The sequence below is a fragment of the Tachyglossus aculeatus genome, chromosome 16, assembly GCF_015852505.1.
Source record: "Tachyglossus aculeatus isolate mTacAcu1 chromosome 16, mTacAcu1.pri, whole genome shotgun sequence".
Taxonomy (NCBI): Eukaryota; Metazoa; Chordata; class Mammalia; order Monotremata; family Tachyglossidae; genus Tachyglossus; species Tachyglossus aculeatus.
The window spans coordinates 42,019,026-42,592,176 of record NC_052081.1 but is presented as its reverse complement, the minus strand read 5'-3'; the positions used below and the strand labels follow the sequence as shown (position 1 = coordinate 42,592,176).

The 573,151-nt window shown below is 49.6% G+C and overlaps 13 protein-coding genes, 1 long non-coding RNA gene and 2 other non-coding genes across 25 annotated transcripts; 4 read left to right on the top strand and 12 right to left on the bottom strand.

The window, feature by feature from the left end:
- Positions 1-23,994: 23,994 nt before the first annotated feature.
- Positions 23,995-29,136, bottom strand: SMIM12 (small integral membrane protein 12). The gene is made up of 2 exons (XM_038758115.1): positions 29,098-29,136; positions 23,995-25,548 (listed from the first exon to the last, which is right to left on the bottom strand). The coding sequence occupies exon 2, from the start codon at positions 25,541-25,543 to the stop codon at positions 25,265-25,267; it is 279 nt and encodes a 92-aa protein (XP_038614043.1). The 5' UTR covers positions 25,544-25,548; positions 29,098-29,136; the 3' UTR covers positions 23,995-25,264.
- A 6,191-nt stretch (positions 29,137-35,327) lies between these two features.
- DLGAP3 (DLG associated protein 3) lies at positions 35,328-90,264 on the bottom strand. The gene is made up of 13 exons (XM_038758482.1): positions 90,214-90,264; positions 60,825-60,914; positions 51,493-52,043; positions 50,810-51,458; positions 46,380-46,585; positions 45,367-45,430; positions 44,760-44,973; positions 43,800-44,149; positions 43,264-43,349; positions 40,579-41,072; positions 38,937-39,028; positions 38,326-38,469; positions 35,328-36,580 (listed from the first exon to the last, which is right to left on the bottom strand). Exons 2-13 carry the CDS (start codon positions 60,825-60,827, stop codon positions 36,359-36,361), a joined length of 3,075 nt encoding a protein of 1,024 aa, XP_038614410.1. The 5' UTR covers positions 60,828-60,914; positions 90,214-90,264; the 3' UTR covers positions 35,328-36,358.
- A 2,344-nt stretch (positions 90,265-92,608) lies between these two features.
- On the bottom strand, positions 92,609-98,683 carry LOC119938731 (platelet-activating factor receptor-like). Its single transcript, XM_038758635.1, has 3 exons — positions 98,456-98,683; positions 95,381-96,359; positions 92,609-92,763 (listed from the first exon to the last, which is right to left on the bottom strand). The coding sequence occupies exons 1-3, from the start codon at positions 98,681-98,683 to the stop codon at positions 92,609-92,611; spliced, it is 1,362 nt and encodes a 453-aa protein (XP_038614563.1).
- Positions 98,684-99,182: 499 nt separating this feature from the next.
- On the bottom strand, positions 99,183-111,649 carry TMEM35B (transmembrane protein 35B). The gene is made up of 3 exons (XM_038758193.1): positions 111,534-111,649; positions 104,321-104,501; positions 99,183-99,868 (listed from the first exon to the last, which is right to left on the bottom strand). The coding sequence occupies exons 1-3, from the start codon at positions 111,639-111,641 to the stop codon at positions 99,735-99,737; spliced, it is 423 nt and encodes a 140-aa protein (XP_038614121.1). The 5' UTR covers positions 111,642-111,649; the 3' UTR covers positions 99,183-99,734.
- Positions 111,650-122,349: 10,700 nt separating this feature from the next.
- Positions 122,350-127,581, bottom strand: LOC119938154. The gene is made up of 3 exons (XR_005454356.1): positions 123,149-127,581; positions 122,770-122,839; positions 122,350-122,452 (listed from the first exon to the last, which is right to left on the bottom strand). It is a non-coding gene; the product is annotated as an uncharacterized LOC119938154 (long non-coding RNA).
- A 1,693-nt stretch (positions 127,582-129,274) lies between these two features.
- SFPQ (splicing factor proline and glutamine rich) lies at positions 129,275-142,428 on the bottom strand. The gene is given in 11 exon segments (XM_038757858.1): positions 129,275-129,751; positions 132,160-132,278; positions 132,366-132,414; positions 132,953-133,070; positions 133,244-133,328; positions 133,792-133,988; positions 134,176-134,271; positions 134,404-134,705; positions 135,122-135,310; positions 141,585-141,902; positions 141,904-142,428. Coding segments are annotated over 11 exon segments (2,028 nt in total). The 5' UTR covers positions 142,321-142,428; the 3' UTR covers positions 129,275-129,613.
- Positions 142,429-161,367: 18,939 nt separating this feature from the next.
- On the top strand, positions 161,368-225,155 carry LOC119938376 (zinc finger MYM-type protein 4). Of its 7 annotated transcripts, none has more exons than XM_038758185.1 (32): positions 161,368-161,413; positions 163,199-163,279; positions 166,460-166,580; positions 175,881-175,973; positions 179,705-179,750; positions 185,496-186,020; positions 187,939-188,003; positions 189,686-189,856; positions 190,340-190,424; positions 190,691-190,943; positions 194,890-195,064; positions 195,174-195,410; positions 197,417-197,567; positions 197,994-198,109; positions 198,583-198,858; positions 199,191-199,341; positions 200,014-200,186; positions 202,143-202,296; positions 203,747-203,890; positions 204,089-204,126; positions 205,653-205,797; positions 206,257-206,375; positions 207,204-207,375; positions 209,759-209,812; positions 209,927-210,106; positions 212,666-212,760; positions 213,234-213,405; positions 214,190-214,341; positions 216,517-216,628; positions 217,437-217,685; positions 221,202-221,331; positions 223,164-225,155. In XM_038758185.1, exons 4-32 carry the CDS (start codon positions 175,965-175,967, stop codon positions 223,369-223,371), a joined length of 4,557 nt encoding a protein of 1,518 aa, XP_038614113.1. In that variant the 5' UTR covers positions 161,368-161,413; positions 163,199-163,279; positions 166,460-166,580; positions 175,881-175,964; the 3' UTR covers positions 223,372-225,155. The 7 variants fall into 7 exon arrangements, with proteins under 7 accessions (XP_038614113.1, XP_038614117.1, XP_038614116.1 ...); XM_038758189.1 differs by having other exon boundaries at positions 195,174-195,386; positions 206,260-206,375; positions 223,164-223,371; XM_038758188.1 differs by having other exon boundaries at positions 195,174-195,386; positions 223,164-223,371.
- An 11,896-nt stretch (positions 225,156-237,051) lies between these two features.
- LOC119938411 (interferon alpha-inducible protein 27-like protein 2) lies at positions 237,052-238,446 on the bottom strand. Its single transcript, XM_038758237.1, has 4 exons — positions 238,394-238,446; positions 238,134-238,163; positions 237,722-237,883; positions 237,052-237,250 (listed from the first exon to the last, which is right to left on the bottom strand). The coding sequence occupies exons 1-4, from the start codon at positions 238,398-238,400 to the stop codon at positions 237,135-237,137; spliced, it is 315 nt and encodes a 104-aa protein (XP_038614165.1). The 5' UTR covers positions 238,401-238,446; the 3' UTR covers positions 237,052-237,134.
- A 23,053-nt stretch (positions 238,447-261,499) lies between these two features.
- Positions 261,500-315,808, bottom strand: KIAA0319L (KIAA0319 like). Of its 3 annotated transcripts, none has more exons than XM_038757977.1 (21): positions 315,766-315,808; positions 307,852-308,023; positions 292,084-292,724; positions 285,756-286,050; positions 284,659-284,760; positions 282,651-282,748; positions 281,035-281,122; positions 279,301-279,393; positions 277,952-278,084; positions 276,320-276,548; positions 275,061-275,184; positions 274,648-274,780; positions 272,184-272,332; positions 269,021-269,172; positions 268,716-268,854; positions 267,356-267,515; positions 265,868-266,010; positions 265,067-265,189; positions 264,325-264,415; positions 263,798-263,904; positions 261,500-263,204 (listed from the first exon to the last, which is right to left on the bottom strand). In XM_038757977.1, exons 2-21 carry the CDS (start codon positions 307,988-307,990, stop codon positions 263,029-263,031), a joined length of 3,315 nt encoding a protein of 1,104 aa, XP_038613905.1. In that variant the 5' UTR covers positions 307,991-308,023; positions 315,766-315,808; the 3' UTR covers positions 261,500-263,028. The 3 variants fall into 3 exon arrangements, with proteins under 3 accessions (XP_038613905.1, XP_038613906.1, XP_038613907.1); XM_038757978.1 differs by having other exon boundaries at positions 263,798-263,889; XM_038757979.1 differs by lacking the exons at positions 261,500-263,204; positions 263,798-263,904; positions 264,325-264,415 and having other exon boundaries at positions 265,089-265,189; positions 265,868-265,985.
- Positions 315,809-316,350: 542 nt separating this feature from the next.
- On the top strand, positions 316,351-327,414 carry NCDN (neurochondrin). 2 transcript variants are annotated; one of them, XM_038758349.1, is made up of 7 exons: positions 316,351-316,416; positions 318,694-318,834; positions 320,068-321,039; positions 321,617-321,858; positions 323,204-323,428; positions 324,144-324,286; positions 326,287-327,414. In XM_038758349.1, the coding sequence occupies exons 2-7, from the start codon at positions 318,712-318,714 to the stop codon at positions 326,712-326,714; spliced, it is 2,133 nt and encodes a 710-aa protein (XP_038614277.1). In that variant the 5' UTR covers positions 316,351-316,416; positions 318,694-318,711; the 3' UTR covers positions 326,715-327,414. The 2 variants fall into 2 exon arrangements, with proteins under 2 accessions (XP_038614277.1, XP_038614276.1); XM_038758348.1 differs by lacking the exon at positions 316,351-316,416 and adding an exon at positions 316,610-316,689.
- Positions 327,415-339,923: 12,509 nt separating this feature from the next.
- TFAP2E (transcription factor AP-2 epsilon) lies at positions 339,924-379,374 on the top strand. The gene is given in 9 exon segments (XM_038758432.1): positions 339,924-339,950; positions 342,929-343,258; positions 343,260-343,319; positions 343,321-343,446; positions 346,600-346,651; positions 375,872-376,100; positions 377,895-378,013; positions 378,133-378,274; positions 379,086-379,374. Coding segments are annotated over 9 exon segments (1,374 nt in total).
- Positions 372,596-372,733, top strand: LOC119938931. Its single transcript, XR_005454617.1, has one exon. It is a non-coding gene; the product is annotated as a small nucleolar RNA SNORA7 (small nucleolar RNA).
- A 9,153-nt stretch (positions 379,375-388,527) lies between the features above and the next one.
- On the bottom strand, positions 388,528-420,312 carry PSMB2 (proteasome 20S subunit beta 2). The gene is made up of 6 exons (XM_038757866.1): positions 420,162-420,312; positions 410,489-410,611; positions 409,647-409,717; positions 393,760-393,922; positions 391,526-391,575; positions 388,528-388,781 (listed from the first exon to the last, which is right to left on the bottom strand). The coding sequence occupies exons 1-6, from the start codon at positions 420,250-420,252 to the stop codon at positions 388,674-388,676; spliced, it is 606 nt and encodes a 201-aa protein (XP_038613794.1). The 5' UTR covers positions 420,253-420,312; the 3' UTR covers positions 388,528-388,673.
- A 54,327-nt stretch (positions 420,313-474,639) lies between these two features.
- Positions 474,640-474,712, bottom strand: TRNAK-CUU. The gene has a single exon. It is a non-coding gene; the product is annotated as a tRNA-Lys (tRNA).
- Positions 474,713-496,500: 21,788 nt separating this feature from the next.
- C16H1orf216 (chromosome 16 C1orf216 homolog) lies at positions 496,501-504,776 on the bottom strand. The gene is made up of 2 exons (XM_038758238.1): positions 504,703-504,776; positions 496,501-498,449 (listed from the first exon to the last, which is right to left on the bottom strand). Exon 2 carries the CDS (start codon positions 498,442-498,444, stop codon positions 497,701-497,703), a length of 744 nt encoding a protein of 247 aa, XP_038614166.1. The 5' UTR covers positions 498,445-498,449; positions 504,703-504,776; the 3' UTR covers positions 496,501-497,700.
- Positions 504,777-535,903: 31,127 nt separating this feature from the next.
- CLSPN (claspin) lies at positions 535,904-570,996 on the bottom strand. The gene is made up of 25 exons (XM_038758514.1): positions 570,923-570,996; positions 563,255-563,390; positions 561,957-562,438; positions 560,775-560,936; positions 559,315-559,392; positions 559,029-559,101; positions 557,693-557,801; positions 556,214-556,758; positions 554,550-554,741; positions 552,555-552,775; positions 550,710-550,897; positions 550,553-550,614; positions 549,416-549,612; positions 548,742-548,902; positions 546,722-546,945; positions 546,256-546,370; positions 545,713-545,782; positions 545,298-545,401; positions 544,012-544,176; positions 543,762-543,883; positions 542,282-542,415; positions 539,671-539,776; positions 538,923-539,008; positions 537,219-537,380; positions 535,904-536,993 (listed from the first exon to the last, which is right to left on the bottom strand). Exons 1-25 carry the CDS (start codon positions 570,944-570,946, stop codon positions 536,877-536,879), a joined length of 4,035 nt encoding a protein of 1,344 aa, XP_038614442.1. The 5' UTR covers positions 570,947-570,996; the 3' UTR covers positions 535,904-536,876.
- Positions 570,997-573,151: the final 2,155 nt, after the last annotated feature.

Genomic DNA, 573,151 nt, shown 5'->3' with positions numbered 1-573,151 from the left:
CAAGGCAAGCGAGGGGGCAGCATGGCCTAGTGGAAAGAGCACAGGTCTGGGAGTCAGAAGACCTGGGTTCTAATTGCAGCTCCGCCACTTGTCTGCTGACAGCAGTACCATCCTTCCCGTCTCAGAAGCCCGCAACCTTGGTGTCATCCTCGACTCCGCTCTCTCGTTCACCCCTCACATCCAAGCCGTCACCAAAACCTGCCGGTCTCAGCTCCGCACCATTGCCAAGATCTGCTTTTTCCTCTCCATCCAAACCGCTACCCTGCTCATTCAAGCTCTCATCCTATCCCGTCTGGACTACTGTATCAGCCTCCTCTCCAATCTCCCATCCTCGTGTCTCTCCCCAATTCAATCCATACTTCACGCCGCTGCCCAGATTGTCTTTGTCCAGAAACGCTCTGGGCATGTTACTCCCCTCCTCAAAAATCTCCAGTGGCTACCAATCAATCTGCGCATCAGGCAGAAACTCCTCACCCTCGGCTTCAAGGCTGTCCATCTCCTCGCCTCCTCCTACCTCACCTCCCTTCTCTCCTTCTACAGCCCAGCCTGCACCCTCCGCTCCTCTGCCGCTAATCTCCTCATCGTGCCTCATTCTCGCCTGTCCCGCCGTCGACCCCCGGCCCACGTCATCCCCCTGGTCTGGAATGCCCTCCCTCCCAACATCCGCCAAGCTAGCTCTCTTCCTCCCTTCAAGGCCCTTCTGAGAGCTCACCTCCTCCAGGAGGCCTTCCCAGACTGAGCCCCCTCCTTCCTCTCACCCTCACCCCTCTCTCCATCCCCCCATCTTACCTCGTTCCCTTCCCCACAGCACCTGTATATATGTATATATGTTTGTACATATTTTTTACTCTATTTATTTTACTTGTACATATCTATTCTATTTAGTTTGTTAATATGTTTGGTTTTGTTCTCTGTCTCCCCCTTCTAGACTGTGAGCCCACTGTTGGGTAGGGACCATCCCTATATGTTGCCAACTTGTACTTCCCAAGCGCTTAGTACAGTGCTCTGCACACAGTAAGCGCTCAATAAATACGATTGATTGATTGCTTGATTGACCGACCTTGGATAAGACACTTAACTTCTCTATGCCTCCGTTACCTCATCTGTAAAATGGGGATTAAGACCGCGAGCCCTACATAGGACAGGGACTGTATCCAACCTGATTATCTTGTACCTACCCAAGAGCTGCTTAGTACAGTGCCCGACAGAAAGTAAACATTTAACAAATGTCATTTAAAAAAGAAAGAAAGAAAAAGGCCTGGGTTCTAATCCCAGCTCTACCAATTACCTGCTGTGTGATCTTTGGTAATCCATTTAACTGTTCTGTGCCTCAGTTTCCTAATCTGTAAAATTGAGATTCATTACCTGTCCTCCCTCCCGCTTAGACTGTGGGTCCCATGTAGGACAGGGACTAAGTCTGATCTGATTGCATTGCATCTATCCCAGAGCTAAGCACGTTGCCCCACCCCTGCCCATGAACTGGGACAATCAGGAGATGCTCAAAGGAAGCCAATGAAGGACCTGCCTGCTGTCTAATCTCCACAAGCCCAACCTGGTGTTCTCATCTGGGACAAATTGGCATTTTAAAACACCCACTCTCAATGCCCTCTATGTAGAAACCTAATCAATCAATGGTGTTTATTTATTGTAAAGTACTTAAATATTTCATTTACTAATATTATTATTATAATTTTAAGAGTAACTTAGAGACAGAAAAAGAGAGAAGGAGTGATAGTATTTACTAAGCACTTACTGTGTGCAGAGAGCACTGTATTAAAAGAGAGGAGCAGAGATAGAGAGATGTAGAAACACAAAGGAGGAGGGAGGGAGGGGATAAGCCTCTCTCCCTGTCTCCTCCCCAAAGCTCGGGACAGAAAATAACCCGTTGGCGCTGATAGCTGTTCTCAGCGTTTCCGGGCCAGCCCTGGGGACTGAGCCTGCACTTTCTCAGAGAGGGATCAAGAGTCACAGCAAATCTCCCTGCTGCCACTGCCTCCACCTCTCTCCTCTCCCACTGCCCCTGCTCGCCTCCCCTCTCCGTCTGTCTCTCCCCTGCCTCGCATCAGCCCAGAGGAGTGGGCACCCATGCAGAGTTGAAACCGGAAAGTTAAGCTGGGTTCCTGAACAACAGTTTCAGCGGTCATCTACACCAGGAAGTGTTCTTTCCAATGGAATTTTCCAGCGGAGGCGTCCATGCCATCCCTGCCTGGTGCTCACTGTTGGGCAACTTCACGTCCTCTGGCTCCTTCGGCACTGGAACCCCTGCCACTGACTGGACTAAGAACAACTCCATTCTCACCCCTTGCACCACTGCCCATCCCCTGTTACAGGGAAAATCTGCCCTCACCCCTGCCCGTGAGCTGGGATAATCAGGAGACGCTCAAAGGAAGCCAATGAGGGACCTGCCTGCTGTCTTATCTCCACAAGCCCAACCTAGTGTGCTCATCTGGGCCAAATTGGCATTTTAAAACACCCATTCTCAATGCCCTCTACATAGAAACTTTATCAATGATGTTTATTTAATGCTTACTGTACATAGAACCCTGGACTAGGCCCTTGGGAGAGTACAGTAAAATAAAACATATTAAAAAAAATTTAAGTGCATACTATGTGTCAAGCACTGTTCTAAGCACCAGGGTAGATACAAGCAATCAGGTTGGGCACAGTCCCTGTCCCACATGGGGCTCACAGTCTAAATCCCTATTTTATAAATGAGGGAACTGAGGCACAGAAAAGTGAAGCGACTTGCAGGCAAGTGGCAGAGGTGGGATTAGAACGCAAATCCTCCTGACTCCTGGGCCCAAGCTATTTCCATTAGGCTATGCTATTCCCTGCCCACAAGGAGTTTACAGTCTAGAGGGAGTAAGAAGTGCAAAACGGAAGGCAGGGTCCATCCAGAACCTTCTTAGTTGTCTAGCAGCCCAGTGGGGGCCTACAGTGACAGGTGGATAGAGCAGAGACATCCAAGCTGCTCTTCATCCATTAGAGAAACCCAGGTGCTCTGGGCCCCACTTAGTGACCCTACAAATGACACCTCTCCATTACTTCTCCCACCAACCAGAGACTCACTATCCATCAGTCGGTTGTATCTCCCCCTCGAGCCTGTAAGCTCACTGTGGTCAGGGAATGCGTCTGTTATACTGTACTCTCCCAAGCGCTTTGCATACAGTAAGTTCTCAATAAATACAACTATTTACTGAACACCTACAGTGGGCAGAGCCCTGTACTAATGCTAGGGAAAGTATAGTAGAGCAAGAAGAGGCGACCCCTGCTCTCTCAGAGTTTACAATCTAGCAAGGTGATAGTGGCACAAAAATCAATCCATCATTTAATAGTACTTAATATATTATACATATAATATAAAATAATAGTACTATCACTTAGTAGTATTTAATTATATTATGTGTGTCTCCACTAGACTGGAAGCTCCTGTGGGCAGGGAACATGTCTACCAACATGTCTATATTGTATTGTGCTCTACCAAGTGCTTAGTACTATCTGTGCACAGTACTCTGTACTGTACTGAGTACTACTCTGTGCACAGTAAGTGCTCAAAAAATACCACTGATTGACTGAACACCTCCTCTGTGCAGAGCACTTCGCTAAGCACTCAGGAGAGAGAGTCCAATAGAGTTGGTAGACGTGCTCCCCGCCTCCAAGGTGCTTACAGTCTAGCAAGGGAAACTGGCACTACATCATTCAGTAGTATTCAGCAAACATTTCCTCTGGGCAAAGCATTGTACTAAGCATTTGGGGGAGAGTACAGAAGAGTATGCAGACACAATCACTGCCCTCAAGGAGCTTCCAGTCCAGTGGGGAATTCAGGCATTAATCTGACATTAATCTCACAACCTATGTGAGGGGCTGAAGAACAGTGTGAGCATCTGTCTGCCGGACACTATGTTCCCCGTCTCAGCTGGATTCGGGGACTCCAGGGAGGGAGAGAACAGGGTCAGACTGAAGGCCCCTCAATCAGCAGTTTAAGACGTGCATTTCAGGAAGATCTCATTTCCCGGGGAATTTTGCCAGTGCCTCTGGGTGCTTTCAATGATTCACTATTCCCAAACTGCAGGAGGCCAGGCAGGGTCTCCATCCTTGAAGCCATGTGCCCCTCTCAGCCCTCTTCCAGAATTAGCAAGCACCCCTCAGCAGCCCTGCTCAGCCCCCTCTAACACTGCCTCCTCTCCTTGCCCCCCATCTTCAACCTAGAAATCCAGCAAGAGACCCAGTCCAGCTGCCTGACCCGACCTTCTGTCCACTCCCCGGCCCGCCGGGACCTCCCTCGTGACTCTTCTTCCAGCCAGCAAGGAACAGCGGCCCAGGGGACCAAGTGGCCTGGGCGGTGGACGTTAACCCTGTTCTGGTCCTCTCTTAATCTAAATGGGTCTCCAGTCTTCCTTGGACATTCCCTCACCCTTTTTCCCTTCTTCGCAACCCCCCTGCTCATCTCTGCCCCTCCACTGGCAGGTCTCAACTTGAAAATCTTCCCAATTCTGAGTATGACCCACTCCCTTCTCAAATCCCTCCACCCCCGCTCATCGGAGAGCAAGCAGGACCACAGGAAGAGGAAGTGACCCGGGGGCCTGGCCTGGACCTTTGCTGGTCCCTGAACAATGCCCCACGTGGAGGCCTACCCTGCAGGCACTTGTGGGCTGGCCTCAACCCAAATCTGCCTTGGGGACCTGGAAGTGGCCAGCTGAGGGAGGGACAGTGGCCTCAGGGTGAGGGGGTCTGAGCCACTCCTTGGTCCTCTGGGATATCAGCCCCCACCAGGAACAGAGGGAGGACCCTAGGCACCAGCTTCCCAAGAGGAAGTTAGGGAATGGCCTGTCTTTCGGAATGGGCAGAGGGAGGGACAATAGGGGTGAAACAGCCTCAGGGAGCCGAGGCCTGCTGAGAATGGCCTACCCGCTCACCCGCTGGGTGTTCATGGCGGGCAGGCCGGGCACTCGGGCTACCTGGGTGATCCGACGTACGTCACTCTGCCACTCTGCACCTCAGTTTCTCCACCTGCAAAGCAGGAGTGTCAAACCCTGCCCCTCCTGTCCCCCAAGTTGCTGAGACCAAAGAGCTGAAAGCATTTCGAGCTCAGAGGAAGAAAGAGTCCAGGGATCATTTACTGTTCTAAAAGTAATTGACACTGTCCCCAGAGGTTGGGACCTCTCACAGCAGACCAGGGAGTTGAAGAAAGGATTTTGGAAGGTCACCGATCCAGCTTCTTCTCCAGACAGCACAGACTAGATGGGAGAGCCCAGGGCTGGGAGTCAGCAGATCTGAGTTCTAGTATCGCTTTGACCCGGCCTTTTGTGTGACCTTGGAGAGGACATTTAACTTCTCTTTGGCTCAGTTTCCTTATCTGAAAAGTAGGGATATGATACCTGTTCACCCTCCTTCTTAGACTATGAGCCTCATGAGGGTCAGGGACTGGGACCAACCTGATTAGCTTGTACCTATCTCAGCACTTAGCACAAAGTAAGCACCTGATATCTCTATTATGGTTACTGTTATTAAATGCCTAAGCCATCCAGAAAAAATGTGTCTATTCCTATCCTACCTCAAAAGAGCTTCAGAGATTAAAACTCCACAACCTCCTTTGTGGAGTTCTAGTTTTACCCAGCGCTTAGAACAGTGCTTGGCACATAGTAAGCGCTTAACAAATACCATTATTATTATTATTATTTTACTACCTTGGCAATCAGAAAGTTCTTCCTTATGTCTAACTCTAGTCTTATGTTCTATTCCTGGTTCCACTACTGGTCTGCTGTGTGACCTTGGGTAAGTCACTTAATTTCTCTATGCCTCAGTTTCCTCATCTCTAAAAGAGAGGATAAGGTATTGTTGCCCCCAAACCTTAGACTGTGAGCCCTAGGCAGGGACAGGGATTGTGTCCAACCTGATTCTATCCCAGTGCTTAGCACAGTGGTTGGTATATAGCATGCACTTAACAAGTAACACAGTTACTATTATTAACTGCACTTTCTCTTGCTGCATTTGTAGCCCATTTCTTATTAAGGGGAGAAATTCAGATCTGTGGCAGCACTGCCTTCTTTTCCTACAGACCCTTAAAAGGCACAGAGTTCTTTCCTGCCCAGGGTGGGTTGGGAACTGATTCGTCCAGGAGCAAGGGGATGGACAGGATGACCTCTGAAGGGCCTAGATGCCTTAGCACTCCATGCTAAAGAAACCAGCCCTTCTCATTTAGAATTGCTCCTTTCCCACCCCTCATCCCTCTGCCAAACCTCCGGATCCCTAGGGAACAGGGCCCCCCTTCCCCGCCTCCCATTGTGTGAGCCACGAAAACAAAACGCCCGGCAGCCCAGCCGCCCAGCCTCCCGTTCCGCCTGCAGGGTGCTGCCAACCCGGCACAATGAGGCATTCTGTGCCTAACAATCATAAGTCACCCACAGCCCCTGTCCTCCTGCCCCCCAGATCCTCTCTCCTTCCCTCCCACAGCCCACCAGTCTGAGACCGACAGCAGCGACCCTCCCTGGCCCCTCAGACAATGGCATAGCCCAACACTGCCCCCCGATAGCCTCTGAAAAATGTGTGTGAACATCCAGCTCACAGGAAGTCGCCCTCAATAGCCCCGATAACTTCCTGTATCCTGACATTGTCAAGTCACCTCACCACACATTTCCTCTGGAGAGTCTCTTAAAATATAGATTTCGGGGGGGAGGTCGAGTTTAGGGCAGAGGAGAAACTATCACCTGCCCACAACACTACTGAGCCCCAAAGAGACCTCAGCCCCACTGTCCCCCAACTCCCTTCTCTAAAGTTCAGGTGTTGGCTGGGGGCGCCAACAAAATGGCACCAACACCAGGACTACTGTCCCAGGAAGTAAAAAGATATAGACCTCATCATTATCAATGTACATATTAGGTCATACTATTCATCTCCCAGCCTCCAGGTGCCACACCCTGCCCCCCACCTCAAAACCAAGGCTTTCTCCTACATTTAAATGATCTCATTGTGGGACATAGCATGGCCTAGTGGAATGAGCACTAGCTTGAGAGTCAGGAGACCTAGGTTCTGCCATTTGCCTGCTGTGTGACCTTGGGCAAATAACTTCCTGTCTCTCCAACTCAGTTTCCTCATCTGTAAAAATGGGAAGAAGACAGTGAGCCCCATGTGGGACAGAGGCTGTGCCCAATCTGCTTGTATGAGATCTACCCTAATGCTTAGTACAGGGCTTTGCACATAGTAAGCGATTAACAACTACCACAGTTACTATTATTATTATCCACTCCTTCAGACACTCGCTCCAAGATCTGACCACCTTCACTGTCAGACTTGTCTAACTTAAATCCTTCCTATTGTAATAAGCCCATTTCTTTGCCACAGAAGAACTTAAGGGCAGGGATCATGTCAATCAACTCTACTGTACTGTACTCTTCCAAGTGTTTAGTACAGTGCTCTGAACATGGTAAAGCTCTCAGAGAATTCCACTGATTGATTAAAAAGAAAGCTATTCAAAGCATAAGCCTTTGCAGAGAATTATCAAGTTCCCTCCCAGCCACCCCCATCCTTCATTATGGGCAGGGAACTTTTCTGTTAATTCTGTTTTATTTTACTCTCCCGAGCATTTAGTACAGTGCTCCGCACATAATAAGCACTCAATAAATGCCAATGGTGGATGGATTCTCCACCAAATCATTTAATTTCCTGTTGGCCTGCCTCAATTTTCTGTCTGGCTAGTCACCCAAGGTGAATGAGAATTGCTGCCAGATGAGGGGAAGAGAAACCTCATATCACTTATTTTCTTACCTGGGGCCTGGGGGGCATAGCTGAAGTCTATGTCAATCCGAACTGATTGATTATCTTATATCTAGTCTAGCACTTAGCACAGTGTTTGGCACATAGTAAGTGCCTAATGAATACCATCTCTCTTGTTATTATCTGTTATTATCTGACTCCAGCTTCTCCTTCGCTAAGGAAATCTGAGCACGTCACAAAACTCATTCTTCTGGGATGGGGGAGAGGGAGCGTAGCAGAGTGGATAGAGCAGGGGCCTGGGAGTCAGAAGGACCTGGGTTCTAATCCCAGCTCTGCCACTTGTCTGCTGGGTGACCTTGGGCAAGTCACTCAACTTCTCTGTGTCTCAGTTACCTCATCTGTAAAATGGGGATTAAGACTATGAGAACCATGTGGGACATGGACTGTGTCCAACCTGATTAGCTTCTATCTACCCCAGGGCTTAGTACAGTGCCTGGCATATAGTAAGTGCTTACCAAATACCATGAAAAAAAATGATGCCCCAAGCTTCATGTTATATGAGATTGCCAGACCCAAGAGAAATCCCAGCCCATCATTTAGCCTTCCGTGGTGGAAAGTGGATATAAAACCAAAGCAGCCTTTGGGCCAGGTGAGGGGTCACTGCCGATCTTGGAGCTGAATGGGTTGAAGGACTTTATGACTCCTGCCCTTTTGACCAGGTGGCCATTTTTCCGATTTTGTACGAGACCGTCTGGGTTTCCAGCTGGTCTGCCTCCTGCCCAGTCCAGATGATGCCAGACACCTTTATATTAGATATAGATATTGTAAGTGTCCAGCATCTCTCTGGCTCAACTTCTGCCACTGAGTGCCATGGCTCGGACATAGTGCCTGTGAGACTAGGGACCTGGGAGTAAAACTTGGAGGTGCTGGAGCAGGTGGGGACTCCCCATTCTAAGAAACACTCTTGGTGCAGGCAGAATCGGGTAGACATCCACAAAACATCCTGTGTGACATCGTTGCATGATTTTGCATGCCCGGTATAACACGTGACAGGTTCCCTATGTGTCTGTCTCCCACTAGCCACCTGCCTTTCAACCCTACCCCCCACTGCACAGTGGGGGATTGGGAAGACCTGTGGGAAGGAAGCCCAGGGTGGGGAAGCCCTCAACGGATTGGGCTCCTTAGCAGAAACACCCTCCAGATCCCAGGCACACACCGACCTTGACTCTTCCCCCTCCCTTCTCCCTCCATTCATTCTTACCCCCTTCCCAGCTTCCTGACCCTGGGAGAAGCTGCATCCCAGAAGAATTTGGTGGCGACAGGAGGACCCCTGGGCCCCCTGTCCCCGCCAGGTATTGTTCTCTGCTTTCTATGTTCTCTCAGTGAATCACCGGCAGTCCATTGTGCCTAGCTCGGGAAGAGGAACCTCTAGTGCAGGCCTGGGGCTCCTTCCCAGGCAAACTAGGGCAGGGGGCTGGGAAACCCGCATTTTCCATCCTCAGCAGAAAGTGGGAAGCTGGGGAAACTCGGGGGGAGGGGTGGGTGGGGGAAGAGGAGGAGACTGAGAACCAAGGAAAGGGGAAAAGAGCAGGAGCTCAGAAATCTCCCCCAGTATGGTGCCAGTACATAGGAGAGGAGCATGGAGGGAAGTGCCAGTGCAGACAGACAAGTAAGCAGCCCCTGAGGCCTCCAGACCTGCTCAGGTCATTCTCTTCCCCTCCAGTCCACTCCACCTGCTTAGATTTGCTGCTTAAAAACTAATGCTCCTCCTTTCCTTCCCACACCCCCCTCAACTCCTAACCACTCCCCACTCCCTTCACTTTCTGTTTCCACTGGGCCACTTCCCTCGTCCCTAGGCCTACCAGAGTAGGACTCTGCAAAACTCTCCCCAAAACTGAAGAAGCCAAATAAGGTGGAAGATGGGGGCTAGGAAAGAGGAGAAGTTCAGGGAGTGGAGCACGCTGGATAAGAGCTGGTGCTGATACAGACAGAGGGACAAACAGACAGAGGGATGGACAGACAGAGGGACAGACAGAGAATACACCTGTCCAGAGCAGGCAGGCAGGCCTCCTGGATCGCTGTTGAGAAGGAGGAGGAGGATGATTACGGTATTTGCTAAGCACCTATTATGTATCCAGCACTCTCCTAAGTGCTGGGGTAGATACAAGTTTATCAGGTCAGGCGCAGTCCCTGTCTCAGTATGGAGCTCACAGTGTAAGTAGGGGAGAGGAATAGGTATTGACTCCCCATTTTAGAGGGAAGGAGGGATCTGGGGAGGGCCAGGCTCTCTCTGCTTGCCCACAGTGAGCTGACAGTCTCATGGAGGAATGGAGGCAGACACAGACTCATCAGAACAAACATCAAACCCAAGTCACAGAAGCAGAAAATGTGAAAGAGACTAGAACACTTGTGACCAAAGCACACATGGCACAGAGAGCGACGGGTTGGGTGGGGGCACACGGGTGCGGAAGCCACAGGGAACGTTCTCAGTGGCTTTCACTGGCCAGCACAATGGAAATGGAACCACTGAATTTCCTTTTTCTTTGCTCGCTCCACCCCCACCCTCCCCAGTCCTTCCATCACACTCTGGTTCTGTTCTCCATTACCCATTCTTTTAGTCCAGACCCATCCTGCTGGCCTTTCCTGAGTCTAGTGCTCAGGAAATAATTGTGTTATTTGTTAACCACTTATTATGTGCCAAACTCTATACAAAGCACTGGGATAGATACAAGTTAACCAAATCAGACATGGTCCTTGTCCAACATGAGGGTCACAGTCAAAGTAGGAGGGAAAACAGTTATTTAAACTCCATTTTATAGATGAGGGAACTGAGGCCCAGATAAATTAAGTGACTTGCCTAAATTTATTCAGTAGGCAAGTGGATTAAGACTGTGAGCCCCATGTACGACAGAGACTGTGTCCAACCCAATTATCTTGTGTCTACCCCAGGGCATAGTATAGTGGCTGGCACATAATAAACACTTAAACACTTGAGAAGTAGTGTGGCTTGGTGGAAATAGCCCAAACTTTGGAGTAAGAGGTCATGGGTTCAAATTCCGGCTCCACCACTTGTCAGCTGTGTGACTTTGGGCAAGTCACTTAACTTCTCTGTGCCTCAGTTCCCCCATCTGTAAAATGGGGATGAAGACTGTGAGCCCCCCGGGGGACAACCTGATCACCTTGTAACCTCCCCAGCACTTTTAGAACAGTGCTTTGCACATAGTAAGTGCTTAATAAATGCCATTATTATTATCATTATTATTAAATACCATAAAAAAGTGGCAGAGCTGATATTAGAACCCAGGTCGTCAGACTCACTTACTACCCTATTCCAACTCCCCAACCCCAGTTACCATCTCCACAACTTTGGGGGTCCCAGGCAGTACATTGGAATGGGGAAGGGCAGGGGGAGTAAATCAAGTGAGTTTTATAAAGGCACAAGTGATTTGGAGGGATTCAGGTTTCAGGTGGCAAGTAGACATGAAGGGGAAATTTAAAAGAGGGTAGGCCAAGCAAACTCTTGGAAGAGGGAAAGTGGGTCTACTAGTTCTAACATACTCTCATAAAGACATAGAATAGTGCACTGTCCACAGTAAGTATTCAGTAACGACAATTGATTGATGAAGGAATAAATAAAATGATTTACCTGATGGCAGTTGGCAGCAACAGGAGCAATTTCCATTCCACCTCCACATCAAGCAGAGCCTCCTGTCAGCTTTAAATAATAATAATGATGATGGTATTTGTGAAGTGCTTACTATGTGCCAAGCATTGTTCTAAGCGCTGGGGTAGATACAAGGTAATCAGATTGCCCCACATGGGGCTCACAGTCTTAATCCCCATTTTACAGATGAGGTAACTGAGGCAAAGAGAAGTTAATTGACTTGCCCAAAGTCACACAGCTAACAAGTAGCGGAGCCGGGATTAGAACCTACACCCTCTGACTCCCAAGCCTGTGCTCTTTCCACTAAGCGATGCTGCTTCTCTTAAGCATTTGATCAACACACACCTTCTTACCTACCCTTAGTGACCCACACTTCACTTCTCCAACACCATCCAACACTGTTCCTTGATCTCGCCTATCTCACCAACCCCTTGCTCACATCCTCTCTGGCCTGTGGACAGGACAGGCCTGGAATTCTCTTCCTCTTCATATGAGACAGACCACCACTCTCCCCACCTTCAAAGCCTTATGAAAACCACATCTCCTCCAAGAAGCCTTCCCTAACAAAGCACTTTTTTCCCCTACTGCTTCCCCCTTCCTGTATCACCTATGCAATTGAATCTGTACCCTTTAAGCAGGTGATATTCACCCTACGGCATTTATGTCTATATGTATAACTTTGCTTAATTCCTGACTCCCCCCGAGACTGTAAGCTCCCTGTGAGCACAGAACATATTTACCAATGCTATTATAATCTCTAAACCACTTAATGTAGTGCTTTGCACACAGTTAGTGCTCAATAAATATCATAAATTGATTGATTGATTGCCTGCCAGGAACAGCTAGTGAATGTTTTCAGCTGAAGACTTTTGTCTGACTGGAGCTATATGGCTTGCGTCTGTGCTTGATGGCCTATATATAGGATGCTTAAAATAATAATAATTGTGTTTTAAGTCAGCTCTGAAATTATGTATTGTGCTGCGTCCAAGTACTTTGAAAAGAAATCCCTGAGCATATGCTTTTATTGGATTTTCTTTAGCTCATTTTTTTCTAAGCACCCCAGCTTAATAATAATGGCATTTAATAATGGCATTTATTAAGTGCTTACTATGTGCAAAGTACTGTTCTAAGTGCTGCAGAGGTTACAAGGTTATCAGGTTGTCCCACGGGGGGCTCACAGTCAATCCCCATTTTACAGATGAGGTAACTGAGGCACAGAGAAGTTAAGTGACATGCCCAAAGTCACACAGCTGACAATTGGCAGACCTGGTATTTGAACCCATGACCTCTGACTCCAAAGCCCAGGCTCTTTCCACTTAGCCACACTGCTTCTCTCATGACCTCTTTCAGGTTAGATCCCCAGGCAACAATTTAGTCAGGGAAGGCTTCCTGGAGGAGGTGAGTTTGGGTGTGGTTTTTAAGTGCTTTAGAGGAGGGAGGAGTGACTTATTTATATTAATGTCTCTTTTCCCCTGTAGACTGTAAGTTCACTGTGAGCAGGGAACATGTCCACCAACTGTTAAATTATTACCTCCCAAGCATTAAATAAAGTGCTCTGCACACTGTAAGTGCTCAATAAATTTGATTGATTGAGTAGAGAGAACATTCTAGGTCAGGGGAAGTAAGAAGCAAGTCATTCTTACCCAGCACCTGCCAAGAATCACAGATGATGCTCTTTATTTAGGTCCTGGTTACCTCATAGGGTGAGGGTGGGCTGGTGAAACAAGGGCCGGAAACGTTTTAACACCAAATAAAGTAGCCAAAGAGCTACTAGCAGTTGCGCTGGTCCAGAATGTCTCTGAATTCCCTTAGAGCCCACGTGCTCTTCCTGGGAGATGGTAGGCCCAGCATCCCTCCTGGGCAGGGCAGAGCAGGGCAGTACAATACAACAATATTGTTGCATTGTCCTCTCCCAAGGGCTTCTTACAGTGCTCTGCACACAGTTAGCCCTCAATAAATACGATTATTTACTAGATGGATGGATGGCTTCATTCAGTCGTATTTACTGAGCGCTTACTGTGTGCAGAGCACTGTACTAAGCGCTCGGGAAGTACAAGTCGGCAACATATAGAGACGGTCACTACCCAACAATGGGCTCACTGTCTAGAAGGGGGAGACAGACAACAAAAGAAAACATGTAGACAGGTGTCAAAACCGTCAGAATAAATAGAATGTTATGCACTCACTATGTGCCAGGGACACTATACTAAGCACTGGGGTAGATGCAAAATAATCAGATTGGACACAGTCCATGTTCCATGTGGAGCTCACTGTCATAAAAACTGGATGGATGAACTGTGAGCCCGTTGTTGGGTAGGCACCATCTCTATATGTTGCCAACGGGGGAAGCAGCGTGGCTCAGTGGAAAGAGCCCGAGCTTGGGAGTCAGAGGTCATGGGTTCTAATCCCAGCTCCGCCACTTGTCGGCTGTGTGACTTTGGGCAGGTCACTTAACTTCTCTGGGCCTCAGTTCCCTCATCTGTAAAACGGGGATTAAGATGGGGTGCCCCACATGGGACAACCTGATCACCTTGTATCCCCCGCAGCGCTTAGAACGGTGCTTTGCACATAGTAAGCGCTTAACAAATATCATCATTATTATTTGTATTTCCCAATTGCTTAGTACAGTGCTTTGCACACAGTAAGCGCTCAATAAATACGATTGAATGAATGAATATGAATGAATGAAGGAATGGATGGATGGATGGATGAATGAATGAATGAGCGGCAGGGGGATCTGAGAGAGGAGGGAGCCTCGGCCCGGCGCGCCCCCTAGCGGTGAGAGCGGGCACGGCGGCTGCTCTGCGGGACGGGACCCTCTAATAATAATAATAATAATAATAATAATAATGGTATTTGTTAAGCGCTTACTATGTGCAAAGCACTGTTCTAAGCGCTGGGGGGATACAAGGTAATCAGGTTGTCCCACGGGGGGCTCACAGTCTTCATCCCCATTTTACAGATGAGGGAACTGTGGCCCAGAGAAGTGAAGTGACTTGCCCAAAGTCACCCAGCTGACAAGTGGCAGAACCGGAATTTGAACCCACGACCTCTGACTCCAAAGTCCGGGCTCTTTCCACTGAGCCACGCTGCTTCTCTGGTCGGGGGCAGGGATGGGGGTCGGAGGCGGTGGCTGTTCTGCTCGCTCCCCTCCTCCCTTCTGCTCCCGGGGATCGCGGACAAGGGACAGGAGGTCAGGAGGTCAGCCAGCCTCCGGCCGCCCCCACCTACGGCCCCTGGACACAATGGAGTGATTCCGGGCAGCTCTGATAAAGGCTGGGAGGAGCCCCACTTCCCTGCCCTCCGGGCCCGATAAGACCCCGCAGCTCCCGGAGGCAGGACCTGGACCAGGACCGGCCTCCCTTCCTCCCTTCCTCTCCCTTCCCCCCAGCGGACCGATCGGCGCTCGAGGCTACCCAAGAGGTCCCTGGCAACTTGCTCCTTTAAGAGAAGTGCACCTGGTATATGCCAATAATAATAATGACATTTATTAGGCGCTTACCATGTGCAAAGCACTGTTCTAATTGTTGGGGAGGTTACAGGTGATCAGGTTCCCCCACATGCGGCTCACAGTCTTAATCCCCATTTTACAGATGAGGTAACTGAGGCACAGAGAAGTTAAGCGACTTGCCCAAGGTCACACAGCTGACAGTTGGCGGAGCTGGATTTATTATTTATTTATTTATTTATTTTACTTGTACAGACCTATCCTATTTATTTTATTTTGTTAGTATGTTTGGTTTTGTTCTCTGTCTCCCCCTTTTAGACTGTGAGCCCACTGTTGGGTAGGGACTGTCTCTATATGTTGCCAATTTGTACTTCCCAAGCGCTTAGTACAGTGCTCTGCACATAGTAAGCACTCAATACGATTGATGATGATGATGAAGTGACTTGCCCAGTCACACAGCCGACAAGTGGAGGAGCTGGGATTTGAACCCAGGACCTCTGACTCCAAAGCCCAGGCTCTTTCCACTGAGCCACGCTGCTTCGCCAAAGAGGAGGGAGCCCAGCTCTAGGACCCATCCATCAACCAAGAGGGAGCATGGCCTAATGGAAAGAGCGTGGGCCTGGGAGTCCAAGGACCTGGGTTTGCCTCGTGCCTGCCGGGAGTCTCTGGGCAAGATACTTAACTTCTCCGTGCCTCAGTAACCTCATCTGTAAAATGGAGGTTAAGACCGTGAGCTCCATGTGGGACAACCTGATTAGCTTGTAACTACTCCAGCTGTTAGTACAGTATCAAGCGTATAGTAAGAGCTCCACAAATACCATAAAAAAATCAATCGATGGCATTTAGCTAGCTCTTGTATAATGCTGAACTTAGTCCTTGGAAGAATACAGTGCAATAGAAGTGGTAGACATGAACCCTGCTATATGGAGTTTAATGAGAGCTCACCTCCTCCAGGAGGCCTTCCCAGACTGAGCCCCTTCTTTCCTCTCCCCCTTGTCCCCCTCTCCATACCCGTCTTACCTCCTTCCCTTCCCCACAGCACCTGTATATATGTATATATGGTTGTACATATTTATTACTCTGTTTATTTATTTATTTATTTATTTTACTTGTACATTTCTATCCTACTTATTTTATTCTGTTGGTATGTTTGGTTCTGTTCTCTCTCTCCCCCTTTTAGACTGTGAGCCCACTGTTGGGTAGGGACTGTCTCTATGTGATGCCAATTTGTACTTCCCAAGCGCTTAGTACAGTGCTCTGCACATAGTAAGCGCTCAATAAATACGATTGATTGATTGATTGATTGATAATCTTGCGGATCCGATGAGCCCTCTGCTCCTCCGCACCACCCAACGGCTAAACACCACATCATTATTTTCCTGGTCACATCATCTCCCACTCCCGGCCTGGTTTCCCTTCTGTGTCCCAGGAGTGACCTCAGCAGCCTCTCCTCATCGCCCACCACCCCAACACCCGTGGCACCCCTAGGCGGAGGATGTGATGGGAGATCAACCCTCTGCCCCATCTCCTCCACCTGCAAATTCTGCCTTTGGTTTTCCCCCTAACCTGAAGAGGGCCACCGTGCCTTTTGAGAGAAAACCTTCCCAACCTGAGGACTGATAAACCTGTCAGCGAGGGATTAGCCGCCGAAGGGGGAGCAAGGGGGGACGTTTGAGCCATCCATCTTCCTGTCATCCCACTAAATTACAAACACACACGCATCACGTCTGTGGGAAACAGGGTGACCTCCCGGCCCCCTGTGCTCGAGGAAACCAGGCTGGACCAATACAACTTGCTGAGCTGGCAGCTCACTCTCGCCCTGCTCCTGGCCAAAACAATGCAGTTGGGGGTTATCACCTTGGTGGTAATAGGGAGGGGTCTAGTGTTAGTGGGAGACCCAGCCTCTGGTTTCTCCCAAGGGCTTGGGGGCAGGGGCAGAAAAGAGCAAAAACACTTGGGGAGTTGGGTTGAGTGTCCGGTGGCCTTCAAGCTGAGCTGGGCTAAGGGTGGGCAGCAAAAGGGGGCTTTCTCCCTGTTCCTTATTCATCCATCGAAGACAGCTGGATGCCAACTAGTGGAGGGGGAATTGGCCTGCCAGCCCAGGGACACCCTGGTCCTCTAGTCCTGACTCTGGCTCTACCCTGTGACCTTAGTTACCTTGATGATGATGGTGGTGGCATTTCATTCACTCATTCATTCAATCATATTTATTGTGCGCTTACTGTGTGCAGAGCACTGTACTAAGCACATGGGAAGTACAAATCGGCAACATATAGAGATTGTCCCTACCCAACAACGGGCTCACAGTCTAGAAGGGGGAAAGGCAATTGAAGATGGCAGTTACAGTGGAAAGAAGGGGAAGGGGTATTTGTTAAGTGCTGACTCCCATGCTCTTTCCACTAGGCTATGCTGTTTGTTGTTTTTTTATGACATCTGTTAAGCACTTACTGTGTGCCAGGCACTGTTCTAAGTACTGGGGTAGATATAAGTTAATTAGGTTGGGTACAGTCCCTGACCCATTTTGGGGCTCACACTCTTAATCCCCATTTTACAGATGAGGAAACTGAGGCCCAGAGAAGTGAAGTGAGTTGCCCAAGGTCCCACAGCAAACAAGTGGCAGAGCCAGGATTAGAACCCAGGTTCTTCTGACTTCCAGACTCAGGCTTTATCCACTAGGCCATGCTGCTGCAGTATTTGTTAAGCATTTACTATGTGCCAAGCACTACATTAGCATCTGGAGTAGACACAAGATAATCAGGTTGAACTCAGCCCCTGCCCACATGGGGTTCGCAGTCCAAGGGAGAGAGAAAATAGGTATCAAATTTCCAATTTAGAGAGAAGGAAACTGAAGCACTAAGAAGTTAAGTGACGTGCCCAAGGTCACTGGCAGGCAAGCGGCAGGGCTGGGATTAGACCCCACATCCTCCTACTCCCAGGCCTGTGCTCTTTCCACTAGGCCACACTGCTTCTCAGCACTTGTACTAAGCACTTTAGAAGCCAAACACCCACAAAACACCCATCTTCCTGGAGTTTTCAGCCTAATCTGTAAAAACAGGGACGACACCTCTTCCTCCTTCAGGGAGCGGGGTGAAACATCTTAAGGGACTTTGGGCTCTTGGCAGGTTAAGGTATTCAAAATTCATGTCACAGGAAGGTAGAGAGAGAGGTAGGAAGAAATGGAAAGCTTCTGGCTTTCCAACCACCCACCCCAACCATCACCATTTGCTGTCCAGTCGCACCTCAAGAGCTCAAAAATCAACTGCCCAGTTCTTCGGTGCTGGGCCCCGCGAGTCAGCGGAAGCTCTCAGCGTTGGGTAGGGCTGCCCCCAGCTCCGTCTGCTAATGGCATTAAGGGCCTCCTCCTTCAGTCGGGCCAGCTCCTTGCTGGATTCCTGGTGCTTCCCTGAGCTTTGATCACCACTGCATGAAGAGTTTCCTGAATGCTTTCCTGAGAACATTGTTTCCCTCTCCAGAGTCATCAAGGTCAAATTCATCACTGGTCACCACAGTCCTGGCTTGTCTGGGGCCCCCCTGTCATCCCACCTCACCCCCTGCCACTTCCAACCATCGCCTAATGACAGAGTCTCATGGCCCCCTGCCCGCTAGCCCACGGCTAGCACCGGACTGAGTGTGTGATTGGGCCAGGGGCTGAAGGGAGTGAATGGCCAAAGCTCTCTGGGCCTATTACCCAGAAGTCAATGACTACAGCATCTTCCTCTTGGATATTTTATTCTCCTATAATAATAATTATGGTACTTACTAAACGCTTACTATGTGTCAAGCACTGTTCTAAGCGCTGGGGTAGAAACAAGTTAATCAGGTTGAACGCATGTCCTTGTCCCACATGTGGCTCACAGTCGTATTCCCCAGTTTACAGATACAATAACTGAGGCTCAGAGAAGTTATCCAACTTGTCCAAGGTCACACAGCAGATATGTGGCAGAGCCGGGATTAGACCAGAAAAATAATAATAATAATGGGAGCTGTGGTAATTGAAGTGTGAAGGTGGGTCAGGAGGGCTGAAGTAGCAGTTGGAGGTTTCAAGGTTTGGAAAGTAGAGATTATTCCGGGAAGGCCTCCTAGAGGAACTGTGTGATCTCAGAAAAGCTTAGAAGATGGGGAGCTTTCTCTTCATGGGGAAAGCTGTTCTTGATGGAATTGCACATAAGTGTTCAATAAAAACCATTAATTGATTGACTGATTGGATGGGGAAGGGAAGGAGGACAGGGGGTTTGAGGAGGGGTATGGGAGTCAATAAGGATGGAGAAGGATTGTTGTTGGATGGAGGAGAGGCAGAATTAAAGCAGGTGAGGTTGAATTTCAGATGGATGAGGTCATCCTGAAGTCTGGATTTTCATCAGCAGCACTCCGCAGTTCACACATGGAGGTGGAGGACTTGTACTGTGGAGGTAATCCAGGGTTGCAGGTATGATAGCAGCAGAGGGACAGGGGAATGAGGGAGTCAAGTTCAGTGGAGAAGGAGGTGACAAAGGGCACTGATTTATGCTTTAAGAGAAGGTAGTTTGGATATGGAGACCTATTAGGGCATGACTACTATAGAAAATTGGAGGGGATCTAAAGATAGGAGGTCTCTGTGGGGAAATAGGACAGATTTGTGAGAGTGGGTGTGTGGCAGAGAAGGCAGCTGAGGAGGGTATGGCTGGATAGAGGAATTTCAGAATTGATGAGGGTAGAGATGATCATGATGATGATGATTATTACGGTGACCAGAGGGTGCAGACAGGTCTTTAAGATTATTCATATTATATAATAAAATAATAATAACAATAACCATTGACAGCAGGGGCCTGTTCGACTGGCAGAAAACGCTGCCTGGTTTTTTCCAACCGAAATCTTCACCCTCATTGGCCTAGCCCAAACGAGCGCTTCCCTGGTGTGCCCCGCTTAAAGTGTTGCCCTTGCCCTTGCCAAAGCTGGGGGGCAGGATAGGGGCAGGCTGCGGTTTGCAACCCAGAGTGGGGTCGCTTGTCTGTGCTGCGGAGGCCCCCTGTTTCTCTCCTGTTGCTTTGACTGGGATGGGATTTTCCACGCCCTATAATGCTCTAGTGCTTTTCCAGCCGCAGTAGCTGGGCGACTTGTAGCCCTGCCTGGTTCGGCTGAAGGAGAGAGCCTTATCCAAATAACCCCATCCTCCTTCCTCCAGCACCCCCCAAGCTGAGGACCCCCGGGCTATGAATAGTCTCTCAGTCCATTGTCTGGGCTTTCCCTTGGATTCCCTCTCCGAGGCTCTTAGGATGGCTGGCTCCAGAGGCCGATTAAGCCCCCCTGGGGCTGCACTGAAGGTTAATCCCGGCAGGTGTGTGGCTCAGGGCCTCTAACTCTTCCCTCCAGCCCTGGCCCTTCGCTTGTTCAGAAGAAGCACCCTAGCCTAGTGGAGAGAGAGCACGGGCCCGGGAGTCAGAAGGACCAGGGCTCTCATCCCAGCTCTGCCAATTGCTTGCTGGATGACCTTGGACAAGTCACTTCACTTCTCTGTGCCTTCATTTCCTCAACTGTAAAATGGGGTACCTGTTCTTCTCTCCTACTTAGACCGTGAGCCCCATGAGGGATAGGGACTGTGTCCGACCTAATTAACTTGTAATAACAACAATAATAATTATGGCATTTGTTAAGCGCTATGTGCCAGGCATTGTACTAAGCACTGGGGTGTATACAAGCAAATCGGGTTGCACACAGTCCCTTGTCCCACATGGGGCTCACAGTCTCAGTCCCCATTTTACAGATAAGGTAACTGAGGCACAGAGAAGTGAAGTGACTTGCCCACGGTCACACAGCAAACAAGTGATGGAACAGGGATTAGAACCCATGAGCTTCTGGCTTCCAGGCCCGTGCTCTATTCACTACACCAAGCTGCTTCCTTTCCCAGCAATTAGAACAGTGTTTAATCACATCATCATCATTATCATGGTATTTGTTAAGTGCTTACTATGTGCCAAGCACTGTTCTAAGCGCTGGAGTGGATACAAGGTAATCAGGTAGGACACAGTCTCTGTCCCACATAAGGCTCACATTCTTACCCCCCCATTTTGCAGATGAGGTAATTTAGGTACAGGGAAGTTAAGTAACTTGCCCAAGGTCACCCAGCAGAGGAGTGGGAAGCTAGCTCTCTTCCTCCCTTCAAAGCCCTACTGAGAGCTCACCTCTTCCAGGAGGCCTTCCCAGACTGAGCCCCCTCCTCCCTCTCCCCTTCCCCATCCCCCCGCCTTACCTCCTTCCCCTCCCCACAGCACCTGTATATATGTTTGTACGTATTTATTACTCCATTTATTTATTTAATTTGTACATATTTATTCTATTTATTTTATTTTGTTAATACGTTTTGTTTTGTTCTGTCTCCCCCTTCTAGACTGTGAGCCCACTGTTGGGTAGGGACCGTCTCTCTATGTTGCCAACTTGTACTTCCCATGCGCTTAATACAGTGTTCTGCACACAGAAAGCACTCAATAAATACGACTGAATGAATGAATGAGTGAGTGGCGGAGCCGGGATTAGAACCCATCTCTTTCTCACTCCCAGGCCTGTGCTCTATCCACTATGCCATGCTGCTTCTCACTATATGCTATACGATGTGCTTCTCACATAGTAAGTGCTTAACAAATACCATAATCAATCAATCCAGCTAGTGGCCACCTGTCCTCCACCAGGTCAGCCCTGAGTGGGGGGGGGGGGGGGGGGGGAGGCAGAGAGACCACCTCTTCCCGCAGAAGGGGCGGCCCCACGGTCACAGAGAAGAGGCAAAGCACCTTGTCTCTCCCCTGACTTCCACAAAGCCAGCTGCCTGGACCTCAGCCATCCCCTGCCTTATTTTCTGGCAGTCCCAGGTCACTAATCGCTGCCACAGATGACACAAACCACACCACCGAAGGGTCTCTGAGCCGGTGGGGGGAGAGGGAGGGGAGGGAATGTGTTGGCAACTGCCCAGGTCGCTCTGGCTGGGGCTAACGTTGGCACAGCGGCGAGTGCCGGACAAAGGCCAGAAGCACGGTGGAAATGGACGGGGGCCTGAGCTGCTGAGTGAGGAAGAGAGGAGCCTGCCTTGCCCAGACAGGATGACCCCTGCCGCCGCCCCCGGCAAAGCCAGGGCCTGATGTTTTTGCAGTAACCCGTGACAAACCTGTAGGTGGGCGAGGGTCAGTGCGCTTCCGACCCCGTCCAGAGAGGTAGAAAACACGCTGATATTCTGACTCCTGCGTGGTTCCTTCCCTATCTGGCTCCAGCCCTGCCAGTCTCCCGTGGGACTGGATAAAACTCTACAGGATTTCAGAGAAGTAGGATGGTCCGGTCTGGAAACCAGAGAACTTGGATTCTAAACCACTTGCCACCACTTGCCTTTTGTGTGACCTTGGGCAATTCAATTAACCTTTCTGGGACTTGGTTTCCTCATCTTTAAAATGCTGTAAAACGCAGGGACGGTGTCTGACTTGATTGTTTTGAATTTACACCAGTGCTAAGTATAATGCTTGGCACATAGCAAGCACTTAACAAATGAGAAGTGGATAGCAAGGGCCTGGAAATCAGAAGGACCTGGGTTCTAATCCTCCACTTGTCTGCTATGTGACCTTGGGCAAATTCCTTCTCTGTGCCTCTGTTACCTCATCTGTAAAATGGGGATTAGGTCTATGAACCCTATATGGGACAAGAACTTTGTCCAACCTGATTATCTTGTTTCTATCCCAGTGCTTAGTACAGTGCCTGGCACATAGTAAGCACTTAAATACCATTGGGGAAAAAAAGCATTGTTACCTACTCTATTGTCCTTCCTACTTAGTAGTGTTTTGCACAGGGTAAACACTCAATAAATGCTGATTGATTATTAAATGAGAGTTTTATTATTAAAGGGGTTCAATAAAAAGGTGTTTTCCTCTATAAAGCTGGTTGGTCACAGTGGGCAGTAGCACCACCTGGCAGAGGTGAAATAAAATTATGAAGGATCAAAGGGTAAACGGAAATAACATTTTTTCCTATAACTCCTTTACTTTCTAAGGGCGATTTCACATCAGTTATCTCACTTGCTCTCTCGATATCCCGAGATGAAAAGGCAGGATTTAGTTTTGCAAATGAGAAAACTGGGGCTCAGAGAATTTAAGTGACTTGCCTAGGGACCCACAGCACAATCTGTGCCAGGACCCCAGTCCAATCCCCTGACCCCAAGCCCTGCATGCCTGCCAATTTCAGGGTCCCACGTCGACCCTGACTAAATGGGAGAAGTGATGCGGGCCCGGTGCCATTTGTTGGGTGACTGTCTTGGTAAAGGGCCCCTTGAGCCAATGGTGACAGGGTGTGGGGCTCCCTGTGACCGCACTCACCTCTAACCCTACTGGGACGCCGGAGTTGTCCCATTGGACTTGTTAGAAGGACACACGCTCCCCACCAGACAAAGGAGGGCAGTCCCCCATCGGTCTTGAAGGGACACAAGCCCATGGCTCGAGTTGGGCCAGGTTCCCTGCCATCTCCCATTGGGCTTCATTAGAGGGAGGGGCCACAGCTCTGCCTCCTTAGGCACAGAGGCATCTGGGAGATTCCTGATGAGCATCAGTTAACCACCTGACAACTCTCACAACAGAGACACCCCCAACCACACTCTAACAAGTCTTGTGCTCCATCTCCAGCCTTTCCCACTTTGAGCATTTTCCTCACCCTCAGGGCCTCCATCTCCACCCTACTACTGCCTTCCCTCAAAGCCCCCAAATCCCTCAGGCGCCTCTTGCTCCCCACAGCGATGGCACGCCCCAAGTTCTCCTCACCCACTGCTCCACCTGGGTGGGGCAGATTCCTGTTTCTCCTTACCAGGCTCTCTTCCCTCCTTCCCAGATCCCTGAAAATGTCTTTCCAGATGTACTCAAGGTGGTGGAGTTTGGGAAAATCCCCACCCTGATCCCTGGCCACTTCAGTGTGGCCCTCAAACTGGGGCTACAACCTCACCCAGGGACCAGATTGTACTTTCCTGTGCTTAGCACAGTGCCCTGCACATAGAAAGCACTCAATATTCATTCATTCAGTCGTATTTATTGAGCGCTTACTGTGTGCAGAGCACTGTACTAAGCGCTTGGGAAGTACAAGTCAGCAACATATAGAGACGGTCCCTACCCAATAACGGGCTCTCAAAATCAATGATTAAGCTCCTTACGGGCAGAGAATGTGTCTGCTACTTCTGCTGTATTGTGCTCTCCCAAGTGCTTAGTACAGTGCTCTGCACAGAATAAGAGCTCAGTAAATACCATGGTCTGACTGACCACAGAGACAGGCTGTATGCTGGCAGGGCCTCCATACCATTGCTTCTCCCTAGCAGTTATTCATTTTAACAACTGTTTCCTGGGCTAGATTGTAAACTCCAAGAGAGTGAGGGGGTCTCCCTTCCCCTTAGACCGTGATTCCCATATGGGACAGGGCCTGTGCCCAACTTGATGATCTTGTATCTACCCCCGTGCCTAGTAATGTGCCTGGTATACAGAAAACACTTGATGACTACTGCAATTATTATCATTATTAGGAGGGGGCCACAGCCCAATAACCATAAATTCTCAAGGGGTTTCACATGGCCAGTGCTCGGGAGAAAGCAAGAATATACCAGGGGGAGAAGGGTTTTGGGTGCCATTCTCAAATTCCAGTTTAATCAGGTTTTGTGCTACAGGATGACAGGGACGCTTCTCGCCATTCACCTGAAGGATGGTGGATAGGGAGCATGCCTCCATCCCGCAGCCACGCCTGGGACAACTTTCCTCTTTCTAGGATGGTTCTCCCCCAGGGCGATGGTGGGGAGTTAGCCAGGGGATGGAGCTGTGGGGAATGAGGGGCAGAAGGGTTTGGGCCAACATCCTACTCATCCCTGGCCCTAACCAAGAATCGCAAGAAGACTTCAAATCCCAGATGATTTAGCAGGGCCAAAATAGGACGCATTTAGGGTCCACCTTGAGGACCAACATGGGCTCCGGTTCCGATCAGCATGGGGAATAACCACAGGGACAATCCCGGAGCCTCCTGCGAAGACTTGGGGAGATGAAGGTTCTCCAGAGACACAAGCCTCTCTCGGCAGCAGGACCACATGAACTGGGAGCCCGATCAGAGATTCCCAACATGCCACCGAGAACAAGGAGCCCAAGCCTCAGGACCACCCAGTCTGCAGGCAGACACCCTTCCCGGTCTCCTCTCTGGTGCCATAGAGAGTGGGATGGGGGCTTAGCTGAGGGACTTGGGCAGTGAGGGACCCGTGGGCACAAATCCAAACTGGAGGACGAGAAACCAGAACGAGAAAACGGAGAACTAAACCAAACCGAACCAGAAGCAGGCTCTGGGCCCGGGTGGCCCTTAGAATGTGAGCCCAGGGAGGCTGGCAGAACACAGCAGCAGCAATGGCAGGCCATGCCCAGAGCTGGGACAGGCAGTCTCCCAGGGGGACCCATGGAGCCCGGCAGCCTCCATTAACTCTTCTCTGGGCGGTTTCTGTTCAGGACGGCTTTGGGAGCGAATTCCAGCTTCTCCTTGAGGCTCACCACTTGGGTGAGGTCCTTGCCTAGGAGTTCCTCCAGCTTGCGGTCTTCCCTGCGCTCCGAGATGCTCTTCTCCTCCTCCACGGGCTGGGGCTCCTTGCCCCGGATGAACCACTCCAGGTGGTAGCCCACAGCTCCCACCACAAAGGCCACGGGAAAGGTGATGTACGGGGCGTAAGTCCGCACTGCCGTCCATAACACAGGCCACATGGTGGCTGGAGGTGAGGTCGAGGGAAAAAGAGAGAGCACAGAGTCACTGAGGAGGCAGCTAAGGGGCTGACATTACCACTGTCCCAGGACCTCAGCCAAATTACGGACAACCTCCTTACATCCAATCACGGGCAACCCCTGCCTCCAGTTACCATCAAACCATCCAGGGAGTGATTAACTTCCAATGTGATCCTCTTACCACCCCACACACGGGACACCATAGACCTGCACTTTTCAATCAATCAACAGTACTTACTGAGTGCTTACTGTGTGCAAGGCACTATAGCCCTTGGGAGAGTACAATATAAGAGTTGAAAGACACATTCCCTGCCTACAAGGAGCCATTTAGGACGGTGCCACTTTCTCAGAGGGTGGTCAGAATGAGCACCGCCCACACCTATCTTGCCAGCTCCCAGGGATTTTTCCTTTCCTAGTCCCAAAGGGACAAACGGGCTAATAATACAAGAGAGAGTTAAACATGCGTTTTTAAATCTTTCTCTCTCCTTCTTCTCCACTGCTCTTACCTCTGAAAAACAGCTGGGAAGCTTCTCACCTGGGACAGAGAGAATACATGGATGTGCTCCAGCTTCCAGAGAAGCCGACTTATCCCTATCCCCAGGCTCAGAGGGGGCAAATATGAAGCCCCAGAAATTCTGAGGTCCAACCTTCTCCCCCTCCCCTCAATTCCCAGGCCTCTTGACTGATTTGTGACTTTGGATGCTCCTTCACCTTAGGGTCAAAGGTGATTACTGGAGCCTGCAGACAGGAGCCCAATGCTAAATTCACTGTTTGTGGCAGGATACCCCAGGTCCCTCAACTAGGTTCCCTCTCACCCCCTCCTCAGCCTGTCCCCCGGATTTTCAGGACCGAGCTCCTGTCCCCCAGAACAAGAGCAGGGAACCCAGGTGTCCTGACCTCCCCGGGGATCATTCAGGACCGCTCCCACGGTAGGGTTTCCACAGGAACCAGGAGGGAGGGAGGAGAGGGCTGCCATAGTAGAGAAGCAGCATGGCTCAGTGGAAAGAGCACGGGCTTCGGAGTCAGAGGTCATAGGTTTGAATCCCGGCTCCGCCAAATGTCAGCTGTGTGACTTTGGGCAAGACATTTAACTTCTCTGTGCCTCAGTGACCTCATCTGTAAAATGGGCATTAAGACCGTGAGCCCCCCATGGGACAACCTGATCACCTTATAATAATAATAATGATAGCATTTATTAAGCACTTACTATGTGCAAAGCACTGTTCTAAGCGCTGGGGAGGTTACAAGGTGATCAGGTTGTCCCACGGGGGGCTCACAGTCTTAATTCACATTTTACAGATGAGGTCACTGAGACGCAGAGAAGTGAAGTGACTTGCCCAAAGTCAAACAGCTGACAGTTGGCGGAGCCGGGATTTGAACCCATGACCTCTGACTCCAATGCCCGGGCTCTTTCCACTGAGCCACGCTGCTTCTCATGCAGCGATGAAGACTGTGAGCCCCCCGTGGCACAACCTCATCACCCTGTAATCTCCCAGCACTGAGAACAGTGCTTTGCACGTAGTAAGCGCTTAATAAATGGGGAAGCAGCGTGGCTCAGTGGAAAGAGCACGGGCTTTGGAGTCAGAGGTCATGGGTTCAAATCCCAGCTCTGCCAATTGTCAGCTGTGTGACTTTGGGCAAATCACTTCACTTCTCTTTGCCTCATCTGTAAAGTGGGGATGAAGACTGTGAGCCCCACGTGGGACAACCTGACCACCTTGTATCACCTTCCGGTGCTTAGAACAGTGCTTTGCACATAGTAAGCACTTAATAAATGCCATAAAAATAATAATAATAATCCCCTCCCCTGGGTCAGGGCATAAGTGTGTTGCGCGCTGCTCTTTCCATTGAGCCACACTGCTTCTCATGTGCATCTCACTGCTTCTTGTAATTCTTATTTATTTTACTTGTACATACCTATTCTATTTATTTTATTAATATGTTGTGTTCTCTGTCTCCCCCTTCTAGACTGTGAGCCTGCTGTTGGGTAGGGAACCACCTCTAGAGAAGCAGCGTGGCTCAGTCGAAAAGAGTGTGGGCTTTGGAGTCAGAGGTCATGGGTTCAAATCCCGGCTCCGCCAATTGTCAGCTGTGTGACTTTGGGCAAGTCACTTAACTTCTCTGTGCCTCAGTCACCTCATCTGTAAAATGGGGATGAAGACTGTGAACCCCACATGGGACCACCTGATCACCTTGTAACCTCCCCAGCGCTTAGAAGAGTGCTTTGCACATAGTAAGCGCTTAATAAAAGCCATCATTATTATTACTATTATTATATGTTGCCAACTTGGACTTCCCAAGCGCTTAGTACAGTGCTCTGCACACAGTAAGTGCTCAATAAATACGATTGATTGAGTGATTGTAACCTCCCCGGTGCTTAGAACAGTGCTTTGCACATAGTAAGCGCTTAATAAATGCCATTATTATTATTATTATTGCCCAACGGGGGGAAAGGTCACGGGGTCGGAGGTCAGGGTCCCGATTTTGAGGGAAAAGGCCAGGCCGCCGCCATCGTCGTGGCTTCACCCTGGGCTTCAAGGGTGTCCATCACCTCGCCTCCTCCTACCTCACCTCCCTTCCCTCCTTCTACTGCCCAGCCCGCAACCTCCACTCCTCCACCGCTAATCTCCTCACTGTACCTCGTTCTCGCCTGTCCCGCCGTCGACCCCCGGCCCACATCATCCCCCGGGCCTGGAATGCCCTCCCTCTGCCCCTCCGCCAAGCTAGCTCTCTTCCTCCCTTCAAGGCCCTGCTGAGAGCTCACCTCCTCCAGGAGGCCTTCCCAGACTGAGCCCCTTCCTTCCTCTCCCCCTCGTCCCCCTCTCCATCCCCCCATCTTACCTCCTTCCCTTCCCCACAGCACCTGTATATATGTATATATGGTTGTACATATTTATTACTCATTTATTTATTTATTTATTTATTCTACTTGTACATTTCTATCCTATTTATTTTATTTTGTTGGTATGTTTGGTTCTGTTCTCTGTCTCCCCCTTTTAGACTGTGAGCCCACTGTTGGGTAGGGACTGTCTCTATGTGTTGCCAATTTGTACTTCCCAAGCGCTTAGTACAGTGCTCTGCAAATAGTAAGCGCTCAATAAATACGATTGATTGATTCCTCCCTTCAAGGCCCTGCTGAGAGCTCACCTCCTCCAGGAGGCCTTCCCACACTGAGCCCCTTCCTTCCTCTCCCCCTCGTCCCCCCCCTCCATCCCCCCATCTTACCTCCTTCCCTTCCCCACAGCACCTGTATATATGTTTGTACGTATTTATTACTCTATTTATTTTACTTGCACATATCTATTCTATTTATTTTGTCAGGATGTTTGGTTTTGTTCTCTGTCTCCCCCTTTTAGACTGTGAGCCCACTGTTGGGTAGGGGCTGCCTCTATAGGTTGCCAACTTGTACTTCCCAAGCGCTTAGTACAGTGCTCTGCACACAGTAAGCGCTCAATAAATACGATTGATTGATTGATTCTGCGGGGTGATCGGGGTCTGTCCATGGACCCCCACTGACGCCATCGCCTCACGCTCACCTGCTCCGCCAAGGCCCGACGCCTTCTGTCAGGCCTCGCCGCCAGGCCGCGCGACCCCCTTCCCATCAGCCCCTTCGGCCACACCGCCCCCCCCGCACGCTCATTGGCTGCCGCCTCCCCAACGCCGGGATTGGTCGGTTTTATTCCGCCTCGCCCTCCCCGCCTCCTCCCCCGCCCCCGGCCGCGCGCCGCGGAGCTGAGCAACGCAGTGCGCCTGCGCCCGGCTGCACCCCGCTCCGCGGGAACGCAGCGCCACCTGTCGGGGAGTTAGCGGTTATTCAATCAATCAATTGTATGTATTATCATCATCATCATCAATCGTATTTATTGAGCGCTCACTGTGTGCAGAACACTGTACTAAGTGCTTGGGAAGTACAATTTGGCAACATATAGAGACAGTCCCTACCCAGCAGTGGGCTCACAGTCTAAAAGAGGGAGACAGAGAACAAAACCAAACATACCAACAAAATAAAATAAATAGAACAGATAGGGACAAGTAAAATAAATAGATAAATAAATAGAGTAATAAATATGTACAAACATATAGACATATATACAGGTGCTGTGGGGAAGGGAAATATGTACAAACATATAGACATATATACAGGTGCTGTGGGGAAGGGAAGGATGTGTGCAGAGCACTGTACTAAGCGCTTGGGAAGTACAAGCTGGCAACGTATAGAGACAGTCCCTACCCAACAGTGGGCTCACAGTCTAGAAGGGGGAGACAGAGAACAAAACCAAACATACTAACAAAATAAAATAAATAGAATAGATAGGTACAAGTAAAATAAATAAATAAATAGAGTAATAAATTTTATTTTATTCATTTTTATTTTATTTTATTCAATTTTATTCATTTTAACATCTCATTCATTCATTCAATCGTATTGATTGAGCGCTTACTGTGTGCTCAGCACTGTACTAAGCGCTTGGGAAGTAGTAATAATAATGATGGCATTTATTTCCCCGCTCCACGGGAACGCAGCGCCACCTGTCGGGGAGTTAGCGGTTATTCATTTTAACATCTCATTCATTCATGCATTCAACCGTATTTATTGGGCGCTTACTGTGTGCAGAGCACTGTACTAAGCGCTTGGGAAGTAATAATAATAATAATGGCATTTATTAAGCGCTTACTATGTGCAAAGCACCGTTCTAAGTGCTGGGGAGGTTACAACGTGATCATGTTGTCCTACGGGGGCTCACGTCTTAATCCCCATTTTACAGATGAGGGAACTGAGGCACAGAGAAATTAAGTGACTTGCCCAAAGTCACACAGCTGACAATTGGCGGAGCTGGGATTTGAACCCCTGAACTCTGACTCCAAAGCCCATGCTCTTTCCACTGAGCCACACTGCGCAACATTTAGAGACAGTCCCTACCCAACAGTGGGCAACAGTCTAGAAGGGGGAGACAGAGAACAAAACAAAACATATTAACAAAATAGAATAAATATGTACAAATAAAATAAATAAATAAATAGAGTAATAAATACATACAAACATACATACATATATACAGGTGCTGTGGGGAGGGGAAGGAGGTAAGGTGGGAGGATGGAGAGGGGGAGGAGGGGGAGAGGAAGGAGGGGGCTCAGTCTGGGAAGGCCTCCTGGAGGAGGTGAGCTCTCAGTAGGGCCTTGAAGGGAGGAAGAGAGGAAGAACATCTGTTTCCTGGGCTAATAAGAATAATGGCATTTGTTAAGCGCTTACTATGTGCCAAGCACTGTTCTAAGCGCTGTGGTGATACAAGGTAATCAGGTTGTCCCACATGGGGTTCACAGCCTTCATCCCCATTTTACAGATGAGGTCGCTGAGGCCCAGAGAATAATAATAATAATAATAACGGCATTTATTAAGCGCTTACTATGTACAAAGCACTGTTCCAAGCGCTGGGGAGGTCATAAGGTCATCAGGTTGTCCCACGCGGGGGGGGGTCACAGTCTTCATCCCCATTTTACAGATAAGGGAACTGAGACACAGAGAGGATTGCAGATTGAAGGCTAGATTGTAAACTCCAAGAGAGTGAGGGGGGTCTCCCTTCCCCTTAGACTGTGTTTCATTTTAACATCTATTTCCTGGGCTAGATTGTAAGCTCCAAGAGAGTGAGGGGGTCTCCCTTCCCCTTAGACTGTGATTCCCATTTGGGACAGGGCCTGTGCCCAACTTAATGATCTTTTATCTACCCCCATGCCTAGTAATGTGCCTGGTATAGAGAAAACACAATAACTACTGCAATTATTATCATTATTAGGAGGGGGTACATTCATTCATTCATAATTGTGGTACCTGTTAAGCCCTCACTGTGTGCCAGGCACTTTACTAAGCGCTGGGATGGACACAAACAAATCGGGTTGGACATTGCCCCTGTCCCACATGGGGCTCCCAGTTTCAGTCCCCATTTTACAGATGAAGTAACTGAGGTCCAGAGTAGTGAAGTGACTTACCCAAGGTCATACAGCAGCCAAGTGGAGGAACCGGAGTTGAAACGCACGACCTTCTGACTCCCAGGCAACTAACCACTACGCCATGCTGCTTCTCACTACGACACACTGCAATAGTAGTGGAGGTGTTCCTAATCACATGAGCTGGAAGATGAATCAATCAATCAATCAACCGTATTTATTGAGTGCTTACTGTGTGCAGAGCACTGTACTAAGCGCTTGGGAAGTACAAGTTGGCAACATATAGAGACAGTCCCTACCGAACAGTGGGATCACAGTCTAGGAGGGGGGGCCAATAAGCAAGGTCATTGGCTCATCTCCTTCCCTGTAGAATCACAGATCCAGTGTGTACTGCTTCCCCTTACCTTCTGTTGCTTTCCCTATCTGGAATTAATTTGAATGTTTGCCTCCTCCACTAGACTGTAAATTCCTTAAGGGTAGGAATTGTGCCTACAATTCTATTGCATTGCACTGTCCCAAGCGCACAGTACAGTGTTTTGCACACAGTAAGCATTTAATAAATATAATTGATTACTTGATTGATTGATTGATTGATTGTGAGGTCCAAAGGACCTTGATTCTAATCTTCGCTCCATCACTTGTCTGCTGTATGACCTTGGGGAAGTCACTTCAATTCTCTGTTCCTCAGTTACCTGAACTGTAAAATGGGAATTAAGACTGTGAGTCCCATGAGGGACATGGACTGTGTCCAACCTGGTTAGCTTGTATCTACCCCAGCGTTTTAGTAGTGCCCAGCACATAGTAAGCACTTAACAAATACTATAAAAAAGGGTCTGGCTTGCTCGAAGGCAGAGGAATAGATATGATGACTAAACTGTAAACTCGTTTCTAGATTATAAGCTCCTTGTAGGCAAGGAATGTGTCTACCAACTATGTTGCATTGTACTCTCAAGCGCATGGTACAGTGTTCTGCATATAGTAAGCGCTCAATAAATGTTACTGATGATGATGATAATGATAATAATTATGGTGTTTGTTAAGCTGTACGTGCCAAGCACTATTCTAAGCAGTGGGGTAGATACAAGGTGATCAGGTTGTCCCACGTGGGGCTCACAGTCTCAATCCCCATTTTATAGATGATGTAACTGAAGCACAGAGAAGCTAAGTGACTTGCCCAAGGTCACAAAGCAGACATGTGACATAGGCGGGATTAGAACCCACGACCTCTGACTCCCAAGCCTGTATTCTTGCCACTAGGACATGCTGCTTCTCTACCATAATGATGACCTGAGGGGAAGGAGGAGAAGGATTATAACAATAATAATAAGTATTATTACTATTGTTATTATTATTATTATTATTATTATTATTACAGTATTTGTTAAGCCAAGCATGCTTACTATGTGCCAAGCACTGTTCTAAGCACTGGGATTCAAGGTAATCAGGTTGGACACCATCCCTGTCCCACAGGGGGCTTCCAGTCTCAATCTCCATTTTACAGATGAGGTAACTGAGTCACAGAGAAGTTAGGTGACTTGCCCAAGGTCACCCAGCAGACAAATGGCAGAGGCAGGATTAGAATTCAAGCCCGTGCTCCTGCCATTAGGCCATGCTGCATCTCTACAAAGCAATATACTACAGTTTCCTAATGCCTGAGCCATTCCTTTACCCAGTCCCCCTCTGCTCCTCTCCCTGACCTCTTCCCTCCCTCTTTCTTTTCTACGTAGGGGGCTGACCAGGCCACTCAGGGCAGGGGTGGGGAGGGGAAGGCATCGGAAATTTTATCTCTTGGTGGGCACCAGAGGAGGGCAGCACCGGCCCGAGCCTGGCCTGCCGAAGCAAGCGGGACACGTAACCCGGACAGTAGGGCTGGAAAAGGGAAAGAAAATGGGTCGAGGCGGGCCAAATAGGGGGACATCTGGCTGACCCGGGAAGCGAGATGGCCCCAAGGACCAGGGGGCCCTAGAGGGAGGGAGAAAAAGAGATGACCCCTTCCCCAGTCAGAGGGTATGTTGAAGACGGGCCTCCCGCTGACCAAATAATAATAATGGTATTTGTTAAGCGCTCACTATGTGCCAAGCACTGTTCTAAGAGCTAGGGTAGATACAAGATTATCAGGTTGTCCCCTGTGGGGTTTACAGTCTTAATCCCCATTTTACAGATGAGGTAACTGAGGCCCAGAGAAGTGAAGCGACTTGCCCAAAGTCACCCAGCTGACAAGTGGCGGAGTCGGTATTAGAACCCATGACCTCTGCCTTCCAAGCCCGGATGCTTGCCACTAAGCCACGCTGCTTCTCTCAGGACAAGCTAAACCGCAGGGGGAAGGAAGAGGAGTTAGCAGAGAGAGAGGGAAACATGTTGGGGTCAAAACACACACACACACACACTCTCTGCTACAGCAACAGCCAAGCCCATCCTTCCTGTCCGACAGAAGATCACTCTTCCCTCTGACCCAGCACCAAAGCCTCATTGAAAGCACATCTCCTCCAGGAGGCCTTCCCTGACTAAGCCTTCATTTCCTCTTCTCCCACTCCCTTCTGCATCACCTTCACACTTGGATTTGCACCCTTTAGTCACCCCTCCCTCAGCCCCACAGTGCTTATGTACATAGTTGTAATTTACTTATTTATATTAATATCTGTATACTCCTCTAGACTGTGAGCAGAGAACATGCCTACCAATTATTGTAGTATACTCTCCCAAGTGCTTGGTACAGTGTACTGCATACAGTAAGTGCTCAATAAAAAGGATTGATTGATTGATTTTGAGTTTGCCCCACGTGACCTATTAAATTCCTTTCCGTTCTGGGATACTATCGAATAATTAGTCCATAACTTTGTTTCAATATTCTGTGCTTTTCTTAAATGGGGAGGAGGGGTAAATTCAAACAAGGTGGCCTAGTGGAAAGAACAGAACTTTAGGAGTCAGAAGACCTGGGTTCTATTAATTAATAATGTCCTGCTTCCCTCTTAGACTGTCTACCCTGCGTGGGATGGAGACTTTTCATAGTGATTATCTTGTATCTTTCCCAGCGCTGAGTAGGGTACTTAACACATACTAGGTCTTAACAAATATTATGATTTTTATGTGTCGCTTGCTGGTGGCCAGGGAGAGGGTCAGTTTTCAAAAACCTTAAAAAAGATTGCAGAATAGGCCTAAATATTGTGCAGAAGCTGGGAGAGGGAGTTAGGGCCATGGCCAATTGGACATTTGTTTGCGGTTAATGCATTTCTTAATGATTGGATTTCCTGTGAGCCATCTCCCCTTCAGACTGTCAGCCCCTCCAGGGCAGAGACAGTGTATCCCCTTTTGGGTCTGGCTGCTGAACCAGACAGAGGGTCAGGGACCCCAGTCTTAGACTCACCCTCTTCCTCTGGACTGTAAACTCATTGTAGGCAAGGAATGTCTGTTTATTGTTATGTTATACTCTCCCAGGCGCTTCGTACAGAGCTCTGCACACTGTAAGCGCTCAATAAATACGACTGAATGAATTGTGCATATGCAGTGGTACCCCCGGGCTGCCGTTCCCACTTGCAGAACCCCGGGCCCAGCTGTACCTGTGTGTGGGTCAGGCGGCTGAGCTATACGCAAAGTTCACCCCGCACATGCTCAGGTCCCAGAAGCTCCTCCCTCAGAAGTCGTGTTGAGCCCAACTGATAGAAAAATGGGGCGGCCCACCACAGAGCTAAGCTTCTGACGTCCCACTGTGTTTCAGCCCGGGCAGTGACCTTTACAGGGCACCAAAATGGACAGTCAACAAACTCTGAGTGACGTGGGGGGGGGGGGGAAAGAAAGTGGAGGAGCGGAGCATGCAGTGGTCGTGTGCAGTTCTGCTGCTTTATTTCTCCTGATCATCTCAGGGGTGCCAACGGGGGGGTGGGGTCCGAGGGGCAGGAGGGGCGCGGGCGTGGGACCCCGTCCCCATTCTTGCCCCCCGCGAGGAGGTGTGACAGCCCAGACTGGTACGGTCCCGCCAGCCCCCGGGGGACGGGCAGAGGGGCCAAGGGGAGGCGGGGCCCCCTGGCACATTGGAGTGGATGGATGTCCGGGGGTGGGGGTCCCCCGGCCCCTCTCCCCGGCCCCGGGACAGGCAGCCGACGCCTGGGTTTCTTCATAAAAAGGGGAAGTTAAAAGCGTCAGAGCCCGGTCACCACAAAGCCCAACCGGGGGCGCGGGGCAGGGAGGGAGGGTCCAGGGAGGGGGTCCCGGCCCAGCGGGGGGAGGGACATGAGAGAAGGGCAGGCAGACGGGGGCAGGGCCCCAGTGGGGGTGAGGAGGAGGAGGAGAGGGGAGGGGGGTCTCAGCCTTGTGTGCAGAAGAAAGCAGTGGGGGGCGGAGGAGGGCGGAGGGGGCAGGGGGCGAAGGGGAACCGTTTGCTCTGGGAAGTCTCTTCCTGGAAAGTGAAAAACCGGGACAACCGTTGGGGGGGGGGGGGGGAATGCAAGATTGGGGTCGGGGCCTGCAGCGCCCCCTGAGAGACCTGAAGGGGCGGGGCCCCGGGCCCCCCCGGGGGGCACACGGAGGGGCGGCGGCTCCGGGGGAGCGGTGGGAGGGCTCCCCGCCCGGGGATCACAGTGACCTCTGCGCGCTGCGTGGACAGCACCGATAGAAAACCGAGGGGCCGCGGGGCGGAGCGGGGCCGGGGCTCGAGGGGCAGCGGGGCGAGGGGGCGGAGCCATGGACCGAGGGGGGGAGCCGGGGCCTCTTGGCTCGGGGGGCGGGATCTCAAGGGTTGGGGGCGCGGCCTCGGTCCTCCTCGGGGGGAGCGGCCTCGGGTCTCATCGGGGTGTGGCCTCGGGTCTCGGGGGTCTCGGGGGTCTCGGGGGTCTCGGGCCCCGGGCCCCGGGGGCGGGGTCACAGTCTGGTCTGGGCCTCGGGGATGTAGATCTCGATGCTGTCGGCGCTCTCGGTGGCCGAGCTCTGGCGGAAGGAGGCGGCCCGCTTGGCCGCCAGGAGCCTCTTGCGGGCCTCCTGCCGCTGCCGGTCCACCGAGTCCAGGGAGCGCTCCTTCACCGGGGCCACGCGCCCCCGCGGGGGCGGCTTCTTTGGTATCGGCGGAGGCGCCTTCCCCTCCTCCTGGGGTCCCCGGGAGGACGAGACCGGCGGGGGCCCGGACATGGAAGGGTCCGGAGGCGGGGACGGGGGGAGACCCAGAAGTGGAGACAGAGAGAGAAGGAGAGACCCGGAGACCAGATGAGAAGAGACACGGGGTAGGGACACAGAGAAGAGATAAGGAGAGACACACGGAGGCAGAGACGAGGAGAGACAACAGAGAGGAGATACGGAGAGACACAGGGAGGCGGGGGCAGGGAGAAACATGGGGACGTAGAGACGAGGAGAGATACGGAGAAGAGATGAGGAGAGACACGGGGAGGCAGAGACAGGGAGAAACATGGGGAGATAGAGACGAGGAGAGACAACAGAGAGGAGATAAGGAGAGACGCAGGGAGGAACGTGGGGAGATAGAGACGAGGAGAGATACAGAGAAGAGATAAGGAGAGACACAGGGAGGCAGAAGCAGGGAGAAACATGGGGAGGTAGAGACAGGAAGAAACATTGGGGAGATAGAGACGAGGAGAGACACAGAGAAGAGATACGCAGAGACACCAGGAGGCAGAGATAGGGAGAAACATGGGGAGATAAGAGACGAGGAGAGACACAGAGAAGATATAAGGAGAGACACGGGGAGGCAGACACAGGAAGAAACATTGGGGAGATAGAGACGAGGAGAGGCACAGAAGAGATAAGCAGAGACACAGGGAGGCAGAGGCAGGGAGAAACATAGGGAGATAGAGACGAGGAGAGATACGGAGAGGAGATACGGAGAGACACAGGGAGGCAGAGACAGGGAGAAACAAGGGGAGACAGATGAGGACAGACAGAGGAGATAAGGAGAGACACAGGGAGGCAGGGAGATAGAGACGAGGAGAGACACAGAAGAAATAAGGAGAGACACAAGGAGACAGAGACAGGGTGAACCAATTGGAGATAGAGACAAGGGGAAACAGAGAGAAGATGAGAAGAGACACATGGAGACAGGGAGAAACTCGGGGGGGTAGAAACGTAGAGACACAGGAGATAAGGAGAGGCACAGGAAGACAGACAAGAAGAAGCACCACGAGATAAGGAGAAACCCGGACAAGGAGAGACAGAGAGAGACAGAAGCAAGGAGAAACTCAGAGATGGCGATACGGGAACCCAGAGACAATGAGAGATGCAGAGATGGGGACAGAGACACCCAGGGAGATACCCAGAGATGGAGATACGAGGAGGCAGAAACAAAGAGAGACGCAGAGATGGGGACAGAGGTACAGAAGGGCCCAGGGAGGAAGAGACACGGAGACATGCAGAGATGGAGGTACGGGGAGGCAAAGACAAGGAGAGACACAGAAATGAAGACAGAGGCAGAAGCACAGGACAAGACAAAGAAGTTGAATGAGAATGAAGGCAATGGGAAGAAAAAAGAAGAAAAGAGGGAAGAAAAAACACATTAGAAACGTGCTTCAGAAATCTTCAGGGACAAGGGCAGCGAGGTTGGGGGCGGCAGGGTTGGATGCGCGAGAATGGGGGGGCACAGATTTATGCTGGTCTAGGGACAGGGGGAGACCCACCTGTTCTGTTGGGACCACCACCAAAGGAAGAACTCAGCCCCTGCCCCAGACCCCCACTGCCCTCTCTGCCTGCCGTTCCAGGCCTTCTCTCCCTCTTTTTCGCACTCCCACCCGGGCTCCAGGGTGAGAAGAGGGTTCGGAGAGGGAACCTGTCCCAGGGGGCTGCAAATCCCAGGGGTCCCTGGGGAGGGAGGGTGGGGGCGGGCCCACCTTGGGCTCCAGGAGCTTCCAGCTGTTGGCCTTAAGCTGCTGCAGCTCCATGAACTTGAGGCTGACGTCCTGGACAGACAGCTGCAGCAGGTCCCAGAAGCCGGCCAGATCCTGGAACGTGGGCGTGGGGAACGAGCTGGGGTCCTGCAGGAGGGGGCGGAGGCAGAAGGGAGGGGTCGGTGCCTTGGGCCTCTCTTCGCCCCAACCCCTGGGAGAGGGGAGGTTTAGGGCAGAGACAGCAGGAGGGGGTGAGGAGGGATCACTTTCCTTCTCATTAGATGGGTGAAGGCCAAATAACTGTGAATCAAGGCCCGAGGCTGCTCCATCGCACTGTGGGCAGGGAATGTGTCTGTTTATTTTTATATTGTACTTTCCCAAGTGTTTAGTATAGTGCTCTGTGCACAGTAAGTGATCCATAGATACCACTGAATGAATCCTGACTCATCAGGGTCCAGGTGCACTGTGGGAGAGGAGTAGGGATGGGAGAGAGGGAAGGTAAGGACGTGGGGGGGAGGCAAGATGAAAGGATTGGGGGGGTGGACAGAGAGGACGAGGAGGAGGAAGAAGGGAGCTAGAGAGGAGAAATGGAAAGGAAGGGGGCGAGTACTGACCATGTTTTGCTGGCACAGGCGGAAGAACTGCTGCATCTTCTGAGACATGAGGAGTTGTGCGCTACCCACGGCGCTACGGATCTTCTCCAGGACTGAGTGGACAGAGAGACAAACAGGGACAGCTGCCATTTCCCCATTGGTGACCTTGCTCGGCCTCCGCCCCCACCCACTTCCAGGATCAAGCCGGCAAACAGGATTCTCCCCACCACCATCGGCCCCCTCGTCCACCATCCCCTCACAATAAACACACCCAAAGTCCTGCCCAAGGGGCCCAACTAGAGCCAATGGAACCGTTGGCTGCCCTATCCACTTAGACTGTAAAATCCTTGAGGGCAGAGTCCCTGACCCTTACTAACGATAACGATGATATTTATTAAACACTGTACTAAGTGCTGGGGTGGATATGCTTAGAACAGTGCTTGGCACATTGTAAGCACTTAACAAATACCATCATCATTATTATTATTACTACAAGCTAATCAGGTTGGACACAGTCCCTGTCCCACATGGGGCTCGCAGTCTTATTCCTCGTTTTACAGATGAGGTAACTGAGGCACAGAGAAGTGAGGTGACTTGCCCAAGGTCACACAGCAGACACGTGGTGGAGGAGGGATTCGAACCCAGGTCCTTCTGCTCTATCCAGTAAGCCACGCTTCCAGGTGCTTAGTACAGTGTTCCGCCCCCAGCAGGTGGGAGAGTAAACGTTCAATAAACACTATTGATTGGATTGATAGGTTGCTTGATCGATAGCTGCTCTTTGCCTCTTCGTAATAATAATAATTATGGTATTTGTGCCGAGCACTGTTCTAAACGCTGGAGTAAATAGAGGGTAATCCGGATGTACCACGTGGGGCTCACAGTCTTAATCCTCCACCTTCTAGACTGTGAGCCCATTGTTAGGTAGGGACCGTCTCTATACGTTGCCGACTTGCACTTCCCAAGCGCTTAGTACAGTGCTCTGCACACAGTAAATGCTCAATAAATACGATTGAATGAATGAATGAGTGAATCCCCATTTTACAGTTGTGGCAACTGAAACACAGATGAGGTAACCGAGGCCCGAGAAGTGAAGTGGTTTGCCCAAGGTCACGCAGCAGACAAGTGGAGGGGCGGGATTAGAACCCACGTCCTCCGACTCCGAAGCCCGGGCTCTTTCCACTAAGTCCCGCTGCAGGCCTCCTAGACCCCCGCCCCCTCCCCCACCACCCAGGTCAATCAATCGTATTTATTGAGCTCTTACTATGTGCAGAGCACTGTACTAAGCGCTTGGGAAGTACAAGTCGGCAACATATAGAGACAGTCCCTACCTAACAATGGGCTCACAGTCTAGAAGTGGGAGGATTAAGACTGTGAGCCCCACGTGGTACAACCGGGTTACCCTCTATCTACTCCAGCGCTTAGAACAGTGCTCGGCACAAATACCATAGCAGAGTTGCGGGGAGAATCAATCAATCAATCAATCGTGTTTATTGAGCGCTTACTGTGTGCAGAGCACCGTACTAGGCGCTTGGGAAGTACAAGTCGGCAACGTATAGGGACAGTCCCTACCCAACAGTGGGCTCACAGTCTAGAAGGTCAAGCTCGGAGCCTCTAGAAGGAGGGGAAGGTGCGGAAGGAGAGGAGGCAGGGGCGGGCCACTCACTCTCCTCGGGCAGGTCGTAGTCCTCGGCCTCCCGCTCCATCTGTTGGCACCAGCTCTCCATCTTGTCCACCTCGGCCTGCAGGAGCTTGACGAACCACTCGCCGTCGCGGGGGCAGGGGGAGGCCCGGCCCGAATCCGGGAGGCTCCGGGACCCCCGCTCCATCCAGGAGTCCCGGCGCGGCGGCGGCGGGGCCAGCGGGGCCAGCGGGGTCAGCGGGGTCAGCGGGGTCATAGGGGCCGCCCCGCCGGGCTGCTCGTAGCCCAGCTGGTAGCCCTCCCGGTAGGCCCACTGGCCCTGCGTGTGGACGGTCTTGTAGACGGAGTGGGGGCGGGCGGGCTGGGGCTCGGAGGCGTGCCGCTGGAAAGGGCGGCCGAACTGCAGCGCCTTGTCGGCCGTGGCCACGGACAGCCCGGGCAGCCCCGCCGGCCCTTCCAGCTCCAGGTCCGCCTGCACCCCCGCCGTCACGCTGTTGGAGCGCTTAAACCGCGCCCGCCTGCCGGGCACGGGGGAGACGGGCCGCTCAGGGCCGGCACCGAGAGGGCGCGGCGCGGGGGCAGGGGAGGAGGCTGGGGGCACGGGGCGGGGGACAGGGGCGGAGGCTGCCATCGCCTGGGGAGGGGGGCAGAGGTTGGGGGGCGCTGGGGGTGAGGGGCGGAGGCCGGGGCCACCTGGGGAGAGGGGCAGAGGCTGGCACCACCTGGGGAGGGGGGCAGAAGTGGGGGTCACTGGGGCAGAGGGGTGGAGGCTGAGGGACCTGGCGCAGAGGGGCAGAGGCTGGGAGCTCTGAGGGAGAGGGGTATCAGCTGGAAGCACCGGGGGAGAGAAGCAGAAGCTGGGGACACTGGAGCAGAGGCTGGAAGCGCTGTGGGGGTGAGGAGCAGAAGCTGGGGGCACCGGGGGAGAGAGGCAGAAGCTGGGAGCACCTGGGGAGAGGGGCGGAGGCTGACCACCTGGGGAAGGAGGCAGAAGTTGGGGGCATTGAGGGAGAGGGCCAGAGCCTGGGAGAGCTGAGGGAGAGGGGCAGAAGCTGGGGACACTGGGGGTGAGGGGCAGAAGCTGGGGGCACTGGGGGAGAGGAGCAGAGGCTGGAAGCACTGGGGGTGAGGGGCAGAAGCTGGGGGCATTGGGGGAGAGGAGCAGAAGCTGGGGGCATTGAGGGAGAGGGGCTGAAGCTGGGGACACTGGGGGAGAGGAGCAGAGGCTGGAAGCACTGGGGTGAGGGGCAGAAGCTGGGGGCCCTGGGGAAGAGGAGCAGAAGCTGGGGGCCCTGGGGAAGAGGAGCAGAAGCTGGGGGCACTGAGGGAGAGGGGCAGAGCCTGGGAGAGCTGAGGGAGAGGGGCAGAAGCTGGGGACACTGGGGGAGAGGAGCAGAGGCTGGAAGCACTGGGGGTGAGGGGCAGAAGCTGGGGGCATTGGAGGAGAGGAGCAGAAGTTGGGGGCATTGAGGATGAGGGGAAGAAGCTGGGGGCATTGAGGGAGGGGGCAGAAGCTGGGGGCATTGAGGGAGAGGGGCAGAGGCTGGAGGCATTGAGGGAGAGGAGCAGAAGCTGGGGGCATTGAGGGAGAGGGGCACAGCCTGGAAGAGCTGAGAGAGAGGGGCAGAAGCTGGGGACGCCGGGGGAGAGGAGCAGAGGCTGGAAGCACTGGGGGTGAGGGGCAGAAGCTGAGGGCACTGAGGGAGAGGGGCAGAAGCTGGGGGCACTGAGGGAGCAGGGAGGGGCTGGGAGCAGGCTGGGGAAAGGGGTGAAGTAGAGGCTGGAAGCACTGGGGAAGAGAAGCAGGAACTGCAGGCATTGCAGGGGAAGGGAACAGAGTGGGGGATATGTCTGTGCATTTTGATGTGAAATGAGTGGCATTCAGATGAGGTGCAAAATAAAATTTAAATTGGCATGACTTTATTTTTTAAGGCAAGAGCTCAGGCACTTTTTATAGGGGGGCCGCCCTGTGGAGAAGTGTGAGGCGTTGGCGATGCTGAGGGGGAGCCAGAACTAGAGGTAGATGGGGGCGGAAGGGAGGACGGGTTGGGGGGGGGGGGGGCGCAGAAGGGACTGGAGGGGTTGGGGTGAATGGGGGGTTGGAGATGGTGGGAGGAGGGAAGAGGGCTGAGCCTGAGAAGTCCAAGGATGGGTAGGGCAAAGCTTGAGGGGTGTTGGAAGTGCCTCAGTTTCCCTTCCCAAAGGTATCTGAGCCTCATGGTCTGACTTGGGCCCCCACACTGCTTGCGGCACCTTTGAGCAGATAGCAGCGGGGGTGTGATGGGTGAGGGGGAGGGATGCTGAGCCTGGAGGCTTCAGGGAAGACCCCACCCCCTCCTGCTCCACCAGCCACATGCTTTTCCCCTCCCTCCCTGCTCACTGCCTGCGTGAGCCTGTTTCTAGGGCAACCGGCCCCGGTTGGATGCTGAAGGACCAGGGAAGGAAGCAGGGATACTTCTCCATTCCCCACCTTCTCCCCGCACCAACCCTCCAGGAGTTGAAAAGGCAGGGCTAGTAAGGGATGAGAAGGGAGAGGGGTATCAACGGAGCCGCCTCAGTTTCCCCTACGGGGGCGGGGGGAAACAGGAGGGTGGCGGGTGGAATTAGAATGCTGCCTGATCTTCCAGCCCTGACCTTGATCTGGGGTGGTGGGGTGGCGAGAGACAACTACGGGAAAGAGGGACACCCCACTTGTCCAATTGCTCCTACCTCTTATCATCTTCCACCTGCACCCCGATAGAGTGGAACTCTCTCCGGCTCCTGCTTTCCGTATCCGAATCTGAGATCGTCTCCACCTGTGCAAGAGAAGCCCAGGGTCCGGGGGAGGGACCGGGTTCAAAAACAAGGGAGCAGATGGGGGAGACTAGGCCAACCCGCCCCACGCAGCGCTAAGTACAGTGCTGTGCACAGAGTAAGTGCCCAATCAATACATAGGATAGACCGACTGACTGACTCTGCTCCCCAGCCTGGGGCTAAAGGGAGACTGGGCAGGACCCCAGGTAATAATAATCGTGGTATTTGTTATGCGTTTACTATGTGCCAGACACTGCACTAAGCGCTGGGGTGGATACAAGCAAATCGAGTTGAACACAAGCCTTGTCCCTCATGAGGCTCACAGTCTTAATCCCCATTTTACAGGTGAGGTAACTGAGGCACAGAGAATTGACTTGCCCAGATCTGGCCCCACGAGGGAGCCTGATCTTCCGACTTCCCTCTCCTCCCTCCACTCCCCACCATGCACCTACCTGGACACCTATGGACGGCCGCCATTTCCTCTGCCTTGCCAGACTCCGGAGTTCCTCCCGCCCGGGGATGGTCTTGATGATGAGGGTGGGGGGCTTTGGGGAAGCCCGGGACTGGACGGCCCCAAGGTCCAGGGTCACAGCCGAGCCCTTGGCATTGTCCAGGTTGTCGGCGGAGCTGCAGCGGCCAGCGGGGGGCTCCTGGGGCCAGGTGGGGCCCAGGCCGGGGCCTTCTGGGGGCGGGTAGCTCTCGGGCGTGGAGTCGGTGCTGCTCTGGGCAGTGATGGAGATGCGAGGCGTGGGCTGGGGGCCCACCGGGACCGGGGGAGGTGGGGCTTTGCGGTACCGGAAGGCTGCAATGAGAGAAGCAGAGGTTGGACCGGGGTCATCTGCTAGAGGGGGTCAAAAGGGAGGGAAACTGAGTCTTCCCATAGCCTCCGGCCCCACCCCAGAAGAGCTGAGAGGCGGTAAACATCACCGCAGAAAGCCAATGGCAGTTTGGGGGTGGAAGGTGATGGGGAAGCGGGAGAGAGAGCAGGGAGGTGGGTGTGCTCTTCCCCTGGAGACTGTTAGGCTACTAGGACTCCCCTTCCCTTGCCCCATCCCCACCAGAGGCGTGCCTCGGTCTGTACCCCTACTCTTCTTAAAGTAGGAGAAGATTATCAAGAATAATATTGATACTAACTGTGGTACTTGCTAAGTGCGTGTTATGTGTCAAGCAGTGTGCTAAGCGCTGGGGAGGACACAAAGCAGTCAGATCAGGCCCAGGCCCTGACCCTCATGAGGCTCCCAGTAAAAGGGGGAGGGAGGTCGAGCCCCTGGGTCTGAGAGGCACTGGATAAAGGGCTGCCCAGGGTCATGGAAGGGGAGGGGGAAGAGAAGCCCAGGATGGGGGGAGAGAGCTAGGGGCAAGGGTCCCATCCTGGCTGGGGGTGGGGGCGGGGGGAGGTGAGTGGGGCTCACAGGTGCTGGGCTTGAGTGTGGTGCTGGGCCCCGCGGCGAAGAGGGGGAGGCAGTCGTCGTCCTGCGAGCAGCCGGCCTGGATGGCGCGGAGGTAGCTGTGACTGCGCATGCGGAAGCAGCCGGGCAGGTCCAGGGCGTCCACCGCCTGCGACTCCATCTCCCCGAACACGGACTCGCACACCGCCTCGAACTGCTGGCTCAGCTCCTCGCTGATCTGGGGGGCGACGGGGAGCGGGGGGTGATCAGAGGGCTCCCCCCGGGGCCCGCCCCACCGCCCACCTCATCTCTCGCCTTTGCACTTCAAGGGCCTCGAGCTCCCCAGACATCCCCGCCCTGTGACACCCTGGCACCTCCAACTGTTTGCAACGGGTCCAAACAGATTCCTCCCTCCCCACTCTTCTCCCTTCTCCCCCCTCCCCCTTCCTCCACGGTCTTCCCCTCTTCTCCCCACTCCAGTCCCCCCTCTCTCTACTCTTCCCTTCCTTCTCCCCATTTCCCCCTCCTCCCCACTCTTCCCTCCCTCGGTCCCCCGACCTCCTCCACCAGGCTTCCCTGGTCACCTTCCTGATCCACGTGGAACCCACGCATCCCCAGGTCCGGCACCTACCTGGCCTGTGGTGAGCGAACGCCCGTAGCCGGGGGCTCGGGCGTGGATCCTGGGAGGTACGAGGCTGTTCAGACAGATACGGACACACCTGAGTCAGTAAAGGCCTGGCTGAACAGGGGCCCTGGGGGAGACAGGCCAGGTAGGAGTGGCAGCGAAAGGCCAGGGAGCTAGAGGAGGCGACAGATGATCACTCTCTCCACATTCAAAGCTTTATTAAAGACACATCTCCTCCAAGCGGCCTTCCCTAACTAAGCCCTCATTTCCTCTTCTCCCACTCCCTTCTGTCACCCTTGAATTTGGATTTGCTCCCTTTACTCACCCCTCCCTCAGTCCTACAGAACAGAGAAGCAGCATAGTTTAGCAGATAGAGCACAGGCCTGGGAGTCAGAAGGACGTGGGTTCTAATCCTGGCTCTGCCACTTGTCTTCTGTGTGACCTTGGGCAAGTCACTTCACTTTTCTGGGCCTGTTACCTCATCCCATTCCCAGGGTCCCCAGCCCCCAGCCACGAGAGCCCCCAGGGCCCCTGCACTCATCTCCCACCCGGAAAGGGCCGTTGGACGGCTGAGAGGTTCAGAGAGGCACAGGACCGATTTGTGCTTGGAACCCTGCCTGTTACCTGGGTGGCTCACCGGATCAATTTGCATCTGCTTTGGACCCTTTTACAGTATCTGCAACCCTCTGACCTCTCCACGCCCAGCTGCTTCTGCCCTCCTGTGTCCCCCACCCCCAAGGAAAGATCCTTGGGCAGAGGAGAGAACCCAGTTGGTAGGTCCCTAGCGGCAGACAGACCCTTCAGAGGGACTTCAGATTCCAGAGAGGCAACACACCACACCAGCCTGAGACCCTCATGAGAAAGACCCCCACATCCACAAAGGTCCCAGGCTACAGAGGCCCCAGACGGAGAGGCTGGACACAAATTCCCCCTGCCTCCCCCCGCCACACACACATTGCCCTCTCTCCGACACACCCTTTGGCTCCCCCCCAGCTCCAAGCCCGCCCAGCCCCTCTCACTTGATGCGAGCCTGGTCCACACTGGAGGAGCGGCGGTAGGCATGACGACGGGAGACCCCCTTGGGGGACATCCTGAGGGTGCCGTCCGAGTCCCCGCTGTCCTCGTCCCCCATGGCCTTGATGTAGCTGCCGCTCCGCATCCTGCGGCACGGAATCTCCCCATCCCTGCCCCCAGCCGGGTACCCGCTCCAGTCGTCTTGCGGCACCTGTGGGCGAGGGGTGGGGAGGGGTCACGGTCCATCACAGGGGCATAGGAGTCCGCGGGGACCCCCTTGGCCTGCCTTCCCCCTGCTCCCCACCAGTCGGGCCTCCGCCTCCCCTCCACACGCCCCCCACCCTGAACCAGTCCGGAATGCCATCTCTATCCAGGGACAGGGCAGAGCAGTACCTGGCCCAGAGCTGGACTGGGCAAAGAGTCCAATTCCCTTCCTTCAGCTCCCAGGGGATGGGATTGGTCTGCCTCTACCCTGACCCTTCCCCACCTACTCTCAGCCCAGGAATCCAATGTTCTTCGGGGGTCGCCGGGGGAGAGCTGAGCACCAGGACTGAGTCAGGAGGAGGCACCTCAGGGAGGAATGGTTGGGAGTGGGGAGGCAGGGAAGAAATGCACAGAAAAGGGGTCCAGGCTGGAGGCCCGTCCACCCTAGTAAACCAAGTACAGGTGGCAGGTCAGCTGAGAGGGAATCTCATTAGAATTTGGGAGGCGATCAGTCAATCAATCTGTGGTATTTGATTGAGCTGAGAATCCCCTCAGAGACCACGGTGGCCCAAGAGAGCAGGTGAGTAGGGAAGGCAGGGATGATGGGGGCATGTGTAGTAGTGACCCCTGGGTGGACAAGTCTGTGGTGCTGCCTGCTCCATCCTTGGGGGCAGTTTGACCCCTGGCCCCACATAGTGTCAAGTCCTGGCTTTTAGTCCAAGCCCTGTCTGTCTCTAGCCCTCTCACTGGGGCCAAAATCTACCAGCCAGTGATGATTCAGAGTATGGTTGATTTGTTTTTTCCAGGCTGAAGAGCTCTCCCAGAGCAGAGGGGAGCAAAACACTCACCTGAATGCTGTCCCCTTCCTCTTCCCCCTCCTGCTCTCCAGATTCCCCACCACCACCACTAACTAAGCCAAGATAGACCCTCCCTACACATCCCCTTGGAAGGAAAGCAAGACAAGCGACAACTAAAATTAAAAAAAAAACTTGGGACTCCATCTCACCTCCCACCCAGCCCAGTAAAGCTGAGTCCAGGAACCTGGCACAGAACAAGAGAAAATGCCCCCCCAGGTGCAGCGAGATTGTAGTGAGACATAAGAAAGAACTTCCCTGTCTAGGAGATCCCTCTGTCAGGCCAGGCAGGAGACATGGGGATATTCACATTCATTCATGTGTGTCTCTTTCTTTAATATAAACTGTTCCCCTGCCTAGAATTTTGTCATGGACAAAGAAACCAGGACTGGTACCCCTGAGAACTCCCTAAGAACTCCCAGCAGGAGGTGGTCCAGGCGATGTTGGGGAGCAGAATGTCAGGATTACTAAATAGGTCCATCTTTTGCCAGCTTTCCCTTTACATCTGACAGACTACCACTCTCCCCACTTTCCAAACCTTCCTAAAATCCTATCTCCCCCAAGAAGCCTTCCCTAAATCCTCATTTCCTCTAACTACCCTCCCCTCTGTATAGACTATGCTCTTAGCTGTGCTCCCTCTAAGCACTTTGATACTCACCACAGCCCCACAGCTCTTATATAAATATCCTAATATTTACTCTACTACTTTCCCTTATCCGTAATTGGTTTTAATGTTTGTCTCCCCAGGTAGACTTTAAGTTCCTCGTGGTCAGGAATCACATCTACCAACTGTTATATTGTACTTTCCCAAGCGCTTAGTAATGAGCTCCACCCACAGTAAGCACAATAAATATCATTGATTGATTAGTTGACTTGGGATAACTGGTGTGACACATACAGCAGAGCACCAGGGGCGTAGGACATCAGTCCACGGTCTCCTCCCTACCTGGTGCCCCCCTCACTGAGCTGGGCCAGGTTCTGTGTCCCCCCAGGTATCTTCATCCCTGACTCAGGGGCAGAGCAGAGCAGAGTCATGGCATAGGGCCCAGCACTGTCCATTGGAGTCTCAGATAGGCCATGGAAAACATAACGGCAGGGAAACTAAGTAATAGTAATAACAAAATTATGGTATTTGTCAGGTGCTTACTCTGGGCCAGGCACTATACTAAGCGCTGGGGTAGATACAAGAGAATTAATTTGGACACAGGCTCTGTCCTACACAGGACTTACAGTCCTAAGTGGGAGGGAGAACTAGTATTGAATACCTTTTTTATAGATGTAAGGGAATGTGTCTAGAGCAGTGCTTGGCATATAGTAAGCGCTTAACAAATGCCATTATTATTATTATTATTATTATTACTGTTATGGTCAACTCACCTAAGCACTTAGTACAGTGCTCTGCACACAGTAAGCACTAAATAAATATGATAGATTGATTATAGATGAAGACACCGAGGAACAGCAGAGTTAGTTGGCTTGCCCAAAATCACATAGCAGACAAGTGGCAGAACTGGGATTAGCGCCCAGGTCTTCTGACTCCCAGGCCAGAAAAGTCTTTCCTCTAGGCCTCCCCGCACCTGCCATGTCCTCTCTTTCTCCCTCTCCCCCCGACACCTCTCTCTCTTCCTACTCCCCCCATCCCCCATGCACCAGGAGAAGACCAGAAAGGGATCTCCTATTTGAGCTGGACCTCAGTAGAAGAAGGCTGAGTGGTTCGGCCATTTCTCCCTCCAGTTCTAACCCAACTGCCTCTGGCCTGGCTCCCAGCCCCTCCAGGTTGGGGTTCGGGGCAGGCTCCAGGTGCAAGACACCTCAAAATACCTGGACTCCAGCTCGCCTCCCTAGGCACCCAAGCCCCCCAGCTGACCTGGCTTACCCCCCTGGAGTGAGGGAAAGCTGCGGGCCAGAGCCAGACCAGGCAGGAGGAGGGGCAGACAGAGCCCAGCTGGTTCCCCTTTCCCCCCTGCCTCGCTTGGCTGCAATCCCCCTTCCGAGGCGGGAGAAGTGGAGTGGGGTGGCCCACTCTCCTATGGGTTTAGGGACAGGAAATTGGTGGAGCAGAAACCAGCTGGGAACCGGGAACTCCCTGCCAGAACCCTAGCCCCGCCCCTCCCTCCTCCTGCCCGGGGCCCCCTGACAAGAGGATGGTAATAAGGCAGCTCCCAGGCCTCAGACTTCCACCAGGGGTTGGGTAGGAGGAGTTTGGATGGTGGAAAGCAAACCTCCTCCACCTCCCCTTCCCAGGGGGAACACCCAGCACTCCAGGAAGCAGGGGGTAGGCCTGCCAAGGGTGAAACTGAAACACCAGGTAGAGAAGCAGCAGAAAGAAACCCCAGGGGATCTGAGTCCCAGACTGAAACTACTCCTCTTAGTCCTCAGAGGCTCCAAGAACAGTGGTTTGGAGATGCCTCAGGCTCTATTCCAGCTTCACCCCAGCCCCTCTGCCCCGGCCCTGCCCAGGCTGCGCCCCAGCCCTGCTTCCAGCACGTCAGCAGCTGGATTCGGAGGAGCATCGAGCTGGCGGAAGGATCAACCCGAAGTTGAGCAGTTAAAGGGACCCGATATCCCCCGAAAACCACCGGAGGGGACGAACGTGGAGGCCCCCCAGAAATCTGGCAGGTCGAATCTGGGGGTCCAACAGAGGAGAGCCGCCAAACTGATGGGAGGGAGGTCAGGGGGTCAGGGCAGAGGGGAATAAAAAGAGCAAGAAAGGAGCACGGGACAGGGGAGCAGGCTGCGTGGGGGACGGTGGTGGGGTCATTTTGGGGGTTGTCCGTGCAGAGCCCAGCCTCGAGCGGGGGAGTCGAGGCGGGCACCCTTCTCGGTGCTGGAAAGAGAGTGAGGTGCCGGGGGGAGGAAACGGGGAGAATAAGAAAGAGATCGGGGAGAGGCCTGGCTTGGATCCCTCCGGGAGGGTCCAGCCCCTGGCTCTGTGGGTAGCCACATCTGGAAGCATCTTGGCTTTCTCCCTCTCTTCCCGGGATCCCCGTCAGGAGCCTCCTCAGCCGGGGCCAAAGGAACCGTCCACGACCCCCAGCCCTGCCCACCGACGGCCCCGGCCCCGGCCCAGCCTCACGGGAGCCAGGACTGCCCCCTCCTCCCAGAGCGGTGGGGGGTGGCCGGGAGCTTGACCGTTCGACAAGCCGAGGCCCTGAGATCAGAGCACGGGGGTCTCGGGTGGCGGAGGAAGGGAAGCAGTCCCAAGCCGCTGGGAGGTCGGGGGAGTTCTCAGTGGTCGGGGGGCTCGGGAGGAAGGGAAGAGTTCTCGGCGTCCAGAGCTGCAGGCTTGACTGGTCCCCTCCCCCGGGGTGGTCCCTGAGCCTTCTCCGGCTCCCCTCTATCGGGGCCAGCCGGGCTCCCCCGCCCCCGCCCCTCACCTGAAGGTAGTGATAAGCCCCGTCCTTGGTCTTGGTGTCCGGCAGGCCGAGGGGCTTGTCCGGCTCGGCCCCGGCCCCGGGGTAGGCCTCCCGGGCCTGGCTGACGGTCAGGGAGTGCCAGGAGCTCCGTTTGACGGTCTGGCCGTCCAGGGACAGGGACATCCCGGCGCAAGCCAGGCAGCGGCCCTCGCCGCCCCCGCCCTTGAGACTCTTCAGGGTCAGGTCTCGGAAGGCACTGTCGGGCGGGTCCAGGCAGAAGGGCGGGCCCCCGGGCTCGGCCCCGGGCCGCCCGGCCAGCAGGTAGCCGCTGTCGCTGTCCAGGTTGTCGTCGGAGCTCCACCAGCCCATCATCTTGGGCCGGTGCCGGCCCTCCGGCTTGCGGTCTTTGCTCTTGCTGCGTTTGCCGTGGCGGGACTGGTGGTGGTGGTGATGGTGATGGTGGTGGTGGTGGTGGTGGTAGCCGTCGGCGGCCCCGGCCCCGGCCCCGGCCCCGGCCCGGCCCTCCGCCTTGGTCCCGTTGAACTCCCGCTTGGCGGGGGCCTCCAGCGAGTGCGACTTGGCGAACAGCCTCTGGACCGAGTGGACCAGGTGCCGGATCCGGCTGGGGCTCTCGCTCCGGGCCTCGGGGGCGCCGCCGCCGCCGCCGCCGCCGCCCCCGCCCCCGCCCCCGCCGGGGCCCCCCCGCGCCGGGCCCCCCGCCCCCCCCGGGGCCCCCGGCCCGCTGGTACTGGAGGGTGTGGAAGCCGTCGGGCTGCAGGGGCAGCTGCTTCTCGAACTGGTCCAGCAGGGTCGGGGGGAGGCGGGCGATCTTGCCCGGCTGGTGGGCCGCGGCCAGGGCCATGCAGTCGTCGCAGGCGTCGTAGGGGCCCGGGCCGTGCTGCGTCCTGGGGAAGGTGCTGCTGGCCGGCCCCCCGCCGCCGCCGCCGCCGCCGCCGCCCCCCGCCGCCTCGCTCGGCTCGGAGATGCTCGGGCCGCCCCCGGGGGCTAGGCGGACCCCGGCCCGGGAGGAATAGTAGAGGTGGTCCAGGGAGCAGGGCTCGGAGGAGCCAAGGCGGTACAGGGGGCGGGGGGCCGGCCCGACGGGCCCGAAGTCCAGGAGCCGGCTGCGGTCCTCCGGGAGGCAGTGGTAGGGGGCTTGGCTGGTGAGGTTGCCATGGTAACCCTTCATGGCGTCGGGGCGGGGGCCGGCCCCGTGGGCTCCTCCTGAGGTCGCGGACCGGGCCTGGGGGCCCACCTGTACGAGTGAAGAGGTCAGATAGTAAGAACAACAGTAACAATAATGCGGGGGCTTGTTAAGCGCTTACCATGTGCCAAGCACTGCTCTAAGCGCTGGGGTAGATAAAAGGTTCTCCCACGTGGGGCTCTCAGCCTTCATCCCCGTTTGACAGATGAGGGGACTGAGGCACAGAGAAGTTAAGTGACTTGCCCAAAAGCCACACAGCTGATTAGAACCCACGACCTCTGACTCCCAAGCCCGTGCTCTTGCCACTAAGCCACGCTGCTTCTCTAGAGCATCTCTCTAGATCTAGAGGGATGCTAAAAATGATGATGATAATCGTATTTTTAAAAAACACCTCCTCCCGGGAAGCTTTCCCAGACTAGCCCACCCGCTTCTCCTCCCTCCGTTCTGGTCCGACTACACCGAAGAGCCTGCTCAAGCCTCTGTCCCTCTGCTACCGGGAAGGTTTTTGTGGCCGAGAAACGGAGCGAACTGAGCTTCATTTCGGGAGTGGGTTTTGGATTCCCTCCGTCAGTGTGGCTTCCAGGACCCTAGCCCAGTGCCCTACAACGCAGGAAGTACTCCGTAAAGACGACGGCTGGTTATGATGGAGATCGCGATGACGAATTATTCCCGGGGATGCCTGGACCACTTGAGGACATCCTCAACCACTAGCCGCGCCTCAGCTCACCTCCGCGCTGACTGACATCCAACCATTGTTCTGAAGTTGTCCGGGGAAATCCGGACAAAAACGATTACGGAAGAGATCGAGTCAGGTGAACGAAAAACACTTGTCTTTCGGATTCGAAGTAGACACCGCTGGGGGTGAAATTCACCCGTGACTGCGAGTGGGGCTGAACAGGCCAATGTGAGATTCGCAGTCCCAGCCACACTTTGGGCACACGGAAAGTCTGCCCCTCGTCCGCGGTACCTTTAATGTCGCGTCTCAGGCTTCTGCTGAACTTTCTCAAGCGCTTAATACAGTGCACCGCTCCCCTTGGGCGCTCACTACTCTAGAGTCACCCCCCAGCTACACAACGCAATTGATGCATCTCCGCCCTAGAATGTGCCTGTATGTAGCTTCCATTCTTGTGTTTGTGTTTCTTTGTATGTTTGTGTGTCTGTGTCTCTGCTGCCTCCCTCATTAGTCTGTCAGCTCCAGAGGCACAGGACGTCTGGTTGTCTTCTTGCTCGGCAATCGCCTCCCTGCACACACACACACACACACACACTATGGTCTGGTAGAGGACAATACGTACGGTTGACACTCAGGTACAGGCTGCTGACCCATTAACTGGCCACTCTACCCACTATCCTGACCCCTTTTCCTTTAAAGGCTGCAGGTACTTGACTTGTCTTTTTCTACTTTTTGCTTTTGTATAAGGTCGATGCATGCATCTGTATGTCCCCATTTTACAGAGGTGGGAGAACTGAGGCCCACTGAGAACAAGCCACTGGCCTTAGACTACCCAGCAAGTCAGCATGGTGCCCAGGAGGACTCAGGAACCCTGGCTCCCAGTTCAGCACTCTTTCTACTTGACTGTGCATTTAGGCAAGGGGAGGAAAGTAGAACAGAGTCTGGCCCACCCTCCCTTGCCCCCACCCGCCCAGAAATCCTTCGGCAACATCCTCCTCATTCCCAGGGAGCCGGAAGACAGACTAAAGAGGTGGAAGGAAATGGCTGCCAAGAGCCAACCTCTCCCTCCCTCCGGCCCTCCATCCACTCCTCCCTCTGGTTTTCCATCCAGTGCTCCCTGTGGCCCTCTGTCCAGTCCTCCCTCTGGCCTTCCATCCACTCCTCCATCTGATTCTCTGGTCAGCCATCCATCCAGTGTTCCCTCGGGCCCTCCGTCCAGTCTTCTCTCTAGCGTTCAGTTCAGTCCTCCCCCTTCTCCCACCCAGCCCCGGGCCGTCCAGAGAGGAGGCTGGGCCGAGTTGGGTTTCCAGTACGTTTCCCCCTCGTTAGGATCTGTCAAAGGATTGGCTCCGTGATGCCTGTCAATGAGCAAATTACTTATTCTCCAGCACAGCTTGGCTAATTAGCAGTCATCGTTAGCGAGCTTGTTAGCATATCCGACAAGGCCGAGTCCATCCTGGGCGGCTGGAAGCTGCCGGCGAGGGGGAAGCAGAGGTGGCCGGGGTTGGGGGTGGGTGGGGGGAGGCCCGTCGGAGCTTCCCCCGAGACCCTCCCCGGGGCTATCGATGTGGTGGTCGTGGAAAGAGAATGATTCATCAGCCCCCACTGCTCCAAGATGGGCAAAGGTGACCTTTTTTTCTGTGAAGGAGGTGGAGGAGATTTGGCCTCTGGGCCTCTGTCCAGCCTTCCCCACACCCTTAATTCTCCCACTTTCTCTCCTACCCCCAACCCCAGAGAAACAGTGTGGCATAGTGGATAGAGCACGGTCCTGGGAATCAGAAGGTCATGGGTTCTAATCCCGGCTCTGCCACTTATCTGCTGTGTGGCCTTAGGCAAGTCACTTCACTTCTCTGTGCCTCAGTTACCTCATCCGTAAAATGGGGATTGAGACTGTGAGCCCCAAGTGGGACACGGGGACTGTGTCCAACCTGATTACCTTGTATCTACCCCAGAGCTTAGAACAGTGCTTGGCACATAGTAAGCGCTTACCAAATACTAGCATCATCATCATCATCAATTTGCAGAGGACAAACCGTCTTCAAACCAAGCATGGCAACAGACGACATGTAGCATAATGCAATGGCATCACACGCGCCATTTGGCAGGAGTCTCTCCGAAGTCAACGGAACCTAGAGCCTTTCTTCAGTGGCAGCCAACCCCCTAGGCCCCAAATCCGAGGTGTCCCTCCTCCCCAGGCCCCAGAAACTTGGGCACCACTTCCAAGCTGTGGAGCTCAGCGGCAGGAGCAGAGGCAGCTGATGGCCACATATCCCTTTCCCCTAGTGACCTGACCACATATTTTGTTGAGAAAATTGAAAAATCTCCCCCGCTCCTCTCCAGCCCCTCCCTCCTCATCTACCCTCTTCTACTCTCTCAGTTTTCTCAGCAGGGTTTCAAGAAGTGATCTCTCCCCTCCTTTCAAAATCTACCTCCTCCACTTTCACCTTTGACCCCAACTCTTCATACCTTATCCAAACACTTGCCCCCTCCCTTCATCTCTCCCTGACCGCCATCTTCAACTGTTCACTCTCAATGGCTTCTTCCCCACTGCTTTAAAACAGGAGCATGTCTCCCTTATCCTAAAAAACCCTCCCTGGACCCCATGGCTCCCCCCAGTTATCGACCCATCTCCCTCCTACCATTCTTCTCCAAACTCCTTGAGTGAATTGTCTACACCCGCTGTCTCGGCACTTACTGTGTGCAGAATACTGTACTAAGCACCTGGGACTTAGCACTTTGCTAAGCACTGGGAATAGACACAAGGCAATCAGATCAGGTTAGTCAAAGTTCCTGGGTTCTTTTTCAACTCTGCAACTTGGAGTTGGGAGAGAACAGTCATTAAAGTACAACCTTCCAGAGCCATCTGACAGTCCCCTCTAGACTGTGAGCTCATTGTGGGCAGGAATGTGTCAGTTATTATATTATACTCTCCCAAGCGCTTAGTACAGTGCTTTGCAAACAGTAAGCACTCAATAAATATTATTGAATGAATGAATGAACCTGCTTCCAGCCCCAGGGAAATGGAATCCTAAGCTCGTTTTAGGCAGGGAATGTGTCTGATTATTATTACAGTGCACTCTCCCAAGCGCTTAGTACAGTACTCTTCGCACAGTAAATGCTCAATAAATATGACTGAATGAATGAATCCAAAGTCAAGAAGCAGCGTGGCCTAGTAGATGAAGCATGAGTTTGGAGTCAGAAGAACCTGGGTTCTAATGCTGTTCCTCTATCTGTCTGCTGTGTGACCTTGGGCAAGTCACTTCACTTCTCTGTGCCTCAGTTACCTCATCTGTAAAATGGATATTAAAACTGTGAGCCCCATGTAGGACATGGACTGCATCCAACCTGATTAGCTTGTATCTACCTCAGTGCATAGTACAGTGCTTTGTAAGTGGTTAACAAACACAAACAAAAAAACCCCAGAATTTTCTGGATCCAGTGTATCCCGACCCTAAGTGAAGTCTTCCCTCAATCCTTCCCGCTGCACTCGAAGCCAGGGAACCTTCTGGGAGCCAAGAAGTGAAGTTGTTTCGCCCCCAAATCCCCATGTTCTAGGGCTCCACTCTGTTGTGCGCTCTCTCTCTTCCTGGTCTAAGTTCCTTGGTTAATCAAGCCCCTAATTGACTCACTGCCATAAAGATGGCCATTTCTTGTCCCACACACCCTTCTGATGGTTTCATTCCCCGTCCCCTCTCCGCTAATGAGCTGGTGTTTTCTTTGGCATCTGTATCTCTAAACGGATCTGGCAGTTTGTGCCAGGCAGGAGTGATCAGCCTCTACCAGAAAACCGGAGCCTCAGATCCCATTATCCCATTACTCCAGCTCCTCCTGCCCCATTGATCTGTTCATTCATTCATTCAATCGTATTTATTGAGCGCTTACTGTGTGCAGAGCGCTGTACTAAGTGCTTGGGAAGTACAAGTCGGCAACATATAGAGACAGTCCCTACCCAACAATGGGTTCACAGTCTAGAAGAGGGGAGACAGACAATAAAACAAAACAAGTAGACAGGTGTCAATACCATCAGAATAGATAAAATTATAGCTATAAACACATCATTAATAAAATAAAGTAAATACGTAGAAATAAAATAGAGTAATAAATATGTACAAATACATACAAGTGCCGTGGGGAGGGGAAGGGGGTAGGGCAGAGGGAGGGAGGGGGGTGATGGGGAGGGGAGGAGGAGGAGCACGATCTCTATTCTGGTACGACCCCCACTCCCCAGGCCCTCATTCATTCAATCGTATTTATTGAGCGCTTACTGTGCGCAGAGCACTGTACTAAGGCCTCATCAAATCTCCTCTCCCCTGTCTCTGCTCCCCCAGCCTCCAGGTTCTCCCTTCTCCCTGCTCCCCCAGCCCCCGGGCTTTCCCCTCTTCCTGCTTCCCGAGCCTCCGGGCTTTCCCCTCTCCCTGCTCCCACAGCCTCCAGGTTCTCTCCTCTCCCTGCTCCCCCAGCTTCCAGCTCTCCCCTCTCACATAGGGACAAGCACGCAAAGTAAGCGCTTAACAAATGCCATCATCATCATCATCATCATCATCATCACACATGCAGTCAAGCAATCAATCATATTTATCGAGTGCTTACCGTGTGCAGAGCACCGTACTAAGCGCTTGGGAGAGTACAATATAGCAGAACGGGTAGACACATTTCTTGCCCATAACGAGCACAGAGACGCACAAACACACACCCATACTCATACACTTACATGGGGACAAACATGCAAAGACACACGCATGCACTTGTACACTCACATAGGGATGCGTGCGCACACCCACACATTTATACAATTCATATAGAGATGAACCCACTCATACACTTGCATAAGACACAGGCACGCTCACGATATGGACATACATGCACACACACACACAAACACACACACACACACACTCACTTCATTGATGCTCTCCTCACGGAGAACAGAAGCCTCCTGGAAACGGCCCCCAGGGGAGGCAGCTGCTGACAGCTGCTCTCTGTCTTTCCTTCAAGGACAAGCCAGATGCTGGCAAGCCAGCCACTCCTCTCACACACACCGTGTCCCCCCTCATATTTCCCCATCCCCCCTACCTCCATCATGGAGGTCAAGAGCCTGCGAGATTTGCGGCGCACCTGGGAAGAGGTCCGTCTGCTCTGCCTGATGAATGTTTGTCCCCCCTACCCCCCAGTGACATTCCCAATTGCCCTACTGGTCACCCCAAGCCAGGGCCAGCCAGGGAGAATGTCCGTCGGTTCTCAGGGGCGGGAGCCGGGGGATGAGATGAACATGCCCACGCATGCTCATGCCCCTTCTCTGCGCGGTGCCTGCAGCAGGAGGGATGACTGTCAGACTTCAGGAAGAACTTCCCAACAGTCGGGAGCCCGAGATCAGCAGACAGTGGGCGCGGATGATGGGATTTCCTTTGGGGGTTATCCCAGCCTGGGGAAAGGGCTGGACCCTTAGCCAAAGCTCTGCTGCCCCAACTAGTAAAAAATTCAAGACGAGGGAGAGAGAGAGAGAAAGAGAGATGGAGTCCAAGCCAGACTGAGAGAAAGGGAGGACGGGATTCGGTGGTGGGGGAAGGGAGGAAGGAAATGGAGAATTAAAGAGCCGATAGCTCCCAATGTTAAAGGAAGCCAAATTGATTTAAATATTGAAAACACTTGAGTGTAAGTGAGTCAAAATAAGCGAGCAACACATCATTATGTGCCAGGCCCGCCTTTGTGCTGTGGAATTAGACGAATTAAACAAAGCCGAGCCGGCTGATTCGGGCCTGTAATTTGCTCATAAAGGCGCCTGCATGTAGCTGTCAGAGGCAGGCGGGAGCCGGGCGGTGCAGGGGAATAACCTCCGTGGGAATTGGGGGGAAGGAGAGGGGAGCCCGCAGGGAATAGAGAGGTGGAAGCCAGGATCTAGTGTTTAATAGCCATAGAATGGTCGCTCCTCTATGCAGGTCATTTTATCTCTCCCCCCTCCACCGCCTCCCAGGCAGTACTCTCCACTCATCCCATCCCCATTCCAGTCATTTCTAGCCCTCAGAAATAAATCTCCATGGCTCTTCTGCTCTGTGTATCTTCTTCCCACCCTGCTACCCACCCAGAACCCCAAGGAGTTTCCGCCCTGGTAGACCATAGGACTCAGGGAGAAGCGAAGTGATTTAGTGGATAGAGCACAGGCCTGGAAGCCAGAAGGAGCTGGGTTCTAATTCCAGCTCTGCCACTTGTCTGCTGTGTGACCTTGGGCAAGTCCCTTCACTTCTCTGGACCCCAGTTCCCTCATCTGTGAAATGGGGATTAAGAGTGTGAGCCCCATGTGGGACAGAGACTGTGCCCAACCTGATTCACCTGTACCTACCCCAGCTCTTAGAACAGTGCTTGGCACATAGTAAGCGCTTAACAAGTATCCTAATTATTATTATTATCAGGGGTCGAGGGGACGTGTCCCCAGGCCGGGGTTCAGGCATCCGGCAGTCCTGAGCAAGGGAAAAATGTGTCACCCCTTCCATTCTGGAGGACGTCATGTGCAACAGTGGGCAGACGTCTATCCGAAAAACTTTTGCTACCGCCTACTGCAGTCGCACCTGCAGTTGCAATTCGACAGAACTCCCCGGATGGCTTTTGTCGATTATCGTTCTAATGGATCACTTTTGTCTGGCTATCATCTTAGTGAAAGACCATTTCGTCCCCATCTTTGAGAAGATGGGGTCACCCGACCACCATCTTTATGAGGGGCTGTGCTACCACCATATTTAAGAAGGGCATGCAGTCACCATCTTAGTGAGTGGCTGTGCAGTCTCTACCTATGAGGAGGGCTGCAGACCTGTCATCTTTGTGAGGGGGAGGTCGGCTGCAATCTTTAAAAATGGTCACCCCGACCGTCATATTTTTAAAATGGCCACCATCTTTGTGAGTGGCTGTGCAGCCTCCACCTATGACAAGGGCTGCAGAGTTGCCACCTTTGTGAGGGGCAGGACATCTGCCACTTTTTAAAATGGTCACCCAGCTGCCATCTTTGTGAAGTGCCATTCTGTCGCCCCCTCCATGCCCTGAACCCTTAACCAAAGCTCTGCTGCCCCAACTAGTAAAGAATTCAAGATGAGGGAGGGAGGGAAAGAGAGACAGAGAGAGTCCAAGCAAGGCTGAGAGAAAGGGAGGTCGGGATTCGGGGGGCGGGGGGGGACGGTGGAATGAAGAAACGGAGGAGAAAGGCAAGAGGGTCACTGTGGGGAGGTAAGAGGGCCCGGGGCCCCCCCACCCCCATCCCCTCAGCCATTCTTCCTGGGAAGTCCAGTACAAAGAGAGAATCTGGTCTGTCAAACACAAGGAGGAGAACGTCCTAAGTCTCCTGGACCCCACCCTGAGGCTTTGAGTTCACTGCCCACACACCCCATCCAGCACCATAGGCCAGCAGAGTGAGGAGCCTGCAGGAGAAGAAGCAAAATGCGTCTGGAGAAGGAATTGGGAATCCAGATGGGGAGAAGAACCACGGGAGATCCATCGTCCCCACCACCCCATGGACCCTGGATGGAGAGACAATTCAATAACTATCCCTGCCCAGCCCTCAAAAACACTTTGTCCAAGGCTACAGAGAGAAGAAGAGGGGGATGGAGAGAGAAGGAAAGTGGGGAGGGGCGACAGAGAAGAAGTGAATGATTGAGAGTGACAGGTACTTCCTGTCAGGGAGAGAGCAATCAGAGGAGTAGGTTGAGCGGGCCGGACAGAGAAGCCTAGAGGAAGTTGGGTGGGAGGAGAGAAGTGGAGAAGGGTGAGGAGTGGGGCTGGAATGTAGAACAGGCTGGGTGTTCTAAAGAGATACCAATAGGCAGTTTTCTTGGCTGGGCCGGACAAGCCCAAAGCTCTGAAGGGAAAGAAAGAAGGGAAAGAACACATTTTTCCCTTGCTCAGGATGGCCGGATATCTGAAGCCCAGCCTGGGGACAGCCCTTTGACCCCTGATAACAATAATTATTACTATGGTACTTGGTAAGTGCTTACTATGTGCTAAGCACTGTTCTAACTGTTTCCTGGGCCCTCGGGTGACTGGGGCAGGAACTAAGGGTGTAGGGAGGACAAGGACAGGCAGGGATTGGTGGAAGAGCACTGAGCAGAGACAATATCTACACCTTGCACTCCCTCCTCCCTCACGCCTCATCCCTCCTCCCCACCTCACCCACTTACCATCTAGGACCTTCCATTGTCCCAGTCATCAGCTTCCCTGCTTCAGCCCGGCCAGGAGCTCCCCTCCAGCAGCGCTGGGAACCCCCAATCCTGAAATGGAGGAGAGCAGAGAGAAGAGGGAGGGGTAAGAGAGAGGTGAGAAGAGGCAGTTCCCGGGCCCACCTCACAGAGAGACTATAATATTCATTCATTCATTCATTCATTCAATCATATTTATTGAGGGCTTACTGTGTTCAGAGCGCTTGCAAATGTACAATACAGTAATAATAATAATAGTAATAGCATTTGTTAAGCACTTACTATATGCCAAGCACTGTACTAAGTGCTGGAGTAGATACAAGATAACCAGGTCCCACATGGGACTCACAGTCTAAGTAAAGAGGAAGAACAGGTATTGAATCCCCATTTTGCAGATGAGGAAACTGGGCACAGAGAATTGAGAGAAGCAGCGTGGCTTAGTGGATAAAGCCTAGACCTAGAAATTCCTTTCTCTTCCACTTGTCTGCTGTGTGACCTTGGGCAAGTCACTTATCTTCTCTGTGCTTCAGTTACCACATCTGTAAAATGGGGATTAAGACTGTGAGTCCCATGTGGGCTGTGTCCAATCTGATTAGCTTGTATCTTCCCCAGCGCTTAGTACAATGCCTGGCACATAGTAAGTACTTAACAAATATCATAAAAAAACACAGGCACAGTAGGGAAGTGACCTCTCGACTCACAGGCCCGTGCTCTTTCCACTAGACCATTGTCTGAACAGCCTCAGCTGTGCCTGAGTGAGGGGGAGGGGGGAAGGGAGGATGGAGTGGTCGTGGGTTCTAATCCCAGCTCTGCCACTTGTCAGCTGTGTGGTTTTGACCAAGTCGCTTAACTTCTCTGTGCCTCAGTTACCTCATCTGTAAAATGGGAATTAAAACTGTGAGCCCCACGTGGGACAACTTGACTATCTTGTACCTACCCCCAGTGCTTAGAACAGTGCTTGGCACATAGTAAACGCTTAACAAATGCTATTGTTATTATTATTATTATTATTATTATTATTAGAGCTGGGTCCCTCCTCCCCACCAGCCTCCAGGCCGGGGACAACATCTTCAGATCAAAAGCTGTCCTCTCCTCCCTCCCGCCCACCCCACCGTCTCCTTTCAGGGGCGGCACTGGGGCAGAGGGACACGGACTGAGCCCCGCTACCGACCCGGAATGGGGAAGATGAGGAAGAAAACAGTGAAACGTAGTCATATTAATGTCCGTCTCCCCCTCTAGACTGTAAATGAATTATGGGAAGGGAATGTGCGTGCTAATTCTGATGTATTGTACTCTCCCAAAAGCCTAGTACAGTGGTCTGCACATAATAAGCGCTCAATAAATACCAGTGATTAATACTGAACATTCAAATGAGGCGGAAGGGCGGGGCTCCAGGAACTGTGTTCTAGGAGGCGTGAGGGGCGTTATCCGAGGTCCTGAAACGCACGCCCGAGGATTGCAACGGGAGGGATTTGGTCTGGACGATCCAGAGAATTTCCTTTGGGCAGGGAGGAAACGGATCACCCAATCAATTGATTGAGCTCCTACTGAGTGCTAACCACTCTGCTAAGTGCTTGGTAGCAAGACACAGGAATTTACAATCCAGCGGGAGAGTCAAACGAAAATTGTCGAGGGGGTCGAAGTGGGCAAGAGCAGTTAGAAACCATCTCTCCCTAGGTGAAAATCGACGTCTTGGCAGACACGGGGAAGGACAAAAGGTCATTGACCGGGCCCTCTGAAGGTCATCTTGACCATTTCCCTACCTCAGGGAAGGACCGAAGGTAGGCATTCTCCCCGTTGTGGAAAATCAACCATTTGATTGTAATTTCCCTGAAGGTAGGGAGTGTGTCTACCAGCACTATTGTACTGTCCTCTTTCATACGTTTAGTGCAGTGATTGATTGGTTGATTGACTGATGGGGGGTTCTAGGGAGGTTCTCCAGGGGGCCACCAAGAGGCCACACACCAGTGACTAATGACCCTGGAGATGATTGGCTTTTTCCACCCCCCTCCCCAATTATGGAAAAGGAGCCCAAGGAGCTCAGGGCATAAGGCTCTTCCATCCCCCTTCTACTGTCTCCGGACTTCAGGAAACAGGTCTGAGTCTTGCAGGCCCAGAACAACAACAATAATTGTTGTTTTGTTGTTGTTGTTGTTGTTGTTCTTGTTGAGAAACAGCATGGCCTAGTGGGAAAAGCATGGGCCTGGGGGTCAGAAGGACCTGGAATCTACTCTTGGCTCCACCACTTCTCTGCTGTATGACCTTGGGCAGTCACTTAACTTCTCTGTGTCTCAGTTACCCCATCTATAAAATGAGGATTATATCCTACCCCTTCCCACCTGATATGACAGGGACAGGGGCTATGCCCAACATGATTGGCTTGTATCTACCCCAGTGCTAAGAACAGTGCTTGACACATAATAAGCTAAACATATATCATTAAAAATAACAAAAAAAAAAACTCAATTTGCCCGAGGTCACAGAGCAGGCCAGTGGCCATGGCAGCCTCTTGCTCTTTCCGCTAGGCTTCTTTACCTCCCTAAAACCATAAGAAGCTGAAGCAGGCACCAACCAACTTATCCATCCCCCTGCCTCTGAGTAAAACCCGGCTGTAACAGACAAGATCCTCATTTCCAGAAGAAGAGATTCCACACCCTGCCTTGACCTAAAATGGCTTCTCTTCATGTCTAACCTCAATCCCACTCACTTCAGTTTCAGCTTCCCTTTTCCTCATTCTAGCCCTAGTGGAGATGGAGCACCACAGACCCTCATAACCCTTCTTGAATTGAAGCCTAAGTTATCTCCCCTAGGCCTTCTTGCCTCCCAGCAAAGAGCCATTCTTCCCTTTCCTCCCAGTACAATTTTGCAGCTCACATCTTACCAGCGGCACTGTTCTTCCCTAAAACCACTTTTTAGCTGATACTCTCTAAATTGGATACCGCACTGAATCTCCAGCTCTACCCAGGTCACTTCCACGATATCTGCAACAGACAAAAACACCTTATCTTTGGTTTTAAGGCACTCAATCAGTTCCATCCCACCTACTTTACCTCGCTGATCTTCTACTGTAACCCAGCCCACACACTTTGCTTCTCTAATGTCAATCTATTCACTCCTCCCCAATCTCACCACCGACCCTTTGTCCACGTCCTCTCTCTTGCCAAGAACTTCCTTCCCCTTCATATCCTACAGATGGCCACTCTCCCCATCCTCAAAGTCCTCCTAAAATCACATCTCTTCCAAGAGACCTTTCTGATTAACCCCTCATTCCTCACTCTATTCGCCCTCCCCTCTGTGTTACCTAGATACTGGAATGTTCACCCCTTTAAGCACTTTGATACTCACCCTACTCCCAGCCCCACAGCACTTACATACATCTCCTATACTCTGTTGTTTTCCTTATCTGTAATGTCTATCTTCCCCTCTAGATCCTAAACGCTTTGTAAGCAGGGATCGTCGTTGCCAGCTGTACTGTACTGTCCTTTCCCAAGTGCTTAGTAAAGTATTTTGCACACTGTAAGCCCTCAATAAATACTATTGATTGATTGATTGACTCAGCATTGCCAGGAACTGGGGGTGGGGGGAGGATGATGAATTCCAGGAGTCTTTACCTAATTACCAGTTATTTTATTATGATTAATTAATCAAATCTAATCGGGAACTTAAAAAAGAGCTTACTCAGGAATTACCCAATTTAGCACATATGGCACGATCCAGTAATTATTTTCTTAAAACTTAGGTTTGCTGAAAGCATTGCCTGCTGCCTTTATTACTAATTTCTCCAGGAAAATGACTGGATAATTAGCACGGAATGTGTCATTGCCCAAAGCTCTTCCAAGTGAGGTCAAATGAAGGTTTGGGGAAAACGGAAATGATTTGGGATTTTTTTTTTCAAAATAAATCATCTCCTTCCCCCAGGTCTGAGTGCTTCAAGACAGAAACCAGAGGAGAACCTTATAAGAAGCCAGTAATAAGGTAACTGGTTCCATCCACGTAACAGGGAAAGAGATCGCATCCCATCAGAGTCCTGAGAGCCTTGGAAAACCAATCACCCGGGCCCAAGCAGGAAACAACGAGAGGGGGAGGCAGGAGGAAGAGAGGGGGGAAGGGAGAAGGAGATGGAGAAAAGAAGAAGAAGATGAGGAGGCAGAAGAGGAGAGGGAGGAATCAGAGGATGGGGAGGAAGATAAGGCAGAAAAAGAAAAGGAGAAAGAGGAGGGGGAGTAGGGAAAAGGGAAAGACAAAAAAAGGAAGTTGAGGAGGAAGAAAAGTAGAAAGGGAAGAACAGAAGGGAGAAAAATAACAGGAGACAGTAGAGTAGGAGAAGGAAAAAGAGAAGGTTAAGACGAAAAAAGATAGTGGAGGAAGAGAGGGGGAAAATAAGAAAGCAGAAAAGAAAGAGGAAACAGAAGGAATAAAAGACAAAGGTGGAGAATGAAGTGGAGGGTAGAATAAGAGGAAGGGAAGGAAGAAGAGGTGAAGGAAGGGAGGATAACAATAATAATAGTGGTATCTGTGAATCACTTATTATGTGACAGGCACTCCATTAAGCACTGAGGTGGATACATGCAAATCGGGTTGGACACAGTCCCTGTCCTACATAGGGTACATTTTACAGATGAGTTAGCTGAGGCATAGAGAGGTTCATTCATTCATTCAATCATATTTATTGAGCGTTTACTCTGTGCAAAGTACTGTACTCAGCGCTTGGGAGAGGACAATACAACAACAAACAAACAGACACATTCCCTGCCCACAACAAGCTCTGAAGGTCACAGAGCAGGCAGGTGGTAGAGCCAGGATTAAAACCCAGGTTCTTCTGACTCTCAGGAAGGCCATGTTGGGAATAGAATCCCGTCGGGCTTGGATCCCAGATCTGGGAGAGCTAATGGGCACCTAAACCAACTTGGGTCCAACAGGGTGGGCGGGTCCCTGAGGAGGGGGCGGGGGGGGGAGCAGGGACTGATGAGAGTGGGAAGGGGACCCAGGGGAGAGGTGTGACCGAGGATGAACCAGCACTATGAGAAGGGGCTCACAGAGGCAGAAGTTACTTCGGAATGTGGTCTTGGGGCAGAGGCTTGTTTGTGTTACACTTTTGTATTTTTCCAAAGCCTCTTTACGTCAATGATCTCATTTTATCCTCCATATATCACTGTGAGACAAGGAGCACAGGGATCTTATCCCATTTTACAGGTGAGGAAACGGAGTTACATTGAGGTGAAAAAGTGACCTGCCCAAGGTTCATGCAGCAGGAAAGTGACAGATCTGGAACTAGAACCCCAGTGTCCTGAGTCTCAGGCATGTGCTCTTGCCATTAAGGTGGGATTTGCGGGTGGTGGTGGGCAAAGGAGTGGTGGGAGGGAGCAGTGGCCAGACACAGTAGATCACGGGTCTGGGACTCAGGAAGACCCGGGTTCTAATCCCTGTTCCACCACTTGTCTGCTGGGTAACCTTGGGCAAAACACTTCACTTCTTTGTGCCTCAGTTCCCTCAACTGTAAAATGGGGATGATGACTGTGAGCCCCATGTGGGACAGGAACTGTGTCCAACCTGATTATCTTGAATCAACCCCAGTGCTTAGAACGGTGCCTGGCATGTAGAAAGCCCTTAATACCATTTAAAAAAATGGCCCGGCCCTGTCCCCGGGTTGGGCGGGGGGAGGAGAGACAGGATTGGGGGAAGGGCAGAGGAAGGGGATCTCTGAGAACAAGTTGGGTTGAAATCTTCAAGAGACTCCCCTCCTCCCATTTCATTTTCAGAAATAGGGTCTCTCTCTCTCTCTCTCTCTCTCTCTCTCTCTCTCTCTCTCTCACACACACACACACACACACGCACGCACGCACGCACACACACACACACACACACACACACTGCTCTAATCCCTCCCCATCCCTGTCTTCCTCACTGGCCTTCCCTCCCTCCAGTTTCGCTCCGATCTGAACTCAGTGGAAGAGCAAATCGGCTGAATCAGCAGTTCCCAGCTGCAGGCTTGTTCACCTCCCCTTGGGCTGAGCTCTAGGGTAGGGAGACGGGCTATAGAGGATGGGAAAGGACTCCAGCTGCAGGGAATCTGTTCCCTCTCCAGACCCCACAACACCATCCCCCACCACACCATCCCCATTCACCATTCCCTCCCTCCACTTCCAGGTTCTAGAAGCCCCCTTCCTATTATCCCCTTCTCCATGGCCTTCTCCTGAAGGTTTAGGGCAGAGCTGATGTTTAGTGACCATTTCTTCATCCCCAGAAAGACCCATAACCCAACCCTGGGACTACTGGGGGTGAAAGACCCACACATCCGGGAAGGACAGCAGAATGGAAAGGGTCAGATCAACCCAAACTCTGCAAGAGGGTGCTTGCCCTTCCAGCCCTCTGAGCAGCCGACTTTGATTATCTATTTCCCGGGCCGCCGAGGGCCCTGGAGGCCAGAGTGGGGGAAGGTCGCAGCCCTGGTCAGCAACAGGGGGGGAAAGAGAGAGTCCGTCCCGCAATGCAGCATGCTTCTTAACGAGCCATTTGACTCCGGACTCATTAACATTCCGAGGGAGAGAGGAGGAGAGAGGCGGCCAGAGAGGAGGGGTCAGCTCTCCCCTCCCCCTGTCCCACCCTCCACTCATACTGCAGGAAGAGCCGGCCGGGAGGACGTGAGGATCGGGCCGTGAGGATGGAGGCAACTGGAATCACTTCTGCGAGGGCCCCGCCCCCCTCTAGGCCCCCAAGAGGGGAACCCTCAACCCAGTCTCTCCTGGAGTCAGTGTCCCAGCAGGGGTGAAGACAGGGCTGTTCCCAGAGACTTTGCCCCCAGGTCCAAGTTCAACTCCACAGAAGGAGCCCAGGAGGCCCAATGGCAGAGAGGAGACCCAGCTCTACTCATCATTCATTCATTCAATCGTATTTATTGAACGCTTACTGTGTGCAGAGTACTGTACTAAGCCCTTGGGAAGTACAAGTTGGCAACATATAGAGACGATCCCTACCCAACAGTGGGCTCACAGTCTAGAAGGGGGAGACAGAGAACAAAGCAAAACATATTAACAGAATAAAATAAATAAAATAAATATGTACAGGTAAAATTAATAGAGTAATAAATACGTAAAAACATATATACATATATACAGGTGCTGTGGGGAAGGGAAGGAGGTAAGGCAGGGAGGATGGGGGGAGGGGGAGAGGAAGGAGGGGGTTCAGACTGCCTGCCCTATGGCAGAGTTCTCTGGGGTTCTTTTTTTAATAGTATTTGTTAAGCGTTCACTCTATGCTAGGTACTGTACTAAGCACTGGAGTAGATACAAGATAATCAGGTTGGACACAGTCCCTGTTCCTGTCTTAATCCCCATTTTTACAGATGAAGTAACTGAGACACAGAGAAGTAAAGTGACTTGTCCAAGGTCATACAGCAGACAAGTGGTGGAGCTGGGATTAGAGCCCAGGTCCTCTGACTCCCAGGTCTGTGCCATTTCCACTAGGCCATGTCACTCTTCTCGATTGGTTCCAAGCACCGTGACATTCCAGGCCCCTGGAGGGGCAGGAGGAGCCGGAGCTGGGGGCAGGTGGGACGTTTCTGCACTAAATAAGATGCAGACGCAATACAACACAAACAAATAAATCTCAGATATGTCTTTTTTCTGGTCAACCTTTCAGTCACTTTTTGCAACCGGGTTGGAGTGAGTGGAATCTTTCTTTGGCAATGTCTACCTTGGGATTCTGTCCTCAGGGCCCCCTCTTTTCTCCCAGAAGCCCCCCCGCCCCCAACAATGGATCCTCCAGCAGGTCTTGGAGAGAGGTGACTACCCCCGCCCCTCACCCCATCTCAGTTCCAAAATTCCAAGGCAAATTCCGAGCTCCAATCTCCTTCCACCTCATGCCTTGCTCAAGCCCAGAGATGTTTCCAAGTCTGCTCTCTGCTTTCAGAAATCAGCAGAAAGAGCAACGTGGAGGGAGAGCTGGATGGGAACGGGCCTGGTGCGGGAGAGGGAAGAGGAAAGAGGAAAGGGAGGGAGCGCTTCAGGGAAAGGCTTAGAAGAGAGGAGGGAGGCCGCATCCTCTCAGCGGGCCGGCACGGAAGACATGGGCTGACAGCTCTGATCAGAGAACCTGCTCTGAGGGAGGAGGAAGAGCGACAAGAACAGACTGAGAGGGAGAGAGGGGGAAATGGAGGTTGGGAGTGTGTGGGGAGGGGTGTGGGTGGAACGCACAGAGGAACAGAGACAGCGGGGGACAGAGACAGAGAGATGACAGAGATGATGCTATTAATTACCCAGATATTTGAGGAATCCTCCTTGAGGTGGTGTAGATCAATGGGAAAAGCCTGGAACTCTCTCCCCCCTCCCTCCCTCTGCCCTATCCCCTTCCCTTCCCCACAGCACTTGTTTGTATTTGTGCATATTTATTACTCTATTTTATTAATGATGTGTATATAGCTATATTTCTATTTATTCTGATGGTATTGATACCTGTCTACTTGTTTTGTTTTGTTGTCTGTCTCCCCCTTCTAGACTGTGAGCCCGTTGTTGGGTAGGGACCGTCTCTATATGTTGCCGATTTGTACTTTCCCAAGCACCTAGTACACTGCTCTGCATACAGTAAGCGCTCAATAAATACAATTGAATAAATGAATGAATGAATGGAACTGGGAGTCAGAAGACCAGCGTTCTAGTTTTGGCTAGAAGTCACAATTTCTCTGGGCATTAGTCCCCTCATGCGTAAAATGGGGTGAAAATCCCTTTCAGACTGCAATCCCTGTGTAGGATAGGGGCTGTTTCTGATCTGAATATCTTGTCTGCACCACCACATCTGGCTCATAGTGAGCAGCTAATAAATACAATCACTAACTGGATTTTGAAAGCAAATAGAAACCCTTCCACTGGTCATTTGGAGTTGAATTTGGTAGGCTAAAGTATCTGGATAATTTGTATTCATGGGCAAAACCAATAAAGCAAACAGAACGAAGATATGCAGAGAGACAGAGAAGCAGCACGGCCTAATGGAAAGAGCACAGATCTGGGAGTCTGAGGACCTGGGTTCTTATCCCAGCTCTGCCACTTGTCTGCTGGGTGACCTTGGGCAATTCACTTAACTTCTTTGGGCCTCATTTACCACATCAAAATGGGGATTAAGACTGTCAGCCCCATATGGGACATGGACTGTATTCAACCTGATTATCTTGTATCTACGCCAGTCCTTAGTGCAGTTCCTGGAATAATAATAATAATAATGATGGTATTTGTTAAGCACTTACTATGTGCCAAGCACTGTCCTAAGTGCTGGGGGAGATACAAGGTTATCAGGTTGTCCCACGTGGTGCTCACAGTCTTCATCCCCATTTTACAGACGAGGGAACTGAGGCCCAGAGAAGTGAAGTGACTTGCTCAAGGTCACACAGCTGACAAGTGGTGGAGCCGGGATTAGAACTCACAAACTCTGACTCCCAAGCCTGTGCTCTTTCCACATGGCAACCGTTTGACGAACACCATAAAAAAAAACAAAGACACCCACAAAGACAGAGATATAGCCGCAGAGGCTGAAAGGAATTTGCCCAGCAAACAGGGTAGTGGAAGAAAAAATCTCTTTTCTGGATTCCTCCCCTTCTTCCCTGTCCTCTCCTACTCTTTCTTCCCCAACCCTCCTCTCCCTGCCGAGAGACTTGGGCCTAGGAACCAGGCCCTAGAAGTGAGCAGAAAAGCCAAATCTTTGCCAATAAATCCATTCCCCCTTCAGCTGGGCCAGTGAGGGTGGAGAGATGGCATTGCAGAGAGCAGTGACTAATTAATTCCAGCGACTAGAAATCCATAGTGGAGCTCCATGCCCCTCCTGCCGCACCACGCCGGGGGAGCTGATGGGAAATCAAAAAGTCCTCGTTAAAGGGAGAGCTGTGCCGGGAGACAGCGGGCAGGCGGGAGGGAGAGCGAGGAGGGGGCTGGAGAGGGGGGAGGGGACAGAGCCCGAGCTAAGCACTCTGCCCCTGCCCCTCACCTCCAGCCCTCACCAGGTGTGAAGACATCAAAGCCAATCAGGCATTTTTCCAGACTGGGCCGGCTGGCAACGACAGCCAGGAGTGAAAGATCCTGGCCTGAGGCCTTCATCGGGAAGTGAACAGAGTGCCGATGCTGTCCGCAACACTTGCTACTTCTTAGAGTCTATGGACTCTGGGTCTGGTCCTCTTGGAGCACATGGGCACCCCAAAAGCAGCAAGTTTCATCTGTAAAAGTCTCCATGGCTACCCAGGATGTAAAGATAGCTGGAAGTCTCACAAGGAATGATCTTACCTCCTCCCACCTCTTTCTTTCTAGCTCTCTCTCTCTCTCTCTCTCTCTCTCTCTCTCTCTCTCTCTCTCTCTCTCTCCTTGGTAAGCACAGTTTCCCAGCCCATCCACAGTCGTGGAAGGATGGGGAGGACTTGAGATTTGGGCATGGGAGTTGAACTCAGCGGAAGATTGGGGGTTACTGCACCCATGAAGTCACCCAGTGGTTCCACATGATCGACAGACAGGGTCTCCATTCAGAGTGGGGGGTGGTGGGTAGGAAATGAGGGGATTTCTGGTCCTCCAGCCCACTCTCCCTCACTTTCTGACTGGACTTTCTGGGAAAGAATTTTGGATTCAATGTAGGCCTGGACATGGTTGAAGGTTGGAGATGCTAAGCTTCCACTTCCTTCTCACCCACCCCCGTATTGGGCACAGAGCACTGTCCCAATGCCCTCTGAGAAAACCCTGGACTTCACTGATTTTCCCTGGAAAAGGAGAAATCTGGGGGACAGAGCACCCAGACTGAACCCTTCCCTTTCTCCTTGCCATATGGGGGTTTTCCTTCTCCTTTGCCGAGATTAAATCTCTCTTTTTCCCAGTATAGATCCTAGTCTTTCCCACTCCTGCCCCAGAACTGTCTTTCCATCATTTTCCCCAACTACCAGTCCAGTTGTTGCCTATCCCAGGCCTTCTCCAAAGGAATCCTCACAATCCAGCTGAGTGGGCCTTTCCAGAGGTCACCCTTTCCATTCCCCAGGCTCCATTCCACCCCATCCACTCCTGCACCCCACCCCAACCCAGATAAAGAGGGTTTCTGCTGCTCAGAAAGATCCTCAGGGAAGGGCACCCCACAACCTTCTCTCCCCTACGCACACATACATGCATTTGCGCACACTCCCACACCCACCTAAACACACACACACACACACACACACACACACACACACACACACACACACACACACACACACACACACACACACTCTCACTCCCACACCAAGCCCACAGCACCTAAATCTCTGTCATAGAGAGCCCTCTCATTGCCTTTTCCTTCCGGGGGAGAGAATTATGGCTCTCGGCTTCAACCCCAGCTCTGCTTCCCCATCCAGCCCACTTGGAAACTTGGCTCACAGCTTCATTAGGCCCATAAGTCACCCCGGGAGGAGATGGCCTCCTTCTCACAATCCCCTCCGCCCCACACAATCCTCCCAGAGAGCAGGCTCTTCATCAAAGGGAGCAGCTTGTCTAGTCACCTAGGGAGCCTCAGCTGGGCTCCTCTCTCCCCGCTCTTCCTCCCACCCTGCCTGAGTGCTACATTCTGACCAGCTTGAACCCCAGATGTCTGGGGCTCCAGCTCAGTGTCCTTTGCTCTTTTAGTTCTCCATATAAAATAAAATAAAACTCAAAAATAAGCTCGCCTTCTCTGGCCCAGAGCCCCTGCTTTAGGCCAGGAACAGCCTTCCTGTTTCTGTACCCCACATTCCCTCCCTCTCCTCCTTTACATCCAACCCAAGCCCTCTTCCCCCAGGAAGTTTCCCTGGGTTAAGCTCCACCTCAGAACTGACTGTCCAACCCACCTGCCAATTCATGACCCACTATTACTCTCCCAAAAGTCCTACTGCTACCTAGATGCATGATACAAGAGAAGCAGCATGGCCTTATGGAAAGAGCACAGGCGTGGGAGCCAGAAGACCTGGGTTCTAATCCAGGCTCTGCCAATTGCTTGCTGTGTGACCTTGGGCAAGTCACTTAACTTCTCTGTGCCTCAGTTACTTCATCTGTAAAATGAGAAATAAGATTGTGAGCTCTGTATGGGACAGGGACTGTGTCCAGCCTGATAAACTGCACTATCCCAGTGCTTTAGAGCTGTGCTTGACATGCAATAAATGCTTAGCAAATACCATTAAAAAAAGGCATTTCCTGCCCTGAGCCAAAGAGTCAACCTGCCAGTCAATCAATCAATCCATCAGTGGTATTTATTGAGCACTTACTGTATACTAGGTGCTATTATACTATTATACCAAGCACTTGGGAGAGTAACTTACAATAGCGTTGGTAGAGAGCAATTCATGTCCTCAAGGAGCCTACAATCTTGCTTACATTTGAGCATGGTGAGGAGTGGAAAGGGGCTAGGAATATTAATGGGAACTGGAAAGGGGCAGACTTTTAAGAGCTCATAGTTCAAAGAACACCTCAAAGGCTGAAACAGTGCTTTGACTCCTGGGAACTCAGTAACCAATCAAAGGTATTTATAAATAATAATAATAATAATAATGGTATTTGTTAAAAGCTATGTGCCAAGCACTGTACTGAGCACTTACTGTGTGCCGAGCGCTGTACTAAGTGCTGGAGAGAGTACAGTACAACAGAGTTGGTAGAGACGTTCTCTGTCCACAAGGACCTGTTGGAAGAACCACAACAGACATAGTCTTCTCCCAGTCTCCTATGGAATCTCATCAGAGAGTTTTCTCTCCATTTTACAGATGGAGAAACTGAAGCCCAACGACTCAGTGACTTGCCCTGTGGCACACTAGAACCAAAGTGGACAGGAGAGGAAAGAGGAAGAGGTGAGGGAGAGAGGCTGGTGGGGTCTGGTGCACTCCAAAGTAGCCTTACTGGTACTGAGGATGGGGAGGCCATGATAAGAAAAGGGCAACTGAAGGAGGCTATAGGAGAAAAAAAGAGAGGCGCCCCTGGCTAAACAGATATATTAGGGTGTGGGCAATCTGTCCTCAAGGCAGGGGCATGGATGGCATGACCCTAAGAGCCTCTAGTGCTATAAAAGAGGTCAAAGGGTAACTCTTTGGGAAATGACAGGCTTCCAGGAAGAACCCCAAGACACTTCTTGCTCACAGGGTTGCCAGAAACACCAGGATAGGGCTTGGTGGGGTGGGGAGCACCAGGGGTGCATGTACCCCAGAACAAGCTTGAAGAGGAGGCCCCAGCCTGGTTGTGATGGATGGAATTAATCTGCAGAGTCAGTGAGGAGCTAAATAATTAAATCCATAATCACCCGCCCACGACCATCCGGCCCAGTCTCAATCGGGGTGAGCAGAGAAAGGAGGGGCCCCAGAGAAGAGTCGGGGTGCAGGACTTGAGGGGAAGAAGGGAAGTGGAGAGAGACAGTGCTGCCAGCTGCTCCTTTCCTTGTGTCTCCCCATGGCCTTAACTCACCTCAGCTTCTCCTCAGCCCAAGGAAATTTCTGGGGAGGTTTGGGGTGGGAGGAGAAGGAAGAGAGGAAAAGAGAGTTGTCCCAGAGAGATGTGCACATGGAAAAAGTGTGCACATGCATGCACACAAAACACATGCATGCACACAAAACATACTTAAGGTACACACACCTGGAGAGTCACAAAACATGAACACATTAACACCCACATCTAGCATACATAAGATACACATCTTTGTGCATAGCCACAACATATGTACACATTCACTCACACATACGCACAACACACACAAGGTTCTTCTACTTGGAGGTGCACTTAAACTAACGTACACATTCACAAACTCACAAACACACTGTGTATACAAGATTCCAGCACTTGTACATAAAGACAAACCTAAGTACACATTCACACCGAGTACACAAGCTTCCAACTCTTGGAGTTACACCAAAACCTGTGCTTTCATCACTCATGCACGAAGCATACACAAGATGCCATTGCTTGGAAATTCAAACAAACATGTGTACGCATTCACCCTCTCACACACACACACAGCATACACAAGATACCTACACTTGGAGATACACATAACCCAATTCACCCGTCTTATTCACACACACACACACACACACCTAGAGCACACAAGCCACACATTTGGAGGTACACATAATGCTCCTGAGCCTGGAGTCCTGCAGAGGTGGGTGACAGAATTTGGTCCTGCCTGCATTTGTGGCCTGGGTGTGTTGTTGGGGACCAGGGAGGATTCTGAGAGGTAGTAAAGGAACTTTGTTTCTGTTCTGGGAGTATGGCCTAGTGGGCTATGAGGAAAGAAGTCCACCCTGGCCTGAAAGCATGAGGCATAGTGGATACAGTATGGCCCTGAGAGTCAGAGGGTCATGGTTTCTAATACCTGCTCTGCCACTTGTCTGCTGTGTGGTCTTGGGCAAATCACTTCACGTCTGTATGTCTCAGTCACCGTATCTGTAAATGGTGATTGAGACTGTGAGCCCCACATGGGACTGGGACTGTGTCCAACCCGATTTGCTTGTATCCACCTCAGCGCTTAGTACAGCACCTGGCTGTATTTAAGTGCTTAACAAGAACAGCAATTCTTATTATTATTAGTTTGGCTGCCAGCTCTTTTCCTCTTCTTCCTCCTCCTCATCTTCCCCATTCTTCTCCTCCCCACCTCCCAGCCCCACAGCACTTATGTGCATATCTGTAATGTCTTTATTTATATTAATGTCTGCCTCCCCATCTGGACTGTAAGCTTGTTGTTGGCAGGGAATGTGTCTCTGTATCATTATATTGTACTCTCCCAAGTGCCGCACATAGTAATAATGGCTCAATAAAAACGATTGACTGGCTGACTCCTTGTCCTTATTCTCCTCCTCCTTCTCTTTCCAAATACCCCTAGAGGTGTCCATGGTAGCTAGGAAGGGCAACCCCAGCTGGATATCGGTAGCCTTCCGGGCACAAGAGCCACCAGAGGGTGGGCTCTGTGGGACTGGGTGGGTCCGGAAAATGAGCAGATGTGACTTCAGGAGAAGAAAACCGAGAGTGGGAAAGGAGGGAGGAGGTGAAACGTCAGGAATCAATAGGACTGACCATGAGGCAAGCTGATTGGTTGGAAAATGGGTCGTCTAGCTTTTGGGTAAAAGAAAAGGGAGAAGAGAAATAGGTCGGGACCCAGCCCCCTTGGTCCCGGGCCTGATAGCCCACCACGGGTCCTCCCCCATTAACCCCTGACCTGCTGGTACCTGAGGGGAGCGGGATGGTTCCGCCAGCCACCCCGCTCCCCTCCAGCCCTTTCCCCTCGGGAGGTAAAGTGATCAGGCCAGCGGGTCCAAGGCCATCTTGGAGGTAGTTGGGGGCAGTGTGGACTACTGGAGGGAGGGGGCCAGGGCAGAGGGAGGCACTTATTCTCTTGGACCCCGAACCAAGGGCAACCAGGGCTCAGAGTGTATCAGAGCCCCCCCCTCAGTGTCCACAGACTGGAGCCCACAGTCTCCCCCCTGGGCATCCCAGCCAGCCAGGACATGGAGCCAGGAAGGGGTGAGCAGTGCCCAGCCTCACGGCAACGTGGCTCCCAGCTGGCCCAGCCCCGGCCCTCCCCTCCCCTCCCACCCACCATTCCCTGCCTCAACTCGGCAGCTGCAGTTGTGTTGCCATGACACCTTCCCAGCAGCTCCTGCGGCCGCTGCTCTCCCCGAGCTCTGTAGGAAAGCCAGAGCCCCAAACAGCCAGAGAGCAGAAGAGGGGAGGAAACAGCATGGCCTAGTGGATAGAGGATGAGCCTGGGAGTCAGAAGGCCGTGGGTTCTAATCCCGACCCTGCCACTTGTCTGCTGTGTGACCTTGGGCAAGTCACTTCACTTCTCTGGGCCTCAGTTCTCTCATCTGTAAAATGGGGATTAAGACTCTGAGCCCTATGTGGGACAGGGACTGTGTCCAACTCGACTATCTTGTATTTTCCCCAGCGCTCAGAACAGTGCCTGGCATGTAGTAAGTGATTAACAAATACCACAAAAATAAAATAAAAAATAGGTAGAGACGGAATACCATACTACCAAACCCTCTCAGGCGATTAGTTCAGTGCTGTGCATAGTACAAGCACTCAATAAACACTGTTGATGGACCTATTAAAACATTAATCAAGCCCACTTCCAAACAGCCTCCTCCTTGAGTGATTTCTGTTCATTAGCAGGAAGATAGGGGAACCGGCCCTGTAGAGAGGTGTCCATGGGCAGGGGACATGTCTGCTAACTCTTTTGTATCATACTCTTCCAAGCACTTAGTACAGTGCTCTGCATTTAGTAAGCGCTCAATAAATGACTGATTGATTGATTGTCTCAGCTGCCTCAACTCCTCTGGGGTCGGGCAGGGCAGAGGAGGGGGCAGTGATAGTTATTAGGGCTGGATAAACAGAGGGCTCACCTGCCGGGGATGGAGAAGCCGGGGTCTTCAGGTCCCTGGTTGGGCTAGGGATAATGACCAGGCCCGGGGGCGGAGGAGGAAGGGACAGTCTCCTGGGACAACACGCACCAGGCATGTCCACGCAGCTCCGGGTCCGTGAGGGAGAACTGGGCTGGAGACCGGAGAGCACGGGTAGGGGATAACCCTGAGGATTTCATGCTGAGATGGACATGTAGGACACGGAGACGTCTTTCCGTACTGGCGGAGCCTGCCTGCACAACGTCAAGTTAAGGGTCTTCCCCCCAACCCCCACTCCCAACCTCCTTTGGCAGGCAACACAAGCCAACGCTGCCTCTTCGCTGCCAGGGCTTTTATTTTGCAAGGGGGCCCGGTAGGATGGATGGAGGTGCACGGAGAGGTGGGGGGGAGGGGGGGGGGGTCCGGGAAAGATGGATGTGGTGAGCAGGTGCACCCGCCGCGAGGGGGTGTGGGGAGGAGGAGGAGGGAGCGAGCAGCCGGCGTGTGGAGGAGGGAGCGTGTGCAGGCATCCACGTGTTCAGGGGAGAACCCGAGTGGATGTTTGCATCAGTCGGTACGCGTGTGGGTGCGTGTGGGAGTAATACATGTTTGCGCGTGTCTGCCTTGGGAGGGATAGGGGAGGAGGGGCACGTTTGCCCAAATCTACAGGTGCAGGCAGCTGCATAATAATAATGGCATTTATTAAGCGCTTACTATGTGCAAAGCACTGTTCTAAGCGCTGGGGAGGTTGCAAGGTGATCAGGTTGTCCCACAGGGGGCTCACAGTCTTGATCCCCATTTTACAGATGAGGGAACTGAGGCCCAGAGAAGTTATGCGACTGGCCCGAAGTCACACTGCTGACAATTGGCAGAGCTGGGATATGCACGCAGTTTTGCACGTGTCTGCGTGTTTCCGTATATCCGGGTGTGCACGGATGTCCGTGAGCGTCTGCATATGTGAGCAGGTGTTCCTGTTTCTGCAGGAAACTGCCTGTTTGTAGGTGTCCGGGGTTGGGGGGTGGGGGGCTCATCTGCATGATGCGATGTGCATGTGTGTTTGCAAAAACAAATATGTTTGGGTGGGAGTGCAAGAGAAATTGTTGTTGTCATCACGTGCCTGGGCATGTGTGCTCACCTGTAAGTTCCATTTCGTTAGGTCGGGGGTGGTGAATAAACACAGCACCTTAAGCGTTCGCTGCGTCCTAAACCCGAGCCCAGGTTCTAGGTAGGCCCTGTTCTCTGCAGTTTGGGGAAGGGTAGGCGGAGACAGGGTCTCTGTCTCAAGCTCCCCCCACCTCCAAGGCCTGGAGAGTTCCTTCTCCTCAAACTCTAGGGAAACCCTCAAGTTCCGCTTCCCAACCAGCTAATCTAAAGAAACCAGGACTTGGCCCTCCGTCTCCATGGCAACCTTAAAGACGCAGCTCTCTCCGTACCTCCATCCGTTCCCCCTCACCCATTCCCGGCCCCTTGGGCTGGGGTGGCCCAAGTTTGAAAAGAGAGGAGATGGAGAACTTGGGGATTAAGGCAACAACTCAGGGCTGGGAGGTGAGATCGGGTTGCCCCTCTCCTTCTTTCCCCCTCATCTCACCTCCCAACTGCCCCCCCCCCCTACTTCCTACCAGCCCCTCCAAATCTAAGAACTTTACCGTCAGAAGGGGAACGGAGTGGGGCCTGGGGAGTCAGGACCCGGCTTCATGTAGAGTGATGGGTTAAACTCGGATACAGGTGGAACACGAACCATCAAGCTGCGATGGCTCTGACTGAGAACAACAGGGTATCCACAGACACACCTTCTCACCAACTCGTTCACATACCAGGGCAATGCACGCAGAAACATTAGGTCAAACCACTGGACCATCCAGCCCAGAATCCCTTCTTTGGATGGTTGCCCACAGGATGCTCAGAGGGACGAATGGGGAGAGGTTGCTGGAGGAGGAGAACAGGGCACAGTAGAAGTGATGAAATGCCATCTACTGTGGGTGCCAACTCGATGATAACGTGCCAACCCCTTAATAATACCAATTGGAGTTTTTGTGTGAGCTTTTGTCTTCCCTTGGGCCAAGCTCTGTGCTAAGAGCTGGGATAAGTTCAAGACAGGACATGTGGGAGGCAATGGGGCCTGTTGTGGGTTTCCAGCTGTGAGGTTGAAATCATTGTTTTCGCTCCAGTTCTCTCCAGCAAGCCCTGGAGAGTCTGAGCTGGGTTTCAAGGATCTGAGAGGAGAGACCCACGTTCCAGACCTTCAGACCCTCTGGCTCTTTGAAGGCCACCTCGCCACTCTCAAGCTCCAACCCGCTTGCCCCCCTCCCCCGCCCTCCGCGCCTCTCATTATGGCACCTCTCTGCCTCTCAGCCCAGAGGCTGCCTGACAAAGCAGTTCTGACTCTGGTCCATCTGTATTTCTCCTTACCTCCTTTCCATTCCCCGGCCCCAGCCCCTAGCCCCCGGCCTGTTCTGCTACCAGCAGTCGCTAACCAGTGCCCTGCCCGACCACTTCCGGGCTTTGACCAGGGGAGGGGAAGGGGAAATTAGAGGCGCATGGGCCTGGGGGAGCCAGCGTTGCCCCTCAACTACGTAGTGTCAGCAGGGAGGCCGGAGCCTTGGATCTGTTACATAGGCATCAGCAGCGTCTGTGAGATTAAAAATAAACACACACACACACACACACACACACACACACACACACACAAAGAAGCGCTGCGGGTGAAAGGAGACAGCGATGAAAGGGAGAGTGGGCGGCGAGGGTGGAGCGGGGGTGGGGTGTCAGAGCAAAGAAAGCAGGGAGGGGGGAGGGAGAAGAGGCTCTTCTGGTGTTGGTAATTGGTTAAAAACTGCCGAGCCTAAAAAGAGAGGGAGAGGGCGAGAGAGAGAGACGCAAAGAGGAAAATTCCGCTCTTGACCTTCAAGAGGGAAGGCAGAGCGGGGCGGCACCTTTCTCCCCCACGCCCTCCTCATGTCCAGTTAACGCGGGGGAGAGGGCCGGACAGAGAGCGATGATTCGGAAGCCCGGGAGAAGGTTAAGGGTCAAGGGGAGCCCCAGACACGGGGCTTTTTTGACGCCTTATGTGACGAAGCGTAGAGAAAGCCTGGTGTGGGCCGGGCCCTCTGCTCTCCAAGACCCTTAACCCGGCCCCACGAGCCTCCACCTCTCCTGGGGGAGGAGGGGTGGTCGGGGGTCACCCCGCTTGGTACAGTGCTCTGCACACAGTAAGCGCTCAATAAATACGATTGTCTGAATGAATGAATGAATGAATGGGAGGTCTCCGTTTGAGGTGGGTGGGTGGGGGTGAAGAAGTCCTGGCTTCCCCTGCCGGACAGAAGTTTGGAACTCATTCAATCGTATTTATTGAGCGCTTACTGTATGCAGAACCCTGCATTAAACGCTTGAATTGTCTGGATTTGCGTGGGGGCCGCGGAAGAGAGAGAATAAGGGGGGGAAGAAAGGAGAGAAGGAGAGAAGGGGAGAAGGGGAGGGGGGAAGAGAGAGGAGGGGGAAGGAATGGGGTAAAAATGGGGAAAAGGAATGGGGGAAAGAGTGGGGGAAAGAATGGGGGAGGGATGGGAGAAAGATGGAGAGGGATGAGGAGGAATGGGGGAAGGGGAGGAAAAGATAGAGGAAAGGGAGAAGGGATGGGGAGGGGTGGGGGAAGAATGGGGAGAGGGATGAGGGAGGAATTGGGGGGAAGGAATGAGGGGGAGGGAAACGGAGAGGAGAGGAGGAGGGTTTTCGACGACCCCCTTCCTCGCTCCATCAGGTGGGCGTCGGGGGATCCCTCCCTAGATTCGGAGTCACTCGGATGTGGAGGCCCCCGGGCCCGCTTTTCACCTGCCTATTAATAGCCGGAGAGAGAGCCCCATTTGAATACTTGATTGCACACTTGGGGCTGGGGAGTGGAGGGGAGGCGGGAGGGGGAAAGGGGGCTCGAGGCCGCAATCAGACGATTGATCCAGCAGTCCAGCTGTTTCCCCACAGCCTCATTTACATGTCCTGACATTTCGCTCCGTTCACCCGAGAAAAGAAAGCAAGAGGTGGAAGCGCCGGTTCCCTTTTCCGGAGGCTTCTTCCCAACCAGGCGCTGATGGCCAGGAGCTTATGACCAGGAGATAAGGGGCCGAACTGACCCTCTCCGAGGTCCCAGCCCATCTCCCCCTTAGGGTCAGGGCTCTGTCCGTGGAGGAGGGGGACTGCAGAACTCCCCTTCAGCTCCACGGAGCAGATCTCAGCCTCCTCCGTCCCCCACTCAAATATCCCCGGTTTTCCTGACCAAGTCCCCTGCCTGGTTCCCGGATCTGAGCTGTACGAGTCGCCCCAACGGTCCCTGGAGGCCGGAGGTGGGAAGGGGGCGAGGAGACGGGTCTGGGCCGGGAACCGTACCCAGGGGGCTCCGCTGAGCCTAGCAGAAAGGCGAGCGGTCTGGAGCCATGTGCAGGTTGGGCTGGGAAATCCTCGGGATCCGAGGAGTTGGGAAAGAGGGAGAGGGAGAGGGGGGGAGGGAGGGAGAGACAGAGAGAGGGAGAAGAGGGAGAAAAGAGAGAGGGAAGGGGAGGCTGTGAGAGAGGGAGAAAAAGAGAGCGAGAGAAAGATGAGACAGTAGGAGAGAGGGAGAAAAAGAAAGCGAGAGAAAGATAAGGAGATAGAGTGGGAGAGAGAGAGAGAAGCGAGAGGGAGAAAGAGAGGGACGGTGAAGGTGGGAGAGAGGGAGAAAAAGAGAGCAAGAGAAAGGGAGGGAGACAGAGCGAGAGAGGGAAAGAGAAGCGAGGGGGAGGGACAGAGAGAGAGGGAGAAGCGGGAGAAAAGAGAGGGGGGAGAGGAGAGAAGGAGAAAGGGAGAAAAAGAGAGCGTGAGAGAAAGGGAAGGAAACAGAATGAGAGAGGGAGATAGAGCGAGAGAGAGGAGAGATGGGGGCGGGCGGGAGCGGGAAGGCGGAGCTCTAGCCCCGGCCTCTACGTTCCTCTGGGCCCGCAGCGCATTGGAGGGGCAGAACCCAAGCGTCCGGCCTCCCAGCGCCGGGCTCCCCGCCCCGGGCCTTTCGGGGCAGGGGCCGGTGTCAGGGAGCCCGGACTTCCCCCGGACCCCCTCCCCGGCTCCCGGAGGAGCCCCGGTGATCCAGCGGCGTCCTCCTCAGCACCGCGGACAGCGCCGGCCCAGCCTCCTCGCCTCGGCCCGAGGGGCTCCGGCGCCGCTCGGCCCCGATTCTGCAAGAGCAGCCCCCTCCTCCGCTCCCCGGGCATCCCCACTCACCTAGCCAGCCCCTCCCAGGGCGAGGGGGTCTAGAGGGAGAGAGAGAGAGAGAGAGAGAGAGAGAGAGAGAGAGAGCGAGAGAGAGAGAGAGAGAGACTCACACGCAGGTCTCCCCGAGTCCTGGGGGTCCGGTTCATCTGAGGGGCGAGAGGGTGCGCGGGGGGCGGGGACACGAGGGGTTTGGGGAGGGAGTCAAAGGAGGGGCTGAAAACGAGCAGCCACCCCCGCTCCAACTCTCATCTTATCTGGGCCTGGGGGGCGGGGAGGCGACATGTGGCTGTGGCAGCTCCGAGCAAGGCAGGGGGCAGGGGGGCGGGGGGAGTGCGAGGGAATCCTTTTTAATTTAATTCTCTTCCCATGTCTACATCAGCCCCGCAGCCTCGGCGTGCAGAGCAGGTCCTTTAAATATTTTAACATAGGAAGAGGGGAAGCGAGAGCGGGGAGCCGAGATCCCCTCCTTGGGGGTCCGGTTGAGCCCCCTCCTTCGGCCCAGACACGGTCAGGTGCTGCACTGAAGCCCCCGGCCTAGATTGGGCCGGGTCTCCTCTCCCCGGGTGCGGGCCGGCTTGCTGTAGGCTGGGGGCGAGGCCGGAAGGGTTCCCAGCTCGCCACATACACAGCAAAGGGGGTGGGGGTTGGGGGGGAGGAACGCTGCCTCGCCTTTCTCCGCCTCAGTTTCTCCACCTAGGAAATGGGGGTCCCGGGGGACCAGCAAGGGCCGGTCCGGGGATCACCGCCAGGACCAAAGAATAGTGGGCGAGCAGGCCCCGGGAGTTCGTGGACAAGAACAATGAGAAAACCCCGTCCCCACCCCCGTCTCAGATTTATAAGCCGCAGAAGAGGCTCCCAGGGACACTTCGCAGGTTCAACCGGCAGCCTCCCCTCCCCCTCCCACCTCCCCAAGCCCAAATCTAGGGGGCCCAGTCAGTAGCGGAGCAGAGGAGCTGAACGACTTCAAAGCAGAAGAAACAAGCAGGGGACCCTCCCACACAGGCGTGCGCGCACCTACTCCGTCGAGAATATGGAAAATGGATTCCATTGCAGCAGGAGGGACTAAGGACAGACACCAGTAAGAACTTCCCAGCCTCCCGGACTCTGAAGAACTCTAAAGGAAATAACAGAGCGATCCGTATCCTGACAGGTCCATCTCCCAAGATTATACTGGCCTCACCACTGGCCCCAGTTGCCCCTGTAGGGCAGATGGCCAAACCAAGTGTGAGAGACGGTGGGTCAGAAACGCCGAGGGAGACTGGCCTTCAGCCTCAGAGAAGCAGGGAGCGTTGGGTGAAGGGACAGCCCGCCTGCACTCTAGTTCCACCTCTGTCCCTAATTTGATGTGCGTTTTTGGGCAAATCACTTCACCTCTCTGAGCATGATTTTCACCAAAATTTCCTCCTTGTCCCTATCACTTGGGGCTTTTTAATGCTGTTTGTTAAGTGCTTAATATGTGCCAGACACAGTACTAAGCGCTGGAGTCGATACAAAGTTGTCAGGTCGGACACAGTCCCTGTCCCGCATGGGGCTCAAGGTTAATCTCCGATTTACAAATGAGGTAACAGAAGCATAGAAAAGTAAAGTGACTTGCCCAAGGTCACACAGCAGACACGAGGAGGAGCCAGGGTTAGAACCCAGGTCCTTTTGACTCACAGACCCGTGATCTATCCACTAGGCCACGCTGCTTCTCTTGGTGGGGGGGCGGAGGCTGTCGATATCATAAAGGTGAAAAAAGAGGCCATTGAAAATACAAAGAATCCATAATATTATTACCATGATTATTACTACTATTAATAATAATAACAGCAAAGATTTACTCCCTCTGAGCACCCCCTCAAAAAAAATCAAACAGAAAAGTCCTCCCCACCCCATCCCTGGCACAGACGGAACAGTCACCCTCTCCAGCGAGAACCTAATAAAACAATAAGCTTCCAGCACCGCGTGGGGAAAATCCAATAGAAACCGGATTTAATGGAGGAAAGGGAAGAGGTCCCTCAGTATAATTTCCCATTCTTCTGCCTCCAGAGCCTCGGCCGTCTGCTGAGCTCCCCCACCCCACCCGCCCCTGCCACACACACCTCATATACTCCATCACACCCCTATACTGAACCCCTGGGGAGGAATCCCTAGAGCAGAGAAGAGGTTCAGAAGTGTCAGAGAGGGTGGAGGTCGCAGAGGGCAGAAGCCAAGGGTCAGCCCGGTTCAGCCTCACATTCAGCTTCCTCTGAGGGCAGAGAGAGGCCTCCACTGGGGGACAATGACCTGCAGAACCATAATCGGGCCTAGCCATAAAGAACTTCTTGCAGAGTAATAAACACTGGAACCGGCAGCAGAGGGAAGCTGTAGAATCTCTGCCTCCGAAGAGCTTTAAAAAAATAATAAAGACCTTTCCGTGTGGGATGATTTAGGCTATCACTTGCCTGGAGAAGATGGGAAGACCCCTTGAGCTCTTTTTCAGCTTAAGGATTCTAGAATTCTACGATTGTCCCCCAACCCACACACAATCCTTTCAAAGTGTCTGGGGTTGGGGGTGGGGGGGTGTTCTATATTCTAAACAACCCTAAGGAGAGGATCTCCCCAGATACGGCCCAAGTGTCACCGCCGCCACCTTCCTTCCTTCCTCCTCAAGCGCCATCAGTAGGTTTCTCGTCAACAAACCCAACGTCTTGATCTGCCCAAGCGAGTCATCTGAACTTCAGACAGCCAGCTCTAGATGCTCAAACAGAGAGGGAAGAGAAGCAGTTGTTGACTGCCGGGTGGTAACCCTGTCTAATATTAAATTCGTTGGGTTTAATTAAACAGGCCACTCCTCCGTTAATGGAATGTATATTTAAGACTTAGTCCAGGGCCCGGGATGGGGTGGGGCAGTGCCCACTGCCAAGATGGCACCTCGGGGCATTAGCTAGCTAGGGTGATGGGCCCCGGGTGAGCCGGGGAGGTGGGGAGGAGGAGGGCTGCATTTCCCTGGACCAGAATATGAATCCTGGGATATTTGTGGAGAAGAGAGGCAGGTCCCGGGGTGGGGAGTGGGAGCGTCCAGCTCAAGATGATGGAGGGAGGGAGAGTGTTCTGTCATCCCAAAATAATAACATTGCTGCGGGGGAACAGGCATGGGACTGAAAAGCAACTGGGACCCTTCCATACATGTGTTGGGGGTGGGTCGGGGGAGGGTGCTAGTGCAGAGGAGAGAAAAACGCATTTCTGTACAAGAAGAATGAGATGTAAATTGTGTTTGTGTATGTGATTGTGCACCTGGGTGCTTATTTGTGCATGCAAAAGCGCGTGGGTGTATATGTGTGTAAGTCTCTGCATGAATCAGGGGGTGCATTTGTAAGCCTGCAGGAGGATGTCTGCCCTTATGTGTGTCCGTGTGTGAGAGAACTGAGGTATAAAGTGGGGGTTTGTGTCTACCTGTGTTTGTCTGAGCCTTTATGTGCATGTGTGTGTATGTGTGTGTGAGTGTTCCTGTGCTTGCAAACGTACATGTCTCCCTCAATGAGCACCTCCGAATCTCCGTGCAAGGGAGTGTTACTGTGTGTGTGTGTGTGTGTGTGTGTGTGTGTGTGTGTGTGTGTGTGTGTATCTTCATGGGTGTATGAGAATCGCTATTGGTGAATAGGTGTCTCTCTGGGGGCAGCAATGCCCCCCCGAAAGCCCGCATGGGAGTGCATCTGTCTGTAAATTTGGGTCTGTGCCTGTCTTTCTGCGTGGGGGCCTTGCGTCCTTGCCTCTCCCTCTGCGCAATTCTCCACCTGCCTGGGCTTCTGTTCACTTTGGAAACACCTGCCGGGGCCCACCTCACCAGTTCTTTTCATAAACCCTAAATAACTCGCTCGTCCATGTGACCACCACCCAGGTTCTTGCTCCCCCGGGAACCTGACACTCCGCATGGTCTTTTTTTCTCTTGCTCCCTCTCTCTCTCTCAGGCTTTCCTTCCATCTCTTTCCAGTGGCCCAGGGTTGGATCAGGGGTGACCCCTCCACCCACTAGATCACGGGGCCGCCCAGCTCCCGTCGGCCACCGCCTGGCAGGGGCACGACCCCTTTAAACAATCAGATTGTGCACTTGCTTTTCCTGCCTTTATTCCCACTTCCTTCTGCTAAATCAGGAGCCAGGAGATGGGGTCGAGTCAGTATGGAAGGCGGCCCATACTGGGACTCTCCTCCCCCCTCCCATCTCTGCCCCCGGCTATAAACTTGGCTGAGTTGGGCAAAGCAGAGCTGGGGTGGGAAACTGAGACCCCAGAGAGTAGGGGGAGGGGGTAATTCCTCCGCATTCACAGTTCCTCCTTCAAGTCCCCTGTTTTCCCAGCTCTACTGGATGAAGACGGGGGCCAGTGGGGTCGTTTCTCGATGGGGTAGTCTAGATCACTTCGAGACTAGAAGTCAGGGGTCCATGTGTCTGTAAACCCCTCAACCTCCATACCCCCACCCAACACTCACAGCCCCAAAGTCTGCCCCCAGCTCTCCTAATTAAACAGTTCCCCTGGAGATTCATTCCTCTTCCTCCCACAAAGCCTTCACCAGCCCAGAGATGCGATCTCCTATCCCCCCTATAACACACACACACACACACACACACACACAGAGAGAGAGAGAGAGAGAGAGAGAGAGAGAGAGAGAGAGAGAGAGAGTAGTGGTTTGGGGAGAAAGGTTCCCAGGGAAAGAAAAACGCAAAAACAGATCCCTCGCCCCTCGCAGGGAGAGGTGGGGTTTGGGGTAGGAGTGCTGGCCGACTGGAGCTGTTTAGATGTCGGTCTTCTCAATGAGTTTGGGTCTGACACTCGCACCCTTTTAAACCCTGCTGGCTGGAACACCCTGAGGCAGAGAGGGGCCCAATACTGTTCTGAATTGCAACTCCTCTCCCCGTTGGGACCCTAGTCCCGGGCATTAGAGTCTCCGTCTTGGCTGGGGTCTGCTGGCATCTCTTCTTTCAGAGGCCTTCACTGGCAAGTCCAGGGCCAGCGGGTTTCCTCTCCGGGGTGGAGCAAGGAGGGGCCAGGCTGATGTGGGAGGGGAAAGCAGGTAAGGTTCATGTCCCTTTATCCCTCAAGCAGCTGTCAGGAGGTTGAGATAGGGCAGCCTCACCACCCACTCACTGAGACAGGACTTTTGGCTCCTCTATACCTTCCCCTGGCCTTCCCAGTCCTCTCAGCCCTGTTGTCTCCCAGGCCCTGCTGCTTTGAGCAGAGGAGAAAACTCTCCATCATGGATGGTTTGGGTGGACACCCACCCAGAGACTGGTCCCTGCCAGGGGGACTCACCAGCTCTGAGGATTCGGGGGTGGCTCCCTCCAGCCCCTCTCCTGGACCCAAAGGAGAACTCTTCAGAGTTGGCTTTGGACCCCAGAATCTCCCAGATCAGATTCCACAAGGCCAGAGCCCTGTAATGTAGGACCATGGGGGTGAAGGGAAAAATCTTGGGGCCGCCTAATAATAATTGTGAAGCACTTACAAGGTGCCAAGCACTGTATTAAGCACTAGGGTAGACAGAAGGTAATTGGGGTGACACAGGGTTCACAGTCTAAGACTCATCCCTGACCAATGAGCATACTGGGACTGCTCTGAAGGACAGAGTGACCTGCCATCCTCATCCTTGTCTGGGCCTTTGGCCCACCCTGCCGTAGACACCCAACATCAGCCACCCACTGGCTCCCAGGATCCGAATCCCCCAAAAAGCCCTCCAAAGGCAAAGCAGAAAAGCTGTCCAGGGCTTTTCGAGAGCTCAGATTCTCCATGAAAGACGGGGTACCCTGGGCACCTCTCCCCTGTCCATCCCTGTCTCTCATTCCACTCTCAATCTCAAGAAGACCAGCAAAATTACAATCACAGGATCTGGCAGCTGAGCTCTGCAGCAGGAGGGCCTCAGTTTAGACACTGAGGAGGACATTCCTCCCATCTGGTGGGGGAGGCCCTGAAATGTGAGGAGAGGGGGACACTGGGTCATCTACCCCCTGGAAGATTTCATAGGGGCAGATGAAAGGAGGAAAGCTGCTGAGCTCGGAGACAGAAGAATGGCCAACATGACCTCTGGAGGGTTCCTAGAGAAGCAGCATGGCTCAGTGGAAAGAACATGGGCTTTGGAGTCAGAGATCATGGGTTCAAAACCCAGCTCCTCCAATTGTCAGCTGTGTGACTTTGGGCAAGTCACTTAACTTCTCTGTGCCTCGGTTCCCTCATCTGTAAAATGGGGATGAAGACTGTGAGCCCCCTGTGGGACAACCTGATCACCTTGTAACCTCGCCGGCGCTTAGAACAGTGCTTTGCACATAGTAAGCGCTTAATAAGTGCCATTATTATTATTATTAGACTGAGTTAAGTAAAAGCCCCGAGGCAAAATCCAAGTCTCGACCTATTCAGAGAACTCTGGGCCTGAAAGCCAACGTGAGCATGCACGCATACACACACACACACACACACACACACACACACACACACACAAACACACACACACACAAACATATATACACCCTGCATCAGCAAACTTCCTTCTTTCATTCCTTGCCCCTTCCACCTATGGCACATGCCCAATCAGGCAGTTCTGTGACTTCCCCCACCACTTCCAGGCTGCCCCTCACCCATTCCCCTTTCCCCATCCACCCGCCCCCCGAGAACGCCGGGACCCCCCCCCCCCAGGACTCACCCCCAAACCAATACTCCGTCCAAACATCCAGCTGGGGGTGCGCAGGTGCGCGAGGTGGGTGGGTGGGGGGAGAGGCAGAGAAGGGGAAGGCAGAAGGCTGGGGGCTGAATCTCCAATGGAAACCAGGTCTCTGTCATGTCTCCAACGTCACATCATTCCCACCCCACCCCCACCCCGGGCCCCCTCTCTCTGACCAACTTTCTCCCCCTCCTCACCATCCCACCCCCATTTCCCTTCACACCTCCCGGCCTGCTGGCCAGAGCGCAGGGGGCCTGGGGCGGGCGAGAAGGAAAGGCCGCGTCCAGAGAGGGGCACGAGGAAGGGGGGTTGGGGAGAGCACGAGGAAGCAGAGGTGTTCCCCCTCCCCTCCCGCCCCCGGACAATCCCCCTCCCCAGTCTCCCGGGAGTAGGAACGGGGCATCCGGCCGGAGATGGGGAGAGGGGTCTCCAGCCAGGTTTGGGGAGAGGGATCGCCAGCCGGGTTTGGGGAGAGGGGTTTCCAGCTGGGTTTGGGGAGAGGGGTCTCCAGCTGGGTTTGGGGAGAGGGGTCTCCAGCCGGGTTTGGGGAGGGGGTCTCCAGCCGGGTTTGGGGAGAGGGGTCTCCAGCCGGGTTTGGGGAGGGGGTCTCCAGCCGGGTTTGGGGAGAGGGGTCTCCAGCCGGGTTTGGGGAGAAGGGTCTCCAGCCGGGTTTGGGGAGAAGGGTCTCCAGCCGGGTTTGGGGAGAGGGGTCTCCAGCCGGGTTTGGGGAGAAGGGTCTCCAGCCGGGTTTGGGGAGAGGGGTCTCCAGCCGGGTTTGGGGAGAGGGGTCTCCAGCCGGGTTTGGGGAGAAGGGTCTCCAGCCGGGTTTGGGGAGAAGGGTCTCCAGCCGGGTTTGGGGAGAAGGGTCACCAGCCGGGTTTGGGGAGGAGGGTCTCCAGCCGGGTTTGGGGAGAGGGGAGAAGGGCCTGAAGACATGGAATGCTGGCGGCGGGGAAGGCGGGGGGCGAGAGCGTTAACCGAGGAGGCTGCTGCAGTAGCGCTCGCCTCCGGCCTCCTGGAGCTGGGGGCTAGCGGGGGCGGGGGAGGGGGCTGCCTAGCGCCACACAGTTCTCACCCCCCCACCTCGCTCCTCGCCCCCACCTCCCAGCCCACCACCACCACCACCCCTTCCTACCTGGCCGGGGCTGGCGGGCTCCGTCCGAGGTTACATCCTGGCCGGCTCCCCGGCGGCGGGGGGCGGGGGGCGGGGGCTGCGGCTGCGGGCGGCTGCGGGCGGCTGCGGGGCCCGCCTGGGGAGGGGGCTGCCCGGGCAGGGGCCGAGCCGGCCGCGGCTGCGGAGCCCGGGAGCGGAGGGCCGGCGGCGGGCGAGCTGCGGCGGCTGGATCTGCTGGGATCCGGGAAGAGGGGGCTCGGGGATCCCGCCGGCTCCGCTCCGCCCCCGCGCAGGGCGCACCGGGGAGGGGGAGACACCGAGCTTCCCCCGCCCCCCACCCATCGCCGCCCCTTCTCTTCCCTCCCGCCCCCTCCCCGACTCCGCCCCCGGCCCGGTGAGGAGGGGGCGCCGAGGGGAAGGGGAAGGGGTCCCGGGGGGTGCGGGGAAGAACCGGGACGGCCTCGGGACCAGCTCCCGGGGGGCGGGAGGGGGGGAGAAGGGGACGGAGGGGAGGGGGAAAGGAGGGGGCGCGGCGCTGGGGGCGGGGCCGGGGACCCGGGCTCCCCCCCATTGCCCCGCTCTGGGCCTCAGCTGCCTCCCTTCACGACCCAGACCAGCCCGGGAGCACCCACTGACATCACAACATACACACACACACACGCACACGGACACGGTGTGACCATTCGGACCCAGTCACATCCCTGCGAAAACACACTCCGGCCACATGGGCAGTCCCACGGACGTATATGAAATCCCAGACACATACCCAGAGATCTGCGATTGTCATGGGGACACACACACACTCCCTCCTAGGAACCCACACCCATTCCATCACAGGGACACACACGCAGCCCACGAAAGGGACACGAAAGGCTCACTGATTCTCAAAGTAATATTCATACTGTATATACACTCACACATACACACATACATACAGACATACAGCGACAAACATACAGGTGACAAACATTACAGTCATATAATCCCACATGGATAGACACACACACAAGCATAAACATTTGTGGCCATACTGTCACGATCCCACATGGATACACATACACACACACATACACACACACAGAAGCAAAAACATATGTGGCCAGAGTGCCACAATCCCACGTGGATAAACACGGAGACATTCAAACATGCAAAGCCACCGTCAATTCCCTAATCCCACATGAATACATACACATGGACACGGACACACAGTGACAGAAATACAGGGCCATAGGCAGTTACCTAATCCCACTTCGATGCAAGTCCATGCACATACACACCCAAAAACAAAACGTTTGTGGCCATAGTTCCACAATCCCAACATGGATAAACATACTATAAACAGACATACAAACATGCAAGGCCACCGACAGTCCCCTAATTCCACATGGGTACACATCAGACACACACACACACACAGAGTCACACCCTGACTCGGTTGCCCCAAGACCCCCGCAAAGAATAGGCACAGCTGACCCACCTTGGCCCAGGCAGAGCACTGACATCTACCCTGTCCTTCATCCCGGTTGTCTAACAATCACAACACATACGGAATCCCCCGACCCTCCAATCAGAACCCTCCCCGTGCCCTCGGTGCACCTGAGCTCCCTTAGCTTCCCCCCCTTTGTCCCCCCTCCTCTCCACCAGGACTCGGGCCCCGTCTCCATCCCTCCAGCCCCTTTTATGTCTGCGGAAGAGGAGGCAGCTTGATGTAGGCCCGGCTTGTTGCTCGGCTCTGACATCTCCCGGCCACTCCTGCTCCCGCCGCCGCTGTCACCTCACACTCCTCACTCCTCACCCCTGCTGCTCTCTGGCAGCACGAGGGATCTGAGAGGGAAGGACCTGAATGCTGTCAGCAAACCCTTTGCAGCCACTTGTCTGCTTTGTGACCTTGGGCAAGTCGCTAAACTTCTCTGGGCCTCATTTCCCTCATCTATAAAATGGGGAGCCCCACGTGGGACAAGCTGATTACCTTGTACGTACCCCAGCTCTTAGAATAGTGCTTGGCACGTGGTAAGCACTTAACAAATACCATTATTATTTCCGCTGCTCCCCCCGGCCCTGCCTTGCTGGGATCTGGATGTTCTCAGCAGCTGGACCTCTCCTGCCCCACCTCACCCCCCCCCACCTCCTGCCCCCCAATCCTGGCCTCCAGGGAGTGGCAACCCAGTTGCCCATCAGCTGGTGGCTTCAGGGCTGCCCCCTCTGTAAGGTGGCCTGGAAGGCCTGCTCGGTTCTGTCAGCAGGAACTCTGGACTGGGAGGAGTGGGCATGGGCTGTGATTCCAGGATTGCTCGGAACCCCCAGCCCAAATTGCCTTAAGGCTGTCCGGGCCGCTCATCATCTTGGGGTGTGCTTCGGGGAGGGGGGACTGCTGGGTTGTGGCCGGGTCACCCCAAGGGTGAGGGGCCCATCCCGGCTAGCCCCGGGCCCCAGCACTGCAGAGGCCTCTCGTGGCCGCGCTAGAGGCAGGAGAGGGAGCGAGCTGCAGTCTCTGGAACGGGTCCGTCTTGGCTCCCACCGCGATGCCGTAATGGAGGAGGGCGGGGAGGGGGTTGGGGGGTGGCATGGAGGCTGAAGATGGAGCAGGGGAGGCCGAGAGCAGGACAGAGGCTTTATCCGGGGACACAGGGATGGTCCACCCCCATCCCCCTCCCCCCTGCAATAAACCCCCTCCCCACACCAGCGTGATTCAACCCCGAAGCTAGGGCTCCCACCCACCCCCAGACACAGGGGGAACCCTTCCCCTTAATAATAATAATGATGGCACTTGTTAAGCGCTTACTATGTGCAGAGCACTGTTCTAAGCGCTGGGGGGATACAAGGTGATCAGGTTGCCCCACGTGGGGCTCACAGTCTTAATCCCCATTTTACAGATGAGGCCACTGAGGCTCAGAGAAGTGAAGTGACTTGCCCAAGGTCACACAGCAGACATGTGGCAGAGCAGGATTCGAACCCATGACCTCTGACTCCAAAGCCCGTGCTCTTTCCACCGAGCCACGCTGCTTCTCCTCCTCCTGCTCCTGCTTCTCCTTCTCCTCGGGCCTGGAAACTGGCCCAGACCAAAAGATCTAAGAGATTTGGGGGGGGGGGGGGGGGCAAAACTGAGGATGCCTCAGGAATAGGATGAAAAAAAACCTTCAGCGGGGACAGGTAGTGAGACCCTAGCTCAGACAAAGGGGCGCCAAACTGCTGGGACAGAGCAGCTGGACAATGTCACTACCCACTTCCCCGCCGTGGAAAACCCCAGCTCCCTTTCTCCCTAGGAGCAAAAAGATCAAAAGTCCAAGTGCGACTCAGTCCTTTGTCTCCCGTTGGTTTGCAGGGGCTGATCCTCCCCACGCCGCTCCCCCGGCCCCAAGTGGGCCCTGAGGGCACCCCGGCGAAGTGGACAAGGGATGGGAAAGGTGTCCCTGGGCATGCAAAGATTTGGGTGCAGGGTGGAAATGACACGGGCTGGAAATCAGGAGACTGGTGTCCTCTGTTCCACTTCAGGAAGGCCCCACAACCTTTCTGGGCCTCGGTTTTTCCATCTGTAATAATGGGGACAGTCATCCCTCCCTCCCTTCCAGATGGGGATGGGGAGGCCAATGAGTTCAGAGATGGGTATGGGCTGGGGAATTCTTGGCCGCCCCTCACCCCACCCATGCCAGCCAATTTTCCTGGTTTGGGGCAGACCTGGGGATGTTTCTTCCAGGGATTTTGCAGGAGAGGTCAGAAAAATAGATAATTCCATCCCTCTTAGAAGGAACCAATCGCAGATTCACTTGGCCCAGGTCCCTTCCAGGGGTCAATTCATCCATACCCCTGCCTCCAGCACAGATGAAATCTCTACTATCCCTACCTTGAATCAGACAGGTAATAAGTCCTCACTCCCCTGTTCTCACATCTCTGACTAACCTGACATCCAAATAAGGTGGGAGGGGGTTCCCACTCACTCTTGCCCCCACAAGGCCCAACGCCCAAGCCCCCCTCCCTTATTCCACAACCCGAGGGAGGAAGTAGAAGCACAAGACTCTCCTTTGGGGCTTTTAATAGTCAGAATGTCAGAGTCCAGAGCAGGGATGGCACTGGCCCAGAGCAAGGATCCTGGAGCAGGGGACACCCCCCCTCCAAACACACACACACACACACACAGACCCAAGAATGGGTTTTGCGGACCCAGCATCCAGTCGGAGTGAGGTGGTTATCACGTTTGCCTTGCATGCCAAAGGTCCCCCCTAAGGAAGCCATGTGAAAGCACCTCGATTTTTAAAGTGCTTAGTTCGGCGTTCAGCGAACTCACTAAGCATTCAGTAAATACCATTGATTGATTGGAGACAGCTCTCCCCACTCCTGTCATCTGGAACAGCCCCCGCCCTGGGAGGAGCAGGTACGAGGCCCTCCACTGCCTCCAGAGCCGTGTACTGGACAAGACCACCCCTGCCTCCAGAGTCGTGTGCTGGACACCTCCCACTTCCCCCGCACCCAGCCAACCGATCTGGGAGACGAGTTCCTTAATCGAGAAGCAGAGTGGCTTGGTGGCAAGAGGTGGTGGGTTCTAATCCCGGCTCTGCCGCTTGTCAGCTGTGTGACTTTGGGCAAGTCACTTAACTTCTCTGTGCCTCAGTTACCTCATCTGTAAAATGGCGATGAAGACTGTGAGCCCCACGTGGGACCTGATTACGTTGTATCTACCCCAGTGCTTAGAACAGTGCTTGGCACACAGTAAGTGCTTAACAAGTACCATTATTAGTAGTAGTATCGAAAATCCCTCATTTTAGCTGGGGGAAGTGAGAGAATCGACCTCTCCCCCCTCCCACTAAATTCCGATCAGGGGACACCCCCTGCAGGGACTGGCTAATAGTAATTATCATTATGGTATTTGTTAAGTGCTTGCTATGTACCAGGCACTGCACTAAATGCTGGGGTGGGTATGAGCAAATCGGGTTGGCCCCAGTCCCTGTCCCACGTGGGGCTCCCAGTCTCCTTCCCCATTTGACAGATGAGGGGACTGAGGCCCAGAGAAGCAAAGTGACCCATCCGCGGCACACGGCAGACAAGCGGCGGAGCCGGGATGAGACCCCGTGACCTTCTGACTCCCAGGGCCGGGCTCTGTCCACTAGGCCACGGTGCTTCACACAGGGTCAGAGGTGGGGTGGGGGCTGTCAGGAGGAAGCCCTGATGGCACGGTCCCCGGTGCGGCCCTTACCCGGCCGGCCTCGACAGCCCAACCGCCAGCAGGCCTTGCGGAAGCGGCGCACGGAGAAGCAGTAGACGATGGGGTCCAGGCAGCTGTTGAGGCTCAGCAGGGCCAGGCTCAGGGTGTGCAGGATGTCGAGTGTCGACGGTGGGCGGCAGCCATCTCCGGCCCCCTCCCCTCCCCCCTCCTCCTCCTCCTCCTGCCCCGCCACCCAGGGGCCCAGGATGGCGTGATAGGGGGCCAGGCAGATGGAGAAAACCACCAGCAGCCCCAGAACCATGGCCCGGGCCAACCTCCGGTGGGGGCCGGCGGGGACCCCTTGGCCGGCCGGCGGGGAGGCCAGGGCCCGCGCCAGGGAAACGTAGGCCGCGAGGACCAGCAGGAAGGAGGCCGCGAAGAAGCCCACGCTGGCGTAGGCGAAGCCGCGGCGGGCCCAGCCGTGCTCAAAGCAGCGGGTGGAGCCCCCGGGCCCCGGCTGGACGGCGCGGGCCGAGGCCAGGGATGGGCTGGCACAGCCCAGGCAGAGGAGCCAGGCGAAGGCGCAAGCGGCCCGGGCACCCCGGGCCCTGTTGAGGGGCAGGCGGGGCCCGGCGCCCCGCACGGTGCAGTAGCGGTTGAGGCCTATGAGGGTCATGAAGCAGAGGGCGGCGTAGGTGGCCAAGTAGTAGACGGCACCCGCCAGGCGGCAGGAGGGTTCGGGGAAGGGCCAGTGGGCACGGCCCAGGTAGTAGGTGAGCCAGAAGGGCAGGGTCAGCGTGAAGAGGACGTCGGCCAGGGCCAGGTTCAGCAGGTAGATGCGCAGGGCCCGGGCTGGGCACTCCCCGCGGCCGAACACGGCCAAGGCGGCCAGGTTGGCGGGCAGCCCCAGGCCCAGGGCTGCAGCATAGGCGGCCGGCACCAGGACAAAGCGGGCGGGGTCCTCCCAGGGGCCGCAGCCGCCCACCGCCAGGCTGTCGTTCATGGCGCCGTCCTCCAGCTCGGCTCTGTGCTGGGGCGGAGCGGAAGAGAGGGGTTGGGGGGTGGGGGGAAGGGACCCCCTTCTGGGAGACCCCTCCCCACAGTCGGGCCTGTTCCAACCCTCCCCTTCTTCCCCACCCCAGAGCCCATTCCTCAAAATCCCTCTCTTTCATAATAATGGTATTCATTCATTCAATCGTATTTATTGAGCACTTACTGTGTGCAGAGCACTGTACTAAGCGCTTAGGAAGTACAATTCGGCAACACAAAGAGACGGTCCCTACCCAACAATGGGCTCACAGTCTAGAAACAGGCCTCTCCTCCCTCCCTGCCCCAGAGACCATGCCTCAAAATCCCTCTCTTTCATAATAATAATAATGGCATTTGTTACACTTCCACTATGTGCCAGGCACTGTACTGAGCGCTGGGGTGGAGACGGGCAAATCGGGTTGGACAATGATGGCATTGCTGGACAAGTGGGGCTGTCCCATGTGGGGCTCACAGTTTCCATCCCCATTCGACAGATGAGGGAACCGAGGCACAGAGAAGCGAAGTGACTTGCCCAGAGTCACACAGCAGACAAGCGGTGGAGGTGGGATTAGAACCCATCACCTTCTGAATCCCAGGCCCGTGCTCTAGCCACTACGCCATGCTGCTTCTCTAATGAGGAGTAGCCTTCCATTCCAAGAGAAATGGAGCTTCAATTTGAGGGGGTGGGGGAGGGGGCGGCCTAAGCAGCTGTCTTCTGGCCTCTCTGTGGCTGAGACCCTGAGGGTATTGGAGGGGGCGACCGCCGGTGGTGGGGGTGGGGGGAGACCAAGGAGCAGAAAAGATGGGGCTGAGGCTCCGGCTCCAGCCCTTGGAGAAGACCCCACCAGATTCCCCCCTTCCCCTTCAGGATGGTCCTCTCCTGAGTCAGCCAGAGGGGACGAGGGATGGAGGGCCAGAAACCAGGCCTTGAGGTGGGAGAGGGGGATACTGTTGGGGGTGGGGTTACTGTTTGAGGAGCCCTGCTGTCCGGTCCAGGGTGGACGACTGACCCACACCCTTCCTTCCCTCTCTCCTGCCCTCTGGCCTTCTCCAGGGCCCCTGCAGTCCCTTTCTCTTTCTTGTGGCCCCACTGTGCTCTCGTGACCATTCGTCCCCCCGCGGTGGGGAGGGGGTTCGGGTCCGACTTGCACACACACATAGACACACACACACTGTCACACTTACTGTATTAGTACACGCACAAGGTCACACAGCCAAGTTACACTTGCAGAGGGGCGTATTTCGCGCGCTTGACTCCACCCACGGTCACCCATCTATTGCGGGCCACACGGGGCTTCGTAGATACAATGTGCCCTGCCGTCCCGCCTGCATTCATAATTGCCATCACACGGAGAACACCTCCCCGCCCCAGCCCTTCTTCGGGATCGGGATTCTGAAGACCCTCAGCAGAGTGCAGAGCGTTGAGTACAGGCCTCCCAGCTCAGCCTCAGACAGTCGACCCACAGCTGCTGAGACTTAGAGTTTGGGGCCCGGGAGACAGGATCATCGTCTCTAACCCCTAGTCCACCCCCCAAAAAGGGCAGCGAGCCCCCCACCCCTACCTCCAGGGGAAAGAGGGCAGTGTCTGCTTTCTTCTCCCTCTGTAAGCCTCCCCTACCTTTCTTCCCTATTCCCCACCGACCCGATAGGGTCTCCACTCTCATCGCTTCTATTGTCCACTTGGTCTTGCCCTGCCCGATCGGTGAAATGGCCAAAGTCGAAGCATCACAGAGCCCCAAGGCTCCCTCCGCCTCCCCCACAGCCCAGCCAACCGCCCCAACCCATCCTTACCCCTTAATGTCTCCTCCACTGGGCTTTCTGGGGGCGGGGGGTGGGATGGGAGGCTTTAAGGAGCAGGGGGGTGGGGGCGTGGCCTCTCCCCCTCCCCCCCCCATTCACACACCCTCCAGGAGCCCTGGCGGCAAGACGGGGCAGAGGTTAATCCCCCGGCAGCAGCCCTGGAGAAATGGAGGCAGCAGCTGAAGGAAGTGGGGAAGGGGGAGGAGGGGGCACCTGTGAATGTGTGAAATGGGCCTGGTGGACAGAGGGACTCTCAGGCCCCGGGAAACAGGGGCCTGGGGCGGGGGCCTCCCTCACCACCACCACCCCCGGGCCTCCTTGCCCCAGCAGCTGGCAATCTGCCGCCCCCTCTCCTCCTTGGCAGCTGCCCTCCACCCGACGACGGCCCCCTCCCCATGGAGCCGCCCCCACCCCCGCGCTGGGGCCACCCAGGGGAGCGGCAGCAGCTGGCGAGCTCAGGGCTGGGAAGAGATGAAAGCCCGACTGGACGGGGAGGGTGGCAGACGAAGCCGCTCCTCCCTCCATCCCTCCCTCCCTTACACACACACACACACACACACACACACACACACACACACACACACACACACACACACACACACACACACACACACACACACACACACACACACACACACACACACACACACACACGGCCCCAGTGCGAGACTGGGCCCCGACTTTCCTCCTCCCCTCGACCCTTAATCCCTCCAGCGACCCTGGTTGCGGTTTGGAGCCTGACGCATTTCATTTTTAACGCCTCCCGCCTCCGAGGAGGCAGAATCCGCCCTGGATCCATGTCAGCGTCAGCTTCTGTTCTGTTAGGCCTGTCTCTTCCCCGACCCCTGCATCAGTTTCCCCCCAACAGCCTCTGCGAGATAGCCAGGGGTAGTTGAGCAGTTGGGAGAGAGGGGCTCCTATTGAGCGGGCATTTACACACACACACGCACATGCATACTTCTCTCCCTCGGAAGTTCACCCTACATTTCCCATCTTCCAGGACCAAATTTAGCTGCAGCCAACCAAAGGTTAAAAATATATATATTTGACTCAACCCATTTTAGCAGAGGTCAGTGGGGGTTAACCGCCCATGTGCCCCCACCCACGGTCTCAGAAGGCCGGGAGCTGGGGTAGAATCCAGACAGCCCTCCCTTATTGCAAGCAACGACCCCCTTCCCGGGGGTCTACAGGACAGAGCTCCATGGCCAGAGAGGCGAGCAGAAGGCCTATGGAGAAGGGAAGGACAAAGGCAGGAGACTGGGGGGAGGGGACGGGGAGGGAAATAAAGGGGAGAAAGGCAGTATGGGCCTTGAGGGAAGAGTCACCCCCCTCTTCCGCAGAACTATGGGAGTGGGGGGCGGGGGGAAGGCCACAGGGATTGCATATTCCGAGCCCGGCCGTGAGGGTGGAAAGAATTGTCGAGGGCGGAGGGATGCCCCCTCAAAAAAGGCCCAATTGTCCCAGCACCCAGCTCTGCTCCAGTTCCTAGCCCCGGTGTAAAGGCTGGGTGTGTGTATTTGGGGGAAGGGGTGGGGGTGTCTCCTTCCTCCTCCCGGTCAGGTTCGGGGGTCTCTGGTCACTGGTACTTGTCCTTGTGGGGGCGGGTCTCGCGGCTCCGGATGTTGAGCAGCAGCAGGAGGCCGAGGCAGAGCGCGGCCGGGGCACAAGTGGCCACCGGCTCCTTCAGCACCAGGAGGGTGTAGATGGCGCCTGCGGAAGGGAGAGACACAGAGACAGAGACAGCGAGTATAGGGCAGAAAGGCCGCTGAGACGAGGGTGGCGGCGGGAGGTGCCCGGGGGGACGGGGATGAGGTGAGAACAGATGGAAGGGACTCTTGAGGAGGGTCTAGCCGAGCGGTCAGTTTATCTCACCCAAAGTAACCCAGAAAGAGCCAGGTCCAGGAGGCCAGGCTCCCAGTTTAACTTGTATCGATGTCTGCCCCCTCCTTTAATAATAATAATAATAATGATAATGATGATATTTGTTAAGCGCTTTCTATGTGCCAAGCACCGTTCTAAGTGCTGGAGGAGATACAAGGTCATCAGGTTGTCCCACTTGGAGCTCACAGCCTTAATCCCCATTTTATAGGTGAGGCAACTGAGGCACAGAGAAGTGAAGTGACTCACCCAAAGTCACATAGTAGACAAGTAGCAGAGCAAGGATTAGAACCCACGGCCTGTGACTCCCAAGCCCAGGGTCTTTCCACTGAGCCACGCTGCTTCTCTCTTCTCTGCTTTAGACTGTGAGCCTGTTGTGGGTAGGAATTGCCTCTGTTTATTGCTGTTTTGTATTTTCCAAGCACTTAGTACAGTGATCCGCACACAGTAAGGGCTCAATAAATACGACTGAATGAATGAATGGAGACCCCCCTCCCTATTAAACCCCCCCACTCCTTGCACCTGAGGTACCACAGGATCTAGAGGCTGCCGACCTGATCATCTCGCATCCACCCAGCACTAAGCACAACGATTGGCGCCGTTAGCTTTTTATAAATACCTTCCTTCTTATGAGGACCGGCAGGGAGGTCTCCTTGGGTGAGCTGGAAAGAGATAAAGCCTTCCTTCCTCACGCAATATTTCATCCCACAGACTGCTCTCCACGGCCTCCCCCTCCTCCACTCCCGACTCGGAAACGGTTGGCTTTAAACCGAGGGAGCCTGTGGGGCCGGGGAGGAGGAAGGGAGCGGTAGAAGGGGGGAGCGGAGGGGCAGGCTTCGTGATCTGGCCGGGCTGAACGCAATCAGTGAAGCCCCAGGCCGCAAGGAAATGTTGGAGACAGAAATAGGCCCGCCTCCCCCAGGGGGTGGGATGTGGAGGTTTGGGGGGGCTGCTGTGCCTTGAGCAGCAGACAGCGCTGACAAGATCCTGGCGATGAGGAAACTGGGAGCCCCTTCTAGAGCCGCCCACTCGCAAACGTGAGCTGGAGGGCGTGCGTGCCCAGAGAGAGGCCGGGGGGAATCGACACGCAGCGCCACGGGTTTAAGTGGGTCACCCGGGACCGTCCCCATCTCCTGGGCCTGTCCCCGCCGGAGCCCCTCTGCTCGATGCTTGGGTGGTCTGTCCCTCCTGGCTGAGACTGGCACATTCACAGCTGTCCCCTCCTCCTCTCCCGCTGGTGACAGCAACGAGGGCATTTGCAAACTCTGGTGGGCAAAGTGCCCCGGGGGGACGGACTCTGTGGGGACAGTGGATATTCGCCCCAACCCCACAGCACTTATGCTGGGAAGCAGCATGGCGTAATAATAATAATGGCATTTGTTAAGCACTTACTATGTGCCAGGCACCGTACTAAGTGCTGGAGTAGATACAAGCAAATCGGGTCGGACCCATTCCCTGTCCCATTTCCAGATGAGGTCACTGAGGCCGAGAAGTGAAGTGACCTGCCCAAGGTCAAACAGTTGAGAAGTGGTGGATCCAGGCGTCGAACCCTTGACCTTCTGAATCCCAGGCCCGTGCTCCATCCACTACGCCAGGATGCTTCTCATAGAGCATTGGCCTGGAAGTCAGAAAGTCAGGGGTTCTAATCCCAGCTCCGCCACTTGTCCGCTGTGTGACCTTCAGCAAGTCACTAGACTTCTCTGTGCCTCAGTTACCTCATCTGTAAAATGGGGCTTGAGACTGTGAGCCCCAAGTGGGGCAGGGACTGTGTCCAACCCGATTTGCTTGTATCCACCCCAGCACTTAGTACAGTGCCTGGAACAAAATAAGTGCTTAACAAATACTACAATTATTATTATTACATATTTTAAATTATACATTAAAAATTATTTAATTATTCATATGAATGTCTGTCTCCCCCTCTAGACTGTAAAATCATTATGGGTGGGGAATGTGTTTGCTAATCCTGATGCACTGTACTTTGTCAGCTGTGTGACTCTGGGCAAGTCACTTAACTTCTCTGGGCCTCAGTTACCTCATCTGTAAAATGGGGATGAAGACTGTGAGCACCCCATGGGACAACTTGATCACCTTGTAACCTCCCCAGTGCTTAGAACAGTGCTTTGCACATAGTAAGCGCTTAATAAATGCCATAATTATTATTATTACTCTCCCAAGCGCTTAGTACAGTGCTCTGCACACAGTAAGCGCTCAATAAATACAATTGATTGATCCAGGCCGGGACAGGCTGAAGACTGAGTTAGTGGGGGAGCAGAAAGAGGAAGGTGGAGGGAGTCCAGATGGGGTAAACGCCGAGAGCGGAAAGGAGGGATGCCAGCCATGAGAGTTTATGCAACCCCCACATTTTCGTGGTTCTCTGATCTGTTGCTGTTCCTGGGGCTACTAGAGGGTCACGACCCTGCAGCCTAAGGGCTCAGTGGCCCAGATTTGTCCCTAGAAAACAGGAGTTTAGGAAGGGGTGTAGAGAGGGGAGAACGGGAGGTGAGTACCCTACCTTTTATGGTATTTGTTAAGTACTTACTGCACGTCAGGAACTGTACAAAGCACTAGAGTAGATACAAGCTAATCAGGTTGGACACAATCCTTGTTCTACATGGGGCTCACAGTCTTAATCCCCATTTTACAGATGAGGTAACTGGGGCACCGAGAAGTTAAGCGACTTGCCCAAGGTCACACAGCAAACAGCAAAACTGTGACTAGAACCCGGGTCCTTCTGATTCTCAGGCCCGGGCTCTGTCACTAGGCCACGCTGTTTCTGCCTACCTCCCCGCCTCTGGACACCCTAACGGGGGTACAGCCACACTTGAACCTTAATTTCAGAGGAGAATTCGTGCTACTGGGCGGCCCTCCGGTCCCGCGAATAGGTCGGGTCTGCGCATGCAGTACCGTTGGTCCAACAGTGCCCCCTGGTGGGCAATCACTGCCTTGGCTCCCAAGAATGCCTTCTGGGGGAAGAGGACTTTGCTAGGACTGTCCAATCAATCAATCAATCGTATTTATTGAACGCTTACTGTGTGCACAGCACTGTACTAAGCGCTTGGGAAGTACAAGTTGGCAACATATAGAGTCAGTCCCTACCCAACAGTGGGCCCACGGACAGCTGGCCAGTGTTTAACGTAAAAGGCAGAGGAGAAATGGAGAGGGAGGGTGGGGAATGAGGAGCTGCACTGATAGGCAGGGAAAATGTCAGCGTTCCTCAGTGGCAAGAGCCCGGGCTTGGGAATCACAGGTCGTGGGTTCCAATCCCGACTCCGCCACTTGTCAGCTGAGTGACTTTGGGCAAGTCACTTCACTTCTCTGTGACAGTTCCTTCATCTGTAAAATGGGGACTAAGACTGTGGAGCCCCACGTGGGACAACCTTGATTACCTTGCATCCCCTTGTATCCCTCCTTCCTCTCCCCCTCCATCCCCCCAGCCTTAGCTCCTTCCCTTCCCCACAGCACCTGCATACATGTATATATGTTTGTATGTATTTATTACTCTATTTTACTTGTACATATTTATCTACTTATTTTATTTTGTTAATATGTTTTATTTTGTTCTCTGTCTCCCCCTTCTAGACTGTGAGCCCGCTGTTGGGTAGGGACCGTCTCTATATGTTGCCAACTTGTACTTCCCAAGCGCTTAGTACAGTGCTCTGCACACAGTAAGCACTCAATAAATACAACTGAATGAATGAATCCTCCCCCAGTGCTTAGAACAGTGCTTGGCACATAGTAAGTGCTTAACAAATACCAACATTATTATTATTATTATTACTTCTGTTGTACTGCACTCTCAAGGGCTTGGCTTGTTTGTTTTGTTTGTTAATGATCTTTGTTAAGTGCATACTATAAGTCAGGAGCTGTTCTAAGCATTAGGGTAGATACAAGGAAATCGGGTTGGACATGGTACCTGTCCCACAAGGGACTCACAATTTTAATCTCCCTTTTACAGATGAGGTGACAGAGGCACAGAGAAGTGAAGTGACTTACCCAAGTTCACGCAATAGACAAGTGGCAGATAAGGGATTAGAACCCAGGTCCTTCTGACTCGGAGGCCCATGCTCTATCCACTAGGCCTTGCTGTTTAGTACAGTGCTCTGCACATAGCGCTCAATAAATATGACTGATTTTTTTGACGGGCAGAGGAGGAAGCTTCTGTACCTCTTTGGGGTGACCCCTCCAGACCTCTTTCATCCACTGCAACCCACCATACCTATTTACACAATTTACCTCCCTCGCTTCCCTTCCCCCATCAGAACTATTGCTCCCTGACCTTACCTATCATCACCAGGGTGAGGACAAAGTTGCTGATCTCTCGGAGCAGCTGGGGTCCGAAAGCCAACAGGAAGCCAGCTACCAACTCGATCCAGCCCACCGCCTGCAGGTACTGGCCTGGGTCCGGCTGGTAGCCCAAGTCCTTGAGAGGAAAGACGTCGGCGAACTGCACGAACTGGGCTTTCTGCAATTGTAGGAAGTGCAATGTTGGCTGGGCTCTCAGGGCCTCCCAGGGAGGAGGAGAGGAGCCCAAGCAGGGCTCCACTTGTCTGCTAATGTGACCCTGGACAAGTCATTTCATGTCTCTGTGCCTCAGTTACCTCATCTATAAAATGAGGATTAAGACTGAGGGCCCCAAGTGGGAAATGGACTGTGCCCAAGCTATCCTGTATCTGCTCCATCACTTGGTACAGTGCCTGGCATGTAATAAACACTTAACAAATGCCATTAAAAAAAAAGCAGAGAACAGATTGGAGCCTGGGGATCTCCTGACAGAATTGGGTCTGTGGCAAAGCTGCCCATCAATCTGATGGACAGCCTTGCAGACAGAATCGTGCAGGCCTACAGGCCTCAGCTCAGGCTCTTGCAGGCAAGAAGTAGTTGGTGGTTATAAACACAGGTAGTCTGAAATTGTGCCTACACATTTCAGTGATCATACCGGCAGTGTGACTGGGTGAGATTGTGACTGTCTCCCCACAAACCACCACCACTACTGCAAAAACAATTCAAGGGCATGCCCTGGTGGCAGCAGGACACCCCTCTCCCCTTTTAACCCTTGGTGACTGAGCAACACTCTCAAATGGCCAGGGATTTGGAAAGGTGTGCCAGTGCATCAATTGTATTTATTGAGTACTATGTGCAGAATACTGTACTAAGCACTTGGGAAAGTACAATATAACAGAGTTGCTAGACACGATGCCTGCCCACGGCGAGCTTAGTCTTGTTGTTCTCTTTGTCTTTTTTTTTATTGTTACTTGTTAACCACTATGTGCCAGGCCTGTATTAAGCGCTAAAAAAGACACAAATTAATCAAGTTGGACACAATCCATGTCCCACAGGGGGCTCAGGCTCAGTTCCCATTTTACAGATGAGGCACCAGAGACAGAGAAGTGAATTGCCCAACATCACACAGCAAATGGCAGAGCCAGGATTTAGACTCAAGTCCTTCTGACACCAATGTCCATGCTTTATCCACTAGGCCATGCTGCTTTTGTTCTCCAAACATCTTTGGGATGGGTTTATTCATTCATTCATTCAATCGTATTTATTGAGTGCTTACTGTGTGCAGAGCACTGTACTAAGCGCTTGGGAAGTACAAGTTGGGCAGCATATAGAGATGGTCCCTACCCAACCCCTATTGCCCAGATGAAAAAATTGAGACCCAAGGTGGGTAAATGAAATAATAATAATAATAATAATAATAACAGTAATTGTGGCATTTGTTAAGCACTTACTTTGTGCTGGGTGGATACAAGCAAATCGGGTTGGACACAGTCCCTGTCCCACGTGGAACTCACAGTCTTAATCCCCATTTTACAGATGAGGTAATGAGGCACAGAGAAGCCTAGTGACTTGCCCAAGGTCACACAGCAGGTAAGTAATAGAGCGGGGATTAGAACCCAGGTCCTTCTAACTTGCCTTAAAAACCACTGCAAGTTAGAAGCAGAGCAAAGAGTGGACCCACTGCCTTGCTGATACTCAGTGAGCCCCCTCCCCACTAGAACATGTTGCCCTATTTTCTTCTCTCTTGCGGTGGAAACTATATTGCCTCAGAGAATTGCTCAACCAGAGAAAGGGCCCGGATGGGGCATCTCCCTGGGCCTGATGCCCCAGGCCCCTTGCCCAGCTTTTGCTGCGGTTTTTTGGAACATGTTTTTCCACCTCCAAACCGCGGCACTGGTGAGCCCCTCTGCCAACCGCTTCACCAAACAAGCTTCAGGCAGGGAACCCTCCCTCCCCGGGGCCACAAACCCCTCAATCTGGTCCCCGTCCAGCGCAGCTCTGCTCCAGCCCTGCCACCCACCTCCCCTCCCCTGCTCTCTCCCGTCCCATACTTTCCTTCCCTTTCCCCTCCTTTCCTGCTCCCCTGCTTCCCCTCCTTTCCCCCTCCCATACTTTCTCTCCCTTTCCCCTCCTTTCCTGCTCCCCTGCTTCCCCTCCTTTCCCCCTCCCATACTTTCCCTCCCTTTCCCCTCTTTTCCTGCTCCCCTGCTTCCCCTCCTTTCCCCCTCCCTTGCTCCCCCCTTTCCCTCTCCCGATTCCCTTCCTTTCCCCCTCTCCTCTGCTTCCCTTCCTTTCCCCCCTCCTCTGTTTTCCCTCCTGTTCCTCTCCCCTGCTTCCCCTCCTTTCCCCCTCCCCTGCTCCCCCTTTCCCTCTCCCCTACTTCCCTTCCTTTCCCCCTCTCCTCTGTTTTCCCTCCTGTTCCTCTCCCCTGCTTCCCTTCCTTTCCCCCTCCTCTGCTTCCCTTCCTTTCCCCCTCTCCTCTGTTTTCCCTCCTTTCCCTCTCCCCTGCTTCCCTTCCTTTCCCCCCTCCTCTGCTTTCCCTCCTGTTCCTCTCCCCTGCTTCCCTTCCTTTCCTCCTTTCCCCCTCCCCTGCTTTCCCTTCCCTCCCATACTTTCCCTCCTTCCCCCTCCTTCCTCTCCCTTCCCCTTCTTCCCCCCTCCCTTGTTTTCCCCTCCTTGCCCCTCTCGGCTGCTTCCCCTTCTCCTCCTCCCGGTCTGTGCTTCCCACCTCAGACCCCAGGCCTCATTTCCTCCAGCAGACAAAGTGAGGAAGTGGAAGCGGGTGGAGCGGGGGTGGAGAGCGGGGCGAGGACGGCTCCGCGGCCGATCCGGGGGTCATTTCCTCGGACTCTCCGGTCTGGCCTGGAGAAATCTGGATAAGGAGAGACCCTCCCTCCATTGGAGTCTGGGTTTTGCCTGTCCGGGTCGGGCGCCGGGTGATGGCCGGGATGACCTAAACTAAACCCCAGACTAAGACTTGTTTTGTTTTGTTGTCTGTCTCCCCCTTCTAGACTGTGAGCCCGTTGTTGGGTAGGGACCGTCTCTATATGTTGCCGATTTGTACTTCCCAAGCGCTTAATACAGTGCTCTGCACACAGTAAGCATTCAATAAATACGACTGAATAAATGAAGCCCCACTTTTCCTCATCTCCCACTCCCTTCCGTGTCACCCTGACTCATTCCCTTTCTCCTCCCACCTCTCCCCACCCCACAGCCTTTATGTATCTGTCATTTTATTTATTTATATCAATGCCTGTTTACTCGTACTGATGTCCGTCTCCCTTCCTCTAGACTGTGAGCTCATTGTGGGCAGGGATTGTCTCTCTTTATTGCTGTATTGTATTTTCCCAAGCGCTTAGTACAGCAGTAAGCAATCAATAAAAACGATTGAAGGAATAAATGAACTCGACACCTGAACAGGCCTGACATTACGGGTCACCTGTCCGGCCGTGGGGCTGCTCCAGGGGCAAAGGGGAAGGAACCCACGGACTGCCTGGAGCCCAAGGGACAGTGCGGGATTGGGAGACCGGGGGGGGGGGGGACCCCGGTTTAGGAATAGTGGGGCAAATGGGACCCTGCATACTGAGCTCCCGGCCCTCGAAAAGGAGCAAGGGGAAAGATTATCGCTACTCTGCGAGCGACACAGATAAGTATAGAATTATACTATTTATTTATATTAATGATGTGCATATATCTATAACTCTTTTTATATTGATGCTACTGATGTCTGTTTACTTGTTTTTATAATAATAATGGTACTTGTCAAGCACTTACTATTTGCCAAGCACTGTTCTAAGCACCGAGGGGGGGAATACAAGATGATCAGGTTGTCCCACGTGGGGCTCACAGTCTTAATCCCCATTTTCCAGATGAGGTAATTGAAACCCAGAAGAGTTAACTGACTTGCCCGAAGGCACACAGTTGATAATGTATTGATAACAGTTTATTTTATTTTGTTAGTATGTTTGGTTTTGTTCTCTGTCTCCCCCTTTTAGACTGTGAGCCCACTGTTGGGTAGGGACTGTCTCTATATGTTGCCAATTTGTACTCCCAAGCGCTTAGTACAGTGCTCTGCACATAGTAAGCGCTCAATAAATACGATTGATGATGATGATAAGCAGCAGAGTCAGGATTAGAACCCACGATCTCTGACTCCCAAGCCCGGCCCCTTTCCAGTGAGCCACGCTGCTTCCTGATGCCTGTCTTCCCCCTTCTAGACTGTTAGCAGGGATGGTCTCTGTTGCTGAATTGTACTTTCCAAGCACTGGTACAGCGTTCTGCCCACAGTGAGCGCTCAATAAATACGATTGAATGAATGAATGAATGAATAAGCGGCTCCCACCTTCCGGAAGAGAAGCATAGTGGCTTAGTGGAAAGAGCCTGGGTTTGCGAGTCAGAGGTCGTGGGTTCTAATCCCGACTCTGCCGCTTATTAACTGTGTGACTTTGGGCAAGTCACTTAACTCTTCTGGGTTTCAATTACCTCATCTGGAAAATGGGGATTAAGACTGTGAGCCCCAAGTGGGACAACCTGATTACCCTGTATAATAATAATAATAATAATAATAATAATAATGATGGCATTTGTTAAGGCCTTACTATGTGCCAAGCACTGTTCTAAGCACTGGAGGGGATACAAGGTGATCAGGTTGTCCCACATGGGACCACAGTCTTAATCCCCATTTTACAGATGAGGTAACTGAGGCACGGAGAAGTTAAGTGATTTGCCCAAAATCACACAGCTGACAAGTGGCAGAGCCGGAATTAGAACCCATGACCTCTGACTCCCAAGCCCGGGCTCTTTCTGTTGGGCCATGCTGCTTCTGTGCCCCAGGGTTTAGAACAGTGCTTAGCACATAGTAAGTGCTTAATAGTAATAATGGCATGTGTTAATCGCTTACTATGTACCAAGCACTGTTCTAAGCGCTGGTAGGGGGGATACAAGGTGATCAGGTTGTCCCACACGGGGCTCACGATCTTCATCCCCATTTTACAGATGAGGGAAGTGTGGCCCAGAGAAGTTAAGTGATTTGCCCACAATCACACAGCTGACAAGTGGCAGGGCCGGAATTAGAACCCATGACCTCTGACTCCCAAGCCCGGGCTCTTTCCATGGAGCCACACTGCTTCTGTACCCCAGGGCTTAGAACAGTGCTTGGCACATAGTAAGTGCTTAACAATAATAATGGCATGTGTTAATCGCTTACTATGAGCCAAGCACTGTTCTAAGCGCTGGGGGGGCTAAAAGGTGATCAGGTTGTCCCACACGGGGTTCACAATCTTCATCCCCATTTTACAGATGAGGGAACTGTGGCCCAGAGAAGTGAAGTGACCTGCCCAAAATCACCCAGCTGACAGTTGGCGGAGCCGGGATTTGAACCCATGACCTCTGACTCCCAAGCCCGGGCTCTTTCCGTTGAGCCACGCTGCTTCTGTACCCCAGGGCTTAGAACGGTGCTTGGCACATAGTAACCACTTAATAATAACAATGGCATGTGTTAATCGCTAACTATGAGCCAAGCACTGTTCTAACCGCTGTGGGGGCTAAAAGGTGATCAGGTTGTCCCACACGGGGCTCACGATCTTCATCCCCATTTTACAGATGAGGGAAGTGTGGCCCAGAGAAGTGAAGTGACCTGCCCAAAATCACCCAGCTGACAACTGTCTGAGCTGGGATTTGAACCCATGACCTCAGACTCCCAACCCCGGGCTCTTTCCACGGAGCCACGCTGCTTCTCCACCAAATGCCATCATCCTGTGTTTCTTTATTATTCGGGGAGGGCGGCCTGGGGGCGGGGCGGGGCGGGGCGGGGCGGGGCGCTTCCCGCCAATTCTGCCCCGCAAAGCGAACCCCGAGGGCGCCGTGGCCCCCCTCCACCCGGGTCCGCAGTCGGGGACGCACGCGCAATGCTCGTGCGCGCGCGCTCGTGCGCGCGCCCGGGAGAGGGCGCGCGCGCCGCCGCCTAACGAACACTCATCAGGCAGAAACTCCTCCCCCTGGGCTTCCAGGCTGTCCATCCATCCATCCCCTCGCCCCCTCCTACCTCACCTCCCTTCTGTCCTTCTCCAGCCCAGCCCGCACCCTCCGCTCCTCCGCCGCTAATCTCCTCACCGGGCCTCGCCAAGCTCGCTCTCTTCCTCCCTTCAAGGCCCTGCTGAGAGCTCACCTCCTCCAGGAGGCCTTCCCACACTGAGCCCCTTCCTTCCTCTCCCCCTCGTCCCCCTCTCCATCCCCCCCATCTTACCTCCTTCCCTTCCCCACAGCACCTGTATATATGTATAGATGTTTGTTCATATTTATTACTCTATTTATTTTACTTGTACATATCTATTCTATTTATTTTATTTTGTTAGTATGTTTGGTTTTGTTCTCCGTCTCCCCCTTTTAGACTGTGAGCCCACTGTTGGGTAGGGACTGTCTCTATATGTTGCCAATTTGTACTTCCCAAGCGCTTAGTACAGTGCTCTGCACATAGTAAGAACTCAATAAATACGATTGATGATGATGATGAGGCCTTCCCACACTGAGCCCCTTCCTTCCTCTCCCCCTCGTCCCTCTCTCCATCCCCCCATCTTACCTCCTTCCCTTCCCCACAGCACCTGTATATACGTATATATGTTTGTACAGATTTATTACTCTATTTACTTTACTTGTACATATCTATTCTATTTATTTTATTTTGTTAGTATGTTTGGTTTTGTTCTCTGTCTCCCCCTTTTAGACCGTGAGCCCACTGTTGGGTAGGGACTGTCTCTAGATGTTGCCAATTTGTACTTCCCAAGCGCTTAGTACAGTGCTCTGCACATAGTAAGCGCTCAATAAATATGATTGATGATGATGATGAGGCCTTCCCACACTGAGCCCCTTCCTTCCTCTCCCCCTTGTCCCTCTCTCCATCCCCCCATCTTACCTCCTTCCCTTCCCCACAGCACCTGTATATATGTACATATGTTTGTACATATTTATTAATTTATTTTTCTTGTACATAGCTATTCTATTTATTTTATTTTGTTAGTATGTTTGGTTCTGTTCTCCGTCTCCCCCTTTTAGACTGTGAGCCCACTGTTGGGTAGGGACTGTCTCTAGATGTTGCCGATTTGTACTTCCCAAGCGCTTAGTCCAGTGCTCTGCACATAGTAAGCGCTCAATAAATACGATTGATGATGATGATGAGCACTCCCTCCCCCCCCCGCGCGCGCCCCCCGCCGCTCACCATCTGCGCGTACACGTGGGCCGAGAGGTGCTCCGTGAGTTTGGCCGCCCCCGTGAGCGCGAAGAAGAGGCCCAGCAAGACGCGCAGCACCGCGAGCGCGAGCGCCATGGCCGCGTGCGGAGGCCTCCCCCGCCCCCCCCAACGCGCGCCGCCGATCGCGCGCGCCCGCCGGAGGCGCGCCCGGGGACGGCCCACTCAGACCACGCCCCCAGGGTACCGCCCACTCTGTCCTGCCCAATCAGACCGCGCCCCCGAGCCCCGCCCACCCGGCCCCGCCCAATCAGACCGCGCCCCCAAGGCCCGCCCACTCAGACCACGCCCTCGTGCCCCGCCCAATCAGACCGCGCCCCCAAGGCCCGCCCACTCGGCGCTGCCCAATCAGATCCCGCCCCTCGATCGCCCCCCCGCGGGCACTTTGGAGCTGTGCCCGTCCTCAAAACCCTAGGGGTGGTGGCTTAGACGTTCGTGGGCTGTTCCTTTCATTCATTTACTCATTCAATTAATTAATAATAATAATGAGAAGAAGAAGAACAATAATATTTGTTAAGCTCTTACTATCAATCAATCGTATTTATTGAGCGCTTACTGTGTGCAGAGCACTGTACTAAGCGCTTGGGAAGTACAAGTTGGCAACAGATAGAGACAGTCCCGACCCAACAGTGGGCTCACAGTCTAGAAGGGGGAGACAACCAATCAATCAATCAAGCAATCGTATTTATTGAGCGCTTACTGTGTGCAGAGCACTGTACTAAGCGCTTGGGAGTACAAGTTGGCAACAGATAGAGACAGTCCCGACCCAACAGTGGGCTCACAGTCTAGAAGGGGGAGACAACCAATCAATCAAGCAATCGTATTTATTGAGCGCTTACTGTGTGCAGAGCACTGTACTAAGCGCTTGGGAAGTACAAGTTGGCAACAGATAGAGACAGTCCCTACCCAACAGTGGGCTCACAGTCTAGAAGGGGGAATCAATCAATCAATCAATCAATCGTATTTATTGAGTGCTTACTGTGTGCAGAGCACTGTACTAAGCGCTTGGGAAGTACAAGTCGGCAGCATATAGAGACAGTCCCTACCCAACAGTGGGCTCACAGTCTAGAAGGGGAGACAACCAATCAATCAAGCAAGCAATCGTATTTATTGAGAGCTTACTGTGTGCAGAGCACTGTACTAAGCGCTTGGGAAGTACAAGTCGGCAACATATAGAGACAGTCCCTACCCAACAGTGGACTCACAGTCTAGAAGGGGAGACAACCAATCAATCAATCAAGCAATCGTATTTATTGAGCGCTTACTGTGTGCAGAGCACTGTACTAAGCGCTTGGGAAGTACAAGTCGGCAGCATATAGTGACAGTCCCTACCCAACAGTGGGCTCACAGTCTAGAAGGGGGAGACAACCAATCAATCAAGCAATCGTATTTATTGAGCGCTTACTGTGTGCAGAGCACTGTACTAAGCGCTTGGGAAGTACAAGTTGGCAACAGATAGAGACAGTCCCTACCCAACAGTGGGCTCACAGTCTAGAAGGGGGAATCAATCAATCAATCAATCAATCGTATTTATTGAGCGCTTACTGTGTGCAGAGCACTGTACTAAGCGCTTGGGAAGTACAAGTCGGCAGCATATAGAGACAGTCCCTACCCAACAGTGGGCTCACAGTCTAGAAGGGGAGACAACCAATCAATCAAGCAAGCAATCGTATTTATTGAGAGCTTACTGTGTGCAGAGCACTGTACTAAGCGCTTGGGAAGTACAAGTCGGCAACATATAGAGACAGTCCCTACCCAACAGTGGACTCACAGTCTAGAAGGGGAGACAACCAATCAATCAATCAAGCAATCGTATTTATTGAGCGCTTACTGTGTGCAGAGCACTGTACTAAGCGCTTGGGAAGTACAAGTCGGCAACATATAGGGACAGTCCCTACCCAACAGTGGGCTCACAGTCTAGAAGAGGGAGACAGAGAACAAAACCAAACATATTAACAAAATAGAATAGATATGTACAAGTAAAATAAATAGAGTAATAAATATGTACAGACATATATACATATATACAGGTGCTGTGGGGAAGGGAAGGAGGTAAGATGGGGGGATGGAGAGGGGGGCAAGAGGGAGAGGAAGGAAGGGGTTCAATTCATTCATAATAATAATAATGATGGTATTTGCTAAGCGCTTACTATGTGCAAAGCACTGTTCTAAGCGCTGGGGGGACACAAGGTGATCAGGTTGTCCCTCGGGGGGCTCACAGTCTTCATCCCCATTTCACAGATGAGGGAACTGAGGCACAGAGAAGTGAAGTGACTTGCCCAAAGTCACACAGCAGACAGGTGGTGGAGCTGGGATACGAACCCATGATCTCTGACTCAATCAATCATATTTATTGAGTGCTTACTGTGTGCAGAGCACTGTACTAAGCACTTGGTAAGTACAAGTTGGCAACAGAGACAGTCCCTACCCAACAGTGGGTTCACAGTCTAAAAGAAGCCATGACATCTGGCTCCCAAGCCTGGGCTCTTTCCACAGAGCCACGCTGCTTCTCATTCATTCATTCAGTCGTATTTATTGAGCGCTGACTGTGTACTAAGCGCTTATGATGATGGCTCGGTGGAAAGAGCATGGGCTTTGGAGTCAGATGTCATGGGTTCAAATCCCATGAGTTCACAGGAGTTTAATGTCCTGTTCCTCCTTTGGCTTTTTTCCTTGGGGTCTTTAAGTACCTGGTTTGAAATGATTAAAAACTCCTTCCGAGAGGTTGTTGGATTTTTCTCGATTTATGCTCAGAGGGCATCTTTGTACATATTTACTATTCTATTTATTTTATTTTGTTAATATGTTTTGTTTTGTTGTCTGTCTCCCCCTTCTAGACTGTGAGCCCGCTGTTGGGTAGGGACCGTCTCTATATTCATTCAATCGTATTTATTGAGCGCTTACTGTGTGCAGAGCACTGTACTAAGCGCTTGGGAAGTCCAAGTTGGCAACATATAGACAACCTCTATATGTCTGTCTAATGTCTGTCTCCCCTTCTAGACTGTAAGTTCGTACTGGACAGGCAGTGTATCTGTTTATTGTTGTATTGTACTCTCCCAAGTGCTTAATAAGTACAATTGAATGAATGAAAGAAAAATATAATTGAATTAATAAATACGATTGAATGAATGAGTACGAACCAAGGGGCCCTAGTCCAGATGTTCACAATAACTGTCAAAGGCAAATAGGATCAAGATCCAGGTATTCATGCACCTCTTTTTTTTATGGTATTTGTCAAATGCTTACTATTTGTCAGGCACTGTATTAAGCTCTGGGGTAGATACAAGCTTATCAGGTTGGACACAGTTCATGTCCAACATGGGGCTCATAGTCTTACAGATGAAATACCTTAGGCACCAAGAAGGGAAGTGATTTGCCCAAGTTCACACAGCAGGCAAGTTGCAGAGCAGGGATTAAGAACCCAGGTTCTTCTGACTCCTAGTCCTTTGCTCTATCCACTAAATCACTTCTCTTCAACCCCCATCTCGATTTAAGGCAAAAAGTGCATCTAATTTAGACTAAGTTTACAATAACAGATTAACTCTAATTCAAACCAGTCAACAGCCATTCTCACCTGAAATATCTGGATAATTGGGGCTATCACATTTTTATGGCCTGAATCAACAGCGTGATTTACCCAGATAAACCCCTACATTAAGCTAAATTCAGAATGAATAGAAAACTCAGATCTTTGTCTCACTTCAACTGGGTGGGGGTAGGAAGAATTCTCCCTTCCCACTATCCAATATCAACCCCAAACCAAAATATCCCAATTCTCAATTCTTAGAAACATCCCCATCTGGCTTTGTCATTGTTTAAAAGGTGGCAGCGGAGGCCTGCTCCCAGCCTTTCCTCACCTGGGGACTCCAAAATATTCCTCTCCTTCCCTTACAGAAAGCCCCTGCCTCCACCTTCGTATTTCCCCTTCGAGACTCCAGCCTGAGCACTTTTTTATAGTATTCATTAAGCATTTACTGTGTATCAAACACCATTCTACTTGCTGAGGTAGGTACAAATTAATTTGGTCAGACGTGGTTCCTGTCACACATGGGGCTCACATACTATGAGGGAGAACAGGTAGCCCCATTTTACAGTTGAGGAAATTGAGGTACAGAGAAGTTAAGTGATTTGTCCAAAGTTACACGACAAGCAATTGGCAGAGTTGGGGTTAGAACCCAGGTCCTCCTGACTCCCAAGCCAGTACTCTTCTCCACTAGGCCACACTACTGCTTCTTCACTTTAGGACATCCGTTCTCCACCCTGGGATCAGTGGCTGTGTCTATATCTTCAAATAATCCTGATCACTCAGACCCCAAAGCCACCTTGTAACTTTCACCATGGGGCTATTTCTGACACAGGGTGTCCTTCCCCTCTTCAAATATCCGGATAGTTGAGATGGAGAAATATCCTTGATTTTCAACTATCTGGATATTTGCACACTGAACCCAGGCTGTGTCTGTTGGGTGTCTACAGAGTAGCAGATTGTAAGATCCTTGAAGGCAGGGATGGTGTCTACTAATGCTATTTTTCTCTCCCAAGTCTCTAGAACAATGCTCTGCTCAGAATAAGTACTCAGTAAATACAATTATTGATCAGTTGAAATACAAATCCAGTCTGCAGGCACCACAGCCAAGATGGGGGAGTTAGAGACTATGAGGAAATTACTTCCTTGTAGTTAAAGACCCAAACCACTCCTACACTCTTCCTCTTTTTATATTTTTATCAGTGTTTGCCCATACTTACTGAGCCTCACACCCTTGTTGTTCCAAAGTTCTGTAAACCTTTGCCTCTTAAATCCAACAAATGGGAAGAGGACACCCATTCATTTCCACTGAAACCCTGCTTCTTTTCAACCCTTTCTCCCACCTCAGTACACTGAACAACGCACTGTGAAACAGGTCAGCTGAAAGCCATTTGGAAGTGTACTTGGGGTTATTACAGCTGCTGACTACCAAATAGAAATATGAATGAAAATGGAACAATTCAACCCCCTTGGCTTTCTCTTATTTTCTTCTGAAACCAAGAAATAAAACATTTGGAATGCAGGCTCAATTCCTCTTGGGTTTCAAAGCGAAGATTACAGCCTCTGGAGGAAGAAACACACAGCAGGTGATTTATTATGATGGGGCATTTCCAGAGCACTCTCCACTTGCTGTTGTGCCAAATTAGTGATTCCAGATGGAATGCAGAGATCCTGGCTATGCAGGTGACAAAGTTCTCAGCATTATCTGAGGTGAAAACAGTGACCATTCTAAGTTTGTCTAGGCTAGATTGTCCCTGTTGCTGTGTTTCACCACATCCTGTTTCTGTAGGGAATACAGCCAACTCTCAATTATCCAGGCCCTCTTTCTCAATTCCACTGACCTGACAAACTCCAGACTCCTGCCCAATCGGAATCCAATGTCTGGGGAAACCTCTACTCAGCCTAACACTCATTCTTCAATCAATTTACTGAGCACTTATTGTCTAGAGCACTGTGCACTGGAGGGTCTTGTTTGACCAGGAGAAAAGGGAGAGCTGTATTATGCTCGAAGCTCTGGATATGAAGTCATCCCTGTGAAATGGGAGACTCCCTCCTTGAACTTGTACGGTGTTATTATTTTTCTGTAGCATAATCACATCAGTGACCTCATTTCAATTAATCACTATCTTTCTAGTGCTACGTGCAGAACAGTATACTAAGCACTTTAGATGAGTACTGTACAGCAGAGTTGACAAACATGTTCCCTGCCCAAAACGTTCATGCGACAACACATGTTGGGTACATGCAGGAATCATCCCCATTTTGCAACCCAAAAAACGGAGGCATAGAGGGTAGAGTAGTAATAGTATTTATTAAATGCTTACTGTGCGCAGAGAATTGTACTAAGAGCTGGGAAGGAGTTTACAGGTGGGAACTGGACCTTGTCCTTTATGGTTGTACATATTTATTATGGTTGTACATATTTATTACTCTATTTATTTTACTTGTACATATCTATCCTATTTATTTTATTTTGTTGGTATGTTTGGTTTTGTTCTCTGTCTCCCCCTTTTAGACTGTGAGCCCACTGTTGGGTAGGGACTGTCTCTATGTGTTGCCAATATGAACTTCCCAAGCGCTTAGTACAGTGCTCCACACATAGTAAGCGCTCAATAAATACGATTGATGATGATGATGAGAGGATCACAATCTAGAGAGCTTAAATAACTTGCCCATGTTCACTCAGCAGGCCAGGGACAGAAATGTTGTCATTATTATTCTTGATAACAATAACTTTGATGATTATTATAGTAGGGAGGCAGCATGGCATAGTGGATAAAGCATGGGCCTGGGAGTCAGAAGGTCATGGGTTCTAATCCTGGCTCCGCCACTTGTCTGGTGTGTGAACTTGGGCAAGTTACTTCACTTCTCTGGGCCTCAGTCACCTCGTCTGGAAAATGGGGATTGAGACTGTGAGCCCCATGTGGGACAGGGACTGTGTCCAACCTATTTAACTTGGATCTACCCCAGCCCTTAGAACAGTGCTTGGCACATAGTAAGCACATAAGTATCAGAATTATTATTATTATATTTAAGTGCTTACTTTGTGCCAAGCATTGTACTAAGCACTGAGGTAGACAAGGTAAGCAGGGCCCACATGGGGCTCACAGTCCAAGGGGGAAGGAGAACAGGTGTTGAATCCCCATTTTGCACACAAGGGAACAAAGGCCCAGAGAAGTTAAGTGACTTGCCTAAGATCACACAGCAGGTAAGTGGCAGAGCTGGGATTAGAAACCCAGGTCCTCTGGCTCCCGGGTCCAATCTCTTTCCATTAGGTCACGCCGCTTCTCAGAGTGGTGACCACTTAGACTGTGAGCCCACTATTGGGTAGGGACTGTCTCTATATGTTGCCAACTTGTACTTCCCAAGCGCTTAGTACAGTGCTCTGCACACAGTAAGCGCTCAATAAATACGATTGATGATGACGACCAGGACCCAGGGTTCCTCACTCCCAAGCCTATGCTCATTCTGATGACATCTCTTAGGCCTAGCTGTGGTCCTAGCAGACTGATGTGGGTTTCTGCCCAGAAGCAAAAACCCCCAGCTACAGTGGTACTAATCATCTGTTGGAGGAGAAGGAAGAACAGAGGGAAACATGGAAGCAGCTTGGCTTAGTGGAAAGAACATGGGCCTGGGGAGTAATTCTATTCACTAGCTCAATCGCAAAAAGGTTCAATAGTATTATCAGCAGACAGCAAGTTGCTCTCTGGTTGTCTTGTTAACTCTACAACATTGAGCAGCTTGGGCACGATAAAGTCTCTTTAACATCGGTGGTATTTACTGAGCACTTACTGTGCTCAGTGCATCACACTAAGTGCTTGGGAAAGGACACTATAACATAGTTGGTAGACATTCCAGAACATGGGGGTCAAGTATCTACTACATACTATGGACCCTTAGATTCAACACACTAGGCAGACTTTTGTTGCGACCTATCCCAAATCACATTTCCCATAGCCTTATCTACGACAGGCTCCCAACCTTGAGGAACAGCTCTTAAGTATTCTTGGCAAGCTCGGCTCTTCGCCATCTTCCATGAAGTCTTCACCGACCGACTCCGAATCTGGACTGCCGACTGTAGGGACATAGACATGAAGCTCATTCTTAGTCTTCCTGTTCTGGCAGGAGACTCCAAGGATCAAGAGGCCGGATCCTGACTCCAGCCCTGAGCTCCTAGGGATTCTTGCCCCTTCTCCTAGATTCCTGCAGTCAGATCTTGGCTTTTGGCAGGAAGGTCTAGCTCCCGGTTGGATAGGCCAGGCAAAATGTAAGTAGAGGTGGCTTTTGGGAATGCCACTGGGAATGCTGTGGGCCTGGCTGGGCCTTGGAGGACATTGGACAATGGGGGATTCTCCATTCTTTGAGAGGTTCCAGAGCAGACGGTGTTTGTCCTTCTTCAAGGGAGCTGGGCATCTGCTGAAGTCAACAAACTAGGGTCAGTCAACCAGTTCCCAAAACATCTGACACTGTACTACCCACTTGAGGTATGTATTACAGAACATAGAGCAACTCTGCCCAGAGACCTCAAGATCTGAGGGGAGATCACAAAATCAGTCAACATGAAACAGGACTATGTAGCCACAAGACAACTGAAGAGGGATGATAGAAATACATTGTGCCAGCAAATAAACATCAGTGAGGTTAGGGGCAGTTTCCTGGAGGAGGTATATGTGTGTGGGGATGGGGTTGGGGGGAATGATGCATAAGGTGACTAAAAAAATAAGAGCTGGTATGGAAGAAAAGCAGCCCAAGCAGCATCCTTTGCAAAGCTCAAGACTGACAGCCACAGCCAACTCAGCTAGGTTTAAGGGGACTAACATCCCATTGGAAAATAATCTAGGTCCCTTGTTTTTTTTTCCTTCTGGACGAGCCCCACTTGATAGTTCCCTCCAGAGTAAGTAGAAAAAAAAATACCTCTGAAAACTCACCCCCTTGCTGCTTAGAAGTGAGTTAAACACCTGGGTAAGGGAGGGAAATTGCTGAAGAGCTCATTTGGAAAAGGAAGTCACATAGATAAGGCCTCAGTACATCACTAGTTTTGGGGGTTTTATTTCCTTTCCCAGCTTTGGGCCACACCTCGATCACACCACCGATATCCCACCTAAGGTCAATTGGCCAGCGGGAAGAACATTATCAGGTGAAAGTAACACTGGACTCAATAGCCCTCTGATCTCACACTACCAATAGCAGGAAAAGTCTTTAGCTGCTAAAGGAAAATCAAATAGGTTGAGGGAGTATGGATCTTGACCTCATCCTGAGAGTGTAAAATCCTAATGTGTATTTTTCGAATTTGTTGGGTACCACTTGCCCACTCATTCATTCAATTGTATTTATTGAGCATTTACTCAATACAGTGCAAAGCACTGTACTATGTGCTTGGGAAGTACAAGTTGGCAACATATAGAAACGGTCCCTACCCAACAATGGGCCCACTCATTTATGGTGCTCACTCCCCAGTGGACAAACCACTGGCAGGGAGGAGCATTGTAAACAGCACTTTCCAAGGCACTAGCCCTATGATCAAATCTTTTGCACAAGCCTCTGAAACCAGACACTTTACAGTGAGATTCCAACATTGTATCCTCAGCAACCTCCCCACTATCTGCCTCCGTTGGTCTGCAACTCTTTTATATATTGTTGGGAAGACTCCAAAATCTGTGATCACACGGTACTTTTTCCAGTCAGTTTGACTCAGAAACCAATCTGCTGGAGAGCTCAATTACCAGTATTTATTGAGCACTTACTATGTATACAACACTATACTTAGCACTTAGCTCTGTACTAAGGAGATGGTCAGTGCTAGAAAGGGCCCTGCCACTCAACGAATCCCAGTAAGTACAGAAACAAACTCCAGTGCATTTGAAAGGTGGAGGCTTACATTAGAGGCATCAAGGGGTGATTGCCTCTAAGTTTTCAGAACTGAACTCCTGGACTTGTGGATCCCAGGTCTCTGAAAAGCAATATAGCCTAGTGGATAGAACACTAGCCTGGTGACCTTGGGCTAGTTACCTCATTTTTCTATGGCTCTAAAATGGAGATTAAGACTTTGATCCCCAAGTGCAATGAGAAATATGTCCAACCTGATTACCTTGTATCTACCCAGCACTTAGTACACTGCCTGGCACAGTGAGCACTAGGTACTAAATATTAATAAAGACCTTAGTTTCTAATCAGTGTTAAAAAACTGTAAGCAGAGGCTATTTTCTCATTCAAGCCTATAGTTTTCCAGTCCTCGTCCCTCTTAAAATCACCTCCATGCTCAAAATGAAAAGGGTTTCATCAACTTTAAATCAAATTCCCCAAGAACAAGTATCAACAAATGCTGGTACATGAATATAAGTGGGGGAAAACTATGCGGAGAAAGGGGCTAAAGGTCAAAGGATAGGCTCACCTGGTCATCAAGGACTTGTTCTCAGAATGCAGCTTCACTCAGTGTGGCTGGCCAACCCAGGAAATTCTGATTATCCGGGGGAAATCTGTCTCAGCCACTGTCCTAATGCAAGTGGAATTCTTGGAGAAGTAGCCTGTTAAACTCTGAGTGGCCACTGGCTTTACTCCCAATTCTAACAGGGTGGGTTTCTTCAAAATGCATTTGTGGGGACCAGAGCCTGAGGCTAGATGAGGTATCTCACTCTTTGGAATGGCCATCTCAATCCCAAGTAAACTGCTGTCTCTCCTGGACATGGGTATGCTTCAGTTCCTAGGCCTTCTTCAGTATTACATAAGGGATGTGCAAAACGGAGTCCAGTTACCATGCTAAGTCCACATGCTAAAACATGTAATATGAGAATTGGAGAGTTTCAAACACAACATTAGACAACTCTTAATAAGAGGAGCCCCAGCGTCAATTCCCCAGGAGTAAAGCAGATCTTTGCCTCAATTGACTACTTACTGAGCACTTACTGTGTGTGTACAGCACTTAACTAAGCACTTGGGAGAGTACAATACAGGAATTCGCAGACCTGTTCCCAGCTTACAAGTAGCTTAGTCTAGGAGACAAAGCATTAAGGTAATAATCTATAAATATGTACACAAATACCATGGGGGCTGAGGGTAGGAGGAATAGCAAATGCTTAAAAGGCACAAAAATCCAAATGCCAGGGTGGCCACAAAAGGGAGATGGAGTAAGGAAAGTGAGGGATGAGATGCGATTATTAAAAATCACATTTCTAGGTTTTGAAGGTGGGGAGAATGATGGTCTGTTGTATACGGCGGACTGTAAGAAGTAATCCCTATGGTTGCTTCAATAAAGGGCACCATTAATAGATTCAGAAATTTATCTTTTATTAAAAATAAGCTGGATGCTCATCACTTCTGGTTCATCCCGACTGGTTCCGTGGACCTCCAAAACACTGTTCACTTGATTCTGTGGAATTTAAAGAGATCCTATTATGGCAAGTACTAAACATTACCTCCATTGAAAGGACTGGACCTCATGGGTCAATTTACTAAGCCCTCACTACCTGGGCTGGCCTTGGACCAGATAAAGATGTTCAAGTAATATTGGCATTCTACCAGATAGTAGTACATGTGTTGGAAAGCTCCTATTAGGCAGAAATCAGTAGAGTAGATGTCAATCTTAAGACAGATGGACTGCTTTAAGGATTTTTATGAAACCCTGATGCTTTCAAAATCTGCAAGTTACAGTAATGGAATATAAAGCAAAAAATAACATTTACTTACCTACTTGCTTTGTAGGCTGGGCCACCACATGTTCACATCCTGGGTGTGCTCATGCCGAAGGGCTACATAACTGGGGGTAAGGAGAAAAAGAGGAACGAACAGATGCATTATTTTTGGATACTTACAAAATGCTGCAATATCCCAACCCTAGGTGCAGCCTCCCCAGATCCTGAGAACATAAAAGCTTCCATCCTAACTTTAAACTTCCTTTTAGGTCAAAGGATCTTGTTAATCCGCTACAAATGCAGGGGTGAGAACTGAGTTTTGCTGAGGCTTACTCGGTTTGGCCACGGGCCAAGAATCAAAAAGATCAAATAGCCACTGGCTGACTAAAAGACATAAGGAGCTCTGCAGGTTCACATAAGCCAAATAAATTTACCTCAAATGGATGAGCACTTTGACTTCAGCCAACACCAATCATCCTTACCTAAAGGATAACAAGGGAAAGTTATTATAAAAGACATGGGTGCAACAGAGTTCTGAAAAAGCGCTAATCACTTTATGTTTAAAGGGTAAAATTCAAAAAACACACATTAATAAATCAGGGGAGAATTACAGCATAGGGAAATAGGAGGAAGAAACTTACGGGGGTGGGGGGCAGAAGGAATCTAGTTTAAATAAATTCCTATGAAAGACATGAAAGTAGTCAGGTGATTTAAATTGGAAGACCTGCACCTACGTTTTAAATACCAAAGCCTTAGCTGCGAGCTTCACCAGTCTGAGCACATTGAAGTTTGATTGCAGCCCAGATTATACTATCCCTTATGTGAGGGTAGGTGACAACATTTACCCTACCACAAAAGCTTGGCTTTGGCAACTCTTGGCTTCTGCTTTCCAACCAAAGCATCTTCCCACCTCCCAATCCCAGATGGTCTTCTTCCAAGGCCAAGCCCCAACAGGTCTACTGCCCAGAGCCTCACCCCCATTCTAAAGAAGTCCACAGCACAGCAGCTGTTGCCTCTTCCTCCTGCACAGTCATGCCTACTCTCCCTTCCTTGTCCTCATTAGAATTTTATACTGGAAGGGTAAATAAACCATGCCAGAATAGCAGCTACTTGCAGACCCGACTTTCTTGTCAGGAAGGTATCCCCTCTCCACAACACTACTGGTAGGCCCGGGGTGCACAAGCCCAAGTTCAGCCTTAAACCCAGCTCCTCCAGATCTGCCTCAACTCCCAGTTGCTGTACAACCATAAAATGTTCCCTGTTGCACACGTACCATCTATAAGGGATACTATATCTTCGTGCAGCCTTCCCCTCTCCAGATTGTCCTCAGTCCTTTCACCTCCAAACAGGTCAGCACTGGTGTTCAAAGTGATGGTTTATACATAAGGATGTGTGTTTTTTTTTGGGGGGGGAGGGTTAGGGGAAGGGAGGGACGTTCACAGTCAGGTCTTTAAATTGCCAATCATTACCTAGCAGCAATGACATAAATGAGTAGCCAATCTGCCCATTTGTCACTAGAAGGGCACTGCTGAGAAAGGCACTAGCTGATGGAACAAACCCACCAGTTGAGACCCAGACAAAAGATGCCCAGAGAACACCATCATGTGTCACAAGCAGGCTCTCAGTCTTTTGGGTGGCATTTAGGGAAAAGTAACCAACAGGTCTTGAAAAACCCATGTCACTGCAGCTAGCAATGATTAACAAACAGGAGACATGCAAACCTCTGTCAAGGCTGAAGTCCAGAAGAACCCAAAACAAACTAGTCGCATCTTTTTAACTGTTGAGGGACTGCAACCATGAGGCATACTTCGTTGGTTTGGAGTACAAGTAATGGCACAGTTACAGTTCATCTTTTCAGACAGCACCAGTATCTGATCTGAGGGCCTAAGTACGCGAATGCATTCTGGCATCACACCTCTGAGTTTCTGATACTTTAAATTTTAAAAAGCATGATTTCAACGTTAAAAATAAACCAAGATTATGAAACACAATGCAAGCACTTCAGTAATCCGTTACTGAAACCCATTCATTTCCAACATGTGAAGAGCAGACCTCCTTTGCTTTCAAAAAATAACTACTGTACTAAGACTCACGATTCGCAGCTGCAGGCAAGTGAAAGCTAGTTTACAAGACCCCCAAGTTGCTTGTTCTGAAATAAACCTGATCAGCTTGTACACAGAACAAAGCCAAGTGACCATACATGCCCCTCCAAGGTGCTCCTTAAATTTGTCTTTTGGGGTCAGATGTATGCTCTTTGAGCATACCTGACCCCCTCCCCCCAAAAAGAAAAAAAAAACAATCCAAAAACAAGACCAAAATCAAAAACAAAAAAACCCTGAGCTCACACTTCTAAAAGTCCAAGTGCTGAAATACGGTAGCAGACATCTGGCCACCGATTTAATTAACTTTATTCACAGGATGACTCTGGTCAGTGGTTCAGAGTCAGATTTTTAGTGACATCACTGTCACTTATTGAGCAGAGAGTACAAGCTACATTATGTCATTTACTCAAGTGAACTAAGCCATTCATTAAAGGTACCAGAAGTGCAGAAATTACTTTACTGGAAGAACTAGACAGAACATCAGTCTGCCCCGGCTTGAAAACTGTTCGCCTGGGAGCAGGCCATTATCCTAGACAATACAGTGGAAGAGTCAACCAAATGTTCACCAGTAAGCGAGCAAAGTCGGCATGACTTTGCCGCTGCAAAGCAGGAAACCTTACTTACACATGAAACCTGTTTCTTATGCATTAGTCGGGAGACTGAAGTCACGACTTCAGACAGTGGAGTTCTGGAGCAACAGAACACAGCTGATACAAAAGCTTTTTGAGTCCAAACTTCCTAAACAATAGGCTATGTAAGGTATGCTTCCAGTCATATAAGAGTTTAGAACCATCACGTTCCTGCCACTACATGAACCGAATTCCAAGTGCCACTCTGAAGAATATTCGCATTCACTCTACAGAGTGCGCCGAGGTTTTACAAGCTAGGAAGCCACGCTTCCCGGCATGTATGCAATTGAGCAGGCCACACCATCACCTCCCCCGCCCTCAACCCCATAGGGTAGAGAGACACATTTGGGTAATTCACAAAACCTGAATGCTCTTCAAGTTAGCAGATTCTCATTTGAGCACAAGTCATGACGGAAGAGTGCTATGCCCATGGAGCCCACTGTAAACAAACAAATAAAAAAACCGCACATTACAGTGAACTATACAGCTTCATTTCGCTCATCCTAGAGAAACCATCACACCAAGGTGGTCCACCGAAATTTCTACCCGGAGCTGATCAGTGGGTGGATCAGCTCACTGCTTCCTAAAGCTAGCCCGAACTGAAAATTAGCATCCGGGTGCAGTGAGCACCTGATGCTGGTAATGAATCTCTCAAATTACGCTCCCTCTTCCCCACAAAAACTGAAGTTGTTCAGTTTTCTCTTCAGAGTTGCGATGCAACTAAAGGAAGTCACAAAGACTGAAGTCAGACGTACAAGGGAATCAGGTTGGCAGTTGGTCTGAGAATTGCAAGTTACAAGCTCTAACCCAGAACCCACGCAGGCTTGAGAGGCAAGCTAAGCTTCACCGCACCAGTTTCGGAGTGCTGCACTGTAATTTCAACGTCAGAAGTGTGATGTCAGAATGCCCAAAGGATAAAAGTACATAGCAAGTCACCAATTGAGAGTAGATCGCTTGTTACCTACCTGGATGCAGTCGGCAATGAGAATCTTGGAGCAAGCAGGAATATTACATCCGGGTCCTAACGTCCATTGCCATTTGCGGTACTACGTTCCTCACAGTTACGCACTGCAGAAAGGCTGGCTAAATGCAGTTATGGAGCGGGCCACTACTTTTCAAGTGCATAATCGCAGGCTCACGAACACCAGAAAAAATATTCTACCACGATCGGGTGGTTGCCAAGGAAAAGCCAAGATCTAAATAGCCTCTTGAAAATCTCACAGACGAAACTTTTTACAGTTTTCTTTCTCCTTTTTTTTGGTAAATTGTCATCAGTTTGTGTTTGGTAGCATCATGCACCTACACAACTGTGGATTCTCTGTTCCTTTTGGGAGAAGTTTTAAAAAGGATGCTTCCCCATCTGAGCAAAGATGATTACGGTTTCGGTGGACGGTGTATAAAAACAGTTTAAGCTTGCTTAGGATCTCTTGGAGGGGGTCTGGTAAAATGGGATTAGGGAATTCAATTGCACTGAATGAAGTACCACTGGTGTTCCTCTCAAAAACCCAATCCAAAACAATGTCCCCCCTGGTCTAACCACTTTGGGAAATGAGGCCAGGAAAAATAAAATTATTTTTCCTTCCAAGTGTTAAATGGGGGAGATCGGGGCAAGGGGAAAAGGTAATTGAGAAAAGTTCTGGAAAAAATGCACATTAACAGATTTGAGTCTCCTCCCCCACGCCCGGTCAGTGGACTAGAACCTCTCTCTCCCTTTCCCTCTCCCACCCCTGTAAATTTCAGATCACCCCCTTTCAGGAAGCTACACCAGTTTAAAGTATTTATACTCAAAATTAGCTAAGAGCTATCGTTTAGCACAAGCATCTCAAAAGACAGACTTTTTTGAAAGTCAATTTGAGGAGCTCACAAACACTTGAAACACTGCTGTTTGATAGAAGAGAGTCAGTTGTGGAAGCCTAAACAACATTACTCGCTAAACAATGTTTAGCAATTTTACTAGTAAGCACTGCCCACAGTAAGGGTACCAAAAGTCACAACTTTCGGAAGGTTATCCATTAGCATCCTCCACCACTCTTCAAAGGTACAGTACTACAAAGCTTATTTTAGGAGCTGTGCCAGCATCTCTTTAATAAAGAAAGGCATGTAATCTGAAAAATAAACTGAAACATTAATTTTATAGGCAGATTTCCCCCACTCCCCCACCAGCCCCCACCCACACAGACAAATTCAACCCCAGTAGGTGTCCCAGGAACACCCTTTTAAAAGTTCTCTGGCATTATTTGGGTCCCTACTGCACAATTCAACCAAGTGGTAGTGGGAATCTTCCAAGCAGAGAACCACATCTCCATACTCCATACAGAGAGGCACCCCAATTCATCTCTATTTTGAAGATGGACAGAAGGCCAAACTTCCTACATATGAATGTATTATGATGGGGTTGGGGGAGGGGAGCATTGGGTCACCGTCTTTCAGACGTCAGCTGGGGGCAAATGCAAATATGATTAGCCAAATCAATTGAGATGACCTTCCACAATTAGTACATTTCCCTTTATAAAAGGAACCACCTGATGATCTGTACTTTATACTCTCCAGTACTTAGGCAAATTGCAAGACTAAAGCTCCAGCCTACTGTTAAAGAGGGCTGTGAGTTGCACTTTTTCCAATTAGCACCAGGACAGGGGACGGGGAGGGCAACAGAAATAGCTGGAGCAGGGTTTCCAGTTTGTACAGTCACATACAACTGAAAACAGAGCCCAACTGTGCACAATGACCTTACCTACCGGGAGCCGGGCAGGTCACTCACACCTTTGCATGCGACACTGGGAAATCCAGTTCCCAGCATGTTCCTCAACAAGCAATGCAGGGGATGACCTACTATATCATAGCAAGTCTGAGGAGTTCAGTGAAGTTGAAAATTATGACAACACCTCCAAAATACTCTTCTTCAAAAGCCACGGGGGAAGAGTTATTTGTACTCTGTAGCATGAGCTACTGTTCTCCTGATGGAAAATGTCACCTCCTGCTAAAATCCCAAATGGCAGCTAAAAAAACATGAGCAATCTATGGTCCAGTAAGTTTGAGTATGTACACCCCTGAATAATCACTCATAATAGTCTCAAGGCTCAGAAGAGGGCTTAATCTCTGCTAGACTTGAAGGTTCAACTAGGTTGACTATTCCTACCCCATAAGTAGTACAGAAGTACTCCACAGAAGTAGCACAAGGAGTTGAAAGGTAGAGTACATATTTAGAAAGGCACTCCCCTGTGTTTCAGCTCTAGGACCTTCCCTTTATTCTCAGTTGGTTAATTAACCCAAGCTAGATTGTTTTTGTACCCATCTAGAAGTAATGCATAAAAAGTTTTCAATTTTAACAGTCCTTTAATTTGGGAAGTAGGAGTCAATACAAGCCATTCTGAAGGATTTGAAGACTTGGGGGGAAAAAGACGACCTTTCCACTTTTCCGCTTTAGCTTTTAAAGCTTTCAAGCACAGCGAAAGCCAGGTGGCTTTGTAAAAAAACAAAAACAACCAAAAACAGTCATCACCCCTCCCAACCCACCCACTCACTGATAGCTATAACCTCCATAATCATGGAATCACTGCGGGAAAATGTACAATTTGGCTCACTTTACATCACTCAACAAGATTCTACTTGCTTCTCACTGCTGTATATTTTTAGTGCTCAGCAAGTCAGTTGCCACTGCAATTATTTCTTCAAGCTAGGAGCATTTGGAGAAGGAATTGCCTTGCCTTAATGCTGCCCCCTCCTCCCCGCAACTTGTCAATAGGCTTTCAGAGGCTCAGATTCTTGTCTGCTTTTTAAAGGTGTGATAGATATCAAGCCTATTGTACACATGAATGGCAAAGGTGGATTAAAAAAACGGCAGCTACTTTTTCTATTTATTTGAAGCACAGTAAAAAAAAAATTGGTACACTTTGGGAATTCAGTGGCACATGGTACACTGCCATAACGTTGGGGACGTTACACATCAAAAGAAGAGCTAGGATTCCTTTTCTTTTTTTTTTTTGAAACACTGCATTACATAATTAACTGTACTTGCCCAAACAGACCGTTTACAAATATTAGGTCAAAGAAGTTTCTAACATCCATAAAAATGTAGCTTTCTTACTAAAATGCAAGAATTAAAAAGGTTGGTGTCTAAACAAGAAGAGACAAAAACAAACTGGAATGGAAGCCTAGAGAGCGAATCTTAAAATCGGGGCTTTTTGCTTGGGCCTTCATATTCTTCTCTGCCTCTACCATATCCTGCTGGAGTTCCAGGCCCCATTCCTCTAGGGCCCTGGCCACCCACGGGTCCCGCACCTCCCTGCCCAAAGCGCTCAGTACGCTATTGGCACAGTATCAACAGTTCATTATAAGTAGTTGAGGTCCATGTGTGTTAAGTAAATATTTTTAGGAGGTTCCGTAGTCAACGTTCGTCGATACAATCACCATTGAGTCGATCCACAGGTACCGGGAACATAGAAAGGAAAAAAGGGTAATTGGAAGATTAGTTTACGGTCATACATGCCTTGAGGTATGTTCCCACTTGATCCACTCTCATACACCTGTTTCAAAGAACAGATCTTCCCTGTAATGCTGAAAAATGTAGGCATTAGTGCAGCAGATGTGAACACCCGTTCCACGGTTGAGTCTTTGGCAATTTTGACACTGAGTGAACCCAGTGCAAGACTTTGCCAACTCTTACTTGAGATTTTAAAATTCCCAGTAAGGCTAAGCGGAAGGAGTCAATTCACTCAGATACAACTTGATATGAAAAAACTACTCACCAGTTAGTGGCATGTGCTGTATTAGAGGCCTGGTGTTTTTCAAGATGGGCTTTAAGACAGATCATCTGCTGACTAGGAGGCAGATGTCTTAAAAGGCTGAAAAGTTATGATATAATGCTACTGGACTACAAAAAAGAAAAAGCAAAAGAAACTGATGGGTTTAAAATACTTTAACCTGACCAGAGTAACTTGAGAAAAAGCTTTATGCCAAATAATCTCACTTGCACTGACTTCAGAGCTACCACTAAGTACGAGAAGCAAAACTGTTTCACAATACTGTTTTGCAGTATTTGAAATTAACTGAACCCACAAGGAGTAATGGTGCACCCCATAAACACCCCACCTTCTCCCCCAGTTTTTAGCAAGTCCATTCTAAGACTTTTGCTGTGATTACGAGACTTATGGGAGGTCCCCCCTACAGCACAACAAACTTGAACTGCAATAAAGCAGCAATTTCACTACAGGTACTTCTAGACTCTAAAATGCAACGGTAAATGTACCCAACTGTAGCTTTCTACAGTTATGTGAGCACAGGAACCTATATTACCTTTAGAACTCCATTTCAAATGCTACCCCACACAAAGGAGAAAGAGTAGAACATGGTGGTTTTTGACCTCACACAACAGCCAAAGATACTGGAGAATTACTTAGCTAGCTACGATGTTCCAAACTAATTCAGGTGTACAAGCCAGTCAAGGTTTTCTGGCTTTTCACGCTTAACCTGAATTTAAACTTCAAGTGTCTGCAGAAGCTTAATCCCAGGAAGTGTAGGTCAGGGACACAATGGGTGCTAAATGGATCTACGTGGGGAACCAGATCTAGTCCCTGGGACTTTAGGCAATTGGCTGTAGCATGAAGCTTTTCAAGTGGTACATTTGACTTCAGATCTCACATGTACCAGCTCAGATTTTAACTAAAGCAACTAAGATATGTAGAACTAGGCTCGGATGACCTGAGGGTTCAGCTGAAGTAGGAGGAGTCTCACGCTCAAATTATCTCATCAACAGTGACTGTGAATAAGAAGGCTTTAAACTAAACTGACATGAGGACCAGTATTGTTTCTCAATAAAAACCGATGCCAGTGAGCTACGGCAGCTCACCATATTAAGCCAAAGGCCTTTAAACAGTAATCTGAGAGCCACTCATCGGGTTAGAAAAATCAACCTATGCCCCACTGCCCCCCTCCAATTATTTCCTGAATAAGAATGGTAAAGGTCTTATGCAATCACTCAAACCAGCTCACTTGTTCTTCCCAAGGATTCTTAGGCTATCAGTACCACAAAAGCATGACAGCATCAAAAGGGATCCAATCCAGTGCATACGATTAGTATGCCAAGTGTGCTGTAGTCTTTTTATTTATTCAACCCCCAAACCAGAGAGCTGAGCTACGAGGCTGCTGCTGTCCCTACAGGCAGCGCCCAACAAGTGAGGAACGACGACTCGGAACAAAGTAGCAGAATTCCCTAGTCGGAGGATAGAAGCCACAGTGAATCTAGGTAAGAGTCCTGGAATACTTAAAACATGCCTAGTGCTACACACTGGATAATAGGTTCGTACTTATGGCAAACAGCAGCGTAAGGAATGCTATAGTTTGCCATTTGATTACTCCCAAGTGGAGAGAGAGTAATCTGGTGCCCTGGCTAACATTCCAGTTGGTATTTCTGCTCAAAAGTGCTTTCTTTCTCTGGCAGCATGATGCAGCGCTCCAAACCCACTTAGTGCCGGAAGTACCCTAATATTCGTGACAGCATGATTCTGTATTCCTTATTGGCAGCCATATCACCAGCTGTCTAGATTACCGTTCTGACCAAGCTAAGGCTAAGTCGCCACACTTGTCTTCAGTAGCACTGTTTATACACAACAGGGGGAAAGCAAGACTCCATGGCAAAGCGCCAACTACTTCTTTTAAATGGTAAAAATGAGAATTTCCATTGTACTACGTCAAGTCACCCACAGGATACATTACCATGTCACTTCCCATCATGGAACCAGTCATGGCTGTTGGTGGAACTCCAGGGTTGGCTTCATAGCCTATGCCACCACCTCCCAAAGGTGGGAATTTCTGGCCTCCTGAACCATAGGGATCTATCAAACAAACACAGACAAATTTTACTTGGACCAACAGCCAGTTAACTTAAAAACCATAAATACTAGAATTTCCTTTGTCTTTACCTCCCATGTTCATCGCTCCTCCGCCACCCATTCTCATGTCTCTTTCTCTCTGTAAAATAACAGAACATACTTATATACTACCTGCTACAGCAAAGGCACAAATAGTTCAACTAAACACAAAGCACCCTTAATGTAGTACACTGGTCTGATATAAAAATGTCCTCAACACTTACAACAGCATTTGATGTACGTACTTAAATATCATAAGCACAGTGACTACAAAGATGCTGAACTACACCCACTGCTATTTCACAAAACCAATCTATCCAAGGAAATAAAGTCAACACATTCATTGAGAGCACTCATTTTGATCATCCGAGACTCCTTTCAGTCTCCTGCCTAACTGCCTTTCCATTACCACCTCTCCAAGGAGCATACTGGTTCAAAGCAAGTGAAGGCAGTTTCCAAGTCGTCAACTTTTGTTATGAGATGTAAGAAGCTAAAGGCTAGTTTGACAGGTCTAGAGTCACCAGTGGATTTCAGTTATTACTATACACCCAGCATCCAGATATAGAGGTAACTCTGAATTACTAGAAAGCTTTTACTAACTAGGCCCCCAGAGCGAAATTATCCATCTCAAAACTTACTGGATCCATATAGCCCATCCGACTGTAACTTTCTTCTCTTTGGCGCCTCATCTGTTCTTCCATTTCACGTTGGCGTATCATCATCTCCTCTTCCCTTCTACGTCGCTCCTCCTCTTGTCTGAGAGGAATTTAAACAGATCAGTTGTAAAGGTCTTTCGATTGAAAAAGCTTAACAGACAGATCATTTGGGTGGGGGAAAGGGATTTTTTTTTTTTGATGGCAAATGGGACATTCAGAACATGAGGAAAAATGAACATGATGAGAACACTCAGCTGCAACCTCTAATCCTACCTCAGCTGCATTTCTTTGCGTTTCTGCATTTCTTGATTATGAAGTTCCTCCATTCGTCTGAGTTCTTCCTGGCGCCTCATAAGATCTGTACATTTGAAAGGGATATTTTACATCAGCATTTCTGGGTGTTTACTATTTCTCAAAAATCTACCAATGGAATTTATGAAGTGTTTGTGTGCTCAACACTGAACTAGCACTCAGGGTGGGAGGGCACAATAGACTTAGTACACCTAATGCCTTGATTTTTATGTAGCACTTATTTTTCACAATACTCCCTTCATTTTTTCCCCTCACATTACCCCTGCAACGTAGGGGAAGGCAGATACTATTGTCCCCATTTACAGAAAAAGAAACAACCACAGAGCAGATTTTCCCAACCAAGGTCACAGGACAGTAGCAGAGTTGGGAACAGAAGAAGCTGAGTTGTTGCTCTTTCCATGAAATCCCCCAAGATCATGATTGCTGCCCTTAAGGGATTCATAACTTAGCAGCACTATCTGTAGTAAGACCAGAAGTGGGCTAAGGAAAACAAAGCTACGTGGACTGACCTTGGCGCAGAAGATTTGCTTGATGCTCATGATAAGCATCTTCCATTTCACTTTCGAGTTTGTCCTTGGCATCTTTCATGTTTTTCTCCACCTGATCCCTTTGCTGCTTTTCCATTTCATCTAATGACTTCCATCTCTGGGAATATTCAAACTCAAAGGTGCCATGCTGAGCAAAGCGCGGAGGGTTCTCCCGCTCCCTGAAAAGATTACAATTGGTTCACTTGCAGACTGAAAAGTACATTTCCTTCATGTGGCACTTCAAGAATTGAAACAGTCAAAAGATACAGAGGAGTTTCCAAGGGCAGGCAGTCCAGAAGATAGCTCCCATTATAAATATACCCACCACTTAAAAAAATAGGAATATCAAGAGATAGGTGTTCTTACTTTTGATACATAGGATTCTTCTGGGCAAGTTTTTCAGGAAGACCATCTTCATCGTCTAATTGTTCAAGGGGTTCTACAATAACTGGACGAGGGGTTCTGAGGAGGAAAAATAGTGTGTTAACTGCTTCGGTGATTCCAGTTCCCCCTAGAGTTCATTTCCTAGATTAATTATCACCAGTCACTTGTTACACTTAGCACGCTGAACATTTTTTAGAAAGGAAGACTTACGTCGTCAACAAGAAAACTCCTTCACTACACCGTTCAAATGCTTTTCTCGCAGCTGGCTTTGAAGCAAATTCAACGATGCCTCTTCCCGTTGATCTGCCACGATCATCCACGATTACAACAGCTCTTTCGATTGGCCCAAACTGGCTAAAAGCTTCCTCCAATAATTCATTGGATACGTAGGGCGAGAGGTTGCGCACAGATAAGGCAGCTGCGTGTGTGGCAAACCGAACACGAAGCTGCCGCCCTCTCATTGGAGTATCATCGAGCTCTGCCTTCGCAATTTCAGCTAATGCTCTAGATTCCTGAAAGTTGCATAAGAAGTCTAATTAAACACAAAGCTGTGACCCAATCACCATTTTCAACCCATAGTGCAGCCTTTTAGAAAAGTACTACCTTCTACCACTGGATCCTTTCATTTGCTTAAACAAACAAAACAAGTTGGTATACTAGTGGCCCACTCACGTGAGGGTCAAGTCAATTTATAAACTGAAGCAACGCTCACAACTTCAGTGCCAGTTTTTAGGCTACCGATGCCCTCACATGTGGCATCTACTGAGCTGATAAACATAAAAGTCTCTGAAAATTTTGAGGTCCAGTTAATGTTTACTCCTGCAAAGCTTGGTTTACAGCCAACATTCAACGAACACCACTCTGGGCAGTGGTGGTACAAAAGTTATGGATTTCTTGCACTTCCACATACTCCGAGAAGCACACCCACCAGTTTAATGAAGCCAAATCCTTTGCCCTTATTAATGAAGACTTCTCCAGGCTCTCCATATTTTGCAAACAATCTTTTGAAGTCTTCATCGGTAATGTCGGCGGGAAGGTTCCCAACAAAGAGCCGGCATCGCTGGGTGTAAGTTTTTTCACCAGGCCGCCTCAAGAGAGACAAGTTGGCTTTAAAGCCCTGTAGAAAAATGAGGAAAAGCAAGGCAAGTAAACCTCATGCTCAGGATCGCTGGACACCAGTCCTCCAACACAGTACACATGCTAACACTTATGCCTGCTGCAAGAGAGTTCCCTCAGACTGAGATACATATGCCTTAAGTACTTGATATGCTTCCCATAGCACTTAAGTACATCCTTACATTCTGTCATTTCTCCTGTGTAATTTATTCTAATGCCTTCCCTGACCCTAGACTGCAAGAACCTTGTGGACAGAGATCATGTGTACTATCTCAATGGATTAATCAATCTTATTTACAGAGTGCTTACTGTGTGCAGTGCACTGTACCAAGCCCTTGGGATAGTGCTATACAAATGAGCTGGAAAACACATTCCATGCCCACAGTGAGTGTATTTAGAGTACATTTCATCTTTCCAAGTGCTCCACAAAGCACAGGCTTGAAACCTACTGAATCCTGCATCACCCCTCCCACCCCAAAAGTAAGCTTTGACTGAACGTATCTACCAAGTGTGTTGTACAGTACTCTCCCAGGTGCTTTATTTCAGGGCTCTGCAACCCAGAAGCACTCAATAAAAAAAAACAACACTGACATTGATCCACATCTCTGCAGTTTCCAAAGGTTTATTGCCATGCTTTCTCCGGGTATAGTGTCCATTAACTCCAGTCCTCTACCAAGCACTTCAAACAGTGCTCTGCACGCAGTAAGGGCTCAGTGCAACTGATTGACCTACATCACTGATGTTACTCCAAGGGTTTAACTCCACACTTTCTCCAGGGATAATGTCCACTAACTCTAGTCTTCTCCCAAGTGCTTAACACAGTGCTCTGCATACAGAAAGAGCTGAATACGACTGATGACCTCGCAACACTGACATTTCTCCAAGACTACTTCCACGGTCTCTCCCGGGACAGTGTCCACTAACTCTAATCTTCTCCCAAACGCTTACCCCAGTACTCTGTACACAGTAAGCGTTCAATACAATCAACTGACCCACATCACTTAAGTTTCTCCAAGGGTTTACCTTCACGGTCTCTCCAAGGACAGTGTCCACTAACTCTGGTCTTCTCCCAAGTGCTCAGCACAGTACTCCACACACAGTAAGAACTCAATACAACGTGCTGACCCTTATCACTGAGATCTCTCCAAGAATGATCTCTCTGGTGATATTGCCCACTAACTCGTCTTCACCCAAGCACTTACCACAGTGTTCTGCACATGGTAAGCGCTCAATAAATACGACCGACTTGCACCACCGAGGTTTCTCCAAGAGTTTCTCTCCACGCTCTCCCCGGGGATAGGGTCCACTAACTCCAGTCTTCTCCCAAGCACTTAGACCAGTGCTCTGCACATGGTGGGCGCTTTTAAAAACCCACGGCAGACGGCTTCCTCCCACACGGCAGCGGGGATCCTCTAAAGAGGCTTTCCCCTCAGCCCTCCCCGTGGCTCAGTGGCAAGAGCCCGGGCTTGGGAGCCAAAGGTCATGGATTCTAACCCCAGCTCTGCCATTGGCCCGCTGTGTGACTCTGGGCAAGTCACTTCATTGGGTCTCAGTTCCCTCATCTGTAAAATGGGGATGAAGACTGAGAAGCAGCGTGGCTCATCGGAAAGAACACGGGCTTTGGAATCAGAGGTCAGGGATTCAAATCCCGACTCTGCCAATTGTCAGCTGTGTGACTTTGGGCAAGTCACTTCACTGGGCCTCAGTTCCCTCATTTGTAAAATGGCAGTTAACGACGGTATTTATTAAGCACTTACTATGTGTAAAGCACCGTTCTGAGTGCTGCGGGGGACACAAGGTGATCACGTTGTCCCACGTGGGGCTCACAGTCTTAATCCCCATTTTACAAATGAGGTAACTGAGGCTCAGGGAAAGTGAAGTGACTTTCCCAAGGTCACACAGCAGACATGTGAGGGAGCCGGGATTAGAACCCATGACCTCTGACTCCCAAGCCCGGGCTCTTTCCACTGAGCCACAATATGCTTCTCTAAGCAGGTTAGGACAGCCCCCCGTGGGACAACCTGATCACCTTGCATTCATTCAATCGTATTTAATGAGCGCTTACTGCGTGCAGAGCACTGTATTAAGCGCTTGGGAAGTGCATATGCACACGTTTGTGCATATTTATTACTCTATGTACTTGTATATATTTATTCCATTTACTTCATTTTGTTAATGTTATGTTGTCTGTCTCCCCCTTCTAGACTGTGAGCCTGCTGTTGGTTAGGGACCGTCTTTTTATGTTGCCCACCTGTACTTCCCAAGAGCTTAGTACAGTGCTCCGAACACAGTAAACGCTCAAGAAATACGACTGATTGATCGTCTCTATGTTGCCAACCTGTACTTCCCAAGCTCTTAGTACAGTGCTCCGCACACAGTAAGCACTCAATACGATTGATCGTCTCTACATGTTGCCAACCTGTACTTCCCAAGCGCTTAGTACAGTGCTCCGCACGCAGTAAGCGCTCAATAAATACGACTGAATGAATAAAAGTTGGCAATACAGAGACGCTCCCTACCAAACATCTAGAAACCTAGAAGTCTTATATCCCCCCAGCGTTTAGAACAGTAAGTGCTCAATACGATTGATTGACCGTCTCTATATATTGCCAACCTGTCCTTCCCAAGCGCTTACTACAGTGCTCCGCACACAGTAAGCGCTCAATAAATACGATTGAATGAATGAAAGTTGGCAAGATACAGAGACGGTCCCTACCCAACATCTAGAAACCTAGAAGTCTTATATCCCCCCCAGCGTTTAGAACAGTAAGCGCTCAATAAATACGATTGATTGATTGACCGTCTCAACATGTTGCCAACCTGTACTTCCCAAGCACCTAGGACAGTGGTCCGCACACAGTAAGCGTTCAATAAATACGACTGAATGAATGAAAGTTGGCAAGATACAGAGACGGTCCCTACCCAACATCTAGAAGCCTAGAAGTCTTATATCCCCCCCACCCCCCGGCGTTTAGAACAGTAAGCGCTCAATAAATACGATTGATCGATTGACCGTCTCTATATGTTGCCAACCTGTACTTCCCAAGCGTTTAGTAGTGTTCCGCACACAGTAAGCGCTCAATACGACTGAATGAATGAAAGTTGGCAAGATACAGAGACGCTCCCTACCCAACATCTAGAAACCTAGAAATCTTATATCCCCCCCAGCATTTATAACAGTAAGCCCTCAATACAATTGATTGACCGTCTCTATACGTTGCCAACCTGTACTTCCCAAGTGCTTAGTACAGTGGTCCGCACACAGTAAGCGCTCAATAAATACGACTGAATGAATGAAAGTTGGCAAGATACAGAGACGGTCCCTACCCAACATCTAGAAGCCTAGAAGTCTTATATCCCCCTCAGCGTTTAAAACAGTAAGCGCTCAATAAATACGATTGATTGATCGATTGACCGTCTCCATATGTTGCCAACCTGTACTTCCCAAGCGCTTAGTAGTGCTCTGCACACAGTAAGCGCTCAATACGGTTGAATCAATGAAAGTTGGCAAGATACAGAGACGGTCCCTACCCAACATCTAGAAGCCTATAAGTCTTATATCCCCCCCCAGCGTTTAGAACAGTAAGCGCTCAATAAATACAATTGATTGATCGATTGACCGTCTCTATATGTTGCCAACCTGTACTTCCCAAGCGCTTAGTACAGTGGTCCGCACACAGTAAGTGCTCAATACGATTGATTGACCGTTATCTATATGTTGCCAACCTGTACTTCCCAGGCGCTTAGTACAGTGCTCCGCACACAGCAAGCGCTCAATAAATACGATTGAATGAATGAAAGTTGGCAAGATACAGAGACGGTCCCTACCCAACATCTAGAAGTCTTATATCCCCCCAGCGTTTAGAACAGTAAGCGCTCAATACGATTGATTGATTGACCGTCTCTATGTTGGCAACTTGTACTTCCCAAGCGCTTAGTACAGTGCTCCGCACACAGTAAGCGCTCAATAAATACGATTGAATGAATGATAGTTGGCAAGATAGAGACGCTCCCTACCCAACATGTAGAAACCTAGAAGTCTTATATCCCCCAGCGTTTAGAACAGTAAGCGCTCAACAAATACGATTGATTGACCGTCTCTATATGTTGCCAACCTGTACTTTCCCAAGCGCTCCGCACACAGTAAGCGCTCAATACGACTGATTGATCGTCTACATGTTGCCAACCTGTACTTCCCAAGCGCTTAGTACAGTGCTCTGCACAGTAACCGCTCAATACGATTGATTGACCGTCTCTATATGTTGCCAACCTGTACTTCCCAAGCTCTTAGTACTGTGCTCCGCACGCAGTAAGCGCTCAATAAATACGACTGACCGTCTCTATGTTGCCAACCTGTACTTCCCAAGCGCTTAGTACAGTGCTCTGCACACAGTAAGCGCTCAATAAATACGATTGATTGACCGTCTCTATATGTTGCCAACCTGTCCTTCCCAGGCTTAGTACAGTGCTCCGCACGCAGTAAGCGCTCAATAAATACGATTGACCGTCACTATGTTGCCAACCTGTAGTTCCCAAGCGCTTAGTACAGCGCTCCGCACACAGTAAGCGCACAATACGATTGATTGACTTACGGTCTCTATGTTGCCAACCTGTACTTCCCAAGCGCTTAAGTACAGTGCTCCGCACACAGTAAGCGCTCAATAAATACGATTGACTGACCGTCTCTATATGTTGCCAACCTGTAGTTCCCAAGCGCTTAATACAGCGCTCCGCACGCAGTAAGCGCTCAATAAATACGATTGACCGTCTCTATGTTGCCAACCTGTACTTCCCAAGCGCTTAGTACAGCGCTCCGCACACAGTAAGCGCTCAATAAATACGATTGATTGACCGTCTCCATATGTTGCCAACGTGTACTTCCCAAGCGCTTAGTACAGTGGTCCGCACACAATAAGCGCTCAATATGATTGATTGACCGTCTCTATATATTGCCAACCTGTACTTCCCAAGCGCTTAGTACAGCGCTCCGCACACAGTAAGCGCTCAATCAATACGACTGATTGACTGACCGCCTCTATACGTTGCCAACCTGTACTTCCCAAGCGCTTAGCACAGCGCTCCGCACACAGTGAGCGCTCAATCAATACGACTGAATGAATGAAAGCTGACAAGATACAGAGACGCTCCCTACCCAACATGTCGAAACCTAGAAGTCTTAAATCCCCCCCCCAGCGTTTAGAACAGTAAGCGCTCAATAAATACGATTGATTGACCGTCTCTATATGTTGCCAACCTGTACTTCCCAAGCGCTTGGGACAGCGCTCCGCACACAGTAAGCGCTCAGTAAATAGGATTGATTGATCGATTGACCGTCTCCATATGTTGACAACCTGTACTTCCCAAGCGCTTAGTAGTGCTCCGCTTGATTGAGTGAATTGAATGAATATATACTACATATATGTTTGTACTTATCTTTTTTACTCTATTTATTTATTTAATTTACTTGTACATATCTGTTCTATTTATTTTATTTTGTTAGCATGTTTGGTTTTGTTCTGTCTCTCCCTTTTAGACTGTGAGCCCACTGTTGGGTAGGGACTGTCTCTAGATGTTGCCAATTTGTACTTCCCAAGCGCTTAGTACAGTGCTCCGCACATAGTAAGCGCTCAATACGATTGATGATGGTGATGATGATGAATGAAAGTTGGCTCCCTACCCAACATCTAGAAACCTATAAGCCTTATATCCCCCCGGCGTTTAGAGCAGTGCTTTGCACATAGTAAGCGCTTAATAAATGCCATCACCACCATTAGGTGTGGGGCCACCGGATGACCCTGTATCCCCCTCCCCGGCGCCTAGAACGGTGCTGGGCACATAGTAAGGGCTTAAAGGCCATTATCGTTATTATTATTATTATAATTCAACCCGGTCTCTTGGCACATAATAAGGGCGTAAATGCCATTATCATTATTATTATTATAATTCAACTCGGTCTCTCGGCACATAGTAAGGGCGTAAATGCCATTATCGTTATTATTAATATAATTTAACTGGGCCTCTCCACACACCGCCATCTTCCGAACGCGCACGCGCGCGCGCGCCCCCCCCCGCCCCCCCCCCGTCGCAGTGCCGCAGGGAGAGAAAATGGCGGCGGGTCCTGAGGCGCCCCCCGCCCCACCATCGGCGGCGCCGACCAAAGCGCGGGCGGCGGGAGGCGGCCCGTCCGCGCATGCGCCTCCCCGACCCAGGCAAAATGGAGTCCGCGTGGACCTGCCCAGGGAGGGCGGCTGCCGCCATTTTAAGAGCCGACCTACCTCGGAGTCGGAGAGTTTTTCGTCGCCGCGGCCCCCCAGGCCGCCGGGGGCCGGGCCCTGGTGGTGCTGCGGGTGGTAGGGCGGGTGGTGCTGCCGGCCCCCGCCGCCGCCGCCCCGGTGCTGGGGCTTCGGGGGGCCGCCCGGAGACGTGAGGCCCGGACCGCCGGGCTTCGGCCCGCCAGGCATCTTCCCCGCCTTGGGCCCGCCGGGGCTCGGGCCGGGCTTCGGGACCCCGGGGGGCGGAGGGGGGGGGGCCGCCGGGCGGGGCGACGGGGGCGGCGGCTGCAGCAGCGGCAGCGGCGGCGGCGGCGACGACGGCCGGGGGCGGCGGAGGCCCCCCTGTCGGGGCGGCGGCGGCGGTAGCGCTGGGGCCCTGCGCGGCCGCGGGACCCCCGGCCGCCGCGGAGGCCGCGGGCGGCACCGGTCCCGCGGCGGGCGGCGCCGTCCCGGCCGCCGGGGAGGGACCGGCTCCCGGAGGGACCGCGGGCTTCGCCGGCTCGGGCGACTGCAGCTGCGGCTGAGGCTGCGGCGTGGGCGGCGTGGGCGGGATGGGCGGCTTGGGCCCGGCCTGGCCCGACACCGGCCCCAGGGGGCCCCGGTTCTGGTTGAGGCCCATGCCGGGCGGCGGGGAGCGGAAATCGTGGCTCAGGCCCCCGCCCCGGCCGCCGCCGCCCCCTCCTCGTCGGTGGAACCCGCCGCCGCCGCCGCCGCGGCTCCGGAACCGGTCCCGAGACATGTCCGCGATCAACGGGCGGGCGAGGCAGAGGCGCAGGAGCCGCTCGGGGAACGTGGAGGCCACCTTGCTGCCTTCAAAATGGCGGACGGCAGAGGGGGCGCGCCGCCTTTGTCCTCGCCTTATATACCCCGCCGCCTCGCCGCCAGGCCACGCCCCTCGTCGGGGCCTTGACGGACGGGCGCGGCGGCCAATCAGCGGCCCGCCCCGCCGGGGCCGCCGTTCCCGTCCTCCTTTGGGCGCAACTGGCTCGCCGAGGCCGGGGGCGGGGCGGGACGCCGGCCGTTGCTGGGTTTCCGAAGCGGCCAATGGGTGCGTAGGTGGACGGCCGTGATTGGCCAATGGGATTTGAATGCATCAATGGAAGGGAGGGGGCGCTGCTGCGTCGGGCTCTTCGCGGCTGACGACGGGTTCGGAGGCCCGCTGGTCGCTACCGAGCCCGCAGATCAATCAATCAATCAATCGTATTGATTGAGCGCTTACTGTGTGCAGAGCACTGGACTAAGCGCTTGGGAAGTACAAGGTGGCAACATCATCATCATCAGTCGTATTTATTGAGCGCTTACTGTGTGCAGAGCACTGGACTAAGCGCTTGGGAAGTACAAGGTGGCAACATCATCATCATCAATCGTATTGATTGAGCGCCTACTGTGTGCAGAGCACTGGACTAAGCGCTTGGGAAGTACAGGTTGGCAACATATAGAGACTGTCCCTACCCAACAGTGGGCTCACAGTCTGAAAGGGGGAGACGGAGAACAAAACCAAACAAAATAAATAGAATAGATATGTACAAGTAAAATAAATAGAGTAATAAATATGTACAAACATATATACATATATACAGGTGCTGTGGGGAAGGGAAGGAGGTAAGACGGGGGGATGGAGAGGGGGACGAGGGGGAGAGGAAGGAAGGGGCTCAGTCTGGGAAGGCCTCCTGGAGGAGGTGAGCTCTCAGTAGGGCCTTGAAGGGAGGAAGAGAGCTAGCTGGGCGGATGGGCAGAGGGAGGGCATTCCAGGCAGACGGTCCCTACCCAACAGTGGGCTCACAATCTAGAAGGGGGAAAGCGACACCTTTCGCAGGCTTCATCGTTTCCCAGGACGGAGAGCACCCAGATGTGGATTTATGCTCAGGCCCTTTCTTCTGTAGCCTCCCTCGGAAGAAAAGCTCGCTCTCTTACTCCCTTCAAGGCCCTACTGAGAGCTCACCTCCTCCAGGAGGCCTTCCCAGACTGAGCCCCCTCCTTCCTCTCCCCCTCGTCCCCCCCCCCCCCGTCTTCCCTGCTTCCCTTCCCCACAGCACCTGTATATATGTATATATGTCTGTACATATTTATTACTCTATTTATTTATTTTCCTTGTACATATCTATTCTATTTATTTTGTTAATGTGTTTGGTTTTGTTCTCTGTCTCCCCCTTCTAGACTGTGAGCCCACTGTTGGGTAGGGACTGTCTCTATATGTTTCCAACTTGTACTTCCCAAGAGCTTAGTACAGTGCTCTGCATACAGTAAGCGCTCAATAAATCATCATCATCAATTGTATTTATTGAGCGCTTACTATGTGCACAGCACTGTACTAAGCGCTTGGGAAGTGCAAATTGGCAACATATAGAGACAGTCCCTACCCAACAGTGGGCTCACAGTCTAAAAGGGGGAGACAGAGAACAAAACCAGACATACTAACAAAATAAAATAAATAGAATAGATATGTACAAGTAAAATAAATAAATAGAGTAATAAATATGTACAAACATATATACATATATACAGGTGCTGTGGGGAAGGGAAGGAGGTAAGATGGGGGGGATGGAGAGGGGGACGAGGGGGAGAGGAAGGAAGGGGCTCAGTCTCGGGGCGGTTCGCGGAGGACGGGGGGGGGGGGGCGGGCGGAGAGGGGCGGAATTCCCCCGGAATTCCCTCCCCCCCCCCCCCCCCCCCCCGCCTTGACCGAAATAAATAAATACGACTGATTGATTGAAAAGCATTGTGGCTCAGTGGAAAGAGCCCGGGCTTTGGAGTCAGAGGTCATGGGTTCAAATCCCGGCTCTGCCACTTGTCAGCTGGGTGACTTTGGGCGAGTCACTTCACTTCTCTGTGCCACAGTTCCCTCATCTGTAAAATGGGAATTAAGACTGTGAGCCCCCCGTGGGATATCCTGATCACCTTGTAACCTCCCCAGGGCTTAGAACAGTGCTTTGCACTTAATAGATGCCATCATTAAAAGCAAGCGATTAGTCCAAGCCCTACAGGTGGAGGTTCCAGAGGAAAACCTTTCTGCCCTCCCCTCATCTCTTTGGCCTTCACAATGCTCAAAGGTGAAGCAGAGCAGCCTAATGGACAGAGAAGCATAGACAGAAATGGATAATGACCTCTGGAGTCAGAGGTCATGTTTTCAAATCCCGGCTCCGCCAATTGCCAACTGTGTGACTTTGGGCTAGTCTCTTAGCTTCTCTGGGCCTCAGTTCCCTCATCTGTAAAATGGGGTTTAAGATTGTGAGCCCCCCGTGGGACAACCTGATCACCTTGTAACCTCCCCAGCGCTTAGAACAGTGCTTTGCACATTGTAAGCCATCATTAATAAATGCCATCATTATAAATGGATAGAACATTCATTCATTCAATCGTATTTATTGAGCGCTTACTGTGTACAGAGCACTGTACTAAGCGCTTGGGAAGTACAAGTTGGCTTGTACTTCCAGCCCTTCTAGACTCCTCTTCTAGACTGAGCCCACTATTGGGTAGGGACCGTCTCTATATGTTGCCAACTTGTACTTCCCAAGCGCTTAGTACAGTGCTCTGCACACAGTAAGCACTCAATAAATACGATTGAATGAATGAATGAAGTTGGCAACATATAGAGACGGTCCCTACCCAACAGTGGGCTCACAGTCTAGAACACCGGCCTGGGAGCCTGAGAAACCTGGGTTCTAATTAATCATAATAATAATAATGACATTTGTTAAGCACTTACTATGTACAAAGCACTGTCCTAAGCCCTAGGGGGGATTCAAGGTGATCAGGCTGTCCCCACCGGGGGCTCACAGTCTTCATCCCCATTTGACAGATGAGGGAACTGAGGCCCAGAGAAGTGAAGTGACTCGCCCAAGGTCACGCAGCAGACATGTGGCAGAGCCAGGGTTCGAACCCATGACCTCTGACTCCAAAGCCCGTGCTCTTTCCACTGAGCCACGCTGCTTCTGGCTCCTGTCTGCTGTGTGACCTTGGGGAAGTCACTTCACTATGCCTCAGTTACCTTATCTGTAAAATGGGGATTAAGACTGAGGCCCAGCGGGTACGTGGACTGAGGTCAACGTGATTAGCTGAGCCAGTCAGCGCTTAGTACAGGGCCTATCACATAGCAAGCACTTAACAAGTACCATTAAAAAAGTGTCATTAGTGAAGGTGAGATTACATGTATGTACTCTCTCGCATGCTGTACCCATCAAAATAGAATAGGGCACTTCTGCTAGTGGGAGTAAGTATACCAACTCAATTATGTTGCCGACTTGTACTTCCCAAGCGCTTAGTACAGTGCTCTGCACACCGTAAGCGCTCAATAAATACGATTGAATGAATGAATGAATTGTGCAACTCTGTCGTACTTGTCCAGGTCCTTAGTAGAGTGCTCTGCGCACAATAAGTGCTAAGTATCATTGATTGCATCCCCAAATAAGACTCCTCGGCTACTCAGTGTTCTGTCAAATGACATTATTCTCTCTCAGCATGAGACTAGAAGCCATGTGACTTATTTGAAAGAGCATGGGCCTGGGGGGAGTTAGAAAACCTGAGTTCTAACGCCAGCTCTCTCACTTATCTGCTGTATGACCTTGGTCAAGTCATTTAATTTATCGGTGCCTCAGTTCCCTCGACTGCAAAATGAAGGTTCAATTCTTGTTCTTCCTCCTTAGACTGTGAGTACCGTGTGGGACCTGATTTTCTTGTATCTACCCCAAGGGTTTGCTTAGCATATATTAAGTGCTTAAAAGTACTACAATTAATCAATCGTATTTATTGAGTGCTTACTGTGTGCAGAGCACTGTACTAAGTCCTTGAATTAGTTAAATTAAAGGAAGGAAATGAGAGGGTCCTTGATGCTAAGGACACCCCTCACACACACACGGTTCACAATTATTACAATTATTATGAAAGAGTGTTGTGTGAAGTCAAGGAATGGTCTTAATGAGACCTCAGCACTAATTTTGATGATGATAATAATAATAATGGTATTTGTCAAGCACTTACTATGTGCTAGGCACTGTACCAAGCGCTGGGTGGGGTGGGGGTGGTACAAGTAAATGGGGCTTGACTCAGCCCCTGTCCCACTTCGGACTCACAGCCTTACTCCCCATTTTACAGATGAGGTAGCCTCATAGCCTTAATCCCCATTTTACAGATGAGGTAACTGAGGCACAGAGAAGTGAAGTGATTTGCCCAAGGACACACGTAATCATTGACTACTATGGTACCCAATTTGTGCCATACTGACTGGCATAAGAGTTGTAGGAGTGACCAATACTTTCCTTCAAAAACACTGGGAAATTCAAACTAAAAAACAACAATCAGAAAGAAAATAAGACTCGGTTTCAGATAAGGACCTCTTGAACTCTGAACGTTATCCTCTGGCTGTCTTGTTGTCAAAGAAATATGTGTGTGAAATTGTCCTTTTGTATTTGAAAATCGAATTACTGATGATGATATTCACCAATGGGATCAGTCAATCAATCAATATGACTGACTGATCAGTTAAAATGGGGATTAAGACTGTGAATCCCATGTGAGACATGGGCTTGTGTCCAACCTGATTATCTTTTAATCTACCCCAGCACTTAATACATTGCCTGATAAATAGTAAATGCTTAACAAATATATATTTTTTAAAGTAAGCAACGTAACATAGTAGATAAAGCACAGGCCTGGAAGACACCCTCCGCAACATCGCCAAGATCCGCCCTTTCCTCTCCATCCAAATCGCTACCCTGCTGGTTCAATCTCTCATCCTATCCTGACTGGCTTACTGCATCAGCCTCCTCTCTGATCTCCCATCCTCCTGTCTCTCCCCACTTCAATCCATACTTCACGCTGCTGCCCGGATCATCTTTGTGCAGAAACGCTCTGGGCATGTTACTCCCCTCCTCAAAAATCTCCAGTGACTACCAATCAACTTACGCATCAGGCAAAAAATCCTCACTCTTGGCTTCAAGGCTCTCCATCACCTCGCCCCCTCCTACCTCACCTCCCTTCTTTCCTTCTACAGCCCAGCCCACACCCTCCGCTCCACTGCCACTAACCTCCTCACTGGGCCTCTTCTCGCCTGTTCTGCCGTCAGCCCCCGGCCCACTACTCTACTTTACTTGTACATATTTAATATTCTATTTATTTTATTTTGTTAATCTGTTTTGTTTTGTTGTCTGTCTTCCCCTTCTAGACTGTGAGCCCGCTGTTGGGTAGGGACCGTCTGTATATGTTGCCAACTTGTACTTCCCAAGCGCTTAGTACAGTGCTCTGCACACAGTAAGTGCTCAATAAATACGATCGAATGAGTGATTGAATGAATGAATGAAAGACAGAAGGACCTGGATTCTAATTCTGCCTCTGCCACTTGTCTGCTGTGTGACCATGGGCAAATCACAACTTCTCTAAGCCTCAGTTCCTTCAGCTGTAAAATGGGGATTAAGACTGCGAGATCCACGTGGGAGAGGGACTGTGTCCAAAGTTATTAGTTTGTCTCTACCCCAGTGCTTAGGAAATTGCCTGGCACATAGTAAACATTTAATAAATACCATAAAAAAATCAATGCCATTAATTGATTGATTGAAAAACATGTAGGTGGTTAAAGATAGATGGGGTGAGAATCTGGTCACTCCCAACTGCCCCCCCCATCACACACACACTCCTGAGAAGCAGCGTGGCTCAATGGAAAGTGCATGGGCTGTGGAATCAATCAATCAATCAATCAATCGTATTTATTGAGCGCTTACTGTGTGCATAGCACTGTACTAAGCCCTTGGGAAGAACAAGCTGGCAACATATATAGTCCCTACCCAACAGCGGGCTCACAGTCAAGAAGGGGGAGACCAAGAACAAAACCAAACGTACTAACAAAATAAAATAAATAGAATAGATAGGTACAAGTAAAATAAATAAATAAATAAATAATAGAGTAATAAATATGTACAAACATATATACATATATACAGGTGCTGTGGGGAAGGGAAGGAGGTAAGATGTGGGGGATGGAGGGGGGACGAGTGGGAGAGGAAGGAAGGGGCTCAGTCTGGGAAGGCCTCCTGGAGGAGATGAGCTCTCAGTAGGGCCTTGAAGGGAGGAAGAGAGCTAGCTTGGCGGATGGGCAGAGGGAGGGCATTCTAGGCCCGGGGAGGACGTGGGCCGGGGGTCGATGGCTGGACAGGAGGGCTGAGTAGGTGCGAATGAGGTTGTCAGTTAATGTAACTTGGTGATAACAAGGACCTTTTCTCCCTGGGGTTGAGGGTGGGGGAGAGTCATTCAGGACCGGGCCGGGAAGGGGGGTTGGGGGGCACTATAAGGAAGGTTGCTTAAGAGGTGGGGGGGGGGGGTGGAAGCAGGGGGCATCTATGGCGGCGCTCGGAGGAGAGGAGCCTTCCGGGAGCAGCAGGGGCCACGCGGTGTGATGGCAGGCGGGCGGGCGGGCCTCTCGGGAACGGGGTCCCGGGCGTCTATGGCAGGCCTCTCTGGCGGTACTCTGAGGACAGGATCCTTCCGGGAGCAGCGGAGTCCATGCGGTGTGATGGGAGGAGGGCGGGCGGGCCTCTCGGGAACGGAGTCCCAGGCGTCTGTGGCTGCGCGCTCTGAGGAGAGGAACCTTCTGGGAGCAGCGGGGGCCACGCGGTGTGATGGCGGGGCAGGCGGGCCTCTCGGGAACGGAGTCCCGGGCGTCTTTGGCGGCGCGCTCTGAGGAGAGGAGCCTTCCGGGAGCAGCAAGGCCGCGCGGTGTGAAGGCGGGCAGGCCTCTCGGGAACGGAGTCCCAGGCGTCTATGGCGGCGCTCTGAGGAGAGGATCCTTCCGGGAGCAGCAAGGCCGCGCGGTGTGAAGGCGGGCTGGTCTCTCGGGAACGGAGTCCCAGGCGTCTGTGGCGGCGCTCTGAGGAGAGTATCCTTCCGGGAGCAGCGGGGGCCATGCAGGGTGATGGCGGGCGGGCGGGCCTCTCAGGAACGGAGTCCCGGGCGTCTATGGAGGCGCATTCTGAGGAGAGGATCCTAACAGGAGCAGCAAGGCCACACGGTGTGATGGCGGGCGGGCGGGCCTATTGGGAACGGAATCCCGGGCGTCTATCAGAATCAGAGGTCAAGGGTTCAAATCCTGGCTCTGCCTATTGTCAGCTGTATGACTTTGGTCAAGTCACTTCACTTCTCTCTGCCTCTCTTACCTCATGTGTAAAATGGGGATTAAGACTGTGAGCCCCTCGGGGGACAACCTGATCACCTTGTAACCTCCCCAGCACTTAGAACAGTGCTTTGCACATAGTAAGCGCTTAATAAATGCCATTATTATTATTAAGGAACTTGTTTGGAAGCCCAATACCTAAACCAATTCTCTTACTGCCACAAATGTACTCCTCTCTCTTCCCTGCCAAATATTTATCTGGCCGACCTACGAACAACCAGCCACAGGCATCGTTCCTACTCAGCAGGCGTGCTGTCCAAATTAGACAAAGTCAGGAAGCAAAATGCTTCAAGGGAGGAGATTCAGTTGTCCCCGTGGGGAAACACTACTGCCATCCAATCCATTTGGCTCCTAGCGACCAGAAGTCAGACCTCAAACATCCACCTGTCTGGATAAATAAGGGCTTTTAGATTTTTTTAAAAAGTGCATTTGGTAAGCACTTACTATGTGCCAAGCACCTTAGTAAGCACTGAGGTAGATACAAACGAATCAGGTTGGAGACAGTGCATGTCCCACATTATCATAGGGCTCACAGTCTTAACCCCCATTTTATGGATGAGGGAACTGAGGCACGGAAAAGCCAAGTGGCTTGTCCAAGGTCACACAGCAGACAAGCAGCAAACCGGGATTAGAACCCAGGTCCTTCTAACTCCCAGGCCCCTGTTCTATCCATTAGGACACACTACTTCCTGTGCAAGATTCCTGTTCAAAATTCATCTCTTTTAGACCGTAAGCTTGTTATGGGCAGGGAACATGTCCACTAATTCTGTTGCATCATACATTCCCAAGCACTTAGCACAGTGCTCTGCATAGAGTTATCGCTCAATAAATAGCACTAAGTGATTGATTGATTCTCCATCCTATTGTTCAGGCAAGATAAAGAGGGGAGTTATTCTTGCCCAGATTTGAAGTTACAGTTCCATGGAGTCCTGGATGGATTTACACAATGCTTAGCCAACTAAAACATACATTTGGAGGACAGTATTTTTCATTTTCATATAGAATCACTAAAGAATGCTCCAATCGCCGTCCAACATTAAATGCATCTCCTTATTGCAAATGTTTGGGAAATTACCTTGCTCACTGACACATGGAACAATTTGCCTGAACGTGGGAGGAATTTCAATCACAGATTATAATTAGAATTAATATGATGTATAATTATTGTACCGTGTGTGTTCAAATGACTCCCTGAAGGGCAGGGGGTCTGGGTAATGTGCAAGACCAACCACATTGTTGGCATTTAATAAATATTAAATAATAGCAGGGACATGTATCTCCAACATGGCTTGATAAAACACGCTTGGCTGCATTTGTGAACTCAGCACTCTCAGTCAATTCGCCCTTCGGAGATTGCGGTGGTTTCCACCTTTTCCGCAGATTTCTCCATAGCTTTCCACATAATCAATTATTATTATTATTATCATCAATTATAATCATAATTGATTACCTCTAGAATACCCTCAGCAGGAAGGCTGCAGGGCCAAAGAAAAGAAAGCAAAAACGCAAAAATCAAAAAACCCAACCCCCACCCACCCCTGAAAACCACACAGTCTTAAAATGGAGTTGACTTTCCGTTGACATCCTTCATCTTGTACAGTATTTTGAAGACTTGGTAAATATCCTTACCACTAGATGTCTCAGTGGTGTTAGCACAGCTAGGAATGAGCCAATTTAGTCCTCCGCTCTCTCATTTGGTGTCTTCTTCCCCTCCAGATCATGTGCATTGAATTCCAGGGGAGTAACAAAATCTTCAGTGCACCTTATTCACTCATTCAATTGATCGATCGATCAATGCCCTCCCTCTGCCCATCCGCCAAGCTAGCTCTCTTCCTCCCTTCAAGGCCCTGCTGAGAGCTCACCTCCCACAGGAGGCCTTCCCAGACTGAGCCCCTTCCTTCCTCTCCCCCTCGTCCCCCTCTCCCTCCCCCCATCTTACCTCCCTCCCTTCCCCACAGCACCTGTATATATGTATATATGTTTGTACATATTTTTTGACTCTATTTATTTATTTATTTATTTAATTTATTTGTACATATCTATTCTATTTATTTTATTTTGTTAGTATGTTTGGTCTCTGTCTCCCCCTTTTAGACTGTGAGCCCACTATTGGGTAGGGACTGTCTCTATATGTTGCCAATTTGTACTTCCCAAGCGCTTAGTACAGTGCTCTGCACATAGTAAGCGCTCAATAAATACGATTGATGATGATGATCGATCGATCAAGAGAAGCAGAGTGGCCCAGTGAAAAGTCCTCGGGCCTGGGAGTCTGAAGGACCTGGGTTCTAATTTCAGCCCTGCCACTCGTCTGCTGCGTGACCTTGAGAGAGTCATTTCATTTCTCTGGGCCTCAGGTCCCTCATCTGTAAAGTCATCATCAATCGTATTTATTGAGCGCTTACTATGTGCAGAGCACTGTACTAAGCGCTTGGGAAGTACAAATTGGCAACATATAGAGACAGTTCCTACCCAACAGTGGGCTCACAGTCTAAAAGGGGGAGACAGAGAACAAAACCAAACATACTAACAAAATAAAATAAATATATCTATTTATTTATTTATTTATTCATTCATTCATTCATTCATTTATTTAAATATATTTGTTTAAATTTGTTTATTTATTTATTTAAATTTATTTATTTATATTTATTTGAATATATTTATTTCTTTATTTGAATATATTTATTTGAACATATTTATTTGAATATATTTATTTAAATTTATTTATTTATTTATTTATATTTAAATATATTTATTTCTTTATTTGAATATATTTATTTAAATATATTTATTTATTTATTTATGTGAATAAATATATTTATTTAAATATATTTAATGTAATGTAAAATGGGGATTAAGACCGTGAGACCCCTGTAGGACAGGGGCTGTGTCCGACCCGATTATCCCCAGCTCTTAGTAGAGGGTCTGGAACATGGTGCTTAACAATTATTATTATCCTCTCTGCCTCAGTTCTCTCACTTGCAAAGTGGGAATTCAGTGCCCGTTCTTCCCTTTCAGACTGTAAACCCCATGTGGGACCAGATTATCTTATATTCATTCATTCATTCAACCATATTTATTGAGCACTTACTGTGTGCAGAGCACTGTACTAAGCGCTTGGAAAGTATAATTTGGCAACAGATAGAAACAGTCCCTACCCAGCAACGGGCTCACAATCTAGAAGGGGGAGACAGACAACAAAACAAAACATGTAGACAGGTGTCAAAACCGTCAGAATAAATAGAATTATAGCTACATGCACATAAAATAAATAGAGTAGTAAATATGTACAAGAGTAGTAAATATGACATAAGGGCTTAACAAAAAACATAATTATTATTGTTATTATTGTGATTGCTCAATAAATGCATTTCTCCTCTTCCTACTACAAAGGCCAGTATTGGAGGAGAGCAGCAGCAATTGCACAAAGATCTGTGACCTTCAGACATTTGATATTTGCCCCACCCTCAACCCCACAGCATTTATGGACATACCTTTAAATTATGTATTCTAAATTGTTTATTTATACTAAGGTCTGTCTCCCCCTCTAGTCTGTAAGCTCATTATGTGCAAGGAATGTGTCTACTAATTTTATTGTATTGTACTCTCCTAAGAGGTTAGTACATTGCTCTGAATATAGTAAGTGCTCAATAAATACCATTGATTATTAATTGATTGACTGTCTCCCATTGAGGATGATGATGGTGATTGAGAATGGCAAATGAGCCTCGGACCTGAGACTTCTGGGCTTATTGATCATCATTAACTATCAGCAAAGAGTGGAATAATAATACTAATTATGGTATTTACTAAACACCTACTATGAGCCAAGCATTATATTAAGCACTGAGGTAAATACGATTGATTAAATGAATGAATGAATGAATGAATGAATGAAAGGTAATGACAAGGTAATCAGGTTGCACACAGTTCCTGTCCCACATGGGTTCAGAGTCTAAGAGGGTGGGAGAACAGGCATTTAGGAAACTGAGGCACAAATAACTTTTTTATGGTATTTGTTGAGCTCTTATTATATGCCAGGCACTGTTCTAAGTGCGGGGGTAGAGGCAAGATAATCAGTTGGGACACAGTCCTTGCCCCGCAAGAGGCTTACAGTCTTAATCCCCATTTTACTGATGAGATAACTGAGGCACAGAAAAGTGAAGTGACTTGCCCAACGTCACACAGCAGACAGGTGGCAGTGCCAGGATTAGAACCCAGGTCCTTCTAACTCCCAGGCCCATGCTCTATCTACTAGGCCACGCTGTGGCTTGCCCAAGGTCATCATCAATCAATCAATGGTAATTATTGAGAGCTTACTATGCGCAGAGCACCGTTACACAGCAGAACCCTTCCAAATGGGGGGAAAAAATAAATGAAATAATGTCCCAGAGGCTTTGAGATCTTTTGAAGGAGAGATGCTCTATAAAAAGGAGGCTTTATTATTTCAGTACTATACTATTATATGTAAAAGCCTTATCCCTATCTAAGTAAACGAAATCGGTTGCAAAACTCCCATCATTTGTGCTAAGACAGTACTTACGCTGAATCACTCTCAGAGTTTGGTTTGTGAGGCTGTGTGTTAGGCTGGATTCCATTTCTGCCAACCACCAGCCTTAGACGAGGAGACTTTTTTTCCCTCCCTGCTTTTCTGAGCATCGCTGCTCTGCTGCCCGAGTGCACAGTGGGGTTTTGGTGCCTCTATCTGAATCATCCGAAGTAGGCCATGACTGGAAACAGGACACTGAATTAGCTCATCCAAGCAAGAGCCTTCTAACCAGACAGCCAAGCTGTGCGGGGTTTTAATTGAATTCAAATGAGGAATCATCTGACTGGACAAATAGAAGAAAGCTGTATGATAGATAACACATTGGGCCTGAGACATACTCTCCTGTAAATCATTCCTCAGAATGTAATTCTGACTATGTGCCGTACACCGTTCAAAGCACTGGGGTGGATACAAGCATATCGGGTTGGGCACAGCTCCTGTCCCACAGTGGGCTCACAATCTTTATCCCCATTTTACAGCTGAGGTAACTGAGGCACAGAGATGTTAAGTGACTTGTCCAAGGTCACACAGTAGACAAGTGGCAGAGCCAGGATTAGAACCCAAGTCCTTCTGACTCCCAGGCGCTTGCTCTATCCACTAGGCCACGCTTGAAGCTTCCACTCTATTTCAGTTCCAGATGTTATCTTTCACATCCCGTCTCATCAAACTTTGCCTACAGCTTTACACTGAATTTTTTTTTTTTTAGATTGGCCTAGTGGTTGTTTCTGCTGGTCTACCCATGAAGGATAATTTCAGAAGCTGAAAGCTGGGTATCTGTTGTTACAGAGAGCCCGTCATGGTGCTGCAATCAAGAACCAAGCGCTTAGTACAGTGCTCTGCACACAGTTAGTGCTCAATAAATAACGATTGAATGAAGGAAGGAAGGAAGGAAGGAGTGTCTCTGTTGAAGCATCAACTCTGTTAGGATCACGCAACGTGGAGGCGAAGGTGAAAGCATTAAGAACTGCAAACAACATACATGATGATGTAACAAAGATCAGCTTTTGGGCATGCACAATTAGGTTAGAAGAGCATTAAGAACAGCAAGAGACAGACATGACAACATAACAAGGATCAGCTTTTGTAGGTGCACAATGAGGTCAGAGCACCATTAAGAAGTACAAGGAACAAACAGGATAACATAACAAGGGTCAGTTTTTGTGTGTACACAATGAGGTCAGAACTGTAGGTCCCACAGTGGTCTTTTCAGTCAGACACATACGGGTGTGAGCATTTGTGAGTGTGTAAGTGTGCATGAGTGAGTAAGTGTGTGTGTGCGTATGGCAGCATGGTGGAAATTATATTGAGTTTGGAGCACATAGGCACCAGAAAAACTTCAGAATACAACTGTTGGAATTTTATAAGTACAATTCCTCCTCAGGATACTAAGAATTATCCTTGGAAAGACACCTCACTCTCTGACCTTAAACGAGCCTCAAACTCACGAACAAATATCATGAACACTTGCCGACTTGTACTTCCCAAGTGCTTAGTACAGTGCTCTGCACACAGTAAGCACTCAATAAATACGATTGAATGAATGAATGAATGAAGCAAGTATAAATAAGTATAATGAAATGTATGATTAATTTAAAATCCTACATCTGGCCACTAATTTAAAAATCTCTTTTCCCTACTAAATCTTTTACTGAACTCAAAAGAGTGCAGTTTCACCTCCTCGCTCTTCCTGTCATATACGACATTCATTCATTCAGTCATATTTATTGAGAGCTTACAGTGTACAGAGCACTGTTCTAAGCACTTGGGTAGTACAGTATAACCATAATCAGGCACATTCCCTGCCCACAACAAGCTTACAGTCTAAAGGGGGAGACAGACATTAATATAAATAAATAAATTACTGATATGGACATAATGCTGTGGGGCTAGGAGGGGGGATGAATAAAGGGAGCAAGTCAGGGTGATTCAGAAGGGAGTGGGAGAAGAGGAAAGGAGGGCTTAGTCGGGAAACGACTCTTAGAGGAGGTATACTCTCAGTAAGGCTTTGAAGTGGGAGAGAGTAGTTGTCTGTTGGATTTGAGGAGGCAGTTCCAGGCCAGACGTGGGCAAGGGGTTGGTGGCAAGATAGATGAGATGGAAGTACAGTGAGGTTTCCATTAGAGGAGCAAAGTGTGAGAGCTGAGCTGTAGTTGGAGAGTAGCGAGGTGATTATAATTGATTACAGATAATCCCTGGAATTGTTTAGTGCATTTATAGAACAGTGTCAGCACTTAGAACAGTGCTTGGCACATAGTAAGCGCTTAACAAATACCACCATCGTTATTATTATTATTACCTGACACATTTTTACATCCTTATTCTTTCTCCTGATCCTACTGTTTCATTGTCAATGGTATTCATTACTTACTGTGTACAAAGCACTGTGCTTGGTAGAATAATAATAATAATAAAATGACCTCAGAACATTTAGAATGTGAAAACAACAGGTCAGTACTTAATGATTCGAATTGCCCCTACAAGCCACTGTTCCCAGATGTAGTAGAAGCATTGACTCAATCACATTACTCCCCCTCTGGAAGCCTTACACCTCGGTGTCTTTGTATTGTTGCTTGAATCAAATGATTTCTTGCCTCTTGGCTTCAAGATTCTCCTCTAGCTGCCTCTGCCATATCTAGTTGTCTTCCCTCTTAGCAGTGGGAGCAATGCAACCTAGTTTTTGTGCCTCAAAAGCCTTATTGAAGACATATCTCCTCCAAGAGGCCTTCCCTAAGCCCTCATTTCCTATTCTCCCCATCCCTTCTGCATCACCCTGATTTGCTTCCTTTATTCACCCCTGACCCCAGCCTTAGAGCACTTATGTACATATCCATAATTTATTTATTTATATTAATGTCTGCCTCCCCTTCTAGACTGTAAGCTTATCACAGGGACAAAGATCTGGGAATGTGTCTACCAACTCAGTTATATTGTTATATTGAGCTTTACCAAGCCTTCGTGTAGTACTCTGCACACAGTAAGTGTTCAATAAAAATGATTGATTGATTGATTGGAAAGAGCATGGATCTGTAAGTCAGAGGACCTGGGTTCTAATTCCTGCCTTCTTTGAGACCTTGGGCATGTCACTTAACTACTCTGTGTTTTATCTTCCTCATCTCATGGGGAATTCAATGCCTGTTCTCCCCACTACTTAGACTTGTGAGCCCCATTTAGGACAGAGGTTGTTTCTGACCTGATTAACTTGTAACTACCTCTGCACTTAGAACAGGGCTTGACACATAGTAAGCACTTAACAAACACCTTAGTAAGAATAACAATTAGCTCCAAGAATCCTTCTGGCCATTCCCCACACATTACATTCCTGCCTTTAAGTCAACACACATACCATGCACCTTACCTCAAATGTCCTCTCCATTTTGTTTCCCAAGTCTCTGTGTCTCGTCTCTGCCTCAATTCTCTCGTAATAATTCATTTCCTGCAAGAAGCTTCTTCAGATTTAACCACCCGGTTTCCTGGTCACATCATACACTCATTGTATCTACCCTAGGGCTTTACCTCTGTAAGATTATGTGATGGTTATTGTGTTTTAATTTAATTGTTTAATTATACCTTTGGATTGATTGCCTTGCCTGTTATCTGGTTAGCTCCTCCTGGACAGAGACATTATTTTGTATTCCCCTCAGTGCTTTACACAAAGCAGGCACACAATAAATATTGTTGATATTAAATATATAATATTTATATATTAATTTTTCTCAGAAAGCTCTCCAGGCGCTTAGCTTATTTATTGGATGTTTTACCACACTCCAAATGTCATTAGGGTTCAGAGAACAATAATAAAGCTAAGGAGTACACAACAAAATGATAGCATGTTCACTCATGAAGCAGTCATATTGTCAAGCACCTGTAGAAACACTTGAGTTTAGAGAGTCTGTTGAAGGTGAATTTGGGGAACTGGCTTGGCCTTCCTCTCCTTTTTGTTTTGTTTGAGCATGGGGTGGGGGTAGGTTGGGAAAGAATCTGTGAGGAAATGGGAGAGGTATGGCTTCTGCCTTCAGATTGATTGAGTAGATTTCCCTCTTTCCCCTTCCCCGTTACCTCCAGACCTTGCCTTCAGTAGTGATCAAGTGTCAAGGTTTTAGGTTGATGTAAGGAGTCTGATTTCCTACTTCAGGCTCTTGTTAGTCTAAGGCACAGAAATTATTATACTTTGGGTCACATTCTCACGCTTGTTCTGGTAGGCAAGAGGAGCCAAGACATTCCTAAATCATCACATATCCACCCACGATAAAATAATTCTAGTGAGAGCTCCACCCCACCCTGAAATATATGGCTAATTTGAGAGAAAAGACAGGTTTCCATTTGGAGAACAAGGTTAGCTGGATAGCTGAAAGATAATGGTGGATCCCAAGGTTGGCCTTCCCTTTCTGGAAAAGTAGCCCTCCCTGCAAACTTTCCCAAAGAATTCCCTCCAGCTTGACTTCATTTCCCCCTCCCTTCAAGGCTAGATTGAAGTTTGAACAACTGTCCCAACCTATCAAGGCATGAGGCCTAAAGCCACAACAAAATCTCTGAAAGATTTTGTTTCATCGAGTGTCACTTTACAGAGGATCCTGGTTCTTCTCTGCCCTTGGTCCCCAAGGGCCAAAATCGAGCCTTTTAAGGCTTCTGATAATAACTCAATCAATAGTATATATTGAGTGCTTACTCTGTGCAGACCTCTACTCGAAGTACCTGAGCGTACAATAGAATTTAATAGTCCTAATCCCCACCTTCACAGATTTTACAGTCTAATGGGGAAGACAGGACACTAAAATAATTACAATCAATAAATGGCATTTATTGAGCACTTACTGTATGCACAGTACTATACTAAGCACTCGGGAGAGTACTATACAACTGAATTGGTATACGTGATGCCTGCCCACAAGGAACTTACAGTCTACAGTGGGGGGAAGCAATAAAGTATAAAAATAATGTAAATTAAATGCAACAGGGTGTGAATACCAACGTGCGTAGGTGATGCAGAAGTGCCAAAGCGGCAATAGGGAAAGGAAATAGTGGTGAGATGAGAGATTAATAAGGGAAGGCCTCCTGGAAGAGATGGAATTTCAGAAGGGCCTCGAAGATGAGAAGGGCAGTGATCTGCCAGATGTAAAGGGGGCAAGAGCAGTCATTCATTCATTCATTCAATTGTATTTATTGAGCACTTACTGTGTGCAGAGCACTGTACTAAGCCCTTGGGAAGTACAAGTTGGCAACATATGGAAACGGTCCCTACCCAACTATGGGCTCACAGTCTAGTATATATATATATATATGTATATATGTTTGTACATATTTATTACTCTATTTATTTTACTTGTACATATCTATTCTATTTATTTTATTTTGTTAATATGTTTTGTTTTGTTGTCTGTCTCCCCCTTCTAGACTGTGAGCCCGCTGTTGGGTAGGGACCGTCTCTAGATGTTGCCAACTTGTACTTCCCAAGCGCTCAGTATAGTGCTCTGCACACAGTAAGCGCTCAATAAATATGATTGAATGAATGAATTGAATGAATGAATGAATGAATAGTGGACTAGAGAGGTCACTCAGGCCTCTCTCCAGTGAAGAAAGTTTCTCCTTCCAGAGCAATAATTTGAGGTCACTGGTGTGCCAACAACATCCTAGGTATTAGGGGGTCCATGACAGACCCCTCGGCTCATCGTTTAAGGACCTCCATGGCAGGGGGAAGGGCCCAGGGCTAAATTAGCACTCCTGTTGGGCCTAGTGACCCATGTGTTAAGAAGGTTTGCCCACCCTCTCATCTCCCAACTGGGTCAAGGACCCTATATATGTATATATGTTCATACATATTTATTACTCTATTTATTTATTTATTTATCTATCTTACTTGTACATATCTATTCTATTTATTTTATTTTGTTAGTAAGTTTGGTTTTGTTCTCTGTCTCCCCCTTCTAGACTGTGAGCCCGCTGTTGGGTAGGGACTGTCTCTATGTGTTGCCGACTTGTACTTCCCAAGCGCTTAGTACAGTGCTGTGCACACAGTAAGCGCTCAATAAATACGATTGATTGATTGATTGATTGATTGATTGGAGAAGCAGCGTGCCTCAGTGGAAAGAGCACGGGCTTTGGAGTCAGAGGTCATGGGTTCAAATCCCGGCTCTGCCAAGTGTCAGCTGTGTGACTTCGGGCAAGTCACTTCACTTCTCTGTGCCTCAGTTACCTCATCTGTAAAATGGGGATCATCATCCTCAATCGTATTTATTGAGCGCTTACTGTGTGCAGAGCACTGGACTAAGCGCTTGGGAAGTCCAAGTCGGCAACATACAGAGACAGTCCCTAACCCAACAGTGGGCTCACAGTCTAAAAGGGGGAGACGGAGAACAAAACCAAACATACTAACAAAATAAAATAAATAGAATAGGTAGGTACAAGTAAAATAAATAAATAAATAGAGTAATAAATATGTACAAACACATATACAGGTGCTGTGGGGAAGGGAAGGAGGTACTGGGAGCCCCCCGTGGGACAATCTGATCACCTTGTCAGCGCTTAGAGCAGTGCTTTGCACATAGTAAGTGCTTAATAAATGCCACTATTATTATTATTTATTATTATTTATTATTATTATTTAATTAGGCAGCCATGGCTGAGGGGAGGAGTAGCAGCTGGGGGCCAAGGGGAGCTGCAGGACTAGGCCTGGTTCAGTCCCCTCAGTGCGCATGCTCGGGCTGAGGAGAGTGGTGGCAAAGGGAGGGAGGCCGGCGGGGCGCAGGCGCGGAACGCAGGCGCACTAGAGGCCCGCGCACGAGCCTCGATTTGGACTGTTTTAAGAAGCCGCCGGCGGAGGAATTTCTTCGAGAGAAAGTAGTCCTCCTCACGGGCCCTTTAGGGACCATTAGCCCCCCCCCCCCGCCCCCCGCCCCTCGAGTCCCGGGCTCCCCCAGGGCCCGCGGAGGAGGCAGACGCCCCTTCACCTCCCCTCACCGCGAGGGACCCGCCCCCTTCCCACCTCAGGGAGGCCCGGCGGGGGGCGGGGGGTGGCAGCGAGGTGGGCTGAGGAGGAGGGGGCCGCCGCCGCCGCCGCAGCGCCCAGCGCCACCGCCGGGGCCCAACATGGCGGAGCGTGAGGCGGGGGAGCCCGGCCCCCAAAAACGGGTAGGTGAGGGGAGGCCTCGAGGGAGGCCTGCTCACAGGGGCAAGGCCAACTGAGGGGAGGCGGGGGGGGAGGGACTCTGAGCCCTCAGGGAGGAGGAGGAGGAGGAGGAGGAGGGATGGGGGCCATCGACGGGAAGGGCTGCAGGGGGTCATGGAGGCCATCCGGGGGCTTCCTGAAGAGAAGGGACTGGGGCCTGAGGAGCCTGTCCCATGGCAACGTAGGAAGAAGATGGATAAGAGGAGGAAGAGGGCAAGGCCCCCAGAGGCAGGTGGGACAAAGATTTTCTGAGGAGGGAGGGGACTTCTGCTGCTCCCTTAATCAGTCAAGCGTATTTATTGAGCGCCTACTGTGGGCACAGCACTGTACTAAGCGCTTGGGAAGTCCAAGTTGGCAACCTATAGAGACAGGCCCTACCCAGCAGTGGGCTCGCAGTCTAAAAGGGGGAGACAGAGAGCAAACATATGAACAAAATCAAATTAATAGAATAGATATGTACAAGTAAAATAGAGTAATCAATATGTACAAACATATATACACGTGCTGTGGGGAAGGGAAGGAGGTAAGATGGGGGGATGGAGGGGGGGTGTTGAAGGGTGGTGGACAGATGCACATTGTAGGGGCATTTCTATTCAAAAAAGACCCCCCTTTGGCGAATTGAGCTCTTAAAAGGCAGGGGGCATGGGTGTCTGGGCGGAAGAAATGGGAAGGCCCACTTGCAACAAAAACATCCCTTCATTATATGAGCCCACTGTTGGGTAGGGACTGTCTCTATACGTTGCCAATTTGTACTTCCCAAGCGCTTAGTACAGTGCTCTGCACATAGTAAGCGCTCAATAAATACGATTGATGATGATTATATTACTTAAAGGGACAGCGGGTCTTCCCCTTGGAGAGGTGAGGGAGGTGGTGAAGGGGGCTTGGAAATAGGTGGGGGGGGTTGGGTGTCTGGTTCCAACAATTGGGAGAGAGGGTGGTCTACACTTAGACCGTATGCCCACTCCCTTCATCCCCAGTGAGTAACCTTGAGTGAGGCATGAGCCGCCTCCCAGTCTAGAAAGAGCTTGGCATAGATTGCCATGGCTCTGTCCACGTTAGTGGTAGGCCGACTTGGTCTGGGAGTGGATGGCTTCCTTCTAAAGTTTCTTCTGAAAGTTGTGGTATTTTTATTCAGAACGGTCCCTTTTGATACAGAACTGCCGTTCTGTGCGATCAAATCAGCAGTATATTTGGAAGTTTTTGTATTGTTTTCCTGTCAGTCCTACCTGGAAGAGAGTTCAGCACCTTTAGAAGTGCACATGATCTGAAAAGGTATGAAGTAATAATTGAATCTTTAAAGGATTGGTGGATTAGGACACCCCTTTGAACATACATTTATATACTTGCTTATCACATTACATAGTATAACATTTTTTATGTTCTGTGTTATTGTGACACTCTTTGGTTTCAAACTATTGTTCCTAGTGGTTTTTTTTGAAGTCAGTTATTCATTTCAAAAATACTATTGCATTTTACTTTGGGACGAGATCTTTACTTCCCATATTGACAGTAATGTCAGGTTCTTAGAACTGCCTCAGCCTCATGCTAACAGGCAGTCGTACACATGAAAATGTGTGGTTTCCAATGGCCCGTCTTAAAAATAATTCGAACTTGTGACATTCGTTCTTGTTAATTGAGACGATGAATCAATTAGTTAATTTAGTTTGTAAAGTGTTTAATATGAATGTACTTTTAGACTTGCCTAATTTTGAATGATGGGATTTAAACATGTATCTTCCCTTTACCAGGTCTGGTGATATGAGATAGCTGGAAAAATAAGTCTTTTTCAAGAAGTTCTCAAAATACACTTTCAGCAAGTCAGAAAAAAGGTAAAGCACAGCTTTAGATGTATATCTCTTCTACTAATGGCAGTTAGATGCACCCCACGCACCACCTATTTACCTGTACTTTCTAATCCATTGTGTTTCTGGAAAGAGTTGTTGCATTTGGGCTTGTCTCAAGGTCTGCCATGGTTTAGGCTACACTTGTTGATCTTTGTCTTCGTTTTAGTTTTCATAAAAGGAGCTTGACTGGCAGTTTTTTCTTCACAACATGTACGGGGCAGTAACTTCAGCATTTTCCCCCTCTTGCTGCTAAGTGGCAGCCTAATTTTGGACATGAGAAGGTAGTTTAGGACCTACGACCCTTCAACCTTTGGATCTTGATTAGACTGGCTAGTAGGAAGGACAGTTATTGCTACAATAATTATGTCCCTATTTTGCAGGAATGAAACTTTTTGGGAGTTGCTTGTTCCTACAGCAAGCATTAGAAAATTGGGCACTCTGTCGATGGTGTATGTGTAGGTGATGATGATTGGTTATTTTAATTTTTTTAAATAATAAGAATAGCTACCTTTAGGCACCTAGACTCTGTAATGGTGACTGGATAATGACATTTGATCTCTAGGAAATCTAAGCCTGAGTTTAAAATGGTGATTTGGTGCGAAGGAATTAGCTGTTTAGGTGTTGCTGGGCTGTTATTCTTGTACAAAATCATTAGTTATGCAACTGGGAAACTGGTGGTTGGGAAAAGTCTCTTAGCCTACTCCCTTGGGGAAGCAGCTCGGTCCCTATATTGAGTGGAAGTTGGATTTTGCCACCTTGGTTTAAGATTGCAGGATCGCAAAGGGATGGGTGGGGGTAGGGAAAGATATACCTCTTCAGCCTCCTGTAGTTCAGAATTTGTGGTCTGTTACCTGAACAGTTGGAGAGACAAAAGGGCCTCTCAACCCTATTTCGGGGAGGGCTTTGCACCCTGTTTTCAAGTCTTTGAACTATCATTATTCCTTTTTATTTGTTGAGGGCAGGGAGTTTATCTACCAACTCTGTTGTATTGTACTCTCCCAAGTGCTTAGTACTGTGCTTTGCACACACTAATTGCTCAATAAATGCAATTGATTAATTAATGTCCATTGTAAGTCCCTTTCAAAACCCAGATAGAGGGGATGGAATTATGTACATTCTTGGAGGACTGGAAGCATTTTGGGTCTTCTAACCTCTGTCTCGTGATCATATTCTGGTCTGTCAGTGAATTGATTGGTGAAGCTATATTCTTCTGTAAACTTAACCTTTGGGGAAGAGAAGTTAATGTTGAATGTTGCCAATTCTTCAACTGTGGCATTGAAGTGGTAATGGTACAGATAGTGATTATGGAGAAGTTTGAGTAGATTTATTCTGCTGCCGCTGCTACCATTTGATTTTCTTTCAAGTTAGAATTTATACTATTATTTCTGTGGGCCTGATTTTTTAGGTATCTTAGAGGAACTGTCGCAAGTCAAGTGATTCATTAAATTTCAGATATCCTCAAATACTTTGCATGTAAAGTTTGAGGTCTATGTGGTCAGGAAAACAAGAGAGGGAAAAACTCCAATTTCTGTCTTATGGATTCCATGAATTCGTTATTCTCTCATAGTTTGATAATTATATTTTGGAAATCATTATGTTCTGTAGGATTGATTTATTTCACTGAGTTAATCTTTGAAAATGCTATTACTCTCTACTCTTGACTCATTAGATAGTTCAGCTAAATATATCGATCAGACCTTAGAGCGTCTTATGTAATTCATATGAGCACCTGAAAATGAACAGGGGCCCCTCACTTGAACATTCGTTATTGTGAAGCAAAATGGAAAAACTCTTATTCTGAAGGTTGATATTCTTATGGGTTTAAATAAATCCCTGAGAACCCTGCTTTAATATAGTCTACAGTCTTCATTACATGGCCGTCCGGTAATGATGACGATGAAGCCGCCTGTCAAATAATGGACGAGCTTCTCCACAGTCACTATGACTTTGGAACCAAGTACCTGCAAGAAAACATTGATTAAGTGTAGTAGTTTGCACTACACCATTTGCATGTTCGCTCTCGACCTGCCATGATCCCGTTAGGGCCGCAAGCAAGTGCATGGAGGGGTGTAGCAGGTTGTGAAGTGCTCACAAGAATGTTGTGCACAAAACCATTTGAGGTCTTTGTAACTAGCACAGTGCCAATGGTTTATGCTAGCACCATAGACAAGTTGGTAATTGGTTGGCTGATGGGGTCATAATAGTTTCGCCATCCACGTTAGTGCAGTACCTTTTTCAGGATTTCTGCTGATTCGTCTACCTCATTCTGCACTCCAACTGATGGTGCGGCCATGCAGACAGTGCCCTGTATCAAACATTTAGTATGGCGCTCTGCACGCAGTTACTGCTCAGTAAATGCCATTAATTAATTCTGGCTAATTCACACACATGTCCATCACATGAACATACGTTGAGGATCCTTATGATGAAAGGTAAGTTTAAATTTTGGAGGTTGAGGATGGATTCATGTAATCTCAAGTTCCTTTTATGTAATGAGTTCTCAGTTCGCTTTTTTGGCCTAAAGAATTCAAAGTACTCAGTTTTTTCCTGTGAGCCATATCAGAACAAGTGTTTATTATTGCCATTTTGTGCCTGAGGAAACAGTGATTTCAGAGAAACTATGGTAAATGGCATTCAGAATCTTGCAGCCAGTTCATCAGAGAGTTGACACTAGAACCCAGATCTTTTACTGTCAGGCCATCATTTTGTCTGCTACCATGAGTTTCTGAATTTTTCCTGATCTACATTTTTTACTTTATATTTAAAGTATGGAGAAAACATTGAGAAGATTAAAATTTGTGCTCTTTGCTAAACCTCTTTAGTGAATATGTCATGGGATATTGGTGACACTGAATTTAATTTGAAGGAAATGTGCTGGATTTGCAATGGTCCGTGTCTGTTCTTGATGGGGTGAATAGTTCTGAGTTCAGCAAGTAATTCCTTCAGCCCATTTCTCATCCAAAACATTGTTGCCATTCACCATCCATATTTCCCTAGTCAGTAGGAAAACTAGATTTCTTGAAGATGTCAATGTGTTCCTAGTTCAAATTCCTCTTTGCCTTAAACATTTTCCATTTTGCTGAAACCAAATGGCATGAAGGGATTCCCTGCAAGAAACTACTGGCCTTCCATTCAAATGACTTCTTTTGTCCATTTTGTACCTAGGTTGTACCTATGTGGAAACATACTCTCAAGTAGCTGTGTTTTTTTAAACTGCATGCGCCCTCCAAATTTTAGCTCACAGATTATTTCTGTTTGAGGTCTTCTCATCAGTGCCTATAGGAAGGTAGGTAATTTATTCAATATATTTTTTGCTTGGCTTTCTGACCATTCCAGTGAATAAAGGAAATAGGTGTGTTAGAAAAGCACCCAAGGTAGTTTATGCTATTTGTTTCTTCAGGATCATTTGTTTGCAGAAGACAGTGGAAGGAGATTAGTGTTGTCTGGAGCATTTTCTTCCTTATTGTTTGGTTTGAGGAAACTGGTTGAAGCCTAGCAGTGCTTCACCTATTTTCAGGTTCTGTGAAATCTATGCCTTACTTTGTTGACATTTGCAGCCATTTCAATTTTGTTTAAAAAAAAACAAACTATCTCCAGTGAATCGTGGAAACAAGATTTTTTTTTTCCCCCACTAGTCTAGTTAAATCCAGATTAAAATAATCTAAAATTTAACACTAACTTTCGTCTCAAGTACAGGCTTCAGAAATACATGTGTTAGAGCAACAGTGTCAACTCAAAATTTAATTGGAAGTGGATTTATTCTCAACTTCTAGATCTGGTGTTTCGACAATAAGTTGTCTAAGAAATTCAAGAAGTTCATGATCACTGATGTTACTACAGAACAACTTTTTAGTTGTTCATTTGCGATTTTTTTCGAAGTACATTTATATACCCTCTATCAAAAGGAATTGGTTAAATCTTTAAAGAATGCACAAGCATAACTGTAAGTATTTTTAGGCGATGTAGTCACTTGCTTTCTGCTTATAAAATTTGGGCAGGTTTTGTTTGTTGTTTGTTTTTAACTAAATCTGAAACACTGAAATCCTGGAAATAGCTCTGGGAGAAATGTTAAATAAAGTATTCCTAAGGATAAAAATTGAAGGGAAAATTAGGATTCACAGTGTCATGCCCTCATCTATATTTAAAATTTTATCTATAATTATCATGTTTTAGGAGTGAAAGTAGGGAGTAGAACAACTCAAAGCTCTCTGAAACTGCCAAGTCAAAGTCCCAACTTTATAAAATCCCCTCAAATCCTAACAAATATAAAACCAACCCCAAACATCCATCATAAATTGAAATTACTCTATTATGTAGATGTTTGTGTCTTTCAGAAGGATAGTCAAATTGAAAGACAAGGATGATGTACAATCAATCACTCTTTCTCCTCCAGTGCTTACTACTAGTTGTGGCTTGCAATGCTCCCTGAATAAAAGGAATAAAAATACCAATGTCTAATTTCCAATTTTATATTCTAGCTGTAGTCACTGTTATTACATTTTTCATTTAGTTATTTCATTCTGGAAAATGCTCAATCTTTTATGCACATCTAATACCTTATCTGATGGTACTGTTAAAATTAAAGCTAACTAAAAATCTACTTTGTTAATAGTGAAGTGTGCTGTGGAAAATCTCTGTCTTGTTTCTTGGAACTCTTTTGGCAGTCTTCTCTTGCAGGTGAATTTTCACGAAAAATAACATTTGATGGAATAGAAAGAATGGTAGATATTTTTTCTAACCAAGAACATTAAAATAGAAATTAATTGGGCAAAAAAAGATTTTCAGTCAAATTGTGGAAGAAGGTAACCCAGGGTTATCTATTTAACTTAATTTGAGCTAGGAGGAAATTCATTCTGTAAATTTTGTATTTGTGCCTCTGTGGGAAAAAAAATGAACAAAATGAGCAGCGTGTTGTGATGCTGTATCTTCAGGTAGTAGTAGTGATTAATAGTAATCGTGTTTACTGATTGCCTTCCGAATGCTATGCTCCGTACTAAGCTCTTGGAGAGTAAAGCAGAAGCACAAGACACTTTTCTGCCCATAAGAAGCTTACACTCTAATGGAGAAGATGAACAGAGAAGTATTCACAAGCAGTGGAATTAGGATGAATAATATTAAATGTTCAATCAAAAATCAGTCAATAACTATACTAAATGCTTGGGAGAATATAATGGGGAGTAACATAATGATTGCTGCCCTCAAGGAAGTTGCAATCTAGCAAGGGTAACATACACTAGAATAAATTACAGGTAGGCAGAAGCAGTTGAGTAAAAAGTTATGTGTTAAGTGCAACAGGAATTTGTGAATACTTGGTGTTGCGGGGGATCTGGCAATTGGGGGGAGAAATAGGGTGAGGAGGTCAGGGAAGGCCTCCTGTAGGAGGTGTGATTTCAGAAGGGCCTTGAAAATGGGGAGAGGGTTGGTCTTGTCAGAAATGGAGGAGGAGGAAGTTCCAGGAAGAAGGGGTGGGTGTGAGCGGCGAGAAAGGCGAGAACGAGCCACCATGAGTAGGTTGACTTGGGAGAAAACGAAGTGCTTGAGTTGGGGCGAAGTGGAAGAGGAGCAAGGATAAATAGGAGGGAAGGAGCCGAATGAGTTTCTTCAGGTCAGTGGGCAAGCACAAAGGCTGAATGCAGGTATAAATAAATGGGTGCAAGAGAAGGCTTGAACTTCAAAAGCAAGGCTTTATTTACTGTAATTTATTTTTCCTGTTTCAATTTGCAACATCTTTAGAATTGAATAAATTGCAGATCTACCCAAAATGGTGTTCGAATCTGAATTCTTCGTAGTGATGCAAGAACCTGTTTTGTTAGAAGATGCGTTAGTCTCTTGTCTTGACCCAGCATTTGGAACGAAGCTTCTCTTCGGGTGAAGGGTCTCTCATTGAGCCTAAGCCTATTTTTATTTGCACCGTACTCAGGACAGAATTCTCTAGGATTAGTATTAATCTTGAGATTAGTCACTCTCTGAATTCAAAGGGAGTCTTGTGTGTGCAGGTGGAAATGGGTTGAGTTTAGTACCTCTTTGGAACCTGTGATTCTACAAACCCCACCCCCAGTGAATGTATGTTGTAGCTTTCAAGATTTACAGTGAATAAGCTTTCCATAACTGAATCAATTTTGAGGCTGGTAGTAGGGATGAATTTTTTTCAGAGTGGGGGAAAAAATGATGTTCAAACTCTAAGTCCAATAGGCATATTTGGTTGGTGAAGGGAATAGAAAACGATAATAATGATAAAGGGGATAGAAAATGATCTTAGGCTTGAGTCCAAGCCCTGGTGCTGATCATTCTTGCTGCCTAAGATCAGAATAATTTATATATTATTATAAAATTATTATATATTATATATAATATACATAATAAAATAATAATAATATAATTGTTATATATATATTTACATATTTTGTTGTTGTACAGGCAGCACTTAACTCATCATTTGGTACCTAGTATTACTGAACACTGATGTGTAGGGTGTAGGTTTATTAAGTAGAGAGAGAAATGCTATTTCCTTCAAATTTACTGGAAAAGCATTCTTAAATGAAAGGGAAGGGAGAAGGGGAGGAAGACATTTACTTGCTTAGAAAGTATTTTAGCAGGGTAATTGTCTTTATATCTGTGTTCTTGTGCATAGTGGATGCAAATTCCAGGAGAGTTCCTGCATGAGGACTAGCCAATTTTACGTGGTTCCATAGTTCTTCTAACTTCCAAAGGGCTATGTTCCAATCGTTTTAACAGCTTCTTGATAATAAGCCCAAAACATGGCATTCCCCAATTTTTCTTTTCTTATATAATTTGTCCCCTTTCTCCCAAAAATTTGGAATCTTATTCCAATGTGTCCTCTTTTATTCATCCTTAAAATGACCAAATATGTCATATATCATTCTAGCCTTTAATTCTTATACTTAGACTGGAAGCCCCATATGGGGTGGGGACAATGTCTGATCGGATTATCTTGTACCTACCCCAGCACTTTGTACAATGCTTGATACATTGATACATTGTAAATTCCTAACAAATAGCATTACTTATTAGTGTTATTATATGAAATGTTTTCTGTTGGCTGAAACACTACAGTATGTATTTCTTTACATTGATTTATTTTCTTGACTAGTTTAAAATCCTTTAAAGGGTTAAAAGATTTGCTTCTACTGAAAATATTATTGCTTAAATTGGTCAGCTTCTAGTGAATGATAACTGGGCACCTTTTTAAAATGAGAAAACTTATTCATTCATTCATTCAATGGTATTTTTATGAATTTTCATTCAGCCGTATTTATTGAGCACTTACTGAGTGCAGAGCACTGTACTAGTCACTTGGGGAAGTACAAATCGGCGACATAGGCCTCAATATAATGTAATATAGCACCTCTTTACCACTCTACTAAAACATGTAACAATTAAAAAGAAACTCATAAGTTTAATTTTTTAAACCCTAGAAATGTATGATTGTTTCTTGTAATTCATGAATTATTGTAAAAAAAGAATGCAATTCTTGACAGTTAACTCCATCTCATTAACTTAAGTTCATTGTAGTCAGCCTATTTCATTGAAGTGACTAAAAATTTAATTTTTCTAGAAACTTAAATGCAATATTTTCCTTTGTATTTATTTTTATAAGGAATACAAATAAGAGTTAAATTTGTAAATATTTGAAAGTGAATTTTCTTGATTGGCCATTTTGTCAGAATGTTTTACTGTGCTGAACAATTTAGTCAAAAATGAAATGTCATATGTAGCGGTAGCTGAGACTTGAGAATTCCTCAAATTTTTATAACATAAAAATTCACACTTTAAACTACGGTTTGCACCATTTAGCACACAATTGTGAAGCAGTTATTTTGTCACCTCAAAACTATAGAAGTTATTTTATCACCAGTAAGCATGTTACTGTATGATAGCTATATACTTCCCAGCTCACAATATGTCCTGTTTTGTGTTTTGAACAAACGGTATTTATCCTGTTTTTAAAATAGAAAAAGTTTGGGAATTGTTAAAGGAATGAATATTTACAGTTGAAGGCCAAGTGCCCTGGCTTGCCTTTAATTTAAACCCCTTAGGAATCCATCCATTTAATTCATTAAATGAATTTTTTCCCCTCAGATATATTAAAACATTTTAATCCTATTTTCATGAATAAAATAGAGGTGCAACAACCTAAGGCCTCTTATCAGCAGGATTTCTGGTCTTTTTGAGGGGGGAAAAAATAAGGAGTCTGCCATTGCAGACTCATTAGAACTCCCTATTGCTATATTTCTTGCAAGTTGTAGTTTGACTGACCAAATTGGTCACATGATTTGGAAAGTGTTTTTATTTTAATAGCAGTCAGTATTCGAGGAGCAACTCTGGGCCAACCTTTCCCTGAACATGTGGCTTGAAGTAACACATAATGTGATTACCCCAGTCACTTAGTGGAACCGAGTGGCCGAAATAAAAGGCAGCTTACACTGTTAAAGCTGCTAGGGGGCTCTGTCGGAAAAAGACAAATAGCTAGCTTCTGTGTGGAACTCTATGGCTTTTAGTTGCAGAACTGAAGCTCTTTTAGTTGTAATACTCTATGGCTCTCTTGACCTCTGGGGGTTCTCTTCCTGTTGCAAAGCTCCTTTTCCTGTTGCAGGTATTTTTCAGCCTGGATGGCATTGTTGTGCTCTTCACTTCTTATGTGCTTTAAAGGTAGGCATCAGAAGAACCCCATTTGCTCTGGCAAAACAGACTCAGGAGAGAGCTGCAAATTCATTTTAACTCTTTGGGCTGCATAAGATTCAAATTGGGGAGGGACCTGATGATTGGCTGGGTGCCTGTTGTCCCTCCCAGTGATGTCACATGCCAACAGCTAAGGAGCCCTTGGGGAGGCAGAAGCAGCCCAAGGATAGTCTTTTTTTTCTTAAAGGAACTGAAAAACCTCACTCCATTCTTGGCAAGTGATCTGCTTTGCAAATTAGCAAAGGGGCTTGGTGAAGGAAGTCCATGGATTAGATCCTAAACACTTTTGATTTTTCCAGCACCCTTTCAATAACTAACTGATGCACTGCATGAGGGAGGAGGAAGAATTAGTAAGAAGGAAAAACTTCAGCTGGAGGTTGTAAAGGAGCTTGGGGACAATTAAGGTAAATTATTTGACTAATGCACTGAAGGATAAATATATTGTGGTGTGGTTAGAGAGGTGATGGCTCCCACTGTAATTAATTTGGTAGAATTTTTCAGTGGAAGAACTGTTGAACTCTGGTGTGCAACTTTGGGTTTATTGATATTTTTCCCTGTGGTTAAAGCAATCCTAGTTTGAGAAAATATAATAACCATTGGTCTTTGTTTTGTCTGTACCTTTACAATACCTCCTTAGCCCCTCCCCATCGCCCCCACTTCCTCCCTCTGCCCTACCCTCTTCCCCTCCCCACAGCACTTGTGTATTTTTGTACATATCTATTAATCTATTTTATTAATGATGTGTATATACCTATAATTCCATTTATTTTGATGGTATTGAGACCTGTCTATTTGTTCTGTTTTACTGTCTTTCTCCCCTTTCTAGACTGTGAGCTTATTGTTGGGTAGAGACTGTCTCTATGTTGCTGAATTGTACTTTCCAAGCTCTTAGTACAGTGTTCTGCACACAGTAAATGCTCAATAAATACGAATGAGTGAATGAATACCACCAAATCCTGTACAAACAATATTGCTTCCATAAGATTTAAGTAAAATGTTATTTTTCAACAGAACTGTTTTTGAAGGTCCCTTACTTGATTTAAGTAAATTGTCCCCCCCGCCTTCAAATTATACATATATGTAAATGTACTTGTAAATATGTATCTATATATTACATAAAAAGATCTGCTGAATGTCTTGTTACCCAGTTTTCCAAAAAATATTCTTAGTTTAAAAAGTTTATATCTGGGTATTCCTTTAAAGAGCCACTATGGAGTGTGAGGAGCAAATCCTTTGGGCACCTTAGATACGTAGACTATTGAATTTTTTGGTTCACTGGAGAAATTTTAAATACCCAAATAATTCATTTAAAAAAAAACCTTGAGCATATTCATAAATGCTGTAATTAATAAAGGTTTGTGAAGAAAATTTATCCACTTTTATTCTGCAGCCGAACAAGTTTGCAATTTAAAATAATCCCTTTGGGTTGCAGTGCTGCCATAAATATGATACTAGTGTTGTTCGTGGTGCTTGACATTACTTTTAGGAATATGCGTGGGATTCTGTTCCAGAGAGATGTCTATCTTGTAAGGTGAAGTTGGTCTTATTTAGTACTCACAGGGAGTGCTCAATAAATATAATTGAATGAATGAGTGAATGAATAAGGAATTAAACAGGAAGGGACCTGTTCTACTCTCCCATCCTTCCCAGCAGTATCCTCAGATGAGATCTCCTCCCTCCTCTCAAGTGCTACTCCGGCCATCTGTGCTTCTGACCCCCTTCCCTCTCATCTTATGAAATCTCTCGCTCTGTCCCTTCTCCCCTCCTTAACTTCCATCTTCAATCGCTCACTCTCCACTGGTTCCTTCTCCTCTGCCTTCAAACATGCCCACGTCTCTCCCATCCTAAAAAAAAACCCTCTCTTGACCCCACCTCACCTTCTGGTTATCGCCCTATCTCCCTCCTACCATTCCTTTCCAAACTCTTTGAACGAGTTGTCTACACGCGCTGCCTCGAATTCCTCAACTCTCTCCTCGACCCCCTCCAGTCTGGCTTCCGTCCCTTACATTCCATGAAAACTTCCCTCTCAGAGGTCACCAATGACCTCCTGCTTGCCAAATCCAATGGCTCCTACTCTATCCTAATTCTCCTTGACCTCTCGGCTGCCTTCGACACTGTGGACCACCCCCTTCTCCTCAACACGCTATCCAACCTTGTCTTCACAGACTCTGTCCTCTCCTGGTTCTCCTCTTATCTCCCCAGCCGTTCATTCTCAGTCTCTTTTGAGTCTCCCCCTCCCATCCCCTTACTGTAGGCGTTCCTCAAGGGTCAGTTCTTGGTCCCCTTCTGTTCTCTATCTACACTCACTCCCTTGGTGAACTCATTTGCTTCCACGGCTTCAACTATCATCTCTACGCTGATGACACCCAAACCTACATCTCTGCCCCTGCTCTCTCTCCCTCCCTCCAGGCTCGTATCTCCTCCTACCTTCAGGACATCTCCATCTGGATGTCTGCCCGCCATCTAAAATACAACATGTCCAAGACTGAACTCCTTACCTTCCCTCCCAAACCCTGCCCTCTCCTTGACTTTCCCATCACTGTTGACGGCACTACCATCCTTCCTGTCTCACAAGCCCGCAACCTTGGTGTCATCCTCGACTCTGCTCTCTCGTTCACCTCTCACATCCAATCTGTCACCAAAACCTGCTGGTCTCACCTCCGCAACATCGCCAAGATCCACCCTTTCCTCTCCATCCAAACAGCTACACTGCTCGTTCAATCTCTCAACCTATCCCGACTGGATTACTGCATCAGCCTCCTCTCCGATCTCCCATCCTCCTGTCTCTCCCCACTTCAGTCCATACTTCACGCCGCTGCCCGGATCATCTTTGTGCAGAAACGCTCTGGGCACGTTACTCCCCTCCTCAAAAATCTCCAGTGGCTACCAATCAATCTACGCATCAGGCAAAAACTCTTCACTCTTGGCTTCAAGGCTCTCCATCACCTCGCCCTGTCCTACCTCACCTCCCTTCTTTCCTTCTACAGCCCAGCCCGTACCCATCACTCCTCTGCCGCTAGTCTCCTCACTGTGCCTCATTCTCCCCTGTCCCGCCGTCGACCCCTGGCCCAAGCCATCCCCCTGGCCTGGAATACCCTCTCTCCACACATCCGCCAAGCTAGCTCTCTTCCTGCCTTCAAAGCTCTACTGAGAGCTCACCTCCTCCAGGAGGCCTTCCCAGACTGAGCCGCCTCCTTCCTCTTCCCCTACTCTGTCTCCCCGTCCCCCCCGCCTTAGCGCCTTCCCCCCCCACAGCACCTGTCTATATGTATATATGTTTGTATGTATTTATTACTCTATTTTACTTGTACATATTTACTATTCTATTTATTTTATTTTGTTAATATGTTTTGTTATCTGTCTCCCCCTTTTAGACTGTGAGCCCACTGTTGGGTAGGGACTGTCTCTATATGTTGCCAACTTGTACTTCCCAAGCGCATAGTACAGTGCTCTGCACACAGTACGCGCTCAATAAATACGATTGATGATGATGATGATGAATAAATTGATTGAATGAATGAATTTTCTGCATAGCCAAACAGTATTAGATGACAGCACTATGTGCTCTTAGTAAGGAAAAGAGATATTGTATCTCTGAGGTAGTATCTTTTTTCCTAAAATTATAAATGAGCACAAATTAAGGAAAAGATAAAATGAAGTGAGGAGCATGATGGGGTACTTTCATAAGGTGGTACAATTGGTTATGGTATTTTATTCCTGCCCACATAAGTATAAATACATTTATTAAGTACAGCCCTAGTATTATGGCAGCAGTTTTATTAAAATTTGAATAGAATTGTAGCAAAAACACTAATAGAGACTAATAGTAATTTGGGCAACTGAATAAATTGCATCTATTAATTGTGATTTTTGTTTTGTTTTAAAGCACAAAAGAAACAAATGAAAGCCGAACACAAAAACTGCATTTATTATGCCTGATTTGCAACCATTTTCCTAAAAAAAATTATTCATGAAAACTGTAAGTGTGAACACTACTTAGAGAAAATATTACTTTTCCTTATCTGCTGGTTTCTTGTTAATCAGGGATTTTGATATGTAGTTAAATCCAGTTTATGTGGAATGTTACTATTGGCTTTGATGTGAATTGCTGGCTTAACAAATGTGCTAAAATAGTATTTTTAAAATGCCATTTGATGGTGACTAGTTATTGTGTCAGTTTATTCTAGTCTCCTATATTTGTTATCTATGGATCCTAAGCACTATGGAAATTGATGCCTTCTTGCTCTGTACTGTGTGTACTATTTGAAAAATACATAAGCTGCTCACTGGTAGGAATTTATATTTTTATCACCACCAGCAATATAAGATTATAGCAGAATATCCTATTTCCTTAATTATATTTGCTGACATTTGAATATATTTGTGAGTCTCAAATATTGTGGATTCAGGAATTGCTCAAAGACAAACTTGAAATGTTCTGAAATCTTGTATTTCAGGCTGAAAGTCAGTAGCAAAGTTCTTTGTAATTTGTTGTGGCTTTTTTTTTTGTATTTGCATATACAATGATGGACCAAACCCTGGCATTTTACCCCAGTTTTTGTTTTCATTACTGACAGACTTGGTTCATTGCCTGCAATCTGAAACGAGGCCACTTAAAGGTTTATTGGGAAATGAAAGTTGGAAAACCGTTTAATTACTTGCCCAGTAAGCCAGTAACTTCAATTTAGAGACTCAAACATCAAAGTATGGTGATTATTTTATACAAGCTCTTTCTGAAACGTATCCATAGGGTAGGGTTCTAATTTGTGTACTTCTTTTCAGTCTTGAAGAATTCCAGAGAACATAGTTTTTTGAACTATATAATTATTCCATTTTCCCTGAAATTCAGCCCTTCCATGGACAGAACTTAAAAAGAATAATGCACAACGTAATAATAATAATAATTGTGGTATTTGTTAGGGACTGTATAGGACCATACTGTCAGATGAACATTGCCTAATCCTGCCATCTCATTTCAGCCAAAACACGTGATAAAAGCACACATTCTGACAAAACCGTGACCTACATCCCAGAAACACTAATGTAAAATTAAAATAGGGAGAATGATACCAAAGTTGCTCTTAACCCTTCCTTGGTAAATACAGCCTGTCTCTCTGCCCCTGCTCTAGTTGGGATCCTTTTGGGTTGAATGAATAAGGCAGTTCTTTGTCCATCCCTGTGCAACATTCCATGTGCTTAAGCTCCTTGTGGGCAGGGAACATGTTTACCAACTCTGTTGTATTGTACTCTACCAAACATTTAGTACAGTGCTCTGCACCATTGACTGATTGATCATATCTTCTCAGGGCCACCTCAGGAAAGGAAATAGGCCTTAGGTCCCTTGCTGTCAAGAGGATTCTGGCTAAGATCTGCAGGTGATGGAAAGCAGTGAGATGCCCTGGTAGTTTCCATAGTCAGCTCCCTCTTTCTTCTTGAAGATGAGGATTATGGTGGCGTTTTGAAGTTTTGAGGTATTTCGTCCATGTTCCATATGTTCAAGAAAAGCCCATGCAGACATCTGAGGATTAGGTCTTCTCTAGACCGTAAGCCCACTTTGGGCTGGGAATGTGTTTTACCAGCTCTGTCGTACTCTCCCAAGCACTTAGTACAGTGCTCTGCACACAGTAAACACTCAAGAAATACCACTGATTTCCTGAGAAATTTGAACAGAATACCATTGGGTGTGCACGTTTTTCCATTTCTACATGGCTTTGCAGAGGCTACTTCCTCAAAAGTTGGAACGAAGGTCATGCCTTCTTATTTTGGCCCATTTTTTAGAGCCTTAAAGGGGCTTCCACCTCCAAGGCAGAAGATTTCTGTGAGATTCCCTCTTTATGTACGATGAGTGGTTCCATCCGCACGCACTCTTCCCGAGCCAGAGTTGTAATACATATGGGGGGGTCATAGAGCTTCTGTAAGCGAAGACTAGAAGTCCTCAGTTTGGTGGTAGTCAACATGTGCCTGAATCTCTTCAGCTTTGATGTCCCACCCCTGGTTGGTAGCACGTGTCTACCAACTCTGTTGTATGGTACGTCCCCCAAGTGCTTAGTAGAAAACTTTGCACCCACTGAGCCTTAAATAAAGACCATTGCTTGAAGTACACAAGAAGCAGTGTGGCCTAGTGGATAAAGCATGTGCCTGGGGGTCAGAAGGACCTGTGTTCTAATCCTGACTCCACCACTTGTCTGCTGTGTGATCTTGGGCAAGTCATTTCACTTCTCTGAATCTCATGTGGGACAAGGCCCATGTCCAACGTCATTAGCTCGTATCTGCCCCAGTGCCTGGTACTGTGCCTGACACATAGTGAGCACTTAACAAATACAGTATTAAAAAAATACCATTGATTGATTTCTTAACTTCATCTGTGTCATCATGAGAAATTGCAAGGCAGTGTGGATGCAGCCTGGCTCAGTGGAAAGAGCACGGGCTTTGGAGTCAGAGGTCATGGGTTTGAATCCCGGCTCTGCCAATTGTCAGCTGTGTGACTTGGGGCAAGTCACTTAACTTCTCTGTGCCTCAGTTACCTCATCTGTAAAATGGGGATTAAGACTGTGAGCCCCCTGTGGGACAACTTGATCACCTTGTAACCTGAACAGTGCTTTGCACGTAGTAAGTGCTTAATAGATGCCATTATTATCAGCGCTTAGAACAGTGCTTTGCACAGAGTAAGTGCTTAACAAATGCCATCATTATTATTATTTCTTCCCCTGCTGGATATCCTTTCTTTAAGAGCAGATAGGTGGCAACTCCCTAAAAAAACATATATTTGCTAGGGCCAATTGCGGCAGAAGCAAATTTTGTCAGCTGTATCTTTTATTAACTATTCTTAAGAAAAGCATATATCCCTCAACTCAGTGTAAGGAGGTATAATTACTGCTGTGTTTGTGTAGCTATAGAGTTAAAGATCGGTTGTTTGAAATTGCTTATTTTGAAATAGTGTTTCTGGAATATTTTTATTACTTTAGCGGTGTTTTAGTGTTCAGTGAGTTCTGCTGTAATGTCTGGTTTTGGCTAGAAGTTGACAACAGAACTAGGGAACATTGTTTCCTCTATTCATCTGTTCAATAGAGTGCCATATTTTGTTGCAGGTAGCAGTTGTGCTCCTGACTGTAGTGCTGCATAGGGTGAGCACTAAAATGGAAGTTTTCCTTAAGACAAGGTTCTACAAAAATGTAGCCGCAGCATTCTAGGAAAATTGACACACACACACACCCCCGTGTGTGTGTGTGTGTGTGTGTGTGTGTGTGAGAGAGAGAGAGAGAGAGAGAGAGAGAGAGAGAGAGAATATGAGATTTGTGTCATGTACAGGGTGGTGGATTTTGCTTTCATGAACGGATGGGAGAATACAAGTGAAGCGTAATTTTCTTGGTTTCTCATACCCAGTCATCTCATGACACTCTTGTACATACATTTAGCAGAGCGGAGAAGAAACTTCAGAAGAGTTTCTTTATCATCAACCCTTAGAGATAATCTTTCACCATGTCTGAAGCAAAGACTAATAATCATGTACATGTATGTGGTATTTTTTATACCAGTCTTTAAATGGTAGTAAAAGATGTATCCTTTCAATTTGGTCCCCAGCTCTTATTTGTGGAAATTTTTCATTGTGTGTATACTTTTGTTTTAAAAATTACAACTCTGTGGTGAATTGCATACAAGTGTATTTGGTGGATGACCAGGATAATCATGTTACATTTTCCTTTTTTACAGTTTGAACAGAAGGCTGGTACAGTTTTTGATGAAATCACAGAGAAATGTAGGTGCTTCTTTTGTATACATTTACATATATGCCTTAGTTTAGTTTACCAAATTCTTGGTCAATATGAAGAATATAATTCTGTGATGTTTAGTTACTGTAATCAGAAACTTAAATATTTTTGTAACCAACATCACTTGAAGTTGTTAGGGCTAGTGTAGATGCCAGGAAGGTTTGCTTTAGGGCACTTCAAAACTGATCATACCTGCTGTGCTTGAGGCCTTGCAACCTATTGGAGCAGAAGATTGTGTAATGATCCCATTTATTTGTTCCAAAAGGCAGCTCAGTCAACTATTTCAAGCCAGAAAATCCACTTTGTACCTGAATTATAAATTACCTTGACCATTTATGTTCAGCACATAAATGGAAATAATTGCTCAATTCTTCATTTCATTTACACTTTATGAATCCAACCTTTGCATATACAATAAGTTCTATTATAAGTTGGGAGTTGCATTGTTTGAAGACTCTCACATGAAGGAGAAATTGTGTTCTAGTACATCTGCCATGACGGCAGCACTCAGGTGCACAGTCATTCCTTCCAACATTTCATCATCATGGTCTGTCCAGACAGGTGCACATTGTGGGGAAAATTGTTCCCTGATTCTTCAACAGCATTCCATCCAAATCCAAAAGACGCACATTTTGCCAGAACTGACTGTAGTAGACATATGCTAGGGTTTGCCCCTTTCATCCTAATTTGCTGCCACATCTTGGGAGAGCAGTTCTATTCATGTAGCATTAAACAGATCCCTTAGTAAATCATTCAGCTAGAATACTGGGTGATTTTAATTCAGTATGAAGAAAAAATTCCCAATAGTTGTCAACAGAATTTCCTATTGGAACCAAACCTTGCCCTGGCTAAGGTGCCTATTCATCTCCACGTGGGGCTCACAGTTTAGGAGGGAATAGGATTTAATCCCTATTTTACAGATGAGGAAACTGGAGGCCCAGAGAAGTTAAATGATGTGCCCAAGACCACACAGCAGACAGGAGTCCTCTTACTCCTAGGCCCAGATTCTTTGAAGTCGTTTTCAATAATTTAGAGTATTATTATTATCAAATACTGTCAAGTCATTTCCAATTCATAGTGACTCTATGGATATATTTTCTCCAGAACGTCCTTTCTTCTGCCATAATCTGTAACCTTTCTAATGGTTCTTCCATTATCTTTGTATGGTCTCTATCAGTCTAGCTGCTGGTCTGCCTCTTCTACATTTTCCCTGGACTTTTCCTAGCATTAGTGTCTTGTCCAGAGAATTAGTCCTCCTGATTATGTGTTTAAAATATGCTAATCTAAATAGTCATTTGGCCTTCGAAAGATCACTTTGGCTTAATTTGCTCCCATTTGTTTGTTTTTTGGGCAGTCCATGGTATTCGCAAAAGCCTTCTCCAACACCACATTTCAATAGAATCAGTGCTTTTTCTATCCTGTTTTTTCATTGTCCCGCTTTCGGATCCATACATAACTTAGAGTAAAGGAACAAAAATAGCTAAAACTGCATGTACTGAAATTACTTTATAAAGGCATGGAGAAAAGTAGGTTGGGTCAATGCACCTCCATGCAGTTTGCTTAACAGTGAGTGACAGGAAAGTGAATTGCAACCCACTGTATAACTATATTGAAGTGAATTGCCTGGGATTGATATTCACTCTGGCTCTTCGGCTGTTTATTTATGTGTGATGAGTGAGTAGCAGAATTTAGATGTCCCTGATCTCTGTGGTCACCAATAATGGTAATAATAATTGTGGTATTTGTTAGGTGCTTACTATGTGCCAGTCACTGTACTAAACTCTCAGGTTGGACACTCAGGTTGGACACAGTCCCTAGCTCACATGGGGTTCACAGTCTTAATCCCCATTTTACAGATGAGGGTATTTAGGCACAGAGAAGTGAAGTGACATGCCAAAGATCACAAAGCAGACAAGTGGCAGAGCTGGGATTAGAACCCATGACCTTCTGACTCCTAGATCCGTGCTCCACTTGATCCTGTAAATACCAGCAAACATTGGGAAAATAAAATGACAATTTTTATTGCCTCCCCTTTAACTATTTTCATTGCTGAGAACAAATACCTAGCAGTTTTACAAGATTTTTTCATAAAATAATTACAAACATTATTGGCTATTAAAAGGGAACCAAAATGAATTTGATAAATAGTTGCAACAATTAGTGTTTTGCTTGCTATGAACTATTTTAGAGTACTTCATGCCAAGATGTCTCTTCTGAACATTCCAGAAATTTACCTTTTTTTTTTTTTTGGCCCAGTTTTTGTATTTGCAGTTTAAGGTGAAAGAACCTCTTATCAAAAACTGGCTTACCCACCAGATGGGATTTTCTGTCAATCTAAACTCAGTGAATAGCAAACTCCAGATGTTAATTCAGTTTCTGTTGTCACGTTTCAATATTTGATCTTGATATTTCCCTTTTGAAATTCAGGATTCAGTTATCAGTATGTTTCTTTATGTAACAGTTATAAAATTATTGGGATTTATTACAGTTTTCATTTAATTATATTAATTCATCTTCTGTCCTTAATTACAATGATTAGAAATGTACTTTAAAAGAAAAAAAAGTTTCTTTGGGATTTCTTACGTAACACCTTAATACTAATTGTCACAATAGAATCTTTAATTCTTTTATTTGTAATTTTGTGATAAAAGTTATTTCTGCTCCAGTCATAAATAGCAACTTCAGAAAACAAGCAAATTTCGGAGGGAGTTGAAATTAGGGTTCCGTTACATAGAGATATGTGGTGATGGTGATGGTTAGTTCTAAAAACTAAGTATTGAGAAAGTTTGTAAGAAACAGTGGATGGGAAAAATGTCATAATCAATAAGAATTTTGAGCAGTGATTGACATTAACATGAGGCATACCTGACTGTACATTTGTGTGATAAGTGCTTTGGGAAGTTCTAAAGATCAAGATATCGAAGACTAAATGACCCCTTAATTACCTTACAAATGCAGTAATGCTAGTAGAAGGCCTTTAAACAGCAATAAAATATAGTTTATTGAGGAAATGAGAAACAAATCTATTGAATATGATGTTGTTAAACTTGATTAAATTTAATAATAAAATTTCAGAATAAGTTATTGTTACAGTTTGGGAATAATATCCAGGCTAGACTATTTTAACACTGATTAATTTTTTTTACATGACTTCCTCAGCTCTCATGGGAAAATAATTTTCATTATCCTATCCAGTTTTGGGGTGAAATGTTATTGATTACCTTCCATCAATTATGTAACAAAATCATCCTTAAGAGTGTTTTGAAGAAATAACTTTTATTTAAAACTAAATTATTGGAGCTAGCTCAAGGCAAAATAGCTGTAGAATTTGAAATTAGGCCAAGAAACCAGTGTTAGTATAATTGCTTTTGTAAAAGCCATGAAGGGTTGATCTCAACATAGGTCTTTTTCCCATTCACCCCCCATGGAAAGACCTCGTAGCCATTGCAGTCAGTCTCTAGCTGGGCACAGAGAAAACCAGCTAGAGGCGATATTACTCATGACATTTGCATGTATTTGCAGTTTATCCTTGCTGTTACCAGAATATCTTGATAATGGGCCATTTTGGCATGGATTATTTTCAAAGTGAAAGGAAGTTTCTCTCTAAAACACTCATTGATTTGTGTTCTTTGCAAATTAATTTTGGAGAGGTTTTCCTTTGGAAAAGTGACCCTTTTTAGACTGGTATATCCAGAGCAAAACAAACTTCTGCCCTCAAATAAATTCTGCCAGGGTCAGGAGGAGGGGATTAAAATCCATGTCATAGAAATTCTGCCCCACGCCCACATCTCACCTCCCACGTCTCACCTGAGAGCCTACTCTGGAGGAGACGGTAGTGGCAGCATGCATGCCTGATTAACAGGTGTCAGTTTAGGTTTTTCCACATGCCTTTCATAATATCCTTAATTTACTGCTATTCTAGGAAGTTTTAAGAAAATGAAGCTGTTAACCTTGAGAAAATGTAGCAGAGCTGCAGGGAGAACTGTTTTGGTTACAGCTTTATTTTAAAGCAAGGGCTTCAGTTGTTGCCCTGCAGAAAAATACAATTTGTACCCCAGAGAGAGAACTATTTTCCATACTGTAGGTTGTTGGCTGATAAGAGCAAAATAGCCATAGGAAAAGTTAGCACCACAGCAGATCATAAATAAGGTCCAGATAAGGGAAAAATTAACAACTAGCATTCCCTTTTCTCTCTCCCTGGAGTATTAATGCAAATAGACAGACTTTCTGGCTTGTCAGGCTTTCAGCCAAAGTAAGTACATGATGATGAAAATAAGCCTACTGTAAAACTTCACTAATTCATACCTCATCGGTTTGGAATTTGAGATTATTCAGGTGGGGTTTAATCCCATTTCCTCACTTTACCTTCTTTACTGGTATCAGAGAAGGTTGTTTTTAAAGTAAAAAGGAAGGATGGGATTGATCAGTGAAGCTGCAAGGAGGAGATAAGCAGAAGCAGTGGGCTGGGGGTGGGGGTGGGGAGGGGTCAGGGAAAGAGATGTTTCCTGAGTCTTCAGTGGCCATGATCAGATTCAGAAATAGACTACTGTAGATCCTTAGATGCTAACCCTAAGCTTAACACAGATGCACCAATAGCCACATCCATAATACTGTACTAAAATAGTATTTAAGATAAACACTTCAATAATTCAGACTCCCACTAATTCAGCTGGGGAGTGGTTACCACTGTCCAAATTATTGAGATTATATTATACACTGCATGTTTTCACTTGGCATTTTGGATAGAATGCTGCTAGGGAATTTGGGAATAGTTCATCAACAACACACAGTGTTTTGGATAGAATGTGATGGGGATGTTGGAAGAAATGGTTGCCATCAGTTAGGGTTTGCTTACTACAATGTTAACTTTTCTTATTGTAGTTTTCTTCAAGAACAAAATACCCACGCTATAGGAAAAATGAGCGTAATTATAAATTCCTCTTTCTTTTGTTGGAAACTGGGCTGCTTCTGTCTGGGCTGTTAAACATGTAGAATTGGGATTTTTAAAAAAGTTGGTTTATAAAAACAAGGAAACTTCTGAAAGCTAGCATTACTCCTTTTTTTGATTAGGAGGTGTGACTTTCAAATGTGTCTGGTGCCTCAGTCTGAAGCCACTAATTTTGAGGAAGCAGAGCAATTTTATTTTCAATGGAAATTAAGATTATCATTGCCCATTAAGATCTGTAACGTATTAAAGTGCAATTCATTTTGTACTTCCATTTCAATACATTCCCATAATATGAAACGTAGTACTCAGAGAGTACAATTGTGTGTATTTATATAACTGTTTTGTAAATGAAAATAGAGTTGTATTTACATAGCCAATTAATTCATACAAATGTATAGGTGAAAATACAATGATTAGGCAAATGAAAGCAAATTCAGGTAACAAAAATGTTTTTTGCTGAAATGTTGATACTCATAAAGGTAATTTTTGTGTATGTCAAGTTGGTACAGTTTTTAAAAATGTAAATGTCTCTTGCCTTTTATGATTATGGTTATTGTTATCAGTTAACGTAGAACATTTGGCAACCATACAAAATGCATTTTTCTGCCTGTTGTGATGCAAGTCTTTCATTCTTAAACTGGCCTTTTGAATTGTCACTTGTAAAAGATTTTGACCAAAAACATTGGTTGAAGTGCTCCTGTCTGTTATTGGTTGTTACCATATATTTTATGCTTGTAAAACCTGCTATTTCAAAACTAACCTAAACCACATTTTACTATTTTAGGTGGTGAGATCATGGATATGGAAATGTCTGAAGATACAGACCACAATTTAACCCCTGGTCTTGACAGTATGTCTTATGCAATGCAGAATCAAACGGGATCTGAAAATTCACTTTTGGATGAAGATGATTATTTTCTGAACTCTGGGGATCTTGCCGGGATTCCAGTTGTTGGGAGTGACAATGAGGATGAACACAATTTTAGCACAAAGGACAATCTCCCTTCCACAATTCATGCTGATGACAGTTTGGGAGCAGAGAGAAGAGGCACAGAACCTGAGTCAGACAGTGAAAAAGAAATACAGATACAAAATAAAGTAAAAAAGGACCTTCCTAAACAGTTTGATCAGGGCTCTGTATTTAAATCAATTCGTAAAGATTTTAGTTTAGCAAGAGAGAACAGTAAAGAGACATTTTCAGGAAAGGAGAAAAATAGAGAAATTCCTTTTCAAGAACGTGAAAAACGGTTGGATAAGCCCCACAAGGAGTTGGATTCAAGGTTGAAAAGCAGTTACTTTGATAAAGCAGGTAATTAAAAAACCCATTGGAATAAATCATAGAATCGAGCGTTGGGGGAAAACTAGAGAACATCAGTTCTTAGAATTATTAATCAGAGTCTTGGGTTTGATTAACTGGAATGGGAAACATAATGAAGGCATTTTAGTTGGGGGTGGGGGTGGGAGCTAATTGGTGGAGAGCCTTGAAGCCTAGAATTAAAGATTTTGATTTGATCTGCTAGGTTACTGGGAGCCTCTACGATTCTGAACAGGGTAGAACAATGCTCGAAGAAGATGATTGTTGTTGCTATGGTAGAACAGATGAGTGAACAGAATCTGGGAGACCAGCAAGGATGCTGCTGGAGTAATATAAGTGCGAGGTAGTTGTACCACATATTCCTGTTCAGACCTTAATAGAGTTATGTAAAAAGAGTTTTAACGTTATAAAATAAGAATATTATGAAAATTCTCCTTTTAAGATTATTGCTCTTGCCTCCTTGTCTCAAAAGTAAATAATAAAGGGGGCTAGAAAAAAGGAAAATGGGGAGTAGCAGAAGCTATGCATATGCCATGGATGGATAGTCGTAATATTCTGTTGTAGATACGCTGAGATATGTGAGGAAGAATTTGCTTCATGAAATGGGTTTTCATTTAACCCAGTAGCTGAAAAGTCTGACAATTTTGTGCCATTTATATAGTAATGAGATTACAGTCATTGACAATTGTGTGTGTAGAAGTACTGTGATATTTCATCTTTTCCCCCTCCACCCTAAACCTCTGGCCATGCTTCTGCAATCTCTGACAGAATCTGAGTTACTTCTCATTCCATTCTCAGGAGACCCAGCACCTCAAGGTTTAGCAGCCAGTCTCTCTAGAAAAATGTTGTGCAAACAACTGTGAGTGAACGTGGGCGAGATCTGGTCTTGGTCCTCCAGAAGATATATTTTTAGAAACAGACGAGGTCTAGAAATGCAATGTGCCTAATGTAGGAATAGAGAAATCTCTTAAAGCTTGTTGTGGGCAAGGAATGTGTCTACCAACCCTGCAGTATTTGTACTCTGCCAAGTACGTAGAGTAGTGCCCTGCACACATAAGCACTCACCAAACACCATTGATTTTTAAAGTTCCTCGTTCCTTTTCACGAAGCTGCAGTACACTTTCCCTCTTAAAATGAGGTTATTCCTAGCTCTTGACAAAAAAACAACCACAACCCTTCACTCTGACCTCGGGCCAATGATAAATTTTCATGCAGCAACATGTTCCTTGACAACCTTAGATAATGGCCAACAGAGTGATGGGAAGATACGACTTTCAGGCAATCAGTGGTATTTATTAGGTGCTTACTGTGTGCAGAGCACTCTTAAGAGTTTGGGAGAGTACACTACAATAGATTGTAGGGCAGGATCCCTGCATGTCCCCCAGGATGGCAGTTATAAAGAAAAGCACACACGAAAGAAGCTACCCTTCTCTTATCCTGAGTACATGGTGGAAGGTGGCAGTCATCAGATAACTGGTTATCAGGGGTCTGTGACAATTGGATCAGAATGATGCTTTTTATGCTGTTGGGGTTTTTTTAAATGGTATTTGTAAAGTTCTTACTGACAATGTACTAAATGGTGGGGTATATACAAGTTAATCAGGTTGGACACAGTCCCAATCCCACATGGGGCTCACAGTCTTAATCCACAGTTAACAGATGAGAAACTGAGGCGCAGAGAAATTAAGTGATTTGCCCAAGGTCACACAGCAGACAAGTGGCAGAGCTGGAATTAGAACCCAGCTAATACTTGAATCTTCACTACAAGTTGGTAGAAAAGGAGTATTAGAGGTAATTAATGAGAAGGATGTTTAGGGATCAGGTTGGCAATCTTGCTGATAAGAGATGCTGAATAAATGATCTCCCCATGAAAAGTTGTATCTGTACATATATACTTTTTTTTTAAAAACAGTAACTAGTCAAGTGGAAGAAACGATACGAACCCAGTTACCACAAACCCCAGAAACAAACTTCAGGGTGAGTGTTCAATAGTTTGTTGTGTTTTAGACATCCGAAAATTCATTCTAATTAATTTTCAAGTGATATGGCCTAGCCTTTTCAACAAATGGTTGGGATAGATCTTCCCAAATATTTGGTCTAAGTGTTTGGTAAAGTTCTAATTTGTTTTACTTGTTTAATCATCTGGTTGGTTAAAGCCTTCTTTGGGAAGAGCCAAGTAAAGACATGTCATTGTGAACCACTTGACCAGTGGTTGCTTTATTTTTATTTCATCTGTAGTATTTAAATCATTCATTAATCATCAGGTATCCTCTTCTTTTTCTTCTGTGTGTGTGTATCTCTTTCTCTCTTTTTTTAATGGTATTTTTTAAGTGATTACTATGTGGCAGGCAAGTGCCATGCATGGCTGCCCCATCCCTTAAGACTGTAAACTCCTTGAGGGCAGAGTCCATGACTCTTACTAATGATAATGATGGTATTTAAGAGCGTACCATGTGTCAGGCGCTACAGTAAGCACTGGGCTAGATACTAGCTAATCAGGTTGGTCGTCACAGTCCAGGTCCCACATGGGGCTCAAAGTCTTAGTCCCCATTTTACAGATGAGAGAACTGAGGTACAGAGAAGTGGAGTGACTTGCCCAAGACCACACAGCAGTCACGTTTCTTCAGAGGAAACCAATACAAAGGACACACAAATGTGTATTTGCTTGTTGCTGTTCCTTTAGCCAAGAACAAGCCACATTAAGTTGAACATGTGCCTGTCACCCATTTAAGGGGGCTGTGTATTTTTAAATCTTTTGGGTTGAGTCTTAGAAATCCAGCCCATACGGAACTCTGCTCCCTTAGTTTCTCTCCACAGGGCACCCAATTTTTCTCAGGTGCCGCAAGACTTTCTCTCCATTCTAACTCCTTTACTCCTTCCTTGATACTACCTCCTAGGTTAACACTGGAAACCTGGGAATGGCCTGCTCTGGTTTTGAGAGGGGAGTTTTCCATTTTAATTTAGGTAATCTGGGGAAGGAGTCTGGAAATCACATCAGCCAGATCACCCGGAATCTTGAATATGTATGTGTATTCATTGTCATATTTATTGAGCGTTTACTGTGTGCAGAGCATACCATGTGGGGTTCTGTACTGTGAGGGGTGTGTTGTGGAAAATTACTGTATAGTACCCATTGATTCAGTGGGAATTAATGGGTTGGGGGGTAGATAGGTTGAAGATACCATCATGACTGATGCTTTTCCAATATAAATTTCTTTATTATGTCCACCATTAGCAGATTGCTGTATAACGTTGATCTGCTGCTGAGTTCAGAGCTGTAAAGTTCCAAAACACAAAGTTCAGTACAGTAAGGCTAAGGCATAGGCTGGGAAGTTTAGCTGTATTACACCTTGACCAATGTCCTGCACATGTGTTCATCTGTTTCTTCCAAAAACTCAGTTTCCTTCCACTACCTTGTGAATTGGGTTATACTTACACAGACTCATGTTGAGGGAAAAATATTGTCTAATTTTTCCATCATGTTAGAGTGATTCATGTACTGAAAATATGGATAATAGCAAGGCTGGGTATATACTATATATTCTTATCTCTTACATTTAGCTCTACTCTAGTTGGAGAGTTGAGTTCTGTGAAATAGTGAGAAACCTGAAGTTTTTTGAGTATTCAATAATACCTTTAGTAATCATATTGTATTTTAGGAGTCTAGCTATCCATTTACTGGTAAGGAGTCCATTGGTCAGGAACTGGGCAATTCCTTTGCATCAAATATTAGAATTAAAGAAGAACCTTTGGATGATGAATATGATAAAGCAATGGCACCACAACAGGGGCTGCTAGACAAAATTAAAGATGAACCTGACAATGCTCAGGTAAGTTTTTTTTTCCATATTATTTTACTGTGGCTGCTTCACAAAATGAATTATGTATTTGAGTTTGGCTATTGTGCTTTGTTGGTTGGAGATATAGTATTTCCACCTCATTGGGTTAGAGCCAGTATTCAGATAGCTGTGGGGTCTGTTGAAAAACATATATAGGACGACCCACTTTGCTTTCTGTTTTTATGTGGAGAAACTAGAGGCTTCCCTCCCCACCACCTTTCAAGTTAAGATTAGACTTGAAAAAAGATCAAGATCCCTTAGCAATTAAAAATATTATGAAAAACAAGTTGTTTTTCTTAAGGATGATGATATGAGGGGGCTAAAAGAGTAGTGTTTCTTTTTTAAAAAAATAATTTGGGAGAGGCCTTTGGGATTTAAAATGTGCTGTTTTTAATAATACACTTTCACTTTTCTATTGCCTAATTGTTAAGTCTTTTTGAAGGCAGTATTTCATTATTATTCTTTTCATTTCAGGAGTATGGTCATGGTCAGCAGTCAAAAACTCAAGACGGGGAACTGAAAATTAGTGCTGTTTTTTCTGTCAGTGGTAGTCCTCTTGGTAAGAAAAAAATATTCCTAATTAATTCTGATTATTCTGTCACGTATTAGTAGAAGAAAGTGGTTTTATGCTTTCATCCACTTTTACATTTGGGATCTTCTTAGCATTATGAGCAAAAGAGACAGGTTAGCTGTTCCTGCTAGATTTTGACTGCTGGTTGGATTTAAAGACCGAGAGAGGTCTGAAAGAAAAAAAATCTGTATACTTAAATGTTCATAGTAAATACTAATGAAGTTTTTTTTTCCCTATTTCTTTTGCTTTTCTAGCTCCCCAGTTGACAACAGGTTTTCAGCCTTCGCTAGCATCTTCTGGCATGAATAAAATGCTTCCTTCAGTTCCAACAACAGCTGTTCGAGTTTCCTGTTCTGGCTGTAAAAAAATTCTTCAAAAGGGACAAACCGCATATCAGAGGAAGGGGTCTACTCAGCTATTCTGCTCAACACTGTGCCTCACTGGATACACAGTTCCACCTGCCCGTCCAACACTTTCTTCCAAGAAAATCTGCTCAAGCTGCTCAAAGTATATCAATATTTTCTATATGTGCCCTCATTTGTTCAGTTTCTTCATCCTTCGCTTGCAGTTAGACATTTATGGTTCAGTAAGTTTTTTTTTTTCTGAAGAAATGTTGCTTCTGTCAGTATAAGCATGGAACCTGTTGATTGTTCCTCATAGACTGATTTAGAAATTGCTCTAGAGGCTTGCAGACTTCAGAAGTTTTCAGAAGGAGGGGCCCCCAGGGGGCCCCCGGAGTCTGACACTCAGCATGGGTCTTGTTCTTCGCAAAACTCCGTAGGGCAATCACTGGGGCTTAGGGCAGACATCTCCCCTCCCAGTGCAGTCGTCCAGGGCTGGGGGCTTTGGGGCTTCCAGAGCCACTGCACTTTTGCAAGCCCCATCCCTGGATTCTGAGTCAGCGTTGTAGTCTTTTTCATTGAAATTCTCTTCACTAGAAAAAGACAAAGTAAATGTTTCTTGATCTTCTACTGGGATTTTTAGTACTGAAAGATACTGCCCTTAAGCCATAGAATAAGCATGTAGCACTTCCTTTCCCCACCCCCAGCACAGATCTTGGAGATGAGTCCCCAATAACTGCTTAGCCCGTAGCACCCAGCCCTCTCAAATTCTTGATTGGCAGGCCAGCTTTACCAAGTGGGGGCGGTGGGAAGCTAGCTACTTCTTACCTTAGACTTACTCCTAAAAGTGCGTATTCTTCTGCCAATGATGTTTCATTTGGATTATTGGCCCACTCTCTCCCATCAGTCCTAGGCTGTTAGGATCATTGAATCATTCAGTGACCATCACAAAGTGGCTTTGATTCAAGTCCATTTGTAGCCAGTCTTCTTTTTCTAACAGAGGGAAGGTCCCCTGTGGTCATTTGGTTCTTAAAGGGTAAATTTAAGCTCCACCCTTTGATCCAACTCCCCCTCCCCCTCGCCTTGGGACATCAAGGTCCTGAATTCATCCAGGTGATCAAACCCCCTTTCAAGCTGCAATTTCAAATGCCTCACCTGGAAGATTCTGTTCCTGTGCTTCAGTTTGGAAGCACCTATAGTCTGTAGTGACCGACTTTCCTTTCATCTGAATCTTCAAAGACAAGATCCTACACTGCACTCATTTGGGTTACCGCCTCAGGGAAGCCCCCAATTACCTCATCAACCTAGAGATCGATCTTCCTTTCCTCTTCTTCGCCAACACCCCCAGGTCCAGGGGAGCCACCCTTCGTACTTTGTACATCAGACGGGCAGTTCTGAACGACTGGGAATGCTCTAAAAGCTTCGAAATTTAACAAGCTAATGTTCATCAGAAAAAAGGGAAATCGTTTCTTGGAATTCTGCCTTCCAGGGACAAGCCGTCTAGAAATGCATGTTGGTGAAATGGTTGGTCAAATGCCTCCTGTTCTATAATAGGGAACAGGACTAGCCCTCCAAGGACCTGCCACAGCCCATTCCACTTAGTAGTCTAGACAAAAGTCCACATAGAAGCACGTCATCCAGGCATGTTCATTGGCTACCTCTCTCTGGATGCAGCTTGTTTTGGTAGTCCTCTCTGAAGTCACTTGCACCTCCCTCTGAGGCTAGCTATGAAATTTATTAGAGAGATCATCTGGTGGGTCGCTTTCCCATCTTGGAATCAGTAAAGGTTTTCTTACCTTAACTTGCGTTTTCTGAAGGTGTATAGGTGTGCCAGATGAGCATGCCAGCCCTACCACCCCTCGCAGGAGGATAGTGATTTTCTACTCCCTATATTCTCTTTGACAGAATATTTATTGAAAAATTGGAGGGCAAAAGGGCTGACCTTCTTAGGATTATGGGGAGGGGTGGACCCTCATGTCTACCTGATCAGGCTGCCTCTCCCTTGGGAAGTATCCAGTTTCAGACCAACTGGTGGGCCTACATACCTTCAGAGAACTCAGGTATTGGCAACTATGTTTTGAACTCTACCTCCTCCATCTCCCACTTTCTGACTTGATCCTTTTCCTTAGGTATTTCCACTGAATTTTTCAAAGTAGAATTGTATGATAATTGGAATTCTAAGAATACAGGACACTCCCAAAATAGTGGAAGTGGATAAAGGTTTAGCTGAGAAAAAGAAATGATAAACGCCTCCTCTAAATAACTAAATTGGTTTTCTTGAAATGGAGATTAAAATTCAGTGATCATTTCTCATAAATTCATCAGATAGCCGTTTTCAAAATGGATTCTCTTTTCCCCTCAGTTTGGAAAGATAACAAAAATCTCCCTCTACTGGTGTATTTGGAGAAAACACTACTAGATAAGGAAGTTTAGTAATAATTTCTGTATGTTTTTAAAAAATGGCTTCTGGAATCTGTGATCATAGTTTAAATTGTAGAATTGATTGATTTTGAAATTGTAATAAGTTAGCACCTCTTGTGGTATTCTGTCCAAACTAAGCAGCGTAGCCTAGTGGGGAGAATGCAAGCCTGGGAGTCAGAAGGACCTGGGTTCTAATTTCAGCTCTGCCAATTGCATGCTTTGTGACCTCGGGCAAGTGACTTAACTTCTCTGTTTCTTCAACTGTAAAATGTGGATACATGTTCTCTCTCCTACTTAGACTGTGCACCCCATGTGGGACAGGGACTGTGTCTGACCTAATTAATCTGTACCTACTCCAGCACTTAGAGCAGTGTTTGACACATAGCAAGCACTTAACAAATACCATAAAAAACAAAAAAAGACAAACCATATTTTGGTTTCAGCTGCCCCAGATGAGCTCCTCAGATATGCCATAACACTGTTTCTTTTGCACCGTAGTGGTAGAAGATGTGATTTATAAAACGTAGTAGTATTCATTTGTTGTCCTTTGAAGCTCAAGGCACTTTTACAAAATTAAGGGTTTTAAAACATTAGAAATGCCATTTTTGGATCTGATCAGTGGTCTCTCCAGCCTGTGGTCTGTCTTTTGCATTGGCAACAGGGTGCTTAGAAGAATGGAGCACTAGTTGCTCAACATAACATTCATCCTAATGGTTAGGAATGTACTCTCCCACATAATCTGTCCTTTCTATATTCTTAACTCTCTTCATAGTTTCCATACTGCAAGAGACTTGCGTGCAGGCTTTCAAGATTAGCTCAGTTTAAAAAATGAATATTTCACATTTCTTGTCTTATGCTATGCCATGAAAGAATCCCAGTTTACAGTAATTAGCTGATTTACTCTGAATTTGCTTGTCCAGCACATTGCTGCAGCAGTTCTAACTCTTTTCAAATAAGAACTGGCATTTCCATTACCTTAATCCTGTTGAATGTCTAGCCCTTAAAAACACTTGTTATTGGTTCCTAATCCTACAATTGTTTGATCTCTAAATCATTCTTGCACATTTCAAGATGCTAATAAAATAAGAGTGGGAAGAGAGAAAAGAGGAAATGTATTTGCTTCTTTTGTCAAATTCCCTTTGCTAAACAAAGAGCTATTCATTTGGTCATCCGCGATACAGAGGAGGAAAAATAGAGTAGTGGATGGATTACAGCAGTGGTGATGTTGTTTAAACCTGAAAAAGGCACTAGCTCACCAGTGGCATAATTTAGTTTGCTATAGTTTTCTGTACCTTACCAGAAATACTTTGGTTAATTTTTATTGTCTTTACGTGCTGTACCAAAAAAACATTTCTTAACAGACATGTATTGTGCAGACAGGTAGCCTTCATTCTTAGGCTGTGGAACCTTTGTTTTGATTTCAGGAGATTTTAAACTTTTAGAAAGAAATTACTTCCTTGAGATTAAGATATTGAAGCAGTAATACAACCTGTGCGGGTGTCATGGGCTAAGAGATCCATGTTTCCTTTTCACATCTAAACCATCCAGACATGCAGCAGTTCTAGGAGTTCTCATCAAACTTAATATTACTTCACTGAACGCAATGCTTATAATGTGTTCCAAGGTGGAAAAAACAGCATTTGTGGAGAAGCTGCCATTCATAATGCTTATTCTGATTTATCATCTTTCAGAGACATATTAAATCCAAAGGATGTGATCACTGCTCAGTTTGACAACACGAGCTCTAGCAAAGATTTTTGCAGCCAATCATGTTTGTCTATGTATGAGCTGAAAAGAAAGCCCGTTGTCACCATCCATACTAATAGCATCTCAACGAAGTGCAGTATGTGCCAGAAGAATGCAGTTGTGAGTTGTACTTTCAGCTTCTTGAGGTTCTGTTTGACTTGCTCGAAGATCAGAATTTTGCGCCAATCCCAATGTTACGTGTCGTGTTTTGTTTTGTTTTTCCTTTCAGATTCGGCATGAAGTTAATTACCAGAACGTGGTACATAAACTCTGCAGCGATGCCTGCTTCTCCAAGTTCCGCTCTGCTAACAACCTCACTATGAACTGTTGTGAGAACTGTGGGGGTTACTGTTACAGTGGCTCTGGCCAGTGTCACATGCTTCAAATAGAGGGACAATCTAAGAAGTTTTGTAGTTCATCATGTGTCACGGCATACAAGCAGGTACATACCCAAACTTGCACCAAGGTAACTACAGCTAAAATACATCATACAAAACTATAATTCACGATTATTGACTGATCACTATTTGGAGGGGGTGGGCCAGTATTCTTTCAGTTGAATTGAATGCATTTTACTGAAGGAGGAACTTGTTTTTCGTTTGTGCTAGTGAAAGTTTTCAACTTCAGAAGGGGGGGTGAGGGGAGAGAGGAATGTGGCCCCGAGATGAAAAGGAAGCTGGGGACACTCAGTAAATGCTGCTACTGCTACGACTACCATAGTGGTGGATGATTGAAGATAAATTAGATGACCTCTGGAGGTCCTTGTAGTTCAGAAATTTTCTAAGGTCATTTCTCAGTCTTGTGATTAAAAGTCCATTTGATCCGTCAATTTGTGTGGTATCTGGGAAGCACCTGCTGTACAGAACACTAAACTAAAACATTTGGGAGAAGACAACAGAATTACCTCACTTTTGTCTTTCTTACTACTGACTTTGCTCACGCCTTCCCTTTTGCCTGAAATGCTCTCCCCCTTTACATCGGACAGGCCACTGTTCTCCCCATCTTCAAGACCCTTCTGAAATCATATTTCCTCCAGGAGGCCTTCCATGAGTAATCCGTCATCGCCACACCCTACTTCATCCTTTGTGTCACCTCTAAGCACTTGTTACTTATACCCCAGACCCTCACACTTACGTATGAATCTTTAAACTCTGTTACTTCCCCTACCTGTAATTTATTCTAGTTTCTACTTCTCCCTCCCCTCCCCCATCCCTCCCCGCCAATAAATTGGCAGGGATCATGCCTACTATGATCCGAATCCAACAATCCAGCCCACACACTTGGTTCCTCTAACCAACCTACTCACTATACCTCAGTCCTGTCTATCTTGCCACCTGTCCCTTGCCCAAATCTTTCCTCTTGCCAGGAACTCCCTCCCATTTCATGTAAGACAGGCCACCACTCTCCCTACCTTCAGAACCTTATTAAAATCACATTTCTCCCAAAAGGACTTCCCAAAGTAAGCCCTCATTTCCTTTTCTCCGTCTCCCTTCTCTGTCATTTATGCATTTGGATCTGTACCCTTCAAGCATTTGTCATCCTACCTTCAGCCCCACAGCTCTTATGTGCGTATACATAATTTATTTTAATATCTCCCCCTCTGTGGGCAGGGAACATGCCTACCAACTCTGTTATCTCTGTTAACTCTGTTATCTTGTACTCTCCCAAGCTCTTAGTACACTGCTCTGCACGCAGTAAGTGCTCAATAAATACCATTAATTGATTGATAGTATACTCTCCCAAGCCCTTCGTCATCTGCACAGAGTAAACTCTCTATTGATCACTACTGATTACTGAGCCATAATCCCAGTATGCGAAAAATATCTTGTTAACAGGTCCCTAGGAATGGAGGGGTGTTGGAATGGATTTTTATTTTTTGTAATCGGTTCCCTTTATAGCATTTTTTTTGAATCCCCATATTTTTATCTATGTGCTGATATTGGATTTTGCCAGGTGACTTTGAATATACAGTATGAACCATATATAGTAGCATTTCAAGGTCATTTTAAGGAATGTTGAGTTGTGTTTGAGGAATTAAAAAAAGGAATTTTGGAAAAGGAAATCAGGAATGTCATTTTGGCATTTAAAAAATTTAAATCTTTTTAAAAATAGTTAACAGTTTAGCTTAATTGATAGCCATAATTCATTATTCAGTTGTATAATTTTTCCATGTATTCTTTGCTTGCTTGGAAATAGCCAGCTTTTACTTGGGGGAAAAACTGATATTGATTTACTTCTAAAGATGATTAAATGATGGTCTGATAGAGCAATGAGTAGAGAAATGGGTCTTTTAGCCCCCAGCATCCTCTGTGATTTTTGGAAAAATCCCTTAGCTTTCGTAGATCTGTTTATCTTGATGTTCTGAAGTTTTCTGACAATATGGATGTTGATTTTAAATAACTTAAAGGCTTTGGAAGCAGTACTATGAATCTTTAAAATATATAAGTGAATGGTATTTTATTCTCTTGATAGAAATCAGCAAAAATTACTCCATGTGCGCTTTGCAAATCATTGAGGTCTTCAGCTGAAATGATCGAGAACACGAATAACTTGGGGAAAACAGAGCTTTTTTGCTCTGTTAATTGTTTATCCGCATACAGAGTTAAGATGGTTACTTCTGCAGGTAATGAAAGGCCATATGGGTAGTTTGTATGCTTAATAAAAGTTGAGAAAGACGAGTAGGATTGATTTCTTTCCCCACAAAGGCTCGTGTGCAATTTTCACTGATCCCCAAAGCAAAAGGGAATAGAAATAAGACTGTAAGGAATTATCCATTGATTATTTTGCATGTCCTGTGTACACATTCATGTTAATTTAATTCAACATTAATTTATTTTGCTTTTGTGATTTGGAGAAATGGGGACTTGTTTCTTGGCAGGCAGAGTTTAATCTTATGCTAATTTGCCTAACCGATATTGTTTTTGTATTAGTTCACTTTTGAAATTTTAGTGTCTTGAATTTCCTTCTTCCTTTTCATGGTCCTGGTACACAAGCCTTTTTGGTAATTTGTATACATTACTCATTGAGGTTAATTTTTCCTTTAATTAAGGTGTCCAAGTTCAGTGTAACAGCTGTAAAACCTCAGCGGTCCCTCAGTACCACCTGGCTATGTCAGATGGAAGTATACGTAACTTCTGCAGCTACAGCTGTGTAATTGCTTTCCAGGTATGATATGGACCCCTCTTCTTTGCCCAACCCCCAGCCCCCACTCAGAAAATCACTTTCACGTAGAACTGCAACTGTATCAAGGGTGGACTTTTGGAATTCATGCAGTCAGAAGCTCGTAAATTCCAGAACCGACCCTTGCAGTTTTGCAGCCTCTTTTTCCTTCTTTGACTTTAGACAGATCAGTGAAATCCACTCTGGAAAATGCAGTGGACAGTAAGTGACCCCATCACTCATGAAAGCGATGTAAGCCCTAGGTTAAATTCACTGTGGGCAGGGAAGATGTCTACCAACTCTGTTGAATTCATTCAGTCATATTTATTGAGCACTTTGCAGAGAACTAATAAGCGTTTAGTACCATGCTCTGCAAACAGCTCTTGGTAAATACTGTCGATTGATTGTAATATCCGTGTAGAAGAGGTTTACTACAACTTCTTATTTGAAAGATGTGCTCTCTTCTATGATTCTTCCAGAACTTGTTCAACAAGCCGACAGGAATGAATTCCTCCGTCGTACCCCTGTCTCAGGGTCAAGTCATCGTAAGCATTCCCACGGGGACAACAGTAACAGCAGCAGGGGGAACGACCTCTGCCGTCTCCCCCAGCTCCGTGAGTAGCTCAGCTGCAGCTGGCCTCCAGCGACTTGCCGCCCAGTCCCAGCAGGTGACTTTTGCCCGGACTGTTGTGAAGCTCAAGTGCCAGCACTGTAACCGCCTGTTTGCCACAAAACCTGAACTTCTTGACTACAAGGTAACTGTGCCTCAGCTACCTCGTCCGGAAAGTGGGGATGAAGACTGTGAGCCCCCTGTGGGACAGGGACTTAGTCTAACCTGATAACCTTGTATCTACTGCTGCACTTAGAATAGTGCCTGGCACATAGTAAGTGCTTAATAAATACCGTTTAAAAAAAAAGTAAAATTGGAGACTTTTATAAATGAGTACACCTTCACTCTTTTGCAAAGGATTTAATGGTTTTGTTGCCTTTAACCCAGCCCTCTTTTCTCCCCCGGATTAAAGGGCAAGGGAGTTCCAGAAGAAAGAAACAATTTTGTTTTAATGTAATGACGTCTCTTTGGTTGCAGGGCAAAATGTTTCAGTTTTGTGGAAAGACATGTTGTGATGAATATAAGAAGATAAATAGCGTCATGGCGATGTGTGAATACTGTAAAATTGAAAAGATTATAAAGGAGACCGTGCGATTCTCAGGAGTTGACAAGCCATTCTGTAGTGAAGGTAAAAATAAAAAAAGGGCAGTTGAGTTCAGTTAGTTCGTTTTATTTGCAGTCATAAAATTCCCCTCATCCAAAAAGCTAACATCATTCTGGTGTTCACCTGACATTTTTAACTTCAAATGATATAATAATTTTAATGGGAGTGGGATAAGGGAGATAGCAATCTCTTGATATAATTCTGAAGAGTTGTGAATTGTACTGAAGAACGTCTGAGTTTTGTAGGCCTTCTATATCCTCTCAGGAGGGACTGTACATAAATCACCCCAGTCAAATTTTTAGTATGTTGAACACATCCCTTTTCAGCTGTTAAATCTTCAGATACAGGTGAAACCATTAAGTAGATTAAAAGGTATTACAGCCTTTATTGGTGGTATGTGAACCGGGCACATCAATCCTGCGGCAAATAATTTATTTTGTGAGGTGTAGTAGAACAATTGCAGATGGAGTTGGGGCGTTCTGGGAGAGATGGGCCAGAGACAACTCGACAGCATAGGACAAGTAGTAATAGTATTAAGCATTACTGTGTATAGAGTACTGCATTAAGCATTGAGAGAATACCCAGGTGGGGATTAGACAGGGTCTGGAATTGCTCTGAAATTTGTATTAACTTGTGGATTCAGTGTTTCTGTATTAATGAAAGTTTGGCGATTTTCCCTTCCTCCTATGTTTTTAGGTTGCAAACTGCTCTATAAACATGACTTGGCGAAACGCTGGGGAAACCACTGTAAAATGTGCAGTTACTGTTTACAGACATCCCCCAAACTGGTACAGAATCATTTTGGGGGAAAGATGGAAGAGTTCTGCTGTGAGGAGTGCATGTCCAAATTTACGGTTTTGTTCTATCAGGTAAATAGAATTCAAACTCTTGCTTTGGTAGAATTTGCTCAGGCTTGGATCTTTTTTTTCCTTATTCTTCAAGTAGTGAAGAATTATTTGGTTCCTGAGAATTGTAAATCAAATGAATTGAGGTTCTCTTCAATAAAATCTGATATTAGAAAAAATAAAACAGGACTTAAGGGGGTTTTTAGCAAGTGAAGATCTTGTTTGTGGCCATCCTGCTGCTTTTGCTGTCCTATATCCCAGCCTGATTTTTATACTTCATGTGTCTCTAATTTGTAACTTTATTGTTTTTATGGTACTTTTTTAGTGCTTAATGCACTTAATGCTTTAATGCACTTAGCACTGGAGTAGATCGGTGTAGTAGAGCTAATCGGGTCAGACACAGTCCTTGTCATTCATTTATTCGTTCATTCAATTGTACTGATTGAGCACTTACTGTGTGCAGAGCACTGAACTAAGTGCTTGGGAAAGTACAATACAGCAATAAAGATTGGCAATCCCTGCCCACAAGGAGTTCATTCTCTGAGAGGGTTGGGGAGGGGGAGAACAGAGAGCAATACAAATGGATAGCAATATAAATAAATAAAATTACAGATATGTACATAAGTGCCTTGGGGCGGGGAGAGAGTGGAGAAACAAAGGGAGCAAGTAGTGTGACACAAAAGGGAGTGGGAGATGAGGAAAAGCGGGGCTTAGTCTGTGAAGACCTGTCCCATACGAAGCTCAAAGTCTAAGAAGGTGGGAGTAGGATTTAATTCCCACTTTACAGTTGAGGAAACTGAGGCACTGAGAACTTGAGTGGCCTGCCCAAGGTCACACAGCTGGCAAGTCGTGAAGCCAGGATTAGAACCCTCTGACTCCCGGGCTTGGACTCTTTACAGTAGGGCGTGCTGCTTCTCATGCCACTTATTTAATTAATAATAATAATAATAATAATAATAATAATAATAATGGTATTTGTTAAGCGCTTACTATGTGCCAAGCACTTTTCTAAGCACTAGGGTAGATACAGGGTAATCAGGTTGTCCCACATGAGGCTCACACTTTTAATCCCCATTTTCCAGATGAGGTAACTGAGGCACAGAGAAGTTAAGTGGCTTGCCCAAGGTCACACAGCAGACAAGTGGCAGAGGCGGAATTAGAACCTATGTTCTCTGACTCCCAAGCCCAGGCTCTTTCCACTAAGCCACGCTGCTTCTCTAAGACGTTAATTCTTAAACATCTAAAGGTCTTCCATATTGAGGCTGCTATTTGAGGAACTGAAAGGCAGAACTTGGGGTGTGGAAAAAAATATTCCTTTTGAAGGAAGCTTCCTCCCCCTCTGAAAAATGAAAAATGCACTTAGCACTGGAGTAGATCGGTGTAGTAGAGCTAATCGGGTCAGACACAGTCCTTGTCATTCATTTATTCATTCATTCAATTGTACTGATTGAGCACTTACTGTGTGCAGAGCACTGAACTAAGTGCTTGGGAAAGTACAATACAGCAATAAAGATTGGCAATCCCTGCCCACAAGGAGTTCATTCTCTGAGAGGGTTGGGGAGGGGGAGAACAGAGAGCAATACAAATGGATAGCAATATAAATAAATAAAATTACAGATATGTACATAAGTGCCTTGGGGCGGGGATCTCCGTGAAAGAGGCACTTTTTTCTTACTAATTCGTCATTTATTTTCCTAATTTTAAAAAAGTGACTTCAAGATGGATAGATTTTACCTTCAGGAAAATCCAATAAAAGGTTTAATCAGAAGATTTGACTTTTTAGGACTGCAAGCTTGCATTCTGAGGTTTAAATAGTTAAAATTGAGGCCTTTTGTTTTACTGACTCATTTTCCAGGTGGGTCCTGGTTTTGTGATTATTTCACTGGTGCATGTGAGGCCGAGGCTGCAAGTGTTTAGGATGTACTTACCCAGCTAACATGGTTTTCTTATTTCCCTTCTTAACTTATATTTCTTCTTTAGATGGCCAAGTGTGACGGTTGTAAACGGCAGGGCAAACTCAGTGAGTCAATGAAATGGCGAGGAGAGATCAAACATTTTTGTAATCTGCTATGTATATTGATGTTCTGTAATCAGCAAAGTATGTCTGACCCTCCTCCACCTCAAAACAATGCAGGTAAAGTAGAACATGAATTTCGAATTTTGTATCTGTACTGTTACTGGGATTTGTTTTCTTTTTAGATTGTAGCAGTTCTGTGCAGTCTAAATTTTTATCATCATCGTTTTGTCTTTTGGCTAATTTTCCTAACTCCGAGTCCCAGTCACTCAATCAGTCAGTTTTTATTGACTTTTTAGTGGCTTTTATGGACTGATTAACTGAAATCTCTAGCTGTGGTCTTTGTGCCACCTCGGGGCAGCTCAGTGTAGTTCACAATCAGTATGTGCATTTTTTTCCCCAAACGCCTGAGAAGGTTTACATATAAATTTGTGTAAATACGGCCAATCTATTGATGTAAATCATTTTCTTGTTATGGCAAAGTTAAGGAAGTACATTAGGCTAAAGGCGTCCAAAGTCAATCTATCCACAATCATTATAGCTAAGCTGGAAATGTTTGCACAAATCAGCTAGAGTGGTGGATTTCAGTGTGGGGTTCTTATTACTCTTTTACTAGTAAAAAAGCTTGAGAGAGAAAAAAGTGTGACAGAGGAGTCCTTGCAGTTCATCAATAACAAAGCACAGTGAACTCTAAGCACCCTTTGTTAAATGGCTTGAGGTGTGAGTTGTTCAAGAACTAGACTTCTCAACCTAAAAAGGACACAGATTAACTTTTTGCATTGTTGCTTTTGTATTCAGTCAATCAGTCCTATTTATTGAGCACCTGCTGTGCAGAGCTCTGTGCTAAGTGTTTGGGAGAATATAGTAGAGGTCACATCTCCTCCAAGAGGCCTTCCTCAATTAAGCCCCCACCCCAGCTCTTGGATCTGTGACCTTTGGGCATTTGATATTCACCCCACCAGCAAGCCCACAGCACTTAACATACATTTCTTTTAAAATTATATATTATAAATTATTTATATTAATGTCTGTTTCCCCCTCTGGACTATAAGCTCATTGTGGGCAGGGAACATGCCTGCTAACTCTGTTGTATCGTACTCTCCCAAGCGCTTTGGACAGTGCTCTGAACATAGTAAGCACCCAAAAAATATCATTGGATTGATTGATTGTGTTAGTAACATGTTCTCTGCCCACAAGGAAGTTACAGTTCAGGGGGGGAGACAGACATTGAAATAAATTACTGATAAGTACATAAGGTGCATTTTTTCCAGAGGCATTCCTGTTCAAACACTCTCTTCTGCCCTGGTTGTTTCCTGGCCTTTTCGGATTGGGCATATCTGACAGTGAGGCCTGGTCTCTGAGCATCCTGCCAGGGGCAAGGAGGGTTGCTCATAGACTGCTCTTTATATGTGGCGAGGGGACCCAGCCTGAGGGCCCCGAAGCACTCCTGGATTCTGAGGAGAGGAGGAGGGGTTCCCAATTCATCCCGTCATGCTACCGCTTTCAGTGGGGTAACAGCTGTTGTGGTACAATCCAATTCATAGGACCTCTTTTTTTCCCCCCTAACCAGTAAATGTTTCCATGGTGCCAGCTGCTTCAACAGGCCCCCCTTCTTCTCTAAGGAAAGATTCAACTCCAGTCATAGCCAATGTGGTATCACTGGCTAGTGCTCCTGCTGCCCAGCCAACGGTTAATTCTAACAACGTTTTACAAGGTAAGACATGACTTCCGTCCAGTGGGCCGGAGCCCCCGGAGGTTCGCATTTGACAAGTACGCTTGGGGAAGCACAGAGACGGAGCCTGCATCATTTCAGGGACTTTGTTTGTGCTTTCTGACCCAAGCGATATCAGGATTTGCTTCTACCTTGAAAGATACTTGTTGCAGAACTGAATTGTATGCTCTAATTGTACAGGTGCTGTTCCTACTGTAACTGCAAAGATCATTGGCGATGTAAGTCTTTTTTTAATTTTTTTTGCTGTTGTATTCATTAAGTGTCTTTTTATGTAACAAGCACTGTATTAATTGGATTGGACATAAACATTCCTTCTGTCCTTTAAATCTTCTCTTAGTACATTCTTCATGAATCTCCAGGCACATCAACAATCCTATTTCACCCTTCAGACTTTATTTCCGTATATTGGCTTCATTCAGAAATCATTAGTACAGAAGTCCCATCCAAAATTTTCTGTAGTGTCTCTGTTTGATTGGCCCTGGAAATGCTTCAGCTTGTAGAGGGTTTCAGTTTCATTGAAAACTTCATTTCTTATTCTGCGTACGAAATTGGTTTTGTTTTCTGAGTCCCCCAAATGGCTTCCCTGCTAGTTATTTTGGCCACAAGGTCATTGACAGAGCCACACCAACTCTTTCCTACTGCATCCGGGTGGTGGTTGGAGGTGGGGTGGAATGGCCAGAGTGGATAGCCGCCTGCAAAAGTGGCTGGTTCAGAGCCAGGTAAGAGCCACCATAGGCAGAAGCAACTGGCCAGGAGCCAGAACAAATTGGGCCCACAAGCCACATTTTTGCATCTCTCCGCTAGACCTATTACTACTCTTAAAATCTCGCCACTTCAGCTAGATACCTAACATGTGAGCATATTCCCTCTTTTGGAAGGAGTTGACTTTTCAATGGGTATATCATTTTTCAGGGGGCGGGGGAGTTGCTGAGTAGACTAGTGCAATATTTTCAGCCAAACCACTGAAAGTTAGGGTGTCGAGCAATTTAGGCACTTGTGTCCAGAAAAATTCCCATCAGATCTTCAGCATACGTTCTTGACCTTTTCATTGTATCTTGTGACATTCATATTGGCCTCAGTCAAGCTACTCTAGTTGACTGGAGTACTTCTAATTGCCCTTGGCACTTGTAATCTGCAAATGGAGCTAAATTCTTTGATTCATATTTTCAGCAAATGAAAATTCCAAAATCTTGAATTCAGCTAACACTGTTGTTAATGCCCAGCAGTGTGGCTTGGTGGAAAAAGCACGCGCCTGGGAGTCAGAGGATCTGGATTCTAATCCTGTTTCTGTCACTTGTCTGCTGTGTGACCTTGGGCAAGTCAATTCACTTCTCGAGGCCTCAGTTTCCTCATCTGTAAAGTGGGGATTAAGATTGCAAGCCCCATGTGGGACAGGGACCGTATTCAACCCGATTAGCTTACATTTACCCCAGTTCTTAGTACAGTGCTTAGCACGCAGTGCTTAAATACCATTATTATTATTATTATTCAGTAAGCTGAAACAAGACTGGGTACATTGAAGAAAATGTGTGATTGCTAAAATGACATTTTGAAAGGGGATTCCCTCTCCCCTCCCCCACCATTTTGAAAAGTTAAGTTTTCTCTGAAATTCACTGTTGGAGGTTTAACCTGATATCGTCCTTGCAACTTTTAATCTGGTGTTCCCTTTCCAGTTATAATAGTGACTATAGTCAGTGTTGATATACTGAACATCTCTATGGTTTCTTGATCTATTTTTAATCAGGCAAGTACGCAGACAGATGCTCTGAAACTTCCACCCTCCCAACCTCCCCGGCTTTTAAAGAACAAAGCATTATTGTGCAAGCCCATCACCCAAACCAAGGCCACTTCTTGCAAACCACATACACAAAACAAGGAATGTCAAACAGGTTTGTTCCTGGAGTTTTTCAGGTTTTTAATTTTGTTTTTTTCTTGGTTTGTTTTTAATTTTTAAGAGAAAGAAAAAGTTACTGATGTGATCCTGTGAGAAAAGCATTTAGTCATTCTTTGAATCTGATGTCCTTTGATCACGTCACATCAACTCATTTGAAACTTTGTTCCTGCTTTACAGCGTTAAACAATATACACTGTGTTCAGTCTCTTTTCAGGGAAATCTTTTGGGTTACCTGAGACATAAATATCTCATGGGAAATTATGCTTGTATGTTGCACACAGGTGCAGGAGAGTCTCCATCCAGTGGAATCTATTTGTGAGGGTCCTTTAGCTTCACGTTTTAATGGGTTTGATTGTTTAAAAAAAATTTAAAAATCCCTGGGAACTACTGTGAAATTAATTTATTTTCTTTCCTTCTCTCTCCTTGTATTGTTGTTTGTTTGTTTTTTAATTAGAAGATACTCCAGTTCAGCCACAAATGCTTGTGGTTCCGATTCCCGTGCCTGTGTTTGTACCTGTACCCCTACACCTTTATACCCAGTATGCACCAATCCCATTTGGGATTCCACTTCCTGTGAGTGATCATCCAAGTATTTTCTAAAATTATATTTATTAAGTTCCTACTCTGTGCTGAGTGTTGAAATACATAAAAGATGATCAGGTCAGACAGTGCCAGGCCCACATGGGGCTCTCCGTCTAAGAGGAAGGGAGGACAGGTATCTCGACCCTATTTTACAGGTGAGAAAACTGAGATTCAGGAAGATTAAGTGATTTGCCTAGGGTTACATGGGCCAGGGGTTAGAGCTGGGATTCGAACCCAGATCTTCTGACTCCCAGTTCCAGGCTATTTCCACTAGGCCATGCTGCGGAGAAGTATTTGAATGTGATTTCCTGTACTGTGTGGTTGCTGCACTTGGAATGTGATTCTTACTTCACCTGATTGGAAAGGGAGAAGGAAAAAGTAGAACAATATTTAATACAATGACCAAGAATACTGTGATCACAATTGCTTGTGATTAATATCACACAGGGTATTCTTATCCGATCAGACCCATTTTCAGAATGTTTATGAACTGATTATGTTGTATCTTCCCCAGCACTTAGATCAATGCTTGACATATATAGTAAGTGCTTAACATAACCACAGTTCTTTGAATTATCAACTGTAGAAGAGATCATTAGCAGGCTTGTTCTCACTAATGATCACGTTGCTCTAAGCAGCACAAGGATCAAGTACAGGTTGGATTTTCTTTTGAAATGGATTGAAAACATTAAATTAGGAGATTGTCATCCTGCTCTATACACATTTCATCTCAAAGTCATTTAACTTAAAGCTAATTTTGTTTCCCAACAAACGAGATGGGTCTGTTAATTCTATGCTTTCTCTTGTTTGGGCACATAGATGCCCGTTCCCATGCTTATCCCAACAACATTGGACAATGCAGAGAAGATCATTGAAACTATCCAGGACATCAAGGAAAAGATTCCCACAAATCCATTTGAAGCGGACATCATTCAGATGGCAGAAATGATTGCAGAAGATGAAGAAAAAGAAAAAACCCTGTCCCATGGAGGTTGGTATTATTCTTAAAAAGTTACCAGGGAAATCATAATTTTACTCAGTCAGTGAAGTCAGGAAAATTAAGTGACAGTGCCTTGTTCTAAACTTATAGGAAGGCGATTTAGGTTTGTATATTGATTCATTGTTTTTTAACCCCCTTTTTTTGAACCTGGAAACCCAATTTAAGTTTCTATGATTCCGTGGACAGTTGTTTCTTATGAATTTATCATCCTTGGATTCGGAGTTCCTTTCAAAACAGATAACTGTGGTGCCATAGAAGGGACTTTGACCTCAAGAGAAGAAGCATCAGTTGCAGAATGTCTTAGATATAAAACAGATCCTGTTTGTTTTCATTCATTCATTTATTCAATCATATTTATTGAGCGCTTTGTGCAGAGCACTGTACTAAGAACTTGGGAAGTACAAGTCGGCAACATATAGAGACGGTCCCTACCCAACAACGGGCTCACAGTCTAGAAGGGGCCTGTTTTGTGGCCCAAATCAAGACAAGTTCTGGAAAGGTGGAGAGAGCAAGAAATTTACTGACCCAAAGTTAATCTTCTAGGGTGACGTTTTGATTCAACATGAGCTTTTAGTTTTATATTGGCACTTTTGTCCTCTTCCAAAAGAGGACTGTCCTCTGACTCCCAAGCCCATGCTCTTTCCACTAAACCAAAAGTAACTTTAGAAAACACACTTCTCAGGCTGTGCTCTTACACATTAAATTCCAGATGAGACCTTGAAAGCTGGAGCCAACAGACAAAAACACTGAGACCGGGCTTTTCTTTTGTGGTGCCAGCAATTGAAAGTAAGAAGAAAATGAGAGAATCATTTGACATTAATTTTTCATCTCTGCTGTCATGTTTCCAATCTTATTTGGCAGCTTTACTTAATGGGTGATATGATTATCCGACTTTATTAGCTGCTGCCTATATATTTTTTTAAAATGGCATTTGTTAAGCATTTACTTTGTGCCATGCACTGTACTAAGCTTGGGGTAGATACATGGTAATCAAGTTCGTGGGGCTCACAATCCTAATCCCCGTTTTACAGAGGAGATAACTGAGGCACAGAGAAGTGAAGTGACTTGCCCAAAGTCACACAGCAGACAGGTGGCAGAGCCGGGATTAGAACCCGCGTACTCTGACTCCCAAGCCCATGCTCTTTCCACTAAACCATGCTGCAGATCCTCCTGACTCCCTCTATCCGCTATCCCTCTAGGCCATGCTCCTTCTCAAGTGAAACAGATTATATACCAAAGGTTATATTTCTTGCAGAGCGTTCTTCCAAGTTGGCGTTAGCTTGAATCCTGAAGGAGGTTAATTTATGCCATGTGCATGAAGCTACTTCATAAGTGCTACTTGCTGACAAGGGAGCATCATTCCCCAAGTTTGGCTGTTTTGTGACTCTCTAGTTGGCACATTGGGTCTTCTGCACCAGATGCTCCTCCAGAACAGTAATAAGGAGTGTAGTGACATCTTGGTTATCTGCCTAAACTGTCAGCTCCCCCAAAAAAGACGATTGAAAAACACAGTTCCCAGGCCAAGTTTTTTGGGCCTCCACCCAGCTAAATTACATGTTCTGTATGTAGTTTCAAGGCACTGGGGTTTCATCGTTTTCTCAGCTGAGGATTTAACTTATAGACTGATTTTTTTTAAAAAAAATCAACAATGTAATTAGGTTGCAATAAAGTGAAAGAAATCTTTTCTGAAAATTGACCCGAACAGTCTGCAGCAGAGGTGAACTGGCGCCAGATTGCCGAGCGGTTACTCTACCTAGAAATTGAGTAAATTGTTGTGTGAACTACCCTTGCTAAAGTGACAGCAGACTTCCAGAAGTGTCGAGTGGCTCTTTTGGGCTTCAAGTCAATCAATCATATTTATTGAGTGCTTACTGTGTGCAGAGCACTGTACTAAGCGCTTGAAAGGATGGTAGAACTGTTTCAGTTTTATATTGGCATTTTTGTCCTCTTCCAAAAGAGGACTGTCCTCTGACTCCCAAGCCCATCCTGACTCCCTTCCTCATACCTTGGATGTAGTGTAGTGCTCTGCACAGAGTAAGTGCTCAATAAATATCATTAATGGACTGATTCCAGGACATGTCGTTTCACACTCCATTTTGGAGAAAATGCTGTAAGGGATTAGGAAGTGTTCTTTTGACAACATGCATTTATCTTGGAAAGAACCTGATTGCATTGTCTGAGGAGGTGATTTGTGCAGTGCCTGCAGCAACAGGCAAGGCCTTTGCATGATAATGCAAGTTTTCTTTAATGTGGGTTCTGTCGACACTCAACCCCACATTATAGGATATAAAGGAATGTGGCATTTAAAGTGTAGGTGACAGTGTGTGTTTAAATTCCCTCATGTTTATAAAGTGAATTTTTTGTTTTCCCTGAGGATCCCAAACATCTGAGCAGGAGCTCTTCCTTGACCCGAAGATTTTTGAAAAAGGTTTGTACTTGAAAATGCATGTTTAGTTCCTCGCAGTTCAGCTCTTAATTGAATTAGCCACCAGATGGCCTTTCCTGTGGTATCCTTGAGTAAAACTCCTCTTTCCGATTTCAGACCAAGGCAGCACTTACAGTGGTGATCTAGAGTCAGAGGCAGTATCCACTCCACACAGCTGGGAAGAGGAGCTGAATCATTACGCTTTACGATCAAATGCCATGCAGGAGGCAGATCCAGAATTGAAGCAGTTCTCCAAAGGGGACAAAGAACAGGACCTAGAAGCAGATTTTCCAACAGGTAAAGGTGTGGGGGAGTTGGGGGGGGGGGACGGTGGTGGTGTGTGTGTGCTTTATAGATATTAAAGTCATGGCCATACTGCCAAAGGAGCCATGATTTTCATTTTTAAGAGTTACTATGTGAATTGCCACTATCAACCAAGTGGGACCCAACCTGGCCCTGAGCTCCAGAGTCAGAAAGGCAGCCAGACTGGAAATGAGCCCAAGTCATAGCCCAGGTTGATCCAAGAGCATTTCTTAGGGACCTTTGCCTTCCAGGTTCCGTTTCCCCTGCCAGGTACTGGGAGATGTATTCTAGTATTCTGACCAGCAGGCGAGGTCAGAACCAATGCCAGGGTATGGTAGCATCCTCCAGAAGTGAGGCTCAGGAGGCTTCTGATTCAGCCCAAAGTGTCTTCGAGTCAGTGGCACCCTAGCTTCCTCACTGACTCCCTCTTGCTCAAAACGTGAGGGTTGGGGGAGGCGTGGTGCAGGGGGTGTGGCTAGCCAGGACTGTCTGAACCCAGTTGGGCTTAGCTTTTTACCAGCTCAGTCTGGCCCCTCAGGCTCAGGGTCCATGGGCTGTTAGAGCCCTACATGGGCAGGCCTGGTGGCACTGAGTCAATTTGAGCTCAAGTTAAGAGTAGCCTGCTGGAACTGCAGTCGTCCCACCTCATCCCGGGACAACTGTCCCTAGTGGAAGCATTCCCCATCCCTGACGTTGTGTGGTGGGGCCATTTGGGAGTGGGGCCAGGGAGCGAGGCAGTCCAGGCAGGGATGTGGAATTTCAGTCTGAACAGAAGTCCGGGAGCCAGGCCGAGCCTGCACGGGGCTCTCCTGCCCAGCCAAGGAGGCAGACCTGTGAAAAGACGGGCCACACGCTTGTACAAATTCATTCATTCAGTCAGTCGTATTTATTGAGCACTTACTGTGTGCAGAGCACTGTACTAAGCACTTGAGAATCACAAGTTGGCAACATATAGAGACTCCCTACCCAACAAGGGGCTCACAGTCCAGAAGGGGGGAACAGACAACAAAACAAAACATGTAGACAGGTGTCAAAATCGTCAGAACAAATAGAATTAAAGCTATATATATGCACATCATTAACAGAATAAATAGAATAGTAATAATAATAATAATGTTGGTATTTGTTAAGTGCTTACTATGTGCCGAGCACTGTTCTAAGTGCTGGGGTAGATACAGGGTAATCAGGTTGTCCAGTATGGGGTTCACACTTTCAATCCCTGTTTTACAGATGAGGGAACTGAGGCACCGAGAAGTTAAGTGACTTGCCCAAAGCCACACACAGCAGACAAGTGGCGGAGCTGGGATTAGAACCCATTACCTCTGACTACTAAACCCGGGCTTTTTCCACTGAGCCACGCTGCCTCTCGTAATATATACAAGTAAAATAGAGAAATAAACCTGTCCAAATATATACAAGTACTGTGGGGAGGGGAAGGAGGTAGGGCCGGGCGGGGTTGAAGGGGGGAGAGGAAAAAGGGGGCTCATTCTGGGAAGGCCTCCTGGAGGAGGTGAGCTCTCAGTAGGGCTTTGAAGGGAGGAAGAGAGCTAGCTTGGCAGATGTGTGGAGGGAGGGCATTCCAGGCCAGGGGAAGGACGTGGGCCAGGGGTTGACAGCGGGACAGGCGAGAATGAGGCACAATGAGGAAGTTAGTGGCAGAGGAGCAGAGGGTGCAGGCTGGGCTGTAGAAGGAGAGAAGGGAGGTGAGGTAGGAGGGGGTGAGGTGATGGAGAGCCTTGAAGCCGAGAGTGAGGAGTTTTGCTTGATTCGTAGGTCGACAGGCAGCCACTGGAGATTTTTGAGGAGGGGAGTAATGTGCCCAGAGCGTTTCTGCACAAAGATGATCTGGGCAGCAGAGTGAAGTATAGACTGAAGTGGGGAGAGACAGGAGGATGGGAGATCAGAGAGGAGGCTGATGCAGTAATCCAGTCGGCATAGGATGAGAGATTGAACCAGCAAGGTAGCAGTTTGGTTGGAGAGGAAAGGGCGGATCTTGGCGATGTTGTGGAGGTGAGACTGGCAGGTTTTGGTGACGGATTGGATGTGTAGGGTGAACGAGAGAGCGGAGTCAAGGTTGCGGGCTTGTGAGACGGGAAGGATGGTAGTGCTGTCTACAGTGATGGGAAAGTCAGGGAGAGGGCAGGGTTTGGGAGGGAAGATGAGGAGTTCAATCTTGGACATATTGAGTTTTAGATGGCGGGCAGACATCCAGGTGGAGATGTCCTGAAGGCAGGAGGAGACAAGAGCCTGGAGAGGGAGAGAGCATGGGCAGAGATGTAGATTTGGGTGTCCAATTCATTTTGGGTAGCCGTCCACTCAATTTTAAAGAACTTATATTTCCAGAGGATTCGTTAGTCTTTCAGTTCCAAAATAGGACTATCATGGTTTCACACCTACACTGTCAGATTGCAACCTTATGTTTCTTAATTGTATAAGGTTTTCCAGGGTTTTTTTCATTGCGAGACACCCATTAATGGTGTTCTTATTCATGCTCTTGAGCTCCTCTTTTTCTGGGAATTTCAAGTTCTCACTGTGGTTTCCTGTTGGCTACAGAAAGCTTTGACCCAATCACTAAGGGTCTAGGAATCCACTCCCGCTCACGTGCTAGGCGGCGACACCGAGATGGCTTCCCACAACCCAAACGACGAGTAAGTAGAAACCGTTGCCCTGGGTAAGTGTCTCGGACATGACTTCCTTCCAGTAGCCCTGCAGTTAAATTCCTTTATGTAGCCCAGACTACCGTGGTTGAATTTTTTTCTTACCCATCAGCTGTCATTCGTCCTGAAACTTACCATCTCCCACAGTAGCCATTTCCTTTGAAGAAAATCTGCTTGCACCGAACTCTAGTAATTTCCCCCCTAAAATACCCTTCTTTTCTGAGTGGAATTTTTAACCCAGTTCGAGAAATTAAAATTGAGTGTACAAGTGCCTCTCAAACATGTGTTGAGAGCTACTCTGTTTGTTATAACTACCTCACTACTCTGAATAAATTTGGTGGAGAAATTTGGCAAGTAGAAGGCAGTTTGAAGGTTCAGTGACTGCAGCTAATTATGTCTGAGGGACGGGCTAAGTAGTATCCAGAATAGAAAACCGTCTTAGTCATGACTTGGATTTTCTGCAGGGAAGGAAGAAGTCGATAGTGTCTGTGGAGCCCAGGAATCTCATTCAGGGAGCGTTTCCAGGCTGCTCAGTATCCGGGATGACGTTGAAGTATATGTACGGGGTCAATGCCTGGAAGAACTGGGTTCAGTGGAAAAATGCCCAAGAAGAGCAAGGGGAGCTGAAATTTGGAGGTAAATACACGCCACTGCATTTGCCTATGCTTGCCCATCCAAGGCCCCCCTTGTTTCGAGAGGAACTGAATGCCCAAATGGAGTCGATTTGACTAGACAGAGTAAGACAGTGGTGGATCTGGGAAGATCTTCCCAATTTTTAAAATTTCCACTTCATTCTCTTCTTTTTCTCCCTTCCAATACCCCTCCCAAACCTCCCCCGCCCCCCCCACATTTCCATTTAAACTCTATTCCCCCCTCCCTTGTTAAGAGTCAAGCATACTTCACCCAGTCCATGTCCAGAGCCCATAGGAAGCATTCAAGATAATTCACTATCTCAAGAATCCTCGGAGCCCAGTTGTAGAGGTGAAACTAATTTATAAAACCTACCCCGTTGTATGTCCCTTCCATTCCTCCCTCCTCTCCCTCTCTTTCACTTTCTCTCTCTCAAGGAATATATTATCTTTGCAGTAATACTACCGTGTGTTTAATGTGCTGATATAAAACCTTATTCAGATTTCAGTGATAGTTAATTACTGTATAGATTACGGTACTCTTTTTTTTTTCCAAGAAATAGATCGTGCTTTGTAGTCTTGAGTTAATAATTGGGAAGGTAAAGCGGTATTTGACACACATTTGAAAGGTACCAAGCAGTGGAATCTTTTGATGAGATGGTTTGAATACCTGTGGGAGATATTTTTTTCGTTTTTAGTCATTTTCTACTTCTAGCTGCATGATAAAATGTGGTCAGAGTTCATGCTCATTGTGAGTTGAAGATTCACCTATCACTTCTCCAACCCCTCAGCTCGCCCTGTGAAGCTCAAGGAAGATATTCTTTCTTGCACATATGCTGAGTTAAGCTTGGGTTTATGCCAGTTTATCCAAGAGGTGCGGAGGCCAAATGGTGAAAAATACGATCCAGACAGCATCTTGTACTTGTGCCTTGGAATTCAGCAGGTATTGGGTTACACTACACAGGTCACCGCTGTGATATTTGGAAGAGTTGCTGTAGCAAAGCCCTTGGTTTTTTTCATAGGAATGGGGAAGGCTGGGGAAGTGGTTATGCCATTGGTCTTCATTTAGGGAGATAGAACAGGTAAAAGAAATTTGTTGATAGGGTGTGGTTACAAGGGCCCACCAAATAGCAGAGCATGCCTAATTACACAGTACTTTCACTTCCTGCTCACTTTTGGTGTCAAACCTGAATCCACTAACTCGAAGCCTAAGTTTCTGGTACCTCCATGCCCAACCTGTGTAGCCTCTTCGGAGAAGCAGCGTGGCTCAGTGGAAAGAGCATGGGCTTTGGAGTCAGAGGTCATGGGTTCGAATTCCGGCTCCGCCAATTGTCAGCTGTGTGACTTTGGGCAAGTCACTTAACTTCACTGTGCCTCAGTTACCTCATCTGTAAAATGGGGATTAAGACTGTGAGCCCCACTTGGGACAACCTGATCACCTTGTAACCTCCCCAGCACTTAGAACAGTGCTTTGCACATAGTAAGCGCTTAATAAATGCCATTATTATTATTATTATTATGGGGATTAAGACTGTGAGCCCCCCCATGGGACAACTTGATCACCTTGTAACCTCCCCAGCGCTTAGAACAGTGCTTTGCACATAATAAGCGCTTAATAAATGCCACAATTATGTACTCGTATCAGCATCCATTTGCTTGTCAGAGCTGGCTTGTTGTGATCATTCTCCTCTCTGTTTTTGTTGTGTACTTGGAATTAATGCAGTGTGGCCTAGTGGAAAGAGCATGGGCTTGGGAGTCAATGGACCTGGGTTCTCTACCATTGTTCTGCTGAGTGACCTTGGGAAAGTCACTTCAGTTTTCTGGGCCTCAGTTACCTCATCTGTAAAGTGGGGGTTAAGACTGTGAGCCCAATGTAGAACAAGGACCGTGTCCAGCTTGATTAGCTTGTATCTACCCCAGCACTTCAGTACAGTGCCTAGCACATAATAAGTGCTTCAATGCCATTTCAGTATTTAATTAGAGAGGGAGAGAGTGTATAGTGTTGAGAAGCAGTGTGGCCTACTAGAAAGAGCACAGGCATGGGAGTCAGAGGTCCTAGGTTCGCCGTCACTTTGCTGTGTGACCTTGGGCAAACACTTAAACTTCTCTGTGTCTGTTTCCTCATCTGTAAAAATGGGGATTAAAACATACTCCTTCTTACCTAGGCTGTGAGCCCCATGCGGGACAGGGACTTAGTCCACATTAATAACTAATACCTACCCCAGTGTTTAGATCAGTGCTTGGCAAATAGTAAGTGCTTAACAAAATAGTATATTTTTTATTGCTATATGTGTATGTTATGTACGTACATATGTATATAACTCCATTGTTTTCAACTCAGTGCCACATTTGTCCAAATTGCCAGAGAGAAATATCTGTTTCTCTTCATTTGCTACTGCTTCTTTCAGCCTGCCTTGGTGATCAGGAGTTGCCCACGGTTTCAGTCCAAGCCCAGTTCTGCTTTAAGCTGCAGAAGTAGAGCCAAATTGGTGCAAATTACTTACTGAATTTATTAAGCACTTACTATGTATGAAGCACTGTGCTGAGCAGTGGGCTAATCAGATCAGGCAGAGTCCCTCTTCCTCTTGAGGCCCATTGTCCAAAGAGTAGTAAGAACGGGTTAGCCTTGCGGGTGGGGGGTGGTAAGAATGGAGTATTGTTATTGTCCTTCAAAAGTGGAGGAAAGATTTTCTGAGCTTTGCAGATTTGAGAATAATCTCTAACTACAACTATCAGAGCACAGTAGGATTTCTGAATTGGCTTTCGTGTGGTGCCGATTATCATTATTGTTTCAGGGTGGTGGTTTTCCCCTTTTTTATGCAACCCAGTCAGTATGTAAAAGGCAAGGTAAAAGGCTTTCCTTGCCCAATGGGCTAAGAGCCCAAGAGTTGATTTATTAAGGTGGCTACAAGCCTCCATGGACCTAGACTTTACATTTTGTTTTAATGTCCTTAATAGTACTTGGGAGTAGAGCGTAACTGAAAGGTCAAATTTCAACTGAGGCCTGATTTTTAAAGGGAGAACTTTAAATGTATTTTTTCATTTTAAAAACCTTTTTGCTTGGCAAGCCTTTTCTATGTAACAACAAATGCATGTCTCCCTTTGTTTTCTCTCACAGTACCTGTTTGAGAACGGTAGAATAGATAACATTTTTACCGAGCCATATTCCAGGTTTATGATTGAACTTACAAAACTCTTGAAAATATGGGAGCCTACAATACTTCCTAATGGTAGGACAATGATTACTTTTCATTTTGATTCTTTTAAAATGTGCCTTCGTAGTATTGTGTTGGATGAATGTGTCCTATCCACTGAACATTCACCAGGAAGGGGACACTTCTTTTCCAGGCCGAGCTTCCCCTTGACTACCCCTGAATCTTGGAACCTGGGCATCAGAGTCTTCCTCCCTCTTTTGGTCAAAGCGTGCTTGAGTGGAGGAGCAAAAAGGAAAATACCTCATTTGGACAAATGAAAATCTTAACCGAACCACAAAGAGGAATTGAATTGTTCTCTGCTTAGTAGAATTCTGCAGTGAACTAGAGGTGCATTAATTTTAAGTCCCTTTGCAAGGCCTCAACTCTTTAAGATGTCCTAGGTGGTCAGGAACTAATGTTGATTTCAAAAACATCATTTTAAATTCAGAGCAGACTATCTCTAATAGATGCTTGCTGAAGGAAGACCACATAGTGTCAAGCAATATTTACCTCAGCTAGTGGTCAATCTGCTCAGTTCTTGGAGATGCCCCCGGGGCCCACTCAGATGGATTAGCCCTTGCTTTTTGCCTAATCCTCAGAGCAGAAATTTGATTTCCTGATCATCCTCTGCCTCTCTTTCCCTGAGGTCTCTCTATTTGCTGCCAGGCAGTATTTGCTTTAGTGTATTGAATTTTCTTTTCTTTTCTTTTTTTTTTAAATAGGGAATTGTGACCTCTTCCCCCTCCAGATGTAAGAGCTAATGAATTGTGACTATATCCTGGCTTTAGGGTTTTGTTTCATTGGGCTAAATGAGTGCTGTTTTGTTCTGTTCTCCTTTGCTCAGGTTACATGTTCTCACGGATCGAGGAGGAGCACTTATGGGAGTGTAAACAGCTGGGTGCCTACTCCCCGATAGTCCTCTTGAACACCCTTCTGTTTTTCAACACCAAATATTTTCAACTAAAGAATGTCACTGAGCACCTGAAGCTTTCCTTTGCCCATGTGATGAGGCGTACTAGGACTCTGAAGTACAATACCAAGATGACATATTTGAGGTTTTTCCCACCGTTCCAAAAGCAGGAAGTAGAAACTGGTACGTGAGAGTATCTCCTAGCACCTTTAAAGCATGAACGTGCATTTGATTGGGGTGGCAAATGGAAAATGCAACGTATGAAAGAAAACACCTAGACAGTCACCTGACAAATTGTGCATAAACCTGCACTGGAAGTGGGTGAATAAACTGATGCCCAGGGATTTCCGGTTATCCGGGATAATTGAAAACTGGTTGTGCGGAGCAAATGAAAGCTATAGATGAGGTCTCATAACAAGCATTATAATACTGAGGTTTCATAACAAGAGTTTTTGCTAAGTTCCAGATAATTACCCTATTGTTGATCCTGTTTATAATGAACCTTAAAGTTTATGGTTAGTAAAATATGAAGATTTACTCACTTTGCCCAAACTATCAGTTTCCATCCACAGTTGGGCAGAGATGATTTGAATCTATCCTTTAAGCACTTGATATTCACCCTGTCCTCAGCCCCACAGCACTTAAATTCATATCCGTAATTTATTTCAATTTCTGTCTCCCCCTGTAGACTGTGAGCTCCTTGTGGGCAGGGATTGTGCCTACCAACTCTGTTGACTTATTCTCTCCTGAGCACTTCATAGAGTGCTCTGCATACAGTAAGCCCGCAATAAATTCCACTGATTTATTCTAATTGTGTCCGGAGTAAGCAGAAGAGAACAAGGCAACACAGCCTGAACGTATTGGAATAAGTGTCCACATAATGACAGTCTCAATAATAATACAATAATAATGATGATATTTGTTAGGTGTTTATTATGTACTAAGCACTGGGGTGGATACAAGCAGATCAAATTGGACAAAGTCCTTGTCCCATGTGGGGCTCATAGTCTCAATCCCCATTTTACAGATGAGGTAACTGAGACACAGAGAAGTGAAGTGACTTGTCCAAGGTCACGCAGCAGACAAGGGCCAGGACCTTCTGACTCCGAGGCCCATGCTCTATCCACTATGCCATGTGGCTTCTCAGTTACCCTTGATGATTTGGTTGTAACAGGATTATATGTGTAGCAGCTTGGTTTAAGCATGGAGCAGTTCTCTGAGGGCTTTAGGTGTTGAAGTCAGACTAACCTGTTGAGGTGTTCCCTGCAGTGCCCTGCCAGATTGGGGTTTTGGTTTTTGAGCTGAAGACTGGTCAACTTTGGGTCCTCTACCTGGAGCTCATAGCAATGCACACTTATTTCATGGGGCTCTCACTGGATGTTGGTGCCAGAGTGAACCAAAGGCCAGCTGCAAGAATCACGTGATGTCCTTTTCCCGTCTTGTGTTCATGTCATCCCTTTGATGCCAATGTCCCTTCATTCAGCGTGCCAGGTAAACTGTGACCCGGCACTGATTTCAGTGCCCAGAACCCTGGCCCAGATCTCAGTGGTGGTGATCTTATCAAGTGAAATGAAATTTTAAGTAGCTTGAAATAGAGACGTTTTGCCCAGGTTATTATTTTGGGGCGATCCAAGAGAGTGTGTTGCTTGGGGGATGGAAGTGCCCTATTGCCCGGAGTGGTGACAAACTCGGAAAACAAAATTTAATTCTCGGGATTCTCCTCCTTCCCGGCCGTAGAACTCAGTTCACTGCCACCAAGAACCCTGGAGAAGCAGACACTGCTCCCCAAACAAATTCTCATGGCCCCGTTTTCGTGTGGGAAGTGGGAACCACTTAGTATTGTAAGCAGGAAACGATGTTTTAGCCAAGGACCAAAACTGGGAACAAAGCTTGCCAAGTCGCACAAGCAGTGTTGATGCTGTGTCCTTTGAGAAGAGTGTTAGGCATTTGGGAGGAGTGAGTTTATATTCAGCTGTAGAGATTGAGCTCAGAATGAGAATTGTCACGGTGGGGGAAACCTATAGAGAATTTAATGGTATGGTTAAGTTGGTGGAAACTTGTTCTCTGTACGATCATTGAGGTGGTGAGGGCATTATATAATTATGCTCTTATCCTTACAAAGATGAATGCTTGTAGTCATCAGTAAATGTAGGAGAGAAGCTTCCTGGTTCCAGCTAGTGGAGGCTTGACAAGATGAATAATGTGCAGCGTTCATTAGCTGAAGGAAACCAAAGCCATTTGGGACGTCTGTTAAGCCGTGGGCCCCTTCATTGTCAAACAACTGTTCCATGGAAGATGTTCTGTAGTGTCTTCTGCGGTGAGAGCTCAGGAACACTCACACAACTATAATGTATGTAGACTTGTGAAATGAGGCGGAAGATTGCTGATCGAACCTAGGACATGCTGAGCCTGCCTCTTGGATCCCAAGCCTGTAAGCCCAAGCTGGACCTGCTTTTGGTGAAATCAGGATCAGATGGCTCCCTAGATCCCTCACCCACCTTATCTTAAGGTTTCAGACCAGGAAAGGGCCCAGCTTGTCGCACACGCATGCACACACGCACACCCCCACGCACCCCCCTGCCGCTGAAATTCCGAGCCCCAACAGCCCAGTGGACCATTGCTCGTTTGTGAAAACCCCACAGTCACGTGGGAACACTCCCAAAGTGGCCAGGCTTGGATTTCTGGACCTTTCGGGGATCTCTCTGGCAATAGAATTTCATCCCCAACCAGAGGGCCACTTACGGGTTCCTGTCCTTTTTCCCCTTGCGTTGCCTGGGAGTTAAAAACTATCTTCTGTAGCGCACAGCATTCCCTCAATTCAGGAGCGCTTCGTGCAGAGCTCTGCACACAGTAAGCGCTCAATAAATATGATTGAATGAATGAAACACAGGGAGGAAATCCTACAGGGAGGAGTGGAGAAATAAGAAAGATTGCAAGTGTCGCCAAGGAGCAGAGAGACAAAGGGGTGGGGTGTGTGTGTGTGTGTGTGTGTGTGTCCCCGTCCGTCTGTCAGTGTTGGGGGGGGTATGGAGAGACTCCTTGAGAGCCAAGATGGAAAGGAAAGAGAAAGCCCTACCTCTGGCCTATTGTCTGTCCCTCTCGAGCCCTAGCCATAAGTGGGCGGTTTGTCGTCACCTCAGAGATGTCAGTTCCAGGTGGCATTTTCATTTTACTAAAGGAACTTCAGGCAGAGGTTGAGCAGCAGGGATGGCGGTGTGTCAGAGAATAGAACCAGCACCTCTCAATCCTTCCAGAGCGTGAGGATTTTCATGATGCGTTTTGGCTAGAGCGTTTGCCGGAGAATCGGGGAGCGCTTTGTCCGACAACACGATCACGTTTGGTTCTGGTGCAACCGAAAGTCACATGCACACGTCAGAAGTGGCGAGGACTATAGTTGGAGCTTTTTTTATCGTCGGGTTCTGTGAGCACGCAACCCCTTCCCCCCCGACTTATAGGAGAACAGGAAGGCTTCTTAGGCTGAGACTGGGGCTGGGGTAGTCCACAGGAGGCTTCTTTTGTCTTCGTGGCAGTGTCAGCAGGGTGTGCCCAAGGGGAGGCCTTGATACGACTGTCGGTCCCAGTCTTGTACCTTTAAGAAACTGCTGCTCCTGACCATTTCCCTCTTGCTCTGCCTCAATACCACAGTGGCTAGACTAAGCCAGATACTGCATCTTAACAGTCTTGTCTTCCTGACCCTAGATAAATTATCCGTGGGCAAAAGGAAACGCAGTGAGGACGAAGAGGTTCCCACAGCCGTAGAAATGGCCGAGAACACTGATAACCCACTACGGTGCCCAGTTCGGCTTTATGAATTTTACTTGTCGAAGTGGTAAGTGACCTCCCCCTCGCTAGAGTCCTGCATGCTGGCCTGGGCTGGTCCCCTGCCTGGTTCCAGAACCGGCGGGGAGATGTACGCTCCCCGGCCCGTCGTGCGTACACCTTAATCCAGCAAACTGACTCAAATTCCCAGGAGTGCTTGCCGGCCAAACAGAGAGCAGAGGACTAAGTGCACTCCTGCAACCCAGAGTAACCCACGGTGAAGGAGAAGAGGGACACTAACCCACCTTCCCACTTATAAGCCTGCAAATTGGGTTGGGTCAAGGCCTATGGGCCAGGTTCAGGTGCATGGTAGGAGCAGCCCTGTGTTGACAGGGCCTTACTGTAACAAACAGAGGCAAGTTTTACATTTCTGGGTATAGGCACCCAGAGCAATTGGTGTTAGTGGCCGCATGGGTGGGCATCATCGTCATCACTGTAATAATAATGGTAATTTGCTAAGCATTTACTGTGTGCTGAGCGCTGTACTAAGCACGGGGGTAGATTAGAAGATAATCAGGTCGATGACAGTCCCTAGCCCACATATATGGCTCACATTCTAAGTAGGAGGGAGAACGGGTATTGAATGCCCATTTTAAAGAAGAGGAAACTAAGGTCCAGAGAAATTAATTGATCTAAGGTTACCCAGCAAGCAAGTGGCAGAGCCAGGATTAGAACCCACGTCAGTTGATTCTTGCCACTGAGCCACGCTGCACAAGGTGAACCGAAGAGAACTGTACAAAGCAGGCCTCCTTCTTCTGGGAAGATTATTTGGCTATAGCTGCAGAACAAGCATCCTCTTCCTCCACTCTCCTTGCTTCCCATTTTTTGAAAAGCTCTTCAAGAGTGGAAATGGCCTCTCACGGTGCCTCTTGATTGCATTTGAACTGTGCTTCGTGCTAGCACTTCAATGTATTTTCTTTATTTTCTTTTAATGTTTTTAGTAACCTCATTTCCCCTCTGGCCTTTATAAACTTTATCTGCAGACTAAACTTTGGGTCACTGCAAGCATTGCTGCTGAGCAGTAGGGACAGTTTAGGAAAGAAGAGTTTGTCCAACTGAGCCTGCAAGGAGGTCAGAATTTTAATTTTCACAAATTGGAATTTGGCATGTAACAGCAGCTTCTCCCTGCTACAGAAATTACCATGGGAACTTCAGAGAGTTGGCAGACAGTTACCAAAACAACTCTAATACCCCATTAGAGCTGTTCTGGCCTGGGCGTAATGAACCTCCTCCTACGGTTAATTTCTATTTCCCCTAGGTGATATCCCTCAGGTATCACCTCAGCGCCTGTATACTCACAACGACCCATAGAACTTCTGTATATATTGACTCACTCATCCACATAGCCATTTTTCCATTCTCTTTTTGTTTTTCTTTTAATGGTTTTTGCTAAGCTCTTACTATGTGCCAAGCACTCTGCTGAAGCACTGGGGAAGATACAGGATAATCGGGTTGGACACAGTCCACGTCCCACGTGGGGCTCACAGTCTTAATTCCCTTTTGACAGATGAGGTAACTGAGGCCTAGAGAAGTGAAGTGACTGGCCCAAGGTTGCACAGCTAAGTGGCAGAGGTGGGATTTGAACACAGGCCCTCTGACTCCCAGGACTGTGCTTTTTCCACCAGGCTACGCTGCATCTTTCTCCAACCTGCAGTTTATTTTGGCGCCTGTTTCCCTCTCCCCGCCCCACCCTGCCAGGTTGCAAGCTCCTTTAAAGCAGGGATCATGTGTTTTAGCTTTATCGTCCTCTCCCAAGGCCTTTTGTACAATGCTGTGCCCCCCATAGATGCTCTCTGATAGCACTCCTGTCTGAAACTCCATCTTCCCTTCTCCCCCAACTAGTTCTGAAAGCGTGAAGCAGAGGACTGATGTGTTTTACCTCCAGCCGGAGCTCTCCTGTGTCCCGAACAGCCCCATGTGGTACTCTACTTTACCGATAGACCCGGGAACGCTGGACACCATGTTAACACGCATCCTCTTGGTGAGGGAGGTGCACGAAGAACTTGCCAAAGTCAAATCCGAGGACTCCGACGTCGAGTTATCAGATTAAAACTGCAGTGGGGTTTTATTTTCATACGCATTTGCAAGCACCAAACTGTGAAAGCGGCCCGCCTCCGGCCATCAGACAAGCCAAGTTCTCTCGACTTCAAACCGAAAAGAATAAAAACAAAACAAAAAAACCCGGAAAAGCAAAGGAAAAAAAGGCATCTTGTGAAACACGGTGGATTTATAAACTGAAATCGAAGGAAGCAACACGTAAGCTGAGAGAAATGAGGTCCTTTGACAGCGGACAGATTCTTAAAGCAGACAAACTAAAGATGAACTAACCTAATTTCTCTGAGTGGTGCATAATCTTATTTTGTTTGGGAATAACAAATTGTGAAATATTTTTAAGGAAAACGTTGTATAAAACTCTACCACAGTAACCGTAGACACCTTAGAGAGCTAGGCCTCGGCTCTTAGGACTTGGGAGCGCAAGCCCAGCCGCCGGGGAGACCCCAAGACGGTTCGGGGCCAAGGTTCAGGGGGAGAAACCCGCGGCGATCTCAGAGCAAACACTGAGGCGTGACTGGGGGATCTGAGGTCTCAGACCCTGCATCAGCAGGGGTAGCAACAGGGTCAAGTAGGGGATCTCGTCTTGGGCCTCCGCTGCCGTCTCAGCTTGGGAAGACGAAAACCTTTGACGCCTCTGCCACAGTCACTCAGGTGGTGGACCGATGCCTTCACTGGTCTGTTCCCAGGCACAGGAACCCCTTCCTCCTGCCGTCCAGCCCGGAGGGCCCAGGACACGGCCCAAGCGAGGCAAACGAAGCCCCAAGAGCCCCGGCTATTCGGAAGAGACGGCTTGGGGAACGGACCCAGCCCGAGCCTTAGGGGCCCGGGACGTGAGGAGGAAACCGCCTGCAGTCTCTACAGGCAATTGCTGCTGTCACCCAAGCAGGCACTGCAGTCTGCGGAACTGTGAGGGGCTGGAAACGGAACTGTGGGGCTGGAAACGGCAGCTTTCCTTCCTCCCACTGTGTCCCCTCCCCCCTTCTCCCTCCCTCCCTCCCTCTCTCCTTCCCCCCCACCCGCCCCAATTAATTCTTCATATTTTGTTTTGTCTTCTCCCCCAGGTCTTTGGAGGCCCCTGTCTTTTCAAAAGGAACACCATACGTACACCCCTTCCCTTCTTTCCTTTCCTATCTCATATCCTTCGTCTGTTTCCTCCCCACCCCTTGTTCTGTCCACCCTGAAACCACGTGCAAAGTCGCACAAAGACACAGTATTACTTTTGCTCTCAGAACAGGTGGGGAAAACTCATAAATGTATCAGATTTAGACAGGTGCTCAACATTTGGAAGAAGGCCTTTCATCCTGGCCCCTCTGCCAAGAAAGCGGGCCACCAGGACCCAAGCTAATGCCTGTCTTGTAAGAATCCGTATCCAGGTCTTCTCGCGTCATTATTCAGACTTCAGATGCACTCTTCAGGAGGATATCTAAATCGCGGACTTTTGAAAGGAGCAACGGTCGTAAGTTGTGAGAAATCCTGAGGGCCAGTCACGCAGCTTCTTTAAGTCGGGCTTAACTGGACCCCAGGATGGGAATATCAGAAGTTCTGAATACCACTCAGAAATTTAACAACTTTGAAAAACAACAACTCCTTTTGTGGTTTTTTTTTTTTTTTTAAGCAGTAACTAAAGGTCATTGAACTATAATAAAAAATCAGAAAGTAGCCTTTTTGACATTGTGTACTTAGTAGTTCTGTTCCTCTGCCTGTAACAGGTTTCACTGATGTATTTTTTAATACCAAGAACTGTGTGAAAGAAGTAAATCTGCCCCTGATTCCATATGATCATGTCCATCTGTGTTTGTCCTTTCTGACCAGAGAACTTGTTTATTTCACCACCCTGCCTATCGGGGAGGAAGGAGGCCTGGCCACTGATTATTACCCTGCCAATAAATCATCTGATCATCCGAATCCTCGAAGGTGTACCAGTTCCAGCGATCAGAATTTTATGGTGTATAAACACTAACACTTCCCCCCAGTAGTTGTATGAAAAATAAAAGTAGTTAACGTAGTGGATGAATTGTTATGGCATAATGACAAGAAAAAAAATTTATACCTTTTAACTGAGAACAGGATACCCAGATAGTGTATGGCTGTACAAAATGTCAGGTTTTCAGTTGCATGTAAGTCCACAGAGTTGCCCAGAAGCCTAAATTAATGCATAGGAGGAAGTATCCATGAGTTAATTATTGGTCATTCCTCATGAGTGTAGCTGTTAATGTCTGTGTCAGATTGTTTGGTTTTTTTATTTTATTAAAATTGTGTGAAATGATTTTTTTTTTCAGGGAAAAAGCAAGAGAAACACCCCAGACCACCTATCTGTTTTTTAAACTTCTGGGTTTTTCCCTTGACAGAAGCCACAGAAATATTCCCCTAGAATAAAATAGTATATTTGTATACAATGGGTGAGTTATTCATTTCCTTTTCGTCAGATGAACTCTAGGATGATTTATTTTCCCCTCTGTCACCCTCGTTGGTTTACTTCCACATATCCTAACCCTGCAGAAAATGAGAACAGTGCCACCTCTTCCTCTAAAAAGCATGAAAATTAACTGGAAATTTTGGCCCAGGAAGGTAAGCATATATTTCATCACCATTAAGTCTTTTTATTGCTTTTTTTTCATTGCTTTTCTGAAATCAGAATATCTGCTGGAGCTTCTCAGTAGTCCCTGGATGGTAATTTAATGTTCTGAGGAGTGTGGAGCTTTATAGTTGCCCCTGACTGCATCTCCTCAGCCTCGAATTGTGTGTGTGTTTGGACACATTTTGCACAGTCACTTCCATCTAGGCTACTTGGAATGGCAGAGCGAGGGGTCTTGGAGGGCTTAGAATTTAAGGGATTTGAAGGATGGAATTGCCACTGATGAGGTAAATGAGTCAGTCACACAAAGGGAACTGGAAGATGGTGGCGGCGGTGCTGCTGTCACTTCCCAGTTGGAGTCCAGGACCTGTCTGGCCATCCTGGATCTCCCCCTTCTCCCTATACTGGCCCATCCTTCACCTCCAGCCCTCGGTGGGACACCGCAGGGACTCTGGGCCCACCTGTCATCATCATCAATCGTATTTATTGAGCGCTTACTGTGTGCAGAGCACTGTACTAAGCGCTGTCCTAGATGCTGCTGCGTTCCGACCCTGCCCCTGCCATTTGCCTGCTGTGGGACCTTGGGCAAATCACCGAATTTCTCTGTGCCTTAGTTTCCCCATCTCGAAGATGGGGATTAAACACCCATTCTCCCTCCCCCTTAGACTGTGAGCCCTGTATGGAACAGAGACTTTGAATCTACCCCAGCACTTAGTACGGTGCCTGTGCTTGGCACATAGTAAGCACTTAACATACCATTATTACCGTTATTATCATCATTATTGTTATCATCTCCAAATGGGGGCCTCACCGGGGTTTTACCTTAGGGGGCTCGTGAATGGCAACTTGAAGCCAGAAGTGGCCAGAGCCCAGATGAAGGCCCGGGTGGCCCCCGCTGATCTGGGCGTTGGTCAGGATGCCGTGGCTTGTCGGGCCGCCTTCTAGGGGGTGAGTCCGCAGCAGCTGACGCTTGGGATAGCGTCTCCCCTCACAGCGAGAACCGGATCGAGCGGGCTGTTGTGACAACCTCTCCTGAGATTGAAGGGCGCCTTCTCTACTCTTTGCCAACTGGATACCTCTCATATCCCTCAGAAAAAGGCCTCTACACTTACCTATGAACTATCACACTAAACCAAGTTTATTAGCGATGCTAAATGCTTACTAGTGCATTCCAATATTTGAAATAAAATTTTATCTTCCTACCTTGGTGCCAGTTTTTTAATTGTACCACCTTCACGTTCAGACTGAACTTGAATTTTTTCTGGTGTTGTGTCTCAAGGGCCCCTGGAATGGTGAAAACTCAAAAGGGGTAGAACTGTGATTCCCCTTGCTCCCTGTCCTTCCCCACCACCATGGAAAAATCACTAAGGATTTTTGGACCTAGTCTCTCACTGAAGTAACACAACGATTAAACCTAGTTTATTCAGCTCTAGTCAAAACAACAGGCTCCCTAATTACTCCCTCCTGGACTAGCAATAAATCAATGGTATTTTATTGAGGGCTTACGGTGTGCAGAACACTATACTAAGCGTTAGGGAGATTACAGTAGCATTGGTAGACATGCTTCCTGCCCTGGGAGCTCAGTGTCTAGTGTGACTTTGTCACCTTTCCCTTTTAGTTATATCTCGTGTGAGGAGGAGAAAATGATTTGGGAAATCAAGCTGTAATAGTTTCCTTTGACCCTCCAGAATTCCCAGAAGTGCATGAAACGCAGTCTCACCACCTCAGGAAGCAAGAGAGGGAAACCAGATTTCTCTCATTGAGTTTAATCACTCACTCCAGTGCTCTGCATAAAGTGCCCAGTAAATACCATTAGTTGCTAATGGTGATGAAAGGCTCCTCAAGCAATAGCTTCACTGTTCCCCGTAGAAAGAAAAAACAGGATCTTGAAGGATTCATCATCATCAATTGGTATTTATCGGGCACTTACTAAGCGCCTGGGCAAGTATAATGCAATAGAGTGGATAGACACAATGCATTTAGCACATGGCATTCTCTTTGCTTTACCAATTCTCAGTCCTTTTTTCCAGAGTTCCACTCAACCAGAGGTTAACCAAGGTTAGGCTTGCGCTTGCTCCCCCTTCTAGACTGTAAGCCCCACTGTTGGGTAGGGCCTGTCTCTATATGTTGCCAACTTGTACTTCCTAAGCGATTAGTACAGTGCTCTGCACACAGTAAGAGCTCAATAAATACGATTGAATGAATGAATTAAAGTAATTGCAGTAAAAGTTTCCTTTGCTGTTCCTGTAGTTATCGCTAGACTCCTTGCTAAAAAAAAAAAAAAAATTCACTGCTGCTCCTTTGGCCTGTCTTGGTCAATAATTCCCTGTACCCCAAAATATTTGATCAGTGCTGAAGGTGATATGCGAAGTTACAAAGCCAAAAGCCCCTTCCAAAGGGTTATTTATAAACCTTATTTCTCGAAGTATGCAGGCCTAGAATTATCTCCTTTGTGCTTCCCTACAGTTTGATTTGGGAAAAGTTGGAGCCTGCTAAGGACTATTCTTGTGGATTCAAAAAGAAGTGAAAATTGGTTTACTTCCCTTCAGGAAGGGATTAAGCAGAGGATTTCCATCTGAGTTTTAAGTGACATACTCATTTGATAAGCTTAGCAACGGAGGGGGAAGGAAAGGAAGTCTGATCAATTAATCATATTAGGCGATTTATTAAGTGCTTACGGCATGCAGAGCACTGTACTAAGCACTTGGGAGAGCACAAAATAATATTGTCATGATAAGTTAAAGCCTCTTAGACTTCAACTCTCAAGGTTAGAAGAGGACCACATATTATCCCTTCTAAGTTTTCCGGGTTTTTTAAAGGTATTTGTTAAGTGCTTCCTGTCTTGAGCGCATAGGGGATTCATCATCAACAAGGGTATTTTTTATTTATTTATTTATTTTTGGTATTTGTTAATAATAATAATAATAATGTTGGCATTTGTTAAGCGCTTACTATGTGCAAAGCACTGTTCTAAGCGCTGGGGGGATACAAAGTGATCAGGTTGTCCCACGTGGGGCTCACAGTCTTAATCCCCATTTTACAGATGAGGTAACAGGCTCAGAGAAGTTAAGTGACTTGCCCAAGGTCACACAGCAGACATGTGGCGGAGCCGGGATTCGAACCCATGACCTCTGAGTCCAAAGCCCAGGCTCTTTCCACTGAGCCACGCTGCTTCTATTTGATGATAAGTGCGGAGCACTGTACTAAGTCCTTGGGAGAGCACAATACAACAGAGTCGGTAGACGCGGTCCCTGCCCACCAGGGTAACTGGTAGATAAACGGCACCCATTTTCAAAAGGCTCAGCCTCATACAAAGCAAGTGATACCTTGCTGGCGAAAGTTTTGTTACGGTGCACTTGTCCTACCGAACACTGATATTTATTGAACACTTCCTGCGTGCGAAGCACCACAACAGAGTCGGTAGACGCGGTCCCTGCCCACCAGAGTAACTGGTAGATAAACGGCACCCATTTTCAAAAGGCTCAGCCATCATACAAAGCAAGTGATACCTTGCTGGCGAAAGTTTTGTTACGGTGCACTTGTCCTACCGAACATTGATATTTATTGAACACTTCCTGCGTGCAAAGCACCACAACAGAGTCGGTAGACGCAGTCCCTGCCCACCAGAGTAACTGGTAGATAAACGGCACCCATTTTCAAAAGGCTCAGCCTCATACAAAGCAAGTGATACCTTGCTGGCGAAAGTTTTGTTACGGTGCACTTGTCCTACCGAACACTGATATTTATTGAACACTTCCTGTGTGCAAAGCACCACAACCGAGGGCTTGGGAGAGCTAGGAGCCAAAATCCCTGACTTCAAGTAGCTTACAATTTAGGAGGGTTGAGTGACACTAAAATTTGGTCAAAGGAGGTAAGACTATTTGGAGAAACTGCTCTGATCTGGGGTGACCTGAGATAAGGAAAGCTGGCATGATGCCGGGCCTTACCCCCTCCCCACCTCTTTGCCAGCCATCCCCCACTACTGTGTTCTCCCCGATTCTCACCCCAAAGATCATCATCATCATCAATCGTATTTATTGAGCGCTTACTATGTGCAGAGCACTGTACTAAGCGCTTGGGAAGTACAAATTGGCAACATATAGAGACGGTCCCTACCCAACAGTGGGCTCACAGTCTAAAAGGGGGAGACAGAGAACAAAACCAAACATACTAACAAAATAAAATAAATAGAATAGATATGTACAAAATCCCCTCTTCTCACCCCACAGATCCCCCGCTACTGCTCAACAAATCGGACTGACTGACCGATTGCTGCCCTTTCTGCGGCCACAGCATCGAGTCGGCTTGCAGGATCCTGAGAGGGCTGCTGCCTCACTAGTCCCTAGGGAAGCGGCGTGACCTAGGGGACAGAGTTCGGCCTGGGAGTCAAAAAGACCTGGGATCATCATCATCAAGCGCTTAGTACAGTGCTCTGCACACAGTAAGTGCTCAATAAATACGATTGATAATGATGATGACGGGCCGGGGTCCCCGCGAGCAGCAGCAGTAGCCCGGGCTCGGGAGGCGGAGGGCCTGGCAGCCGGGGGACCTCGGGCCTGTCACTTCGCTTCTCCGGGCCTCGGTGGCCTCATCTCTAAATTGGGGATAATAACAACAATAATGTTGGCATATATGTTTGTACATATTTATTACTCTATTTATTTTACTTGTACCTATCTATTCTATTTACTTTATTCTGTTAGTATGTTTGGTTTTGATCTCTGTCTCCCCCTTTTAGACTGTGAGCCCACTGATGGGTAGGGACTGTCTCTATCTGTTGCCAATTTGTACTTCCCAAGCGCTTAGTACAGTGCTCTGCACACGGTAAGCGCTCAATAAATACGATTGATGATGATGATCATTAGCACTGTACTAATCTAATCCCAGCTCTGCCCCTTGTCTGCTGCGTGACCCTGGACAAGTCACTTCACTTCTCTGTGCCTCAGGGTACAATGAGGACCGTGAGCACCATATGGGACACGGTCCGTGCCCAACCTGATTACGCTGTATCTACCCCAGCACTTAAATAGAGCCTGGCACAAAGTAAATGCTTAAATACTACAATTATTAGTATTTTTATTAGTATTATTAGTCTCTATTTAGTCCTGACCTCAGCAACCTACCCCTTCTTTTCCATCCAACTCCCCTTGACAAGCTGCCATACTTAGGTATGCACCTTTATAATGCATATGACCTCCTCTATTTTAGTGGTGTCTCCCCTTACTTAACTAAACTCCCTGAGGGCAGGAATTGTGTCTAACTCTGTTATACTCTCCCAAGCGCCTAGTAAAGCAGCAATATGGCCTAGTGGAAAGATCACACGCCTGGGGGTCTGAGGACTTATTTATTTTACTTGTACATATCTATTCTATTTATTTTATTTTGTTAGTATGTTCGGTTTTGTTCTCCATCTCCCCCTTTTAGACTGTGAGCCCACTGTTGGGTAGGGACTGTCTCTAGATGTTGCCAACTTGTACTTCCCAAGTGCTTAGTACAGTGCTCTGCACACAGTAAGTGCTCAATAAATACTACTGATTGATTGATTGACCTCGGTTCTAATCCAGGCTCCACCACATACCTGCTATGTGACTTCGAGTAAGTCACTTCTCTGTACCTGTTTCCTTTTCTTCAAAATGGGGACTCGATACCTGTTCTCCCATCTACTCAGTCTGTGAGCCCCACGTGGGGCCTATTTGAGACCTACCCCAGCGCTTAATACAGTACTTGGCACATAGTAAGCACTCAATAAATACCATTATTTGATTAACAAATACCACGGTTATTATTATTATAGCATTTTGTATACAGTAGGCCCTCAAATATTGGACTAGATCGAAAAACCTCTTTTGAGGTCCTTCCTGAAGGCATCACTTAATCAGATATTTCTGTTCTGACTTTCTAGAGCCACAAGCACTTAAATGTTTTCCAGCGTGGCTTAGTGGAAGGACCCTGGGCTTAGGAGTCAGAGGTCATGGGTTCTAATCCCGGCTCTGCCGCTTGTCAGCTGTGTGACTTTGGGCAAGTCACTTAACTTCTCTGTGCCTCCGTGACCTCATCTGTAAAATAGGGATTACGACCGTGAGCCCCGCGTGGGACAACCTGATCACCTTGTATCCACCCCAGTGCTTAGAACAGTGCTTTGCACATAGTAAGTGCTTAACAAATGCCATTATTATTATTATTTCCAAGGAGATTCATAGGCTTTGTCGTGCCCTAGGAAGGGGCCTGCCTGATACCAGCTGGCCCGTCGCTCGAAGAGTTACTTTTCACAGCTTCCCCCCCCACCCCATGACAATTCACTACCCAGTAAGCGCTTAATAAATGCCATCATTATTATTATTATTATTCAACAGCAGAAATTCTAGTTTCTCAGCTGCAGCCCCATCAAAAATTCTCTTTTCTCTGGCACAACATTAGCTCTGCTGAAAATCTGCTCCCCACCCACAGCCATGTTCTCCAGTACCACATTAGGCAGAAATAATACGAATTCTTCCTCAGATTCAACCTGTGGGCTGTTTTGTTGGCTGGAGTCCTAATTCCTTTACTCTCCTTAATCGCCATTGACCTTAATGATCACTGGTCAAACAGACCTGCAGATTGCTGTGTTTTAAGGAAATTTAGCCCCCTGCGAGTGACAGGATGGGACTGTTCCTGGATATTGTTCGGTGACTCAAAAGTCATCATCAATCGTATTTATTGAGCGCTTACTGTGTGCAGAGCACTGTACTAAGCGCCATCTGCCACAGCCCTTAACGCACACACATATCTGCTCACCAGCCCGCAGGCCCCGACCAGGGCTCAGAGAAGCAGCGGTGGCTCGGTGAAAAGAGCCCGGGCTTTGGAGTCAGAGGTCATGGGTTCAAATCCCGGCTCCGCCACTTGTCAGCTGTCTGACTTTGGACAAGTCACTTCACTTCTCTGGGCCTCAGTGACCTCATCTGTAAAATGGGGATGAAGACTGTGAGCCCCCCGTGGGACAACCCGATTACCCTGTAACCTCCCCAGCAGCTTAGAACAGTGCTTTGTACATAGTAAGTGCTTAATAAATGCATAAATGCCATCAATTATTATTATTACAGTGCCTGGCACATGGTAAGCGCTTAATAGATACCACAATTAGTATTATTCTGACCCACCTGCCTGATTTCTGAATATATATTCTGTATATATGTATATATGTTTGTACATATTTATTACTGTATTTATTTATTTTACTTGTACATATCTATTCTATTTATATTTTGTTAGTATGTTTGTTTTTGTTCTCTGTCTTCCCCTTTTAGACTGTGAGCCCACTGTTGGGTAGGGACTGTCTCTATATGTTGCCAATTTGTACTTCCCAAGCGCTTAGTACAGTGCTCTGCACATAGTAAGCGCTCAATAAATACGATTGATGATGATGATGGCACTTTGAATGCTGCCTTGCTGCCAGGTGTCTGGATAGTCCAAGCAGCCCCAAGTCCAGCTGCCCAGAGTCACTTAATCACCTTTCTTGAGGCCCTATTCATTCATTCATTCATTCATTCATTCAATCGTATTTATTGAGCGCTTACTGTGCGCAGAGCACTGGACTAAGTGCTTGGGAAGTCCAAGTTGGCTACATATAGAGACGGTCCCTACCCAACAGCAGGCTCACAGTCTAGATGGGGGAGACAGACAAGAAAACAAAACATATTAACACAATAAAATAAATAGAATAGTAAATATGTACAAGTAAAACAGAGTAATAAATCTGCACAAACATATATCCAGGTGCTGTGGGGAGGGGAAGGAGGTAAGGCGGGGGGATGGTGAGGGGGAGAGGAAGGAGGGGGCTCAGAGTGGGAAGGCCTCCCGGAGGAGGTGAGCTCTCAGTTGGGCTTTGAAGGGAAGAAGAGAGCGAGCTTGGCGGATGTGAGGAGGGAGGGCATTCCGGGCCAGGTGGAGGACGTGGGCCGTTACTATACACTGTTAGACTGTAAGTTCGTTGTGGGCAGGGAACGTGTTGGATTATACTCTCCCAAACAGTTAGTACAGTGCTGTGCACACAGTAAGCGTGAAGCAGCGAGACTCAGTGGAAAGAGCCCGGGCTTTGGGGTCAGTGGTCATGGGTTCAAATCCCGGCTCCGCCAATTGTCAAACTGTGTGACTTTGGGAAAGTCACTTAACTTCTCTGCACCTCAGTTACCTCATCTGTAAAATGGGGATTGTCCCTGTGGGACAACCCGATCACCTTGTAACCTCCCCAGCGCTTAGAACAGTGCTTTGCACATAGTAAGCGCTTAATAAATGCCATCGTTATTATTATTATTATTATAATTATTATAATAAATCCCCTGGCTGTCCTGGTGCTGACCCCCAGGGCTCCTAAGCGCAGAACTCACCAGCCGTGCCTGCCGGGCGCCCCCCGTCCAGGCGCCGAGCTCGCGGGCGGAAATGTCGCCTCCTGCTGGGAACGGACTGCTACTGCACGCGGAGGCGGCCTGGTCGGTGGTCGGTTGGTTTTGTTTTGGTTTGAATCTTTTAGGCTTAAATGGCCGGTGAAGCCCGGGGCCGGGGCGCTTAGGGGCCCGGGCGGGCTCCGGTGGGCGAAGCCCTCCGGAGCCCAGCTGCCGCCTGCCCGCCCGCCCTCCAGGCCGAGCTGGGGATCAGCTGCAGAGGGTCAAAGCTCCGCCCCCCGCACACTGACCCTTTCGGCCAACCGGAGGGGCGCCCAGGGCACAGCCGGGCCCGCGGGACCGACGGGAGAAGGGAGGCAGCGAGGGACGGAGGGAGAGGGAAAGACGGGGAGGAAGGGAGAGAGAGGGGGAGGAACAGGGAGGGAGGGGGAGGGAGAGAGACGGGGGAGGGAGACAGGGGGAAGGAGGGAGGGGGGAAAGACAGGGAGGAAGGGAGAGAGGGAGAGGGAAGGAGGGGGGGAGAGGGAGAGGGAAGGAGGGAGGGGAGAGAGGGAGAGGGAAGGAGGGAGGGGAGAGAGGGAGAGGGAAGGAGGGAGGGGAGGGAGGGAGAGGGAAGGAGGGAGGGAGGGAGGGAGAGGGAGAGGAAAGGAGGGAGGGGAGAGAGGGAGAGGGAAGGAGGGAGGGGGAGGGAGAGAGAGGGAGGAAAGGGGGAGGAAGGGAGGGAGAGGTAGAGAGAGAAGGAAGGAAAGAGGGAGGAAAGGAGAGGGGGAGGGAAAGAGGGACGGGGAGGGAAAGGGAAGGAGCGGGGGGAGGGAGAGAGAGGGAGAGGGAGGGAGGGAGGGGGAGGGAGAGAGAGGGAGGAAAGGGGGGAGGAAGGGAGGGAGAGGTAGAGAGGGGAGGGAAAGAGGGACGGGGAGGGCGAGAGAGGGGGGGAGGAAGAGGGGGAGGGAAAGAGAGAAGGGGGAGGAAGAGAGGGAGAAAGGGGGGGAGCGGGAGAGGGAGAGAGAAGGAAGGAAAGGGAGGGAGGAAAGGAGAGGAGAGAGGGAAAGAAAGGGAAAGGGGGAGAGGGAGAAGTGAGGGAAAGAGAGAGGGTGGGAGGGGGAAAGGAGAGAGAGAGGAAGAGGATGGGAGAGAGGAAAGGAAGGAGGGTCGGGAGCGGGGGGAACCGCGGGTCAGCTGGGGGACGCCGGAGCCCGTGAGAAACCTGGGGAAGGGAGGGGAGGGGAGGGGAGGGGAGGGGCGCCGAGGGCCGCTCACTCACCTCTCCCAACTAGGGCGGCCAGGAGAGCCCGTCGGCAACGCCAAACCGGCAGCAGAGGCCGCGGGCTCCTCCCTCCGCCCCCCGCCCCCTCCCCGGGCCCCCGGCGCCGAGCCGCTGCCGGACGGGAAACGAGGAGAAACCAAACTTAGTTCTCAGGGTGTCTGTCCCCGCCGCCTCCTCCTCCGCAAAGGCCAACCGAGGCCGGCCTTACGATTCTCCAGCCTCCGACCGACAGCCCACCTCCCACTCCGCCCTTCTGCAGGCGGGGCGGGGGACCCCGGGGCAGTTGGGAGGTTTGAAGGCCCCGGACGGCCTCCCTGGAATCATGTTTTCTTTCTTCTTTTCTTTTCCTTTCATTTCTTTTCTCCTCCTTCCATCCTTCCTTTCTCCCTCTCTCTCTCTCCCCTCCCCACTGCCTCTTCGGAGACCACCCCCTCAAGGCCTCTAGGAAACCTATTGGATCAAGAAACAGGGGGCTGGCCGGAGGCCTGTGGACAGAGGGTCAGATACAGTGACCTCTGAGGAATCCCCTCACCCTAGGAAGTCTGCGGGACCAGGGTCCGTCTCCCGGTTTGAATCTGCTTGTTCATGATCCCAGAAATGGCTTCTGGGTTCCAGGATTTTAGGGGGTTTTCATTTTTTCCTTTACAAACGCTCTGGGCAGCAATGCCACTAGCTTGGAGGCTGCTTTCCCAACATAGCCTACAGGCTCTGTTCTGGAGCAGTGCATTTGGGACAGCAGTTTTTCAGGAGGAAAAGAATAAAAAAAACCCCAAAACTTTTCTTCTGTTTTTTTTTTTCCCTTTGCAATTTGTGCCCATAAAGTCCCTGGGTACTTTGCCGCACAGCCCTGGATGCAGCAGGTGGAATTCTGGAAGCTTGGAAGGGAGGGTCGCAGTCTGGCCATGGATGGATGGAAAGGAACATTGTTTTTTTTTTGAAGATGTGGCGGTGGGGACAACTGGTGCTCTGTCATATAAGAAGTGGGAGGGGGTTCCAAGCCAGAGTAGGCACTTGGTCAACAGGTCATTGGCAAGATAGACAAGATTAAAGTACAATGTGTGGGCTGGGTTGTAAAAGGAGATCAGCAAGGTGAAGTAGGAAGGGGTGAATAGACCGAGTACCTTAGAGCCAATGGCAAGGAGTTTCTGTTTGATGCAGAGGTGGAAGCAATTTCTGGAGGTTCTTGAGAAGTGGGGAGATGTCTCCCCACTTCTCACTGCCTCCTCTACACCCTGGGAGAAAGATGTGCAGGATACAAACGGGGGGAATGAGGCAAAAGGGGCAGGGGAGAAGAGGAGATACTGTCTTAGATTAGGAACAGTGATGTTTGCCTGACTCAAGTGGCCAAACTAAGGAAGGAAGGGAATAGGGAGAAAGAGTGGGAGAGGATAAATTACAGGAAAATAGGGTTATTTCCCTCCCTTCCCCCTGTCAATGCAGAAAGGAGTGCAAGAGGGGACACGAGGGATGCTCCTTTATTTTTCTGGGATGATCCAGGGCGATGTCCGTGTGTCTCAGTGACGTGAGCCCCCCCGGCCACCTTAGAGCAGGCCCTGGCATCGGGGCCATGCGATGAGCTTCAGGGGCAGGGTCGCCCCGATGGTGGCGCCGGCCATCCCCAAGGCCTTGGAGACACTGGATGACAGGCCGACTGCCCCTGGGAGGGAGAGGGGTGGGGGTGGAGGGCGGGGGAGACAGGCCAAGGGAGGAGAGGGAATGGAGAATCTGGTCACCCCGGGGCCAATGGGGAGAGGGGAGGGAGTGGGAAATGGCCGAGGGAGACGCTCTACGACTACTGCCTGGTTCCGGACTCAGACAGGGAGAGGTGAGGGGTGTGGGACGGGAGGACAGAATGGCAGAGGGGCGGCCCAGAGCCCACAAGCTGCTCCCCGGGCCTGGGGCAAGACCAGAGAGCTTGGGGCCACCCCTCAGGCTTATCCTCAAATCTTCATGGGCCTGAACCGGCTCCCCTCTGCACAAGCCCCCCACCATGGATTCTGCCCCATTTCCCCCAATGGACTCTCCCGGCCTCCCCCCATGGAATTTTCCTATCTCCCACCAAGGACTCTGCCCCCTCCCCCAGTGGACCTTGCCCCCTCCTCCCCAAGGACTCTACCCTCTCACTCACCCACAGATTTTAGAATGGCTACCAGCCTGCCCGCCACGATGCCCCCACCGTTGGCCACGGCAGCTGTGGACATCATCCTGGAGGCGATGGAGCCGGCTGCGATGCCCGCCCCTTTGAAGCCCACTGCTCCCAGAATCAAGGGCACGGAATAAACCATGACAGCTGCGGAAATGAGTTAGGGCCAGTCAGGACTGGGAAAGAGGGCTCCCTGCACTCAGTCACCCCCAAACCTCCCCCTCGCCTCTCCCAGCCCTTGGTTTTCATCAGGGGGCTTCAGATGTCCGGGGGAGGGCAGGGGGAGCCACGATCTGGGGGGCTGGAAAGAAAGGGGCACAGGACTGGGGTGGGAGCGGCAGGATGAGTCATAGAGGGGGCTCAGAGGGCCGGGCTAAGGGGGCCCAGTCATACTCACCACCTCCTATAACTGCACAGCGCAACAGACCTGAAGAGAGAAAAACCAAGGTGGTGTTTGGTTCTATCCCCCATACCCCCAGTCTCCAAGCCCGCTGCCCCACTGTGGGGCCGGGAAACTGGATTCTGAGCCCCATTCCCCATGGAAGAGATGCAGAGGGTGGGGAGGAAGGGGCTGTGCCTAAAGAAGGAGAGAGGGCCTGAAGAGACTCAGAGCTCAAGCACAAAGGACAGAGCCTCCCCCCAAGAATCAAAACTCACCACCCATCCTGGATCGTCCCTTTCCTTCGGAATGAAGAACACGTTGAGCCGGGGTTGTTTTATTCTCTCGGCTCCACCCTCAGATCCATATTTGGAACTGTTCTTTCAAAGTGGGTGGGTCAGTCTTTCCTGAGTATTTTAGCTTCTTACGTTTCATTTTTATAATATTTGTGAAGCGCTTACTATATTCCAGGCACTGTACTAAGTGCTGGGTAGATACAAGATAGTCAAGGTGGTTACAGTTCATGCCCAACGAGGGCTCGCAACTTTAATTCCCATTTTACAGATGAGGTCATTGAGGCGCAGAGAAGTGAAGTGACTTGCCCAAAGTCACACAGCAGACAAGTAGCAGAGCTGGGATTAGACCCCAGGGCCTCTAGCTCCGCTCTCAAGCCCATTCTCTTTCAACTGGGTCATGCTACTTGCATTTCTACATGGAGAAGCAGCATGGTATAGTGGAGAGAGCACAGGCCCGGGAGTCGGAAGGTCCTGGGTTCTAATCTCTACTCCACCACTTGTCTGCTGTGTGACCTTGGGTAAGTCACTTCACATCTCTGTGCCTCAGTTACCTCATCTATAAATGGGGATTGAGACCGTGAGCTCCACGTGGGACAGGGACTGGGTTCAACCCGATTTGCTTGTATCCACCCCAGTGCTTACTACAGTGCTTGGCACATAGTAAGTGCTTAACAAATACCATTATGAGAAGCAGCATGGCTTAGTGGAAAGAGCATGGCCTTGGGAGTCAGAGGTCATGGGTTCTAATCCCAGCTCCATTGCTTGTCAGCTGTGTGACCTTAGGCGAGTCGCTTAACTTTTCTGTGCCTCAGTTACCTCATCTGCAAAATGGGGATGAAGACTGTGAGCCCTATGCGGGACAACCTGAATAGCTTGTATCTACCCCAGCGCTTAGAACAGTGCTTGGCACATAGTAAGCCCTTAACAAATACCAACATTATTATTATTATTATTATTATTATTATTATTATTATTATTATTATTACATGAATGGCCAGCCAGCATCTTAGACTCAACGTGGCCAAAACTCTCCATCTTCCCTCCCAAGTTCCCTCCTCCATCTATTTCCCATCCCAGTTGACACTCTGACACTTCTCCTTGTCTCTCCAGCCTGCACCCTTGGCCTTATCCCCTCTCTCTTTCAACCCCCATATTCAGTCCATCACCAGATCTTGTTGTTCTTCCACCATAACATTTCCAGAATCCACCCTTTCCTCTCATTCACTACCACCACGTGGGTTCAAGCATAATGACCGCCCTGCCTCCTCTCTCTCCCTCCCCTGTCCATTTTTCATTCTGTTGCTCGGATCTTTTTATATATGTTTGTACATATTTATTACTCTATTTTACTTGTACATATCTATCCTATTTATTTTATTTTGTTAGTATGTTTGGTTTTGTTCTCTGTCTCCCCCTTTTAGACTGTGAGCCCACTGTTGGGTAGGGACTGTCTCTATATGTTGCCAATTTGTACTACCCAAGCGCTTAGTACAGTGCTCTGCACATAGTAAGTGCTCAATAAATACGATTGATGATGATGATGATGATGATCTTTTCCCTAAAAAAGTCATTCTCCTCACTCCTCTAGAACCACCAATGTTTCCCATTCCTCTCCGCATGGAGCAGAAATCCTCATCCCCACCTTTCACACACTCAATAGCTCTCTTTCCGCTATTAATCCTCGCTCCTCTCCCAGTACACCCACCCCTTCCTCGACAAACTTTGCTCCTCTCAAGCCAACCTAATCACTGTATTTTGCCCATGTCTCCCTCGCCGTTGATCTCTTGCTTGCATCCTTCCTTCTCTGGAATTCCCTCCCCCTTCACATCCGGCAGACCATTCCTCTCTCCATCTTTAAGGCCTTTCTGAAATCCTGACTCAATCAATAAATCAATCAGCGGTATTCATTGAGCGCTTACTGTGTGCAGAGCTCTGTATTAAGCACTTGGCAGACTACAATACAACACAGTTGATAGCGTGGCTCAGTGGAAACGGCACAGGCTCGGGAGTCAGAGGATGTGGGTTCTAATCCCGGCTCCGCCACTTGTCCGCTGTGTGGCCTTGGGCAAGTCACTTAACTTCTCTATGCCTCAGTTCCCTCTTCTGTAAAATGGGGAATAAGAGCGTGAGCCCTATGTGGGACAGCGACTGCGTCCAACCTGATTATCTTGAATCCACCCCAGTGCTTAAAACAGTGCCTGGCACTTAGTAAGCACTTAACAAATACCATAATTATTATTATTATTATTATTGTCCTGTTCCCCACCCACATGGAGTTTACAGTCTCAAAGGGGAGATAGACAGTATAAATAAATGACAGAGAGGTATCTAAGTGCTATTTGGCTGAGGGTGGGGCAAATCCCCCTTCTCCCCCTTCTAGACTATGAGCCTGTTGTTGGGTAGGGACCGTCTCTATATGTTGCCAACTTGTACTTCCCAAGTGCTTAGTACAGTGCTCTGCACACAGTAAGTGCTCAATAAATACGATTGAATGAATGAATGAATGAAATCCAAGTGCAAGGGGGATGCAGAAGGGATAGGGAGTAGGGGAAAAGAGGGCTTAGTCAATCAATCAATCAATCAATCAATCGTATTTATTGAGCGCTTACTATGTGCAGAGCACTGTACCAAGCGCTTGGGAAGCACAAATTGGCGGAGGAAGGCCTTTCAGAGGAATCAACCAATTGGTCAATCAGTCAGTCAACCATATGTACTGAGCACATGGTGCGGTAGCAGAGGGGGCTCAATAAATACGATTGAATGAATGACTCCCCACAGCACTTACGTATCTATCTGTATATATCTGTAATTTATTGTTTTATCTACTTGTTTTAATGTCTGTCTCCCCCTCTAGACCGTGAGCTCGTTGTTGGGTAGGGACCGTCTCTATATGTTTCCAACTTGTACTTCCCAAGCGCTTAGTACAGTGCTCCGCACACAGTAAGCGCTCAATAAATACGACTGAATGAATGAGAGCAGGTCGCACTTCGGGCAGCGTGAGAAGCAGCGTGGCTCAGTGGAAAGAGCATGGGATTTGGAGTCAGAGGGCATGGGTTCAAATCCCGGCTCTTGGGCAGGTCACTTAACTTCTCTGTGCCTCAGTTCCTTCATCTGTAAAATGGGGATTAAGACTGTGAGCCCCCTGTGGGACAACCTGATCACCTTGTAACCTCCCCGGTGCTTAGAACAGTGTTTTGCACATAGTAAGTGCTTAATAAATGCTATTATTATTATTATTATTTATTATTATTATTATTATTATTATTATTATTATTATTATTCGGGCTCGGCTCCAGCGACCTTGGCTCAGCGGTGTTTCGTTTCCCCGCTCGACTCCGCCCTCCTTTCCTCCTTTCCCTCCCAAACCCCAACCCTTTGCCAGGCCTCGCCCCTCTCCTCCCCTCCTCTAATATCAACCTACTTGTTTATCGAGCTGGTCCATCTCACCGCCGACCTCTCACCCACATCCTGCCTCGTTCAATCCTATTTATTGAGCAATTACTGAGTGCTGAGCACTGTACTAAGCGCTTGGGAGAGGACAATACAACAATAAACAGACCCGTTCCCTCTCCCCGAGTTCTGAAACTCCAACTCTATGAGAGAATAGAAAACTGGGGTCAGGGAAGAGGCGGGGAGGAAGGGTAAGGTAGTGGAAAGAGCCCAGGCCTGGGTGTGAGAAGACTTGGGTTCTGATCCCAGCTCCCCCACTTGTCTGCTGTGTGACCTTGAGCAAGTCACTTCACTTTTCTGTACCTCCGTTATCTCACCTGAAAAATGGGAATTAAACCTGTGAATCCCAGGTGGGATAGGGACTGTGTCCAACCCAATTTGCTTGTATCCACCTCAGCGCTGAGTACAGTGCCTGGCATTCATTCATGCAATCGTATTTATTGAGCACTTACTGTGTGCGCAGCGCTGTACTAAGCGCTTGGGAAGTACAAGTTGGCAACATATAGAGACGGTCCCTACCCAACAAGGGGCTCACAGTCTAGAAGGGGTAGACAGACAACAAAACAAAACATGTGGACAGGTGTCATCATAATAAACAGAAGTAAAGCTAAATGCACACCATCATGGCACATAGTAAGCATTTAACAAATATCTTTAGATGCAATACCTTTAATGTAAATTCATTAATAATAATAATGGTATTTAACAAATTTAACAAAAACCATTTATAACAAATAGCAACAAATACAAATAGCATCGAACAAATACTTATAAATGCAATTCCTTTAATGTAAACTCGTTATTAATAATAATAATGGTATTTGTTAAATGCTTACTATGTGCCCAGCACTGTACTAAGCACCATCATCAATCATATTTATTGAGCGCTTACTGTGTGCAGAGCACACTACTAAGCGCTTGGGAAGTACAAGTTGGCAACATATAGGGACGGTCCCTATCCAACAAGGGGCTCACAGTCTAGAAGGGGGAGACAGACAACAAAACAAAACATGTGGACGGGTGTCATCAAAATAAACAGAAGTAAAGCTAAATGCACATAATCATGGCACATAGTAACCATTTAACAAATATCTTTAGATGCAATACCTTTAATGTAAACTCGTTATTAATAATAATAATGGTATTTGTTAAATGCTTACTATGTGCCCAGCACTGTACTAAGCACTGGGGTGGATACAAGCAAATTGGGTTGGACACGGTCCCTGTCCCTCCTGGGGCTTACAGTCTTAATCTCCATTTTGCAGATGAGGTCACTGAGGCACAGAGAATTGAAGTGGCTTGCCCAAGGTCACTGAGCAGACAAGTGACCGAACTGGAATTAGAACCCAGGACCGTGTTCTATCCACCACGCCATGCTGCTTCTCGTCGTGGGGAGGGAACGCGTCTACCAACTCTATTATATTGTACTCTCCCAAGCGTTCAGTACAGTGTTCAACACACAGTAGGCGCTCAGTAAATACGGTGGGTCGACTGATTGAAAAAAACAATTTCCAAGGGCTCCTGTACCGCCCCCTGGTGGGCAGGGGAAAGACTACACCCGGGTCCGGTCATCAATCGATCAATCAATCGTATTTATTGAGCGCTTACTGTGTGCAGAGCACTGTACTAAGCGCTTGGGAAGTACAAGTTGGCAACATCTAGAGACGGTCCCTACCCAACAGTGGGCTCACAGTCTAAAAGGGGGGAGACAGAGAACAAAACCAAACATACTAACAAAATAAAATAGAATAGATATGTACAAGTACAATAAATAAATAAATAAAGAGAGTAATAAATATGTACAAACATATATACATATATACAGGTGCTGTGGGGAAGGGAAGGAGGTAAGATGGGGGGGATGGAGAGGGGGACGAGGGGGAGAGGAAGGAAGGGGCTCTATATGCTGCCAACTTGTACTTCCCAAGCGCTTAGTACAGTGCTCTGCACACAGTAAGCGCTCAATAAATACGATTGATGATGATGATGAAGGGGTTCAGTCTGGGAAGGCCTCCTCTTTAGTTCCCCACGGCTCCAGAGTGGGAACGCCCTCTCTCCTCAGATTCATTCATTCAATCGCATTTATTGAGCGCTTACTGTGTGCAGAGCACTGTACTAAGCGCTTGGAAAGTACAATTTGGCAACAGATAGAGACAATCCCTACCCAACAACGGGCTCGCAGTCTAGAAGGGTGGCTCAGATACGACAGACCATTGCTCTCCCCCACTTTACAGCCTTATTAATCAATCGATCAATCAATTGTATTTATTGAGCGCTTACTGTGTGCAGAGCACTGTACTAAGCGCTTGGGAAGTACAAGTTGGCAACATATAGAGACAGTCCCTACCCAACAGTGGGCTCACAGTCTAGAAGGGAACAAAACCAAACATATTAACAAAATAAAATAAATAGAATAGATATGTACAAGTAAAATAAATAAATAGAGTAGTAAATATGTACAACATATATACATATATACAGGTGCTGTGGGGAAGGGAAGGAGGTAAGATGGGGGGATGGAGAGGGGTATACGTCTCTTCCAGGAAGCCTTCCCTGACTGAGCCCTCCTCTCCTCTTCTCCCACTCCTTTCTGCGCCACTCATACTTGCTCCAACACTCATCCTCTCTCCCTTCCCCACGGTACATATGTATATAATAATAATAATAATGACATTTGTTAAGCACTTACTATGTGCCAAGCACTGTTCTAAGTGCTAGGGGGGTACAAGGTGTCAGGTTGTCCCACATGGGGCTCACACTTTTAATCCCCATTTTATAGATGAGGTAATTGAGGCCTAGAGAAGTTAAGTGACTTGCCCAAAGTCACACAGTTGACAAGTGGTGGAACTGGGATTAGAACCCATGACCTCTGACTCCCAAGCCCAGGCTCTTCTCACTGAGCCGCGCTGCTTCTCTATATAACTGTGATTTATTTATTTATCTATTTATTTGTTTACATTAATACCTGTCTCCTCCTCTAGACTGTGAGCTCATTGTGGGCAGAGAATGTGTTTGATGTTATATTGTACTCTTCCAAGTGCTTAGTACAGTGCTGTGCACACAACAAGAACTCAATAAATATGATTATTAATAATAACAATAATAATAATGGTGTTTGTTAAGCACCTACTCTGTGCCAAGCAATGTTCTAAACACTGGGGTAAGTACAAGGTAATCAGGTTGAACACACCCCCTGTCCCAGATGGGGTTTACAGAGTCAATCCCCATTTTACAGATGAGGTAACTGAGGCACAGAGAAGTTGAGTGACTTGCTGACAAAACTCCATCTCCTCTGGCCATGTCAAGCCTCACTCTCTGAATTGCCAAAACTCTGGATTATCCGACACCTTGAATTATACACCACCTCGGATTATTTGATACCGAATTCTCCAAAATTGTGAATTATCTGACACTGTGGCTTATGGAAACAGCATGCCTAGTGGATAGAGCAAGCGCCTGGGAGTCGAAAGGACCTGCCCTTTTAGTCCTGTAGTAGTCCCAGCTCTGCCACTTGTCTTCTGTGTGACCTGGGGCAAGTCACGTAACTTCTCTGGGCCTCAGTTGCCTCAACTGCAAAACGGGGATGATGACTGTGAGCCCCATGTGGGACATGGACTGTGTCCAACCTGATTGCCTTGTATTTACCCCAGCATTTAGAATAGTGACTGACACATAGTGTCTTAACAAATACCATATTAAAAAATCCAACACCATGGATTATTTGATACGGAATTATCCCAAACTGTGAATTGTCCAACACTGTGGGTTAACTATTTTCAGATGCCAAAGGGAGTCTAATTCCGGCTCCTCCACTTGTCTGCTGTGTGTCCTTGGGTAAGTCACCTAACTTCTCTGTGCTTCAGGTACCTCACCTGTAAAGTGGGGAATAAGACTGTAAGTCCCATGTGGGACATGTACTGTGTCCAACCTGATTAGCTTGTATCTACCGCAGTGCTTAAGTACAGTTCCTGGAACATAGTAAGCGCTTAACAAATAACATTAAAAAAGCAAGTCTAGGAGATTCTGATCCCAGATGGAAAAATGGAGGGGCTAGATGCTGGCTGGCTCCCCAGGGCATCCTTGTGTGTTTGTGGAAGTGTCCACACTTCCCATTTTCTGTGCACAAGCCTCCCCTCTCCCATATCTCCAACTCCTTCACCCTGTACCTTTCCAGGAGTTTTAATCAGGCTCAGAATTCTGGCTCTCTTCCTCCTGCTCCAGAAGGATTTTCATCTCCATCTGGGCTGGTCCCATTATCCTTGTGGTTGGGCTCCGCTTCAACTTTGCTCAGTCTCCACAGTCTTTTCTCTTCCTCCATCTCCTCATCCTCTGTATGAGGGTTTTCCAGCCTTGTCAGCTCCAGAGGCACTTCCACTGGGATAGCTTAAAAATTCCCTCTCAGTCACTGCCACTTCCCTGATCATATCATCCCATCAGACACCTCAATAAACACAGTTGATGATGCTAGTTGGGCTCCATTTCTGGGTCCCACCCCCACTCCGTGCTTAATTCACCATCATTATCTCTTGCTCTGGGGGCTAGGTCAATAGGGCACCATGGAAAGAGCCCTGGCCTGGGCATCAGGAAACCTGCACTGCTACTTGCCTGCTCTGTGACCTTGGGCAAGTCACTTAACCTCTCTGTGCCTCAGTTGTCAAATGGGGACTCAGTGCCTGTCTCCCTTCCCCTTAGACTGTCCCTCTTCCCCATGAGGGACAGGGGCTGTGTCTGACCTGATTATCTTGAATCTATCCCAGCACTTAGTACAGTGCTTGGCGCAGAATAAGCACTTAACAAATACCACAATTATTGTTACCCATTATTAGGTCCCGGCACCTTTTCTCCTGCTCTCAACACCTCCCCAGTGGGGCAGCCACTTGTAGACTTTCCCTCCCTAGCCCCTGACCGGATCAGGTCTCCTGCTTTGCCACAGTTACCTGCCTAATCTCACCCTATTCAACAACATCCTTTCAACAAGAAAATCTGGCAGCTGCAGCATGAACTCCAGGCCCCTCCTCCCCAGCTCCCGTCCCATCATGGGGGTGTTGGCCCCGACCCCCGGCTCCTTGGGTCCCTCATAGTGAGGCCGGCCTGGGGCTGGGGGAGCAGCAGGAGGAATCAGCCTCACCCCGAAGAGATGCTCACCAAAAGGCGCTGACCAGGACAAGGGCTGGTTGGGGCTCCGGAGCTCTGATGTCTCAGGAACAGCAGCTCCTGCCTCGAAGATCCTGAGGTGACTGGGAACAGCTGGCCTGAACCTTTGCCCTTGGCTGGCACCTCGGAAGTGGGGAGAGACTGTGGATGGGAGGGGAGCAGCTGGGCAGGAAGGGCAGGTGGAACCATCCCTCTGGGCCTCACTCCCGCCCAATGGATCTGGCCTTCCTCCCACTGGTCCTGAGGGGCCTCCCTCTCCATTCCCTGCCCCACAAAGTAGTGACCATGGGAACACTGCCGCAACTAAACCCCACACCCAAGCTCACCCCCTGGCTGGTCATGATGGGGGCGGAGGTGACACGGCTGGGAAAATGGGTCCCGGAGTGATGAAAGTTGAGGCATTATCAGGGCGGAAGAAGGTAGGGAGAGGCCGGCAATCCGCTGCAGCCGGTTGAAGGGGACCAAATCAGGTGGAGAGACGATCTGGTTCCTTTTGACCAGCCCCAGCAGCTGGCCAACTTGCCAAGCCCCATCCCTGCCCCTGACCCCCAGACCCCCGCGGCCCCCACAAGTGCGCAGGACCCTCAGTGCCACATCCTAGTGTCAGCCAATGGTCGCCCACTCAGCCTGAGGGTGTTGAGAGGGACTGAAGGATGGTGGCCATCCTGGGCAGCCAGTGTGCACTGGCCGAACCTCTCTCCCTGGTCATGGGGCCTTGAGCAAGAGAAAGCTTCCACTCTCATGGAAAGAGGGGAGGGGGCATCTTCAGGGGTGGGGAGCCCTCTGTTCGGAATAAGGCTGGAGTTCTGGGGCTGTTGGGGCTGGGTGCAGGTGGTAGCCCCCAAGAACACACACTTCTTAACATTCCATAGTTCAGGTGGCTCCCTATGGGCATATGAAGAAGTGTGTGGCCCTGGGAGCCCGAGGGCTCCAGCTTGCTGCTCTGTACCCCCATCTCCAGATACCCCCACAAAGGTCCTGCCCACTGGGAAAGATCCTGCCCCAGCCCTGACCTCCTTCGTGAGACTTTACTCTGGGGCCAACGGAGTGGTGTGTGTATGTCAGGTAATAATAATGATGGTATTTTTTAAGAGTTTACTATGTACCAAACACTGTATGGTAGGGGAGGAAAGGTCCTAAACCCCTTTTGGTGCATAGAGAGAAACTGAGGCAGAGTTTTGGGCTTCATATTAAGGCAGAAGAAAGCCCCAGGAGTCTCAGGTCCCGAACTCCTGCCACCCAGCCCAGTTTTCCCCAACCCTGAGCCCCCTCCATCCTCAACAGGGCCAGCCTGGGTCCCTGATGTTCTTCCCCCAACCACCGGACAGTTCTGCAACAAACTGGCTTGGACCTGGGAAGTTCAGGGTGGAAGGATGTGGCTGGGGGGTGTGAAGCAACTGGGGAAGAGGGAGTTGGGGGAGGGAGAGGAGGAAGAAGAGAAGAGGGAGGAGAAAGGGGCAGAGGAGCTTTTTAGACAGGGGAAAATTCCAGCTACCTCAGCCTCCCCCTCTCCCACCTGCAAGGGTTCTGAGGTCTCAGATCCTGGGTCTCTCTCCACTCCTCCCCCTCTGGTTGGGTTCCTCTCCCCAGCTACCCCAGAGTCAGCCAGAAGTAGCCCCCGACCATGGTCCCCCAGTGGAAAAAACAAGGGAGAACTCAGGAGTCCAGGTCCCCTCTCCATGCAAGTGGAAGCTCCATGTGGGCAAGGAATGGGTCACTTGCTTGTATCCATATTGATGTCTGTGTCAGAGGGGATGAGTATGAACTTCAAGTATCCTCTCCAGGTGTGCATAGTCTGTGTGCTGATGTATACACATTAAAATGAATGTATACGTATGTGTGTGTGAGTGTGCATGTGCCCAGAAGAGGGAGGGTCACGCCCAGCATAAACTGGAGGTGTAGCATCCAGTGAGCTGGAAAGGGGTGACCCAAACAAGGGGGAGCGGAGGAAACTCAGCTTCAGACAACAAGGTATCGTGGTTGGAACCCAGAGGACGGACGGACAGAACAGACGGATGGGCCAAGAGACCAGCATCGCTCCCTGTTGTTTGGAAAGCAGAGGTCAGTTTGTCTTTCTGCTCGAAGACCCCACGACTGGTGAGGAAATTGTCTCCCTGAATGCAAGCGTCTTTAAGAAAGAACCAAAGCAGCACGGCTTAGTGGATAGAGCCTGGGCCTAGAAGTCAGAGATCCTGGGTTCTAATCCTGGTCCATCACTCGTCTGCTGTGTGACCTTGGGCAAGTCACTTCACTTCTCTGGGCCTCAGTTACCTCATCTGTAAAATGGGGATTTAGACTGGGAGCTCCAGGTGGGACAGGGCTGTGTCTTCAACCCAATTATCTTATATCTAACCCATTGCTTAGTACAGTGCCTGGTATAACAAAACAACTCCTCGTCCAGTTATTGTAGAACCACTTGAACAATTAGATGATAAAGATGTTCTCCCGGAAAAGCTTGCCCAGAAGAATCTTATGTAACGAAAGTAAGAACTCCTATTTCTTGATATTCCTATATTTTAGGTAGTGGGTACCTTTAAAATGAGAGCTATCTTCTGAACCATCTGCCTTTGGAAACTCTTCCGTATCTTCTGTGGGAAGCAGCACGGCCTAGTGGATAGAGCACAGGCCTAGGAGTCAGAAAGACCTGGGTTCTAATCCCGGCTCTGCCAGTTGTCTGCTGTGTGACCTTGGGCAAGTCACTTCTCTCTACCTCAGTTACCTCATCTATAAAATGGGGATTAAGACTCTGAGCCCCATGTGGGACAGGGACTGATTAGCTTGCATCTACCCCAGCACTTACAACAGTGCTTGTCACATAGTAAGTGCTTAACAAATACCTTCATCATCATTATACCAGAAAAAAAAAAATCTCTTGCCCATTTGTCCCTGGAAATACAGATGGGAATCTACAGCAGGGGAGCGGGGAGGGAGGGTGTTCCAGGCTAGAGGGAGGATGTGGGCGAGAGGTCAGTGGTGAGATAGATGAGATGAAGGTACACTGAGTAGGTTGGCTTTAGAGGAGTGAAGTGTGCAGACCGGGTTGTAGTAGGAGAGCAGAGGTGAGGTAAGAGAGGGCAGGGTGACTGAATGCTTTAAAGCCGATGATAAGGAGTTTCTGTTTGATGCGGAGGTGGATGGGCAAACACTGGAGAGGCAGACTAGTGTCAGTGTCCCCGGGGCTCTGGGCCGGCCTTGTCCTGCCCCCCTGCTGGCCCAGCTTCTGCCTTGGCCCTCCCTTCTCCTAGGCCCAACCTAGGAGTCAAGGGACCTGGGTTCTAATCTCTGCTCTTCCACTTGCCTGCTGTGACCTTGGACAAGTCACTGAACTTCTCTGGACCTCAGTTTCCTCATCTGTAAAACGGCGAGTCAAGACTTGTTCTCCCTCCTTCCTATACTGTGAGGCCCATGTGGGACAGGGACTGTGTTCGACCCGATGATCTTTTATCTGCCCCAGTGCTTAATACTGTGCTTGAAACTTAGTAACTGCTTAACAAATACCTTATTATTATTATTACCTGGGATACCGAGGCAGGGAGGTGGGACTCTGCTGGGGCAAGGTTGAGAACATGCTGTGTCCTTCCCTCTCCCAGTCAATCAATCAGTGGTATTTGTTGAGCTCTTGCTGTGTGCAGAGCACTCTACTAAGAGCTTGGGAGAGTACAATATAGCAGAGTTGCTATACGTGTTCCCTGTCCGCAAAGAGCATACAGTCTAGAGGATGAGTTTACAGTCTAGAGTCCCAGAAGGGCCAAAATAGCCAGGCCCCTTGGCGGGGGGGTTCAGTAGGGGAGGGGTCTGGGGTGGACTGGATCCCCAAGATCCTGGCCAGAAAGGGGAGTATACAAGGCCCCAGAGGCAGAACACCTCTTAGCCAAGGTGACTGGGTTGGGGGAGGGAGCGGGATTTGACCCTTGTTTCCCTGATGACCTTGGGGTTGGTCCTCCCCCACCCAACCCTCCTCCCAGCTGTTGACTGGCTGCAGGCTGGGCTGGGGGTGGGGGGCAGTTCCCTCATCTTGGTCCAAGGGGATGGGGGATGCCAAGAGATGGGGCAGAAGTGAAGGGAGGCAGGGGGATCCCCCACTGCTGGCTCTGTTGGACTGTGGGGAGAAGAAGAGTTTCTGGCCACTTCTGGGGTCCCCCTATCTGGCCACCAGCCTGGGGACACCTCTGGAGAGCCTGCAGGACCTGGGGACAGGCAAAGAAGCCGTGGTGGAGAGGAGCAGAGACCCAGAGAGACAGAGAGAGACCCCGAGCTTCCAGGTGTGGGGATCGGGACGCCCCTGGGTGTTGACTGTGGGTATCTGGGCACAAAGGCCCCTCCCAGGACACAGCCCCATCCCTCTGGTCACAGTGCCCTCCCCCCCCCCCGGCCCCACCCCAGCCCCAGGACCCTGCAGCTCCCCAGGGCCTGCCGCCCTGGGCCTGCACCATGCTTCTCTCTCCCCGACCTCCATCTCCAGTCCAGACCCCGCACTCCCCGTAGTCCCCTCTCCAGGGAGTGGTCCCTGCCCCCTCCCCTGCCCTCCGGCACCAGCCCCAGAAAGCCCAAGACAAAAGAAAGAGGGAAAGAGAGCAAACTCCTTCCCAACCCAAGTCACTCACCGGGGGCTGCAGCCGACTCTCCTTCCCCAGTGCCCTTTCTCCGCCGCAGCTCCGGCAGCACAGCAGGGGCCGCGCCCTGGCTGGGGTCTGCGCCCCCTCATCTGCCACCCACCCACCCATCCACCTCATCCCCTGATTCAGACCCTCAGTTCCAGCCCCCCTCCTGCGCTGACTTTGTCCGATAACCCTTTGAGCTTGTCTGCATGCAGCAGCCTCTCTCCTTCACAGTTCGGCTTGACAAGTTCCTAGTGGTGGAGGAGCAGGAGGATGAGAAGGGGAGGGGAATGGGGGGAGAGGGAGAGAGGGGAGAGGGAAAGAGGGACACAGGGTGACAGGGAGACAGAAAGATGGGGAGACTGGGAGAGAAGGGGAAGGGGGGAAGTGGGGGAGAAGGAGGAGGGGGAAAGGGGCAGAGGAGGATAGGGAAGAGGGAGGAGAGAGTTGGAGACGGAGACAGAGACGGAGAGAAGGAAGAGAGGGGAAGAGGGAAGAAGGCGAGAAGGAGGAGAGGGGGAAAAGGGCAGAGGGGGAAAGGGGGAGAGAGAGGGGTTGAGGGAGAGAGGGAGAGGGGTTAAGAGAGAGAAACACCTTGAGCCAAGACCCTTACACTTCCAGGGCCCAGATTGAGTAGAAAAGTCTCCTCTGCCACCCCTCAGCTCATTCTTTTCCATCCTTGCTACCTCCTCTGCCCCTCCAGTCTCCTTCTTCACCCTCCAACTTGAGACCACCTGCTTGGACCTTGGGAGCAGGAGGAGGAGAGAGAAAGGAGGAGAGGTAGCAGAGTGAGGGAGGGAGGAAAGGGACAAACACGCAAACTCTTTCCCTCCCCCGCCCCCCACCAAGCAGCTCCCTGCTAATGAATTTCCCAGCTTTGTCAGGAACCCCGCCAATTTTGGCATGGGCACACAACCCTGGGGACAGTGCCCACTTCATAGGCAGACCCAGAGCTGACAACACAGAGAAACTCCCCTGAGCTCCGTGCCTCTGCCCGGCCCTGGAGCAAGCTGCTCTCTGCCCACTAGTTCCCACCATCAACCCAGGCTAAGGGGGAAAGGGGAGAGGTCCTCCCCTACCCCGCCTCTTGCCAGGCTCTGCCCATTTTGGGATGATCAGGTCCCAGGGCTGTCTGGCACGACATAAGCCTGTGTGACGAGGAGGAGAGAGTGAGATGGACACGGTACCTGGCACGGTCTCTGCGGGCAGCCCCGGGTCGGCTGCCCTCCTGGGCCAACTTCAGCGGGCTCCTCTCGGGCTATTAATAATGACAGCCAGGAGCGGCCCCAGCTTCGGCTATATAAGGTAAGGAAGACGGTATAGGGAGCCAGAGGGGCTGACCACGAGAGGGGAAAACAAGGGAGAACCTTGGCAGGCTGTGTGGAAAGTGGGAAGTGCGGGGGGGGCTGGGGGAAACACCCCCTCTCATTCCCCTGACAAATGGGCATGAACCCTCAAGGAGTGGAGTTCAACTGGACAGCTGCTGCTGACCCCTCAGGGAGCCCTGCCCTGCCCAACCCCGGGAGCAAGGAGCAGGGGAGAGAGTAGGCCTTCTCCTCCAACCCACTCCCCGGTCCCTTCCCAGAGTTAATCAATCAATCAATTGTATTTATTGAGCGCTTACTGTGTGCAGAGCACTGTACTAAGCGCTTGGGAAGTACAAGTTGGCAACATATAGAGACAGTCCCTACCCAACAGTGGGCTCACAGTCTAGAAGGGGGAGACAGAGAACAAAACCAAACATACTCCTCCTCCAAATACTCCAAATTTACTCCTCCTCCAAGAGTCCTCCTTTCCCTCTTGTCCCATGTTCTCCCTGAGGGCTGAGTCTTTGGCTTTCCACTCTCTCAGCTCCCTGACCTAACCAATCAATCAATCAATGGTATTTATTAGCACCTTGGCTTAGTGGAGAGGGCATGGGGCTGGGAGTCAGAAGGACAGGAGGGTTAAGAGTGTGAGCCCCAAGTGGGACAGGGACTCTGCCCAACCTGATTAGTTTATATCTACCTCAGTGCTTAGAACAGTGCTTGGCACATAGTAAGCACTTAGCAAGTTCCATTATTATTATTATTGAGCACTTACTCTGTGCAGAGAACTGCACTAAGTGCTTGGGAGAGGACAATACAATAGTTGGTAGACAGGATCCTTGTCCTCAAGGAGCTTACCTCACTGGCCTGAGCCTCCTGGGGTGAGGCGGGAGAGGTTTTTGGGGAGCGGGCACTCCAGGGAGAAGGCGCCTTAGCTCCTGCGATCAGAGGGTCTCCAACAGCACTAGAGAGGCTGGAGTCAGGTTTGCTCCACATGGGCCAGGGCTGGAGAGGAGATTGAGAGGGAAGAAATCAGGGTAAGCAGTGTGGCTAATGGATAGAACATGGACCTGAGTTCTAATCCTGGTTCCTCCACTTGTCTGCTGTGTGACCTTGGGCAAACCACTTTACTTCTCTGGGCTTCAGTTGCCTCAACTGTAAAATGGAGATTTAGACTGCAAGCCCCTTGTGGGACATGTATCTACCCCAGCACTTAGTACAGTGCCTAGTATATACTTAGCTCTCAAATACCATAAAAAAGGGGGAGTTGAATGGGGAAGAGGACAAACAGGACCTTTTGGACATGGACTGTATTAAGCAATGACTATAGGCTAAACATTAGGTTGACAGAAAATAATAATAATAATAATGGCATTTATTAAGCGCTTACTATGTGCAAAGCACTGTTCTAAGCGCTGGGAAGGTTACAAGGTGATCAGGTTGTCCCACGGGGGGGCTCACAGTTTTAATCCCCATTTTACAGATGAGGGAACTGAGGCCGAGAGAAGTTAAGTGACTTGCCCAAAATCACGCAGCTGACAGTTGGTGGAGCCAGGATTTGAACCCCTGACCTACGACTCCAAAGCCCAGGCTCTTTCCTCTGAGCTACGCTGAGAGTACAATACAAATCTGATCAGGCAGAGTCTGATTTAACTTTTGATCATTTAACAGTTTAAATTCTTAGAGCCCATGCCCAGTGGGAAGGTCGGTTCGGTGATGGTGGTGGTGGGGGCCGGGGGGAAGGCCCTGTCCTCTCTCTTGCACTCTCTCTCTCTCTCTCTCTCTCTCCCCACTGTCAGTTTCAGTCAGAGAGCCTCTCTTCCTACCCCCTGAACCCCCACACCCACATGGTCACAATGTTTCGTGGAGCCCAGATGTTCCCCATCCGCACCTACAGAATCTTGAACAAGTTTGACCCTTTCTCCTTCAGTAGGGACCAAGTGGCAGGTAGTCAGGAAGGGAGGGAGACAGGCAGAAGGTGGCACAATATCTTGCGGTCTCCGTAAGAAGCAGCACGGCCTAGTGAATAGAGCACTTGCCTGGGAGTCAAAAGAACCTGGGTTCTAATCCGGGTTCTGCCACTTGCATGCTGTGTGACTTTGGGCGGGTCACTTCATTTCTCTGGTCCTCAGTTGCCTCATCTGTAAAATGGGAATTAAAATTTTGAGCGCCGTGTGGGACAGGAACTGTGTCCAATCCGATTTGCTTGTACCCACATCAGCGCTTAGTACAGTGCCTGGCACATTCGTTCAATCATATATTGAGCGCTTACTGTGTGCAGAGCACTGTACTAAGCGCTTGGGAAGTACAAGTTGGCAACATATAGAGACAGTCCCTACCCAACAGTGGGCTCACAGTCTAGAAGATAGTAAGTGCTTACATACCACAACGATTATTTTTATTACTATTAAAGACCCGACAGGTGGAGACTGTTGGATGGCCAAAGGAAGGACAGGGGTTGTGGGGACAGGGCATAGAGTGGGTGGCCCAAGCTGCCATACTCCCCCCACCTACTGCTCCCCCCTCCCAACCTGAGCTTCACCCTCCCACCAGCCCTGGAAGGCAGGGACCAGGGTCGGGGGTCAAGTATGGTTTAACCTGCCTCACCACAGAAAGTACTACACTCTACACAAAGCAACCTCGACCAATTCCCTGGAGGCTGAGCAATCAATTAATCAACAGTGTTTATTGAGCCCCTATTGTGTGCAAAGCACTGTACTAACTGCTTAGGAGAGTGCAAAAGGGTAGGTGTCCTCAGGGATTTTAAAATCTAGCAGGGTAAACATACTAAATTACAGCTAATCAATCAATGTTATCTATTAAGTGCTTTCTATGTGCAGAACAGCGTGGGTTAGTGGAGAGAACACGGGCCTGGGATCAGAAGGACCTGGGCTCTAACCCCTGCTATGATGTGACCTTCGGTAATTTGTTTAACTTCTTGGTGCCTCAGTTTCCTTAACTGTAAAATGGGGATACCTAGTCTCCCTCATAAACTGAGTTTACCTCCCTTGCTGTCATGAGGGACAGCGATTGTGTCTGACCTGTGCTGAGGACCACGTTTGACCCAGACTGAGCCCCTTCCTTCCTCTCCCCCTCGTCCCCCTCTCCATCCCCCCATCTTACCTCCTTCCGTTCCCCACAGCACCTGTATATATGTATATATGTTTGTACATATTTATTACTCTATTTATTTATTTATTTTACTTGTACATATCTATTCTATTTATTTTATTTTGTTAGTATGTTTGGTTTTGTTCTCTGTCTCCCCCTTTTAGACTGTGAGCCCACTGTTGGGTAGGGACTGTCTCTATATGTTGCAAACTTGTACTTCCCAAGTGCTTAGTACAGTGCTGTGCACACAGTAAGCGCTCAATAAATACGATTGATGATGATGATGATGATAAATAACTTAAAAAAACAGACACTTGGGAGAATACAATAGAGTAAGCAGACAAGGTCCCTGCCTTCAAGAAATTTATAATCTAGCAGGGGAGACAGATGACAGCTTTAAAGGTGGGGTTAGCAATCTAGTATAAGGATATGTTCTTAAGTGGGGTTGAGTTGGGGGTGAGGTGAATTCCAAAGTGCATAGTGGGTAAGGACCAAAGTTCATAGGTGAGGTATTTGGGATGGAAAGTTGACTGGAAAGATGAGAGATTAGTCAGGGATCAGCTAAGTCAGCTAACAAAGATTTGAGGATAGAGCCTCTCAGCTTTCTCTTCCTGTCACAAGAAACGGTGGAAGAAGGTAGTGTGTGTGTGCGCGCACGCACACGTGCACGTATTTGGATGTGTATGCGTCTGTGTGTTCACACATACCTTGGACTCATGGGCGGGCCTTGAAAGGTCTGCTCATCCAGTCCTCTGCCTCTGAGCAGACTCTTGAATGCAATCTTGCTACCCTGAAAGAGCTCCAGGGTGGGGGTACACCGGTGACCCCTGGGCTGGGACTTCCCAGCGGCTGAGGGCAGAGGTCCAGCTCGACCCTGAGGCATGCGAGGTCATCGATGCCCTTCTCTGGCAGGTGACCTTCTAGAAGGCCCAGTCCGGAACAGGGTGGTGGCTGCCCCGGGGGCTCTGACTCAGGCGGGGTTCTGGCCAGGCCTTGGGCCCCGAGGATGCCACCTGGGGCTGGCAGGTGGGGATAGGCCCGGGAGGGGCTGCCAGTCCCAAACTCGGCTTTCACACCCTGCCCCTGTTCAGCATTAGCCAATCCCCTCCCCCCAGGTCGGGTCTCAGTCCCTCTGGGCCAATAACAAAATCAGTTTTGGGGCCTGAACCTTACCCCTCCGCTGCTCCCGCCTTGCTGTGGACCCAAAGAGCCAGGAAACGTGTCCATGAGCCAGCTCTAACGCTGCAGCATCCCGTCTTTCCCAGGACACCCCCTCCCCACACCCGCCCTCACCTCCCACACCCAAGCTGGAGCTGTAGGGACCAATACTCCATGCTCCAGTGCTATATCACCGCCCTCTCCCCCTCCCCAGTGCAGAGCCCCCTGTGCCAGCCAAGGCATTAAGCTGCACAGCCTAGAGGAGAACCCAAGCCTGGCAGCCAGGGGACCTGGGTTCTAATCCTGGCTCTGCAACTCACCTGTGAGACCTTGGCCAAGGCCTTTTGTTTCTCAGTGCCTCAGTTTCCTCATCTGTAAAATGGAAATTAAAGACCTGTTCTCACTCCAAACTTAGAAAATAGTCGACATGGGGCTCACAGTCTATCTGTCCAATCTTTGGCACTCAGTAAGTAAATCCCACTTAACAAATCCCCGTTATTCCTAGGGAGGGGGCCGACAGGGAATTTCCCCCAGCTTCCGGGAGGAGGGTCAGAACTTGGTCTGCCCACCACTGAGCCCCATGGCCCTTCCACATGATTCCCTACATTCCTGCCAGGCCCGCTTTTCCAGGCTCTTTGTCAAACACTTAACAAATCTCACGATAACTTTTAGGGAGGGGGCCAAATGGGAATTGCCAGAAAATTAGAGAAGCAGCGTGGCTCAGTGAAAAGAGCATGGGCTTTGGAGTCAGAGGTCATGGGTTCAAATCCTGACTCCGCCAACTGTCAGCTGTGTGACTTTGGGCAAGTCACTTCACTTCTCTGTGCCTCAGTTACCTCATCTGTAAAATGGGGATTAAAACTGTGAGTCCCCCGTGGGACAACTTGATCACCTTGTAACCTCCCCAGTGCTTAGAACAGTGCTTTGCACATAGTAAGCGCTTAACAAATACCATCAAAAAAAATTGCTAAGCACTGGAGTAGCTACAAGGAATCACGTTGGACACAGTCCCTTCCCCACATGGGGCTCACACTCTAAGTGGAAGGGAGAACAGGCATTGAATTGCTGTTTGACAAATGAGGAAACTGAAGCCCAGGGAAACCAAGTGCCTTGCCCGAAGTCCCGCAGCAGACAAGTGGCAGAGCCAAGGATAGAATTCAGCTCTAATTCCCAGGCCTGCGCTCTTTCCACAAGGCCGTGCTGCTGCTTCTCCCTCCTCCCCTGCCTCACTTCCTGGTCCTCACTCCTCCAGAAGCCACAAGCCCCTTTCTTTGGCAGAGGAACAGTGAAGGATTCCCCACCAGCACAGAGAACAGATGTTTTTGAGTCTCGGACTTCCACACGCCAGTCACTTGTAAGGGAATGTGTAATGGCAAAATCATAATGCGCAACCAAGTAGAAAACACCTCATGGGGCAGAAGTCAGAGCTGGGTCAGGATGCCCAGGTGACACAGGAAGAATGAGATGAAGGCCCTTGGCTGCGGAGGAATCTTGGTGAAAGGGTCTTCAGTGCTAGCTAACTGGTCTGCGCTGAACACGGAGGCGATGGGGGCCAGAGCGATGGTTTGGAATTGGAGTCGTTCACTTCTGCCAACACTCTGGCCCCCGGGAGATTTGCACAGTGGAGAAGGGGCTGGTCTTCTGATCCAGTTAGGACAGTATCTGGCCAGAAAAGAACTCCCAGATGAAAGTAGCTCTTTGAGACTTGGATTAGAAACACTGCCGATTCCTTCTCTCCTGCCCTATCCTTTGGGATAGACTTTGTGGGTAAGCCATGAGACCAACTGGGATAATTTGGCCATGGCGGGGGCCTGAGAACCAGGTTGGGTCCAGGTTCCGGGGAAAAACTCAGGACTAAGGAAGCAGCGTGGCCAAATGGAAAGAGCTTGGGCCTGGAAGTCAGAGGACCAGGGTTCTAATCCCTGCTCCACTACTTGCTTGGTGTGAGACCTTAGGCAAGTCATTTCATTTCTCTGGGCCTCCGTTACTCCATCTGTAAAATGGGGATTAAATCCTCCTTAGACTGTGAGCCCCATGTGGGACTGGGACCTCGTCCAACCTGATTAACTTGTATCTACCCCAGTGCTTAGTACAGTACCTGCCACATGGTAAGTGCTTAACAAGTACCATAGGTTAAAAAAAAAACCCACGAGACGGTCAGTCGACGAGTCTAGAGCTGGGACCCTGAGAAGTTAAGACTATTAAACCACAAACAAGACCAATGCTGGGTCAGACTAGTGGCCCACTAAGTCCAGATTCTGTTTCCAACGGCAGGACCAGCACCCTTGACTGCCCTCTTGGACCACTATGCTCACGGTCAAGAATGGACCACCTACCCACCCCTAAATTTCTCTTTCTACACCCTTACATTAGGAGTCCCAACTAGGGGAGGGAGTGCGTCCGATCTGATTATCTTCTCTAATCCGGCACTTAGCCGAGGGCTTCATTCCATAGCAAGGATTTAATAAATTCCATCTTTATTGTTACTGCTAGCTATCCCCTCAAGGAAAGTTATACTGTAAGCTCCTAGTGGGTAGGAATCACATCGCCATTCTTATATTCTGCTCTCCCAAATGTTAATATGCTGCTTTGCACACAGAAAACACTCAAATATATTGAGATAAAACCACTGTGGACTGCTTGTTCACTATTTCATCCCACCTCCTCTTGAACATGCTGGTTTTTTCTGCAACAACTTTCTGTGGGAATGAACACCATCTGTTGGGTGCCAAGGGAGTGTGTCACACTTGCCACCTTCAAGTGTGAGTGCCCCCTCGCCCTAGTGTGGGGTTTAGTGATGAGTTCACATTCACTCCACCATCCTCCTTGTGCCATTGCGGTCACCAGTCCCGGTTTCCCCTGGTGGAGTCCAGGCCTGGCCCAGACCCTGAGGCCCTCCTGCTGCAGACCACATCTGCTTCCTTCCCCTTGGTCCCCTGGGGCCATGGAGAATGACCGGTCAGCACCTGGGGCCTTGTCTAAAGCCTCCTGGTGATGGGTGGCCTGGGCCGTGGCCAGCTTGGAGATGTCCCCTTCTTCCCCCAGGGATCCCCCCAGCCAATCATCTGTGGGAATAAACAACCCTGGCTTAGTGGAAAGAGCACGGGCTTGGGGGAGGATGTGCGTTCTAATCCCGGCTCCGCCACTGGTCTGCTGTATGTGACCTTGGTCAGGTTGCTTCTCTGTGCCTCAGTTATCTCACTCGTAAAATGGGGATTATGACTGTGACACCCACTTGGGACAACCTGATTACCCTGTATCTACCCCAGGGCTTAGAATAGTGCTTGTTACATAGTAAGCGCTTAACAAATACCATAAAAATAACTCGGTCGTTACCAGAACTGCTGGGCCCCTGCAACGAAACCAGTCGCCTCTCCCCATGCCCCGCCATAAACGGGACACCAACAGCAGTGGGCTCCTTAGGGATGCAGCTTTCCGCAGCTCTGGACACCAGAAGACTTGGTAGCCACTCCTAGACATCGGCTCGTCCCCCACCTTCCACTCTGAGCTTGAAGGTACCACAATGAGCGAGCGTGCATCCCTCATGTGTGTGCAGGTAACTCCTAACTACATGCACACGATGCACTTAACACTAACGACAATAATGGTGGTATTTGTGTAAACACTATGTGCCAAGCACATCAGAGTAAATACAGTACAGTCATAGCACACAGCCCAGATCCTATTTGGGGCTCACAGTGTAAGGGGAGGGGACAGCAGGTACTGAATCCCCATTTTACAGTGGAAGAAACTGAGCCACAGAGAAGTTCAGTAATTGCCTGAGCACATGCAATAGGCAAGAGCTGAAGCCGGGATTAGAATCCAGGTCTTCTGATTCCCAGACCTGGGCTCTTTCTGTTAGGTCAAGCTACTTTCTGCCTGTTTATTCACAGATATCTATTACTTAGAGTTACTATCTTACTCAACTATGGCACACACTGTCACTTTATGTCTACCGGCTTCCCCATTAAGTTGTAAGCTCCTGGAGGGCAGGCACCCCCTCTGTGCCTCTTTAGAATCGTCCCCAAATTCCTAGTGCAGAGCAATGAGCACAGCAGGCACTCAGTAAACACTGCTGTGATGCTGAGGCTGAATTAGAGCATACAGGAGGATACGAGGATCCCCACTGACAGGGGTTTTAGTTTGAAAGTCAAATCCAGATGCCTTGTCCCTTTTGCCAGCTAAAGCAAGCCCAGGCTCCACTGCTCAAGTTCAGCAAACTAAAACCAGGGACACAGACAGAATGAAAGGAAGACAGCTGACTCTGGAGAAAAATCAATAAGCCGGCAGCAGACATAACTCCGTCCGGGTAAAATTAAATAGAATATTTAATCATCTCACAACAGGTCTGTAGTGCAGCAGTATAAATTTTTTAAAAATTCTAAAAAAAAAAAAAAAAAAGATGCCCTTGTCTTTCCGTCTCTATAAAGAAACAATTTCCCGCCTGCATCCCGCCCCACAACGAGGGCATGGAGCTGATGCCGGGTCTTAATTAGCAAACGTGAAGTTGCCCAGGAACCTACCTGTCAGCCCCTGGGAGAGATGAAGGGTTTTCCAGGTGAAGAAGATGATGGCCTAACACAGGGGACTGTCATCGAACAAGAACTGAGGTTCAACTGGGGTACGGACATATGCATGAGCACGCGCACACGCACAAACACACACGCACTCACTCCATGTGTGCAAAGCAATAGTAGGAAACATCAATGGAGAAAAGCTTACACACACACACACACACACCCCCCACCCCACTCACCTCCCCCCAGCCTACTACATTCCCGCCAACTGCCCCAAATGTTCCCATTCCAGGCCGGGCCACCCTGGATCCGGAGGGACGCTGGCTGTCTTCCTGGAGGCGAAAGGAAGGAGGGAGGGAGGGAGGGATCCAGTCTGCCCCAGTTTCAGGCGGCCCAGAAACCTGAAATTGGCCGGCTGGCCTCAGGGGCGGCAGGGCTCCCGGTCCAAAGCTCCGGTGAAGCGGAAATGGTTATCTAAGGGGAGGGGCCCCGCCAGCCGGACTGGCAGCGGGCTCTCTGGTCAGCGGGGTTTGGGCAGCGTGCCTGACCTGAAATGGATGGACCGTGTGGGTCAGCCTGGCTCTCTGGGGAGAAATGGGCAGGGCTGAGGTACCTGGCACTGAAGGGAGGCTAAAGTGCCGACAGTCGATGCAGTACTAGGACTGTGAGGGGCAGTGAGAGGGGCCCGCGGCAGCAGAGCTGGCAGAGGAGGCCCTGATGAGAGCGGCCCGGTGCCCGCCTCCCGCTCTCGCAGCCCCATTCCAGTGAAGAGACAAATAATTTAAGCCAGAGATAGTCAACAGCGCCCATTCAGCCACGGGCGGGACGAGGTCAGGGAAGGCGCTCCATCCCCGGCTGCTGCTGCTCCGTGGGGCAGGAGAGAAGGGTGAGGCCTGGCTGAGAAGGGCGCACAAAGGGGAAAGTAACAAGTCCAATGTGAAGGATGTGGGGAAAGGTGGTAGGGCTGGGGCATGGGCAGGAGTGAAGGACAGTGGGTCAACTCCTGCCTTGTCCCTGGCTGCCCCTGGGGCCCTCGAGGTCCCTCTTCCTGAGGAGCCGCCAAGGGGAGTGGGCCGAGGACCCCTGGCGCAGCAGGGTGGGGAGAGGAGCGGAGATGAGGACTGTTGGCTCAGCAGTGGCCCTCTCTGACTAGGCCCGAAACCTGACTTCAAGTGCAACCAGTTCCACTCTGGGTGGTGGATACAGGGACGGGGGCGACAGAAACCTCACACAAACGGTATCCGCGCCCCGAGTCAGCAGCATTGTCCTCCCGAGACTAAGCAGGGGCCCTGACCTAGTGGGTAGGTGGCAGGTAGGGCTAGCTACAAGGCCTCTTCCCGCTGGGCCTTGGCTCTGGGGATCTTGGCCTGGCCGTTCTGACTGCACAGAAGCTTGCCCTTCTCCCGGTCCGGCCAGGTGAAGATGGCCTCGTCGCTGTCCAGCTCCGACTCAGAATGCATCAGGCTGGTGCTGAGGATCGGGGCTTTCTGCTTGCTGCCTGCACACAGAACCGGAGGTCAGAGTGGTGGAGATGAGGCCGGAGGGAGGAGGGAGGCAGCATGTTAATCCTCTGCCTCAGTGTTCCCAAGACACAACTGGGGAGACTCCCAGAAGCCCAGGGGCTTAGAAGGGTCTCTGTGTCTCTGGGCATGTCTCGGTCTCCAGGGTGATTTGCAGAAACACGAGCGCGGCTGGGTCATGGCCTCGGTTTGGACGACGGCCTGTTGGCTCTCCTGTGATGGGGACACTGGCCCCGGTGGGTAGCAGATCTCGAGCGGACGGTAGCCGTGCCCACACCGTTCAACTCGGGCATGGGGCTGCTGAGGGGTAGGGCCAAGGGGAAGAGAGCTTTTCCTGGCCTCTCTAGGGCCTCGGAGTGGGTCTGTTTCCTACCGCTGGGTTCTGCCCCTTCACCATCCAGGGGCCTGAGAGGGTCACCCGGGAGATTCAGTGGCCCGACTCGGAGAACCTGGACCCTGCTGTGGAGCTCCCAAGTCTCCGGGGCAGGAGAAGAGATGTCCTCTCTGGGCTTGGGGTGGATGAGACCGGGGTTGTGGGGAGGGCTCGGGGGAAAGGAGGGGGAAATCTCACCTCCTCGGGGATTGGGTCTCAGCTCCAGACTCTCCTGGTCAGTGGCATCCAAGATCTTGTATTTGCTTTTCCTTTTGGGCTTCCCTTTCCGCCTGGAGACCCCACCCCTGGTCAGAGAGGCAGCTGGGAGGCCTGCAGACACCCCTGCCCATCCCCAACCTGGACCAAGCCGCCCCCTGGAGGGAGAAAAGAGCCTACAGGGCAGCTGGCTGAGGATGTTCTTTCCCCCTACCACACCTCAGGGCCCAGCCACGGCCCCCCCTGCGTCCCAAGAGGGAAGGAAATGCTCAATCCAGAGCAGAAATGGGGTCTCACTCTGCGAGGGGCCTCAGGAAGGGAGACTGGGTTCGAATCCCCGCGTTCCCCCCCCACCCCCCCGCAACACACACAGATCCATTAGCCGCACCATCCCCCACTGCCTGGGCTGGTTCCCTCCTCTCCTTTCCACAAGCATGTGCTGCGTCTTTGAGGGACTTGGGGTGTCCCTGCATTTCCCGGGCCCCATTCGGGTCTCCTGCACCCCTTACCTCCTACAGCAGCAGACCAGGGTCCAGGAGAAGATCCCTAGGGCCACCACAATGACAAAGGAGGCAATGATGACGTACAGCACACTCCATTCTGCAGGTCAAAATCCCACGGTTACGGGCCCGGGGCCGTGCAGGGGCAGCCTCGGGTAAGGCGATGGGAGGGGACCAAGGAACCCAAGGAAGGGGGCGGGGTGGGGGCCCTTCCATACACCAGTGATGACTCATCTAGGGTGTCACACTGGGCTCCCCAAAGTGATCAGGGCTTGGCTGTTGAAAGTCAGAGGTCACCAGCCCCACGTGGCTGGGCTACTGTGGGGAGATAGCCTACATTTCATTCAAGCCCAATATTCACCCAATGCTCCCATAAGGCAGGGAGGTCGGGGATTAGTCTTCCCATTTTACAGGTGAGGAAATGGAAGCCCCAAGGGGCTAAGTGACTCACCCAAGGGCCACTCAGCTGGCCAGTCAGTGGCTGAGCTGGGATTAGAGCCCGGGTCTCTCCCCCAGCCCATGATGCCCTCTCAGGGGGCTCCCATGGGGCTCAGGGAGAGGCCTTTAGATGGATCTGATCTGGGCCACTGTCAGTTCCTTATTCTCACCCCACAAGGCCCTCTCCAAGTTGCACTTTGCTCTGCAGGTATTTAGGGATGAGCGGAGGCTGAAACGGTGGGAGGAGAGGGCTGTGGAAAACCGAGACCCTGACCCCCTCGGAGCAAGCCATGGCCCGCCCACGGGGACGTACCGCAGTTGCTCTCTCCGTCTCGCAGGTGCACCTTGATGAAATTCTGCATCCAGAAAGGGTCACAGATGCAGCGTTTGGTGAAAGAGTCGCAGTGGCCATGGTCGGAGCAATTCAGCTGACAGGCTGGGGGTGGGGAAGGAAGAAGGGAAGAGAACGGCCCGTGAAATGTGTGCCCTGTGGAAAATACTGGCGGGATGGGGTGAGCTGGGCATGAGGAATCAGCCAACTGGCTCATCTAGATTATAAACATACAGGGAATCTGGTGAAACCTGGATGGGCAGAGAGAGAGAGAAAATGTGGGAGTGTGGGAGTGTGTGTGTGTCGGGGGGGAGAGAGAGAGAGAGAATGAGAGTGTGTGTGTGTGTCGGTGCTATTGGGAGAGTCTGAGGGGGGAGAGAGTGGAGGTGTGCACACAATGTTTTGTGTGGGTGAAGGGTGACTTTGAAGGGAGTTGTGCTGGGGGCTCTAAGTATTCAGGAGGATGAGGTTTTGAGGGTATCTGGGGTGTGTTTCTGTCACCTTCAGTACCTCTGTTCCCATACCTGTCTCCTCCTGTCTACTTTTCCCCCAACACCATGCCCCATATGCTGGGCTACCAGCCTGCTCTCCCCCCCATCTACCCTTGGGAAACACCAGGATGGTCTCAGCCATGCTCAAGGACCAGAATCAGAGAGGCCAAGGAGGCCTTCTTCCCACCCGCGGTGAGTGAGCAGCATCCTGGTTGTGAGCCCCCACAGGATTTCACCGATCGACTTCTCCATTTGGAGCAAGCTCCCACCCATTGCTCCTGGAGTCACTCACTGACAGTGTTGATTTCCAGGGCCCGGAAGATGAGGAAGTCCGTCTGCTGCTTCCGCAGCTCACTTTTGAGCATGCCCGCCACATCGTAGCCTTTGAAGATCTGGTGGGGAGGGTCATTCTGCACAAAGAACACCATCTTGGTGCTGTGGGCAAATCCACACACAGAGAGACAGACAGACACACACACGAACACATACACACACACAAACACACACACACACACAGAATGCATCACTCGGCAGTTCAATGGAGTAAGAATCGACTCTTTGGGAAGAGGCCTGGACTGTGTGTGTGTGTATGTGTGTGCATGCAACATACACACACATGCATGACCTCTGCTTTTGAACATGTATCAAGATAGGAGGGGGTAGGATTTACTATCCATTTTACAGATAAGGAAACAGAGAAGTGAAGTGACTTGCCCAGGGTCACACAACTGACTATCAGTCATATTTATTGAGCGCTTACTGTGTGCGGAACACTGTACTAAGCATTTGGGACAGTACAGTATAACAGAGCTGGTAGATACGTTCCCTGTCCAAAACGAGCAGTCTAGAGGGGGAGGCAGACATTAATATAAATAACTTAACAATATTTATATAAGTTCTGTGGGGCTGAGGGAGGGGGATTAATGGGAGCAAATCCAAGTTCAAGGGTGACGCAAAAGGGAGTGGGAGAAGAAGAAAGGAGGCCCTCTTTGAGGAGATGTGCCTCCAACAAGGCTTTGAAGATGGGGAAGAGTAATTGTCTGTCAGATATGAAGAGGGAGGGCGTTCCAGGCAAGATGTGGGACACGGGTGAGCGGTTGGTGGTGAGACAGAAGAGATCTCGATACAGCAAGTAGGCTGGTATTAGAGGAGTGAAGCGTATGGGCGGGTTTGTACTAGGAGAGTAGGAAGATGAACTAGGAGGGGTCAAGGGGATTGAGTGCTTTAAAGCCGAAGGTAAGGAATTTTTGTTTGAAGTGGAGGTGGATGGGCAAAACTTTGGAGGTTCTTGAGGAGTGGGGAAACATGGCTCTAGTGGTGGAGCCAGGATTAGAATCCTGTCCTTTGATTCTTGGACCCAGGCTCTTTCCACTAGGTCAGACTATTTCCCTAAGGCTGGGAGTCAGGGGACCTAGGTTCGAATCTCGGCTCTGCCACTCGCCTGTGTGGCTTTGGGCACGTCGCTTCAGTTTTTGGTGCTTTTGTTTCGTCATCTAGTAAACGGGGGTTCAAAACCTGTTGTCCTTCCTCTTCTACTGTGAGGCCCCATGTAGGGCAGGGACTGTATCTAACTGGATTATCTTGTAGCTACGCAAGTGCTTAGCACATAGCAAACATTTAACAGATACTACAATTATTACTGTTCATGGAGGAACTACAGGCCAACCCTGCAGAGCTGGGTGCATGGGGCCTGGGCTGAAGCGTCTGAGTTCCTGACTTTGGTACCAGACACCCCCCAACCCCGCCCGACCCCGGACCTGTTTCCTCCCTACTCCGCTACCTCTGCTCGGTGTATGGCTGAATCTTCTGCACGGTGATGTCAGAATCCAGGACCCCCAGGAGAACCCCGATCTGGCGGATGAACATCCCCTTCTGACGTTCACTCAGCTGGCTGACGTTGACGTCCAGGATCATCTCCACCAGGTTATTTTTCCGCGGATCTGGAGAAGGACAGTCAGGGATTGGGGGGTGTGCGTTTTAGGGAGGTCCAGTCTTCTTCTCCTTTCTCAATCCTCTGCTCCTGTCTTCTGCCCCCTTGAAACAACAATGCCAAAATCCCCCCACCCCATTGCCATCTCCAACCAAAGTAAGGCAGTCCACAGGGACAAATGCCAAAGTCGGGGAAGCCAAGCGAAGGTGAGAAAGCAGGCGGCCGGCAGGACAGAGCCCCAGGCCACCTTCTTGCTTTGTCACTGTTGCAGTGTTTCCCACGCTGACCGAATCCCACAGAAGAGCCAACGCCACGCGGCAGACCTTCTAATTGTGGCGCTTTCTCCACGGCTGGCTTTAAACTGTTCCCGGTGAAGGATGGATGCCACATTTAGAAGTTCAAATTTTAACTGTCAGGACAAGCTGCCTCATCTTGGCTGCTCGATGCGCCTGATGCGCAGGCAGCCACTCCTGATGTGCGGTTGGTGGACTGTCTGGGGAGCTAAGGAGGAGTGGTGACAGAGAAGCAGGCCTGACTGGGCCTTTGGCAATATTTTTGCAGGGGAGAGGAGCCCAAATCCTCTTTTGGCTTTAGGAACAGGAAGGGATGGAGTGGAAGGGGATTCTAGGAGGGGGTGAGCTAGGGCCTGTATCTAATTTTCACTCAAGTATTTTTCCCCCAATGCTTTGCACCTACAAGGGGCTTCATAAACATGATTGCTGCTGCCTTATAGAGTTGTTTAGAAAATGACTTTTGCCTTGGAAGTAACCTTCTCTACTTTGCAGGGGAAGATGCAAGGCAGAGAAATGAGTCACGCCCTTCCCTCACTGGGTGCTCCAGAATCCAACAAACCTGCAACGTCACCTAGCTCGATGAATCTGAGACACCCCCACCCCCCCACAAAAGGAAGTGAGATTCTAATTACGAAGGACACTTCATCTCTGTCAATGTAAGTGACGTGAGTCCCAGTGCTTTCTGGGAGCTGCCCGCTACCCGAAGCCTGGGGCTCCACTAGGAAAGATAAATCGTCTTTGCTTCTAGTCTCGACGGAGACAGCGGGTGTCAAGCCACCAGGCTCTTGCTGCTTAAATTCCCCCGATCCCCTTCTGCTCTTGCACTCTGCTGGGGGCGGGCATGACCTCTGGCTCCGAGGGCTCTGGGGAAGGCAGGCCTCAGACGGTGGGTGGAGAGTCCCCCAGCCGGCGCTCACCAGGCTTGACCTCCACGGTGGTCCGATCCGTGTCGCTCTCCCCCTTGGCGTCTGTCACTTTCAGGTGAAACGTGTAGGTTCCCTCCACCAGGTTCGAAAGAAACAGGATGGGGTGATGGTCTGAATTCTTTAATACCTCCTGCAGGGCAGAGGGGAGGTGGCAGCTGGGGAACAAAGTCCCGCCCTCACCAGAGCTGGGTGACCGCTTAGGATAGGGAGTGACCAGCTGGAAAAGAAACGGCTCTGCCCTCTCGGCCAGGCCCTTCCCATCTCGGAGCCCCCCCGCGGGCTCCCGGGCCACTCACCCCGGCCGCCGGGCTGCCCTCGTCGCGGGTCCACAGGTAGCTGACGATGCCCTTGTCGTCTGAGGACTTGGAGCCATCCAGTTCAGCCGTGTCAGTGGGCAGGGTGATCACCACACTTCCGGCGATCCTGGCCACGGGAGGCTTGTTTATCTCTGCCCGGTCAGAGAGAGAGTGGTTGTGGGGAGGGGGCTTAATACCCGAGAAAGGAAAGCCTGTAGGTCTCCCTCGTGGGAGAAGCCAACACCAAGACCCCCTAGAGTAGAGTTGGAGCAACCCCTGGGCCAACACTAAGTATGAGCCCGCTGGAGAGGAGGGCCCTAGGGATGCTGTTTTCCAGGGTGGGGGCTATTGCTGGGGGGAGGGGCGGGGAATGAAGCCTACCCCGACATTCACCTTGATGGGAGGTGGAACCCTCATGCTCTGTTGGCCCCAAATGATGGTGAAGTCAAGGAGTAGAGGAGAGACTGGGACTTCTGTTGGAGCCCAGATTTGGGAGGGCCTCAAGGCTCAGTTCTGGGTCCCCCTTCTATTCTCCACCTCCACCCACTCCCTTGGAGAGCTCATTCACTCCCCTGGCTTCAGCGGCTACCCCTACGCAGATGATTCCGTAATTTACCTCGCTGGCCCTGATCTCTCTCCTCTGCCATCTCATTTCCTACTGCCTTCGGGGCATCTCTAATTGGATGTCCTGTGGACGCTGCAAACTTAACACGTCCAGAACAGAACTCCTCATCTCCCCACCCAAATCTTGTCCTCCCGCTTTCCCATCACTGTAGAAAACACCACTATCCTCCCTGTCTCACAAGCCCATAACTTTGGCATTATCCTTGACTCATTTCTCTCATTCAACCCACATATTCAATCTGTCACAAAATCCTGTCAGTTCAACTTCACAACACTGCTAAAATCCACCCTATCCTCTCCATCCAAATTACTACGCTGATTCACGCCTTGACTACTGCATCAGCCTCCTTTGCTGACCTCCCTGCCTCTCCCCACTCTACTCTCGTCCATACTTCACTCTGCTGCCCAGATCATTTTTCTATAAAAAGTTCAGTCCACACTGCCCCACATCTCAAAAACCTCCGACGGTTGCCCATCCACCTTCAAAACAAAGAAAAACACCTTATCACCCGCTTTAAAGCACTCAGTCAGCTCGCCCCCTCCTATCTTACCTCACTGATTTCCTATACAACCCAGCCTGCACGCTTTGCTCCTCCAACGCCAACCTACTCACTGTACCTCGAGCTCATCTATCTCATCATCAATCCCTTACCCGGATGCTCCCTCTGGCCTGGAACTCCCTCCCACTTCAGATCCAACATACCACCACTCTCCCCAACCTCAAAGCCTTATTAAAATCACATCTCCTTCAAGAGGCTTTCCCTAAGCCCTCATTTCCCCTACTGCCTCTCCTTTCTGCATCGCCAAAGCACTTGGATTTGTACCCTTTAAGCACTTGACATTCCCCCTTACAGCACTTATGTACATATCCATAATTTAATGTATTACCCTCTAAACTGTAAGCTCCTGGTGGGCAGGAAACAAGTCTACCAATTCTGTTGTATTGTACTGAGTGCAATGCCCTGCACACAGTAAGCACTCAAATACCACTGACTGGTTGATTTCAGCAGGGTGGCCAGAAACTTCAGTTAGGGGCAGGGGGAGAGAGGGAGAAAAGGAGGGAGGAACAGAAAGGGGTGGGGGGAAAAAGAGAGAGCTGACAGAAACAACTCAGTTCAGGCTTGGGCACGGGGGGGTGGGGGTGGGGGGGGGAGAGAGAGAGAGAGAGAGAGAGAGAGAGAGAGAGAGAGAGAGAGAGAGAGAGAGAGTCTCAAATCAATCAGTGGTATTTACTGAACACTGTGTGCAAGGCACTGTACTAAGCACCTAGGAAAGTACAATATAATAGAGTTGGTAGAAGCGATCCCTGACCACAGGGAGTTTATGGTCTATGGGAGCTTATGATCTTCAGTTTCTACATATGTATATCTCAGGTTATTCTACAGTGTGTACCTATGGCCTCTTTGTGGTATTCATTTCTCTCTTCTATTTCCCCTCTCTCCAAACACTCACTTACTCACTCACTCTCTCTCCTCCCTCTCATGCCTGCTCCAAACTTGACGGCTTCATTTTCTAGCTGTTGAGCTTGCAGCAGGCCACATCTGCCTTGCTTTACACACTCCCCCAATGTCTTTTCCTCATTATGGGATTAGAGTCGGCTGATAAGAATGCAAATACTTTGCTCCCCTCTCCGCAAGCCCACGGCTGGCCCCCATGCCCAGGGGGTTAAAGCAAAAACATCTGGGCGGGGGTTGTGGGGGGGCCGAGAGGGGTCGGGCAGCAGCGGTTTGCGGGCCTTGGGTAGGTTGGGGCTGTTGGGCAGCAGATGTCCCTGAAGTCCCTGTGGCGGGTCGAGCGTCCCCTCGGCCTGGGTGGCAGGAAAGGCCGGATCAGATTGCAGAGGGCTCTCCCTCATTCCCAGACAAGAGGGCTTGTGTGAGGGAACTAGAGTAAAACCTGTTTATAATGAACTTCCTTACTGCATAACGAGAACCTCCAGCTAATAGACAGCTTTTAGCGGGTAGCTGAATGCACTCCGACGGGGCCGCCGAACAAAGAACTTATAGAGGAACCGGCCTCTCCTCCCCCCGCCACCTGCCATGTCTTCCTTAACAGGTTTCAGCCATCGCTCAATTATTCTGTCGAGTGGAAGGAAAAAATGGGGGCAGGCGAACCCAAGAAAATGGGAAACACAGGCCTGGGGAGGGAGGAGAAGGTTGTGGTGGGGCTTTGGGGGCAGGAGGCCCTGGCCCCTTGAACCTGGAGTGAGAGTCCCTGTGGTGAACTGTGGTTGGGGAGGTGGGTGTAGGGGTCTGGAGCATGGGAGAGAGGTTGACGGGGAGGAAGGTCTGGAGTTGGTGAGACCCTAAAAACCACCACCAAAAACCCTACATGGGGGGCATCCCACCCAGCGAGTGATCCGGGGGCAGATGATTCAGAGATGGCCAAACCGCCCTAACTGGAGCTCTAGACCAGAAGTCACTGCTGAAAGACTTTGCCATGCAGTCTCCGATCACAGGTATGGTACCTGCCCCCCTAGCTCCCCCAACCTGTGCCCCCCCAGAGGACAGGCTGAGCGGGGCCTGGAGGACGGAAGCACCTTCTTTGACGATGACGCTAACGGAACTGCGGCTCTGCAGGTTCCGCTCATCCTTGACCGTCAGGGTGAACTCGTAGGTCCCCACCTGGAGCCCGGTCACAGTGGCCACCGTCTGGTTGGCGTCCTCGAGCCTCACCCCATCAGGGCCCCTGGCCGAGAGAGAGAGATGAGAAGAAAGCCGGTCAGGACGGGCACAATCCCTCTGCGGTTGCCTGGGGGGTTGCTACCAAGGCTGTTGGAAGGTGGCCACCCCCCGTCCATCCTTCAACCACTTCCCGCTGGCTGGGCGATCATTTGGCCGGGGATATGAACAACCCGCTGACCAGAAAAGCCCCCGCACCCAACCGGATAAAACTCTCCCCGGGTCCCCCTCAACAACTGCCCCTCTGCCCTCAGGCCTGCCCTTCCCCAACACGGCCAGCTTCAGCCCTCCAGCCCCGGGGAAAGCTGAAGGCCCCGTTGGCACAGAGCTAAAAGGAATCATCTCCAGACAGAGGGGGTCCTGCCTGAGTCCTTCTCGCCGCCAAGCTGAGCCACTGGCCCCACAGGTCCTTGGCTGTCCAACAATTAAAGGCTCAGACTGGGGTTTCTGAAAAGCACTTCTGGCCCACTTGATCTGCACAGCATTTGCCAGGAAAGAAGCCAAAATGGACTTAGTTTAATCATGTGCACAAACCACTCTCGATGGCAGCACCAGCGGGCGGAGGGAAGAGGGGAAGGCCAGCCACCGGGCCTAGCCCCTGCAGCTGTAGCTCAGAGAGTGCACCTCCTCCCAGCCCTGGAATGGGGCTCTGGGCACCCGTTGGGAAGCACCCGGATCTTTCCCTGTGGCAATAGGGAAGTGCTTCTCACTAGGAAGGGAGCGAAAACCCAACCCCATGGAGCCTAAGGTGCCTCCACTCGCTGGCCAATTCACAGGGGGCATCCTGCTGTAGCTGACTCTGGCTAACAGCTTGGCTGGCACCTGGGGTTCTGAGCTCGTCAGCCAACACACCGATTCAGGGGGTTCCTCGGGGGCAGGCACAGCCCAGCCGGGGTTGGCTGGCATTTGTTCAGGGGGAGCTCAGAAGTCCAGCTTCTTCCCGTCCCCAGCAAGAACTTCCATCACTTCCTTGGAACCTCCAAAATGCTGAGCCGAACTTCTGAGCAAACGCCAGATATGGCCATGGGGACTCCCTCCAAGCACATGATGGAGGGTCTTCTCCCCCAATACCCCCAAATCCCTGGAGCCCAAACAAGGATTTGTTATCAGAGCGACCCCTCTGTTAAAAGGCAGGGAGTAGGCAGGGTAGAATATTATTAATAATGATAATAGTAGTACTTGTAAGTGCTTACTATTTGCCACGCACTGTTCTAAGCACTGGTGTAGATACAAGTTAATAAGGTTGGATAACAGTCCCGGCTCCACATGGGGCTCACAGTCTTAATTGCCATTTTTCATATGAGATAACTGAGGCCCAGAGAAGTGAAGTGACTTGCCCAAGGTCACACAGCAGACAAGCGGTGGAGCTGGGATTAGAATCCAGGTCTTTTTGATTCCCAGGCCTGTGCTCTATCCATTAAACAACACTGCTTCTAAAGACAGAAAGATGGTCAGAGAACTTCCAGAGTCTCCCCTGAAAATCACAAAAAGCAGAAGATTCAGAAACAAGGGGGCAATTGGTCTCCTGACCTTCTCCTGGGTCCCCATAGGCCCCCCATCACTCAGGGGAGCCTCCTGTGCTCCCTGCCTGTGGGGACACCCATTTAAGCCCCACTGGAGAGTTCTAGGGGGGCAGGGGCCAGACCAGGTCCTTTTCTGGAACTTCTCCGCCTTCTGTGGGTTAAAAATCCAAATCCATGCACTATCTGAGCTGCGTTTGCTGTGCTTTAATGGAGTTAAAAGGAACTGTGAAGGCCAGGAATCGTTCAGATTAAGCAATTCCAGTTTAATTAGCCCTGTTTTGATCAGTGCCCTCTGCCTCCGGCTAACATAACTGATAAAGGGTGTCTTTGGAAAAACAACAACTGGGGCTGAGGCTTTCATTTTACAGATGTGACCTCAATTCCCCTTAATAGCAGGTGTCAAAAGACTGCCTTCCCCCAACCCCTGCCTCTCGCCCAGTTGGTTTGGGAAAGTACGGCTCTTTTCTGCTCCATTACCTCTTTCGAGCCGACCCCTCTCTGGGCTCAAATGTAATTGAGCCACAAATGACAGCACATGGGTTGAATCTGCAGTACGCTCACGACTGTATAGTCCCCTACTTGGGGACTGGAGGAGGGCAAGAGAGCATCCTTTTTCTAAAGTCGCTTAGCTCGTTTTCCCCAAGACCGAAGTGGGAGATTGAGGGGAAATGCTACTCCCACATTCAACCCCAAACTTCTGCCGACGGAAGCAGGTGTGAAGTGAAGGGGCCATGATGGATCTGGACCAATCCCCCTTGGGGCCGGCGAGGAGGGGTGGTGGGCGTTGACCGATACCCACTGTGTTTTCTCCCAGAGGTAGGAGACGATCTTCTGGTCATCTGTGCTCTTGCTGCCATCCAGAGTGGTGCTGTCCACGGGAAGGGTCAGCTCTTTATCTGGGCCAGCATCCGCCTGGGGAGGCTTGTTGTTCTCTGGACCGGGGAGATTGGGGGTGTCAATAGCCAGCCCGTCCTGGAGGGGAGATCATCCGGGACAGGGGTAGGGAAAGCCCGAGGTCCCGCGGGGGAAGCCCGTCGCCTCCCCCTTCCCGGCTGCAGCCCAAATCCCCAAGATGGAAGGGTGGAGAGGAAAGGGTCCCCCTGCCTGCTCACAAGGGGAGGGTTGTTGGAGATCTGTCCTGGGGCTCGCACCTTCTCTCTGGCCCCGGCCCCTCCAACGGGGTCTGCCGACAGGAAACGGCAGGCTCCTTACCGGGCTGCACGATGACCGTCACTTCCGTGGTGGCTTGGTGGCCCGCTGTGTCGGTCACTGTGAGCTGGTACGTGTAGTCTCCCTCTTGCATGGCAGACAGTTGCAGAGTTGAGGTCCTCACGCCCTTGGTGTAGACACACATACACATACACAACGACACAGACACAGAAAGAGAAGCGTAGCTCACAGTGAGAATACAAGTCGGCCATTCGTCCCCTGGTGCTAAGCATTTTCCAAGTTTCCTAAACTCTAGCGGCTGGCCTGACTGCAGCTTCCTGACCTAGCGGTGATTTTCGAATGCAGTGTCAGATGTTTGAGGGGTGACATCTGGCCCAAAATTCCTCCCCAGTGTGGGGAGAGAACGGCTCTGACTTCCGTTCCCATAGGAGCCTGGAATAAAGGGACTCCCAGAAGGGATCGGGCCCAGGTGTGCCATGGATTCCAAGATGACCGAGACCTTTTTCCATGCCCGGTGAGAAGCCTGCGGTCCCGAGTCTGTTGTCTGAACCGTCAGTTTTCCAGAATGGTGACATTAAACTAAACCCAACATCACAATCAGCCACGAACAAAGCTGGCTAAGGCCTGTCAGAGATGGGGCAGCCGACGTTGACTGTGGGCCTGTGCTGTCAATCACTTGACCCTCCGTGATCTCCACCAGTTCAACAAAACAGCTTCCCACTGCCCTGCCTGGGAAGACGTACTAAAGACCAGAGCTTTCAAAAGGCGAACCCCATCTTGCTCTAGAGCTTGGGCAGAGTCCTTGGGGCATCGTGGGGGTAGAGGTGTCACCTGCTGTCCGGGTACTTTCTGCCCTCTTCGGACGGGTTCTGTGGCAGTTTCAAGGAAACCTCATCAAATGGCTAGCCCAAGAAGGCGGCTCCCAAAGCCCCACACGAATCCTTCTACCACCATACCCCCTGCCACCCTCATAACGGACTGGCCCTCCCACCCTCTACCTGGCTGCTTCCTCTAGACTGCGAACTCGTTATGGGCAGGAAACGTGTAATTCTGTTGTATTGTACTCTCCCAAGCACAAATACAGTGCTCTTTACTAGTTAGCGCTCAATAAATACCACTGATGACCAAACCCAATCGTCTTCAGGGTTAAACTCTGTATTCCTGGGCAGCTAAGAGTTGGAAAGGCTCTGCATTCAAACCTGACCTTTAAACGGCGATTAGCAAACCCGACGAACAGCTTATGGTTCTACCGCCCAGTGGGGACTCCGTTAAGAGGCTGGCAGCCGAGCTGCTGCTCCTACCTGCATCTCGACCACTTTCCCTTTGCTGCTGGGGCTGAGGGACCATTCGTAGCTGGCGATGCCGTGATCATCCGTGCTCTGGTTCCCGTAGAGGGTGATGGAGTTCTGCGGCAGGGTGATCACCTGGTTGGGGCCTGCGTTGGCCACGGGGGGGTAATCCACCGCCTTGTTCACCGTCAGGCTTGCGGTGGTGGAGCCGCTGGCCCCGTCGGAGTCCACCACCGTCAGGCTGCCGGGCACAGTGGGGAGGAGAGAGGGAGAGGCTGGGGCCATCAAGGGTGGTTGCCAAGGCCTAAGCCTTTCAGAGATGGCTGGTCAGGCCCATGGGACGCCCTTGTCGGGGACAGCCTGGTCACAGCTGGACCTGAAAAAACCTGAGGCACTCCCTGGGAGGTGGCATGGCCAGTGGAAAGAGCTCCGGGACTAGGAGTCAGGAGACCTGATTTGAAGTACCAGCTCCACCACTTGCCTGCTGCCTTTCCACGGGAAAGTCACTTGCTTACCTTTTCTCTGTGCCTCAGTTTCCTCATCTGTAAAAGGGGGGATGAAATACCTCTTCTCGCTCCCTCTTAGACTGGGAGCCTCAAAAGGGACAGGGACTGTGTCTGATATACTTAAATCTTAAATCTTCCTCAGCACTTAGTACGGATCCTGGCACCTACAGGATCCTACACTTCTTCTGCAGGCTCTGCACCTGTCTAGTAGAGGGCTCTGATCAGGGAGATGTTTGGCCGCTACTATCACTGATCACGCTGAATGAGGCTCGCAATCCTGGTCAGGATCAGGCTCCAGGTGCCCCCCCATCCCTGTATAAGCCCCAAACAGCTGAGCTCAGTCCCTCTGCAGAGATGGCCTGGCCCCCTCCCCAGTCCACACCTTTTTAAGAGAAGTCTGCCTAATCTACAGATTGCCCTTCATCCCTCACTGGAGTTTTCACTCTCTGCATGTTTTTTTTTTTTAATCGAGTTGAAAATGCAGAGAATTTAGCTAACACCCCCCACTCCCCAGTTAAACAGTTCTGTCCCTGGCTTCTGTCTTCCCTTGAGAGGTAGTCCCTGACCTGATGGCCCACTGTCTCGGACTAAATGGCAACCCCTGGTTTAACCGGGTGGACTGCAGTGCCTGATAAAGAACCTTCCATCAGTGCAATGAACGGGGTCGGGGGACTGGGGACTCCGAAAGAACCAAGTCCCACTACCAGTGGGGACTGGGAGGAAATCCAAATTCTCACAAGCCCAGATTGTCAGACAAGAGGAATCCCAGGTTACTAAAATTAATCAAAAAATCCTCAGAAACATTCATCTTTGTTGATTCTGTTCTTCTAGACTGTTATCCTGTTTTGGGCAGGGACTGTCTCTGTTGCTGAACTGTACTTCCCAAGCGCTTAGTACAGTGGTCTGCACACAGTAAGCATTCAATAAATACGATTGAATAATAAAATAAATGATGAATTCCGTTGGAAAACGGCCTATAGGGCAATCAGAGAGGCTGTGGGTGTTGAGTTTTCAACCATACCTTCGGTGGACTGTTTTAAAAATTGCCCTCGTATAACTACTTTGATGAAAAAGAACCGGTTAGTGGGGAAATATAATCCGACCTGAATCTAAACTCACCGGCTGACCCTTGACTTACCTGAAGGTGTAATTTCCAGGGACGAGGTTGGTGAGTTTTAATATGGCCGTATCAGCAGAAACTTTCTCTTCTCTCAAGGGGCCCTTGAGTTCTTCCCAGTGGTACTGGACAATCTTGTCATCATCAGTGCTTTCTGGCTCCAAAGAAAGTTACAACTCAGGGGGGTTGGGCCTTTGTGACCAACGCCCGAGACTCTCCCTGGGGCACAGGAAAACTGAGGGATGAAGACGGTGTTACGCAGAACCTGTCTCTTGGGCTTTTGGGCGGGAGGGGGGTGTCAAATTCCTGACCACATTCCATGCCGCTTTTCAGTAAGTACCTAAAAACATGTGCTTCACAAAATGCCTCTCATGCACAACCAATTAAATCAATGGTATCTGTTGGGCGCTTATCATGTGCAGAGCACTGTACTAAGGATTTGGGAGAGTACAACAGAATTAGCAGACACATTCCCTGCCCTTTACGAGCTTACGGTCTAGACGAAGCAAGGCCAAAGGAGGCTCAGCAGAGCTGTAACCAAACCCAACCTGCTCCAGTCCAGGCTGGGATTAAATTCACATAGCCTCCACCTAAAGCAGCAGTTTCCCCCACCTGCTGATGTGACATTGCTGAGTCTAATGGCTTGAGTCTGAAGGGTTTGCGATCTGAGCGGAGCAGCCCAACAGAAAACAGACCGGAGGCTAAGCAGTAGCCGGGGAGTGAAAACGAGAGCGACCCCTCTGGATTTGGCCACTGCAGGTGGATCTAATTCCTGCCCTGACTCCCAGGACCAAGGCTGTGGGGGCCACAAGCTACATGGGGTGGGAATCAAAACAGGGCCAACTAAAAAAACCACTGAATCGAAATCGGAATACGTCTGATCTCCTTTGGTTCTTTGCATGTAAAAACTGCTCGCTTCATGTGGTTCCCTGAATGGAGATTCCTTGTAGTCTACGGTATTTATTGAGCCCTTATTATTTGCAGAGCACTGCACTCAGCGCTTTGGAAAGTAAAATACAACAGAGTTGGTAGACATGATCCCTGGTCTCAAGGAGCTGATAGTCTACAGGAGCTGGGACTAGGACTTCAAAAGGGGCCTCCTGCTATCCACCTTGGTCAGTCTGGCCCTTTTGGGACAAGTGTGGTCATCACTCTAGACTGTAAGCTCACTGTGAGCAGGAAACGTATCTATCAATTCTGATATATTGCACTCTTCCAAGTGCTTAGTACAGTGCTCAGGAGAGTAAGGGCTCAATAACCACCATTGATTAATAGTTCTCACTAGATCAACCCACCGACACCAAACCATCAGACCTCTGGCCCTCCAAGGGGTGCCCCACACCCACCCTGGGGATCCGGTGGCTACTCACGGCTGCCATCCACGACTGTGGAGGTGGTGGGCAGAGAAATCTCCTGGTACTGTGGTGACACGATCGCAACGGGGGGCTGGTTCACCCGTGGCTCTGCAAGGAAGGTCAAGGATGGTTAAGGACAGGACTGGGCTCTACAGCCAACTCAGCAGGGAGACACTGGGGGAGGGGGGTGTCAGAAGGGTTGGTGAGATCACTGTGCATTCCCAGAGTGGAGTAACCAGTTATCTTTCTGTCGTGCTTTGCACTCCTCCTTTCTCCCCAGTGGGAGCCCGAGAAACCCCATGAAATGAACAGAGAAGCCAAACCACTGAAAGACACTCTCGCCATCTAAAGAAGTCCTAGAAGGACCTCCAGAGTTACACTTTCTGGGTCTCTCTAGGGAGCTGCAGAGTTAACTCAGTGGTCTTCTCTCACTTTGGAAGGACCACCACCTCGGCCTCTACATCTCTAAACCATTACCATTTCCACGTTCCTAAAAGGCTGAAAAACCTGACGCCTCACCCCACCCCTTGCTCTCCAAGGAGAATGAGATGGCATCAGCTTCCAAATTCAGACAACTCCCAAATCTGACTTTCCTCAGATCAGCACGCTGTACTCTCTTGTGTCTGGGACTGGTTAATACTGCTGGGACTCCCAGCTCAGGAGTGAAAATGGGAAAGGGAACCATTTCTTTCAAGCAGTTGAAGCCCCAGATTTATGGGCCTTCAGTGGCTCTCTCCACCTGCCGACTGTCCCTGGGCCCAAAATCCCGAAGAACTGGGCCACAGTACTTCCCCACCCCAGTCCGGCCCCTCCTCGAGGGACCGTGGGGATGACTGGTGGATCTCTCCAAGGGAGATGCCGCTTACTGCCCTGATCCAGCTCCGATCAGAACCCGCAGGAGAGTTCCTGGGGCAAGTGTCTTTTCTTTAGCGAATGGGAAAACTGCTCTGCCAGACTGGATGCTTGAAAGCAGATTTAGAAGCCGGAGCTGGGTTTTGCCTCACTGATTTTTGGGTGAAATTCAGGATAGAAACCTTATCTCTAGCACGGCAAAATAAAACATGACCGAACAGACAGAATCCAGGAATCCAGGACATCCCAAATTTTGTGTTGAAATAAAAGGGAATGGAAACAGAGGCCTGGAGACCTAGAATTCAAAGGCGTGAGGCAAACAGGGAGGGTATCAGGAAGTGGCCCCGAAGTTTTGCTGGGGTCCTCTTAGGGGGCTACCTGCCAAATGTACTGCCAAGGAGTCCCATTTGGCTCTCCCACCTAAGGGGACCTGATGGGAAGCTCCGTGAACCTACATTTGCGTCTCTGGGAAAAACAGAAATCAATCAAATGGCAGCCGGAGCTCTTCCTCTCTAGATGCTGGCTTTTGACTCTCTTAGGAGGTTCTGCTGAGGCATAAGGGGCTTGCTCTAAATCAGGCTCAGATGGAAGTTCATCTGCAGTAATGCAGTACCTAGTACAACACTCTGACCCCAGAGGGGTCTCAAAAAATCTTGCTCCGGAGAGGCAGGTTAAAAATGCAGAATCAGTTGCTTGCCTTTCCCTCGACCAGAGGGGACTACAAAGCACCTTCTTAACCCTCCAAAGACCACTTCCTGCAGCAAAACTAAAAGGTTTCCTCTGGAGATACCACCCCACGATGCAGGCATTTAACACCTCAAAGGGAAAGGGAATTCCTCCTCTGCAGCTTTACGAAGTGAAGGCCCGGGAGACGGCCAGGGCCTGGGATGTACGTACCCGGGTTGACCGTCACGTTCACGTAGCCTTCCCCGTGAGCGTGGTCCCCATCAACTATCACTTTGAATTCATAAAGGCCTAGGGTGAGCTGGAGAGGAAGGAGGAGGGGACACAGTTAACAACTTCAAGGACCAGAAAGCGCCACAGGGGACAGGAATTGGTTCTACCAACTCTATTATACTATCCTCTCTCCACCACTTTGTACAGTGCTCAGCACACAGTAGATGGTAAGCTTCCTGAGGTCAGGGATCATGTCTTCTAGCTCTATTGTACTGGGCTCTCTCAAGCGCTTAGAACAATGCCCTGCACACAGTAAGTGCTCAAATACTATTGTCTGATGGATTGAGAGCTGGCACTCTTTGAAAATGCCACATTTTGGGACATTTTGGTTCCGGGAATCACTGGATCACAAGGAAAATGAAGGGCTGATTTCTGTCATCCAGGAGGTTAGGACTGACTCACCCGAAGCCCCTATTTCAGGCTCCTGCCTGGTGGAGCTGTGGGGGAACTTGGTCTCGATCCGTCCCCCTCAACCTTTGCTCCCTTAGGTAGGACCCTCCATTCATTTATTCAATCGTATTTACTGAGCGCTTACTGTGTGCAGAGCACTGTACTAAGCGCTTGCCTTTTGGTGGAGCCATCTGAGACTAGCCCGAGGATCGGGTGGGGGCCTTTTCCACAGTTCGGAAGTAAGTGCTCAGTAAATATCACTGATTGTCCATCTTTTAAAGACGTGCTATTTGAGGCTGGCTGAATTATTATGGTATTAAGAGCTTATTATGTGCCGCTGGGACACACATGAAATAATCAGATCAGAAACAATTCCTGACCCACACGAGGCTCATGGACAAAGAAGATATAAATGATATTTTACCACATTTTAACAGATGAGGAAACTGAAGCACAGAGGAGTGAAGAGGCTTGCCCAAGGTCACCCAGCAGATAAGTGCTGGAAGCGGGACCAGAGCCCAGGCCTCCTGAGCCCCGGTCCCGTGTTCTTTCTGCAAGGCCGGGTTGCCTCGCTGTGCTGTGTAATCTTTCTCTTTTGCAAACCAGGCTAAACAGTGCACCTGCAAATTATGGCTCCAATTCTACTACTAAGAGATTTGGGGACCTAGGGATAAGTCAGTCAATAACACCCCTGAACTTTGGTCTCTTTATCAGCAAAATAGAGGGATCACTACAATCTTACCATTTAGGACTGGAACATGGGGAAGGAAGAACAATAAGGGCCAGATAATCATTTTCAAGATAAACTGTTACTGAAATCCTGAACCACTACCCAATTCTCCCCTCGGTCGGAAATTCTCACATCTCTACAGACCGAGATGGAAACTCAAATCGAGTACTGTTTTGCAAGCTGCTTCGCGATTCTATTTACACCCAACACCGCTGTGCCAGTTCAGCCTTCTCATCGAAAACGAAAATCCGAGTGGCGAAAACTAATAAATATTGGCAGGCTGCCAGCCGGACCCTCGAGGGACTCACTCTGAACACAGGCCGCAGATTTGGAACTGGAAGGTCGGTCCTCCCATCCCCTGGATGCTCATGGGGGAAAATGCCCCGGGGCTTCCCGACCCTCTTCGGGAAGCTGGTGTCGGCAACCTGGGGCTCACCTTCGACAGCTTGAGGACGCGCGAATGCTTCCCTTCCATCTCGCCACTGTAGTCCTTGGGATGAGTAATCAGCTTCCAGTCGTAGGAGTAGCTTGCTCCTAAAGGAGGACCAGTTACAGAAACCATGAAAACACACACCCACACGCCTCGTGCAAACCGCCTTTCTGTCCCCCTCGTTTGATCGAAGCCTGATCTTGGGCCTTCAGATCAGGGCTGGGGGGTTCCAAGTCCTGATGTGCAGCCTTTGAAAGTGCTTGGCTGGATGGGACTCAAATGATCTGTCTGGGAAGAAAAGATTCAACTGAGTCGGTTCAGCACTTACGCTCTAGATCGTAAGAAGGGATTGAGCCTATCAACTCTATCGTATTGTACTCTCTCGAGTGCTTCATATAGTACTCTGCACACAGTAAATGCTCAATAATTGATTGAGAGATAATGCCCTGTTCTCCCTCCCTCCGTCGCTGCCAACCCTCTACCCCATGACTCTGGGCAAGTGGTCACGTTGCCTCGAGAACTGGTTTTACTCTGACCCCTCATCCAGCCGGGATAGATGACCTCACGGGGCGCGAACATCTTATGCGACAAAGAACGGCAGTGATTGCTAAATAACACGGTTCAGAAATAGCTTTTCTTGGAGCACTGTGAATGCTAACGCTGCTTGTCTTGCTAAGGTCATCACACCCTGGTGCGCTATAAAGAGGTTCTTTGATCCTCCTGAGCCAAATAAGCTGCAGAGGGGATTGTGGCAGGGCAGGGGGTCGGCCACTTGAAATGGATCCCATTCAGATGAACAGTTAAGTAAAATCGAATGGAGCAAGATTTACATGGGCCACATGACTACCATCTCTTGGTCCCAAGTCCAAAAAGCACTAATAATTATTATTATTATTATAATAATTGTGGCATTTGTTAAGTGCTTACTCTGTGCCAGACACTGCACTAAGCACTGGGGTGGATACAAGCTAATCGGGTTGGACACAGTCCAACAGTTGCTTCATTTCTTGGGGCCTCAATTACCTCATCTGTAAAATGGGAATTGAGACAGTGAGCCCCACATGGGAGCGTGGAGAGAGTATCAGAACTACCTTGAATCATAAGCCCCTTTCCCCAGTTCTTACTCTCATCTTTTCCAAGGAGGAGAGATTGGAGAATAAAGGCGGGGAGGCTCCCACAGGGAAATTTGCTTCAGGATCTGCTCAGGGCACAGTCTGCTGGGATGGGTACTGGGAGATGGAGCAGAGAGGGCCCATCCATTCATTCATCCATTCATTCATTCAATTGTATTTATTGAGCGCTTACTGTGTGCAGAGCACTGTACTAAGAGTTGGGAAGTACAAGTTGGCAACAAATAGAGACGGTACCTACCCAACAGCGGGCTCACAGTCCAGAAGGGGATTCGTAAGGAGAAATCCAGGGGCCCATCCTGGGGCAAGAGAGGGCTGGGAGCAACTGCTTCAGGGCTGGCAAACTTGGCTAAGTGAACCCCCCCAAAATGGGGGCCATAGGTTAGAAGAGGGACAGCGCTAGAGTTGGCTGGAGTATGGTGGGGGTGGGGGCGGCAACAGAGAACCCAGTGAAACTAGAGCTGAAGGGATACTACCGCTGCGTTTTCACCTCAATCTTTGTTAAAGGCCAACTGATGTGCTTATATCTACAGCCAGACCTCACCAGCCAGGGGTGGGGGGAAGAAAAAAACCTTTTGCAGGAGGGAGGTGGATGAACTGATGAAGAAATCTCAAGCTGGGAGGCTAGAAATATGGATCGGGGCACTTGGGTTTAGTTTTATATATTGCAGCAAAAATAAACCACTTGAAGTAGGTGGTGGGAATCAGGAAGACTGTGGGGAAACTGAGATCAATGGGAGAAGGATTCCACTGGGGAGAAGATTTGGAACTGGATCCCATCTGTGCTCTGCTTCCCTCCCAAGCAGGAACATACGCCCAACGATGGTCTGAGGGCACAGGAAGTCAAGGGGGTAACGGTCCCCCTGGGGGACTTGAACTCGTACCCTTTGATGGTTCCGGGAGGACAAACGCATTTAGCTGAACTTCGTTCTTGGGCAGGGTCACCTGGACACTCTCCCCTGCAGACACGACCAGCTCCTTCATCCCTGCAGGGGGGAGAGGAGAAGGAAACAGATAACCGTGAGGGAGCCACTGGGGGTGGACCTGGGCCCGAGGGGGATGCAAGGGCCAGCTTCTCCCCCTCAGGCCCGGTCCCGAGCCAGCCCTTCTAGCCACCCGGGCCCAGGATGGGGTAGGTGGCCTCACTAAGCCCATCTCTGGGAGAGAAGCCCGCCTGTCCTCCCGGGCAGCTGAACGGACAAGAAAATGCTCTTCGCTGCCATGCAACCTTAGCCCGGCACAATTATACAAAGCCTCTCAGGTATCCTGCCTGCACACAGGCGTCGTTTCAGCGGCAACCTTGGCAACTAGGCGTTACATCACCACCAAATTAGATTCCGGGAGGAGTGGAGGAGAGAAAAAGGAGAGTCACACATCTCGATTTTGTTTACTTTGACTTTCTCCCCCGAGCTTTTCTCTGGGACGTGATCGGCTCAGCGTTCTGTATTAACCATTTCCTCCCGGTGCTTAGGAACAGCACCCCGGAAGGGCAGATCCGATGTTGTTAAGGCAACAATCTATGTATAAATCTCTCTTCCTGCGGGATCGCCTTAAAAATAAAGATGCTCATCAAGAGTAGAGAGACAAACATCTGACCTACTACCGGCCTTTTAGATGGCACGAGGGAGTTTGTCCTCCAGCACTCTCTTCCCCTGGGTTCTGTCTGCTCCATTCCCCCGAACGGCACTAAAATGGACAAAGAACTGATGCTCTTTAGGAGCAGGGAGAGGTAACCCAGACCATTCGGCCCTCAGAAAGCTAGGCTCATAAATCCCCAACACACTGTACAGTTGTCAAGCGAAAGAACAGGAGCTGCTGTTTTATTTACTAAAGGGGGTGGGAGGGGGGGCAAGCTTGGCAGGATTTCTGTCCCTGAGGCCGTTTGAGAGCAGTCTGTTTCCTCCCTCAAATGGGGGCAATGCTCATCTTTTCCAATCCATCAGTACCCCTCCAACCCCTGGGACTCTCCCCCTTGCCTCACCTGGGGTTGACGCGGTGGTGCTTGGGGAGGAGGTGGGCAGGGCGGGGGTGGTGGGGAGGCTCTCATTGCGGGAGAGTCCACTGGGCACCGGCGTGACCATCTGGGTTTTCCCGGCGTCTTTTTCCCGGGGGGTGCCGGGGTTGGGACTCGTCTCTTCAGGGATTCGAGGCTGGCCTGATGTAGCATTCTTTCGGAGGGACGTCTCTGCTTTCCTGGTAGCAGCCAGGCTCAGGGCCAGGGGACTGGACAGAGTGACAGAGGCTGAGGACTCCTCAGTGGAGGGCATCTGGTGGACCTAGGGAGATAAAAATATGTCCCAGGTGCAGGGGTAAAGGCTGACAGGCTTGGATTTGGTCCACAGTCTACAGTCTAATCTACTGATGTTCTCCTGGTGAATTGTTAGAATTTGGATCCAACGGGCAAGCGGACAGGAGGCGGGCAGAAATGACCAGGCCCTGATTCCCCTTCGCTCCAACAGGATTCTCCACCGGTCTCCTGCGCCCTTCCAATTTCCCCCGAGTCCCTTCCCATCATCCGTTTCCAGCTTCTCCCCACCAACCAGCTCCCCTAGATTTAGCTTCCTTCTTCTCCAGCTCCATATGAGCACATCCCCCACCCATCTTCACGATCTGACCTATGACCTGTTGCTCGTGTCATTCATTCATTCAATCGTATTTATTGAGCGCCTACTGTGTGCAGAGCACTGTACTAGGCACTTGGGAAGTACAATTCAGCCACAGATAGAGACAATCTCTACCCAATAATGGGCTCACAGTCTAGAAGGGGGAGACAGACAACAAAAGAAAACAAGTAGACAGGCATCGATACCATCAAAATAGATCAATAGAATTATACATATATACACATCATTAATAAAATAGAATAATAAATATGTACAAATATACACAAGTGCTCTGGGGCAGGTAAGGGGGTAATGCAGAGGGAGGGAGTAGGGGCAAAGGGGAGGGGAGGAAGAGCAGAGAAAAAGGGGGGCTCCGTCTGGGGCTTCACCTCTCTCTCAGAATACCTTTCTTCTCTCAGCTTAGCCAAACCATGTCCCTACCCTCCTTCACAGCCATGAAGGCTTTCCCAGTTAACCTTTCATCCTCCTTGCTCAGCCATCTCAGCACTCTTGGGCCACTTTCTGCATTACTCTCCTTACCTGATACTGAATAATCTACCCACAAGTCCATCCATCAACTTGGTTGTGCTTGTCTTCCCTATCGGATCAGTAGCTCCTCCAGGGAAGGGACCGTGTTTTGTTTTGTTTTTTAATGGCATTTATTAAGTGCTCACTGTGTTTCATGCTTTCACACTTTATCCTCTAAGTGCTTAGAACAGTGCTTTGCACAGATAACCGCAGTGGACAAGGATCCCGATGACATTTTGCTCTTGCCCCATCCTAGATTGGTCCCAAATCATCCTGGCTTGTGCCTCTAAAATTGTTTGTCTTTTGTTCACCCCGCCATCCAGCTGCCCATTTCCACAACTTTTGGGAGTGCCTGCAAGTGTGAAGCCCCCCAACCATGAATCCCCAGGGCTCTGGGACCATGTGCTTTTCAGAAGGAGCACTGGGAAAAGCGGAGGAGAGAGAACAGCGATGCCAGGAGGTACCCGAGGAGAGGAGGCCTAGGTTCGACAGGAATACGGGCTTCTATTTAAGGAGCCAAGGAGTTGACGGCATTCTAAGAGCAGGATTTTGCTTGGATGGGATTCTCCTGGCGTTTCAAATAAACCAATAGAGCAACCCACCCTGGAGAAGAGGAGGGCCCCGTCGGTGCCTGCCTGACAGGAATGGTCTATGAAATAGCACGTCTTGGCGGCTGAGGCCCAGCATCACGTGGGCTGAAGCTCCAGGGGGTGGGGGTGGCCCAATCCTAGTCCGCTACGTGACTTTCTCCTGGCTGGGCTCTCTCTAGCAGGCTCCACCTGACTTTTTTAGGGGGCGGGGAGGGAGGGGAAATGCTTGTGCATCTTACTTGACGCACGCTGAGCGGTGCATGTGTACCAGTCCAGGAGGGTGTGGGCCCTGCTGGACGGTACCACCTATATGGGAGCCCGGGTACTTCTGCATAGCAATGAGAATTTGCAGCTTGACATGGGGTTTGCCTTGACCCTCCATTGGGCCAAGGAGGCCCAGGAGAGGGGCTCCTGCTCCCCCCCGCCACCAACCCCTAACCATGTTGAGGTTCAAACTTGACTCACACAAGGGTTGCTCTGCTTTCTGCTGCCTCAGACGGGTTGGGCTGGAGCCCTTTACACTAAGAGCACTAAGTCGTCAGACTGCGCCACGGTAGCCTCCCTTCCGGCTGGTCTGAGGCCGGGGCCTGGCTGATCCTAGGAGTGGCTGAGAGTTCTCACGCTGACGAATGGCACCGAGACTGCTGGTTGTGGACAATTAGCCTCACCTGCCTTGTTTTCCACCTGACCCACTCACGGGCCTGAAACAGAAGGCCGAGAAAGGGGGTCCAGTCCCACCAATGGTTCTTCGGAGTTGGGACCCTTGGCCATGGCCTACGAGCTCCTCCGCGGTGACCACAAGACTGGCCCCGGCCGTAATCCAAGCGACAATTTCCTCCAAATTCCTCCGCCACTACCTATTTCCCTTTGGGCAGGCGGCCGCAGGGGGCACACGGGACATTCCGCCTTGGGTCGTTTTGCTCCGTGCCATCCATGTGTGGGACAGATTTGGAGACACTGGTGCTACTCCGGGAACATGTGCTTATTATTAAGACATGATTCACAAAAATTCACCGTTCGGCTCGCTTTGATTTAAGAACCAATTGTGTTTTTCAAAAATACCTACCACCGTGTCTAATCAAAATCAAACCAGTGGAAGAGACAGTGCCCTCCTACTCCCCCTCGCACGTCTCAGGCATTTTACAGACTTGCAGCCTACGTGGTGGCAAACACAGCTGCGGTTGGATCCAAACTCTGCCCCAATTCCCGATGACGGAGTCATCAGCTGGGGTGAAGTTGGCGTGGACCAACCAAACCTCAGTGGCCAAAACACCACCCCTATTTTACTTCTTCCTGGAGGGACCAGCTCTTTCTGTCGTTTTGATTTTGATCTTGTGCCAAGTGCCCAGGGCCAGGTGGCCCACCAATCAATCAATCAATCAATTGTATTTCCCCGTCATAATCATCCGTCAATCGTGGCTAATCGATTGGCCAGTGTTCCCAGCTATAGACCCGAACCAAGCAGAAGCAACTGCCCTTATCTCCATCCCCGCCACCACCCGTCGTATGAAGCCGGTCACTGATCAATTCTGACGATCAATTCTCTGACTCCTCTGTCTCTAAGAGACCAAACCGGTTTCACAGGTGAAGGAAAGGTGAAGGAAAGGGAGCTCCGTGGGGGTTAGAGGAGAATCCCCCGAGGGTCACTGGGGTGGGAAGGGAGTGGGAGGGGAGGGAGAGAGTCTGGGAGAAGTGCCAGGAGTCAGGAGCTAAAACATTTGAAAGAGGAACAGTGCAGTTATCATAGACTTAGTGGGAAAAAGGTGAAGGAAAGAGAGGTGCTGCTGAGGCTCTATAGTGAACCACAGGTCAGAGAAAGGGAGGTGGGGCAAGAAAAGCTAAACCGAGTGCTATCGAGGTCTGGGACCAAAGGACTATGGGCAAATCTGATGTCCAAAGGGTTATTTTCATCAAGAAATAATAATAATAATAGTACTTGTTAAGCACTTACTATCAGGTTGGACACAGTCCCTGTCCCACATGGGGCTCACATTGTTAATCCCCATTTTACAGATGAGATGATAGGCCCAGAGAAGTAAAGTGACTTGTCCAAGGCCATACAGCACACACGTAGTGGAGGTGGGATTAGAACCCAGGTCCTTCTGACTCGCAGGCCCATGTTCTATCCACAAAGCCACACTGTTTCCTCCCTTCCACCTGCAGATCCTGGTAGTATGGATCTGCATCTCGCCTACAGCCGGGAAGAGCCTGAGGACTCTCTATCCCTTCCAAGGGGTTGACCTTTAGTTTTGGAATGGTGGAATTTAGCTTCTCTTGAAGCGTCTAAGTTGTCTTCGTGGGTCTGTCCACTCAAATTTAGTCAGCCCCACGAGGGCCATGGACCTAATTTCCTTGCATCCTCCCCAGATCACACTATAAGCACTTAATAAATGATTGTGGCAGATAGCTGGATGGGGAGGGGGGAGGGGAGAATGAATGAATGAATGCATGAACTGAGCAAAAGTCCTCTTGACAGTAATTGACCTTAAGTTTGGAACTATCTAATGCCTGGCAAATCTCGGGACTAAAACGAAAGCCTGAAAACTGCCTCAAAGCCCCAAATCTCCACTAGAACCCAGGTCCTCTGACTCTCAGGACCGTGTTCTTTCCACTAGGCCATGCTGCTTCCCTCCTTCCTCCAAAACAGACCAGCTTCCTCTCTCTCCGTGGGGTGGGGGAGGTGATTCACTCCCTGGCGGGTAGCAGGGCCGTGTAAATATGCCTGTTCATTCCTCCTCCCTTCCTGGCTTTCAAAGGAGATGATCGGTCCCTAGGGACTCGCCACAGTGGCGAAATGAAGATGCATTTCACAGCCTCTTCCCCAGGCTCCCAGCTAGAACACTACAGAATTTTCAGCTCACCATCAGAAGAAGCAAATTCGCCTTGAGCCAAACTGTCCTCTTAGCCCAGCTCCCAATGGCCAATCTGCGATGCTTTATTGTGTATCTGCCGAGATCTCTGGGGCAGGCAGCACGGAAGACTTGCCATCTAGAGAAGATGGCTTGTCTGAAAAGAGCAGCTATAAGTCCACTCCCAACCCCCTTAGTAGAGAAAGGAAGAAAAACCTGGGAATATTCCTTTCTACTTCTGGAGAGGCAGTGTGCATACCAAATCCATCCTGGGATAAGAGAGATAGAGAGGGAGAGAGAGAGAGAGATAGAGAGAGAGGGCGGGGGGGGCAGGCATTTTTGGAGGAATGAAAAATTAATTCCAACTATGCATTATGCAACACCTTTGCAGCTCTGCAGGCATCACGCACACGCACACACACAACAACAGTGATTTGCGGTAACAGTTTTTTTGCTCTGCATGCAAAGTTACTGGCCCTATAGAATTTCAGGGGGAGCAGGAGAAACTGGCATGACTGAGCCTGCCAGCTGGCCCGTGCTAATAAGCGAGAGAAGAGATCTGCACTGCACACATTTCTCCTCCTCTCCCTTTCGTACTAAGGGTGAGTCTGACCACTGACCCCCTCTCCTCAGAGAGAGGCCGAGGACCTCCCAGAGTTGACCACTTTTGGACTGTGTGGCATTGGACACGGTGATCAAACGTCGGGTTTTTGAGACAGTCCTAATCGCTCTAGGTCTTTTTGCTTCATAACTGTCTCATCTCCTCTTCCTCCACCCACTTGGGGGTGAGAGAAGTTTTTCTACCCTTCCTGGGCTCCACGAAACACTAAACAGAAGGCGATGGGAGAGACAGTGTGATAGGGGACGGGGATAGATTTAAGTGTGTATATAGACACACACCCCCAAAAAAAGATGTGGTGAGAGATAAGGAGAGAGAAATGAGACAGAAATAAAAAGAAAATGAGTGATATGAGAGAGAGAAAGAAAGAGAGCAAAAACCTACCTAGACTGTCAAAGACAAGCAAAAACAAGACCCAGCAATTCCTGGGGGGCCTGAGCCCCAGTGATTCACCCTGAAGATATAGGCCCTCAAAAACCGAAAATGGGGAAAGCCGATTGGTAGTGTCTTCCTCAATCGCTGCTTCTAGAGTTTGGGAGTGGGGGGAGATTCATGGCTCAGATCTCTTGGCTGGGCTGTACATGGTGTTCCCCATTCCAGCAGGTGGAGTATCAATTGGCACAGCCAGAAGCGGCATCCTTGGTCTAGAAACACTTTACCCCATCGGGACCGTAAACAGAGAGGTGGCAGGGGGGAAGAGGGGAGGGTCAGCCCAGTGGAGAGTGGAGACACTAGCTGTCGCCAGCCCGGGGATTTGCGACCCGATAGAAAGCACTGCAGAACCACAGTGGGGAGACTTCCAACCTCGCTGCAGCTCTCCCCTACCGCTGACAGAGTCGGGCGGCATCGTTAGTGGTCCGCACTTTTCCTGAACGGCGGGGTCTCTGCGCTGATGGCGGTTTTTGATTTTCCTCCAGAGAACCGCAGGCCTTCCCAGCCAAAGGCCAATTAAGCCCTGAGGCCCCGGAGGGGTAGTGATGCTGAGAGCAGGCCTGTCTGAGCAGCCCCAGGGCCTCTGCGGGGCGTGGTACGATGCTCCGCCAAGCCCCAGTCAAGATGCTGACCAAGTCCTTGAGGGTTCCCAGGGGGCAGGGGGCCCCCCTCCTCCAGAAGCTCTTACCTCTGTGGAGATGTGAGAGGCCCAATTCCCGGGCTCCCGGGAGTCATTCTTCAAGGGCGGGTCCCGGACGAAAGGTCTGGGGGGGCTCGAGACTTCACTGTTTGGGGATGAGGTTCTCGCTTGGGGCTTGAGGATCCTCGGCTCCGGCGTCGGGGACCCGGGGCTCATTGGCTCATTCTGGCTCACCTGATTGGAGCCCCCTGCAGATCTGGGGTCCCTGGGAAGGTCCCTGAGCCGAAGCTTCCAGTACTCAGCCACCTGCGGTTCCTCCCAGAAAGATCTCTGGGTTCTCCTGGCCGTCCGGCTCCTTCGCAGTCCCCGGAGGTGCCGGCCTGGAGCTTCCTCTTCCCAGGGGAGTGGCGAGTCGCGAGCGGCCTGTGGCTTCTGGACGAACCCCAGGACGGAGTTGGAGGAAGTGGTCCTCCCGGCGGCTTGACAGTTCTGGGGCCTGCTGCAGTCCACCACGAAGCACAGGCCTTCCGACCACCAAAAGGCATCACAGATAGGGTCCTGGCAGCAGACGGCCCAGCACGACTGGAAGGAGTGGGTTCTGCCCAGTAGCCGGTGGTGATTTTCTCCCCAAGACCTCAGTTCGACTCCAAGGTGAGTGCTCCTCAGCTGGCATCTGCTCCCGTCGGACCCTAAAAACAAAGAGAGAGCACATTTCAAGACAGCAGTGAAACCACCCGACTACTACTCCTGCAGGCACCGGAGACACTTTAGTTCTTTAAGGTTATCCTGACACTTAGCTTTGAAGAGTGTGGAAGAGCCACCGGGAGAATTGTGGGGGAAGGGAACTGCCCGAGGTCTGAACAATTCTCATTATGAAGAAATCTCTCTCACCTTTTGCTTCCTTGCTCCCCTCACCCGCTATAACTTGTCGTCCTTCATGCTCCAAGATGGAGGCACTGCCACTGATCCACGGGGGTGAGTACGGCTGAAATAACCCACTGCAGATTCCCCCAGCCCTCTCACAGCCTTCTCCAACTGGGCTGCCATGTTGGTCGGCAGCACCCGGCACCGTTTTCACCTTGGCCTTCCAGTCTCCCGCTCCCTTCCAGCCCACAGTCTGCTCCGCCGGCCTGCCTGTCTGCCTGTCCAGTTGTCTCCCCGTTTTGAGCTCTGTGCCTTCTGATTAAGTCAGTGACAATCCCACAGACCCATGGGGTGCCAATTACTTGTACACACAGTCCGCTGGACAGAGTATGGCCTCGAAGCACTAGGAGACGGGAGAGCTGTGCAAACCGGAACTCATCGCTTTGACAATGGCAGTATAAAAATAGAGTCCCCGTGTTATTTTCAGCAGCCCAGATTCAGCTCCCAGACCAATTTTTCCATTGATTTTTGTCACCAGACATTTGCCCAGTTGAGCTCCATGAAGGGCTTGGCAAAATGGGTCACGCGGCAAACAGGGCTGGAGGAGATGGAGGGGTCGGAGGTGGCGCGGGGGGAGGGTCTGCAAATGCTAACCCTCTCCAAAGACTGTCTTCTCGTCCAGAGCCTGGACGGGATGAGAGTACTCCAACTAAAAACAACCTCTCTGGTCAACGGCGGCACTGTTGCCACCCAGAACGAAACAGCCCCATTAGCTCAAAGGTCTGGTTTGGTAAGCTTTGGCCTGCGGACCAATCATTTCCCTGAAAATCTTCTTTGATGCCTCCCCTGCCTTATGAAATGGTGATGGGGAAGGGATGGGGTGGTGGTGGGGGGAGTCAAACTACATCCCTCAGTGAAAGCCAACATTCGACAGTGACGGGTTTCTCTTGCTGAGACGTTCCTGACCTCCTGCTGGCTGGCATCCTTTATTTGATGGTTCAGAGAAGGGTGAGTCTGAAGGCCAAATCAGCATGTCCCCCTCAGCGGCTAGTCTGTTTGTAACCTATAGAGCCTAGCAGGCTACCACTTCAGCTCTTTTATTACTCGGGGGGCAATGTCATTACCAGCCCTGGGAAAGACATTCTTCTTTGTTAGCTGGAGGGTGCAACATGGCCTTGGCTCTAACCTCTCCTCCACTTTCTTTGTTGCTCCCGATGGCTGGGGTGCTGACTGATTGACCAAAACCACCTTGGTTCACCCAGGATGCTGGGATCTTAAACCACCCATGCAACTCCTCTCATACCACAGCAAATGGGCATCAGCGGCTGCCCTGTTTAGTGGAGATCCAGGAAACAGAGAGAGAGGCCTGGTCACCCTGTCCAGAGCCCTCGACCACAACCAAACCCACAGGCCCCAGCCTTTGGGGTGGATGACAGAATGGCAGTAGCCTTTTCCAGGACAAAAATAATCCTGCCTAGTTTAGAACCATCTAAACAGTTTTCACGTATACTCCACGCTGCAGAATTTGATTTCTTTTGCAGATCTCTTCACCGGCTTTTCTCAGGGGCCAGGGAAGCCAGTGAAAAGGTTCTCCTCAGTAGCGGGGTCCGAATGGTGTCCCCCACCCCACCTCCACTCTCAACTCTGCTGCAGAATAGTGCCAGCTCATCTGGAGCTATGGTGGGCCAACCCATGGTCTTGGCCATCTGTGTTGATTCAAGAGCTTGGATTTGTCCTTCAACATCACAGCGGGAGATGGACTTTTTGTGTGCCCGCCATGGCCCGCATTGGCCTTATCGGCTGCACAAGCCCTCACTGGGGAGCTTCACCACCAGAGGTGCTTTCCAAAATGAAGGACAAGTGGCTACACACTTCACAGAAATTGCTGTGTTGACCTGCAAGGCACTGGCTAAATTCCAGAGTCCTCACACCCTCAACCCCAAATCCTCCTGCGGATCCTGAGTGATCAAGTTTCTGACTTCCAATTCCAGGTCGGAACTACTGCCGAACCACTGGGCCACTGCTAGTCAATCCAGTGGCTCTGCTACCACCCCAGGGATGCACATTCATTTGGGAAGCGAGTGAGGTCATGGACAGCATGGAGAGCACCAATGCAGAGAGAAGGTGCTGGTTTGCTGGGCCAAATGGCACCCCTCGACTTGAAGAAGCTTTGGGGACGCAAGGTGTCAAACAACTCCATCCCACAACCCTTATTAGTTCCTCCACCTCCCAACTTCTTAACCACCTGGCTCTGCTCCCACGGACTGCATAAACAGTATTGACTCCAAAACAGATGGGGTGGACTTTTATACCAACTGCCTCCAGAGTAGGGCTGAAATCAGTCGGAATCTTGGATCCAGATTCCTTTAGGAAGATCACGCTTCCCATCAAAAGCATTTCTTAAGCACCTACAATATGTACAGCACCACACTTCCCTCTTGATTGGGGAATCTCCTTAAAGTGAGGGATCAGGGGAGGTAGTGGCAAAGGCCTCTTAGATGACCCAGGGCAAAGACAGATCTGGCCCCTGACTTCTTCAAACCCCAGAAGTTGTGGTTTAGAGACCAAGACCCTCATTTTCCCACAGAAGAGACTGAGGTTTTTCGGGGGGACAGAGAGCCAAACTCTTGGGCAAGAAGGTCCAGCCATCAGAGCAGCCACTGCTCTGAAGGCCCAAAGGCAGATTCCAGGGATGCAAAAGCAGGATCTGTAGCAGGCTTAGGCCCACAGTGCCTCAGAGAAGCCAGGAGCTAGGGGGACAGTGATCGATACACAGCTCGACCAAAAAAGAGAATCATAAAAAAAACCCCATCAAATATACATCTCCTCTTGCCCCAAGGAAACACATCAGATTCTTTTAGACACACAAACAAGGAACTTGGATGACATTTAGTGACAGAACTGATGGCTAATATTTGGACACCACATGTTCTGGGTAACAGTTTATTCAGGCAAATGGAGGGAAAGGGAAGGAATGGCTTCTCAGGTCTTGGGATGAGAACAAGCAGGCCTGGGGAAAGGCGGCTCATTGGTTCGGCCCAAGGGTGGGTGGGTAGACATGGGGATGGATGGGGTGGCAATGGGACAGCCAGGTACTGGCCGGGCACAAGAGGGCAGAGAAAAAGGCAGCGGGACTCAGGAGGCTCATCCCCTACCAAAGGTGGCCCGGAAACTCTGGGGTGCTTATTTCACATGGGCAGACAGCCAACTTCATGCTGAGAAGCAGCGTGGCCTAGTGGATAGAGCACAAGCCTGGGAGACAGAGAGACTTGGGTTCTAATCCTGGCTCCGCCACTTGTCTGCAGGGTGTCCCTGGGCACGTCACTTCACTTCTTTGTGCCTCAGTTATCTTCACTGTAAAATGGGGATGAAGACTGTGAGCCCTAAGTGGGACAGGGACTGTGTCCAATGCGATTATCTTGTATCTACCCCAGTGCTTAATACAGTGTATGGCACATAGTAAGTGCTTAACAAATACCATTTAAAAAAAAAGCAAAAGAAAACACAAAGACCTCACACACTCCCCAGCCCATCGGGAAGGTGGGTACTACTGTAGACTAAAGCCTGCCAGGGAGCAGGCATCTGTGCACAGGAGCGAAACACACACTCAAAAGGCCACAGCTCCTTCTCTGTTCTTCTAACCTGCTGGGTCCAATTAAACAGAACAACGATACAGGCCCAGACAGGGCCCCGGAACTTCAACCTGTGTGGGGCTCGGCTGTGACCACTTCCCCACCCTCCACAAATCGAGGAAGAGAACAGTTTGTAAACTTATCTGAATGAAGTCGGTCCCTCTGGCAAAACAAGGGGGTGATTAGGGGCTCTCCCAGGTAACATTCTGCATTGCATTTTCCCACAAGTAAAAGTTCACAACCTCCCCCTGAAATTTCACAGTTTTGCAACAATTCCATCTGTTAATTTGTCCTCCAATATGGCCAGATGCGTGCAAGCATGCGCGCGTGAAAACACACACACACACACATGCACGCCAGTCTTTCTGTGTTATTACCTTCCACTGGCCCAGCACTGCATGGCAAAAGACGAGGACAAAAAGTTCCCTGGGAGCTACCTGCCAGGTGCCTGGTTAAATCAGCCTCCCTGCAGAAGGGACTACCAAATGGCAGTGCTTTGTCTGAGTGGCTAGCGAGGTGGGTTGGTCTTGCCCGCATCGGCCGGTGCACTGAAATATGGTAAGACCTGAGCTAAGTACAGTACTCTGGGCAGAGTAATAACAATAACTGTGATGCTTGTTGAGCACTATGTACCAAGCACTGCTCTAAGCACTGGGATAGATACTAGTTAATCAGGATGGACACAGTCTCTGTCCCACATGGGGCTCCCACTCTTAATTCCCATTTTACAGATGAGGTACCTGAGGCCCAGAAGTTAATTGACTTACTAAAGGTCACACAAACATGTGGCAGAGCCTGGATTAGAACCCAGGTCCTTGAGAGTAAATGCTCAATAAATACCCCGGATTGACGTTGACCTGAGCTGAAAGACTGGTCATTAAACACCAACCTCAACCCAACAAGCAGCACGGCCTAGTGCCAAGAGCACGGGGATGGGTGTCAGAGGATGTGGGTCCTAATCCCGGCTCTGCCACCTGTCTGCTGTGTGACCTTGGGCAAGTCACTTAACTTTTCTGTGCCTCAGTTACCTCATCTGTAAAACGGGGAGTAAGACGGTGAGCTCCACGTGAGACAACCTGATTACCTTGTATCCACCTTAATGCTTCACACACGGTAAGCGCATTACAAATACCGTTATTATTATTATTAACAAGCCACCCACATCCCTTCCTTTCCTTCGAGCGTGAGGCTCACTGCCCACACATACGCCCGACACTCAAAGACACCAGACTTTTCCTGACACTGTCCCCCCTCCCCCTGCTATTTCTCCCCTGACCTGTAGGCATTAGCATTTGGAGAAAGCGAGGCAGAGGAGGGGGCAAAGTCCATTAAGAAACACAGTTGTGCATTGTGCCGTCGGGAAAAAGCCTGGGTTAACCAAGCCCTCCCCCTTTTCAAAAGGGCCAACCGTTTTTTCCCCCAGCACACCGGTTGGAAGAAAAGGTGGCAGCTGCCTCTCAGAGCAGGGCTTTGAACAGAAAACAATTACTATTCACTGCATTTGGCTTTCTGTGTGCTTAGCTTTGTCAAGCACATCATTTGTTCAGTGTTCTAAGATAGGTTGTTTATTGAAAGGCCGGTAGGAACCAAAGCCTCTTTTTGTTCCTCCCTGGGAACTTCTCCTCCGTTTTCCGTAGGCTTTCACCTGTTCCCTCACGGGCCAAGCCAAATTCCCACTCGGAACGAGGAAGGTTCTGGTGGACTCGGCGCCCACGCTGGGTGTCGAGGTTACTGCCCAGGGGGCTGCCGGTCAGCTGGTTGGAAGAACTGGGGGAAGGAGAAATGGGGCCCGTGGGGGGCTGCCTCAAAGAGGAAAAGTGGGGGGGGGGCTGGAGGGGCTGTGCCAGCCTGCCTAAAGAAAGCTCCCAGGTTGAACACTGCTCCAGAGGGGCAAGGGGAGGCCTAATCTCAATGGGGCGGTTGCTAGAGGAGACCCAAAGGGACTCAACTTCTTTCTTTCCCCCCTTCTTTAATACCTCTGGAAAACCACAAAGGAGCAGTGGTTCTTCCCACCCCACCACCTCATTTACACTGGTCAGGGAAGCCCTGAATGACCCAAGAAGGGAGCAAAGCCTTTTTAACCCAGGCACTGGAGCCCAGAGAAGTGATCTGAAGAAATGATCTGATCATTTCTTACTGATTTATGCTTCATGCCTTCCCATGGGCCACAGACATGGCTAGAGAGGTGTTACTGATGATGATGATTGGTAACTGTGGTATCTGTTAAGTACTTACTTCGTGCCAGGCACTAAACGCTGGGTAGATACAGGATAGTTGGGTTGGACACAGTCCCTGTCCCACATAGGTTTCAATCAATCAATCGTATTTAATCAATCAATCAATCGTATTTATTGAGCGCTTACTGTGTGCAGAGCACTGTACTAAGCGCTTGGGAAGTACAAGCTGTCAACATATAGAGACAGTCCCTACCCAACAGTGGGCTCACAGTCTAGAAGGGGGAGACAGAGAACAAAACCAAACATACTAACAAAATAAATAGAATAGATATGTACAAGATAAACAGAGTAATAAATATGTACAAACACATATACATATATACAGGTGCTGCGGGGAAGGGAAGGAGGTAAGATGGGGGGATGGAGAGGGGGACAACGGGGAGAGGAAGGAAGGGGCTCAGCCTGGGAAGGCCTCCTGGAGGAGGTGAACTCTCAGTAGGGCCTTGAAGGGAGGAAGAGAGCTAGCTTGGTGGATGGGCAGAAGGAGGGCATTTATTGAGCGCTTACTGTGTGCAGAGCACTGTACTAAGCACTTAGTACACAGGTTTCAGTCTTAATCACAATTTCACACATGAGGGAACTAAGGCACAGAGAAGTTAAGTGACTTGCCCGAGGTCACAGAGCAGACAAATGGCAGGGGCGGAATTAGGACCCACATCCTCTTACTCCCAGACCCGCATTCTTTCCACTAGGCCATGGAAGCTGTTCTTACCTTCCAATACCCACCCCCATTCCAAAGACCCCACAGGTCAATCTTCTATCCCTCAGCCAGTTGCCCAAATCCCGCTTTACGTGGCCACCTAGGAAACGGCTCCTTCCCCAAAACGGTCACCTCCTCAACACCCCCTTTCCGCCACCCCAAGGCCTGAAAACATTTAAAGGTGTCCTTGAGGGACAATGATTAAGCCATGAGCTTCTGAAAAAGTCTGAATAGGAGGCTGAGTTGCTGCAGGAGGCACTTAAAACTGAGTAAGAAGATTCTTCTTTCTCCCACTATCTGATGACTAAAAGGTTCCAGAGAACACTGACAACAAGAAGAAAGGCACTCAGAGTCCTCCCCCAAGAGGGAGGGTGCTGGGGCCGATGACAAGCTCTGCCGTCACCCCTTCACCAAGCTCTGCCTTTGCCCCTCGGAGAAGCAAACCCTCAAGGCCTGAACGGATACGAAGACAACCCTCTGGCAGGCTGTTTTTGAAGGAGTGGTGCCAGGAGTCCTCATGAATCCAGCAATCACCCCAATATGTCACTGGGTGGGGGAGGGGGGTTGTTATTGGCAGGAACCTGCTAGTGGAAACTGACAGCTTGTCCGAGAAGGCAATTTTCAGGGTCCATTTTTCCTGTTTCAGGGCAGATAAATTATTCACACTCACCACGATCAGGCAGACGGATGAGCTTCGGAAACTCAGGGGCTAAAGGTCCCTGACTGAAGCACTATTTTGTGTCTGTTTTTCTCCCCTTGACCCTCCCCCTTACCCACACACATCAAAGAAGTTTGTTTAATGGAATTAGTTACATGATATTTGGATTAAATGAAGCAGCGGCAAAACTCACACGGCACACTTTAAGAGTGTCATTCTAGCCGCCAGAGCCATTAGAGGAAAACTTGTGTCAATTTCCCCACTAAAAACCTCTCATTTTGAGGCATTATGTAAGCCTGCCATAAAAAAGCCCTGCCGTGGGCTGCGGCAAGGTGTGGGGAGTCTTGAGCCGGAGCAAAATTTTACAACCCAGCTCTGCCTCCTTAAAAATCAAACCTGGCTTCCCTTTTGCTTACAGTCCTGCCTCTCTGGCCGCCGGGACAGTTAGTTTAGCAGCATCAATCATCAACAGGGCTTACTGTGCACAGAGCACTGTTCTAAGCGCTTAGGAGAGTACAATACGACAGAGTTGGCAGACCCATTCTCTGCCCATGATGCGCTTACACAGAGATTATCTAGGTGCACAGACTTTTGTGCAGATGTGTCAGAGAGCTCCCCAGGGAGATGTTGACAGCTGGAACATTCTGAGGCCAAAATAGCTAAAATGACACAGGGACCAGCTGTGTATGGCAACCATTTTCCCTGGGGCCTTGCTTCTCTCCCCTCACCTGTTGGTGGCAACCCCAGTGAGTTGGGGGAAGGGGCACCCTAAAAGACTGTTGGGCTCCAAAGGGGCTGAGGGTCCCTGTTCCGTGGCCCCGGAAAGCCAGGTTCTCTGGGAATCTCTCTGATGCCCAACCCTCTCCCCGACAGCCTCTTGCTTGCTAAGGCTCTTGGGGGGGCAGCAGCTAGAACAGGCCTACAGGGAACTCCTACAATAGGATCTGAAAGCTTTTAATGTGGAAGATGACACACACCACAATGAGTATCATGTATAACAAGAACTAAAGGGAAGATAGCATTTCCATGGTTCACCAGATGAAAGTCACAACCAGAATCTGGGGCTGGTACTGGGAGTAAATTGGTCGGGGGGCGGGGGGGCGGGGTTTGGTTTTTGGGTTTTTTTATCTGCAAAGACAACCTTGCTCCTTGAAGCTTTTATTGGCTTCCTAGCTGACTGCATGTAAATACATGTATCTTTCTCTCACGCCTCCGCACCGAGGTTGGCCGTAATTTTCAGTTTCGCTCTGAGTCAATTAAGCCACGCTCTCTGCCTTCAGAAATCCATCCCACAGATTGCGGCTGTACTGGTCGGGAAGCATTCTGAGCGACAGGGGGGCCCGGCCGTTTCCCCCACCTGAAGAGTAGGGTCGGGGATCATGATCTCGGAGGTGGTGGGAGCTGATGAACAGCTCCCCGACCCCAAGGGGCCTGGGAGAAGCTCTCCTGCCACAAAGGCCGGGACCCCGGCTCCTTGCTCCATTTTGGGAAGCCACGTCCGCGCACCCAAGGGAGCGGCAGTGGTGGGAAGGGAGGACCACCTCCCTGGTTGAGGCAATTTGGGATCCTGGGCCCTGGCATGGGAAAGGAGAGATGGGACCAGGGCTGGGAAACAGCAAAGAGAGAATGAACCTCGGATCAAAGGACTTCACTTGGGTGGGCTGAATGGACACAGTTGGCTCAGGGTGGCTAAAATACCCTCGGGGACTGTTCTGCCCCGAGTCTTGTTGGTCCCGGAATGCAGAGCTGGGACAGCCACTTTGAGACCCAAGCAAAAGGGTGAGGAATCCAGGAGCCTAACCTCGATGGGCCCAGCCCACCCCTCACATAAGCCCGCTGTAGAGATGGCTGAAGAGAGATCTGAAAACCCGAGTGGTTGGAGCTAGGGAAAGTGGGTCAGAGGGGTGGCAGAATAAAACTGTGTTTGGAGCTGAAGGCCAACCCACGGAAAGGACAAGTGCTACTGACTGAGCCGGGGGGCTGGCGGAGGGGATACGTTCTTCATTCCTCCTGATTAAGACTCAATCCCTCCCTACCTCCTGCCTACACCTACAAGCTTCTGGCTGACTCAGGGTGTCCTCAGCAATACAACACACACACACACACGCACACACACACACTCACACTCTGAGCCGTTTCCCAAACAAACCCAGTCCAGGCAGAACTATTTTTCTCGACTGCATTTGAAATTTGCAGTTGGAACTCTTTCTTCAAGCCAACAGGGTTACGCAAAGCAAAACAAACCTGCCTCTTCACGGCTCTATTTATACCCATCGCTGCCCTCGTCTCCTGAAAAAGAAGAGGATTAGAAGAGCATCCGCTCGGTCGAAACTAAACTGAGCTCACGCGGTCGTTTCAAAAGACGATCGGTTCCATGGAGGTACAGTCCGTCTCGAGGATGAACCCGAGTTTCCCTCGGCTACGGGGGCGATTCGATCTCCAGCTCGGGGCCGCTGCCGCTGCCGCTGCCAGCTCAGGGTATGTGTGGAAGCACAAATGGAAGACACTCCCCCAACCCCCTCTATCTTGAACGGAAGCACTTAGGGGAATCTAGGGAATGGCAAAAGTTCAGATTCTCCCCCTCCCACCCGACCCATGAAGTTCCCCAATGAGCAAGAGTTCCCAAGAGACAACCCAAAAGCAGTAGGGTGCCTCCAGGAGGCAGGGGCTAGGTCCTCTGTGCCCTGTTTCTACATCCCAGCTCTTCTACCTGATGTTTAAGGGCTCTTGTTTCATGGGGGAGCGGGCAACACCCCCACCCCCCAACACACCCCACTCCCTACAGTTTAAGACCTGTGACCGTGCAGCAGAGCCAGTCAAGTTCTCCTAACTACCTTGCCAAATCAAAAGCTCTGTTTTGCCTTTTAGCTATACGGTACCAAGTCGTCTCTGGCTAACTTCGTCTTTCCACGGGAACCTCTTGAGGGCGGTCCCTATGCAGCAGCTTTTCCAGAGAACTGGATTTGCTGCCCCATTCTACCATTTTTTTCACCCAGTCTCACTCTGACCCAGGAGAATCTGGGTGGAAGGGGAGGTGGGCGGGTTTGAGCACAGTCTCATGCCACAGGAAAATACGGAATTCTGATTTTCTACACTAACTCCGGGGAAGGACGTAACCAGATCAGGTCTTTCTGAAGTACGATTAAACAGGAGACAATGATTAGGTGTCTACAGAGAGGGCTGGCTGCCAGGGCTTCTGGTTTGTTTCATGGACCTTTGTGTGTGTGGGGGGGGGGGGGGGGGGGGGAGTTCCTTCAAACACATCACATCCCCCTCCCCTTACATACACTGAAACTTCTACGGCACATTTGGGTTGCAGGAATCCCACTGATCCCACGGGCTTCTGTGACAGGCATTCGGTTTAAGGTCTGAAAAGACTCCTGAAATATTGTGCTGGTTTGGGTTAAGAGCCAGGGGAGGAGCCCCTTTTCCCCAGGTTTCCTTTTTCCTAGCTGTCAGGCACTCAAATCATTATTCATACCATTTGGAAAGACAGATTAAGGATTAATAATTCATCACCTTCCTTTGCCACAAGGTAGTCAAGAAAATAGGACAATTTAGCAGGAGGAGGTTGCAGGCTCCCAGTTAGGAGACGCATTCCATCACGGCTTTTTACCTGCAGGACTCAGGGACTCAATGGACACTGCTAGGGGGAAGACCACCACCCGCTGGAAATCTCTTCAATTCTGGTCAAGCATTCAAGAGTATTTAATGAGCACCTCTTCGGAGTGGAGCGCTGTTATTAAGCACTTCGGAGACTAGAATAGTTAGTAGACTCATTCCCTGCCCCCAAGGGAGCTTATAATGTAGCTGGGGAGACAGACACGGGAATAACTGACTGATAGGAGGAAGGAAGAGAAGCGGGTAAGTATATGAGCCAGTGCTTAAACAGTAGGGTATAGAAGTCAACACGTACATTAGTGCTAGGAGTGGTTGAGGGGGCACAAGGGTGTAATTGGTGTAGAAGTGGAGGTTGGAGATATAGGTTGGAGGAACGGGGAGGGGATTAATTGGATGTGGTTTCAGAGGGCTTTGAAGACGGGGAGAGCTATAATCAGATGGGTTTGAACGGGGAGGGCGTTCCAGGCTGGAGGAACGGCATGAGCACAAGCAGATGGAGGAGGGAGAGAGCGGAACGCAATACAGGTTAGCATGAAAGGAATGAAGAGGGTGAGCTGGGGTGCAATGGGAGAAGAGAATGGAGAAGTCAAAGGGAGAGAAATGACTGAGTGCCTTAAAGCCAATCATTGGAAGTTTCTGCTTGATGCGGAGAGGAACCAATAACTGTGGGAATTTTTAAGGAATGTGGGAAGTATGGTCCGGACAGGGGAGAGACCACTGGCAAGAAGGCCAGGGAGGAGGCTCATGCAACAGCCAAGTTGGGAACATCTCAAGTGCCTGGACTGTTATGATGGCTGATTGAAGGGACAGGAAGGAGCAGATCCAGGAAATGCGGAGGAAAAACTGGCAGGATTTAGTGACTGACTGAATCTGGTGGGGAGCCGGGGGGTTGAAAGAGAGGGAGGATGTAGGATGGTTGGCCCCGGGAAAGGGAACAACATCTTAAAGGTCAAAGGAATAAAAGAATTGGGGCTGGTTGGCCTGGAAAAGAGAAGGCCACTGGTATGAATGGGAGGGAGACATGACAGGGGGAGGGGAAGAAGAAACTGGGGGCTGAATAACTCTCTTTGGGTCTTTGGGGTTTTCTGAGGAGTTCACTGACCCAGCTGTCCTCCAGGATTACAGAGGCATGAACAGGAGAAAAAGGATTGAATTTATACTAAGGCAGAATCTGTTTATTTAGGAAGAGGCCATTTATGACTTTCTAGGTGGTTTCAACACTGGCACTGCCTCCAAGGGAGGGTGTTTGATCACCATCCCTAGAATCTTTAAAAAACAATAGATGCCCACTTGTCCGGATGGTGTAGGCATTCACCTTCCTGGAGGCTGGAAGTTGGACTAGATGACCTCTGGAGTTCCCTTCCATTTCTAGCACGCTCTGGCTTCAGGCAGCTCTTCTATTCTGACTATGGGGGGGTTAAGCCCCTCAAAGACAGTGGTTCCTCGAGTGAAAAGGAGCTAAGAAGTAGCACAGCAGCATACCACACTCCTTCCACCACCCCTGGCCCTAGGGCTGCATAGTTTAGACTTCTAATGGCCAGGATCAAGAAAGCAAGAAGTGATTATCCAGTTCCACTGGGAAAACCCCATGGGCCAGAAGCAGGTTGGGCGTTTTCCTAGGTACAACTATCCTCCGATAAAAGATGCCTCTGAAAACCTGGGCACTAGTGAGGAATTTTTATGCATTACAATCTTGACTCTTGGATCATGTTTAGAGGTTCCTTAGGGAGTGGTCACTAAAGTTCACCTTCTTGGTTCTAACCAGGGTATTTTGCCCACTTCTCAAATGATGCTTACTGCCTTTAGGCTACACTCTGCATTCTCTGGGAAAGTCGGGTAAGAGCAGGGCAGAATGTTAACAATTATCTTCATCACATGGGCTAGCCCACAATGAGACCCCAGCCATAGAAGATCTTTCAACAAAGGGACAAAAGGAGGCTTGAGAACTGAAACAATGCTATCTGGAGAGACTGTACAATTTAGACAATGATTCTATTTGGGGAAAATCATTTCTATGAAAGCAAAGCTTAAACAAAAACAAAAAAGCAGCGTGGCCTCATGGATAGAGCACAGGCCTGGGAGTCAAAAGGACCTGGATTCTAATCCCCGCTCTGCTACTTGTCTGCTGTGGGACCTTGGGCAAGTCACTTAACTTCTCTGTGCCTCAGTTACCTCATCTGAAAAACGGAGATGAATACTGTGAGAGCCACGAAGGATAGGGACTGTACATCCAACCTGATTAGCTTGTAACTACCCCAGTGCTTAGTCCAGTGTCTGGCATATAGAAGCACTTAAATACCATTAAGAAAAAAGAGGGGACAGCTGGGACTTTGCAGTTTCTTTATGGCTTTTCAAGAAGAGTCCACTACATCATTCAATGGTGAACAACAGACAATTCTACAAAAGAAAATTACAAAAAGATATGCCCAGAATTCTGAAAAACAGCATGGCCTGGTGGATAGAGCCTAGGCATGGGAATCAGAAGGACCTGGGTTCCAACCCCAGCTCCACCTGTCTGTTGTGTGACCTTGGGTGAGCCAGTTCCCTTTTCTGTGCCTCAGTTACCTCACCTGTAAAATGAGGATTAAGTCTGAACTCCCCATGTGGGACACAGACTAGGTCCAACCTGATTGATTACCTTGTATCTAGCAGAGAGCTTAGTACAGTGCCTAGAACATAGGCTGTTTCAGGGTTGAGCCTCTGCTGCCTAGCTGGCTCATTTCAAGCTAGAGTAGCCATTCATTCAATCGTATTTATTGAGCGCTTACTGTGTGCAAAGGACTGTACTAATCGCTTGGGAGAGTACGATATAACAAAGTAGGGGCTCTTCTGCCCGGGCCTGTCCTGCCGACCCCCGATGCCCCAGGGTGGGTCCTCCAGTACAACGGCCGGTTCCCTCCCGACAGCCCGGCCCTGGAGCTGCTCAACGACGGGTGGCCTGATGTGGCTTAAAGCGTACACCACGGGGGTTTGGGAGTTCCTCGGGGGAAAGCCTTCTTCTGGCTTTCTGGTGCTGACTCAGTTATCCATTCCATAGACATGTTCCTTGAATAGGGTCAGGAGAAACTGGAAATGGTCTGCTGGCCCAGGAAAACTGAGTCCAGCGCAAAGAGTTTAAGTCAGCTTTACATCAACTGGAACTCCCTGCCCCTCGCCGGCCAAAATTACGCAACCAAAAAAGTTCCAGAAGCCCGCCTGAAAGCCAGGGACTGACGTGCCTAACGCTGATAACCATGGGTGTCACCATCACTGCTCCTGCCAACACTCACAAACACTTACTCCGGGAAGGTAACCAAAATTTCAGTGATTCCTAATGATGCCGATTCCTCCTTCTCCTGCAATTAAGAGCCCAGACCACAAGAGCCAAAGAGAACAGCTGCCACCAGCTCGGCCTGGAGATTTCTATCTCAAATGCCGTTTCCCAAGGAACCTCCTCCCTGCTCTGGCAAAGAGTACGAGGAAATGCGCCTCAAAAGAAAACAGCAGGAATGATTAATTGAGGAAGAAAATCTTCAAACACTTGGACGGCTTTGCTTCAGTTTTCTGGCAGGAAACTTTCACCTGGCCAGAGGTATTCAGGAAGTGGGCACACCTTATGAAAAGCAGCCACGTAGCATCTTTTACTGCAAGTCACAGCCCTCAATCGGCTGGTGGCATTTCGGAAGCACGAGGGAGAGAGGTCACCGGGTGGCCAGCTCTCCAATGAGAGAAGACAACACCTTATGAGAGGTTGAAATCATCCGGTCCCTGGGCAGATCCCAGGATTTAAGGGCTTCAAAGGGTTGATTTTGTCCTCAGTCACTCAACTGTATTTATTGAGTGCTTACTGGGTGCAGAGCACTGTGCTAAGCGCTTGGAAGAGTACAATTTAACAGGGTTGGTACCACATTCTTTGCCTACTGTGAGCTTACACTCCTCCCATGCTAACTAGCTGGCTTCTCCTCCTCACAGACACGTCCCCCACTTTGTGCCCTCGACCGCTAAACCAGACGGTGAGGCTTAGGCCTGGGAGCCATTCCCGGACCCACCGTGAATCGGCGAGAGAGAGAGACAGAGAGAGAGAGAGAGAGAGAGAGAGAGAGAGAGAGAGAGAGAGAGAGTCACCTGTCGAGGAGTCCCCGGCACTGAGGCGGACGAAAGTGCACAGCAGATGCAGGCTCAGCCACTTGGCAGTTGTCCCCCACGGGTGTCCTGATGAGGTCCGAGAGCCGGGATTTAGCTTGGCTTCCAGCTGCTGCGCCATGGCCTCCAGGTCGGGGTGGGCCGAGCCAGAACGCTAGGAAGACATAAGGAAGAGAGGTCACCTGCCAAACCCAAATGGATTTCTTGGAAAGAGGTGACCCGGGACCTTGCGAGTTTAAGGGAAAGAAGTTCCCGGTTCGTCTCTACGGCCTGGCTGTGCCTATCAGCTTGATAACGGAACTGTCCAGCCCAGTCAGGGGCCGCCGGATGACAAGCCAACCAAGGGGCACAAAACAGATCCTCCCATAACACCACCTCGGCCCGGACCAGGAGCCACTCTTCCCCCTTGGCCGGGCGGTAAACCACCATCTACGTCCTCTCCATCCTTGGCACAAGCCACACGCCACCCACGCATCTTCCTCACACAGTCCATTAGAAAAGCAGCGTGGCTCAGTGGAAAGAGCCCGGGCATGGGAGCCAGAGGTCATGGGTTCTGGTCCCGGCTCCGTCACTTGTCAGCTGTGTGACTTTGGGCAAGACGCTTCAATTCTCCGGGCCTCACTTACCTCATTTGTAAAGTGAGGATTAAAACTGAGCCTCACGTGGGACAACATGATCACCTTGGGTCCCCCTTGGTGCTTGGAACAGTGCTTCGCACATAGTAAGTGATTTGCCCAAGGTCACACAGCGGACAAGTGATGGAGCCGGAATCGGAACCCATGAACTTCTTGTTCCCAGGCCTGTGTTTTATACACTAGGCCTACATATTTACTATTTTATTTATATTATTTTGTTAATATGTTTTGTTGTCTGTCTCCCCCTTCTAGACTGTGAGCCTGCTGTTGGGTAGGGATTGTCTCTATATGTTGCCAACTTGTACTTCCCAAGCGCTTAGTACAGTGCTCTGCACACAATAAGCACTCAATAAATACGATTGAATGAATGAATGAACATCTAGGGATTCATCAAAAAAAGGCACCCTGGCAATATTATGAGACCCTGATGAGTTTGGAAAAAATGTTTCGAAATCTCCTGTTCCCGACGTGCAGCTGTCACCTCCAGCCTGGCCAAGCCGGGCACCAGACGCCACCCAGCTGGGCACGTGGGCTCAGACATATGGAGGGTGGTGGGGAGGAGTGGATGGTATGCCCTTGGCTAGTGGCGCTGGCCGGTTCGGGGGAAGCAGGATGGTGCAGGGCCGAACCGGTGCCAGCCCCAGGCAGAGTGGCTCAACCTCGGGCATCTTGAGATGCCGGAGCTTCTCGTCATCTGCTTCCCTTCCTGGGGGTTTCCATAGGTGGTCTAGGCTGGAAAACACCCAGGGGGTCACAGTTTGAAAACTGGGAGCAGCACAAGGCCGTTCCGGCTTCACAGTCCAGAACTTGGGGGGTCAGGTGGGGGAGGGCCCCCCCGAAGCCAGCCTTTCACCAAAGTCCTTCCCCGATGCTCCGGGTGAGTCAACACCTGCCGACAGCACTGAGAGGCAGGTGGGCGGGGGGGGGGCGGGGGGGGGGGAGTTATGAGAAGAGAGAAATGAACGTGCCTTGAAAAACAGAGGTGATAAACTCCACCAGCCTGGTGGAGGTGGGTGGGCAGATCGTTATTTGGAAAAGTTCAAACAAAAGGGAACTAGAGAGGTTAATTAAACCTGCACCTCAAACAAGGATCATCTTCCACCATCTACACGTGGAAGCAGAGTGGCCTAGTGGAAAGAGCCCGGGCATGGGAGTCAGAGAACCTGGGTTCTAATCCTGGCTGGCTGGCTGACCCCAGGCAAGCCACAACTTCTCTGCACCTCAATTTCCTCATCTGTAAAATGGGGATTCAATCCTACTCTCTCCAACTTGGCCTGAGTCGCAAATGGGATGGGGAATGCGTCTGAGCTGATTATCTTCTCTCTATCCCCAAGCCTGGTACAGTGCATAACAAATACCATTACTATTATCCACTAAACGGTAAGCTCATAAGGGGCAAGGAAAGTGTCTGCTAATTCTGTTGCACTGTACTCTCCCGAGTGCTTAGCCCAGTGCTCTGTACATAATAGGCATTCAATAAATACCACTGGCTGATTACTACTGAATCAAAGGGCCCAGATCAGACCTTTCTGACCAAATAAGTGACCAGCAGATGAAGCATGCCACAGAGGGCCACAAGAAAGATCCAAAGGGTGACAAAAGCCCGGGGAGAGGATGCCCACCCCCACACATTTCACAAACTGAAACCAATAAAAGCTAGCGATACTTCTGGCATTTGGGGCGGTACAAGTACGCTCGAAATAAAGGCGCTCTCTCTGTCAGAGCAGCTGTTCAGACTGCGCAGGGGGTAATGTTTACTTATTCAGGTTGATGGCGGAATGTATCATAGTTCAGTCTGTCAGCTACATACGTGGAACTGCGTTTATATACACAGCGATAAGATATGTTTGAACAACGGCAAAGCGTGCCTGAAACAGCCTATTCAGTCTGTATGAGTAATCAAGAATAAAAGCCACTTGGGGGGAAAAAAAAACACACCCAAAAAAAGCCACAGCTCAGAGATATTTGGAAAGTTACAGAACAGACTGTCATGAATAGCTTTGCTTATATTTGTGGACATTGTTTTCCAAATAGCTTAAAAACTGAACAGATTGTTCCAAGAGGTTGCATTTCCAATTTGTTCCTGGCTCCTAGTCACTTATCCCAGAGGTAACAGTGAGAAGAGTCAACTAGCTTTCTACAAAACACGACACGGTTCACCCTGTACTGGCTGGTCTGCTGGGAGGTGTCGTTAAGAGGGGCAAATGGACTTCACAAGAAAAAGAGTCCTCTTTCCAAACAAACCGTACAAGTCCACCGCTCTGCTCTCAACTCTTCTAGTCCAACACAACGCAGCCTTTGGCACTGGGTGACGAACTTTTCAAAGCGGCAGCGATAATAACAACAGTGATGGCATTTGTCGAGCGCTTACTATGTGCCAAGCGCTGGGGGAGATACAAGATTATCAGGTTGTCCCAGATGGGGCTCGCAGGCTTAATCCCCATTTTGCAGATGAGGTAACTGCAGCACAGAGAAGCTAAGTGACTTGCCCAAAGTCACACAGGTGACAATGCCGGGTTTCCTAATGATTCTGTTCCAAAAAAATATTCTCCGTTTTAGGAGTACTGGGTGCAAAGCACTGTACTAAACGCTGGAGTGGTGGGAGGGGAATTACTCGGGTGAGAATGAAGACACGGGCCCTGGTGCTCAGGGGGCTGCCGCTCTAAGAATCACCCTCCACCCCATCCCTCCCGGCTCCCAAAGCCAGTACGGATTCGGGCCTTCCCCCCTAAAAAAGTGTCAAAGGTCCTGCGACGGGGGAGGGGAGGGGGCGAGGAGTCACCCAAGCCTGGTTTTCTCCCCTTTGGAGGGGTAAATCACAGTTCGCGGGCCCCGGGGGAGGGAAGGTGTGTAGGTGTGGTGACCCCGGCCGCCCCGGGGTCCTTTATAGAGAGGGGTCGCTCCTCCCGGGGAAAAGCCGCTGGGTGGGGGAGACCCCAGACCCCAATGTCTATTCCGTTGTTGGGTAAGAGCTGTCTCTATCTGCTGCCGAATGGTAATATTAATAATAATAATGCCACTTGTTAAGCGCTTACTATGTGCCGAACACTGTTTTAAGCGCTGGAGGAGATACAGGATCAGGTTGTCCCAGGTGGGGCTCACAGTCTTCACCCCCATTTTCCAGATTCATTCATTCATTCCGTCGTATTTATCGAGCGCTTACTGTGTGCAGAGCACTGTACCAAGCGCCTGGAAAGTCCAAGTAGGCAACGTATAGAGACGATCCCTTCCCAACAACAGGCTCTCAGTCCAGAAGGGGGAACTGAGGCCCAGCGAAGTGACTCGCCCCAAGCCGCCCAGATGACAAGTGGTGGAGGTGGGATTAGAACCCACGACCGCTGACTCCTAAACCCGGGCTCTTGCCACTGAGCTACGCTGCTTCGCTTAGTCCAGTGCTCTGCGCGCAGTAAGCGCTCAATAAATACGCCTGAATGAAGGAGCCCCCTATTTCCTCTTCTCCTCCCCATCCCCCCCCGCCCTACCTCCTTCCCCTCCCCACAACACTTGTATATATTTGTACAGATTTATTACTCTATTTATTTTATTCGTACATACTTACTACTCTATTTATTTGGTTAATGATGTGCATATAGCTTTAATTCTATTTCTTCTGACGATTTTGACACCTGCCTCCATGTTTGGTTTTGTTGTCTGTCTACTCCTTCTAGACTGGGAGCCCGTCGTTGGGTAGAGACCGTCTGTATATGTTGCCGACTTGGACTTCCCAAGCGTTTAGTTCAGCGCTCTGCACACAGTGAGTGCTCAATAAATACGACTGAATGAAGGAATGAAAAGCAGTCCTTCTAGACTGTGAGCCCGCTGTTGGGTAGGGACCGTCTCTAGATGTTGCCGGCTTGGACTTCCCAAGCACTTAGTCCAGCGCTCTGCACACAGTAAGCGCTCAATAAATACAGCTGAACGAAGGAATGAAAAGCAGCCCTTCTAGACTGTGAGCCCGCTGTTGGGTAGGGACCGTCTCTAGATGTTGCCGACTTGGACTTCCCAAGCGCTTAGTCCAGCGCTCTGCACACAGTAAGCGCTCATTAAATACAATTGAATGAATGAACGAGCCCGCTGTTGGGTAGGGACCGTCTCTAGATGTTGCCGACTTGGACTTCCCAAGCGCTTAGTCTAGCGCTCTGCACACTGTGAGCGCTCGATAAATACAATTGAATGAAGGAATGAAAAGCAGCCCTTGTAGACTGTGAGCCCGTTGTTGAGTAGGGACCGTCTCTAGATGTTGCCGACTTGGACTTTCCAAGCGCTTAGTCTAGCACTCTGCACACAGTGAGCGCTCAATAAACACGACTGAATGACTGTAAGCCCGCTGTTGGGTAGTGACTATCTCTATATGTTACCGACTTGTACTTCCCAAGCGCTTAGTCCAGCGCTCTGCACACAGTGAGCGCTCAATAAATACGATTGAATGATTGAATGAACAGCAGCCCTTCTAGACCGTGAGCTCACTATTGGGTAGGGACTGTCTCTAGATGTTGCCGACTTGGACTTCCCAAGCGCTTAGTCTAGTGCTCTGCACACAGTGAGTGCTCAATAAATATGACTGAATGAAGGAATGAAAAGCAGACCTTCTAAGACTGTGAGCCCGCTGTTGGGTGGGGACCGTCTCTAGATGTTGCCGGCTTGTACTTCCCAAGCGCTTAGTCTAGCGCTCTGCACACAGTAAGTGCTCAATATGATTGAATGAAGGAATGAAAAGCAGCCCTTCTAGACTGAGAGCCCGCTGTTGGTTAGGGACCGTCTCTATCTGTTGCTGACTTGTACTTCCCAAGCTCTTAGTCCAGCGCTCTGCACACAGTGAGCGCTCAATAAATACGATTGAATGAATGAATGAGCCCGCTGTTGGGTAGGGACCGTCTCTAGATGTTGCCGACTTGGACTTCCCAAGCGCTTAGTCTAGCGCTCTGCACACAGTGCGCGTTCAATAAATACGATTGAATGAAGGAATGAATGAATGAGCTCGCTGTTGGGTAGGGACCGTCTCTATATGTTACCGACTTGGACTTCCCAAGCGCTTAGTCCAGCGCTCTGCACACAGTGAGCGCTCAATAAATACGAATGAATGAATGAGCCCGCTATTGGGTAGGGCCCGCCTGTATATGTTGCCGACTTGCACTTCCCAAGCGCTTAGTCCAGCGCTCTACACCCAGTGAGCGCTCAATAAATACGAATGAATGAATGAGCCTGCTGTTGGGTAGGGACCGTCTCTAGATGTTGCCGACTTGGACTTCCCAAGCGCTTAGTCCAGCGTTCTGCACCCAGTGAGAGCTCAATAAATACGAATGAATGAATGAATGAGCCCGCTGTTGGGTAGGGACCGTCTCTAGATGCTGCCGACTTGGACTTCCCAAGCGCTTAGTACAGCGCTCTGCACCCAGTAAGCGCTCAGGAAATACGAATGAATGAATGAGCCCGTTGCTGGGTAGGGACCGCCTGTATATGTTGCCGACTTGGACTTCCCAAGCACTTAGCCGAGCGCTCTGCACTCAGTGAGCGCTCAATAAATACGAATGAATGAATGAGCCCGTTGCTGGGTAGGGCCCGCCTGTATATGTTGCCGACTTGGACTTCCCAAGCGCTTAGTCCAGCGCTCTGCACTCAGTGAGAGCTCAATAAATACGAATGAATGAATGAATGAGCCTGCTGTTGGGTAGGGACCGTCTCTAGATGTTGCCGACTTGGACTTCCCAAGCGCTTAGTCCAGCGCTCTGCACACAGTGAGCGCTCAAATACGAATGAATGAATGACTATGAGCCCGCTGTTGGGTAGGGACCGTCTCTATGTTGCCGACTTGTATTCCCCAAGCGCTTAGTCCAGCGCTCTGCAACCAGTGAGAGCTCAATAAATACGAACGAATGAATGAATGAGCCCGCTGTTGGGTAGGGACCGTCTCTAGATGTTGCCGACCTGTACTTCCCAAGCGCTTAGAACAGTGCTCTAAACACAGTAAGCGCTCAATAAATACGAATGAATGAATGAATGAGCCCGCTGTTGGGTAGGGACCGTCTCTAGATGTTGCCGACTTGGACTTCCCAAGCGCTCAGTCCACTGCTCTGCACACAGTGAGCACTCAATAAATACGATTGAATGAAGGAATGAATGAATGAGCTCGCTACTGGGTAGGAACCGTCTGTATATGTTGCTGACCTGTACTTCCCAAGCGCTTAGTCCAGCGCTCTGCACACAGTGAGCGCTCAATAAATACGAATGAATGAATGAGCCCGCTGTTGGGTAGGGCCCGCCTGTATATGTTGCCGACTTGCACTTCCCAAGCGCTTAGTCCAGCGCTCTGCGCACAGTGAGCGCTCAATAAATACGAATGAATGAATGACTGTGAGCCCGCTGTTGGGTAGGGACCGTCTCTAGATGTTGCCTACTTGGGCTTCCCAAGCGCTTAGGCCAGCGCTGAGTGCTCAATAAATACGATTGAATGAATGAATGAGCCCGTTGCTGGGTAGGGACCGCCTGTATATGTTGCCGACTTGGACTTCCCAAGCGCTTAGTCCAGCGCTCTGCACACAGTGAGCGCTCAATAAATACGAATGAATGACTGTGAGCCCGCTGTTGGGTAGGGACCGTCTCTAGATGTTGCCGACTTGGACTTCCCAAGCGCTTAGTCCAGCGCTCTGCACACAGTGAGCGCTCAATAAATACGAATGAATGAATGAGCCCGCTGCTGGGTAGGGACCGTCTCTAGATGTTGCCGACTTGGACTTCCCAAGCGCTTAGTCCAGCGCTCTGCACACAGTGAGCGCTCAATAAATACGAATGAATGAATGACTGTGAGCCCGCTGTTGGGTAGGGACCGTCTCTAGATGTTGCCGACTTGTATTCCCCAAGCGCCTAGTACAGTGCTCTGCACACAGTGAGCGCTCAGTAAATACGAATGAATGAATGAATGAGCCCGCTGTTGGGTAGGGGCCGTCTCTAGACGTTGCCGACTTGTATTCCCCAAGCGCTTAGCACAGTGCTCTGCACACAGTGAGCGCTCAATAAATAGGACTGAATGAAGGTCGGGGCGAACGCTCGGGCGGCTCCCCGAGGTGTCAGGGGTCCGGCCGTGGGCCCCGGGCGCTCCCACCTCTGTCTCCCCCTTTTAGACTGTGAGCCCACTGTTGGGTAGAGACTGTCTCCATATGTTGCCAATTTGTACTTCCCAAGCGCTTAGTACAGCGCTCTGCACACAGTAAGCGCTCAATAAATACGATTGATTGATTGATTGATTGATTGATTGATTACCTACCGGGCCTCAGGGTCGGACGGCGTTGGGTCGCGTGTCGGTGTCTCCGTCCTTCAGGTCCATGGCGGACCCTCCCCTCCCCTCCCCTCCCCTCACCTCCCCTCAGCCGCCTCCCCTGAGGCGACCGTCCGGTCCAGTCCGGTCCGGTCCGGCCCGGAAGCGGCCCCGCGCGGCGACCGGAAGTCCAACCTCCCGCCGGAAGCGCAGCCATGGCTGCCGCTGCAGAGCGGCCCGGAGAAGCCCGTGGCGCCGGAGGCCCGGAGACGACCGCCCCGCCGGTCCGGGTCCGGGTCCGGGTCCGTGTCCCCCGCTCCGCGAGCGGGCCGGGCGGCGCGGCCGCCGGGGGCCGGGCGCTGCCCTCACTCAAGATGGCGCGGGCGGCGGCGTGCCCGCGCGATTGGCCGGGCGCTGCCCTCACTCAAGATGGCGCGGGCGGCGGCCTGCCGCGCGATTGGCCGGCCGCGGGCGCGAGCTGCCTCCTGATTGGCGGAGGCCGCCGCGGGGGCGGAGGCGGGGCTGCCGCAGCGGCGGCGGCAGCGGCAGCGGCCCCAGCAGCAGCAGCAGCAGCAGCGGCAGCGGCGACAGCAGCAGCAGCAGCGGCCGGGCAACGCGGGGCGACGCGGGGCGAGCGTCCCGCCGGTCCGCCCACAGCCGGTTGGTCCCGCCATCGCCATATCGTGACATCCCCCCCCCCCCGCCCCCCTTGTCGCGACATCGCCCCGCGGGGCCCTCGCCTTCTCTCTCTCTGTCTCTCCCTTTTCTTTTTTCGCTTTTTCGCCCCTCCATCCCGCGACCTCCCCGGCGGCCCCGCCGTTTTTGTGACTTTGCCGTGACCTCACCGCGACATCCCCGCCTCATCGCGCCGCCATCACGCCGTCTTGTCGCGACCTCCTCATGTCGCGTTGTGACCTGGCCTCCGCCGGACAGGTGGCCACCGCCGGGATCCCCCTCCCCCGCGCATCCCCATCCTCTTCCCCACGCTCCCAGGGGTTGGGAGGGGAAGGGGGCCTTTCCTCGATTCCCCACCCATCCTCTTCCCCACGCTCCCAGGGGAGAGGAAGGGGGCCTTTCCTCGATTCCTCACCCATCCTTTTCCCCACTCTCCCAGGGGAGGGGAGAGGGTCCTTTCCTCGATTCCCCACCCATCCTCTTCCCCACTCTCCCAGGAGAGGGAAGGGCAGGGGGTCCTTTCCTCGATTCCCCACCCATCCTCTTCCCCACGCTCCCAGGGGAGGGGAAGGGGCCCTTTCCTCGATTCTGCACCCATCCTTTTCCCCACTCTCCCAGGGGAGGGGAGAGGGTCCTTTCCTCGATTCCCCACCCATCCTCTTCCCCATTCTCCCATGGGAGGGGAAGGGGCCCTTTCCTCGATTCTCCACCCATCTTCTTCCCTACTCTCCCAGGGGAGGGGAAGGGGCCCTTTCCTCGATTCTCCACCCATCCTTTTCCCCACCCTCCCAGGGGAGGGGAGAGGGTCCTTTCCTCGATTCCCCATCCATCCTCTTCCCCACTCTCCGAGGGGTCCTTTCCTCGATTCCCCATCCATCCTCTTCCCCACCCTCCCGGGGGTCCTTTACTCGATTCCCCATCCATCCTCTTCCCCACCCTCCCGGGGGTCCTTTCCTCGATTCCCCATCCATCCTCTGCCCCACTCTCCGAGGGGTCCTTTCCTCGATTCCCCATCCATCCTCTTCCCCACCCTCCTGGGGGTCCTTGCCTCGATTCCCCATCCATCCTCTGCCCCACTCTCCGAGGGGTCCTTTCCTCGATTCCCCATCCATCCTCTTCCCCACCCTCCCGGGGGTCCTTTCCTCGATTCCCCATCCATCCTCTTCCCCACCCTCCCGGGGGTCCTTTCCTCGATTCCCCACCCATCCTCTTCCCCACCCTCCCGGGGGTCCTTTCCTCGATTCCCCCCCCATCCTCTTCCCCACCCTCCCGGGGTGTCCTTTCCTCGATTCCCCAACCCGGAGGGCGGCCAGCCGCCCCGGGCGCCCGTCCTCCCCTACCCAGCGCTTCCCCCCTCCTCTCCTCCCTCCTCTGCTTGGTGCCACCTGCAGCCGCAGGCGGGCGTGGGAAGGGAGAGGAGGTGATGCCGGCAGGCAGCAGGCTGGAGGGGGCCCTGGAGTAGGGGGAGGTGGGGGGGGGGGGAGGGGGAGGGCGAAGACAGGAGGTGGAGGACCCTCGCGTGGGTAAGGGAGGGCTTGGTTCCCCGCTCTGGACCCCGAGCTGAAATTGGGCTGGCTCTCTGAGGCTCTCCCAGATCCGGCGCTCACAGCAGTGCTTTGCACATAGCAAGCGCTTAATAGATGCCCTTATTATTATCCAGATCTCATGCATCGGATGCGGGAGGTGGGGGCATCTGGCTGAGAGACGTGCCCTTGGCTGGCCCGAGGGGGAGGGGAGACTGGGGCCGCCAACCCTGCCCCTTTTCGGCTCCCCCAACCAGTGAGGAGAATCATCATTGCGGGGGGGGGGCCGTTCCTCCCTCCCCACGACCCCCCGGGTGGGGAAACGGGGGGCATCGGTATCGTCTCCGTGGGGCTGAGGGAGGAACTGGTACAGGGGGCCAGGAAGTGACTTTCTCGGGGTGGCCAAGGGACTCCCCCCTTCTCCAGACTGCTGGTGGCGAAGGTTTATTTGGGAGATGGTTGGGGGCGGAGGGAGGGAAATTGGGCGGCCGAAGCCACTTCCTCGATTCCTCGTCCTTAGATCATCCCCCTCTTTGGTTTTCCCCCTTAGGCGGCCTCAAGAAACGGGGGACCCTCTCCCTGTAGGAATGATGCCACCAGCCTCCCCCCCCCCCAGAGTACTCGCTGTCTTCCCAGCCGCCTCCTCCTTGTTTGTGCTCAACGTTGCTGTTAACCCCTTGTCTCCCCCTGCTTCTGCCCCCGCCCGGATCCCGGCGCTCAGTCTTTCTTGTGTTCGCAGTTGGGCAAGGAGGGCATCATGGCCTCGGACTGTGAGGCGGCGCTGAGCCCGGCCGAGGGCCGGAACCCCCCGCTGGAGCGGTGCCTGGGGGCCCTGAGGGAAGCCAAGAACGACAGCGAGCAGTTCGCTGCCCTGCTGCTGGTAAGGAGCCGCGGCCGGGAGGTCGGGCGGCGGGTTGGGGGGGGTTGGGGGGGGATGGTCCCGGCAGGAGGAGGGTCGAGGGAGGCGGCCGATGCCCGGAACGGGTGAAGCTGGAAAACTCCAGGGTTGAGCCGGCGGAGGAAGCCTGGGGATCCGTGCCACCCCTTCCCCCATCCCAGCCTCCCACCGCCCCGAGAGGCGAGGGCTGCGATGAGACTGGGATGTGGAACGCCAGGGCGGGTGCCGAGAGGGGCTCCTGGGCACCGGGAGCCGCTCCACGTTCCTTCCCTGTCGCGTGGCAGATGGGGATCTGAGTCACACGGAGGCAGCGCCTGGTAGTATCTGTTGCGTTGTGTACTCGCCCTCACCGGGGACGCTCCCCTGATTCCCAGGGATGGCGCTGGGCCCCATGAGGGGGCGCGAGGCGGGCGAGAGGGAGCCGGGGGGGAGGTGGACGGGGCAGATGGAGGGACCCGGCCAGCGGTCCGGAAGGGGTGTGGGAAACCTGCCCCCGGGGGAGGGCCGGGGTGGGGTGTGCGGCGGGGGGGAGACAGGCGAGCCGGGCTGGAGGAAGAGAAAGCCAGTTGCGGGGGAGATTGGGGGGAGAGGGGGACGGCCAAGAGAGGGCTGTGGGGCGGCGGAGTCAGGCCCGGAGAGCAAGCTGCAGTGCTGGAAAGGGTTGTTGGGGAGGGGGAGGAGGTTGGAGGGTGGGAGAACAGCCGCTATTTGCTCACCATGGCAACCGAGAGAAGGCCGGGAGCCGAGGGCTCACACTGCAGCAGAGGAGGTGTTTAGGTGAAATGTGAGGGGAAATGTTTTGACAGGGAGTTTGGCGAGACACGGGAGCTGTTTCCCCACGGGATGTTGGGGAGGCCAGGTTTGTAGGTACGGGTTGGAGGCTTCTCCGGAGGGCGTAGCTCAGGGGACTGAAACGCCCCGGCCCTGAGGCGGAGGAGTGCACCCGCTGTCCTTAACGGCCCTTCCGGCTGTGCTCTCCCTCCGTTGGGTTCGGCCTCGCTTCCCGGCGGCCCGGGGCGGGGGGCTCTGGCCGGGAGCGCGGTTGCCGGCGGGAGAGTCCCGGCCTGGGGCCGGAGGCAGTGGGGGGGCTGGATGAGATGAGCGCCACGGGCCCAGGATGGGCGGAGCGGGGAGGGGGAAGACCAGGGAGCCGTGAGAGGGGAGCTCCAGGCCCCGTGCGCCCCAGCCGACCCCCTCCTCCTCCGTCCTCCGCAGGTGACCAAGGCCGTCAAGGCCGGCGACGTGGACGCCAAAACCAGGCGGCGGATCTTCGACGCGGTCGGCTTCGCCTTCCCCAACCGGCTCCTGGCCTCCAAGGAGGCCCCGGACGGCTGCCCGGACCCGGTCTTCCGCGCCCTGGGCGTGACCCTGCTGGCCTGCTTCTGCAGTGACCCCGAGCTGGCCGCCCACCCCCAGGTCCTCAACAAGATCCCCGTCCTCAACGCCCTCCTCCTGAGCGCCCGCGGCGACCCCGAAGACCCCGCCCGCCGGGCCGTGGTGGACGACGCCTACCGGTGCCTCACGGCCGTGGCGGGCACACCGCGGGGGCCCCGCCACCTGATCGCCGGGGGCACGGTGTCCGCCCTGTGCCAGGCCTACCTGGGCCACGGCTACGGCTTCGACCAGGCCCTGGCCCTGCTGGTGGGGCTGCTGGCGGCGGCCGAGGGGCAGTGTTGGAAGGAGGCGGAGGCCGACCTCCAGACCGTGCTGCGGGGCCTGAGCGAGGATTTCCAGAAGGCGGAGGACGCGAGCAAGTTCGAGCTGTGCCAGCTGCTGCCCATCTTCCTCCCGCCGGGCCCGGTGCCCCCGTCCTGCCACCGGGACCTGCAGGCCGGCCTGGCCCGGATCCTGGCCTGCAAGCTGAGCTCCTGGCAGCGCAACCCGGCCCTGAAGCTGGCGGCTCGGCTGGCCCACTCCTGCGGCTCGGAGTGGATCCCCGCCGGCGGCCCGGGAGGCAAGTTCCTGGCCCTGCTGGTGAACCTGGCCTGCGTGGAGGTGCGCCTGGCCCTGGAGGAGCCCGGAGCCGAGGTGAAGGAGGACGTGGTGACCGCCTGCTACGCCCTGATGGAGCTGGGCATCCAGGAGTGCACCCGCTGTGAGCAGCCGCTGCTCAAGGAGCCCCAGAAGGTGCAGCTGGTCAGCATCATGAAGGAGGCCATCGGGGCCGTGATCCAGTACCTGCAGCAGGTAACGGGGACCGGGACGGGGCTCGGGATCGGGGCGGGAGCCGGGGGGAAGAGGCCGAGGCCCGTGGGTCCGGCCCAGAGCTTCTGGAAACTGTCGGCCCGGCGAGGGAGGCGGCGGGCGGAGGGTGGGACTCACTCATTTTGGGCGGGGAACGTGTCTTCGGACTCTGTTAGATTGTCCTCTCCCAAGCGTTTAGTGCAGTGCTCTGCACCTGGTAAGCGCTCATTGGTTGATTGGGTTAGGGTTAGGGGGAGGGGGGAGAGAGACAGGGGCAGGTACCAGGTCTCCCCATCGCTTTCCGTGACCCTACCAGCCCGAACCATAATTCCGAAGACTCCTGTCCATCTCCGCCTCGCCAGGAACAGAGCTAGGCTCCATCTGGGGGGGAAGGGGCGAATGCCATTGGGCACGACTGATGTCCATTTTTAACCCCTCGTATTCCTTGCTTACAAGCCAGGTCCTTTCAGGCCCCCACGATTGGTGAGGCCTCTGTTGCCTGCACTTCTGGGAGGGGCAGGGAGGGAGGGGGACAGGGCGGTTGTGCCCGTGCCGAGCTCCCCTGGGGGTCTCGCTGTAGGTGGGCCCCGAGAAGCTGAGGGAGCCCTTCGTCTTCGCCTCTGTGCGCATCCTGGGAGCCTGGCTGGCCGAGGAGACGTCATCCCTGCGCAGGGAAGTCTGCCAACTGCTGCCCTTCCTCGTGCACTATGCCAAGACCCTTTACGAGGAGGCCGAAGAAGCCGGGGACCTCTCCCAGCAGGTGGCCTCCCTGGCCATCTCCTCCTCGGTCCCTGGGTCCGCCTGGCCGGGAGACGCCCTGCGGTGAGTTGTGCCCCGGGGCGGCCCGAGAAGCCGGGTTGGGGTCCCGACTGACCCTTCGGGGAGGGGGCAAAGCCCTGCAAACCCCCCCCACCCCCGATCCCCAGCTCATCCCGCCTGCTCACGAGGCCCTTGCACCCACAAGACATACCACAATTATTAGTAATTACCATGGCAGCCGCGCGGGGTTTGTTTATTACTGATTTTTCCCAAGCACCCACTTGGTGCCTAGCATCTGCGTGCTGTGAGATTGGGAATGTACAAAACACATATCCCCTGAGGGCCATTTTTTCAGCGGTTCAAACCCCCCAAAGGTTGCTGACGTTTCTACCCCACCCCCTCTTGCTCTGAGCGAAGCCTGCCTTCCTGTCAATCAGTGCTCTACAGACAGGCTTCTCTTCATAAAATCCTTTCCTGGCCCTAAATCGTTCACTTCTCCCGACTCCACAGACCGGATTCCCCTCTTCTGGCCTCCTAACCTCCTCAGCTTCAGCCGTTCAGTCTCCGATCCAACTTGGTTTCTGCTTTCCCATTCTGGTCTTTTTAAATGCCTCTTCTTCGCCTGCTATTGTTGTTATTATTATTATTACTGATAGTAATTACTACTAATGATAATTTATAATAATCATAATAATGGTGGTATTAAGCGCTAACTATGCGATAAGCATGTAGGTAAGCATTTAGTTGATTAGAAGAGAATCAGGTCAGACACAGTCCCTGTCCCACATGGGGCTCACAGTCTAAGTAGAGGGAGTAGGATTAATTCCTATGTTCAGATGAGGAAACCGAGGCTAGAGAAGTTAAGTGATTTGCCCAAGGTCACACAGCACCCCTTCAACTGAGGCTCCAGGACCCCAGGGAAAAGCCCCTCCCTGAACCTCAGAGAGCCCTTTTCTTCCCTGCCGAGAGCAGTGTGGCTACCAAAATCACGTCTTCTCCGAAAGGCCCTCCCCGATTATTCTCTCATCTCCTCGCCCTATCTCCTCTCCCCACGTTTGCCACTCCAGCACTTGGGTCCTCAGCCCCTTCACCCCATAGCATGTTCGTTGGTATCTTTACACTCCATTACATCCTCCTACCTGGAATTTATTGAAGCGTCTGTCTCCCCTGCTAGATTACAAGCTCCTCGAGGGCAGGGATCACGTCTGCTGATTTCTGTTGTACTCTCCCAAACGTTTAATGCAGTGCTGTGCGCACAGTAGGTGTCAGCCCATGCCGTCGATGCATGGGTTGATTGGTACCCTTCTGGGCCGTGCACCTTTTCTCCACACCCGTGGCTCCTCCCTCCTCTCCTCGCGGGGCTCCCACCGCCCCCAACCCCTCCGGCCACGTGGCCGTCTTTCTCCAGCCTCCTGCTGCCCGGCTGGTGCCACCTGACAACTGAGGACGGACCCCGGGAGATCCTCATCAAGGAGGGGGCACCCTCCCTGCTGTGCCAATACTTCCTGCAGCAGTGGGAGCTGACCTCTCCGGGCCACGACCCCTCCGGCCTCCCCGACAGCGTGGAGCTGGGCCTGCAGACCGCCTGCGGCATCTTCCTCAACCTGGTGGTGACTGCCCCCGGCCTCATCAAGTAAGGGGCCGGAGCCGGGGACTGCCCGCGCCTCCGGTTGGAGGTGGCGGCGGGGGGAAGGGTGGCTGGCCCTCAGGCTCCCAGTGGAGGTCCAGGTGGAGGTGCCCCTGCCCCATCCGGGCAGCTGCGACCCTGCAGCCCCTCCCTTTCTGCTCACCGGGCTCCGAGATCCAGGCATTTGCCTGCAAGAGATTCCTTCGGCATTGCCGACCCCTCTCCACATACAGAGCCCCGTGAAAACAAGATGGAAAGGGACTAGTGAGAATGGGGCAGCAAGCGCTGATTTAAATTCCTTTAAACCCGCCGCCTGATTTCCACCCGCCTACCCCAATCCCAGAGAGCGGTTCCTTCACACCAGACATTCAGTGGCGGGAGTCCTGAGCCCTGGGTTCCTGCAATGAGGTACCTCCCACCCTCTAGTCTCTCCTGAACCTCCCCCTCACGTTTCACTCTGGGCCCGCCGCCTGATTTCTTCAAGGCCTTTTCCTCCCAGGGCGTGTGCAAATATGCATGGGAACTCGGGGGCTGAGGTTCCCCTGCTCACCTGGCCTATCTTCCCCTTTATCCCCCATCTCCCCTCCATCCCAGGGCATGTGCTAATTTGCCATGGAAGCTCTGGGGTTGAGGTCAGGAGCCGGGGCTCCCCTGCTCACCTGACCCATCTTTTCCTCCACCCCCCTGTCTCCCCTCCAACCTCCCCCTCCACCCCAACCAGGCGCGACGCCTGCTTCACATCCCTGATGAACACCCTGATGGCGTCCCTGCCGGCCCTTGTGCAGCAGAAGGGGCGGCTCTTGCTGGCAGCCAACGTGGCCACCTTGGGCCTGCTCATGGCTCGGCTCCTCAGCACCAACCCGGGTAAGGTGCCCCACGGTCCCTGGGGGGTTGGGGAGGGGCTCAGCCCACCAGAGCCCTCCCAGGGAGAGCCAAGGAGCAGCACTCCTCCCCTCCGGTCAAGGGGGCTCGGGCAGCCGGCCGGCCTAGTGGCCATAGGGCCCGGGAGCCGGAGGTGTGGACGCAGCCAAACACTCAGAGCAGGGGGTACTCCGACCCCGTGACCGACAAAACCAAGTGCCCTCCACTCACCGAGCCACCATCAGGAGGAAATGGGCTTGGTTCGCACAGCAGCATGAGAGATGTAGGTTAGACCTGAGGAAGAACTGCCCGGCCAGAAAAAAAGTCAGGCTTCCCCCTTCCCTGAATCATGGCTGGAGCAAGAGAGTCATCTCCGTCGATAAGCTCTTCCCTCACAAAACAACCTCACTACGAGGAGCCGCCCGTGCTCCCTGGAGAGAAGAAGGGGGCCGGGGCCCCTCCTCACCCCAGTTCCCCCTGGCTCGGCCCCTCTGAGTCTCCCGCTTGGGCCGTGGGTGTCTTTTGGCCTCTCCGTTTTCGGCTGTTCCCCGCCACCCATCTGTTCCCTTGGCCGAGATTAGCAGGTGGCAGAGAACAGGGCAGAATGTCCCGGGGCCGTCCCCCTCTCCCCCGCCCCATTCCCGGCAGCCTGTGTGAGGAGGGTACCCCAGATAGGGGGATGAGGGACCGTCCCCTGCAGGAAGGCATCAGCTCCTTGCCTTGGCTGCATTTCCTGTGGAGTCTCCCACCCCCTCCCAGTCCCAACTGCATTTTACTCCCCCGGACACATACACCCGGCTCCTCCTCTCCCGTCCCGGGTCTCAGTGAAAGAGACTAGCGCTTGGAGGCAGGGGGAGGGACAAGAAGACCTCTGTGCCAGCCCCTCCCTAATTTTCCCATCAGCAGCGAGTCCCGGGTGGCCCCAGGGTGCACAGCCCCGGCCCCAGGCCACCGGGAAGTGGTAGAGGAAGGAGGCGGTGGCGGCTTCAGCTGTACCCTCTGGGACCCGGCAGTCGTGATAGATCAGACTGACGAGGAGACCCAAAACACAAGTGACAGAGGCATCAAAGAAAACGTACAAACAACAGGCACGTGAGGAGGCACGCGTGCACACGTGTGAGGGAGGAGTAGGGGTGGAAACGATCCCAGTGATCTTGCAGCCTCTGTGCAGCCGCCCCACAGCACTGTAGCAGCCCGTCTGTCTTCCCACCTGAGTCTCCCAGACTCCGTTGCAAAGACAGTCCGATCCACCTGCCCTGCTCCGGACATGCTGCTGCTGCAACTTCACTGGGCGCAGCCCCCCCGGTTCCACCTGGGATGGGTTTTCCCCAACCCTGATTCATCCCCCGAGAGTTTCCCGTGCCAGAGTTGGAAAGTTCTTCCTAGAGTCCTCCCTCAATCCCTCCTGTTGTCCCGTGAGCCTGAGGACAGGCTGGGGTCTCTGGCCTCAGGAATGGGGAGGGGAGAAGCAAGGCTGTTGGCTTGCATCCATTTAGAGGAACTGGGGCTGATGGCGGGAGGCTGTCACTCCAGGCCCCAGCTGGGAGGGCAGATGGGGCCATTAGGGTCCGATGTCTTTGCCCCTCGGGGCAGGGAGGGGGTGGGTCTCTGAACATGCTGCATCTGTCCCCAGAGAAACACACACCCACCCACCCCCACACACACACCCCTGCATTCGCACACCTAGTAACACAAACACTCTCTCTTGTTCCGGATGTACACCCACAGATCCCTATTTGCATACACCCCTGCGTTCCCAGTCACACCCGAATACACACGTTCTCCAGATGCACGTGCACAGACGCCATTCGAACCCGGACACCCCGCTTCATTCACACACCCAAATACGCCCATGCTCACACACGGATGCCCGTTAGCACGCACCCCCGCACTCAGATACGTCCATTTGCGCAGCCCCCCCGCATTCCTGCCCCAACTCCCCCTCCAGGGGCCTGGCCCTGACCGCCCCCCCCGCCCGTCCCCACCCCCTCCATGTGTTGCAGCTCTCCAGGGGACGTCCGCCTCCCGCGGCTTCTTCGCCGCCGCCATCCTCTTCCTGTCGCAGTCGCACGTGCCCGGGGCCGGCACGCCGGCGGCCCTGACCCTGGCGCCGGACTACGAGGGCGTCTGGGCCGACCTTCAGGAGCTGTGGTTCCTGGGCATGCAGGCCTTCACGGGCTGCGTCCCGCTCCTGCCCTGGCTGGCGCCCGCCGCCCTCCGCTCCCGCTGGCCGCAGGAGCTGCTGCAGCTCCTGGGCAGCGTCACCCCGGCCTCCGTCAAGCCCGAGATGGTGGCCGCCTACCAGGGGGTCCTGGTGGAGCTGGCCCGGGCCAACCGTCTGTGCCGCGAAGCCATGAGGCTGCAGGCGGGCGAGGACACCGCCCACCTGTACGGCATGGCAGCCTTAGAGCAGTGCCTCGCGGAGCCGTGAGCAGGCAGGCCGCCCCGGCCTGGCCCCCCCCCCACCCCTCCTCCCGCCCCACCCGCCTTGAAACCCAGTCCACCAGGAGGGAGAGGAGGGAGGAAGGAGGAGCAGGAGGAGCAGGAGGAGGAGGAAGAGCATCCATCTTCCCCAACCCCCAGCCTCCCACCGCATGGCTTTCTGGCTTTCCCAGCCCCATCAGGCCCAGGGGTGACACACGGAGTCTGGTCCTTGGTGGAGAAGGAATGGAGGGGCCGGCCAGCGTGTCCCCCCGACCTCCCCCAACCCCTGAGCAATGGGTGTCCGGGGGAGGGCGGCCCGGCCCTAGCACCTGCCGCCTAGAGTCATTGCTCTCCAGCTCAGCCGCCGCTTTAAAATGGATGTGCGTGCCCAAGTGCAGAAGGAGTGGGGAGGTTGACCCCAGGAGGGATCCCCCCCGGGGGCAGGAGGGGCAGCCGGATAGAGGGGTGAGGTGCTGCAGGGTGAGCCGTGAACCGTGCCCTGCCGGCCAGGGCTGGCAGTCCCCCTGGCCCCCGGGCCCACCCTCCCAGCCCCTCACCTAGTCCCACTGAGCAGTCGGGCCCCGGGGGTGGGGATGATGAGGTGGATGATATGGACCCGAGGTGACTCCCATTCTAAGCACCCCCCGCCCCCCTACCTGAACAATTTCCGCTCTGGGGAAACTAAGGGGGTGGGAATGCCGTGGCGGGGGGGGGGGGGGGGGGCATTATTTATTTTTCTTTCCTGAGCCATGGCCCACTGGAGCAACAGACTGTCCGGTGGGTGTCCCTCCCCGCCCCACGCCTCCTCGAGAAGATCGAGGAAGGTGGGGAAGGGGCCACCTCACACCCTCCGCATGTCCCGCCCTCGCGCTGTGAAACCGCTGTTGACGTTTGCCGTGTTGGTGCGTGGCTTCCAGCCTCCCCGCTGACCGCTGCTCTTCTCTGCTCGGATGCCCAGCGTCTCGCGGGCTCCCGCAGGCTGCCCGTCCCGCGGCCGGAGGGGGCGAGCAGCAACCCCCCCCCCCCCCCCAAACCCCGTCTCTGTGTTCTGTGGCCGTGCCAAGTTCAAGGCTGTGCACATGTGGACGCTCAATAAATACTCATTGGTGATGGCAGAGTGGTCTCGCGCTGCACCCCAGCCTCCCACACACCCCAGTCACCCTTGCGTCAAATGCCTCGCTTGAAGCCAAGAGGAAGAATAACATTTGTTCAGTACCTGCCATATGCTTGGCACTGGGGTAGGTAGGACACAGTCCCCGTCCCGTGCGGGGCACGCGGTCTAAGTTGGGATGGAGCGAGAGTGGGTATTTAAACCCCATTTTTCAGATGGAATTGAGGCCCTGAGCAGTTACCCGACTTGCCCAAGGTCACGTAACAGGTCAGTGCCAGAACTGGGATTAGACCGCAGGTCCCCTGATTCCATAGGGCAATTCATTCAGTCGTATTTATTGAGCGCCTACCGCGTGCAGAGCACTGTAGTAAAAGCTTGGAAGGTACAATCCAGCAGTAAAGAGAATCCTTGCCCACACCTGGTTTGCAGCCGAGAAGGGGGGAGACAGACATCAAGAAACAGCGTGGCTCAGTGGAAAGAGCACGGGTTTTGGAGTCAGCGGTTGTGGGTTCAAATCCCGGCTCCGCCAATTGTCAGATGTGTGACTTTGGACGAGTCACTTAACTTCTCTGTGCCTCAGTTCCCTCATCTGCAAAATGGGGACTAAGACTGAGCCCCACATGGGGCAACCTGATCACCCTGTATCCCCCCAGTGCTTAGAACGGTGTTTTGCACACAGTAAGTGCTTAACAAATACCATCATCATTATTATTATCAAAACAACAGGAACCGATTGATATGAATAGAATCATAGATATAAATATAACAAATAAGCATTAATATAAACTAATAGAATTATAGATATGTACATATATACACAAGTAGAGTGGGGTGGGGAGGAGGGTTAGAGCGAAGGGAGTGAATTGGGGTGACAGAGGGGAGGGGGAGCTGAGGAAAAGGGGGTCTTTGGGAAGGCTTCTTGCAGGAGGTGAGCCTTCAGTAGGGCTTTGCAGGGGAGAAGTGTGGTTGTTTGGCGGATTTGAGGATGGAGGGCATTACAGGCCAGAGGTAGGACATGGGCCAGAGGTCGACCACTGAACAGGCGAGAAGGACTTTCCAGTAATAATAATAATAATGATGGCATTTATTAAGCGCTTACTATGTGCAAAGCACTGTTCTAAGCGCTGGGGAGGTTACAAGGTGATCAGGTTGTCCCACGTGGGGCTCACAGTCTCAATCCCCATTTTAGAGATGAGGTAACTGAGACCCAGAGAAGTTAAGTGACGTGCCCAAAGTCACACAGCTGACAATTGGCAGAGCTGTGGTTTGAACCCATGACCTCTGACTCCAAAGCCCGGGCTCTTCGCCACTGAGCCACGCTGCTTCTCTAGGCACACAGTAGGCCACACCTCTCCCCTCCTGGGATTTAATTGGTATTTATTGAGAAGCAGCATGGCTTAGCGGAGACAGCACAGGGCTAGGAGTCAGGCAGACCTGGGTTCTAGTATCGGCTCCACCGCGTGTCTGCTGCGTGACCGTGTGCAGGTCACTTCACTTCTCTGTGCCTCAGTTACCTCATCTGTAAAATGGGGATGAGCGTGAGCCCCATGTGGGACAGGGAATGTGTCCGATCTGATTAACTTGTATCTACCCCAGCGCTTAGGGCAGTAGTAAGCGAGCAGCGTGGCTCCGTGGAAAGAGCACGGGCTTTGGAGTCAGGTCAGAGGCTCCGCCACATGTCTGCTGTGTGACCTTGGGCAAGTCACTTCACTTCTCTGAGCCTCAGTGACCTCATCTGTAAAAGGGGGATGAAGACTGTGAGCCCCACGTGGGACAACCTGATCACCTTGTATCCCCCCAGCGCTTAGAACAGTGCTTGGCACATAGTAAGCGCTCAATAAATACGATTGAATGAATGAATAGTAAGCGAGCAGGGTGGCTCGGTGGAAAGAGCACGGGCTTTGGAGTCAGAGGTCGTGGGTTCGAATCCCGGCTCCGCCAATTATCAGCCGTGTGACTTTGAGTCACTTCTCTGTGCCTCAGTTTCCTCATCTGTAGGATTAAGACTGTGAGCCCCACGTGGGACAGCCTGATCACCTTGTGTCCCCCGCAGCGCTTAGGACAGTGCTTTGCGCATAGTAAGCGCTTAACAAATACCATTATTATTATTATTATTATTAAATACCGTGATTATCATTGTATTGTGTGGCCCTGGCTCTCCGATGCCGCCCGCCAGGTGTCGCTGTGGGTCCTCGCTGCCGTGGCGAGATCCGGAGGGTGGGATAATAATATTAATGATAATAATAATAATCATCATCATCATCATCATCATCAATCGTATTTATTGAGCGCTTACTATGTGCAGAGCACTGTACTAAGCGCTTGGGAAGTACAAATTGGCAACACGTAGAGACAGTCCCTACCCAACAGTGGGCTCACAGTCTAAAAGGGGGAGACAGAGAACAAAACCAAACATACCAACAAAATAAAATAAATAGGATAGATATGTACAAGTAAAATAAATAAATAAATAAATAGAGTAATAAATATGTACAAACATATATACATATATACAGGTGCTGTGGGGAAGGGAAGGAGGTAGGATGGGGAGATGGAGAGGGGGAAGAAGGGGAGAGGAAGGAAAGGGCTCAGTCTGGGAAGGCCTCCTGGAGGAGGTGAGCTCTCAGCAGGGCCTTGTTAAGCGCTTACTATGTGTCAAGCACTGTACTAAGCGCTGGGGGAGATACAAGGTAATCAGGTTGTCCCACGTGGGGCTCACGTGCAGGGGGACCCAGGGATTGCGTTGGCTTGTCCATCTCTCTCCCCTTAGAGAAGCAGCTTGGCTCAGTGCAAAGAGCCCGGGCTTTGGAGTCAGAGGTCATAGGTTCGAATCCCGGCTCTGCCACATGTCTGCTGTGTGACCTTGGGCAAGTCACTTAACTTCTCTGAGCCTCATCTGTAAAATGGGGGTTAAGACTGTGAGCCCCCCCCGTGGGACAACCTGATCACCTTGGAACCTCCCCAGCGCTTAGAACCGTGCTTTGCACATAGTGTGTACTTTGTGTGCACTTTGTGAGGCCTGTGGTGGCTCAGAGGGAAAGTAACAGCCTTGAGAGCCTGGAGGCCTGGGTTCTAATCCCTTCTCTGGTATGAGAGTTTAAAAAAAGATTGTAAATACCTAGGAAGGTCTAGAATAGATCACCTAAGAGTGCTGAGATAAAATTTCAAGCGCTTAGTACAGTGCTCTGCACATAGTAAGCGCTCAATAAATACAATTGATGATGATGATAGTAAGTGCTTAATAAATGCCATCATTATTATTATTATTATTTAAAGGCCCAAGAGTGCCCAACCAGGGACTGCCCCCAGGGAGGTGGGGGAAGAGAGAGAATTGGACCGATTGAGGGTGGCACATGTTACGTGATCCCTTCCCCAGCCCTGAGCTACACATGCTTACGAAAGGGCCTGTTGGGACGCGGAGGGGCGAGGAGAGGGGAGCGTCTGCCAGGAGCTGAGTGTTAACGACCGAATGGGTGACTGCACATGGGGGTCCTGGACCTTTGGAAGCCACCCAAGAAATCCTCTCGTGGGAGGCAGGGAGTCGGGAAGGGACAGTAATAATGATGGGATCTGTCAAGCGCTTACTCTGTGCCAAGCACTGTTCTAAGCACTGGGGTAGATACAAGGTAATCAGGTTGTCCCACGTGGGGCTCACAATCCTAATCCCCATTTTACAGATGAGATAGCTGAGGAACAGAGAAGTTAAGTGCCTTGCCCAAAATCACACAGCTGACAAGTGGCGGAGCCGGGATTAGAACTCACAACCTCTGACTCCCAAGCCCGTGCTCTTTCCACTAAACCACACTGCTCCTGCGTTGGAGGGATGGGGAGGGGAAGCGACAGAGCCACGACTCCAGCCCATGCCCTTCAGCCATGGGGAAGGGTGAGAGAATCACTGAATTTCTCAGTACGGGGAAGGGAGTGGGAGGGATAACCCCGAGGTTCCTCCTTGGGGGACAGGGCACAAACCCCTCCCACCAATCAATCAATCAATCAATCGTATTTATTGAGCGCTTACTATGTGCAGAGCACTGTACTAAGCGCTTGGGAAGTACAAATTGGCAACACATAGAGACAGTCCCTACCCAACACTGGGCTCACAGTCTAAAAGGGGGAGACAGAGAACAAAACCAAACATACCAACAAAATAAAATAAATAGGATAGAAATGTACAAGTAAAATAAATAAATAAATAAATAAATAGAGTAATAAATATGTACAACCATATATACATATATACAGGTGCTGTGGGGAAGGGAAGGAGGTAAGATGGGGGGGATGGAGAGGGGGACGAGGGGGAGAGGAAGGAAGGGGCTCAGTCTGGAAAGGCCTCCTGGAGGAGGTGAGCTCTCAGCAGGGCCTTGAAGGGAGGAAGAGAGCTAGCTTGGAGGATGGGCAGAGGGAGGGCATTCCAGGCCAGGGGGATGACGTGGGCCGGGGGTCGATGGCGGGACAGACGAGAACGAGGTACAGTGAGGAGATTAGCAGTGGAGGAGCGGAGGGTGCGGGCAGTAGAAGGAGAGAAGGGAGGTGAGGTAGGAGAGGGCGAGGTGATGGACAGCCTTGAAGCCCAGGGTGAGGAGTTTCTGCCTGATGCGCATCAGCCCCCTTCGGGCAGACCCACCTGTTGGGCCCCAGAGAAGAGCCAGTCTGTGCTCCCACGCCCTGGGACAGGGAGTCCCGCTTGCTAAGGGCCCCCAGAGGAGAGAAAATGGCCTTCGAACAAGCCAGGCCGCAGGAGGAAAAGTCAGTCTACTGTATTCACTGATAATTTACTGTGTGCAGAGCACTGTACTAAGAGCTTGGAAGAGTACACATATAATAGACACATTCCCGGCCCACACGAGCTTACAGTCCTCCCGTGCTAACTAGCTGGCTTCTCCTTCTCACAGACACATCACCCCTGACCAGTTAACCAGATGGCAAGTCTTAGGCAGTGAGAGTCCCCAGGAAAGGACCTGCCCCAGACTCAGAGGCCTCCATCTGGATGGGAGAAGGCCGGATCTGGGGCCGGAGGGAGAAGGAGGAAGAAACAGGAAAGTCTCCCCCTCGAAGAAAGTGGGAAGAAAGTCTTCCCCCCCGGGCTCGTTTCTTGGCTGCCTCTTGCATGTGGGGAGAGGGGATTCAGCGTGGCTCAATGGAAAGAGCCCGGGCTTGGGAGTCAGAGGTCATGGGTTCAAATCCCGTCTCTGCCACTTCATCATCATCATCAATCGTATTTATTGAGCGCTTACTGTGTGCAGAGCACTGTACTAAGCGCTTGGGAAGTACAAGTTGGCAACATATAGAGAGACTGTGGGAGTCATTTAACTTCTCTGTGCCTCAGTTCCCTCATCTGTAAAATGGGGATTAAGACTGTGAGCCCCCTGTGGGACAACCTGATCACATGGTAACCTCCCCAGCGCTTAGAACAGTGCTTTGCACATAGTAAGCGCTTAATAAATGCTATTATTATTATTATTATTATTATTATTATTATTATTATTTTATTATTACAGAAGGGAACAATCAAGCTGTACTGAGCGGCCTTCTCCTCTAAGGGGCGGACTGAACCAGCTCATGTGCTTTCTCCGTCCTCCCTTGGCTCCTGGAGCTGAGGCTGTGCAGAAAGAAGGAGGCGCAGCTATGCCAGAAAAAGAAGTAGGGAGGAGGAAAACTATCTGAGTCAAAGGCCCCTACTCCATTTCGTTGCATCCATCAGTGGTATTTCTTTCTTTCATTCATTCATTCAATCTCACTGTGTGCAGTGCACTGTATTAAGCGCTTGGAAAGTACAATTCAGCAACAGAGATGGTCCCCACCCATTAACCGGCTCACAGTCTAGAACGGGGAGACAGACTACAAAACAAAACAAGTAGACAGGTGTCAATACCATCAAAATAGATAAACAGAATTATAGATGTATATGTGTTGCCAGTTTGTACTTCCCAAGCGCTTAGTACAGTGCTCTGCACATAGTAAGCGCTCAATAAATATGATTGATGATGATGATGTATATATATTATTAATAAAATAAATAGAGTAATAAATATGTACAAATATACACAAGTGCTGTGGGGAAGGGGAGGGGGTGGGGCAGGGAGAGGGAGTGGGGGTGATGGGGAGAGGAGGAGGAGCAGAGCATAGTGGGTGCTCGCTATGTGCAAGAGCACTGTCCTAAACACTTGGGAACAATATAACCTCTCCCTTCCTTTCTTTCCTCCACCCCTCTTGGAGAAGCCCCCAGGACCCTAGTCCTTGGTGGGGCACGAGGAGGAAAATGAAAGCTCCTTGTGGGCAGGGATCACGTCCAACAACTCGAGTGTATTGTACTCTCCTGAGCTCAATAAATACAATTGATTGATTGATTGCCAGGGAGATTCCTAGAGGTGATATCAAGGCTATGGAGAGGGGCCTGGCTCCGAGACCCTGGGTGCAACTCCAAGGGCTACCAGAGACGTCTTTCTCCCCAGCCCCAGCAGCAGGAAGTGGAAGGTAGCAAGGAAGGAGGAAAAGATCTGGGAAAAGAGCAGGGACTCTAAAAATCTTGTTTGGGGGAGTTGTCTTGGTTATGGTGTTTTATTGAGCATTTACTAGGTGTCAAGTACTGTGATGTATTGCAAAAAATCAGGTATAGTTCCTGCACCACGTGGGACTCACCAGCTGTGTGACTTTGGGCAAGTCACTTAACTTCTCTGTGCCTCAGTTCCCTCATCTGTAAACTGGGGATGAAGACTGTGAGCCCCCTGTGGGACAACCTGATCACCTTGTAGCCTCCCCAGCACTTAGAACAGTGCTTTGCACATAGTAAGTGCTTAACAAATGCCATTATTATTATTATTATTATTATTATTATTATTATTATTATCATCTGGGCAAAGGGGAGAAATCGGAAACACACAGATTTCCTCCAGTTGTGATTTCCAGGGTCTCTGAGCTCCAGACTGCAAAAGCTGGCATAGCCATGGTGGGTGGGGGGAAAGCAGGGGTCAAGGAAGCCTTCTGAGCCAGAGGGCCTATTCCATTTCATTCAGTCAATCAATCTATCAATCAATCCCAGACACCTCCCAAGGGATGGGTATTTGCCTGGACCTTAAGGAAGGGAGTCCTCAGGCTTCCTGATCCGGCTTGGGCCTCTGCCCCTGGGCACAAAGGCAGAGAAGAGCAAGGCTGTGACAGGCTGGACCCACTCCAGCTCTTGGTTTGGGCCTCAGCCCAGGACCTCTGGGACCAGGCAGGGGGTCAGGACTTAAAGAAATTCAGGGGCAGTGGCCTCCAGAGTGAAACGGAGACAGACGGGCCTCCCAGGAAGTGGGGAGGATGGAGATGTCTGGGATAGAAGAGGTGGACAGTTTGGGGGGGAGGGGTTGAACCCCAAATGTGAGTGAAACACTCAGGGAGTACGGAAGGTGGAGCAACTTTTAACCTATTCCCAGAAATAGTTCCCCTACACTCGTATGCACAGTAGACCCATAGAAACATACACAAACTGTAGTCAGCCTTCAAGTTGAAGATTAAACTGTCTGTACACCTGTAGTCTTTTAATCACACACACAAACTCTCCTTCCTCTCCCTACCACACATACACACACACACATGCGTGCACAAAGGTACACTCACATCCCACCCCTCCTGGATCCTCTACCAGGTAATGACCAATCTCATGCAGGACTGGAGGGAGTGATGGGAAACCACTTCTCTCTCTCTTCCTATCCCTCCCCCAAACTTCATGCTACCACATTACCCCCTTCACACTTCATGCCACTCCCCAGTCTCGGACTGACCTGCTGGATTTCACACCTGCACTTGGATTAGCACTCTATTCACTCCTCCCTCAGCCCCACAGCACTTAGGTACTTATCCATAATTTATTTATATTAAAGTCTATCTCCCCTTCTAGTCTGTAAGCTCGCTGTGGGAAGTGAGCATTTCTACTAACTATTGTACTCTCCCAAGCACTCAGTACAGTGCCCTGCGCACAGTAAGTGCTCTATAAATTTGATTGATTGGTAGGGCAACTCAGAGGAAACCTGTTCCATTGCATCTCTCTGAAGGCAGGAAAGGGGGTCAAAGATTTGAAAAGTGGCAGGAACTTGAAGGGCTTTGGGGACAAGTCAGGCAGAACCAGACTAAATTGGGTGGGATGCTTGAGGAGCCAAAGCCAATCGCCCCCCTCTCCATCCCCCCCATCTTACCTCCTTCCCTTCCCCACAGCACCTGTATATATGTGTATATGTTTGTACATATTTATTACTCTATTTATTTTATTTGTACATATCTATTCTATTTATTTTATTTTGTTAGTATGCTTGGTTTTGTTCTCTGTCTCCCCCTTTTAAACTGTGAGCCCACTGTTGGGTAGGGACTGTCTCTATATGTTGCCAATTTATACTTCCCAAGCGCTTAGTACAGTGCTCTGCACATAGTAAGCGCTCAATAAATACGATTGATGATGATGATGATGATGGGAGAGCAACGGTGGGGAGGGGGAGGATTGGGGAACTAGAGAACTGTCCTTCCAGAAGTCAGTCCTCCTCTCGTCTTGTTTCCCTTCCAGGCAGGGGCAGGGTACGGGGCACATATCCATTCACTTACCATGTCCTCAGATACATAGATTTATATTCATCCATTGGCTCACACATTCACAGACTCCAGAAACAGACTCTCTCTCTCTCTCTCTCTCTCTCTCTCTCTCTCCCCCCCAAAGCCACATGCATTCACACACACCGTCACATGTCCACTCTCAGGCTGGCACATCCACATCCCCTCACACCTACACACAATCAAACATTCTCTCTCTCCCACAACCACATATATTCCCACACACGTTCAGGGTCCACTCATCCGCACCCCTTCACACCTACACGCAATCACACACACAACTCCCTTCTTCTGGCCTCTTAATCTCTCCCGGGCCAGAGAGCTGGGGGTCGCGGGGCTAGAGGACGGACCAGAGCTGGACTCGGCCCAAGCTCGGAACACGGTGGGTGGGGGGGAGGGAGGCGGGATTCCCTCTTCTTCTTCTCCCGGCTGCTCTTTCCCCACCTTCCCTTCTCCCCGCTTCTCTCTGCGCCCCAGGACCGGGGTCCTGCGGGACGTCTCCCCCTGCCAGCTTCGGCCCGGGCCGGGTGAGGGATGGCGGGGGTGGAAGTGGGGGCTGCCCGGGGCCGTTCAGCGTTGAGGGGAGGGAAAGGGGACAGAATGGGAGTGGAAGGGAGGGGACGAGAGGAGCGCCTTACTCTCCTGTTACTTTTCCTTTCATTCTTCCTATCATTCCCTCTCTGATTCTCTACCCTTCTGTCCCTCCCCCTCTCATTTTCCCTTCCGTCGTCCGTCTTTCTTCTTCCATCCTTCCGCTTTCCATTTGTCCTTCCTCTCTTCCATCCTCCTCCTTACTCCCCGCTCCTTTTCTCCTCCGTTTCCCTTCTTCGCCCTCTCCTCTCTTGCTTTCGCTCAACCGTCCGCTTTTCATTTGTCCTTCCTCTCTTCCATCCTCCTCCTTACTCCCCGCTCCTTTTCTCCTCCGTTTCCCTTCTTCGCCCTCTCCTCTCTTGCTTTCGCCCAACCGTCCCCTTTGGAGTTTCTTCCCACCGCCCCCCTCCACCTCAGTCTCCGTTTTTCCCTGTCTCTGCTTCTGCCCCTCAACCTGTCTCTGCCTCTCTATTTCTATCTCTGCTTCTCATCGTTTCTGTTTCTGCCTTTTGCTCTTTCTGTCTATTTCTCTCGGTCTCCCTTCCTGTCTCTACCTCTTTCTCTCTCAGTCTCCGCCCGTCTCCCTCTCTCCCGACCTTACTTCTGTGCTGGGTACGGGGCCAGCAGGTGAAATTTGGGACAGGGAAAGAGGCCCAAAGAAGGAAAAAGTTTAGGGTTGGGTAACTGCCAACTTGGGTAGGTGTTTGCCTGCGTGTGGGGGGTTGTGTGTTACAGTGTATATATGACTGTGTCCGGGTGTGTGACGCTGAACTTGTGACTGTGTGTATGTGCGTGTGTGTTTGTGACCCATTTTGATCTACTATCCCTCTCAGGTTGGGAAGAAAATATAGCTTGTGTCCCGTACCCCAGGTACCTGCCGCTCCTGCTCCTAGAACTAGGGAGACGGATAGGGGTGTTTTGTATAGACACCCACTCTTATACGCAGCTATGCGCTTCCTTCCACACGCACCCTTACCCACGGTCACTCACTCACACACACACACACACACACAGAGTGGAGCGCTCCCCCCCCCCCCCACCTTCCTGCCCCTCTTTCTGGCCCCTTCCCCTCAGGTAGCGTCCGGTCCTCCGGTCCCGCCCGAGGCCGCCCTCCTCCCTCGCCCCGCACCCGGGCGTAGGAGGGCGGGGTCAGCGCGGGGGACGAGGCTCCTAGCCCCAACAGCAGCCCCTCTCTTACTTTCTCGCTTTTTTCTTTCTTTCCTTCTTTCTCCCTTCTTATTTTCTTTCCTTCCTTCTCTCTTTCTTCTTTCTTCCTTTCCCTAACTTCTTTTCTTCTTTCTCCCTTCTTATTTTCTTTCCTTCCTTCTCTTTTCTTTCTTCCTTTCTCTACCTTCTTTTCTTTCTCTTTATAGTTCCTTTCTCTTTCCTCCCTCCCTTCTTTTTCTTTCTCCACTCTTCTCTCTTTCTTCTTTTCTTTCTCCCTCTTTCCTTCCTTCTGTTTTTCTGTCTCTCTTTCCTTTCCTTTTTTCCTTCTCTTTCTTTCGTTCTTTCTCCTTTCTTTCCTTCTTTCTTCTTTGTCTCTTCTTTCTTTCTGTTTTCCTTCTTTTGCCTTCTTCTTTTCCTTACTTTCTTCTCTTTCTTTTCATTCTTTCCTTCTTTCTCTCCCTTCCTTCCTTTCTTCTCTTTCTTTTCTTCTTTCTCTCTTTTTCTACCTTCCTTCCTTCCTTCCTTCCTTCCTTCCTTCCTTCCTTCCTTCCTTTCTTCTTTTTCTTTCTTTCCTTCTCCCTCTCCCTCTCTCTCGTTCTCGCCCTCTCTCTCTTTCTTTCTTTCCTGCCTTCCTTCCTTTCCTTCCCTTTCCCTCTGCCTCTCAGCCCCCGTCTCTAAGTCTTTCTCTTTCTGGGTCTCCAAATGTCCGTGTCCTTGTGCGTCTTGGAGGCAGCGTCTCTCTCTCTGTCTCTCTTTCTCCGCCCCGCCCTTGCCTCCGAGTCTCTGTCTCTCTAAGACTCCGTCATTCAGGTTGTCTTTGGGTCTCTGCGAGACTCTCTGTCTCTAGCTCCCCGGGTCACTATCTCTTTTGCCTCCTCTCTCTGGGCTCTTTCCCCACCAGAATCCAAACTCAAAAACCAAAGCCCGAGGGAAGGAGGGGAGGGAAAGGGGAGCAAGGGACAGAGGGGGCGACCCGCCGACCAGGCTCTGGATACCCAGAGGGGAGGGAGGAAGGGAAGGAGGGAGGGCCGCGGCTCTGGAAGAAGAGGCGTCGAGGCTGGGACTCAGGAGTCCGGACATGGGGAGGGACGGATTTGGGGGGCGAGGGGGCTCCTGCTGTCAAGTATTCAGGGCTCCGAGGGTGGTCCTTTGGGGGTCGGGGGGCTCGACCTGAAGAAGGACCAGCCCCCTCCCTGCCCCAACGGCCCTCACACCTTTTCCCAGGACCCCGCGGAAGAGGCAGCTGGGTTCTGTCTCTTTAATGCGCGCCCCCGGAGCCCTGCGCGCTCCCGCCTCTATAACTGGAGCGCATGGAGATGGTTGGGGCTCAGAGAGAGAAGGGCTGGGAGATGGGAACGAGCTCAAATACTTTTCCAACTGAAATTATCCTCTGGATTTTTTTTTCTTAATTATTTTTTTTTCCCAGCGCGTGCTCCCCCCGCCGCCGGGGCCTAACCCCCGCCCCCAACCCCCAACGCCCCCCCCGCCCCTATGGATCCGCTCGGGGGCTCCAGGACCTGAGGGAATTGGAACCCGTTTGCTTTTTGACCTTTTGAATTTTCTTTTTTTAATCTCTTGATCATTTGATCTCTTGATTCCTGGTTTGGGGTTTTTACCCCTTTCTCTTTTTTTCTTTTTTTTTTTTGGTCACCCTCCCCCCTCCACTCTCTTCACCCCCCACCTAACCCCGTCCCGCGCCCCCCTCCTCCTCCCGCGCCCCCCGTCGCCGCCGCCGCGGGGTCCGGGGCCGCCTCCCGCCCTGCCCCCATGTTGGTTCACACTTACTCGGCCATGGTAAGTCGCGGCAAGGGGGTGCGGGGCCCGGAGGGGGTTTGCGGGGGTGGGGGAAGACGGGGCGGGGGAGAGAGCACCCCCTCCCACGGAAACGAATCAATCAATCGTATTTATTGAGCGCTTACTATGTGCAGAGCACTGTACTAAGCGCTTGGGAAGTACAAATTGGCAACACATAGAGACAGTCCCTACCCAACAGTGGGCTCACAGTCTAAAAGAAATCGGGGCTGCGGGGCCTCTGGGCCTCGGGGCGGGGGTCGCTAGCCCCTCGGTCCCGCCCAGCGCCCACCTGGGGTCCGGGAGTAGGGCAGGGGCAGGACCCGGGGGTCGTCACTCGGAATCACCCCCCTCCTCGGGGTAGGGAAGAGCCGGTGGGGTCCCCCCCGGGGGTGGGGAGAGGGGATGGGGGGATGCGGGGCACTCCCCCCGCCCAGGCCCAGTGTCCGGGGCTGGAGGTGGGGGGAGCAGCAGACGGCAGGACCCGTCGGTGGTTCATCTATTCATTCAATCGTATTTCTTGAGCGCTTACTGTGTGCAGAGCACTGGACTAAGCGCTGGGTTAGTCCAAGTCGGCAGCAGACAGAGACGGTCCCTACCCACCAACGGGCTCCCGGGCTAGAAGTGGGGGAGACAGACAACACCACCAAACAAGTAGACAGGTGCCAATCCCGTCAGACTAAACAGAATTATAGCTATATTCATTTATTCAGTGTCTACTGCGTGCAGAGCACTGGACTAAGCGCTGGGTTAGTCCAAGTCGGCAACAGATAGAGACGGTCCCTACCCACCAACGGGCCCACGGTCTAGGAGAAGCAGCGTGGCTCAGTGGAAAGAGCACGGATTTAGGAGTCAGAGGACGGGGGTTCTAGTCCCGGCTCCACCACTTGTCTGCTGTGTGACCTTGGGCAAGTCGTTTCACTTCTTTGTGCCTCGGTTCCCTCATCTGTAAAACGGGGATTCAAACTGTGAGCCCCGAGTGGGACAACCTGATTACCTTGGATCTACCCCAGCGCTTAGAACAGTGCTTGGCACATAGCAAGCGCTGAACAAATGCTATCATGATTATATTAGAGAAGCAGCGTGGCTCAGTGGGAAGAGCCCGGGCTTTGGAGTTAGAGTTCATGGGTTCAAATCCCGGCTCTGCCCATTGTCAGCTGGGTGACTTTGGGCAAGTCACTTCACTTCTCTGTGCCTCAGTTCCCTCATCTGTAAAATGGGGATGAAGAGTGTGAGCCCCACGTGGGACAACCTGATCACCTTGTGTCCCCCCCAGCGCTTAGAACAGTGCTGTACACATAGTAAGCGCTGAACAAACGCCCTCGTTATTATTATTGTTAGAAGGGGGGAGACAGACGACAAAACCAATCAAGTCAATCATTAATCATATCAACAGAGTTGTAAAAAGAGGTAGAAACAAAATAAATAGAGTGATAAATATGTACAGCGACAGGCTAGAGCTGTAGGGCGGAGAAGGCCCAGAGAAGTTCAGTTCCCTCATCTGTAAAATGGGGATTAAGACTGTGAGCCCTCCTGCAACCTGATCGCCTTGTAAACTCCCCAGCGCTTAGAACAGTGCTGTACACATAGTAAGCGCTGAACAAACGCCATCGTTATTATTATTATTAGAAGGGGAGAGGCAGACGACAAAACCAATCAAGTCAATCATTACTCAAATCAACAGAGTAGTAGAGGTAGAAACGAAATAGAGTGATAAATACGTAGAGCGACAGGCTAGTGCTATAGGGTGGAGAAGGCCCAGAGAAGTTCAGTTCCCTCATCTGTAAAATGGGGATTAAGACTGTGAGCCCCCCCACCCCCACCCCGGCGTGGGACAACCTGATCACCTTGTAAACTCCCCAGCGCTGAACAAACGCCATCGTTATTATCATTATTATTATTAGAAGGGGGGAGACAGACGGCAAAACCAATCAAGTCAATCATTACTCAAATCAACAGAGTAGTAAAGAGGTAAAGACGAAATAGAGTGATAAATATGTAGAGCGACGGGCCAGTGCTGTAAAGCGGAGAAGGCCGAGGGAAATTCAGTTCCCTCATCTGTAAAATGGGGATTAAGACTGTGAGCCCCCCCCAGCGTGGGACAACCCGATCGCCTTGTAAAATTCCCAGCGCTTAGGACAGTGCTTGGCACATAGTAAGCGCTTAATCGACAAAACCAATCAAGTCAATCATTACTCAAATCAACAAAGAGGTAGAAACGAAATAGAGTGATAACTGTGTAGAGCGACGGGCCAGTGCTGTAGGGCGGGGAAGGCCCGGAGCAGTTCATCTGTAAAATGGGGATTAAGACTGTGAGCTCCCCCAGCGTGGGACAACTTGATGGCCTTGTAAGCTCCCCAGCGCTTAGAACAGTGCTTGGCACATAGTAAGCGCTTAATCGACAAAAGCAATCAAGTCAATCATTACTCAAATCAACAAAGAGGTAGAAACGAAATAGAGTGATAAATGTGTAGAGAGACGGGCCAGTGCTGTAGGGCGGGGAAGGCCCGGAGCAGTTCATCTGTAAAATGGGGATTAAGACTGCGAGCCCCCCCAGCGTGGGACAACTTGATGGCCTTGTAAGCTCCCCAGCGCTTAGAACAGTGCTTGGCACATAGTAAGCGCTTAATCGACAAAAGCAATCAAGTCAATCATTACTCAAATCAACAAAGAGGTAGAAACGAAATAGAGTGACAAATGTGTATAGCGACGGGCCAGTGCTGTAGGGCGGGGAAGGCCCGGAGAAGTTCATCTGTAAAATGGGGATTAAGACGGTGAGCCCCCCCATCGTGGGACAATTTGATGGCCTTGTAAACTCCCCAGCGTTTAGAACAGTGCGTGGCACATCGCACCACCATCATGGTTATTATTAAGGGGGAGGAGGGCCGAGGGAGGGAGGGGAGTTTGGGGTTGGGGGCCCGTCCGGTGGCCTCGGCGCCGACGGCGTCCGGCGTTGTGTGGGTCCGTTTCCCTCCGGCCAGGACCGTCCGGACGGGCTGAACGGCGCCGCGGGGGGAGGCCGCCTGTCGCAGCTGTCCACCCTCAACCAGGCGGCGGCGGCGGCGGCGGCGGCGGCGGCGGCGGCGGCCTACTCGGCGGCTCCCCCGCTCTGCCACACCCCGGCCTCCGACTTCCAGCCGCCCTACTTCCCGCCGCCCTACCCGCAGCCGCCGCTGCCCTACGGCCAGGCCCAGGAGCCGGGCTTCCCGCACCTGGCCGACCCCTTCGGGGGGCTGGCGCCGCTGCCCCCGCCGCCCCCGCCGCCGCCGCCGCCGCCCCCCCCCGGCCCCGCAGCCCGGCTGGGCCTCGCAGCGCGGCCGGCCGGACGAGCCGGGGCTCCTGGCGCCGACGCACCGCGCCCTGGGGCTGGACCCCCCGCAGGGATTACCCCGGGGTCCCCCGCCTGCTGCACGGACTCGCCGACGGCCCGCACGGACTCCCCGACGGCGCGCTCGGCCTCCACGGGCTGGCCGCCCACCACGGCCTCGACGACCTCCAGGTGAGGAGGCCCCGCAAGGGGCCACAAGGAGCCGGTCCCTTCGGCCGTCGGGGATGTGGCTCGGGGCCGATCAATCAATCAATCTACTGTGGGCAGAGCACTGTACTAAGCGCTTGGGAAGTCCAAGTTGGCCACACATAGAGACGGCCCCTACCCGACAGTGGGCTCGCAGTCTAGAAAGAGGGCCAGAGGGCGTGGGTTCATTCACTCATTCAATCGTATTTATTGAGCGCTTACTGTGTGCAGAACACTGTACTAAGCGCTTGGGAAGTCCAAGTTGGCCACACATAGAGACGGCCCCTACCCGACAGTGGGCTCACAGTCTAGAAAGAGGGCCAGAGGGCGTGGGTTCATTCACTCATTCAATCGTATTTATTGAGCGCTTACTGTGTGCAGAACACTGTACTAAGCGCTTGGGAAGTCCAACTTGGCCACACATAGAGACGGCCCCTACCCGACAGTGGGCTCGCAGTCTAGAAAGAGGGCAAGAGGGCGGGGGTTCAGTCATTCATTCAATCGTATTTATTGAGCGCTTACCGTGTGCGGAGCACTGTACCGCGCGCTTGGGAAGTACAAGTTGGCAACACATAGAGGCGGCCCCTACCCGACAGTGGGCTCACGGTCTAGAAAGAGGGCCAGAGGGCGTGGGTTCATTCACTCATTCAATCGTATTTATTGAGTGCTTACTGTGTGCAGAGCACTGTACTAAGCGCTTGGGAAGTACAAGTTGACAACATGTAGAGACGGTCTCTACCCAACAGTGGGCTCACAGTCTAGAAGGTCTAGAAGGGTTCTAATCCCGGCTCCGCCGCTTGTCAGCTGGGTGACTTTGGGAGAGTCACTTCATTTCTCCGTGGCTCAGTGGAAAGAGTACGGGCTTTGGAGTCAGAGGTCAGGGGTTCGAATCCCAGCTCCGCCACATGTATGCTGTGTGACCTTGGGCAAGTCACTTCACTTCTCTGAGCCTCAGTGGCCTCATCTGTAAAATGGGGATTAAGACTGTGAGCCCCACATGGGACAACCTGATCACCTTGTATCCCCCCCCCCCCGCCCAGCGCTTAGAACGGTGCTCTGCACATAGTAAGTGCTTAACAAATGCTATTATTATTATTATTATTATTATTATATTTCTCTGGGCTTCGGTTCCCTCATCTGGAAAAGGGGGATGAAGACCGGGAGCCCCACGTGGGACAACCTGATCACCTTGTATCCCCCACCCCCAGCGCTTAGAACAGTGCCTGGCACATAGTAAGCGCTTAATACAATCATCCTTATTATTATCTTGTGTCCCCCCAGCTTTTAGAACAGTGCTTCGCACATAGTAAGTGCTTAACAAATACTATCATTATTATTATTATCTTGTATCTCCCCAGCGCTTAGAACAGTGTTTTGCACATAGTAAGCGCTTAACAAATGCCATCGGTATTATTATTATCTTGTATCTCCTCCAGCGCTTAGAACAGTGCTTGCACATAGTAAGCGCTTAACAAATGTCATCATTATTATTATCTTGTATCTCCCCCAGCGCTTAGAACAGTGCTTGCACATAGTAAGCGCTTAACAAATGTCATTATTATTATTATCTTGTATCCCCCAGCGCTTAGAACAGTGCTTTGCACATAGTAAGCGCTTAACAAATGCCATCGTTATTATTATTATTATTATTATTATTCCCTTCGGCCGTCCGGGATTCGTTCCGTTCATCCAGTCGCAGTTATCGAGCGCTTACTGTGGGCAGAACGCTGCGCGACGCGCTCGGGAAAGTACAACATAGCCATAAAGAGAGGCCGTGAGCGAAGCGGCCTGGCATAGTGGAGAGAGCACGGACGTGGGAGTCGGAAGGTTCCCTTGCCCGCTGTGTGGCCTTGGGCTAGTCACTTCACTGCTCTGGACCTCTATTACCTCATCTGTAAAAGGGGGATTGAGACTGGGAGTCCCATGTGGGACAGGGACTGTGTCCGACCTGATTTGCTTGTATCCACCCCAGCGCTTAGTCTGGAGACTAGCACATAGTAGCCAAGCGCTTAGTACAGTGCTCTGCACATAGCAAGCGCTCAATAAATACGATTGATGATGATAGTAAGCGCTTAAAGAATAGCAGAATTATCATTATTATTAATAATAATCCCTGCCCACAACGAGCTCAGAGTCTAGAGACTGTTTTTAGGACGGGCGGTGCTTCGATTTCCCGCGCCCCGAGGCCTCGAGCTCGGGCCCGGCTGCTGTCCCTTCCTAGAGGAGGCGTCCATTCACTCACCCCCTCCCCCCCGCTGGCTGCGGTCGAGAAGGGGCCGCCGCCTGGGGTCCAGGCTGCCTCTGCGCCGGGCTAATCATCATCATCATCATAATGATGCTATTTGTTAAGCGCTTGCTATGCGCCAAGCGCTGGGGTAGATACATGGTAATCGGGTTGTCCCACGTGGGGCTCACAGCCTTCATCCCCATTTTACAGATGAGGGAACTGAGGCCCAGAGAAGCGAAGCGGCTTGCCCAAGGTCACAAGCAGACAAAGCAGGCAAGTGGCGGAGCCGGGATTAGGACCCACGTCTTCTGATTCCCAGGCCCGGTCTCTATCCACTAAGACGGACTGCTACCCGGGGCCCGGGACAGGGTCTTTCGGTCCAGTTGGTTGTCCCGGGCGGGACGGAGAAGACCCTCTCGTTCATTAATTCATTCAGCCGTATTTATTGAGCGCTTCTTGCGTGCAGAGCACCGTACTAAGCTCTTGGAAAGCACAATTCAGCGACCAATAGAGACAATTCAAGCACAGGCTCTGGGGTGGGGGTTGCCCCTCGGGGCCGGGTCGCCTAGAAGTGAGAGTTGGAGACTGGGGGAGGGGGCGTGGGGGGCCTGGGGGCCCGGAGACCGGGCAATCAATCAATCATATTTATTGAGCGCTTACTGTGTGCAGAGCACTGTACTAAGCGCTTGGGAAGTCCAAGTTGGCAACATATAGAGACAGTCCCTACCCAACAGTGGGCTCACAGTCTAAAAGGGGGCGACAGAGAACAAAACCAAACATACTAACAAAATAAAATAAATAGAATAGATATGTACAAGTAAAATAAAGAGTAATAAATATGTACAAACATATATACAGGTCATATATATATATATATATGGTCCTAACCTCCCTCCCGTCCTCCCCTGCAGGCGGTGGACGAGGCGGGCCTGAGCCTGCTGGATCAGTCGGTCATCAAGAAAGGTAAGGGAAGCCCCGCCGTCGGGAGCCGCCGGCCTCCGCGGTTCACCCGGAGAAGTTGAGGCCCAATTTAACGCGCCCTGCGTTGTGGCCCTTTCTCTTCGGACTTCGTCCCGAAGCCCCGTTGGCGGCCCGCTTTCATTCCCTCCCGGGATCGTTCCCCCTCCCACCCCTCATTCCCCGCCGGTGGACAGCGAAGCCGTCCGCAAATCCCGCGCCCCGGCCTGTCCGACGGTGCTTGGCACATAGTAAGCGCCTAACAAATACCATTATTATCATCCCCCCTTCCGCCGGCTTCTCGGCCCCTCTCGGACGTATAAACGAGGAGAGCGATGTAAGCGGACCCGACGGGGAAGCGGGGGGAAATTGCGTCGGGAAGAAAAAGTTGTTTTCCCTCGTCGGCCGGCCTTCTCGAGCTTCCAATCCGGGTTGTGGGAGCGGTAGAAAGAGGATTGGGACCCGAGGGGCCGCTAGCCTCCCTCCCCCTCCCTCCCCGTCGGGACAGGGTGGAGTTGGATTGATTTCTGGATCTGGAATTAATTTGCAGAACTAGTTAAGTCACTTCCCAGTTCCCCGGAGGGAAGCGGCAGGGAGAGAGGGGGGTCGTATTCCCACCGGATTTCGGGGGAGGCCTGTGTTATAAACGGGGGTTGATCCCAATCCGGTTAGGGACTCAGCGAGATTTCGACCGGGTTTTTTCCTCTCTCTCTCTCTGTCTCTCTCGGCCCGTCTCTCTGCCCCTGTCACTCTCTGTGTGTCTCTCGTCCGCCGGGCGCCCCTGCTTCTCGAAAGGAAATATTCTCGGGCTCCAGGAGTCGGTACTGAAGGGGCAAAGGGGGAAGGCGGAGAGCGGCAATCCAGATCGCCCCCGGGGCCCGGAAAGGTCGGGGTTTGGGCAGCCGCTCCGAGCGGAAAATATCCCAAATGAGGGGAGTCGCTGGGAAGCGAAAGCTAGACGGACGAGAGATGGGAGACGGGAGATCGTTCAAGAGAGGCAAACCTCCTCCCCGCAGGAAAAATGCAAAGGGGAAAAAGAGGAAAGAAAGAAAACTCAATGAAGTCTTTTTAAAAAAATTAAAATACCGAGGAAATTCCTGATTATTTTTTTTCTGACCATGGCGAGGAAAATCCTCCAGAAGAAAATATTCCGGCTTCATTCCCGCCTGGAAGTTGGTCTGTTCTGTTTTTAAAATGGGCAATTAAAAATTCCTCTCTAAAGTGCTCCCTTCGATTGTTCCTCCTCCCAAAACCTCATGGTCTCCAATACTCAAGACCTAATGGGTGGAACGATGCGTGTGTGTCTGGGAGTGTGTGTGTCTTTCCAACATCCCCTCCTAAACACACACACACACACACTGTCACACACACACACTCTGGGGCTTTACCCTAGGGTCCCGGTCAGGTGCGTGTGAGCCGGGGAAAGGAGCAGAGAAGAGGGCGTAGGGGATAGCAGGAGAAAACTAGCAGAGGCTGGAGGAAAAAACAAAAACAAAAATCCCCTTGAAACCCAAATACCACCTGCGATGAAACTGCTAGTGGAAAGAATAGGAGAGACGGGAGCAAGTAGCTCAAAATTCCAGAATGAGAAATGAGGTCCTTCAAACCTCCCAAATGAACCCCAACCTGAAAGCTTTCACTTTAACTGACTCGGGACCTTCTTTGCCTGGGGAACAGCAGGGAAAGGAAGTCCCATGGAGAGGATCCAAACCAGTGGGTGGAAGGGCAGGCAGATAAAAGTTGGGGAGAAGGAAGCATCAGTCCCCAAAAGTCGGTGGTTTAGGATGAAGGTGTAAATATAAATTAGAATAATCCTACATAATATTTAAACGTGTGCATATTCTGGAATTTTAAAAGTGGAACATGGTAAGCGTCGAAGACGTGTTATGATTGTTATCCATTTAGCACTGAATGAACAGCAGCAGTGCTTCAGGTGACCGGAGAGGTTTGGACCCAGCTCTGCCCTTAGTTTTTCCCTCGGCTCCAGTCTGGAACGCCTTCCTGGTTTCCGGGTGTCTGTGGGCATCCATCTTCCTCAGGAGAGGAGACCGGCTTGGGAGCGGTCACTCTGTCGTGTGTGTGTGTGTGTGTGTGTGTGTGTGTGTGTGTGTGTGTGTGAGAGAGAGAGAGAGAGAGAGAGAGAGAGAGAGAGAGAGAGGCGAGGGCCCTCCTGGGCTTGGTGGTACAGGGACTCAGGCAGGGGTAGGCCTGGCCAGTTGCCATGGCACCCGAGGGGTGGTAGCAGTGGTGGTGGTGGGGGGATGCAAGCTGGCCCTGGGGCTCTCAGAGAGCTAAAGCTGATTTGCCGGGAGTTGGGAGGGGACCAAAATGGAGGGATTGGGCTGGGGTGGGGGGGGGTTCTGAATCTCCCTGGGAGTAGAAGGAAAACAGGGCCCAGCGTGTCTCCAGAGTCCGCTGGGCTGGAGATCTTGCTGAGGCCTAGCTCTGATTGGCCCTTCAATTTCCATGTTCTCTTCCGAACTTGTGGAGGTTGACTTGGGCTCATGTTGGGGTAAGAGGGCCAGGGAGTAGGGCCTAGTCACCTGGTACCTAAACCCACCCTCTAGGCCCAGCACCTTCTCCCCAGGTTTCCCTCACACTGCTTCTCCTCAGCTTTGGCCCAGAAAGGGCCCCCTTAAGTGAGGGGAAGTGGGGGTGGAGAGGGCAGGGGGGTGTTCAGGAATAGAGCCATAGAGAAGCAGTATGGCATTCTGGATAGAGCAAGGGCCTGGGAATCAGAAGGTCATGGGTTCTAATTCTATCTCTGCCATTTCTCTGCTGTGTAACCTCAAGCAAGCCCCTTCACTTCTCCGTGCCTCAGTTACCTCATCTGTAAAATGGGGATTGAAAGTGGGAGCCTCCTGTGTCCAACCTGATCGGCTTGTAACCTCTCCGGCACTTAGAACAGTTCCCTGACTTTGCTTCCTTTGCTCTTCCAGCCCCCTACCAGCCCCACAGCACTTATTTATATATCTTTAATTTTATTTATTTATACTGCTGCCTGTCTCTCCCCGCCCCCCAGACTGTGAGCTTGTGGGCAGGGATTGTCACTTTATTGTTGTCTTGTTCTTTCCCAAGTGCTTAGTACAGTGCTCTGCATACTGTAAAGCACTTAATAAATGTGATTGAATGATTGAATGAATGAATATCTGGCACATAGTAGGTGCTTAACAAATACTACTATTATTAATAGGACCCGGCCCACTATCCCCAGTGGAGGGTGAGGGGAGGGATTCTGGGGGAAGGGCTACTGCTGGGGTTCACAGGGGGTGCCCTAGAAGGATGCATGCAGGTGGAGAAAAAAGGATGCTGCTTCTTCCAGGGGCATCAGCAATCTAGGAGTCAGGGGAGATTGTTTGGAGATTACCATCCCCCCCAACAAACTAACCCATCTGTAAGTCTTCCCTCATTGGTCTCTTTTCTCACAAATTAGAAGCCAAAAGATTGGGTAGCCAGTCCATCCCTAGAGTGTCCCTGGGTGAGAGTCCAGAGACACATAATTGACTGTGTCCATCTCAAGATTTGTAGTCATAGGGAGAGTGTTTGTAAAAGCACTTACTGCGTGTAGAGCACTGTACTAAGGAACTGGAAAAAGTGTGAGAGATGGGGCTTTGCCTATAGATCAGATCAATGTCCGACAATTATCTGGAGCATTGGAGCCAAAACCAAGACACTTGAGCATCAGTTATTCAGGTATTTCAAGTGAAAGCAGCATTCTGGCTTGAAATAGCTGAAGAATTGAAGTCAAGGGATATTTCGAAACCTAAAATATCCAGATGATTTGGAAAAATTAACTACAAATTGACTGCTTCTCCCTGGCTTCAAGTGTGTGTCCGGGTCTTTCCGGATCTCTGCATCCCGGGATCTGGGCATCCTGGGATCGGGGTGCTGGACTGGTTATGGGGTGGGGGTGGGAGAGAGACTCTCGGTCGGCTCGGGCAGGGAAAACACGGGAGGCGCCAGACAGACGCTGCTCGGGGAGGTGGAGGTAGAGAGAGGGAGGCCTTTGACCGGGCCGGGGGCTGGTTACCGGTTCCACCAGCTGGTTACCCCGAGTTCTTCTAGCCTTGAGGGGTCAATCGGGGTGCCGTGGGAATCCGATGGATCCCGAAGCTTGCAACTTGAAAGGGAAGGAGGAGGGCGAAGGCCTCGTAGGCCCTGGAGCCGGGAGAAACGTGTCGTCGGCTGGGTCTCCCTCTCCCCCTCCTCACTCCGTGCCCCTTCCCCACCCCGGGGGTCCCCTAAGCAGCCGTGTCTCCCCTAGGGTCCCGGGGAGTCGGGCGGGGTGGAAATGCGGCGGGAAGAGGCGCAGGAAAAAGGCGCGGGGATAGGAGTGCCCGTGCTAGGGAATGTGTGCCTGTGTCTGTGTCTGGGCGTGTTGTGTGTGCGTTTGCATGAGCGTGATTGTGCTTGCATGTATATCTTTGGGTCTGGGAGGGTGTGAGGGTGTGTTCGTATGTGATGGGTGCCTGCGTGGGGGTGAGGGGGTGAGGAATTTTAAAGAACAAGCTTCGGGGAGCTTCAGTACCCACAGCGAAGCACACACACACAATCTCGCACCGACGGGGATGGCTCCTCTTCGAGGGGGCACGGGTTGTTGCTGTTGCGGGGGACAGGCCGAGATGCCCAGTTGTGGACACGGTTGTGTAGTGAGACGGGGCGGCTGGTTTCGCCCGGCTGCAGGGGCGTTGCCCCAAGGGGTTTTCCCCGAGAAGCGTTATTCCGGGGGAAGGGCAACTGCGAGGGGCCGCGGCCGGTCCCGACAACACCACCGCCGCCGCGGAGCGAGAAGCCGGCTATACCGCGCCTCGGCCGGCCGATGCGGGATATGGGGTGGGTGGTCAATGGGGGTAAAGAGAATCTCTCCTTGGGGCGGGGAGACTGGAAGGGGGGGTTCTCCCTGGGACCATGTTTCTTCGGCGGAGGAGCCCAGGGGAGAGTTTTATTTTAATTTTTCTTCTTTCAAACATTGGATTTTGTGGCCTTGCCAGCGTCTGAGATAATAGTCAAAATAATCAGACAGCCAGAAGGTGGTACTCACCGTTGTCTACCTGCCTCATACCCAGGAGATAGTTGCAAGGAAGAGTCCAAATTCTATGAAACCCAGATTAATCTGAGACATAAACTTGCTGTTTGGTGAATAACAAATATTAGGAAATCCTACGGTTCCTGAGCGTGGCTCAGTGGAAAGAGCCCGGGTTTGGGAGTCAGAGGTCATGGGTTCTAATCCCGACTCTGCCACTCGTCAGCTGTGTGACTTTGGGCAAGTCACTTAACTTCTCTGAGCCTCAGTTCCCTCATCTGTAAAATGGGGGTGAAGACTGTGAGCCCCACGTGGGACAACCTGATCACCTTGTCTTAGAACAGTGCTTTGCACATAGTAAGCGCTTAACAAGTGCCATTATTATTATTATTATTATGGTGATCCGAGAGGCTCCGGGAAGATCACTCCTCTCCTTAAAGAATTAGCCCAGTTTCCTGTCCCTCCGCTTCGCCCCCGCCCCCAAAAGCTAGGAGCCCCGGGCGGGATGGGGGGATCTCCTTAACTTTTAATAAATGTCTCCCCTTCCCGACAGTGCTTGACACATAGTAAGCGCTTAACAAATACCATTATTATTAATAAATACCACTAGGACTCCTCTAGGACTCAGCCGGCCTTCGGCCCCTCCACTCGTGCCCACCCCCTGGAGTTGTTTTTTGGTTTTTTGTTTTTTAAAGAAACGTCACCTGGTTGGGGAGAGGAGAGGGCAGGGCGAGAGGGGAGCCCAGTTCCGACGAGAGACGTTTTTGGCCGTTTACGGGCGAGCAGTAAAAGTTACGAGGTGGAGAGATTTACAAGGGGGCTTCTCGGGGCTGGCGGCCCCACGGGGCGCGTGGAACACCGCCGACCGACCGCTTTCATCTTCCGTGAGCCGTTCAGTACAGTCCCCCCCTCTCTCCCCCTCCCGCATTCACTCAGTCGTATTTATTGAGCGCTTACTGTGTGCAGAGCCCTGTACTGAGCACTTAGGAAAGTACAGAGAAGCAGCGTGGCTAATTCTTTAGGGAGAGGAGTGATCTCCCCGGAGCCTCTCGGATCACCGTAATAATAATAATAATGATGGCATTTGTTAGGCGCTTACTATGTGCAAAGCACTGTTCTAAGAGCTGGGGAGGATACGAGGTGATCAGGTTGCCCCACGTGGGGCTCACAGTCCAAGCAGCCGGGTTTGGGAGTCAGAGGTAGTGGGTTTTAATCCCGCCTCTACCATTTGTCAGCTCTGGGACTTTGGGCAAGTCACTTAACTTCTCTGGGCCTCAGTTCCCTCGTCTGTAAAATGGGGATTAAGTCTGTGAGCCCCATGTGGGACAACCTGATTACCTTGTATCTACCCCAGCGCTTAGAACAGTGCTTGGCACATAGTAAGATCTTAACACATACCATTATTATTATTATTATTATAATTACAATACAGCCATAAATACTGCGTTCCCGGCAGCGTGGCTCAGTGGAAAGATCCCGGGCTTGGGTGTCAGAGGACTTGGGTTCTAATCCTGGCTCCACCACTTTTCTGCTGTGTGACCTTGGGCAAGCCGCTTAACTTCTCTGTGCCTCCGTTACCTCATCAGTAAAATGGGGATTAAGACTGTGAGCCCCACGTGGGACACCCTGATTCCCTTGTATCTACCCCAGCGCTAAGAACAATCCTTGGCACATAGTAAGCGCTCAACAAATACCATCATTATTATGAACAGTGACTTTCCCCAGCAATGAATGGGAGCACAGAGTCTCCCTCCCGCTCGGAGCCGTCTGGGCTGGAGGCTGCGGGACCGACCGCGAAACGCATTCGCAGCGGCCCTGAGTTTTATCCGGGGGTCTCTCCCCACCCACACGCAGCCCCCAAACCCACCCAAACCGGGTCTTTGTCTTTTCCCCCGCTCTCCGGCCCCCGCACACATATGTCTTCCGGGCGTTCCCAAGGGCTGCAGGCCAAGGCTGTCCTCCAAACCGGACCCGCAGCCCTTCTGCCCCGCGGCTGCGGGTGATAAAGGTGGAAAACGGGTTTCGAGGGTCTCCGGGGGTCCCCAGGGGGCTCCGGGGGGGAGACACCGGGCCGGGGATCTTAGTTACTGAATGTCGTGCTCGGCCGGCGAGTGCAAGGAGATCAGCTCCTTCCTTCCCCTCGAAGGGAGCCTTGTGTTTGCAACTTGGGTTCCGAGGAAGAGTCGTTAATAATAATAATAATTATGGTATTTGTTAAGTGCTTACTACGTGTCAAGCACTGGGGTGGATAGAATCAATCAATCATATTTATTGAGCGCTTACTGTGTGCAGAGCACTATACTAAGCGCTTGGGAAGTGCAAGTTGGCAACATATAGAGACAATCCCTACCCAACAGTGAGATACAAGGCAATGAGGTTGTCCTATGCGGGGATCACAGTCTTAATCCCCATTTTACAGATGAGGGAACTGAGGCTCAGATAAGTTAAGTGACTTGCCCAAAGACACACAGCTGACAAACGGTGGAGTGGAAAAATGGAGTGGGAGGAGGGAGCTGGGTGTCCGGGGTGGTGGGCTTGAGAAGCTCCTAAGCCCCGAGGTGGCTTCTGTTCTGTTTGAGATCCCTCTCCCCTCTCCCCTCCTTGTACAAGACTTAAAGGAGGTGCTGGATTCTGCGGAGGGGGGAATTAAGGTCAGCGGCATGGGGGCCTGCGGGGCCTGTGCGTAGAGTTAGAATAATAATGATGGTATTTGTTAAGTGCTTACTATGCGCTAAGCACTGTTCTGCGTGCACGTGTGAGCGCCTGTCTGGCTGCATGGGTGAGGCTGTGGGAAAACACGTGTTAATGTGTGTGTTCCCACGTATGTAGTTAGGTGTGAAGGCGTGTGCGGCCGGGGGGCTGTCCGGGTGAGGATGCAGGTGAAATGTATTCGTGTGTGAGCGGGCGTGCAAATTCAACGCGGGTGTCTGGGAGAGTGAACTGGTCCACGGGTGAATGCGTATCTGGGGGGACATTAGCTTTCTGGTCAAGTTAAAGTAGTTGCCAAGAGGCAGCGCAGACTTGGCCTGGGCAACTCGCCGCCAATGAAATCTCGCATGGGGCTAAATGGGTCTAAAGGGGCCGAGAGCCCCCCTCCCCTCACCCCCACCTGCCCCGGTGCCCCCTCCCCCAGTCAAACCTGCACCTACTCCCCCCAGGGCCCAGAGGCGTCCACCCACTGGCGCAGCTGAACCCAGGACTGGCCCTCGGTGGGGATCTGAGCCTCTGTCCACCTTGCAGGCCAGGACTGCAGACCCACAGGACCTGCAGGGACCCCTCGGGGGTGAGAGAAGTTTCCTCAGGGCGGGTGAAGTGGGGAACAGTGCTTTGCACATAGTAAGCGCTTAACAAGTGCCATTATTATTATTATTATTATTATTATTATTATCTGCATGTTTCATGCTTCATGTGGGCATCTCTGGTCCTCTGGTAAGCTGAGCCAGGCCTAGCTAAGAGCTCCGTTGTGGCTCGCTCCGTTTGTGGTAGGATTTAGGGCTGGGGGAGCCTGGAGAAAGGCAGGCTCGCTGAAGCCAGGGGTAGACTCACTGTAGCAGGGGGAGGGGAAGCTCACTGTGCCCTGGCCAGCCACACTGCAGCCTGGTGCAGTTGTGGGCTAGTCTTGAGTGACGCTGCCGGGGTAGTGTGGACGCTGTAGGTGACTGTGTGTGTATGCATGTGTGTAACTGTGCAGGAGAAAAACAGGGCCAGGGGAAATGGGATGAGAAAGCTTCCAGGTGGAAGGCCTGTCTATGGCCCTGCCTCCTCCCAGCATTAGCAGTGGGTTGGGGGCCTTGTGGGCCTAAGCCCGGGGTAGACAGGGGTCTTTGCTTGGCCTGTTTTCTCAAGATACCCAGACTGTGAAAGTCCACCAGGATTGTCTTCAATCTACAGCTTAGTACAGTGCTTGACACATATTATGCACTTAACAAATGCCATTATTATTTACACAAATAATAATACTGTTGTTATTTATGATAAAAATAAAATCAAGCAAAAAGTGTACTTTGAGCCAGGGAGACTCCACTGAAACGTCATCCATTGTACTATGACAACGGCGGTTATTTTTTGCTGAAAATCCACTGACGGGCCCCCCAGGCCCAGCCCAGGATAAATGGGAAGGAGACAGGGAAGATAGCAGCCCCAGGGATGGGGAGGAGGAAGAGAGAGCCCTCGAAATCCCCTGGGATCACTCTTCCCCCGGGTTCCCTTTTCCCACACCCAAAACCAAAGCCCAGGGTAGGTTCCCAACCTCCCAGTTCCTGCTCAGGGGCAGGGGAGGGGCGATGCGGGGGGAACAGTTGTGAAAGTGTGTTCGTGCGCCTGCACGGGTAAGGAAACACACCTCTATGTGAGAGTGTGGGAACGTATGTGGCATTGAAAGTGGAGGTGTGAATGTGTATCTGAGTATGTGTGGAGATTGACCGTTGGGTGTGACCTGTTGATGTGGGGATCTGTGAATGTCTGTCTGTGTGGGTAGTTGCACTCTTGGAGGGACTGGGGAAGTGTGTGGCTGTACCTCTGCCCCAGTATAGTCGTCTGAATATGTACGTGTGTGTGTTTGTGTGTGTGTGTGTGTTTATAATATGCCGTGTTGACACTGACCTGACCCACTCTCCCACGCAGAAGCACCTGAGGCAAAATCTCTCCTGCGAGTGGCCAGGGGTGTCAGACCAGGGTTGGGTCAGTATTTACCTGGGCTCAGGCCTAGGCCTGGGCCCGGCTGAGTTGTCAAACTGCCAGAGGGGCCGAGGGCAATAGCGTTCACCCATGGCATCAGCTCCAGAAGCTGTCCCACTGCTGCCCCTCCCACCACTTGCTGATTCAGCAGGGAACTCACCTCCCTCCTGTCAGAGACCCCTGCCACACGTGATCTCCACCCCCACCCCAACCCAAACTGTCCTGCTCTGGTTTCTGTTGGAGAGAGAAAAGGTAAAAAGCGGAGTAATCCCCAAAAGTCAAATTTTCCATCCCTCTGTCTCTGGGCAGTCATCCCACCTTTACTTTTCCCAGGAAACTAAGACCCTTGGTTTTTTTCTGTCCCCCACAGTCACTGTCCATTCTCCCCTCTGACCCTCCTTCTCCTCCTTCCACCCCAGTAGCCACTATGTGTCTTGACCAAACACGGCAACTGGCTCTCTCCCTTTGATGGTGGCAAGAAAACTGATCCAGGGGTCGTGGGAAGGGCGGGCCCGGGGAAGCTGGGAGATGGGTCCGCTCGGGGTCCGTGTGAATGGTGAATAAGCTGCTGAGGCCGAGGGCGGCGATAACCACCCCGACTCCCACTCGGCTGGTGACTGGGCTCCGGGATCGGGGAAAGCTCCCCGGGCCTGCTTCCCGGGAGCAGGCCTGACCGGAAAGGCCGGTTGGGTCCTTCCCGGTGGAGGTGGTGTGCGTGGGTTGGGGGGGAAGGGATGGGGGGAGGGGAAGGAGCATGAGCTCTTTGTCACCTTCGCCTTGGGTATCTGGGGATCAGCTGGAAGGGAGGGGCGGGACCTGCCCACCCAATCCCCCGGGGAGATGGGAAAGGGATGGCGGCTGGGGCCTGGTTTTGGCTTGGGGTGCTGCCTTGCTCTTTCCCGGCTCTTTGTGGGCTGGTTGGCTGCGTGTGTATGCCTGTGTGTGTGTGTGTTGGGGGGGGGGGGGTCTGTGAGAGTGTGTGTGTGCATGTGTGTATGTATGTATGTGTGTGTCTGGGCGAAGCTGTGTGTTTCAGCCAGAGCATATGGAAGTGCACAAGAATGGGTATGCAGGAGTAAGTGTGGACATGTGACAGTAGGTGTGAGTGTGAATGAGGTATGTGCCCAGGTGAGGGTGAGGTGTATGTGTTTGCATGTGAGTGAGTTAGTGACTGCATTGGTGAAAACTAGATTCTTAAAGAGGCAGATCCAGGAGAGACTGGGCCAGTTTGGTCCTGCCTTCTCCCACCCCTGGGCCCTGCTGGGAGCCCCTGTAAAAATAGAAAGAAAACATGTCCTCCCTGCCCCTTTCCCTCCCTTGCACTAGGCCACACCCCATCGCCTTTCTCATTAGGAGGAAGAAACTATTCTGTTTGTTGACGACTCTCCTCCCTCCCCTCCCCCCACCACACTCCCAGCCTCCCACCCTGCCCCACCTTGTTGAAGGCCACAGGTTCCATGCTCATGATCGAATCCACCTCTCTTCCTGTGGCATACACAGGCCCAGGGAATCCTGCTTCTGCTGAACTGGAAGGCTTTGGGAAGCAAGGACTGCTCCTTTGCTCCCACCCAGTCCCTCTCCCTCCCTCCCACTGCACAGACAAGGGTGTCTGTTTCCCTTCTCACACCCCAAGACCAAACAGCAGGGGAAGCTGGAGTCAGGGAATAAGAGGAGAGAGGTATGAGAGGAGAGAAGCAGTGTGGCCTACTGGTTTCATTCCAGTAGAGTCAAAAGGACTTGGAATCTAATTCTGGCTCCACCGCTTGTCTGCTATGTGAACTTGAGCAAGTCACTTAGCTTCTCTGTACCTCAGTTCCCTCATCTGTAAAATGGAGATTAAGACTGTGAGCCCCATGTGGGACATGACCTATGCCCACACTGATTATCTTTTGTCTACCCCAGTGGCTAGTACAGTGCCTGGCACATAGTAAGCACTTCATAAATACCGTAAAAAAGGGGTGCCAAACCCCAACCAATAATCTCTGTGGGTTATCGAACAAGTGGGCTCTGGCCCTCTGGCCTTGGGCTTCTTGGCCTTTTCCTCCAAATCTGGTGGGTCTTTGCTCAGCCTGTCTGCAGTCTCCTAAGCGAAAGGGGCTTGCTGCTTTAAATCATCAAGAGGATAGGGCCTTAAAAGTTATTTCTCGGTACGAGCCACGGTAGACCTGATTCTCCTCCCTCTCCCGGTTTTTATTTTAAAAGTCTTCCCACAGCTAGCCTATGGTAATCACCTCTTCTGCCAGTCCTGGTATTGACTGACAGCCTGTTCTAGACAGTGGAGGGAAACTCTTCTTGGCCGGGGGCCACTCCTATCCATCCCTGGACTAGGTGAACCTAGGCCAAGAGACCCCCACAGAATCCCACTATCTTTAGGCCCACTCCGGACTCCTTCCCTCTATATGAAGGACACCAAGACGTGAATCAAGTAAAGCTAGGCCTAGCCCGTCCAGCTCTGCAAAACAGTTCTGCCACCACTCCTAGGTTTCTGTGCTTGCTCCCGGGGCCTAGGCCATGTCAGAAGCAGTGTATCTTAGTGGATAAAGCACGGATCTGTGAGTCAGAAGGACCTGGATTCTAATCCCTGCTCTGCCACTTGTCTGCTGTGTGACCTGGGTCAACTCACTTAGCTTCTCTGTGCCTCAGTTCATCTATAAAATGGGGACTTAACACTGAGCTCCACATGGGACTGGAACTGCTTTGCTTGTATCCACCCCAGGGCTTACAACAGTGCCTGGCACATAGTAAGCGCTTAATAAATGCTACAGTTATTATTATTATGGCTTTCACCCAAGGACTCCGAATCCTTGCTTGGGCCCCCAGCTTCAGGGCTTAGCCCCAAACCTTCAGGGGCTCCAGGTTGTGCGGCGGACTGAGCTCGCCGGCCGGCAGGAACTTGAACAGGAAGCTTCAGTTCCTGCATTCTCCCTTCTCCCAACCTCCAGGACTCCTTCACCTCTGGAGAGATGGTAGTGGGAAGGGGCGGGAGGTGGCGGGGAGAGGATCTCCTCAGGATTGCCCAACCACCCGATGGGCTGGGGGACCCTGTTCTGCAGGAGTGAGGAAATATAGTGAAGGGTTAAGAAGCAGGAGTCTGGCCAGCCGACACCACTGGATGAATCAATACCCAGGAGTGGGTGGGTGGGCTGTCAGTCAGTATTTATTGAGCACTTACTGTGTGCAGAGCACTGTACTAAGAGCTTGGGAGAGTAGAAAATAATAAGCAGACACATTCCCTGCCCACGATGAGCTTATGGTCCAGAAGGGAAGACAGTTGTGAGCCCGTTGTTTGGTAGGGACCGTCTCTATATGTTGCCAACTTGTACTTCCCAAACGCTTAGTACAGCTCTGCACACAGTAAGCGCTCAATAAATATGATTGAATGAATGAATGAATGACAGACATTACTATAAATACATAAATTACAGATATGTATTTAAGTGCTGTGGGGCTGGGAGTGAGGATGAATAAAGGGAGCAAGTCAGGGTGACGTGGAAGGGAATGGGATAAAAGGAAAGGAGGGCTTAGGGAAGGCCTCTTGGAGGAGATGTCCCTTCAATAAGGTTTGGAATGGAGAGAGAGTTGGCTCCCCACCCCGACGGAGGGACCCTCATTAGAGGCTCTCCTGAGACAGGGGCGGGGGCTGAGGTTGTGGAGCTGAGCTGAGCTGTGGAGCTATTTATGAGCCTAGTGGAAAGAGCTGGAGCCTGGGAGTCAGAGGACCTGGGTTCTAATGCTGGTTCAGCCAGTTGCTTGCTGTGTGACCTTGGGCAGGACACTTAACTTCTCTGTGCCTCAGTTCCTTCAACTGTAAAGTGGGGATTAAATCCTATTATCTGGATGTCCCTAGACTTCAAAGACCAAAGTTGACTTTTGTTCCTTTGGTTGTCCAGCTGGTAAACTCAATTTTCCCTGCTCCCCTTTGCCCAGGGAGAACGGGGAGTAAACAGGTCTCTGGAAGCTTGTTATGGGCAGGGAATGTGCCTGCTAATTTTGTTGTATCGTATTCTCCTAAGCAGAGAAGTAGCGTGGCTCAGTGGAAAGAGCACGGGCTTTGGAGTCAGAGGTCATGGATTCGAATCCCACTCCACTTGTCAGCTGTGTGACTTTGGGCAAGTCACTTAACTTCTCTGTGCCTGTTCCCTCATCTGTAAAATGGGGATTAACACTGTGAGCCCCATGTGGGACAACCTGATCACCTTTTATCCCCCCAGAGCTTAGAACAGTGCTTTGCACATAGTAAGCGCTTAACAAATAATAACAATAATAATGGCATTTATTAAGCGCTTACTATGTGCAAAGCACTGTTCTAAGCGCTGGGGGAGGATACAAGGTGATCAGGTTGTCCCATGTGGGGCTCACAATCTTCATCCCCATTTTACAGATGAGGGAACTGAGGCCCAGAGAAGTGAAGTGACTTGCCCAAAGTCACACAGCTAAGTGGCATCATCATTATTATCAAGCGCTTAGTACAGTGCTCTGCACACAGTAAGTGCTCAATAAATACAATTGAATGCTTAGTACAGTGCTCTGCACAAAGTAAGGGCCCAACAAATACGATTGATTGATTGATTGGAGCTGGTCTACACTAGCGTATCAGCCAGATCATTCAGGACCCCCAGTACATACTGGTTTCAGGCAAACGTGGGTTATTTTCGGATAGAAAATTGAGGTCAAAGCTTATTCTGTGGCTGATTTGCAGGTGTTATCCCAGCCCCTTACCCGAGTATTGGGGGCCCCGGGTAAGTTTGGCTTTAGAAGTCGGTGTGCACGACCAGTTGGGGGGCTGCGGTCGCCCCCCACTCCTGCTCCCACCCCGCGGGGAGCTGGCAAGCGGAGCGTGCTGGGTGACGTGCAAATGAGCAGAGTGGGCCTCCCGGGATTCCTGTGGCCGAGAGAGGCGAGCCAGAGCCCCGCGGGCCTGGCAGCTCACGGGAGGGTGGGGGGGAGGGGGAAGGGAAGGGATCAGGGTGGGGAGGCGTGGGCTGGGGGCTTCTCCTCCCTTCAAGGCCCTCCTGAGAGCTCACCTCCTCCAGGAGGCCTTCCCAGACTGAGCCCCTTCCTTCCTCTCCCACCTCTCCATCCCCCCATCTTACCTCCTTCCCTTCCCCACAGCACCTGTATATATGTATATATGTTTGTACATATTTATTACTCTATTTATTTATTTATTTTACTTGTACATATCTATTCTATTTATTTTATTTTGTTAGTATGTTTGGTTTTGTTCTCCCCCTTCTAGACTGTGAGCCCACTGTTGGGTAGGGACCGTCTCTATATGTTGCCAACTTGTACTTCCCAAGCGCTTAGTACAGGGCTCTGCACACAGTAAGCGCTCAATAAATACGATTGATTGATTGATTGATTGATTCTCCGGGGAACGTGTGCTGGTCCTCGCTCGGGGGCCCGGAGTTCCCGGGGAATCCAGCAGGGGGCAGAGCGTCCCCCGTCAGCATCCCCAAATCGGGCCCAGGCTTTGCCCACCGCCCACTTTCATTCAGTCGTATTTATTGAGCGCCTACTGCGTGCAAAGCATTGTACTAAGCGCTCGGGAGTGCACAACAGAACAATAAACAGAATTAGACGAGCGAAATGCCCCCAGGGGACCAGGCTTGGGGACCTGCCCATGGAGTCCTCGGTTCTTGGCTCCCACTGAAGCCAGATAACTGGGGTACAAGGCCCGCGTCAATCAAATAATCGACTCGATTTGCCACTTGGCTTTGCCGGTGTAGATCCGGGCCGAGTCAGGCGGTCAGTCAGTTGTATTTGTCGAGTGCCTTCAGTGTGCCGAGCACCGTACTAAGCCCTTGGGAGAGTACAATATAATAATAAAAAGACACATTGGCTGCCCACACGGAGCTTACAGTCTAGAGGTGGAGAAGGCTCATATGGAGCTGGAGAGGAAGCGTGGAGACTGTAGGCTGTGCGGAGCAGAAACTATTTGGAGGGAAGCAACGTGCCCTGGTGGATAGAGCCCGGATCCGGGAGTCAGAAGGACCTGGGTTCTAATCCCAGTGCTTCCACTTGTCTGCTGTGTGACCCTGGGCAAGCCACTTGACTCCTCTGGACCTCAATTACCTCATTTGTAAAATGGGGATTAACAATGTGGGTCAAGGACTGTGTCCAACCTGATTAGCTTGAATCTGCACCCATGCTTAGTACATTGCCTAGCACATAGTAAGTGCTTAACAAATACTATTTAAGGAAAAAAAAACACAAAACAGCAGGGAACCTTTCCTCGGCCTTCAGCTCCTGCCCTATTTGCACGTGTGTGCTATTGCACTCTTAGTTGGCCAGGCACACATATGTAAACAATACTACCCTAGCAATCCCACAAACACACACACACTCCCACACAATCACCCTTATACACATTCCCCGGCTGTGATATGGATCTGGCCCAGTGGTCTGGTCTTGATCCCCCTTCCCCACAAAGAACTCCATTTGCATACGTAAAATATAGCCTCCCCCTCCTTCCCCTGGCCCCCAGTCCCCACTGCATGTTTGTGTCCTATGGGCTGAAGAGCCGGGTTTCATTTTTATTTCATTTTATTTTTATTCCGGGCCTAATCTCCGCCCTAGGGCTTCCACCCAACGCTCTGCACCCCGCCCCACACCCCAAATCCAGTCCCTTAAATCTCGTTTTAACTAATTAACGACCGGGCGGGCTGGACACACAAGAGGCTTTGTTGTCATCTGCGGTTCCGTTCATCTGTCTGTCCATCCGTCCATCCTGGAACTGAGGAGAGCACAGAACGGCCCTGCAGCTGATCGGATGGGGCAGACAGAACTGAGGACCCCGGGCCCCGGCTTCCAGGGCCAAGCGAGAACCGGAGACAATTTGAAGCAAATCAATCCGAAACGCTGACGGGGCTGTGGGGCAGATGGTCCATCTGTGTGCTGGAGTGTCTACACATCCAAATTATCCCCTTCATTTGGGGCCCGCAATGACCTGAAATAATGCCCTACTTCAGGCCAAAGTGAATCTGTGGGCCAATGATATAAATAATCCACAAGTGGTCCTAAATATACTATATCTATCTGTGCATGTTTTCAGTTTTGGGTAGCCGAAGTGGAGATCTGCGCCCTCACAGGGAAAGTAAAGTGTTTTGTTGGGATAAACATCCACCTCCAGCAATTAAGAATATCTCCAAGACACTTTGACCTGAAGAATATAGAAAATGGAGGCCTCAGTTATCCTGAATTAGAAATCGGTCCGCATTTCTTGGGGTCGGGGGGAGAGAGGGAGGGGGTGGGGTGTATGTGGATGTATAATGGGAGCAAATAGACTTTGCCTTTTGCTCCCCAAAATATTACCTTCTACTCGGATAAATAGGGCATTCCTAACTCCGCCTCCCCCCTTCTTTTCCCTGCCTTCTTACTCCCTCTCCCCATTCTGAGCGTTTTTTTCCTACTCCTAATACCCTTACACTGTAAATACTTAGGCATTTTATGAATTAATACTGAGCGTACATGCTAGTTATGAAAAGGAGCAGTCTGCCGGGGGGAGGGAGAGAGGAGAGCGAACGGAGCAGGGAGTAATTGGACAAAGATTTAAGAGCAAGAAAGAAATTGCGTTAACCTGGCTCGACATGAAAGGTTTTGGTTTAATCGTTTAGAGGAAAATTACCGCCCGGAACACCTGAGAGAGCTGTTTTCCCCGTAACTCGAGTTAATTAGAGACTCTGCCCCCGGCCCCCCTCCCTCCTCAAAATAAACGCGCTAAATGGGGACTGGGGAAGGGGAATTGAGGAAGGGGGAGGAGGGAGGGGAGGTAAAGAGCGCTTTCTGCTTATGATTAAACCAAAGTCAATGGTCTGGGTCCTGCCCTTGGAAAGCAGGGATTCTCTGGGGGTCTGCCCTCTTCCTCAGTCAATCAATCAATAGTATTTATTGAGTACTTACTATGTACCCAGTGCTATGCTAAGAGTTTAGGAAAGAACAATATAACAGAGTTGGCAGGCATGTCCCCTGTCCAAAGTGAGTTTACAGTCTAGAGGGAGTTTACAGTCTAGGGGGGCTCTATAGAACTACCTCTGATACTTAATAAAGCACCCAGAGAGTGAGAATAGGTTGCATTGTTCTGCTCCTTATTGAGTCTTACCCAAGGTCATGAGCCCGTTGTTGGGTAGGGACCGTCTCTATATGTTGCCAACTTGTACTTCCCAAGTGCTTAGTACAGTGCTCTGCACACAGTAAGTGCTCAATAAATACGATTGAATGAATGAACGGCAGGCAAGCGACAGACGTGGAATTAGAACCCGGGTCTGCTAACTCCCAGGCCTGTACTCTTTCCACTAGGATATGCTGTTTCTTCTTCAGTTTGAACTAAAGGATCAAATTATAGGATGCAAAGTGAAGTTTCCGCAGAAAGGGGTGTCAGGGCAGTGCCTGGAAAGGGGCAGAGCACCTGAACACATGTTTTTCATAGACAATTTGGCTGGAATGCGAAGAGGGAATTTGCGAATATTCTCTCAAATGACGAGCCACTTTATCAGAAGAAACTGCATGTGTGTGATGTCAGAACAGGTGATCATGAGGAGAGGTGATGTGCTCCAAAGGAAAGAGATTGGGCCTCAAAATCAGGAGACCTGAATTCTAGTCCCAGCTCAACCACTGGCCTGCTGTGTGACCTTGGGCAAGTCACTTAACTTCTCTGGGCCTCAATTTCAATGGTGATAATATACCTATTCTCCTTTCCTAATCAGTCAATCAATGGGTATCTATTGAGTGCTTACTATGTGCAGAGCAGTGGAATAAGCGCTTGGGAGAATACAATATAACAGAGTTAGTAGATGTTACCTGCCTACGACAAGCTTAAATTGTGAGGGCTTTGTGGGACAGAAACTGCATCCAATCTGATTATTCAGTATCTACCCCAGTACGTAGAAGCACACATAGCAAGTGCTTAATAAATACTGCAATTACTATTAATTATTAGGATGGCACAAATTTTTCTTAACGTAAGGTTTTGCAAAGATCCCATACCCGCGTTATAGGGGAACTGGATGCATATTGACCCCAAAGTCTTTCTGATCCAGACAATTTAGACTGTACAGATTCTTACCTGTGGCCCCCAAATTGGTGAAAATCCACTTGAACCTTCTCAGTTTCTTGGGGAACAACATCAGAGTGAGTCAGAGAGGTGAGGGAATTAGCTGGATAATTCAGACCAAAAAAAAAACACCTGCTGTGCAATTCAGATGAAAGGAGTTTGGATTAAGTGAACTGGAAAATGGCCACAATTCTCTGTTGTATGCTTACTTTTAATGGTGTTCGTTAAGCACTTGCTATGTGCCAGGCACTGTACTAAGCACTGGGGTTACAAAGTAATCAGGTTGGACACAGTCAAGGCCCCACATGGGGCTCACAGTCTTCTCATTTTACAGATGAGGTAACTGAGGCCCAGAGAAGTCAAGTGGCTGGCCCAAGGTCACATACCAGACAAGTGGCAGAGTCAGGATTAGAACCCAGGTCCTTCTGACTCCCAGGCTTGTGCTGTATCCTTTAGGCCACACTGCTTCCCATGGTGCTGGTGAGGAACTGGATTGGGCATATGTGTGTATATGGTGGTGCTGTTGTGTTTGTATATATAATTTTGATTGAATGAACATATGTTTGAACATTATTTGGATAATTCAATCAATGCTATTTACTGAGTGCTTAGCACTGTACTAAGCACTTGGGTGAGTGCAATATAACAGACTATGTAGACACATTCACTGCCCACAGTGAGCTTACAGTCTAGAGGAGGTGTCTTCATTTTCTATTTCACTGGTGGAGAGCTGATCCTAGGGGAGGACGTGACCACTTTAGTGTTTCCACATGTGTTGTGTGTATGTGGACTATGATGAGCATGGGAATCTGAAGGTGTATGTAGGCTGTACTTTGGTTAGTGAATAGGGGCACGAGTACACATACGAGTGTGTTTTGGGGCATAAGTGCATGGCCTCAGTTTGTGCGTGATTTGGGGAGCTGGTTATATACAGGTATTTATTCATTCTCTGCTCCTGATAGAAATTTGACTTGAATGTGTGTTTTCTCAGTCTTCCCTGTCCCTCTGTCCAGGACGGACCTGGTCAGGAGCTGTCTGGACCCATAGGAATCTGACCGGTCCAGGGAGCAGATGACTTGGGAGATAGGGATTTGCACATGAAAAAGCCTCCCAGGCCTCTTCTCCCAGAACCCCCAGGACCCCGTGACACCAGGCCCCTCTCCACCCTGCACCCTCAGAGATAAAGCAAATACCTGAATACCTCCCCTCCGGGGCAGGCAGGCAGGCAGCCCAACGGAATGCTCCCTGGGGACCCAGGCAGGTGAGAACAGTAGTAAAAAATTGTGGTATTTGTTAAGCGCTTACTATGTGCCAGGCACTGTACTAAGTGCTGGGGTGGAGGCAAGCAAATCAGGTTGGACACAGTCCCTCTCTTGCATGAGGCTCACAGTCTTAATCCCCATTGTACACATGGGAACTGAAGCACAGAGAAGCAAAATGACTTGCTCAAGGCCACACAACAATCAATCGTATTTATTGAGCGCTTACTGTCTGCAGAGCACTGTACTAAGCGCTTAGTACAGACAAGTGGCAGAACGGGAACAGAACCCATGATCTTCTGATTCCCAAGCTCTATCCACTACATAGCAGTGGTGGAATTTTTTTTATGGTATATATTAAAAGCTTGCAATGTGCCAGGCACCATATTAAGTGCTGGGGTAGATGCAAACTAATCAGGTTGGACACAATCCCTGTCCCACATGGGGGCCACAGCCTTAATCCCCATTTTACAGATGAGGGAAATGAGGCACGGAGGAGTGGAATGACTTGTCCAAGTTCACACAGCAGACAAATGGTGGAGCTGGGATTAGAATCCAGTTCTGACTCCCATACTCGTGCTCTAGCCACTGGGCCACGCTACTTCTTTATTATCGAGTGCCTCCAGAGCACGGTGCACTGTGAGAGTAAAATCCTTGGGAAGTAGTGTGGCCTAGTGGGAAAAAAAAGGAGAGCAACCTATTGGAAAGAACACGGGCCTGGGATTCAGAGGACCTGGGTAATAATAATAATAATAATAATAATAATAATAATAATAATGGCATTTATTAAGCACTTAGTATGTGCAAAGCACTGTTCTAAGCACTGGGAAGGTTACAAGGTGATCAGGTTGTCCCATGGGGGGGCTCACAGTCTTAATCCCCATTTTACAGATGAGGTAGCTGAGGCACAGAGAAGGGAAGTGACTTGCCCAAAGTCACACAGCTAACAATTGGCGGAGCTGGGATTTGAACCCATGACCTCTATCTCCAAAGCCCGTGCTCTTTCCACTGAGCCACGCTGCCTCCACCACGGGTCTGCTGTGAGACCTTGGGCAAGTTACTTGACTTCTCGGTACCTCAGTCCCCTCATCTGCAAAGTGGGCATTCAATTCCTGATCTCCCACCTACTTTGCTTGTGAGCCCCATGTGGGATCTGTTGATCTTGTATCTATCCCAGTGCTTAGTAGAGCATCCAACGTGATAACCTTGTATCTATCCAAGTGCTTAGAACAGTGCTTGGTACATAGTAAGTGCTTAAATTAATCAATCAATCAATCGTATTTATTGAGCACTTACTGTGTGCAGAGCACTGTACTAAGCGCTTGGGAAGTACAAGTTGGCAACATATAGAGACAGTCCCTACCCAACAGTGGGCTCACAGTCTAAAAGGGGGAGACAGAGAACATAAATACCATTATTATTATTATTACAGCATTTTGCACTTAACACAATTATTAAGTACAACAGAAACACAAGACATGGTTAGAACAGTGCTTGGTACATAGTAAGTGCTTAAATACCATTATTATTATTACTGTGCCCAGCACTTAAATAACACAATTATTAAGTACAACAGAAACACAAGACATGTTTCCTGCTCACCAGGAATTTGCACTCCAGTAAGGGAGCCAGACGGAAAGAGTCACAAGCAGTGGAAACTGAATAAATAAAATACAATGCTTGGTTGACCCTACATGGATACGTGGGTGCTGGGATGAGCATAAATAAATGTGTAAATGCAAGAGGCTGCGGAACGGTTGATAAGATTCCTGATGATACTGATGGTTAGGGGGGGAATGGGTTGCCGGGAGGAAAAAAAGATTCCTGATACTGATGGTTAGGGGGGAATGGGTTGAGGGGAGATCAAACGGGATCTCCCCGAGAGTGGAGAATCGTTTTTCCAACCAAGGCCTCTCTTCCGGCTGTTTTTTAAGGCAGGGGAAGGGCCCGGGAGGCCTTCCAATCTGTTGTTGTGAACGGAGGCCTGCTCCACCTCTGCAGCACCCTAGGATCTGAGATTAGATTATTTGGCGGAAAATATAGGGTGCCGGGCCCGGTTTTGCACCCCTCGCCTCCCCGGAGTTAAATGCACCTGCTCATTAAATCCCCATTCCAGGCCGCCGTGGGGGGCAGCCCCATTTCGCGGATGGGAAAGACTGAGGCCCGGCACCATGGCCCGTCTTGGGCCACCCAGGGCGAGCTGAAGGCAGAGAAGGCGAAAAGATCCAAGAGTTCTGGCTCCCAAACTGTGGGGACTTGCAGGGCTTAGTCTGGCCCCAGGGTCTTCGCCGAGGGGGAACTGACTTTCCCCCTGGAAAAATCTACAGAATTCAGATGCGGATTTTTTTTTAGCCGCATCTGAAACCAAAGCAAGGTTTTTTCCTGAATTACCCAGAGAGTTTTCTCGTGCTGCGTAGACCTGGCTTTAGCCAGGGGGTATTGTTGAGGATGATGAGGGAGAACCTTATCTTGTGTAAAAATAATAATAACGATGGTATTTGTTGAGCGCTTACTATGTGCCAAGACACTGCACTGAGATGGTTCTGACAAAGCACGAGTTTACACACGCAAAGCATCCAGATAATAGAGGTCTAAAAATAGGCAGTCTGAATTACGCCTATCAGTGACGCCAAAATGGATACTTGGGAGATTGTGAATGGTTCTAGACTGTGAGCCCACTGTTGGGTAGGGACCGTCTCTACATGTTGCCAACTTGTACTTCCCAAGCGCTTAGTCCAGTGCTGTGCACACAGTAAGCACTCAATAAATACGATTGATTTGGTTATACCCCAGCCTGAGCCCGGTAGTCATCCCCCTCCAACAACCTGGAGTACATGCGCTTGTAGCAGAGGCGGGATTAGAACCTGTCCCTCAGTCTAACCTCAATCCCTCTTGCTGCATCGTCTTCTGGTGCTCCTCCTCCTACCCTTTCAGGCTTCCAGGGCGTCTACGCTGGTTCCCAAGGACCCAACTGCCCAGGGGCGGTGTAGACTCCCGGGCCACGTGATTCCCTCAATCCCAGCCCCTTCTCAGGGCTGCTCCAGACCCCTACTGCCTAGGATCCTGGGTCCCTAACCTAATCAATCGTATTTATTGAGCGCTTACTGTGTGCAGAGCACTGTACTAAGCTCTTGGGAAGTATAAGTTTGCGGCAACATATAGAGACAGTTCCTACTTAATCATCTTCTCCCTCCATCGCTCCGACTCTTGGGGTGGGGGTCCCCAATTTTGGGCTACCCCATCCCCCAAGTTGCTGCCCAGCTCCTCCTAGACCCGTCTGCTCCCCGGGAGCGAGACCTGCCGCCTCCGAGCTCCGGTGAATAATCAGCTCGCAGATCCCGAGGTGATGAGAGGCGCTGTAGGAGGGAGGGAGAAAGAAAAAGAGAGAGAAAGAGTGGGGGAGAGAGAGAAAGAAAAAGAGAGGGACGAAGAGTGGGAGAGAGAGAAACAGAAAGGGAGGGAGAGGGAAATGGAGAGAGAGAGAATGGGAGAAAGAAAGAAAAAGAGAGAGGGAGGAGGAGAGAGGAAGGAAGGGAGTGATGGACCAGAGGCTTGGAGTGAAAGAGAGGCAGCTGGGTCTGGGGAGGAGAAGGTGCTCAGCTGAGCACAGGGTTTATTTTTTGTTTGTTTGTTTTAGTGGCATTTATTAAGCACTTACTATGTGCAAAGCACTATTCTAAGCACTGGGGGAGGATACAAGGTGATCAGTTTGTCCCACGGGGGGGCTCACAGTCTTCATCCCCATTTTACAGATGAAGGAACTGAGGCCCAGAGAAGTGAAGTGACTTGCCCAAAGTCACACAGCTGACAATTGGCGGAGATGGGATTCGAACCCATGACCTCTGACTCCAAAGCCCGGGCTCTTTCCATTGAGCCACGCTGCTTCCCAGGGTTGGCGGTGGGTCTGGGGTCGGGGAACGGCTGGGCGGTCATGCTAGTCAGCTGTTCTGCTTTCGAATGGAGGCACTGGAAAAAGGTAGAAAGGAAGACAGTCATCCTCCCAAGCGCTCAGTATAGTTAGTGTCTGCACACGGTAAGCACTCAATAAGTAAGAGTGATTGATCATCAATAGCATAAGCTCACTGTGGGCAGGCAAAGTGTCTACCAACTCTGCTATACCATAATGATGGTACTTAAGTGTTTACTATGTGCCAAGTGCTGGGGGAGATGCAGAGTGATGCTCTCCCAAGTACTTAGTACTGGGCTTTGCCCGCTAAATAAATACCACTGACTGTTTGCTCATACAGGACACTATTCTAAGCTCTTGGGAGAGCCCAGCATAATTAGTGGACATGGTCTTTGCCCTCAAGGTGAACAACTCCGGGGAGAAAGAGTGTACCAAGCAATCAGTCGTATTTATTGAGCACTTACTGTGTGCGGAGCACTATACTAAGCACTTGGGAGGGTACAATATTAGAGTTGGTAGGCACGTTCCCTGCCCACAACGAACTTGCAGTCTAGAGGGGGAGACAGACATGAATACAAATAAATCAATCTGGGTATGTACATATGTGCTGTGGGAGAACACATATACAGACTGAGCCCCTTCCTTCCTCTCCCCCTCGTCCCCCTCTCCATCCCCCCCATCTTACCTCCTTCCCTTCCCCACAGCACCTGTATATATGTATATATGTTTGTACATATTTTTTTTACTCTATTTATTTTATTTGTACATATCTATTCTATTTATTTTATTTTGTTAGTATGTTTGGTTTTGTTCTCTGTCTCCCCCTTTTAGACTGTGAGCCCACTGTTGGGTAGGGACTGTCTCTATATGTTGCCAATTTGTACTTCCCAAGCGCTTAGTACAGTGCTCTGCACATAGTAAGCGCTCAATAAATACGATTGATGATGATGATGATGATGATACATAATTGCTGCTCTGTGCCAGAAGGGAAGGATGAGGGCGTGGGAGGCTGCTGAAAGGGTCCTTCAAGTGCCTGAAGGGGTAACAGGATGAGCACCAGAAGGAGAAGCAGTTTGCTGAAGCTACAGTAGGAGGGACTGAGGCTAGACTGAAGTTCTAATCCTGACTCTGCCACTTGCCTGCTGTGCCTCAGTTTCCTCACCTGGAAAATGGAGATTCAATAACTGTTCTTCCTCCCACTTAGAGCATGAGTCCTGGGTGGGATAGGACTGTGTCTAAGCTGATTATCATGTATCTACCCCAACATTTAGTTCTGTGCTGGGCAGTTATTTAATATTATTATATATCAGGAAGAACCTCTGGACTTCGAGGTTTTGTAAGAGGTGATTTAGGAAGTCAAATAAGTCAAGCCCAATTCAGTGGATCACTTTTCCTGCCCACCAGCTGGGAAACAAAAGTGAGAATAAGGTGGGGTGGGGAAAGTAGAGCTCAATCTCTCCTACTCAGCCCCGACTAAATCCTATTAATGGGCAGGGGGATGTGATTGGCAGCATGAAACATAGAGCACAGGCTGGGAGTGAGAAGGTCCTGGGTTCTAATCCCAGATCCACCCCTTGTCTGCTGTGTTACCTTGGGCAAGTCACTTCACTTCTCTTGACCTCAGTTCCCTCACCTGTAAAATGGGGATTAAGCGTATGAGCACTACATGGGACAACGTTCTCCCCGCCTTACTTCCTCCCCCCACCCCCACAGCACCTGTATATATGATTGTACATATTTATTACTCTATTTTACTTGTACATATTTACTATTCTATTTATTTTATTTTGTTAATGTGTTTTGTTCTGTTGTCTGTCTCCCCCTTCTACACTTTGAGCCCGCTGTTGGGTAGGGACTGTCTCTATATGTTGCCAACTTGTACTTCCCAAGCGCTTAGTACAGTGCTCTGCACACAGTAAGCGCTCAATAAATATGATTGAATGAATGAATGACAAGAATTGTGTATCCACTCCACTGCTAGGCACACAGTAAGCATTTAACAGATTATTAACTTGCATCTACCTCAGCGCTTCTCCTCTTGGGATTGCACCTGGAGAGTTTCCAGTACTCTACCAGTCTTGGCTACAAGAGGGAGAGTCAAGCAGAGGCATACCCATTCCATTCCTAGTTTGGGCAGTGGCTAGTGAGTGGAAGGCAATCTGCTACAGGTCACAACTCACCTGTGCTGGGCGGCTGCAGCATGGGCGAGAGTCGAGGGTGGAGACTCAAGTTTACTGTACAGAAGAAAATAGCAAACCACTTCCTGATTTTTACCAAGAAAACTCGATGGATACACTACCGGAATGTTTGCAGGTGGAGATGGGGCGTTCTGGAAGAGATGTATCTCTGAAGTCGCTATGGGTCGGAGATATCTCGACAGTGTAAGAAAGACCCCAGTGCTTGGCACATAGTAACCACTTAGCAAGTACCATTATTATTATTAGGAATGTACCAACTGTCCAGGCAGAGGGGAAACGAGCCCCTTGGCCAGGACACAGTCCATCCCAAGAGACAAGAACAACTCCTGGTCCCCAGTCTCTGCCTCTCCAACCCTCCTCCAAGATCTCAACTCACCCCAAATGAGCCCAAAGGTGAGGGAGGAGGAGGGGCAGAATGCAGCTCCAGCAAAGAATTAACCGTATCATGGTCGCCTTGGGACCAGAGAAGGAAAGAAGTGGGGCAAGGGAAACAGCAGGGAGAAGCAGTGCTCTTTTTCTTCTCCCCTCCTCTTCTTGCCCTCGAGTCCCTTTCCACTCTTTCCTGAACTGCTACATTTTGAGCAGCCACTTGGTGGGCAGGGAAAGCTGTGCTCTCTGAGGGCGAGAGAGGAGCCAAGTGTGACTGTCCTGACTTCCATCCCCTGCCTATGTCATTAAAGTTGTTATTCAGGTCCAGAGGAGGGTAGGGCCTTCCCTAAGGACACACAGCACTTGAGGTTGTTGCCCTCGATTGAGTTAAACAACATAAATCACAGCCTTTCAGCTAGTAATATTAGTTGAGTAAGTGTATTTTTTGAACACTGAGTGCGATGCACTGTACTGTGTTGGGAAAATACAACAGAAGCACAGTATGTTTGGTTTTGTTCTCTGTCTCCCCCTTTAAGACTGTGAGCCCACTGTTGGGTAGGGACTGTCTCTATATGTTGCCAACTTGTACTTCCCAAGAGCTTAGTACAGTGCTTTGCACACAGTAAGCGCTCAATAAATATGATTGATTGATTGATTGATTGACTATTTTCAAGGTGCTCCATTCCAGTGGGGTAGACATACGTATACATCTTTATTACTCTTTATTTATGTATTTATTTTACTTGTACATAGCTATTCTATTTATTTTATTTTGTTAGTATGTTTGGTTTTGTTCTCTGTCTCCCTCTTTTAGACTGTGAGCCCACTGTTGGGTAGGGACTGTCTCTATATGTTGCCAATTTGTACTTCCCAAGCGCGTAGTACAGTGCTCTGCACATAGTAAGCGCTCAATAAATACGATTGATGATGATGATGATGATATATACGTATATATATATATATATATAGATATACACATATGTACTCAGAAGCAGTGGAATCAGAATTAAATTTAATATTTGAGCAAAATATGCATCTAGGCAGAAGTGCTGAGGATGGGCATAAATAGATACCTAAATCCAAGTAGCGGCCAAAGAGTCGATAAGATTCATGATGCTGGAGGCAGCATAGCCTAGAGGATGGATCATGGGACCTGGGGTCTGAAGGCTCGGGTTCTAGTCCCAACTCTGTCACTTGCCTGCTGTGTCACCTTGGGCAAGTCATTTCTTTGTGCCTCAGTTCCCTCACCTGTAAAATGGGGGTTAAATGCCCATTCTCCCTCTTCGATTGCGAGCCCCAGGTGGGACAGGACCGATTTTAAGATCTTGTATCTACTCCAGGGCTTGACACATGATGAAGTGTTTATGAAATACCACCAATACTATTCTTATTGTGAGTGGACATAGACTTGAGAAGGGGCTCTGGAGAAATGCTGCTTCCACTATTGGGTGTGGAAACATTGGGCCGCTGTCACCGCAAACTCTTCCCCCTCCCTACTGAAATCCTAACCATGCTCCCCAAAAAGGCCTTAGGCTGGCAGAAGCAGCTAGGATCCCCTCTCCCCTACGTGCCTGCCCCCTGACCTCACCACCAAACTGTCTGCAGCCTTACACCTGCCCACACCTCAGTGTGTCTCTCCTGACATTCAGCCTGCTGCCTATTTCATCCAAGTTGTTTTCTGGGCCCAGAGAAGGGTAGGGCCTGCCCTAAGGACCCACAGCAGTCCAACTAAGCCTGGAACCTCCTGATTCCAGGTTGTTTCCTTTGATAGGGAAACACAGCACAGCATTTGCTGTTTTTTTCTCTCTTATTGCCCCCTCCCCTGTTGCAGAGGTGGAGATTGGGAACTTGGTAAACTCCAATTGCCAGGGGTGGGCACCAGGTAAGGAAGACCAGATTCCTTCTGATCAATCAATCAATCAATCAATCGTATTTATTGAGCGCTTACTATGTGCAGAGCACTGTACTAAGCGCTTGGGAAGTACAAATTGGCATCACACAGAGACAGTCCCTACCCAACAGTGGGCTCACAGTCTAAAAGGGGGAGACAGAGAACAGAACCAAACATACCAACAAAATAAAATAAGTAGGATAGAAATGTACAAGCAAAATAAATAAATAAATAAATAAATAGAGTAATAAATATGTACAACCATATATACATATATACAGGTGCTGTGGGGAAGGGAAGGAGGTAAGACGGGGGGATGGAGAGGGGGACGAGGGGGAGAGGAAAGAAGGGGCTCAGTCTGGGAAGGCCTCCTGGAGGAGGTGAGCTCTCAGCAGGGCCTTGAAGGGAGGAAGAGAGCTAGCTTGGCCGATGGGCAGAGGGAGGGCATTCCAGGCCCGGGGGATCCTGATAAGGATAACTGGAAAGAGGAGCTGGGCAGGGCTGAAAAAAACAACCAGGAGGCCCAGATTCACCTCCTGATTCACCCTCAAAGTACCTTGTGATCTTGGACAAGTCATTTAGCTTCTCTGGGGCTCAGCATTCCCATCTGTAAAATGGAGATTACTCTCCGCCTCTTCCTAATTCCAGGCCAGTGAGGTAGCCCATGAAGCTATTTGAAGATCTCTTTAGAAAATCTGTACGTGATGAGGTGGTGGTGGGGATTGACTGGGGGGTTGTGCCTAAGGGCTGGGTAGAGGACAGAGTGTCTAAGAGAGTTTGCTGTCACCCACAGAGCATCCTCTGTCTCTCCTCTTCCCTTCCCTCTCTTCCTCCCTCCCTCCCCTGGCAGTGCCCCTCCCTTCCAAGGCCAATGGTGGTGCCATCTCGGCCCTGGCCATGAACAAAGACAGCTTGATCGGAGGTGTCACCAACCCCAACGAAGTCTTCTGCTCCGTGCCCGGCCGCCTCTCTTTACTGAGCTCCACCTCCAAGTACAAGGTCACGGTGGGCGAGGTCCAGCGGAGGCTCTCGCCGCCTGAATGCCTCAACGCCTCGCTTCTGGGGGGTGTCCTCCGAAGGTAAGCCCTCTCCTCGCCTTCCCTGCCTCTCTTCATCTGCTCTCACTCCTTCCCCCTCCTCCAGGTCCTCTTTCATCCCTGTCTCCTTGAACCCCACTCCTGGCCGGTGTCAGTTCCGTCCCCGCTCTGTTTTCAAAATGCTCCGGTCCAATATGATGGATGCCTATCTGCATACTGTTCCACCTCTCATTATTTTGTCATTTAACATCAAATGCACAAGAATCGCTCCTCCCTCCTAGCAGCTGCTCCTCTTCCCTCTGTTTCCCATTCCTTCTTTTGGGGCCTCCCCAGAAACTCCCCCTAAACCACTGCTGCTTGCAAAAAGTGACTTGTTGGCCTTCACTGTGTAGAAGTACTGGAGGGGAGGGTGGGGATGATATTTCTCAGAGTAGGGGGAGCTGGGTCAGTCCTGTAGAACCAGTCAGAGATTTCTCCTGCAGTATCAGAGTCCTGAGACCGAGGGGCATTTCTGGGGGTCTTCTGGTCATTTTCTTCCTTTCCCTCCACTCCCTACCCTTCTCTCTCCTGGTGCTCAGTGCTCCCTAGGGCCCTGAGAGGAGCACTTTTGGAGGCTGCTGAGCATGTTTCAGCTCTTGGCCCCAGGCAGAAATTCTGTAGGCCAATCTAGGCCTAGAATAGTAATCTCTCCTTTATAAACCCTTGGGCTAGTTGGCATTCTGTTGCCCAATCTAGAAAGTCCCCCAATCCCACCCGCCCAGTTCCGATACAGGACTTCCTTAGGCGTGATGCCACATGGCTGGGTGGTGGGCGAGGGCGTGGGCCTACCCGCACTTAGAACAGTGCTTTGCACATAGTAAGCGCTTAATAAATGCCATTATTATTGCCCGCTTTCTGGTCCCTGGGCAGGCCCCGGCCTGCCCCCTGCCTGCCCCGTGTTCCCACGGGATGCTGGGAGCTCTCGGCACAGGTCTGGGCCGGCTGTGCTTGGTGCGGAGTCGGAGACGTGGCAGTGGAGGACATGCCATGGAAAAATGGGTCAAAAGGGTCAGTCAGGGCTGCCGGGAAAGGTCCTAGGAGAGATGGGAGGCGACGCCTCTAGATATGGGGGATGGCCATGTATGTGTGTGTGTGTGTGTGCACGCACGCGTGCCTGCACGCACACTGGGGAGCAGAGCTAGCAGGACATTGGGCGGCAGCTCTGTGTTGGCAGAAATGTTAGGGTGCTGTGGGAGACGAGGGGCTGGGAGCCCAGGAGCTGAGGGGAGTTGAGAGTGGGAGTGGGGGGGGGGGTGGGGAGGGGGAAGGAGTCTGGTAGGGCCCGTCCCAGGTGGAACCACTTCCCGCCCTTTGGGGAGATGGAGCCAGGCCGCTGGACTCAGGCTGGGAGTCGGGTGGAGAGAGGAAGTGGGGTTGGGCCAGAGGGCTTTTGAAGATTTGGTCTGTGGCTCTTCAGGGCAAAATGGGGGCTCAGGTGCCTCTCTCCTGGGGCTTCATCCTCCCCCCACTGGCTAGTGCAGGTCCCCAACCCCAGCCCAGTTAGGGTGCACGGAGGGCAGAGGGCCACACCCTCCCCTCAAGAAGCCTATTCCCAGCTTTCACCTCATCAACCCCATCCCCTCAGGCCACCATCTTGGACCTGGAGGCCATTGCTTCCTAGGACGGGGATCCCCCTCCCTCTTGGGCCCTTTCTAGCCCCCCTCCCACCTCCAATGGCAGGGCCGGCCTGCCCCCTCCAGCCCCCAGAGAGGAGGGTGTGGGTGAGGGACTTCCAGGGTCCTCTCACCCAACGCCTCTCCCTCGGTCCCTCTGTCCCTCCCCCCGCCCCCCGTCCAGGGCGAAGTCCAAGAACGGCGGGCGCTGCCTACGGGAGCGGCTGGAGAAGATCGGGCTGAACCTGCCGGCGGGCCGCCGCAAGGCTGCCAACGTGACGCTGCTAACCTCGCTGGTGGAGGGTGGGTGAGGCCCCAGCTGAGGAAGCCGGGATGGGGGGAAGAGCAGGAGGGTAGGGGATCGCCGGGTTGGGAGAAAGGAGGTGGGACCCTGCTGACCCAACCAAACCTACGCCTCTCAGGGGAAGCCGTGCACCTGGCCCGGGATTTCGGCTACGTCTGCGAGACGGAGTTTCCCGCCAAGGCCGCGGCCGAGTACCTGTGTCGCCAGCACTCGGAACCGGGGGAGCTGCACAGCCGCAAGAACATGCTCCTGGCCACCAAGTGAGTGTGCTGCTGGGGCCACGCCTGACACACGTGTGTTCTCCAGCATGCAGAGACCCGCCCCTGCTTACAGTCACGCGGAGGCACATTGCTAAACCCTTGGCTGAGGCCCCCACCCTAGGTTCTGAGGGTCCTATCAATCCCAAGCAAACACACTGGTGACGCCTTCCTCCAGTGGCCTCTTGCCTAATTTTCAGCACCAGAAGCGGTATGATAGTGGATAGAGCATGGTCCGGGGATCTCATCCCAGCTCTGCCACCTGCCTGCTGTGTGATTTTGGGGAAGCCGCCTAATGTCCTTCAGTTACCTCACCTATAAAATGGGGATAAAAAACCTGTTCTCCCTCACCCTTGAAGAGTGAGCCCAGTGTGGGACAGGGACTGCGTTCAATCCGATACCACAATTAGTGAAGTGACATGGCCTAGTGAACAGAGCACAGGCCTGGGAATCAGAAGGACCTGGGCTCTGGAAATCCCGGCACCGCCATCTGTCTGCTGTGTGACCTTGGGCAAGTCATTCAACTTTTCTGGGCCTCAATCACCTCATCTGTCAAGTGGGAATTAAGGCTGTGACCCCAAGTGGACACAGCGTATGTCCACACAGATTATCTTGTATCTACCCCAGTGCTTAGTACAGTGCCTGGCACTGGCACTAAAAAAAATACCATAAGAAAAATGATTATTTCAGCCGGTCCAGTGTTGGGGGGAGGTTGACAGGGGGCATCCAGTATGTCCGAATGCCATCAGCGGCCACCCCACGACTCCCTTGCTGACCTCTCCCGCGCCTCCCCGGGCCTCTGCTCTCCCCTCAGGCAAATCTGCAAGGAGTTTGCTGACCTGATGGCCCAGGACCGCTCCCCACTGGGTAACAGCCGCCCATCGCTCATCCTGGAGCCCGGCGTCCAGAGCTGCCTGACTCACTTCAGCCTCATCACCCACGGCTTCGGCGGCCCCGCCATCTGTGCCGCCCTCACGGCCTTCCAGAACTACCTGGTTGAGTCGCTCAAGGGCCTCGACAAAATGTTCCTCAACAGCACGGGCAATGGCCACGTGGCTGGGGACTCCAAAGCCTCAGACAAGGACGTGAAGCACCGGAAATAGCCCTGCCTGGCCCTGCGCCCCCCACACCGACCTCCGGCTGCGGGGAGGGGGTGGCTCCCGCTGCAGGGCTGGGAAAGCAAGGAAGAGACCCCCTTCCCAGCTCACGGGGCGCCACGATTGTCCGCTGCCCCAGGCACGGGCTGGCTGGAAGAGGCCATTTAGTGGCTTTAAGGCCTTGAGCGGGAAAGGAACTCTGAGGCTGCGACCTCCTGAAACGGGCTCGGCCTTGCTCTCCCCTTGGAGTGGCTCAGTTGTCCTCGGAGGGGGCGGACGGACCCAGGCGTCCTGCGTCGCACGTGCAATTTCCCGGCTCCCGCGTCTCCCTCTCCATGGTCGGAAGTGGTGGATTCCGAAGGTGGGGCCAAACACCATGAGAAAGGCAGGAAGGGGAGGCCCGGGCAGCTTTAAACTGAGGCGGGATTGCCTGGCCTTGGATGACCCCTGACCCCCAGCCCGAATTTGGGTCATCTGGAGGTGGAGGGAGCCCTCATGGGTGAAGAGACCCCGGTTTACAGATTCTGACCAAAAGAGAGTGGGAGCGCGCTTCGTCTCCCCTTCTCTCAGAATCCCCAGGGGGTGGGAGCGGATTCTCACCCTCCCCCATCCCCAGCCCCCTCTTCACGCCCCGCCATGGGAGCAGAGCGAATCGAAGAAGCACAAGGAACAATATTAGAGGCCAGGCCCGGTCTGCATCTGTATATATTTATTTATGTGTAATTAAATCAGAAAGTTTAAAAACGTCCAGTGCAAGTTATTTATATCGAACTGAGTCGGGGTGCCCCTTTTTATTTGTTCGTTCCCTTCCGTTGTTCCCACCCACATGAGTTGGTCAGTCCTCCTAGTGTGCGGACGGAAGAGCGTGTGACTGATAGAGACGATTCCAGGATTTTGTACTTTGCTGTTGTTTCTCTTGACTCTGCGATAGATGTAACCCCTCCTGTCCCCGCCCCTGTGTCATTCTCATTATCTGAATAAAACCTTTTTAGTTGATGACTGACCCTCCCTGTCCTTCTTCAGCCTGGAAAAGGAGGGGAGAGGCGCTCTCCAGAGACACCAGTGGCTGCTGGGGGTTCCCTGGGGCAGGGGTGTGGGATACAGAGAAGTACAGTGAGGTGTCTGTGTGTCCTGAGGCTCTGGCTTTGTGTGTATGTGTGTGTGTTTGTGTGTTTGTGTATGTGAATGGGCATGAGAGTTTCTGTAATGTGTTTACAAGGGTCGGGGCACCAAGGGGCTTAGGGTCTGAAATGGTTGGGTAATTGAATCCTCACTCCCTTTGACATGCACCATGGAGGGCTGGCTAGTCCGTCCATCCCCCTGTTTCTGTGCAGGTTGGCCCTCCCCTCATTTATCATGTAAAAGGGCCTCTTCTGTGCTAGAAGACTTCAAGAAAGAAAACTTCAAGGCTCCTTTTAAACAGGGTCAGGGATGGAGCTGAGATATACTATCCTATCCTGCCTTGATTACTGTAACAGCTTCCTTACTGATCTCCTTGCCTCCTGTCTCTCCCGGACCCAAGTCCATACTTCACTCTGCTGCCCGGATCATTTTTCTACAAAAACGTTCAGGCCATGTTTCCCCATTCCTCAAGAACCTCCCAGTGGTTGCCCAGCCACCTCTGCATCGATTTTAAAGCACTCAATCATCTTGCCCCCCTCCTACCTAACCTCACTGCTCTCCTACTACAACCCAGCCCACACGCTTTGTTCCTCTAACACCCACCTACTCACCATGATAATGATAATAATGATGATGGTATTTGCTCCGTGCTATGTGTAAAGCACTGTTCTAAGCACTGTGGAGGTTACAAGGTGATCAGGTTGTCCCGGGGGCGCTCACAGCTTTAATCCCCATTTTATGGATGAGGTAACTGAGGCACAGAGAAGCTAAGTGACTTGTCCAAAGTCACACAGCTGACAGTTGGCAGAGGCAGGATTTGAACCCATGATCTCTGACTCCGAAGCCCATGCTCTTTCCACTGAGCCACGCTGCTTCTCCTCCATCTTGTCTACCTTGCAGCCAACCTCTTGCCCACGTCTTGCCCCGGCTTGGAACGCCCTCCCTCTTCATATCCAACAGTCTTCTAGACTGTGAGCCCGCTGTTGGGTAGGGACCGTCTCTAGATGTTGCCAACTTGTACTTCCCAAGCGCTTAGTCCAGTGCTCTGCACACAGTAAGCGCTCAATAAATACGATTGAATGAATGAATGAATGGACAGACAATTACTCTCCTCACCTTCAAAGCCTTATTGAAGGCACACCTCTTCCAAGAGGCCTTCCCTGAGTAAGCCTTCATTTCCTCTTTTTCCACTCTCCTCTTTTCCCACTCCCTTCCGTGTAGCCATGACTTGCTCCCTTTATTCAACACTCCCCCTCAGCGTCACAGCACTTAGGTACGTATCTGTAATTTATTTACTTATATTAACGTCTGGCTCCCCCTCTAAACTGTAAACTCACTATGGGCAGGAAATAGTTGTGGGCTGTTATAGTATTGTGTTGTACTCTCCCAAGCGCTTCGTACAGTGCTCTGCACACACCAAGTGCTCAAAAAAATAGAATTTATTGAATAATGGGTCCGTGGTCTCGGGACACAGCGCAGGGCCGGCCTGGACCAGGTACTGAAGGGTGGATTGGTGCTGCCACTGTTTTTCTTTCATTAATGCACGGCCGTGCTCGGACCTTGGGCGGGCTGGCTGTCCTGCTTGAAGAGCGGGAGCTGTGGCTGACCCGGCTCTCTCTTTCAGGGCCATTCAGGGCCTCTTGTTTTTTCCCGGGTTTCTGCCTGGTCTAGTGGAAAGAGCCTGGGCCTGCGAGTTAGAGGAGCTAGGTTCTTTTCCTGGCTCTGCCGCTTGACTGCCGTATGACCTTGGACAAGTCACTTCGCTTCTCTGGGCCTCTGTTACCTCATCTGTAAAATAATAATAATGATGATGGCATTTGTTAAGCACTTACTATGTGCAAAGCACTGTTCTAAGCGCTGGGGGGGATACAAGGTATTCAAGTTGTCCCGCATGGGGCTCACAGGCTTCCATCCCCATTTTACAGATGAGGTAACTGAGGCTCCGAGAAGTTAAGTGACTTGTCCAAGGTCACACAGCAGACACGTGGTGGGGCCGGGGTTCGAACCCATGACCTCTGACTCCAAAGCCTGTGCTCTTTCCACTGAGCCACGCTGCTTCCCAATGGGGTTTAAGACCTGTGGGACAGGGACTATGTCCAACCTGATTAACTTGTATCTACCCCAGTGCTTAGAACAGTGCCTAGCACATAGTAAGCGCTTAACAAGTACCATCATTATCATTATTGTTAATAAGAATAATAATGATAACGATGGTATTTGGAAAGCTCTATGTGCTAAGCGCTGTCCTCCCCCCTTCTAGACTGTGAGCCCCTTGTTGGGTAGGGACTGTCTCTATCTGTTGCCAAGTTGTACTTTCCAAGTGCTTAGTACAGTGCTCTGCACACAGTAAGCGCTCAATAAATAGGATTGAATGAATGAATCTGAGGAGAGAGGGCGTTCCCACTCCGGAGCCATGGGGAACTAAAGAGGAGGCCTTCCCAGACTGAGCCCCTTCCTTCCTCTCCCCCTCGTCCCCCTCTCCATCCCCCCATCCTACCTCCTTCCCTTCCCCACAGCACCTGTATATATGTACGTTTGTACATATTTATTACTCTATTTATTTATTTATTTTACTTGTACATATCTATTCTATTTATTTTATTTTGTTTGGTTTTGTTCTCTGTCTCCCCCTTATAGACCGTGAGCCCACTGTTGGGTAGGGACTGTCTCTGTGTGTTGCCAACTTGTACTTCCCAAGCGCTTAGTACAGTGCTCTGCACACAGTAAGCGCTCAATAAATACGGTTGATGATGATGATGATGATGAACGAACGAACAAGTATTATTATTAGTATTACCTTGTCCTGTTTCTAGACTGTAAGTTCCTTGTGGACAGGGAACATGTGACTGCTGCACTGCCCTCTCCCAAGAGCTTAGCACAGTCGTCGCGCACTCAAAAAATCCGATTGATTGATGGACTGACTGATTGACTGAGTGATTTCCCAACCCCAGGGGGGCCAGGTTTGAAGCAGGTTATTAAGGAAGGGGAATCGGAGCCCCAGGGGAGGGGAGACGCTTAGCTCCCTCCACCCACCTCAGTGTCCCAGCCCAGCTGGCTCGAGTTAGAGAACAAGAATAACCTTATTGGATAACTACCTAATGGCATATTAGCACGGAACCAAACCGCTTAAACTGTCACTTCGCATTTGCCAGACGTCTCCCTGCAGGAGTTGGGAGCACCAGGAGGAGGAGGAAGAGGAGGAGGAGATAGCTCCGTTGCCCCCAGGACCCTGGCTGGGGGAGCCCCAAATCCAGAGCGGGGGAGGGCTGTGCTTCCGCCAGCCCCACTGAACGCGCCCGAAGGGGCCGGGGAAAGGAAACTAATAAGATTGTGAATGTTGATGCAACTGGAGCCTGGGGAGTCGGTTTTGATCTGCCTGGGTTTAGTCTAGAGAGATGGCCCAGGGCGATAAGGACACTGAGAACCTCGGCGGAAGGCTACAGCCCACTGTTGGGTAGGGACCGTCTCTATATGTTGCCAACTTGTACTTCCCAAGCGCTTAGTACAGTGCTCTGCACACAGGAAGCGCTCAATAAATACGATTGAAGAAGAAGAAGCAGCCCCACGGTGGGGTAGGACTCCTGAGTGTCTCTCGTCTTTACCTCAGGCTGGCAGGTTGCCCCTGGTTGTGAGCTGGCCCCTCCCACTGCCCACCACCCCCTCGAAAGGGGGCTTTTGGCAATCGTTGTGGGCAGGGAATGTGTCTGTTTACTGTTCTATTGTACTCTCCCAAGCGCTTAGTACAGTGCTTGGCACACCGTAAAGGCTCAATAAAGACGATTGAGTGAAGGAATGAACGGAATAATAATAATTATAATGATAGCATTTATTAAGCGCATACTATGTGCAAAGCACCGTTCTAAGCGCTGGGGAGGTTACAAGGTGATGAGGTTGTCCCACTGGGGGCTCACAGTCTTCATCCCCATTTTACAGATGAGGGAACTGAGGCCCAGAGATGTTAAGTGACTTGCCCAAAGTCACACAGCTGACCGTTGGTAGAGCCGGGATCTGAACCCTCGACCTCCGACTCCAAAGCCCGCGCCCTTTCCACTGAGCCACGCTGGAATGACCCTCACATGATAATAATAATGGCATTTATTAAGCACTTACTACGTGCAAAGCACTGCTCTAAGCACTGGGGTGGTCACAAGGTGATGATCAGGTTGTCTCACAGGGGGGCTCACAGTATTAACCCCCATTTTACAGATGAGGTAACAGGCACAGAGAAGTTAAGCGACTTGCCCAGTCACCCAGCTGACAATTGGTGGAGCTGGGATTTGAACCCACGACCTCTGACTCCAGAGCCCCCACATCTTTCAACTCAGCTCCTGCCCCGGAACCCCAAGTCCTGATGTTTTGATCCTTCTTTATGGTTCCACGTGATTCTTCTTTCTGGTTCCACGGAGTCTGAGGCGCTAGACTAGCTCCCGGCTCGGCCTTCCTGTCAAAACACACTCACCCAGGACAAAGCGCACCTTCCTCAACAATGAAAGGGCAGCCCTAACTGCTCCAACCTACATCAGACTCCCAAGTTGTATCCCAGCCCACACTGCAGGCATGTCTGGTTGATGGCAGCAACTGGGAATTCATTCATTCACTCAACCATATTTACTCAGCACTTACTGTAAGCACTGGCTTACAGTAAGCATCATCATCAATCGTCAATCGTATTTATCGAGCACTTACTGTGTGCAGAGCACTGTACTAAGCACTTGGGAAGTACAAATTGGCAACATATAGAGACAGTCCCTACCCAACAGTGGGCTCACAGTCTAAAAGGGGGAGACAGAGAACAAAACCAAACATACTAACAAAATAAAATAAATAGAATAGGTATGTACAAGTAAAATAAATAAATAGAGTAATAAATATGTACAAACATGTATACATATATACAGGTGCTGTGGGGAAGGGAAGGAGGTAAGATGGGGGGGATGGAGGGGGGACGAGGGGGAGAGGAAGGGGCTCAGTCTGGGAAGGCCTCCTGGAGGAGGTGAGCTCTCAGTAGGGCCTTGAAGGGAGGAAGAGAGCTAGCTTGGCAGATGGGCAGAGGGAGGGCATTCCAGGCATTAAGCACAGTAAGCACACTCCCTAAGCACTTGGGAGGGTACAATATAACAATAATAATGATAGTATTTGTTAAGCGCTTATTACGTGCACTGTCCTGCGCACTGAGGAGGATACAAGGTGATCAGGTTGCCCCACGTGGGGCTCGCAGTCTTAATCCCCATTTTACAGGTGAGGTAACTGAGGCACAAAGTAGTGACTTGCCCGAAGTCACACAGCTGACAATTGGCGGAGCCAGGATTAGAACCCATCACCTTTGACTCCCAAGCCCAGGCTCTTTCCACTGAGCCACGCTGCTTCTCAATAAACAGGCACAATTCCCCACCCACAATGAGCTTACAGTCTAGAAGGGGAGGCAGACGTCAATACAGATCAAGTGGTCGTCCCCTGTGGCAGGATGAGGGTTGTGGGCAGGGAACGTATCTCCCAAGCGTTTAGTACAGTGCTCTGCACAGTCAGCCCTGAATAACTATCTCCAACGGATTGGGGGAGTAGAATGGGGTACATGCACCTCTGGAGAAGCTGTAGGTCACAGGATCACCAGAAGAAGAGGGGATTCATCCCTTTACAGTTGATCCCCTCTTCTAGACTGTGAGCCCACTGTTGGGTAGGGACTGTCTCTATATGTTGCCAATTTGTACTTCCCAAGCGCTTAGTACAGTGCTCTGCACATAGTAAGCGCTCAATAAATACGATTAATGATGATGATGATCCCCTCTTCTAGACTGTGAGCCCACTGTTGGGTAGGGACTGTATATGTTGCCAACTTGTACTTCCCAAGCGCTTAGTACAGTGCTCTGCTTAGTACAGTAAGCGCTCAATAAATACGATTGATTGATTGATCCCCAGGCCTGACTAGGGCGCACTAGAACCTTCCCTCTGCTCCATTAGCCGCCCGCCTCTCGCCCCCAGGAAGGGGACCATCTCCAAACAGGAAATCGAAATGAGAGCAGGGCCTTGTTAACTCTTTCAGCCTGGAGGCCTTGCTCATAAGACATATGGTTGGGATTATTAGCCAGGGCAAAGAAAACAGCTCAAACGTGGATGTTGGAATAACCCAGAAAGACTTTAACGAGGGTCAGGGCTTTTTATTTTTCCCTTTATAATTTCTTTCTTTCCTGGGGAAATTTTACAAAAAGAATAAAATAAAATTCAGCCACCGACTTGTTTGGTTTGTCCCTGACGAGAACAAGGTGGATTTCCCCCTCCCTCTCCCCCTTTAGTTTTTTTTAGCAGGGATGGTTTCCTCCGCAGTTCCTTCTCCACACATCTGGCAGCCTTAAATTAAAATGCTAGGACTGGGACTCGCTCAGACAGCTCAACGTCATTTCCAAGTCACGGGGACAGTAGGATCAAGCGAGGAGGTGGGTAGGGGGATTTATGAAATCTTTTCCCATTTTCTTTTCTAGAGGACCCAGGTTAGGTATCTGTCTGGGGTGAGGTGGGGGGAAATGGGACTCGAAGCCCCATCTAACTCTACCTGACCCTGACCCGTGAGAGCTAGGAGTCCCTGTCAGATGGACCCCAGCGACACCCGGACTCCAAGATGGCTTAACTGTTAATTTAAAAACTTGTAAAATCAATATGCAGCAGATCACGGGAGAGTCCTGAGGAGGGCTGGAGGTCTACTCCCGTGGGGATTGTTCTTTTGAAATTAAAGGCCTAGTTCCAGAGGGGCAAGGGCCCCGAGGAGAGGCCTCAGAGCCCCAGGCCCCGGAACCTCGGGTGGGAGGCCGAGCACCTGGATTCCGGCTCGGGAAAGGCCAGGAACCTCCAAGACGTTCTCGGTGGCCTCAGCCCTCTCGTTTTTCCATTCTGTCCTGGCGCACCAGAGGTCGACATGACTTTCTTCCTGGAGATGGTTGAGACATCGATTCCCGGTAAAACCCCAATATCGCTCCATCGGCGAAAAATCCGCTGTGCTCGCCCTGCCCCGAGGCCAGGCAGGTGGCTCTCCTCCCCGACCTATGTCCGGGCGGGGGGCTCGGTTAGGGATAAATGCTTTTCTAATAATCACCTGTTTACAGATGGATGTTGATAAAAATAAATTTCGAGAACAGAATCAATCGTATTTATTGAGCGCTTACTGTGTGCAGAGCGCTGTACTAAGCGCTTGGGAAGTACAAGTTGGCAACATATAGAGATAGTCCCTACCCAACAGTGGGCTCACGGTCTAAAAGGGGCAGAACCCTTGCTAAGGATTGTTTGCCACTCATCCCACCCCCTCAGCCTGTCGTTTTACTGTTTAGATGGAAAGCTCAGTGTAGGCAGGGAAGGTGTCTACTGATCCTGTTGTACTGTACTCTCCCAAGTGCTTAGTGCACTGCTCTGCAAACGGTACACACCCAATAAATACCACTGATTGCCTGATCGATTGCTCGGGATGGGTACGATCCAAGTCTCATTCAGGTTTGGTATTCATGGAGGGTCCACTGTGAGCAACGAACTGCATTCAACCCATGGGAATTTCCAAGAAAAAGATGTGCCACGTTCCCTTCCTACAAGGAGCGTTTCCTCCACTAGGACCGAGACCCTGCCGAGTTCGTGCTGCACAGTGGTGACCCTGGAAGGGAGGATCCTGCTTTTGAGGGAGAGGATCTGGAGCCATCAGAGGCTCGTGTCAAAGTCTGGGAGGGCTGGCACATTTAGGGGCAACTTGGGCAGCTTCTCCGGCTTGCTACTTGCTTTTGAGGATAGAGCACCTGGGCACATCCTCCTGCCTCTCTTTAAACCTTTCCAACACTCCCCATCCCACCCCTGTTCTTTCCCGTGTGGGCAGCCAAGGGGTGGAGAACCTGAGGGGTGGGAGTGGCAAGAGGGGACAGAACTTCTCAACAGGCCCGGGGGCTGGAAAAAATCGTAAAAACAACACTGAGTCCGGCCACGGATTCCTATTGGCAGAAAACGCTCTGGTCTCCCGTCAGCCCGAGGAGAAGGCTCATCGAGAAACAAAACAAATTGCGAGAGCCCACATTTCAATATACCTGTCTTTATTGGAATAATCCATTTCCGAGTCATCAAACTGGGTTCTTCAAAACGGTAGAAAACTATGGGATCCGATGGAGGAAGTCGGATGGGAATGGGCTGGAGGGGGAGGAGGAAGGGAAAAGGCAGGGCTAAGAACTCTCTTTGGACAGTGGGATGGTCTCCATGTCATGGATGCCATCTTTGTCGATGATCCGCACGGTGAAAGAAGGCAGGTTCAGGATGAAGCGTTTCTTCAGCTGACAGGAAGAGAGAGGGAGGGGCCACAAGGTTACACTGGAGGCTTGATAAGAGTCCAAGGGACAGGACACCCTGGTCAGAGGCTTCTACATCTCTGAACCAGGGCCACTGAGCTGGCCCAGGATAGCAGGGCCTTCCTTGCCCCAGGCTCCTAGCCATTTGAGAAGAGCTGGGGCGGGGTGGGGGGTGGGGGGAGGAGGATATTGTTCAGGAATGTCCATCCTGCCCCCCTGGAGGGGGGGGGTTGTATGTAGATGGCATAGAGAGGGAGGGAGAAAAGAGAAATGGAAGGATGGAGAAGGGGGAGACCTTCACAAAGAGTGCCAGTCACACTGACCACTGGGTCACTTGACCAAGCGAGCTAAATTCATTCCTTCTCCCTCCCACGGGGTTGCCACCACCTCTCAAAATCAACACCTCACATTCCTCCTTTCCTCCTGGCACCGCAATTTGGGGGCTACAGTGGGCTCAGGGGGAGGCAGCCGAATCCTTCTCGACCGACAAGCCCCCGAGGTCAGAAATCCAAAAGAAATCCAAACTCCGCCCTGCGCTCTCACTCTTCCCTGGTCTGGACTCTTCCTGGACATGCTCGGTCACCAGTGGCTTTCAGGGCGGAGGGTCCCATCTTTAAGACTGAGGGAGGGTCTGGGCCCGGGGTGATGTCAGACCTCAGACCTCAGATTGTTAACCCAATCAGCCTGTCACGCCCAAATTTATCTCAGCGCTACATCTTGGGAAATTTGTCTTGAACTAATACCTAATAAAGGAGTAACTCTGTTAAAGGATTTAACTGAGCGCCTGCCAACACAGCCTGCTTCGCGGGTTCCCCATCGTCCGCTTCCGACCGGGTCGTCCCCGCTGGATTTTAGCAGAGACTCCGCACCACTGCCCGCCCTGCCCTCTCTTCTTTCCCACTCTCCAACAAGGCTTCCTGGGCCAGGGGGGAGTTGGCAAAGGGATCTTACAAAGGTATGCCACCGCAGGGCATCAACCGGACCTCGCTGTTGGCTTATAAAGCCAGGGCAAAAATCAAGAAAATTGGATCAGGCACGGTCTCTGTGTCACCCGGGGTTCCCAGTCCGAGAGGGAAGGAGGGAGAACAGCTGAAGGGCTGCGTTCACCTCCGTCCTTCAAAAGGCCCAGCACTTTTTTTTACAACGTCCCCCATTAGACCCCAGGCTTCTCGAGGGCAGGCCCCCTCGGTCTTCTGCAACCACCGGCCAGGATGGACACTTGAATGACAACACTGTGGTGGAAATTCTGATAAAGCTCGCCTTGCAGCCCTTTGGTGGAAAGACCAAGGGTCCGGGAGCTAGATCCCAGCTCTGCCACTTGCCTTCTGTGCAACCTACGGCAAGTCACTTCACTTTCCTGGGCCTCAATCCCCTCGTTTGCCCAACGGGGAGCCCACGCCCAGTATTCCTCTTTCTCAGACCATGAGCCCGGGGTGGGCGGGGGGGAACCGTGTTCTACCCGGCTACCCACCCCGGTGCGGAGCACAGAGTGCTTAACCAACACCACGCTGCTTATTGTCTCCCACCTTGCTCCACTGCAGGGAGGCCCTCCCGCGCCCCGGCCTGACCGCCGACCGTCTTTTAGGCAACGTTCAGGAACGAGTCTGAGGTCAAGAGCGAGCCTCCGCGCCGGCTGGGCCGCGCTTAATGACCGTCTTTGTGCGTGCCGGGAAACAAAAGCCTTCCACGCCACACGCCGGGGGTTCCAGCCTGCTAACGCGCGACAACCCTTCGGCTCCCCAGCTGCCCCAGCTCTCAGCTGACTGGCTGGGAAAGGTATGAAAGGGAGTTTGTTCTCAGCCCTGCTTTGGAGGGAGAGATTTACAAACAAGAGGGCACGGAGGAGGGGGAAGAGGGAAACGGAGAGGGAAGGAGGGGGAGGGAGGGGGGGAGCTGGGTTAAAGCAAAGTGCTTGTGTGAGAAGACAAACTTAACATTCATCACCCACGCCCACGCCCAGCCATCCTTCTTACAAAACGGGGCCGTGCGGGTGCCAAAGCCTGGTCGAGGCCCAGCCCCGGGACCAGGGTAGGGAGTCGAAGAGTTAATACTCCAAGCCCTCGAAATGCTCTTCTGAAAAGTGACTTTCCAAGGCTCCTGGTCCTTCCAACCTCGAGCCCGCGCACAGCCCCGGGCTCCCTAACGCTGCTCCAGGAGGCCGCTGGGAAGACAGACCCCGTCCCACTGGGAATCCATGGGCCGTTCTGGCTCTCCTCCTTCGTGGAACCGAGGCGCGGCCGCCAGGGTCTGAGGCCATACTTTTCCTCATTGATTTCAAGTGACGTGTGGGTGTTTCCCACTCCCCCGCCCCCAGCCCGTTTTTACAGAGATTACCCAGCATATGCCAATCGCCCCTGGCCCTGGAGAACCAGGAGGGGAGGGGAGGACGGGACGGAGGAAGGGGGAGACCAAGCTAAGAAAGTTAAGAAGACGCCCTCCGCGGCCGGCTAGACCAATATTATGTTAAGTTCGGAAGGACCAGAAGTAAAGAAAAGCAATTAAGCTGAAAAGTTTACATTGGGGAGGACGTGAACCATGCGAGCAAAGACAACAAGGCTGCTCCCCACCAAGCCCACCCTCCCCTCGGCCGCCACCCCGCATCTGGCCGGTGGGTATTTATTACGCCTTCTGGCAAGGATGGGGAAAAATGCGACAGAGGAACCGGAGAAATATTGGCAGACGGAGGCAGACAGACATTCCTTTCTCCGGATCACATGGGAACCACTCACCTCCGCCAGACATTTCTTCAGGAGCTTGATGGCCTCCTCGCGTGTGATACCTGAAAGAGAAAACAGGCAGGCTCAGACGCGCACACAGGCGGCTTTAATTAGCGTCCGGCTCTCCCCACTCCAAACTTTTTATTCGATTTAAACCACCTCTTCGGCTAAGCGCGCACACGAGGAGGAGGAGGAGAAGGAGGAGGAGAAGAAGGGGAAGTAGGAGAAGAAGAAAAGAGTCAAAGAGAAAGCCTCCTTGCCGTTCAGCGCAAACACATTCCATATGTACTTCGGGCTGCGCCGGACCCAAGCGCTCACACTGCCACAAGCCATTGAGAATCAATTTGTTCCACTGGCTGGAAAGCGTGACGGAATTCTGCCTCCCATGGCCAGGGACCCGGCTTTCGAGAAGTCCGGCCGTCTCTGCCTCCTTGACTTTATTACAGTTTTAAATCAGCTCCATCTGCCCGGGGCCAGCTGCAAGTCAGTGGGAAAGGGTGGGGATCGGGTTTGGTGCTACATTCCCTGCTGGGTATTAGTTTTAATAACGGGAGAGGCACGTGGGGAAGAGCGGGGCGAGTCTCCTACATCGGGAGCGGCACTCAACGGGGACGGCACACACCGCGACGACGCGGTGAGATGTTTGGGGGTTGGAGGGACTGGGGGGGGGGGGGGTGGCAGGAGGGGAGGATGGGGCAGTGCCTCCGTTGGGAGCCGTGAGTCACGAGAGAGATCCTGGGAGGAAATGGAAGCACCCGGCCGTTAGGCTCGTAAGGCTTTGGTTGTTGTTGTTGGCGGCGGCGGCCAGGAGACCGATGAGATTCTCACCCCCGGGGTCAGGCAGGCGAAGGCGTGGCACCCCCAGAGTGGTCTAGCGGGGGGGAGCTGGGGGCCTGCAGCCCTGAGTCAGTAGCAAGTCAGGGAAGTGGGACTATTGGCACCCAACCCTCGGAGTCGAGGGATGCCGGGCAACTCAGAGTCCCCAGGTTTCCAATCTGACGGCGGCCGGGCCTCGGGTCCGTGGGGAATGGGCAGCGGAAGGCGACACTGAGCAGGGGCAGCGCTGGAGTTACAGGAACTCAGTCCGCGTTTAACGGGGGCTGCGACAGCGGCTTAAAACAAGGAAACTTCAAGGTCTTCAAGCCTCCGTGGCACCGCGTGACTCGGACTACTCCGGCTGACCGATCGTTTGTATCGAACGACAGCAATGAGGGGGGATTCCGCTCTAGCCCGGAAAGTGGTGTAGACCAGCGCAAAGGGCCTGGGACTGCAATTTGGGACATCCAGGTTTTAGTCCTGTCTGTTCCACTGGCCTGATGTGTGACCTTGGGCAACTCACCTAACTTCTCTGTGCCTCAGTTTTCTCACCTGAAAATGGGGAGAAAATGCCCGTTCTCCCACCTCCTTAAGATAGAGAACTCCGTGCGGGACAGGGACTGTGTCCAAACTGATTATCCTGCATCTCCCTCCGTTCTTGGCTAAGTGCTGGGCACATAGTAAGTGTTTTATAAATACCATTTTTGTTACCACCGTCATCATCATCACTAGCAGCCACGGATTTGCCAGCGGCCAGGGTGGCCAGGGGTTGGGAGGGCTTTCAGAATAAGCTTCACCCCTTAAAATCTCTGAACAAAAAGAGAATTATTTCTGGGTGGCATAAGTGTGAGCTCAAGGTACCGCGCTGTCTGACAGCACTGGGGTTGCCAGCAGCACGCGGAGCCAGGTGCAATCATGATGATGACAGTGATAATGATCGTTATTAATAATAACAGTAATAATACTAATAATAATATCTTGAATTTGTATTGCACTTTTATTTCTTCCAAAGTGCTTTCACATCAGTTATATCTTTCTGTCCCTCACAATATCCCTGAGAGGCCAGGAGAGGCGGGGCTCCTTAGCCCCATTTTACGGGGGAGGAAACCGAAGCCCAAAGATGACTTGTCAAGGGTGCTCAGGGGGCCAGTGGCAGGGCTGGGACTAGTCCTTGGGTCTCCTGGCCCCTAGATTCTTCCCACTAGACCCCGCTGCCTCTCTGAGGACCCCACGGTGACCCAGGGGTGGGGAGGGGTGAGGGGCAATTACAGTTGTCTTGCAGAGAAGCCCATCAGCGGCTCCCGGTCACCCCACCTTTCCTATCCAGAGGGTAGTGCCCACCTCTGCCACCCCTACCCTCTCCCCCAGATCCGGACAGCTGGGAGCCGGTGGTCGGTCGGCTGTTTCATCCCCGGTCCCCAGGCTCTTACTTGGCTTGTAATACCGGTCCAGGATGCTGAGGGTCAGGAAGGCGCCATAGCCATGGGCCGCGAACGGAGCCTTCGCCAAGGCCGCCAGGTAGTCCATGTAGTAAAGTGCCGGGCCCTCGTGCTCGTCATAGCCGGCTAGGAGAAGGTTCACATGGTATGGGGTCTGTGGAGGGAAACGACACACGGCTCTCTGGGGCAGGTGTGGTATATGTTGGGGGGGTGGGGGAAGGGGGGCCTCGCTTCTTCCACTTTCCAGGTTCACTGGGAATCTAAAAGTCAGTCCTGCTGGAAACAAAGTGCTCCCAGCCGTCGCCAGTTTTCCTGCAGACGAGTATTTAAACACAGGGCCCGGTGGGGGCAGGGGAAGGGGCTGCCCAGCTTTCTTCTACGAAAAAGGAGTGCTTTCTGTACTCGAAGGCACCCAGAAAGACAAGGAGTGGGACAAGGGCTCCGGAGAGTACGGCTCAGAGGCCTCTCCCTGCCTCGGGAGGAGATGGGGGATCTTGCCACTCCCCGTGTTGTTGGAGGGGCCGGTAGGCAGAAACCATCGGGCAGCGTTGACAAGAACGCATTATCCCCAAGCCCACCTCCCAGAATAGGCCCCAGCAGGCTGAGATGGGATGTTTGTGCTTAAACTCTGAGAAGGTGACCCGGCCACGGCGATCCATTCCACAGAGGGGCAAGCTCTGCGGGCCCCGGTGGCAAAAGCAGGCACCATTGCTGGTGGCGAGCCGAGAAGGGGAGAGACCAACAAGGAGAAGAAAAGTCCCTGGACGGAAGTCAGCACTATCCATCGGGGAAGGAGAGCTACCCGCCAGTGAATCGCTCAAGACGCCTAAGAGCTTCCGGGTCTGAAAGGAAATTTTTAATCCATGCCCGGAGTGAGGGGTTCCAGTTGGGTGGCTCTCGTCTTTGCGACTCCCCCCTCTCCCTGATCTCAGAGCGCAGTGGGATCGGCGGGGAAGACTTGGATGCGTCTCTCTGACTCTCCGTCCATGGCGGACCACCCATCTCCACCGAGGCAGCCTGGCCACTTACCACATTAAGTTCCCAGATCACCTAATGCTCTAGAGCCCCAGCTGCTTGTCTCCTATTTTACACGGTTTCGTGTTTTCAGCTGAATATGGAGTCAGACAGCATTTGCCACAGTGGGGAACAGTGCGTGTACACGGTTATGTGTGTATCCCCAAAACATATGCGATTATATGCACATTAATAGGAGAGACACTAACCACACTATCACAGAGCACAGAAGAATATGGAGTTAGTGGAATCAGATTATATGCCTATAAAAATGGTATTTTACATTCTTTGAGGACTGAGCTATTAACATGGGTACTTGGCAGCCAGAGGAAAACCCGCGTTAGAAAAGCAAATGAAAATATTATGTACTTGTTAGAAAACTGGAGACGACAAGCTAGCCAAGTGAAACGGGAAGAGCTCACACCTTTAAAGTGACCCCAAAAGCAGACCCAAACCACAAAACAGAGCTTCTGCATTAGGGCTCACAGACTGACAGATTCTTCCAAGGAACAGGGGAGAAAAAACTACATAAATAAAAAGAAAACTGATCTGGAGTCAGGCCTTCGGAAGAAAACTAGTCCCTAGACTATAATCTCGTTGTGGGCAGGGAACAGGTCTACAACCTCTGTTGGATTATACTCCCCCAAGCGCTTAGTACAGTGCTCTGCACATGGTAAGCGCTCAAAAAATATCTTGATTTACGGATTAAGTGACTGAAACAAGGACCTGCTAGGCCCATTTCCCATTGGAAAGCCCGATTTAGGAGCTGGGATCCCGGCCTCTGGCCCTGACTCGTCGTTTGGCCTCTTAGCCAATCTCTCAAGGCAACCCGGGCCTCAGTTTCCCCACTTTTAAAATGAGGGGATGGATAAGCTTCCCCTTCTGCTCTCAGGAGGACTTGCTGAGAATAAATCATTCTACAGGAGAAGCATTCTGGGCACTCTAGAAAATAAATGCTCTCAATTCAAGATCCATTAGAAACGCTGCAATGTTCTCTCGACATCCTAATATCCCACACAAAAAAGGAAGTGTTTAAGTTACAGAAAGGGGGAGATGCTCTCGATTGGATTTTTGGGGGGTGAGAGCACAGTACTAGAACATCAGGCAGACATAAAGGCCCTTTGTAATCTTACAGTTTCAGACTACAACAGCCAAAAGACGCTGCGTGGTCTCTTAGTCATCCTGCCGTACAAACACACAAACTCTTAGTTCCAGAGCCGTGTTTCTCAAACATGGGCGTCAGGGGTTTTCTGGATGGCCATGAGTGGGAGCAAAGGTACAGAGAGACACAGTGGTCCAGAGAAAAACACAGGGACGGAGTCAGAGAACTCAGAGGGATGCAGAGAAAGACAAAGGCACACACACAGACTCGCTGAGAAAAACAGACCTAGATAGTCAGTGCGTTTTCAAGAACCATGAATGATTCATGGGTCCCTGCTAGCTTTCCATCATTAGTCTAATTTTACAACTATGCTGCCTTCGAAGTTTAGCCGGAGGCCCAGCAAAGTCTGAGAACAGCTGACCTACAGGGTAACTATCCTGTTAATGGAGCGATGCCATCGGCGGGAATGACCCTCCCGCCTCCAGGCTGCTGCTCGGTCTTTTCCCTCTGTGTAGCGCTCTCTCCCTACTGCCTCCTCCAAGAGGCTTTCCCTGATAAACCCCCACCTTCCTAGTCCCAGCCCACTGCCTCAGATGAATATTTGTTGAGTTAGGGATTATCTGATCACCTCCTTTTATTTTGATCATTTATGCACGTGTTCTTGCTCCTTTACCTATCATAGGTTTGGCCATCTGGCCTCTCTCGCTCCTTCCCCCAACCCCCCACCTATTAGACTTGTAAGCTTGAAGGTGGGGGTTTCTGCTGGATGCTCCCAAGCACCCAGCACAGTGCTCTTCTTCGCTCAGAAGAGGTTCAATAAAAGCTGCTGTCGGTGGTGAAAGGGATTCTGCCGAGCGGTCTTCCAAAATTCTTCATAAGTATGCCCGTGTTCTAGCCAGCAGCATGGGGCCAAGGCGGCTCAGAACCTCCGATCCCAGGATTTGGTACCTGCGTCAGTTGCCCGAGGTCCTGGGCTTCCCGATCAAGGTGGTTTCTCGATCATCCCAATAAACCGCCGAGTTCAAGAAGGGGGCCGACGGAACCCCGAGTCAAAAGAATCCCAAGAGCAACCTGCCACCCAGACCGCATTGGCTTAATTAGCCTGGATAATATCATTTATTTATGCTTCAGCATCTCACAGGCACCCCCCCAAAGTTGGTTTACAGAGGCCATGACACGTGGCTCGGAAGATAACTCACAAATTATCGTGTGACTTCAAACCGCCAACTTCTGCATGTGTGAGAAGCTTGAGCACAAATAAATGGTGTTATCCAGGCTAATTAAATCAATACATCTGTGTAACGACTTGCCGCTTCTGAAATTCTTCTGACAGCGCTCCGGGAGAGCTCTCTGGCTCACGCTATCACTTTAAAATTTCAGAGAGAACCTCGCAGAGCCTCCCTCCCCACAATGCCAAAACCTTACTTCAAGGCCTTACTGAAGGAACACCGCCTCCAAGAAGCCTTCCCTAACTAAGCCCTCCTCTCTTCTCTCACTCCCTTCGGCGCCGCTCTTACTTCATCCTCCCTCCCATCCCCACAGCACACCTGTATATATCTAATTTATTTATATTCATTTCTGTCTCCCCCTCTACACTGTGAGCTTGTTGTGGGCAGGAAGGTGTCTGTTATTATATTGTAGTCTCCCAAGAGCTTAGTACGGTGCTTTGCACACAGTTAACGGCTCAATAAATACAACTGAATAAATGAATGAACAAGCTCGTGGTCCCTTGCCCCACTGGTTCCCTGTCCGGCAGGGTGTCCCTGAACAGGACAACCCCCTAATCTGACCGATTCTCTGCCTGTACCCCATCCCCTCGGCAGGGTCTGGCACCCGGGTGGGGTGCCCACTTCACACCTCCGGGGAGAGCCAGGAAACCCATTCCGTGGGTTGGGGCTGCACCTCCAACGGTTAATGCTCGGCCCTGCAAGAGGTAAATACCTCCCCTGCTAACAGGGGAATAGCTATTGGGCCCAATTATGCCACCGCCTGAGAAACAGTTTCCACTCCAGCCCTAACAGGGTAATCCCCGCTCAGTGACTGGCTTTCTAGTAGGCTTCTCGGTTCCCCCCGGGGGCAGAGGGACCTTTCCCTGGCCAGAGTTTGGGCATTCCCCACTGGCTGAGGAGCTGGTCCTCGGGGGTGTATCAGTATCTGGTCCTCGGGCGCACTTGGGGGCGTTAAAGGAGCCTGTTTTCCTCTTTCCGGCATTAACTCTCTCCACTCTCAATGTGCTTGTTGCCCAGCCGGCATTAACTCTCTCCACTCTCAATGTGCTCGTTGCCCAGCCACGCCATCCTTAAGCTGAAAGTGTTTGGGGGGGGGGGGGGGGGGGGGGACCATCAGAGTATACACACACTCACTCTGAGTCTCCAGATTGTTGACGACTCAATTTCTTCTGCCTCAAATATTTACGTCTACTGTGACTCTCTCGCACATCTATTAAAATTAGGTCTTCGTGACCCCCTCCCGGACATCGAACTCCTCCTCCTCAGCCATCGAACCCCTTTAGGTTGGTCAACCTCGGTCGCTCCCCTCATTTTCTGCATTCGATTCTCCCTTGCTAAACCCTTTCCCTGTCCTCCACCAAAGAAGCCCTTTTCTTGAAACAGAATCTTTAACAACCCAGCGCACTAACTTTCCTTTTTTTTAACCCGACGTGGGAGAGACTCTTATTTTTAAAGCGCGGCTAACTCGAGCAGTTTGCAGATGACACCGCAGTGTAGAATGTGTCTTTGTGTTTGAGGTGAGGGTGGGCTGCCTGATTGGTTGGGCAACCAGAGGACACCTATGGAAGGCTAATGAAAAAGTCCCAAGTTACCCCACCCAGCACTGTTCGGGGGCAAACTTACACCAGACCCATGATGGATCAGTTTGTCTCTTGCTTCTCCTGGGGTGTTTGGAAAAGAAATCTTCTTCTGCTCAGAGCTCCAGGACCAACCCGAACTATCATTCTATCCAAACCCACAAAAATCTATTCTGAAGTTAAGTTGATCATCCCCCTCCCGCCCCGATTCCCAGACACACACTCGATAGCCCAGTTGGCTTTTCCCCCTCAGACTTCGGTTAAAAGGTCCGTGATATGCCATGGCTTTTACAGCTTGGGGAGAATGGTTGCCATAAGTACACTGAAAAAATGAGAAACGTTGGCGATGGGAGTCTGGGCGGTGCCAAGCAGCGGTGTGACATCTGGCGGAAACCAAAGTCACAGCGAGGGGGAAGAGAAGTGGGAGTGAGGAAGCTTCCCGCCGAGCGTGGACATGGGGGTGGGGGAGAAAGAGGAAAAAAAGGGAAAAAAAGGGGAGGAATTGACAGTATCTCTCTGGAGCCCGGCCAGTCGTTGCCACCTATAATTGAATCACACGACATCCCGACGGGCCGCGGGGCTCCAGAGAATGCTGTTGTTCCTGCTCCCTGTGGTGACCCGCTGCACCTTGGCTTGCAGAGCAATGTAGGAAACGAGTGGCTATTCCCCGTAGGTTAGTGAGCCATGGGGAGAGGAGAAGGGAAAATGAGGAGGAGGGGGAAAATGGAAATGGGCCAAAGCAACAGAGGAGTTTAATCTGGGGGTGGCAGCGTGGCTAGAGTAAACTGTCTTAATTCCCAGGCCAGCTCTTCTTTCCAACCCAGCTATTTCTCCAGGTGGTCTTCAGCACTGGCTCTGGGTTGAGGGGACATGTGATTTTGAGATGCCCACAGATGTTCAGAACACGGGGCCTTTCACGATCACCCTGCTTAACGTTTCCAGCGGCAGGTGGGAGGCAGGAGGCGAGGGAAAAAAAGGAAGGAAATTCCAAGTTTCACACTTCCTTGCGCCCTGGGAGTTGACTTCTTCCTCCCTGCTGGCTAGGAAAGGGGAAGGGGAGCTGCTTTGGCTGTGGCGATGCATTTGGAAGCTGTGCTGCTGGCATTTTCCACGATTCCTCCTTTCGAGCAGACACCACTCGGGTTTGTGGTCTGGGTTTGGGTTGGGGAGGAGGAAATACAGTCAAGAGCGGTTTATCTACATGTCAATTATCTTACAGCTTCCCCCACGGTGATTAGTACAGTACCTGGCCCATGGCAAGTGCTTAACCAATATTGCAATTATGATTGCTATTATCAAGGACTTAATCCAGCGCTGGCTTGGGCTCCAAAAGCAACCAAAATTCCAAGCCAAACTGGAAGTGGGCCTGTCCAAGGCAGCCCAACCCAAGACGGTTCGGTACCCTGAGCTTCTGACTGAAATAAGTGCCAATCACAATGAGTTTGGCTACCCGTTAGCCCTCTGTCCAAGGCAGCTCAACCCAAGATGGTTCGGTCCCTTGAGCTTCTGACTGGAATGAGTGTCAATCACAATGAGTTTGGCTACCCATTAGCACTCAGACATCTATAAGGGGCATCCATCCTGAACTGAAAAACATTTGTGCCGATAAACTCCGACAAGGCCCCCCACCCCACCCCCCGGTTGAAGGCCTATTCTCATCTGTTTTAGAACAGTGTAGTAGTAGTGGCCTGTAGTTAGCACCTAACAAATACCATCCTACTCAAAAAAGCTGGCAGAGAGTCAAACGTGGAAAAGATGGACCACCTCCAGAATGAGAACACCAACTCTCAGAGGGTTTAAGGTTACGGCTTTTCAGAACGATGCTGAAAGGAAACTTATGGAGACCAATCAGCAGTTCGGTCCAGGAGTGAAGCCAGCAACTTCATTTTCCCACTGCCATTAGGGACACCTCGGAGAAAATACTGACGTGGTTATGGCGATGAGGTGTAAAGTTTCATTTTAAATGCTAACCAGCAGGGGCTACAAGAGGTTCAGAGGGACCGGAGCTGTCGGCTCCCCGTGACAACCTGGCAGGCCAGATTTCGACCCACAAAACCAGAGATGTTCCACGGACCCTAGTGGATGATCTCCAAGGGCATAAATTAAAGCCACCTGGGTGGGGGAAAATGCCTTTGATTCTAAACTTGGGTGTGTTCACCAGCTCTCTAAAGGCTCTGCCAATAGTCAATGTTGATTCGAATGCACGGAGGGTGAACTAGATAAGGGGAGGGGTTATTAAGTCCAAACACCAAACCAGAGAGTCCCAAGGAGCTGCCAGGCTGTAACTTTCTCACCTGGTGGCTTGGGCCTCGCTCTGACCAAGCCCCGAGCACCACTGACACCACGGGGCCCCAAGCTCCCTTCTCTTTCTGGTTCGAGTGGCAACCATATTGTAATTAGAATGCATACAAAATGTAGTGCTTTGAGAAGCAATGGGGCACAGACGCCTTATTATACCAACTAGTTAACACGGTATTTGTTTTCTCCATTAATTTCACTTGCTAATCAAAAACATAATACTCCAGCGGGTAATGCTTACAGACACACACCCACATACACACATCGCTGAAGGTCCGATGACATCACATGGCCCACTCTTACAAGAGGTTGTCAGAGCCTTTTCTGCTGGCTGTGGGCTTTTTTTTTTTTTGAAAGTCCACCGGCCGGCTCCCCTCTGGGGGAAAAATGGTGGGTATATACACTGGTGATTAACCGGGCAGGACAGGGCTTGGACTGTTCTGAATATTCCACACCCGACCAGTATGGTACAACCTCAGAGCACTACAGCACCCATGATATCTCCACCCCGCGCCCCCGCCCCCAAATAAACAGAAGTCACTTTGATTATTTAACTTGCCTAGAAGGTCACCAGAAAGGAGCACTAACAGGGCCACTTCTCTGAGTAAATCTTTTGGGCAGAACAGATGAGACCAAGGAGGTTCTCCTAGGAAATCTGTCTATGTAACATTTAATTCACTTAATCTGTAGGCTGGTTATATTTATAAACATTTATAGCCATACATATTATATATTACATACACATATAACACACATATATGGTTCTTTTTACCACAGCACTTATGTAGACTTCTGTAACTTATTTATATTAATGTCTGTATCCCGTCTAGACTGTAAGCTCATTTACAAGCAGGGTACGTTTCCACTAATTCTGTTGTACGGTACTTTCCAAAGTGCTTACTACAGTGCTCGGTCCATAGTAAGAGCTCAATACCACTGATTGATTGTTGATAAATGGTTCCAATGGTTTTCAACAGTTGTGGGAAAATGCTCACTTCGGAGATCAAGCTTCAGTGAGCACCTCCTCAGACAATCAATCACTGGTATTTACTGACTGCTTAACTCTGGGCAGAACTCAATATCGAGTGCTTGGGAGAGAGCAGCAGAGTACGTCAACATGAACCCTGCCCTCAAGGAGCTTACATTCTAGCTACCCAGATGCTCACTCAGTGAAGGCGATGGCCTCCACGGCTCTTGGAAGTGGACTCCCATACTGGCTCATCCCAGGTCTCTGATGAGCCCTGAGCATCCCATCAAGGTCAAAAGATCCAAAATGACAACCTGCTGACCTATAGGCTCATCCCTTCTGAAACACCATTGCTCCCTGCACTCACCGTGAAGAGTTGGCACCTATGGCTTGCTCCTCGGTGCCACCATGACAGAAACTCTCACAGGAGCAACATGGCCCAGTGGCTAGACCCCGGGCGTCAGAAGGATCTAGGTGTGACTCTGGGCAAGTCACCTGACTTCATCTATAAAATGGAGATTAAGACTGCGAGCCTCACATGGGACATGTGCCCAACAACAATGCCTGGCACATAAGTAAACATTTAACAAATACCATTAAAAAAAAAAGCAACTGGATGGACTACTTGGTTCTTGGCTGGACAAATACTCTCACAACCAAGCTGGAGCCAACTTCAAACACATAAATTTTCCAATGGAAGAGACACAACACTGCTCTGACTTTCGGAACACCCAAGGGCGCTTAATACAGTGCTCTGAAAACAGAGCACTGAGAGAAGCAGCGTGACTCAGTGGAAAGAGCATGGGCTTTGGAGTCAGAGGCCATGGGTTCGAATCCCAGCTCCGCCACTTGTCAGCTGTGTGACTTTAGGCAAATCACTTAACTTCTCTGGGCCTCAGTTACCTCATCTGTAAAATGGGGATTAAGACTGTGAGCCCCATGTGGGACAACCTGATCACCCTGTAACCTCCCCAGCACTTAGAATACTGCTTTGCACATAGTAAGCGCTTAATAAATGCATTATTATTATTATTATACAGAAAGTGGTTAAAAATACTGCTGCTGCTGCCACTACTACTATTATTTATGAAGTGCCTTCTATGTGTGAAGTAGATCCAGGCTAACTAGATGAGAACTGGTCTGCCCCACAAGGAGCTTATGGTTTAAGAGGAAGGGAAGAATCTCTCTCTCTTTTAAGGATACGATGCCTCGGCGAAAAGCTGCCTGACTGAATATGGGAGCACTTCCCTCAGCAGGGAAACAGGGGTTCTCTGCTCTTTACAGACATCCAACTAGGTGGTACAAACACATGCTCTCTAAGTGAGAAAGCAACACCTCACATGTAGCCGCCCACCCCACTGGAAGGGCAGGGAGGGGATCAGTGGAAGGGGAGGAGGGAGAGGACTTTACACCTGCAAATTCCTAGCAGCAAGGGATGGAAATGACAGCTTCTTCAAAAGGATTCCCGGGCAGGGCAACAGCTTTCAAAGAATGCTTTCTCCAGGCATTTGGTCAAAAGAGATCAATGAGGGTGATGGTTCAAAGCCCATCCTGCCTTTCTCCGACAGGCCCAATCAAGCTACTGGTGACTCCAGATGCGCTCAAGAGGGGAGCTATCGGCCTCTTGTCTCCTTTGTGGTGGACGTGCCTAACAACGTCCCCTCAGGTCCGACTGATAGGCCTTAACTTCAATGTGCACGCATTCCCAAGTGGTTGGACAGTCCAAACTGATCGCAAAAGCAGATCCAAGTAACTACCACCCCAAGACCAAAAATCCCGGCCCTAGCTTGGCCTCATCTGCGTTTGCTCTCGGCAGATAGCACGGCAAAGCGATTAAGGTTGTTGGACTATGCCCAATCTCTATTTTAATGCAGGCATGTTCCTTCAAGGCTGCTGCCTCTTCCCCCTGCCCGACCCACATAGTCAAGGCAGATACGAAAGCCTAGATGACAGGAAGAACGGCCCAAGCTGGCCATTTCCAACTTTCCCCTGGCTGACAGAAAGAAGGCGGCACCTCTCTCCTTCCCTCTAAGATGACAGGGCCCGTCCATGCCGGGCTCTAGGGCTGAAAAGCTGGAGGCTGAATGGTCGGCTTACGGCAGAAGCCTGGTACTCGCAGAAGAGGATCTGATTTTCACCTGCCCCCCCCCCCCCCCCCCCCGCCACCCCCTGAAAACCCAAGAGACTTCTCTCGATGGTAAAGATGCCCTCGTCGGGTGACGGTGGTGTCGAAGGGTGCCATTTGCTCAGGGGCACTGCCATCTGCAGTAGCACAACATCTCGTCTCCGGTAAATAAACACATCTGCCTCTGCCAGTGTCCTCCCCACTGTGTTGCCCATCTGGAGCAGGTGAGCTGGAAGGCAAGCCTGGGCACGGGGGAGCAGTGAGGATCGGGCCTTCAGGGAGATGGCACATAGAGGAAGAAGGCACCGCTGCGTCATGTCACATCCTGCTACTCGGGTTTGCCAAAAAGCCTGTTCAATTACCCTCGTTAGTGATAGTTTTTAATCACATGTAACAAATGGCTGCTGTGGGTGTTCAAGGGGGCAGGACATAGAACATCCCAGCTTCACCTGGGCCATCTGTTCATGAGGTCACATGACCTCATTGAGGCAAGCAATCAATCTCTTGGGAGACCGACAGCTGAGGCCTTTGTGTGGACTGGGGGGGTGGGGGGTGGGGGGTGAGTGGTAGGAGGAGCCAGAGAGGAGGAACAGGATGGTCACTCTGGCAACCTGAGTGAAAATCCCACCCCAGAGGCATCTGGGCAAAGGCCAAGCAATTCTAGGTGATTCTTCTAGGGGTCAAGCACGCCAGGTGTCAATTACTTCACCACAAAGAGAGGAGACCTCCTAGCCAAGTCTGTGGGCAGGGGTACCCTGGATTTCCTTTTTCTACCAAGTACACCTAGAGTTCCCTGATAACTGGTCCCTCTCTCCACTTTCCGCGAAGACCACACAGGCTTGGACTTTGGAGTCAGAAGATCTAGAAGCTGGATCCCAACCTGAACTCCAGCTTTGCACCAATGTCCTCACCTGCAAAAGATGTGATTTCTCCACCCACCAGTATGACTATTTACTGAGCCTCCCTTGTGGGGGAGGGGAGATGGGGCTGGCACTACCCGAGGTAGATTAATAAACCTCAGTGAACCAATAGTTGTCATTTGCTTCTCCAAATTTGAGTTTGAAATGCTGGGTGCTGAGGGGTGAAACAGGGGACAGTGGGTGGGGGGGGGGGGGAGCAGGGTGTGGATTAGACTGGGAATAAAGATTCCTGTTTTCTACAGAGCCTTTCTTTCCACGCCCCAGGTCCCATTGGATTTTACCGATTTGTGTCTCGGTCTCCATCCCTGGAGGCTTGAGATGAATAACAGTTTTCGGGAGTTTTACAGCAGCCCTGTGAGACACTAGGAGCCTGCCACATTTGGAATCTTAGAAGAAACTGCCCCCTTGCCCGCCGCTCTGAGGAACTGGTGGTCAACGGTGGTGATGCTGGAATGGCAGCTTGAAGTCCCCCGAGGAGGAGGCTTCTAAGTCTTCCCCTGGGACGGCCGGTGCCCACGGGCGGATATTCGGTGATTGACAAAAATCAGTCCCATTAAAAATCAAGTGGCAGATGTTTAATGAGAAAATGCTTTGGCGTAAAAATGCTGAAATACGGATGAGTCAGTCACAGCCTAGAGGCCTGAACAAGCCCTGGAAGCCTCTTGCTCTCAGGCATCTACCTGCGGGCGGGCTCATTAAACCCACGATGGAAAAGATTTTGCTAGAGCCAAAGTGGCAGGGCCGTGTTTGGCACCCTTGAGGCCTGAGAGCGTTTGACCCATCACCGGCCCTGGCCTTCTGCCAATCTCCCATTTCCTTTGGTCCTTCCCGACATGCTCATTTTTTAAATGCTACCGGTTAAGTGATTACTGTGTGCCACACACCGTACTGAGCAATGGGGTGGATACAAGATCATCAGGTTGAATACTGTCCGTCCCACACGGGGCTCCCAGGTCTACGGAGGAGGAAGTGGGATTTAATCTCCGTTTCACGGATGAGGTAACTGAGGCCCAGGAGTTAAGCGACTTGTCTAAGATCCCACAGCGGGCCAAGTGGCCGAGCGGCGATTCGACTCCTAGACCTGTGCTCTCTTTCCGCGCTGGTTTCCCAGGTGTGGATGCGGAATGACTGTCCAGATTCCCCCCGCTGACCCCAAGCAAAACCGTTCCTTTATTTTCAGGCCTTGACCCAGCAGCTACTCCAGGGGGGTGGGGGAGGTCTTGCCTCTTCTGAATCTTCAGAAAAGAGAAGCGTTTTGGGGCACAGGGATTGTGTCTGACCTGATTATCTTATATCTCCCCCAGTGCTTAGTCTAGCGCTCTGCTAGACTGGGAATTATGGAGCCCAAAATATGACATGACCCCCGCCAATGTACTTAAATCAGGGGCCTTCGCAAACAGGTCTGTCCAATTAGGTTTTCCCCCTTGGTGACCATAACAAAAATGTTCTTAGACCACATGGAGGAAGTTCAGAGATGAAGGCCTTCCTTTAGCCACTCGGTACCTAGAAAATCCCTGTCCAAAGCATCAAGGTGCTTATTTACAAAATCCCCGATCCCAAATCAAATATCTTGGTGCCAGTTCACCACTACCATCATCATGGCAATTGTGGTTCTTGTTAAGCGCTTATTCTGTGCTAAATATGGTGGTAGATAGAAGATAATCAGTCCCTGTCCCACATGGGGTTCACAGTCTAAGTAGGAGGGAGAGCAGGGAAAAAAATCTCCATTTTACAGATGAGAAAACTGATATTCAGGAGTGATTTGTCCAAGGTTACACAGCAGGCAGTGGCAGAGCTGAGATTAGAATGCAGGTCCTTTGACTTCTGGACTGTGCTCCTTCCCCTAGGCCACTGTTTCCCTTCCTTCCAACCACCACTCCAATTTTTTCCTTTGGAATAATTAAGGTATTTGTTAAGGTTTTATTATGAGTCAGGAGCTGTTCTAAGCGCTGGGGTAGATACAAGTTAATCAGGTCAGACAAAGTCCTTGTCTCATATGGGGCTCCCAGGCTAAGTAGGGGGGAGATCAGGGATTGAACCCACATTTTACAGTTGAAAAAAGTTTGGAAGAATTTACTGGGCGTTCCATGTTGTAGTTTACAAGTGCCCATTCTTTTGGTAAGTACATCAAGCATCCTGGCTGGTAGATGAAACGGATTTACTGCACTTGCATGAGTGGTGCTAGCCGCCTTATCGCGATTGTAAAAGGAGCTTAACTCACTTAATGGCTGTGGTATTTAGGACAAAATGTTTATTTATTGTGCCCAGAGTCAGAATTCTGATTCCTCTTGCGCCTGATAAGTTGCAAGATAGAGACTTGTTTTCCAAGCGGGTCACACTGTACACTTTATTAAATAGCCTGGGAACTTTTCTGGGTGGTTCGAAATCTGAGGTCTGACCCATCTTCCACTCCCAGGAAACTGCGATGCCGAAAAAGGGGATGAGAAGAGGTGGTCGAGCTTCCCCAAGTGGAGGTATTGCTTCCGACGAACTCTACCCGTAACTAGGACCCACTCTCCACCTAGATCCACCCAAGCGCTAATTTTTTTTTAACTGTATTTGTTGGGCGCTTAGTATGTGCCGGACACTGTACTAAGTACTGGGGGAAACAACACGATAATCGGGTTGGCCGTAGTCCCTGCCCCACACCTCCAATAGGCCTTCCCTGACTAAGCCCACATTTCCTCTTTTCCCATTCCCTTCTGCATTGCCCTGACTTGCTCCCTTTATTCACACGCCAACCCCCTGCAGCCCCACACCACTTAAATACATATCCATAACTATTTATTTATTAATTTAATTTACTTCCATTAATGCCTGTCTCCCCCTCTAGACTGTAAGCATGTTGTGGGCAGGGAGATGTGTCTGTTATAGTGTTGCGCTGTACTCTCCCAAGCACTTAATACCTGCACACGATAAGTGCTCAATAAATATGACTGACATTGATTAATGGGGCTCCCAGTCTAATATGGAAAGAAGAAGATTTAACCCCCATTTTACAGATGAGGTAACTGAGGCCCAGAGAAACTTAGGGACTGGCCCAAAGTGAACAAGCAGACAAGTGGCAGAGCCGACATTAGAACCCAAGTCCTCTGCCCCCAAGCCCATGCTCCTTCAACCGTATTTATTGAGCACTTACTGTGTGCACAGCACTGTACTAAGCGCTTGGGAAGTACAAGTTGGCAACATATAGAGACTCCCCCTTCTAGACTGTGAGCCCACTGTTGGGTAGGGACCGTCTCTATGCTCCTTCCAATTGACCGTGCTGCTTCTCATCAGAAAGAATTCCTGGTTCCCTGGTAGCGCCCATCGAAGAGAGATTCCCATGCCTTCCACCCGGAAATGATTCTAATAACCAGGAAATAAGCCACTCGGAAGATTCCCACTGCCATTCCTTTGGACTTGCCAAGCTTCTCTGCACTTGACTTTTAACCCACCAATACAGCACTTCCCTTAAGCAACTGAAGAAGGCAACTCTGTCCAGCCCCAAATACTGAAATGACCCCAGGACCATTGAGCCACAAGCCACCTGCTCGACACACAATCAACACACAGGAAAATCTAACACAGCAGTGATCCTGGGGGTGCTGCTGAGGAACGAAGGGGCTGGCTAAAGGCAGTCAAAGCTTAGCCAAAGATCTGGGGAACTCAAAACTTCACTCCCCCTTCTGCCTCCCCCTCTAGACTGTAAACTCGGTGTGGGCAGGAAATATGTCTGTTATACTATACTCTCCCAAGGACTTAGTACAGTGCTCTGCACACAGTAAGCACTCAATAAATACGATTGACTGACTGAGGTTTTCTCACAGACTTGCTGAGTGTCTGCGGGCAATCCTGTCTGCCATTTAGTGCCTTCCCTTCCTCATCTATTCAGGCACCTCCATCCTCAACGGGAGGCTGGATAAATTAGATGATTGGGCAAAATGCTCTCGTCAAGTGCCGTGCCTTAATATCCATCTCTGCCGGGGGAGAAAAGCTATCTCCGGTCCCTGCGGGAAGCAGGCACAGAGCGGGTGGCTCATGTGGTAAAAACACATGTTGGTGGCCCCTTGGGGAGGCAGAAACATACCCTTTAGCCAAGATTTGGGTGCCCTTTCTTGACAGGGCACTCTCTGATGGATACACACAGCCCAAAGCTCAAAAAAGGAGCCACTGTCGAGGGCCATAATAATGACCTAACCAGGCCAGAAGTTGGAGATGGTGCCAGAAAGCAATCCAGGAAGACTGATTTCTAGATCACTTGCTGACAGTGCCTAGGGAGAACTGCAGATAAGAAACCCAAGGCTTGTGTGTTAATCGCCTGTCAATTAAAACTAAAGGAGACTTTAATCTTCAACAGGCGGGAACCAAGCCGAACGATTTGCTTAAAAATCCAGGAGTAATGAAAATCTGCGATATCTCGGCTCTGACTTGGGATCGGATCTGAGGCCTTTTGACCAATCAGGGCTTTTAGGCGCGAAGCAGTCAGTTGATCGTGCACCTGGTCTGCAACAGAGGGTCCTGGGAAAAGCAGCACCTTCGAAACAAACGCCTCAGAGGCTGGAGGTTCTCTGCTTTGGCAGCGAGAAGGGCTGCTGTGGCAGCCTGAAAGCAAGAGGGCCAGCCTGCTGCCCGTACTAGCCCGCCTCCACTTCGGTACCGCTTACCCGACTCCGGAGGTAGTCGGCCAGGTTTCGACGGGTGAAGTTGGCCGCGGCCGTGGGAGACAGCTCATACCCTGGTGTGAGACACAAAAAGCAAAACACGTTTCTGTAGAACCCAAATGGCATCCAAATTCCCTCTCGCCACTCCATGTGTGTCCTGTTTCGTGGGCTTTATTTGGTTGCTTGGTTTCAACAAGTGATCAGAAATTCCAGGGAGACTTATCGACCAGTAGATTGTGAACTCCTCTCCCCCCAACCCAGAGGGATAGGGGCCATCTCTACTTCCCACCTGTTTATTCTTTCCCAGTGCTTAGCACAGTGCTCTGCACAGAGGACGTGCTTAATAATTACTGTTTCTACTACTACTCTTGCACTGACAATTGCGGAGGGAAAAGGACAGCACAGATCCCTCAGAAACCATTCTTCAACTCTCCAAAATCAGTCACTGCAAAGGATTTAAAGTTATGGAAATATTCTTTTCTCCGGGACAACTACAGAAATGCATCTGCTGCCGATTTCAATCATTGTTCCTCGATCCTCTCCCTGGGAAGGGAGGTAGTTAGTGGCTGTTGGGTAGGTTCTAGATCCAAAGCCCAGACCCAAGAATTCCACAATGGGTACTAATCCCTCCCATTCTTCTATAAGAAGCTAAGGGCTACCTAGTCCACAAACGTGGAAAGTCTTTTCCAGCCCCAAGGCCCAGGTAGCACTGGAGTCCCATGTCCTCAACCCAGTCCTCCAGACCGGGACAAAGCAGGGTTGCTCTAGGGTTCAAATAGGGCCAGCCTGCTTGTCCACTGTACTAGAAAGGCCCACTACCGTGCTGTTCTGGCTTGGATACCCACCGTTCCTCATTTTGTAGAGCTGGACATTTTTCTGAATGTATTCAGCAAACTGCACCGTGTCTCCGGCCTCTCCCACACACAGGAGTAAGATCTTTTCACTCATCTTAAACATCTTGTCGTGATCTGTGGAAATAACAGAATGCGGTTCTTACCAAAGGACTGATGCGCTGACTTGTAGGGGGAACTCTGAATCACAAGCGAGAAAGGTTTTGTGTTCATTCACTCATTCATTCAATCATATTGAGCGCTTACTGTGCGCAAACCACTACAGTAAGCACTTGGGAGAGGATATTCTAACAATAAACAGGCACATTCCCTGCCCACAATGAGCTTACAGTCTACAGAGGTAGACAGACATTAATATGAATAAATAAATTACAAATTCGTACGCAAAAGGTGTGGGGCAAGGGAACCGACGTCGATTTATTCTCCTCCCTTCTCCCTGCACCCCCTTCCAATCGATAAAGTAACTTGCATCTGAAAATCATTCTTGAGTATCTAAGCAATACGTGTAAACTAGTGAGGAGACCTGTGCTGATCATGGTAGATCAGTTTTGGAAGAAAAAAGAGAGAGAGGGCTGAAGCAGGAGGGGGACAAGAGCAGCAGATCCTACAACCAAAGAAAATATCTGAAGCGAAGTGGTACCTGAAAATGAAATTTAACTATCCATGGAAATCTGCACAAATCTGACTGAAAATACAAGCATCATCGGCATCAACTAACAGTCACTCCCTACAAGGCAAAACTAAAATTTGTATTTAATGGTGGGGAGGGAAGGGAAAACATACATTTTTAAAGGTGAACTATATGAAAACATTTTTCACATTAAAACATAAAAAAATTCCAAACACTGAAATCTTATCTGGTTGAACCAGACTCATGCTCAGATTAGAGAGATACATAAATAAATATCCCGTGCAGCCACTAGTGCCTAAGGAATGTGACTAACTTCGTATTCTAGATATGGCTGCAGAACAACAGCCTAAATCTCCATATCTGACTCTCACTTTTGCTTTCAATTTTTCAAGTGCTGCTCAATAATCTTCCCTGGAAGATATGTTCTAAAGCATCTGAAATGTCACAATCCTTTAATAGGATTTACCGAGTACTAAGCCGCAGTTAATGACTTTCAAAGTTGCCTCTTTTGAGATTTGAGATTGCTTTTACTATTGCTCGCTGGAACCAGAAGGAAGGACGGCATTTTAACTTGAAAATAACCAATGTAAGCTCTCTGAGGGCAGGGAACATGTCTACCAACTCGGTTGCATTGTACTCTCCCAAGTGCTCAGTACAGTGCTCTGCACACAGTAAGCACAAAGTAAATATCAGTGATTGATTCAATACATGGCCTATGAGTCATAAGGCATGGCTCCTGAACTACAGTTATACAAAGCTGGATTTGTTTTAAGCAATGTGGTTTAGTGGATAGAGCCTGGGCCTTGGAGTCAAGAGGACCTGGGTTCTAATCCTGACTCCGCCACTTGTCTGCTGTGACCCCGAGCAAGTCACTTCACTTCTCAGGGTCTCAGTTCCCTCATCTGTAAATGTAGACCAAGACTGTGAGCTCCATGTGGGACACTGATTGTGTCCAACTTGATTTAGCTTAAATAATAATAATAATAATGATAATGATGGCATTTATTAAGCGCTTACTATGTGCAAAGCACTGTTCTAAGCACTGGGGAGGTTACAAAGTGGTCAGGTTGTTCCAAAGGGGGCTCACAGTCTTAATCCCCATTTTACAGATGAGGTAACTGAGGCCCAGAGAAGTTAAGTGACTTGCCCAAAGTCACACAGCTGACAATTGGCAGAGCCGGGATTTGACCCCATGACCTCTGACTCCAAAGCCCGGGCTTTTTCCACTGAGCCACGCTGCTTCCCCTAACCCCAGTGCTTAGTATAGTGCCTGACAAAACAGTAAGTGCTTAACAAATACCTCAAAACCCCCACAAAAACCCAGCCCCATTGAAAGCCTGAAAGTTTGTTGGTTTTAGGTCCTTCTAACTTCCAGGCCCATGCTCTCGCCACTAAGTCCTGCTGCTTTTTACTTGTCCAAAGATCTTAGGAGACCCACAAGTTGGTTAGAAAGACATCACCTTCTTGGGAAGACAGAATAATCTCTCTCAAGTTGGAGGCCCTAGAATGATCGGTGTTATTGCAGTTTCATTCACAAGCACGCCTATGAAGCAGGACTCCATTCTGTCTTTGAACAGTCACATGGTCTGCACTTGGGTCACCCAAGAAAAAACCCTTCAGATCTCACTCCCAATTCCTCATGTGATGATTTTCTAACAATTGCAAGCCTGTTGCTATCGCTTGGGATGGAGGGATCTCAGGACTCCGGAAAACTCGATACGCCTTCATTTACCATTCATGTGCTCCATTCTTTTCTGGGAACGGTTGCTAATTATTGACAATCTATGTTTCAGTGTGGCTTTGTGGCCTCTTTCCAAGCCGAATTACAAGTTCCCAAGCCCACCCTAACCACCAATGGAACTGTCTCATCAGTCATAAGAGAAGACAAAGCAAAACACATGCTGATTGTTAAAAACAGGCCATGCCCATCATTAATGTTCTCTTCCTCGAAATATATTTTCTAGGTTTAAAGATAGGCCCCAAATCCTGAGTTAGGATACTAGGACAATTTACCACACAACACTCCTATCCCAGACCTTTTATAAGAAAAATAGGAATACTATTTACTTCAGAGGTGTTATCTAAAGGTCACTTAAGTGGTACCCTACTCTAATTAAAGAGCTAATGGTGGTATTGAAACTCAAGTTTTCACCACTCATCGAGGTTTTCTATAAAAGCAGGAATGCAAGACGGGAGTAAATCAATTTATTGAGTGCTTACTGAAAAGGAAGACAACTATAATTTCATAGTAAAATGGCATCACACTGAGGTGCTAGCTAAATGGAAGAGTGAATAGGAAACTGAGGATAAGAGACTGAGGATGGGGTTTCCACCTTGGCTGCAAGCCTGGGGCAATGTGAGAAACTCCACCATACTGCAATTTTTCCTTTTCCTCTTGACTTTTTGTCTCTGTGATCGCCAACTGCCCCAAGAATTCCATCTTCTTCCTTCCAAGGCTCCCAAACCCTATTATATTTTCCTTTCCTCTCCCTCATCAATATCACCATCAACAAACACTGAGGAAGGATCCTCCTGACCAGGTCTTCTTTTCGCCTCCCCAATCAATCAGTGGTATTTACTGGATGCTTTGTTCAGACCTCTGTACTAAGCAGTTGGGAGAGTCCAACACAACAGAGTTGATAGACCCGTTCTCTATCTACAAGGAGTTTACAGCCCCAGAGGTGCGCTCTCCTTTTCCCCATCAATCAGTGGTATTGATTGAGTGTTTATTGTGAGCAGAGCACTGTACTAAGTGCTTGGGAGAGTTACCTCACCTGTAAAATGGGGATTAAAGACTATAAACCCTATGAGGGAAGGGGACTGTGTCCAACCCAATTTGCTTTCAATAATAATAAAAATTCTGGCATTTGTTAAACGCCTACTGTGTGTTGGGCATTGTACTAAGCGCTGGAGTAGATTCAAGTAAATCGGGGTGGACACAGTCCCTGTTCCACACGGGGCTCACAATCTTAATCCCCATTTTACAGATAATAATAATAATTATTATTATTATTAAGGGCTTGGGAGTCAGAGGACGTAAATTCTAATCCCAGCTCCACCACTTGTCTGCTGTGTGACCTTGGGCAAGTCACTTCATTTCTCTGTGCCTCAGTTACCTCATGTACAAAATGGGGATTAAGAATGTGAGCCCCACATGGGACAACCTGATTACCCTGTTTATTAATAATAATAATAATGATGATGATGATGATGGCGGCATTTGTTAAGCATTTGTTCTAAGCGCTGGGGTAGATACAAGTTTATCAGGTTGTCCCATGTAGGGCTCACTGTCTTAGTCCCCATTTTACAGATGAGGAGACTGAGGCACAGGGAAGCTAAGTGACTTGCCCAAAGTCAAATAATAATAATAATGATGATGGTATTTGTTAAGCACTTACTACGCGCCAAGCACTGTTCTAGGCGCTGGGGTAGATACAGGTTTATCAGGTTGTCTGCACCTACCCCAGGACTTAGAACAGTGCTCTGCACATAGTAAGCACTTAAACTCATTGTGAGTCTTCTTCGCGGGCCTTTCCTCCCCCTCTCATCCCCTTACTGTAGGGGTTCCTCAAGGGTCAGTTCTTGGTCCCCTTCTGTTCTCCATCTACACTCACTCCCTTGGTGAACTCATTCGCTCCCACGGCTTCAACTCTCATCTCCACGCTGATGACACCCAAATCTACATCTCTGCCCCTGCTCTCTCTCCGTCCCTCCAGGCTCGCATCTCCTCCTGCCTTCAGGACATCTCCATCTGGATGTCTGCCCGCCACCTAAAACTCAACATGTCCAAGACTGAACTCCTTGTCTTCCCTCCCAAACCTTGTCCTCTCCCTGACTTTCCCATCACTGTTGACGGCACTACCATCCTTGCCGTCTCACAAGCCCGCGACCTTGGTGTCATCCTCGACTCTGCTCTCTCATTCACCCCTCACATCCAATCCGATACCAAAACCTGCTGGTCTCACCTCCGCAGCATCGCCAAGATCCACCCTTTCCTCTCCATCCAAACAGCTACCCTGCTCGTTCAATCTCTCAACCTATCCAGACTGGATTACTGCATCAGCCTCCTTTCTGATTTCCCATCCTCCAGCTGGCAACATATAGAGACGATCCCTACCCAACAGCGGGCTCACTTGAGCGGCTTCCTTTCATTCATTCAATAACTGTGCGCAGAGCACTGTACTAGGCGCTTGGGAGGTACAAGTTGGCAACATCTAGAGACGGTCCTTACCCACCAGCGGGCTCACAGTCTAGAAGACTGAGTGGATTGAATGGATGAATGGCCCCCACAGTCTAGAAGACTGAATGGATGAATGACCCCCGCCCGCCTGCCTTCCTCCTCCTCATTCATTCAATAGTATTTATTGAACGCCTGCTGTGCGCAGAGCACTATACTAAGCGCTTGGGAAGTCCAAGATGGCAACATATAGAGACGGTCCCTAACCAACAGCGGGCTCACAGTCTAGAGGACTGAATGGACGAATGACCCCCACCCGCCTGCCTTCCTCCTCCTCATTCATTCGATCGTATTTATTGAGCGCCTACTGTGCGCAGAGCACTGTACTAGGCGCTTGGGAAGTCCAAGGTGGCAACATAGAGAGACGGTCCCTACCCACCAGCAGGCTCACAGTCTAGAAGACTGAATGGATTGAATGGACGAATGACGCCGGCCCGCCTGCCTTCCTCCTCCTCATTCATTCAATCGTATGTACTGAGCGCCTGCTGTGCGCAGAGCACTGTACTAGGCGCTTGGGAAGTCCAAGCTGGCAATATATAGAGACGGTCCCTACCCAACAGCGGGTTTACAGTCGAGAAGACTGAATGGATTGAATGGATGAATGACCCCCGCCCGCCTGCCTTCCTCCTCCTCATTCATTCAATCGTATGTACTGAGCGCCTGCTGTGCGCAGAGCACTGTACTAGGCGCTTGGGAAGTCCAAGCTGGCAACACACAGAGACGGTCCCTACCCAACAGCGGGCTCACTTGGGTGGCTTCCTTTCATTCATTCAACCAATCGTATTTATTGAGCGCTTACTGTGCGCAGAGCACTGTACTGGGCGCTTGGGAAGTCCAAGTTGGCAACATATAGAGATGATCCCTACCCAACAGCGGGCTCACTTGAGCAGTTTCCTTTCATTCATTCAATCATATTTATTGAGCGCTTACTGTGCGCAGAGCACTGTACTAAGCTCTCGGGAGGTACAAGTTGGCAACACATAGAGACGGTCCCTACCCAACAGCGGGTTTACAGTCTAGAAGACTGAATGGATTGAATGGATGAATGGCCCCCACAGTCTAGAAGACTGAATGGACGAATGACCCCCGCCCGCCTGCCTTCCTCCTCCTCCTCATTCAATCGTATGTACTGAGCGCCTGCTGAGCGCAGAACACTGTACTAGGCGCTTGGGAAGTACAAGATGGCAACATATAGAGACGGTCCCTACCCAACAGCGGGTTTACAGTCTAGAAGACTGAATGGATGAATAACCCCCATCCACCTGCCTTCCTCCTCCTCATTCATTCAATAGTATTTACTGAGCGCCTGCTGCGCGCAGAGCACTGTATTAAGCGCTTGGGAAGTCCAAGATGGCAACATATAGAGACGGTCCCTACCCAACAGCGGGTTTACAGTCGAGAAGACTGAATGGATTGAATGGACGAATGACCCCCGCCCACCTGCCTTCCTCCTTTTCCTCATTCATTCAATCGTATGTACTGAGCGCCTGCTGAGCGCAGAGCACTGGACTAAGCGCTTGCGAAGTCCAAGCTGGCAACACATAGAGACGGTCCCTACCCAACAGCGGGCTCACTTGAGCGGCTTCCTTTCATTCATTCAACCGTATTTATTGAGCGCTTACTGTGCGCAGAGCACTGTACTAGGCGCTTGGGAAGTCCAAGTTGGCAACATATAGAGACGGTCCCTACCCAACAGCGGGTTTACAGTCGAGAAGACCGAATGGATTGAATGGATGAATGGCCCCCACAGTCTAGAAGACTGAATGCACGAATGACCCCCGCCCGCCTGCCTTCCTCCTCCTCATTCATTCGATCGTATGTACTGAGCGCCTGCTGAGCGCAGGGCACTGGACTAGGCGCTTGGGAAGTCCAAGCTGGCAACACACAGAGACGGTCCCTACCCACCAGCGGGCTCACAGTCTAGAAGACTGAAAGGGCTGAATCATCATCAATCATATTTATTGAGCGCTTACTATATACAGAGCACTGTACTAGGCGCTTGGGAAGTACAAATTGGCAACATATAGAGACGGTCCCTACCCACCAGCGGGCTCACAGTCTAGAAGACTGAAAGGGATGAATCATCATCAATCATATTTATTGAGCGCTTACTATGTGCAGAGCACTGTACTAAGCGCTTGGGAAGTACGAATTGGCAACATATAGAGACGGTCCCTACCCACCAGCGGGCTCACAGTCTAGAAGACTGAATGGGCTGAGTCATCATCAATCATATTTATGGAGCGCTTACCGTGTGCAGAGCACTGTACTAAGCGCTTGGGAAGTCCAAGCTGGCAACATATAGAGACGGTCCCTACCCAACAGCGGGCTCACAGTCTAGAAGACTGAATGGATGAATGGCCCCCGCCCGCCTGCCTTCCTCCTTCTCCTCATTCATTCGATCGTATTTATTGAGCGCCTGCTGTGCGCAGAACACTGTACTAGGCGCTTGGGAAGTCCAAGCTGGCAACACATAGAGACGGTCCCTACCCAACAGCGGGCTCACTTGAGCGGCTTCCTTTCATTCATTCAACCGTATTTATTGAGCGCTTACTGTGCGCAGAGCACTGTACTAGGCGCTTGGGAAGTCCAAGTTGGCAACATATAGAGACGGTCCCTACCCAACAGCGGGTTTACAGTCGAGAAGACCGAATGGATTGAATGGATGAATGGCCCCCACAGTCTAGAAGACTGAATGGACGAATGACCCCCGCCCGCCTACCTTCCTCCTCCTCCTCATTCATTCGATCGTATGTACTGAGCGCCTGCTGAGCGCAGGGCACTGGACTAGGCGCTTGGGAAGTCCAAGCTGGCAACACACAGAGACGGTCCCTACCCACCAGCGGGCTCACAGTCTAGAAGACTGAAAGGGCTGAATCATCATCAATCATATTTATTGAGCGCTTACTATATACAGAGCACTGTACTAGGCGCTTGGGAAGTACAAATTGGCAACATATAGAGACGGTCCCTACCCACCAGCGGGCTCACAGTCTAGAAGACTGAAAGGGATGAATCATCATCAATCATATTTATTGAGCGCTTACTATGTGCAGAGCACTGTACTAAGCGCTTGGGAAGTACGAATTGGCAACATATAGAGACGGTCCCTACCCACCAGCGGGCTCACAGTCTAGAAGACTGAATGGGCTGAGTCATCATCAATCATATTTATGGAGCGCTTACCGTGTGCAGAGCACTGTACTAAGCGCTTGGGAAGTCCAAGCTGGCAACATATAGAGACGGTCCCTACCCAACAGCGGGCTCACAGTCTAGAAGACTGAATGGATGAATGGCCCCCGCCCGCCTGCCTTCCTCCTTCTCCTCATTCATTCGATCGTATTTATTGAGCGCCTGCTGTGCGCAGAACACTGTACTAGGCGCTTGGGAAGTCCAAGCTGGCAACACATAGAGACGGTCCCTACCCAACAGCGGGCTCACTTGAGCGGCTTCCTTTCATTCATTCAACCGTATTTATTGAGCGCTTACTGTGCGCAGAGCACTGTACTAGGCGCTTGGGAAGTCCAAGTTGGCAACATATAGAGAACGGTCACTACCCAACAGCGGGTTTACAGTCGAGAAGACCGAATGGATTGAATGGATGAATGGCCCCCACAGTCTAGAAGACTGAATGCACGAATGACCCCCGCCCGCCTACCTTCCTCCTCCTCCTCATTCATTCGATCGTATGTACTGAGCGCCTGCTGAGCACAGAGCACTGGACTAGGCGCTTGGGGAGGCCAAGCTGGCAACACACAGAGGCGGTCCCTACCCACCAGCGGGCTCACAGTCTAGAAGACTGAAAGGGCTGAATCATCATCAATCGTATTTATTGAGCGCTTACTATGTGCAGAGCACTGGACTAAGCGCTTGGGAAGTATGAATTGGCAACATCTAGAGACGGTCCCTACCCACCAGCGGGCTCACAGTCTAGAAGTCTCTTCCTCCCTTCAAGGACCTGCTGAGAGCTCACCTCCTCCGGGAGGCCTTCCCAGACTGAGCCCCTTCCCTCCTCTCCCCCTCGTCCCCCTCTCCATCCCCCCATCTTACCTCCTTCTCTTCCCCACAGCACCTGTATATATGTATATATGGTTGTACATATTTATTACTCTATTTACTTATTTATTTATTTTACTTGTACATTTCTATCCTATTTATTTTATTTTGTTGGTATGTTTGGTTCTGTTCCCTGTCTCCCCCTTTCAGACTGTGAGTCCACTGTTGGGTAGGGACTGTCTCTATGTGTTGCCAATTTGTACTTCCCAAGCGCTTAGTCCAGTGCTCTGCACATAGTAAGCGCTCAATAAATATGATTGATTGATTGATTGATTGATTGATAGAAGACTGAATGGGCTGAATCATCATCAATCATATTTATTGAGCGCTTACTATGTGCAGAGCACTGGACTAGGCGCTTGGGAAGTACAAATTGGCAACATATAGAGACGGTCCCTACCCACCAGCGGGCTCACAGTCTAGAAGACTGAATGGGCTGAATCATCATCAGTCATATTTATTGAGCGCTTACTATGTGCAGAGCACTGGACTAGGCGCTTGGGGAGTCCAAGCTGGCAACACCTAGAGACGGTCCCTACCCACCAGCGGGTTTACAGTCGAGAAAACTGAATGGATGAATGACCCCCGCCCGCCTGCCTTCCTCCTCCTCCTCATTCATTCGATCGTATGTACTGAGCGCCTGGCACTGGACTAGGCGCTCGGGGAGGCCAAGTGGGCAACAAATAAGTCGTCGTCCTCCTCCATCCCGCGCCCCCGAGGCCGAGGCCGCGGCCGCCGCTCACCGTCCTTCATCTGGACGATGCTGCTGGCGGCCACCCTGTCGGAGGCCACCAACACGTAGTCGGGCCCCTGGATGCCGATGAGGTACTCCATGGCGGCGGGCGGCTCCCCTCACGGGCCTCGGCGGAAGCAGAGACCGCGGCCGTGACACAGCGCCGCGCCGCCGGCGTCGCTTTCTGATGACGTAGACGATCTCGCGAGAGGACGCCCCCCCCCTCCCCCGAGAGCCTGGAGCCGCGCCTGGCCGTCGAGAGGGGGCGTGGCCACGGGGAAGGGGGCGGGGCCTTTCCCCTCCCTTGAGGCCCCGCCCCCTTCTCCTCAGGCTGCCTGTCCATCAGCATCATCAACCGTATTTATGGAGCGCTTACTGCGTGCAGAGCACTGGACTAAGCGCTTGGGAAGTCCAAATTGGCAACCAGTCAATCAATCAATCGTATTTATTGAGCGCTTACTGTGTGCAGAGCACTGGACTAAGCGCTTGGGAAGTACAAATTGGCAACCAGTCAATCAATCAATCGTATTTATTGAGCGCTTACTGTGTGCAGAGCACTGGACTAAGCGCTTGGGAAGTACAAATTGGCAACCAGTCAATCAATCAATCGTATTTATTGAGCGCTTACTGTGTGCAGAGCACTGGACTAAGCGCTTGGGAAGTCCAAATTGGCAACCAGTCAATCAATCAATCGTATTTATTGAGCGCTTACTGTGTGCAGAGCACTGGACTAAGCGCTTGGGAAGTACAAATTGGCAACCAATCAATCAATCAAGCGTATTTATTGAGAGCTTACTGTGTGCAGAGCACTGGACTAAGCGCTTGGGAAGTACAAATTGGCAACCAATCAATCAATCAAGCGTATTTATTGAGAGCTTACTGTGTGCAGAGCACTGGACTAAGCGCTTGGGAAGTACAAATTGGCAACTAATCAATCAAATCAATCGTATTTATTGAGCGCTTACTGTGTGCAGAGCACTGGACTAAGCGCTTGGGAAGTACAAATTGGCAACTAATCAATCAAATCAATCGTATTTATTGAGCACTTACTGTGTGCAGAGCACTGGACTAAGCTCTTGGGAAGTAAGAATTGGCAACATATAGAGACGGGCCCTGCCCAACAGTGGGCTCACAGTCTAGAAGGGGGAGACGGAGAACAAAACCAAACATACTAACAAAATAAAATCATCATCATCAATTGTATTTATTGAGCACTTACTGCGTGCAGAGCACTGTACTAAGCGCTTGGGAAGTACAAATTGGCAACCAATCAATCAATCAATCGTATTTATTGAGAGCTTACTGTGTGCAGAGCACTGGACTAAGCGCTTGGGAAGTACAAATTGGCAACCAATCAATCAATCAATCGTATTTATTGAGAGCTTACTGTGTGCAGAGCACTGGACTAAGCGCTTGGGAAGTACAAATTGGCAACCAATCAATCAATCAATCGTATTTATTGAGCGCTTACTGTGTGCAGAGCACTGGACTAAGCTCTTGGGAAGTAAGAATTGGCAACATATAGAGACGGGCCCTACCCAACAGTGGGCTCACAGTCTAAAAGGGGGAGACAGAGAACAAAACCAAACATACTAACAAAATAAAATCATCATCATCAATCGTATTTATTGAGCGCTTACTGTGTGCAGAGCACTGGACTAAGCTCTTGGGAAGTCCACGTTGGCAACATCTAGAGACGGTCCCTACCCAACAGTGGGCTCACAGTCTAAAAGGGGGAGACAGAGAACAAAACCAAACATACTAACAAAATAAAATCATCATCATCATCCTCATCAATCGTATTTACTGAGCGCTTACTGCGTGCAGAGCACTGGACTAAGCGCTTGGGAAGTACAAATTGGCAACCAATCAATCAATCAATTGTATTTATTGAGCACTTACTGTGTGCAGAGCACTGGACTAAGCGCTTGGGAAGTACAAGTTGGCAACATATAGAGGCGGGCCCTACCCAACAGTGGGCTCACAGTCTAAAAGGGGGAGACGGACAACAAAACCAAACATACTAACAAAATAAAATCATCATCATCAATCGTATTTACTGAGCGCTTACTGTGTGCAGAGCACTGTACTAAGCGCTTGGGAAGTACAAATTGGCAACATCTAGAGACGGTCCCTAACCCCAGTGGGCTCACAGTCTAAAAGGGGGAGACGGAGAACAAAACCAAACATACTAACAAAATTAACATTCATTCAATCGTATTTATCGATCACTCACTGTGTGCATTCATTCATTCAATCATATTTATTGAGCGCTTACTGTGTGCAGGGCACTGTACTAAGCGCTGGGGAAGTCCATGTCCGCAACATAGAGAGACGGTCATTCATTCATTCATTCATTCATTCATTCGTATTTATTGAGCGCTTACTGTGTGCAGAGCGCTGTACTAAGCGCTTGGGAAGTCCAAGTCGGCAACATAGAGAGATGGTCCCTGCCCAACAACGGCCCACAGGCTAGAAGGGGGAGACAGACAGCAGAACAAAACAAGTAGACGTCTCAGTGGCAAGAGCCCAGGCTCCCCACAGCACCTGTATATATGTTTGTACATTTTTATTACTCTATTTATTTATTTATTTATTTTACTTGTACATATCTATTCTGTTTATTTTATTTTGTTAATATGTTTGGTTTTGTTCTCTGTCTCCCCCTTCCAGAGTGTAAGCCCACTGTTGGGTAGGGACTGTCTCTATATGTTGCCAACTTGTACTTCCCAAGCACTTAGTACAGTGCTCTGCACACAGTAAGCGCTCAATAAATACGATTGATGATGATGATGATGATGATTGATTGATTTGGAGTCAGAGGTCATGGGTTCAAACCCCGGCTCTGCCCCTTGTCAGCTGTGTGACTTTGAGCAGGTCACTTCACTTCTCTGGGCCTCAGTTCCCTCATCAGGAAAATGGGGATGAAGACTGAGAGCGCCCTGGGGGACAACCTGATCACCTTGTAACCTCCCCAGGGCTTAGAAGAGTCCTTTGCACATGGTAAGTGCTTAATAAGTGCCATTATTATTATTATAAATAGAATTATAGCTATACATTATATATACACATCATTAATAAAATAAAGTAATAAATATGTACAAATATACACAAGTGCTGTGGAAGGGGGAGGGCAGAGGGAGGGAGTGGGGGCGATGGGGGGAGGAGGAGCAGAGGATGGGGGGCTCAGTCTGGGAATAATAATAATAATAATAATGTCATTTATTCATCATCATCATCAATCGTATTTATTGAGCGCTTACTGTGTGCAGAGCACTGTACTAAGCGCTTGGGAAGTACAAGTTGGCAACATATAGAGACAGTCCCTACCCAATAGTCGGCTCACAGTCTAAAAGGGGGAGACAGAGAACAAAACCAAACATACTAACAAAATAAAATAAATTGAATAGATATGTACAAGTGAAATAAATAAGTAGAGTAATAAATATGTACAAACATATATACATATATACAGGTGCTGTGGGGAAGGGAAGGAGGTAAGATGGGGGGATGGAGAGGGGGACGAGGGGGAGAGGAAGGAAGGGGCTCAGTCTGGGAAGGCCTCCTGGAGGAGGTGAGCTCTCAGTAGGGCCTTGAAGGGAGGAAGAGAGCTAGCTTGGCGGATGGGCAGAGGGAGGGCATTCCAGGCCCGGGGGATGACGTGGGCCGGGGGGTCGATGGCGGGACAGGCGAGAACGAGGTACGGTGAGGAGATTAGCGGCAGAGGAGTGGACAGTGCGGGGTGGGCTGGAGAAGGAGAGAAGGGAGGTGACATAGGAGGGAGCGAGGTGATGGAGAGCTTTGAAGCCAAAGAGAGAGAAAGATGAGAGAGCCCCATCTCTCTGTTACTTCCATCTCATTTTCCTCCTCCTGTTGGAAAGTGAAGCACTTGTAAAAGTAGCAAGGCATAGTGGATAGAGCACAGGCGTGGGAGTCAGAAGGTCATGATCTCTAATGATGATGAACTCTAATCCCGGTTCTTCCACTTGGCTGCTGTGTGACCTTAGGCAAGTCACTTCACTTCCCTGGACATTGGTTACTTCATCTGTAAAATGGGGATTGAGTCTGTGAGCCCCACGTGGGACAGGGCCTGTGTTCAACCCAATTTGCTTGTATCCACCCCATTGCTTAGAATAGTTCCTGGCACATAGTAAGTACTTAACAAATACCATGATAATTATTATTATTATGAAAGACCTTTTGCTGGTCAGCCTCACTGTTCTTTTTTTTATGGTATTTGTTAAGCGCTTACTATGTGCCAGGCTCTGTTCTAGACTCTGGGGTGGATACTAGCTAATCATGTTCATGTCCAAGAAGCAGCATGACCTATTGGAGAGAGCACAGGAATCAGAAGGACTCGGGTTCTAATACTGCCTCCGCCGCTCTATTCTATTTATTTTATTTTGTTAGTATGTTTGGTTTTGTTCTCTGTCTCTCCCTTTTAGACTGTGAGCCCACTGTTGGGTAGGGACTGTCTCTATATGTTGCCAATTTGTGCTTCCCAAGCGCTTAGTACAGTGCTCTGCACATAGTAAGCGCTCAATAAATACGATTGATGATGATGATGATGATGACTGTCTCTATATGTTGCCAACTTGTACTTCCCTAGCGCTTAGTACAGTGCTCTGCACACAGTAAGCGCTCAATAAATGCGATTGATTGATTGATTGCTGGGTGACCGTGGGTAAGTCACTTCATTTTTCTGTGCCTCAGTCACCTCCTCTGTAAAGTGGGGATTAAGACCCCACTTAAAATGTATATGGACTGTTCATGGACTGTGGGACGTGGACTGTGACCAACTTGATTAGCTTGTATCTACCCCAGCGCTCAGTACAGGGCCCGGCACACAGTAAGCACTTAACAAATACCCCCCAAAATTGAAAAAAAAATTGCCCTACAAGCGACTCACCGTCTTAATCCCCATTTTATAGATGAGGTAACTGAGGCACAGAGAAATGAAATGAGGTACCCAAGATCACGCAGCAGATAAGCAGTGGAACTAGGATTAGAGATATGGTTTCTGGCCCCCAAGGGACTCACAGTTTAAGAATAAATGTGGAGAGGGGTGTAGTGACAGACACATAAAGAAAGATAAGGAAAGATGAAAATAAAACATACGATATATTGTGAATGTAAGTTCATTGAGTGCAGGGAATGTGTCTACCAACTGTGTTGTATGCTTCCAAGTCCTTAGTACAGTGCTCTGCAAGCAGTAAGCGCTCAATAAATACCATCAATTGATTGATATACATATACATTCAGTAGGACTGGCATTGCACTCAAAGTTGCTATCGATTGAAAGAAGAGCAGTGTGGCCAATTGGAAAGAGTAGAAGGCAGGGAGTCAGAGGATCTGGGGTGTCATTCCAGCTCCACCACTTTTCTGCTGTGTGACTTGGGCAAGTCATTTAACTTCTCTGTGCCTCAGTTACCAAATCTATAAAACGGGAATTAAGACTGAGAGCTCCATCTGGACCAGGAACTGTTTCCAACCTGATTAGCTTGTACGCACCCCAGTGCATAATACAGTGTCTGGAACATAGTAAGGGCTTAACAGATACCATTTAAAAAAAAGACGCAAACCTCACAAACGGAATGGGGACTTGAAGGTGACAGACAGGATTTGAAGAGCTGACAGGCCGGAAACCCTAATTTGGAGTCCTTTCAACCCTTCTTGGAAACTTAACTCTTTTCGGCTCTACTTGGAAGCTCTCAGATCCCCTGGGAGATCACGGAAGAAGGAGGCCGTGGGCCAGCTCAAAAAGCGGCACAAGAGAAAGCATTAGCTCTTCTCAGTTTCATAATTCTGCCCACAGGAAGCCACCACTCTGCTTTCTCTCAGCCCGGAATGATCCCGTTCCAGGAAAATGTGAATTGAAACGGGTCAGGGACGTTCAGGAACGTGGGGCAGGAAGGGTGAGCCCAGGGGAGGGGGAGCCAGGGAGGGCGGAGAAATGGAGGGGGAAGGAACGGGGCCAGGAAATTCCAATCAACCTGCTATTTCCTCAAGTAAAAGCCCCATCAGCCTGTAGGGACTCCCTGCCTGATGCCTCAGGTCAAAGCCTTTTGGCTCGCTGAGGTGGCCAGCTCACATTCTTGTGGTTTCCCTTGGGGCTCAATTCTGCTGGGATTTTGAATCTGTGCTGCTGCACAGAGACCCCTCGGACCGATGGGCTGGGAAAGGCTGAGATGCTGAATGGCCAATTTCCTCCACGCACATCCAAGTCGCCCATCCAGCTCCCAGGGAAGTGAAAACCAGTTGGAATTTTATCTCCGGACACAACTATGTGAATAATGAGCCTCTGCGGGAATTTGGCCCCTCTCTTTTCCCTCTACATTTCCCTTCCTTGCTCACTGCCTTCCAAGTTGTTTATAACCTTAGATGGAGAACCATTTGGATTATAAAGTCCCAGGACTAGAAGAGCCCTGCAGTAATCAACTTGCCCATCTCCCTGTCTCAGGGCCAGCTTGCCCTCAAACCATCCCACCATGACTCCTGTCCTTAAAAATCCCGAAAAAGGGCATTCATGCTCCCTTTGCTCTTTGTATGGTGTTCCAAGGCCTCATCACCTAACTCTGCCAGCTGAGAAACGATTCCTCATGTTGAAGGAATCGATTAGGTGATCTATCCCATGCATATATCGAGCACCTACTATGTGCAGAGCACTGTACTAAGCACTTACGAGTTTACCATGGGGTTAGGGCCCCATCCCTCAAGGAGTTTACAGTCTAGCGGGGGAAGCAGATATTAATAAAAAACAATAACTGTGGCATTTGGTAAGCGTTTGCTATTTTGTCTGTCTCCCCCCTTCTAGAGTGTGAGCCCGTTGTTGGTAGGGACCGTCTCTATATGCTGCCAATTTGTACTATTTGCACCTGTGTACATGTCCCCCATTAGCGTGTAAGCTCCTGGTGAGCAGGGAATGTATCAATAAATACCATTCATTGATTTATTGATCCATCCTCAGTCCCAGTCTTCTCCATCTCTTTTCCTCATTTCTCTTCTCTCTCTCTCAGCCCCAGGGCTCTTAGCCACCATCCTTTCAGGCCCCAGACACTCCCATACCTGTCTCACTCTCAGCATGGCCCCATCACATTTCCCTGGAGCTTCTAAACCTACAGACTCGGGAGGAAGTCGAAATTATTTGTTTCCAATCTCAGAGGAGGATTCGTTAAGAGCCAAACTTGGTATTCATTCATTCGTTCAATCACATTTAAGGGAAGCAGTGTGGCTCAGTGGAAAGAGCACGGGCTTTGGAGTCAGTGGTCATGAGTTCAAATCAAATGGTGGCTCCGCCATTTGTCAGCTCTGTGACTTTGGGCAAGTCACTTAACTTCTCTGTGCCTCAGTTACCTCATCTGTAAAATGGGGATTGACTGTGAGCCCCCCGTGGGACAACCTGATCACCTTGTATCCCCCCAGTGCTTAGAACAGTGCTTTGCACATAGTAAGTGCTTATTTATTGAGCACTTTCTGTGTGCAGAGCACTGTACTAAGCTCTTGGAAAGTACAGTTTGGCAACAAATAGAGACAATCCCTACCCAACAATGGTCTCACAGTCTAGAAGGTGGGAGACAGACAACAAAACAAAACAAAACAAGTAGACAGGCATCAATACAAATAAATAGAATTATAGACATATACACATCATTAATAAAATAAATAGAATAATAAATATGTACATATTTACACAAGTGCTGTGGGGCGGGGAGGGGGGTAGAGCAGAGGTAGGGAGTCCGGCAATAAGGAGGGGAGGAGGAACAGAGGAAAAGGTGTGCAGGGGGAGGAGGTATCCAAGTCATAGAGTGAGGCCAATCCCAGGGCTGGAAATGTCTTACTAAGTTCTACCAAGGACCGTTTTTTTCTGAGAGCTAATGAAATTTGAACTTTATACCCTCCCTCTCTTCCCTTTAAACTCTGAAAAAAAACCCTCCCCTATTCAGAATCTAAATGATTTGTATATTGACTGCTCACCACTCTCCCCCACCTTATGAAAATCACCCCTCTTCCAAGAGGTCTTACCTGACTAATCCTTCATTTATCCTACTACCTCTTTAACCAACTAATCAATCAATGGTAATTATTGAGCACTTACTATGTGCAGAGTACTGTATTAAACTCTTGGGAGAGAACGATACAGCAGAATTAGCAGACATGTTCCCTACCCCTGAGCTTTTGTAATGCCCAAACATTTGGATCTTCAAGTGATATTTCTTGAGCGCTTACTAGGTACAGAGCACTGTACTGAGCACTTAGGAGTGTACAATACCACAGAAATAGCAGACACATCACTCTTTAAGCACTGGATATCCACCCCACCCTCAGCCCTCACAACATTTATGCACATATCCATAATTTATTTTAGTGTGTCTCCTCCTATAGATTGTAAGCTCCTTTTGGGCAGGGAACATGCCTACCAACTCTGTAATATTATACTCCCCAAGCTCTTAGTACAGAGCTCTGCACAAAGTAAGCGCTCAATAAATACCCCTGATTGATTTAGGGAGGTTCAGTGAGATAGCCTGGCCCTCAGGAGACAGCTCTGAACTGGGTCTGGAGTCCTGAGGCTTCCCTTGGAAGTCTCAGGCACTTCCGTCTCCACCTGGAGCCTCAGTTTCCCCACCTACCAAAGGAGGGAAGTACTCTTCTCATACCTGGAGAACCAGCATGGTGTAGTGGATAGAGCATGGACTTGACAGGCAGAAGGTCATGGGTTCTAATTCCGACTCCACCACTTGTCTGCTATGTTGCCTTGGGCACGTCATTTTACTAATCTGTGTCTCAGTTCCCTCATCTGTAAAAAGGGGAATCAAGTCCCACGTAGGATGGCAACAGTGTCCAACCCAATTTGCTTGTATCCACCCCCGCGCTTAGTACAGTGCCTGGCACATAGTCAGTCCTTAACAAACACCGCAGCTATTTTTATTAACAGAAAAGGCACCTAGCGTCAGGTCTGCAGGGTACTTGGGGAAAATGGAAAATGTTAGGTTCGGTGATATTCCTAGCTGGAGCTGTTTGTTGTTTAGGGACTATCTGATGAGTGATGCCTGCCCACACATATCCCCTGAGGGGCTTGGAGTCACATCTGTTTAAGGACGAAAACATGACATTATTCCTTTGAGCCCTGAAGGAGTCAGGGTGGTCCCAAGAGACCTTGGGTGGGCTCTGTTAGGGCTGGCTTTGTCTCTCAGCTTCTGATAGTAATAATAATTGTGGTTTTTGTTAAACGCTTACTATGTGCAAGGCACTGTACAAAGCACTGAGGTGGACACAAGCAAATCGGGTTGATGACGATGATGGTATTGGATGGTTGGGCGGTATTGAACGGGTTGGACGCAGTCCCTCTCCCACACGGGGGCTCACAGTCTTAATCCCCATTTTACAGAGGAGGAAAGTAAGGCACGGAGAAGTGAAGTGACTTGCCCAAGGCCACACAGCTGAAAAGCGGCAGAGCCAGGTTTAGAATTCACCACCTTCCGACTCCCGGGCTCTATCCACTGAGCCCTGCTACTTCTCTCAATATATAAATAATGAAATATAAATAAATTACAGATATGTACATAAGTGCTGTGGGGCTGGGAGGGAAGAAGAACAAAGTAACCACTTACCAGCTATCACAGTCATTATTGCACACCATCTAACATAAGCACTAACTCACGTAATATCTCCCTTTCCTCCCTCCTCCGATCTTCAGTTAGTTTTACTATTTGTCTCCTCTGTTAAAAACTAAGATTCTCCGTGGCAGGGAGCTTGCCTACTAATTGTGTTGTGCTCTTCCAAGAGCTTAGTTTGATGCTCAGCAAACAGTAGGTGTTCAACTTTTGATTAATCGATTGATTGATTTATTACTTCATCCCATCCCCAGGCAGGATATGTATTAGAGCACAGCACCTGCCTGCGGGTAGCAACTTGAATAGTAATAATAATGGAATTTGTTAACTGTTTGCTAGGTGCCAAGCACTGTACTAAGTGCTGGGGTAGATACAGGAAAATCAGGTCCCACATGGGGCTCAGTCCAAGTAGAAAGAAGAACAGGTGAATCCCCATTTTGCAGGTGAGGGAACTGAGGCACAGAGAAGTGAATTGATTTGCCTGAGGGAACTGAGGCACAGAGAAGTGAATTGATTTGCCTGAGGTCACACAGCAGGCAAGTGGCAGAGTGGGATAAGAACACAGGTCTCCCCAAGGAAGTCCAGTTCTGTTCAGTGGATGCTCCCTTCCAACCCCCCCAAAACCAACTGGCTGGGGGAAGGAATGGAGAAAGGAAGAGGGGCACTGGAGGGAGACAACCCACCCGTTTGGCCTTTTAAAAAAATTTTTTAATGGAATTTGTTAAGCTCTTACTTTGTGCCAGGCACTGTACTAAACGCTGGAGTAGAGATGAGCTAATCAGATTGGACACAGTCCCCGTCCCATGTGAGGTCTCACAGTCTTAATCCCTATTTTACAGATGAGGGAACTGAGGCATAAGAGAAATAAAGTGATTTGTCCAAGGTCACAGAAAAACTGGGATTAGAACCCGGGATCTTTCTGACTCTCAGGCTAGCGCTTTATTGAGAAGCAGCGTGGCTCAGTGGAAAGAGCCCAGGCTTTGGAGTCAGAGGTCAGGGGTTCAAATCCCGGCTCCGCCAATTGTCAGCTGTGTGACTTTGGGCAAGTCACTTAGCTTCTCTGTGCCTCAGTTCCCTCATCTGTAAACTGGGGATTAAGACCGTGAGCCCCACGTGGGATAACCTGATCCCCTTGTATCCCCCCCAGTGCTTAGAACAGTGCTTTGCACATAGTAAGTGCTTAACAAATACCGTCATTACTAGGCCACGCTGCTTCTCCCCATCCCTGCGGATATCCCAGATTGTCAAGAGCAAAGAAGTCCACCACTTCCCACTGTCCCTCTTGCTCATGCAACCTCCCCTTGGGCCTTGCTCTCTTTTAGACCGCGAAGAATTAGCAGGCAGTTCCACTCTCCAGAGCCCTTCAGCCTGACCAGCTCCTGCTGCATCCTACAAAGGCAGGGGTAGGGAGGCGGCAACCAAAAAAGAAACCCGCAACAATAGCAACAGAAAAATTCACCCCAGAACAAGAAACTGTCTTTTGGAAACAGTGTAAAGGAGAATAAACAGCAGATTCACCATTTTGACTGGTTTCCAATCGCCTGTAGCTACCCTCGTTAAATTGAGTGCTGCGTGCATAAATCAAAACAGGATGCTTTCCTTTACCGACAACGGCAAGAGCTTCTTGCCAGTGGGTTTGTCACCCTGGGAAGATCCAAGGGGGAGTTTCTAACCCCGTTTCTCTCTATAGAGACGTCTTTCCCCCTCTCCCAGGTTATAGAGATAGGAGTAGCAGAGGTTAACCGAAAGAAAAAAGGACGTGAACGTTATTAATCAGGCAATGTCTCCCTCGTTGGTCTTTATTGTGCCTTTAGGGGCAATTAAGTGCTAAGTCTGTTAGTGGGTATTTCTGACAGATTGCATTTCTCCCTTGGTTGTGTTGGGTTTTTCTTTTGTTTTTTTTTTTTTTTGGTCTTGAGTGGATAATAATAACAATTATGATATTCGTTAAGCGCTTACTGTGTGCCAAGCACTGTTCTAAACGCTGGACGCACTCACACCCCTCCTTCAGGGGTGACTGTGCCCCTTGGGAAGAGACCTTACTCATTCACTCTCTCAACCAAACAGTGGTATTTTTTGAGTGCTTATTGTGTGCAGATCACTGTTCTAAGCGCTTAGAAGAGTACAATATGATAGAATGGGTAGTCATGCTCCCTGCCCACAAAGAGCTTACAGTCTAGAGGGGGAAACCAACATTAATATAAATGAATAAATTAAGGCTATATTCATTTATTCATTCATTCAATCGTATTTATTGAGTGCTTACTGTGTGCAGAGCACTGTACTAAGCGCTTGGGAAGTACAAGTCGGCAACATATAGAGACGGTCCCTACCCAACTATTCGGAAGTACTGTGGGGCTGAAGGTGGGGTGAATAAAGGGTACAGACTCATTCTTTCAATTGTATTTATTGAGCGCTTACTGTGTGCAAAGCACTGTACTAAGTGCTTGGGAGAGTGCAATATAACAACAGATCCAAGTCTCTCCCCATCTAGACTGTAAGCTCGCTGTGGGCAGAGAACATGCCTACCAACTCTGTTATACTGTAATAATAATAATAATAATGATGGCATGTATTAAGTGCTTACTATGTGCAAAGCACTGTTCTAAGTGCTGGGGAAATTACAAGGTGATCAGGTTGTCCCCTGGGGGGGCTCACAGTCTTAATCCCTATTTTACAGATGAGGGAACTGAGGCACAGAGAAGTGAAGTGACTTGCCCAAAGTCACACAGCTGACAATTGGTGGAGCCGGGATTTGAACCCATGACCTCTGACTCCAAAGCCCGGGCTCTTTCCACTGAGCCACGCTGCTTCTCCTGTATTCTTCCAAGCACTTAGTACAGTGCTCTACCCAGGCACTCAATAAATATGACTGATTAATTTACGGGGAGACAGACTTTAATATAAATAAACAAATTATACATATGTCCTTAAGTGCTGTGGGGCTGAGGGTCGGGTGCATATCAGGTGCTTGAAGGAAACAGATCATTAACCATGGTATTTATTGAGCGCTTACTATGCAGAGCACTGTAGTAAGCTCTTCAACCACTCCCTTCTGCGTAGCTCTGACTTGCTCCCTTTATTCACCCCCCAGCACTTATGTACTTATCTGTTATTGTTACTATTATTGCTAATAATAGTAACAATAATAATTTTGGTATTTAAGTTCTTACTATGTGCCAAGCACTGTTCTAAGTGCTGGGATAGATAAATTCATCAGGGGCTCACAGTCTTCATCCCCATTTTAATGATGCGCTAACTGAGGCCCAGAGAAGTAAAGTGACTTAATAATAATTAATAATAATGAAGGTATTTGTTAAGCGCTTACTATGTGCAAAGCACTGTTCTAAGTTCTGGGGGGATACAAGGTGATCAGACTGTCCCACGTGGGGCTCACAGTCTTAATCCCCATTTTACAGATGAGGTAACCGAGGCACAGAGAAATGAAGTGACTTGCCCAAAGTCACACAGCGGATAAGTGGTGGAGCCGGGATTAGAACCCATGACCTCTGACTCCCAAGCCCGGGCTCTTTCCACTGAGAAACGCTTCTTCTCAATGCCTGACTTCATTGCCTGAAAAGACTTAATGCCTGTCTCTTCCTCTAGACTATAAGCTCACCTTGGGCAGGGAATGCGTCTGCTTTTACTGTTGCCTTGCACTCTTCCAAGCACTTAGTACAGTGCTCTGCACATAGTAAGCGCTCAGTAAATACGGTTGAATTAGTACAATGCGATAGAGTTGGTAGATACATTCCCCGTCTGGGACAAGCTTTCAGATCCAAGTGCATAAGCGACCCAGAAGGGAGAGAGAGTCAGGGAAAAGGGGAATAATTGTGGAGCCTCAGCTGGCAGGGAGGATCTCTCCCCATGCTGCTTTCTGCGGTGTTTGTTGTGACAGCTGGGGGATAAACAGTGCCTCCATACAGGATTCGTGTCAGTTAATATATCCGTTTAAATCAGCAGGCCTCACCGTGCCCCTCCCTGCCTGCTCTGGGGATGCAGCCCCCGATGTGGACTCCTCCAAGATTCCCTCTTGCATGTCTGTGGTTTTAATTTTTTATGGTACTTGTTATTTGTTATAATTAATAATCATGACACTTGTTAAGCACTTACTATGTTCCAAGCGCTGTTCCAAGCGCTGGAGTAAATACAAGTTAATCAGATCAGACGCGTGTCCCACGTGGGTGGGGGGGTGTCACACTCATCCCCATTTTACATACGAGGTAACTGAGGCACGTAGAAGTTAAGTGACTTGCCCAAGGTCACACAGTGGACAGATGGCAGCTCTGGGGATGCAGCTCCCCAGTGGACACCTCCAAGATTCCCTCTTGCATGTCTGTGGTTTTAATTTCTTATGGTACTTGTTATTTGTTATAATTAATAATCATGACACTTGTTAAGCACTTACTATGTTCCAAGCGCTGTTCCAAGCGCTGGAGTAAATACAAGTTAATCAGATCAGACACGTGTCCCACGTGGGTCGGGGGGGTGTCACACTCTTATCCCCATTTTACATACGAGGTAACTGAGGCACATAGAAGTTAAGTGACTTGCCCAAGGTCACTCAGTGGACAGATGGCAGCTCTGGGGATGCAGCCCCCACAGTGGACACCTCCAAGATTCCCTCTTGCATGTCTGTGGTTTTAATTTTTTATGGTACTTGTTATTTGTTATAATTAATAATCATGATACTTGTTAAGCACTTACTATGTTCCAAGCGCTGGAGTAAATACAAGTTAATCAGATCAGACACGTGTCCCACGTGGGCGGGGGGGGGGGGGGGTCACACTCTTATCCCCATTTTACATATGAGGTAACTGAGGCACATAGAAGTTAAGTGACTTGCCCAAGTTCACACAGTGGACAGATGGCAGCTCTGGGGATGCAGCTCCCCAGTGGACACCTCCAAGATTCCCTCTTGCATGTCTGTGGTTTTAATTTTTTATGGTGCTTGTTATTTGTTATAATTAATAATCATGATACTTGTTAAGCACTTACTATGTTCCAAGCTATGTTAAATACAAGTTAATCAGGTCAGACACGTGTCCCACGTGGGCGCGGGGGGGGTGGGGGTGTCACACTCTTATCCCCATTTTACATACGAGGTAACTGAGGCACATAGAAGTTAAGTGACTTGCCCAAGGTCACACAGTGGACAGATAGAGCTGGGATTAGAACCCAGGTCCTTCTGACTCCCTATTCACTAAGCCACAAGCTTACAATGTGTCAAGTACCGTTCTAAGCGCTGTGGGTAGCTACAAATTAATCAGACCAGATATAGTCCCTGTCCCACATGCAGCTCACAGTCTAAATAGGCTGAAGAATGGGTATTGGGTAGGGACTGTCTCCATATGTTGCCAGCTTGTACTTCCCAAGCGCTTAGTACAGTGCTCTGGACACAGTAAGTGCTCAATAAATACGATTGATTGATTGATCTGACCAAGGTCACCCAGCAGATGAGAGGCAGAGCCCGAATTAGGAGCCAGGTCCTCTGGGTCCCAGGCCCAGATTTTATCCACTAGCCCAGGCTGCTTCTCTGTGTTCCCGGAGGACTTGATTCTCTCCATCATCAATCGTATTTATTGAGCGCTTACTGTGTGCAGAGCACTGTACTAAGCGCTTGGGAAGTACAAGTTGGCAACATATAGAGACAGTCCCTACCCAACAGCGGGCTCACAGTCTAAAAGGGGGAGACAGAGAACAAAACCTAACATACTAACAAAATAAAATAAATAGAATAGATATGGACAAGTAAAATAAATAAATAAAAAGAGTAATAAATATGTACAAACATATCATCATCATCATCATCAATCGTATTTATTGAGCGCTTACTATGTGCACAGCACTGTACTAAGCGCTTGGGAAGTACAAGTTAGCAACATATAGAGACAGTCCCTACCCAACAGCGGGCTCACAGTCTAAAAGGGGGAGACGGAGAACAAAACCAAACATACTAACAAAATAAAATAAATAGAATAGATATGGACAAGTAAAATAAATAAATAAAAAGAGTAATAAATATGTACAAACATATATACATATATACAGGTGCTGTGGGGAAGGGAAGGAGGTAAGATGGGGGGACGGAGAGGGGGATGAGGGGGAGAGGAAGGAAGGGGCTCAGTCTGGGAAGGCCTCCTGGAGGAGGTGAGCTCTCAGTAGGGCCACCCTCTCTCCCCCTGGGCTTTGGTAGAAGTCAGGCCACTGCCCCGGGCTCATCCCCACGATTCATGTCAGCTCACGGGCCCGATGGCCTCTGCTGTCAGTGCCACAGCCATCACAGGTGGGCATTGAGCTGGACTTTTTATTGCCCTCCTCCTCCAGCCTTCGTCTATGCTTCGTGCCTCCCTGCAACTGCCTGCCTGCCAGGCTAACTCCCTCCGTTTCTTCAGGGCATGGTTCATTCATTCACTCAGTCGTATTTATTGAGCGCTTACTGTGTGCAGAGCACTGTACTGAGCGCTTGGGAAGTACAAGTTGGCAACATATAGAGACGGTCCTTACCCAACAACGGGCTCACTCTAGAAGGGGGAGACAGACAACGAAACAAAACATGTGGACAGGTGTCAGGTCGTCAGAACAAATAGAATTAAAGCTAAGTGCACAGCACTAACAAAACAAATAGAATAGTAAATATGTACAAGTAAAATAGAGTAATACATCTGTATAAACATATACACAGTTCAATGCTGCCACCTCCAGGAAGTCTTCCCTGATTTAGGCTATTTATTTTTTTCAGGCCACCAGCACTAACTGCCTGTGACTTTACTCCCTCTAGACTTAACTTCTCTGAGCCTCAGTTACCTCATCTGTGAAGTGGGGATTAAGACTGTGAGCCCCACGTGGGACAACTTGATCACCTTGTATCCCCCCCCAGTGCTTAGAACAGTGCTCTGCACATAGTACGCACTTAACAAATGCCATTATTATTATTATTATTATTATTAAAGTCTGATTAACAAGTTAACCTGATTAACTTGTATCTATTTCAGCAGTTAGTACAGTGCTTGGTGCAATGTTGGGTAGGGACTGTCTCTATATGTTGGCGAATTGTACGTTTGAAGCACTTAGTACAGTGCTCTGCACACAATAAGCAACAATAAGTAACAATAAGTAACAATATTACTCTATTTATTTATTACTCTATTTATTACTCTATTACTATATTTATTTATTTATTACTCTATTTATTTATTTATTACTCCATTTATTTATTTATTACTCTATTTATTTATTTATTTATTTATTTTACTTGTACATATCTATTCTATTTATTTTATTTTGTTAGTATGTTTGGTTTTGTTCTCTGTCTCCCCCTTTTAGACTGTGAGCCCACTGTTGGGTAGGGACCGTCTCTATATGTTGCCAATTTGTACTTCCCAAGCGCTTAGTACAGTGCTCTGCACATAGTAAGCGCTCAATAAATGCGATTGATGATGATGATGATGATGATTAAAGTCGTTTTTATAAACATGTGATTGGTCTGTCTGCTGGCCTTGGCCCTCTACCATCCTGTGAATTCCCTGAGGGCGGGAACCACCACCATCCATTCTCCCCCAGGGATTAGAACAATGAAGATTTGTTGATCCAGTTCCAGGAGGAGGAGAAAAATCCCTCCTCAGGGCTGGAGCCCAGCCTAGTTCCTCTGGGAAGCTACCCCCTGCTTGGGAGTGGCACATATTCAGTTCCGAATGATGGTGAGGAAGCCTTGCAGATGAGTACAGGCCCACAGACTCTGGGTCTGCAAGCCTACAGACTGTGGATCAGGGCAGGGACTTGTGGAGAAGCAAAGGGAAATTCTCTTCCTATTCTGGGAGCATCTTTTTTTATAATTAAATGGTATTTGTTAAACGCTTACCACATGCTAGGCACTGTACTAAGCACTGGGGCAGATAGAAAAGCAGCATGGCCTAGGGGGCCTGGGAATCAGAGGACTTGGGTTCTAATCCCGGCTCTGCCATATGTCTGCTGTATGACCCCAGGCAAGTCACTTCAAGTCTCCGTGTCTCAGTTTTCTCACCTGTGAAATGGTTAAGATGGTGAGCCCCATGAGGGACAGTAACTGTGTCCAACTCTTTTTTTTTAATGGCATTTGTTAAGCGCTTACTATGTGCAAAGCACTGTTCTAAGCGCTGGGGGGGGATACAAGGTGATCAGGTTGTCCCATATGGGGCTCACAGTCTTCATTCCCATTTGACACATGAGGGAACTGAGGATCCGAGAAGTTAAGTGACTTGCCCAAGGTCACACAGCAGACATGTGGCGGAGCTGGGATTTGAACCCATGACCCCGGACTCCAAAGCTCGGGCTCTTGCCACTAAGCCACGCTGCTTCTCTTACTTGATTATCTTGTATCTACCCCATTACTTTTTATAGTGTCCGGCAAATAGAAAGCACTTAACAAATACCGCAATTATCATACAAGATAATCAGGTTGGACACAGTCCATGTCCCATGTGGGGCTCACAGTCTTAATCCCCATTTTACATTTGAGGTAACGAGGCTCAGAGAAGTGAAGTGCCTTGCCCAAGATCACACAGCAGACAAGTGGCAGAGCTGGGATTAGAACCCAGCTCCTCTGGTTCCCAGGCTCATGCTCTTTCCACTTGACCACCTGTTTAGCCTCCTACTGCATCTGCCCTCCTGGGCAGTCTGTGGTAAGCTCATTGTGGGCAGGGAAAGTGCCTGCTTATTGTTATCTTGCACTCTCATCATCATCATCATCATCATCAATCGTATTTATTGAGCGCTTACTGTGTGCAGAGCACTGTACTAAGTGCTTGGGAAGTACAAATTGGCAACATATAGAGACAGTCCCTACCCAACAGTGGGCTCACAGTCTAAAAGGGGGAGACAGAGAACAAAACCAAACATACTAACAAAATAAAATAAATAGAATAGATATGTACAAATAAAATAAATAAATAGAGTAATAAATATGTACAAACATATATACATATATACAGGTGCTGTGGGGAAGGGAAGGAGGTAAGATGGGGGGGATGGAGAGGGGGACGAGGGGGAGAGGAAGGAAGGGGCTCAGTCTGGGAAGGCCTCCTGGAGGAGGTGAGCTCTCAGCAGGGCCTTGAAGGGAGGAAGAGAGCTAGCTTGGCGGATGGGCAGAGGGTGGGCATTCCAGGCCCGGGGGATGACGTGGGCCGGGGGTCGATGGCGGGACAGGCGAGAGCGAGGTACAGTGAGGAGATTAGCGGTGGAGGAGCAGAGGGTGCGGGCTGGGCAGTAGAAGGAGAGAAGGGAGGTGAGGTAGGAGGGGGTGAGGTGATGGACAGCCTTGAAGCCCAGGGTGAGGAGTTTCTGCCTGATGCGCAGATTGATTGGTAGCCACTGGAGATTTTTGAGGAGGGGAGTAAGCGCTCTCCCAAGCGCTTAGTACAGTGCTCTGCACACAATAAGTACTTAATAAATACGATTGAATGAACGAATGAACTGAGGTCAGGGGCCCTATCTGGAAGGCTGCCCAGACCTCCTGAGTCCTCCAGATGTCTGCTCTCCAGCATCCTGGAGCAGAGAGAGAGTTAAGCAGCCTCAAGCCCCGGAGATGCATCCTCCGAGACTCCTATGCTCTGGGAAGGGGCCCCACAGAGTGAACAGGTCGGTAAGAATGAGACATCGATCGGAGTTTCCATGTGAAAATGGATTGCCCCCCGCTGCCCATAGTGTCAATGGAGCTGATTAGCACTCGCCCGCATCTCCAGCTCATCGATCCACAGGTGAGAATCACTCAGACATTGGCTGGTCCCCCCCCGGGACCTCCCGCTGGGAGCCAACTCACCGTGGCCGGCAGCCGGCCTCCCCCGGCCCCCCGCTCGGACCCCGTAACCCGCCGGACCCTCGCGCCAACCGGAGATGGGGAGATGCGATCCGGATTCCGGCCGCTCACGGGGGTGAGGCCGGGGTTGGAGGGCTGCTTTTGTCCACTGTTAGGAGAGCAGGTCTGGATATCATCATCATCATCATCAATCGTATTTATTGAGCGCTTACTATGTGCAGAGCACTGTACTAAGCGCTTGGGAAGTACAAGTTGGCAACATATAGAGACAGTCCCTACCCAACGGTGGGCTCACAGTCTAAAAGGGGGAGACAGAGAACAAAACCAAACATACTAACAAAATAAAATAAATAGAATAGATATGTACAAATAAATTAAATAAATAAATAAATAGAGTAAAAAAATATGTACAAACATATATACAAATGGCTCAGTTGAGACGGGCAACCTAGCCCGTCCGGCCTCCTGGCCCCCACCCTGTTTCCACTCTCTTGGACCTGGGAGCCTGAGCCGAGCAGATCCCGTCTGGTAATTATAGTCAAGCCGGGAGGCAGGGGACTGGATCATCATCATCATCATCATCAGTCGTATTTACTGAGCGCTTACTATGTGCAGAGTACTGTACTAAGCGCTTGGGAAGTACAAATTGGCAACATATGGAGACAGTCCCTACCCAACAGTGGGCTAACAGTCTAAAAGGGGATCATATGACCTCTCGCTGTGACTTCCTAGCATCGGAGAAGCTTAGGGAAGCAACGGGGCCTAATGGAAAGAGCACGGGCATGGGAGTTGGAGGACGTAGTTTCTAATCCTTATTGTATTTATTTTATTTTGTTAATATGTTTTGTTGTCTGTCTCCCCCTTCTAGACTGTGAGCCCGCTGTTGGGTAGGGACCGTCTCTATATGTTGCCAACTTGGACTTCCCAAGTGCTCTGCACACCGTAAGTGCTCAATAAATACCATTGAATGAATCCCCCCCTTACCTCCTTCTCCTCCTCACAGCACCTGTATATATGTATATATATTTGTACGTATTTATTACTCTATTTATTTTATTTGTACATATTTATTTTATTTTGTTAATATGTTTTGTTTTGTTGTCTGTCTCCCCCTCCTAGACTGTGAGCCCACTGTTGGGTAGGGACCGTCTTTATATGTCGCCAACTTGTACTTCCCAAGCGCTTAGTACAGTGCTCTGCACACAGTAAGCGCTCAATAAATACGACTGAATGAATGAATCCTGGCTCCACCACGTGTCTGCTGGTGGACTTCGGGCAAGTCACTTCACTTCTCTATACCTCAGTTCTCTGATCTGTAAAATGGGGATTAAGATTGTGAGCCCCATGTGGGACAAGGACTGTGTCTGGCCTGATTACTTCCCTCCCTCTGCCCCTCCGCCAAGCTAGCTCTCTTCCTCCCTTCAAGGCCCTGCTGAGAGCTCACCTCCTCCAGGAGGCCTTCCCAGACTGAGCCCCATCCTTCCTCTCCCCCTCGTCCCCCTCTCCATCCCCCCATCTTACCTCCTTCCCTTCCCCACAGCACCTGTATATATGTATATATGGTTGTACATATTTATTACTCTATTTATTTATTTATTTATTTATTTATTTTACTTGTACATTTCTATCCTATTTATTTTATTTTGTTGGTATGTTTGGTTCTGTTCTCTGTCTCCCCCTTTTAGACTGTGAGCCCACTGTTGAGAAGGGACTGTCTCTATGTGTTGCCAATTTGTACTTCCCAAGCGCTTAGTACAGTGCTCTGCACATAGTAAGCGCTCAATAAATACGATTGATTGATTGATTGATTGATTACTTCATATCTACCCCAGGGCTTGGCACATAGTAAGTGTTTAACAAATAACATTATTACTAGAGGTTTCTGCATCCGTCCACCCACTTCCCCCAGAGCATTCTGATTCTTGGTCCATGCCTCATCCCCTCTTTCCAGATGTGGAGGTGGGGTTCAGCTCAGAGCCCCACGATCATGCACTTGGGGGGAAACTTCTTGGTAGCCACTGAGGCAACCGATCTACTGGGGTGGGTCAGAAGGAGCCGGTGATTATGACCCCAAAAAGAGAGAAAGACAGTACTTCTGGAGACAAATCCCTTCTGACAGTTTTTACAGTACGTTCGTTCAGAGCAAAATGCCCTGTCCCCTGTCACCCGGATTGAAATTATTAAGGAAGACAGACATTTCACTGACAACTCCGCCCTGCGGGGGGGGAATATTCCTTCTGTTCTCCTCTGAAGGTCAGGGCTCACAGAATGCAAAACACTTCGAATGCACTCACGCACACATGCACAGATACACACGCACACATGCACACACACGCATTCACGCTTCCCTACATTCTGTTGCAGGCACCCAAAGCCCAGGCATCCAACATATGCAGTTGCACACCCTTTCACACTCACGCATATGGAACCCTAGGCACACAAATTCAAAGAATCAGGGAGAGGCTGGCCCAGGAAGGGAGCTTTCCCCCTGCCCCCAACCAAACACTTCACCACCACCACCATGTTCCCAGCCACTGAAGGTTGAGCTGGCTGGGTGTAATCAATGACATTTATTGAGCGCTTACTGCGCGCAAAGCACTTTACTGAGCACTTGGGAGAGTACGCTACAACCGGGTTGGCAGACATGTTCCCCACCCACAACTGTCAAAAGGGGAAGACAAACGTTAATATCAGTAAATGAATTATTGATGTGAACAGAGGTGCTACATGGTGTGTGGAGAAATTGCTAAGATAATGACCTTCCTCAGTGAGGGACTATAGAAAATACGTGACATTATTGTCGTGTCTCTCATCTGATTATCCTATATCTTCTGCAGCCTTTAGCACAGTGTGTGGAGGATAGCGTGCTCTAAATAAATACCATAATAGCCGTAGGAGTAGTGGATTTTGAGTACTCCCGATGCACCAGTCCTTGGGGAATTATAATAATAATATTAATAACTGTGATTTTGGTTAAGTGCTTACTATGTGCCAAACACTGTACTAAGCACTGGGGTAAGTATAGGATAAACAGGCTGGGCACAGGTCCTGTCCCCCATAGGGCTCACATCTAAGTGGGAGGGAGAACAGGTATTGAGTCCACATTTTACACCTGAGGAAACTGAGACTCAGAGAAGTGAAGTGACTTGCTCCAGGTCACACAGCAGACAAGTGGTGGAGCTGGGATTAGAACCCAGGTCCTTCTAACTTCCAGGCCCATGCTCTAAACACTAAGCCACACTGCTTCTCTGTAAAATGGGAATTAAGACTGTGAGCCCCATATGGGACAGGGACTGCTTCCAGATTGATTATCAATCAGTCAATCAATTGTATTTATTGAGCGCTTTCTGTGTGCAGAGCACTGTACTAAGCGCTTGGGAAGTACAAGTTGGCAACATATAGAGACAGTCCCTACCCAACATTATCTTGTATTTACCCCAGGGCTTAGTACTGTTTCTGGCGCATAGTAAGCGCTTACCAAGTATCATAAAAAACTCCAAAAATCAAGAAATGACATGTTTCCAGACCATACGGAGCGTATTCTCTAAAGGGGGAGATAAAAATAAATATTTTAAAAATGAGTTATAGTGGGCAGAGTACTGACCTGGGCCTTCTTAGGATGGACAGAGGAGAGAGAAGGAATAGTCCTTGCCCCTGAGGAGTTGACTGACAGTCTATTGGGGAGGTAGAACAAGCCAAGTAGACCCCAACCAGGGTGGCCTAGTGGAATGAACATATCCCTGGGAGCTGGAGGTCCTGGATTCTAATCCCAGCTCTGCCTGTTGCCTCATGTGTGACCTAGGGCAAGTCACTTAACGTCTCTCTGTTTCCTCATCTGTAAAATGGGGATTCAATACCTGTTCTCTTTCCACTTTAGATTGTTGGCCCCATGTAGTACAATTCATTCATTCAATCATATTTATTGAGCACTTACTGTGTGCAAATCACTGTCCTAAGCACTTAGGAGAGTACAGCACAACAATAAACAGACATATTCCCTGCCCACAATGAGCTCACAGTCTAGAAGGGGAGATAGACATTAACATATATAAATAAATAAATATTTATAAATACAGGACAGGAACCGTAATCAATCTGATTAACTTGTACCTTCCTCAGTGTTTAGAACAGTGTTTGACACAGAGTCAGTGCTTAACAGATACCATAATAATAATAATAATTATTATTAATCTTGGGGCCTCAGTTTCCCCATTTGTAAAATGGAGACTAAGTACCTGTCTTCCCTCCCCTTTAGACCGAAGCTCTTTGTGGACAAGTACTGTGATCAACCTGATGATCTTGTATCTACCCCAGCACTTAGTACAGTGCTTGGCATATAGTAAGCGCTTAGCAAATACCATGATGCTATTAAATTCAAGGGGCAGGGGCATAGACATGCAAGAGCCAAACAACGGAACTCAGATGAACCATGGACAGAGTTAAGCATTTGTGCTAAGGAGGAGCTGGAGTCACCCTAGTAACCAGAATCAGGTGGGTTCATCAGGGAAGGCTTCCTGGAGGAGGTGGGTTTTTAGGGAGGGTTTGGAAAGAGATTTTCCTTTTTCTTCCAGCACTCACCTCCATCTTCCACCTTGCCCTCATCCTTTTCTGCTACCTTCACATCAATGACCACCTTCTATTAGAAATTTCACTTCTTCTTGTCTTCCTCTTCCTCCTCATCTTCTTCTTCTTTTTTCCAGCTTAATTTTGAACAGCCGGCTGTGTTCAGCCTGGCTGGTTTGTTATGGCTTATAATTTGTGTTAGGATTAATTAACTAATTACTGACAAATGTCCGCTGGCAAGATTTTGCTTCAGCTTGTCAACTTGAAGTATTTAATTATTTTAATCATTTACTTTCATCTTCAGAATTTATGCTCTTCTGAGAGAGTTTCCAGGCGTCTTTTAATTATTATTCTGCTTTTTCCTCCCCTTCTTCCCAAAGAAGGTAGAGCCTCTTTCCTCTTTAACTGTTTCTACAGAGGGATGCACCCCTATCTCTGGTGAATTTAATCCCACATCTCCTCAGGATGTGGGAAGAGAGAGAGGGGGACTTGGAGGGCTGGTTTGTCTTCTAGCTAGCATCTCCCCTACATATTTCCTTATCTGAGGGTAGAGTGTGGAATGGGGAGAAAGGGAGCAGACCTGTACACAGCTCTGTGGAAATGATATGTAAACCTCTCTCCCTCTCTCTGTCTCTCTATCCTCTCCCTCTCTGCAGCTTTCTCTGTCCCTCTCTGTCCCTCCCTTCCTCCTCTGTGTGTCTGTTTCTCTCTCCATCTCTTTTTCTATCTCTCTATTTTTCTTTATCCCTCTCTTTCCTCTCTCCTCTCCCCCTTCATCTTTCTCCTTTCTCTCTTCCACTCCCTCCCTGTCTCTCTTCTTCTCCCTCTCCTTCTCCATGTCCCTCCCTCCCTCCTGTTTCTCTCCATCTCTCTGTTTCTCTTTCTCCCTTTGCCTTTCTCCCTCTCTATCTCCCTCTGTCACTCTCTCTCTTTTCTATCATCTCTCCCCCTACTTCTTTCTCCTCTCTGTCTCTCCCACTCTCTCCCTCCATATCTCTTTTTCTCCCTCTCCCTTTCTCTGCCTCTCACTCATTCTTACTAGTTCTCTGCTTCCCACACTCTTTCATCCTTTCACTCTTATTCTCTCTAGCTGTTTCTTATTATTTCATTCCTCTCTCTTTTCCTCTCATTCTATCTCACATTTTCTCTCATTTCCTGTCTCTCTCTCTCTCTCTCTCTCTCTCTCTCTCTCCTTTCTCCCATGAAGGAGACGTTACCACAGATGAAATACAGCCTCTACTGTCAGAAAACCCACCCCCTTTCCCTCCAAGTTGTCATTCTCCTTCCTCTCCTCTGCCTGCCTGGGACCTTTTCCTATAGCAGGGAGGATTCTGGGTGGATTGATGCAGAACTGCCTGACCTAAAAGTGAGGGGTAAGACCTAGAAAGTTCAAGTGCCTGGCACATAGTAAGCGCTTAGCAAATACCATAATTATTATTCAAGACATGGACTGGGAACCCCATGTGGGACGGAGGTGGTGTCCAACCTGATTAGCTTGACTCTACCCCAGCGCTTAGTACAGTACTCCGCACACAATAAGCACTCAAATGTGATTGATGCTAAGTGCTATTGATACTTCCTTAAAGGTTTGAATTAAGGGTTGCCCTGCCTAGAGGCAGGGAAATGGACAAGATGACCTTTGGGCGGCAGCCCTTCCCATTTATTTGAATCACTTTTGTTCTCTCGTTAGAGGTTTTGTTCAGAACAATGTGGTTCTTTAAATCTCCCCTCCCCCCTTTCCATTTTATTCACCAGCAACGTTGGCTCCAGATGCCAGGCAGGGAGCCTCAGGAAACCAGCTGTCCCGGCCTTCTCTGTCCAGCTCCCAATCTCTTTCTCTCCTCCCTCACCATCCCACTGGGAAGCAGCGTGGCCTAGTGGATAAGAACTCAGGCCTGGGACTCAGAAGATCTGGATTCTAATTTCGGCTCCTCCACTTATCTGCTGGGTGACCTTGGGCAAGTCCCATCACTTCTCCGGGCCTCAGTTCCCTCATCTGCAGAATGGGGATTCAATGCCTGTTCTCTCCCCTACTTAGACTGTGAGCCCCCTGTGGGACCTGATTAGCTTGTATCTTCTCCAGCGCTTAGTACAGTGGTTGGCACATAGCAAGCACTTAACTAGACTGTGAGCCCGTTGTTGGGTAGGGACCATCTCTATATGCTGCCAACTTGTACTTCCCAAGCACTTAGTACAGTGCTCTGCACACAGTAAGTGCTCAATAAATATGGTTGAATGAATGAATGAACAAACATTGTTTTATTATTATTATTATTATTATTCCTTCACCCACAGATGGGCAGCTCTGTTCTGGGGCTGGGCCAGAAATCCTGAGTCCATAGAGCCCTGGAACTGGTGGAGGGAGAAAGGAGAGAGATGAGCATTAGTCAGTAATCAATAAAAATTATGGAGGGCTTACTGTGTGCAGAGCACTGTACTAAGCGCTTGGAAGAGTACAGAAAAATGGTATAACAGACGCATTCCCTATCCACAAGGAGCTTAAAGTCTAGAGGGGGAGACAGACATTAACATAAATAAATACATTACAGATACAAACGTAAGTGCTGTCGGACTGGAAGGGGGGATGAATAAAGGGAGGCAGTGAGGGTGATGCAGAAGAGAGTTGAAGAAAAGGAAAAGAGGGCTTAGTCAGGGAAGATGGGCCTTCAGTAAGGCACTGAAGAGTAGAGAGCATTAGTTGAAGACTTCTAGTGTAAAGAGATATATTGTATGTACTGTTCATGTACAGACATACAGGTATCTGTCCAGATGGTACTCAGCAATACACCACAGCCACTTTAGGCGGTAAATGAGATTTGCCCATAAAATCCTTGAGGGCACTTCGCAGTGTGTCACACCTCTGCCCAATCTACTTGTGCTTGGCACTCTGTGCCCCCTACGGGCACTTGATTGGCAGGTGAGAGGGAGCATAAGTACCTCTGAATAAGTTCGCAGTCCTAAAGTCTCAAGCTTGAGGCTCTTCTGCCACTCTTGATGGGAAACTCCGCCACCCAGGGGGAAAGAAGAAATTAAGGTTGAGTAGGCCCATGCAATCATGTCATCGTTGTCATCAACACAACAGCATGGAAAGAGCGCAGGCTGGGAGTCAAAGGATCTGGGTTCTAATACCGGTCCTGACACCCCCTGTGTGATCTTTGGCAAGATATTTAACTTTTCTGGGCCTCAGTTTCCTCATCTGTAAAATGGGAATTGATTCATTCCTACCCCAGAGCGTAGAACAATGTTTGACACCTAGTAAGTGCTTAAAATTAAAATTAAAATGACAATTACTCTCCCCACAACAAAGCCCTAGTGAAGGCACATCTCCAAGAGGCCTCCTGACTAAGCCCTCCTTTCCTCTTCCGCCCCTCCCTTCTGCATCACCCTGACTTGCTCCCTTTATTCATCCCCCATCCCAGCCCCACAGAACTTATGTACATATCTGTAATTTATTTATTTATTTATATTAATATCTGTTTCCCCCTGTAGACTTTAAGCTCACTGTGGGCAGGGAATGTGTCTGCTTATTATTCTATTGTACTCTCCCAAGTGCTTAGTACAGTGCTTTGCACATAGAAGTGTTCAATAAATGAAACTGAATGAATGAAAAAAATATGATAAAAAATTAGGCTATTCCACAGATTTTCTCTCTTCTTGTAGGGAGGGAAGAGGAGGGGAAGATCAAAGTTGCCAGAACGTTGAGGGAAGCAGGGTCATTTTCTCCCTTGGTGGCAACATGCGATGAGTTGGATTTCCTGCCACATGGGACTGGTCCATCCCAGGGCCCCTGCCGCAGCCCACCAAGGGTTAACCCCAGGGGCTCAGCAGTGACAGCCCCCGGCTCTGAGCTGGGAGATGTAAAGGAGAGGAGAAAGATCACCCTAATTAGCTCGGAAATCCCATTAATTAGAAGCCACCCTGCGTTAAAAACTGCTTCAGTGCCCGTTAAAAACCGCTTCAGTGCTCAGGCTGGACCGGATCACCCACAAACTGGGAGGGATGGCCTGGTCTGGGGGCCGTGGCAGGGGACTCATCTAATTGTAATAGTCATTGTCGCTCCCTCCTCGGCCCCCATGGCCCAAGCGCTTCGTGGGGAGGGAAAGGAACCTGGGGAAGTCACTGGGTTCTTCACTCAGCTCACTGTGGGCAGGGAATGTGTCTGTTAATAATGATAATAATGGTATCTGTTAAGTGCTTACTATGTGCCGAGCACTGTTCTAAGTGCTGTGGTAGATACAAGGTAATCAGGTCATCCCACATGGGGCTCACCGTCTTAATCCTTATTTTACAGATCAGGTAACTGAGGCACAGAGAAGTTGAGTGGCTTGCCCAAGGTCACACAGCAGCAGGATTAGAACCCAAGGCCTTCTGACTCCCAGGCTCGTGTTCTGTCCACTGAGCCATGCTGCTTCTCTAGAGCACGCTACTTCTCTGTACGAGATACTCAGCCTGGACCCAGGTCCTCTCTCTTGTGGTCTAACTAGGAGGAAGGACATGTACTGAACCCCCATTTTACAGTTGAGGAAGCCCAAGCCCAGAGAAATGTCTGGCAGGCAAATGACAGAACTGGGATTAGAATCAATCAATGCTATTTATAGAGCACTTACTATGCCCACAGAGCTGTACTAAGCACTAGCATCCTACTAAGATTAGACTCCAGGTTTCTCTTAAATCTTCTCAGATTCCACCCTTCTGGCTACTCCAAGATTTTCCCACTATGTGTTGTTTTCAAGTGAGACACCTTAGATGGGGAGAAAGCTACTTTCTTCTTCCATCCTCCTCTGTCTGGAGGTAGGAGACTGGACCAGATGACCCCTTAATGTCCCCTTGGCCCCCTCAGATTTTTTGACCCTCACAAGCTTCCTGGGATCACACCGGGGTGGGAGGGGAAGCTGTGGGGCCCATTAGATTTTGACAGCTATGGTGACCCGAGGTGGCTGCTCTTCCTAATTAGCACTAACGAGTCAGGCAAGTGCCAGATTTAGAGGGAGAAGAAAGGTGAAGATTTGGCTCCATTTCGGAAACCCACCCCCTGAGTCACACTTGGGATTTAGACTGTGGTGGGTGCTTTTTGTCACCAGCATACAAGAGGCTCCCTGACAATTTCACCCCCTTAATGACATATACTCGGAACAGAGAGGCTGCCCCACAACCTGCTCCTGCCCGATTCTGCCTCTTCCCATCACTGCTCGCTGCTACCTGATCCTGATCCTGTCTGTTCCGGCTCACTCCTGCTCACCTTGACACTGTTCATCCTCGCCCACCATTTGGTCTTTTCTGAACTGGGCATAGCTTCTCTATTAAAATCCTGCAACTCACCCTGCTCTGGACAAGGTCAGAATTCAGATATAAACCCTTCCGTATCCACCAAACCCATCCCACATCCCCTCCCAACCAATCGGTCAGTCAATCAATGAATCAATCAGTCAATCACAAAGCATTATACTAAGTGCCTGGGAGAGTACAAGAGAAGTGAAATATAAGTCTCCTGCCCTAGTGGAGTTTACAATCTAGTAGGGGAATTAGGCATACAAAATTAGTCACAAAGAGTAGGACCAGAAAAAGAACAAGGATGAAAGAGGAAGGAGAGCAAATTTACCAAATTGAAACTGGAGAATAAATCAGAATGCATAATTGAATGAGAAGCAGTGTTGCCTAATGGAAAGAGCATGGGACTGGAAGTCAGAGGACCTGGATTCTAATCTCACTCTGCGCCTTATCTGCTGAGTGACCATGAGTAAGTCACTTTACTTCTCTGTGCCTGTTTCCTCCTCTGTAAAATGAGGATTAAGGTTGTGAGCCCCAAGTGGGACACGGATGGTGTCCAAACTAATTATCTGTATCTACCACAGTATTTAATACAGAGACTGACACACAATAAGTACTTAACGAATACCATTAAAAAATTGAATATATGTACTTACATTAGTGTCAAAGACAGGATGTAAATACTCAAGTACTCAGTTGATCAAGTCCTCATTTGCTCCCTTTATTCACCCCTCCCTCAGCCCCACTACACTTAAGTACATATCCATAATTTTTTTGTATATTAATGTCTGTCCCCCCCTCTAGACTGTGGGCTGGTTGTGGGCAGGGAGTGTGTCTATCAACTCTTTTATATTGTACTCTCCCAAGCGCTTAGTACAGTGCTCTACAGTAAGTGCTCAATAAATATGATTGATTGATTGAAGTGGTAGGGGGCCTTGTTAGGCTGATTCACCTTGAGTTTGCCTACTAACTATATTGCCCTCTCCAAAGAGCTTAGTACAGTGCTCTGTGCATGGTAGGCTCTGGATAAATACTAAGGATGGATTGAGTGTTGGGAATTTATCTGGGAAGGTTTCCTGGAAGAGGCAAAATTTTAGGAGGGCTGTGAAGACAGAAAGGGCTGAAGTGTGGTCAATCTGGACCACGACAAAAGCCAGTCTGTCTTCATTTTCATTTTCAAATCACATTTAGTCAAGGCCCTCCATCTGTGATTTTCCAAAGGGCAGAGAATCCATGATCTAGGCCCCCAGAGGGTGGAAAACGGATCAATCAATAGTATTTATTGAGTGCTTACTGTGTACTGAGTACTGTACTAAGCTTTTGGGAGAGTTCAATATAACAGAAATGCAGCATGGTCTAGTAGACAGAGCACAGGCTTGGGAGTCAGAAGGATCTGGCTTCTAATTCTGGGTCCGTCAATTGTCTGCTGTGTGACCTTGGGCAAGTGGCTTAACTTCTCCTCAGTTCCCTCATCTGTAAAATGGTGATTAAGACTGTGATGAGATTAAGTCCAATCTGATTAGCTTGTATCTACCCCAGTGCTAAGTACAGTGCCTAGCACATAGTAAGCATTTAACAAATACCACTATTATTATAATTTTTAAAACATTATTATTATGCAGGGTAAGGAAGCACACAGACCTCTCCCAACCCCCTTCCCCACTGCCATCTCTATTCTCACTTGTCTATTCTCACGGTGGGTGCACACTATGGTAATTTAGACCTTGTCTGGCTAGCCGGCAGCTATTACCTGTAAAATGCCATCAGATCCGAGAGGCAGGGCAGGGGAATGTCCCGATTTGGAGTCGCAGCTGGGCAGTGAAGCGTCTACACTTCCAGCAGCTCCAAGGCCCTAAATGGCATTGCTGAGCTGGAAAGAAAACCCCCCCGGGGGGGAACTTTTCTCACTCTGTCACTGACCGAAAGAGCCAGGCCCTCCCCCAAACCCCCATCTTCCTCACTTCTGCCACCTCACAGTCATCCAGGAGTTGTTGTTACCTAGTTGGGGCCCCACTGGGAGTGGCAGAGATCAGATAGAGTTAGGCTGGATTGAGGACAGCCGGCCCACACATCACCTAGACACAGAGAAGGAGGAGAGACAGAGAGGAAGACTCGGAGACCTAGGAAAGAGGCAGAGAGAAGGGGCAGGAAGACAGTGAGGTATCGAGAGACAAAGAGGCAGCGTTAGAGTGAGACAAGAAATAGAGAGGTTCCTAAGACTCAGTGAGAAACACTGAGAATCTTTTAGCTAGTCAGGGTGAAGTAGAGTGGCTTAGCAGAATGAGTTGGGGCTGGGAGTCAGGGATCTTGGGCTCTAATACCGGTTGTGCCACTTGTCTGCTGTGGGACTTTGGGCAACTCATTTAAGTTCTCTGTGCCTAAGTTACCTCATCTGTAAAATGGGGATTAAGACTGTGAGCCCCACGTGGGGCAGAGACTGTATCCAACCTGATAAGCTTGTCTCTACCCCAGCTTTTAGTGCAGTGCCTGGCACATAGTGCTTAGCAAATACCATAAAAAACAACAGAACGGGAAAGACAAGGATGGATTGGGTGTTGGGAATTTATCTGGGAAGGTTTCCTAGCTGAGGCAAAATTTTGGGAGGGCTGTGAAGACAGAAAGGACTGAAGTGTGGTCAATCTGGACCACAGCAAAGGCCCATCCTTCTTCATTTTCATCTCCAAATCACATTTAGTCAGGGCCCTCCATCTGAGATTTTCAATGATTACTCAATCAATCCATCAGAGCCTGTACTAACTGCTTGGGGAGCATCATGGCTTAGAGGAAAGAGCAGTCCTGGGAGTCAGAGGACTTGGGTTCTAATTCTGGATCTGTCCCATACCTGCTGTGTGACCTTGGGCAAATCACTTCACTTCTCTGTGCCTCAGTTACTTCATCTGTCTGGCAGAGGAGAGGGCAGAGTTAAGGCAGGAAAGGTTAAACTTGAAGTGAATGAGGTTGGCTTGGTGTTTAGACTTTCACCAGCAACGTTTGGCAGCTTGAGCATAAGAGCGAAGGAGGCGGACAGTGGCAGTGATCCAGGGCTGTGGGTTAGTGGTATGAAAGCGGCAGAGGGAAAGGGGAGTGAGGGAGTCGAGCTGAGTAGAGAGGGTAGAGTTGAGAGCAGTAATCTGATCATCAAGATTGGGTAGAGAGTAAAGGGAAGTAAGGTGGGGTGTGAGGCGCTCAGAAAGGTGGATGGGGTTGAGAGAGTGCAGGTCTCTGTGAGGTAGTAATATAGATTTACAGGGGAGAGGAGTGTGAGTGAGGAGGCAGGTGAGAAGGTTATGATCAGAGAGAGGCATTTCAGAGTTGGTGAGGGTGGAGATAGTGCAGCAGTAGGAGATGATGAGGTCGAGGGTGTGACCAAGTTGGTGAGTGGGCAAGGTGGGGTGGAGCAGGAGGTTGGCAGCATCAAGGAGAGATAGAAGGCAGGCAGCAGTCACCAGAGATATCCATGTGGATGTTGAAGTCTCCAAGGATCAGAGTGGACATGGAAAAGGAGAGAAGGAAGGTGAGGAAGGGGTCAAAATCATTAAAAAACTTGGAGGTGGGGCCAGGGAGGCGGTAGATGACGGCTACAAGAATCTGGAGGGGGTGGTAGAGGCAAATAATGTGGGCTTCAAAGGAAGGGAAGGAAAGGGAAGGAGGAGGAGGGATAGTGTGAAAGCGACATTGGGGGGCGAGAAGGAAACCGACACCTCCTCCTTTTCCAGTGAGTCTGGGGGAGTGGGAGAAGAAGAGGCCTCCACTGGAGAGAGCAGCAGAAGAGATTTCTGATTCCTCCCTGCCCCTTGGAATGAGAAATCGCCCTCTCGGATTTTGCTAATCCAGGAGTTAGAGTGCTCAGTATGTTGTGGGCAGAGAATGTGTCTGTTATATTGTTCTATTGTACTCTCCCAAGTGCTCAGTACAGTGCCCTGCACACAGTAAGTGCTCAATAAATATGATTGAATGGATGGATATACTTTAAAGATATGTACATAGATGCTCTGGCATGGGGGGTAGTGCAACTATCAAGTGTCCAAAGGTCACAGATCCAATCATCACGTCACATCAATCATGTCACCTCCCCCTACCCCCTTTCCGCAGGCAATCAGGGAGGGCCAGAGTCCGGCTGGGGTTGCTTCTGTGAGAACTCAGAGGGGCTGTTCTGTCAGAAGAGCTGAGCCGAGCAGCCTCTCTCCCTGCTGCCCTGGGGGTCCCTCCTGGGTTTTTCTGTTTCCTCCCGGCACCACAGAAGCTCACCTCTAATCTGGACAAGTGTAAGCTCTAGACTGGAAACTCTGGCAGGGAACGTATCTACCAATTCTGTTATATTGTATTCTCCCTCGTGCTTAGTATAGGCTCTGCACACAGTAAGTGCTCAATAAATACGATTGATTGATGGATGGATTGACTGAGGAATTCCACGGAGCTAATGGAAGGAGTTGCTGCCCTCACCTGTTTTTTTCCTTCTTCCTGTAGGGTCAGCAGGGCATATGCGTGTGAGCATGCAATGTGTGTGTGTGTTTGTGTGTGTGCACATGCATGCCTGCCTCTGCTTCTGAGCCTGCTTCCTTCCTTTCTGTCTCTCAGGGTTTTCCTTTCTCCAGCTCTCTCTCTCTCTCTCTCTCTCTCTCTCTCTCTCTCTCTCTCTCTCCCCCCCCCCCCCCCCCCCTTTCTATCTCTAGTTTTCTCTTTATCTCATTTTTGGTCTACGTTTCCCTCCATATCCACCTTTTTTTCTTCCCTCTGAGTCCCGTTCCTGCCTTTTCTCTCTCCCCTGACACCAACCCTAACCTCAACACTAACCCTAACCACAACCCTAAACCCAGCCCTAACCCGAATTCCAACTCCAATCCAAACTGAAACTCTAACCTTCATCCTAACTCCCATTTTATCTGTCCCCTACCTACCCACCCCAGTCTCCATACAAATCCCAGAGCAAAACCCCACAGGTGTTACGTACATATCTTCATATTATATATTATAAATTATTTATTTAAACTAATGTCTCTCTCCCTCTCTAGACTGCATGCTTGTTACATGTCTGCCATCTCTGTTGTAGTGTACTCTCCCAAGTGCTGAGTACAGTATTTGGCACCTAGCAAGCACTCAATAAATACCATTGATTAGTTGACCGACTGATTGATACAGGGACTCCTGCTCTTTCCCAATCTGGTTTTCACTTCTTTCTCTTGACTGATGTCATGTTCACTCGGACTACTGAACAAGGCAGTGAATGTGCCTGTTATACTGTGTTGTACTCTCCCGAGCAGTTAATACAGTGCTCTGCACACAGTAAGTGCTCAATAAATGATCAATCATTTGACTGATAGAACTAAGACGACAGCTTTCCTCAGAGCTGTTACTATAGACTCTGAAGTCTGCTTCTCTAGCTATGGTACCCTACCAAGCTTTGTCTTTGTCTTTGTGTTGTCTTAGTGTTTTGTTTCATCTCTCCTTGGGAATCTGTCACCCTCCCCCTGTTTTTTATTTTTAGATTGCAAGCCCTCTGAGGGACAAGGACAATGTCTAATTCCCACCAGTATATTCCCTCTCAATGCTTAAAATTGTGCTCTCTAACAGTAAGTGCTTAGTAGATCAGGGGTTCTAATCTCAGCTTCACCCCGTCTGCTGTGTGACTTTGGAAAGTCACTTCACTTCTCTGTGCCTCAGTTACCACATCCGCAAAATGGAGGTTGATACTCTGAGCCCCAAGTGGGACAGGAATTGTGTCCAACCCAATTTGCTTGCATCCACCCCAGTGCTTAGAACAGTGCCTCGCACATAGTGAGCATTTAACAAATACCATCATCATAATAATAAAAAAGACCATTATTAGCAGCATGGCTTAGTGAAAATACCGCAGGCCTGGGAATCAGAGGTCCTTGGTTCTAATCCAAGCTCCTCCATGTTCCCGCTGTGTGACACAGCTGTTATGTTCATATCTATAAATTATATATTTTAAATTATTTATTTGTATTAATATCTGTCTCCCCCTCTAGACTGTGAGCTCACTGTGGGCAGGGAACTTGCTTACCAACTCTGTTGTACTGTACTCTCCCAAGCTCTTAATACAGTGCTCTGCACTCAATAAGGGCTCAAAATGCCATTGATGATGATGATGATGATGCTGACCTTGGGCAAGTCATGTAACTTCTCTGTGCCCCAGTTTCCTCGTCTGCAAAATGGGGATTTGATACCTGTTCTCCCTCCTATGGAAACCGTGAGCCACATGCGGGACCTGATTATCTTAACTCTACCCCAGTGCTTAGTTCAATGTTTGGCAGTAGTAAGTGCTTAACAAATGCCACTACTGCTGCTCAACCTTCAGAGCACAGCAACTGAGGTACAGGCTGCAGGATTAAAACAAAAGTCAAACAAAAACCTTCCCCCAACAACCTGCCGGTTTCTTTGCACCTTCCTAGAGGAAGGCTGCCCTGACCTCTGGGCACCTTTCATCTCTGCTCTCCCTCACTGACCACCCCCGCCCCAACTCCCACCCTCCCAGTAGCTCCCGAGCCCCGGTGTCTGTGTGATAAGAATCAATCAGGATCTCTCCTTCACAGCCCTGGAATGTGCCTGGATGGTGGTCAGGGGAGCTCTCTCAGCCGGAGATGGTGTAATGGAAACTTGCTTCACTGAACTGCTAGCCCCTCTGAGTCCTGAGCCCCCAGGGACTGGATTCTTCCCACCCCCACCCTTTCTTTGTGTATTTAGAAAACAACCTTTCCGAGGGTGAATTGTGGAGTCAGGGGAGATGGGGGAGAAGGGAAGAGTAGGGAAGGAAATTCCTTTGGAGAGGAGTTTCCTTTTTAGGGTCCCGGGACACTCTGGTGACTCATCTTTGGAGGCCCTGGTGGGGAATGCCAGCCCAGATTGACTGCTCCCTCCTCAGTTCATATATCCATCCCACTCCTCTAGGGAAGACTGCCTTGGGTTTGGGAGGGATTGGGGATGAGGCAGGGAAGCTTTCCCATACTTAAAGACTTCCACGGCATATCTGTTCCAGGGTTTGCTTCTACCGTCAATCCGTGTTGCTGCATTTATTCAGCTCCTACTGCAGGCACAGCAATCAAATTCTATTTCCTCTTTTTCTATTCTTGGGAGGAATGAACAGATGGTGGTCATTAGGGTGGTCACTCGGGGCACTCAAGAATATCAGACCCTCTTTTGACCGAACACTCCTGCCCCTCTGGACATTCAGTAGCAGACAAAGGACAGATCACCGGAAAACCAGGCTGGCCAATATAAAACTAGATGAATGGCTAGTCTAGTAGTCAGCGTCCCTGGCAGAACCATCCTTGATAGCCTCAAAGGCAGTTACAGACAGGAGTGGGGGGGTGAGCAGGGTAAAAATGCTGGAATTCTGGGTAGAGGCAAATTGTGTGTGTATGAGTGTGGGTGTGTACGTATGCACATGCATGTTCTTGGGGTGGGGGGGCTGGATGGGGGCCCATTCCTGGACACAAGGTAGTGCCAGAAGCCTCCACCAATCCAGCAAACCCTCTGTATTATTATTATTAGTAATAATAATAATTAATTATGGTATTTTTAAGCGCTTAGTGTGTTGCAGGAACTGTACTAAGCGATGGGGTAGATACAAGCAAATTGGGTTGGATTCAGTGAGCCACGTGGGACTCACAGTCTCAATCCCCATTTTTACGATGAGGTAACTGGGGCACAGCGAAGTAAAGTGACTTGCCCGGAGTCATACAGCAGGCAAGTGGAGGAGCCGGGATAAGAACCCATGACCTTGTGACTCCCAAGCCCATATGCTGTAGCCACACTACCCCATGCTGCTTCTCACTATGCCATGCAGCTTCCCAACTCCTGCCCAGAGCAGCAGAGGGGCAAAGCTAGTGGTAAAAGACAAGGAGAAGGGCCAAGGTGGGGAGAGGGGCCCCGGGATGGAGAATGTTCTTAACCCATTGAATGCCTTAACCTTTGACCCCAGGGTAATGAGCCAACACCTCCGGCCGGCTCAGACCCTGCTCACGGCGCCCAACCCTATTCCGCTCTCCAGCTCATTTCCACCCCGTGTGGGAAAGGGGCAGCCAACCGACCCGGCCCCCCGCCCCGGCCCCCTCAACCCGTGCTCACTGCCACTTTGCCAGCCCCACAGAGGGGCCCGGGGTCAGCGCCCTGCTTGCTGGGGAGGGGTGACAGCAGCCCGAGGGGACTCCGGGATCCCATCTGCTAGGACAGTGGGTGGGGCAGAGCGGCCCCCCTCACGCCCCCGTCCCAACACACATCTTCCATCCCAACACACGTCCTCCGTGATCAATCAATCAATCAATCAATCGTATTTATTGAGCGCTTACTGTGTGCAGAGCACTGTACTAAGCGCTTGGGAAGTACAAGTTGGCAACATATAGAGACAGTCCCTACCCAACAGTGGGCTCACAGTCTAAAAGGGGGAGACAGAGAACAAACCAAACATACTAACAAAATAAAATAAATAGAATAAATATGTACAAGTAAAATAAATAAATAAATAGAGTAATGAATATGTACAAACATATATACATATGTACAGGTGCTGTGGGGAAGGGAAGGAGGTAAGATGGGGGGGATGGAGAGGGGGATGAGGGGGAGAGAAAGGAAGGGGCTCAGTCTGGGTAGGCCTCCTGGAGGAGGTGAGCTCTCAGAAGGGCCTTGAAGGGAGGAAGAGAGCTAGCTTGGCGCATGGGCAGAGGGTGGGCATTCCAGGCCTGGGGGATGACGTGGGCCGGGGGTCGATGGTGGGACAGGTGAGAACGAGGTACAGTGATCTCATTTAACTGTGTTTGTGTGTGTTTGTGCTTGTGTGTGTGTGTATGTGTGTGTATGTGTGTGTGTATGTGTCAGTTGGGGGACTTGAGAGTGGGTGCCAATGTGTATCTGTGATTATAAATCAATCAATTCATTCAGTCGCATTTATTGAGCGCTTACTGTGTGCAGAGCACTGTACTAAGCGCTTGATATTGATCGAGCGCTTACTAGGTGCAGAGCACAGTACTAAGCGCTTGGGAAAGTACAGTGCAACAGAGACAGTAGACACATTCGCTGCCCACAAAGAGCTTACAGTCTAGAGACGGAGCTTACAGTTTAGAGAGGGAAAGATAATCAGGTTTTACACAGTCCCTGTCCCACACGGGGCTCACAGTCAAAGTAGGAAGGAGGCCAGGTATTGAACCCCCATTTTGCAGTTGGAGAAACTGAGACCCAGAAAAATTAAGTGACTTGCATGAGGTCATATAGCAGACCAGTGGCAGAGCTGAGATTAGAACCCAGGTCTTCTGACTCCCAGCCCCGTGCTCTTTCCACTAGGCCGTGCTGCTTCTCGTGTAGCTCTGTGATTGTGTGTAGGGTGACCGAGTCTAGACACACACACACACACACATACACACACACACACACACACACACGCACGCACGCTGAATTGCTTGGTGGCTCTCCCATCCGTATACTAAACAGCCCGAGGAGGTTCAGTTGATTCATCATCCATGTGCCACGGCGGACGGCTCAGTTGGCAAATTATTTTATTGACCTGCAGCTCTGCTCAAGGTCATTCATTTCAGTGGACAAGGCAATCTGTCTAGAATAGCAAATGGTGTATGTGAGAGTTGGAGGGAGGGAGCGACTCCGGGGCAGGGGGAGAAAGCGACCCAGCCCCCCACCACCACCCCGCACTGGGCCCACAGGATCCTGGAATTGGGATTTCCCACCGAGCGGCTTTGGCTGGGTTCTCTCTGATGCCAAGTCTCCTCGCCAAGGGAGAGAGGAAATCCGGCACAGTGAAGGGGTTTGGGTGAAGGAAGAGGACCTGCCCTGACATCTCCCTGGGCATGGGAGGTGTGGGATCAGGCTGACTCAGCTCCTGTTCTCTAGCTCTCACTCTCTGCTCACATTATTATGGCGCTTGTTAAGCGCTTACTACGTGCCAAGTACCGTTCTAAGCAATGGGGGGTAGATACAAGGTAATCTGCAGGTCATGTGCAGAGCTGGTCTAGAATCCAGATCTCTTGTAAGTTAATCAATCGCATTTGTTGGGCACTTACTGTGTACAAAACATGGCACTAAGCACTTGGTAGAGTACAATATTACAGATACACTCCGTCCCCCTCTCCATCCCCCCCCATCTTACCTCCTTCCCTTCCCCACAGCACCTGTATATATGTATATATGTTTGTACATATTTATTACTCTATTTATTTATTTATTTATTTTACTTGTACATATCTATTCTATTTATTTTATTTTGTTAGTATGTTTGGTTTTGTTCTCTGTCTCCCCCTTTTAGACTGTGAGCCCACTGTTGGGTAGGGACTGTCTCTATATGTTGCCAATTTGTACTTCCCAAGCTCTTAGTACAGTGCTCTGCACATAGTAAGCGCTCAATAAATACAATTGATGATGATGATGATATACTCCCTACCCACAACAATCTTACAGTCTAGGAGTTTACAATCTAGAGCGCTGTTCTAAGCAATGGGGTAGGTATATATCGATTCGGTTGGACAGAGTCCCTGTCCCACCTGGGGCTCACAACCTAAATAAGAGGGGGAACAGGGATGCAATCCCCATTTTAGAGTTGAGGAAACTGAGACACAGAGAAGTGAAGTGATTTGTCCAAGTTCATACAGCAGGCAAGTGGCAGATCCGGGATTAGAACCCAAATCCTCTGACTCGCAGGCCTGTGTTCTTACCTCAGGGCCATGCTGCTTCCAACGATCCCTGTCCTTAAAGAGTTTACAATCTAAAATAGGGATTAACTAGAGACACAAATGATAGGTCATTGGTGGGTAATTAGAGGGAAAGTTAAATCAATCAATCGTATTTATTGAGTACTTACTGTGTGCAGAGCACTGTACTAAGCACTTGGGAAAGTATAACAAAGTTGACAGACACATTCCCTGCCCTCAACGAGCTTACAGTCTAGGTGGTAATAAAGTTAATTTCTAACCATTAGGAGAAGAACACAGTTCTTTTAGAAGTCTTTTAGGAGTCTTTTGTTTCTGTGTAATAGTTATGCATGATAGCTCTTTAAAAAAAAAAGCTGCTCCCCTTTATTTTTCCTTTCCTAGGTGTTTGCTCTCCTGCCGCTGCTTGTTAGCTGTGAGCACTCTGCCTTTACTCTACTATTGCTCCTTTCCATAATTTATTTTAAGGTCTATCTTCCCCTGTAGACTGTAAGATTCCTATGGGCAAGGATCGCAACTACCAACACTGTTGTACTGTACTTCCCTAAGCACTTAGTACAGTGGTCTTCACACAGTAAGTGCTCAATAGACACCATTGATTGACTGGGATAGGGTTCTGTTCCCTGGAGTGGGGTCCGTCTCCTCCCTGACGTACAGCCCCCTGCTAGCTGATGTTAGCTAATGGGAGACTGGGACATGATGTATGACTTTGGGCCAGTCACTTAACCTCTCTGAGGCTCAGTTCCCCCATCTGCCCAAAAGGGATACAATAGATTGTGAGCCCTATGTGGATGAGGACTGGAGCTTCCTGGGATGTGTTGAATAGAGTCTCCAGGACAGGAGCCCACCTACAGCCCCTTGAACAGTACCAGGGGGCAGTTGGGGTGTAGGGGGGAGGGCATTTCTTCCCTGGATTACCTTCTCCATTAACAAAGAGACCAGACTCACCTCCCACAGGACCCTCTGGAAAAAGCCAAGCAAGAAGGCTTGGGATTGGAACCGGACTCAGGGGAGGAGGAGGCATCACGGGGAAGGATGGGAAAACTTCCTTCTCAGCTGACCATGAGTTGTCAGCATTTAAGGCTGATGACTGGAGAAAGAGAGAGACAGAGAGAGAGAGAGAGAGAGAGAGAGAGAGAGAGAGAGTGAGAGAGAGTGATAGGTCTTAGACTGTCAGCCCCATTTGAGACAGAGACTGTGGCTGATCTGATTGGATCTGACTGGATAGCATCATCATCATCATCAATCGTATTTATTGAGTGCTTACTATGTGCATAGCACTGTACTAAGCGCTTGGGAAGTACAAATTGGCAACATATAGAGACAGTCCCTACCCAACAGTGGGCTCACAGTCTAAAAGGGGGAGACAGAGAACAAAACCAAACATACTAACAAAATAAAATAAATAGAATAGATATGTACAAATACAATAAATAGAGTAAAAAATATGTACAAACATATATACAGGTGCTGTGGGGAAGGGAAGGAGGTAAGATGGAGGGGATGGAGAGGGGGACGAGGGGGAGAGGAAGGAAGGGGCTCAGTCTGGGAAGGCCTCCTGGAGGAGGTGAGCTCTCAGCAGGGCCTTGAGCTCTCAGCAGGGCCTTGATATACCCCAGCCCTTAGCCCAGTGCTTGGCCCATAGTAAGCACTTAGCAAATATCCCTGTCATTATTATTATCATTTTAATGTCTGTCTCCCCACTGTAGACTGAGAACTGCTTGTGTCAGGGATCACTGTCTACCAATTCTATCATATTGTTCTTTCCTGAGTGCTTAGTACAGTGCTCTGCACACAGTAAGTGCTCAATAAATACCATTGATTGATTGATTGATATTATTATTAGCATCATTATCATTATTTTCAGCCTACTCTGTCTAGCTGAGAAAAAGCAGGAGCCCAGGGCAGGGAGAACTAGGGGTGGGAGACTAGGCTTACCCAGCACTTAGAATAGTGCCTGGCACACAGTAAGCATTTAACAAATGCCATCATCATCATCATAGAGAAGCAGCATGGCTCAGTGGAAAAAGCCCGGGCTTGGAGGTCAGAGGTCATGGGTTCTAATCCTGCCTCTGCCACTTGTCAGCTGTGTGACTTTGGGCAAGTCACTTAACTTCTTTGTGCCTCAGTTACCTCATCGGTAAAATGGGGATTAAGACCGTGAGCCCAATGTGGGACAACCTGATTACCTTGTATCCCCCCAGCGCTTAGAACAGTGCTTGGCACATGGTAAGTGCTTAACAAATACCATCATCATTATTATTATTATTATCATCATCAACATTTGAGACATTTCTAGGATATTTGGGGAGTGCTCTGACTCTGGAGGAAGCAAGAGTGGTAACAGGAGTTAATCCAGACCTGGGGAATGTTGGGGGAAAAGGGTGGAGAAAAGGAAGGGTGAACAAATAATGATAATAATAATAAGTGCTTAGTAAAGTGCTCTGCACACAGTAAGAACTCAATAAATAAATTGAATGAATACTAATAATAACAATAATAATTAACAAATACCAGAATTATTATTGTTGCATTTATAGCATGGAGGTGGAGGGAGGGTGGAATGCTGATCCAGTTTTCAAAAACTCCCTTCCAGGTCACGGGGACCCCCTTTTTTGGCCCTGCTTGGGGACCCCACTTTTAAATTTGTGAGAAGCATCTCAGCCTAGTAGATAGAACACAGGCCAGGGAGACAGAAGGTCCTAGGTTCTAATCCCTGCTCCACCATTTTTCTGCTGTGTGATCCTGGGCAATCACTTCACTTCTCTGGGACTCAATTAACTTATTGCTAAAATGGGGATTAATGCTGTGGGGAACTGTGTCCCACCCCATTTGCTTGTACCCACTCTAGCTCTTAGTGCAGTACCTGGCACACAGTAAGCGCAATAACAAGTGCCACAATGATTATTATTATTATTATTACAGTCGATCATAGGTCCTCCGAAGAAAGGATCCTCACCCTGCTCCTCTTCCTCCCTTGCTGTCACTCCTGCTCCAAGAGAATCCCTGAGGTTTCGATCCAAAGGATTTCTTGAAACTGTAGTTGTAACGGTAATTTATTTTAGTGCCTGCCTCCCCCAAAGATTGTAAACCCGTTGAGGGTAGGGATCAGGTCTACAATTCTACTGTCCTCAACCAAGCACTTAGTACAGTGTTTTGCACTCAGTAGGTGCTCAATAAATACTATCCGATGGATTGGTGGATTGATTGAGCACCAGATGAGGGCAAAGCACTGTTCTAAGCACATGAGAAGGAACAGCAGAAGCAAAACACACACTCTCTGCCTTCAAGGAGTTTACAGTCTAAGGCAGGGGAGGTGGGGAAAAAAGCAGACCAAAATATTTATACATAATGGGAGTCAAAAGAGGAAGAGGACAAAGATAGAACAGGGAGTTTTACAAACACATCAGGAAGAAATAGATGAATAATTGAATATATGAATAAATATGCATATATATATATAACTGCTGAGAGTAGTAATAAAATACATAAGTATGAAGGACAGCTGATTTAGTTATTAATGAGGGAAAACTTCCTAGAGGAAGTGGGGTTTTAAAGATGGGAAGACCATAGCCTGGCTGATTTATCGTTGAGGGAGTTCCAGTCCAGAAGTCTAACATAAATGAGGGTCAAGGCGGGAGGCTTCAGAGGCTGTTCTTTATTTTTAGGGAACTTGTTAAGCACTTACTATGTGCCAGACCCTGTACTAAAGTGCTGGGGTAGCTATGAGCTAATCAGGTTGGACACAGTCCACATCCCACATGGGCCTCACAGTTTTAATCCCCATTTTACAGATGAGGTATCTGAGGCAAAGAGAAGTGAAGTGACTTGCCCAAAGTCACACTTGCCCAACCAGTCAAGGCAGATGACATTCTTGTCTGGCTTTAAATCCTTCCAATGATGGAGACTTCACGGCCTCCCTCCTACTTAGACTGTGAGTCTTGTGTAAAACAGGGACTGTGTCCCACCTGTTTATTCATTCATTCATTCAATCGTATTTATTGAGTGCTTACTGTGTGCCGTTTATCTTGTATTGTCCCCACTGCTTAGTAATAATAATAATAATGATGGCATTTGTTAAGCGCTTACTATGTGCAGAGCACTCTTCTAAGCGCTGGGGGGGGATACAAGGTGATCAAGTTGTCCCACGTGGGGCTCACAGTCTTAATCCCCATTTTACAGATGAGGTAACTGAGGCTCAGAAGTGACTTGCCCAAGGTCACACAGCAGACATGTGGCAGAGTCGGAATTCAAACCCATGACCTCTGACTCCAAAGCCCATGCTCTTTCCACTGAGCCACACTGCTTACAGTGTTCAGTCCAACGTAAGTGCTTAACAAGTCCACAATTATTAGGGAAAGGAGAAGAAGTGAAGGGGCCGGAGGCTTCCACTGAACTCTCCTTGATCCGAACCCACCTTCGGAAGGAGAATCCGTGTCCCGTTTCTCCCATTCTGTCCGTTTCCCACTTTCACACCTTCCATCCGAGAAGCAGCGTGACGTAATGGATAGAGCACAGGCCTGGCAGTCAGAAGGTTCTGGATTCTAATCCCGGCTCCATCACTTGTCTGTTGTGTGACCTTGGGCAAGTCACTTCGTTTTTCTGGGCCTCAGTTATCTCATCTATAAAATGGGGATTAAGACTGTGAGCCACACGCGGGACAGGGGCTGTGTCCAACCGTCTTTGTAATAACAATAATAATGATGATGATATTTATTAAGAGTTTACTATGTGTCAAGCACTGTTCTAAGCACTGGGGTAGATACAAGATAATCAGGTTGTCCCACGTGGGGCTCACAGTATTAATCCCCATTTTACACATGAGGTAACTGAGGCACAGAAAAGTTAAGTGATTTGTCCAAAGTCACACACCTGACAAATGGCAGAGCCGGGATTAGAATTCACCCCAGCGCTTAGTACAGTGCCTTGCAAATAGTAAAAACTTAACAATACCATAATTATTATTATAAACATCAGTCAAGGTCAATCACTCACTCGCTCGGTCACTGGTATTTATTGAGCGCTTACAGTGTGCAAAGCACCGTTCTAAGCGCTTGGGAGAGCACAATACAACAGAGTCGGTAGATATGTTCCCTGTCCACAACAAGTTTACAATCTAGACCACGACCTGCCCCCGAGGCCGCCCGGCGCTTTACCCAGCCGGACCAGGCCGACGCCGACCCCGGCAAAGCCGAGACCCCCAAATCATGAGAACCGGCAAGGTGGCGGGGGCCCAGTCTGCATTCACAAATGCACCGGAAAGGGAAGAAAGCCACCTCAGTCTCACCTCCCCCTGTGATCTATATTTCTGCTAATCCCCGTTTAGTTCCCGTGCGTGCCGACAGTTTTACAATTTACGTGGCAGCTGGTTTGCTCGGAGGAGATCTCTGTTAATTAAAATAGCACAAAGGGAAAGAAGCGAAAACCGTGTCAGCAGATAATTAATTCGGAGCAGGGAGCAGGCTGCTCGCAGGGCCCCCGTGAACAGAACTCTGCAGGAATTCACGGCTTAACAGGGCAGAACTCTAGCTTCGCTCCGGGTTCCTGTCCCTGGGCCTCTGGCTGCCTCTCCCACCCGCTCTCCGGACCTGGCGCTCACAGCGGTGCTTCCATACCGGATGCATCGGAACGGCCCGGTGAACCCCACGGTGATGATGATGTTGGTATTTGTTAAGAGCTTACTATGTGTCGAGCACTGTGCTAAGTGCTAGGTTAGGTACAGGGTAATCAGGTTGGACACAGTTCCTGTCATCATCATCATCATCATCATCATCAATCGTATTTATTGAGCGCTTACTATGTGCAGAGCACTGTACTAAGCGCTTGGGAAGTACAAATTGGCAACATATAGAGACAGTCCCTACCCAGCAGTGGACTCACAGTCTAAAAGGGGGAGATAGAGAACAAAACCAAACATACTAACAAAATAAAATAGAATAGATATGTACAAGTAATATAAATAAATAAATAGAGTAATAAATATGTACAAACATATATACAATATATATACATGTCCTACATAGAGCTCATAGTTTTCAGCCCCATTTTCCAAATGAGGGAACTGAGGCACAGAGAAGTGAAGTGACTTGTCCAAGGTCACACTCGGACAAGCGGCGGAGCTGGGATTAGAACCCAGGTGCTTCTGACTCTCAGGCCTGTGGTCCACACACTACTTTCATTCATTCATTCGTTAAGTTGTATCTATTGAGCACTTACTGTGTGCGGAGCACTGTACTAAGTGCTTGGGAGATTGGGAAACTGAATATGGGAAATTTTTGTATATTTATAACAATAAACAGACACATTCCCTGCCCACAACAAGATTTTTCTCAATGCTCTGGCACTTCTGGGTTGGGATTGGTGTGGTGGCCTGGAGTCCCAGACCATAGCTTCTCTGGCAAAGTTCCCACCGGGATGTCCCCGGCTTCCAGGCTGGCTCAACTGTGTCCCGCCCTCATCCCCGGCCCCCCACAGAGAGACCTTCCTTTTCCCCCTACCCAGCTCCCTTCGCTCTATCTTCAGTTACTAGGAACCCAGGAGTCCAGCGGAAAAAGTCAGACCCCAGCCCCTCCCAAACTGCCATTACCTTCTCCTTCCCTTGGGCCCGATCTCTTGTTTCCTCTGGGGTGGAGGAAAACATCACCCTGGGAATTCCAAGAAAAATTTCACAAATCCAGCAGCTGGGAATACTGGTTGAAGTCTCCCTCCATCTCATGACTGGCACCTGATCTGACCTAAGCACAAATTGGGGGTGTATCTGCCAGTGAGTGTGACCGTCTGTCTCTGTGTGGGATTGCGGCATTGTCTGTGAGTGTGAGAAATTAGGCTTGTGCCTGGCTGTGATTGTGTGGGTGACTGATTGTGTATGTGAGTGTTCTTTTGTGTTGGGGTGGTAGCAAGTTGTTTCACGCACATTCAGATTCACGGAGATTCAACAAGTCTGCATTCATATAAATAAACAGAAGCATGCTTTCATGCAAACTCATGCTGACACACACTCAGATACATTCCCCAATACATAAACACATACTCTTACACAGTCACATGGATATACATGGATATAAATGCACATTTGGACACATGTTAATGAAGAACGCAGAGAACACAGACAGACACTAATACACATACACAGTCACAGAAGGGATCAAAATTATGGTAACTTTAAGCAGGAAGGGAGGGGGGCCTAAGGGGGCGGAGCTTCAAATGGGGTGAGACCAAAGAGAAACAGGAAAGGGAAGGTTCAGGAAGAGGGAAAAGCATAAGGAGGAAAGAGGAAAAGGGGGGAAGAGAGAAGCAGAAAGGAGAGGGTGGAAGGGAAGAGATATCCTTAGGCACTTTTGGCCTTTACAAACTAAGCACTTTGGTACACTATCTTGGCCTCAGAGCACCTATCTACATGTGCTTATATTTGCTTCTTCCCCTATTTATAATTTATTTTAATGTCCCCCTCTAGATTGTAAACTTTTTGTGAGCAGGGATCATGTCTACTAACTCTACTGTACTGTACTCTCCCAAGTGCTTAGTACAGTGCTCTGCACCCAGTCAGAGCTCAGTAAATACAATTGATTGATTGCTATCATCATCTTCTGCCTCCACAACTACTCTAAGGGCAATGACCACTGTGCCCAGCCCTGGAAGGTGCCCCCTTTTTTTTAAAAAATGTGTTGTTTACTACATGCTATGCACTGTACTAAGCACTGGGATGGATACAAACTAATCAGGTTGGACCCAGTCCACGTCCCACATGGGGCTCGCAATCTTAATCCCCACTTTACAGTTGAGGTAACTGAAAAATGAAGTGACTTTTCCAAGGTCACCCTGCAGACAGGTGGCAGAGCGGGGATTAGAACCCAGGTCCTTCTGACTCCGAGGCCTGGGCTCTACCCACTAGGCCCTGATTGGAAGCTCTCAGGTCTTGTCAGAGGCTGGGGATGAGTGAAGCTGGCAATCCAGCTCCCGCAGCTGTGTGGGGCCATTGCCACCGAAGGCCCTCATGGACAGGGCATCTATGGCCATCAATTCATAAATGGGAGGAGCACTCTACTAAGCGCTTGGGAAAGAACAATACAATGTATCTTAGAGGAAGAGCTGAGGATCCAGGGTCAGGAGACTCGGGTTCTAATGCCAACTCTGTCCCTGATCTGCCGTGTTTCATCAGGCAAGCCACTTAAGCCCTCTGTGCCACAATTTCCTCATCTGTAAAATGGGTATACTCACTTAATATGGTACTGCATCATTATTATAAATAATAATAATGATGGCATTTGTTGAGTGCTTACTATGTACCAAGCACTATAAAGACACTCAGATTTTGGGATACTGGAGCAGGAAGATTGAGTCGCATTGGCTAAAAGGTACCCAGAGATTCTCAGAGCAAATGAGAGGCAGCATGGCCCAGTGGAAAGAACACGGGCCTGGGAGACAGAGTACCTGGGTTCTCATCCCGGCTCCACCACTTCCCTGAAGTGGTGAGAAGTGAGTCGCTTCACTTCTCTGGGTCTCAGTTTCCTCAACGATCAAATGGGGATTAAATCCTACTCCCTCTAACTTCAACTGTGGACACACTTTGGGACAGGGACTGTGTCTGACCTGATAAACTTATATCTATTGTAGTAAGCGCTTGAGACCTATTGTTGTTCTTTCTTGATCTCCAGCTCTATCTGACTCCCAACAAAATTACTATCAGTCCCTGTAACTCCAACACAAGCGCTGTACACACATCCCCCTGCAGATACACACTATTTCTGTGTTCATGTGTTCATAAACCTTGATCTCCAGCTCTGACTCCCAACAAAATTACTATCAGTCCCTGTAACTCCAACACAAGCCCTCTACACACATCCCCCTGCAGATACACACTATTTCTGTGTTCATGTATTCATAAACCTGGGTGCTTGTGTCTGTGTACATGGGTTTGCACTTGACTCCATGCTGTCTTTGGATGTTTGGCACTCTCTGTTGATCTTATGGCCCCCTCTAGATTTTGTATGGAATAATAATGATGAGAATGATGATAATAATTGTGGCATTTGTTAAGCACTTCCCTTAGTGATCAGGGTCCAGGGCACCTCGACTTTCCCCCTCTCCCTGGGTAGCCCAAATGAGAGAGCAAAAGTGCTTAGAGTTGCCTTGACCCCCTCTTTCTGGGTGGGTGGATATGTATTTTGTGTTTCCCAAGTGCTTAGTACATTGCTCTGCACTCAGCAAGCTCTCAATAAATACGATTGAATGAATGAATGAATGAATGTGGGGCCCCGAGTAGCTGGCTCATATGCTACTGAGCTCTGAAAGATTTGGGGGGGATAATAATAATAATAATTATGGTATTTGTTAAGTGCTTACTATGTGCCAGGCACTGTACTAAGTGCTGGGGTGGATACAAGTAAATCAGGTTGGACACAGTCCCTGTCCCGCACAGAGTTCAGTCTTCATCTCCATTTTACAACTGAGGTAACTGAGGCACAGAGAAGTGGAACAAACAAGTGGCAGAGCCGGGATTAGAACCCATGCCCTTCCTACTCCCAGGCCCATGCTCTGTCCACTTTGCCATGCTGCTGGGAAGAAGACCAGAGATGGCCCAGGACTCACGGCGAGACCCCAGTGGCCTGGGCGATGGGATCGGACCCCCAGGGTGTGGTGGGGAGTGGGGAGGACATGTGCGTGCGAGCTGGGGAGGGGCTGCAGACAGAGGCTGGGCCGTCCCCCGATCCAGCTTCCAGGAGCGAGATCCTGTCCAGACCTCAGCAGACTGGGCCCCGGCTTAGGGGCAGCCTGCATGGAGGGGACTGGCCGGCCGCTTTGAAGTTTGGAGACAAGCTGATTGGTACACTGTGGTCCTAATTAGAGGACGCACAACCACGCAGACCACAACAGAGCAGCCTTCCGACCCGCCGATGTCATGGAAAACGCCAGCGCTCGCTCGGCCCTGGGACGGGACTCTGGGAGCAATTTGGAAATACATGAGATGGGCAGGGTCCCCTTGCAGGGGGGAGGGCCCCCGGGGCTGAGGAACTCAACAGACGCCCCCGAGGTCGTGGGAGATGGGGAGGCTGAGGGAGACCAGAGAGAGAGGAGCGAGGAAGGAGGAGGCTGGAGGAGGAAAAGGAGCCGGAGAAGATGAGGAGGAGGCGGTGGGAGAGCGGGAGAGGAAGACCGGAAAGGAAGGCAGGCTAAAGGGAAGGACAAAGGGGACAGGATAGATGAGGGAGATGGAAATGGGAGAGACAGAGTGATGAGGAGAGAAGCAGATGGAGAGAAAGACTGAGTGGAGGAGCGATCAAAAGGCAGGAAGAGAAGTCGTGTGGTCTAGTGGAAAGAGCCCAGGCCTCGGAGTCAGAAGGACTGGATTCTAATCCTGACTCTACCACTTTTCTGCTGTGTGACCTTGGGCTAGTCCCTCAACTTCTCTGGGCTCAATTCCCTCATCTGTAAAGTGGGGATTAAAATTGTGAGCCCCACGTGGGACGTAGACTGTATCCAACCTGATTAGCTTGCATTTACCCCGGTGCTTAGTACGCTGCCTGGCACATAGTGAGCGTTTAACAAATACCATAAAAAAAAGAGAAGAAACAAGGACTACAGAAAGACAGACCTAATGGTAACAATGCTGGCATTTACGAAACACTTTATTATGTCCCGAGCACTGGGGTGGAGACCTAGTGATCAAATTGGACTCAGATACTGTGCTACAGTCTAAGAGAGGGAGAGCAAGTACCTTATCCTTATTTTAAAGATAAGGGAACTGAGGCCCAGAGAGGTGAAATGACTTGTCCAAGGTCACACAGCAGGCAAGTAGCAGAAGTGGGACTACAACCCGGGTCTTCCAACTACCAGACCTGTGCTCTTTCCACTAGGGCATGCTGCAGATTGCTCTGCACACAGTAAAGTGCTCAATAAATATGATTGAATGAGTAGTTGGAGAGAATTATACTGCTCATCATTCAAGAAGTTTGAATGAAAGAGGAAGAAGACACTCCAAACACATAAACATCTGAAAGTAAACCTAATCAGGATCAACATGGAAACTGTGGTCTGAGGAAAGAGCACGGGCCAGGGAATTAGGGGTCCTGGATTCTAATCCTGTCTTCACCACTTGTCCACTGTGTGGCCTTGGGTAAGTCACTGAACTTCTCTGTGCCTTAATTTTCTCATCTGCAAAATGGAAATTAAATACCTGTTCTCCCTCCCTCTTGGAATGTGAGACCCAGGTGAGGCAGGGATGCTGTCTAACGTGATCATCGTTTTTCCACCTCAGTGCATGGTACACACAATAAGTGCTTAGCAAATACCGCAATTATTATTAGCATTCTCATCTTTATTATTCCATGCACAATCTAGAAGGGATCATAAGATCCATACAGAGTGCCAAAGAACCATAGATAAAACACAGTCAAATGCAAACAAAAGTATGCAGACACAGACACCCAGGTATATGAACATGTGAACACATAGAAATGATGTGTACCTGCAGGGTGATGTGTGTAGAGGGCTTGAGTTGGGGTTACAGGGACTGATGGTAATTTTGTTGGGAGTCAGGTTGAGCCGAAGATCAAGAAATGATAGCAATAGGTCCAAAGGTGATAGACAAAAGGATCGATAATTGTGTGAGATAAGCCAGCTGCTAGAAAATGACAGAGAGGTGATTGACAGGTGGTTGAACAAGTGAATTTGCATTTTATCCTGTCCCTAGTCATTCTCCCAGCTCTCCATCACCCAACTTCTGATTCCCCTTTCCCCCCGCCTTCTCCACTTCAAGCAGCCCTGGAGGTGCCAGGGGACGGGCTGGGTGCTGATGTGTCAGCTTCTCCAGAAAGAGCTGAGGGCAGGGAGGGGTGTTTGAGGATGGGAGGGGGTGCGGGCCCGGGGGACGAGGGGGGGAGACAGCAGGAGAAAGAGACAACTCAGCGAGTTGGAGCTAAAGTTATGCTTAGTTAACTATTCTGCTTCTTGTTTTCTCGCTCTCTCTCTCTCTTCTCTCCCTGGCAGCTTGCTGAGCAGGCGAGCTCTGAGAGGGGGAGTGGTGGGGGAAAGCCAAATCAAAAGCAGAAAGAAAGAGAGAGAAAGGGAAAGAGAGAGAGGGAAAAGAAGGAAGGGAGGGAGAGAGAGAGAGAAGAGCGAGGAGAGCCGTGGGCATCAAACCAGCTGAGATGTCAAAGACAAAGACTTAATGAATGTGCCTCGGGCTCACCTGAACAGATGAGCAAAAGCTGGAAGGAAAGAGCAGAGAAAATGGAAAATCGAGAGGATCATTTTTCAGAGTGGCACCTCCCCTCCCAGACATCTTTAACCAGAAAGGAAAAACCAGGGGAATCCGCACATCCACACACAGGCGGGCAGGCTCTTAAAGGGCCGGAGCCTGGCTGGTGTGGCCACAGTGGACTGGTGGGCTGGCAAGGAGTCGGGGTGGGAGGCCAGTTTGCAAGACGGGTTTATGAGTGGGGTGGGTGATGTCAGGGGACTGTCCTCCTCCCCTGGGCTTTTATTTTGCTGGACATTTCCCCACCTGTGATTAATTTTACCTTCTGTCTCCCCTACTTAGCTGTAAGTTCTCTGAGGGCAGGGATCATGCCTGTTAACTCTACTGTACTCTCTCGAGCCTCCGGCGCTGTGCTCTGCTCAGAGTAGATTATAAACTCTTTGAGGGCAGGGAATGTGTCTACTAACTTGAGAAATAGCATGGTTTAGTGGCAAGAGCCACTAAAATGGGATTAAGAATGTGAGCCCCAAGTGGGACAACCTTGATTACCTTGTATCCCCCCAGTGCTTAGAACAGTGCTTGGCACATTGTAAGCACTTAACAAATACCAACGTTATTATTATTAAGAGCCCGGGCCTGAAAGTCGGAAGGTCGTGGGTTCTAATCCCGGCTCCGCCACTTGTCTGCCATCCGACCTCGGGCCTCAGTGACCTCATCTGCAAAATGGGGATTAAGACTGTGAGCCCCATATGGGACATGGACTTTGTCCAACCTGATTAGCTTGTAGCTACCCCAGCACTTAGTATAGTGCCTGCCCTGAGGTAAACATGTAGCAAATACATAAAAAAGCTAACTCAATCAATCATATTTTTTGAGCACTTACTGTGTGCAGAGCACTGCATTAAATGCTTGGGAGAGGACAAGAGAACAGAGTTAGTAAACACATTCCCTGCCCACAACGAATTTACATTCTACTCTTGCAGGTACTTGGAACAGTGCTCCATCATGGTTAAACAAAGTGACAGGTAACTTCAGCCTCTCTACCTGTTCTCTGCCTCTCTAATCCATCCAAATGAAGCCGCTAATTTAATAATAATTTTGGTATTTGTTAAGTGCTGATTTTGTGCCGAGCACTGTACTAAGCACTGTCTAATTCCTGCCTCTGTATACTTTCCCAGTGGTATTAGTACAGTGCTCTGCACAAAGTACTTAATAAATACTGTTACTACTACTTTACAAAGTAGACTGTATGATCTTTGAGGCCAGGAACTGTCTACTAACTCTATTATACACTTCCAAGTGCTCAGTACAGTGCTTCTCATGGGGTAGATTGTACCATCCTTGAGGACAGGGATTGTGTCTAACTCTATTACACTCTTCCAGGCACTTAATACAGTGCTCTGCCCAGAGTAGATTACATGCTCCTTGAAGGCAGTGATCATGTCTACTAACTCTATTACACTCTCCCAAGAGCTTAGCTCAGTGCTCTGCTCAGAGCATGCATTTGATAAATAATAATAATAGTATTTGTTAAGCCCTTACTATGTGTCAAGCACTGTTCAAAGCACTGGGGTAGATACAAGGTAATCAGGTTGTCCCACATGGGGCTCACAGTCTTAATCCCCATTTTACAGATGAGGTAAGTGAGGCATAGAGAAGTTAAGTGATTTGCCCAAAGTCACACAGCTGACAAGTGGCAGAGCCGGGATTAGAACCCCAAGCCCATGCTCTTTCCACTAAGCCCTGCTACTGCAGTGATCATGTCTACTAACTCTATTACACTCTCCCAAGATCTTAGCACAGTGCTCTGCTCAGAGTAAGCATTCGATAAATACTACTGCCTGATAGATTGACTTGCCCTCATACAAACCAGTAGGCAGTGTGACCTGGGGGATAGAGTCCCTAAAGAAACCTGGAATATGGGTATGGGTGAGCTAAGCCTCCACTTGGGTTCTCCCTAAAGCTCCTGGCCACCCTTAGGCTAAAGTAATAGTAATAATAATAATAATAGCATTTATTAAGCGCTTACTATCATCATCATCATCATCAATCGTATTTATTGAGCACTTACTGTGTGCAGAGCACTGCACTAAGTGCTTGGGAAGTACAAATTGGCAACATATAGAGACAGTCCCTACCCAACAGTGGGCTCACAGTCTAAAAGGGACTGTTAGCCCACTGTTGGGTATGGACTGATCAGGTTGTCCCACGGGGGGCTCCCAGTCTTAATCCCCATTTTACAGATGAGGTCACTGAGGCTCAGAGAAGTTAAGTGACTTGCCCACGGTCACACAGCAGATGCAGCAGAGTCGGGAATCGAACCCATGACCTCTGACTCCAAAGCCCGTGCTCTTTCCACAGAGCCACGCTGCTTCTCTAAGCACTTGCGCCCAACGTGGGGCACGAACCCACGACCCTGAGATTAAGAGTCTCATGCTCTACCGACTGAGCTAGCCGGGCATAATAATATAATAATAATAATATAATATAGTAATAATAATGATAACTGTGGTATCTGTTAAGCACTTACTATATACCAGTTATATTATATCGAGAAGCAGTGTGGCTCAGTGGAGAACAGCCTGGGCTTTGGAGTCAGAGGTCATGGGTTCAAATCCCGGGTCCGCCAAATGTCAGCTGTGTGACTTTGGGCAAGTCACTTCACTTCTCTGGGCCTCAGTTCCCTCATCTGTAAAATGGGGATGAAGACTGTGAGCCTCCCGTGGGACAACCTGATCACCTTGTAACCTCCCCAGCGCTTAGAACAGTGCTTTGCACATAGTAAGCGCTTAATAAATGCCATCATTATTATTATTATTATTATTACTATTATTATTATTACCAGGCACTGTACTGAGTGCTCAGGTGGATACAAGCATACCAGGTCCCTGTCCCACGTGGGGCTCACAGGCTCAATCCCCATTTTACAGATGAGCTAACTGAGGAGCAGAGAAGGGAAGTGACTTGTCCAAGGTCACACAACAGACAAGTGGTAGAGCAGGGATTAGAACCCATGACCTTCTGACTTCCAGGCCAACGCTCTATCCTCTATCCCATGGTACTTCTCCCAACCAATTCACTTTTTCCGACTGGAAGTGTTCTGGAGAGGTTGGGGGTGAGGCAAAGGAGGGTGGGCTTGGAGGGGGAGAGGGGAGCAGGGGCTGAGGAGATCCCTGGGCCTTTGGGCCCAGAATGAGTTGTACACAAATGAAATATAAATGAGTCACCATGATCTTGTGGACGTAACAGCCCCTGTCCTGGGATCTAGTAGCAACCCAAAGTCATGTCCCTGTCCTTCTCCCTCAAGGAGTCTGTCCTCTTTTCGTCCCTTTATAACTCTTTCCCATGGATATCTTATTCTTCCCTAATCAGGACCACATTCCTCCAGCTGGCCGCGATTTTTATCTGGCTTTTGTCTTCTGAACGTCTCGAGGAAACTATTTTAATAAAACGATGTCTCATGCAGCGGGGGGCGGGGGAGAGGAGAGGACCAGCCTCAGCCTTCCAGAGGGATGGAGTAGGGAGCGGGGTTAGTTAGCATTTAGCCCTCACCAGCCTTGGAAGGTCCCCAAAATTGGAATCTCAGACTGTAGAACAACTCTCCACCGCTACCTCTGCCGGACTGCAAAGGGCTCTCAGACTACAACAGAGAGACCCCCCCACTTCAGAGAGGCCCAGACCCCTCCCCCTAATAACTACAGAGAGGCGACCCTCCCTATAAGGAGGATCCCTCCCTGGGAAGTTTTTTGGACCCCATTCAATTCTGCGTCTCAGTTCCACCCCTGGGGATGCAGCTACCTCCGAGAAGGAGCAAAGCAGTCCAACCATCACAGAGAAGCAGCGTGGCCTAGTGGAAAGAGCCCAGGCCTGAAAGTCAGAGGATCTGGGTTCTAATCCCAGCTCCACCACTTGTCTGCTGTGTGACCTTGGACAAGTTAATTAACTTCTCCAGGCCTCAATTTCATCATCTGTAAAATAGGGATTCAAAATCTATTTTTCCCTCCTACGTAGACTCTGAGCCCCACATGGAATAGGGACTGTGTCCAACCTGACATAGTTAGGAGAGTTTGGCATTTTGGATGGGCCATCCCTGGCCATGAAGACAGGGATTCAGGAGGTCAATCAATCAATCAATCAATCGTATTTATTGAGCGCTTACTATGTGCAGAGCACTGTACTAAGCGCTTGGGAAGTACAAATTGGCAACACATAGAGACAGTCCCTACCCAACAGTGGGCTCACAGTCTAAAAGGGGGAGACAGAGAACAGAACCAAACATACCAACAAAATAAAATAAATAGGATAGAAATGTACAAGTAAAATAAATAAATAAATAAATAGAGTTATAAATATGTACAACCATATATACATATATACAGGTGCTGTGGGGAAGGGAAGGAGGCAAGATGGGGGGATGGAGAGGGGGACGAGGGGGAGAGGAAGGAAGGGGCTCAGTCTGGGAAGGCCTCCTGGAGGAGGTGAGCTCTCAGCAGGGCCTTGAAGGGAGGAAGAGAGCTAGCTTGGCGGATGGGCAGAGGGAGGGCATTCCAGGCCCGGGGGATGACGTGGTCAGCCAGCACACAGTCCCTCCAAGCATCCCGGTGTTGGTCATACAGCAGACAAGTGATGGAGCTGGAATTAGAACCCAGGTCCTTCAGATTCCCAGGCCGCCTACTCTATCCATGCTGCTTCTCAGACTGATTCCTTCAGTCTGCAGCCCCCAAGGACACAAGAGACCCTGGCATCTGCCAGGTCTGAGGGAAGGTGTTCCAGAGAGACCCAATTAATAATTGTGGTATTTGTTAAGTACTATGTGCCAGGCACTGTACTAAGCACTGGGGTAGATACAAGGTAATTGGGTTGGACGCTGTCCCTTTCCCACATAGGACACAGTCTTAGAGAAGCAGCGTGGCTCAATGGAAAGAGCCTGGGCTTGAGAGTCAGAGGTCATGGGTTCCACTCCCAGCTCCGCCAATTGTCAGCTGTGTGACTTTGGGCAAGTCACTTAACTTCTCTGTACCTCAGTTACCTCATCTGTAAAATGGGTATTAAGACGTGAGCCCCACGTGGGACACCTTGTAGCCTCCCCAGTGCTTAGAACAGTGCTTTGCACATTGTAAGTGCTTAACAAATGCAATTATCATTATTATTATTATTAATCCCCATTTTCCAGATGAGGTAACTGAGGCCTAGTGAAGTGACTTAACCAAGTCACACAGCTGACATGTGGTGGAGCTGGGAGTCAGAAGGTCCTGAATTATATTCCCAGCTCCACCACTTGTCTGCTGTGTAGCCTCGGGCTAATCATTTCCCTGTGCCTCAGTTTCCTCATTTGTAAAAAGGGGATTAAGATTGTGAGCTCCATGTGGGACATAGTCTGTGCCCACCCTGATTATCTTCTATCTACCCCATGCTTAGTGTAGTGCCTGGCACATAGGCTTAACAAATACTGTAAAAAAGTCCACTTGCCATCTCCAACCCCATCTTGCTTGGTCCCCCCAAAAGCTACACCCCCTTTTAACCCAGTACACCTAACTGCATCACATCTTATAGGGGCAAAGGATGCCCTCTTCTCCATGGATATTTAACAATAATAATAATAATAATAATAATAATAATGATGGCATTTGTTAAGTGCTTACTATGTGCAAAGCACTGTTCTAAGCATTGGGGAGGATACAAGGTGATCAGGTTGTCCCTCGTGGGGCTCCCAGTCTTCACCCCCATTTTACAGATGAGGTAACTGAGGCACAGAGAAGTTAAGTGACTTGCCCCAAGTCACATAGCTGACAATTGGCAGAGTTGGGATTTGAACCCATGACCTCTGACTGCCAAGCCCGTGCTCTTTCCACTGAGCCACGCTGCTTCTCTGCTTTTTGCTTTCCCTCCCTCCTCTCCTCCCCCCGCCTCCATCCCCTGCCTCCCAAATTCCCAGGCTGCTGTTCAATATGCTTCGGCCTCATGGGCTCTGATCTAATGATTTGGCTGGGGTTTCATTGCTGACTTTCTGGGTAATGCTGGGTATTGTCTCTTGGCATCTCAGGGGGACTCAGTTTCCCTAGCTGTGAAATGAGAAAGGGGACACTGGAAAGGGAGGGGAGGGGAGGTAAGGAGAGAGAGGAGTGTGGAGGAAAAAAGAGAGCAGGTTAAAAAAAGAGATGAAGGTAAAGGGGGAGGAGGAGAAAGGCGGGGAAAAGGAGGAGAGGGGGAGGGAGAGAAGAGGGGAAAGGGAGGAGAAAGAAGGGGAGGAGAGGGAAAGGGGAGGGTACCCGAACCTGACCTCGCTGGAGTCCGGATTTGAAGCCTCTAACGGTGATCTCATCGCTCCAGCTGCCTTCCACGCCCCCCGACCCTCCCCCCAAAAGAAATCAATAAAATCCCCCATCCGAACGACTCCTGTCTCTTTAAATCCCCCAATCTTCTTGGGAGGGGCGCGCGGCTTTTCTCCCAGCTGGGTACCCCAGCCCAGCAGGCTGGGGCTTCGCTTCCAACCTAGGGAAAGACCCCCTCGCCCCAGGCTCTTCCTCCGATAGAAACTGTTTTTCCCCTAAATGAAAAATGTCGGGGTGGGGAGAGTGAAGGGAGGGGGAATTGGGCAGAGATAACCGGGGCCAATGCTTTCTGGGAAACGGAGGGGAAAGGAAAAAAAATACCCACAAAAAAAGTTAATGAATGGCCGGGGCCCAACAGATGGGGGGGAGGGGGGTGACATTTGCATTTTTCAGATTAACATGCACAAGCGAAGATAGAGAACGCAGGGCCTCCGGGGAAATAATTTGAGAAATCTTTGCATATTTTATTTAAAAGCATGCCGCGTTAGGCAAGGTAATAATGCAGAGCGATGGTGATTAGCTTGGCCTGGAGGGATCCAGGCTAAGACCCCCTCTCTCTCTCTTTCCCTCCTCTTGTCTCTCATCTCTCCTCCTTGCTCTATTTCCCCCTCCCTGCTCCATTCTCTCCTCCCTGGTCTATTCTAACCCTGTTCCATTTCCCACTGCTCCATTCCCTTTTCCTGTTCCATTCTTCTCTCCTTGCTCCGTTCTCCCCACCCTGGTCTATTCTATCCCTGTTCTATTTCCCACTGTTCCATTCTCCCCTCCCTGTTCCATTTTCCCCTCTCTGTTCTTCCTTCTTCCATTCTTCCTCTGTTCCATTTCCAGGTGCTTCATTCCCCTTTTTCTGCTCCATTCTCCACCCCCTCCTCAATTCTCCTTCCTTGCTCCATTCTCCCCTCTCCACTCCAGTCTCCCCTTCCTGTTCCATTCTCCCCTCCCTGCTCCCTTTTCCCAAGAGTTTGGTTAAAGCAGCAGCCTTTGAGGCTTCAAAGAGCAGCAGTCTGTAATGCAAATTATAATGTAAATTATCCCCATAACTGAATTTAAAAATAAACTCTGCCCCTAATCATTAGGTTGGTCAGGTTCCCAAGCCCCTTGGTATGTCTGGTTGAAATATCAAGACAAGACGGGCCAAGATGTATTGCGGAAGGGGGGGAGGAAGAAATTTGGGGGAAGACCTGTTTACGCGTCAGCACACAGGGGAATTGGGAAAGGGCCTGGGAGGGGTCCTAATTCAGGCAGAGGCAAAACCCCAGTGGGACTGTCCACTCCCGTCTCACTATTTTTCTTTCAATCCCCAATTAACTAAAAAGAACCCCTCCATCATCATCAATCGTATTTATTGAGCGCTTACTGTATGCAGAGCACTGTACTAAGCGCTTGGGAAAAGCTGTGTGGGTTTTTGGATGAATCCCAGGCTTGGAGCAGGGGTAGAGTGGGATTAGAACTCAGGTCCTCTCACTCTCAGGCCTGTGATCTTCCCATTAGGCTATACTGCTTCTAAATTCTCCTCTTAAGCAATCAATTAATTACATTTATTGAGTTCTTACTATGTATAGAGCACTGTACTGTTTGGGAGAGGACTACACAACACAATTAGCAGACATATTCCCTGCGCATTACAAGCTTAAGGCAGAGAACATGTCTCTTGCTAGAGTTATACTCTTCCAAGGACTTAGTACAGTGCCTGCTCTGTTTCTAACATGCTGGGTGGCTCTGGGCAAGTCACTTAACCTCTCTGGACTTTAGATTCCTCCTGGGGGATGTGGGAATAATTCTCCCCAGCCCTTCCCTCCCAAGGGATCGGGAGTGATGGTGCTTTGGGGAGCTTATTTCAATTGTGGCTGATAAACCAAGTTGCAGCCCGGGAGCTGGGACTCCTGGGTTCTACCCCTCCGTGAGGGCCGGGGAAAGTCCCAGGCCTTCTCCTGGGAGGCCTCAGTTGGGAAGGACTTCAGTTCCCCCCAGCTCTACAAGAGCTATGTGTTTCCCCACTCACCCGACCACCGGGTGAGTTGAGAGGCTTAATGAGGTCCCAGGTGAGCCTGATCTGTTCAGATGAAAGACTGGGCTTGAATACAAGGTCTCCTTATACGAGCAGGAGGGTGATGGTTATCAGGGGGCAATTAAGAAATTGCATGCCCACCCCTGAAGGCTGGAGCTGCCTTGATATACTGCAGGGGTCTTCAGGGGCAGAAAAATCTCATTCGGCATGGCAGGGATGCCAATTCAGACTCATCCCTAGGCTCCGCTGGCCCTTGGGAGCCAGAGAGGAGGGTGTGAGGAGGGCTGGAGTTGGGGAGGGGGGAGGCTAGAGATTCTCTTTCCAGCCCGCCCAGGTGTGATAGGTGGGGAAAGGTGACTCAGAAGGTTTGCTTGTCTGACCTTGCCTGCTTTGAACTAAGGTCGTAAATCAAACATCATCTCCCCCTCCACCCCACTGCTTTGAAATCCCAACCGTGCTGATGGCCTGGGGGGGGAGGGTGGGTGGAATGAAAAAGAGGTGAACCACCCAACACATGGTCAGAAGGGATACATGGAAACCCTATAGGAAGAAGGAAGTAGGTGGCTTTAGAGGATATTCTGTGTGGCTGTGGCTGAGCCCCTTCCTTCCTCTCCTCCTCGCCCCCCTCTCCATCCCCTCATCTTACGTCTTCCCCTTCCCCACAGCACCTGTATATATGCCTGTACATATTTATTACTCTATTTATTTTACTTGTACAAATCTATTCTATTTATTTTATTTTGTTAGTATGTTTGGTTTTGTTCTCTGTCTCCCCCTTTTAGACTGTGAGCCCACTGTTGGGTAGGGACTGTCTCTACATGTTGCCATCTTGTACTTCCCAAGCGCTTAGTACAGTGCTCTGCACACAGTAAGCGCTCAATAAATACGATTGATTGATTGATTGATGGGGCCATTTCTGCTAAATCCACTAGGATTCCTGCACACAGCCTATATCCCAGGGGAAGTGATTCTGCTCCCAGGCTACTATGCTGACCACGAGGCCAAAACGTCTGTCTCCATCAGAGGAGAGAGTTCAATTCCATCTCCATCAGCATGGGGGTGATGGATCAGAAGTATTATGTGACAGGGAGAGGGCATGGAGCAGACTTGTCGGAGAACCTGAAAAAGGGTAGGGGGAGACAGGGGGACAAATGGGATTCTGGTTGAATCCCCAGAGACAGGCCCCTGGGATTTCTCTGGAATTGGGCAGCTCAGGGAATGGGCCGGGGGAAGGTGGGAGCAGGGTAGGAAGTTTCTGCCTGCCCAGGGGATGAGGGTCTCAATGTGCCTTGCTCCCATCAATCAATCAATCAATGGTATTTACTGAGTACTTACTGTGTGCAGAGCACTGTACTAAGAGCTTGGGTGATTACAATACAACAGAAGTGGTAGAAATGTCCCCTGCCAACAAGGAGCTTTCAGTCCAGAGGTGGGGACAGACACACAAAAAAAATAAATACTGCCGGGCTGAGGATTGGGTGAATATAAAGTGCTTAAATGATACAAATTCAAGTGCATAAGGAACACAGAAGGGAGAGGGAGTAGGGGAATCAGGGGTTACATGCAGTAGGTCTCATGGAGGAGGTGTGATTTTAATGAGGTTTTGAAGGTGGGGAGAGTTGTGGTCTGTCAGATATGGAGGGGGAGGGAGTTCCTGGCCAGAGGGAGGATGTAGGCAAAGAGTTGGTGGTGAGATAGAAGAGATGGAGGTACAGTGAGGAGGTTGGCATTAGAGGAGTGACATAAGCAAACTGGAGGGGCGAGCTGATTGAGTGCTTTAAAACTGATGGTAAGAAGTTTCTGTTTGATGTGGAGGTGGATGAGGAAGGTGACCCTGACACAGACCTAGGCTTTCTGTCCTGTTCACCATCAACCAAACCTCCCCAATGGGGATAGAGACCCCCCTCCTCCCCCTTTACTCCCCCCATCACCTCCCAGTACACCCGTGCCAGGAGACAAGAGCTGACTCTGCAAACTACAGCAACTTGTGGGCTTTGAAATCAGAACAGCAGGCACCCAACCCTTAAGCCTCTCTCCTGTCTTCTACCGATCCCCCCAATCTCTCTCCATTATTAATAAGCTTTGAAGGCCAGATTCCCCACAAAACACCACACACACACACACACACACACACACACACACAGAGAGAGAGAGAGAGAGAGAGAGAGAAAGTCTCTCTCTCTTTCCCTGCGTAATGAGATTAGGAAATCTTCTGCACAGCCTGGGGCCTGGGGCTGGGAATCCGTTGGATCTGTACACTAAAGGGTGATTATCTGGGGGAGGAGGTTCCCCCTATCCTTGTCGCCTGGGGGTCTGGGGGCTGCAGGTTGAGCTAATCAATTATGGGGTGGGGGAAGGATTAGAGACTTTGGGGTTACTTTACAGCCATCTCAGCAGAGGTTACTGTCACACACTCCTGAAAACAAATCTCTTCTCCTGAGGCTCCCTGGAGGAGATGCAGAGAGAGAGAGGGGGGTGGCTTCCCCTCACCGGTCAAGTTCCCCCAAAGAACGCTGGGGAGTTTGCAATATTTTCCCCTTTGGAGCTTGAGATTTGTAATAGGTAAGTGTATTCATTCATTCATTCATTCATTCAATCATATTTATTGAGTGCTTACCACGTGCAAAACACTGTACTAAGCGCCTGAGAAGTACAAATCGGCAACATATAGAGACGGTCCCTACCCAACAACGGGCTCACAGTCTAGAAGGGGTAGACAGGTGTCAATACCATCAGAATATGGCTCCACATCAGAAAAAATCTGATATTCCCTCTTGCAAAGGAAATAGTAGTATTATTAGTCGTAGTAGTAGAAATAGTAGTAGAGGTAGTAGTAGGAATAGAAAGAGTAGTAATGTATTCACTGAGTACAATTTACTGTTTTAAACATTTAAACAGGCAAGTGACACAAACCCTGTCCGTAAGGAGCTTACACGCTAATTGGGGTGATAGTCGTAAAAGTATTTATGAAAGGAGTAATCTAAATAAATAATTGAATGTACAATTGAATAAAGGCATATTTAGGATGGTCTGGAAGTGGTATAGCTGGTTGATGGCTTTCTATGACTTAGGATGCTGGGAAAGACTTGGAAGTGATGGGCTTTCAGGAGGGCTTTGACTATGGAGAGCACTGTGCCTGTTGGATTTGGGAAGGTCAGGGAGTCCCAGGCAGAGGGAACAGAGGTAAGCGGGGGACAAAGACAGGAAATCAAGAGTAAGTTTCAGCTAGAAGATTGGCTTGGGAGGAGCAAAGGCAGTGGGTTAGGGAGGAGCAGATGAAAAGAAGAGACAGATAAGCTTTCTGACTATCCCACTAGACTGTAAGCTCAATGAGGGTAGGGATTGTGTCTCCCAATTATTGTACTGTACTCTCCCAAGCTCTTAGAACGGTTCTCTGTACACCATGAGTGCTCAATAAATGTCATTGATTGATTGATTGAAGAAGGCAAATCCAGGACTGGAGTACTTACTCCAGGGAGCTAGGCTAATTCCCAGTATGCCAAGTACGGGGCAGTGCTTCTTGGGCCAAGGCCCATGGGGACTGGTGATGCCTTGTGTGACAGCACTAGGAAATGGGTTTAGGGTGGCTCCCCTCTCCCCTTCTGAAAAAATGTGAAAATGCCATTTACCCCCATCGTCCAGTAGGCAAATGCTTAGATTTCTCTGGTGTTGCAGACCTGAGAAAGGCTTGATACCTTAGTCTGGAAGGTCTCTTCCAAAATCAGTCCAGCCATCCCTCCATCTCTTATTTTTTTTTTTTTAAGGTCTTTGTTTAGCACTTTCTATGTGCCAAGCATCGTACTGAACACTGGGGTAGATACAAGCTAATTAACTTGGACACAATCCCCGTCCCACATGAGGTTCATTTATCCCCATTTTACAGATGAGGAAACTGAGGCCCAGAGAAGTGAAGTGATTTGTCCAAGGTTACCCAGCGGACCAGAGGGAGAGCTGGGATTAGGACCCACGTCCTTCTGAGTCCCAGGCCCAGGCTCTATCCACTAGACCAAGCTGCTTCTCTATCTCTTTGTAGGTCTCTGTTGAGAAGCCGCATGGCATAGTGCATACAGCATGGGGCTGAGAGTCAGAAGGTCGTGGGTTCAAATCCTAGCTCTGCCATTTATCTGTTGTATGACTTTGGGCAAGTCACTTCACTTCTCTGTGCCTCAGTTACCTCATCTGTAAAATGGAGATTGAGACTGTGAGCCCCACATGGGGCAGGGACTGTGTCCAGCCTGATTTACTTGTATCCATTCCAGTGCTTAGTACAGTGCCTGGCACATAGTAAGCGCTTAACAAATACCCCGGTTATTATTATTATTATTATTATTATTATTATTATTATAACCCTAACTGAATGAGGAGCAAGAGGGGAGAAAAGCATAGTTACACCTCCCAGTGTGAAACACTGTCACGTGACTACTCCTTGCTCCTCCTCTGGAGTTCTGCAGAGGCTGCCCTGAACAATGACAGACTATTGCTCTCTCCTCCTTCAAAGCCTTAATGAAGGCCCATCTCCTCCAAGAGGCCTTCCCTGACTAAGCCCTCCTTTCCTCTTCTCCCACTCCCTTTTGCATCACCTTGACTTGCTCCCTTTATTCATCCCCCCCCACCCCCCGCCCCCAGCCTCACAACACTTGGGTACATATTTTATTAATTTACATTAATGTCTCTCTCCCCCTCTAGACTGTAAGCTCATTGTGGGCAGGGAATTTGTCTGTTATATTGTTCTATTTTATTCTCCCAAGCACTTAGTCCAGTGCTCTGCACAAAGTAAGCACTCAATAAATGCGAATGACTGACTGACTGACAGTTTATAGGCAGGTCATCCCCAGAGAGAGGGCTGGAACTACATTGTTTTTGGGGGTGGGTGGCTTGGTTATCATCCAGTAGAGCTTCCTGGGCACTGAGGCAAGACTGACCTCCACAAGCAACTGGTCCAGGCCATTGCTTCTAGGCCAGGGGCTGGCCAAAATATTCATCCTTATCTTCCCCCTGGGGGTGCTCAGGGTAAAGAAATTTGGGAATATGGGGACCAGAGTCATGCACATATGCACATGTGTATAAACTTGCACACCCACAAAAATTTCCATGTGCAAATAAGCACATGGGTGCTTTCACCCATTTCACTGTCTCTCCTTCTAAGCTGTAAACTCACTTTGGGCAGGGATCACAACTGCCAACTCTGTTGTATTATACTCCCCAAGCACTTAGTACAGTGCTCTGCACACAGTAAGAGCTCAATAAATACCATTGATTGATTGATTCATGCACACACATACCTGACTATACATATATGCATGCACACGTGCACACAGACACACATGGCTTCTGAAGGAGGTGGTTTTCAGGAGGGCAGAGAAGATTGGAAGGATGCATTTTGGCAGATCACGGTCACTCATTCCATCCATCTCTGGGTCTGCCATCTCATCCTCCTTCTGGATGCCACTGAAGTCTTCATTCAGTCGTATCTATAGAGGCCTTCCCAGACTGAGCCCCTTCCTTCCTCTCCCCCTTGTCCCCCTCTCCATCCCCCCCATCTTACCTCCTTCCCTTCCCCACAGCACCTGTATATATGTATATATGTTTGTACATATTTATTACTCTATTTATTTATTTATTTTACTTGTACATATCCATTCTATTTATTTTATTTTGTTAGTATGTTTGGTTTCGTTCTCTGTCTCCCCCTTTTAGACTGTGAGCCCACTGTTGGGTAGGGACTGTCTCTATATGTTGCCAATTTGTACTTCCCAAGCGCTTAGTACAGTGCTCTGCACATAGTAAGCGCTCAATAAATACGATTGATGATGATGATGATGTGTGCAGAACACTTCCCGTCTGGCTGCAGGAGTGGGAGGGAGAAGGGAAGCCAGCCAAGAGCAAACTGGCATGCGTTTAATGAAATGGCCCATGTCCTTCCACCCAGGAACCAAGGGGCAAAGTGGGTTGTGCCCTGCCCCTCATTTATCGCCAAAGCCTTGGCGATTCTGGAATTGAGGGAGCTACGAGATTTCCAGATCTGGATGTTTGGGGAGGAGAGGGGTGGTTGCCCCCCTGAGGGGTCCAGAGCTGGCACCCAGCCCGAGCCAGGTGGGGTCCCAGATGGTCCCTGGGCTGAGTACTTGGCACTCGGCCAAGCACCAGACGGCCCCTGGGGCAGCACAGTATGGTCAGCTTCTCCCAGACACACCCATCAAGCCCCTAACTCTGGGGAGAGGAGAAGAGGTGGGGATAGGATGCGGAGCTGCAGGGGGGCACTCCCTCCAACTACGTGTCCAGGTTGCCACAGCCCCCAAGACACGGTCGGAATACCAGGCTCATCATCCCTCCTTGGCTCTTCCCATCCCCCAGCAGGAAAAGATTTCCCCAACTTTGTACCTAGGGCCTCTAAAGACCAGAGAGGGCAAGGAACTCCCCCATCTGTGCCCAGCCAGTCCACAAAGGGACCAACAGCAGTAGGCAAGAACTGAGGGGAAGCAGTGTGGCCTAGTGGATAGAGCCTGGGAGTCAGAGGAACTGGGTTCTAAGCCTAGTTCCACCATTTGAACCTTGTGTGACCTTGGGCAAGTCACTTCACTTCTCTGTGACTCAGTTTCCTCACCTACAGAATGGGGTTTCAATACTGGTTCTCCCTCTCTTTTAGTCTATAAACTCTGTATGGGACTGTGCTCGACTTGACTATCTTATCAAACCCCAGTGATGATGATGGCATTTATGAAGCGCTTACTATGTGCACAGCACTGTTCTAAGCGCTGGGGAGGTTACAAGGTGATCAGGTTGTCCCACGGGGGGCTCACAGTCTTAATCCCCATTTTACAGATGAGGGAACTGAGGCCCAGAGAAGTGAAGTGACTTACCCAAAGTCCCACAGCTGACCATTGGTGGAGCCGGGATTTGAACCCATGACCTCTGACTCCAAAGCCCGGGCTCTTTCCATTGCGCCATGCTGCTTCTCTTAGTGCTTAGTTCAGTTCTTGGCACATAGTAAGTGCTTAACAAATACCACAATTATTATTACTGAGGGAACACTCCCATATATAAGACTTCCCCTCTAGACTGTAAGCCCATTTTGGGTAGGGATATCAGTATCATAGTATTCCTATTATTTTTGCTAGTATCTTCGCTATAAATTGGATTGTACCCAGTGGCATAAGATAAAGAGATCTCATTGGAATTTTCTTTTGTTAGAACTGTGACTCATCCTACATGGAAGCAATGACCATGAATTTAAAGTAGTGTTAACTAGTTTGAGAAAGTCTAGACACCCAGTTGACCTTGTGTTTGTTGTGTTTGTTGGGTGACGGCAATCATGCAGTGATGGGGAGGGCTTCTTTAGTCAGCAGGAAACTGAGCCTCAGAGCACTGAATAATTCCTCTTTATCTTAAGCCCACCTGAACAACATCAACAATATTATCATTATTATCATTATTTAATTGCCCTTTTTCCGGCCTGGAATTCCCTATCCCTTCATATCCATATCATAATTCTCCCCACTTTCACAGACTTACTGAGATCACATCTCTTCCAAGAGGCCTTCCCCAACTAAGCCCTCATTACCCTCTCCCTTCTGCATCATCCTTGTACTTGGATTTCCACCCTTTATTCCCCTCACCTTCAGCCCTTTATCACTTTTGTCCTTACCTGTAATTTATTTTAATGCCTGTCTCCCTCTCTAGGCTGCTCCTCATGGGCAGGGATCATGTCTACCACTTCTGTTATATAGTAGTCTCCCAAGCACTTAGTACAGTGCTCAACACACAGAAAGCACTCAATAAACATAATTGGTTGATTAATAATAATAAAAATGCTATTTATTAAGCATTTACTATGTGCCAAGCACCGTACTAAGCTCTGGGGGAGATAGTAGATAAACAGGTCCAACACAGTCCCTGTCCCACACCAGGTTCGCAATCTAAGTAGGAGGGAATATTATATAAAATCATCATTATTAAGTGTGACCTTGGGTGAGTCATTTAATTTCTGTGGGCCTCAGTTCCCTCATCTGTAAAATGGGAATTCAATACTTGTCTCCCTCCTTTTTAGACTGTGGGCCCGTGAAGGATGGGAACTATATCCATCTTGAGTATCTTGTATCTATCCCAGCACTTAGAATGTGCTTGATACATTCATTCAATCGTATTTATTGAGCGCTTACTGTGTACAGAGCACTATCAACAAATACCACAATTATTATTAAGTAACTGGTCTCTAGGAGGTGAGTGTTTTAGAGACTATAGAAAGAAAAACATTCATTTGGGGAAAACTCTATTAGACTGTGAACTTATTCGATTGAAACTCCTTGAGGGCAGGGAAGGCAGTGTACTTTGATTCTGTCATCCTCTCCCAAGCGCTTGATTCAGAGCTTTGCCTTCAGTAGGCACTCAATCAAACTATGGTTTATTTGATTAGAGGGTAAACTCCTTTTTGGGGGGTATTTGTTAAGCGCTTACTATGTGACAGGCGCTGTTCTAAGTGCTGGAAATTGAAGTGCTTACTATGTGCCAAGCACTGTTCTAAGCACTGGGGGCAGATACAGGGTAATCAGGTTGTCCCACATGGGGCTCACAGTCTTCATCCCCATTTTACAGATGAGGTAACTGAGGCACAGAGAAGTTAAGTGACTTGCCCAAAGACACAGCTGACGAGTGGTGGAGCCAGGATTAGAACCTACAACCTCTGACTTCCAAGCCCAGGCTCTTTCCACTGAGCCACGCTGCAACTCTTTGTGGGCAGGTAATGTTTTCTGTTCTTGGTTTTATAGTCTCTAGATGGTAAACTTGTTGAAGGCAGGGAACACGACTACAAACTCTGTTGTATTATACTCTCCCAAGCACTTAGTACAGTGCTCTGCATACAGTAAGTGCGCAATAGATACAATTGGTTGATTTATAGTTCCCAAGCACAACTCACCGCTCTTGCACCTAGTGTGTTGCACCAAATGGGCTCTCATAAGTACTACTACTTCTACTACTACTACTACTACTGCTACTACTTCTAGAGTTCAAGTTTTTCTGGAGGCACCTGTGTGCTTCTAACCAAATCAAGCAGATCACCTGTATTCCCTGACTCCAGCCCTCTTTCCATCCCTAAGCATCCTCCCCAAGCACCCAAGCACCTCCAAGAAACTGGGGATCTGGGGCAGCAAGAAGGAAGAAGAAGACTGTGAGCCCACTGTTGGGTAGGGACTGTCTCTATATGTTGCCAACTTGTACTTCCCAAGCGCTTAGTACAGTGCTCTGCACACAGTAAGCGCTCAATAAATACGATTGATTGATTGATTAAGGGTGGTTGACGGGGATGGGATGGAGGAGCGGGCCGTGGGCTGGAGAGACTACCTCCTTGTCCCCGAGGTTGTTTCATAGCCTTCTCTGGTCACCTTTGGCTCTGGGAAAGACTTATGGGCAGGCCAGCTGGGTGCTCTGGTCCCATCCCCTCTCTCCAACCAAACTGAGAGCCCCAGGGCAGGATGTGTTGGAAAGTGGGCCCTGGGGGATGCCTCTCTCTCTCTCTTTCTCTCTCTCTCTCTCTTATCCTCTCCCAGCAGAACAGCCAGAGGGGACATAGCTGAGCCGCAAAGCCCTAGCCCCTTCCCCTGCTCCTCCTCCTCCACCTCCTCCTCCTGGGCAGGCAGACCCCGACTCTGCCCCTGAGGAGGTTAATCCCTCCCCCCACACCCCCTCCTCCGTTCTCCGGTGTCTGTGGATTAGGGGAACCGATCCACCCCCTGCTCTCCCCCACCTCACACGGCCTTTATCCCAGCTTTTGTGCCCCATTTTGCTCGCTTTGGCTTTAAACCATGTACCATTTTGCTATCTTTTTAAAGGGAGCTGAATGGGGGTGGGGGGGGCGAAGGAGGGGAAAAAAGCAAGGGAAGAGTGTGTATATGTGTGTGTGTGTGTTGGGTGAGGGGGGTGGGGCAGGATAGGGAGTGGGTTACTTTGGGAAAGATCGAAGTATTCAGACTGCAGCTGCCCCGGCCCGGGACGGTCCTGCCACAGCCCCTCAGGATGCTGGAAAATGCCATTGGCCAGAAGGGCGGCTGGGGGAGCCGGGGGGAACTGGGGGAGGAGACGATACACATACACCTGCTGCCGTGAGGAGAGCCATTTCATGCCTGTTGAGATTAGAGGCCCTAAATGTCACTCCAAATTGTGCGGATAAACAGTCTTGTGAAAACTAGTTATCTTCCCAAAAAGGGGCCCCCCGGCCCGCCCCCGCCCCTCTCCTGGGCACCCCGGGCCTTTGTGGAGGGGAGAGGTTTATCGCCGGATTGGATTTGATGAGGTTTAGAGTTTATTCTAAGCACTCTATTGAAGACCTGCTCTCTTTGTCTGGCCTCGTGGCGAGAGAAGAATATGAAACGTGGACAAAACTGAAATCTCCTTTCAGGCCCGAGAGCAGCTTGGACCACCAAACGCCAGCTGAGAGACTGGCTGGCTCTCGGCGGTCTGCCTGGCCCCGGGTCCCGCTGCTGTCCGAGGGCCCCCTAACCAACCCCGGACGGGGGGGGTGGGGGGATCCCCAACTGGAGGCCCAACCTCGACTCCCAGTTCATGGGTGCCAGGTTGGACTCCCCATATTTCGTCTCCTGTGGTGACTCCTCCTTTGTGTCTTTGCTCTGCTCACCCCTGGCAGCTAGGCCCTCGCTGGTGCTACTGACTCGGTGCAAAAGGCTTCTCCCCTGCAACTTCCCCAGCTCGGGGCCTTCCTCACTCAGGCTTGGGTTTCTCTCCCAGAAGAGGGGTGTGTATGTTTGTGTAAACTGGTTACAGTGGGGAAGGGCAAGGAGAGGAGTGGGAGATCAGATGACTGGATTTTCAGCCCAGAAACCACAACTTTCTCCCTCCCCTCAACCCTTATACCTGTTGTGTGGTGGAAGGGAAGAAGCATGTGGTGTGATGGGGGGCTAGGTGAGGCTGCCCCTGCCCCTTGTCTTCTCTGCATGTGCAGTCCCCTGCCTTGCTCTCTCCCCTGCCCACCCCAGAGATTCGGCCTGAAGAAGTCATCACTGAAGCCCCTGGGGGCGAGGGTGGGTGGGGTGGTGGGAGGATGGATTTTATGGGAAAATGATTGATTGAGTTAGGGAAGGGCAGGGAGGTGGGGAAGGAAGCGAGCGCACTGGATGGTTCTGTCCCACAAAATGCACTTGAGAAGCAGCACGGTCTAGTGGATGAAGCAAGGACGTGGGAGTCAGAAGGTCATGGGTTCTAATTCTGACCCCACCACTTGTCGTGTGTACTGGAGCAAGTCAATTCATTGCTCTCTGCCTCAGTTTCCTCATCTGCAAAATGGGAATAAGGGCGTGACTCATGTTGGACAGGGACTGTGTTTAACCTGATTAACTTGTATCTATGCCAGCACTTAGAACTGTGGTTGGCACTCAGTAAGCACTTAACAAGTACCATTATTATTATTATTGTTATTATTATTATTATTATTATTATTATTATTATACCAAGTGCTTGGAAAAGTAGACTGTAAACTCATCGTGGGCAGGGAACATATCTGCCAGATCTGTTGTACTGTACTCTGTGTAGTATACTTTGTGTAGTGTAGTGGTCATGGGTTCAAATCCTGGCTCCGCCACAGGTCTGCTGTGTGACCTTGGGCAAGTCACTTAACTTCTCTGAGCCTCAATTACCTCATCTGTAAAATGGGGATTAAGGCTGTGAGCCCCACAAGGGACAACCTGATACCTTGTATCTACCCCAGCGCTTAGAACACTGCTTTGCACATAGCGCTTAACAAATGCCATCATTATTATTATTTACTCTCCAAAGCGCTTAATACAGTGTTTTGCACACAGTAAGTGCTCAACAAATACCACTGATGAGAATACTGTACGATTGGTAGGCATGATCTCTCCCTTCAAGGAGCTTACATTCTAATGTACAGACAGATACCTGGAGATATTACAGCTAGGCGAAGGGACAGAGTATAAGGACAGATACGTAAGCACTCTGTGAGATGGTTGGTCTGAGACCTAAGTGAATAGGAGATGCAGAAGTGAGGATAGGATGGGGAGATGAGAGTTTAGCAGGGAGTCTTCCTGGAGGAGATCTGATTTTAGTAGAGCTTTGAAGATGGGGAGAGCGGTGAGCCGTCAGATATGAAGGGAGAGGGAATTCTAGGCATCACCATTGCACTTGGATTTGCACCCTTTATTCACCCCACCCTTAGCCCCGCAGGACTCAGCATAAATCTGGAATTTTTTTAGTGTCTTCCCCTCTAGACTGTAAACTTCTTGTGGGCAGGGAACATGCCTACCAACTCTATTATATTGTACTCGCCCAAGTTCTTAGTACAGTGCTCTGCACACAGTAAGTACTCAATAAATGCTATTGATTGGTTGGATTCGGGATGATACTGTCTCTCCAGCTCTTGCCAATTGTTTCCCTTATCCCCTTCCATTCCCTCAGCTCCAATTATCACATTATTTCTATTATTTGCTTTGGGGGAACTGAGGCTGAAGCTGACAGAGGCTCAGGTTTCAACAGTGCAGTATTTCCCCCTTTCAAGTCTACACATCTGAAAATATTATTCCAGGCTTTGGTTTTCAGGGAGAGGCAGAATATCTCTGCATTTTCCTTTTTGGAAAAAGTTTCCCATGGTATAAATTGGCAGCCCACTTTTGTACTGAGGTACCAATAGCACCAATTATGAGAGAGTGGCTCATTCAGGATACAGCCTGTTTTCAAATCCTTAGGGGAGCACTGTGAAATTCCTGCTCACATGTGGAAATTTCTAGGGCTCATGGGTGGGTAAAAATTGACTCAGTTTCTCTTGAGCCTCTGAAAGGAAAGGAGGAGATTTCTGTTGCTTTTAAGCAGAGTGGCCTAGTGAAAAGACCACAGGGCCAGGAGTCAGGAGACCTGGGTTCTAATCCCTGCTCTGCCATTTGCCCGCTATGTGACCTCAGGCAAGTCACTTCACTTCCTTGTGTCTCAGTTTCCTCAACTGTAGAATAGGGCTTAAATACCTTTTCTGTCTCCCCTTTAGAATATGAGTCTCGGATGGGAAAGGGATTGGGTGTGATCTGTATTGAATCGACGCCGGAGTTTAGCCCAGCTCTTGGCAGATTATAAATGCTTCTTCCAGGAGAAGGGGGTGGGAGCGGGCTGGAGGACAGAAGAGGGAAGCTCAGCCAAGCCAGGTTAGCAGGAGGAAGGGCAGAAACGCCAGCCCTCTCCCAATCTTCTTCCCAATCCTTTCCCTGCTTCCATTCATTCCATTTAGAGAAGCAGCATGACGTAGTGGCTAGAGCACTGGTCCTGGGACTCAGAAGGTCATGAGTTCTAATCCTGGCTCTGTCACTTATCTGTGACCTCGGGCAAGCCACTTCACTTCTCTGTGCCTCTGTTAGCTCATCTGTAAAATGGAGATTGAGATCATGAGCCCCTTGTGGGACAGGGACTGTGTCCAAAACAATGTGCTTTTATCCACCCCAGCACTTAGAACGGTGCCTGACACATACTAAGCACTTGGCAAATAACATAATTATTATTACTCCATTCCTACCCTGATCCCCACACAGATCCTTCCCCTCTCCCCCAGCCTTCCATTGCCCTTCCAACCCAGCTCACTGTTCCCCCAGGCCACAGAGAAGTGCTCTGGGGAAATCAAACAGGAGAGAAGGTGAGAGGTGCTCCGGCTTGGGTGGGAGAATGATTTGGATCTCTATTTAACCACCAGGCACGCTTCACCTCCGGGTCACTGCTCAGGGGTTTTATCCAGCACTTTATTTCACACGCTGGCCCAGCCCAGCCTGATCCAGTCCATTAGCAGAGCACTGCAGGCCAATCCACCCCGGGGATACCAGGCTGAGGCCTTCCCACCCAGGACCTGTTAGGGAAAGAAAGGGGGTGGGAGGATGGAGGGAGTGACAAGGAAGAAGGACAGTGAGGGAGAAGGAGGGAGGGAGGAAAGGAGGCAGGGGGAGAGAGGAAAGAAGGTAGAGAAAGAGGGGAGAGGAGCAAGAAGGGAGGGGAGAGAGGGAGGGGGGAGAGCAGGGAAGGGATCGGGAAAGAAACAAGGAGAGGGATTACAGTACAAGGAGAGAAAGTTATGGAAGGATTTTCGTCCTCTCTCCCCCACTCGGTCTTTCCTCTTCCTTCGCTTGGGTCTTCACCTGCTGGCAGAGGCCCAGGAGGTAAGGAAATCCAGCTGGAATTTCCTCTCTGGGCTCATCGACGATCCCACCTCTGTGCAGGGTAATTCCTGGCCAGGGACCCTGGCCCCTCTGCTCTCCAGGAAAGGTGGCCAAATTGGCATCGAAGCAGGAGGGGATGAATTCAGCCGGAGGAGTAAGAGAGGGGCCTCTTCTCCAGTGGATGGTGTAATAACAATAATAATAATAATAATAATAATAGTAATAACAACACTTGTGGTATTTGTTATGTGCTTACTATGTGCCAGAAACTATTTTAAGTTCTGGGGTGGATACAAGCAAATCGGGTTGGACACAGTCCCAGTCCTACATGGGGCTCATAATCTTAATCCCCATTTTACAGATGAGGTAACTGAGGCACAGAGAAGTTAAGTGACTTGCCCAAGGTCACAAAGCAGAGACCTGGTGAAGCTGAGATAAGAACCCAGTTCCTTCTGAGTCCCAGGCCCATGCTCTATATATTAGGCCATACTGTTTCTCTTGTAATGACAAGAGCAACCTTCTGGATTCTGGAGGAGCCAGGATCTAGTCCCCACTCTGCTCTTGGCCTGCTGTGTGACCTTGGGCAAGTCCTTTAACCTCCCTGCACTATTTTCCTCATCTATAAAATGGAAATAATGCCACCTGCCTTTCCCTACCTCAGGGATGTCATGAGGATAAAATGAGATCACGTGAAACTGCTTTGGGAATAAAAATGCCACATAAAATCAAACTATTATTAAGAATGACTCTCCCAGTAACATGCCTCATCCTTCAGTTGCATTTTTCCTAAGATAGCACTACAGTGCATTGCACCCGAAAGAATGAAAAACAGTGTGGCCTAGTTGATAGAGCCTGGGCCATGGATTCTACTCACAACACCGCTACTTGCCTGTTGTGTGACTTTGGGCAAGTCATTTAACTACTCTGTGCCCCAGTTACATCATCTGTAAAATGGGAATTAAGACTGTGAGCCTCATGTGGAACCTAGACTCTGTCCAACTTGACTAGCTATCTACCTTAGCGCTTAGCACAGGACCTGGCACACAGTAAGTGCTTAACAGAGACCACTTAAAAAAAAACCAAAACAGGTGCTCCATAACTACCACCATGAAGTACACCAGTGATTTTTGCCTATGTAAGCCAGCTGTAGGCAAATCATTCATTCAAACATATTTATTGAGCACTTACTCTGTGCAGAGCACTCTACTAAGCATTGTACAATTCGGCAACAATCCGGGGCTAGAACCCAGGATCCAGTCTCTTTCCACTGTATCCTCAGCAGGACTATGGAGAAGGATCAACAGTGCATTGCTGACTACAGGGGCTGACAGATATTTCCCTTCTGCCCTGAATGGCAGAAGAAGTGGCCCCGGCCCAGATAATCTCAAAGTTCCTCCTGATTCTAGAGGTTTATGATCAGTAACTCCATGGGGGTGATGGCAAAATATCTAATGAATATGTCTCTTTTGCCATTGTTTTCATAAGGTCTAAAAATATGTCCTTAAACTAGCCGTGCAAATTAGCACTTATCCAGGGCCTAGGAAAAGCGGGCTATGGCCTAAAGGAAATCAAGCAGGGAGAAGCAAAGCCAATGAACCATCACAGCCCCTCATTTCATTTAACCTTTAGGCTAGATTATCCAGGGATTCTGTGTCTGAGAAGAAGCTTCCTGGCTGGGTCCACATGAGCCCTGTGGAACAGAGGCTTCAATAAATCAAACAATTATCCAGATCAATCAAAATTCTACTCTGTGAGTGATCTAGTTTTTTTTTTTTTTACTAGAATCCAAAGTCCATACACCTGCCATTAAGGTGGCCGCTGGCAGTCTTGATTGAGACCCAGATTTTGAGGCACACGTGACATCATGCATGTTATACCAGACACACAGAATAACATCATAATAGTATACACAATAGTTTGCAAAAGTCTGAGTCCACCTAAACCTAGAATGTTTCTCCGGGGGGGAGAGAATTCCAGAGATTTTCCCTTCCTAGTATTCTCTGAAGGAGGAGAGATATTAAAGAAAATTAAAATACCAGCCTTAAAGGGGTCCAGTGATGGATCCTCTGTGGATTGGGGATGATCCAGCTGAAAACTGGACCATCTTGTATATAAAACTGGACGACTATGGCATCCGACCCACCATTCAGGTTTAGGTTGCTCAGAAACAGCGAGCCAGAAATTACTGTTGGTAGCATCTTGTTGAGGGATTAAATTAGGTAAGGGGCACAAAGGGGGTGTGGTTCATGTTAATTAACCTCAACGAGGTTCTAAACTGTGATGAACCAGTTAGCCAAAGCGGTTCACAAATCGCATTCTGAATTTCCACTGCCACTCCCCTCCTCCCTGCACTGTGGGAGCTGGTAGACACAGAGTAGCTCACCTGGCAGAGGGGAAGCCTGGTGAATTCTGGGCCCACCTAATGCAATTTGACTTTCAGAGGGATCTGTTTCGGTGGAACACTTGAAGGTTAAATTAAAATCCCCAGGGCAGTTAAATACAGCCTCTGCTGAGGGCCGGAGCTCTCTCTTACCCCCACTCTTGTCCTAACGCCCCAGCTCCGGCTCTGAAACTACAATACGTGCAGTCCCTGTTCTCCCTCCTCTTAATTATTTACAGTGAGAGGATGAAACGGTGCCCAGGGAAGCCACGGATAATCCCCAAATCTCCGTCTCCTCGCCCATGAAATCTTTAATCAGAACACCATGGATGGGGCTGGGTTTCCTCTCCACCTGTCCCCTTTGAAGCCACCAATGAGCAGGGAAAAGGCCCGAAGTAAGGAGAAACCAAAAGGCTCCAGCTGCCGCTCAAACAGGATGAGCGGGCCCTGGATAACCGAGACTTGGTACTCAGTCAGACGTGGGGGTGGGAGAGGATTCAGGCAAGGGACAGCAGGAGCCAGAGGATGGGGGAGCACAGAATTGGGGTGGGGAGGAGGGGCGAGGGGAGGGCAGCTCAGCCGCTGTCCTGAGCGGAGCGTTGCGGTGGGCCGGTCCCCTGCTGCAGGCGTCGGATGAGCTCCTTGCGGTTGTCCAGGATGGTGTCGTAGCTCTCCTGCAGGCGGGCTTGCTGGTCCACCAGGCGCTGCTGCAGGCCGCGGATCCACTGAAGCAGGGCCAGCCGACGGTACATGACCAGGTGAACGTGATGCTTCTCTTTCTCCCACTCCTTGAACCTCTCCCGGGCCTGCAGGTGCAGGACAGCCGCCGTCAGGGTGGGGAGGAGGGGGTCGGGCTCTGGGGACTCCGGGACCGGACTGGTGAGGACCCCAGGCACCTCGTAGGCTGGACTCGGGCTGCTGTCGATGCTCAGGGAGCTGCTGGAGTAACCGATGTCCTCCAGTGGGGAGCCTGCTGAGCTAGGCCCGGGCCCGGCTTTCTCTGGCCGGGCCCTGCTCCCCTCGGCCCCCTCAGGAGGGCTCCGGACCACCTCCTCAGGAGGTGGGGAGAGCAAGGCGGACTCGGGGGCGGGGGGCGGCCCATTCCCCAGGAATGCCTGGTTGTCGGAAGGAGGAGGAGGAGGAGACGCCTCCTGGCTCAGGGCTCCGTCCACTCCCTGGCTCCAGTTCTCGTTGGCGTCGTAGGCCCTGGCCACGAAATTGGAGTTGCTGTCCGGCTGCAGGGTCCGGGGAGGGTTTCCTGGGGGCTTCCCCCCCAGAAAGGGGGGCCCGTCCGGGGGGTGCACCGCCAACATGTCCATCCTTCCTGGGGCAGCAGGGGAGAAGATAGACAGAGGGGGTTAGCGAGCAACGGGGCTGCTGGATGTGGGCTGGGCAAGGTAATATAATAGTAATAAGACTGTGAGCCCGTTGTTGGGTAAGGTTTGTCCCTATTTGTTGCCAAATTGTACTTTCCAAGCGCTTAGTGCAGTGCTCCGCACACAGTAAGCGCTTAATAAATACGATTGAATGAATGGTATTTGTTAAGCGCTTACTATGGTCAGGGCACTTACTAAGCCGAAGCAGCATTAGCGACGGCAACAGCAGCACTGTTGCTAACAGGAGCAGCACTGTTGCTAACAACCAACAGCAAAGCACTGTTCTATGATCTTGAGAAGCAGTGTGGCTCAGTGGAAAGAGCCCGGGCTTTGGAGTCAGAGGTCATGGGTTCAAACCTCGGCTCCGCCAACTGTCAGCTGTGTGACTTTGGGCAAGCCACTTCACTTCTCTGGGCCTCAGTTCCCTCATCTGGAAAATGGGGATTAAGACTGTGAGCCCCCCGCGGGACAACCTGATCACCTTGTAACCTCCCCAGCGCTTAGACCAGTGCTTTGCACATAGTAAGCGCTTAATAAATGCCATTATTATTATTATTAAGCGCTGGGGTAGATACGAGCAAATAGGGTTGGACACTGTCTCCATCCCACGTAGGGCTCACGGTCAGTCCCCATTTTACAGAATGAGGTAACAGGCACAGAGAAGTGAAGTGATTTTCCCAAGGCCACACAGCAGGCAAGTGATGGAGCCGGGATTAGAACTCATGATCTTCCGACTCCCAGGCCCGTGCTCTATCCACTATGCCATGCTGCTTCTCGAGATCATAGAACAGTGCTTTGCACATAGTAAGCGCTTAATAAATGCCATTAAAAAAAGATCTCCCAGGATCGGATTGTGGTTGGTGGGAAACAGAGAGAGGGGGCCCTGACCGGGTGGGGGAGTGGGTGGATCTCATTGGGGTGGGGGACTTTGAAAGTGGGGAGGGATCAGTAGGATCCTACAGAAGGTTTCTTTTTAAAACTGGTATCTATTAAGCTTTTACTATATGTCAGGCGCTGGGATAGACACAAGATAATAATAATAATGGCACCTATTATTTATGGTGTATATATAATATATATTATATAATAATATATAATATAATATGATTATATTATTATATATTTATAATAATAAATGTTATTATTTATTTATTAAGAGCTTACTATGTGCAAAGCACTGTTCTAAGCGCTGGGGAGGTTACAAGGTGAACAGGTTGTCCCATGCGGGGCTCACAGTCTTCATCCCCATTTTCCAGATGAGGGACCTGAGGCCCAGAGAAGCAAAGCGACTTGCCCAAAGCCACACAGCTGACAGTTGGCGGAGCAGGGATTTGAACCCGTGACCTCTGACTCCAAAGCCCGGGCTCTTTCCACTGAGCCACGCTGCCCCATCCATGTCCCACATTGGGCTCACGGTCTTCATCCCCATTTTGATACATAAGGAAACTGAGCCACAGAGAAGGTAAGTTGCTGGCCCAAGGTCACACAGCAGACAAGCAGGGATTAGAACCCAGGGCTCTGGCTCCCAGGCCCGTGCTCTACTCACTAGGCTTAGCTAGGGGAGGGGATGGAAGGCGTCCTGAACGGTCTCCTCCCGTGGGCGACTCAGACAGTCCCCTGGGCTAAGGGAGAGGGGCCCCCGGGAGCCCAGAGAGCCAAGCCTCAGGCTCGTCCCTCCGATGGTGCTGAAAGGACAGCGACGCTCCTCGAGCCTCCGCCCAGGGGCTCCTACGAAGCCGGGGGCCAGAATCAATCAATCAATCAATCAATCAATCGTATTTATTGAGCGCTTACTATGTGCAGAGCACTGTACTAAGCGCTGGGAAGTACAAATTGGCAACATCTAGAGACAGTCCCTACCCAACAGTGGGCTCACAGTCTAAAAGGGGGAGACGGAGAACAAAACCAAACATACTAACAAAATAAAATAAATAGGATAGATATGTACAAGTAAAATAAATAAATAGAGTAATAAATATGTACAAATATATATACATATATACAGGTAAGCCAGAAGAGCAGGTGAGCCAGAAGAGCTCACATAATAACAACAATAATAATAATGGCATTTATTAAGCACTTACTATGTGCAAAGCACTGTTCTAAGCGCTGGGGAGGTTGCAAGGTGATCAGGTTGTCCCACGGGGGGCTCACAGCACTAATCCCCATTTTACAGTTGAGGGAACTGAGGCCCAGAGAAGTGAAGTGACTTGCCCAAAGTCATACAGCTGACAGAGCCAGGATTTGAACCCATGACCTCTGACTCCAAAGCCCGGGCTCTTTCCACTGAGCCACACTGCTTCTCTAATAATAATAATAATGGCATTTATTAAGCACTTACTATGTGCAAAGCACTGTTCTAAGCGCTGGGGAGGTTGCAAGGTGATCAGGTTGTCCCACGGGGGGCTCACAGCCCTAATCCCCATTTTACAGTTGAGGGAACTGAGGCCCAGAGAAGTGAAGTGACTTGCCCAAAGTCACACAGCTGACAGTTGGCAGAGCCAGAATTTGAACCCATGACCTCTGACTCCAAAGCCCGGGCTCTTTCCACTGAGTCACGCTGCTTCTCTAATAATAATAATAATAATAATAATGGCATTTATTAAGCACTTACTATGTGCAAAGCACTGCTCTAAGCGCTGGGGAGGTTACAAGGTGATCAGGTTGTCCCACGGGGGGCTCACAGTACTAATCCCCATTTTACAGTTGAGGGAACTGAGGCCCAGAGAAGTGAAGTGACTTGCCCAAAGTCACACAGCTGACAGTTGGCAGAGCCAGGATTTGAACCCATGACCTCTGACTCCAAAGCCCGGGCTCTTTCCACTGAGCCACGCTGCTTCTCTAATAATAATAATAATAATGACATTTATTAAGCACTTACTATGTGCAAAGCACTGTTCTAAGCGCTGGGGAGGTTGCAAGGTGATCAGGTTGTCCCACAGGGGGCTCACAGTTTTAATCCCCATTTTACAGATGAGGTCACTGAGGTCCAGAAAAGTGAAGTGACTTGCCCAAAGTCACACAGCTAACAATTGGCGGAGCTGGGGTTTGAACCCATGACCTCTGACTCCAAAGCCCATGCTCTTTCCACTGAGCCACAATGCTTCTCCAAATGCACATCATTAACAAAATAAATAGAATAGTAAATATGTACAAGTAAAATAGAGTAATAAATCTGTACAAACATATACAGGTGCTGTGGGGAGGGGAAGGAGGTAGGGTGGGGGGATGGGGAGGAGGAGAGGAAAAAGGGGGCTTAGTCTGGGAAGGCCTCTTGGAGGAGGTGAGCTCTCAGTGGGGCTTTGAAGGGAGGAAGAGAGCTAGCTTGTCGGATGGGTGGAGGGAGGGCATTCAATCGGGACAACCTGAGCACCTTGTAACCTCCCCAGCGCTTAGAACAGTGCTTTGCACACAGTAAGCGCTTAATAAATGCCATTATTATTATCATTACAGTGCTCTGCACACAGTAAGCACTCAATAAATGATTGAATGGAGGTTGTGAGGTGGGGGCTGGGGAAGGAGGAAGAGATGGGGTCGGGTAACTTTCAGTCCCCCAAACCTGCGACACACTTCCGCTTCTCCCCATTCCCTCTGCTCAGGGAGAAGCCTCGACATGGAGGGCATGACTCTCCATTCCAGTTTCTCCACATTCCCCTGTTCTTCCTCACGCCTGCCTCTATCCCTCCTGCTTCATCATCAATCGTATTTATTGAGCGCTTCCTATGTGCAGAGCACTGTACTTAGCGCTTGATGCCCATTCAGTAGATGCCCATTTCCACTGCCCTGTCTTGGGTAGAGGCCTGGCACAGGTGACTCCCGTTCCTCTTCCCGGGCTCCTACATCCTGCATTCTCGCCCCAGCGTTGAGGGGGCACCTCAATCCGAACCCCTCCCCAAGGCCCCTCTTCATTCCAGGGAATTTCCCCCCTCCCCACCCAACTCCCTATTGTCCAAGGTGAAATCTGAATTTGTAGTTCCACGGGAAAAGTTGGGTGGGGAGAGTGGGTCTGGAGTCCATTATCAATCAATCGTATTTATTGAGCGCTTACTGTGTGCAGAGCACTGTACTAAGCGCTTGGGAAGTACAAGTTGGCAACATATACAGTCCCTACCCAACAGTGGGCTCACAGTCTAAAAGGGGGAGACAGAGAACAAAACCATACTAACAAAATAAAATAAATATACATATGTACAAGTAAAATAAATAGAGTAATGAATATGTACAAACATATATACAGGTGCTATGGGGAAGGGAAGGAGGTAAGATGGGGGGATGGAGAGGGGGACGAGGGGGAGAGGAGGGAAGGGGCTCAGTCTGGGAAGGCCTCCTGGAGGAGGTGAGCTCTCAGTAGGGCCTTGAAGGGAGGAAGAGAGCTAGCTTGGCGGATGGGCAGAGGGAGGGTTATCCCCAAACCCCGATCGCAGATGAGCAAATAGTTTTAAAGAAAGTGACACTGACATGGACTAACAGAAATAGCACAGGACTGGGAGCCTGAAGATCTGAGTCTTTCCCAGCTCCACCACTTGCCTGCTGTGTGGCCTTGAACAAGTCACTTCACTTCTCTGTTCCTCAGTTTCCTCAACTGTAAGATGGAAATTTAATACCTATTCTCCCAGCAATTTAGGCTATGATCCTCATGTGGGATAAGGGTCATGTCTGACCTGATTAACTTGTATCTCCCCAGCTCTTCAGTGTTTGACACATAGTAAGCACTTGAAGACCATAATCATTATTAGTAATGCAGACTTTTCCACCGTGTGCCCACTGAGGCAGGTACAAAGCGGATGAGGAGCAAGAAGCAGCGTGGCTCAGTGGAAAGAGCACGGGCTTTGGAGTCAGAGATCATGGGTTCAAATCCCGGCTCCACCACTTGTCAGCTGTGTGACTTTGGGCAAGTCACTTCACTTCTCTGTGCCTCAGTGACCTCATCTGTAAAATGGGGATTAAGACTGTGAGCCCCCTGTGGGACAACCGGATCCCCTTGTAACCTGAACAGTGCTTTGCACATAGTAAGCACTTAATAAATACCATTATTATTATTAATAAAGCTTCCACACCTATCCACTCCCTTTCATTCTTCCAGCAATGGGTGAGGAGAAAGAAGGGAAGAAGTGAAAGCTTCCCAAACCTTTCCCAAACTCCTTTCCAACAATGAGTGGAGAAGTGGCAGGGAAGTGGGGGGATAACGGTTCCCTATTTACCGTTCTTCCCCCATCCCACCCCCCAAAAAAGCAAACTAGGCCAGCCCCTTCTTAGCAGCAGTGTCTCTTTTAAAACGGACAGTTGGATCACGCCATAGGTTCTGGGGTGGCTGCCCTTTTCCAGGCCTGTGTTGAGGATGGGGAGAAGATTAGTGGGGGAAGGGAAAGGGGGGCACACATGGAGTGTCAGAGCTAGACACGTGACCTACCCGGGGAGCATGGGGGGGGTGGGGGTGAGGTGTCCGGCTTCCTGAAGCTTAAACATCATCATCATCATCATCATCAATCGTATTTATTGAGCGCTTACTGTGTGCAGATAAATATTTATTTATTTTACTTGTACACATCTATTCTATTTATTTTATTTTGTTAGTATGTTTGGTTTTGTTCTCTGTCTCCCCCTTTTAGACTGTGAGCCCACTGTTGGGTGGGGACTGTCTCTATATGTTGCCAATTTGCACTTCCCAAGCGCTTAGTACAGTGCTCTGCACATAGTAAGCGCTCAATAAATACGATTGATGATGATGATGCAGAGCACTGTACTAAGCGCTTGGGAAGTACAAGTTGGCAACATATGGAGACAGTCCCTACCCAACAGTGCAAAGAGCAATGTTTTGCACTTAGTAAGCGCTTAATAAATGCCATAATTATTATTATTACTCCGGGTTTGCCCACCCCCGCTCATGCCAACCAGCCCCCTGCCTCTTGCCGGATTGGGACAAGCATCCCAAGGGAGAGGGGTGGGAGGGGAGGGGGTGAGGAGGCGGGGCAGACACCAGGAGCCAGGGGAATCCCCCCCCAGCCCCATGCCAGTCTCCCTCGCCACTCTACGCCCCCCAGCTCACCCTGGGGCCCAAGACTCCTCCCGGAGCTGGAGCCCAAGGGAAAATCCCTGCCCCCAGGGGAGGCCGGGGTCCGGTCCTTTCGTCGCCCCCCACCCCTGAGGTCCGGGCTGGGGAAGGGGACCCAGGCCCGTCCCTTCCTGGAGGGGGGGACTTACCCAGGGTAGGGAAGGGAAGGACCGTGTCTCTGCAGGCAGCCTCGGTCGCCGCCGCCAGCCGGCTCTCCGGAAGCAGTCAGTCCCGTTACTGCAACGCGGACAGAGACGTCACCGCCCTCCCTGCAGCCGCTGTCTGTTGCAGCCTCCACTGCTGCAGCCTCCACTGCAGCAGCCTCCTCCTGCAGCAGCAGCAGCAGCAGCAGCAGCCTCCGGCAGCGCCCCCTCGCGGCCACCCTGCGCCTGCCCCGGGGCCGTCGGGCGGAGGCTCCTTGGCCTCCCTGAGCCTCTCTTCCCCGAGAGCACGGGGACAGGGACAGAGATAGGAAGCATGGCCTCCCCCGGGCCTGGAATGCCCTCCCTCTGCCCATCCGCCAAGCTAGCTCTCTTCCTCCCTTCAAGGCCCTGCTGAGAGCTCACCTCCTCCAGGAGGCCTTCCCACACTGAGCCCCTTCCTTCCTCTCCCCCTCTCCATCCCCCCATCTTACCTCCTTCCCTTCCCCACAGCACCTGTATATATGTTTGTACATATTTATTACTCTATTTATTTATTTTACTTGTACATATCTATTCTATTTATTTTATTTTGTTAGTATGTTTAGTTTTGTTCTCTGTCTCCCCCTTTTAGACTGTGAGCCCACTGTTGCGTAGGGACTGTCTCTATATGTTGCAAATTTGTACTTCCCAAGCGCTTAGTACAGTGCTCTGCACATAGTAAGCGCTCAATAAATACGATTGATGATGATGATGATCCGCCAAGCTAGCTCTCTTCCTCCCTTCAAGGCCCTACTGAGAGCTCACCTCCTCCAGGAGGCCTTCCCAGAGTGAGCCCCTTCCTTCCTCTTCCCCTCGTTCCCCTCTCCATCCCCCTCATCTTACCTCCTTCCCTTCCCCACAGCACCTGTATATATGTATATATGTCTGTACATATTTATTACTCTATTTTACTTGTACATATCTATTCTATTTCTTTTATTTTGTTAGTATGTTTGGTTTTGTTCTCTGTCTCCCCCTTTTAGACTGTGAGCCCACTGGTGGGTAGGGACTGTCTCTATATGTTGCCAACTTGTACTTCCCAAGCACTTAGTACAGTGCTCTGCACACAGTAAGCACTCAATAAATACGATTGATGATGAAGCAGCAGCAGCATCATGGATAGGATAATAATAATAATAATGACGATGATGATGGCATTTGTTAAGCGTTTACTATGTGCGAAGCACTGTTCTAAGCACTGGGGGATACAAGATCATAATAATAATGATGTTGGTATTTGTTAAGTGCTTACTATGTGCCAGGCACTGTTCTAAACACTGTGTTTGGGGGGGGGGGGGCGGATACAAGGTGATCAGGTTGTCCCACGTGGAGCTCCCGCTCTTCATCCCCCTTTTCCAGATGAGGGAACCGAGGCCCAGAGAAATGAAGTGACTCTCCCAAAGTCACCCAGCTGACAAGCGGCGGAGCTTTTCCTCTCCTCCTCCCCATCGCCCCCCGCTCTACCTCCTTCCCCTCCCCGCAGCCCCTGTATATATGTTTGGACAGATTTATTACTCTATTTATTTTACTTGTACATATTTACTATTCTGTTTTTGTTAATGATGTGCTTCTAGCTTTACTTCAATTTATTCTGATGGCTTGACACCTGTCCACGTGTTTTGTTTTGTTGTCTGTCTCCCCCTTCTAATAATAATAATAATAATGATGATGGCATTTGTTAAACTCTTACTTTGTGCAAAGCACTGTTCTAAGCACCGGGGGGATACAAGGTGATAATAATAATAATAATGGCATTTATTAAGCGCTTACTATGTGCAGAGCACTGTTCTAAGCTCTGGGGAAGTTACAAGGTGATTAGGTTGTCCCACAGGGGGCTCACAGTCTTAATCCCCATTTTACAGATGAGGTAACTGAGGCTCCGAGAAGTTAAGTGACTTGCCCAAAGTCGCACAGCAGACATGTGGTGGAGCCGGGATTCAAACCCATGACCTCTGACTCCAAAGCCCGTGCTCTTTCCACTGAGCCACGTTGCTTCTCTAGACTGTGAGCCTGCTGTTGGGTCGGGACCATCTCTATATGTTGCCAACTTGTACTTCCCAAGAGCTTAGTACAGTGCTCTGCACACAGTAAGCGCTCAATAAATGCGATTGAATTAATGAATAAATAGGAGAAGACATGGGCCTGGGAGTCGGAAGGTCACGGGTTCTAATCCCGCCTCCACCACTTAATAGTAATAATGATGGTATTTGTTAAGCGCTTACTATGTGCCAAGCCCTGTTCTAAGAGCTGGGGGAGATACAAGGTCATCAGGTTGTCCCGGGTGGGGCTCACAGTCTTCATCCCCATTTTACAGATGAGGGAACTGAGGCACAAAGAAGTGAAGTGACTTGCCCAAAGTCACACAGCTGCCAAGTGGCGGACCCGGGATTAGAACCCACAACCTCTGACGCCCAAGCCCATGCTCTTTCCACTAAGCTACACTGCTTCTCCTTGGGGAATACACTTCTCTGGACCTCAGTTTCCTCTGTAAAATGGGGAATAAGTGTATATATATATAATGGCATTTATTAAGTGCTTACGATGTGCCAAGCACTGTTCTAAGCTCTGGGGAGGTTACAAGGTGATCAGGTTGTCCCAAGGGGCTCACAGTCTTAATCCCCATTTTACAGACGAGAGAACTGAGGCCCAGAGAAGTTAAGTGATCTGCCCAAAGTCACACAGCTGACAAGTGGAGGAGCTGGGATTAGAACCCCTGACCTCTGACTCCAAAGCCCGGGATCTTTCCATTGAGCCACGATGCTTCTCCAATTGTCAGCTGTGTGACTTAAGTCTGTGAGCCCCATGTGGGACAGGGATTGTGTCCAACCTGATTAGGTTGTATCTACCCCAGGGCTTAGTACAGCGCATGGCTCGCAGTCAGCATTTAACAAATACCATCATTATTATCATTATTACAGGAAGGCTAAGCGAGAGGGGGCATTCGGACACGGTTTCCCCAAGTCACCGCATCAGAACAGGACAAGCCACTCCGGGTGAGCTCACCCCTCCCACCATCCCCCACACCACCACCATTGCCCCCACCTGCCTCCATAGTCCAGTGGCTCTTTCTTCCTTTACCCTCCAGAAGGCTGCATTTGGGCATCCAGGCTGTGGGCCCAGGGCCTCACCCCCTTTCACAGTCCCCCTCCACCTCTGCCTAAGGGGGCTACATGGGAAGGGGGAAGACAAGATGGGGGAATCATGACAACTGTGAAAAATGGGGCTGGGGGATGCTGTAAGGACTAGAGGTCTCATGGGTATCCCAGCCTGGAGGGGTTGAAAAGAAGGGCATGAGGGTGGCACTGACCCAAAATTGCCTGGGAGTGGGGGTGACACCTGTGATTGGAAAAAATAAAAAATAAAGGGTGGTCAGAATCTGTTAATACAGGAGACTCACACCCACACACCCCCTCTGCAATTAGGTGGGCTTGAGAAAAAGCTACCCTGCCTCAAGGCAAGAGGATGGGCCTTCGAGATGGACAAGATCCTGATATTTCAGCTGCCACTGCTTCCTTGGGTGGATGGGCTCTTCCTTTCCTTCCCTTCCTCTTTCCCCTCCCTCTCCCTCCAGGAACCCCCCCAAACATTCAAGCCTTTAGTGCAGTGCTCTGCACCCAGTAAGTGCTCAATAAATATGATCGAATGAATGAATTTCTTCTCCCCCTGCCACGGGGCTGTGGGGGAAAATGGGGGTTGTGTATTGCTGATGTGGCCAGGTGTGTAGGGAAAGGGGGAGTTCCTCTGTGACTGCCACTTCCGAATTCAGCTCTGGTAGGCCTGAGGGTAATTTGAACACCATGCGGTGGAGGAGACACAAACCCGCCCCCTCCAACCCTACTGGGTGTCTCCCCCTCCCTCTCCCTCTCCCTCTCCCTCTCCAAGCTGACCCGGCTGGCCCAGCCCCCACCTGCTTCTCATATATTGCATCCCCTTGTTAAGCAACGCCACCTGTCCCCAGCTTTGAACAAAATTGGGACCAGTAAGAGGGGCAGGATGGGGTGGGGGGTGTGTGTCTTGCCTGGGGTTCTCTCACTGCCCACCCCAAGGCCTGAGGCCCATTCTGGCAGGAGTTCAAAGCTGCCCACATTTGGGATCAGTTAAGGGAAGGGTTCCCCCTTCTTCTTGGCCCACAGCCCGAGGAGGAGGGAGAGAGGGGAGCAGGAACCTCCCTTTCCACCCTGGGCCTTGGATTCTCACCATCCCACTCCAGGGCTCAGGTCAAGAGATTTGTGTGCATGTGTCTCCCTATATACATATGAGTCAGCATGTGCATGGAGGTGATGCTGTGTACAGTAGTCCTGTGGGCCTGGGTGCAGTAGGGGGACTCTGTGACTATGTTGAGGAGATCTCCGGGACTGAAAGCTCCTCAAGGGCAGGAGCGGTGACTTTTACCCGAATTTTAGTCCTATTGCTTAGTGAGAAGCAGCAGGGTCCACTGGATGGAACACAAACCTGGGAGTCAGAAGGACCCGGGGTTTTAATCTCAGATCTGCCACTTGTTTGCTATATAACCTTGGACAAGTCACTTAACTTCTCTGTGGCTCAGTTACTGCATCTGTAAAGTGGGGATTTAGCCTGAGCCCCACGTGGTACAAGGACTATGTTCAACCTGATTCTGTTGTATCTACCACAGTGCTTGACATGTAGTAAGAATTTAACAAATACTATGAGTTTGTTGACTGAGTGTCCCCACTATAGGGTCTGTCAAAGCAGTATACTCACTGTGAGCAGAGCATATGTCTACTGACTGATATATTGTACTCTCCAAAGGAGAAGCAACGTGGCTCAGTGGAAAAGAGCCTGGGCTTTGGAGTCAGAGGTCATGGGTTCAAATCCCATCTCCACCATTTGTCAGCTGTGTGACTTTGGGCAAGTCACTTCACTTCTCTGGGCCTCAGTTCCCTCATCTGTAAAATGGGGATGAAGACTGTGAGCCCCACGTGGGACAATCTCATGACCTTGTATCCCCCAGCGCTTAGAACAGTGCTTTGCACATAGTAAGCACTTAATAAATGCCATCATCATCATCATCATTCAAAGTGCTTAGTACAGTGCTCTGTGCAATAAGCGCTCAATAAATACCACTGATTGATGTTCAGAGCTGGCCAAACAAGTTAAGCCCTGTTTTCCAGGGATGGCCACTTCAAGAATTAAACAAGGGCCAGGAGGAAATGAATCTGGTTGAGAGGGTTTCCACATTCTTCTCAGATTTCATTTCAGTTCCTTTGAGTGGGATTGCTGGCTGGACCTCCGCATGCACACACACACACACACACACACACACACACACTCTCTCTCTCTCTCTCCCCCCCCACCACCCCCACAAGTGTCCTTTCCCTGCTGTCCCACAAATGCTCTTCACTCATCATGCCCAGCTCCTCCCATATTAGCACAACCCCTCCCCTGTCAAAGAATAGGGAAGGGAGAGGCTGAGAAACTATTGTACTCTCCCAAGCACTTAGAACAGTGCTCTGCACATAGTACACACTCAATAAATACCATTGATTGAGTCCCATTTCCACCCTTTTTCTGCCAAAACACACTCTAACAGGCAGAATACTTTTCTGAGGTCAGGGCCGGGGAGTTCCTAATGAAGAGGGGGGATTCCTCTCTCTTGAGATATGGACCCCCCTCCCTAGCATCCTTCTCTTCCCAACACACATCCATCCCCACCCCAGGCCCTGTACAGACTATCCCTCACTGTCCTAACGGCTGTGTTTGAGTAAAAGAGACATTAAAGACCCCCGGGTAGCAGCAGCAGGAAGGTGGGGGGCAAAATGATGATGTGACACCTGTCCACATGTTTTGTTTTGTTGTCTGTGTACCCCCTTTAGACTGTGAGTCCGTTGTTGGGTAGGGACCATCTCTATATGTTGCCAACTTGTACTTCCCAAGCACTTAGTACAGTGATCTGCACACAGTAAGCGCTCAACAAATTGAATGAATGAAAAGTGGGAGTCTCCCAGATCCCATGGGGAGCCCCAAGGGAGCTCTTCCTCTGAGTAGCAAGATAAGGGGATTCCAGGGAGAGAGGGAAAGGGGCAGAGTGGAGGAGGTGATGGAAGTCAGGGCTGGGGTCAAGGGACTGGACTCCTGGGTTCCTTTACCTACACTCCGATAAACTAGGAGAGCTTGGGATGAGGGCGAGCAGAGACCTGAAAGAGACAGTTAAAGAGAGGGATAGAGGTCAGAGGCAGAGAGGTAGATTGAGACAGTCCAAAGGAGAGAGGAAGAGATAGAAGCAGAGAGGCAGAAACAGGGGAAGTAAACAAAAAGAGATAGAGAACGAAAAACCTCACGTGACCTAAAGAAAAATAAAACAATCCCCCTTAACATTTCATCTGAATTTAATAAACCAGGAAGGGGAAAAAAAATCTCCAAAAGCTCTCAAAGAAATTAAAGTAAACAACTTGGTCACCTCTGACCCTCTGCTGTCCCATGTCCGTTGTTACCGTCACAGACGGTTCGACATTTTGTTTAATGGTAAACAGATTTGTTAAATATAGCTGTTGCAAAGAGAGCCCTACCTGCATGTTGGGAGATGAGTTGAGGTGGTGGGCGGTGGCGGGAAGGAGGTTCTGGGTTATGGGAGGGGGCTGAGACCAGATGGAAGAATTGGGGGTGGGGGCAAGTCTCCTGTGGGGAACCCTGGGAAGAAGAGAGACCATCCCTCTTTCCCTCAACCAGACACCCTTCAGCCTCTAGTCTTATAACCAAGCATAAAACTCACATATACTAACCCCAACCCCTGAACTAGAGTCGATGGTCCATTGCCAGTGACTGTTTCTGTGGGGAGGAGGGAATGGGATGGGGGTTGCCTAGTGGAAAGAGTACAGGCCTAGGAGTCAGAAAGACCTGAGTTCTAATTCCCTTCTGTCAGGAAGGGAAGGCCCAAAGACATTATATCGCTGATCTGTAGATCACTTTTATTTTTCACATCAATTACCATTTTGTCCCCACAACACCCCCGGGAGGCGCTTGGCAGTTGGTAAGCACTTAACAAATGCCATCGTTCTCATTATAGGGAGGCAAAACTTGTTTCACTCCCTATTTACAGATGTTGAAGCAGCATGTCATAATGGATACAGCAGGGGCCTGTGAATCGGAAGGTCATGGATTTTAATCCCGGCTCCGCCACGTGTCTGCTGTGTGACCTTGGGTGAGTCACTTCGCTTCTCTGGGCTTCAGTTACCTCATCCGTAAATGGGGATTGAGACTATGAGCCCCACATGGGACAGGGACTGTGTCCAATCAAATTTGTTTGTATCTACCCCAGTGCCTAGTTCAGTGCCTGGCACATAGTAAGCACTTAACAAATTAGACTGTGAGCCCACTATATTTTAGACTATATTTTAGACTATATTTAGACTATATTTTAGACTGTGAGCCCACTTTTAGACTGTGAGCCCACTGTTGGGTAGGGACTGTCTCTATGTGTTGCCAATTTGTACTTCCCAAGCGCTTAGTACAGTGCTCTGCACATAGTAAGCGCTCAATAAATATGATTGATTGATTGATTAACAAATACCACCATTGTTATTAGATGCTAAGTCTCTGGCTCAGAGTCTCACCCAATACAGGCCAGTGGCAGAGCTGGGGCGGGAATCCAGGTCATCTGACTTCCAGACCAGAACTATTTCTCCTAGGTCACAGCTGGCCTTATCCCCAGAGCTAGAGCACGGGGCTGCAACTGTAGCTTCTTCAAGGGGAAGTGTCCTAAACGCTGTCTCAGAGAAACTCGGGGAAAGGAGGAGGCTGGGATTGGGCAGGGGAGGAACCCAGCGGGGCTGACCTCAGCAGCCCTCAGCTGGACTTTCTGGCCCCACCTCCAGCCCCATCACTTTTCTTTCAATTTCCGCAACAATTTCCTCATCAGATGTTCCTGTCTGGAGAGGATTAGTGATTCAGGGAAGGGAGAAGCTGGGGGTGTGGGTGGAGCAAAGGCGGAGAGGGGCCGGGACAGGGGAAGGACCGGGAGAGACTGGGCAACCCAGATTCTCCCAGGAAGACTCACGCACACTAGGAAGATGCCCGGGTTTGGGGGATTCTCCTCTCCAGTCTCTAGATGAGTTGGACAGGGGAGGAGAGAGCAGAGGGGGATAGCGTAGGGAAGCAGCATGACCTAGTGGAAAGAACACAGGCATAGGAGTCCAAAGGCATGGGCTTTAATCCACATCTGCTGTGTGATCTTAGGCAAGTCACTTAATTTTTTTGTGACTCAGTTCCCTCATCTGAAAATGGGAATTAAGACTGTGAGTCCCCTGTGGGACAGGAACTGTGTCCAACCCAATTATCTTGTGTCTACCCCAGAGCTTAGAGCAGTGGTTGGCACATAGTAAGCACGTAACAAATACCGCAATTATTATATTTATTATTATCATCATCATCATCTTCACAGGGGTGACCTGGATGAGAGATTGGGTCAAATGGGGAGACACCCAGAGTCACATGTTCTGACACGCAGGTACAGTAAAAGCTCAACAAATACCACTGACTGACCACAGACACACTTACATTTAAAGTCATATGTATAACCTCATCTAGTTCTTTCTTTTTCTTTTTTTATGGTATTTGTTAAGCCCTTACTATGTGCCGGGCACTGTACTAAGCACTGGGCTAGATATAAGACAATCAGGTTGGACGCAGTCCATATCCCCCATGGGGCTCACAGTCTTAATCACCATTTTCCCAATGGGTTAACTGGCACAGAGAAGTTTAGTGACTTGCCCAAGGTCAGCAAAAAAGTGGTCACTTTTCCCCGCTCTGTCTCTGCTCACCCTCTCTCCCCAAGCCCAGCAAACTGGAAGTTTCCAGGTCTATATCCACAGCATCATATGGGACCACCATAAGTTGATGGCAGCATGAATTACAGGGCTTTCCCCCCACCCCTTTTCATTCATTCAATCATATTTATTGAGCGCTTACTGTATGCAGTGCACTGTACTAAGCACCTGGGAAAGTACAATACCTCAATAAAGAGTGGCAATCCCTGCTCACAACCATCTCACAGTCGGGGGTGGGGTGGATGGAGATAGACATCAATATAAAGTATACACTTAAGTGCTGTGGGGTGGGGACGGTGGGAGAGAAAAGGGAGCAAATCGAGGTGACGCAGAAGGGAGTCGGAGGTGAGGAAAAGTGGGGCTTAGCCTGGGAAGGCCTCCTGGAGGAGATGTGCCTTCAGTAAGGATTTGAAGAGGGGGAGAGTGATTATCCGGTGGATTTGAGGAGGAAGGGCATTCCAGGCCATCGTCCTATGACGTGGGCCAGGGGTCCGCGGCAAGGGAGTCTTGTAAAAGGCATTGGTTGCCTTCCCTATTCACCTGGACCTCACTCTCCACTGCCCCGGATCTCATCTAGTCCATCCCCTTCCTGCAGGTAGAGCTGCTCCCGGGGAAACCGTGGACTCTTTTTATATCCCTTTGCCCCGTTAGAGTGTAAGCTCCTTATGGGCAGGAAACGTGTCACTACTTGAGTTGTACTTCCCAAGAGGTTAGCACGGTGCAATGCAAATAGATACTATTACTTCTGCTCAAGTTCTCTCCCTGGAGATCCTTTTTAAAAGGCTAGGCACACTTTCTGCCCTGGAGGGTTTCAGATGTTCACCTGTCTGGAGGCAGGGGGCTGGACCAGATGGCCTCGCAGGATCCCTTCCAACTCCGGGATTCTGCGACTTCCGCTCTGAAGGATGAGCAGAACATTCTTTCAAGTTATGCCACCGACTAGGGCTTTTAACAATTAGGCAGCATTCCCCGATAAATTCCTTCTTCCTGGTGTGTGTGTGTTTCCACTAAAGGTTTGGTGGGAGGGGAGGGGAGAGGAGGTTTGGAGTGCGTTCTCTTAGTTTAGGCTTCAGACGGGGGGGCTTCTCTGCAGCAAAATATTTTGGTGCCTTCCCCCTGCCTGGGCGGAGATTTCAGGGCTCCTAGGGGTCATTATCTCCACACAGGATCCGGCAATATCCTCTTGCTGCAACGCTAATTTAAAAAACATGCCAAGCTTTTGCAAACAACACGTTCGAGCCAAAAATGAAATCAAAAATCAAAATAAAGGAGCTTGAGTTTAAAAGGCCGTGTCTGTTCATTCAACAGGATTGAGCACTGAGCTGCGACAGAGGAAGCCTATATTGGGGGCTGGGATTGAGGCTGGAGGGAACCAAGGTAGGGAGTCTCCATCCCGCCTCTTTGGGGGTCTTGTGAGGTGCTCATGAAGGTCGTGGTCAGATTGGGGTCCATTAAGACCAGCACTGGTTTGTTGTTGGGTTGGTTTTTTTTAATGGTATTTGTTAAGCACTTACTAAGGGCCAGGCACTGTGGTAGATACAGGATAATCAGGTTGGAACAGTCCATGTCCCACACGGGGCTCACAGTCTTAATCCCCATTTTACAGATGAGGCAACCGAGGCACAGAAAAATTAAGTGACTTGCCCGGGGTCATACAGCAGACAAGTGGTGGAGCTTGGATTAGAACCCAGCTCCTCTGACTCCCGGGCCTGGGCTCTTCCCACTAGGCCACGCTGCTTCTCTTGTTATTGTGGCGAAGAAGCAGTGTGGCCTAGTGGAAAAAGAGTGGGATTGGGAGTCAAGAGACCGGGGTTCATCCCGGGTCTGCCACTTACCTACTGCAGCAGTGCCCCTGAGGTAGAAGAGGTTTAGAGTGGGTCAAGCCTTGGATTCGAATCTCATCCAGTTGTTGAGACCATGTTTGTCACTGGGTTAAGTGGCAACGGGGTTGGGAAATACTGTGAAGTCCAAGAGGGCTGAGTAATCCCAGAGGGTAATTTTTAAAAAATGGCATTTGTTAAGCGCTTATTATGTACCAAGCACTGTAATAATAATAATAACGATGCTATTTGGTAAGCGCTTACTATGTGCCAAACACTGTTCTAAGCGCTGGGGTAAATACAAGGTAATCAGGTTGTCCCGTGGGGGGTCATATTTTTAATCCCCATTATACAGATGAGGTAACTGAGGCCCAGAGAAGTGATTTGCCCAAAGTCACACAGGTGACAAAGGGCAGAGCCAGGATTAGAACTCATGACCTCTGACTCCCAAGCCCTTGCTCCTTCCACTAAGCCACGCTGCTCTTCAGCGTGGACTAAACACTGTACCGTACTAAATACTGAATAGATACAAATTTATCAGGTTGGACCCTCCTCACCCTGGGCTTCAAGGCTGTCCATCACTTCGCCCCCTCCTACCTCACCTCCCTTCTCTCCTTGTCCAGCCCAGCCCACACCCTCCGCTCCTCTGCCGCCACTAATCTCCTCACCGTACCCCGTTCTCGCCTGTCCCGCCATCGACCCCCGGCCCACCGGGCCCGGAATGCCCCCAATCCCTCTGCCCATCCGCCAAGCTAGCTCTCTTCCTCCCTTCAAGGCCCTACTGAGAGCTCACCTCCTCCAGGAGGCCTTCCCACACTGAGCCCCCTCCTTCCTCTCCCCCTCCTGCCCCTCTCCATCCCCCCCGCCTTACCTCCTTTCCTTCCCCACAGCACCTGTATATATGTATGTATGTTTGTACATATTTATTACTCTACTTGTACACATCTATTCTATTTATTTTATTTTGCTAATATGTTTGGTTTTGTTCTCTGTCTCCCCCTTCTAGACTGTGAGCCCACTGTTGGGTAGGGACCGTCTCTATATGGTGCCAACTTGTAGTTCCCAAGCGCTTAGTACAGTGCTCTGCACACAGTAAGCGCTCAATAAATACGATTGATTGATTGATTGACCCAATCCACAAGGGGCTCACAGTCCTTATTCCCCATTTTACAATGAGGTAACTGAGGCACAGAGAAGTTAAGTGGCTTGCCTAAGGTCACACAGCAGACCTACGAGGTCACGTTGCTTCTCTTGTCATTATTGTGAAGAAACAGGGTGGCCTAAAGGAAAGACAGTGGGACTGGAAGTCAAGAGGCCGGGGTTCTAACCACCTCGCTCTCCCTTCTGCGTTGCCTGTGCACTTGGATCTGTGACCTTTCGACATTTGATATTCACCCCACCCCCAACCCCACAACACTTACATACATATCTTTAATTATATATTATAAATTTTATATTAATGTCTGTCTCCCCCTCTAGACTGTAAGTTCATTATGGGCAGAGAATGTGTCCACTAATTCTGATGTGTTGTACTCTCCCAAGAGTGTTAGTAAGCACTCAATAAATACGAATGAAAGTAAGCACTCAATCAATCAATCAATCAATCGTATTTATTGAGTGCTTACTGTGTGCAGAGCACTGTACTAAGCGCTTGGGAAGTACAAGATGGCAACGTATAGAGACGGTCCCTACCCAACAGTGGGCTCACAGTCTAAAAAGGGGAGACAGAGAACAAAACCAAACATACTAACAAAATAAAATAAATAGAATAGATATGTACAAGTAAAATAAATAGAGTAATAAATATGTACAGGCATATATACATATATACAGGTGCTGTGGGGAAGGGAAGGAGGTAAGATGGGGGGATGGAGAGGGGGGCGAGGGGGAGAGGAAGGAAGGGGCTCAGTCTGGGAAGGCCTCCTGGGGGAGGTGAGCTCTCAGTAGGGCCTTGAAGGGAATAAATACCATTGATTGATTGATTGAGAGAACAGGCAGGGCCTTTGGCTTTGGCCCAGGATTCAGTGATATCAGACAGTCGTGTTCAACCCTCAACCCCATCTCGCTGCATCCCTGGCTCCCCAAATTCACTCCTCAGCATCCGCCCCCCTTCCCAACCATCTTTCCCTCAGCTCCACCTGTTTCCTGCTGTGCTGGAGCAGAGGGAAGAGTGTGGATGAGGTAGGGATGGGTACACACTCCAAGGAAGGGTTGGGGGAATGAAGGAGGGTGAAATTCGACCTGTGAGGTCCTTCTGGGATCACCGCCATCCAGTCCCCACCAAAGTCTTCCTCTGACGACCCAAAAAGTGTCCCAGAGCTGCTCCGTGGTACCGAGTCAGGTGGAGGATGGCTGCTCACTTAAAACAAAGACTTCCTGGGTGAAGGGCCAGGCAGGGGAGGGAAGGGGGGCCTGACTCCAGCCAGGTCGGGGGAGCAGGTGCCGGTAGGGAGACAGAGCCCCGAGCAGCCGCCACAGCCAAGCTGACTCGTTCCCCACAAAGCCGCCCGCCCCTCTCTCAGCAGCTCCCCGACTCAGGGGAGGCTCCAGTGACCCCAGAAGGAGAGCTTGGGACCCTCCCTCAGCCTCTGAAAAGCAGCGGGGGAGACGTGCATCTGGAGGACCGAGGAAAGGCCATGGGGTCGATCAGTCCTCCATGATGCACGTCCCACAAGCTTCCAAACCAGCGGCCCCCGCCCCTCCGGACTGCAGAAAGCAGAAGCAGCTGCGTCAGCACACAGACCTCCACGCCAGGCCCCAGACATGCGTGCAGACTTGCACAAGCTCACACAGACGCATAATAATAATTAATAATAATTATGGTATTTGCTAAGCATTTGCTAAGTTTCAAGCACTGTCCTAAACACTGGGATAGATACAAAGTAATCAGGTTGGACACAGTCCCTGTCCCATATGAGGCTCAGTCGTAATCCCCATTTTTCATTTGAGGTAACTGGGGCCCAGAGAAGTGAAGTGACTTGTCCAAGGTCACACAGCAGACAAGCGGTGGAGCCGGGATTAGAACACAGGTCTTCTGACTCTCAAGTCTGTGCTCTTGCCACTAGGACAGGCTGGATCAGGGGCTCAGCTCATACCCCCAGCACCCATCCAAAGCCAGAAGGGACCCAGGGACTCACATGCAAACCGCAGAACACAAGTATTCAGATTCACACTCCTCCTCCTCCTCCTCCTCCTCCTACTATTACTACCAATGACATTTGTTATGTGCTGGCTCCTTGTGTGCCAAGCATTGCACTAAGCACTGGGGTAGCTACAAAGTAATCAGGTCAGACATAGTTCCTCTCCCACATGAGGTTCACAGTACAAGGGGAAGGGAGGAATATGTGTGTTTATTGTTTTAGTGTACTCTCCCAAACACTTAGTACAGTGCTTTGCAACAGTAAGCACTCAATAAAAACAACCGAATGAATCCCCCTCCTACAGATGAGGAAACTGGTACTCTCCCAAACAGTACAGTGCTTTGCAACAGTAAGCACTCAATAAAAACAACTGAATGAATCCCCCTCCTACAGATGAGGAAACTGAGGCCCAGAGAACTGAAGTGACTTGCCCAAGTCAAGCAAGCAAGTGGCGGAGCTGGAATCAGAACCTGTGTGCTTTTTTCACTAGGCCACGCTGCTTCTCATGAATAGAAATGCACACAAATATACCTGTACATGCAGATGCAGACACTTCTGGAGATCCTCCTGTGGGCAGGGTCAGACGTGCTTATGCACACATCCAGGTACATGCACTCTCATTCAAACTTACCTGTCTTCAAAGATATGCAGAAGCACACCAACTCACGCATGGACAGGTGCACACATGCACATGAAAATATGCTCACAAAAGCACAGACATGCCAGAGCCTGCAGGCACACCTACACATGTGACCCTGCTGTCATGATGTGCTCCCATGTATACCTGTATGCATGGGGACACGGAGTCTCCCTAGGAATCCCCCACAGGTACCTGCTGGTGGACTCACCCTCCCCAGTCAAAACAGAAACAGCCACTGTGGGACCACTGTGCTGTCTGGTCCACGGGAGGAACTGGTAGGAGGACTTGGGTGGGCTTGGAAACCTCCCTGCTCTGCCTGGTTCTAGCCCCCCACCCTTTCCTGTGCCTCCCTGCCTCCCTCTGCCCTTCCTTCTCCCCCAGGCAGCTCCATAGGTCCTGATTTTCTTTCGAAAAAGGCAGTGTGACTCAGTGGAAAGAGCACGGGCTTTGGAGTCCGAGGTCATGGGTTCAAATCCTGGCTCCGCCACTTGTCAGCTGTGTGACTTTGGGCAAGTCACTTCACTTCTCTGGGCCTCAGTTACCTCATCTGGAAAATGGGGATTAAGACTGTAAGCCCCACGTGGGACAACCTGATCACCTCGTAACCTCCCCAGCGCTTAGAACAGTGCTTTGCACATAGTAAGCGCTTAATAAATGCCATCATTATTATTATTAAATGTGGCTCTGGATTTATAGTGGGGGAGATGCAGTCTTCCCCATCTGGGTACCACCTATTCTGAGGGGCCGGGGCTGGCAGCAGTTGTGGAGCAGTTGGCTTGGCAGTCCTAACTTTTAGGCCCCCCGGGCCACCCCTACTCCCCAGCAATGCCCTCAGGGGACCATTCCCCTCTAGACTGTAAGCTCATTATGGGCAGGGAATGTATCTGTTATGTTGTTGTGTTGTACTCTCCCCTGTGCTTAGTACAGTGCTCTGCGCACTGTAAATGCTCAAGAAATGTGACTGACTGGAGCTCTCAGCAATGCCCCCAGCAGAGCCCCCATTGGACTCCCCAGTCCTCCCCAGATGGTCAGCCCCATCCCCATCATCCCAGGAACCACTCTCCTCACCAGGGGCATGGGGAATCCCCCATGGCCGACGGTAAACTGAGGCAGACTAGAAGCCCCATGTGGCACCTCTGGGGGGAAAGCCCCAGGCCTGGACCCCTGGGTTCCAGCTCGTGCTCTTCCCTACCACGGTGTGTGATGGGGGAAGAAAGACGATGCTCGCCTCATGCCTCAGTTTCCCTCTCTCAAAGGCACAGAGCCACCTCGTCGAGACCAGTTTGAACTGAGCGGACCAGAGGACGGTGCGGACAAGGTCTTTTCTCCCTGTCGCTCCCTAGGAGTGGTCGTGGTCTCCTAGGAGAGGGGGTGTGCCCTCCTCCTCCTCCTCTCCTTTCTCCCTCTTCGGAGGGAGGGGGTGAAATGGGGTGGGGGGGGGGGGATTTGGCTCCCCGATCGCCTTTCTCCAGGGGTCCGGGAGCCCCTCGGTCAGTTAATTGCCACAACAAAAGGTGGGGGGCGGCTGGAGGGAGAGCCCAGGACCGGCCGCCTTTTGTCCCCCTGCTAATCCTCTCCCCCCCCACCCCCCAGCCCCATTGACCGTGCAAATCGCCCGAAGCAGGGGACAGCGGCAGCCCACTCAAATCCCCCCCTTTATAAGAGCCCCCCACGCTTTCCCACTTAACCCCGGCTGGCTCTCAAAGGGCCCTAGACGCCCCCCCAGATCCTCCCCCGGGACCCGGGGGCTCCAACGCTCTGCTTCAAAGGGGGCCTGCAGTGCGGGCATGCGGCCTGGCCTGCGAGCTGCTGCCCACCGACCGACGGAGGGCCAGCTGCTGCCGCCCCCGGCTACTACACAATGATTTATTCATTGCCCCCGGACCGTGGGGAGGGGGCGAGGGGGTGAAAGTGAGAAAGAGAGAGAGAGAGAATGTGTGTGTTGGGGGGTGGGATGGTATTTGTTAAATGCTTACCATGTGCCAAGCACTGTTCTAAGCGCTGGGGTAGGTACAAGGTGATTGGGTTGGACCCAATCCCTGTCTCACAATAATAATAATTATCATCATCATCATCATCAATCGTATTTATTGAGCGCTTACTATGTGCAGAGCACTGTACTAAGCGCTTGGGAAGTACAAATTGGCAACATATAGAGACAGTCCCTACCCAACAGTGGGCTCACAGTCTAAAAGGGGGAGACAGAGAACAAAACCAAACATACTAACAAAATAAAATAAATAGAATAGATATGTACAAATAAAATAAATAAATAGAGTAAAAAAAATGTACAAACATATATGCATATATACAGGTGCTGTGGGGAAGGGAAGGAGGTAAGATGGGGGGGATGGAGAGGGGGACGAGGGGGAGAGGAAGGAAGGGGCTCAGTCTGGGAAGGCCTCCTGGAGGAGGTGAGCTCTCAGCAGGGCCTTGAAGGGAGGAAGAGAGCTAGCTTGGCGGATGGGCAGAGGGAGGGCATTCCAGGCCCGGGGGAGGACATGGGCCGGGGGTCGATGGCGGGACAGGCGAGAGCGAGGTACGGTGGTATGTAAGCATTTACTCTATGCCAAGCACTGTACTCTAGCAGGAGGGACTCTAGGTCCGAAGTTCTCTTCCCTCCCGCCCTCCCTCAGCTCCAAAATTTGTCCATGGGCATCAGGGTGGAGGGTGTTATGTTGGCAGAAGGGGGGCATGTGGTGGGTTTGAGGGACTTATAAAATGGGGGAGAGGAAAGCCGCTTCCCCACCGCCCCTGCCCCTCTCAGCTCAGAGACGCAGCAGGGTCCCAGGAGACTCTAGAGCCATGCCCCCCACCCAGAGGGGGCTAAAGACCTGCCCTCTCCCCTCCAGAGAGACAGTCTCCCCTCCAGGGGAGCTGAAGGGGACAGGGCCCCCAACACAGCTCTCAGTAGGGAATGAGGAATCACTGTGATTGATTAGGCTGCGGGGTGGGGGTGGGTTGCCCCCAAGACCCCGCCGCCCCCCCACCTCTGACCACCTCAGAGCCCCAGGGCTCCTTCCTTCCACAAGCCACCTGTCTTCCCTGACCTTTCCCCCCAACCTCCCCACCCCAAAACACACACACACACACACACACAGACACACATACAACACCCCCCTCCTCCCCCCGTAGGGTGTGGAGTCCAGTCCTCTGCTCTGAGAGAGTCAACAAGGATATAGAGGCCTCGGCTCCTGTCCTCCAGGGGCTCATATTCTATTGGAGAAAACAGGCCTAGCGAGAGACATAGGCAATTTATATATTTGCATCCATCCCACCCTAAGCATATGTGATTGTTTGCGCACGCATTTGTGGGTGCATATTCACTTATCCATTCAATGATTTAATAATAATAATAATAATAATGGCATTTATTAAGCGCTTATTATGTGCAAAGCACTGTTCTAAGCACTGGGGAGGTTACAAGGTGATCAGGTTGTCCCACGTGGGGCTCACAGTCTTAGTCCCCATTTTACAGATGAGGTAACTGAGGCCCAGAGAAGTGAAGTGACCTGCCCAAAGTCACACAGCTGACAATTGGCAGAACCCATGACCTCTGACTCCAAAGCCCGGGCTCTTTTCCACCGAGCCACGCTGCTTCTCTAAACTATTCCATCCTAACACAATTGTTCAGCCTCTGGTCATATCTTTGTTCTTCCTCCCGCTCCCACCCTTTGTAAATGTCTGGCTGACTTCTTCATAAGACTTTACACCCCCCCTCCCCCCCCCCCGAAAAGAAAAGACCCATCTCTTTTCCCTTTGTTTTTAAAAATGGTATTTGTTAAGCACTTACTGTCAGGCATTATTCTAAACACTGGAGTAAGTACAAGGTAATCAGATTGGACACAGTCCATGTCCCACATGGGCTCACAGAGGTAACTGAGGCACAGATAAGTGACTTGCCCGAGATCACATAACAGATAAGTGGCAGAGCTGGGATTAGAACCCAGATCCTTCTGACTCCCAAGACTGTGCTTTATCCAGTAGACCATATTGCTTCTGTTGTACTTTCTTTCCCACATGCTTAGGCCAGTGTACAGCACACAGTAGGTGCCCAATAAATGCCACTGACTGAGACAAACATTAAACAGATGGGACAGAAATGGTCTAGAGGAGAGAGGGTGCATCAGGAAGACAGGACAACAGGTCAGCTGCATGGACTTGAACAGATCACTTTATCTCTTGGAGCCTCTGTTTTCCCCATCTATAAAGTTTGGGTACAGGAACCCCTGAAGTGAAAATACTTTGGGAAAGAAAATGGGATCAACAATCAATCAATTGTATTTATTGAGCTCTTACTGTGTGCAGATCACTCTACTAAGCACTTGGGAGAATACAGTACAACAGAAACAAAGAAACAAAGTTGATAGACACATATCCTGCCCTCAAGATGAGGAAATGCAAGATGTAAACCCTGTTAGCGATGCCTAACAACCGAACTAATAGAACCATGCGTTGTATTGAAATGCTTAAAGGAGAGCTGAGCTGATCAGTGACTTGCAGCAGGTGGGTTTAATCTGGGAAGACTTTCTGGAGGAGGTGAATCTTGGGCAGAGTTTTGAAGGAGGAGATGGGCAGGAAAAGGAGGGGGAGAGAGGGAGGAGAAGGACGACAGTTAGAGAAGAAAATTGCTCGGAGGCAGAAAAGTCTCATGCAGGAGACAGTAAACAGGTGAACCTGATTAGATCAAAGACAAGGATCAGCTAATAATAATAATGATAATAATAATGGTAATTGTTAAGTGCTTACTATGCACCAAGCACTGTTTTAAACACTGGGGTAGATACAAGTTAATCAGGTTGGACACAGTCCCTGTCCCACATGGGGCTCACACTCTTAATCCCCATTTCACAGATGAGGTAACTGAGGCCCAGAGGAGTGCAAGGTCACAAAGCAGACATGTGGCAGAGCTGGGATTAGAACCCAGATCCTTCCAACTCCCAGGCCTGTACCCTATCCACTAAGCCCCACCCCTCCAACGCAGCAGTGTGCCCGCTTCCCCCTGCAACCCAACTGAGAGGAGATGAGGGTCCTGTCGTTGTCAGATGGTGAGGTGGGCAGTTGGCGTAAGGTCTACGACTCTCAGGCCAATGGGGGAAATGAAGATGAACCAGGCAGATCTTGGGGGCTTGGAAGGGACCTTGAGAGCTCAACCTATCCATCCCCCTGCCTGCGGGCCCAATCGATCTCAGAAAGATGAGACTTTTAAAGACGATCAGAGGAGGAGATACCTCATGGGCACTTCCAGGTTGAAGATGGACGAGGTCATGGGGCTGGGAGCCGGGGACCGCCAGGGAGTGGAGAAAAGCCCAGAGCTGCAGATGGGGGAACGAGGGGAGGGGAAGGGCCCTTCAGGCCGAGAAACAGAAATGTGATGGAGACAAATGTCTCCCCTCCAACCCTCCTCCTCCTTCTCTTTCCCCCCAGCCCCTCCAAGCCACTCCAGCCAAATCACAAAAAAATCATCATAATAAATAAAAATAAAAATCAATAAGTTTAGCCAGCCTGGGTGAGCTGGGCAGAGAAGGTGGACCCTCCCGGTCCGGCTCTGCCCCCCTCCCCTCAAACACACATACACACACACACTCCAGCCGCCCCCCAGCACATTGACCGTAATTACTCTGTCAGAAAGGAAACAGATCTGTCCGTGGGTGGTGAGGAGGAGGGGGAGCAAGGAGGGAGTTGGGAGAAACTAGGGGGCTGAGACAGAGTGGGGGAAGTTCCAGCCTAGGGGGTGGAGGGAGGGGCAGATGATTGAGGGACAGGCAGTTAATGTCCAAGATGGGATAAGAGGTAGCTGCCCCCTTCCCCCTCTATTCATCGCCTTGGGCTCCTCACAGATTGCTGAGGTGAAATAGCTCAACAAAAACTCCTGTCCTCCCTCACCCCTGAGCCTCCATCTCCGAGGGGTCCCAGGGAGCCGACCCCTGCCCACCCCTGGCTCCTCTCCCGGCATCTCCGGCCCAGAGAGGTGTGAGGTGGCCAGAGGAGTGAAGCAAAAGCCATCTGGGGCAATCTGGTCCCATCCCCTGGCCCTTTCCCACTGTCAAAGGTCAAAACAGGTGTTCAGGAAAGTGGGGAGTGGAAGATGAGACTAGAATGGGAGGGAGGGACGGGAGGGAGGCTCAGATTGCAGAGAGATCCTCTCAGAGCCGTAAGACCTGCAGAATCAATCAATCAATCAATCGTATTTATTGAGCGCTTACTATGTGCAGAGCACTGTACTAAGCGCTTGGGAAGTACAAATTGGCAACACATAGAGACAGTCCCTACCCAAAAGTGGGCTCACAGTCTAAAAGGGGGACACAGAGAACAGAACCAAACATACCAACAAAATAAAATAAATAGGATAGAAATGTACAAGTGAAATAAATAAATAAATAAATAAATAGAGTAATAAATAAATATGCAGAAAGATCCGAAGGGGGATGTGGGGGGAGATGACAGAGACTGCAGGAGACATCCTCCCTCAAAAAAACAAAACAAAGCAGCCTTACCAATCTCTTCTTATTCTAGACTGTAACATTATGGGCATGGAATGTATCTATCAACTTTGTTGTATTGTACTCTCCCAAGTACTGAGTACAGTGGTTGGCCCACTTTAAGCGATCAATAAATACCACTGATGATGGTGACTTGCACCTCCTGGGTTTGCTCCAGCAGCTGAAGGAGGAAAAACTGATTGAGAAGCAGCATTGCCTAGTGGAAAGAGCCTGGGGGTCAGAGGACCTGGGTTCTAATCCCCACTCTGCCGCTTGTCTGCTGGGTGACTTTGGGCAAATCACTTCTCTCTGCCTCAGTTACCGTGTCTATAAAATGGGGATTAAAACTGTGAGTCCCGTGTAGGCATGGACTGCGTTTAACCTTATTAACTTAACATTATGGATTTATTTATTGTTATATTGCACTCTCCCAAGTGCCTGGGTAGGGACCGTCTCTATGTGTTGCTGACTTGTACTTCCCAAGTGCTTAGTACAGTGCTCTGCACACAGTAAGTGCCCAATAAATACAAGCACTTACTCTACCCCAGCACTTAATACAGTTACTGGTACAGACTAAGTTAGCTTTGGGCAGGGAACACGTCTACCAATTCTGTTGTATCGTACTCTCCCAAGCGCTAAGTTCAGTGCTCTGAACACAGTAAGCGCTTAATAAATATGATTGACTGATTAACTTGTCTCTACCCCAATGCATAATACAGTTCCAGGCACATGGTAAGCTCTGTATGGGCTGGGAACATGTCTGCTAATTCTGCTGTATTCTCCAAAGAGAATACACATAATACACGCTCAATAAATACGATTGACTGATTCTCTCCTTCTCCAGCCCAGCCCACACCCTCTGCTCCTCCGCCGCTAACCTCCTCACTGTACCTCGTTCTCACCTGTCCCGCCATAGACCCCCGGTCCATGTCCTCCCCCTGGCCTGGAATGCCCTCCCTCCGCACACCCGCCAAGTTAGCTCTCTTCCTCCCTTCAAAGCCCTACTGAGAGCTCACCTCCTCCATGAGGCCTTCCCAGACTGAGCCCCCTTTTTCCTCTCCTCCTCCCCATCCCCGCAGCCCTACCTCCTTCCCCTCCCCACAGCACCTGTATATATGTTTGTACAGATTCATTACTCTATTTTACTTGTACATATTTACTATTCTATTATTTTGTTAATGATGTGCATCTAGCTTTAATTCTATTTGTTCTGACGACTTGACACCTGTCCACATGTTTTCTTTTGTTGTCTGTCTCCCCCTTCTAGGCCGTAAGCCCGTTGTTGGGTAGGGACTGTCTCTATATGTCGCCAACTTGTAATAATAATAATAATAGCATTTATTAAGTGCGTACTATGTGCAAAGCACTGTTCTAAGCACTGGGGAGGTTACAAGGTGATCAGGTTGTCCCCCGGGGAGGCTCACAGTCTTCATCCCCATTTTACAGATGAGGTCACTGGGGCCCAGAGAAGTGAAGTGACTTGCCCCAAGTCACACAGCTGATAAGTGGTGGAGCCGGGATTTTCATTCAATCGTATTTGCTGAGCGCTTACTGTGTGCAGAGCACTGGACTAAGCGCTTGGGAAGTACAAGTTGAACCCATGACCTCTGTCTCCAAAGCCCGTGCTCTTCCTACAGAGCCACGTACTTCCCAAGCGCTTAGTCCAGTGCTCTGCACACAGTAAGCGCTCAATAAATACGATTGAATGAATGAATGAATGATAGTAAGCGCTTATCACATAATATTTGACAACCGGGGGTGGGGGGGGGGGGGGCGGGTTGTGCAGGATTGCCACTTGGCAGGGCAATGCTGCCCTCTGGTGGCGGCAGAGCGGCAGAGCGGGCAGCCTCCGCCCCGGGCACCTGTTCCTCCTCAATCAATGAATCAATCAATCAATCAATCAATCAATCAATCAATCGTATTTGCTGAGCGCTTACTGTGTGCAGAGCACTGGACTAAGCGCTTGGGAAGCACAAGTTGGCAACATATAGAGACAGTCCCTACCCAACAGTGGGCTCACACTCTAGAAGGGGGAGACAGAGAACAAAATCAATCAATCAATCGTATTTATTGAGCGCTTACTGTGTGCAGAGCACTGGACTAAGCGCTTGGGAAGTACAAGATGGCAACATATAGAGACAGTCCCTACCCACCAGTGGGCTCACAGTCTAAAAGGGGGAGACGGAGAACAAAACCAAGCATACTAACAAAATAAAATAAATAGAATAGATATGTACAAGTAAAATAACTAAATAAATAGAGTAATAAATATGTACAGACATATATACATATATACAGGTGCTGTAGGGAAGGGAAGGAGGTAAGACGGGAGGGATGGAGAGGGAGAGGAGGGGGAGAGGAAGGAGGGGGCTCAGTCTGGGAAGGCCTCCTGGAGGGGGTGAGCTCTCAGTAGGGCCTGCCATCAGCCCTACTCGCCCTCCTTTTCCCTCCCTCCCATCCCCTCCGTCCCCTTTCCCTGCTTCCTTCTTCCCTGCTGTGCGAGACTCCTACTCTGCTTCATTCGTTCATTCAATCGTATTTATTGAGCGCTTACTGTGGGCAGAGCACTGGACTAAGCGCTTGGAAAGAACTCCAGCGCTTAGAACAGTGCTTTGCCCATAGTAAGCGCTTAACAAATACCATCATTATTATTATTACAATTCGGCTGCTTTTCATTCATTCATTCAATCGTATTTATGGAGTGCTTACTGTGTGCAGAGCACTGGACTAAGCGCTTGGGAAGTCTCCCCCTCCTCTCTCCCCCTCCCCATCCCCCCCGCCTTACCTTCTTCCCCTCCCCACAGCACCTGTAATAATGGCATTTGTTAAGCGCTGACTATGTGCAAAGCACTGTTCTAAGTGCTGGGGGGGATACAAGGTGATCAGGTTGTCCCTCGTGGGGCTCACAGTCATCATCCCCATTTTACAGATGAGGCTCCGAGAAGTTAAGCGACTTGCCCAAGGTCACACAGCAGACATGTGGCGGAGGCAGGATTCGAACCCATGACCTCTGACTCCAAACCCGCCCGGGCTCTTTCCTCTGAGCCACGCTGGTGTGATATATGTTTTATGAATTTATTACTGTATTACCCTTACACAGTAAGCGCTCAATAAATACGATTGATTGATTGATTCTAATCCTGACTCTGCCACTTGTCTGCTGTGTGGCCTTGGATAAGTCACTTCACTTCTCTGTGCCTTATCTATAAAATGGGGATTGAGACCGGGAGGCCCATGTGGGACGGGGACTGTGTCCTCCCTGATTGACTTGTATTCACCCCAGTGCTTGGTGAACAGCATACAGTGTCTGGCACATAGTAAATGCTTAACAAAGTAAATGCCCAACAAATACCATAATAATTATTTTTATTACCCATCCCAGCAGGAAGTTCTTCCTCGAGTCTAACTAATCTCTCCTGTTGCTGCTTGAGTCCCTTCCATTCTATGTCAGGGGAGAAGGGGTGGGAAGGGGGAAAGTTCTGCATGAATGTAGCAAAATTGGGGGCTGAGGTTAAACGACAGTTAATTAATTGTAGCAAAATTGGGGGCTGAGGTTAACGACAGGTTAAACTTCGTAGCTGAGGGATTTGCAAGGCAGAAGAATTGGAGGCATATATTGTTATATTGTACTCTCCCAAGCGCTCAATAAGTACTCAACAAAAACGATTGGCTGACTGATAACTTCCCTGAAAATCTTTAAGGACAGGAGAGGCATCCTACTGGCAAGGTTTCAGAGGCAGCTTTGAGGCTAGGAAGTTCTTCTTCTCCTGCTGCGGGAGAAAATACACTTCTTTTTGGAAAAGGTGGGAGGTAGAGGCAGCTGTGGGCTGGACGCTTCCTCTGTTCAGAATCCGGAGAGACGTCCACCAGGAACAAACCTGAAGCCGGAGGGGAGCCAGAAACCAAACCCAGAGAGAGCCAGCCACGACCTTCTCTTGCAAAGCTCCATCATTTCTTGCACATTAAACCTTCACTCCCAGAGGAAAAAAAAAAAAATGAGGAATTTCCCCTCACCCTCCCAGGATTTTTCTTGTTTGATTCCAATCATAAAAGACCTGAAGGAAGAGTGAAGGGGGCTATCGAGGGGTTGGGGGTGGGGAAACCGTTCGGCTCCTGTCCCCTTGTAGAGCTGGGATGGGGGGCCTGGGGAGAAAAAGGCGGGGAGGCTGATGAAGGAGATTCCATCATTTAGTTTCTCTGCTCTCCACCTGTCATGGTTTTTTGACCCTCCACCTCATCATCAATCGTATTTATTGAGCGCTTACTATGTGCTTACTATGTCCACCTCTTCACTGCGGGTTCCTACGAGACCCCTTTTTCCTCCCCCGGAACCCTGCTTGCCTCATTTGTACTTATTGAGCGCTTACTGTGGGTAGAGCACTGTACCAAGCGCTTAGGAGAGTACAATAGAGCAATAAACAGACACATTCCACCTCCTCCAGGAGGCCTTCCCAGACTGAGCCCCTTCCTTCCTCTCCCCCTCGTCCCCGTCTCCATCCCCCCATCTTACCTCCCTCCCTTCCCCACAGCACCTATATATATATATATATATATATGTTTGTACATATTTTTTTACTCTATTTATTTATTTAATTTATTTGTACATATCTACTCTATTTTATTTTGTTAGTATGTTTGGTTTTGTTCTCTGTCTCCCCCTTTTAGACTGTGAGCCCACTGTTGGGTAGGGACCGTCTCTATATGTTGCCAATTTGTACTTCCCAAGCGCTTAGTACAGTGCTCTGCCCATAGTAAGCGCTCAATAAATACGATTGATGATGATGATGATGATGATTCCCTGCGCACAATGATCTTATGGTCTAGACGGGGGGGAGACTGTAAGGGCGCTGTGGGCCGAGGATGTCTGTTATATTGTTGTGATGCGCTCTCCTAGCGCTTAGTACAGTCCTGCTCTCAATAAATACGATTGAGGGTGTGCCCCTGTCCGCTGTTTTGTAGGGACCGTCTATGTTACAAACTTGTACTTCCCAAGCGCTTAGTACAGTGCTCTGCACACAGTAAGCGCTCAATAAATATGATTGAATGAATGAATCATCATCATCATCAATCGTATTTATTGAGCGCTTACTATGTGCAGAGCACTGTACTAAGCGCTTGGGAAGTACAAATTGGCAAACATCTAGAGACGGTCCCTACCCAACAGTGGGCTCACAGTCTAAAAGGGGGAGACAGAGAACAAAACCAAACATACTAACAAAATAAAATAAATAGAATAGATAGGTACAAATAAAATAAATAAATAGAGTAAAAAATATGTACAAACATATATACATATATACAGGTATATACATGGTCAAGCCTATCCAGACATGCTAGAATTGAGCCTTGTCCCCCCTCCTAATGTCCCCCCCCCGAGTTCCTCAGCTCCACCCTCCCCCCCCCCCCCCAACCCAACCCCATCCACTCGTATCTAATTTTTCACATTTGGAACCCCCAGATGATTTTTGCCCGGGTCCATCTGGGTTTTCAAATAACCTGTCTCTTTGATAAATAAGGGAAATTAAATTAGACAAGACAAACAAATAGTAGGGGTGGGGATAGAGGGGGCTGGCTCGCCGTTCTCCGGCTCCAGGAGAGAAAGAAAGAAAGCGCAGAGGCGGAGGGGACGCCATTTGGGAAAGCCCTTCCGTGACCCTCGACCCCGACCCGGATTCCATGTATATATGTATATGTGTTTGTACGTATTTTTTTACTCTATTTATTTATTTATTTTATTTGTACCTATCTATTCTATTTATTTTATTTTGTTAGTATGTTTGGTTTTGTTCTCTGTCTCCCCCTTTTAGACTGTGAGCCCACTGTTGGGTAGGGACTGTCTCTATATGGTGCCAATTTGGACTTCCCAAGCGCTTAGTACAGCGCTCTGCACGTAGTAAGCGCTCAGTAAATACGATTGATGATGATGATTCCAACACGGAAGCCTAACCCCGCACCATCAGCAACGCAAGCGACAATCCGCCTCCCGGACGGGCTTCTGTCCGAGGGCCACAGGGAGAGGAGGAGACGAGGGTCCTTTCCTTCATACCTTCCCCATCAGACTCTACTCCTTACCTGCCCCAGGCAAGCTTTTTTCAGGCCCTAGATTCCCCTCATCTGACTTCTGGTCACTGGCACCAGCTTTCGGGGCCCTCTGCCTACAGAGCTGTGGCCACAGATTGTCGATCGTATTTATCATCATCATCATCAATCGTATTTATTGAGCGCTTACTGTGTGCAGAGCGCTGTACTAAGCACTTGGGAAGTACAAATTGGCAACGTATAGAGACTGTCCCTACCCAACAGTGGGCTCTCAGTCTAAAAGGGGGAGACAAAACCAAACATACTGACAAAATAAAATAAATAGAATAGATATGTACAAGTAAAATAAATAAATAGAGTAATAAATATGTACAAACATATATACATATATATAGGTGCTGTGGGGAAGGGAAGGAGGTGAGATGGGGGGATGGAGAGGGGGACGAGGGGGAGAGGAAGGAAGGGGCTCAGTGTGGGAAGGCCTCCTGGAGGAGGTGAGCTCTCAGTAGGGCCTTGAAGGGAGGAAGAGAGCTAGCTTGGCGGAGGGGCAGAGGGATTGGGGGCATTCCAGGCCCGGGGGAGGACGTGGGCCGGGGGTCGATGGTGGGACAGGCGAGAACGAGGCCTAACGGTGAGGAGATTAGTGGCGGAGGAGTGGAGGGTGCGGGCTGGGCTGGAGAAGGACAGAAGGGAGGTGAGGTAGGAGGGGGCCAGGGGATGGATGGACAGCCTGGAAGCCCAGGGTGAGGAGTTTCTGCCTGATGCGCAGATTGATTGGGAGCCACTGGAGATTTTCGAGATTATCGAGTGCTTACAGTGTGCAGAGCACTGTACTAAGCTCTTGGGAGAGTGCAATAATAATAATAATAATGTTGGTATTTGTTAAGCGCTTCCTATGTGCAAAGCACTGTTCTAAGCGCTGGGGGTAACACGAGGATATGAGGTTGTCCCATGTGGGGCTCACAGTCTTAATCCCCATTTTACAGATGAGGGAACTGAGGCACAGAGAAGTGAAGTGACTTGCCCAAGGTCACACAGCAGATATGTGGGGGAGGCGGCATTCGAACCCATGACCTCTGACTCCCAAGCCCGCACTCTTTCCACTGAGCCACGCTGGGGCAAGACACGTAACAATATCCATCTCGGACTTCTCCCCTTTTACTCCCCAGACCTCACCCCCATCCCCTCATCCTCAGCTTGCAGCATTTATCAGTCAATCGTATTTATTGAGCGCTTACTGTGTGCAGAGCACTGTACTAAGCGCTTGGGAAGTAGAAATTGGCAACATATAGACACGGGCCCTACCCAACAGTGGGCTCACAGTCTAGAAGAGGGAGACAGAGAACAAAACCAAACATACTAACAAAATTGCTACATATCTGTGCTTTATTTATTTATATTAATGTCTCTCCCCCTCTAGACCGTAAGGTCATTCGGTAACTGCTTATTGTCATCTTGTACTCTCCCAAGCGCTTAGTTCAGAGCTCTGCACGCAGTAAGCGCTCAATAAATACGACTGAATGAATGAATCCCCAGAGTCAGCAGAAACACAGGCCTCCTGGGCCGGCCTCCATCCCGATCTAAACAAGCTGGTCAGCCCTCTCGGGAGGGGAATCCAGCCTCAATCAATCAATCAATCAATCAATCGTATTTATTGAGCGCTTACTGTGTGCAGAGCACTGTACTAAGCGCTTGGGAAGCACAAGCTGGCAACATATAGCGACGGTCCCTACGGCCTACACCCAACATATAGAGACGGCCTCCCCCCCCCCGAGCCCCTACCTCCTCCCTCACCTCCTACTGCAGGCAGGAAGCAGATCAATAACCTGAAAATGAGAAACTGATAATGTGAGAGCAGAGGCAGGGGGAAGACGAAGGGGGGAAGGGGGTCAGTGCAGCGCTGGTGGAGTAGATGTGATTGCTGGGATGTGCAGAGGCGGGAATGAATGTGCCGAGCTGTGAGGACAAGGGAGGGGAGAGAAGCTCAGCCCGGGGCTGAAAACAGCACCTCTCTCAACCAGTCAGTGGTATTTTTTGAACATTCATTCATTCAGTCGTATTTATTGTCATCATCAATCGATTTATTGAGCGCTTACTGTGTGCAGAGCACTGTACTAAGTGCTTGGGAAGTACAAATTGGCAACATATAGAGTTTCAGACTTTTAGACCACTGTTGGGTAGGGACTGCCTCTATATGTTGCCAATTTGTACTTCCCAAGCGCTTAGTACAGTGCTCTGCACATAGTAAGCGCTCAATAAATACGATTGATGGTGATGATGATGATATAGAGACAGTCCCTACCCAACAGTGGGCTCACAGTCTAGATGGGGGAGACAGAGAACAAAACAAAACATACTACCAAAATAAAATAGATAGAATAGATACAAGTAAAATAAATAGAGTAATAAATATGTACAAACATATATACAGGTGCTGTGGGGAAGGGAAGGAGGTAAGGTGGGGGGGATGGAGAGGGGGACGAGGGGGAGAGGAAGGAAGGGGCTCAGTCTGGGAAGGCCTCCTGGAGGAGGTGAGCTCTCAGTAGGGCTTTGAAGGGAGGAAGAGAGCTAGCTGGGCGGAGGGGCAGAGGGAGGGCATTCCAGGCCCGGGGGATGATGTGGGCTGGGGGTCGATGGCGGGACAGGCGAGAACGAGGCCAAACGGTGAGGAGATTAGCGGCGGAGGAGCGGAGGGTGTGGGCTGGGCTGGAGAAGGACAGAAGGGAGGTGAGGGAGGAGGGGGCGAGGGGATGGATGGACAGCCTGGAAGCCCAGGGGGAGGAGTTTATTATTGAGCACTTACTGTGTGCAGAGCACTGTACTAAGCGCTTGGGAAGTCCAAGTTGGCAACATATAGAGACGGTCCCTACCCAACAGCAGGCTCACAGTCTACTTACTGTGGCCAGAGCACAGCACTGAGCATTTGGGAGAGAACGATGTAACTGGGTTGGTAGACATGTTCCCTGCCCACAAGGAGCAGCTGTGTGGCCTAGTGGATGGAGCACGGTCTGAAAGTCAGAAGGACCTGGGTTCTAATCCTGGCTCTGCCCTTTACCTGCTGAGGACCTTGGGCAAATCACTTCACTTCTCTGTACTTTAGTTACCTCATCTGTAAAATGGGGATTAAGATTGTGAGCCCAGCATGGGACGTGGACTGTGTCCAACCTGATGAGCCTGTATCTACCTCAGCGCTTAGTAAGGGCTAAACAAATAACATTAAAAAACAAAACATACATACATACAAAAAACCCCGCTGTTGTGTTATACTCTCCCAAGCACTTGGAGCAGACAAGTCACTTAACTTCTCTGTGTCTCAGTTACCTCATCTGGAAAATGGGGATGAAAACCGTGAGCCCCCCGTGGGACAACCTGATCACCTTGTAACCTCCCCAGTGCTTAGAACAATGCTTTGCACATAGTAAGCGCTTAACAAATACCATCATCATCATAATCACTGTGCCCACAAAGCACACTAATTGATAAAAGGCTTGGCTGGCAGCCTGGCATTGACACTTGTCTGCTTGTTTTGTTTTGTTGTGTCTCCCCCTTCTAGACTGTGAGCCCATTGTTGGGTAGGGACTGTCTCCATATGTTGCCGATTTGTACTTCCCAAGCGCTTAGTACAGTGCTCTGCACACAGTAAGTGCTCAATAAATATGATTGAATGAATGAGTGAATGAATACTATGGCTACTGGATTGTCAACCAACAACAGGCTGACTGGCGTGGGCTGGGTTTCTCTCTGACTCAAGACAGTAAGTCTCCCTCTAGACGGTAAATTTGTTATGGGCAAGGGAGTGTGGCTGCTAATTCTGTTGTATTATACTCTCCCAAGCACTCAGTACAGTGCTCTGCACATACTAAGCATTCAGTAAATACCACTGATCGATTGGAATGGGAGGCGGTGATTTCCCACCCTTTAACCAAGAGGCCTTTCCCAATTTAAGCCCTCTTTCCCCGACTCCCTCTCCTTTCTGCATCGTCAGTCAGTCGTATTTATTGAGCGATGACTGTGTGCCCTTTGTCTACGCACTTGGATCTGAAGCCTTGGAGCATATGGTATCCGCCCCACAGCGCTTATGTACATAACTTTATTTATTTATATTAATGTGTCTCCTGCTCAGGACAAACTCCTTCTGGGCAGGAAACACTTACCAATCTCCCAAGTGCTCAGGGCAATGCTCTGCACACAGTAAGCACTAAAATACCAGTGATTGATCAAAATGACAGATCGGTGCTCAGGAAGAAAACGCAACCAAGTTACCTCGAAAATTAAAATACAAAATTTTATTGTAAATTGCACTCCCAAAAACACTGACATTGAGAACTACATATACATTAGAATATTTTTTACACACACACACGCACGCACACACACTCTCTCATAAAATTACAAATGTACAAACACCACTTCTATCATTTCAAGTCAGTATGGTGGGCATTTGAAAACCCAGAGGAAAATCTAAGGCGGATTTGCACTATTGGGGCTGGGTTTTAGCCCCTGGGGGTAGGATGAAAATCTCACAGGCAACGGATCAGCCCAACTCTGTTCATCTCCAGGACCACGAACATCACTGTTCTAGATCTAACTTAGTTTCTGAGGCCCAAGGCATCTAAAGACTCTGTTGGAAATGCCCAGGAAGACCAGGGTACCGCCTAAAAGCGCCAGGAAAATGGAGGCTCCTCGAAACTCTCTTCCAGCCCACGTCTGGGTGAGAGAAGGAAGAAGTCCAGCGGAAGACACTCCCCACTAGCCCCCGCTCGGAAATACAAAGGAAATGTTTAAAATAACCGGGTGTCAGAGCAGGTGCCCAATACTGGGTAATGCCCAGCGTTGGTAGCAGCAGTTGTTGAACTGGGCAGCCACCGCTATGAACGTCTGCCACCCGATCTCGAGCAACCTGTGATTTGCCCACTTTTCCTGGCAGGTGCCAGAACTCGTAGGTTTCACGGGAACAAAGTGGGAGGTGTTTGATGGAGAAAAGCACCAAAGAGGGCTACTGACACTGGATGAAGAAGCTGAAAAGGTCCAACCACATTATAGGAAAGGGGTCTGGGACCACCCCCAGGCCCCTCCAGGGTCCCGGACTCATTCCCAAGGTCTATTCTTAATGCGCTGCCAGGGGACACGGGAGATCTTGCCGGGAAGTTCAACGGACTGAAGGCAGGATCTTCTCAAGGTGGCTTTGGGTTCTGGCTGTGGGATTAAGGGAGAGCCGGGATCCATCCGGTTCTGGACTAGCTTTCCAAGTACCTGAAGATGCTCCGGGTCTGGGGGTTTGGGGCCGACGGGCTCTCCGCTCTGACACGTTTAGGGGGGGCTGTGGCCATCGCACCAGGGCCCCTTTTCTTCCCCTGGAAAGAAGGTGGTCAGGGTTATACAGAACTGCCCCACCCGCCCTGTCCGTGACGAAGCACTCCAGGCCCACTGAAACCGAATCTATTTGCCAGTCAAGTTTCCGCTGGTTTTCGGCGGCCTGCTGAAGCCTCAGCCCTCCTAAGGGGGATGGGAAGCGGAACCTGTTAAGAATCGGAGAGAGTCGGGGCCCCATTTCTCTTCCTTCCCCCACCTCCGGGTACCTGAGGTTTGGATGTTTCCGTCGCCGCCTCGCTCTTGACGGGGGACAGCGTGTGGAAGACGAAGTTTCGGGAGCTGCGGGGGGCGTTGGGGTTGACGTCGGACATGTTGGCGAGCTTCTGCAGCACGGTTTTGGGCTGATTGAGCAATGAGCCGGTCCGGAGCTGGAAGATCACAGCTTCCGTTACTCACGGGCCAGTCACTCGTGGGGGGGCCCGCCTGCATGGGTGAACAGGGCTCTCTCTGGCCCACCCTCCTCAATCAGGCAGTTTTTCAACATCTTTCCACTTCCCTTCACAACTGCAGGGTGGAGCGCAAGCTCCACGAGGGAGGGGAAAGTGTCACTTCTGTTTTATAATAATGGCATTTATTAAGCGCTTACTATGTGCAAAGCACCGTTCTAAGCGCTGGGGAGGTTACAAGGTGAACAGGTTGTCCCACGGGGGGCTCACGGTTTTCATCCCCATTTTCCAGATGAGGGAACTGAGGCACAGAGAAGTGACTTGCCCCAAGTCACACAGCTGACGATTGGCGGAGCCGGGATTTGAACCCATGACCTCTGACTCCAAAGCCCGTGCTCTTTCCACTGAGCCACGCTGCTTCTCTAGTTTTGTACTTCCCAAGCGCTAAGTAAATTGCACTGCATTCAGGGGGTGCTCAATAAGTACGCCTGGAGAAGCCATTTGGCCTAGCGGAAGGAGTTCGGGCCTCTCAGGTTGGACACAGTCCCTTTCCCAGTTGGGGCTCACACTCTTAATCCCCATTTTATCGACGGGGTAACTGAGTCCTGGAGATATTAAGTGACTTGCCCCAGGTCACACAGTAGATACGTGGCAGAGCCGGGATTAGAACCCAGTCCATGCTCTATCCATTAAGCCACACTGCGTCTCTACAGCTTGCCTGCTGTGTGGCCTTGTGCAAGTTGCTTAACTTTTGTACCTGTTTCCTCATCTGTAAAATGGAGATTAAATGGTTATCCCTTCCCCTCAGTCTATAAGCCCCAGTGTCCTGATAATCTTATATTTTACCCCAAGTAAGCACTTGTATGTATGCATAGTAAGTACGTAAGCAGTGCTTACATAGTAAGCACTTGGCAAATACCACAGTTAGGATTATTTTGGGCAGGGAACATGTCTCCCAACTTTATTATATTGGATACAGCATGGTCCTGGGAGTCAGAAAGTCATGGGTTCTAATTCTGCCTCCGCCACTTGTCTGTTGTGCGACCTCGGGCAAGTCACTTCACTTCTCTGGGCCTTGGTTACCTCGTCTGTAAAATGGGGATCGAGACCGTGAGCCCCATGTGAGGCAGGGACTGTGCCCAGCCGAATTTCTTTGTATCTACCCCAGTGCTTAGTACAGTGCCAGGCGCATAGTAAGCACTTAACAAATACCATAAAAACAATTATTAATATTATTCTCCCAAGTATTTAGTACAGTGCCAGGCACATAGCAAGCACTTAACAAATACCATAAAAACAATTGTTAATATTATTCTCCCAAGTATTTAGTACAGTGCTCTGCACATGCTAAGCGCTCAATACAGCTGATTGATTGATTATTATTACCACTGATACTAGCGCTACCTGACAACAGCTCAGGCCCGGAGCTCCCGGCCCATCCCAGGTGACCACAAAGACTGTGCTTTGCACAACGCACTCCACTCCCGGCTCCCGATTCACCTCAGAAGCCAAGTGAGTACCAACCTTGGGCGTCCTGACGGGTTGGATGCCTTCAAAGGGGTTCCTGGGTAAGGCTTTAGTGTCCCGAACAACAACTGCCACTGGTGTGACTGAGGACAGAAAAGGGCTTATTCAGCTGAGACCACCCTTTCAGACTTCGACACGTACCTGACCGGACGAGGAATGCTTTTGACAGGAGAGGAGCCTTGCTGAGAAAAGCAGAGCCCAGAATAAACACGCAATTCTACACTGTTCAAGAAGCCCGGTGTGCCACATGATCAGCCCAGTCAAAAACGAACTTAAATAAAGTTCCTCTCTTGTCTCTCCTCTTGTCAGACCCCAGCGTGGCAGGGAAGGAAGAGCGTGAATCGGCCGGCGCGCGCGCGGGGCTCTGTCTCTCGCCCTTTGGCCGAGGGGCCCCTGATGGGCGGCATCAGACACCCGAGAGGACTGAAGAGCAAACTAATGATGCTGTTTTCACACTCTGAATCTCCGTGGAGCCCGGCCCCTCGGCCCCCAGGTTGGGTCCCGCCGCGGCCCGTGAGCCGCCTACGAATTTCTTGCAACCGGACGGGTGGCAATCGTATTTTCATGAAGACGTGAAAAATCAAACTAACCCCAGTGGCCAACGAGATGCCGAGAAAGAGAAAGAGCGGAATTCCCCGGGGGGCTGAGGGTCACCTCCGACCACCTGAACCTCGTCTTGGCCCATTTGGGGTAGCCCGGACCCAAGCGAGGAGCGGCGGGGTGGGGGGGGGGGGGACTTTCTCACCTTTTTTCTGAAGTGCTTTAACTGTGGCTTTTTTGGCCAACATCATAAACTGACTCTCTTCTCCAATTTCATCTTCCTCTTCGGCTTCAATTTTCCCCTGCTGGGCCTGAAAATAAATCCCACATCATCATCAGCCCGCAGACAGCTCTCTGGCCCCCGCTGCCCCAGAGGGACGCGGTATCAGCCGACGTGCCAGATTTGGGGTTCTGAAGCTGAGGAAATGGAGCACGCGTTCACGGTTGTTACCGGGTAACTGAAACAGAGGCTATTCTGCTCAAAGGGGGAAGCGGGAGAAGCAGCGGGGTCTAAGAGGAAGAACACGGGCCCTGGTGTCAGAGAACCTGGGTTCTAATCCCAGCTCTGCCATTCACCCTGCTCCGTGAACTTGGGCAGGTCACTTCTCTTCTCTGGGCCTTAGTTTCCTCCCCCGGAAAATGGAAATTCTAACCCTATTTTCCCTTTGACTTGAGCCGTAGGCCCCACTAGGGCCAGGGGCTGGGTCTGCTTTAATAATAATAACGTTGATATTTGTTAAACGCTTACTATGTGCCAGGCACTGTTCTAAGCACTGGGGTAGATAAAAGGTAATCAGGTTGTCCCACGTGGGGCTCACAGTCTTCATCCCCGGTTTACAGATGAGGGAACTGAGGCCCAGAGAAGTGACTTGACTTGCCCGAAGTCACACAGCTGACAAGTGGCGGAGCCGGGATTTGAACCCAGGACCTCTGACTCCAAAGCCCGTGCTCTTTCCACTGAGCCACGCTGTCTTGATTATCTTGTACTTATCCCAGCACTTGCTACAGTGCTTAGCATGTAGTTGTCATTTAGCAAATATTTCCATTATTAGACAGATTCCTGGGTGAATTCCTTCTGTTAGCTGAGGTGAGGTGAGTTATCCCCTCTACACATACACACAGCTCCACGCCTAGACAGTGGGCCAGGAATTTCTTCCCTCCAAGAGACGCAGTGACATTCAATCAGCTGCTTATTGAGAGCTTTCTGTGTGCTGAGCACTGTACTAAGTGCTTGAGAGAGTACACTATAACAGAGTCGGTAGACATTTCCTGCCCACAATGAGCTTACAGTCTAGAGGGGGAGATAGACACTTAAAAAAATTGAAGCCTAAAAATTACGGTATTTGTTAAGCACTTACTATGTGCCAGGCACCGTACTAAGCACTGGGACAGACACAAACTAATCGGGTTGGACATAGTCTCTGTTCCACACGGGACTCACAGTCTTAATCCCCATTTTACAGATGAGGAAACTGAGGAAGAGAGAAGTTAGGTGACTTGCCCAAGGTCACACAGTTGACATATGTACTTTCCAAGCACTTAGTACAAGTGCTCTGCACACGGTAAGTGCTTGATAAATATGAATGAATGAAATGGTGGGGCCGGGATTAGAACCCAGTCCTTCTAACTTCCTGGCCCATACTCTCTTCACTAGACCATGCTGCTTCACTGATATAAATAAATAAATTACGGAGAAGCAGCGTGGCTCAATGGAAAAGAGCCCGGGCTTTGGAATCAGAGGTCACGGGTTCAAATCCCGGCTCCGCCAATTGTCAGCTGTGTGACTTGGGGCAAGTCACTTAACTTCTCTTAAAAGTCTTCTTAACTTTTCCTTTTAGACTGTGAGCCCACTGTTGGGTAGGGACTGTCTCTATATGTTGCCAACTTGTACTTCCCAAGCGCTTAGTACAGTGCTCTGCACACAGTAAGCGCTCAATAAATACGATTGATGATGATGATATGTACATAAGTCTCAATCAGCTGCTGAGAAGCAGCGTGGCTCAGCAGCAAGAGCGCGGGCTTTGGAGTCCGAGGTCATGGGTTTGAATCCCACCTCTGCCACTTGTCAGCTGTGTGACTTTGGGCAGGTCACTTCACTGGCCCTCAGTTACCTCATCTGTAGAACGGGGATAAAGACTGTGAGCCCCTCGTGGGACAACCTGATCACTTTGTATCCCCCCCACAGCGCTTAGAACAGTGCTTCGCCCATAGTAAGCACTTAACAAATGCCATTATTATCAAGGCCTTCCCAGACTGAGCCCCTTCCTTCCTCTCCCCCTCTTCCCCCTCCCCATCCCCTCCGTCTTACCTCCTTCCCTTCCCCACAGCACCTGTAGATATGTATATATGGTTGTACATATTTATTACTCTATTTATTTATTTTACTTGTACATATCTACCCTGTTTATTTTATTTTGTTAGTATGTTTGGTTTTGTTCTCCGTCTCCCCCTTTTAGACTGTGAGCCCACTGTTGGGGAGGGACTGTATACGTTGCCAATTTGTACTTCCCAAGCGCTTAGTCCAGTGCTCTGCACATAGTAAGCGCTCAATACGATTGATGATGATGATGATGATTATTATTATAAGTGCTGTGGGGCTGAAGAGGGGACGGGGTGGATAAAAGGAGTAGAATTATGAAGGGGTTCACTTCCGGGGCCCGTCTCCTTAAGCAAAGCATTGGCGGCTCCAGCACAGCTGGGTCCCCAGAGTCCCGCTGCTCCCCAGGAAGGAAGGGCAGGTAGCCAGGCAAACGGCGCGACCCCCAGCAGCCCCGCACACCCCCCCGGGTCCAGCGAGCTTCGCAGCTGTCGGGTACCTGGTCCCGCAGCCACTGCTCCCGTTCGATCCGCTCCTTCCTCCACTTGGCTTCCGTTTCGTCCAGCTGGCCTTCGTTCTGGTCCTCGGGATCCGAATCTCGCTGATGGAACATGTCCACCTGGGAAGCATCATCTAAACCGGGCCAGGGATGGCAGTCAGGTCTCCTCTAGCCCGATGGAGGGAAAGGGGAGGGTCTACCCAATCACCCAGCTCAACTCTGTAGTGACCGACAAGCCTTCCCCGGCCCAGAGAGGGGGTCAGCCCGCTGCCTTATGTTTGGTTTTGTTCTCTTTCTCCCCCTTTTAGACTGTTGGGTAGGGACTGTCTCTATATGTTGCCAATTTGTACTTCCCAAGTGCTTAGTACAGTGCTCTGCACATAGTAAGCGCTCAATAAATACGATTGATGATGATGATGCCTCGGGCGAAAGGAAAGTCTTTCCTGATTAATCGCTCTCCCCAGTTACCACCTCGGCACTTCTACACCAACTACGAACTCGAGTATCCCCAACTTATAATAACAACAACTATGGAAATTATTAAGTGCTTACTAGATGCCAAGCACTGTACTAAGCGCTAGAGGAGATACACGATCGTCAGGTTGGATACAGTCCCCATCCACATGGGGCTCACAGTCTACATAGAAGTGATTAGGATTTAATCCCCATTTTACAGATGGGGAAACTGAGTTACAGAGAAGTTAGGCAACTTGCCCAAACTCATCCAGCAGATAAGTCAAGGAACCGGGATTAGAACTCAGGCCCTCTAACTCACAGGCCCGTGTTCTTTCCACTAGGCCACACTGCTTCTCTACCTACCTGTCACACTTCTGTGCCTATCATTTACGTACAGAGAAGCAGCATGGCTCAGTGGAAAGAGCACGGGCTTTGGAGTCAGAGGTCATGGGTTCGAATCCCGACTCTGCTGCATGTCTGCTGTGTGATCTTGGGCAAGTCACTTACTTCTCTGGGCCTCAGTTACCTCATCTGTAAAATGGGGATTAAGACTGTGAGCCCCACGTGGACAACCTGATCACCCTGTATCCTCTCCAGCGCTTAGAACAGTGCTCTGCACATAGTAAGCGCTTAACAAATACCAATTATTATTATTATTATAGCCAGTAACTTAAGGATTTCACGCATCTGCCTATCTACTTTTCCTTTTTCTTCCTACCTCGGAGAAGCAGTATTAATAGTATTTACTACTTACTGTAGTAGCACTGTACTAAGCGCTGGGAGAGAATAGCCAGGTGGGAATTAGCCATGGTGCCTAACCCTCAGGGACTGTCTCCCCATGTTACTTCTTGACTGTAAGCTCCTTGAGAGCAGGGATCATGTCTAACTCCTCTATTCTACTCTCCCAGGTGCTTAGTACAGAGCTCTACACGAAGACGACGCTCAATAAACAGATGGGTAGTTAGCGCTGAATCAATTCCAGAATTATCCAGGTTGAGTCCGCTGGCAGAACTCCATCACTCACCTATGTTTTTCCAGCGGAATTTCCTCGTCCGCCCGGGACCGTCGCTGTGAAGGTCTCCATCGGCAAGGTATCTCTCTTGGTACAAACGCAACTGGCGCTTGTCGTCATCCAACAGAGTCTTCCTACAAAAGCCAGAAACGAGAGCGGAGCCCAGGTCAGTCTAGGGGGAGACGGGAAGTGACCGTCCCTTCCGACCCCAAGCGTTCGGATCTTCCTCCGTTCCCCCACCGGGGCTGCCCTGCACACTGACATGTGAATCCTGTTGATCTGATCCTGCAGTTCCTCCTCGGAAGGGAGTTCTTCGTCGATCACATCCTCTTCATATTCGTCCATCTCTTCCCCCTCGGACTCATCCTCGCTTCCCACTTCGCTCCCGGACACCTCCGCCTCGTCTTCCAGGAATTTTTTCAACCTCCTAGGGTGCACATTTTGAAAGTTGTTTATAAGACAAAGCCCGGCAGAAGGCACCTTTGAAAGAAAGTGAAAGGTGAGCCCCTCACCCTCCCACCCTGCCGCCTCCCACCTCAGAATCAAGGGTCACCGGCCGAGGCCATGGCACTGAGGTTTATGAGTGGTTTGAGTCCTTATGGACTGTACTATATACAAAAGAACACTGAGGAGAGGCTGGCAAGTGCAGGCCAGGCAACCTTTTCTTTGCAAAGCCACAAATGTCCCATCTCCACCTCCCCTGCAATTGGCCCATGGTCAGAGGAACGGAGTTCACCTAAGCACTTTGTTCTAAAATGTCACATCTACAATTTATTTCTATTAATATCTGTCTCCTCCTCTGGACTGTAAGCTTGCTGTGGGCAGGGAATGTGTCTGTTATATTGTACAAGTGCACAGTACAGTGCTCTGCACATGGTAAATGCTGACTGTGACTCCCAAGAGGCCGTCCCTGCTTAAGCCCTCTCTTTCCCAGCTCCTCCTTCCTTAAGTGTAGTCTATGCTGTTGGATCTGTGACCTTTGGGCATTTGATATTTACCCCACCCTCAACCCCACAGCACTTATGTACACATCTATAAATTACATGTTAAAAATTACTTATATTAACGCCTGTCTCTACCTCTAAACTGTAAGCTCACTGGGGGCAGGGAATATATCTACCAAATCTGTTTTATTCTACTCTCCCAAGTGCTTAGTATGGTGCTCTGCACAGAGTAAGCTCAAATACCACTGTTGATGATGATGGGCCACTAAAGGCAGAATCCCTCCCCTGGCTCTCGCTCTGAGCAGATCGAGCTGTTCTGATCCCCTCAGGAGGCTGATGAGAGGAGAAAAGGGAGAGAGGGAGGAGATGGGGGGCACAGAGAAGGGGACAGGGTGACAGGCGGTGGGATACATGGGGGAAAAAGACAGTGGGGCAGAGTGAAGGAAAAACCTCTGCCTAAAAGGGCCAGGTGCTTTGCTCTTATATAAAATCCAACGGAAAACCACTAGGCACAAACCAAAACAAATAAAGTTCTGGTTTTCAGCTATTAAAGCCCTCGTGGTCTGCCCTCAGTAATGTCCAGGCTGAGCCCAACAATCATTACAATTTTTTTTTCAGGGTTTCAGACTGCTGCAAGAGTGCTTCCTCATCGTCTTCTTCAGGGTCTTCCTCTTCAGGATCTTCCCCATCCGATTCACGAGTCTCCTCCTGCCAAGTGGAAAATCAATTCTGAGGCTGGACAGGAGGCAGGTTTTTATGGAAATGGTGTCTGCGAGCCCAAGTCCAAATGGCCCAATTTCCTTCCAGGAACCGCAGCAGCTTTCTGGCCCCAGTCGACTGGCCTCGGAGATACTGGGTGGCGAAGGAGCCGAAGGTATCTATTTGGGCAGGGAACGTGCCCGCCGACTCTGCCAACCGCTTTAGTACAGTGCTCTGCACACGGTAAGTGCTCAATAAACACCATTGATCATGATGATGATGGAACTCTGCAAAAGTCCCTTGGGTTCTCTCCTACTCACCTTCTCGCTGTCAACAGCCACGAGCTGAAATTCCCCAAACTCCTCCTCTTCCTCCTCACCTTCTTCTTCCCTAAAATGCAAACCAATGTGTAAAAAGCATGTGAACATTACTATTATTAATAATAGTAAAACTGTGGTATCGCTTTGTGTTTGGCGCTGGGGAAGGTGCAAGATGAGCAGACAAGACTCAGTCTTTATCTCCTTATGGTACTCACAATCAAAGGCAGGAAGAGTAGATGTCTTATTCCCATTTTACAGATGAGAAAACCGAAGCCCATAGAGGTTGAGCGGCTTGCTCAGGGTCACCCGGCAGGCTAGAATCCGGGTTTCCAGGCTTCCATTCCAATGCTCTTTCCACCAGGCCACACTACCCCCCCAATCAAGTCTTTCAGAGACACCCTCAAGGCCTCCCATTTCTGCTCGTCCACTTTTTTCTTGGCTGTGCTAGGCTCCTTCCCACAAGAGGTTGAGCTTCTGGGAGAAGTTGGGACACCAAGACCCCGGGGTTTGGGCGGGAGCATTAGCACCGACCCTGGCCCTCACCTGTCCGTCGGAAAGGAGCCCGAACAAAGTGCAAGTGCTTCTGCCATCGGATCGTCTGTATCCGGCTCCTTCTCCTGTTTGGAAGACTCGGAACAGGCTGGGGTGGAGGAACCTGCTATCGCAAAGAGCAGAAAAGAATCTCTGTTGAAATGACCTCCGGTCTCACACCCCACTTTGGGGGAAATGATGTGACAGCATTTCTTCTGTAGGCCGACTTACTGTATCTCGATCTCGTCTGTCTCGGCGCCGACCCCCGCCTACGTCCTGCCTGTGGCCTGGGACCCCCCCAACCCCGGCCCCGCTTTCTGTCTGACAGACCATCACTCTCCCCACCTTCAAAGCCTTATTAAAAGCACATCTCCTCCAAGAGGCCATCCCCTACCTTCCCCTATGGCCCCGAGGGGAGGGAGGGTCTTTACTGAAATGCAAAAGAGGGCCCCCAAGATGGCAGGTCCCCACCCCTTACCCTGAGAGGTGAATTTCCCCGAACAAAGGTTCAGCAGCTCCTCCATATCCTTTTTAGTGCTGTGCCCGAGCGGCGGTTTCTCAGCCTGCGACTTGAACTTCCCCGAACACAAGTCCAGCAGCTCATCCATGTTGGCATCCATTGCATTCTCATCCATACTAGCCAATGGCAGCCTGTCCTTGGAAGCCTGGTACTTATTCCGGTGATTCCCAACGTTTAAGAACCTAAGAGCATCGTTCTCCATGTTATTAGTGAGAACCGTCCTCGTTTCCCCTCCCCACCCTTCCCTCAGCACCACCTATGCACTTGGCTACCTACCTCTTAATAATAATAATGGTTAGTATTAAGCGCTTACTATGTGTCAAGCACTGTTCTAAGTGCTGGGCTAGATACAGGGTAATCAGGTTGTCCATGTGGGGCTCACAGTCCTAATCCCCATTTTACAAATGAGGTAACTGAGGCACAGAGAAATTAAATGACAGTCCCACGGTCACACAGCAGACAAGTGGTGGAGTCAGGATTAATAATGATGGCATTTGTTAAGCACTTACTATGTGCAAAGCACTGTTAGAACCCATTTATTACTCTATTTACTTATTTATTTTACTTGTACAGATCTATTCTATTTTATTTTGTTTATTTATTTTACTTGTACAGATCTATTCTATTTTATTTTGTTTATTTATTTTACTTGTACAGATCTATTCTATTTTATTTTGTTAATATGTTTGGTTTTGTTCTCTGTCTCCCCCTTCTAGACTGTGAGCCCACTGTTGGGTAGGGACTTTATACGTTGCCAACTTGTACTTCCCAAGCGCTTAGTACAGTGCTCTGCACACAGTAAGCGCTCAATAAATACGATTGATTGATTGATCTTCACCCCAGTTCCACGGCACTTATGTACATAATTTTATACTTTACTCTTTCCCCTCTGATTTATTTTGTCTTTAATGTCTGTCTCCCCTTGTAGGATTTTTTTTTTAATAGTACTTGTTAAGCTTTTATTGTGTGCCGGGCACTGAATTAAGCACTGGGGTACATACAAGCTAATCGGGTTCGACATCGTCCCTGTCCCACTTGGGGTTCACAGTCTAACTAGACTGTAAGTGCCTCCTGAGCAGAGATCGTTATCTACCAACTCTATTAATAGTTTTGTACTTTACCAAGCACCTCATACAGAAGTGCTCGATAAATATCACTGATTGATGGATTGATTGATAACCCAAATCCTCTGCATTGGGGTCAACTCCTCACTCTTCCCACCTCCACCGTCAAAATGTGCTCACCCTCTCTCATTTATAAGCGGCCCCGCAGCAAAATCGGAGGGTTCACTTCCCAAACAGGGCAGGGGGAAATCTAAACTTCAACCAACGATCAATGGCATTTATTGAGTGCTCGCTAAGTGCTGAACACTGCACTAAGCTCTTGGAAGAGCACATCCAAAGCGAGACCCAAGATCCGTGTCCTCAGGGACAACCTGATTGGGGCAAGGGACACCGACACAATTACTCCATCAGAACATTCAGCAAGTTCAGAGGAGGATTTACCCTTTTCCTGCCTGCCACCCCCGTCTCTGTCACCCATCAATCTCCACCTCTCTCACTGCCAAGTTCAGCTTCTCCTAAGTACCACTTATGAATGGCATTTTCGTTTTACATCTTAAAGCTCCTGCATGTTCATTTTGTGCTCATAAATATAATGCTGCTTAAACCTGACAATTGTGAAATATTATTTAAAGGCCACAGGTGTGCCTACAGAGGGAGAGAATAAAGACTCGGGGATACCTGGAGGGGAAAAAAGTGTTGAGAACCACTGCCACTGACTTTCAATTCATAGTGCCTGGAGAATGAGACTTTGTTTAAGCCAACAGGATATATTTTACCAGTGGTCCACCCCCTCCTTTTTCTCTGAGAAATCAACACCAAGTACATATGGAGGGACAGAAGTTAACTTTATTTTTAACAAAATCACCTGGCACCCAACCAGTATTTCTGCCCACAGGAACATGAAAGCGACTTACCCATCTGCATCCAACAGTTGGCTCTGGGTGTCATCTTCTAAGCAGAACTGAAACTGGGAATCTCCGGCGCCCAGAAAGAGAGTCTTGGGCTCCGGGGAGGCGGTGTACAGATCCTGGGAATCCTCGATAGGAAGTGAAGGTTCAGACAGCTTTCCTGAACTCTGTCAACAAAACCAAACCAAACAAAAGCCGGCCATTTTTCAAAATGTCACCCACTCACGTGACAACAAGCCAAAGCTGCTACTTGAAACTTTTCATCTCCTTGCAAGAAATGTCAGCTGAGTGGGGCGATGAGGAACAGAGAGGAAAGCAAAAAAATTTGCATCCCAAGAGCTTAGTACAGTGTGTTGCACCTGTTTTTACTACTACCTCTAGAAGATAGAATGTGTCTGATTATTGTTATATTCCCAAGCGCTTAGTACAGTGCTCTACACACAGAAAGCGCTCGATAAATACGACTGAATGAATGAATGAAAGAATGAACAGCAGACTGGTTAAGGGTTTTGGTTGTATCGCTTGAAGAGGAATGTTTCAACATCCTCTGTGGCTGGCATGAAGTCACAGCGTGACTACCAAAAATGGTGGACAACTTTTATTTAAAAATGACCAGAATCAGGACGTTCCCCCCTGCTTACCCTAAAAAACAAAGGAAAAAGGAGCCACTTCTCTCTTACCTTGGAAGCTGAGCTGATAAAACTCGTTCGAAAGAAGCCCGGGGAGGGTGACCTGAACCCCCCCATCGCAGGGAGGAGGCCAGCCCGCCCTGGCTGCTTGTTACAAGGCTGATAGCACGGAATCATGGAGCCAATCAACTCAAAGCTGCTGTTGTGGCTGCTCTCCTTTGTCAGCAACGAACATGAATCATCTTCTTCTGGAGAAAGAGAAACGGCTCTTAAGGGAGGGTTTGTTTGGAGCCGCCGAGAGTTGAGAATTAAATCTGTCAGGTACGATTCACAGGGGCGCCATTCAAATTCCGTGCTCCGATACGTTCGGGGAAGGTAAATTCTAGGGTAAAGCTTCATGGCACTAAAACCGATCTACCATCACATGATGTCAACTCCAAACCCAACTAAGGTGGGTTTGACCTCTTAAAATCTCTCAGTTGATCCAGAAAATGCCAACAGGTGTAGCCCTAACAGAAGATCAGTGTAGGGAGGTTCTGGCCACAGCCAAAAATGGGCTAAAAAATCATTAAGCTGTACCTATCGCTAACTGGGTCAAATCGTGATACCTGCGTTTCAGAGAAATGCGATCTCGTTCTTGATAAGGGAACATTTTGGAGAGAGAACTGTAGAATGGGCATCTAACTCCTCTTTTAACATTAAGTTCTCTAAAATGGAAGCAGCGTGGCCTAGTGGAAAGAGCCTAAGAATGAGAGGACTTGGTTTCTAATCTTGGCTCTGCCACTTGTCTGCTGTGTGCCCTTGGGCAGGTCACTTTACTTCTCTGTGGCTCAGTTTCAACAGTGCTCTGCACACAGTAAGCGCTCAATAAATACGACTGAATGAATGAACTGTCAAATGGGGATTCAATGCCTACCTCTCGATCCTACTTAGACTGTGAGCCCATGTGGAATAGGGACTATGTCCGATCTGTTTAACTTGTACCTATCCCAGCGCTTCGAATGGTGCTTGACACATAGGAAGCACTTAACAAATGCCATAATAATAATAGTGATGATGACGATATGAAAGGAGTCACACCACCTGATGGAAGTGATTTTGGAGGGGAGATGTCGTCCTCCTTTAGAAGCACTAAAAACCCTGTATGTAGCCCAGAGGGAATCCAGGAAAGAACAGCCGCCATCTTACCTAGTTTGCTAGGTCTTTTTCCCGAGCCTTCGTTGGTTTCACATTTTTCTTCAGCAGAGTATCTACAAAATTAAGAGCCAAAAATCGGATTCAGATTATCTGGAAGGAACACACTGGCCCAATTAGAAAGGGTTCCTCTCCGTACAGAATGCCATACCCCATCTTAGAAGAATTGTCCTTAAAGAGCAGCAACGTTGACTCTGATGTGGCAGGTTTGGGAACAGAACCGCAATCGGAGCTTCCAACCTCTCTGCTGCTGTTCAGGGCGCTCTGAAAGGTGTCTTTATCTCCCTCATCCCCCACTTTGTCTTCTGCCTCTTCGTCACCCAAAAGGAACTCTGCCGTCTTTATGGGAGAAGGAAAAAACAAAACAAAAACACTCAATTGGCTAAAAGACAAAATGCTCTTTGTTCCAAGTAACATCATTTTCAATCCTAAAACGAAACCCGGAATCACGGATCTGGCTAGACCCTGGACCTCTTGGGGGCAGGATCCACCCCAAAGGGTGATAGGAAGAAAAATCCCTGACATTTCCAGTGCTTGAATTTCAGCTCTGGTTGATAGGAAAGGACAGAGATTCTCCCTGCCTTAAAAGAGAAACCGAATCTTAGAAAAGGGTCAGTGATTTTACCCATCGTTCAGGGCAGAAGAGCCCAGGTTTCTCAACCGGGTTAAACTGGAAAGCAGCATGGCCTAGTGGAAAGAGCACGAGCTCGGGAGTCAGAGGACCTGAGTTCTAATCCCAGCTTTACTACTTATCTGCTATGTGACCTTGGCAAGTCACTCAACTTCTCTGTGCCCCAGTTACCTCATCTGTAAAATGGGGACTAAGATTGTGAGCCCCAAGCGGGACAAGGGACTGTGTCCAACACGACTTGCTTGTATCCACCTCAGCGCTTAGTACAGTGCCTGGCACATAGTAAGCGCTTAGCATATACCACAATTATTACATAGTCTATGCAATTGGCTCTGTGACCTATGGGTATTTGATATTTGCTCCACCCTCAACCCTGCAGCACTTCTGTACATATCTTCAAATTATATATAATAAATTAGTTATTTATATTCATGTCTGTCTCCCTTTCTAGACTGTACGTCCACTATGGGCAGGGAACACGTCTGTTAATTCTGTTGAACTATACTCCCCCAAGCTCTTAGTATAGTGCCCTGCACATGATAAGCACTCAATAAATACCATTGATTGAGAGGAAAAAAGCTGCCCTCCCTTTCGATAACCAAATATCTCCCCAGCAAGCAGGTTCAGTAGGAACTGAGAATGTCTGACACCATCTTTCTCCCCCAAACCCCAGGGGCCTTACTCCACAATCTCAATGAGCCAGCTACACCTCCTCCTTCTGAGACTTAACTCCCAGGCTTAATAAAGGATGATTTCAAGCCCAGAAGCTGGTTTCATAAGGTGGGGTTTCAATAATAATAAGGAATTCATTAAGCGCTTACAATAGGCCAAGCACTGTACCAAACAATGGGGTAGACACAGTAACTGTCGCACCTGGAGTTCCTAATCTAAGAAAAAGGGAGAATGGGTATTAATATCAAACCTCCTCCGGACAGATGAGGAAACTGTGGCCCAGAGAAGTGAAGTGAGTTACCGGAGGTCACCCAGAAAGCAAGTGACAGAGGGGGATTAGAACTCAAGTCACTTGAATCCCAGGCCAGTGCGCTAAATAGTCTTAAGCGGCAGGAAGTTTAACTAGTCCATGACTAAGGAACCTGCACACTGCAAAGCAGCCTCAGTAGTAACTTTTCTCTCTCCAACGTCAACAAGCCAGCCAGAAGAGGAAGTGGGACCCAGAGTCTACAGCTTCTCTCAGTCTGGGCAGCTAGAGTTTCTCGAGTAACTGAGCATGTTCATTATCTTCCCTTGGCAATGCTCCAGGGCTAATATCACATGCAAGTTTCATTTTCTCTCTTTCCCTGGTTAATCACGGCTTAGTCAGCACACATTAAAAAGGTGACAAAATGATGCAATTGCTGCAGAGACCTCCTGATTGGCTTCTTCCTCTTCCTCCTCCTCCTCCTCTGCCACCGCCGCCTCCTCCTCCTCCTCCGACTCATCTGTCATCTCCTCTTCTTCCTCTTCTTCCTCCTCAAATCCATCTTCGTTGTCCAGCTTAAATAGGGCCTGGCGCTTCTGGCGCTCCTCCAGCCTGCGGAGTTTCATGGCTTCCTGCAGCTTTGCTTTCAGCACTTGTAGTTTTTCACCTAGGCAGGGAGGAATACATGAATACATTAGCCCCACCACAATGAATCCTTGAACTTAACTGCCTCAAGCGTATGCAGGCTAAGGAAACTACATGCACACATTCACGATCACCCCCACGTCTACGTTTCAGCAAGACTGGGGTTTTAGTTTGAAAAGGATGGTTTGGTGGATTGGGCTGTAGCCAAGGATGGATTCTTGTGCCTTTCATAGTCCACTTACTGGGCTAAGGTATTGAATTATGGGGAAAAAAATCACGGATTCTTAGGGACAGAGGGATCTCTGGGGCTTATGTAATTATCCTCGCTGACCTCTTGCCTTATTAAAGGCACATCTCCTCCAAGAGGACTTCCCCAACTAAGCCCTCATTTCCTCTTTTCCCATTTCTACTCACCCTGACTTGCTCCTTTTACTCATTACCTCCCCCCAGCCCCACAGTCACTTATGTATATATCAATCAATCAATCGTATTTATTGAGCACTTTGTGCAGAGCACTGTACAAAGTGCTTGGGAGAGTACGACAGAATTAGCAGATACATTCCCTGTCCAGAACGAGTTTACAGTCTAGAGGATATATCTGTAATTTACTTATTTACGTTAATGTCTGTCTCCCCCTCTAGACTGTAAGCTCGTTGTGGGCAGGGACACACACACACACCCCTATATATATGTCATATACCTACGTTTTACTCCCCCAAACATTTAGAAAAGTGCTCTGCACACAATGAGCACTCAATAAATACCATCAATTGATTGATTGCTTGATTGAACCCCACAGCTTCTAGACTCTTCCTAAAACACATGATGGGATGATGGTTTATCTAGTCTCAATAGATTATGTTAAGTATTTGTTGTATGCAAACCACCAAACTAGGTGCTTGGGGAAGGTACAAGAAAAAGATGCCATCCCTGCTCCTGAGAAGAGGGAGACAAGGGCACACAAACTGTCAACTAGACAATGAGAAGAGTGAAATAGGAGAAATAAACACAAACAATGAAAAAAAGGATCAATATGTGCCCCGGTAGCTGATGGGATGGCCCATCTGGGAAGGAGATGTGGTCAAGTCAGGGAACACTTCCTAAGACTTCCAAAAAAAGGAGGGATACAGTGTGCGTTTGTGGTTTTTACTAGACTGTAAGCTCCTGAAAGGCAGGGATCGTGTCTACTAACTCTCACTGTATTGTACTCTCCCAAGTGCTTAGTTCAGCACTCTGCACACAGTAGGTCCTCAATGGGGTTGGTGACGCTGAGGAGAGAAGGGACTTTGGGTAGAGGGGAAAGGCGTGAGCAGTGGGGCAGAGGCAGGAGAGTTGAGAGCATGAGAGCAAGGAACTTTCTCTTCAAGAGCAAAAATCTACCCACCAATCCACTGAGTATCTGACCCCGAGGTTTAAGTTGCACAGTGCTTGATGTTGCACATATCTCTTTTGCAGCAACTTCAACCCCTTTCTGTTTGTTCCAATCCCAGGGGAAGGTCAAAAATCTTCAGTCCTTCTCCATCCGGTGACCACGGTCCCGGCCCGTCGTGTCTCTAACTTTCTCCTGACTCTTTTCCCCGAGAACTGGGGCTCTCATTCATCCTAACCCATGTGACCCAATGTCACCCACTGGGTCGTTTAAGCCCAGCAAGAAATTGCCAACAGTTAACCGGGCAAAGCCCCGAAAAGGTTGGCCACAGCCAGATGCTAAGAGAATCCCAAAGGAAACCGAGCTCGGGCCTGGCCTAGCCTGGTCAGCCCATCGAAGGACCGAAAGCTAAGGAGGGAGGAGGTACCTGGCTTCCCCTGGACCTGGCCATCCAGATTTTCGGTCGCCAAGGTCACCGGCACAACATCGGCCTTGAGTTCCTCTTTGCCGTCTGCACCTGCCTCCTTCAAAATGATGCTCAGATTCACTTTCCGTTCGGCGGTGGGCTTGGCGGTCGGGTGGGCGTGCTTCCAGAAACGCTCCTTCAAGGCTTCTAGCTCTGAAAGGAAACCCCAACCCAGGCTCAGTTCTCCCGGCTTCCAGGGAGCCAGCCCAACATCCAGAAACCAGTAAGAAAAAGGACAGCTCGAGGAATTTACCAAGGAAATACCGATAAACCTTTTGGCATCAATGTATAAAAAGGCAGTGTGGGCTAGTGGATACAGCATGAACCTGGGAGACAGAAGGACCTGGGTTCTAACCCCAGCTCCGCTACTTGTCTGCTGTGGAACTTTGGGTAAGTCACGTTACTTCTCTGGGCCTCATCTCCCTCCCTGAAAAAAAGGAGATTAACACTTGGAACCCTATGTGGGACAGGGACTGTGTCCAACTTCATTAACTTGGGTCTATCCTAGTGCTTAGAACAGTGTCTGGCACATAATAAGCGCTTAACAATTACCAGAAAAAAACTGTTGCAACTTTTTTTGGTTTCCACCTAAATTAGTACTTGCCTCAGCCGAGAGTTTCCCCTCAGGACAGTAAAATAATTTGGGGGAATTTATTCACAAGAAACTTAAGCCTCGCTGTCAAACCAAAAACTCCACAGAGGGGATAAAGACACATTATGTTTTCCACAGAGTTCAACTCTACCATTCTAATAAGTGACCAGGAAGCTGTATAGACCATTCTCAATTATTCAGGACAGATTGGCCAAGTGGTGGATTATCCAGGCCCCCGGTTCTCCTCCCTTCTGGTTCCAGCCATTAGCCATTCCCCTGCTCACTAGTATCTTAGTGGAAACAGCAAGGGGCTGGGAGTCGCAGGCCCTGGATTCTAATTCAAGCTCCACCACTTGCCTGTTGTGTCACCTTGGGCAAGTCATTTAACTTCCCCATGTTTCAGTTTCTTCGTCTGTAAAATGGGGATTAAATCCTACTCCCTCACACTAAGACTGTGAACTCCATAAGGACAGGGACTATGTCAACCCTGATTATCTTCTACCTGCTCCAGTGATTAGTTCAGTGCTTGGCACACAGTAAATGCTTAAAAAACATTATTTTTATTATTAGTAGTATTATCATCATCATCATCTCCCCCAGATCAATGGGGGAGGGACAGGGACTATGTCAAACCTGATTATCTTCTATCTACTCCAGCAATTAGTTCAGTGCTTGGCACACAGTAAATGCTTATAAACCACTATTATTATCATCATCAATCGTATTTATTGAGCGCTTACTATGTGCAGAGCACTGTACTAAGCGCTTAGCACTGTACTATTATTATCATTATTAATATCATCATCTCCCCCACATCAATGGGCGAAGCAGTGTGTTTGCAGCACAGTTAAAAGTTTGTTGGGAGAGGACGGGAAACCATTTGCAAACAAGAAGTTTATCAGTTATCTGTGTAGTTCCCTCATCCAGGTTGCCTCTGTCCCCGGGCCCTTGGAAAATTGAGAGCTGGGTGAATTTGGAAACTTAAATTCAAGGGCAAACCAACGCTGGAGGAAGCGAGGCTGGAAAGCATTACCTCTGTTGACTTCTGGTCCCTCGAGAGTCACAAAGGAATCTTCGTCGGCACCGAGACGAGGTTTGATGGAAAGGTCCACACCCAGCTGCTGAAGTTTGTCGCGGGTGAACTTTCTTACTTTATGGGGGACAACGGGCAGCATTACCAGGGTTTGCAGTCCGGCCCCTTCCGGCTCCCCGCCTCCTCTCTCTGAATCTTTCGGGCCTTCCTTTCCCGCTGCCCCTCCGGCCTGTACTGGCTCAGAGTTGCCAGTGCTGTCGGAACCGGACTTCTGGTGCCCTGCTGGGTCAGCCCCAGGGGCTACCACGTCATCGCTCTGTCTCTGCTCCTCTTGACTTCCCGCGCCCGGATCCTTTGAGGCAGGTTCATCCACGCTCGGAGTGACCTCGGACACTCTGGAAAGTGAAGGGGATTGACTACCGTCCACTTCTGAAACCCGGTCGTTCTCCCGGTTAGGCCCGCCGGCCTGGTTGTCGGGGCGGCTCTCGCTGGGGTTTTTTGCATCCGAGACTTCATCGCTGAGGCCCGGCAGATATTGAGCTGACCTGGGGAAAGAGAAAGTTAGTCCAAGCTCGGTGTATTCGCTCTGGGCACATTATGGTCAGGGATTGACTCCGATACCCAACAACCGAACAGTGGGATAAATGGCCTCGGGCAGTTCCAACTTCGTTAAAATAAATTTGCCAACAGCATAGCCTCTCTAAAGGTCCCGTCACCTATGAAATTATTCCCACCAAGCTTGATCCGGGCTTCTTGGTCTAGGGGTATGATTTTCGCTTAGGATGCAAGAGGTCCCGGGTTCAAACCCCAGATGAGCCAAATACTTTAGGGAAGCAGTATGGCCTAGTGGAAAGAGCACGGGCCTGGGAATCAGAGGGCCTGGGTTCTAATCTTGGGTCTGCCACTGGTCTGGTATGTGACCTTGGGCGAGTCACTTTACTTCTCTGTACCTCAGTTACCTCATCTGTAAAATGGGGCTTGAGACTGGGAGCCCTCTATGAGACAGGAACTGTATCCAACCTGATTATTTAACCCAGCATTTAGTTCAGTGCCTGGCACTGAACAAATACCAAAATTATTATTATGCCAGTGATCCACTATAGATAAATCAAAAATGCCTAAGTGGAAAATCTAAGAGAGCAGAGTAGCAGTAGACACGGGGCACTGCAATTAACCTTTCGATAATGACAGTTATCATTTTGCTACATCTGGTGTCGAGCATTAACTTCTGAACTCATACCAAACAGGCACTGGATTTAGGACAGTGGGGAGGAGACACTAAACTGAAGACAGCAACAGAGGTGCCATCTCAGGGCTGTCTCCAATCAACCAAAACAACCCAATCTAAGTTTTCTACTCTCTCCACTCATAAGCTGCAGGTGTTCGACGGGTGGCAGAATTGAGGGGTTCACTTCTTGCACCTTGGCTCCCCAGCTAGCTGGTGGGAGGAAAGGTCAGTCCCAAGTGATAGAGCCTTACTTCAGGAGTGCCAGCGCGTTTCCTTGGCAAGCAGGCCGAGGTCTGCGTTTGAAGAAGTCATGGATGGTTTTGTTCTCGGGCATGTGGTACGGGAGGGAGAGAGAAGATTCTATGGAAGAAGAATAGGATTGAAGTGTAAACTGGAGGCTGAAGCATGGAGCCGAAGCAAAATTCCCCTGGAGTTTAAAGTGCAGCGGATATCTCAAACAAGGCTGGGAATCTGCCCATGGATTCAGACTGAGAACAAAGCGACTACCATTCCTAGAACCTCCTCCTCAACACACTTCCCAAATGTGCTGCACACAGTAAGCACTCAATAAATACAATTGAATGAATGAACACGATGCCACACACAGGAAGGAATACACATCGAAGCAGCGGGAAGCACATGGGAAGCAGCGAGGCTCAGTAGAAAGAGCCCGGGCTTGGGAGTCAGAGGTCATGGGTTCAAATTCCAGCTCTGCCACTTGTCAGCTATGTGACTTTGGGCAAGTCACCTAACTTCTCTGTGCCTCAGTTACCTCATCTGTAAAATGGGGATTAAGACTGTGAGTCCCACCTGGAACAAACTGATCACCTTGTATCCTTCCCAGCGCTTAGAACAGTGCTTTGCACATAGTTTTTAACAAATGTCAACATTATTATTATTATTATTGAACTCTTTCGCCAGATCCCTTCTTAATCGTATTTACTGAGTGCTTACTGGCACTATATTAAGCATCTGGCACAGCACAATAGACTTAGTAGACATGGTCCTTCCCCGCAAGAAGCTTAGTCTACTTTGTGCAAAGCACTGTACTAAGTGCTTGGGAGAGTACAATGGACTTAGTAGACAAGATCCTTGCCCCCAAGAAGCTTACAGTCTACTTTATGCAGGGTACTGTACTAAAGCGCTTGGGAGAGTACACTAGAGTTAGAAGATATGATCCCTGCCCTCAAAGAGAAGAAAAGCTAGGATCCTGAGTAGGAAAGGCACACAAACACCCCATCCCGAGGAAAGAAGTGTGCCCAAGTAGGGAGAGAAATCCTTGTTGCTCGGGGAGGGACATATTTAACTTTTGGCGAAGGTGTGGAGGCCCTCGAGTGTCAGAATCAGCATGGGGAGAGGTGTCAGAATGAGGTAATCCTTTTGGAGAGGACAGACGATCATATCTTAGCTAAAACTTGGCAACCACCAGACCATCAATCAGCTCAAACTCAAGTGACAGCCCACCCGTTGAAACAGCACATTAAATGTACTGGCTAGAGACCCAGTTCCCACCCCTTGGACTTCCCTGGCAACGTAGACATGTTCTACTCCACAGTTCCCTGCCCTTGTAGTGAGAAGTCGCTTTACCTCGAACGAGGCGCTGGGTCTCACTGTGCAGTCGTTTCATGGCCTCTTTACTTAGTTTCGCGGCCTTCCTCTCCTTAAAGAGAAACAAGACATGGTGATGGCACAGTCCGGAAAGGAAAACGTACTTCATCCCTACAGTTTCCTCCTGTGGAGGGAAGTGGAAAAGGGGCTGGGAGAATGAATGGAAGACAGTTCAGGCAGGCAGCCTAACCACAAGGAGGTGACACTCTAAATTTTAGGGGGCAATGAGAATGGAAAAAGTTGGTGTGATGCCACCCCTTCTCACCTTCCTCTTGGGTCCTTTAAATAAGGACTCACTTTCCTCAGCCAGTGGAGGTTCGCCCTCAAAATTCAGTACCTTGTTCTAAAAGAGAAGAGAGCACGAGGATTAGAAACCCAAATTCCCACTAATAATAATAATAATGATGGCATTTATTAAGCCCTTACTATGTGCAGAGCACTGTTCTAAACTTGGGCAGCAGCGAGTCCTACCGGACAGAGTCTGGGAGTCAGAGGATCTGGGTTCTAATTCCGGCTCTGCCACTTGCCTGCTGCTGTGTGACCTTGGGCAAGTCACTTGACTTCTCTGGACCTCAGCTTCCTCATCTGTACAACGGAGGTTCAAAACCTGCTCTCCCTCCTATTTAGACGGTGCACCCCCATGGGGGTCAGGGACAACATCTGACCTGATTATCTTGCATCCACTCAGGGTTTAGCACATAGTAAGAGCTTACCAAATGCCATTATAGTATGTGCTAAGTGCTTAGCATGTGCTAAGCACTTGTGTGGATACAAGATTGCTATTATTAATATTACTTGGGTTTCAAGTCTGCTTTCTTCATTGAATCGTATTTATTAGGCACTTACTGCATGCAGAACACTGTACTGAGCACTTGGGAGAGTACAATACAACAATAAACAGACACATTCCCTGCCCACACCTAGCTTACAGTCTTTGCCCAGAGATCCCAGTGAAAAAAGCCTGGGAGCAGAGTTGTTTTAAAGGAAGCCAAAGAGTGGTCTGGACGCTAGGCGGGTTTGACAACTGGCCCTTCAAGTCCCCCTCCCCGCTTCGATGCCCAATCTCTTCAATGCCTAGAAAACACACCAAGAAGCTACAATTCCACAGCTAAACTAGCAGTGGCTCCTCAGGATTCTCTCCCTTTCAACATCTTCTGGTTTTCCTCAAGTTCCTCTGGTGGGGAGAGTGGCTTTCAAGAACCAGAGGAGCCCAAGAGGGAAGTCTGACTGATTCAAAGGAGCCAGAAGACAGGCCCTCGAGATACACTCTCCTCTCCTAATCTCGCCCCTCCAAGACTCTCAGTGTTTTCTCAAGGCAAAAAAAGAATAGAAAAAGACACCTGAAGTCTGTTTGAGGCGGTGTAAACTTCATACCCTGCCTTGAACGTATCATCTCCATTTGACTCTCTCTTAAAAAATCAAATCAATCATGGTTTAGGATGTGTGGCTTACACACTAAACTGTGGCGATGCCTGAATGACCAGTCCTCCTCATGGGACTTTTCTTTCGTGAGCATGAACAATGACTGCTGTCAGTCAGGCCTAACACAGCACTTGAGCACTAGTTTCAAACAAGATAGTCTGCCACCTATACAACAGTTTCCGAAATTAACAGGAGCTGAAAAATCTCCATCAGTCAGCATGCTCTGCATTCATTTGTAAATCAAAAAGCTAGTCCAAGGCTGCTGCATTCAAGTTAGCTAGTAAGTAGTAACAGTTTACTAACCTGGTGCTTTTTCACCTTGTCTTTCACAGCAGCCCTGATTGATTCCAAGGACTCTTCATCTTCCAGGGGGGAGTCATTTTCCTCTTCTAACCCAGTCTCAAAAAGGTCTTTGTCAGCAAGAAGACAGCCACTATCATTCAACTGTGGCTTCCCGTTTTTCTCCTGAGCAAAGCCACAGAAAAGTCAGAACAAACAGCGGAAAGGCAGATTCTGCTCATTCTCATATTCAATATTAGGAACGGTCTACTACCATCTGGGTGATTAATAAGTGGTTTTTAGTGGGCATTTACTGCGTGCAAAGCACTTTGTTAAGTGCTTGGGAAAGTACAAAAAGAACCAGAGCTGGTAGACGACACGAAACCTGTCCACGGGGAACGGATGGTCTACAGGTGATGTTCGGACAACTTTGTAAAAAGGCCGGGGGAGGTGGGGTTGCATGAGCCAAGGTCTAATAATCTAAAGTCTAATACCGCATTCCTTTTTGAAGGTCAAAGCCGTGTTGACATAGGAAGCTGTCCAAAACACAGTTAAGGATGAATTAAAAAGTGCCACTCTTTGAAAAGGGATGGAAACTCCTGAGCTGAACAGGACAGAATTTTGGCTGAGTGACTGGGGCTGAGTTGCAAAAGCTTTGTACTGGGAGGAAAAACACCTCTTTTGGAATTCACCACCTGCTTTGGGGCAGCAAGGGGCCAGTGGAACCTAAATTATTTTGGCCCTGGATGACGGGGGGGAGAGTTGTGGGTAACTGAAAATCTTAAATGAGAGCAGAGATCATCCAAAGGTAGGGTCTCAGCTTCATCATCATCATCAATCGTATTTATTGAGTGCTTACTATGTGCAGAGCACTGTACTAAGCGCTTGGGAAGTACAGATTGGCAACATATAGAGACAGTCCCTACCCAACAGTGGGCTCACAGTCTAAAAGGGGGAGACAGAGAACAAAACCAAACATACTAACAAAATAAAATAAATAGAATAGCTATGTACAAGTAAAATAAATAAATAAATAAATAAATAGAGTAATAAATATGTACAAACATATATACATATATACAGGTGCTGTGGGGAGGGGAGGGACTTGGGGTGCTCAGCTCAGGGACCTGGGGTGCAAGGGAGAGAGTAAAACTCTAAACCCACCCTGGCAAAGCATGAGAAATGTTCTTCAAAGTCATACTATACCTCCTTTTTGCTTTCTTTTTTTTTCAGCTTTCGAACGGTTTCCATTTTTTTTGCCTCTTTCTCTAGCCTCTTCTTTGATTTTCCTTTCACTCTGCCTCCTGCTGCTTCTTGAATATCGCGCCTGGCCTTTCTGGATTTTCTCTTCCCCACCCCAGGCAAGTCCACCGATTTTTCGGGAGGGGAGCCCAACTCCGAGGCATCGTTGGCCGATCCGGATTTCACCGAGGGTCCGTAGTTTTCTCGACATGGAGGCTCCCCGGGGTCGCTCTCGTCGCTGTCAGCCAGGGCTTGGAAAATCCTTCTGGCTCTTCGGGTGTTTTCTGCGTAAACGTTCTCCTTCTCCTCCTCCCCACTTACCCCCTGGAGAGACACCAGATCTCTCTTCTCGAGAGATGAGCCACGGCTGTCCTCTTCGCTGTCACTATCCTGCAGCACCTTCTTGACTTTTGGTTTCTTACTCACAAAAATCTCCTCATCGGAATCTGAGAGAAACACAAACCCTTGAGAAAACGACCTTCCATCATTTAGGATTTCCTCCCCTGCCCCGCAAACACATGCATTAGCTCAGAGGGATCATTAATATACCGTGTCAAATAAATGGAGCATAAAAATACATTACCCTGTGAAATCTAGCAAACACCACTGAACAATCACTATTATACAGTGGATCAAATTGAGTCTACATTTAAAACCCACATTTTCCCCAGCACAACATAATTGCCTCGTATTGAGAAATGTAATTATCCATGCTTTGGAGAACTGTTGAACATAGGAAACAATTCTAATCCTCGGCGTGGCACTCATAAAATTTCATCTTGCAAACTGTAGGAGTCACTGGTGCCGTGCCGGTTACATTTTAGTCTGAATTAATTAACTTATATTTTTCAAAACATTCCAAACAATTCAGGAGTTTCGGCTCCGGAAATGGAAGATAAATAGGAATCATCCAGGAGGCATTGCTTTCAGGTCGAGAGGAATTCACCCTCTAGGTTGTAAACTCATTGTGAGCAGGGAACGTGTCTGCCCTTTCTGTTATACTGCCCTTTCCCAAGCGCTTGGTACAGTGCTCTGCACAGAGTAAGCACTCAATAAATACCATTGATTGATCCCAATCCATCTAGACTGTAAGTTCGTTGTGGGCAGGAAATGTGTCTGTTTATTGTTGTACTGTACTCTCCCAAGAGCTTAGTACAGTGCTCTGCACACAGTAAGTGCTCAATAAATGACTGACTGGCTGAATGAATGAATAAGGTGAGCACTTTAGTCCGAAAACAGAGTAGTTAGTCGACATCACAAACCTCTATCATTCAGGGGAGCCATTACTTTCCTGGAGAGTCCGGGAGAACTTGTTTCACAGCTGCCTTGCCCACTGTCTGAATCACTGTTCGTTTCAACCTGTAAATCCAGTTTGGGATCTTCAACTTCTGGACGGATCTGGAAAAAAAATTCAATATTTCCTTAATGCCCTGACAAAGACTTTAAGCTCCTTGTGGGCAGGGAACGTGTCTACCAACTCTGTTGTACTGGACTCTCCAAAGAACTTAGTACAATTCTCTGCATACAGTAAGCGTGCAATAAATTCCGGTGACTGGCTGACTGAAAGCTGCAGTGGCAAAAATCGCAAAGGTGACTCAAGATCGTATGGCTGTCCCGAGACTTTGGAAAAGGTCGAACTGCAGGAGTAACATTTATTTAGGAGAAGCAGCGTGGCTCAGTGGAAAGAGCGTGGGCTTTGGAGTCAGAGGTCATGGGTTCAAATCCCGGCTCCGCCAGTTGTCAGCTGTGTGACTTTGGGCAAGTCACTTAACTTCTCTGTGCCTCAGTGACCTCATCTGTAAAATGGGGATTAAAACTGTGAGCCCATCCTGGGACAACCTGATCACCTTGTAACCTCCCCAGCGCTTAGAACAGTGCTTTGCACATAGTAAGCGCTTAATGCCATCATTATTATTATTATTTAACACCCACTTGGTGTGGTGTACTGATCTAAGCACTTGTCAGTCAGCCAACTGCATTTATTGAGCACTTGGGAGAGTACAATAGAATAATAATGATGGTATTTGTTAAGCACTTAGTCTGTGCCAGGCACTGTAATAAGCGCTGGGGTGGATACAAGCAAATCGAGCTGAGCACAATCCCTATTCCAATGTGGGGTTTACAATCTCAATCCCCATTTTACAGATGAGGTAACTGAAGCCCAGAGAAGGGAAGTGACTTACCCAAGGTCACACAGCAAACAGTGGTGGAGCCAGGATTAGAGCCTGATTTCCAGGCCCGGTTTCTATCCACTATACCATGCTTCTTCTCTAACAGACCTATTCCCTGGCAATAATCAGCTTACAGTGTAGAAAGGGAGACAGACACTAACTTGGAAAGTACAGCATAAAGAAGTGACCCTTATCCTGTCCATACATGGCTTACATTCCAAACACATCTATCTATAACTACAGAGGTTCAACAATTAAGTGGAGATTTGTAAATGGGTGCTCAGGAGGGTGTGAATAGTCATAGTTTTAGGGGACTGTCTCTATGTGATGCCAATTTGTACTTCCCAAGCGCTTAGTACAGTGCTCTGCACATAGTAAGCGCTCAATAAATACGATTGATTGATTGATTGATATAAGCCCCCGAATATGGTATAATGAAGTGTGAACCAGGTCTGCTTAACCTCTGTGACCCAGAAGGGAGAAAACAACATGCCACATACGTGGTATATGGAACATGGAAGGAAGGCTTCAATAATTCCCATAAGCAAGTTGGATTTATCCCTCCATGGCTCCAACATTGCATTACCAAGACAGCAGCACAGTTTTAAGAACCAGGCACAGAACTAGAAAGTTAAAGCTCATCGACTCTAGCCCCAGTCCTGCCATTCTCCCTCAGAACAGGAGTAATAATAAGCATAATAATCGCATTTATTAAGCTCTTATTATGTGCAAAGCACTGTTCTAAGCACTGGGGAGGTTACAAGGTGATCAGGTTGTCCCACGTGGGGCTCACAGACTTCATCCTCATTTTACAGATGAGGTTACAAGCCCGGAGAAGTTACCTCTCCCTTCTCCCCCTTCTAGAAGTTCTCCCCCTTCTATTCACTCAATCGTATTCATTGAGCGCTTACTGTGTGCAGAGCACTGTACTAAGCGCTTGGGAAGTACAAGTTGGCAACATATAGAGACGGTCCCTACCCAACAGCAGGTTCTAGACTGTGAGCCCGTTGTTGGGTAGGGACTGTCTCTATATGTTGCCAACTTGTACTTCCCAATCAATCAATCAACCGTATTTATTGAGCGCTTACTGTGTGCAGAGCACTGTACTAAGCGCTTGGGAAGTACAAGGTGGCAACATATAGAGACGGTCCCTACCCAACAGCAGGTTCCAGACTGTGAGCCCGTTGTTGGGTAGGGACTGTCTCTATATGTTGCCAACTTGTACTTCCCAATCAATCAATTGTATTTATTGAGCGCTTACTGTGTGCAGAGCACTGTACTAAGCGCTTGGGAAGTACAAGGTGGCAACATATATAGAGACAGTCCCTACCCAACAGTGGGCTCAAGAGCTTAGTACAGTGCTCTGCACACAGTAAGCGCTCAATAAATACGATTGAATGAATGAATGAGGTGACTTGCCCAAAGTCACACAGCTGACAAGTGGCGGAGCGGCATTTGAACCCATGACCTCTGACTCCAAAGCCGATGCTCCTTCCACTGAGCCTTGCCGCTTCTCTGGTGATCCCTGCCCCACAGGGGCTCACAATCTTAAGTAGGGGAAGGTAGATACAGAGAACAATGAAAGAGAAGTTGTGAATAGGCTATAAAAAAAAAAAACAAACCAAGATAGCAATGTAAAAATATGTCAATTAATCAGTTCTTGGAGAGAGAATCCTCTAACTCCTCACAATCTTAAATAGGGGAAGGTAGATACAGAGAACAATGAAAGAGAAGTTGTGAATAGGCTATAAAAAGAAAAAAAACCCAAGGTAGCAATGTAACAATATGTAAATTAATCAGTTCTTGGAGAGAGAATCCTCTAACTCCTCACCTCTCTGGGCAACAATCCTTATTACACTCACAACAGACTAAAAATCTATTCTATTTTATTTTGTTGGTATGTTTGGTTTTGTTCTCTGTCTCCCCCTTTTAGACTGTGAGCCCACTGTTGGGTAGGGACCGTCTCTAGATGTTGCCAACTTGGACTTCCCAAGCGCTTAGTCCAGTGCTCTGCACACAGTAAGCGCTCAATAAATACGATTGATTGATTGATTGATTGATTGATCTAAGGTAAGCTTCCACTGAGGGATCACTGTAGCAGTGGGGTATCTGTTTCAGGCATATATTTATTTGCACTATTCTGGGCACCTTTCACACCTGACCTCACCATTACTGCAGCATGGATGGGAAATTCTTCCATCTCTAACCAGCTGCCTGCCGGAACTCCCTTTGAATCCCAGATCACAGCCCTCCCCATCTTCAAAGGCATCCAAAAAAACCTCCCTTTAACCAAACAATCGACAGTATTTTTTGAGCGCCTACTGTGTGCAGAGTACTGCATTAAAGGCTTGAGAGAATAAAATATAGGTAGAAGAAACGATCCCTGCCGTCATAAACTACAGGTAGGGGAAGCAATCGAGTTTAAAGAAGCAGCGTGGGCTTTGGAATAATAATAATAATAATAATAATTGGCATTTGTTAAGCGCTTACTGTGTGCAAAGCACTGTTCTAAGCGCTGGGGAGGATACAGGGTGATCAGGTTGTCCCAGGTGGGGCTCACAGTCTTCATCCCCATTTTACAGATGAGGGAACTGAGGCCCAGAGAAGTGAAGTGGCTTCCCCAAGATCACACAGCAGGCATGTGGTGGATTTGGGATTCGAACCCATGACCTCTGACTCCAAAGCCCGTGCCCTTTCCACTGAGCCACGCTGCTTCTCAAAGGCATCCCAAAAATACTCCCTTTAACCAAACAATCGACAGTATTTTTTGAGCGCCTACTGGGTGCAGAGTACTGCATTAAAGGCTTGAGAGAATAAAATCAGAGGTCATGGGTTCAAATCCTGGCTCCACCACTTGTCAGCTGTGTCACTTTAGGCGAGTCACTTCACTTCTCCGGGCCTCAGTTATCTCATCTGTAAAATGGGGATGAAGACTGTGAGCCCCATGTGAGGCAACCTGATCACCTTGTAACCTCCCTAGTGCTTAGAACAGTGCTTTGCACATAGTAAGCGCTTAATAAATGCTATCATTATTATTATTATATCCATCCCAGCAGTTGGTACAGTGCCTGGCACATAGTGCTTAAGCTATCATTATTATTATTATATCCATCCCAGCACTTAGTACAGTGCCTGGCACATAGTTAGTGCTTAACAAATACCATAATTATTATTATTATATATACATAAGTATGGCTGTATAGATGTATATATGTTTGTATGTATTTACTCTATTTTATTTGTACATATTCTATTTATTTTGTTAATATGTTTTGTTCTCTGTCTCCCCCTTCTAGACAGTGAGCCCACTGTTGGGTAGGGACCGTCTCTATATGGTGCCAACTTGTACTTCCCAAGCGCTTCGTACAGTGCTCTGCACACAGTAAGCGCTCAATAAATACGGCTGAATGAATGAATGCTGGGAGGGTTGTAGTGAGTACATAAATGTTCATTCATTCAATCGCATTTACTGAGTGCTTATTGTGTGCCGAGCACTGTACTAAGCACTGTGGGCTCAAGTGCCTAGCAAATGCTTAAAAAGAAGAATGTATTTCAATATGCACAGATGTACCATAGGCAGGTGGGGGTGCATAAGTGATAAGGTGAAAGTTTGGAAGCTTGAAGAGAGGAAAAATTAATAAGGGAAAGCTTTCTAGAGGTGAGAATTCAGAAGATTTTTGAAATAGGGAGAGCTGTGGGCCTACAGATTTGAAGGGGGAGAGTTTTCCAGGCCAAAGGAAGGGCAGGAGTAAGGGTCAGACGTAGGAGAGATGTGAACTAGGCATGTGGAGTATGAACTGGGGTGTGGTGAGAAAAGAGTGGATAATAAAAAGCAGAAGATTGATAAAGTGGCTTAAAGTTAATGGGTAGCAGTTTCTGCTTGATGAGGGGAATCAATCGATGGTATTTATTGAGCGCTTACTAGGTGCAGGGCACTGTACCCTCTAGACTGTGAGCTCACTGCAAGCAGGGATTGTCACTTCTTGTTGCTGCACTGTACTTTCCCAAGCGCTTAGTAGAATGCTCAGCACACAGTAAGCGCTTAATAAATATGACCGATTGAACGAATGAATGTACCAAGCGCTTGGAAGAGTGCAATACAGCAGAATTAGCAGACACGTTCCCTGCCCATAGTGAGCTTGCAGTCTAGAGGGGCAGAATGAGTGAACAATGAAGGCTTTTATGCGCGCATGATGACGTTTTAGAAAAATGATCCCAGGAGCAGAGGGGATTATAGACTAGAAAAAGGAGAGGTTGGATCTAGAAAAATGATCCCAGGAGCAGAGGGGATTATAGACTAGAAAAAGGAGAGGTTGGATCGATCAATCAATCAATCATATTTATTGAGCGCTTACTGTGTGCGGAGCACTGTACTAAGCGCTTGGGAAGTCCAAGTTGGCAACATAGAGAGACGGTCCCTACCCAACAGTGGGCTCACAGTCTAGAAGGAGACTTTCTAGGAGACTGGATGTAAGGAGATCTATGACAATGAGTTCCCCAGTGACCAGGGACCAAAAGTCATTCTTAACATTTACATACGTGTAACGATTCTTAGTATCATGTAGTCATTTAGTTATTTACTTCATTACTGCTGAATTATGCTTTTCCCCCCGCTCCCACTGTAGGCACACAATTTATGTCCACATGTCTCTCATTTTATTGTTAACCCATTGAGAGCGAGATCCGTGCCTTTTATTTGTATTGTGTACTCCCAGGCGCTTAGTACTGTGTCCTACACACAGTAGGTGTTCAGTAAATTCGAGTGAATGTCTGAAGGCCCATTTGACACAGTGTCTTGGTGAGAAGCTTTCTATTAGGGAGCATAAATTGGGCAGAATCTGCCTCCTGTTTGCAAGAGGTATTGTGAAAAGGGGCTCGACAACCTGAAGCACGCTGCAAATAGTGCTGTGTTAGTACAGTGCTCTGCACACAGTGAGAGCTCAATAAATTCATTCATTCATTCAATCATATTTATTTAGCGCTTACTGTGTGCACAGCACTGTACTAAGCGCTTGGGAAGTACAAGTTGGCAACATAGAGAGACGGTCCCTACCCAACGGCGGGCTCACAGTCTAGAAGAGGCCTTGTAACCTCCCCAGCGCTTAGAACAGTGCTCTGCACACAGTAAGCGCTTAATACATGCCATTATTATTATATGATTGGATGAATACGATGGAATGAATGAATCATCATCATCATTATCAATCGTATTTATTGAGCGCTATGTGCAGAGCACTGTACTAAGCGTTGGGAAGTACAAGATGGCAACATATAGAGACAGTCCCTACCCAACAGTGGGCTCACAGTCTAAAAGGGGGAGACAGAGAACAAAACCAAACATACTAACAAAATAAAATGAATAGAATAGATATGAACAAGTAAAATAAATAGAGTAATAAACATGTACAAACATATATACATATATACAGGTGCTGTGGGGAAGGGAAGGAGGTAGGAAGGGGGGGGGATGGAGAGGGGGACGAGGGGGAGAGGACGGAAGGGGCTCAGGAAGGAAGGAATGAATGAATGAATGACTCCGCTGCCAGGACGCCAAAGGGGGTGGCAGCTTCTCCGCTAGGAACTACGAATCATCATCATCATCATCATCAATCGTATTTATTGAGCGCTTACTATGTGCAGAGCACTGTACTAAGCGCTTGGGAAGTCCAAGTTGGCAACATATAGAGACAGTCCCTACCCAACAGTGGGCTCACAGTCTAAAAGGGGGAGACAGAGAACAAAACCAAACATCCTAACAGAATAAAATAAATAGAATAGATATGTGCAAGTAAAATAAATAAATAAATAAATAGAGTAATAAATACGTACAAACATACATACATATATACAGGTGCTGTGGGGAAGGGAAGGAGGTAATAAGGGGGGGATGGAGAGGGGGATGAGGGGGAGAGGAAGGAAGGGGCTCAGGAAGGAAGGAATGAATGACTCCGCTGCCAGGACGCCAAAGGGGGTGGCAGCTTCTCCGCTGGGAACTACGAATCATCATCATCATCATCAATCGTATTTATTGAGCGCTTACTATGTGCAGAGCACTGTACTAAGCGCTTGGGAAGTACAAATTGGCAACTGTCTAGAGACAGTCCCTACCCAACAGTGGGCTCACAGTCTAAAAGGGGGAGACAGAGAACAAAACCAAACATACTAACGGAATAAAATAAGTAGAATAGATAGGTACAAGTAAAATAAGTAAATAGAGTAATAAATATGCACAAACATATATACATATAGACAGGTGCTGTGGGGAAGGGAAGGAGGTAAGAAGGGGGGGATGGAGACGAATCCCAGCATGCAGCGCGCCATGGGGGGCGTTTCCCAGGAGAAACGGGAACTACGAGTCCCAGCATGCAGCGCGCCATCCGAGGGGAGGCGTGTCCCAGGAGAAACGGGAACTACGAGTCCCAGCATGCAGCGCGCCACCCGGAGTGGGGAGTTTCCCAGGAAAAATGGGATTCCCCAAAACCCCGGAGACTCAGCGGGCGAAGCCCCGACGCAGCCTCGGCGGGCTTGCCTGGGGGCACTGGGCACTGACGCCCAACATCGTGCCCCGGGTGGGCAGGCCGCCGCGGTGCATTCTGGGGTTTGTAGTCACGGCGCCGCGGTGCACTCTGGGATTTGTAGTCTCCCGCCTTTTCTCCCCCCCCCCACACACCCCCCCGGCGATGGAGGGCTTTGCAGTTCCTCCGGCCGTCTCGTTGCCCGCTCCCTCTTCCAGCCCCTCGGAGAGGCCTGGCGACTCACCTGGGGCGCCCCGTCGGCGTCCATGGCCCCCGCTGGCTGAGGACCGGCCCCGCCGCCCGGACCCCTCGGCTCCCGCCACCAAGGTCCGGGCTTTCGCGCTCAGCCGGCCGGAGGCCCCGCCCCCCCGTCCCTTCCGACCAATGGCGGCGCGCGTCCGCCGTGACGTCACGGCGCCGCCGACGCCCTCTTGGCGCTCGTTGCCCGACGTCCGCCCCGCCCGGGCCTGCGAAGCCTGGCTGGGGCTGAGGTAGTTCATTCATTCAATCGGATTCATTCATTCATTCGCATTTATTGACCTGTGTTAATGACGGCATTTATTAAGCGCTTACTATGTGCTAAGCGCTGGGGAGGTTACGAGGTGACCCCCCCCGGGGGGCTCACAGTCTTAATCCCCATTTTACAGACGGGGGAACTGAGGCCCAGAGAAGTGAAGTGACTTGCCCACAGTCCCACAGCTGGCAATTGGCAGAGCCGGGATTTGAACCCATGACCTCTGACTCCAAAGCCCGGGCTCTTTCCACTGAGCCACGCAGCTTGAGCTGTGTGACTTTGGGCAAGTCACTTACTAATAATATTACTTCCCAAGCGCTTAGTACAGTGCTCTGCACACAGTAAGCGCTCAATAAATACAATTGATGATGATGATTCATTGAGCGCTTACTGTGTGCAGGACACTGTACTAAGCGCTTGGGAAGTACAAGTTTCCCCATCCCCTCACGACCTGGCTACTTGTTTGGTTTCGTTGTCCGTCTCCCCCGTAATAATAATAATAATAATAATGGCATTTATTAAGCGCTTACTATGTGCAAAGCACTGTTCTAAGCGCTGGGGAGGTTACAGGGTGACCCCCCCCCGGGGGGCTCACAGTCTTCATTTTACAGATGAGGGAACTGAGGCCCAGAGAAGCAAAGTGACTTCCCCAAAGTCCCACAGCTGGCAATTGGCAGAGCCGGGATTTGAACCCATGACCTCTGACTCCAAAGCCCGGGCTCTTTCCACTGAGCCACGCTGCTTGAGCTGTGTGACTTTGGGCAAGTCACTTACTAATAATATCACTTCCCAAGCGCTTAGTACAGTGCTCTGCGCACAGTAAGCGCTCAATAAATACGATTGATGATGATTTATTGAGCGCTTACTGTGTGCAGGACACTGTAGTAAGCGCTTGGGAAGCACAAGTTTCCCCATCCCCTCACGACCTGTCTACTCGTTTGGTTTTGTTGTCCGTCTCCCCCATAATAATAATAATAATGGCATTTATTAAGCGCTTACTATGTGCAAAGCACTGTTCTAAGCACTGGGAAGGTTACAAGGTGATCAGGTTGTCCCTCGTGGGGCTCACCGTCTTAATCCCCATTTTACAGATGAGGGAACTGAGGCCCAGAGAAGCAAAGTGACTTCCCCAAAGTCCCACAGCTGGCAATTGGCGGAGCCAGGATTTGAACCCATGACCTCTGATTCCAAAGCCCGGGCTCTTTCCACTGAGCCACGCTGCTTGAGCTGTGTGACTTTGGGCAAGTCACTTCCTAACAATATTACTTCCCAAGCGCTTAGTACAGTGCTCTGCACACAGTAAGCACTCAATAAATACGATTGATGATGATGATTTATTGAGCGCTTACTGTGTGCAGGGCACTGTACTAAGCGCTTGGGAAGCACAAGTTTCCCCATCCCCTCACGACCTGGCTACTTGTTTGGTTTTGTTGTCCGTCTCCCCCATAATAATAATAATAATAATGGCATTTATTAAGCGCTTACTATGTGCAAAGCACTGTTCTAAGCACTGGGAAGGTTACAAGGTGATCAGGTTGTCCCTCGTGGGGCTCACCGTCTTAATCCCCACTTTACAGATGAGGGAACTGAGGCCCAGAGAAGTGAAGTGACTTGCCCAAAGTCACACAGCTGGCAATTGGCAGAGCTGGGATTTGAACCCATGACCTCTGACTCCAAAGCCCGGGCTCTTTCCACTGAGCCACGCTGCTTGAGCTGTGTGACTTTGGGCAAGTCACTTCCTAATAATATTACTTCCCAAGCGCTTAGTACAGTGCTCTGCGCACAGTAAGCACTCAATAAATACGATTGATGATGATGATTTATTGAGCGCTTACTGTGTGCAGGGCACTGCACTAAGCGCTTGGGAAGCACAAGTTTCCCCATCCCCTCACGACCTGTCTACTTGTTTGGTTTTGTTGTCTGTCTCCCCCATAATAATAATAATAAGAAGAAGAATGG

Excerpts from the sequence above, each read along its gene's own strand:
- KIAA0319L (XM_038757977.1), bottom strand. The coding sequence starts at position 307,990 with ATGGCGCAGCAGCTGGAAGCCAAGCTAAATCCCGGCTCTCGGACCTCA. Across the intron at positions 279,394-281,034 it reads GAACGTGACGGTCAACCCGG|AGCCACGGGTGAACCAGCCC; the intron begins GTACGTACATCC and ends CCTTCCTTGCAG. Across the intron at positions 269,173-272,183 it reads TAGCGTCATCGTCAAAGAAG|AGATAAACAAGCCTCCCGTG; the intron begins GTGCTTCCGTCC and ends CTGACCGGGCAG.
- DLGAP3 (XM_038758482.1), bottom strand. Across the intron at positions 41,073-43,263 it reads CAGGTGGAAGATGATAAGAG|GCGGGCGCGGTTTAAGCGCT; the intron begins GTAGGAGCAATT and ends CGTGCCCGGCAG. Across the intron at positions 39,029-40,578 it reads CTACGACCTGCCCGAGGAGA|TCCTGGAGAAGATCCGTAGC; the intron begins GTGAGTGGCCCG and ends CTGTCCACTCAG.
- SMIM12 (XM_038758115.1), bottom strand. The coding sequence starts at position 25,543 with ATGTGGCCTGTGTTATGGACGGCAGTGCGGACTTACGCCCCGTACATC.
- LOC119938411 (XM_038758237.1), bottom strand. Across the intron at positions 237,884-238,133 it reads CTGTGCAGTTATAGGAGGTG|CTGTCATGGTTTATTCCGTG; the intron begins GTGAGTATGACT and ends TCATTTCCGCAG. Across the intron at positions 237,251-237,721 it reads AGCCATTCTAAAATCTGTGG|GGGCAGTCGGCCTGTCATCC; the intron begins GTGAGTGAGAGG and ends TCTCCCTCCCAG.
- C16H1orf216 (XM_038758238.1), bottom strand. The coding sequence starts at position 498,444 with ATGGACATGTTGGCGGTGCACCCCCCGGACGGGCCCCCCTTTCTGGGG.
- PSMB2 (XM_038757866.1), bottom strand. The coding sequence starts at position 420,252 with ATGGAGTACCTCATCGGCATCCAGGGGCCCGACTACGTGTTGGTGGCC. Across the intron at positions 393,923-409,646 it reads CCGACTACCTCCGGAGTCGG|ACCCCATACCATGTGAACCT; the intron begins GTAAGCGGTACC and ends TTCCCTCCACAG. Across the intron at positions 388,782-391,525 it reads TGAAGAAATGTCTGGCGGAG|CTGAAGAAACGCTTCATCCT; the intron begins GTGAGTGGTTCC and ends TCTTCCTGTCAG.
- NCDN (XM_038758348.1), top strand. The coding sequence starts at position 316,657 with ATGTCGCGTTGTGACCTGGCCTCCGCCGGACAG. Across the intron at positions 316,690-318,693 it reads ACCTGGCCTCCGCCGGACAG|TTGGGCAAGGAGGGCATCAT; the intron begins GTGGCCACCGCC and ends TTGTGTTCGCAG. Across the intron at positions 321,859-323,203 it reads TGGCCGGGAGACGCCCTGCG|CCTCCTGCTGCCCGGCTGGT; the intron begins GTGAGTTGTGCC and ends GTCTTTCTCCAG.
- LOC119938731 (XM_038758635.1), bottom strand. The coding sequence starts at position 98,683 with ATGGAGGGAGGAGCGGCTTCGTCTGCCACCCTCCCCGTCCAGTCGGGC. Across the intron at positions 96,360-98,455 it reads GAGGCCCGGGGGTGGTGGTG|CACAGAGCCGAGCTGGAGGA; the intron begins GTGAGGGAGGCC and ends GCTCCGCCCCAG. Across the intron at positions 92,764-95,380 it reads GGGCTGTCGAGGCCGGCCGG|CCTCCATGCCACCCCCCAAC; the intron begins GTAAGGGCCGCA and ends CTCCATCTTCAG.
- TMEM35B (XM_038758193.1), bottom strand. The coding sequence starts at position 111,641 with ATGGCGCTCGCGCTCGCGGTGCTGCGCGTCTTGCTGGGCCTCTTCTTC. Across the intron at positions 104,502-111,533 it reads CCCACGTGTACGCGCAGATG|AAAGCCCAGTTCGTGCAGTT; the intron begins GTGAGCGGCGGG and ends CTACAATTGCAG. Across the intron at positions 99,869-104,320 it reads CCTCACCCTGGTGATGATAG|GCGCCATCTACACCCTCCTG; the intron begins GTAAGGTCAGGG and ends TCCCTTCCGCAG.
- LOC119938376 (XM_038758185.1), top strand. Across the intron at positions 195,065-195,173 it reads TGTGCCAGAAGAATGCAGTT|ATTCGGCATGAAGTTAATTA; the intron begins GTGAGTTGTACT and ends TTTTCCTTTCAG. Across the intron at positions 197,568-197,993 it reads TAAGATGGTTACTTCTGCAG|GTGTCCAAGTTCAGTGTAAC; the intron begins GTAATGAAAGGC and ends CCTTTAATTAAG.
- CLSPN (XM_038758514.1), bottom strand. The coding sequence starts at position 570,946 with ATGGACGCCGACGGGGCGCCCCAG. Across the intron at positions 537,381-538,922 it reads AACCCGTCAGGACGCCCAAG|CTCCGGACCGGCTCATTGCT; the intron begins GTTGGTACTCAC and ends GTGATCTTCCAG. Across the intron at positions 536,994-537,218 it reads CGGAAACATCCAAACCTCAG|GGGAAGAAAAGGGGCCCTGG; the intron begins GTACCCGGAGGT and ends CCTTCTTTCCAG.